The 576,716-nt window shown below is 40.5% G+C and overlaps 9 protein-coding genes, 2 long non-coding RNA genes and 2 other non-coding genes across 56 annotated transcripts in view; 8 read left to right on the forward strand and 5 right to left on the reverse strand.

The window, feature by feature from the left end:
- Nucleotides 1-4,432: 4,432 nt before the first annotated feature.
- Nucleotides 4,433-180,457, forward strand: Armh3 (armadillo like helical domain containing 3). Of its 3 annotated transcripts, XM_040273589.2 has the most exons (27): nucleotides 4,433-4,629; nucleotides 19,146-19,258; nucleotides 20,876-20,932; nucleotides 21,042-21,188; nucleotides 23,426-23,533; nucleotides 30,030-30,116; nucleotides 31,356-31,448; nucleotides 32,737-32,811; nucleotides 32,930-33,016; nucleotides 39,862-39,918; nucleotides 41,016-41,059; nucleotides 42,843-42,903; nucleotides 44,771-44,817; nucleotides 46,094-46,169; nucleotides 48,112-48,205; nucleotides 51,989-52,090; nucleotides 61,930-61,988; nucleotides 64,043-64,108; nucleotides 65,109-65,178; nucleotides 66,771-66,831; nucleotides 74,731-74,819; nucleotides 93,370-93,452; nucleotides 94,377-94,503; nucleotides 102,650-102,725; nucleotides 147,645-147,723; nucleotides 177,968-178,084; nucleotides 179,587-180,457. In XM_040273589.2, the coding sequence occupies exons 2-27, from the start codon at nucleotides 19,157-19,159 to the stop codon at nucleotides 179,677-179,679; spliced, it is 2,157 nt and encodes a 718-aa protein (XP_040129523.1). In that variant the 5' UTR covers nucleotides 4,433-4,629; nucleotides 19,146-19,156; the 3' UTR covers nucleotides 179,680-180,457. The 3 variants fall into 3 exon arrangements, with proteins under 3 accessions (XP_040129523.1, XP_005333698.1, XP_040129526.1); XM_005333641.5 differs by lacking the exon at nucleotides 30,030-30,116; XM_040273592.2 differs by lacking the exons at nucleotides 93,370-93,452; nucleotides 94,377-94,503.
- On the reverse strand, nucleotides 59,531-59,636 carry LOC120885913 (U6 spliceosomal RNA). Its single transcript, XR_005728713.1, has one exon. It is a non-coding gene; the product is annotated as a U6 spliceosomal RNA (small nuclear RNA).
- Nucleotides 180,458-182,923: 2,466 nt separating the features above from the next.
- Kcnip2 (potassium voltage-gated channel interacting protein 2) lies at nucleotides 182,924-203,520 on the forward strand. 4 transcript variants are annotated; one of them, XM_005333642.5, is made up of 10 exons: nucleotides 182,924-183,285; nucleotides 198,256-198,351; nucleotides 199,362-199,415; nucleotides 200,065-200,189; nucleotides 200,566-200,635; nucleotides 200,804-200,874; nucleotides 201,006-201,113; nucleotides 201,291-201,395; nucleotides 201,532-201,594; nucleotides 202,109-203,520. In XM_005333642.5, the coding sequence occupies exons 1-10, from the start codon at nucleotides 183,213-183,215 to the stop codon at nucleotides 202,154-202,156; spliced, it is 813 nt and encodes a 270-aa protein (XP_005333699.1). In that variant the 5' UTR covers nucleotides 182,924-183,212; the 3' UTR covers nucleotides 202,157-203,520. The 4 variants fall into 4 exon arrangements, with proteins under 4 accessions (XP_005333699.1, XP_005333704.1, XP_005333701.1 ...); XM_005333647.5 differs by lacking the exons at nucleotides 198,256-198,351; nucleotides 199,362-199,415 and having other exon boundaries at nucleotides 182,927-183,285; XM_005333644.5 differs by lacking the exons at nucleotides 182,924-183,285; nucleotides 198,256-198,351; nucleotides 199,362-199,415 and adding an exon at nucleotides 186,388-188,160.
- Nucleotides 203,521-207,672: 4,152 nt separating this feature from the next.
- Oga (O-GlcNAcase) lies at nucleotides 207,673-238,136 on the forward strand. Of its 2 annotated transcripts, none has more exons than XM_078021749.1 (16): nucleotides 207,673-208,321; nucleotides 212,338-212,389; nucleotides 212,806-212,903; nucleotides 215,782-215,912; nucleotides 218,698-218,869; nucleotides 220,112-220,210; nucleotides 221,124-221,408; nucleotides 224,053-224,211; nucleotides 224,592-225,205; nucleotides 225,685-225,859; nucleotides 229,168-229,253; nucleotides 230,219-230,323; nucleotides 231,488-231,573; nucleotides 231,825-232,017; nucleotides 234,951-235,110; nucleotides 236,054-238,136. In XM_078021749.1, the coding sequence occupies exons 1-16, from the start codon at nucleotides 208,120-208,122 to the stop codon at nucleotides 236,188-236,190; spliced, it is 2,754 nt and encodes a 917-aa protein (XP_077877875.1). In that variant the 5' UTR covers nucleotides 207,673-208,119; the 3' UTR covers nucleotides 236,191-238,136. The 2 variants fall into 2 exon arrangements, with proteins under 2 accessions (XP_077877875.1, XP_077877815.1); XM_078021689.1 differs by lacking the exon at nucleotides 207,673-208,321 and adding an exon at nucleotides 210,678-211,239.
- Nucleotides 238,137-239,308: 1,172 nt separating this feature from the next.
- On the forward strand, nucleotides 239,309-241,401 carry Npm3 (nucleophosmin/nucleoplasmin 3). 2 transcript variants are annotated; one of them, XR_001230003.3, is made up of 6 exons: nucleotides 239,309-239,469; nucleotides 239,816-239,901; nucleotides 240,100-240,219; nucleotides 240,342-240,435; nucleotides 240,812-240,949; nucleotides 241,043-241,401. XR_001230003.3 is itself a non-coding variant. In XM_005333650.4 (6 exons), the coding sequence occupies exons 1-5, from the start codon at nucleotides 239,319-239,321 to the stop codon at nucleotides 240,941-240,943; spliced, it is 567 nt and encodes a 188-aa protein (XP_005333707.2). In that variant the 5' UTR covers nucleotides 239,309-239,318; the 3' UTR covers nucleotides 240,944-240,949; nucleotides 241,043-241,401. The 2 variants fall into 2 exon arrangements, 1 of the variants encoding a protein (XP_005333707.2); XM_005333650.4 differs by having other exon boundaries at nucleotides 240,828-240,949.
- Nucleotides 241,402-246,374: 4,973 nt separating this feature from the next.
- Fgf8 (fibroblast growth factor 8) lies at nucleotides 246,375-252,446 on the forward strand. Of its 4 annotated transcripts, none has more exons than XM_078022196.1 (6): nucleotides 246,375-246,815; nucleotides 246,918-246,954; nucleotides 247,462-247,548; nucleotides 247,794-247,941; nucleotides 250,999-251,105; nucleotides 251,939-252,446. In XM_078022196.1, exons 1-6 carry the CDS (start codon nucleotides 246,784-246,786, stop codon nucleotides 252,227-252,229), a joined length of 702 nt encoding a protein of 233 aa, XP_077878322.1. In that variant the 5' UTR covers nucleotides 246,375-246,783; the 3' UTR covers nucleotides 252,230-252,446. The 4 variants fall into 4 exon arrangements, with proteins under 4 accessions (XP_077878322.1, XP_077878329.1, XP_077878334.1 ...); XM_078022218.1 differs by having other exon boundaries at nucleotides 246,379-246,815; nucleotides 247,761-247,941; XM_078022203.1 differs by lacking the exon at nucleotides 247,462-247,548 and having other exon boundaries at nucleotides 246,378-246,815; nucleotides 247,761-247,941.
- A 59,112-nt stretch (nucleotides 252,447-311,558) lies between these two features.
- LOC110598934 (uncharacterized) lies at nucleotides 311,559-314,406 on the reverse strand. Of its 4 annotated transcripts, none has more exons than XR_013426544.1 (5): nucleotides 314,267-314,406; nucleotides 313,358-313,504; nucleotides 312,454-312,580; nucleotides 312,206-312,313; nucleotides 311,559-311,708 (listed from the first exon to the last, which is right to left on the reverse strand). It is a non-coding gene; the product is annotated as an uncharacterized LOC110598934 (long non-coding RNA). The 4 variants fall into 4 exon arrangements; XR_013426536.1 differs by having other exon boundaries at nucleotides 312,454-312,570; nucleotides 313,317-313,504; XR_013426532.1 differs by having other exon boundaries at nucleotides 313,317-313,504.
- Fbxw4 (F-box and WD repeat domain containing 4) lies at nucleotides 313,594-403,046 on the forward strand. Of its 4 annotated transcripts, XR_013426441.1 has the most exons (10): nucleotides 313,594-314,400; nucleotides 334,413-334,512; nucleotides 337,970-338,151; nucleotides 338,596-338,728; nucleotides 344,562-344,656; nucleotides 371,664-371,734; nucleotides 373,990-374,102; nucleotides 375,829-375,999; nucleotides 388,201-388,266; nucleotides 401,256-401,396. XR_013426441.1 is itself a non-coding variant. In XM_078022401.1 (9 exons), exons 1-9 carry the CDS (start codon nucleotides 313,619-313,621, stop codon nucleotides 402,412-402,414), a joined length of 1,761 nt encoding a protein of 586 aa, XP_077878527.1. In that variant the 5' UTR covers nucleotides 313,598-313,618; the 3' UTR covers nucleotides 402,415-403,046. The 4 variants fall into 4 exon arrangements, 2 of the variants coding, with proteins under 2 accessions (XP_077878579.1, XP_077878527.1); XR_013426436.1 differs by lacking the exon at nucleotides 375,829-375,999; XM_078022401.1 differs by lacking the exons at nucleotides 371,664-371,734; nucleotides 373,990-374,102; nucleotides 375,829-375,999 and adding exons at nucleotides 401,938-402,079; nucleotides 402,295-403,046 and having other exon boundaries at nucleotides 313,598-314,400.
- Nucleotides 387,621-387,692, reverse strand: Trnaa-ugc (transfer RNA alanine (anticodon UGC)). Its single transcript has one exon. It is a non-coding gene; the product is annotated as a tRNA-Ala (tRNA).
- Dpcd (deleted in primary ciliary dyskinesia homolog (mouse)) lies at nucleotides 392,754-425,907 on the reverse strand. 6 transcript variants are annotated; one of them, XR_013426505.1, is made up of 8 exons: nucleotides 425,761-425,905; nucleotides 420,766-420,846; nucleotides 411,168-411,292; nucleotides 410,933-411,066; nucleotides 404,486-404,588; nucleotides 404,057-404,116; nucleotides 395,841-396,012; nucleotides 392,754-392,909 (listed from the first exon to the last, which is right to left on the reverse strand). XR_013426505.1 is itself a non-coding variant. In XM_078022538.1 (7 exons), exons 1-7 carry the CDS (start codon nucleotides 425,822-425,824, stop codon nucleotides 392,760-392,762), a joined length of 717 nt encoding a protein of 238 aa, XP_077878664.1. In that variant the 5' UTR covers nucleotides 425,825-425,905; the 3' UTR covers nucleotides 392,754-392,759. The 6 variants fall into 6 exon arrangements, 4 of the variants coding, with proteins under 4 accessions (XP_077878664.1, XP_077878707.1, XP_005333714.1 ...); XR_013426498.1 differs by having other exon boundaries at nucleotides 394,122-396,012; XM_078022538.1 differs by lacking the exon at nucleotides 395,841-396,012.
- Nucleotides 425,831-435,450, forward strand: Poll (DNA polymerase lambda). Of its 3 annotated transcripts, none has more exons than XM_005333658.5 (9): nucleotides 425,831-425,963; nucleotides 426,784-426,919; nucleotides 427,983-428,277; nucleotides 428,541-428,703; nucleotides 429,016-429,333; nucleotides 430,198-430,371; nucleotides 430,991-431,119; nucleotides 434,023-434,191; nucleotides 434,536-435,450. In XM_005333658.5, exons 1-9 carry the CDS (start codon nucleotides 425,901-425,903, stop codon nucleotides 434,898-434,900), a joined length of 1,812 nt encoding a protein of 603 aa, XP_005333715.2. In that variant the 5' UTR covers nucleotides 425,831-425,900; the 3' UTR covers nucleotides 434,901-435,450. The 3 variants fall into 3 exon arrangements, with proteins under 3 accessions (XP_005333715.2, XP_077878430.1, XP_021587555.1); XM_078022304.1 differs by having other exon boundaries at nucleotides 434,548-435,450; XM_021731880.3 differs by lacking the exon at nucleotides 429,016-429,333.
- A 19,366-nt stretch (nucleotides 435,451-454,816) lies between these two features.
- The window catches only part of Btrc (beta-transducin repeat containing E3 ubiquitin protein ligase), a 209,015-nt gene continuing 87,115 nt past the window's right edge, over nucleotides 454,817-576,716 (reverse strand). For 4 of the 21 annotated variants that reach the window (XM_078023016.1, XM_078022853.1, XM_078022905.1 and 1 more), the window contains 15 exons: nucleotides 567,592-567,699; nucleotides 533,555-533,632; nucleotides 519,208-519,306; nucleotides 518,193-518,282; nucleotides 485,267-485,498; nucleotides 480,528-480,714; nucleotides 474,867-474,963; nucleotides 474,080-474,217; nucleotides 473,492-473,610; nucleotides 471,405-471,654; nucleotides 470,019-470,137; nucleotides 468,451-468,561; nucleotides 466,754-466,832; nucleotides 461,138-461,330; nucleotides 454,817-459,251 (listed from right to left, as the gene is read on the reverse strand). In XM_078023016.1, coding sequence (XP_077879142.1) covers nucleotides 461,169-461,330; nucleotides 466,754-466,832; nucleotides 468,451-468,561; nucleotides 470,019-470,137; nucleotides 471,405-471,654; nucleotides 473,492-473,610; nucleotides 474,080-474,217; nucleotides 474,867-474,963; nucleotides 480,528-480,714; nucleotides 485,267-485,498; nucleotides 518,193-518,282; nucleotides 519,208-519,306; nucleotides 533,555-533,632; nucleotides 567,592-567,693 — 1,863 coding nt within the window. In that variant the 5' untranslated portion in view covers nucleotides 567,694-567,699 and the 3' untranslated portion in view covers nucleotides 454,817-459,251; nucleotides 461,138-461,168. Of the gene's footprint in view, nucleotides 459,252-461,137; nucleotides 461,331-466,753; nucleotides 466,833-468,450; nucleotides 468,562-470,018; nucleotides 470,138-471,404; nucleotides 471,655-473,491; nucleotides 473,611-474,079; nucleotides 474,218-474,866; nucleotides 474,964-480,527; nucleotides 480,715-485,266; nucleotides 485,499-486,879; nucleotides 486,898-506,837; nucleotides 506,940-518,192; nucleotides 518,283-519,207; nucleotides 519,307-525,614; nucleotides 525,708-533,091; nucleotides 533,162-533,554; nucleotides 533,633-543,994; nucleotides 544,140-550,333; nucleotides 550,378-551,905; nucleotides 551,965-567,591; nucleotides 567,700-569,004; nucleotides 569,072-576,716 lie in introns of those variants that run through there. The other 17 variants (XM_005333662.4, XM_078023532.1, XM_005333661.5 and 14 more) reach the window with 15 other exon arrangements.
- On the forward strand, nucleotides 478,884-487,232 carry LOC120885756 (uncharacterized). Its single transcript, XR_005728463.2, has 2 exons — nucleotides 478,884-479,617; nucleotides 486,907-487,232. It is a non-coding gene; the product is annotated as an uncharacterized LOC120885756 (long non-coding RNA).

Raw genomic sequence — 576,716 nt, forward strand, 5'->3', positions numbered from 1 at the left:
TTTATGGCAGGCTTTGAGTAGTAGACCCTGAACAAAATAGAAAAACTTCAACCTCACCTGTAATCCTCAGCGGCTCAGGAGGCTAAGGCAGGAGGATCACAAGTTCAAAGCCAGTCTGAGCAATTTAGTGAGGCCCTAAGCAACTTAGTGAGAGCCTGTCTCAAAATGAAAAATAAAAAGGGCTGGGGATATGGCTAAATCTCTAAGTGCCCCTGGGTTCAATCCCTGGTACCAAACAAAAAACTTCAACCTCATGGAGATTGATAATCTAGTGGAAAATAATAATAGTTAATGTTTCCATAGTAGACATCATGGGACAGACCTGCTCCCATCCCTCGTTTTTGCAGATAAGGAAAATGAAGCACAGAGGTTAAGTAACTTTGATTAAGATTATATAGGTATTAGGCTGGGGATATAGTTTAGTTGGTAGAGTGCTTGTTTCATATGCAGAAGGCCCTGGGTTCAATCCCTAGCTACCCACCCCCCCAAAAAAAATTACACAGGTATTAAGCAGTGGAGGTGGGATTTCAACCACAGGCATTCTGGCTCCAGAGTCAGTGTGCCAAGCCATTTTACTCTATCACCCCAAACCAGGAGTTTGCTAAGAAAACAACAACAACAACATGTTTAGAGGCAGAGTCTTTTTGTCATCTCTTCAGCAACACCTACAAATTTAGATTTTTAAATTCTTATATATTTTTTTCAGTATTGGGGATTGAACCCAGGAACACTCTACTGAGTTACATTCCCAAACCCACCTTTTGAGATAAAGTCTTGCCCAGGCTGGCCTAGGACTTACAATCCTCCTGTCTCAGCCTTCCCAGTTGCTGGGTCTACAGGCTTGTGCCAGTGTGCCCTGCTTGACAACCTCCTTATTGAAAGTTTCTCCTGTGGGTTCCACTGCACATCTTTTACCTCTGGGTTTCTTCCTTTTTTTTTTATATTGCGCTATCTTTTTTTTTTTTTTTTGTACCAGGGATTGAATTCAGGGGTACTTGACCACTGAACCACGTCCCCAGCCCTACTTTGTATTTTATTTAGAGACAGGGTCTCACTGTGTTGCTTAACACCTCACTTTTGCTGAGGCTGGTTTTGAATCCTTTATCCTCCTGCCTCAGCCTCCTGAGTTATTGCGATTACAGGTGTGTGCCACCACATTAAATGTTAGCACTCCTCCTTCCATTCCCCAATAACATTTTGATCTGTCTCTCTATCCTCTTTCCTTCCTTATGGCTTGATCCATTCCATGGAAGCCAACGACTCCAAAATATTTATCTATAGCACAGATATCTGTTGAGTTCCAATAAAGGGTATCTAAACGTCTACTAAATATTTCTTCTTGGATGTCTCACACTTTAATCTCAACATAGATCCTAAACATCATCTTCCTGTCCCAAATTACTCCTCCTCCAGTTGCTTCTAGTTGCCATAGGATTTATTTCATTTTGTACCCTATCTTCATTTTTAGAGTAGAGTCTGGCAGAAAAACCTCAATTGATGTTTGCTGAAGGAATGAGTAAGCTTGTGTGGGCACATGTTTGTGTGTGTGATATCATTTGGGAATCTTTTGGTTAAAAGCTACAGAAATAGCTCATGGCTATTTTAAGTTAAAGTGCTATTAATTAGAAGAACATAAGGAACTTACAGCATCTGCTGAAGAAAGGAAGAACAGGATTGAACAATGAACAGTAATTAAGACACTTACTGAAGATCAAGAAATAGGAAGCATGATTTTTTTCAGTGGGGACCATCTAATCAGGGTAATGTGGTCCTTGGTGCTACATGACTTACATGCTGCACTAGAGGATAGAACCTGTTATGAATAAATTCTGATCATCCTTTCATCTCTGCATTTCTTGATCAAAAGCCAAAGTTCTTGGAGGCTATAGCTATTGGCCAAAATCAGATAACGTGCCTTCACTTAACTCCGACTGTTCAGGGTATGTTTTTCCATTTAGTCTAGCCTAAGAGTCCAAAGAATTCTGCAGAATAAGAAGGGAAGAGCTCTGCCAGATAACCAAACCAATATGACACAGGCCTTATTATTCTCATTTTTCAAATGAGGACACTAGGCACAGGGAGCTTAAGTAATTGTACAAAGTCATACGGTTAGAAGGTAGCTGACCTAGGATCCATTTCTACAATGTTCCAGAGGTTGTGTGCTAAACTTAGTATATGATCTCCTAAATTTACCCTAGTGTGAATATGTATTGAATTTACTTCCTGACATAAGTGTGGGCAGTGTATTATGTTGCTTCACACTCATACCTTCTCCCTTTCTTTTCTTCTCTCCTCTTCCACCTCACTTCATCTTCACCTTCTCCAGGAAGTCTTTGGAAGTTGACATAAAATTTTCCCTTCTGTAAATTTTCAGGGCATTTACAATTTGAGCCCTTTGTAAGTTTGCCCTTGATAATTCACTCTCTGCTATTTAAAACATTTAAGAGTAACCTGGTGTGGCAGCCCGTACCTGTAACCCAGTGAAGGCAGGCTGAGTCAGGAAGATCACAAGTTTGAGGCCAGTTTCAGCATCTTAGGGAGACCCTGTCTCAAAATGAAAAATAGAAGGGGCAGGGAATGTGGCTAAGTGGTAAAGTGCCCCTGGGTTCAATCCCCAGTACCCACCTCCCCTCACATACACACACACAAAACTATATATATATATATATATATATATATAGTATATATGGATGTGTGTGTGTGTGTGTGAGAGAGAGAGTGTGTATCTACCACTTTGTTACAATATAATTTTATTTTATTTATTTTTTATTTTTTTTTAAGAGAGAGAGAGAGAGAGAGAGAGAGAGAGAGAGAGAGAGAGAGAGAGAGAGAATTTTATATTTATTTTTTTAGTTTTCGGCGGACACAACATCTTTGTATGTGGTGCTGAGGATCAAACCCGGGCCGCACGCATGCCAGGCGAGTGCGCTACTGCTTGAGCTACATCCCTAGCCCTTATTTATTTATTTTTATGTGGATCAAACCCAGGGCCTCACATATGCTAGGCAAGCACTCTACCACTGAGCCACAACCCCAGCCCCTGATTTTTATTTATTTTTTATTTTTAAATTTTTAAAAAAAAACTTATTGGTTGTTCACAACATTACAAAGCTCTGATTTTTATTTTGAGACAGGGTCTAGTTAGTTTTCCAGATTGGCCTCAAACTTGCCATCCTCCTGCCTCATCCTTCTAAATTGCTAGGATTATAGGCATTTGCCACTGGGTCAGGCTGGAAAGAGGGTTTCTAACTGGTGTTCCAGAACTATTAGGATTTGCTTTATGACAAATCCTCCTTTTACCAACTTCATCACTCTTTTATTTTTTTGGTACTGAGGATTGAACTCAGGGGTACTCGACTACTGAGCCACATCTCCAGCCCTATTTTGTGGACAGGGTCTCCCTTAGTTGCTTGGTGCCTCCCTTTTGCTGAGGCTGTCTTCATATCTTCCTGCCTCAGCCTCCCAACCCTGCTAGCATTACAGGCTTCTGCTACTGCCCGGCTCCCTCTTCATTCTTATTTATATTCTATTAGAGTTTAGCCCCTCACTTCTTTCCTGGTTCCATACCCAGCATATTTCTGCCCCCAGTTCTTTCCTGATGGACCTGGGTTCAAATTATTCTCCTCTTACTAATTCTAAACAAACTAATCACTCAGAACCGGAACCCCCCCACACCATGCTTTTTTTTTTTTTTTTTTTTTTTTGTGGTGCTGGGGATTGAACTCAGGGGCTTTGTGCATACAAGGCAAGCACTTTTATATCCCCAGCCCTACAAGTGCATCTTTTAATCTTTTATCTGCATATGAGAAATCTGAAGATCACAGAGTTTACTTGAGGTGGAGCACAGTGGTGCAGGCCTATAATCTGGGCGACTGAGGCAGGATTACAAGTTCGAGATCAGCCTCAGTAATTTAATGAAGACTGTCTCAAAATGGAAAAAAAAAAAAGATAAAAGGGGATGGGGTTGTGGTTCAGTGGTAAAAGACCCTTGGATTCATTCGATCCCACTAGTACTGGAAAAAAAAGCACAACTTTAAACGACAATTTACTCAAATTTATTTTATGATGATTATTTTGAGATAGGGTCTCCCTAAGTTACTGCTTAGTGATCTTCCTGCTTCAGCCTCCTATGTAGCTGGGCTTACAGGCTGTGCCACCTCCTCTGGCAACAAATCTATTTATTTGTTGAATGAATGTGTTTCTAATGTTTCACTTACAAAGCTACAATAAATATCTTGAAACATACATCTTTTCAAACCTTGCCAGTGTTTCTAAATATATTTATTCCTAGAAGGAACTGCTGAATTCAAAGTCGGCCATGTTTCAAAAAACCACTACTGCAATTGGTAAACCAGGAGCCCTTCTATGGATGTTTGCTAATTTCTTTCTCGCGATGCTTTTCGGGAGTTGTAGTCTTTGCAATGTTTGCTGGGAATTGTGGTCTGAGGTCAGCTTCAGGAAGCGGGCGTGGAAGAACCTATCGCAAAGAGGGCTTTAGGACCCCGCAGGGCACTGGGGTCGGGGAGGTCGGGAGCGCGCCCGTGGCTCGGAGCAGCGGCGGCGTCGGTGGTGTCGGGAGCGAGCGGGCCCGGGAGCGGCGCGGGTGGTGGAGGAGGAGCCGGGGGCTCGGTAAGCAGCGCCGGCCTGGTCGGGTCCTCGAATCTGGCCAACCCCCGCGGGTCCTGCCACAGTAGGCCTCGGCCCAGAGGCGGCTCTGGGGGCGGGGCCTGCGCTTGCTGCGGGGACGAAGGGGGTGACGGGGGGGAGAGGAGGGAGGACCGCAGCTGAGGCTGCGTGCCGCGGGGAGGGCTGGCCCGGGGGGTGGCTGAGCAAGCGAGACGCAGCTTCTCTTTTCCAGCGGCTCGTTCTTCTGACCACCCGGTTCTGGCCTAGTTCTTTCCCTGTCCCGCCCTTGCAGGGGCCACTGGGCAGCAGGGGCCACTGGGCAGCAGAGGCCCTGACCTTTGACCCTTGCGCGGGGCAGACCTCGACCCCTGCCTGGAAAGCCTGTCCTCCCAGCTTGTGTGTGGCTGTGTGGTGAGGGTCAGGGGCTAGACCTCTGAGAAGGAATAGAGGAAGGCGAGTCTGTCCGAAGTCTTCAGGTGCCCCGGAAGAGACACTATCTAACCTCTTGAGTCTCCGACCGACTGATTTCCTTTACCACTGAGCTATATCCCTGATCCTTTTTTGAAAATTTGAGAGAGGATCTCTAAATTGCCGAGACCGGCCTTGAACTCTCAATCCTCCAGCGTCAGTCTCCAAGTGGCTGGGATTACAGGTGTACAGCACAGCGCCCGTCTTCCCACCGACTGCCTTAAGCTCACCTTTTACATAGAAAGTTACTCGGGTTACTCGGTGTAAACTAACCTTTTCAAAGGCAGTGGGGAAAGAAATGAGAGAACAGGTTCCCTGGGGGAAGGAGAGCTATCAGAAATTGAGGAGTGCTGCACCTGGCGATCGGGACAGTAGAAATTTGGCCCAGGCCTGAATAAATGTTTCTGGATCATCAAATCGTCCCCGGTTCTTCTTTTCCAGAAAAATTTGAACTTAAAAGTTTTTGTTTGTTTGTTTGGTACATCAAGATAAAGATGATTTGTGTCCCTTTTTTAGGATTGCTTGGAATTATTTTGGGTATGTCTTCTGTCGGACTTCATAGTAATACTGCTTACTAACTTCTATGTGAAGGCTTTCAGGGTATCAGGCAGAGTCTAGGGAAAGATAGATTCCTCTTTAGAATTATAAAGGGAATTTTCATTCTTTCCTTAATGAATAAAGAAGTCTTTAATGTGTTTTCAATAGATTTTCAGTCATAATTTACTCATTCAACCTTTATATAATTAAACAAACTTGAAAACCCCAAAGCAGTTGTTATGAAATTTGGAATTTCACATACAGCATAATTTAGGAATTCATAAGATTTGGAGAAAATTGCCAACTAAATTGATCTAGGATATATGAAGGTGAACTGTTTACTCATATTTATTTAGCACTTACTATATAACTGGTACTGGGTTAGAAATAATATCTTTCCTCAAGGACATCCAACACATATTTTGATGAAATTTTGTACTACTCTATGTTGTATATCCGTATAAAGACATTTGTACAAAAAAAAAAAAAAAGGAATATTGTTATCACCTAGGGGTAGGGAGATCTTTGTAGGGAAAAGACACTTGAGGTGGGCTTTGAAGGATGAATAGGAGCTTGCACAAGAAAGAAAAAATATTCCAGTTACAGAAAACAGCATATACAAAGACATGGTTGCAAGTTTGAGGTCAGCCTCAGCAACTTAGGGCAACTTGGGCAACTTAGGGCAACTTAGGGCTGGGGATGTGGCTCAGTGGTAGAGTATCCTTGGGTACAGTGAGAAGATGGGGGGGGTGTTGTACTGCTTGGGGAAGTTTGGAGCTTGAGTGGGAAATAGTATTAATTTTTAAGAGGTTCCTGCTAGGCAGCAGAATAGAATAGACAATATGATTGATGTATGTACCTTCCATGTATGTATTATATGTCAAAATACATTCTGCTGTCATGTATGACTAATAAATAACAATAAATAGTATGGTTAAAAAAAAAAAAAAAGAGGTCCCTGCTCATTGAGAAGAGAATCTTGTGATGAATTCTTATTCTGGGAGATGCCAGTACTACCAAAAAACAAAACAAAAAAAAGAGGTTAGGGAAAAGACAGTCTGATATGCTGAGGTAAAGTTACCTGTGGGATGTGTAGATGGTGATGTTTGTAGGCAGCTGGAAGTAAGGAGGCCTAGTAAGCTTCATAGCTTGGCAATAGTTCTCAATAAGTGAGGGCATATATGAGAAAAATCTTTGGGGAAAATGTTTATTTTGTTTAAATGTTTATTTGGAATTGTCAGGATGTGCACTTCTTTCATTTAATGGTGAGCTGCTTAAGACAGGAACCATAACTTAGTAATTTTTTGGTCCCTTTTTGGCTTATACTGTGCTTCATGTTTTTTTAGTTGTTGATAGACCTTTATTTTATTTATTAATATGTGGTGTTGAGAATCGAACCCAGTGCCTCACACATGTCAGGCAAGTGGGCTACAGTTGAGCCCCAGCCCCAGCCCTGTGCTTGTTTTTTAATATTATAAGGTCTTGATAAAAGTTATTAAACTAGCAGGAAGTCAGTTGATTTTATAAGATTGCAATTACCTTTTGGACTTCCTTTAAGATATGGTAATCTGTCTTTTTTTTTTTTTTTTCTCTTTCTCTACTCTGCCCCCACCCCCTCTTCTTGTGGTGCTTCTTGTCAAACCCAATGCCTCACTCTTGCTAGGTAAGCACTGAACCACTGATTTATGCCCCCAGTCTTGTATCCTATAATTTCATTTTATACTTTGGGTGGTATTCATGGGGCTTGTATGGTTCACCAGGAAGGAAAATGAAAAGATGGGGGGGGGGATGTTGTACTGCTTGGGGAAGTTTGGAGCTTGAGTGGGAAATAGTATTAATTTTTAAGAGGTTCCTGCTCATTGAGAAGAGGATCTTGTGATGAATTCTCATTCTGGGAGATGCCAGAAAAAATGTGATATTTTTTTCTTTCTTTCTTTTTTTTTTTGGTACCAGGGATATTGAATCCAGAGGTGCTTAACTGCTGAACCCCATCCCAGCCTTTTTTAAAAATACCTTTATTTATTTATATATTTGTTAGTTATAGATGGACACATTACCTTTATTAATTTTTTTTTTTTAATTTATGTGGTGCCAGGGATTGAACCCAGTGCCTCACGCATGCTAGGCAAGTGCTCTCCCACTGAGCCACAACCCCGGCCCCTTATTTATTTTTTATGTTAAAAGGTCTTGATAAAAGTTATTAAACTTTTTTGTCAGGGATCGACAGTGCCTCACACATACTAGGCAAGTGCTGTACCACTGAGCTGCAATCCTAGACCCCCCATCTCAGCCTTTTTTATTTTTTGCTTTGAGACAGGGTCTTACTAAGTTGCTTAGGGCCTTGGTAAGTTGTTGAGGCTGGCTTTGAAGTTGTGATCCTCTTGCCTTAGCTTCCCAGATAGCTGGGATTACAGATGTGCACCACCACACCTGGCTACTTCCACTTTTAAGTATAGGCTAAATACCACTCTGAGGTGAACACTGTCCATAGCACATACAAGATAGGACCTTGCCTAATAGTGACTCAGGTGGCTTATTTAATCAGTTTGGTTCTGGCTTAGCATCTAGAAAATAGTGATAATTCTTGTCGGGGTGATATCCTGAGTCTATTGACTTTTCTTGGATGAAGTGGGAATATTGATAGTGTGGACAAGTTTGGAATTTCCATAGAATTGTAACTTTTTAAAAAAAATATTTTTCATATGTATGGACCTTTATTTTATTCATTTTTTTATATGTGGTGCTGAGGATCGAACCCGGTGCCTCACACATGCTAGGCAAGCACTCTATCACTGAGCCACAGCCTCAGCCTAGAATTGTAACTTTAACTGAATCTTTTGTGTGTGTGTTGGTTATCAGGGATTGAACTCATGGGCACTCGTCTACTGAGCCACATCCCCAGCCGTACTTTGTATTTTATCAGGGTCTTACTGAGTTGCTTAGTGCCTTGCTTTTGCTGAGGCTTGCCTTGAACTCTTGATCCTCCTGTCTCAATCTCCTGAGCCTCTTCGATTACAGGCAAACATGCCATGCCTGGCTCCTGAATCTGGTTTTTAATATTCTATTAGTGAATAAGTGAATAGGACTTTTTTTTTTTTTTTTTTTTACTTACAGTACATTCTCACAGGGAGAAGGGCTACCAGAGAGAAAGATTTAGTGACTTTACTTATTCCTAGCTGTGTTACTTTAGGCAAAATAAAATCTTCATAAAATCAGGGTAGTAGTACATATTTCATCTGATTATTTTACAGATGGGCAAACTGGACCTTAGATGTCAAAAGGAACCCATTGGTTAGGATAAGTGAGAAAAATAAGATGTGGGAAGGTGAGGGTCACTCCAGTGTTTTTTCTAAAGAATGCCTAAGTTTTATCCATCTTCTCAATATCCTCTTCTGTCCAGATAATAATTTCCTTTACTTTTTTTTTGGTACTGGGGATTGAATTTAGGGGTGCTTAGCCTTTTTATATTTTATTTATAGAGACAGGGTCTCACTGAGTTGTTTAGGGCCTCTCTAGGTTGCTGGCTTTGAACTCGTGATCGTCCTATGTTGGCCTCTTGAGCTGCTGGGATTACAGGGATGTACCACCACACCCAGTTTAAATGAATATTTCTTGATGTATAGTGGGTATCACAATTACATCGAGCAGAATTTTTCAACCTTGTCACTATTGACATATTGGGCAGGGCAATTCTTTGTTGTGGGTGACATTGTAGGGTGTGTAGCAGCATTCTTGACTTCTACTCAGTAGATGCAATTGATACTTCTCTTCCCAGTTGTAACAACCAAACATGACTCCAGACACTGACAAGTGTCCCTGGGGGTAAAATTGCCATATTTGAGAACCAAAGACCTGGAGTGATTGTTAAAAATGTAGATTTCCCTGGGCTGGGGTTGTGGCTTAGTGGTAGAGTGCTTGCCTAGCACGAGTGAAGCACTGGGTTTGAACCTCAGCACCACTTAAAAATAAATAACATACAGGTATTGTGTTCATCTACAACTAAAAAAGCATTTTAAAAAAATGAAGATTTTCCTTACCCAACACAGTGATAAATGCCTGTAATCCCAGCTATTTGGGAAGCTGAGGAAGGAGGATAGTAAGTTTGAGGCCAGTTTTAGCAATTTAGTGAGACTCTCAAAAAAAAAAAAAAAAAAAAAAGGACTGGTGATGTAGCTCAGTGGTAAAGCACCCTGGATTCAATCCTCAGTACAAAAAAAAAAAAAATAGTCTCTGAGTTGGGAATGTTGGTCAGTGGGAGAATACTTGCTTACCCTAAATAATACACTGGATTCACCCCCAGCACTGGGGGGGAAAGAAGAAGAAAACTATATTCTTTATCTTGAGCAATCTTATTCAATAGAGGGGTAGAGGGGTTTAGGAGTCTACATGTTTAGGAGGGACCCTGAAAGATTCTGACACAGGTGATCAAAGGTCTGTAAGCACTAAAGCATTCTCTCCTCCCAGCTGAGAGCTGTATAGACTCATACTTGTTTGATCTCTCTCTTGTTTTATAATAATATTTTTCCTTTCATTATCAAGTTTAGATGGAGAATTATCCTTAGAGGACTGTCAAGTTTCAATTAAGATAGTGTTAATTAAATCCTTAAAAAGATCAGTGTTTCAACCTTTTTTTTTTTAAAAAAAATTATAACATTGGATAATATATCAACTTGACTAGACGCTCAGGTTCTCCAGTTTTCCCTTCTAAGTTTTCCCCCATTCCGTTAATTTGTCTATTCCCCTCTGTTTCATTTCACTATTACCTATATTTATATGTTGATACATAGATCAGTTATCTTTTATTTTTCTATCATAGCATCTTTACCCACCAACCAACCAGAGTGATAAAACTCAAGATACTAGACTTTCCACAGTTTTTTTTTTTTAAAGAGAGTGAGCGGGGGACAGAGAGAGAGAGAATTTTAATATTTATTTATTTTTTCTTAGTTCTCGGCGGACACTACATCTTTGTTTGTATGTGGTGCTGAGGATCGAACCCGGGTTGCACGCATGCCAGGCGAGCTCGCTACCGCTTGAGCCACATCCCCAGCCCTTTCCACAGTTTTTTCATTAAGGCCTCACTCACTTACTCTCCTGAAACTTCAATTTCTCTGGAGGATCTCTGCTTTGTTTTTTGTGCAGGTTATTGCCTGTCCTTACTCTCACTTATATGGACAAATTTTCTTTTTTTCCCCTGGTACTGGGGATTGATTCCAGAGGCACTTTACCAGTGAGCTATATTCTCAATTTCTTTTTTCCACTTGTAGATGGATACAATACCTTTATATTATTTATTTTTATGTGGTACTGAGGATCGAACCCAGTGCCTCACACGTGCTAGGCAAGTGCTCTATCACTGAGCCACAACCCCTAACTTTCCCAGTTCTTTTTATTTTTATTTTGAGACTGGGTCTCTCTTAGTCACTTAGGTTGGCTTTGAACTTGTGACCTGTCTCAGCCTCTAGAATCACTGGTATTATAGACATGTGCTGTTGTGCCTGGTGCTTTTTTTTGTTTTTGTTTTTGTTTTATTTTTTAAATTCACTTTATTGTTTTCTCATTGTAAACTTACTGGATCATAAGGTTGTTGTGAGGATAAAATGAATTGATGTGTATAAAGTGCCATGCCTGGAACATAGTATATGCCAAATTAGTGTTAGCTCTTTGGTTGTTATCTTATTTTTGTTTATTCATTTTTTTTTAGAGAGAGAGAGAGAGAGAGAGAGAGAATTTTTTAATATTTATTTATTTTTTTAGTTTTTGGCGGATACAACATCTTTGTTTGTATGTGGTGCTGAGGATCAAACCCCGGCCGCACGCACACCAGGCGAGTGCGCTACCGCTTGAGCCACATCCCCAGCCCTCATTTTTTTATTTTACTTTTTTAAAGATAGGGTCTCACTGTGTTGTCCAGGCTAATTTTGAACTTGGCAATCTTCCTGCCTCAGCCTCCTAAGTAGTTGGGATTATATATATGCACCACTAGGCCCAACTATTATTTTTTTTTATTTATTGTTTTGGGGAATCAAAACCAGGGGTGCCTCACCACTGAGCTCTATCCCCAACCTTTTAAAATTTCTTTCTTTTTATTTTTTTTAATAACTTTATGTTATATATTTATTTTTTATGTGGTGCTGAGCATCGAACCCAGTGCCTCACACGTGCTAGGCAAGCACTATACTGCTGAGCCAGAACCTCAGCCCCCCAGCCTTTTTTAATTTTTATTTTTGAGATAGGGTCTTGCTAAATTGCTGAGACTGGCTTTCAATTTGCAATTCTACCTGTCTACTGAGAGGCTGGGACTAAAGGTGTGTTCTACTGCATCCAACCCAGCTGTTATTTTATTTTATTTTTTAAACTTTTTTTTTGGGTGGGGAGTACCAGCGATTGAACTCAGGGACACTTGACCACTGAGCCACATCCCCCTCCCTATTTTATATTTAATTTAGAGATAGGTTCTCACTAAACTTCTTTTTTAAAAAAATATTTTTAATTGTATATGGATACAATATATTTTATTTATTTATTTTTATGTGGTGCTAAGGATTGAACTCTGCCTCACATGTGATAGGCAAATGCTCTGCCACTGAGCTACAACCTCGGCCCCTAGATGTTATTTTAGATTGATGTCCTGAGTGTTCAAGCCTGGTGTCCCTTCTAATCTCTATTCTAGTGCTCTCATGGATGCTGTTAAATTTTCATATACATGTGAACACACGTACTTTTAAAAAAATATATATTTTTAGTTGTTGATGGACACAATATCATTATTTTATTTATTCATTCAAATGGGGTGCTGAGTATCAAACCCAGTGCCTCATACATGCTAGGCAAGTATTCTACCACTGAGCCACAACCCCAGTCCCTACTTTTTTTTTGTTTGTTTGTTTTTTAGATTAAGGAATAATTTACAAAATGTGAAGTTTGTTTTTTAAAAATATTTTTTAGTTGGCAATTATTTACATGCAGTGCTGAGAATTGAACGCAGTACTGCGCCTGTGCCTCACACATGCTATGCAAGTGGTCTACCACTGAGCCACATCCCCAGCCTCAAGTTCATGGTTTTTCAACGTATGTATCCATTTATGTGATCTCCGCTCACATCAATATTGATTAAATTCTTTGTATCTCAGAAGGTTCCTCGTGCTTCCTCCTGCTTATCTCACCACAACTATTATATCCTTTGTCACCATGGATTAATTTTGCCTTTTTTTTTTTTTTCTGGTACTGAGGGTTGAACCCAGGTGCACTTTGCCACTGACTGCATCCCTAGCCCTTTTAATTTTTTTTTTTAAAGAGAGAGTGAGAGAGGAGAGAGAGAGAGAGAGATAGAGAATTTTTAATATTTATTTTTTAGTTCTCGGCAGACACAACATCTTTGTTGGTATGTGGTGCTGAGGATCGAACCCGGGCCGCATGCATGCCAAACGAGCGCGCTACCGCTTGAGCCACATCCTCAGCCCCCCTTTTAATTTTTTATTTTGAGAAAGGTTCTCATTAAGTTACTGGGGGCCTTGCTAAGTTGCTAAGGCTGACTTCAAATTTGCATCTTTCTGCCTCAGTCTCCTGCTAGGCAAGTGACTGGGATTAAGGGCATGTGCCAGTGCATCTGGCTAATTTTGCCTTTTTTGAACATCATATGAATGAAATCATCAGGTTATACTCTTTTTTGTTTTGTTTTGTTTTTTTTTTTTGGTACTTGGGATTGAATTTAGGGGAGCTTTACCACTGAGATACATCCCTTGTCCTTTTTTATTTGTTATTTTGAGACAGGTTATTGCCAACTTACTTAATAGACTCAAATTTGCCATTCTCCTGCTGCAGCCTGTGAGTTGTTGGGATTATACTTGTGCATCACCATAACCAGCAATTTTGTATTTTTTTAATCAACATTTTCTGTAAGATTTTTCCATGTTGTTTCACGTATCAGTAATTGTTCTTTTAAATTTCTGTATGACATTCTTTTATATAAATACAATGTAATTTTTCTATTCTGATGGATATTTGAATTCTCTTTATATATTTAAAAAACAAACATAGAATACTTCAATAAACTTTACAAAACATCTCAAAAAGGGCATTTTTGTCTCTGGAATACCAATGTGTCAAATTTTAGGGGTCGTTACAAACTCATTATTTCCTCTATCTGGAGCACTTTTTTCAAGATTTTTCACATGGCTTGTTCCTTCCTGTTATTCTTGATCTCCGCCAGGTATTCTCAGGACAGCTTTAGTCTCCCAATCTAAAGTAGCCTCCCTTGGCAATTTGTCTTCAAGGCATTTATCACTGTTAGGTTGTCTTCTCTCTGCAACAATGACAATTCTATGGGAGTAGGCATCTTTTCTGTCTTGTTCACTGCTACATCCCTGATGCCTGGCACCTAAAAGGTCTTCGGTGTATATTTGTTGAATGAATGAATACCTGATCTGTAGGTAGGTATTTTTCTTTGTAAATTATGGACACATATATTTATTTTTTAAAAATTTCACTCTTGGGGCTGGGGTTGTGACTAAGTGGCAGAGCGCTTGCCTTGCACATGTAAGGCACTGGATTCAATTCTCAGCACCACATAAAAATAAATATACAAAATCAAGATATTGTATCCATGTATAACTAAAAAACATTTTAAAAATTTCACTCTCCTCCATATCGCTTTCTTATATACTGGTTGAAGTGTTTTAGGATGCATACCTTAACACTGGTTATGTGAATGTTTTGGAGTCATGAACAGATACTTGGTAACAGTCCTTCACAAAAGTGCACCTAGATTCCTAGACCATTAAATTTGGAAGCCCACAGAAAGTTGTCTCATGGCTTCTTTTTACAGATTGGCAAATTGAGGCCCAGGGAGGAAAAAGAAACCAATAGTTCTAGAAAGAGAGTATATAAGTGGAGACCAGAAAACCCCAGATTTTGGTGGATTAACTGTGTCAACTCTATGGAAATCAGAGTGAATTTCTTTCTTCTTTTTTTTTTTTTAAAGATTTTAATATTCAATTTTTTTAAAGAGAGAGAGAATTTTTTTAATATTTATTTTTTAGTTTTCGGTGGACACAACATCTTTGTTAGTATGTGGTGCTGAGAATCGAACCTGGGCCGCACGCATGTAAAGCGAGTGTGCTACCGCTTGAGCCACATCCCCAGCCCAGAGTGAATTTCTATTAAGTTCGTTTTCTGGTCTTAAAGTTTGCATGTTTGCTACCTAAGAAGACAATAAAATAAATAAATAAATAAAAAATAAATAAATAAATAAATAAATAAATAAATAACCAGCCAACCAACCAACTGGCTACATGTAAATAACATTCCTTCCAAATTTGACAGTGGAAGAGTTTGGCTTTAGGTTTTAAAATCTTAACATTTGGCCACTTCCTTTTTAAAGGATGTGACTTTAAGAAGTATGTGGTGGGATAGCTTTAAGATATAGATCTTATAAAATTGGGTCTTCTAGAGGGAAGTTGTGCTGTGGGTCTTGAGACCAGCAGGTTCTCAGGTCTAGGATTAAAAGGCTTCATTGATTTATGATTCAATTGAGAGAATTTGATGCCATTCCTAGTTTGATAGTAGATGAAGTTAGTACTGAAAAGTCACCTGACTTTTTTGGTATTTCACCTATGTCTTGTTGCTGAAAAATGATGTTAAAACCTAAACTGACTTTTCTGTGAGATTACTGTGCCTTTACCATGTTTGTTTCTTCTCCAGAAGGATTTAAAAGCTGGAATTGACAGGTGTGATAGCAGAGCTGTTGAATGCTGCTGCTTTCCCTGTCATATGGTCCCATAGCATTTTCTTTGTTCCTCTACTCCATTTATTTCTCATACTTTGCCTTGTGCTATGGGTCATTATGTGTCTGTTTCTGCTAGTAGATTGTGAGCTTCCAGAAGATCAGGTCAGGAATTTCCTCTCTGCAACCTCATATTGCCTAAATTGACAGTATTTAGGTGCTTCTTATATATTTGCAATATTTCAGTGATGCCGAAGGAACCATTAGATAATAGTCTAGTCCAGTTCCCTTCTTTTACTTGTGGGAAATTGAGAATTACAGTGATTTAGTCAATGTTGCCTAGTTGGCTTAGAGGTCTGTGTTCTAGTCTCAGTTCTGCTGATTGGTTGTTCCATTGGTTGTTCCTCAATGGGGAAAAGTTGTAGAAAAGGAAAAAACACTGAGTAGGTAGAAACAGATTACACTCACATTGCTGAAGTGCTATAATTTACTACGCGCTATCAATTAGATATTTTATTTTCAAATTTAGGAGTTCAGGTTTAGCTTGTAAGACCTGAAGAAAACCTTGTGTTTGTAAGAGTTCTATACTTGTCCTTGTCTACCACTCCAGCAATTCTTGTTTGCTGTGTTACATGGTTCAGAGTGCTGGTAGTAGTAATGGACTTTTTTTTTTTTTAATATTTAGTTTTTTAGTTGTAGATGGACACAGTACCTTTATTTTATTTTTATGTGGTACTGAGGATTGAACCCAGTGCCTCATGGATGCCAGGCAATGCTTTACCTCTGAGCCACAACCCCAGCTCAGGAGTAATGGACTTTTGATTGTCAGTTTCCAGTCACTTTTCAGGCAGCTTGGGTGGTAAATTCCAGTTGCCTGTGATGATGACAGAGAGTAATTAGTTGGGGCCTTTGTCTGAATTTCCCTCTGCTCCAAATGGAATAATAGCAAAGAAAAGAATTTAATTTCTTAGGAAATTTTGTAGTTTGGATTGGAATTGTTTTCCCCTCTTCTCCTATTCCCTTTTGCTTATTAGAAAGTATTGATTCTGAAATAGAGTGAGTTTATTAGATTTGGGGTGGACATTGATTAGCTGTAACCCAATTATAAATCCTCAGAGGGGTATGTTTGTAAACATGTACTTTTCATCCAGGAACTCATGGTTCCTGCTATTCCTGCTAATAATTGAAGCTGAGCACATGCAAGATCTATATCCACTAAGCTTAGAATTGCATTGCTTTTGATTTAATTTAATAGGATCCTCTTGATTTCCAATTTATTTTCCCAAGATAAAGGCATCTTTCTCTTGACAACCTGTTTAAAAGACACAGGAATGTTTTGAACAGAGGCTGTATTTCACGCTTTAAGGCAGAGCTATAATCAATATAATGTAAATTGTCTAATAGAATCTTCTCTTTTTGTTGTTATTTTTTTCTTCAGTCTTCTCTAGACTATAAAATAATTTGAAGGCTTAGTGAAACCTTAATAGAGATAGGTCTTACTAAAATTTTGGGTCATATGGGGACTTTGGAGGAATTTTTCCTATTAACTTTAGAGCCAGTCAGTGAACAGCTCTGCTGAGTGATTGCCATGAGCTTATAATAGAAAAAGTATAAGTTGTAGACCTACTGCTAAAGACATTTAATATCAAATTGAGGAGATTTTCTGTGTTTTGATGTTTGTTCAAAGATAAATTTCCTTTTCTGACTGCATGTATTAGAGAAATCAGATGTCTGAGATAGAATACTATTGGGTGCATCTCTTCCTTATACAGAATTTTGATTTGAAAGGTAAATGCATACTTTTCAAAACTTATTGAGCAAAATTAGTTCTGCTGCTTTGAATTTGTCTGGAAGTAAAATCAGCTTTCTCTTTAGCTTCCATGCTTGTCATTGGATGACCTTTAATTTCATACCTACATATTAGGATTTATGAGAGACAGGGGAACTTTGTTAGTATAATAAAATTAATCTGGGAAATGAGGGAAGATGTGTAAATCCATAGTGGAGAACTGTGGCATTTCAAGTTCTCTGTTAAAGAAAAGTTGAGACTTCCTTGAAGCAAGATTGGAAAATTGGGGCGTGATTCATGGAACTGCTTTTATATAGAACTGAAAATACATTGAAGTTTGATCTGCAAAGTATTACAAATATATATAATTAAATTTGAAAGTAGTATAGTATTATATTCAGTTATTTTGAAGTTAAATTTAATTTTTACCCTCTTAACTGCTATTTTCTGCCTTGGGTCTCTTTTCAGAGGAATTTCTGAAGACAGTCAAGTGCAATATGATTTATGAGGCAGTGAAGGCCAAGTATTTTGCACTGACGAGAACCTACTTACTTTGGGGAAATCGATGGAGCACATCAGTCTGCAGCACACTTCCTGCCTTAATGGTCCTAAGCTCGATCAATATTTGAAATTTAACTTCAACATCAGTCTGTGGGAAGTGTGTGCTTTGCAGCCTTCCTTCTATCAACCTCAAATATATGGCCAGACCTATTATAGATGGAGCTAGTTACACTTTCCTGTTTGGTTTTGGAACTGCTTTAAGCCTTGTCCATTGGCACATTTTAAGGATGTAAAATGTGTTGTGCTTTAGGCCAAGTAATGATTTAAATCTTGACATAACCTGGACTGGGATGGGGGTGTTGGATAGATCTGTAGTATGGTTGTTTATCATTTCTTCTTCCTAAAATATTTTTCCATTGAGAGACATTTCAATAGATTCTCCAGCATCTTGGAGAGCAGTCTGGTACTGACTGTGGCTTTGTTTTCTTTTTAAAAATATTTTATTTATTTATTTAACCCAAAGGTGTTCTACCCCCAGCACTTTTTTTTTTTAAATTTATTTTTATTTTTATTTTTTTAGTTTTCGGTGGACACAACATCTTTTGTTTGTATGTGGTGCTTAGGATCCAACCCGGGCTGCACGCAAGCCAGGCGAGCGCGCTACCGCTTGAGCCACATCTTCAACCCTACCCCCAGCACTTTTAAATTTTATTTATGTTTATTTATTTATTTAGTTGTGCTGGAGATTGAACTCAGGGCCTGGGGCATACTAGGCAAGTGCTTTTTCACTGAGCTACATCTCTATCCCTTTATTTTTTTATTTTTATTTTTAATTTTTGGTACTGAGGATTGAATCCAGAGGCGCTTTATTACTGAACCACATCCCTAGCCATTTTTATTTTTTATTTTGAGACAGGGTCTCACTAAGTGTGCACCACTGTGCCTAGTTCCCAGTCCTTTATTTATTTATTTTTTAATTTATTTTTTGGTGCTGAGGATTGAACCCAGGGCCTTGTGCATGGGAGGCAAGCATTCTACCAACTGAGCTATACCTTCAGCCCCTATATTTTATTTTGAATAAAATAAGTTAAGTTGCTGAGATTGGCCTCAAACTTTGAACTTTCTGCATCATTTACCTGAGTTGCTGAAATTACAGGTGTGCACCATTGTGTCCCGCAAAAAATCTATTTTTTCAGTCATTTTATATTCACAGAAAATTTGAGAGACAGGTACAAAAATAGCCCAAGATATCTCATATGTTCCCTGCCTCTATATATCTACAGCCTTCCCTGTTAAATATTCCTACCAGAGGAATATTTGTTACAGTTGATGAATCAGCATTTACTTACACATCATTATCATCCAAAGTACACGTTTACATTAGGATACACTGTTGCTATTATATATTCCATGAGTTTGAAAAAATGCATAATGACATATTCACCATTATGATAGATATAGATTATTTTCATTGCTGTAAATTTGGCTTTTTTCCCACAGATTCTCTAACCATGGCACAGGTAGAAAAACGGGGCGGTTTGCTCAGGAAATCTTCAGCCTCCAAAAAACCACTAAAGGAAAAAGTGGTGCTGATGTATGATGAGATCTTTATGGTAAGTCCTGGAGCCCTTCATACTATATACCCTGACTTCTTAGTTTCTTAGTTCAATGAGAAATAACCTTATGTCTGTCTGCCACCTTCAAGTTTCTTAAGAGTGTGGGGTGAGAAAGGGAGGGGTGGGAGGGAAGCAGCAAACCAAAGGACAAGAGCAAGCTCTCAATAGTAGTGATTATGTTGCAGTATTGGGGATTTAACCCAGGGGTGCTCTACCACTGAGCTACATCCCCAGCCTTTTTATTTTTTATTTTGGGACAGAGTCTCACTAAGTTGCCCAGGCTGGCCTTGAACTTGCCATCCTCTTGTTTTAGCCTTCACTGGGATTACTTGTTAACTAGAAATTTCTGACTTATAGATTCTGTTTGAAAATTATTGTTAACAAATTTTTGGCTTTAGTACCCTAGTTTTGCTAATCTTTTGGGCCAATTTGAATTAAGGAAAGAGCACATTAAAATCTCTATATAAAGGGGCTTGGGTTGTAGCTCAGTGGTAGAGTGCTTGCTTAGCATGTGTGAGGTACTGGGTTTGGCTTCAGCACCATATAAAAATAAAAAAAATTGTGTCCATCCACTACGAAAAAAAGTATTTAAAAAAAAAATCTCTGGGGGGGGCTGGAATTGTGGCTCAGCGGTAGAGCACTTGCCTCGCACGTGCGAGGCCCTGATTTGATCCTCAGCACACATAAAAATAAATAAACAAAGTAAAGGTATTGTGTACAACTAAGAAGTAAATATTAAAAAAAATCTCTGTATAGAGGACTCCTAGGTTCAACCCTCAGTATTGAAAAAAAAAGTTAAAATCTCTGTATAGAGGACTAAATGTGTATTGTAGGGCAAGTAGAAACAGTCAACATAGGATAATGTGAAAAAACATTGCAATATTACTTAGATCACCTGTGTTCTAACTCTTACCCTTCTGTTAGTCACTTAACTTTGTGGACCCTCTTTCTTGAAAGGAGGACAAATGATAATAATTATCCTTCCTGTCTTACTGGCTAGTTGTATTTTATTTTTTAATTTTTTTAAGTTGTAGTTGGACACAATACCTTTATTTTATGTATTTATTTTTTTTATATGGTGCTGAGGATCGATTCCAGTGCCTCACACATGCTAGGCAAGTGCTCTACTGCTGAATCACAGCCCCAGCCTCTGTATTTTATTTTTAAATGGAGTTAAAACCACCATACAAATACAAGGGGACATTGTAATGTGACTTATTTATTCATATTTTTATGTTCACTTCTTACTAGAAGAGAACTATTTGAAAGAAATTTTATTTATTTATTTATTTATTTTTATGTGATGCTGAGGATTGAACCCAGGACTTCGAACATGCTAGGCGAGTGCTCTACCACTGAGACACAATCCCAGTCCTTGAAGGAAATTTTTTGAGTCATTATTTAACTTTTGTTTCAGGGAATGTATCTCTATGCACAATGCATTCCATTAGGAAAAATAAACTTAAGAATAAAATGTTCTCTTATCTATTACAGCAGTTAGGATAAGCAGCATTTTCAAAGTTAATTTTGAAAGGTAAGGTTGACTATGTGTAGCATTCTTAATTCTTTTGGTGTTAGCTGGGAAAGTTGAAAATGTTTATCTTCTGGTTTCAGACAGAGGACCCCAGTAAGTGTAGTCCTCGGTTTTGGGAAGAGCTTTTCCTTATGAAGGTAAGACTTGATGGCCTCTGTTGGTTTTCCTAGTTACTAAGATGGCCATATTTTATGTTCTACTTGCTACACTAAAAATGTACTCAGGCCCTTATTGTTTCATTGGCAGGTGAATTTAGAGTACCTAGAAGGCAAATTGGAATCTCTTGATGGTGAGGAGTTAATGAAGATCAAGGACAATATTAATTGCTTATTTCAACATTGCATCCAGGCTCTGGGAGAGGAACATCCAATTCGTGTTGTCAATGCATTGCAGGTACAAGGCTAGGACCCTTTTGGGGGTTCTTGTTTATCAGAGAAAGGAATTATAATTCCCCATTGGGACCTGAGGAAACTAGAATTGTCTTTAGGTATGAGGTTTCCCCATCTGCTACTGGGGATTGAACCTAGGGACTCTTTACTACTGAGTTAGTTCCCAGCCCTTTTTATTTTTTATGTGAGACAGAATCTTGCTAAATTGCCAAGGCTGGCCTAAAACTTGGAATACTCTTGTCTTAGCCTCCCAAGTAGCTGAGATTGCAGGCATGTACCCTGTATTCATCTCAACAGCTACTCATTGAACAACTGCTGTGTGTTAAACATTGGACACAGTGTTGTGCTGGGGGATATGCTTAGCTTCTTTTTTTTGGTACCAGGGATTGAACCCAGGAGCACTTTAACAACTGAGCCACATCTCCAGTCCTTTTTTTTTGTTTGTTTGTTTTAATTTTTTTAGTTGTAGGTGGACACAATGCCTTTATTTTTATTTATTTATTTTTATGTGGTGCTGAGGATCAAACCTAGTGTCTCACCTGTGCTAGGTGAGCACTCTACCACTGAGCCACAACCCCAGCCCCACCAGTCTTTTTAAATTTATTTATTTATTTTTTTTTTTTTTAAGAGAGAGTGAGAGAGAGAGGGGGACAGAGAGAGAGAGAGAATTTTTAACATTTATTTATTTTTTCTTAGTTCTTGGCGGACACAACATCTTTGTTGGTATGTGGTGCTGCTGAGGATCGAACCCGGGCCGCACGCATGCTAGGCGAGTGCGCTACCGCTTGAGCCACATCCCCAGCCCCATTTTTAAATTTATTTTTTATTTTGAGACAGGGTTTTATTAAATTGCTTAGGGCCTCAGTAAGTTTCTGAGGCTGGGTTTGAACTTTGATCCTTCTGTCTCAGCCGCCTTAGCTGCTGGGATTGTAAGCATGCACCACTGTGCCTGGCCATACATTTGGCTTCTCCTTTTTTTTTTTCTTTTAAAACATTTATTTATTTATTTTTGGTTGTAGATGGACACAATACCTTATTTTAGTTATTTTTATGTGATGCTGAGAATTAAATGCTAGGCAAGCTCTCTACCATTGAATCACAGCCTCCGCCCACACTTGGCTTCTTTAAGGCAGAGATTTTGACACTTTCATTCAATACTTTGTTTTTAGTACATATAACAATGTCCAGCACGTAGTTGGTATTATAGAAATAAATTTCTACTGAATGAATAGAAGACAAAATTTCTAAAGTTTGTAGTCTGTAGGATCCAGTATACCCTAGATTGGGAGTATGTACTTAGGACAGTAATTGACAAGCTTAGATTATAAAGAATTTATTTATTTTTAAAATTTTTAGTATTTATTTTTTTAGTCTTCGGCAGACACAACATCTTTGTTGGTATGTGGTGCTGAGGATCGAACCTGGGCTGCACACATGCCAGGCGAGCGTGCTACCGCTTGAGCCACATTCCCAGCCCAGGAATTTATAATATAATAAAGGATTTTGTTGGAATTTTTGGTAGACAGGATTCAAATTTCTAATTTACTAGTTTTGAAAATCTTTTTGTGAGCCCCAGTTTTCTCATCTGTGTAGAATAGGTAGAATAATTACCTCTTGAATTGATGCCCCAGAAAGAAGGCCTGTGTTTATCCTAGAGCCTTGACCTTTGGCACAATGTATTTAACATTTGAGTTGTCCAGTAGGGGCTCAATGTAAGTGAAATAAAAGTTGGAATTATATGTGCAGTAATTACAATGGCTCATTATGAGGGCAGAAATAAGTTGATCTTAAGCTACTTGATGATCCCCTAAAAGTATAGTACATTATTATAATAGTTAATACAAAACTTCAGGGATGACTCTTCTTTTTCTTCTTTTCCTTTTCTCTCTCCCTCTCCCTCCCTCTTTCTTTCTTTCTTTCTTTCTGTACTGGGGATTGAACCAGGGGTGGTTTAACATTGGACTGCATCCCTATCCCTTTTATGATTATTGAGAATGGCCCTAAAACAAGAAGGAGGCAAAAAATGGAAGATGACAACAGTCTTTGTTGCTGTTCCTCTTTTAATTTATGGATTTTGCACATGTTAAGATTCAGACTGTATTTTGGAGCTCAGAGTAACTGAGAAATTATCTATGTAAGAAGGTGGTTCTGAGGTTATAATGTGAGGCTACAGATGTAGTGAGCACCCTTCTAGTTCGGAGACTTCCTCTCTAGAAACAATTCTTTCTTTTACTTCTGCAGACCTTGTGTGCACTTATTCGAGGAGTCCATCAAAAGAATAAGTCTACCTCTGGGTTTGATATTATCAACATGCTGATGGGCTTTGACAAGGCGGAGCTTTGCATGAAGGTGAGACATAAGCTGCCGATGTGCCTATGAATGACTGCTTCTAACAGTTGTTCATGAGTGTTATCTGCAGAAAGTTGTACTAGAAGATTTGGATTCTCATAGCTCTATATGATTAAATATGGCCTTGGACTTTTTTTGTGTGTGTGTGGTGCTGGGGATTGAACCTAGGGCCTTGTGTATGTGAGACAAGTACTCTACCAACTGAGCTATGTCCTCAACCCAGATATTTTTATTTAATAGATTTTGTTTATCTGAATCAAGGAAAAATTTATCTTTAAATTTGAATTAAGGCAGTTGGGCACAGTGGTGCGTGCCTATATCCCAGCAACACGGGAGGCTGAGACAGGACGATTGTGAGTTCAAAGCCAGCCTCAGCAAAAAGCAAGGTTCCAAGCAACTCAGTGAGGCCTGTCTCTAAATAAAATACAAAATAGGGCTGGGGGTGTGTCTCAGTGGTAGAGTGCCCCTTAGTTCAATTCCTGGTACCCCCCCCACCCCCGCAAAAAAAAAATTGAATTAAAAATCCTTTTTCTAGGGGTGGGATGTAGCTCAGTGGCAAAGCGTCTGCCTTGCATTCGCAAAGCCCTGGGTTCGACCCCCAGTTCCAAAAAAAAAAAAAAAAGACAAAAAAAAAAAATCCTTTTTCTACAGGATAAAGATTGAACAGTTTATTATTGTATCATGTATTTGTGTGAACATTACGAATTTAAATAAAAATATAACAAATGAATATACAAGGGTAATTTTTATTTTATTTTATTTTTTGAAACTTTGGGGATCAAAACTAGGGTATTGGCACCTGCTAGGCAAGCAGTCTGCCCCTGAGCTACAACCCCAACCATTATCAGGGTGTTTTTTTCTCTTTTTTTTTTTTTTTTCCTTTTTTTGAAATAGTGTCTCACCATGTTGCCTAGGCTTCTCTTGAACTCCTGGGCTTGAGCTCCTAAGTAGCTTGGATCATAGGCATGTATCACCATGCCTGGCTCAGAATTTTTTTTGTTATCTACTTTTTGGCACTATCTTCTTTTAATGATAGCAGCTTCTTCTTCTTTTTTATAACTTTATTTTATTTATTTTCTTATGGGATGTTGTGGATTGAACCCAGTGCCTCCACATGCTAGGCAAGCCTTATACCCCTGAGTCACAACCCCAGCCCCTCGTGATAGCTTCTCGATTTGTGTTTCTTACAATTCACTCTTTTTAAAAATTATTTATTTATTTATTTTAAGGTAGGTTTGGGAATGCTGCTATTTTTTTTTTTTTGTGTGTGTGTGTTAAAGAGAGAGAGAATTTTTAAATATTTATTTATTTGTTTTAGTTTTCGTCGGGAACAACATCTTTGTTTGTATGTGGTGCTGAGGATCGAGCCCGGGCCGCATGAATGCCAGGCGAGCGCGCTACCACTTAAGCCACATCCCCAGCCTGCACTCTTTTTTTAAAAAATATTTATTTATTTATTTATTTTATTTTATTTTTTTCTTTTTAGAGAGTGAGAGAGAGGGGAGAGAGGGGGAGAGAGAGAGAGAGAGAGAGAGAGAGAGAGAGAGAGAGAGAGAGAGAGAATTTTTAATATTTATTTTTTAGTTCTCAGCGGACACAACATCTTTGTTTGTATGTGGTGCTGAGGATCGAACATGGGCCGCATGCATGCCAGGCGAGCGCACTACTGCTTGAGCCACATCCCCAGCCCGCACTCTTTTTTTAAAAAATATTTATTTTTTAGTTGTAGTTGGACACAATACCTTTATTTCACTTATTTATTTTTATGTGGTGCTGAAGATCAAACCCAGGGTCTCGCACATGCGAGTTAAGCGCTTTACCGCTGAGCCAAACCCCAGCCCCCACTTCACAAAAAAGTATATAATCTAGTGGGTTTTAGTATAATCACAGAATTGAACAACTATCTCCACTATAAATTTCAGAACCCATTTCATTACCTTTGAAAAAACCCTATACCTATTAGCAATTTTTCCATTATTCCTTATTATCTCTTCTCCCCAGCCACTAAAAATCATTAGCTTGTTTTTTTATTTTTTATTTTATTTTTTGGTACCGGGGATTGAACCCAGGAGGCGCTTAAGTACTGAGCCCCAGCCCCAGCCCTTTTATATATTTTTATGTTAGAGACAGGGTCTTGCTAAATTTCTTAGGGCCTTGCTAAGTTGCTGAGGCTGGCTTTGAACTTGTGATACTCCTATGTTAGCCTCCTGAGCCACTAGGATCACAGACGTGTGCTGCCATGATCACAGGCATATGCTACCACACCCAGCCATTAGTTTCTATGTATTTCTCCATTCTGGACACCTCATATAAATGAAATCATAATCATATGTAGCTTTTTTTGGGGGTGGGGAAAGGTACTGGGGATTGAACCCAGAGATGCTATCAATGAACTACATCCTCAGTTATTTTTATTTTTTGTTTTGAGACAGAATCTTGCTAAGTTGCCCAGGGGCTGGCCTTGTTTGCGATCCTCCTGTCTCAGCCTCTAGAGTTGCTGGGATTATAAGCATGTGCCAATGTGCCCATCACCATTTTTTTTTTTTTTTTTGGTAATGGGGATTAAACCCAGGGCGCTTAACCACTAGCCACATCTTTTTATTTTGAGACAGGGTCTCAGTAAGTTGCGTAGCGCCTCACTCAGTTGCTGAGGCTGACTTTGAACTTGAGATTCTTCTGCCTCAGCCTCTGAGCCACTAGAATTATAGGCATGTGCTACCACACTTGGCTCAGCACCATGTTTTTAGTAGTTTTTTTTAAAAAATATTTATTTATTATTTATTAGTTATTGGCGGACACAACATCTTTGTTTGTATGTGGTGCACGCATGCCAGGTGAGCGCGCTTCTGCTTGAGCCACATCCCCAGCCCCAGTAGTTTTTTTAAAAATATTTATTTTTTAATTATAAGTGGACACACAATCTTTACTTAATTTTTATGTGGTGCTGAGGATCGAACCCAGTGTCCCATGTGTGCTAGGCGAGCATGCTACTACTGAGCCACAACCCCAGCCCCTCAGTGCCAAGTTTTTAAAGTTCATTCTTGTTATAGGACATAGGAATACTTCATTTTTGTTGCTAAATAATACTTCCCTGGACAGATATACCATATTCTGTTTATTTCATTGCTCATATGAGAGACATTTGGTTTGTTTCAACATTTTGGCTATTATGAACATTGCTGTTCTGAACATATGTATAAGGTTTTGTGTGGATGTGTGCTTTCAGTTTTTTTGAGTATCTAGGAGTAGAATTGCTGGGTCATGAATGATAACTCTATATTTGATGAGTTGCCAAACCATTTTTTTCTTTTTTGTCTTTTTTGGTACTGGGGATTGAACCCAGGAGTGCTTAACCCTTGAGTCACATTCCCAATCTTTTTTTATTTTGAGGTAGGTAGGGTCTTGCTAAGTTTCTTAGAACCTGGCTAAATTGCTGAGACTGGCCTCAAATTTGTGATTCTTCTCCTTCAGCCTCCTAAATCTCTAGGATTACAGGTATGTGCCACCATGCCTGGTCTAAAGCATTTTTTTCTTATTAACTGTTTCATTTTATAGTATCACCAGCAATATATGGTAGTTTCATTTTCTCCATATTAACTATTGTTTTTGTCTACCTTCTATTTTTTAATTTTTATTTTTTTGAGAAATGTCTATTAAAATGCTTTGTCAGTTTTCAGATTGTTTTTTTTTTTTTTTATTATTGAGTTGTAAGAGTTCTTTGCGTATTCTGGATATATTAGTTCCTTTTCAGATATATGATTTGCAGTATTTGATAGTTCCTCTCCTGTCACTCACTAAATTTAAATTAAGAAATTTCTCCTTACCCCTAGTACTAGGAATTGAACCCAGGAGCACTCTACTACTGAACTATACCCCCAGCCCTTTTATTTTTTATTTCATGACAAGATCTCACTTGCTGAGGTTGGCCTCAAACTTGGCAATCCTCTTGCCTCAGACTCTAGAGTAGCTGAGATTTTAAGCATATGCCACTACACTGGGCTTGAGTTAAGAATTTGTTCCAAATAATTTTTATAATGATGAGGTTACTGGAAATTATGTATATACAATTGTGAATATACAAAGATTAGTGGTAAGTGTCATTTTAAAACTCTGGATTATTACAGTTTATTTATATATGTGTTATGGTAAAATCTCAGATTCCTTCTTCATACTTATAGTTCTCCCCGCCACCCCCAGTACTGGGATTGAACCCAGGGTTGCTTTTACACTGAGCTACATCTCTAGTACTTTTTATTTTTTATTTTGAAACAGGGTCTCAGTAAGTTGTTAGGTTGACCTTGAATTTGCAATCCTCCTGTCTCAGTCTCTTGAGTTGTTGGGATTACAGGCATGTATCATTGTGCCCAGTTCTTGTTCTAATTATTGCCTATATGCTTTTTTTTTTTTTTGGAACTGGATTGAACTCAGGGGCACTAGACCACTGAGCCACATCCCCAACCCTATTTTGTATTTTATTTAGAGACAGGGTCTCACTGAGTTGCTGAGGCTGGCTTTGAACTCGATTCTCCCGTCTCAGTTTCCCGAGCTGCTGGAGTTATAGGTGTGTGCCACTGTGCCCAGCTATGCTTTTTTTTTTTTAAGATATCTTTTTTTTTTTTTTAAGTTGTATATGGACACAATATCTTTATTTTGTTTATTTATTGTTTTATGTGATGCTGAAGTTTGAAATCAGTGCCTCACACATGAGGGGCAAGCGAGCCACAACCTCAGCCCCCGCCTATATACTTTTTTTTTAAAATTTTTTATTTATTTTTTTTTCTATATACTTTTTTTTAAAAAATATTTTTTAGTTGCAGATGGACACAATGCCTTTATTTTATTTATTTATTTTTATATGGTGCAGGGGATTGAACCCAGTGCCTCATGCATGCTAGGCAACCTCTCTGTCACTAAGCCACAACCCCAACTTGTCTGTATATTTTGATGCTGTCTCTATCTAGGTTTAACATTTCTTCTTGAGCTTTTGTAAGTGCTTGCTGGATATTCTCTCTCACATATCCCATAGATACCTCTTGGTTGACATTTCCAAAATGAAACTTATTGTTTCTCCTGTTCCTGTTCTTCTCATTCCTTTTCTTTTAGAGTGGGCACCTGTCTTCTCAGGCCCCAAGCCAAAAACCTGGGAGTCATCCTTGATTTTTTTTTTCCTTTCCATCTTTTTTTTTTTTTTTTTTTTTTAGTTGGAGGTGGACACAGTATCTTTATTTTGTTTGTTTATTTATTTATTTTATGTGGTGCTGAGGTTTGAACCCAGTGCCTCACCCATGCCAGGAGAGTGCTGTACCACTGAGCCACAACCTCAGCCTGCCTTTCCCTCATTTTTATCTCCAAATGATCACTACAGCTAGTTTTACCTCAGCAGATTTTTCTCAAATCTGTCTTTTCTTCCCCTATTGCTACTGCTCTTTTATATCTCACCTTAACTATTATAGTGATGCCTTTATTTCTTCCTCTTTTTTTTTTTCAAACTAAGGTTTGAACCCAGAGGTGCTTTACCACTGAGCCATGTCCCCCACCCTTTTTATTTTTTATTTTGAAATAAAATCTCTCTGAATTGCTATGGGCTTCCAAATTTGCTGAGGCTGTGCTTAAATTTGTGATTTTCCTCCTCAGCATCCTGAATTTGAGGTATTACAGGCATTGCCACTGTGCCCAGCTTATTCATTCTTTTTTTTATTTTTTATTTTGTAGTTGTAGATGGACAGAATGCCTTCATTTTATTTGTTATGTAGTGCTCAGGGTTGAACCTAATGCCTCACATATGCTAGGAAAGCGCTCTGCCACTGAGCCACAACCTTAGCCCCAGCTTATTCATTCTTTTTTTTTTTAATATTTATTTTTTAGTTGTAGTTGGACTTTTTTGACAAACATTTTTTGAGCTCCTATATGTTAGAACTTTGCTAGGCACTGGGGATACAGAGGTAAATAAGACATGGCTGAGGAAATTAATAGATTTGTTCTCTTTGGTCTCCCTTCCTCCAGGCTTACCATCTTTAAACTTCTCATCCACTCTGATACCAGAGTGATGTAACTTATACTCAGATCTTTTCTGCTTAAAATCCTCTATTAGTCTTTTTATTACTAATAGGATAAAGAAAACTCCCTAGTTAGCCTTATAAAACTTTCAAACTTTTACCATATTTATTTCTCCAGTCTCGTCTCTCACCTCTGTGTCTCAGCCTCATTCTTTATACTGCTCTAATAACAAACTACTTGTATTCCATCCCCATGCCCAGGGCCATTTCATTCCTCTTGTGTCTTTGATCATGATAATGCCTGTCAGGAATCTCTTTCCTCCTCAAGTTTTAATTAATTCCTACTGATTTTGCAAAATCAGACTAACCTCTGAGAAGTCCTGGAATAGATGATTTGTGTGTGTGTGTGTGTGTGTGTGTGTGTGTGTGTGTGTATGTGTATGTATGCTTAACTTCTGAGCCATAATCCCACCCCTTTCTTACATTTTATTTTGAGACAGGGTCTCACTAAGTTGCTTAGGGCCTTGCTAAGTTGCTTTGAACTCACAATCCTCCTGCCTCAGCTTCCTGAGTTGCTGGCATTACAGGTGTGTACCACCGCACCCAGCTGGAATAGGTGACTTTTGAGCTACTACTCTTCTTCCATGTATATTTCTGTCATTGTTAACTTTGAATTGATATTGTTTGCTTATTTTTCTCTCCCATTAGACTAAAAGCACCTCGAAAGCAAGGGTCACCAGTTATTTTTTCTTATACTCTTTGAAAGTACACTATCATAGTAGATGCTTACACATTTATTGACTTGAACTGAAGAAGCTTATTTTGAACTTATTATCTTTTCAATTTTCTCCTCTATTTAACTGGAATATTTCCTTTCTTCTTCCATCTGTTATAGTATATAAAAGTTTTTTTTTTAAATATTTATTTTTTAGTATTTGGCGGACACAACATCTTTATTTGTATGTGGTGCTGAGGATCGAACCCAGGCTGCACGCATGCCAGGCAAGCGTTGCTACCGCTTGAGCCACATCCCCAGCCCCCAGTATATAAAAGTTTTATCTTTTTTTTATGATACCAGGGATTGAACCCAGGGGTGCTTAACCACTAAGCCACATCCCAATATCTAAATAATATTTTATTTAGAGACAGGGTCTCACTAAGTTGCTTAGGGCCTCACTAAGTTGCTGAGGCTAGCTTTGAACTTGCAATCCTCCTGCCTCAAGTATTCAAATAAGCTGCTGGTATTACATGCATGTACCACCTGAGCTGCTGGTATTACACATGTGTATCACTGCACCTGGCAAGTTTCATCTTTTGATTAGTTTGAGTCTAAAAGCTGATTTTTAGTGCAAGAAATAAACTCAAATCACATTGTCAAGGAATTTGACCAGGATGGACACATCTTTTTTAGTACTTATGGCCAGTGATGCCAGTAGTGATATTGTCCCTTTGTCATTTCTTCAGTATACTATATCAAGTGATGATATCTCTATATACAGTTATTTAATCATTAGGTTTTCCTTTTTCAACTTACCCCATTCTAATCTGAAGATTTAAATATGGATGACAGGCTGCAAACATTCATTTGGTAGAAGAGTAAATTCTTCATTGTTTTGTGGAATTGTTCTCAAGCATTTCCCCCCAAATAGCTAGACTTTGAAACCTTGTTTTTCTTTGATTTTGCAAGGGCTAGGCCTAGGGGAACGATATAGTTGCTTCATGGTGCATTATTCACATTACCCTGTGTAACATAACCCAGAATTGGGCAAAGATGGGATGTAGGTGTTTAGTGGTATGGCTTAATATTTAATGGTTCTCTTTCTCAGAACTTGATGGAGAGTTTGGATTCACTGCTTTGTGCAGAAGGTTCTGAAAGTCTGAAGAGTTTATGTCTGAAATTACTACTTTGCTTAGTGACTGTAAGTAATCCATTTATATGTTTGTCAAGGGTATTAACTGACAGCAGAGGCAAGCTTATTTGAATACTTGAGCCCAAAATTAGAAGTGAAAAGAGGAAAAAAAAATTCTCTTTTGGGGTATTGCATCACTTCCTCTTATCTGAAAGTATATAAGGTAGTAGTTGCCTGGACTTTTGCTTCCTGGAAGTTATTCTTTGGAGTAACTGCTAGAATTTTTAGCCTGCAGATGATGTGATACTTATCATTTTAGAAGGACCATTTTAGGGGCTGGGGATGTGGCTCAACGGTAGTGTGCTCGCCTGGCATGCGTGCTTTGCGGCCCGGCTTCGATCCTCAGCACCACATACAAACAAAGATGTTGTGTCCACCGAAAACAAAACAAAACAACAATAACAAAATTCTCTCTCTCTCTCTCTCTCTCTCTCAAAAAAAAAAAAAATGGAAGGACCATTTTAAGAGAACTACAATCTTCTAGATTGTCAGATTTGTCTTCATCAGGTTTCACTTGAAAATGGCTTTTGTGATTCTGAATATTTTTATATGGTCTGGCTTTTATTTTATTTGTTTAATTTTTTTTAAGAGAGAGAGAGAGAATTTTTTAATATTTATTTTTTAGTTTTTGGTGGACACAACATCTTTATTTTTATGTGGTGCTGAGGATTGAACCCAGCACCCTGTGCATGCCAGGCGAGCGTGCTACTGCTTGAGCCACATCCCCAGCCCTTATTTTATTTTTTTAAAATATTTTTTAGTTGTAGTTGGACACAATATCTTTTATTTATTTATTTTTATGTGGTGCTGAGGATCAAACCCAGGGTCTTGCATGTGCTAGGCAAGTGCTCTACCACTGAGCCACAACCCCAGCCGTGGTTTTGATTTTATAACTAGACACTTGCTTCTACTCCTTAGTGGAAGGAGGGTGTGATGTTGTTTATATACTTCAGGTACTTCCTTTTTCCTCCCACCTCTTGAAGACTTTTGGATTTGTGAATGTCTTCCTGTATATTTAAGGCATGAAATCCAGGAAACTATTAAGCAAATGCTTGTGAGAGCATGAGAGAAATAATAAGTTCAGATTTAGGAAGTTTTAATTTGCTAATTTCCTACCTTCATAGTGACTGCCTATTCAGGCTCTGGTAGCTTTGGGGTGCTTATGCTTGTTAAAGGTCTACTAAGTATCTAGTAGAGTGTTTCTACATTTCCATTTCACTTAGACATTAGGGTAGGAGATATACATGAGATGTCAAGTGCCTTAAAACAGACTTAAAAGGCTTTTTATTCCATTCAGGTGACAGACAACATCAGCCAGAACACTATCCTGGAGTATGTAATGATCAACAGCATATTTGAAGCAATTTTACAGGTAGCTTTGTCAACTCTTTGTCTTTTGGATAGATCATCTCCTCAAATGTTATTGGTCTGGTTACTCAGGTGCCAGGAGTTAGCAGTCAGGAATTACATATTTTTGGTTCTTGTTACAGATACTCTCCCATCCCCCAAGTCGTAGAGAGCATGGGTATGATGCTGTTGTCCTCTTGGCTTTGCTGGTAAACTACAGAAAATATGAGGTAAGGGGACCCTGAAGGGCAGTTGTTCTTTTTATAATCTTCCTACATGTGGCGCCTCTTAAATGTGGAAGATATGTTCTCAGTAGATAGTGTGAAGATTAATTTTGATAAACCAAATTCTTCAAATGCAATAATTAAATGCATGGGGCAGAGAATATAGTTGTTTAAATGAATCTTGTAGTATAACCACTGAGTCACATCCCCAATTCTTTTTATATTTTATTTAGAGTCAGGGTCTTGCTGAGTTGCTTAGGGCTTTGCTAAGTTGCTAAGACTGACTTTGAACTTTCAATCCTCCTGCCTCAGCCTCTGAGCTCTGGGATTACAGGTGTGTGCCACCATACCCAGCTCTCTGTAGTATAGTTTCTAATGAAGTATCTCTTAATGTAGTGGCTTCTAAATGCACTTATTAGAGTGACTTACGAATTTGTTAAAAAGAAAAAAATTTTGGACTTTAATCTGGACATACCAGATGTAGAATTTTGTGGGAGAGGAGTTGTGAATCTTTTTAAAACATTATTATTGGGCTGGGATTATGGCTCAGAGATAGAGCGCTCGCCTAGCATGCGTGAGGCACTTGGTTTGATCCTCAGCACCTCATAAATATAAAATAAAGACATTGTGGCCACCTATAACTAAAAAAAAAAAAAAAACAAAAACAAAAAAACCAAAACCAAAACCAAAAAAAAAACACCGAACATTATTATTATGTTAGAAATCCCCAGTTCAGTAGGTTGATTAGTCAGGATTGGGAACCACTGACTTAGTGCATTTGGTTTGAAAGATTCTTATTTTTATTATATTTCCTTAATAAAGTCTGTTTGTATAAGTATTACTGATGGTTTGAAAACTTTTTCTGATTTTAATGAAAAAGTTGAAGGCAGGGCCTTACCCATATCAGTTCTGGAGTTGTCTTTCCCCCTGAATTAATTAGGGTACAGATTTTTGAAATGAAGAACAGATCCCAGAGATCAATGTGTGGGTTTGATATATGTACTTGGTTCCTTTCAGAAGGCAGAATACACCGAAAAGGAAGGAGAATACTCAGGGAAGACCAGGGCCTTCATTGGGGATTCCTTTTAAGGACAAGGAAGTTTTTTACATATAGTCCTAGACAACAGGAGTATTTTACTAAACCAGGAAGTCATGTATTACTTGAGGCAACCTGACTTTCTCCCCTTAATAAGTAGCAGCAGCACTATGAGAAATGGGCCAGTTGGAGAGAAGATTTTCTTTTCTGAGCTTCTGGCTCTTAGTGATTTTTGATATGATTCCTAGTTAGAATTTATTTGGGCAGGTTCAAAGTGAGGGGTAACACAAAATCTGGAGCTGCTGCTGCTGCTGCTGCTTCTTTTTTTTTTTTTTTTTGGTACTGGGGATTAAACTCAGAGGCACCTGACCACTGAGCCACATCCCCATCCCTATTTTGTATTTTATTTAGAGATAGGGTCTCATTGAGTTGCTTAGCGCTTTGCTGTAGCTGAGGCTGGCTTTGAACTTGCGATCTTCCTGCCTCAGCCTCCTGAGGAGCTGGGATTACAGGTGGGTGCCACCAAGCCCAGCTGGAGCTTATTCTTTTTTTTTTTTTTTTTGGTGGTGCTGGGGATTGAACCTAGGGCCTTGTACATGCAAGGCAAGCACTCTACCAACTGAGCTATCTCCTCAGCCCTGGAGCTTATTCTTTTCTTTTCTTTCTTTCTTTTTTAATATTTTTTACTTGTAGTTGGACACAATATCTTTTATTTTATTTATTTTTATATGGTGCTGAGAATTGAACCAAGTGCCTTGCAAGTGCTAGACGAGTGTTCTGTTGCTGAGCCACATCCTCAGCCTGTGGAGCTTATTCTTATAAGGAGGGACATGGAAGAAGGAAAGGCTGTAAGAAGGAAATAATTAAAGAGGGACTGGAATATGGAAAAATGTTAATGTGTTATAAATCCTAGGAGTTGTTCATTTTTATTATCTTGGAGGACCTGATGAATGGGGCATACAACTACTAGCAAATATATAATTTATCCCCAATACCTGTTGTACTGTGATCTGAAGGGACTGGCATGGTAGCCGTTGTGATCTCTGTCATGTGTGAATGCCTCTGGAGCCTTATTACAACAACAAGAAAAATAGCTGAGGAAAAGTGCTGAGGATAGTTAAAGAGAGTTGAGTTATGTGACAGGAATGCATCATCATCAGTAATGAATATTTTCAGAACATTCTGGTGGATGCAGGCTATTCTGAGGCAATAGTTTGGCTTTTCTAACTGTAAACTGAATCCAGGCTTAGCTCAGTAGGGCTTTCTGAAATGTCAGCCTGAAAAATTGGACCTGGCCAAGGAACTGGAGAAAATCACATTTCTGGAGTAAAGTATGCATCTTTGGTCTGTCAGATGCCCCCAGAAGAATTAATATAGTAGGCAGGGGCAAGCTGGTGGGCATAATTTATCTGGGCTTTGCAGCTTTTGTTATAAGTCACTCAACAGAAACCATTAAGGATGTCTGGGGACTGAAGAGCAGGAAGGTTTTTGACAGGAACATGAGGAATTTCAGATGAACATAGCAAAACCAAAAGCTGGTGAAATCTTATGAAAACTAGTAGTTTTCATAAGTAGAAGAAGGTATACTAGGGAGAATAGCATTCTAGCTATCGCCAGAGTTGATCCCATGACCAGAAGAATAAAAATGAGTTCTAGAAAGGTATAGAGGTTATTAGACAACCTAGATACCCAACTAAGAAAGTAAATGAGGTATTGGACATAAGGGATAGAAATCATGGAAAAGATGCCATGTAGTTAATATATCATCTAAAGAGGTAGAGGAGGCTCCAAATCAACTAACCAATAAACAAAAAGGTCTAGGGAAGAATAATGAAAATAACAAGTAAAACTTAGATCAGCTGGGTGCGGTGGCACATACCTGTAATCCCAGCAGGGAGGCTGAGACAGGAGAATCCTGAGTTCAAAGCCAGCCTCAGCAATGGGCAAGGTGCTAAGCAACTCAGTGAGACCCTGTCTCTAAATAAAATACAAAATAGGGTTGGGAATGTGGCTCAGTGGTCGTGTGCCTCTGAGTTCAATCCCTGGTTCCAAAACAAAAACAAAAACTTAGGTCAAATAAAGGCAGGATCCCATTGGAATGATTCTGTGAAGGCTCACTGAATTTGTAATTCTGTCTGGTGGGTAAAAAAGTAGATTCCCTCTAGTATTTTTTTTAATCATTTTAAAAAGTATATACATATATATATATTTGTTGTTGATAGACCTTTATTTTATTTATTTATATGCGGTGCTGAGAATCAAACCCAGTGTCTCACACATGGCAGGCAGGTGTGCCACAGCTGAGCCACAGTCCCAGCCTACCTCTAGTTTTAAAAATGACCAGTACAACATGAGTAAGCGCCCAGAGTGGGGGTTATCTACACCTGGGTTATGCTTCCCTCTACAAAGATGGAAATCACTAGCAAGAGATTGCCCTTCCCTCTGAAGGCATGAGGGGTCATCTGTTCTAGTTATGGCTGTTCTAGAAGACTGAAGATGGCTACATCTCTTCAAACTGCTTTTGATCAACTGGTTATCACCTCAGGAGAACCTCTGGTGACTCTAGGTCCAGGTAAACATACTAACTTCCTTTAGGATATGGGGCTTAGTTCTCATGCTTAGTTGAACCTCCTGGACCCCCTTCTAATCAGACTTGTGTTGTGACTGGTATTGATGGAGCCCCAAGGCCAAATGATTTATAAAACCTCTAACTTGGTCAGTGCTGACTTGGAATGCTTCTCTTTTTAGGAGTAATGGGTTATATCTGAGGGCATTGATAGACTTCTATAGTTGGTCTTCTTGAAATGATTTTGATATGCCTGTGTGTCCCTGCACTCCTGATTTAATTCAACAAGATCACAGGTGGTGATTTTTTATTGATACAAATAAATTATTGATCAGTTTGGGGGAAAAAAAGTGACCAGCACAACAGGTTCAGTATTAATGATAATCAGTGTCTAGAAGAATAGAAATTTTCACACCATCAAGATCCTGGCCTTCTAGGCTGGTCAAGTCATTTGAGATTAAGTGACACAGATCTAGCTGCTATCCTGAGCATGGTATATCACAGAAATTACAAAATTGTTTATTACATCTACTTGGAAGTTGTTCCTTTTCTTTTTTTTCCCCTTCTCTCTTTTTTCTAAAGAACTTTTCTTTGAATGCTAATAGTATTAAAGGGGAAAAAATAACAGCTACCACTTATTATTATTATTTTTTAATATTTGATATTTTAGTTTTAGGTAGGCCTAATATCTTTATTTTATTTCTATGTGATGCTGAAGACCAAACCCAGTGCCTCATGCATGCTAGGCGAGCACTCTACCACTGAGCCACAACCCTAGCCAGTTTTTTTTTTAAATTTTTATTTCTGTAGTTGTAGATGGACAGAATGCCTTTATTTTTTTTAATGATGTTTATTTATTTATTTATTTTGCATTACAATTCTTCAGAATGCCTTTATTTTATTTGTTTATTTCTTTTATGTAGTGCTGAGAATCAAACTCAGTGCCTCATGCATGCTAGGCAAGTACTCTGCCACTGAGCTACAGCCCCAACCCAGCTACCAATTATTAAGCTCTAACTATATGCCAGATATATGTTAAGGACTTTATATGTTTTATTTAATTAAAGTATTTTAGCAGTCCCAGGATAAAAAATATTCCCATTTTACAGTTGAAGAAATTGAAACTTAGGTTAATTAATGTGAACTTGTCATAATTAATAAGAAGAGGAATTGGAACTCAGACCTTTGCTTTTAGCTGCTTTGCCTTTTCCTCAGCTGCTGCTGAAGCATAATGCTGGTCTTAGTAATCAGATGATTCTTTCTGTTACCTAACACTGCCTAATTTTGGGAAGCTGAGTGACTAGGACATGGAAAAATTTTGCAAAGAAACAGTGGTCTCTTAGTCTTTCCTTTCTTTCCTTTTAAAAATTAATTAATTTATTTATTCATTTTTATTAGGGTATTGGAGATTGAATTCAGGGACACTCTATCACTGAACTTTATCCCTGCCATTTTTATTTTTTGTTTTGAGACAGGGTCTTGCAAAATTGTCCATGCTGGCTTCAACTTGTGATTCTCTTGCCTCAGTCTCCCAAGTTGCTGGGGTTATAGGCATGGGCTACTGCACCTGGCTATGGTCTATTCTTTTTTTTTCTTTCCTTCCTTCCCTCCTTTTTCTGTCTTTCCTTTACTGGGAATTGAACCCAGGGGCACTTTATCACTAAGCTATAGCCCCGATGCTCTTTATTTTTTAATGTTGAGACGGTTTCATGAAGTTGCTTAGAGCCTTGCTAAATTGCTGAGGCTGGCCTTGAACTTGTGATTGTTCTGCCTCAGCCTTCTAAGTTGCTGGGTTTATAGACCTGCACCATTGTGCCTGGGTGGTCTGCTCTTTCTAATGTTGCTGTCATCCTGGTGACATCTCTAGATCAGCTAAGTGCAGATTGTCTTTTCCAAGGATCTACATGCATTGGATCTTTCCTGAAGTTTGTTATATCAGTGGGATTTGACTGTTGGTTACAGGAAGATGTATTGAGAGCCTTACTATAGTCAAAACAAGTAACAAATGGAGTGGGTTCTACCTCTTTGAGTTACATTATGTAAAACTTTATAAACATTTGGACTGTTAAACAAAGCTCTCTTTTTCTGTCCCAGTTGACAATGCAAAAGATGCTCTCAGAATCTTGATTAAATGAGCTCTCTGTGGGGGGGGTCAGGGGGGGTTAGCCTTTCAATTGGGTTTTCAAGTTTCTTCCTAATGAGTTTTCTTATAGCTATAAAAACTGCTAGTCTGAGACTATTGTTACTAGCTTCCCTTGGGCTAGAGTTGGTGCCTGATCTGTATGAGGTCTTTCTATACATCCTATGTGTGGGATATTTTCAAGGTGAGCAGGTCATTGGTTCCTATATCACTTGTAGGAGATGGCTCAGTTGTCTAATAAGTTTAAATATATGTCCATTTCCATATGTTTCCCAGCTGAAATTGGGTCACTAAAAACTCAAGAAATCTTTCAGTGCTATAAGTGATGGACAATCATTAAATCTCAGTGTCCTAACCAGATTATTGCTTGTGTAATTACATCTTTTTTTTTCCAGCTCCCCTGCAGTGTTATTTGGGAATCAGATCTCCATAAATGGCCTCTCTAGCTGTTAAGCAGCTGCTACTTTCTACCCCCAAGATGGCTTTGTTTTAAGAGTGGGTGAATCAGTCCTTGTATATAGTTTGTGAAATGGTTAGGGAGCCTTTGGATTGAGAATGTAAGTTAATAACTTACATATGTGCCTTATGGCAGGGAAGCTTTTCTGTCTCCTAAGACAATATCCCTAAGGACTTGGGATGGTAGGACAAAGTGAGTTTTGTGGAGTGTTCACTTACTTTTTAGAAACAAGTAAGAAGGAAAGGTGGGCGAAGTTATAGACATAGGCTTGAGCTAATTCAGCCTAGAGGAAAATGTGGGTAGAACAGAACTCACCTGTGTGTATGTAAGTGTATTCATGTACATCTGTGCATTTGATAAACGCCCATATGTGCTAAGAAATTTTCTGGAAATTAGGGGAGTCAGCACTCAAGTGGTTTGGGGCTGGGTTTTGGTAATATCACTGTTCAGAAAAAGGCCTTAAACAAGCACTTTTTTTTTTTTTTTTTTTTTTTTTGGTGGTACTAGGAATGGAACCCAGGGCCTCACTCATGGCAGGCAAGCACTTTCCCACTCAGCTATATCCTTGGCCCCCTGTTAATACTTTCTTAAATAGCTGAAGGGCTTTTTTAACTAGGTCACACTCACCTTGACTCTCTTCTGTTGTTTACAGTCTGTGAATCCTTATATTGTGAAGCTGTCTATTGTGGATGACGAGGCCACACTCAATGTGAGTATCTGGATTTTGGTGTATTGTCTTACTTGAATTCAGTGGCCTTATTTTCAGTGGACATTTAGAACAAGAGAGCAGAGAGGTATTGTGTTGATTTCTTTGGCTAGAAAGAGGGAATTAGTATTTTTAGAGTTGTCTTCTTAGTGTCATGGAAGAAAGGTTTGAGGGGACATTTTTTGCTTGCTATTCATGATGAAGTGGCTACTTATTTTCATGTTGAAGTGTGCTGAGTTTGACTTCCTATAAAGTCAATAAGTTATACATCCAGGAGTAAGAAAGCTTAGGTGACTTAATGATGGGAGATTCCTTCTTGTGGAACAAGCTAGATGATATAAAGAGCCTGATTTGGTGAAGCTGAAACATGAAGGATGATATATATTTGCTATATATGTTCTTGAAAGTGTGTGAGATAATATATCTGGTCTCTGAATATGGAGAGAAGAAGATGGCCAGGTGTCTGACTTTATTTCCTTTCTATCCTATTTTCTTTAATTTCCCTTATGAAAAAAATGTACACATGATTCATCCTTGCATCCTCAATTGATCTTTGTATTAGGTTTTACAGGTTCTCCAGGAAAGTTGATAAGTTACTTTAACATTTATTGAATGCCTCTTTCCTTTTTATTGCTGTTTTTTTTGTGGCCTGAGTGAGTGGCTCATCTATATGCACCTTCATTTAGCATGGGACTCATTGTCCCTTTTATTGTGGCTGTTTTGAAGGTAAATGAGGACTTTTTGTTTGAATATTCTAGCTGAGTCTTCGGAATGAAAATGATCCCAGTGAAATTGTCAGTAATCTGAGTTGGTCTGTTTCAGCCCTTGTTACTTTATTTTAAATTGTATCTGGGAACATTACTTTATTTTAAATTGTACCTAAGAACATTAATTAGATAAGAAAAAAGATTTCCAAAGAGTTTTTTCCCTCTTGGTTGATAGTACCTTTCAAAATTTCTGTGATTGTTGCCAACTTTTAGACAGAACTTCATGGGCATGGTCCATGGGGGTTTAGTGTTTTTCATGGCTGAGTCATAACATCACCATCAACCCACAAAGGCTACTCATTTATTTCATCTGAACTATCTTTTCTCTTTCAGGGAATGGGGCTTGTAATTGCTCAAGCTTTATCTGAGTATAATAGGTAAGTCAATCTTTCCAGAAGGGAAAAGTCCAATTTTTATTTGAATTAGTTGTGTAGGGAACAGGGTTGTTATAGTTCTTAGGTTAAATTCCCTGGACCTATCCCAAAAGAGTATTCAGAGGTATAAAATCTGTTTGCTCCAGCTCAGCTTGATGGTAGTAGCAGGGGTTGTTATTTATTTATTTATTTAATTTAAATTTTTGGTACTGGGGATGAACCTAGGTATGCTTTACCACTTTACCTCCCCAGCCCTTTTTTATTTTTTATTTTGAGACAGGGTTCTCACTAAGTTGGTTAGGGCCTTGTTAACAAGACCTTGCTGAGACTGGCCTTGAACTTGAACTCTCCTGCCTTAGCCTCCTGAGTTGCTGGGATTATAGGTTTGCGACACCACACCTCACAGAGCAGGGGTTGTTTTTAAAACCTGGATAAAAATAGCCACCAGATTAGTATCCATCTTTGGTTTAAGCAAATAGGAACATTCTTTTGCAGTTTATGGGTATTTTTTTGCAGAACATTTTTACTAGTTTTCCCATTTTAAGCAGTCTATTTCATTCAGCCCATGTGTCATACAAATATTATTTTCTAATATAAAAAAGTTTGTGACGTACCACTTTTTTGTACTCTTAAAAAAAAATAAAGGAAACTGGGCATGGTGGTGCATGCCTGTAAACTTAGTAACTTGGGAGGCTAGGCAGGAGAATAGGAAGTATGAGACCTGCCTTAGCAACTTAGCAAGACCCTCAAGCAACTTAAGGAGTCTTGTCTCAGTATAAAAAATAAAAAGGACTGGGACTGGACTGGGGTTGTAGAGTGCTTGCCTAGCACATGTGAGGCCCTGGGTTCAATCCTCAGTACCATACAAATAAATTAATAAAATAAAGGTATTGTATCCATCTACAACTATCAAAAAAAAAAAAAAAGGGACTGGGACTGTAGCTTATTGGTAAAGTATCCTTGGGTTCAATCCCCAGTACCTAAATAAATAAAAGGAGAAAGTGTATTGAGTTAAATCAACTTCGACAGATCTATCTCACTTCCCTCCCACTCACCTCCCTCTCTCCTGCTGATTGAACTCAGGGCCTCATGCATGCTAAGCATGTGCTCTACCACATGTTTGAGCTATGTTTCTTTTATACTAGTGATCACCCTCACCTTTCCAGTGTCCCTCTTTACTCTGGGGGCTCTCTTCATTGATATTTATTTTTCCTCTAGCTGTGCATAGGGGAAGCATATGGTATTCCACGATTGAAAACCTGAAATATCTCTAATCCCTGCAAAGGCCATGAAGGATTTTTCTTGCTTCTTTCCAGACTTTACTTACACACAATTGGTGTCAGGATTTCAAATCTGTCCATGTTTCAAATTTCAAATCTCCACATGTTTTAGCTGTCTGGTTTAGCTCTCTGGTTTTCCTCCTTTTCCTTCAGAAACGAACAAGATTTTCACTGTTACAGCCTTAAAGTAATTTCACTGTCACATTTTTCAAGTAATAGTCTGTTTGGGAAATAACTGGATCAGCCCTATGTTAGAGCAGTTTCACACTTTTCCAGCTTGCTTTCTAAGTCTCTCCCAAAGTAGCCAGGCATTTTGGTACACACTACTTCAGGAGCAGATGGGTGCCTCTAGCTTGCGGGGGAACTGCAGTGGCAATTGTCATAATGCTTTGGTCTTCTGAAGTTAGAGAATTCAGAGAGCTCTGCCCTGATTATCTAGAATGTTGAGGACAAAGATGTATTTCATAAGTAATCCTAAAGTTGAATTTAGTTCTTTTTTTGTTTAGACAGTATAAAGACAAGGAAGAAGAACACCAGAGTGGCTTTTTCTCTGCTTTAACAAATATGGTAAGTCCTACTTATTTTTTTCTCCTGCTTAGAAATGCAGGGTTAGGTAAATCTGGCATCAGATATTCAGATGTTTGAGGTGATAGAATGATGAAGGGCCATCATCATGGCATGAGAGAGGCTACTCAGAGCAGATTTTATTTGGAACTTTGTCTCTGTTATTGAGTTCCAAAACTAGGTAAGATGGGGAGAGGGGAGCTTTGACTCCTCTTGGATTCATTTTTTTCCTAATTAATTGATTGCTGAAGAAAAGGTGCATAGGAAGACTTTTGCTTTTGTAAGTGTTGACCCTGATTGCAGACTGACCCTTGGAACAAAGAATAGGAGAGTTTAGGGGCTGGGGTTGTGGCTCAGTGAGGCAGTGGGTTGGATTCTCAGAACCACATATAAGTAAATGAATAAAGTAAAGGTCTATCAACATCTAAAAAAGTTTAAAAAAAAATAGGAGAGTTTAGATCTGAGTCCTCCCTACCCCCCACCCCAAATGCTCTTTTATAGTCTCCTATGGCCATGTGATCCCTAATAGCTGGAACTGTGGTCAAAGGGTCACAGTATAGTGGATGTGAGCTACTCCTCTAAAGGCTTAGTTAGGGTCTGGCCAGAGAGGTCCAAGGTTTAGGAAAAGATATTGGTTTAGCTTGCAATACTCCAGAGTAAGGTTTCATAACTTTGGAAGCATTGGCATTTTGGATCAGATAATATGGGGCTAATTTTTAAGAGAGAAATCTAGGAGGTTCTAGAATTTAAGCAGATTCACAAAGTCTGTCTTCTTAGGCATCAGTATCCAAGTAATCAGCTCTAGAGCAAGATTGTTACTTAGTTTATTGCAAGAAACAGTTGCCATATCTCCTCCCACACAAAGATGCAATTTTTCCCCCCAGTGTCTTCCCATCTTTCTTCTCAGAGCCTGCTCTCAGGAAAGAACCTGCTAAACTCTGAGGCATGAATGAGTGAAATCTCTCAGAGGCAAGAGAAGTATGAGTTTTGTATTGGTGTTTGATTATACAAATTAGATCTAATTATGTTGCTCACAGGGATCTTCAACTTTTAGTCAAGGAGAAAAAGTTTTGTGGCATTTTTAAGGGGTGAGCATCTTTTACATGCCTCTGAAATCACACATATGAGAGGCAATTTATGCTTTTTACCTATTTGCCTGCTGTTACAAACTAAGATTTTTGTGATCTGAAGGATAAGCATGGATCTCACAGTTCTTGTCTGAAATGCATATATCCCCTAAATATCTAGTTGGATGTAATCAGCATGCTTTCTTTGACATTTTCTTTTTTTGGGTGGGGGGTACCAGGGATTGAATTCAGGAGCACTTGATTATTGAGCCACATCCCCAGTCTGTTTTGTTTTATATTTTGACACAGTCTCTCTGAATTGCTTAGCGCTTCGCTTTTGGTGAGCCTTGTTTGAACTTGTGATCCTCCTGCCTCAGCCTTCTGAGCTGCTGGGATTACAGGGATGTGCTACCGTGCCTGGCTTCCTTGACATTCTTTATGGGTTAGTTTGTGACTGCAAATAAGCAACTTATAGGAAAGATGCAGAGTGATAAGGAATTGTATGTCCTTTTAGTTGACAGTGGCTAAATTACACACTGGAAGAAAGAAGGACTACGTAAAAATACTGGGATTTTAAAAAAAGTCCTTTGAGACAAGCTGATTCAGTTGGATTCTCTTCATTTATTACTTATAAATCTTTTGAGATCTTCAAAGTGAACTGGTGTTGTGTGTGTGGCTGATGATCCAAAGTTCTAAGTCTTTTCCTGCTGGAAAGAATTTGATTTTATTAAAGGCTTCCTAGGCACATAACTTTTTCTTGCATCCTACTGTATAAAGTCTGCAATTCTCCTTTTCTTCCACAGGTGGGCAGCATGTTCATAGCAGATGCCCATGAGAAAATCTCAGTACAGTAAGTGTCTTGACATTCTTGTGCAGTGACTTGAATTTTAGTGTAGGCTATCTTGCTGGTTATGAGAGTGGAAAAGGTTACCTCTTACTAATCTTTTTTAAACTTTTTTTGGGTGGTTTATCTAATGTTTCTTTTTTTGCTTTCTGCTTGTTTTTGATGCTGGAATTGAACCCAGGGATGTTGTGCATGCTAAGTACTGTAGCTAAGTAGTTATAGCTATTTCCCCCTTTTTTTTGTGTGTGGGGGTGTACCAGGGATTGAACTCAGGGGCACTTGACCACTGAGTCACATCCCCAGCCCTATTTTATATTTTATATAGAGATAGGATCTCACTGAGTTGCTTAGCACCTTTCTGTTGCTGAGGCTGGCTTTGAACTCTTGATCTTCCTGCCTCAGCCTCCTGAGCTGCTGGGATTGCAGGCGTGTGCCACTGTGTCTGGTTCCCCAGCCCTTTTTTATGAGAAAGGATCATCCTCGCTAAATTGCTCAGGATGATCTCGAATTTGTTGAACCTCCTGTCTTAGCCTCCTTAGTTGAGATTGGGTTTTATTTTTCTATTTATTATTTTTTTTTGGTTCTGGGGAATGAACCAAATGTGCTTAACTGCTGAGCCATATCCCTCGCCCTTTTTTATTTTGAGATAGGCTGTCACTAAGTTGCTGAGGCTGGTCTTGAACTTGCAAGCCTCTTGCCTCAACCATCCAAGTTGCTGGGATTACAGCATATGCCACTATACATGGCTCTGGCTGGGTTTTAAGTAATGGACCCTTGGAAATATCTGCTTTGGTCTTATATGTATAGAGCTTCCCAAACTGAAAAACTATTCTCGTTTCTCTCTGGAATTAAAGGAAAAAGGGCTGGGTATCTGAGGTAGTTAAGGATTTAACTGTTGGGGTGGAAAAGCAAGAGGGAAGGTAGTGAATGAACTAGAATAAGAAATGGTCAGACTGGGGGGTGTAGCTCTGTCATAAAGCACTTGCCTAGCACATGTGAGGCACTGGTTTGATCCTCAGCACCACATAAAATTAAGTAAATAAGTAAAATAAAGGTATTATGTCCATCTATAGCTAAAAAAGTTTAAAAAATAGAAATGGTCATGGGAATTAGGGTTTTTACCTGTACACTTTGCATATTCCCAAAAGGAAAGTAAAAGGGAACATTTGAAACTCAAAGGGATTGGTAATAGAGAACTATGGTGAAATCTTGTCTTGATGGGTATAATATTTTAACTTCTCCACTTTAATAGCCTACTCCAATTTGTTCTCTTTTTCTTTAGAACCAATGAGGCCATTCTTCTGGCACTTTATGAAGCTGTTCATTTAAATCGCAACTTCATCACAGTATTAGCTCAGGTTGGTTACTTTAAATATCCAAATTCATTTTTTCCCCTGAATTTCATACAGATTCATTTCATTAATAAGGCCACCTGGTATATCTGTTTAAACTCTACTTTGCATTGGTAAGTGGTAAGGAGCAAGCTACCACTTTACTGTGCCTAAGTGATATCCTCAGTGGTTGGGACAGAAGGACACTAAAATAGGCTTGAGAACTCAAGTTCATGAAAGCTATGTTAAAAAATTGATAAAAAGTGTTTTTATCTTCTAGCCAGACTCTTTAAAATATGTATGTGGGTTTCTTTCTTTCTTTCCTTTCTTTTCCTCCTTCCTTCCTACCTTAGGATCTCACGTATGGGCACTCTACCGTAAACTATATCCCCAACCCTTTTTAAGTTGTCTAGGCTAGCCCTGAATTTGTAATCCTCCTGCCTCAGTGTTCCAAGTAGCTGGGATTATACTAATGCATCCACTTTAGGTTTCTATTAAACAAAACTTTGCTTGTGGTTTTTTTTTTTTTTTCCTCAAAATGTGTATGGAATCTACTGTTTGAGGTCCCCCCCCCCCCAGTACTGAGGATAGAACCCTGGGCCGCTATCCCACTGAGCTACATCCCCATCCTGTTCTATTTTATTTTGAGACAGAATCTCACTAAGTCACTCAGGCTGGCCTCAAACTTGCCATCCTCTTGCCTCAGCCTCCAGAGTTTCTGGGATTATAGGCTTGTACTACCATAGCCAACTGCTGATTTGAGTTTTTTTTTTTATTTATATTTTTTTTAATTTTTTTTTTTTTAGTTTTCGGCGGACACAACATCTCTGTATGGATTGAACCTTGGCTGCACGCATGCCAGGCGAGCGCGCTGCTGCTTGAGCCACATCCCCAGCCCTGATTTGAGTTTTTAACTAAAAAAAATAAATAAAGTCATGTTTTAAAAGCAGTATGCTCATGTTTGGGCTCTGATTTGGAGGATGCTTATTAGTTTTCATGACATACCATAAGAGATTTTATCTACCATTCTCATTATTTCTTGTCTGCTCTCTAAATTCTATGACTAGGGGCTGGGAATGTGGCTCAAGCGGTAGCGCGCTCGCCTGGCATGCTGTGCCGCCTGGGTTTGATCCTCAGCACCACATACCAACAAAGATGTTGTATCCACCAAAAACTAAAAATAAATAAATAAATAAATATTAAAATTCTCTCTCTCTCTCTCTCTCTCTCTCTCTCTCTCTCTCTCTCTCTCTCTCTCTCTCTCTCTCCTCTCTCCCTCTCTTTAAAAAAATAAATTCTATGACTAATTTTAAACGAAGAGATAATGAAGGTAATAGACTGGTAAAGTTAGTGGAGAAGAGAAGGACGATTAAAAAGAGCCACCCTCAGCTTACTTCTTCAGAGTTGATGTGGCAGGGATGGCTGAGGAAAGTCAGACAGAAAAGTCATCTGTTTTAGTTTTTACTGGATGTCTTCCTATGTCTCTCTGCCTCTGTACCCAATACATTTTTATTTCTTGTGGGTCAGGAAAGCTCCTAATGGCATAGCTCTTTTTGTGGTATCTAGTACTCCTTTGTTCACTTATATCTATTAGTCAATTTTATGATCATTAGAACAGTCTGTAGGTGTATATTAGGTTGATCCAATGAGAGTAGTCCCTTCTCCGGTCTGGATAGAACTGCAAATGCCCTCTTTCAAGTGAATTCACCTGAATAATTTGTTTACTCCAGATTTTTTACTTGTATGGTTCTGCAGAAAAACTTATGTAATAGGAACATAGTTGCTTAAAGAAACCTGGCCCACAGAGCTTCTTTTTTTTTTTTTTTTTTTTTTTTTTTTAAATTTGTTCTTTCCACAGAGCTTCTTATCAGTCAGTCATTCATTGGAACTAAATGTAGAAGTCCCTCCTCATTGAATTTTCAGGAAGAACTCTATTTCTATTTTCTTACCCTTCTGTGTCTTCTTTCAGAGTCATCCAGAAATGGGCTTGGTGACAACCCCTGTCAGTCCTGCCCCAACAACCCCAGTCACACCACTTGGGACCACGCCACCCTCCTCTGATGGTGAGCCCATCACCTCATTTATGTTATTGATTAATATGATCTTAGATCTTTCAGGGTGAGCATAGCTGTAAAACAAGGAACACAGTAGTTAATTCTTTCAGTAAGAAATTAATGTAAGCTGGGCACAGTGGTGTGCACTTGTATTCCTACCAGGGAGGCTAAGGCAGGAGAATACTTAAATCCAGAAGTTCAAGACCAGATAGGGCATCATAACAAGATAAAAATTAAAAAAGAAATTTGTATATAATATTCCCTTCAGTACTTCTGCAGTTCCAAAACGTTGGAAAAGATAGCCAAGTGCTTTTTCTTTGAGTAAGAAGCAGTGTAACTCTAGCTTGTCCTTGTCAGGGAATTGACAGGAATAATGAAATGCCAGCTCTGAAAGGGACCTCAGGGTTCAGTATTGCCTGTTCTGCTAAATTCTCAGGTACTTGTAAGAGTTATATATTTTATGCAATGTACTACTATATGAATATATACTAAAATAAATATAGAATAGTAGTGTTATGTCATCCAACCATTTGACAGATTAGGAAAGAATTGAGGCCAGAGATATGAAGCAGTTTATTGAGAGTAAAGGTTTTTGAGAGTAGAAACTAAGAACTAAAATATGTAATCAGGGCAGGGACTGTGTCTAGTTTGTCCAAACATAGTCCTAGCATGGTTATAGCTTAGTACATAATTGTTGAATAAACTAATGAGGTAGTGAACCTGCGATTTGCTCACTGTTAAGTGTCTGCTGGCCACTCAGAGATGGAAATGACCAGGATTTAAGTATTTATATTATATTTCATTTGGGAGTTTAGTAGGTATTTAAGACTTCTTCCCCTAAAAACAAGAAAATAAATTTTTACTTTATAACATAAGAAAAAGATAACAGAACTTAAGAAAAAGGTATGTTTGAGGAGCTAGATATGTGTAAACTTAAATTAAATATTAAATATTTAAACTTAATTTAAATATTACACAATGTATGCATTTATCAAAGTATATTGTACCCCATAAGTATGTATGATTTTTATGTTATTATGGATCCATCAAAATAAATTAGGAAAAATAAATTATGACCTTTGCCCAGATATCTTTGTCTTACCTGAATTCATTTCATTGTAGGCTTAGTGTGTTCGATGGAATTCCTTAACCTAAAAATAATCTACATTTATATTGATGTTATATCTCAAATGTTGCCTAATTTTTTGTAAAGAAGTACAGGAAATCCACTTTTTATTCTTCTTTTTCTATTTCCCTCCTGTTTGGTTGTGAAATGACCTCCTTTGTTCTGCTTTTTCTTCTTTAACTTTATTTTTGGTGGGGTGCTGGGGATCAAACCCAGGGCTTCATGCGTACTAAGTAAGCAATCTCTCACTGAGCCACATATTGAATTTGTGCCAGTAGTGTTTTAAGATGATATAAGTAGTACAGGAGCAGGGAGGTGCCATTGATATTCAGGTCTGTGATAGCAAATGGGATCTGTTTCAACTTTATAGCCAAATTCTAAAATATCTTAATGAGAAGAAGCAAGTAGTGAGGATTGCCTATTTATCTGTTTATTCAGGTCTCTGAATAAGCCAATGAAAATAATGTACTTTCTCTTTAAGGATGAAGCCTGCCTGGTTACCATGGATATCAAAAACCACACACACACACACACACACACACACACACACACACACACACACACACACCTCAGTTCCATGTGATGTTGGGATTTGGATGCTTTCAGAGAACTGCCTTTCAAACTGTTCATTGTGAACACTTCCACCCACACACTTGATTATGCAATGGCAGGATTTGTGCTTGCTTACCTACAACTAGTGAGCTTTTATTTTTCTAGTGGGAAGATCAAGTCAGCCCACTTTGAGATGACTGTCACTCTTGACAAAAATCTGCTGGGAAGAATTATGAAGCCAAAGATCAAAGGAATGATACTTCCTTAGGAAGGAGATTTTAATTTGTGAGGAATTTTATTCTGTCTGTTCTGTTTGTTCTTGTTTTGCTCTCCTAACTCATTTCCTTTCTGCAGGGGTCCTAAGTATTATAACCTTATTTTAAAATTTTTTGGTTTTTAATTATAGTGCTGCTCAGTAGCCCAGTTATTTTTAAAGGTATGTCACTGGAGCCATTATTTTTAAAAGCCAGCAGTTTAGCAGTTACATTTGTTCTCAGTTCAGACTTGACATTTGACAACTCTGCCTTGGCATGAGAGGACTTTCTGGTAAACTAAAAATACATATACTTCTATATTTCTACATATTATATAAGATAGTTTTCCAGTTATCGCTGTGTGTGAACCAGAAAAAAAAGTCCCACTTACTAGTTAGATTCCTGTTTGTATTGGATAAAGGAATGATTATGGGCTCTGAGCTTCAAAAATAAGCTGTGGTTTGAAATACAGTCTCAGGTCATTAACTTATAATGTGAATTAAGACCTTTTAGTATTTCAACATAAAAATATATTTATCTTTTTGTAATTTTTGGGGGGGTGAACTATGGGAAAACAGCTAAGGGTTAGGCATACCAATTTCCTCTCAAGGCTTTTTGCTGTGCTTGTTGTGTATTATGTATCCATAATATGCAAATGTTTCCCATTGTTAATAAACGTTTTCTATATACGTTGTAATAACTCCAGTGGGATCCATTATAGTTATGAATACATATTATAAATGATATCCTAAACTCAGCTGAGTGTTCATGGCTGAAGATATAGTACAAAGCTATAGATTCTCCAGCTTATGTGAGCCATCATGAGACTCCTTTTGTTTTTATATTATATCTTAGTGTGAAAGCACTTAAGAAGTTGACTAATTCTAATTTGAAGTTGTAGAATCTTGGAAGTCTACTTTAAGACTGTCCTATGTGGGTCAGTCCTGGTCTGGCCCCTCATTGTTCATCAGAACTGTGATTCAGTGTATATTTGAGGCTTTTTCAGAAATGACAGCTGGATAGCTGGGCATAGTGGCACATGCATGTAATCCCATTGACTTGGGAGGCTGAGTCAGGAGGATGGCAAGTTTGAGGCCAGTTTCAACAATTTAATGGGGTTTTAAACACATAGTGAGATCCTGTCTCAAAAAAAAGGGGTGGGAATGTGGCTCAGTTGTTAAGCATCCCTGGGTTCAATCCCTGATACCAAAAAAGGAAAACAAAACAGATACAGCAACTGGATATATGAAACAGTTCCCAGGTTATACTATTCAGTTATGTCTACCTATTTTCAGTCTGCTATTTTTTTCAGGTTCCCTTTCATGGGGCAAGAATTATGGGATAGAATTTGATGTAGTTTTGCCTGTTATTTCCCCCCTTTTGTGTTGCATACTTCCAATCTAAAGGCTTGTTCTCAAAATTGAGCAAAATTTCTCCTTATTTGGAAGGAATCTTCATTTATTTTAAGCAAGAGACTCATCAAAGCAAAGCCCATTTATACTTAATACTTATCTTTCCTTTAGGTAGAAATTACAGTGCTTTTAAGAAGGGCTCTGAACCCTTTAGGGTTATGTGGGGCTGGAAGTAGAATCAGCTCTTCTTAGGATTTTGGGAGAAAAGTACTATTCCTGGAGACTGACTGTATATAGGAGAAGTTATTGGGCTTAATCTGGGGAGTAGGTACGGCTCTAGAGACCTAGGAAGAGTAAATACAAGTTTTATGGTAAGTACTTGGTTCTCCTTATGTTGCAGGAAAAGTGTATTTAGTCATTTTCTTGCCTGCTGGCAAATTGGCTATGTGGGTAGAGTGTTAGATGGAATATGTTATGGGCTAAGTGCATTTTATGTGTTCTATTCCAGTTATAAGTTCTGTGGAACTCCCACTGGATGCAGATGTACAGACCAGTAATCTGCTGATAACCTTCCTAAAGTATAGCTCAATTGTCATGCAGGACACCAAAGGTAAGGTATGCTACTTTGGGGGCACAGGAAGCAGGAGGTGTGGCAGGCAGCTAGAATCAATAAGTAGCATTAATATTTTGAGATTTTGACAAGATGAACTAGTGGGGCCTCCTGTTCAGGGTGATGGTTGTGATTTCTGGAAAACAGTGATTTCTCATAGCAAGGTGGAAATAGGTGATGTTGGGAAAACCTGAAATTGAAGGGAAGTTTTAACAAATAGAACAGGAAAAAATTTGGTCTCTATAAAAACTAGCAACTGTCTTAGCAAATCTTGGTAAGTAGATGCACTCTTTTGTGTAGGAAGTTGGGGGGATTAACATGCTTCAGGGAATTCCCTTTTGAGGACAAGAACTGAAAGTATCAGCTTGTGAGAATTAGAGGACTGTTGTGCAGAGTAGGAAGAGGTGAGATTCAGAGGGACTGTTTCCTTAACACTTAAAATAGAAATGTCAACACTCACCCTAGAAATGCAGAGTGGGAGAGGATTGTTGGAAAAGTTTTGAGTTTTTTTCTGTTTGATTTCCCATTCTTTCTTTGCTTATGATTTTGCTATGGCCTTTTAATTCCCTGTAGCTTAGCAGACTGCTTGAGCTTAGAGTAGGAATGAATTTGAGACTTAACAAATTCTATCCAATATATATATGCCAGTTTTTTTTCCTATTTAGTGTTTTTTCTTTACATACATAAAATTTACCCTTGTAACCTTTTTAAATTTGAGATGGGGTCTCACCATGTTGCCTAGGTTGGTTTTGAACTCCTGGTCTCAGGGGATGCTCCCACAGCATCCTGTGTGCTGGGGCTATAGGTGTGTACCATTTTTAAGTGTACAGTTAGGCATTAAGAGCATTTATGTTCTGTGCAACCATCATCACTATCCATTTCCAGAACTCTTTTAAAACTGAATCCGTGTACCTATTAAACACTAAGACTCATTCTCCTTATCCCTGAGTTTCTGGAAATCTCCATTCTGCTTTCTGTCTATATGAATTGACTACTCTAGGTATTTCATATAAGTACAATTTATCCCAGTTTTAACATTTCTAGAAAATAGGCCTTTTATTCTATTGTAACATTGAACTACCCACTGTCTGCCCCACCTCAGCCTGGTGCTGGGAAGGGAACCCAAGGCCTTTTGCATCTCTTGCATACTAGGCAAGAATTCGACCACTAAGCTATACCCCCAGCACTGAGCTAGCATTTTTTCTCCTTTTTTTTTGTACTCGGAATCAAAGCCAGGGGCTCTTTACCACTGAGCTGTATCCCCAAGCCCTTTAATTTTTCACTTTGAGACAGGGTCTTATTCAGTTGTTCAGGGCTTTGCTAAATTGCAGAGGCTTGCCCTCAACTTGTGATCCTCCTGAGTATAGGTGCATGCCACCATGCCTGCCACACCTAGCTAGAATTGAACCCATGGGTGCTTAAACACTGAGCCACATCCCTAGCCCTTTTTTGTATTTTAGAGTCAGAGTCTCACTGGGTTGCTTATGGCCTTGCTAAGCCTCCTAAGCTACTGGGATTACAGGAGTGAGTGCCACACCTAACTTTTCTTTCTTTCTTTCTTTTTTTTTTTTTTTGTAGTTGTGGATGAACAGAATGACTTTATTGTATTTATTTTTAATTTTTTTTTTTTAGTTGTGGATGGACACAAAACTTTTGTTTATTTTTATGTGATGCTGAGGATGGAACCCAGTGCCTAACACATGCTAGGCCTCTGCTCTACCTCTGAGTCATAACCCCAGCCCCATATCTAGCATTTTAATGAAATGTAGTTTTTAATTTGAATTTCTCTAATTGCTAAAAAAAAAAAAATTTTTTTACAGGTTGATCCAGTGGCTTCTTTCATTTAGAAGGATTTGTTTGTCTAATTAGAAAGTAATTGAAGTATTGCTTTTTAAATATTAAAACTTTGTAGCAATAGTTAATTTAGAAAGTAAAAGTGCTTTCAACTAAGTTTTCCAAAATCAATCAGTCCTTTTTTTTTTAGATATACATGGCAGTAGAGTGTATTTTGACATACATTCATGGAGTATAACTTCCCATTCTTGTAGTTGTACATGATGTGCAGCTACATTGGTCATGTATTCATATATGAACATAGGAAAATTATGTCTGATTTATTCTACTGTCTTCCCTATTTCTATGTCCCCCTTTTATTCCTCTTTGTCTAATCCAAAGAACATCTATTCTTCCCTCACACCTCCTTATTGTGTGTGAGTATCCACATATAAGAGAGAACTTTCAGCCTTTGGTTTTACGGGATTGGCATATTTCAGTTAACATGATAGTCTTCAGTTTCATCCATTTACTAGCAAATGCCATAATTTCATTTTTCTTTATGGCTGAATAATATTCCATTGTGTATATGTACCATATTTTCTTTATTCATTCATCTGTTGAAGGCCACCTACAATGATTCTGTAGCTTAGCTATTGTGATTTGAACTGCTATAAACATTGATGTCACTGTAGTATGCTGATTTTAAGACTTTTAGGTACATACCAAGACACTCCTTTGTGTGCGTGTGTGTGTATACCAAATATAACTGTTATGTATGTGTCTGTTATGAACCCAAATATAAATAGGTCAGCTGGGTGGTTCTATTTCGAGTTTTCTGAGGAATCTCCACACAACTTTCCCTAGGGGTTGCACCAATTTGCAGTCCCACCAGCAATGTATGAGAGTGTACTCTTGTCCCCATATCCTCACCAACATTTATTGTTACTTGTATTCTTTTTTTTTTTTCAGTGGTGCTGAGGATTGAACCCAGGGCCTGTGCATGTGAGGCAAGGAAGCACTCCACCAACTGAGCTATCTCCCCAGCCCCGTTACTTGTATTCTTGATAATTGCCATTCTGACTGGAATGAGATGAAATTTCAGTGTAGTTTTTAATTTGAATTTCTCTAATTGCTAGAGATGTTGAACACTTTTTCATATATTTATTTGATGACCATTCATATTTCTTCTGTGAAGTTCCTTTGCCCATTTATTGGTTGGGTTGTTTTTTTTGGTGTTAAGTTTTTTTTAGTTCCTTATATATCTGGAGATTAATGCTGTATCTGAGGTGCAGTTGGCAAAGATTTTCTTCCATTCTGTAGGCTCTCTCTTCATGTTCTCTCTCTATCTCTCCCTCTCTCTCATACACACACACACACACACACACACACACACACACACAGATATACATATGTTGTAGATGGACACAATACCTATATCCTATATTTATTTGTTTTTTATATAGTGCTGGGGATTGGACCCAGTGCCTCACACATGCCAGGCAAGTGCTCTACCACTGAGCCACAACCCCAGCCCCTCTTTTCATGTTCTTTATTATTTCTTTTGCTGTGAAAAAGCTTTTTAGTTTTTAGTATCATCCCCTTTGGTTTTTTTTTTTTTTTTTGGTACTAGGGATTGAACTCAGGGGCACTCAACCACTGAACCATATACCCAGCCCTTTTTTGTATTTTATATAGAGACAGGGTCTCACTGAGTTGCTTAGGGCCTTGCTAAATTGCTGAGATTGGCTTTGAACTTGTGATTCTCCTGCCTCAGACTTCTGAGCTGCTGGGATTAGAGGCATGAGCCTCTGCTCCCAGCTTTGATTCTTGATTTTACTTCTTGCATTTTACAAGTCTTGTTGAGGAATTTGGTTCCAAAGCAGACGTGGTGGAGCATTGGGCCTACTTTTTTTTCTAGTAGGCTCAGGGTCTCTGGTCTAATGCCTAGGTCCTTGATATTTTACTTTGAGATTTGTGTAAGGTAAGAGGGGTTTAATTTCATTTTGCTACATATGGATTTCTAGTTTTCCCAGCACCATTTGTTGAAGAGGCTATCTTTTCTCCAGTATATGTTTATTGCACCTTTGTCTACTATGGGATAACTGTATTTATGTGGGTTTATCTCTGTGTTTTATGTTCTGTACCATTGGTCTTCATATCTGTTTTGGTGCAAATGCCATGCTGTTTTTGTTACTATAGTGCTATAGTATAATTTAAGGTCTGATATTGTGATGCCTCCTGCTTCACTTTTCTTGCTAAGGAAGGATTGCTTTGGCTATTCTGGACCTCTGGTTTTTCCAAATGAGTTTTATGACTGCTTTTTCTATTTCTATGAAGAACATCATTGGAATTTTAATAGGAATTGCATTAAATCTGTATAGCGCTTTTGGTAGTGTGGCCGTTTGGGCAATATTAATTCTGCCTTTCCAAGAACATGGAAGGTCTTTCTATCTTCTAAGGTCTTCGTAACAAAATCAATCACTCTTAACAAATTGACACATATTTTATTTTTCCTTTGAAACCTTCCCTGTATGGGTCTTTAAATCCTATTTTAGGAACTGACTGCTTAGTAAATAAAGTTAAGAGATTATTTGTTTGTTTTGTTTTGTTTTGTTTTTATAGTAGTGGGGATTGAATTCAGGGCCTCATGCGTGCTAGGAAAGCACTTTATTACTGAGCTATGTCCCCAGAACAAGGTTGGAGTTCTTAAATTGTGGTCTGTGGACTAACTTCAGAGTCCCAGATATCAAAAAAGCCATTTTCATGGTAGAGGCACAATTTTTAAAATATAATTATTTTTGCTATCTTACTTTCTGTGAAAAGAGATTAATACCTTATGGATGGTTTAAGGTTCTTGCAGGCATTTAGTATACTTTTTTTTTTTTTTTTAGTTGTAGTTGGACACAATACCTTTATTTATTTTTATGTGGTGCTGAGGATTGAACCCAGCACCATGCACGTGCTAGGCAAACTCTGTACCACTGAGCCATAAGCCCAACCCCATTTAGTATACTTTTGAAGGCTTTTATTTGCAAAGTGAACTGAACAGGTGCTTGTATGAGGGTTTTGGGAATCTAGAATGTAGCTGAAAAGCAAGAGTGGTATAGAAGGGGAGGACCAGTTTCAGGGGCTTTTGGAGTGAGAAGGAAACATTGGTAGATAGAGGTAGGAGAGTAAAAGACAAATATGGGAAATGAAGACTTGCCAGAGCAGGTTGGTGAGTCTGAGACATATTTGCATTAGCTCTTGGAGATTTACACCTTGCAAATTTAGATTTTTTTCTCTTATGTGTTATGATTGTGCTCTTTCAAGAGTGAGAGCTACTGGGCATGGTGGCTCTTGCCTGTAATCTCAGTGATTTGGGAGCCTGAGACAGGAGGATCCCAAGTTCAAAACCTGCCTCAGGAATTTAACAAGGCCTAAGCAATATAGTGAGAGTTCGTCTCAAAATAAAAAATAAAAATGGCTGAGCATGTGGCTCAGTGGTTAAGTACCCCTGGGGTGGGGTCAATCTCTAGTACACCCCCCCCCAAATAAAGGAGAGCTACACACACGGTGAGATAGATGCAGATATTCCATATCACAAATGCCTAACATAGAATAGTCCATTGAGAACTGCCAAGGTGGCTGAATCTTGAGACTTGGCAAATGAGACCTGGCAAGCAAGGATAACAAGACTCTTATATATGAATTTCCTGAGGCTATTGTTTCTTTATGGAAATGGGTAACATCTTTCTTTCTCTTGAAATATTGTAGCAAACATAGAAGAGAGAAATTGCATGAATGTGACCCAGAAAATGAACTTTCAGCTTTGCTTGATGTAACACAGTGAATTGAGGCTCTGTTGGAACTCATTTTTAGCTGTCAATCATTATATAACCCTCTTTGTCCTGGTCACTTCACTGTCTGTAGAATAGAAGCCAAAATTTAGGGCAAATTAATTGCAATATGGGTGGTCTTAGTGTTTGTAAACTCAGGCTGCATTAGGTATTTGCCAACAGGGAGACTAAATATGATAAAGGGCAAGGTTAGGTATGATGAAGAGTTAATTTGAAAAATGGTCCCTGTGAACTTCATTGGCCTAGCTCTCTTCTGGTCTTAATCCTTGACCTATTGTGTCATTCTCTGACTAACAGGATCATATTATGTTCTTAGAGGCAACTTTTTCTCAGCTCTATACCTGTTCCCCACCTAGCATATTATGTTTTTCTTTATTATGTATCTATCCCTTGATATTTATAAGAAGATACTTTTAATAGATAAATATAAATTGTGTAGTATAATCTGGGCACAGTAGGGCACAGCTGTAATCCCAGAAACTCACAAGTTCAAGCTTTAGAAATTTAGCAAGACCTTGTTTCAAAATTTAAAAATAAATAAGTAAATGAAATATCTGTAAGCTCAGCAATTTGGGAGGCTGAGGCAGGAGGATTGCAAGTTTGAGCCAACTTCAGTGAATTAGTGAGGTCCTAAGCAACTAAGTGAGATCCTGTCTCAGAATAAAAAATTAAAAGGGTTGGGGATGTGGCTCAATGGTTAAGCACTCCTGAGTTCAATCTCTGTGTTATGGTTTGGATGTGAGGTGTCCCCCAAAAGCTCACGGATGAGACAGTGCAAGAAGGTTCAGTGGAGAAATGATTGGGTTGTAAGATTCTTAACCCAATCAGTGATTTAATTCTTTGATAGGGATTAACTGAGTGGTAACTGAAGTGATAGGGTGTGGCTGGAGGAGGTGGGAATTGGCTTTGAGTATGTTTGTATCTGGCTAGTAGATTCTCTCTCTGCTTCCTGCTCACAGTTTGAGTTGCTTTCCTCTGCCACACTCTCCTGCTATGATGTTCAGCCTCACCTTGAGCCCCAAGGAAAGTAGCCCGCCTTCTATGGACCAACACCTTTGACACCATGAGCCCTCAAATAAACTTTCCTCCTCTGCAATTGTTCTGGTCAGGTCCTTTAGTCACAGCAGGGAAAAAGCTGACTAAAACACTCCAGTACTAAATGAATAAGTAAGGAAGTAAGAAAATAAATAAATAAAATAATATCCTGGGGTATGGACAGAGCCAAGAAAAATCTTCTAAAAACATAATAAAACTGGCAATATTGTTCAGTGATAGAATGCCCCTATTTTCAATTCCAGTAACAAAACAAAAGCTATAAAATCTGTAATAAATAGCATGTTGCAAAGTATAATAATAAAACAAACATGTGAACTTACCATTCAACTTAAAAAAGTAGAACACTATTAATGCTGTTGAAGGTTCTTTCCCTCTGGAGATATTCCACTTTCTCCCTTGAATGCCTAGTCCTTTTTTTACCCCAAAGGCATCTTTCTTTTGCAGTTGCTGTCCCCATTCTCCCTTGAATGTATATCTACTTTCATGTTTATCATTATCTTGATTTGATTCTGCTTTTTAACCCTTTCTGATTTTTGTGTTGCTACCTCAAAGGAGCATCTGATGTACCTTTATTTTATTTTTTAAAAATATGGGACGATGGGGCTGGGGATGTGGCTAAAGCGGTAGCGCGCTCGCCTGGCATGCGTGCAGCCCGGGTTCGATCCTCAGCACCACATACAAACAAAGATGTTGTGTCCGCGGAGAACTAAAAAAAATAAATATTAAAAAATCTCTCTCTCTCTCTCTTTCTCTCTCTTCTCTCTTAAAAAAAAATATGGGATGCTTCACGAATTTGCATATCATCCATGCGAGGGGCCAGGCTAATCTTCTCTGTATCGTTTCAGTTTTAGTATATGTGCTGCTGAAGTGAGCACCTGATGTACCTTTAAAATGGACATAAGTTAAAAAAAAATGGACATTAGTGCTGGGGTTCTGGCTCAATGTCAGCACACTTGGCTATCATGTTCAAGGCTTTGAATTTAATCTCCAGTACACCTGTGCACACATGGACATAGGAAAAAAATATTTTAACATAGACTTAAAGTTGCTTCACTGAAGTTTTTAAAGTTTTAAACTTGGTTTTATTGGGAGTTTTTTGTTTTCTTGAGTTTAAAACATGTCTATATTGAAATGTATCTTACATTAAAAAAAAAAAAACTCTTTTATTTATTTTTTTAGGTGTAGATGGACACAACACAATGCCTTTATTTTTATGTGGTGCTGAGGATCGAACCCGGGTCCTGGCCATGCTAGGCGAGTGCTCTACCTCTGAGCCACAATTCCAGCCCCCCTTTTTTTTTAAGTTGTATATGGACACAATACCTTTATTTTAGCGAGGCAAGTGCTCTACCACTGAACTATAATCCCAGCCTGCCTGCCTTATTTTTGTATTCAGAAACTGTTTTTTTTTTTTTTAATTTAAGTGGAAAAATGGCTACAAATTAGAAGAGTGTCCTGAAACTAGTTTTGCATAGGCAATGGTATTGCTCTCCTGACTGCTTGAGGGCTCTACTGCCAGCTATAGGGAATCAGATAGGGATTATTAGCACTTTTTTTGCACCGCCCGTCTCTGAGAAGAGGACTGCAAACCCCATTATACCTTCTAATTGTTAAGTTTTAATTGATAGGTTCTGTCTTTGAGGAAGAAGAAGAAGTTAGCTAATATTACAAGAAGAGTAATATTAGCTAATTTCTGTGGTGCTGCAATCTGTCAAGAGGTCTTTCCAGAATGGACTTTGATCTGGGTCTTATTAAAGCAAATATGAAAATCATGAGCTATTTTTTTTTTTGGATGCACAGGCATGGCCCTCTTCTTACCTCCATTTCACTCTCTTACAAAGTTCTTGGAAGAAAGTTTTCATGGTTTTGGTAATTGGCAGTGATGAAGTAATTTTTTCCCCAGGTACTGGGGATGGAATCCAGGGCTTTGTACACACTAGGCAAGCACTGTGGCACTGTCTTTTTTGGTCATTTGTATGTGGGCCTAGAGCTCTGTTATGGAGGTTACTGCCTTCTATTCTTCTTCTTTTCTGTGTTCGGGATTAAATTCAAGGCCTTGCACATGGTTGGCAAGCATTCCACCACTGAGTTACCCCTCCACCCTTTGCTTTCTTTTTAAATGATTAGAATGTGAGCTCTGGGAGCTGGAGACCTTTGTTAGATCAGTACTATATTTCTAGTGCCTAGTACAGTGCCTGCTACATAGTAGGTGCTAAATAAATAGTTGTTGAATGAATAACTTTGTTAGGAGTTAAAATCTTTTTTTGTTTTTGCCTTTTGGTACCAGGGATTGAACCCAGGGGCATTTGCCACTGAACCACATCCCCAGTTCTTTTTATGTTTTATTTAGAGACAGGGTCTCACTGAGTTGCTTAGGACCTCATTAAACTGCTGAGGCTGGCTTTGAACTTGTAGTCCTCTTGCCTTAGCCTCCCAAACTGCTGGATTATAGGCATATGCCACTGTGCCACTCTTAAAAATCTTTAATAAAGAGTTCATATCTTTCCAGGTCATAAATAATGTGCACAGTGCAAGGAGAAGTATGAGCTGGACCCTGGTTCTCCAGTTAATTTCTTTCTGATTTCATTGTTGGTTTACTATAAACAGTCATGAAACCTTTCTAGATTTTGTGGTAGGTAGTATAAATGATGGTGCTTATAGGTGGTAGACAAGGGAGTGGGAAAGGGACTGGATCTGACTATTCAGAAGCAAAGGGCTGTTTTGGACACAAAGGCAATGGGCCATGACAAGGTTATAGGGCAGTCCTCTCTTACCAGTTCTTGGGTCACGTTGGAAAGATTTCAGATATGTCTCAGAGTAACAGGCATGAAGTTATTTGAAGGGATAGGAAAAGGGAAAAGAGGACACTCTGAAGGGAGAGAGTGAGTTGTCTTAGGATGATAAGGAGCCATTACAAGGGTTAGATGACTTTCAAGAAAGTGTTTAACATACTACCAGGATATTTAAGGAGGAATAAAAAGGAGGTTTTCTGTGGGAATTCTCTTGCCTGGGAGGGAAGGTAGATATACTCTAGTAGTATCTTGATTTTCATTCATGAATTTTGTGGGGAAAGAGAGTTGTGAATGTTACTTTTAATGATGTATACCTTTCTTCTCTGTTAAAATGTGATCTGTGTGATGGACAGAGAATGGTGTATTTTGTTCACAGATGAACACAGGCTTCACAGTGGCAAGCTCTGTCTGATCATCCTTACGTGTATTGCAGAGGTAGGTCTCAACAGCCTTCCTTCTGGTATTGGTTTGTCTCTTACAAAGTGCTGTTTTTTCCTTGCTCTGTCCCTTGTGCTGAGGGCCATCACCAAGTAGGAATGACGAAATTTCCTTGCCAAGCGTACCCCATGCTGCTTAGAGGACATTCGATGGGACATTGCATGCATGCTTTAATAAAGTAACCTTGCTCAAGGACCAAGGCGGATCCGGGTTTAGAGCTGATCAGGTTTGAGGAAGTAACCGGCTCCTTGAGAGAGAAAATCTTCCCTCTCTGTATTGTCTGTTCCTTCCCACTAGAAAGTAAACTCCAACAACTGGGTCTTTGTTGTCTTTTCAATTTTTTTTTTTTTTTTTTTGGTACCAGGGATTGAACCCAGGGGTACTTTAACCACTGAGCCACATCCAGAGCCCTTTTTTATACTTTATTTAGAGACAGGATTTTTCTCAGTTGCTTAGGACCTCACTAAGTTGCTAAAGTTAACTTTGAACTTAGCCTCCCAAGTTGCTGGGATTACAGGTGTACATTACCATGCCCGGCATCTTTTTACACGTTATTCTCTGTATCAGGCATATGGTAGAGGTTCAGCCAGCATTTACTAGATGCATTAATAATGAATTGTGATATGGTAACTGCTATAGTTGAGAACTAGAAGATTCTGGATTTTTTTTTTTTGTTTAAGGAATTTTAAACAAGGGAGTTATAACTCTTTAGAAAGAATAATCTTGTCACTTTGAAGCTGCTCTTTTTGGGTCTCTTGCATTTAGCAATATAAAAGAGGAGTTTGGGTTTCCTGGGGACAAAGGAGTAGAGAAAATATCCAGGGTGGGGAGTGATTGCAGTTTGGTGAAGACAAGACTGAGGGGAAAAAAGGAAGAAGTGCTTATGGTTTGTGAAGAGGCACTTTGGATTGGATTAATTAGGCTCTAACTCATCGTGGATCTTAGTGACATACAGCTGTGGCAGAACCTGAGTCAGTTTAGAGCTAAATTTATAGCTTCAACCTCTCCCTTTTATTATTCCTTACTCTTTTCTCTCTTAAGAAAAATAGTCAAGGTGGTCCACATGGAATAGAAATCTCTCATAGTTTCCTTATTTATGTTCTCTGTGGGAAGATGACCTCCTTTCACAAGGCTATGGAAAGCTGGTTATAGAAGTGCTGCTTATTAGCAGTGGGCCTGGTGTAATTGCTTTTCAAAAATCTTTCGAAGAAAATCTTTAAAGAAGTTGTTTTTAACAAGTTGCAACAGTTCCCAGTAATTGGAGTCTGTAAGCATGTCAAATCTTCAGAAGAGGTGTTGGGAAAAGGCCAAGGATGTTTATTACCAATCCTTGGTGAGAAGTTTTTGATTTTCTGTCAGTCTTCAGCAAAGCCAGAAGTAGAAAGGTCTTACCTGCTTCCACACTGCCTGTGTAGCACTTGTCTCCTGCTATGCTGAGCTCATTCCTAGTAGAGCACAGACCTTTCTGCTTATTCCTAGTCTCATGAGGACCCTGTGCATGCATCCTGCAGCCCCTAAGAAAACCTTCAAGCTGTCATAAACAGCTGACTCCTTGGGCATATGGGAAGGAAAAGGGAATAGGAAAACAGTTTCTTCTTAGTATTTTCCTTAAGTCTTTGGGTCTTAATTTTTATTGTTTTAATTTTTTAAGAGATTTTTTACCAGTTAAAAATATACTGGGAAAAAAAAAGATATAAAATCTCATGACTCAAATAGGGTTTGATGTAAAGGCTCTAGTGGGCTGATCCCATTAGCTTTCCAACTGATTTGTGAAAATAGATTTTGTTTTTTTTCTTTTTGTATTGGGGATTGAACCCAGGAGCCCTCTACCACTGAGTAACACCCATGTTCTCCCCTCCTTCTGCCATTATTTTTGAGACAGTGTTTTGTTAAATTGTTCAGATTGTCCTTGAACTTGCACTCCTCTTTCTGCCTTACCATGTCTGGCCAAAGTAGTTCTTTAAATCTAGGGATTTGTAGAAGGTGTGACAGATTATACTGAATTTCTTAAATATAGCTCTTACTCCTTACTTTTTCTTGATTTTTATCAGGATCAGTATGCCAATGCATTTTTGCATGATGACAATATGAATTTTCGAGTGAATTTACACAGAATGGTAGGTGTTACTTTTGCTTCTTATTTTCTCAGAGAATATTTTTTGTTGGCATGAAATTAATTCTACTAGATCAAAAAAGGATGGGAAATTGTACCAAAAGATTCTTGCATGACTGCTGTTCAGTAGACTCATGCCTATCTTTGGGACTTTTGTGCATCAGGGAACTGTTTCTTGCTCAAGAGAGGATAGAAAGAGCCACAACCATAGAGACACTGCATTGTTATCAGAATGTGTCAGTAACGTTCCAGTTTCAACCAAGTGATGGGTCTCAGCCTATGTTTTCAAAATGTAGTGTGATCTTAGATTGGCCAAGACTAGGTGCTTAATGATTTTATTCATCTGAAAGATGGGATAAATAGAATATGGAAGATCAGGTACTATCCTCAAGCTTGTAGGTATGTTTAAGAAATATTGCTTTGAGGTTTAGATTTGAAAATTTTGTTTTTGCATTTGGTACCATTGTTGCATCTATAACCACCACCATCACCTCCTCTTCTTTGCTTAATTATTATTATTATTTAAATTATTTTTTAGTTGTAGATGGACACAATACCTTTATTTATTTGTTTATTTTTATGTGGTGCTGGATCAAACCCAGTGAGATACATACATGTGAGACGAGCACTATAGCCACAGCCCCAGCCCTAATTATTTTTTTATCAAAGAAAATTAACAAGTGTACCTCTTTTGATGTTAATAATACCGCTCATGTGGTATCAATAGAATAAAGTAAAAACAGCAACTTTTCTGTTTAGTGTGCATCAGTGCCCTTTAGGACTGTTGTTGCCTTGCTGTGAATTGTATTTTTGTCACCCACTTTTGCTGGTAACTGAGAAGCATTTACAAGTCTTCCCTGTTCCTACCTCCACCACTAGAAAAAGAGAAAGAAAAGGTAGCATCTCTGCAGAAGTGATTTTATTTGCATTAGAAACATATGTGATAAAACATTGGCTATCAGTTCATTTGTCTAATTTCCTTTTTTCTTTTTGTGTGTGTGAAGCCTATGAGACACAGGAAGAAGGCAGCAGACAAGAACCTTCCCTGCCGTCCTTTAGTATGCGCGGTACTAGGTGAGTGAGTATCATCAAAATTGGCATTTTTTTTAAGGCAATGATAGATTTTCATGAATAAGATCCTGGTTGATATGTTTCTTTTTCAAAGAAGTTATTAGTTATGTTTCTTCACTGGCCTTAGAAACCAGGTTTATTGTGTGATTGATAGCAATCCTAGTGAATAGAGTACTCAATAAAGGGTGCTGTTGTTCAAAGAAAGCCTTTTCCAGGGAAACAAATGACTATGTCTAAACTTTATATATGATTTAAGTTTATAAAATATCTTACTCTTGATCAAGATTTCAAAATTCTTCCCTTTTTTTCATGGTCCACATTGATGTGTCAGGTGGTCAGGAGTCTTGAAATTCAAAGTTCAGGCATATACAAAACTTCCCCTAAGTAAATGAGACTGAGAAGGGGTTGACAGAGCTGACAGGTAATTTTATCTGCCTAGAATCCTGTATTTTCCTTAAGGGAATTAGCAGAACTCTTTGTGTGTGTGTGTGTGTGTGTGTGTGTGAGAGAGAGAGAGAGAGAGAGAGAGAGAGAGAGAGAGAGAGAGAGAGAGATACTGGGAATTGTACCCAGGAGTGTTGTACTACTCAGCATCCCTCAGCCCTTTTCATTTTTTATTTTGAGGCAGGGTCTCCCTGAATTGCCCAGTGTTTTGATTCTGTTGCCTTAGCCTCCTGAGTAACTGGAATTACAGGCATATGCCACCATACTTAGCAATAGAACTTTTTTTTTTTTTTTTTGTACCGGGGATTGAACTCAGGGGTGCTCAACCACTGAGACATATACCCAGCCCCCTTTTTATATTTTATTTAGAGACAGGGTCTCGCTAAGTTGCTTAGGACCTGTATAAGTTGCTGAGGCTGGCTTTGAACTTGAGATCCTCTTTCCTCAGCCTCGTAGCAGTAGAACCCTTTCAAAATCTTGATTTTAGAAACCGTTGTTAAGACTATGTAATAAGCATTATATAATAAACTTTTGTTGAACCCGAGCTTCACAGATTATTTCAGTTGATATCCATCAAACAATGTGATAATGAGATGGGATAGACATAGTTTTAGAACTGAGACTGGTTACACAGTGTGAGCTATAATTTCTTCTTCTGCTTGCCTTATTACTCTAGTCTCTAGTATGACTTCCCTCTTGCATTGTATTAGTGCCATTGGTTTCCTCATTCTGGAGTAATGATATAAATTTCATCTGTACAATGAAATTTCCTGTGTATTTGATTTATTCAGGGAGTAGGAAAGTGAACTTTTTTTTTTTTTTTTTTTTTTTGTGGTGCCAGGGATTGAACCCAGGGTCTTGTGTGTGCATAGGAGGCAAGCATTCTCTCTACTGAGCTGTATCCCCAGACAAGAAAGTAAACTATTTTTGTTGTTGTTGTTGTTAATTTACTAGTGGCAGATGGTGAAGAGTGTTGCAAAAAGTGTCTTATACAAAATAAATTTAGGCGTGTGTGATTGCAGATGTGGGTAGAGGATACCATTCAGCATGAATTCAAGGTGTACGGTACTCAGAAACATTTTTTGCCCCAAGTCAGAGGCAAAGAATGCATTTATTCTAATTGATCTAGTTTTTCTCCTTTCCCCTTTTAGACTTGATGGTAGAGTTTATTGTAACACACATGATGAAGGAGTTTCCTATGGATCTCTATGTGTAAGTACCATGATTTATTTAATGAGTGCACATCTATTTTAAAGAATCAAGTGTTGGGAAATTTATGGTTATGTATATTTTCTTAAGAAAAACAAATTTAGGGCCGGGGCTGGGGCTCAGTGGTAGAGCACCTGCCTAACACGTGTGAGGCACTGGGTTCAATCCTCAGCACCACATAAAAATAAATAAAGTTAAAAAAAGAATTCTGTTTAAAAAAAAAAGGAAGAAAAACAAATTTATATGTGAATTGTTAGGGAACATTTTATATATCTTTTCAGAGGGCGAAAAAGTACAAACCACAGTTAGGATTCTGCACATATCTTCATAATCACTTTTAGGCTCGTTGTATAGGGACCTGGCCTGATGCCTTAAAGCAGTGATCATAGGGTGCTGTTATAATCTAAAGATATGTAATACCAGCTGATGATTTAGTTGTCTCAGGGCATTAACATTAGAATAGTCAGTGGTAAATAGAACTAAGATAGGAATAAGTCAAGGGAGGGTTTCTGGTTCATTCTTAGCCTACATTGTCCTGCCTCTCTAGCTAGAGTCTTACTACCTAGGCTTGTCTGGGAGAGTCCTGATCTGATTGTCTATCACATTTCTTTACAATGAGGACAGCTGGATGGAGGCAATTGAAAATCATCATAGTTTAATAAAGTTAAAGTCTTTAAGTTTTTTCTGTACTTTGCTACTTCTACATTCTTCTTTATGATATGTCACATTGTATCTCCAAATATGTGTATTTTTTTCTTCTTTCTAAACCATCTTAGTTGAGTCTGACAATGGGGTTGGAACCTCTGGTTTGGGGAGGAAAGAGAGCAATTTGGTGCATAGTAAGTTTTTTATATCTTTTTATTTATTTATTTATTTTTTTAAAGAGAGAGTGAGAGGGGGGGGGAGAGAGAGAGAGAGAGAGAGAGAGAGAGAGAGAGAGAGAGAGAGAGAGAGAGGAATTTTTTAATATTTATTTCTTAGTTCTCGGCGGACACAACATCGTTGTTGGTATGTGGTGCTGGGGATCGAACCCGGGCCGCACGCATGCCAGACGAGCGCGCTACCGCCTGAGCCACATTCCCAGCCCTTATATCTTTTTAAATTTTTATTTGGTACTAGGGATTGAACCCAGGGACACTCGACCACTGAGCTGTATTCTTTTTACCCACATTATTTTTTTATTTGAGAACAGTATTATTTAGTTGCTGAGGCTGGCCTGGAACTTTCTATCTTCCTGTTTCAGCCTGTCAAGTCACTGGGATTACAGGCAAGCACCACCACACATCGCTCTCAAGTTCTGTGTACTTATTCCTGTGCCAGGTCTAGGATCTAGAGAGAGATATAAAGGGGTTTACATAGAGCAGATCTCCATTTTTTTAGATTGCATGTAGACTGTATAGTCTTGTTTTACTAGTTTTAGAGTAATGATATAAATTTTACTTATAGATAAGTATTTTGCATTTTGCATTTTTTCCACGTGTTTTGGGTGTTTAGAAGTAAGTCTGGGGCTGGGGTTGTAGCTCAGTGGTAGAGTGCTTGCTTACCACATGTGAGGCACTGGGTTCAATTTTTTTTTTTTTCAATATTTTTATTTTTTGGTGGACACAACATCCCTGTATGTGGTGCTGAGGATCGAACCTGGGCCGCACGCATGACAGGCAAGCGCGCCTACCGCTTGAGCCACATCCCCAGTCCCCTGGGTTCAATTCTTAATACCACATAAAAATAAATAAAGAATTGTGTCCATCTATGACTTAAAAAGTAGTAGTAGTAGTAGTAGTAGTAGTAGTAGTAGTAGTAGTAGTAGTAGTAAGTCTGGTCCTTAATTTCAATTCAAAGACCAAGGAAGCTTTTATTTATTTACTTTATAACCTTTACCGGAAGAACTTACTGCTTATTTAGATGAACCTTAGTTTCTTAAGGAGTAGCTTTATTTTTGCTGTAAACTTTATTCCTCTTTGATTATCTTTTTTTTCCTTTGTTTTTATTCTGGGGATTGAAAATAGGGGCACTTTACCACTGAGCTACATCCCCAGCCCATTTGATTTTTTATTTTGAGATAGGGTCTCACTAAGTTGCTGAGGCTGACCTTGAACTTTTGATCATTTTGCCTTAGCCTCCCAAGTTCCTATGATTATGTTTGTGTCGCTATGCCTGGAGATTAGCTTATGTTCTAGTTTTAGGATATGCTATTTACTTTGTTGGTTAGATCACTGTAGCTCCAGTTTTCTCATTGTACAAGTAGGAAACTGTGGCTCAGGAGATTAGGTGTTTTTCCCAGGGGTCTTCTGTTAGTAAGCACCATTGCCTGAAGTTGAACCAAATTTTCTTGGGCTGTTACCATTCCTTCCAAGAGTATTAGTTAGCTATTGCTGTATAACAGACTATCCTAAAAACCTAGTGGTTTAAAACAAATGTTCACTGTCTTACTGTTTCAGTGGTTTACCAATCCAAAAGTTTAGATAGAGAGGCTTGGCACAGAGTCTTTTATAGTGTTTGAATCAAAGTGTTAGCTGGGGCTATAGTCATCTGAGGTTTTTCTGGTCTGGAGAAACTGCTTTCAAGCTCACTTAATGGTTATTGGCAGGCCTTAGTTCTTCACCACCTGAAACCTCTCTATTGGGTTTTTCAACATGGTAGCTGGCTTTCTTCAAAGCAAGTAATCCAAGAGAGAAAGCAAAGGAATGTGAGAGCCCAAGATGGAAAGCCAAAGTATCTTTTCTAATTTACTCCTACATGACATATCATTTCTTTGAGTCATATGGACCAACTCTGATACATTTGGGAAGGGACTCTAGGAGTGTGCTATGGTTTAAATGTGTCTCCCTAAGGTCATATGTTGGAAACTTAATCCCCAATGCAACAATGTAGGGAGGTGGGTCCTAATGAGAAGTGTTTAGGTCATGAGGCTCCCCCTATATGAATGGATTAATGCTGATTATAAAAGGGCTTGAAAGTGAATTCATTCACTTTTTCCCTCCGTCCCCTTCTCTTTGTCTCTTTCTGTTCCTCCTCCTCTCTTTTTCTTTCATGTATATTTTTGTTTATGTGCATTCATCTCTGTGTGTGCATGCTCTTGCCTTTTCATCTTTCACAATAGAATGATGCATTGAAGGTCCTTTGCATATGTTGGCATCTTGATATCAGACTTCACAACTTCTATAACTGTGAGAAATAAATTTATTTCTTTATAAATTATCCTGTCTGTGATATTCTGTGTGGCAACACAAAACATACTGAGACAATGGATGCAAATATCAGAAGGTCAGGATTGTTGGGGGACATCTTTCAGGCTGGTACCATAGTTGCACAGCTAGTAAATTGTATAACCAAGATTCATACTCATTTCTCTCTAACCTTGGAGGCTTACTCTTAAGCACTTTTGGGATAAACAACAAAGGAAAGATTTGTATAGAGTGGCTGTGCTGATGGGCCATCAGAGAAGATATCAGAGACCTGAGTCATGAAGAAACACTAGAGTTTTCTGAGTGCAGTGAGAGAAGGACATACCAAGTAGGAACAGCATGGGCATGTTCAGGGGCTTAGAAGCTTAACAGTGTGTATGTTTGGAGAATAGAAAGTGATTCTGGCTGATATGAGTGTAGTGTGCATGGAGGAAGGGTAACAGTAGAAAGAAATTTGCCTGAGATAGGGAACAGTTGAAGGTAAGGACGACATGACAGGATTGTATGTTTAGTACTGTAGAGATATAGGTAACTGTCTACCCAACCCTCACATTTCTAGCCAGTGAACCTGTACTAAATGTCCTGTACTCCAGCCTCTGCCCCTTAGTTCCTGACTTCACCTTCAAAAGTTTTTGTATTACCTTGCTTTCTTAGGTGGTTTTCCCACCTGTTTTCTAATGGAATATCCTGAGGTTAGGGAAGATGGAGAAGAGAATGAGGCATCAAATTGACAGAGGCTAGGCAAAAGGTCCCACCTTCAGGTTGAATTTGTTTTCTTCATTATACCATGGGCTTTTTTCCAGATATTCCTTCCCCTACTTCCATTTTCCTTTCCAGTTTTTGGAATTTGGAGTATCAGGTCCTTTTTAGGTGAACTTCTCTGCTCCTAGCTAGGCATCAGGCCAGGTTGCTGCTCTCACTTCTCATTATGCACAGCTTCTGAGAAGCATACAGTAGAATGATAAATTTAAAGCAAAAATAAATATCTACCATTTCAAATAAGTTTATAATCCTCCTGGTGAAATATGAAGAAATATGGAGTATGGAAAGACTTAATACTTAGAGCCAGAATCTGGTCAGAAGTGAATCAATTTTATATCAGTATATGAATGCTGTAGGTAAAGTAATGATGAGGGAAGGTGCTTATATAAAATAAAGAAAGAAGGAAATAAAGTCTTGCCTGGAGCAGTAGGAGGTAAAAAAAACCTAGCCAATTAATTTCCAATCCTGACTGTATTCCTTGATTGTTATTGCTACCTCAGGATTTGGGAGTGAGAAATAGCCTTTAGGGAGAATAAACTCTTCTTTTTTTAGAGAGAGGGCAATACTGGTGATTGAACCCAAGAGTGCTTTACCACTGAGTGACATCCCCAGCCCTTTTTATTTTTTATTTTGACATAGGGTCTGGCTAAGTTGTTGAGGCTGGTCTTGAATTTGCTATCCTCCTGCCTCAGCCTACCCAGTTGCTGAGGTTATAAGCATGCACCTCTGCACTTGTCTAGCCTCTTTTTTTTTAAAGAGAGAGAGAGAGAGAGAGAGAGAGAGAGAGAGAGAGAGAGAGAGAGAGAGAATTTTTAAATATTTATTTTTTAGTATTTGGCAGACACAACATCTTTGTTTCTATGTGGTGCTGAGGATCGAACTCGGGCCGCACGCATGCCAGGCCAGCACGCTACCGCTTGAGCCACATCCCCAGCCCCCCCAAGCATTCTTAAAGTTACTCTTATGTGGACAACTTAGACTCTTTTTAAGTCAGATATTCCCAAAAGAGAGGAACATTTTTCAGTAGGTCCTAGAAGAAGATTTCAGGAGAAAGTGGGAGTACCTGGTATGTATTTTTAAGGACATAACAATTATTAAAATTTTCATTCCAAGCTGGGGTTGCAGTTCAGTGGTAGAGACCTTGCCTAGCATAGGTGAGGCACTGCGTTCAATCTTTGGAACCACATAAAAAACAAATAAATAAAAAATAAATGTTAAGTTCATTAAAATATATATATATTTTTTATTCTGCTTGGCAAATAGTTTAAGTTACTGAGACCAAAAGGCTAATGATGGCATCATTTGGGAAACCGGTAACAGGAACAGAGTTTAGGAATAGTGTTGGATTGGCTGTGAATGAAAGTGCTGGATATAGGTTAGCACCTCATTGCTGCTCTGAAGTGGCTTAGTGATGTCAGATGGCATTATCAACAGGAGCCAAGGTATAGGATGTCTAGATTCTTGCTATGTGAGAAGACCTGGCACTCAGGGATGTACTGTGCATGGGTCATCATGTGTAGGCAGCATTTAGCCACCCTTAGTGGCTGCAATAAAGTTATAGCACTGGGGACCCAATAATGGTCAGTTTCATGGGGAAACTGATAGAAAAGTTTGTAGAATACTGAGCAAATCATAGCTCAAATAACAGCTTCATTTAGCCAATGATGACTGCATCAAACAGGAGATCGCAGCCCAATTTCTAAAAATCAACAAATGATTTGGTAACCAATTTCCCTTGGATCGTGAATTATTATGAATTGTTATAAATGTCATGTCCCATATTGTTTGCCTCTTTTTTCCCCCTGTACTGGGGATTGAACCCAGCACCTCATGAATAGACAAGGGCTGTATCACTGAGCTAAATTCCCAACCTTTTAAATTAATTAATTAAAAAAATTATTTTGAGACAGGTTCTTGCTAAATTTTGCAAGGGCCGATCTCAAACTTGTGATCTTCCTGCCCAACTTTCCCAGTAGCTGGGATTCTAGGCATTCACCACCATACCTGACTTATTGTTTGCTATTGATTGATTGATTGGACTGGGGATTGAGCCTAGGGTCCTTTACCACTAAACTGCATTCTCAATCTCTTTTTACTTTTTACTTTGAGACAGGGTCTCGCTAAATTGCCCAGGCTGGCCTTGAATTTATAAGCCTCCTGCCTCAGATTCCTGCATTGCTTTACAAAATGTGCCACCTCACCCAGGTGTTTGCCTTTTACTTTTTTTTGTTATTGTCGTTCTTTTTAGTTATACATGACAATAGAGTCAGTTCTGACATATTTATACAAACTTGCCTTTTACTTTTTTTAACATTTATATTTTTAGTTGTAGCTGGACACAATACCTTTATTTTATTCAATCATTTATGTGGTGCTAGGGATGGAACCTAGAGTCTCGCACGTGCAAGGCGAGCGCTCTACCACTGAGCCACAACTCCAGCCCACCTTTTACTTTTAATTGTTAAAGTTTTTTTTGTTTTTAATCAGAGAAAAGTTTGTATTTTTAGGAAGTAAGGACCATCAGTATTTTCCTTTCTAATTTTATCTGTAGCTTTTAAACTTTTTTTAAAAAAATTAGTTACTTCTATTTTAAAATATATTGGTGCATTATAATCGTTGAATATAAAGCTTCAGAATTATCAAAGATGAAAAAGAGGGCTGGGGATGTGGCTCAAGCTGTAGCGCGCTCGCCTGGCATGCGTGCGGCCCAGGTTCGATCCTCCGCACCACATACAAACAAAGATGTTGTGTCCTCCGAAAACTAAAAAATAAATCTTAAAATTCTCTCTCTCTCTCTCTCTCTCTCCCTCCCTCCCTCCCTCTTTTAAAAAAAAAAAAAGATGAAAAAGATATTTTTACTAGGTATCTAATTCTTAAAAATTTCATTCATCTTATTCTTATTAATTGCTTACAATTTTGAAATACTCTCAAAAGAATATATTATTTGGTTGTGAATAACTTTGAATATTCAAAAGAACTTTTGTGATGATAGAAAGTTTTTAGCATGGCACTGTAGTCCCAGATACTTGGCAGGCTGAGGTAGGAGAATTACTTGAGCCCAGGAGTTGAAGTTCAGCCTGGGCAACATAGGAAGATTCTACCTCAAAGAAAAATAGAAAAGTTGTATATATATCTGTGCTGTCCAGTGTTGTTGCCATTAGCCACAGGTGGCTGTTGAAAACTTGTTTTGTGGTTAATACAACTGAGGAAATGAATATTCAACTTTACTTTTAATGTAAGTAAAATTTAAGTTAATTAAAACTGTAATTTAAATTTTATTTAAAATATTTTATTAGATCTATAGACTTAAAGTCTTTAATTTTTTGTTTTTGCATTCTGTGTCTGCCACTTTCAAAAGAGTAATGATGATACATTCTTCTTCCCTTTTCTTTCTGGAATGATGCTCAATTGAAAAGTATTGGTGGTGCCTGAGTAGTCACTTGGGACAGTTGACATCTAAGTGGTTGTAGCCCCCTTTTCCCATTGATAAGGGAAATGGGTTGCACAAGCATTTCGTGTGTGTGTGTGTGTGTGTGTGTGTGTGTGTGTGTGAGAGAGAGAGAGAGAGAGAGAGAGAGAGAGAGAGAGAGAACGCAAACATGAATGAGAGAGATTAAGTTTGAGATTTATTTACCAGAAGAGTTGAACGTGTATATTCTTTTCTTTTGCATGTGTACTTATTCATATCCAGTGACTTTAGTGGCCCTAGCAAAGTTGCTCTACTAGAGAGATGGTGTCTGTTGGGCTGGGGTTGTGGCTCAGAGGTAGAGCGTTCCCCTAGCATGCTGGAGGCACTGGGTTCGATCCTCAGCACCACATAAAATAAAATAAAGATATTGTGTCCACCTATAATTAAAAAAATAAATATTTTTTTAGAAAGAGAAAGAAATAGTGTCTGTGATGAATTGCACTGTATTCTCAGGTTTACCTCAGTTTTTTTCTTTCTTGGTTCCAGACGCTGCATTCAGGTAGTACATAAACTGCTTTGTTATCAGAAGAAGTGTCGAGTTCGCCTTCATTACACCTGGCGGGAACTCTGGTCAGGTAACCTTCCCTTGATTTCATCTTCTTTTCCTTGCGTTTTATGAGTACCTGGACTGGGCTTAAGGCACATTTTTTTATTAATAACATTGTAGTTTATTTAGGATGCTTCTATTTTCATTTATCCTTTTTGTCATTTTTATTTTTCAAATCCAGATCTAAGCATGTCACATATTTATTCCACACTTTCTCTCCTCTTCCTTCTCCTCCTCTTCTTCTTCTTCTTCTTCTTTTTTTTTTTTTGGTCAGCTGGTAAAAACCATTGAATATTTCCTGAATTCGTGTAAGAAATGAAGAGTCAGTGTAAACTTGGATTCTTACTCTGTTCCATTTGGTAGCAGCATATGGACTATAGGGAATCTTCTGTGTGTTTCCTCAAGATGAGTAATCTCAAGAGAAATGTCATAGGAAGAGGGGGTGGGGATGGGGGTGGAGAGATGGGGGGAATCCTGTTCTTTTTGTTACATCTGGCATTATTACTGTTTACAGACAGTGTCGATTTTACCACTCCCCCTGTGCCAGAGACAAAACAGCAAATTACAGTGTTTACTTTTGTCTTTATATCCATTTGGTAGCCCAGTAAAGTCACTGCCATCTCTGCAGGCGGGAAGTGGCTCTTCTCTAAGGGTGCAATTAATGCTGGCTTACCACCCTTTCTTTTGTGTGATTAAATTGGAGGTTTCAGAAAAGCAGAGAAGACATGTTCTCTGAAGTAGTCACTTGCTGATAGTCCTGTGGCTTTTGTGACCTAATGGTACAATAGACGCCTTTAGATGATAGTAGTGATGAATGGTTGCCCCACCCATGGGGGAGTTTCTCTGTATTCTAAGCAGAAGAGGGCATGTTAATGTCAGAGGCTTTATAAGAAACAGGCCAGTAACTCAGCCCCCTTCCATGGAATTCATCTCATTTGTTGTGACACATGCTTTCCTCCCAACCCAATTTGGCTATCTAAATTTAGTCTTCCATAATGGGAAATAGAGATCTTTAATTAATGGATTAGCAAAGTTTTGCAGTTATTGCCTATGGTGGTGAAGAGGGGGAGAGGAGCAGGAGAATCATACTAATTGGCAGTCGTATCCTTTTGGTGTTTTAGGAGGGAGAAGTAAGATTGTGTGAAAGTTTGAGATTGAGATGTCAGAAGTACTGAAGAGCTATCAAGAGAGATTGAAAAGACTTAAGTTAGTAGAGTTTCTTAGCAGTATTTCTTCTTCTTCTTCTTTTTTTTTTTTCTTTTTTTGGTATCCAGAATGAACTCAGGGGACTAAATCTCTAAAACCACATCCCAGCCCTAATTTTTTAAAAATATTTATTTTTTTAGTTGTAGTTGGAAACAATACCTTTATTTTATTTATTTATTTTTAGTGGTGTTGAGGATTGAACCCAGTGCTTCCAACATGCTGAGCCACAACACCCTCCCCTCCCTAAGCCCTATTTTATATTTTATTTAGAAACGGATCTCACTGAGTTGCTTAATGCCTCACTGTTGCTGAGGCTGGCTTTGAACTCTCAATCCTCCTGCCTCAGCCTGCTGAGCTGCTGGGATTATAGGTGTGTGCCACTGCACCTGGCCAATATTTCTTTTTGATATAAAGGGCTCCTATTGTTGCCTGTAGATAATAATATGATTGGCTCTAAAAGTCTAGAATGAAAGAGAAAGCACACAAATGATCCAAATCTGTGTATTTGGTATAGTCATAGGACTTAAAGCAAATGTAAATAGTTTATATCTGTAACTGAGATGAAGTTGTACATTGTTGTAGTATGCAACAATTGGTGGAAGTAATTATTTCTGCTTGCTGCTTCTGAGTCCCTTCTGGTTTTATTTTCTCTTTTTTCCTATTTTCTTTCCTTTCTGTTCTGACTATCCTAACTCTGATCTCTCTGACATTTCTCCCATCCTCATTGTCCATTGTCCTTTTTCTCATTGTCCTATTCCATACTATTCCATATTGCCCTGTTCTGTCCCCCTGAAGTTCCCAAGGCTTCCTGTTATTCTCCAACTTCCATCTTATATTCCCTGTCCCCTTGATAAATTGAAGTTTTTATCATTGTGAACCATATTTCCTTTCCTTCACGCTATGGTCTTCATACATTTTACTTTGTGTAAGTGTCATAAACTCCAGAGTGCATTACTATCATTTTTGCTGAAACTGATTATTATCTGTTATTATTTATTTATTTGGTACTGGGGATTGAATGTAGGGCCTTGGGCATGCTAGGTAAGCACTCTACCACTGAGCTACAATCCCAGCCCTCTTTATTTTGAGGTAGGGTCTTGCTAGGTTGTCAAGGGTGGCCTCAAACTTGTGATCCTCTTGCCTCAGTTTCCTGAGTAACTGATATTAAAGGCATATGACAGCTAGATGATTATCCCTTTCTTTTTCTTTCTTTCTTTTTTTTGATAACAGGGGTTGAACCCAATGAGCCACATCTCTAGTCCATTTTTTATTTTTTATTTTTGAGACAAGGTCTTGCTAAAATGCTTAGGGCCTCACTAGGTTGCTGGAACTGGATTTGAATTTGTCATCCTCCTGTCTCAGCCTCTTAATCTTCTGGGATTACAGGTGTATGCCACTGTGCCTGACCAGATGATTATTTTTTAAAGAGATTTAAAAATATCTTTTATGGGGCTGGAGTTGTGGCTCAGTGGTAGAGCACTTGCCTAGCATGTGAGAGGCACTGGGTTCGATTCTCAGCACCACATATAAATAAATAAAATAAAGGTCCATTGACAACAAATATTTTAAAAAAATATTTTTAAAAATATCTTTTATATTTATTTCTTTTTCAGTTGTAGGTGAGCACAATACCTTTATTTTCATGTGGTGGTGAGAATGGAACCCAGTTCCATCCTCATGCATGCTAGGCGAGTGCTCTACCACTGAGCCACAACCTCAGCCCCTATATTTATCTTTTCTGACTCTTAGCATTTTGCCATTTTGGCTAGTAACTTGTGAAGATGACCATCCTTTATCCTGTGCTGGTTGGTTGACTTGTCTTGGACAACTTCCCTCATGTCAGTGCTGTTTGTAGTCATGTGCTATCTCGGAACTAATTAGTTTGCATTCTAAGGCCTTTGAAGGGTTGATGGGATGTGTATATGAATGTCATTAGTGAGGCCTCGGTGACTGCTTGTTCCTAAGGCATAGATACTTGAAATAGAGTTCTCTGCCCAAAGAGGTTAGCTTCTTTTCCTATATAAACAGAGTAAGCCATCCTGGAATCTTGGTTCTCTGTATTCATACGAGGAATGTACAGTGAGATAAAGAGCAGCAGGTGTTAATGAAAGCCGCAAAGTACAACATTGCATCCACTTCAATCAGAGCCCAAAATAATGTATAATATTGCATTCAGTGAATACAAGTGTGGCTGTGGTGGATCCACCCACTGCTTGGCTGGAACTACCCCTCTTATGTTGGAATACCCATGTTTTACTCTTTCTTTGCCTTCTAGACTTTTGGATTTGAGGGAGGTATGTGAAATTCATCATGGAAAATATGCTCATGTGGGTATATGCTTGCTCATACATGTGCTGCAAACTATAACTGAATTTTACTTATAAATAAAACAGTAGCCATGTGTTAGATTGGAAACATGGGAGCCCTTTGATGTCTAGGATACAATCAGCCAGTATCCAGATGCCTTTTTTTATTTGGAATTGGACATTTAGTGTCAGTATACTTCAAGTGCTGGTGTATATTCCATTGTTATTTGACTACAGTTATTCTTCATTATTAGAAAAGATAGCCAGAGTTTCCCCAGGTTCCCATAATGAATTCCCAGGAGTGATCTGTGGATGAGGAGGAAGTAGCTGTATTAGTTGGAGATTCAATCTTGCTTGATGTGTTTTTCCTACTGTTTTACAAATACAAAGCCCTGACCAACTCCTTACTGCCTCCTGTCTATTTATATGATGCTTGTCACCATAGTATCTGAGTACGTAGGGAAATACCCATAACAGAATCCAGTAGTATGGTTGTTGTCATGTTTCTGGTGAGCTGATTTCATCACTTTTTTTTTTCTTTTGAGAAATAAAATTTTATTTTATTTTTTTTATTGGTTGTTCAAAACATTACAAGGCTCTTGACATATCATGTTTCATACATTAGATTCAAGTTGGTTATGAACTCCCATTTTTACCCCAAATACAGATTGCAGAATCACATCTGTTACTGATTTCATCACTTTTGATAGGACAAATCATCAAACAGTTTTATTTGAGTTGTTGTTGTGAAAGGGAGGGGTACATAATCCGTTTTTTTCTTTGTCACTTTATAAATTTATCCACAGATGCATGGGATTGCTTTCAACCAAATAAAAATGGAAACTTTGATGAGTTCTAAGCCATTAGCCAAAGAATGAGCAGAATATTTAGAGAAGCCTGTAATTGTTGGAAAGGGAACTACTTGAACAGAACCTCATGGGTTTATATTATTTTACTTCCACTAGAGGCAGAAGGGATATTGGAGAGGCAGCCTGCATTTAAATAGTATGACTTTCAAGGTTTGAAAACATGGGTTGATTTGGGTGTGTTCATGTATCTATGTGGGAGGGGCGGTTAGTGGGGAGTGAACCCAGGGGTACTCTGCCACTGAACTACATCTCTAGTGCTTTTTTAAAAACTTCTATTTCAAGATAGAGTTTCACTAAGTTGCTGATGCTGACCTTGAATTTGAGATCCTCCTCTAAACCTTGAGTGCTGGGATTATAGGCATGCACCATCATGCCCAGCACATGGTTTGATTTAAAAGTGGATTTATACTGACATTTTTTACTCGACATTTATCTGTGGATCACAGTCGTTCTTTCACTCTGTCATATCCCTAGGTGGTAAGTCATTATTTTTACCTGTTTGTTGGGGGAGTAGAGATATAGAAGGGTTAAATGACTTGCTGAGGATCATGAACCCAGACACTCAACACTCATGATTAGCACTTAGAGTTTTTGACTCCTCTGCTCAGATGCAGATCACTAGGCAACATTTGCCTCCCTGCCGGAAGAAAGGTCCCCAAAGCCCCCAAAACAATCTGTTCAGCTTCACTGTGCAGAATAGCATCCAAAGCATTCTCAGCTTTGTGAAAAATAGAGGAATTGTACATGGTTTGACCTTTTAGAAACCTACTGGGAAAAATGGAAAATCCAGAGAGTGTCACAGCTTTCTGGATCCAGCTGGCTCTCCCATCACTGGCAGAAGCCTGTGTCTTCATGGTTAGGTACACTTCGAGACTGGGAATTGAGAGCCTTTCATTGGAAGCTTGTTATACTGCAAGCATTATATAGGATTGAAATTTTTCAAGAGAAAGGCTGACTTGAGCCATGAATTTATCTGGCAATTCTTGTATAGGTGTAGCTTTGGCAATTTGGCAGCCCCTCTTCATTTTGAGAAACTATCCTTTGATTATTTACTTTTTTTAGTTTAGTTTCTTTTTTACTTTGTTCTTGTGGCACTGTGGATTGAACTCAGGGATGTTCTATCACTGAGCCAAATCCACAGCCCCTCCACTCCTGCTTTTTTAAAAAATTTTGAGACAGATCTCACTAAATTGCCCAGCTGGTCTTAAACTTGTGATCTTCCTGCCTCAGCCATTCACTGGGATTATAGGCGTGCACCACCACACCCAGCTAGTTTAGTTTCTTTTTTTAAAATTTTAATTTTGTTGTAATTATAGACTTAACAGGAAGTTGCAAAAATAGTCGTAGACAAAAATAGTAATAGAGTTTCATATACCCTTCACCCAGCTTCCTCCAAGGGTAATATCTTATATAACCACAATATTGCTTCTTTTAGTTTAGAAAAGGATATCTAGGTGGGAAAGAACAGAGCAGTAAAATGCTGGATAGGGTAGATGGGAAAAGGAATTTGGGCAGCTGCTGTTACTATCTTGTTTTTAAAATTGCTTTTCAAATTATTATTTCTTATTCCCTAAATTTTCTGATTTAGGGAAGTATGTTACAAGATATAGATTAGGCTTGATGAATTTGATTAAGATTACATTAATAAGATTAAGATTAGTTGGCTTCTATGTGCAGAAAAACAAAGACTGTTTTCTGCTGTGGTTAATCAATTCTTCTGAAAATTAGAATGTTCTATTATAGGAGCTTTTCTGTAATTTAGTTATGAAAGATTTTGTATGGCAGTATAGAAAGCCCAAAGACTGAAAAAGAATGCCACGAAGTTTTTTTCCCCTTCAGATCACTACATTTGGCAAATCCAAAATTTATACTATTCTAACTCTTTCATTCTCTCAGAAACTTGGCAGAGGCAAAAGATAAGAATCTCAAACAGCTTTAGCCTTTAGAGGGAGAAGAAGATTCCCACATAAAAGCTCCTAAAAGTGAAAAATTGCTCTTTGTTCTTTTCTCTGCACATGAAGTCACTTCCTTTCCATAGAAGTGTCAACTTTCATAGGCCCATCAGCCTCTTGTCAGGTAAAAGGGGTGAGGGAAGGAGTAGCCGTGCTTTCTTTGCTTTGCCTATACTAGGGACATATAGTTTGGTTTGAGAAGGTATCATCCTTCCCTGAGTCTCTAGTGAGCAAACAGGTTTGTTATTGGTCTTTTTTCAGTTTGTCAGTTCATATGGTTGATGTAGACATGGTCACTTTGATCACTAGATCTTTTTTTCTGTTGATTGAATCCAGGGGTGCTTTATCACTGAGCCACATCCCCATCCCCCTGCCCTTTTTTTTTTTTTTTTTTTTTTGGTACGGGGGATTGAACTCAGGGGCACTCTATCACTGAGTCACATCCCTAGCCCTATTTCGTATTTTTATTTAGAGACGGGGTCTCACTGAGTTGCTTAGCCTCTCTCTGTTGCTGAGGCTGGCTTTGAACTTGCAATCCTCCTATCTCAGCCTCCTGAGCCACTGGGATTATGGGCATGTGCCATGGTGCCCAGCTCCCAGCCCTTTTCAATTTTTTTTTTTTTTGGTAGTTGTACATGGACAGCATGCCTTTATTTTAATTGTTAATTTTTATATGGTGCTGAAGGTCAAACCCAGTGCCTCACATGTGCAAGGCAAGCACTCTGCCACTGAGCTAGAGCCCTAGCCCTTATGTGTTGTTTTGAGACAGGGTCTTGCTAAGTTGCTTAGGGCCTTGCTAAATTGCTGAGGCTGGTTTTGAACTCATGATCAACCTGCCCAGCCTCCCAAGCTGCTGGGATTACAGGTATTTGCCACCTTGCCCAAAGACCGTTAGATTTCTTAAAGGGTGATTTTTGCCTGGGTCCTGTGGGGCACACCTGCAATCCTGGCAACTCAGAAGGCTAGGCAGGAGGTTTGCATGTTTGAGACTGGCCTAGGCTTACTTTAGTGAGACCCTGCCTTAAAATAAAAAATAAAAAGGGTTGGGGGTCTAGTATATAGGTAGAGTGCCCTGAGTTTAATACCCAGCATCAGAAGGTGAGGAAAGGGAAGTGATTGGCTTTTACTCATTTGGACAATGTTGAAAAAAATAAGCAGGCGGTATAGGGCCTTAGAAGAAGGCAGTGACTGCTGAGCATGTTTAGTTATAGACAGCAGCACAAGGATCCTATATTTCCAAACTATAGATCTGAGAATTTTTCATGTAAAAGCTCATTTTCATGCTAAAGAAAAGGATGGGTAATAAAAAAAGAGGATCATTTTGTCCTTAAGTAAATGGGGAAAGGGAGATGATTGAGAACATTAACTTTTCTTTTAGTAGAAACACATCAACAGCAAGGAAAATGGTAAGGGCAAAACCTGCCTTCTACTCAAAGGAATGATTTATTCTTTTTTTTTTTTTTTGGTTCATTTAGAGGGGTATGAGACCATTAGTCAGCGTAGACTGTTGACATACTGACTTGTCTGCTCTGTTCACCTAGAGAAGCACAGAGTATATAACCAAAGCCATTTCATTTTCTTGTTTGATTCATTGGCTTTTGTGTAAGTGAGGTGCTTAGGTTTGCAACCAGACAGATGTTTGTATTCTGAGAAGCCACATAGTGTATTTTTAAATGATTCTCCTGGCAGGTATTGGCTTCTCAGTCCTTTCTGTACCACTCTGCTGGTTGACAATAAGCTGCTGATTGCTGGCATTGTCCCTGGGTAATTGATGATTTTGTCCGGAGATTCTGGAATTAGCTGAAGTTTATAGGTTTTGGTGGCATTACCTTAATATACTTGTACTGTTTCTAGCTTATCCTTTGAATTCCTTGACTTCTCTCTCCTATGCAAGTGAGATGCTAATACTTCTCTTCTATCAGTCACTGTAAAGTTATCCATCTCCCCTAATGAGCAGGTTTTGATTTGGGTTCTGTGGCACCTCATTCCAGCTTCATGCTAGGCCACAAAATAGGATCTGGCTGAGTCTTGCATTTGCTTTCGCTTTCTCATTACAGTATATAAAAACTACTTAAACAAACAGATCTCTTTGACCTTTCTGCCTCCTTCCTGTTATTTTTTTAAATATTGTTTTAGTTGTTCATAGACCTTTATTTTTATTTATTTATACATGGTGCTGAGAATCAAATCCAGTGCCTCACTTAAACCAGGCAAGTGCACTACCACTGAGCCTCAGCCCCTCCTTCCTGTTTTTAATCTTATTTAAATGTAAGTCATTTGATTTTGTAATTAAGCCTCCCCTCTGCTCTCTGAGGCAGGCACCTTCCCTCTGCTCTCTGAGGCAGGCACCTGAGTTACCACTTAATTGCGTCTTTCTGTGGTTGGCTTGTTCCTCCCTGCACCTGGTTTACCTCGAGGTGGAGGGTACGTGTTTTAGTCCTGGAGAAGTTCCCATATCCATTATTCATTCTACTCCTACATGGTAACACACTTTGTTGCTACCTTCTTTCCCTCCTCCTCAATTCAAAGCAGGATAGAAAAAAATGGGGGAATTCCTTATTTTGTAGGATATCTTAATGCTAGGAACAGCTCAACAAATAAGATTCTTTGTGGGATGAGGGGAGTCTGTATAAGGTAACAGGACTTCTGAGGCGAATGATACTGAATTAACTCTTTTGTTTGTTTTGTTTTGAGATGGGGCTTCACTATGTTGCCTAGGTGGTCTTGAATTTCTGAGCGTAAGTGATCCTTCTGCTTCAACTGTAGGGTAGCTGAGACTACAGGCATGCTCCATTGTACCCAGCTTGAATTCTTTCTATTTGAAAATTAGATTGACTGCTTCTGGGGATTCACTTGGGACTTAAGGAACCATCAAGGTACTTTGTCCTGGCTCAGCTTCCCAGAACCTAGACACTACATACGATATCACTTGCATTTGCTTGCAGGAAAGTCTGAATTTCTACACAATGCTGTCATACTATTTCTTTCTTTTTATTTTGGTACTAGGGATTGAACCCAGGGGTGCTTAACCACTTAGCCACATCCCCATACCTTTTGATTTTTTATTTTGAGACAGAGTCTTTCTCAGTTGCTTAAGGCCTTGCTAAGTTGCTGAGTTTGGCCTTAAACTTGGCAATCCTTCTGCCTCAGCCACCTGAGTCACTGGGATTATAATTGCCTCTAGAACAGAGTCAAAATAGGCAGCGTTGTAGTCACTTTGCAGTGCTTGACAAAAAATTCAGAAACTAAGATTTCATAGGGCCTAGTAGAGAAGACTTTCCATGAAGAAATGAGTGTATATGAACTATAGTGATGCAGCCACATCAATGTTTATAGCAGCTCAATTCACAATAGCTAAACTATGGAACCAACCTAGGTGACTTTCAACAGATGAATGGATGAAGAAAATGTGGTACATATACATAATGGAATATTACTCAGCCTTAAAAAAGAATGAAATTATGGCATTTGCCAGTAAATGAGTGGAGCTGGAGAATATCATGCTAAGCAAAATAAGCCAATCCCAAAAAACCAAAGGTCGAATGTTTTCTCTGATGTGCAGATGCAAAATTACAATGGGGTTGACTAGGGAAGAATTGAGGTACTTTAGGTTAGTCAAAGGGGAGTAAAGGGAGGGGAGAGGGTATGGGGGTAGGAAAGATAATAGAATGAATTGGACATTATTACCCTATGTGCATATGTGATTACAGGACCAGTGTGACTCTATACCATGTACAGAAGAATGAGAAGTTATACTCCATTTATGTGTCAAAATGCATTCTACTATCATGTGTAAATAATTAGAACAAATACAAAATGAGTACTTATGAAACACTTCCTTCCTACAACTTTATCATATTTAATGGCTAATATAATAACTGAAATATTTTACTGCAAAAACTTCTATATTTTTCACTCAGTTCAGGATAAGAATATTTGGAGTCAGTTATCTGGGACCTCATTCAGTAGATGAGAACAGCAAGGATTAAGAGTCAATCTCAGGCTGGGGTTGTGGCTCAGTGGTAGAGTGCTTGCCTAGCATTTGTGAGGCGCTGGGTTCCGTTCTCAGCACTGCATAAAAATAAATTAATAAAATAAAGGTTCATCAACATTTAAAAAAATATTAAAAACAAAAAGGAGTCAATCTGGAGGATTTTATAGGGTATCATTGGTATTTAGAACATTGTTATCTTTGATTGTGAGCTTGGATTATTATTCTGAATAATAATAATATTGCCTTGCCAGGTTCATTTGAGTTGCATTCTTGCCCAAGAGTCCATGGACTCTCTTTGATTGAATATATTATCAATAAGAAAGTACTTTGTTTGGCCTTATACTCAGTACAGTGTACCATGATGTATCAGCCAGCCAATATACAGATGTTATATAAAGTTGGGTTAAAATTTTTGTGGGACTTAAGATAGTGTTGTAGAAAGCAAAGCATTGACTTTAAAAAAAAAACCAAAATAAAAATACTATAAAAATTTCCAGTGTAGCTGCATTTAACCATACAATTCAGTGACATTTAATACATTTACATTGTTGTGCAACACTAACAACTTCTATTTTCAGGACTTTTTCATCATCCCAAACTGAAACTCTATCCACTAAATACTAATGCTCCATTGTTTTCTTCCCCTACCCCCTGGTAACACCATTCTACTCTCTGTCTCTATGAATTTAACTATTCTCAATACTTCTTATAAGTGGACCCGTACGATATTCATCCTCTTGAGACTGGCTTATTTTACTCATCACATCTTTAAGGTTCATCCATATTGTAGCATATTGTAAGAATTTCCTTACTTTTTTAAAGCTGAATAATATTCTGTTAAATATAATATAAATACCCTATTTTATTTATCCATTCATCTATTGATGGACACCTATTTTTGGCTATGGTGAACAATGCTGTTATAAATACAGATATACAGAATGTCTGTCTGAGTCCTTGCATTCTACTTCATGTATTTTGAGAGTGTGAGGTTAAAGTATTGCAGGACAGTGGAGTGAAATCCTGAGACACTTAGGGAAGCGATGAATGCAGAGCTCATAGGATTTTTCTCTTGGCCACTTTTATATGCAAGGGACTGATTGGTGGAATTCTGAACAAATGATGGTTTTTGTGATAGCAAAGTAAGTATTGGCCCTAGATAGCTAACTCACCCTTTCCCAACAACAAAAAAAAATATTTTTAAATTGAAGTTTAAGTGGAACCAGTACAATTTCACAGACCTCAGTAGAAGTTATCAACCTTCTCCTCAGTGTGTTGCCTTTAATGTGATTTATTTTTTTGTAACTTTTTTTTTTAAAGAGAGAGTGAGAGAGAGAGAGAATTTTTTAATATTTATTTTTTAGTTTTCGGCGAACACAACTTCTTTGTTTGTATGTGGTATTGAGGATCGAACCCGGCCCTCACGCATGCCAGGCGAGCGCGCTACCGCTTGAGCCACATCTCCAGCCCCTTTAATTGTGATTTAGCACCAACCTTTCTTTCTTTATTTGGTACCAGGGATTAAACCCAGGGGTGCCTAACCCACTGAGCCACATACTCAACCCTTTTTTATATTTTATTTAAAGACAGAGGCTCATTACATTGCTTAGGGCCTTGCTAAGTTGCTGAGTCTGACTTTGAACTCGCCATCCTCCTGCCTCTACTCCCCAAGCTGTTAGACTGTTATTTAACCTTTCTGAATTCCAGTTTGCTCATCTTTAAAATGGGAATGATAATATCTACTTCATCAGATAGTTAGAAGATTCAGTGACAATAGTGTACTTCAAGTGCTTTATATATTGTCCAGCTCCCAGGAGGTACCTAATAAATGTTACCTTTCTTATCATTTATAACCATATTTCTTACTTTGAAGAGATGAATGCATTTTAAAGCAGGTGATTTTTTTGTTTTTTGTAGTTGTAGATGGACAGCATGCCATTTTTTAATTTGTTTCATTTTTATGTGGTGCTAAGGATCAAACCCAGTGCCTCACACATGCTAGGTATAAGCACTCTGCCACTGAGCTATAGCCCCAGCCCTAAAGCAGGTGATTTTAAGTGTCTCTTTAAAGTAGGCAGTAGAAAGCAGTAGAAAGGAACAAGGTTTGAGGTATTCTTTGTGGACTTCTGGAAGTTATTAACCCTGGTTGTTGCTCTGGGAGGAAATAATGCATTCCTATAGGATTGATCTGTCTGGCATTGGTATTTGGAGGCAGTCCACTTCTGAGGCTATGGAATATGGGGCCTATGGACATTGTCTCTTAGAACTTTGATGATCTTATCCATAATGAGATTCAATAAGCTCATTCTTATCCAAAAGAATGTTTTCCATAAGTTATTCCATTCTTTTTTGAGGAGTTATCACCATTGAACCAAATTGTTTACCCAGTATTGAGTTCCTGTAACATAAAGTCCTCCTTTGAAAAGAGTCAGTCCTTTGGTGGAGAAGAGGTTTCACCCCCTTAGCTACTGCTTCCTTTGATTTATTTATTTTATGCATTTTGGAGATTGAACCCAGAGCCTTGTGCTTGCTAGGCAAGTCCTACCACTGAGCTATATCCCTAGCCTCCTGATTTTTTAAAAAAACTATTACTTAATAGTGAGAAACATGATAAACAAAGTGTTAAAGAGAGAGAATGAAAGTACATTTTGTACCTCATATCTTCTTAATGGCTACAACATGTACCATGATAGCAAATTCTTACAGACATTTGACTAACAATACTATGTTTATACAACTAACACCTTATCTTTTATAGTTATCTTAACTCTTGCCTCTGTGTAATGCTACTTCTGTGACTATCCTTGGATCAGTTTGGCTGGTCATGTGCCCACATGGCATTAAGTGGACAAACTGATCAAGGGCAGTTTTATAAAAATGTGTCTATGTGGAGGAGGGTGAGCCAGGAGCAAGCCAGCATGAGTTTTGTGTTGCTTGTGTGTTGGCACCACTGAGAGCCTGAGTGTCAGTTCTCTGCTGTCCTTGAAACTGTCCCTGACATGAGGGCATATTCTTCTTTGACCTGCTGTCTAAGCCTTGTGCAAAGCTCTGTATAATAGCTTATGAATAAACCTGGTTAGGAATTGCTAAAATGCACTTTGTTTTTCTTTTGTTTCTGATTTTGCATAAAAAAGAGGGAATCAGGCTCCCTGGAAAGCCCATATCCAGTCACATTCTGGGTGCATCATATAATTTTGAAGATGGCAACCCTGGAGTTTGCAAATTAAGACTAGTTTTAGTTGGTAATTATGTACTTAAACAAAAGATAGACAAAGAAGGGGAAAGAGATGTGTGAAAGGGGAGATGTACAGATGAAACAGGGCTCATAAGAATGAGAGGGACTGCTGAAGTGGCTCCTGCTGAGCTAAGCTACTAGGTGTCCTCCAGTGTTGATAGTAGTAGGAAGGTAATAAACACCTGTGCTTTAATAAGCAGAAAAGAGGAACCAAGAACATAATAACCTGAAGCACACCATTTATAATAAGCTGTTTTTGCCCCTTTAATATTCAACTTGATCTAGTACCCTTGTTTATTTATTCTTTTTAAAAAATATTTTGTAGGTTTTTTTTTTTTAGGTGGATACAATATCTTTATTTATTTTTATGTGGTGCTGAGGATCGAACTCAGTGCCTCATGCATGCCAGGCGAGCGTGCTACCACTTGAGCCATATCCCCAATGTGTTTATTTATTCTTAATGGAAAGGGTAGAGAGAATACTATAAACAAGAAGCCAATTTTTAATCCCAGCTTAGTCACTAGCAAGGATGAGGTGGAGTGTAATGAGGTATGGGGTTTTCTTACCCAAAAATGAGGAAATTGGATTGAATGACCTCTAAGGTCTAATTCTAAAAATCCATACTCAGCTGTCAGAGCTTCACAGAATTAGAACTTCTGTTGTATCATCAGGTCAGAGTAGGAAGAGAGAGAGAGAGAGAGAGGGAGGGAGGGAGGGAATATGTACAGTAGCATATAGGATACTGAACAGTTGATATGATCATGAGTGTGAGTGAGGGAGAAAATGAAAGAGAAAAGCACTGTTTTGTAGAATATTTGGGGGGCATTCTCTCTTGAAGATAATTTGTGTGTGTGTGTGTGTGTGTATGATTTTAGCTTCCTGTTGAAATCCTTCTAGAGCATTACTATTTCCAGGTGGCTTTTAGGGGTAGTGGTGTCTGGCCTGAGTTATCAGACACAGAACACAGGTCCCACAGTATTGACTCTTAGAGGATCACAATGCTGGATCCTCCTCAAGACTGTTTGACTCTGTTGATGTCTCTGGCCATTGGGACACAGGTTGCCATTTGACCTGTGCCAAAATTGCTCTCTTCTCCTCCTCATATTTATCACTTTGTCATTTCTGACTCTGAATCCCAGAGATCAAGACTAGCAGTAGGCAAGCAGAGGAGTAATAAATCATTACTTCTGCTTCCTTTTCTCCAGGTTTCCTGCCCCTTAATTACCACATATCTACTGCTGAGCCTGCGTCTTTGTTCTGTGTGAGTGCTGAGGACAAAAGCCATGTGTGCTACCCAGCCCTTTCTCTGTGAGCTACCCAGCCCTTTCTCTGTGCCTGTGAGTTTATGGAGTCTGATTCGGAGAGTTTGTCAGAACATTGGGTTAAGGGGGTGAAGTATGTAGCCCCTAACTCACTCAGCAAGGTGATCTTCATCAGGAGAGACATTTGAGCTAGGGATAGTCATTTTTATGTGGATTCTTAACTATCTATCTTCATTTCCCTGCTCCAGGCTAAGCAAGCTATGTGTGAACCAGAATGGATTCCTGTGGAGCCTTTTTTCCCCCTTTCTTTCTTTTTTCTTTTTTGCAGTTCATCTAACAAGATCACTTGTTAACAGATAACCATAAAAATGCCAACTGGGGCTGTAGCTCAGTGTTAAGAGTGCCTGCCTAGCATGCTTGAGGCCTTAGGTTCAATCCCCAGGACTGAAAAGAAAAAAAAAAAAAAAAAAAAAGGCAGCTGTCTGTCATTTGCCTGATCATAAAATCATAGAGAACTTATATCAGGGCAGGGGTAAAAAGTTCATAAAGGAGGATGCCTGCCTCCTTCAATTCTAGCATGTCCTATTTCATTTGAGGGGAAAATTTAGGCTTTAGAAACAGAAGGTAGGTACAACCAGACTCTTGTACTTTCCTTGCCTGATATATATATTTTTTCTCTCCTTTGTTTTGAGTACTGGGGATTGAACTCAAGGCCTTGCATATGTTAGACAATCACTGTATCTCTGAGCTGTATCCCCAGCCCTTTGTTTTAAAATTTTATATTGAGACAGTGTTTTGCTAAGTTGTCCAGGCTGCCTCAATTTTGTGATCTTCCTGCCTTAGCCTCCTGAGTAGCTAGGATTACAGGCATATGCTATCTTAACTGGCCAGCCTGCTGTTTGTTTATTATACCTGTTCTGTTAGATAACTAGGGGAGAGAATTGTTGTATGATGGGCAGCAATGTCTATGGAGTCTTACTCCTACTGATCCTTCCCTGCTGTTCCAAATCAAAGCACACATCTCTAAGAGTAGTTAACTTAAAACAAAGCTCAGGCAGCATGGGAGAATGGAATTTTTTGCTGGCAAAGAAATAGATATGGTTTTAGAAAAGGAGAGATCAAGTTTTTTTTTTTTTTCCCATCTGTGGAAGGAGGGAGGTATGAGGACAAGAAAACAGACCACAGAATGCTTTAAGTTGCTGACCCCCTTCTGAATAGTTTCCTATCAAGAAGGGGAATATGTACAGTAGCATTAGTCAAGATAGGTTCAGAAGCAGGATTCATTCCATGGACAGATGTCCTAGGTGAATGAGTGTAAGGCAACTGAGAATTTGCTTTATGTTTAGCACTTGTTTGCAAAAATGTCTTTAAAACTGTACTGTTAACCTAGGGACTTGAAGTCACTTTCTTTACTGAGATTACTCAGTTTTAGCAATCCCTTCCCCTCACTAAGGGTTGCAAGGCAGAGGAAATATTTTCAGTCAATATTTTCACTGTCAAGAGAGATAGAGCAAGCTTCACTTCTATTTGAATAGCTTAACACTTAAGTACTTTTTTTTTTCTTCATTAGCTACCTTACCACTTAGAGTAGAAGTTCTAAGTATTGTTGCCATATATGGTGACCAGTTAGAATGGATAGCAATGATGTTTGAATCAGATAATATGACTAAAGCTTTTTAACATTAGATGCTTAGCAGCTTGAGGTGGAAGAGGACCCTCATTTTTACCTGTAAATTGAGGAAATTTGATGAGGAAATCACTGTGTAGGAGTAAATTTGGAACACTGAAATGTCAGTTTTATAGTCAGATTTCTGAGCTTAATTGCTACTTAAGAAATGGTGAAATGAAGTAGGTTTTTTAAAACTTTATATGAGCAGATAAGCAGATGTGGGCCTGGGGAGGTTAGTGCTTACTTTACATATACCAACTATTTTTTGTTTGTTGCTAGGGATTAAGCCTCAGGCTTTGCATATGCTAGTCAAACAGTCTTTTGCTGAGCTATACCTCCAGTCCTTAATCTGCTCTTTAAAAGAATTGAGATAATAGACCCCCAAATCATAAGCAACAAAAGCATAATGGACAGATGGGATTATGTTAAACTAAGAAGGAAATGATCAGTTGATAAAGAGATAGCCTACAAAATGGGAGAAAATATTTGCAAACTATTCATTTGACAAGGATTGATATTCAGAATTCATAAGGAACTAACAACAAAATGAAACAAACAAAAACCTTAATAACAATAAAGTAATTCAGTTAAAAAATGCACAGGGGACTAAGGGTGTAATTCAGTGGTAGAACATGAATACACCAGGCCCTGGGTTCAGTTCCTAGCAGCAAAAAACAAATTAAAAAAAAACAAAGAGCAAATGATTTGAATAGACATTTCACAAAAGAAGAAATACAAATGATCAACAAATATGAAAAATGCGCAGTTACATTAGCCATCAGAGAAATGCAAATCAAAAATCACAATGAGATATCTCATTCCAATTAGAATAACTTCTATCAAAAGGAAAAAAATAACAAATGGTGGGAGGATGTAGACAAGAGGGGTGGGATAATGTAAATTAGTATACACTGTGGGATAATGTAAATTAGTATAGCCATTATGGAGTTTTTTTTCCCTCAAAAAACTGAAAATAGGGGTTGGGGCTGTGGCTTAGTGGCAGAGTGCTTGCCTAGCATGTGTGAGGCACTGGGTTCGATCCTCAGCACCATATCAAAAATAAATGAAGGCATTCTGTCCATTTACAACTACAAAAAAAAAAAAAACCTGAAAATAGATCTACCAACTGTCTTACTTCTGGGTATATGTCCAATGGAAATTAAATTGTAATTATCAAAAAGATAACCTGTAGCCAGGTGCAGTGGCACATGCCGGTAATCCCAGCAGCTTGGGAGGCTGAGACAGAAGAATCTCGAGTTCAAAGCCAGCCTCTGCAATGGTGAGGTGCTAAGCAACTCAGTGGTACCCTATCTCTAAACAAAATACAAAATAGGGCTGGGGATGTGGCTCAGGGGTTGAGTGCCCTTGAGTTTAATCTCTGGCACCAAAAAAACCCAAAGTACTCTCATGTTATTGCAGCATTATTCACAGTAGTCAAGATATGGAATCAACCTAAGTGCCCATTACCAGTTGAATGGATTTTTAAAATGTGTTATATATACACAATGGACTTATTTTTAAGCCTTAAAAAAAGAATGAAGTCCTGTCATTTGCAGCAAAATGGATGGAACTGGAGGACAGTTGAGTGAAATAAGCCAGGCACAGAAAGACAAATACTACATCTTCTCTCGGATATACAAAAGTTTTAAAAAGTCAATCCAAATGTGGAGTAGCAATTATTAGAAGTTGAGAAGTGGATGTGGGAAAGACAGAGGGTCATTGTATAGAGTACCAAAGACAGATGGAAGGAATAAGTTCCATTGTTCGGTGGTACAATGGAGTGATTAAAATAACTTATTAAGTATTAGAAGAAAGGAGCGCTAAAGCTTCAAAGAAATAAATAATAAGGAGATAGAAATGCCAGTTACCCTGATTGGTACACACTGTCTTTGTGAGTTGAAATAGCACACTGTACCCCATAAATATATATAATTATTACTTGTTAATCAAAACAAAACACCGTGGTGGCTAAGGCTTACTCATGCTAACAACAGGGACATCTATAGATCTACTGTGCTTTCATTTAACTTTATTGATCATGGTTTGCATAGTTTGTTGATATCTTTTTTTTTCCCCCCCTTAAAGCCTTGATAAATTTGCTGAAGTTCCTTATGTCAAATGAAACTGTACTTTTGGCCAAACACAACATTTTTACATTAGCCCTTATGGTGAGTAATACAAAATTTCTTTTTTGAAAGCCATATTCTAAGTCAGAAATGGGCTGATTTGAAACAGGAGTTGGTAGTCTGGGGACTGAGCTGTAGCGAGAATTTGGATATATTTTCCTTGTGGATCAGAATCTCTCTAGACTAGTGTCCCTACTCTTACCTATGTATTTGACAAACAGAACTCTTTTTTCCTTCATGAGAGTATATTGCCTGGCAGCTATGGGGGTAGGTCAGATTTCTGTGTATGAATAGTGAGCCTGATTCCAACTGAGAGACTTTACTTCACTACTGTAGTCTCTACATTGGTAAATAACAAAGCATTTAGAGGTGTCCCAGCCAGATGAGTGTTTCTGTCATGGCTGTGCTGGGTTTCTGAGGGACATTACAAATGCCTGTTTGTTGGTTTTTTTGGGTACAAGAATACCATTATGTCTTTTGACTATCTCTATTTGTTTATGGATATTTAACATTTAAAGGGGAAAAGTCCTGATCTGTAGACTAAGCTAATTTACATTGTAGAATTGTACCCACCATGGCCAATTTCAAGCTATCTGCATGACATTAGAGTCATACAGAGTTGAGAAGATATGTACTGTAGCACACCATTATATGGTATTCTCACCATTCAGATTATAAGAGATGTAAATTAATCTCAAGATCATAGGTCATAGTAAAAGAAAATAATTAGGAAGTGATAAGTTTTATATTATTTATTCATTTTAATATAATTTATTTAATTGTACATTTATATGAATGAATTCTTAATATAAATTGCTGTGTTTTACAACCAGTTTACACAGTCCCTGAAAATTTGACTGTCAACTCTTGCAAGCCAGTAAGAGATGGCGATTTGCATACCACTGATAATACCTTTCTGATCTTCATAGCCTGATGCCTCTATATGGGCTATTGCTTCTTTTTTAGATTGTGAACTTATTTAATATGTTTATCACATATGGCGACACATTCCTACCAACCCCCAGCAGCTATGATGAACTTTACTATGAGATTATCCGCATGCATCAGAGCTTTGACAACCTCTACTCCATGGGTAAGCTATATTTTTCTGTTTTGTTTTGTTTTGTTTTGTTTGCTCTGCTTTCTCCATCCCCTGTCTGTTTTTTGGCGAATAAAACGGAAATATTATAAAAGATTGCACTCCAGTGGGTTGTTGCCTTTGGTCAGCATAGAAGTACAGTGGTTTCCTCTTCTTAGGCAATAGGAAACTACACATGGGCTATTTTGCCTTTAGGAACTCAGATTTCATCTCAGTGCAAAGCTGGTTATCAGCATTTTGTTGATGTTTATGAAAGGGAGAATAAAGAGGGTCTTGGATTCAGCAAATGCAGGTGAAATGGGGGTTAAAGAGTGGGTGGGATTTGATACCAGCAAATAGAAGAGCTTGGATTCCAGAGGAATATTGTATATTGTAAGCCAGTAAGAGATGGCGATTTGCATACCACTGATAATACCTTTGAGAAAGTACAGAGTTTTAAGGAATCTTACTGTACCTTTGTATTTTTATTTTTAGTATTACTTAAAGAAGGAGTGGGCATTGGATAAATATAATTTTTTTGTAAAAAGCTTTTAGTAATTGGCTTGCTAAAAATTTACAGCCACAGTGAGTATAAGGTAATGTATCTGCAAATTTGGGAAAAAGGCCTAGTGAATCCTAACTGGAATTTGAAAGGTAAGGAAAGATATTTGTAGACAAAAACAGAAAGCCACTCAGTAAAACTATCTTATTTTAAAAATCCTGACACTAGCTTTATTGATGTATAATATATATAATAAATGTTGCACATTTAAAATATACATATTTTGATAAATTTTGATATATGTGAAATTATCATAGTGATTGAGATAATGAACATATTCATTATGTTCATTATTTCATTTTTTATTTTATTCATTATGTTCATTTATTGCCTTCCTTGTGTCCTTGCTTCCTTGTGTCCCTTCTCTAATGTTCCTTTCCCCACCAGTACCTGCTGTGTCCCATCCCTTGGCAGCCGTGGATCTCTTTTCTGTCACTATGTATTAGTTTGCTTCATCCCTCATGATGAGAATATTTGTAAAAACTCCAGCCTTGGAACTTCTACATAATGAGAAAAGTAGAGAGGATTTAGAACAAGTACCAAGAAAAAGAATAGAAGCAAATAGCAGAAAAGATGAGTTGTCTTGAGAGGATTTTTTTCTATAATAGACTTTAGCTTTTAGAGGAGTAGTAGAGGAATTTTTTTTTTTTTAAAGTGGTGTGGAGGATTGAACCCAGGGCCTTGTGCATGCAAGGCAAGCATTCTACCAACTGAGCTATTCGAAGGTTGGTTTCAACTTCAAGTGTCAGAAAATTCTGATTTAAACTATCTCAAACAATAGGAGAATTATTATACCTTATAATAACTCTAAGGAACAAAAATTATCATACCCGTAAGAATTCTTGAATGGTGGGTGGGCACAGTGGCGCATGCCTGCCAGCAATTCAGGAGGCTGAGGTAAGATCACAAGTTCAAAGCCAGCCTTAGCAACTTAGTGAGGCCCTAAGCAACTTAGTGAGACCCTGTCTCAAAATAAAAAATAAAAAGCGCTGGGTATGTGGCTCAGTGGTTAAGCATCCCTGGGTTCAATCTCCAATACCAAAAAAAAGAAAGAAAGAATTCTAGAATGGTATGATCAGTTGCTCAGCAATGTCTGCAAGAACCCAGGTTTTTCTATTTCTCTGTTCTCTCATTCTCAAAGTAAGAGCTTTAGCATCAGGTCAGTTCCCCTCAAAACAGCAAGTTCTGGTTGTAATGTCAAGATACATCTCTTTTTTTAGGAGATAGGAAGTCATCTTTGAGAACCCTTCAACTGACTTCTCATTGGCCAGATGTGCTCATTGTACCTTGTTATGGTTTATATCTGCTTGGCTTTACCAAAATCCTTGTTTTCTGAAAATGTAGAATTTTCTAAGGTTGAAGAACTGCTTCAGAGGCTTTGGCATTCATCTTAGATGAATAAAAATGACTTTCAGTGAGGAAAGGAAGGGTGAGTTTGGAAGAGATATTTTTTGAAAGCCTCACATACCTGCCCAACTTGGCCATTTTTCCAGTCAAATGGGATAAGCCCTTGTGTAGCTTCAGCAACAAGATAGAGATGATATCTATGAATTCCCACATTTACCAATGGAATGAAAATTTAATTAGGAAGCACAAATAGCAAAGTAAAACTTTTCATTAACCGCTGGGTGCAGTGATGTACATCTGTAATCAAAGCTACTCAGGAGGCAGGAAATGGCAAGTTTGAGGCTAGCCTAGGCAATTTAGAGATCTTGTTTCAAAATAAAAAAATAGCCGAACATGGCAGTGCATGCCTGTAGTCCCAGCAGTTTGGGAGGCTGAGAGAGGAGGATCTCGAATTCAAAGCTAGCCTCAGCAACTTAGCGAGGCCCTAAGCAACTCAGTGAGATCCTGTCTCTAAATAAAATACAAAATAGGGATGGGGATGTGGCTCAGTGGTAGAGTGCCCCTGAGTTCAATCCCTGACACCCCAAAAAATAAAATAAAAAAGGGTTAAGGATGTAGTTCAGTGGTAGGGTGCCCCTGGGTTTTATCTCCAGCACTGGGGGAAAAACATTACTAATTGAAGTACCATCAATATTTTGTTAACAGTGCTCCCCATTTCATGTTAAAATGTGATAAAACTTGTGGTAGAAAAAAAGGTTTTTTAAGTTAAGTTTCTTGAAGTATAATTTATATAGACAATAAAATTCACTTTTTTATTTGTACCAAGGATTGAACCCAGGGCACTTAACCACTCAGTCACGTCCCTAACCCTTATTCATATTTTATTTAGACACAGGATCTCACTAAGCTGCTGAAGCTGACTTTGAACTCTCAATCCTCCTGTCTCAGCCACCTGAGCCACTGGGATAAAATTCACCCTTTTTAACGTGCAGTTCTAAATTTTAACAAATGCATTTAGTAGTATAATTATCACTAAAATCAAATATAAGTGTTTCATCATTCCAAAAATTTCCCTTGTGCTCTTATGAGGTCAACTCTCAACCCCTAGCAACCACAAATCTGTTTTCTGTTGCTTGATTCTTCTCCTGTTTTGGGTCATAAACATTGTGATTTTTGTGATAAGGATGCTGGATTTTATTGTTACTTTAATGTTGGGCATTGTTCTGGAATGTGGTTATGTGATGTGGAAACAGTTTGATTCTTTCAAGGTTTATTTCTAAGGGTTGAGGGCAGGTCAAGAACAACTTTTAATGTAGGATAACTTGACTCCGTTACTAATGCAGTACCCGTTTGCAGAGTCTACCTGATTTATACTCCATATATTAGTAGGTCTTTTCACTCCTGCTGCTGGAGCCTGCCATGAGCTCCCCAATCCCTCCTTTCCCATGGTTTGTCCTCAGCCTTGGGTAGTTTCCTTTTCCATATGTACACATTAGGGCTCAGCGAGAGACATAAGTATACTTGTCCACAGATCTCTAGAGCTTTCTGTCAAAATCCCTCCTTGCCAGCTCTTTGCCCCGTACTTTCTAGATGCCTTGTCCTTTCCAAAGGCTGATCTCTGTCTTCAATTTGGCAATTCTGTTTAGGTTCCTTCTCCCTGCTACTTGGAAACTTCTCCATGTAATTAGTTGGGGTAATCATAGGGTGCATGTTTGTTTTCCATCTGTCAGGTATCACAGCTCCATCTTGCCTGTTTTCCAGTGTCTGATAACCATTGTTTCATATATTTTGCCCAGTGTTTTAAGGGAGGAGGGTAAATTGTGTCTTGTTATCGCATCATGGCTAGCAGAACACAGTTTACTGAGACCTTTTTTTTTTTTTTTTTTTTTTTGGGTGTGTGTGTGTGTGTGTATACCAAGGATTGAACTCAGGAGCACTTAGCCACATCCCTAGCCCTATTTTGTATTTTATTAGAGACAGGATCTCACTGAATTGCTTGGGGCCTTGATGTTGCTGAGGCTAACTTTGAACTTGTAGTCCTCCTGTCTCAGCCTCCCAAGCTGCTGGGATTACAGGCATGCACCACCATGCCTGGCATTACTGAGATATTTTTGATAAAGGCACTTGCTTAATGTTCTTATGGTATTATTAAAAAAAATTTTTTTTCAGTTGTAGGTGGACACAATACCTTTATTTTATTTATTTTTATGTGGTGGTGAGGATCGAAACTAGTGCCTCATGTGTGCTAGGCAAGCACTCTACCACTGAACTACAATCCCAGCCCCCTATGGTATTATTTTATTGCAGTCTACTGTAGTAGGAAGGACTTCTACAGGAGCTGGCCTGAACCATAAATCCCATCCTGTTTTGAACCTTTTTTTTTTTCTTTCCATTTTTACAAAGAGGGATAATTACCAATACTAAAGAAAGAACACAGGAAAAAATTTAAAATCTTTTAAACCTTTGATTCTAGTATTATTTTAAAAAATATTTTATTTTTTTTTTTTAGTTTTAGGTAGACACAATATCTTTATTTTACATTTATGTGGTGCTGAAGATCAAACCCAGTGCCTTGTGCATGCTAGATGAGCACTCTACCCCTGAGCCACAACCCCAGCCCCTGATTCTAGTACTATTATGTAATAATTTTCATGTTGTATATTGCTTCACATGCACACATAGTTTAATGTAGTTGTAATCATAATATATTATTTTGTGGGTTTTTTTGATAGTGGGGATTGAATCCAGGGCCATTTTATCATTAAGCTACATCCCCTGTCCTTTTTATTTTTTATTTTGAGACAGGGTCTCAGCTGAGGCTGAGCTCCAATTTGCAGTCCTCCTGCCTTAGCCTGGTGAGTTGCTGGGATTATAGGTGTGTGCCATCATGCTGGCTTTATTTTTTAAATTTTGTGTTTTTAACTTAAATACGACTCTTCCTCTTCCCCCTTCCCTCCTCCCCCCTTCTTTTTCTTCCTCCTTCTCTTCCCCTTCTTTTTCTTCCTGCTCCTCTTTCTCTTTCTTCTTCCTCCTTCTCCTCCTTCTCTTCCTCCTCCTTCTCCTCTTCCTCTTCCTCTTCCTTCTTCTCTTCCTATTCCTCCTCCTCTCCTCTACCTCCTCCTCCTTCTCCTGCTTCTTCTCCACCTTCTTCTTCTCCTCCTTCTTTTTTTTTTTTTGTTGCTGTACCAGAGATTGAAATCATGCTAGCCAAGCCAATGCTTGACCCCACAACTCCCTTTCTTATTTTTTAAGTCTCTGTTTTAATGGCTACATAATATGTAATTTTTGTATAACATAATTTACTACACAAATGATTGCTTTAGTCCGAGGCATTTAAGGCATTTTGAAATAATTTTCTTTTTTACATTTAGTAGAGAACATAGAAACCAGTGGCATTTGGGCGCAGTGGTGCATGCCTGTAATCCCAGCGACTCGGGAGGCTGAGGCAGGAGAATCTCGAGTTCAAAACTAGCCTTAGCAATTTAGTGAGGAGCTAAGCAACTCAGTGAGACCCTGTCTCTAATAAAATACAAAATAGGGTTAGGGATGTGGCTCAATTGTAGAATGCCCCTGAGTTCAATCCCTGATACTCTCCTCCCCCCCAAAAAAACCCTAATGGCATTACTAAAAGAATTTCATGGTGAGGTCATATGGTTGCCCATCCACTAAGGAACAGAGCTGACAGGATATTTTGGAGAAATAATTTGTGGGCAAGTTAAACACCTCTTAAAATTTGAAGAGGGGACAATTCAGTTCATATATGTTCATATAAGGTTATAGGTGTGTACTATAATTCCATATATGTTTAGGTCCCTATTATCAGAAAACTTATGATCTAGTAAAAAAAATCAATGCATCTAAGTAATCTTCACATTTGAGTTGCAAAAGACATGTCTGACCTGTTGAAGCAATTTGGTTCATTTTATGAATAAATTTGCATATATAATAAGTGGAACCTGAATTCGGAATGGAGAACCCTAACTTGAAACTATCCCAATTTTTCTTGCAGTCAACCTTATAAATTAGAAAAACAGCACTCTGATAATGTTTTACTAAGGCTTCCATCTTGTCTTTTATAAAATTACATGTATTTATAAAATGGAGGCATTGATAGAACAGATGCAGAACAGCCAGATGAGTTTTGTTAACTAATCACAGCCCCAGGCCTTCCCTCTGATAGAGCTACTGCTGCTATTCTTCTTGCTTTGGATCCTGGATCAGGAGCATATGGTGATGGTATTCAATATGACATTCCTATGCAAACTGATCATACATTTCTTTCTTTCTCCTTTTTGATTGAACCCAGCAACACTTTTTTTTTAAATTTTAATATTTATTTTTTCATTTTCGGCGGCCACAACATCTTTGTTGGTATGTGGTGCTGAGGATTGAACCCGGGCCACATGCATGCCAGGCGAGCGCGCCACCGCTTGAGCCACATCCCCAGCCCCGAACCCAGCAACACTTTAAAACCCTGAGTTACATTCCCAGTCCTTTTTATTTTTTACTTTGAGATAGGGTCTTGCTAAATTGCTGAGGCTGGCCTCAAATTTAATCCTCCTGCCTCAGCCTCCCAAGTTGAAGGGTTATAGGTGTCTACTACTTGATCACACATTTCTTAATGTTAGGCCCTCTTTCTTTCCTTCCTTCCTTTGGAAAGTCTTAGGTAGATTCATTCATTCATTCATTTGGGAGGCAGTCTATTGAAATCAACAATATCTAAAACTTTCAGAGCTCTATGGCAGTCACTAATCTAAGAACTTTATAGGTATTAGCTCACTTAATTCTTCATATGTATATGTGTATATATATGAACATATGTGTGTGTGTGTGTGTGTGTATATATATATATATATTTATATATATATTGTCAATGGACCTTTATTTTTTATTTATTTATATGTGGTGCTGAGAATCGAACCCAGTGCCTTACACATGCTAGGCAAGTGCTCTACCACTGAGCTACAACCTCAGCCCCAGAGATCATGCTTTTTAACTACTAATTTCTCTGCATAAACACTGGTTCTAGAGTAATTCCCTCTAGGTTCAAGTTCTACCTCTATCACTTGCAATTTGTGTGAAGGATCTCAATTACTTGTTTCCTGTAAATCTCAGTTTCCTTATCTGTTTGTCATATTGCATACAATCTAACTTTGTCCAGTATCTGGCATGTAGTAAATTCTTTATATATTTACTTCTTTTTAGTGAGTCATTCATTAAAATATATAATTGAAGTGCCTAGCAAGTTCTTCTTGTTTTAAAAGGAGCACTTGAGCTGTTTTGTCTTTTTTCTAAGTTGCATACTTCAATATGTGACTCTGAAGAGCATAGCTGGCATAAGATGTGTTTAGTTTTGTATTTTTGTTATTTTTTTCTTCCATGGGTGAGTTTGGGAAAGAGAGAGAGTTTAATCAGGTAAGGAAGAATCTTCCTGTTGATTCATTCTACGGGTCACACAATTAAGTCAGACTTGCAAAAATAAATTATTCCGTGATTGAATCATGACTACCCTCTATCTGGAAAATTTATTTTCCCTGTTTGAGGGTATGCCTTTAGGTTTGGAAAGATATACCTGGAGCTGGAGGGAATACCAACTTAGCCAGTTCCACTAAATTAGCCCACGCCACTAGAGAAATGACAAGTGTGGAAGCCAGTTTACCCTCAAATTATCACTCCAGACTATATTTTAAAAGAAAATAAAAACTAAGTTTTGGAGTTGGGTGCAGTGGCATATGCCTATTATCCCAGAGAATTGAGAGATGGGAGGCAGAGGATCATAAGTTTGAGGTTACCCTCAGAAATTTAGTGAGACCCTCAGCAACTTAGTGAGACCCCTGTTTCAAAATAAAAAATAAAGTTTTGGGGATGTAGTTCAGAGTTTCAGAGTTAAAGTTCTCCTGAGTTCAATCCCCAGTTAACCCCATTCCTCCCCCCGCCCCACCAAAAAAACCCCCAAAAAACTACTGGAACCCTGTTATTAGGGAGTGGCGGATGGAGTGCAACCCAAGACAGATTGGCTAGAGTATTTTGATAGAAAATAAGAAATTAGAGAAAAAAATTTCTAAAGAATATAGCTGAAAGGATTCTATAAGCCCTTATATTTTTCTCTAGGCTGAGGATGTTTGTAACAGAAGATTGGCACAGGCTTTGTTTGGTTATTCTAATAGTGCTATTTTGAGATTTGTTTTCATTCCTCATATTTGTGTTTTATATCAGGGGTTTGACAGATCTGTGTTCTTTGCTTCTTTACAGTCCTGAGACTTTCTACTAATGCAGGCCAATGGAAGGAAGCAGCTAGCAAGGTGACCCATGCATTGGTTAATATCAGGTAAGAAATGAAAATTTTTTTTCTTTCAGAGTTCTTGACTCATTCTGAGGTTTATTGTACCTTTCTAAGTAGAATGCATTGAACACTACTGCTATTTTAAGCTCTGGTGTCTGTAGGAGTGGAAGAAATTGTCATACTTGATCAAGAAAAGCAGGAGTACATGAGGTTTTCATTTGATCGTATTGAAACAGCTCGAAGTGCTGGCTGTTCTGTGAATTTTGTACCAAGAGATGGTTGCAAGCCCTTTTCAGGCATCTTAGCTGCCAAAGTATTTTCTGTGTATAAGTCATCTGAAAGTTTTTTTCTGAAGATTTCTTCTGCTGTTCTTTATGACTTTAGTGGATGACTCATTGGGATCTAGAACTTTGACATTTTACTATATGTGCTGTTTCTATTTGTGGTAAAGAGAAGCAAATGGAGTCTGGACATAGGGCTAAGTGATTTTAGATTCCTTATGAAACAGCAAGGCAGTTACATGGTTCTGTATATGTTGGATGATATTATGTCAGATGTAGTCATAGTCTTGAAGAAGCATTTCACTCACAGGAGTGAACTGCCAATAAGTGGAGAGGAGAAAGTGCTTTTGCTATCATGAGACCTAAATCTGACTTTTCTTCCTTCTTCCCTTTGTGCCTATGATTTTCCATCTCTCAATAGTTATTAAATCATTTTTGCAAACAATTAAAAAAATTAATGTTGAGTAAAAGAGACAAATCCAACAGATGGGGAACTTGATTTAGCTCCAGATGTAAGCCTTTCCAGACATTCCCATAATAGTAATGCACATTTACAACTTGGTTATAGATTCTAATGTGTGACAGAGCTGGGGTGTGATGTTTGTTTCTGTATATTTATTTTTCCTTTCTCTCTCTCTCTCTTTTTTTTTTTTAAAGGTAAAATGTCCTGTCCCTGCAGTTATTTACTACAGTGCTTGGCACTTCTGAGAATAAAAGAAGAAGTGTAAAATTTGTGTGTGAGGAGGGCTGGGCTGAGGGAGCAGGGGGTGAGATGTGCTAACAAGATTGCGATGAAGGTTGGACTCCTTACCTGTCCCCAGAGACATTTTGCAGCAAACACAATTTTATAAATCTCACAAATAAATGCATATCTATATCTAGCAAATAATCTAGACACTGTGGTGAAGTCTTATGATAAATATGAATTTCAGTAAGAATCAGGAACTATAAACTGTCTTCTTCCAAATATTTCTTTGTGACCCCAAGAGCAGTATGACAAATGTGGGTGTTTGAAGGAAGCACAAAGTTCTGTGCTAGAGAATGAAGTGCATATGGGTATAATTTATGTTGTGTATTTACATAGGCTTTCCTGGCAGCTTCTTTTCATTTGGGGCCTATTTCCTTGAACACATTCCTCTGTGCTTGCTTTATCTCTAGCTTTCCTTTCAGTGGTTTCTGGGTTGGCTGCTGTCCTTATTCTCTCCACCGACCCATCAAACAGCTTGATGATTAAAGCTCCGGGTCTCTCCTTTTTTCTTTTCTTTTTATTTATTTTTGTTGTTGTTGTTGTTGAGGGTGGGGTGGGATACTGGGTATTGAACCCAGGGCGCTTTCCCACCAAAGTACATCTCCAGATGTTTTTATTTTTTATTTTGAGATAGGGTCTCACTGAGTTTCTGAGGCTAGTCTTGAACTTGTGATCCTCCTGCCTCAGCCTCTTGAGTAGCTGGGATTATAAGTGTGCATCATCACACCTGGCTGACCTCTCCTTTTTCTAAATAATGGAGATAAAATTGGGCTAAACCTTAGGAAAAAATGCCCTAACCATGACCTCTTCCTTTGCTTTGCATCACTCTGTCAGGCCTCTACTTTTATTTTCATTCCTCAAACTTCTCTGATGAGCTTGCTGCAGAGAATAATCACATCATTTTCATGGTTGCTAATGAATTAGAATGTATGCCTAAAGTAGCAAAAAAAAAAAAAAAAAAAAAAGACCTATCACTTTTCTCAAGAGATTACTGGAAAGATGTATTTGAATTTATCACACTGAGTCTAGATCATGGAAAATACTAAGCACAGAAGTTTACCTTTTTTTCTTTCTAACATCTGTTTTTATCATTGCCAGACTTTGTGCTGCCCTTTCATATACTATCTTTTTAATCTTCAAACTCTATAGATTATGTCATATGTTTCTTTTTTTAATATTTTTTTTGTAAGTTTTAGGTGGACACTATATCTTTATTTTACATTTATGTGGTGCTGAGGATCGAACCCAGTGCCTCATGCATGCTAGGTGAGCACTCTACCACTGAGCCACAACTCCAGCCCTTGTCATAAGATTCTTAAAATATACTTTTTCCCACTGAGGAAACTGAGCCTATAGATCTCGAATTGTGGTAAAACAGATAATAGTAGGCCATCGAACTCTAAGCCTAGAGTTCTTTCTTCCATACCATAATACCTCCTTCTTTTAGAGTTACAGCAAAAGCTACTATGGAGGTAAATAGAGAACACATCATGAAAGAAGCATGGAAATTTGAATTAGAAAAACTAGAGTTTTAATTTTTGTCTTTATCATTCACTATATGACCTTGAACAAATTACTTAGTTTTTCTGAACCTCTTTTTTTTTTTTTTTTTTGTGGTACTGGGATTGAACCCAGGACCTTGTGTATGCGAGGCAAGCACTCTACCAACTAAGCTGTATCCCCAGCCACTCTGGACCTCTTTCTATCATCTGTAAAACAGGAGTGATGATGATATCAACTATTTCACAGGATAGGGGTGGTAAAAATTTTATTATATATATTAAAGCTTTTATTGCTAGGTGCAGGGGCACATGCCCAGCAATTTAGGAAACCAAGGCAGAAAGATCATATGTTTGAGGGCAGCCTGGGCAACTTAATGAGACCCTGTCTCAAAATAAAATAAAAAGGGCCGGGGATGTAACCCAGTGGAGAGCACCTCTGGGTTTAGTCCCCACTACAATAAACAAAACAAAACAAAACCTCTTAGGAAACTACAAAATTTTGGTCATTTTACTTAGCACAGTGTCTTCAGGTTTCATCTGTCTTGTTGCATGTGTCAGAATTCCTTCCTTTTAAGGCCACATAATTTTCCATTTTGTATATGTGCCACATTTTGTTTATCAGTTTATCTGTTGGTGGACTCTTTAGTTGCAGTTCCCCTTTCATTGTCTTTTTCCTTTTCCTTTTCTTTAGAGGAGTGGGTGAGTGGATACTTTGAATTGAACCCAGGGTTGCTCTACCACAGAACTACAACCCTAGTCTTTTTCTGCTTTTTATTTTGAGACAGGGTCTTGCTAAATTGCTGAGGCTGTCCTGGAACTTAAGATCCTCCTGCCTCAGCTTCCCAAATGCTTGGGATTACAGGTGTGTGCCACTGTGCCCAGCTCTACCTTTTCTTTGTTGCACATAATGCCACTTTTGCTTCTTTTTGGCATCTACCCAGAATAAGAATTGCGGGATCATATGATAGTCCTGTATTTGTTACGTTGTTGGTATTTTCTGGTGCTGAGGATTGAATCTGGGGCTTTGTGCATGCAAAGTATGAACTCTGCCAGCTGAGCTATATCTCCAGCTTGTTGTTGTTTTTGCAGTGCTGCTAGGTGAGCACTCTACCACTGGGAGTGCCAGGAATTAAAGCCAGGGCCTTGAGCATGCTAGCCAAGTACTCTTATCACTGAAGCACATTCCCAACCCTACAGTGTTTTTTAGGTTTAGCATTTCAAGCATTCCTTAGAGTGTTTCCTAAATACATTTTCATTTTTCCGTTCTGTAAAAGTTAAGATATTAACCTTAAAAGATGTTGTGCTTTTCCTTGTAGGTGGACCTGAGAATAGTTCAGGGAGTTCTCTTAGCTGAGGGCAAAAGAAATAGTATGCCTGAGCAGTCTCCAATACAGTGAGCCACGTTATGAGGGCTGCCTTATACTCCTTTGCCTAGATCCTCTAAGGGCTTATGTTGTATATCCATGTCACTATTAACTTTGGGTGAGTGAGAAAACAGGAGCCTCTGTCAGAAAATCTGACCTGTAAGTTTCCTAGGGATACTGTGGGACATTTAACTATTGGTCACTAAGTTGGTTATCAAAGATAAAGGATGTAAAGGTTTGACAGGAAAATTGTGATAGTGTGCGTAACTTGTTTCTGCTCTTCAATAAAGTTTATTTGTCTTAATCCCATAATTGGAAAGAATTTCTCAGGCAGAGTATCTTATAGTATGTTCATTGATAGCCATGGGAAGGGATTGAATTGCATCTGAAACTTAGACATTTAACAGCTGAGTGGCCTCCCAGATGGTTTTGCCAGTTGATGACAGCTTCATACTATGTTTTTGGGATTGCCTAGAATGTAGTGCATCTAATAACTATCTTCACATAGTGTCCCCAGCAGGTGAAGGGAAGCAGGAAGCCTGCAAACTGTTCTGTTCTTTGGAACTTAGATTGTAGCAGTGGAAATTATAAGTACTTCCACATGCTTGGAGGGTTTAAATTGCTCAAATGTCAGTCTCTTTGCTTTTCACTTGTTTTTCTGGCTTAGTCATGCCAGTTATTTAATTGTTGAAGTTATTTGCGTTTAAACAATTTCTCTCTCTTCCTGTTTGATCCTTCAGTGAGATTCTTAAAATGCAACTGCTTAGAAACTGCTATTTTTATTGGAACACCTGATGTCACCAACAAACAGGGCCCTGTGTTTTTCCTTCCCTCCCTATAAGAGAGTTGTTTTGTTGCTTTGATATAAAATAAAATATAGTGCTCTATCTTTTTTTTTTTTTTAAGATACTAGGGAGCACCCAGGGAGACACTCTTCTCATTTTTTTTGGACCTTTTATTTGTTTATTTATATGTGGTGCTGATGATCAAATTCAGTGTCTCATACATGCTAGCCAAGTGCTCTACAACTGAGCTATAACCCTAGCCATAGGGACACTCTCTTTATCCTTAAGCTATGGCACTTGCCATGCCGTTCCCCCACACCCCCAATAGGTTCCTAAGTTTTTGAGACTGGCCTGGAACTTGAGATCCTCCTGCCTTATCCTCCCAAATTGCTGGAATTACAGGCATGTCTCATGGGGCATGGCCTACTTTTTACCTTTAAAATTCCACTTTTGGAATTTTAGCTTCAGCTTCCTCTACATATCTAACAATTCACAAGGAAGAATACTTTGAGGGGGTCATGTGCAGGGCTGGAAGGAAGATGTTTGGGAAGTTTTGCTTGGAGACTTCTGTACTAAATATTTCCTGCAGGCTATTCCAAGGAGGTCTTGTACTTTAGGAAGACGTTTGTTGATTATTTTTTTAAAATATTTTTTAGTTGTAGATGGACACAATACCTTTATTTTATATATTTATTTTTTATGTGGGGCTGAGGATCAAACCCAGTGCCTCATAAATGTGAGGCAAACACTCTACCACAACCCCAGCCCATGTTTGTCGATTATTAATCTAATTAGTCAAAGAGGAAAGGAAGAATGTTATACTAAAATCTGACCTTTGTCTGACCAAACAACTTCAAGACAAGTAATTTGAGGCTCTTAATGAATATCTCTCCAAGTTAATATTTAAGTGCTTTTCATTTAATGAACATTTTATTAGTATCAGTTTCAAAATCTGTTCTCTGCTCACAGAAAGAGTGGCTGAATCTCTGCAAATAGGTGTTTCTCTTGATTTGTAATTTTCTTTTTTTCCTTCTTTGTTTCTCCCCCCCACCCCACCCCTAACTATGTACTGGGGATTGAATACAAGGGTGCTTTACTCCCAAATCTTTTTATTTATTTTTTAAATTTTCAGACAGAATCTCACTAAATTGCTGAGACCCTGAGGTTGGCCTCAAACTTGTGATATTCCTGCCTCACCTTCCCAACTTGTTGGCATTATACGTATGCACCACCACACTTGGCTTCAGAATTACTTTTTAGATATTGTTGTAGTTAGTTACAAACCTGGGGGATGGAATGGAATGTGAATTTAGTGGATTTCTTTATTATAAGTTTCTTAATTGTTCATGTAGTGAGTTTGCCTCCTGTCTCCCTGGTTCACTGCATTTTTATTTATTATATATATATATATATATATATATATATATATATAGTTTTAGAGGGACACAATATATTTATTCATTTTTATGTGGTGCTGAGGATCAAATCCAGTGCCTTACATATACAAAGCAGTGCTCTACCACTGAGCTATAGCCCCAGCCCCTGCATGATCTTTTTATTCAAATGATGAAGTGGTTTTAGCACCCTTCCTGCTGCTTATGTGCTTATTTAGTTGTTTTCCTTGACCATCAATAAATAAATAAATAAACATTAACTGTATACTACTAAGAAATAAGAGTAGCTTTTAGCTGTCTCTAGATAAGGGTATTCATTTAATCGCCTTTTGGAATAAGCTGTGTATAAAATTTTGAATGTCACAGAAACTTTGACTTCAGACAGTAATCACTGTTGATGACAGTAAAGTTAGAGTTGGGAAGAGAATGTGAGTTCTTAGCCAACTAAAATCTCCCTGTCTCTTCTTGCCCATGATCCTCTTTGGGCTACAATATTTGCCTCATACCCACAGTTCTCTTATCAAAATGAATACCAGTGAGTTGAGAAGAAGAGTAGTTTGATACCAGGCAGTTCAACAGAAGGATGCAACTTAGTCTAGTGAGAAGTAAATATAAATTAATGTGATTAAGGATAGAAGCAAAGGCATTGAGTTGATGACTCTTAACTAGTGGCAAGTTTGTGAACATAACCTATTCTAGTTGTCTGCCCTGTTGTGGTAGGTAGGCTCAGATTGTCACTCTAGTTAGAATTTATCAATAATGACCTTTTTTTCCCCCTTTTTTGTTAATCAGATTCTGCTGATCTTCCATTAGAGAGAATGAAAAGCATTATGTAGATTACAATAAAGCACCAAAATGAAGCTGCTCTAATCTTGTTTGCTCAGTGACTGGGAGCATTACTTACTATCCTAATAATGGCTCTTCCCTAATCTCTTAAAACTACAGATAGAAACAAAAAGCCAATGCTGAATCCCATGTGATTAATCATCTGATTTGCTTTAGCTTGGCTTATGCTATATCTTCAGGTTTTGCTTTAGCTCATAGCTAGGCCTGGTGATTTGCTATGAAATAAAGAAGTCTTAGTTTAGGAGACACAGATATTTGTAATGAAATACTAAGATTTTTATTTGGGGACTGCTATGATTTTAGGTGACTTTAGCATATAAAACCCATCTTGAACTCATCCTGAAATTCCCTGGAAGTTTTTTTACACTCTACGTACCTCTTCCCTTTACCATCTTAACTATTTTTAAGTGTACAGTTCAGTGGTATTAAGTACATTCCCATTGTTGTGTGACCATTACTACCATCTGTCTCCAAAGCTTTTTCTTCTTCACATAACACTCTAATTCCCTATTCCCTCTTCACTCCAGCTCCTGGCAACTATCATTCTATTTTTTGTTTCTATTTGACTACCCTAGGAACTTAATATAAGAACAATCATGTAATATTTGTCCTTTGTGACTGGTTTATTTCTCTTAATATTATGTCCTCAGACTTCATCCATGCTGTAGCATATATCAGACTTTCCTTTTAATGGATGAGTAATATTCCATCATATGTATACATTTTGTTTCTCTGTTGTTGTATTGAGGACCTTGCTTTAATTTCTTTTGGATTTATAGGATGTGTAACTGACGTGATTCTGCAATCTGCATTTGGGGTAAAAATTGGGAGTTCATAACCCACTTCAATCTAATGTATGAAATATGATATGTCAAGAGCTTTGTAATGTTGTGAACAACCAATAAAAAAAAAAGATTAGCAAGGAGGAAAAAAAAAACAGAAATGAAATTGTTAGATCATTTGACAATTCTTTGTATAACCTTTAAAAAATATTTTTTAAGTTGTAGATGGACACAATACCTTTATTTGGGGCTGGGGATGTGGCTCAAGCGGTAGCGCGCCCGCCTGGCATGCATGCGGCCTGGGTTCGATCCTCAGCACCACATACAAACAAAGATGTTGTGTCTGCCGAAAAAAAAACTAAAAAAAATTTTTTTAAAAATACCTTTATTTTATTTATTTATTTTTATGTGATGCTGAGAATCGAACCCAGTGCCTCATGCATGCTAGGCAATGCTCTACTACTGGGCCACAACTCCAGCTGTATAACATTCTTAGTAACTGTCAGGACATTTTTCTCTCTCTCTCTCTCTCTCTGTCTCTCTGTCTCTCTCTCTCTCTCTCTCTGTCTGTCTCTCTCTCTCTCTCTCTCTCTCTCTCTCTCTCTCTCTCTCTTTCCTTCTGGCAATTCTGGGGATTGAACCTAGGGGCAATTTACCACAGCAACATCCCCATCCTTTTTTATTTGTTTATGTATGTTTTTGAGTTGGCCTCCAGTTGCAATCTTCCTGCCTCAGTCTCCGAGTTGCTGGGATTACAGGCATGTGCCACTGTGCCTGGCTGCCAGGCTGTTTGTCAAAGGGCTACACCATTTTACATTCCAATTTCTCCATATTCTTGCCAACTCTTGTTTCCCTTTTTTTTTTTTTTTTGGTACTAGTTATCCTAGTGAGTGAAGTGTTATCTCTTTGTGGTTTTGATTTCTCTATGACTTTAGTAAATGTTGAGCATTTTTTCAATATATTTCTTGGCTATTTGTGTATCTTTCTTGGAGAAATGTCTATTCAAGTCCTTTTCTAATTTTTTAATTGATCTGTTTATTTTTCATATTATAATTTTAGGTTTTCTTTATGTACTCTAGATCAGTCTTTTTTAATATTTATTTTTTAGTTGGACATAATATCATCTTTATTTTATTTATTTTTATGTGGTGCTGAGGATTGAACCCAGGCCTTGCACTTGCTAGGTGAGTGCTCTACCGCTGAACCTAACCCCAGCCCTCTAGATCAATCCTTTATTAGTTGACTTGCAGATATTTTCTTCCATTCCATGGGTTGCCATTCATTTTGTAGATGATGTTTTATCAAAATGAGAATGTTCCATTCTATTCCTTGTTGGTTGAGACTTTTCTCATAAATAATTTGTGGATTTGTACTCATTGTTCTTTAAATGTATGGTGGAATCTATTTGAGCCTGGGCTTTTTTTTTTCATTTTTTTTTCTTTTATTAGTTCAATTTCTTTGTTATAGTTCTGTGAAGAAGAGATCGGGCACATTCACAGTGGTATGGACATAGACATGTTATAGTTCTATTCAGATTATCTATTTTTTTTTTTGCATTATCTTTGGTATTTGTGTCATCCTAAGTATTTTTTCATTTCATCTAAATTGTCTTAATTTATTGGCACAGTCATTTATAGTATTACTTTATGCTTATTTATAGTATAGTATTTTTTCTTTGATTTCTGATTCTAATAATTAGAATTTCTTCTCCTTTTCTTTGCCGGTCTAGCTAATTTATTATTCCATTTTTATTGATCTTCTCAAAGAATAGTGTTGTTTCACTGATTTTTCTTTTTCTGTTGTTTCATTAATTTCTACTATAGTCTTTATTATTTCTTTCCTTCTGCTTTCTTTAGACATAATTTGATTTCTTTAATATTTATTTTTTAGTGGTAGTTGGATGCTGTACCTTTGTTTTGTTTATTTTTTTGTGGTGCTGAGGATCGAACCCAGGGCCGAGCACATGCTAGGCAAAAGCTCTACCGCTGAGCCACAACCCCAGCCCCTTAATTTGATCTTCTATTTAAAAAAAAAAAAAACTCATTAAATTTAATTAATTCTGAACATAATGGAATGAACTTAGAAATCAACAACAGAAAGAAATTTGGAGAACATATTTTATATTGTTTGTGTTGTTTTAAATTTATTGAGGTAGGGCTGGTGATGTAGCTCAGTGGTAGAGTGCTTGCCTAGCATGTTCAAGGCCTTTAGTTCAATTCCTAGTACCACACACACACACACACACACAAAAAGGGGGATGTAAATTCATTGGGATTTGTTTTATGGCCTCACATATGATCTTAGAGAGTATTCATATGCATTTGAGGAAAATGAGTATTCTGCTATTGTGGATGGAGTGTTCTGTGAAAGTCTGTTAGGTCTAATTGCTTTATAATGTTGTTCAGGTCTTCCATTTCTTTGTTAATCTGTCATTTTTTCATTCTTTTATTTAATTTTTTTATTAGAGCATTGCAATTATACATAATATTTGGGTTCATTTTCTTCTCCCCCTCTGTCCCCTTATTCTCCTTTGTCTACTCTACCGATCTTCCTTTCACTCTTTTATTTATTTGATTAGTACTTTTTACATATACATAAAGGTGTACTTTATGCATATAACAGGATTTTCTTAAATTCTTTCCACATTTCTTCCCCTTTCCTTTTCTTCCCCTATCCCTCTCATTTTCCTCCTTCTACTCCACTGATTTTCCCTATATATTTATGATAGCAGATCCCCCATCACCACCTTCTTTCCTTTATTTTGCTGTAGCTTCCACATATGAGAGAAAACATTTGACCCTTGATTTTCTGAGTCTGGCTTATTTCACTTAACAAGATTTTCTCCATTTCTGTCCATTTACCAGCAAATGCCATAATTTCATTCTTTTTTATGACTAAGTAAAACTCCATTATGTATATATACCACATTTTCTACACTTTTACTTTTAATCTATTTGTATCTTTGAATCTAAAATGTATTTTTGGTATGTAGTTGGATAATTCTTTCTTAATCCAGTCTGACAATCTCTGACTTTTGATTGGATTGTTTATTCCATCCAAATTTAATGTTATTAATGATACAGTTGGATTTACATCTGCTATTTCCTTTTTGATATATCTGGTGTCCTTTTTGTTCCTCTGTTCCTTCTCTACTTGCTTTCTTTTGCATTAAGTATTTTCTAATGTAGTGTTTTTATTTAATAAGTTTTTTCCACTAATTTTTAAAAAGTTATTTCCCTAATAGTTGCTCTAGGGCTTATTATATGCACCTTGATTTATTGGACTCAGATTGATTGATTGATTTTAAACAGTCTATTGCCCATGTTGCCCATACTGGCCTTCAGTTCCTGAGCTCGAATGATCCTCTTGCCTCAGTCTCCAGCCTCAGTAGCTGAGATTACAGGCACATAATACCATACCTGACCCAGATTTATTTATTTTTTATTTTTTTTAAGAATTAATTTTTTTTAAAGAGTGAGAGAGGCGGGGAGAGAGAGAGAGAGAGAGAGAGAGAGAGAGAGAGAATTTTTAATATTTATTTTTTAGTTCTCGGCGGAAACAACATCTTTGTTGGTATGTGGTGCTGAGGATCGAACCCGGGCCACACGCATGCCAGGCGAGCGCGCTACTGCTTGAGCCACATCCCCAGCCCCCTGACCCAGATTTATAATAATTTAATTTCAGGGACATATAGAAACATTATTCCTTTGAAGCTCTAAATAACGTAGATGCACAATAAACTTTTTTAAAAATAATTTTGTAGTTGTAGATGGACAGAATTCCTTTATTTATTTTTATGTGGTGCTAAGGATCGAACCCAGTGCCTCACACATGCTAGCCAAGTTCTCTGCTGCTGAGCTACAGCCCCAGCCCCTCAATACACTTTCTTTGCAAAAAAACCCAAAAACTAAAATGGGAAATTCCTTATATTTTCCGAGAAAGTGAGTACTTATCAGAAATAGTACTCTACTTTTGTCCACTTTTTCATATCTGTATTGAGGACTATTTGATAATGGGGTAAAAGTCTGTGTTTAGATTGTGTGTATGTATGTGTGTGTATATATATATAATATCTGTTGTGGGAGATTTTCTTACATATAGGTAGTAAACACAGCATTTTAGATCTTGCACTATTCCCTGGTGAGCTAATAGCCCATAGCTATTTCTTTTCCTATACCTAGATATAAGCAGTCAGAGCTCATTGGCATATTTATTTATTTATTTTTAGTTGTAGTTGAACACAATACCTTTATTTTAATTAATTAATTTGTTTGTTTGTTTATGTGGTGCTGAGGATCGAATCCAGAGCCTCGCACATGCTGGGCAAGTGCTCCACGGCTGAGCCACAACCCCAACCAGCTCATTGGCTTTTGACGCCCTTATGTTAAACTTTGTAACAAAGGAAAAGTATAGGTACAAAAAGTAGGGCTAATTGATGAACATTTGTTAGAGGGGCATAACATTTAAAGAGGACATACTGCTTTGATGTGGAATGACTGAAGGACTTTTTAACTGTGCTTTTTTTTTATGTCTGGGGTCTGTATTAGTTTGTGGAAGATAATCTTGTTACATGCTTTGTGTCTTGCATCTCATTTTCTTCTAGTAATGTAGGGGCTGCTGATTGTAGCTTGTTTTTACTGGTTCAAGTGAGGGGCTATTTCTGGAGTATTGCTCCTGGGAGGAAAAGGAGTCAACCTTGAGCTCAGCCCTCTGTCCTCAATCAAGCTACTACACTGTGAAATAGAAGGATCTGTTCTGTGGGTTACAGGTACATGCTCTCAGAGCCTCACTTGAAGCCTTGTAGGTGTGGGGTCTTATTCTTTATATAAAGTCAGTGTGAACAGCCAACTTGAGGAACCTTGTTAAGAATATTTTATTGTCATTGTGAGTCAGTTGGGAGAGATCTTGTATGTATCTAATGACCTACTTTGTTGTTTTAGCATACAAATAATCTTTTTGCTTATTAATTGCACTGATATTTTCTTATTATGAATTATGTCAAATATTTACTTGAGCCTTTTGGAGGTGATTGGGAGGGGATTGCGTTGGTGTCTTTAATAGAGTAGTTGCAACCCCCGTTCCACCTCAAAAAAAAAAAAGAATAGTTGCTTCCTGGTGATTACAAGTAATTGAGTGTCCTAGGCTTTGACATAAATTGAAAGGGATATTATTGAGCACACAGTTGTAGATGAAATTGCTGAGAGCAGTGGAAGCAAAATGATGATTGTCAGTTTATTCCAGAATGTTCTTTTGAACCCAGGCATGCTTTTCCACTCAGCAGACACAAACAGACATTTCTTCAGCAATGCCAACTTAAAGTTTTTTAGTCCCAGGTGTCAGAGTAAATGGCCTCTATGTGTCAGGAGAATGAATTCTACCCCACTTTTTTTTTTTTCCTGGTGCTGAGATTAATCCCAGAGCCTTGTGCATGCTAAGCAATATGATCTGCCACTGAACTACACCCCAGTCCCTTTCCCCTCTTTTTAGGTCCAAGTCTTATTCCATTCTTTCTTGCTTGTTTTTGTTTTCAATTTTTTTCTTTTTTCTTTTTTTATTTTGGTACCAGATTAAACTCAGGGGTACTTGACAACTGAGCCACATCCCTAGCCCTATTTTGTATTTTACTTAGCCCTATTTTGTATTTTGTTTAGAGATAGGGTCTCTGAGTTGCTTAGCGCCTCGCTGTTGCTGAGGCTGGCTTTGAACTCAAAATTCTCCTGTCTTAGCCTCCCTATCCATTGGGATTATAGACATACACCATGGTGCCTGGCTTTTGTTGTTGCTTGTGTGTTTTTATTCTTGCTTGCTTTGTTTTTTAAAGTTTTATTTTGGTACTTGGAATTTTGAACCCAGGCATGCTTTACCACTCAGCAGACACAAGCAGACATTTCTTCAACAAATGCCAACTTAAAAGTTTTTTTTTTTTTTTTTTTTAAGAGAGAGTGAGAGAGAGAGGGGGACAGAGAGAGAGAGAGAGAATTTTAACATTTATTTATTTTTTCTTAGTTCTTGGCGGACACAACATCTTTGTTGGTATGTGGTGCTGCTGAGGATCGAACCCGGGCCGCACGCATGCTAGGCGAGCGCGCTACCGCTTGAGCCACATCCCCAGCCCCCTTAAAAGTTTTTTTTGATTATTGTGAACAATATGAGAAATATCCTTATGAGTTTAATCACTTTAAATTCTTAGGTTTATACTAGAATGGCCATCAGACCTTTCATTTCCACTGGACTTTGACCTTGAATGTTAATAGTGCCTAGAGCACACAGAGCCTTCAAGGTCAAAGACCTACAGAAAAGAAATCTGATACCTTAGCCTTCTAGTATGAACCTGAGAATTTAGAGTGATTAACTCATTCAGACACTTCTCATAATATATAAGCAAATGTTCACTATTGAAGAATAAGCAAATGTCCATTTGTGTGTCTGAGAGAGAGAGGATCTATCAGTGATGTCTGCCTTCTTTATAGACTTACAGATTGCACCTGGAATTGCACCTGGAAAGAAATCTTTCTGTAACATGTGGAAACTAACCATCCAGGCATGGTCCTCTTTCTTCTCTTGTGATTAGTAATGTGCCTGAATTCAGACTGCTTCCTTAGGATTAACTTTTCATATGACCATAGTGAAATGGCTCAAGGTGTATAATTCAAACATGTCCATCCAGGATGTCAGAGGAGGTAGAAAATACTGACTTTAATGCCCTGTCACCAATATTTGATTCACTATTTTATTGTTTCTTTATTTTTTTTAATTTGTTCGTTTTAGATATACATGACAGTATAATGTATTTTCACATATTTTTTTAAGAGAGAGTGAGAGAGGAGAGAGAGAGAGAGATAAATTTTTAATATTTATTTTTTAGTTCTTGGCGGACACAACATCTTTGTTGGTATGTGGTGCTGAGGATCGAACCCGGGTCGCATGCATGCCAGTCGAGCGAGCTACCCCTTGAGCCACATCCCCAGCCCTAGCCCTTTTTATTTTGAGACAGAGTCTTTTTTTTTTTTTAAGTTGTAGATGAACCAATACCTTTATTTTATTTATTTATTTTATATGGTGCCTCACACATATTAGACAAATGCTTAACCACTGAGCTACAATCCCACCCCATGAGACAGGGCCTTACTAAATCCCCAGGCTGGTCTTCCTGTCCAGGCTGATCCTCCTGCTTAAGCCTCCTGAGTCTCTGAGATTATAAATGTGTACCACTAGTTCTGACATTTTCTAAGGTTTTTGAGATTTATTCACTTTTTGGTGTATATTCATAGTTAATTAATTCCATTTTAAAAAGAAATTTAAGATTTTAATTATAAAAATGTATATAGGGGCTGGGGATGTGACTCAAGCAGTAGCGCGCTCGCCTGGCATGCGTGCAGCCCGGTTCGATCCTCAGCACCACATACAAAGATGTTGTGTCCGCCGATAACTAAAACATAAATATTAAAATTCTCTCTCTCTCTCTCTCTCTCTCCCCCCCCCCTCACTCTCTCTTAAAAAAATGTATATAATGGGAAATTTACCATCTTAACCATTTTTTAAAAATATTTATTTCTTTATTTTTTTAGTTGTAGATGAACACAATACCTTTACTTTATTTATTTTTATGTAGTTCTGAGGATCGAACCCAGGGCCTCGCACGTGCTAGGTGAGCGCTCTACCACTGAGCCACAACCCCAGCCCCCATCTTAACCATTTTTAAGTGTACAGTTCAGTAGTGTTAAGTGTATTCACACTGTTGTGGAATAGATTGCTAGAAAATTTTTATCTTGCAAAACTGAAACTCTTACCCATTAAACAACTTCAATGACCCCTCTTTCCTCAGTCCCTGCCAACCACCATTTTACTTTCTATATCTATGAATTTGACTATTTTAATTGCCTTATATAAGTAAAAACATAAAATATCTTTTTGTAATGGGTTCTTTTCCCTTAGCTTAATATTCTGTGTTATATTCTGTGTCAGAATTTCCTTCCTACTTAAGGCTGAATAATATTTCATTGTATTGGTACATTATATTTCATTTATCCATTCATCTGTTGATGGGCACTTGGTTTGCTTCTGCCTTTTTTTTGGCTGTTATGAATAATGCTACTCTGAATGTGGGTGTGCAAGCAACTAATAATTAATTCCTTTTTATTACTGAGCAATGTTTTGTTATTGCATAAAAACTTCATACCAATGTTTAATTATTCTCTCTATTTCTTTTTCTATTGGATTCTCTAAGCCTCTGATCTCACTTGTCATTTTTCTGTCACTTTTTTTGTTTCATTCTCTTTCCAGTGCTTGTCCCCTTCATTTGCCCCCTTTCCACCTGCAGAATAAAATGTAAGCTCTGAAGTATGATACACATTGTCATTCTTAATATTCTAGGAAAAATAAATAGGATAAGTCATCTAACTGCAGCTATACCAGACCACCCAGAGTTCCTTGGAACAACCAGAGATGTCTGTAGTTCTCTGGACAATCTGTCTTATTAATACTTCTGGTCCTTTGTATATGTCTCCTCCCTGCCTGGACTGTCCTTCCCCAATTTGTCAGCTTGTCTCAAGTATATCTTGAGCATCGTCTCATCCTTAGAACCAGGCCTGGCTATACAATAGTAGTGAATATCCACTTATCTGTTGTCTTCTTTACTAGTCTGTAAAACTTTTGAAGATAGGTGGCATCCATGTCTTATTCACCTTAGAAACACAGTCCTGGCGTTTAGTGATTTTTTGTTGTTGTTATTGTTGAGCATAGTAGGTTGACATAGAGTTCCTCTGTCTTAGAAAGTAGGGATTCAGGATACTGACCAGGCCTGATCTGGAATGAGTAAGGAGAAATGGTTCTTCAGATGTTGGGCTGATAGAGGGAGGCAATAAGGAAGGTTCAGAGATAATAGCTCAGAGAAAGTCTAAATAAAAATGCCAGGCAGATATTCCAAGCAGAAATGGTCTGAAGGGCCCTGCAGAATCTTCTGTCATTCTAATCTAGGTCAAGTCAGTGGTACAAATTAGAGAGATTAGCAAAAGGAAGTTTGAAGAAAGGGGTAAGGATTAAAATCTAGAGAAAAATGGTCTGGGACAAATAGTATATCTGTAACAGCTTTTCTCAAATTGTGAAAGTGTGAAAAGCACAGTTTTCCCTGTGCAGTTTAATAAGTATTGACTATTTCATAGGATCCAGCGTTAGAGTTTGAGCAGGTCAGTTAAAGGAAAACCCCAGTGGTTGTAGCCAGCAGAAGCCTGAGACTCTGCCAGATACCTCAGTCTATAGGAGTATGCTAAGAGAAAAGGAAAGCACTTTAAGATCAGTACAGAACGAAAAAAGTAATCAAAACATGGGAATTTTTTTTAATGTTCATTTTTTAGTTATAGGTGGACACAATATATTTTTATGAGGTGTTGAGGATCAAACCCAGTGCCTCACGTGTGCCAAGTAAGCACTCTACCTCTGAGCCACAACCCCAGCCCCAAAACATGGGAATATTTAAGGAAAGTCTTGTTAGAACCATGAGTTTCCTTGGCAAAGAAAGGGCAGTTCATTTAGTCTCATATTTAGCTACTCAGAGGGGGCAGCTGGGAAGTAGGAAGTATGAAAATAGTTTTTTAGACCTTCTTAGATAATATGTGTCACTATATCCTTGAACATTGAGGCCATTCAAAAAATCAACCTGTTGGTGTTTTTCAAATTGGTAACGCTGTTGGGGCTCAGGGGAAATGGGTCATTGTTTGAAACAGAAAGGGAGAAATGAAGGAAGGAAGAATTTCTCTGCGTTAAATTATACTGCATTAATCTGTCCCTCTCCCCGTTCTTGATCTGAAAATCAAAGCCATTTCCCTCTGCTGTGGGTCCTTCCTTTGGGGTTTTTGGTAATGTCTGTGACCTATAATTGTCATTCCTAATAGTTAGTGTTTTCTCTTCGTGAATCATTTAGCAGTTATTTATGGACTTCTCTGAGCTGACATAGATTTAGGACTCTTGAGGTTAAGACCTCCACACCTACTGCCCCAGACCTCTGCCCCCAAACCCTTAGCTTTTTGGGTGCTTTGGGACTACAACTTGATTTAAAAAGCTCAAAGTTCTTTTTCATCAGAAATCAGTGTTCTACTAAGGCTGAGAATTCATTGTATCCTAGACAATTTCGAGTTGGGATAACAAATTAGAGTTTGGGATACATTAGAGATGATAAATGTGACTTCGTTAAAGGGAAATCCATTTGTTTTGCTTAGTGTTTCTGTGATTAATTACTTGCCAGATTGAATTGCTTCAAAAAAATGTGTAGTATTTTATTCGATTGCTCTTCATGGTGATTAATTAGGCCATACTGTTGCTTTGTATGTTAATTACGCTGATTTTTTTTTTCCTTTTCTGTAGTTTAATTAATACAGCATTTACTTGAAAGACTTTTTAGGACAGGATATTGCCTGTTTTAGGGGTAACAAAGCCCAGCATTGCTTTTAAGCTGGTGTTTGAGATTAAAACTTCAAATTTTCTGAGTGTACTCTGTATTGGTCCTTTGTGTATCCATGATTTTCAGGAAGTATACTATGTGCCAGTGAATTGGGAAAAGTTCCATTTGGTTTTCCTACAGTTATTAAAAATGATATACAGGGAGGTTGGGGGATTTAGCTCACTGGCAGAGTGCTTGCCTAGCACACCAAGGCCCTGAGTTTAGGCCTCAGCTCTGAGAGGAAAAATGATTTACTGAAGATTCTTGGAAAAATTAATTAATTAAAATATAGAAGAGTAGCTATTGGTGTAGAATGAGCTGTAAAATGTGTATATATAAAGCTAAATGTTAAGAGTACATTTGAGGGCTGGGGATGTGGCTCAAGCCGGTAGCAGGCTCGCCTTGCTTGGGTGCGGCCCGAGTTTGATCCTCAGCACCACATACAAATAAAGATGTTGTGTCCGCCGAAAACTAAAAAAAAATAAACATTAAAAAAAAGAGTACATTTGAGATGGGAGAAAGTATTGTTTCCTAGGATGCTGCAAGGTGCTGATGGGGAAGTCAGACATATTTAATATTTTTATTCATTATCTAGGACTAAATGTGAATGAAGTTTGTGATATAGATTTGGAGTGTTTTCTACACCTAGGAGGACAGAGAAGTGATACAAATGGAGCAGGAAGAGAAGCATCACAGAAAATAACTCCACTATTCCCTTGGGAAAATGCATCTCTGCAATATAGAAATAGCATGAATAAATTCAGGCAGATATGTTCCAAAATAAGATATTTTCTAGAAGTCTACTTGCAAGTATTTATCTAAGTGAAATGAAAACTTGGCTTGGACAAATGTTTACAGTGGCTTTTTTCATATACTATCAAAACTGGAAAGAATTTAGGTGCCTCCAGCTAAGGAATTAGATAATTGAACTACGGTATATCCATATTAAATACTACTTAGCAATAAAAAAGAACAAGCTACTGATTCATGCAAAAACATGGATTAATTCGGTTGCATTATGTATGATAAAGAAATCCAGAATAAAAAAAGCTATATGTTATATGATCTATTTATATGACATTCTGAAAATGGCAAATTTGTAGGGACAGAATTCAGATCAGGTTTTGCCAGGGCTGGAGATGAAGGAGTGGTTGCCTACAAAGGGGTGCAGGAGAACTTTTGGGGTGAAGGAACTATTCTATTCTTGATTGTGGTGGTGATTACATTAGGGTATGCATTTTTCAAAACTTGCAGAACTATGCACTTATATTAGTCAGTATTTTCCAGAGAAGCAGACCAATAAGAAATATATAGATGTGCAAAAGGAGATTTATTACAGGAATTCATTCATTTGATTAGGGTGGCTGAAAAGGCCCATGACAAATAGTCAGCTATAACCTGGAAAATCAGGAAAGTCAGTGGTATAATTCAGCCCCAATTCAAAAGTCTGAGGAGCCAGTCCAAGGCTGAAGGCCTGAGAACCCAGGGGCTATTGATAAAATCCTAGAATTCAAAGATCAAAGAGCCAGGAGCTCCCTATGTGCAAAGGCAGGAAAAGATGGAATATTTAGCTCAAGAGGAAGGAGACAGAATTCGCCCTTTCTCTACCTTTTGTTGTATTCAGGTAGATTGGTGAGGGTGGATGGATCTTCTTTACTTGGTCTATGGAGTCAAATTTAATCTCTCTTCCAGAAACACTAATCAGACACACCCAGAAATAATAATTTACTAGTTATTTGAATATCCTTTAACTGAGTCGAATTGACATATAACATAAACCATCACAGTAGTAGAATGAGTAAATTTTACTTATCTGAAAATTATACCTTAATTTTTTAAATCAGAAAAAAAAATAGACCTTCACAGGGAAAGGTAAGGAGACTTAACTTCTAACTATCACATCCATGCTCGATGCTTGACTAACTTTTGAAATAACATGAGTGGCAGGAGTTAGAATTAGAGGATTTGGACTTTCTTCATGTTCTTTCCAAATTCCAAGGTTTTGTTTTTAAGTGGGAATAGGGGTGAGAGGGTAGGTTGCTGATGGTTTTCCTTGGGTGTCAGCATTATGTAAACCTATGTATAGTGAGAGGATTATTTTGAAAAAGAAAACACAGTTAAGGAGCTCTTGGACCTTATTGATAGCCATCAGATTAGATGAGAGAATGCTATCCCCAGTTTATGAGTTGAATTCAATTATTTGGATTCTGTGGTTTAGTTTTTGTTTTAAACGTTAGTTTATTTGTAGTGTCTGGGCCTTCCCACTTTGTTGTAGACCTGGGGTAGTGCCAAAAGGTATTTCTGTTCCAGAACTAATCTCAGAGATAACTTCTATGCCCCTCTGCTTGGACTGGAACAGCTTAGTCACACTATGACTTGTAAGATGAATTTGTACAATGTCAGGGACCCAAGGATAGGTGAATCACAAATACTAAACCATTGCTGATAGCCATTGTGCCTCTTTCTTACCTTTCCACATCTCCAGTGATTTGAATTGTGTGTAAATGCTGCTTGTTTCTCATGTTCAATTTAAAGCACCTCCCTGAATGCTCTGTGATCTCTGTTCAGTTTCTAAAAATAGCTCAGGGTGGTGGGATTTATATGGTGGTAGTATTGGTGCATTACTTGCAGTAGTAACATTGAATATAGTTCTTTGGCAATAGCTTATTATACTAACTACCCTGAACAGATGTGACAATCATTCTGGTCCAGACTGTTGGGATTACATTTAACAAGATACTGATTCCCTGAGTGAGATGTCAAGCAAATATCCCTGGGTCTTTCAGTGTTTTCAGTTGAATGATTTTTATCATTGGATCTGAAGAGGCTGCTGTGGCCCCCAACCAACACCCCATCTGTTAAATCTCATATTGACTTGTGTTTCTGATTATAAAAATCAGTCCCTTCTCTTCCTTCTAGTGTGACAAATAAGGCAGATGTACTAGATGAGTCTGCTGTTGGAGCAGGATTTTTAACCCTATTGCTCAAGATTGAGCTAAACTAATTTTATCAGAAATGGAACTTTCTCAAATAGTAGTATATATCAAATGGCATATTATTCCCTCCCTCCCTCCCTCCCTCCCTCCCTCCCTTCCTTCTTTCCTTCCTTTTTTTCTTTTTTTGTACTGGAGATTGAACCCAGGGGTACTTTATCCCTGATTTATGCCCCAGCCCTTTTTATTTTTTGAGATGGGTGGGATTTATATAGTGGTAGTATTAGTACATTACTTGCCAAGGTTGTCCTCAAACTGATAATCCTCCTGCCTCAACCTCCTGAGTCCCTAGGATTATAAGCATGACTCACCATACCCAGCTGGTTTATTATTTTCTTATCCTAACTCAGCATGTTCACCAATACTTATAGTGTCTAGCAAATAATTTTTTGGGGGGGTACTAGGGATTGAACCCAGGGCACTTGTCAGGTGGTCAACTGATCCACAGCCCCAGCCTTTTTTTAGTTTTTATTTTGAGACAGGGTCTTGCTAAGTTGCTTAGAGCCTTGCTTAAGTTGATGAGGCTGGTTTTGAAGTTGGGATCCTCCTGCTTCAGCCTCCTGAGTTGCTGGGATTACAGGCATGTGCACCACACTTGGTGCAAATAATAATTTAAAAGCTGAAATTAGCCTTGTAAAAATCATAAGTTTTAGTAGGTAAATAAGCTATAAGATGGCATTTTAAATTTTTGACTGGGCAAATAGAAAATAATGGAACACTATAATATATCATATCATCAGTGTATTATATCTTAATCCTGTCTTTGTGTGCCTTTCAGCCCAAAAGGGATTGAATCCCAATCATGGCAGCATTGGAAGGAGGAGGCCGCTGTTAGCACTAAATAAAATAGATCTGCTGAAAATATTTACCCACTAGAGTCTGGTGGCCTTTGACTCTGGTCAAACAATGTGCTTTCTTCTGTCTTTTAAAGCAAGAGCTGATTCCTAGAGCAAGAATCCCATCCCATCTTTAGTATCCTTCCAGAGATCATGCATATATATGGAAGTGTATTTTATTGTTTGTATTTATCAATCATCTGGGAACTGCAAAAGCCAGCATCTATTCTTGATAAAAATTATCAGCATACTAGAAATAGAGGAGAGCTTCTTCAACCTGATAAAGGGTGTCAATGAAAAACCCACAAGCTATCATACTTAATGGTGAAAGAATGAATGCTTTTCCCTAAGATCGGGGACAAGGTATATGTTTACATACCTCAATTCAGCATTATTCAGATTCTAAACAGTGTAATCAGGCAGGAAAAAGAGAAGGCATCCAGTTTGAAAACAGATGTAAATTGTGTATACTCGCAGGCAACATAATTATGTAGAGAACGTGAAGGAATATTTATATGTGTAGTCTAGCAATAAACAATCAGAAATTTTATCTAATAATTTTTTCTCTATATTTGGTAACAGTATGAACTCATACCATTTTATATATTTAATGTTTTTCAGTTTATAATAGGCTGGTACTCAGATTGTCCTCTTAGACATTCGTGGATTAATGTGGATTCTATGTCTTTTTTCTTGCTTTGGGGCATAAAATGTCCCAGGATTATCTTCTGCTTTTCCTATTCCAGACATGGAATGAATTTTTGTTGTTGTTGTTACTGAGGATCAAACCTAGGGGTATTTTACCATGGAGGTATGTCCCTAGCCCTTCCCCTTCTATTTTTTTTTTATTTTGAGATAAGGATTCAGTAAATTGCTAAAGCTGACTTTGATTTGCACTCTTCCCTCCTGAGTCACTGGGATTACAGGTGTGTGCTACTGCACCCAGCAGAATCAAATATTTCTTCGTGAAGCCCTGGTTCCTTTTACTAGTGAGGGCTCTTGCTTTCTTCCTTTCTCCCTCCCTCCTTCCCTTCATTTTTTTCTTCCTCCCTCCCTTCTTCTGTAGGGGGACTTGACCCAGAACCTTTCTCATGGTATCACACACTCTACCACTAAGTTACCCCTGGCATTATTTGTTTCCCACATTTTTTTTATTGGTGCATTATAGTTGTACATATGGTAGGATTTGTTGTTACATATTCATACATGAACATAATATAACAGTACAAATTGACCAATATTACTCCCCTGCAATTCCCCACTCCCTTCCTTCCTCCCACCCTCTGGTCCCTGCTTATCTCCCTTTGATTTTTGTGATAACCCTCCACTCTGATTTTTCTTTTCCTTTTTCTTCTCTAGATTCCACATGAGAGAAAACTTATGATGACCCTTGACCTTCTGAGTTTGGCTTGTTTTGCTTAACATAGTGGTCTCAAGTTCTATCCATATTCTTGCAAATGAAATAATTTCATTTTTAATTATGGCTGAATAAAACTACATTGTGTATTTATAACACATTTTCTTTATTCATTTATGTGTTGATAGATACTTAGGCTTGTTTCCATAGTTTGGGTATGAATTATGCTGCTGTAAACTTGGGTATACATATATCACTAGTATGATGACTTTGATTCTTTAGCATAAATACTGAGGAGTAGTATAGCTGGGTCATGTAGTGGTTCCATTACTAGTCTTTTTTTTTTTTTTCTTTTTTTCGATACTGCAGATTGAATCCAGGGGCACTTAACCACTGAGCCATATCCCCAGCCTTTTTATATTTTATTTAGAGCCAGAGTCTTGCTGAGTTGCTGAGGCTAGCTTTGAACTCGCAATCCTTCTGCCTCAACCTCCCAAGCCACTGGGGTTACAGGAATGTGCCACCTTGCCCAGCCATTTTTTTTTAGTTGTAGATGTACACATATCTTTATTTTATTCACTTATTTATTTATTTATTTTTATGTGGTGCTGAGGATTGAACCAGGGTCTTACATGTGTGAGGTAAGTACTCTACTCCTGAGTTACAACCCCAGCTTACCCAGCCATTCTTAATCTTTTAAGGAATCTCTGTGCTGATGTCCATAGTGGTCATCCTAATTTACAATCCCATCAAAAGTTTTAAAAATGTTCCTTTTTCTCTGCATCCTCTCCAGTATTTATTATTGTTTATATCCTTGATGACTGCCTTTTGACTAGTGCTGAAATCTCAGTATAGTTTTGATTTGCATTTCCCTGATTATTAATGATGTTGAACATTCATTGGCCATTTGTATTTCTTCTTTTGAGAAGTGTCTGTTTAACTCATTTGTCCATTTATTAATTGAATTATTGGTTTTTGGTGGTGTTTTGATATATTCTACATATGAATTCTCTGTCAGAAGAGTAGGTAGCAAAGATTTTTTCCCATTTTATAAGTTCTGTCTTCACATTCTTGTTTCCTTTGCTGTTTAGAAGCTTTTTAATTTGATACCATCCCATTTATTAACCTTTGACATTATTTCCTGAGCTTTTAGGGTCCTATTGGGAAAGCCAATGCTTGTGCCTGTATGCTGGAGTATTTTTTTTTTAATTTTGTAGTTGTAGATGGACAGAATGCCTTGATTTTATTTGTTTATTTTTATGTGAACTAGTGCCTCACATGAGCTAGGTAAGCACTCTGCAACTGAGCTATACAGTTCCAGCTCTATGCTGGAGTATTGACCCTATGTTTTCCTCTAGGAGTTGCATAGTTTCTGGCCTAATTCCTAGGTCTTTCATCCATTTAGTGTTGATTTTTTTAATGTAAAAGGCTGTCTTTTCAACATTGTATGTTTTTTGACAACTTTGTCAAGAATCAGATGACTGTATCTGTGTGGATTTGTCTCCATTAGTCTGTGTATCTATTTTTATGCCAATACCTTGCAGTTATCATTACTATAGCTCTGCAGTATAATTTCATTTCAGATATTGTGATGCCTCCAGCATTGGTTTTTTGGCTTAGAATTGCTTGTCTATTCTGAGTCTTATATTCTGCCAAATGAATTTTATTATTATTATTTTTTGGTCCTAGGGATTAAACCCAGAGGTGCCTTACCACTGAGCTATATCCCCAGCCCATTTTATGTTGTATTTTGAGACAGGTTCTCACTAAGATGCTTAGGGCCTCACTAAGTTGCTGAGGCTGGTCTTGAACTTGCGATCCTCCTGTCTCAGCCTCCAGCACTGAGATTATATGTGTACACCACCATGCCTGGTTAGGTATTGATTTTTGTATGCTGATTTTGTAACCTGTTACTTTGCTGAACTTGTTTTATTAGCTCTAGCAGTGTTTTGTAGAGTTTTTTGGATTTTCTACCTCATCTGCAAACAGTGATAATTTGACTTCTTATTTGTATCTCTTTTATTTTCTTCTCTTGCCTAATTGCTCTGGCTAGAATTTCTAGAACTATATTAAATAAAAGTGGTGAGAGTTGGGGCTGGGGATATAGCTCAGTTCGTAGAGTGCTTGCCTCACATGTATAAGGCTATGGGTTCAATCCTTATAGCACCATCCAAAAAAAAGAAGAGTGATGAGAGTGGACATCCTTGTCTTGTTCCAGATTTTAAAGAATATACTTTTAGTTTTTCCCCATTTACTATGAGATTGGCTCTGGGTTTTCATATATAGCCTTTATCATATTGAGATAGTTTTCTTCTATTCCTAATTTTCACAATGTTTTTTATCATGAAAGGATACCCTAGCCCTATTTTTAACAGTAGAGTAGAGAATGTAAACTGGGGGGCTGGGGATATAGCTCAGTTAGTAGAGTGCTTGCCTCGCATGCACAAGGCCCTGAGTTCAAACCCCAGTGCCAAAAAAAAAAGAGAGAGAGAATGTAAACTGATGCCCATACACAGCCTTCACAGTGTCTGTAATAAATCCCCTGAAATTATACCCAAAACTCTGTACACACTCATTTTCTGAGGACTGGATCTGTAATTTTGATCAGATTCTCATTCATTACCCCCACCCCATCCCCACCACCAAAAAGGAACCGTTATCTTATTATTTTTGTTTTATGAAAATGTGTAGACATGGACTTCGTCTTGACCTGAATGGACAGAAAATCACCTTTCTTGTATTTAATCTTGAGGTTATATGCTCTTGTTTCAAAATGTACATGAAGAATGGTAGAAAAGAAGTGCACAACATGAATGCTAACTTTAATATTTATTTTTCCATTTCAGAGCTGGAAGGCTGCATTTCGGGTAGCTAGATTATCAAACAGTGGGTATTAGAGAAGAGAAGCTTATTGTTTCTCAGTAATAAATTTCAGGGATGACAGTCAGTTTGATTATAATTCTTCCTTCTGGTGTCAGAAACAAGCAGTCAGAAACAACATTTATTCACCAAGGACTGGGCATTTTGAAGATCATTTCAGTCTCTAGTGTTTTTAACTTACCAGGGCTCTATCATTGTAATGATTTCTTACATTATGTTCCACAGGAAAAGCAGGTGGACCAGTAAAAGGGAAAATATTTGTAACAAGGTCTAAACAGCAGGTTCAATAGAAATATATTTTGAGTCGCACATAACTTTATTTTCAAACAGGTGAAATCAATTTTATTTAACCCAGAGTACCTAAAATATTATTGCTCTAACATCTAATTGAAACAAAACATTATTAAAAGAAACATTTGCATTATTTTTAAAATCAAGGAGATATTTTACACTTTTACTACATCTCAGTTCACATAATAAATTTTCATTGAAAATAATGTATATTTAGGTTTCATAAAAATTATAGTTGAAAAAGAATAATATACCCTAGTTATTCCAAACATACTTAAAAGATTTCCAGTACTGCATTGAATACCCCCCCAAAAAAATTTCCTTTAACATTTGCTCCACATTGATAAAACTGATTCATGTTTTTTTTCTAGAATTAATTTGACTTTGAAGCAAAAGCATATTAGTTTCAAAGCTACCTCTTTCCAGGTTAAGTAAATTCACTGATTCTTGTGTCAACATCAAATTCAAAGAGGTATGACATAGCAACTCTAAATTTATGAATACCAAAAAAGCATTTGTCAAAAATTACTTGTAATTTTTGTAGCTGTTTCACATTAAATTGTCATTTAAAATCTACATGTTGATTCACAAAGAAAAATGTATTATTATTGATATTATAGAAAGTTTCAATTTCAGCATAAATGGCCACAAATAAGGTTTTCTTTCCTTGGGACTTCAAATATAACATTTATATGTGGTATAATACAGATGAGAAAAGCTGTTTTGTTATATATTTGCTTGATTCTTAAATATTGTGTCTTTGATATTGGAACATTTGATATTTTTGTCTTGAATATTGGCAGGCATTCCTTTTTTTCAGGGAGGGATTCCAGGGATTGAACTCAGGGGCATTCAATCACTGAGCCACATACCCAGTTTTGTGAGCTACGTCCCTAGCCCTGCTTCAGATCTTAGGAGACAATAGGAAGTACAGTGTCAGCAGCTCCTAGATTAACCTAGTGTAATCAGGAAGTATGGTTTGGAATTATTTATTACCAGAGTCCCTTTTCTCAATGATGAATTTAATTGTTTATCCCCAAACAGTAGAATTTACTAATTTCTAATTCTCTTCAAAATAATAGGAGGATAGCCAAAAGACTTTAATTATCCAAAATGGGATTTTGAGACAACTAAAGCCACTTAGAAGTGAATTATTGATAGCTTTATGCATTTTCTTTCTTTCTCTCTCTCTCTCTTTCTTTTGTTACAAGTCTCAGCAATTAATGCTGGTTTTTTATCCTTGCAAATTTACTGAATTATAAGTGACATTAAGGATGCCTTTAAAAACCTTCTCATTGGCTGAATGGTGGACTGCTGTCATTTATGTAAACTAGAAGCCCTGCTGAAGGAACTTTTGCATTTTGATGCTGTTTCACTCCCCATTGGAGTAGGTGTTTACATGTCTTACAGCTCTTGGCAGTAAGGTGTTTTGCTCAGGCCCCTTTGTGGGATTAAAGGTTCTTCTTTGTGTTTCTCGCTGAGGATCTTCCCAAATGGATATTATTATCTTATAAGCCAAAAGAGAACCAAAGAAACTCTTATAAATAACAAGCAGCTGCAAAGCAGAGCCATTTAGTACCTTCAATGTGTTTGGTGGCGAACAGAGACTAGTGTGGCTTTCAGTGAGGCAGCTGCATCACCAGCTAGAGACTGACAAGGCAGAGGGCTGCACAGCACAGGTGAGATCCCTGTACTCCCCTGGGAGACCTAAAGGCCTGCCTTCAACTAAGAAAACTATTTCCTGTTTACATTGTGTTTAGAGGGAGAAGGGATACAGAACCTGCCTTAGTCTCTCTCCAGAAGCATCTTTGAGTCAGCATGAGCAGACAGGACACCAACAGTAACAAAAGTTGTCCTGTTTCCCCTTTAGCCAGAAAAAAAAAAATGTAAAATGAAACCCTAGAAAAGGAGATGTACCTTTTTGCTTTAGTTACTGGAAAGTTTTAGCTGTTTATTTAATGAATGAACCTAATTAACTAGTATACTTTGTTTGTATAATTAGTAAATTGTGGATATTAGCCTCCATCTCTGTAAGAAAATGCGCCAGTACATTTCTTTACTTGCCTGATTAAAGCCATTGATATTTCAAACTCTCAAGCACCATCTTTGAAATACCTTCCCTGAGCACCCAGCTTGGGCTGAGTACCCTTCCTCTGTGCCTCCTTGGCAACCTTTGTCTATTCTTCGTCTTAGTCCTTCCCATTTCATAATGAAATTATATCTGTAGTAATGTCTGTTCTGCTAATTTATAAGCTCCTTTGTATCTAGGATCCCATTTTATTCATCTTCCCCATTGTCTGGCATAATGCCTGCATATGACAGGTATTCAGATGTTTGTCAAACAACCTGAATTATCAAGAGTCATAGGTGGTGCTGGCAAACCTATCACTTAAGATACCATAGGACTCTCTTCTGGAAACACAATGTTCCTTGACTATATGAGAAATAAGTCACGTTTCAGAGTAAGGAAAGAAGAGAAAATATAGAAATTCTCTTTTCTAAAGGGCATTTATAGGATAAACAAAGTTCTGTAATCACTTCAGATTATTCCTTTTGTAACATCACCTTTTCAGGAGGGGGGAAAACTTATGACTCTTTCTAGTATATTGGAGACAAAGCAACTAATAACTTCTTTGTGAGCATAAAACAATCAGATGCAGCCTCCTGTAGAGACAGTCTGCTAGAGCCACTGCCTCACCCTCCACACGGGTTTCATTTTCTTATTCTGGAATTTCATAGACTCTCCCTTAAAGACCTTCATCTTGTTGCACTATTATGATGAATGATTGGGGCTGGCTCTCACCCCCTGCTTTACTAGCTATTACTGGAGGTACTGTCAAAGAATTGGGCCCCAAATTTCTCCTCCCATTAAGTCCTCTCCTGGGCAGCACTGCTTGGTTCTGAGTAGTAGCCATCTAGTTTCAAACCCCTCCTTTTCTCACCTCCCACTGCCCTTGAATGGAAGGGAACTGCAGGTCCTGTTGCAAACAAAGAGCTGTGGGAGAAAGTACAGTTGAAAATCACTTTCTACCACAGCTCTTTGTTTGCTTTCTTCTAGTCCTCCAGAGAAGGGCCTGTGAATACATGTTCTATAAAACCTCTGGCAATTTCAGTGGCAGGCCTATTTTGTGTCATTTATACTTCTTCTTTTTTAAAATATTTTTCTAGTTGTAGATGGACACAATATGTATTTATTTATTTTTAATGTGATGCTGAGGGTCAGACCCAGTGCCCCACCCTTGCAAGGCAAGCTCTGCTTCTTTAATTGGCCAAGTATGGCTGTCACCCATCAATATCTTCAGGAGGGCTGAGGTTGTGGCTCAGTGGTAGAGTGCTTGCCTAGCACGTGTGAGGCCCTGGGTTCGATCCTCAGCACCACATAAAAATAAATAAATAAAAAAAATAAATAAAAAAAAATATCTTCAGGATATCCCCTCTGTAATGAGTTAGAAATGTGTTGGTTTCTGGACTCAGGAGGAGCCTTACCTGCTTCTGTCTATTCTTATCTTCTCCTTGGAGTGACAGAATGTGGTATATAATGAGTATTGATTGATTCATTCATTCATTCATTCATTTTTGTGCTGGGGATTGAACCTAGGGGTACTCAACCACTGAGCCACATCCCCAGCCCTATTTTATATTTTATTTAGAGACAAGGTCTCACTGGGTTGCTTAGCACCTCACCATTGATGAGGCTGGCTTTGAACTCATGATTCTCCTTTCTCAGTCTCCCGAGCCGCTGGGATTAAAGCGTGTGCCACTTCGCCCGGCTTGATGAGTTTTTAAAATAATTTATATAATTTTTTAATTTATCTCCACAGCTACTCTTTTTTGTTTGTTTTTACTTTTTTTGGTACCAGGGATTGAATCCAGGGGTATTTAACCACTGAGCCACATCCCCAGCTCTTTTTAATATTTTATTTAGAGATAGGGTCTTGCTGAGTTGCTTAGTGTCTGAGGCTGAGATTGGCTTTGATCCTCCTGCTTCCATCTCCTGAGCTGCTGGGATTACAGGTATGTGCCACCCAGCTCCACAGCTATTCTTACACCCTTCCCCTTGTGAATGTTTGGTTGAATAAATACTCTCTGGGTCTCTGACTTAGTAGGTTGGCATTTAGTCAGTTTGGGAATTTCATTTTGTCTTTTGAAATTATTTGCAGAAAGAAATGGGGCCCAAAGGTGCTCAGGAGCTATTTGTAAATCTTAGGATAAATATCCATTTCCTCAAACAGTAGATATTGTTAAATAATAGATACTGACTAGATTGTTAAGAAAATCTTACCCTTTAGCCTTGATGCTAACTCATTAATAAAACTGATACTAAGGATGCCCTTAACATTGGAAAAGCATCATTCCTTGGTAATATTTCTTTTACTGAAGAGAAGTGAAGTTTTACCATTTTTGAGAGAGACCATCAATTTCACTAAGGCAAAATATTTAATTTTTTTATTTAGTAAACTGTCCCATTCTCTTTACCTTACTAATAGAACTAACTCAGCTCCCCTGTTTTTTACCACATCCATCCTCTCCTCCCTTAAGGGTTTTTTCTCTAGCCAACCTCACTACCTGCTCTCAGTAGCCACACACCAAGTTCTTATAGGAAAACACTTGTCTTAGGTTTCAGAACAATATAGTCATTGCCAGAGCAAGTGAAAGCAGCCTGTATTTTCAAAGCTGACAAGAATGGTGATGCTCTCAATCACAGTGGGCAGGCAAGCAGCCAGGGCCCAGCAATACCACATCTCAGTGGTTAGCACCTGCAGGCTCAGAGCTGACAGTGCGCTGTAATAAGATTCATCTCTGTTCACTTAACTGATGTGGACTTTATGGTAAATGTTCGCCTGCTTAATTGCTTTGGCAGTCTTGCTGATTGCCTTTCCTGAGGAGTTCTTAAAGATTCCCTTGGGATGGAGGATAAACCTCTTTCCATGTCTTTTAATTTCATTCTTTTCTTGGACTACTTGAAAAGCAGTACATGATCCATATGGCCTATCTCTCCTGTGCATGAACATCAGGGCCATTCCTGTTTTGTATGAGATCTGTATTTCCCATACTGGACCACTGAGAACTCTTGACAGCCACTTTTTGTGCACACAAGATCCTTATCTCTTCTTCTCCACCACTGAAGTATATGTGTGGTTCTACTAATTTAGTGTGTGTGGGATCCGTACGCCTTTTTATCTGGCTGGTATGGGATCTACAGAATATTTCCTTTCCTTCCCAGTCTAGTGTGTGATCCACTAAAAATTTGCCTCAGTTTTTGAATTGGTAGAAAAAGTTTTGCCCTTCTATCCTTCCTATTCTTAATTGTAAATAAATTGATTAATTGGGCTAATGAGAATGAGATGTACTTAAAATATTTCCAGTTTTTCTCATGCCAGTTTTTTTTGGTACCTGGGATTGAACTCAGGAGCACTCGACCACTGAGCCACATCTCCAGCCCTATTTTTTTATATTTTATTTAGAGACAGGGTCCCACTGAGTTGCTTAGCACCTAGCTTCTCCTGAGACTGGCTTTGAACTCGTGATCCTCTTGCCTCAGCCTCCCAAGCCACTGGGTTTAAAGGCATGTGCCACTGCACCAGACTCTCATGAAGTTTCCAAGTCATATTCAAAATATTGAAATGTTTCTCATTAATTAAGATTAGATTACTTCTTGAGATTTCAAGCAGATCTCCACCGCTTTAGAATTCTTCCTAGGGGGGCTGGGGATGTGGCTCAAGCGGTAGCGCGCTCGCCTGGCATGCGTGCGGCCCGGGTTCGATCCTCAGCACCACATACCAACAAAGATGTTGTGTCCACCGAGAACTAAAAAATAAATATTAAAAATTCTCTCTCTCTCTCTCTCCTCTCTCTCACTCTATCTTTAAAAAAAAAAAAAAAAAAAAAAAAGAATTCTTCCTAGGTATGCATTAGGATTTTCTTGTGTCCTGAAGAGGGGCAGAAAAATCTAATACCCATTTTTTCATATGACCTCTTTTATTCCTTTATATTCTCTAGGTGTTTCTGAGAGTGTAGAGGGACCTTGCTTCTGGAGATAGAAAACCCTGGGCCAAACCAATGCCAAAAGTTTTCATTTTGTAGTCCCAGGAACTCTATCAGCAATTTCTGACCTCCACTATAGACAGGGAAAAGGGAATCTGAAGCACACAGTAATGGAATCTGTGCATGGGTAGGTATGGATATTGTGTCTTTAGGAAACTTTTGGAGCTTCTGTTCATTCACTGAGAGAAATATTTAATAAAAAGCAGACATATCAAGGGGGCTACATTAAGTCATGCCTTTTATGGAATGTAGCTCGTTCATTTTACTTTTGTGGTTCTTTCTTTATTTTTCTGGTACTAGGAATTGAACCCGGGGCTTACTGCATTCTACTTGAAGTACTTGCTCTACCACTGAGCTAATCTTCATGTATTTGTTTAAATTTTATTTTGAGACAGGGTCTCCCTAAGTTGCCCAGGCTGGTCTTGAACTTGTGGTCTCCTACCTCAGTCTCCTGAGTAGCTGGGATTCCAGGTGTGCCCCGATCACTTTTTGTGGTTCTTTCAATTCCTGTGGTCCATTCTCCCTTTACATTTGTTGGACTGAAAAAATGTCAGACTGGTGTCCTAAACGAGGAAGAAATTCTATTCCTCTCTTGTGGCAGTTCAGGGAAGGGTAATTTAACCAAAGTGCAAAACTCTTGGCATTTTACTTGGCTCGAATCTATGATTTGGCCCACAGTAACTAGAAATTAGCTTATTTTTAGGGCAGTGTGATGGTATACACCTGTAGTCCCAGCTACTGGGAAGGCTGAGTGGGAGAATCACTGGAGTCCAGAAGGTTAAAACCAGTCTAGGTAACATAGTAAGACAGTGTCTCAAAACAGTAGGAAAAAAAAAAAGGCATTAGTTTGTTTTTCAAGTAAAGTAGCTATCACCAGTTGCTTAATTTTCAGTAGGTGATGAGATAGAAACCTACATTGGGCAGAATAAGGCATCAAGGTAGGAATCCCATATTGCCAAAATACATATTCATGCACACAGGTTCAGAAAAGGAGTCAGCTTCTTCTCAGGCCATGTTCTTATACATTTCATACACTGTAACCCTCTCCTATTCCTCTCCAATTTAATGAATTATGAACCTTTATCCATCTAATGCAGAGCCTTTATGAAAATGTAGTCGAGTAGGTGAATAACTTATCAGGTGTGACATGTGTTTTTCTCCTAAAAATCAAAGGGAACACTAACTCAAATTATTTCTGTGTTAAAATACCAAGGCTCTTAAGATGTAGCTAGTGATCTACATTTTTGTTTCATTCCCTTCAACCAGAAAAGTTATGCACAAATGAATCAAATTTTCTTTAGTATTTTCTTAAGCCAGTTTACAAAATTGGATCATTGAGTAAAGCAAGCAACTAGGATACACCAGCTAGTAGTAAGTTGCTCACCCTTCTGGGTGGTTGTCAAAATGCCCCCCTATAATAAGGTTCCATTTTTGTGTCTTTGGTCCTGAAAAGAATGGCTATAGGAATAGTAGTATAATAAAGGGAATTTTAATTGGCACGAAAGGGGTGAGACCTAGGACTTATAGAATAAATTAGAGGAACACCCTAACAGGTCAGTTTTTTTTTTTTTTTTTTTTTTTGTACTGAGGATTGAATCCAGTGTTGCTCTACCACTGAGCTACATCTCCTGTCTGTTTTTCTTTCTTTTCTTTCCTTCTCCTTTCCCCTCCTCTCCCCTCCCCTCTCATCCCCTCCTTCCCTCCCTCCCTCTGTTCCTTCCTTCCCTCCCTTCCTTAAGTTCTAAGTTTTTGAGGATCTTGCTAAATTGCTAAAACTGACCTTGAATTTGTGATCCTCCTGCCTCAATCTCCAGAACTAGGATTACAGACACCCTGTCCTGCTAGTTGATAAAGTTTTGAATAGATAGTTTCAAAATGAAAAGGTTAGAAGGAATTCTTATTCGAGGTTTTATTTTGTTAAATGTTAATCAGCACAGTCTCTGAGGCTTATAATGCACTGCTATTAACAGACATCAAGGGAAATTGCTTTTTTTGTTTTTTGAATTGGTTGGGCTGAAGATTCATTGGCTCCATGAAGAAAAAAGCTTTACTACTGTGTGAAATGGGAGTATGTGAGGTAGTTCTGAAGATGAAAAGAAATGTTAGTGTAAAATTAAATAATGCAGCCTCAGATGACATTACACCACTGCCACATACCACTCAGTCATACCTTTACCCCTTCTCAGAAGCCAGTATGTTTGAAGGTTTCTCCTTCAATAAAAACAGTTATGATTATGATAGTTTTTTGTCTTTAATACCCAGATACCTGAGAATATACTCTGTAGTGTATTATGTAGTATATTACTGAAATTATCTAAAAAAAGAAAAAGTTGGGGCTGGGCATGTGGCTCAAGTGGTAGCGCACTCACCTGGCATGCGCGAGGCACTGGGTTCGATTCTCAGCACCACATAAAAATAAAATAAAGATATTGTGTCCACCTAAAACTAAATAATAAATATCAAAAAAAAAAAAGAAAGAAAAAGAAAAAGTTGCTTTAAAAAAGTTCCTTTAGGCCAGGTGTGGTGGCGCATGCCTCTAATCACAGTGGCTAGGGAGGCTGACAGGAGAATCACAAGTTCAAAGTCAGTCTCAGCAAAAGCCAGGTGCTAAGCAACTCATTGAGACCCTGTATCTAATAAAAATACAATATAGGTCTGAGAATGTGGCTCAGTGGACAAGTACCCCTGAGTTCAATCTCTGGTGCCCCCCCCAAAAAGTATTTTTAGGGCAAATTAGATAGTATGTAGGAAAACAAAGAGGAAAGTTTTACAGAGGAAATGCAACAGATAAAGAAACTGGTACTCAGAAAGAGGTTAGTCTTTTGCCCAAAGCCATATAGCTAGTAAGGGAAGGATCAGGATTTTACCTCAGGATTTTACCTATTTCCTTGCTTTTCCTATTATACATGCAAAAAAAGTGTTACAGTTCATGAAAGCAATAGTATTTTAACTGGACCTTCAAGGAAAGGTAAGTCTTAGGCTTTTTAGTGGTGAAGAGAAATAGTATTCTATGTGAAGAGAAATAGCATCCTATGTGAAGACAACTTGGTAAACAAAACCAAGACACCTAAGGCTGGGCATCTGGAATCCCAGCTACTCAGGAGTCTGAGGCAGGATTCCTTTTTTTTTGTGTGTAGGGGGGTGTGGGGTATGGGGGGTTGCATTCAGTGGCGCTCGACCTTCTCCTCTCCCCTCCCCTCCTGTCCCCAGCCCTATTTTGTATTTTATTTAGAGACAGGGTCTCACTGAGTTGCTTTGTGCCTCACTGTTGCTAAGGCTGGCTTTGAACTCTCGATCCTCCTGTCTCAGCCTCCTGAGCCACTGGGAGTACAGGCATATGCCCTCAGGATTCCAGTTTTGAGGCTAGTCTCAGCAACTTATCAAGACCCTGTCTCATAATATGAAAAGGAATGGTGATTTAGCTTAGTGGTAGAGTGACCCTGGATTCAATCATGAGTACTGCAAAAAACAAAAAGGAAAAAAAAATCCAACTTAACATGTTTAACACCCATTTGAGAATAATAGATTCTCATGAGATTAGAACTTAAGACCCAGACTTTGGGCTGGGGTTGTGGCTCAGCAATAGAGTACTCTTCTAGCACATGAGAGGTCCTGGGTTCAATCCTCAGCACCACATAAAAATAAATAAATTAAATAAAGGTATTGTGTCCAACTACCACTAAAAAATAAAATGTCAAAAAAATTTCTAAAAAGACCCGAACTTTTTACCAGGCCTAATCAGATTCTTTAATGTAATTCTGGTAGCCTTCAAGGAATAAGTTTAGGGTGAAGTGTTCTAAGATTTTATCTTGCCAGTTTATACCATGATGACTATACCAGTCATATTTCCTTCTTCCTTGAAATGAGAACTACTAGGAACTTTTTTTCTATAAACAAACGTTACCTTTTCCCCCACTTCTGCCTGAAGAATTTACATAGCAGACTTTATAGACTGCCTCCTGCAGATATCTCATGAATGAAACAGTCACTATGTTCTGGTTTTCCAGATGAAACTATTATTTATTTATTGCTTCATTAAAGACCTTTAGATGCGTCTGTCCATAAGATATCACTCAGATCATGAAAAATTGCATCTTTGGAAGATTTGCTATAGATGTGTATTGGTTATAAGGAAGAATCTTCACTTTTAAGCTTTATTGCTTATATTTTAAATCTTCACTTTTCTCTTAAGCTCTATTGCTTACATTTTAAAGGTTATACACACACACACACACACACACACACACACACACACACACACACACACACACACCTTGATCAAGTGGAACATCCCTGCCTCAGCTATCAACTACCTAGCACTTGGGAAAAGAGAAGTGTTTTGCAGAATCATGAGTCAAGAGAATAAGTTAAAAATGGACCAAGAAATCTCCAGCTAGTTTGCTACTCAGTCTTGCTAGTCCATCTGTCCACTTCATTTTATTTCAGTTTGTGTAAGTGACCCCTGTCTTCAGCAGTCAGAAGTTGACATTAGCATTTTGGAAGGTGGCCCAGATTCCTGCCCTTAAAGATGCTTTGGGCTCAGAGCCATCCTTCACTGTGGCTGGTTTTAGCAATTTCCCTTTACTATGACATTGTCCCTTTCCCTGTGGGACTTTCTAATTCAGTAGCATTAGGATTAGGAGGTCCACTACCAATACATAATACACTCTTTTATTTCTTACCTCATCCTTTCTACCCCCAAATAACAAATAAATAAAAGCCAAGGTTTATTTGTAGAAGACATTAGATTACTAAAAAAATAAAAAGAACCAGAAAGCTTTCCTTTAGCCCCCTGGTATGACATATGACTTTTTTTTTTAAAGTTTTGAAGAAGAAAAAACCTAACTATCTTCAGGGACAGTTCTGTTCCTTCTTTGGAGCATTGTTGTTCACTTCTGAACCACCTTATCTCCTAGGATGAAGATAAAATATTATTGTTGTTTTCCTAGTGTGGGAGACTAGCTGATGATCATGGATCTTCAGAAGCAAAAGCTTAATTTTATAAGACTAGACAGAAACCTTTGTAGACTTTTGTTTATCCTTCCTTCAGTTTGTAAAATTGAATCTGCTGATGTGTCAAGCATTTTGCTGAAGACCTAAGAATATATTGATGAGCAAAATAAACTTGGTCCCTGATCTCATGGAGCTTTTAGTCCCAGGTTCAGGAAAGCTGGAGATTTGGCTAGAATTTATATTCTGTTTCTCATTAAGTTCTACTTCAGTATTTTCCTTGGGCCTTTTTTTTTCTTTTTGTTTTTTAAATACATTTATTCTATTTATTCCTTTGTATGTGGTGATGAAGATTGAACCCAGGGTCTCACATGTGCTAGGCAAGCACTCTACTGCTGAGCTATAGTCCCAGCCCCCCTTGAGCTTTTCTTTGGGCCTCGTTATTTGTATTTTTAAGTTCTCTTCCTAATGCTGGATGGTTGGCTTTCTGAATAATGTGGACAGCACCAATGACTGCTTTAAAAAAAAACCCAAAACAAAAAACAAGGAAGCTAGCCAGGTGTGGTGGTACATGCCTAGACAATATAGTGACACCTCATGTTTAAAAAAAAAAAAAAAGAAGTCAAGGGTGTTGAGAATAATTAGAACCAATCTTCCTTTCTTCCTCCCTCATTTTTTTTTCCTCCCATTAAGTTAACCCCCAGCGTTCTATTCCAAGAACCAAAACTTGACATCTTTTGCACATGCTGAGCTTTTTCCCCCCACTCTGAGAACTGGGGGAAATTTCCTTAAATTAAAAGTTCAGGGCTGATGATATAGCTTAGTTGGTAGAGTGCTTGCCTCACATGCACAAAGCCTTGGGTTCAATCTCCAGCACCACACACACAAAAAAAGTTCAGCATTTGGCACTGGCATGGTAGCACATGCCTGTACTCCCAGTCACTCAGGAGCTAAGGCATAAAGTTATAATTTCAAGGCCAGCCTCAGCAGCTTGTGACAGCCCATCTCAAAATAAAAAGAGACTGGGGTGTAACTCAGTGGTAGAGTACCCTTGGGTTATATTTCCCATATACCCCCAGTTTTTTAATTTAAATTTTAAAAAGAAGTTCCCTTGGTGATTATATTACCCTAGGATCTGTAAGTTATATGTATATATCTGGCTTCTTTTCATGGTTTCAGGATTTATGCATGTTTTAGTATTTCATTCCTTTTTACCCATACCATATTTTATAGGGGGTTTTCCTCCTCCTCCTCCTCCTCCTCTTCTTCCTCTTCCTCCTCTTCTTCCTCTTCCTCCTCTTCTTCCTCTTCCTCCTCTTCCTCTTTCTCCTCCTCCTCCTCTTCTTCTTCCTCTTCCTCCTCCTCTTCTTATTCTTCCTCTTCCTTCTCTTCTTCCTCTTCCTCTTCCTCTTCATCTTCATCTTCCTCCTTCCTCTTCCTCCTCATCCTCTTCATCTTACTCCTCCTTTCTCTTCCTCTTCCTCCTCTTCCTCCTCCTCTTCTTCCTCTTCCTTCTCTTCTCCTCCTTTCTCTTCCTCTTCCTCCTCTTCCTCTTCAACTTCTTCCTCCTCCTTCCTCTTCATCTTACTCCTCCTCCTCATCTTCCTCTTCCTCTTCTTCTTCTTCCTCTTCCTTCTCTTCTCCTTTCTCTTCCTCTTCCTCCTCTTCTTCCTCTTCCTCTTCCTCCTCTTCTTCCTCTGCCTCTTCCTCCTCTTCTTCCTCTGCCTCTCCTCTTCCTCCTCCTCCTTTCTCTTCCTCCTCCTCCTCTTTTCCCCCTCTTCCTCTTCCTCTTCTTCCTCCTATTCCTCCTCTTCCTCTTCTTCTTTCTCTTCTTCCTCCTCTTCCTCCTTCTTCCTCTTCCTCCTTCTTCCTCTTCCTCCTCCTCCTTCCTCCTCTTCCTCCTCTTCTTCACCTTCACCTTCCTCTTCTTCCTCCTCTTCTTCCTCCCCCTCTTCCTCTTCTTCTTCTTCATCTTCCTCCTCCTCTTCTTCATCTTCTCCTCCTCTTCCTCCTCCTCTTCTTCATCTTCCTCCTCCTCTTCCTCCTTCTCTTCTTCATCTTCCTCCTCCTCTTCTTCCTCTTTCTCCTCTTCCTCTTCCTCCTCCTCTTCTTCATCTTCCTCTTCTTTCTCTTCTCTTCTTCCTCTTCATCTTCCTCCTCTTCTTCCTCTTCATCTTCTTCCTCCTCCTTCCTCCTTTTCCTCTTCTTCCTCTTCTTCCTCCTCCTCCTCCTTCCTCTTCTTCCTCTTCCTTCCACGGCTTCCTGTTGCATGTGAGGCAAGTACTTTACCACTGAGTTACACCCCTAGTCCCCCTTCTTTTTTATTTTTTCTATAACATTGTTGTTGATCTGCTCCTCAGTTGATGGACATTTGTGTTGTTTCCATATTTTGGCTATTAGGAATAATGATGCTTTGAACATTTATGTACAAGTTTTGTGTGTGGACATATATTTTTATTCTTTTGGATATATTCCTAGGGATGGACTAGGTCATGTGATAACTCTGTTTAACATCTGTGGAACTGCTGAGCCATTTTCCAAAGAAGCTGTGTCATTTTACAGTTCCACCAGTCATATAGGAGATGCTAATTTCTCCAAATCCTTGCTAACACCTACTATTTTTTTTTTCACTATACTAGTGTCCGGTGGGTATGAAATGGTATTTTATGGGTTTTGGTGTTTGTTTGTTTTTTCAGGACCAGGGATTGAACCCAGGGGTACTCAACCACTGAGCCATATCCCCAGCCCTATTTTAGTACTTTATTTTGAGACAGAGTCTCACTAAGTTGCTTAACACCTAGCTAAATTGCTGAGGCTGGCTTTGAACTCAAGATCCTCCTGCCTCCGCCTCTGCCTCTGGGGCAGATTTGCAATGGCCTTAGGCCTGGCTATCTTATGGTTTTGATTTGCATTTAAAATCCTTAATGACTAATGTTGTTGAGCGTATTTTCACATATATCAAATCTTTTGCTCCTTTAAATAATTAGGTTACTTTCTTTTTTATTGTTGAATTGTAGGAATTCTTTATATATTCTGGCTTTAAATTCCTTATCAAACAATGGACTTGCAAATATTTTCTCCTATTCTGTAGGTCCTCTTTTCACTTTCTTGATGGGTTTTTGCCACACAAAATCTTTTAAACTCAGCGAAGTCCAAATAGATCACTTTTTATTTTGAAGCATCAATCAGGTTCATTTGCTTCTAGGCTGTGGTCATCCCTGACAGTAAACTCAAACTTCACCCTCTGAGTGTTTCTCTGAGTGAAAAACATATTTGACAAAATGTTTGGTTACAAAATTCTTTTCCACCTTGGATTTACACCAAGCTTCAATCTTTTTTCTTTTCTTTTTTTAAAATATTTTTTGTAGTTGTAGATGGACAGAATGCCTTTATTTTATTTGTTTATTTTTATAATAACAAATATACGGTGCTGAGGATTGAACCCAGTGTTCACGCATGCTAGGCAAGCACTCTGCCACTGAGCTACAGCCCCAGCCCCCAAGCCTCATCTTTTTTTTCTAATATTTTTTTTAGTTGTAGATGGGCACAATATCTTTATTTTATTCATTTTTTAATGTGATGCTAAGGATCCAACCCAGTGCCTCACACATGGGAGGCAAGTTCTCTACCACTGAGCCACAACCCAGTACCCCCAAGCCTTAGTCTTAACAGACAGATATTATGTCTGCTCCTCTTGTTATTCTCTAGAAAAATTAGTTTTCAGAACTCTTCTCCTGACCCATTTCTATCCTGTTTGATTTATTCACTCATTGAATATTTATTGAGCACCAGCTGTGTGCCAAACATTTGACATTGCTTTTCCAGGTTTTTATTATAGTATATACAGTTACATAAATGTTATATATTTATTTTATATATCATATAAATATTGTAAGAACCCTCTCAAGGTTTAGTCATTCTTTCAGCAAACTTTTTTTTTCCCCCAATACTTTTTTAGGTTTCAATTGAACCTTGATGCTCTGCCACTGAGCTATATCCTCAGCCCTTTTTTATTTTTTATTTTGGGATAGGGTTTTGCTGAATTGTCCAGGCTGGCCTTGAACTCGAAGTTTCTGCCTCAGCTTTCTGAGTAGCTGGGATTATAGGAGAGTACCATTGCTCCCAGCTTCTTTCAGCATAACTTTATTATATGCCTATAATGTACTATTCCCAGGTACTACGCTAAGTGTGATTGTTACAACTTTTTCCTTTGGTGAGATACATGGTTTGCCAAGAATCAGAATAACAAATGGTCAACCAGCCAAATTATGATTTTTCAGGCATGGTGGTGCACACCTATAGTCCCAGCTACTTGGGAGGTTGAGATGGAAGGATCTCCCAGGAGTTCAACACCAGCCCAGGCAACATAATAAGACCATGTCTTATTGTGAAAATAAAATAAAATAACAAGCTATGATATTTTTTAAGCTTCTGCCTTATTACTATTATTACTTGCATTAGATAAAATGGGTCTATAATTTTTTTACTATCAATGGATATCATATTAAAAGGAAATGTTGATTTCTGTTATGCTCTGTCATGCACACACTTTTTTTTTTTTTTTTCTTACGGAGGAGGGTACCAGGGATTGAACTCAGGACCACTGAGCCACATCCCCAGCCCATTTTGTATTTTATTTAGAGACAGAGTCTCACTTAGTTGCTTCTCGTCTCGCTGTTGCTGAGGCTGACTTTGAACTCTCAGTCCTCCCATCTTAGCCTCCAAAGCTGCTGGGATGTGTGCCACTGGCATGCACACACATTTTAATAAACTTTTTCCTTTGGAATAATTTTAGATTTATAAAGAAAAAGAAATTGATACTATACTTCATGTACTTTATTTTTAAAATTTTAAAAAATACCACACATCTATTTCATGAGTGTTTTACTACATTTTTTGTTAAAAACATTCCCACAACTTGTGAGCATGCAAAATAAAATATAATAAGTACTCTCAAAAAAAAAAGTGCAAAGATAGTGTACAGAGTTCCTATGTACCCTTGGCCTACTTTTACTCATCTTATATTAACATAGTACATCTGTCAACAAAAGAAACTGCATTGTTACATCACTGTTAACTAAAACTCTGTATTTTACTTAGACTTCACCAGTTTATTTATTAATATTCTATTTCTATGTACAGGATCCAGTCCAGGGTACCATGCTATATTTAGTTGTTGTATCTCCCCAGTGTCCTCTAGTCTGTGACAATTTCTCAAGTCTTATTTTTCAGGACATTCACAATCTTAAGGAGGACTGAGATGCTGTGGAATGTCCCCTGCCTGGATTTGTCTGATATTTTTCTTACGTTTAGATTAGGGTTATAGCTTTTGGAAGAAAACAACAGAGGTGAAGTGCCCTTCTCATGATATTACAATAGGGGTTACGTGAAATTCCCATGATATCACTGGTGATGTTAACTTTTATCATTTGATTAAATTAGCATTTGCTAGGTTTCTTTACTGTAAAATTACTGTTTTGTCCTTTTGCTATCCTAAATAAGGCACTAAATCTAGCTCTTCCTTAAGGATGGAATTTAAACTTTACCTCCTATAGGAGAGAATATCTACACATGTTACTTGAATTATTATATTAGAAGGATTTGGTTTGGGTTGGGGACGTAGCTTAGAGGTAGAGTGTTTGCCTAGCATTTGCAAGGCCTTGTGCTCAATTCCCAGTACAGAAATTGAGAGAGAGAGAGAGAGAGAAAGACTTGGTTCTTTTACCCATTTTCTTAATTACTTATTTATATCAGAATGAACTCCTGTGAAACCTTGATTTAAAACCCAATATTCTTTCTGCTGCACCTGGCTAGAAATGACAAGAATTTATCTCAAGATATTGGTTTCAGGGAAATATATTTATTTCAGATTTTAGACATTTTTGAGGTGGGGCTGATAAGACTTGGTAACCTTGGAAGCTAGGGAGCGATGCAGCAGGGGTGTTTGAAAAATGATAACTCAGATTTTGGGTTGAATGGTTGGGATTAAAATTTGGGGTTGAACTGAATGCAGTAGTGCACACCTCTAATCCTGACTACTCTGGAATCTAAGGCAATGAGAATCACAGATTTGAAGCCAGCCTCAACAATTTAATGAGACCACATCTCAATATAAAAAATAAAAAGGGGGGGCTGGGGTTGTGGCTCAGCGGTAGAGTGCTATGTGAGGCCCTGGGTTCGATCCTCAGCACCACCTAAAAATATAATTAAAAATAATAATTGATTGGATAGAGAGAAAGGATGGGAGAGGAGGGGAGGAGTAGGAGGGATAGGAAGGGCAACAAAATAGAATAGACAATATGATGGATGTATGTACATTCCATGTGTGTATTATATGTCAAAATACATTATGCTGTCATGTATGACTAAAAAAAATAATAAATCGTTTGGTAAAAAAGTAAAATAAAAATAAAATAAAATAAAAAAATAATAATAAAGGTACAATACCTTTGTGTCCAACTACAACTAAAAAATAAATATTAAAAAAAAATAAAAATTAAAAGGACTTGGGCTGGGGTTGTAGTTCAGTGGTAGAGCCCTTGCCTCGAGCCTGTGAGGACCTGGGTTCAATTCTCAGCACCACATAAAAATAAATAAATAAAGAGATTGTGGCCATCTACAACTAAAAAAATAGATAGATAGATAGATAGATATAAAGGACTGTGAATGTACTTCAGTGGTGGAACACCTTGGATTCAATCCCTAGTAATGACCAAGGGGGTGGAAAACAGAGATTAAAACTATATACTAAAAAGTGTGAACATTGTTTGTAGCCTTGATGAAGGTGAGTTTCTTGAGAGATTGTATTTAGCCTATTTATTGAACCAACATTCTCAGAGTCTTGTTCTCCCAAGTCAGAGCTGAGAAAAACAACTTCCCTTTCTTTTCTTTTTTTTTTTTGTAAAGAGAAAAAGTTTATTATGTATTTATTTTACAGTAGAATGCATTTTGACATATTGTACCCAAATGGAGCATACTTCTCATTCCTCTGGCTGTACATGGTGCAGATCACTCCAGTAGTGTAATTATACATGTATATAGGGTAATAATGTATTGTCTCATTCTACTGTCCTTCCCATCCCCACTGCCCCACTCCTTCTTTCACTCCCCTCACAACTTCCCTTTTTGATTGAAACATAAGGGCCCTCTGGCAGCCAGCATCCTTGGTCCTGTTTCTTATCTGAAGGACTCACATGGTTTTTCTTTGTTTAGCTTGTTTGGTTGTGGATTTTTCTGCTTCATTTGCATAGCAGAGATGCTTGATTCTGTCCTCTAATAAATTATTAAACTCTTCCTATTCAAAGTTGTTAATTCACTTCCATTTGTAATCTCATGATTAGTAAGAAGACAATTACCTTCTGACAATCACTCCCATGATCTAGTACTCTAAGCCAGAGGGTACTCAATCCTTGTTTTTAACCAGTTTATCCTCTTCTCCCATCTGGTACTATATTAATTTTAATTCTTTGTTTCAGAGCCATCATCAACCACTTTAACCCCAAAATTGAGTCCTATGCTGCTGTGAATCACATATCCCAACTGTCAGAGGAGCAGGTAAGCCATTACTCTTCTCAGAGTGACCTAGTTGGTGGCTAGGATCAATCAGTTGCCTTCTCTCTGGTGGCAGGTGATTCTGTGACTGAACAGGAATGGCAAGAGCCAGGCCGTTTGAGAGGAATTAGTACAGGATTGCTTGAGAGTACTTAAAATAGCAAGTAATATCTTCTGCATTTGTGCCATCTGCACGGTTTGTTTAATTACATAGGAGAAATATAGTTGAAAATTTGGTGAATTATTGTTTTAGAGTGGGTGATAAATCATTACTTTTTAAAATCTTAGAGTCATTTTTGATTTTTGAAAGTAAGAAAGGAGATCTTAGAAATGTATAAAACTGCCAATTAGAAAAACCCTTAGTTCAGCTTAATTTGAAGCTTTTGGGCTCATTAAAACATGAGCCCTTTTTGGGACAGATTTTCCTTAGTAATTGAGTTCCCTTTGCCTTGAGCAATTATTTTCTGAGCAGGCTTTTTTATGGTATGGACTGAGATGGAAATGCAGAGAGCTTGTGTTTTGCTTTACTTGAATCTGGCCTGATTTCCCCTTCTCCCAAAGTGCCTGCACTCAGCTCTACATTATATAAAAGTACAGATGGGGCATTAGCATGGCATAGGGTTGAACCTGATGTTTCATTCTGAGACACTTGAGTCCATTTTTAAAAGCAGAAAATAAGATATCTTCTTCACATGATTCCCCTTCCTTTCTTCTCATCCTCCTCCCAAGTTGGAGGGGCCAGGGTATGGATTCCAAGCCAATAAGAAGACCACATATGCTCCTTTCTCCCTTGCTTGCCAATGCATCATTGTACCCCTTTTCTGAGCTTCTTCCTGACAGGACCAGCCAGCAGCTATGGTATGACCATGTGTTCAGTGTTCCTAAAAGCTATTCAGTTCACCCAATGAAGCACAAGGCAAGTTTTTTCCTAACAGACAGGCTTCTCAGTATTCCCCAGTGCTTCTTTCCTCAGCCAGATGGATAGTACTCTATTAGTCTGTCAGTTGTTCCCTTTGACATATTTGTTCTCTTTTGTGAGGCCAGCTGTGTGAATCCATCCTCACATTTAAAACTCTGTTATAAATGGCCTTTATTTTTTATTTTTTTTCCTTTCTGCCTATAGAGCAGTCCGGAGTCCTATTCTTTGATGCTGTGCTCTCTGTGAGGTGCTTCCTGTTGCTGCTATCTTTTTCTCTTGGACCCATTTGTGTCAGTTTCTATGTCATTTTTATGCAGAAGAATGCAACACCTTGAATTCTGAACAGTGAGAAAAGGGATGACTTTCCTACATCAGTGAGCTCTGGTTAGCCTAAAAGCTTTTTTAAAAAATAGGAAGACACATTTTCACTGTCAGCCACGTGCAGCATTCATCCCTAGCAGCTTGGGAAGGTCAGGCTGAAATCTTTCTCCAGCAGAAACAGCCACAGACCAATAATAAAAGCTCATTCTGGTGCATGAGACAATCTGGAAAAGGATGATTAGCAAGCACATGTCCTCACCCTCCTCCAACTTCTTTCAAAGTTAAATGAAGTGATGAAAGTGCCTCTCAAAAAGAGTCCATGAGCCAGAGATGGAGTGAGTCCTGTGGAGAGGAAGAGAACCTATAAAAGAATGGGAAAGTAAATCAACTGATAATAATTACTTGCCTGCTGTAATACAAGATATGGTGCTGGGTAGTAGGGATCAACAATGAATAAGTATAGTTCTTTCTGTCATGGAGTTTTTGTATACTTAGGTAAACCTCCCTTTAACATTCCTTTTCACTTGGGGGTTGGGGCAGGAAGGGTGACACTATTCTGGGACCCTTTTCAAAACCACCCTTAAAATAGCTGTTGCTTCTGTTCCCTAACTGTCTTTGAAGAGTGCTGAATGACAGACAGCATTATAGTGTACTTGTTTTTATTCTCAGCACTATCAGATTAGAGTTATTTGACTGCCTTGCTTATCTCCAACATTATTGGAGCACTTCTCTCCCTTCACTTATGAACATTAATGCTAATGTCACTTAATGTTAAGAGTATTCGCAGCTTTTCAAAGAGCTGGCTTTGGCATGTAGTGGGCCCTGCAGCTGTTAGCCGCAGAATGAGTAAGAAAAAAAAAAATTAAGAATTTTATTCCTGGGCTGGGGATGTGGCTCAAGCGGTAGCGCGCTCGCCTGATATGCGTGCGGCCTGGGTTCGATCCTCAGCACCACATACCAACAAAGATGTTGTGTCCGCCGAGAACTAAACAATAAAACATTAAAAATTCTCTCTCTCTCTCTCTCCTCTCTCACTCTCTCTTTAAAAAAAAAAAAAAAAAAAAAGAATTTTATTCCTAATAGATTCTAAAGTACTCCTAAAATAAACCTAAAGACCATGGATAGGTGTTAACTGGAATTTATAGCACTTAGTTAGTAGACAATATAGGGCTTTTTAAAAACATATGCCTGCCCAGCTTGCAGTTTTCTTCTGGCAAGAGATTTGTTTATTCTTTTTTTTTTTTTTAAAGTATGTTGACACCCAATTCAAGTCTTCATACATGTACTTTTTTTTTTAAAGAGAGAGAGAGAGAGAGAGAATTTTTTAATATTTATTTTTTAGTTTTTCGGCGGACACAACATCTTTGTTTGTACGTGGTGCTGAGGATTGAACCCGGGCCACACGCATGCCAGGCGAGCGCGCTACTGCTTGAGCCACATCCCTAGCCCAAATTTACCATTTTTAAAATTTTAAGAATACGTTCAGTGGCATTAAATACATTTACACCATTGTGCAGCCATCATTATTTGTCTCTCTAGAACTTTTTCATCCTTGTGTACTGAAACTCTTTAGTCATCAAATAATAAACACCATTCTTTATGATCCTCAACAGGTAGCCACTGTTGCCAGTAAACAATTTGACTATGCTAGGTGTCTTAGTGGAATCATATATTTTGTGACTTCTTATTTCTTGTAGCATAGTGTATTCAAGGTTCTTCCGTGTTGTTGCATGTATCGGAATTTATTTTTTTAAGACTGAATAATAATTCATTCATTGCATTGATGGACATGTAGGTTGTTTCCACCATTTATTTATTTATTTATTTAGGTACTAGGGATTGAATCTAGGGCATTCTACCACTGAACTACATCCCAGCCCTTTCCATTATTTTTTCAATTTTGAGATGGAATCTTTCTTCCTTTTAATGTTTTTAGTTGTAGATGGACACAATATCTATATTTTAATGTGGTTCTGAGAATTGAACCCAGTGCCTCACACTTGCTAGGCAAGTGTTCCACCACTGAACTACAATCCCAGCCTAAGATAGGATTTAAATTGCTGAGGTTGACCTCTAATTTGTAATCTTCTTGCCTTAGCCTCCTGAGTAGCTTTTATTGTAGGTATGCAGCATTGTGTATGGCTTGTTTCCGTCTTCTAGCTCCTAGCCGCTGCTGCAGTCTTAGGGATTGAACTCAGGGCCTCACATTGGTAGGCAAGCACTTTACCGCTGAGCTACATCCCCAGCCCATCTTTCTAGCTATTATGAATAATAATTTTTAAAATTTTCGAGGAAGTTCAACTTGTCTGTTTTTTTTTTGTTGTTGTTGTTGCCTGTACTTTGGTGTAATATCCAAAAAATCATTGCCAAGTCTGGGGTCATGAAACTTTTGCCCTATGTTGCCCTATGTAAGGACATTTTGACCTGTGCTTATATTTAACATATCTTTATGAGAAAAGATTAAGATTAAGAGAAAAAATGATTAAGAACTTTCCCAAGAACTATGAAACTACTCTCAGTTTATACCCTACTGGATTTGGCTTGTTTCTACCACATCTTTTAAAAAGTGGACCTTCAGGAGTTGGTGGTATAGGTGTATGAGAAGCCCTGGGTTCAGTCCTCAGATCAGAACCACAAAAAAAAAAAAAAAAGGAAAAAAATGTCCTTCAGGCCATTTTCCCACCCTCAACTAAGATTTAGCTCCTTTCTCTCTATATATGGCTCATTGATAAGTGCCCATCCGGGGCTGGGGATGTGGCTCAAGCGGTAGCGCGCTCGCCTGGCATGCGTGCGGCCCGGGTTTGATCCTCAGCACCACATACAAACAAAGATGTTGTGTCTGCCGAAAACTAGAAAATAAATATTAAAAAATTCTCTCTTTCTCTCTCTCCATCCTTATCTAGTTTGTCTTGGTATGCCAGGCAAACCTGATCATCGAGGAATAAGGATTCCTAAAACAATAAAGCTAAGCTAAGATTGGAATATTTGGAATGCATGGCAATATCAGTGGTTCTCTACATAAGGAACTTTGAGTCTACTTTGATTCCTTCCATTCCTAGGTCTGCTTTCCTTCTGGTTCCATTTATTAAGGGCCTAGCCTGAGCCAACCTCATTGCTAGCTTGCTAGCCAAGTGATGAGATATAAGAGGCAAGCTTGCTTTTTAAATTGTGGTTAAACACACACATACACACACACACACACACACACACACACACACACACACACACACACACACACACACACCACATCAAAATTTACCATCAAAACCATTTTTTACCGTATAGTACAGTAGACTTACAGCACACACATGGCTGTGCCACAGTTCTCTAGGGTTTTTCCATTCTGCAGAACTGAAACCCTATACTCACTGAATGACTCCCTTTCCCTGTTCCTCTTTCTGCCCTGGCAACCAGTATTTCACTTACTAAGAGTGTACAAATATATCTTGAAGCTAGTTTTCCTTTCAACTCAATAGTCCCAGAGCTTGCTAAAACTTTTTTCTTTTTTCTTTTTTGGTGGTACCAGGGATTGAACTCGGGAGCCCTGGACCACTGAGCCACTTCCCCAGCCATATTTTGTGTTTTATTTAGAGACAGGGTCTCACTGAGATGCTTTTGCTGAAGCTGGCTTTGAACTCATGATCCTCCTGCCTCAGCCTCCTGAGCAGCTGGGATTACAGGCATGTGCCACCAAACCCAGATATTACTAAAAACTTTTTTACGTATAAATTTAGTAATTTTTTTGTGAAGATCAGAACAATGTTCTGCTGGTACCCTCCCCCTCGACCATATGTCATAGGACCATAGGACAGCGCAACCAGATTCCAAGTTTTCTACATTAGGGATTTTGATGGAGTTTTACTTCCCTTTGTTTCTTTTAAATTTGCTCCCTCACTAGAATTTGCACTTTGGATACAGAGGAGGCCTGTTGTATAACAAAGGGCATATCTTCATAAGTATTATGACAATGCAGGATATTGTTGAAAGCTGCTAAATATTATTTATTTCCATCTATTAGTAATCTTCCTACATCTTTTTATTTTATCCTGATCCTAAGAGCCATTACAAATCACTGTTGGGTGTTGGAGATCTAAATGAAACCTCACTTTATTTTCTAAGGGATGAGTGAGATACCAATAAGAGGAAAACCCTAGTTTGTGAAGCACAACATTGTTAGGTGTTCTGGGTGGCATTCACTACTGTAGAAAAAAATGCACAAAGATCTTGGGGGAAAATCCTAAGAGCTTAAAGCCTTATGAGGGAGTTAGGGATGTAGCTCAGTGGTAGAGTGCTTGCCTAATATGCATGAAGCTCTGGTTTTCATCCTCAGCACTGTACATCGAGACAAAAAAAAATGTTTTATGAGGAAAAGTGAGCCTGAGGCTTCAGCTTTAGAGTTGTTGGCCCTTGGTGTGTTAGTAAATGTTTAACAACCACTAGGGAGGGTGAGTGTTGAGAGGGGGGCTGATGGGTAGTGTTGGGTATTTGTGTTCCCACCACTATGGCTAAGGTGAAGCCAGCTGGCTTTCACATGAACAATCAGTTCTCATAAACCAAGCCTGTGTAAGCCAGCTTCAGCACACTGCTTGTTGTTAAGGAAGCTGGGAGAAGGTCTGTGACACTGTGTGGCAGGGTTTTCTGAGCAGAAAATGAATATAGTTTACTTTTTTCACTGGAGCCACCTCTATAAAAATTATCTTCAGGTTTACTTTGGATCTTAAATAGGATTGAGGCCTATGAGCAGCCCACTCTGAGAGCCCCTGTGATATTTTCTCATTTTAGAAGAGGGCCCTAACCATCATGTAGACTGCCTTAGAAGAGACATATGCTAGAGGGCAGAGATTTAAAGACTCCCATGATGGCTGTAACTCAGTTTCCTGTACTTGGCATCACGTTTTTCAACATCAGTCTGTGGTCCTGAACTATCTATCCGTAGCCATGTGTGATTGTTGTTGAGGGAATGCCAATTGAGTGTGAGCACATGACACAAGTGTTGACTGACTGATCCTGCCCCCTGCCTTCCTTGTTGTATTTGTTTAGATTCTCCTCCTCCTCCTCCTCCCCCTCCTCCCCTCCTCCTCCTCCTCCTCCTCTTCTTCTTATTCTTCTTGGTATTGGGAATGCAATCCAAGGGTGCTCCCACAGAACTATATCCCAGCCTTTTTATTTTTTATTTTGAGACAGGGTCTTACTAAATTGTCCCGGCTGGCCTCAAACTTGCAATCCTCCTGCTTCAGCCTTCAGAGTAGCTGGCATTACAGGAATGTGCCACCACAATGGGCAATTTCAATTGAGCTGTTTAGCAGGAAAAAAAAAATGGCATTAGTTGTTTGTTCCCTAGATTTGTTAAAGCAAGAAAGAAACAATGTCAGAGGTGTTTTCCTGTAAGCTACTTATCCTTCTAATGAACTTTATGTCAGCATCTTGAGAAGGTCCACATAAGAGGGTCAGCTGATTTATGTGCTGCTAGGTTGACCTTTCTTACTTAGACAAGGTCAGCTGCACTATCAGGGACCTTAGGGGAGAAAGTATCTTGGATTTGAAACAGATGCCAATAAACGAAACAACTCATAATAACAAAGTAAGCAAATTTATATGATTTATTTACTTAATTCTTACATTGTCTAGTTGGGACAGGTGTGATTATCATTTTATAGCTGAAGACACTAAATAGACTGAACAGTTTGCCCAGGGTCACACAGCTGCTAGTGTTAAAATAATGAGAACCTAGGTCAGTCTGACTCCCAAAGCCATTTTATCAGGCAGAGTCATGTGTGACAACGTGTCTAATATTCTGAAGGAAGTGGTAAGCCAGGAAAGCAGAAGACAAGCAGAGAGAGAAGATAACAGGGCTTATTCCTGGGGGATGGGGTAAGGTCCTGGATTGAGACAGACCCATTCAGTTGAGAACAGAAAGTACCAAACACAGGCCTGGAGAGTTTGCCTGCCAGCTGGGCAGAAATGCCTGAGAAGAGGATCCTGGCACAGTATGATAACTTTACTAAGTAAGAGAGTAGTCTTTTTATTCCATCCAAATATCTCAGAAAGGGCATTGTGAGAAGTAAAGCTTTTCCTACACACCAAAGGGACGTGGTGACTTTTTTCCTTTTAAATTTTTACTTAATAGATAATATATGGTTCAAGATCTAAAAGATAACACACTGGATTTTAATTGTTTTTAAAGTAGTAGGCCCATTTTGTTCATGAGGCAAAAACTCTCACAATTAATGTTTCATTGTCAAGCAGGATGAATAAAGAGGTCACTGGTGGAGAAGAGGTCAGCTTATTATTCATCTCTGTCATTGTTAGCATTTTCTCCAATTAGGTAGGAGTTTTGAAATGACTGTCACATGAACTTCTGATCTCCAGGCAACTGTGAAGTTTCAATGGGAGCACACAGGAAGAACAGTGTTAAAACTAGTAGGAATTCCAGTAGGTACTTTTCAGCTTTTGAAGAGGTTATAGGAGATGGCAGTCTTTGCTTTCTTGCTTAGACTTTTTGTTCCTATTAGATAGGCATATTCAAGTAGGACTTCCCTTTTCAGTTTGTTTTTTAGCCACCTCTTTTCTTCTAATAGATCTTTGGAAAGTTTGTTTTATTTCCACTACAATCTCTTCTCAAGAAGTGGCTCAAAACTCTTTTAAGATGTGGTTGCAAAAGTATGGTTTGCCATCTGTGGTAATATCAGGCTAGAAGTATCACTGTGCAAACTTTTATATCTCTTATAAGCTTTGTGAAAATGTTTTTTGCTAAGTACCATAACAGTATTTTGACTTTTCATAGTGATCCTGCTTGAAGGATGTTGCAATCTTGAAATGACCTACCCAGCTAAAAATGAAGCTATTCATAGCCCACAAATGGGATTTCTGTTAAGGATCCTGTTTGTTAGGGAGGGATAGGTAAATGAGGCCTGGAGAGGAGGCAGAGACTTCATGTTGAGTTGCTAGTGAGTTAGCATCAGAGACAGTGTTTCTACTCTCCCTCTCTGAGATGTGATATGTTTCCAAGGAAAGAAACCTCAGGTGGAGAGTGCAGAGACATTAGCCTCTTGATTGGAGCTAGGCAGAGTTCCCTGCCTGCAATAAGTCGGAGAAGGAAAGGGTCTGATATGAATTTGTATGTGTCGTGTTTCCTATTACCTTGGTTGTCATTTAGTGTGATCGGATGCCTTTGTTGTACAAGTTAGGGCCCAGTGTGTGTTGGATCTGTAATTAGTGTAAAGAAAAACTTCACAAGGGGTGTCTCGGGCTTCAACCAAATAAGGTTGGGGTAGGGGGTGACAGCCCAGGGAAATTAAAGAAAGTCACTGTTACTACTCCTTGAACCAACTGATAGCCTCTCACTAATTACCCACTGTGAGGTTCATTATCTGGTCTGCCTTGCTGAGGGGCAAAGCTTGCCTGTCAGATCAATAAATCTCAGGGCAGTAGAGAGCTCTGTGATAACTGGCCTGAACTGAGAGAACTGGCCAGCTTAAATTGGTTCAGAAAATTGGGTTTGGTCCTGAAGTATAAGAGATGAAAATAGAAAGGGGAAAGAAAAACACCCCCACACACGCACACATGCACACATGCACACACATGTCTGCATATTGTATGCAGAGAAGCTATATAGAAGAAACAGCTACCTTTTAAAAAGCAGGTCATCACCAGGTATGGCCACACACGCCTATAATCCCAACTACTCAGGAAGCTGAGACAGGAGCCTTGCAAGTTCAAGGTTTTCTGGGGAATTTAGCAAGACCTGTCACAAAATAAAAATTTTAAAAGGGCTGTGATATAGCTTGGTGGTAGAGCACCATGAATGCAGTCCCTAGTACTGTGAAAAATAAGCGGGGAGGGATACTGGGGATATCTCTCAGTGGTAGCCCACTTGCCTAATAGCATGAGACCTTGGTTTTAATCACCAATAGCAGATCACCTTTCTGGAATCTGAGGTTTATGTTTACCTTTTGGATCATTGTTTCCAAACAATTATATCCAGTGGTGAAAGATTCAGGAGAAAGATTCAGGTTACCTTGGATAAGAAGTCACTGTAAACATCCAGTGGAGGGAGAGATACTCACTCAGTGCAAGTCTGTTGTTTTGTTACAGGTTGCTATTTATTCTACTTCCTGTGCTGTTGGCTGTATTTTGGGGGTTTTTTTGTTTGTTTTGTTTCTTGGTGGTGGTGGGAATTGAGCTCAGGATTGCTTAATCACTTAGCCATACCTCCAACCCTTTTTGTCTTTTATTTTGAGATGGGGTCTCACTAAGTTGCTTAGGGCCTCACTAAATTGCTGAGGCTGGCCTTGAACTTGAGATCTTCCTGTCTCAGCCTCCTGAACTGCTGGGATTACAGCTGTGCCCCACCACTGCTGTGTTCTTTTGATGTTTTTTGTTTGTTTTTTAAGCTACATTGAGCTAAAGTGTTCTGAAAAAGTTCTACTAGGCATCATGCCCGTAGATTAGTTTTAGGTGGACACAGTATCTTTATTTTATTTTTATGTGCTCTTGTAGATATCTCTCAACTGGCGTATTTGGAGTGACTACATCAGCCCCCACCTGATCAGCCTAAGGAGGAAAAATATACCTCCTTTTTCTCCTTTGAACCTCCAGTGAAATATTATCTCATTACAAATCCATAAACAATTTTCTAATGACCATTATTTAGAGTGTGTTTCCTCTAGGAGAGCCATTATCATCTCATATTAATCTTTCATGAAGAAGGAAAAGCAGAACCATCATTAGGAATATTAGCAAAGGAAGGAATCAAGTCCCTGAGCTTTACAAATGATTAAATTTGTCAGAAGGTCCAGGTAAAAACTAAAACTAAGTTCTATGAACTAAAAAATGTTCACAGGACTATATGCATGGTGGTATATATGGTCCTAGCAACTCAAGAAGTTGAGGCAGGAGAATCACACACCAGCCTCAGCAATTTAGTGAGGTTTTATCTCAAAATAAAATTTAGAAAAGGAATTGGATATAATCTAGGGCTTGCCTAGCATGTGTAAGGCTCTGGGTCCAGTCCCCAATACCAAAATAAATAAACTAATGAATGATTTTATGATATGTAAATTATACCTTTATAAAAGTGCTAAAAGGAAAAAACCTGCCAAAACTGTTTTCAAAAGTGATTATACTATTTTTCATTCCACTCAATAGCATATAGTGTTTCCAACTACTTCATATCCTTGTCACACTTGGAATTATGAGTCTTTTAATTTTATCCATTCTAGGGCTGGGGATGTGGCTCAAGCGGTAGCGCGCTTGCTTGGCATGCGTGCTGCCCGGGTTCGATCCTCAGCACCACATACAAAAAACAAAGATGTTGTGTCCGTGGAAGACTAAAAAATAAATATTAAAAAATTCTCTCTCTCTCTCTCTCTCTCTCTCTCTCTCTCTCTCTCTCTCTCTCTCTCTGTCTTTAAAAAAAATTTAATTTTATCCATTCTAATGGGCATGTAGTACATACATTCATTACAGTTTTGTTTTTGGTTTTAGGGATTGAGCCAGGGTTACTCAACCATGGAGCCACATCTCCAGCCCTTTTTTATATTTATTTAGAGACAGAGTCTTGCTAAATTCCTTAGGATCTTGCTAAGTTACTGAGGCTAGCTTTGAACTTGCAATCCTCCTGCCTCAGCCTCCCAAATCATTGGGATTATAGGCATGGGCCACTGTGTTCTGGCCATTACTTTTTTTTTCCCCCCCTATGGTGCTAGGGATAGAACCCAGGGCCTTGTGCATGCAAGGCAAGCACTCTACCAACTGAACTATATCCCCAGCCCTACATTTTTAAAATAATTTTTTAAATATTTATTTTTTAGTTTTAGGTGGACACAATATCTTTATTTTATTTTTATGTGGTGCTGAGGATCGAACCCAGTGCCTCATGCATGCTAGTGAGCATTCTACCAGTGAGCCACAACCTGAGCCCCCCCACATTTTTTTATTATTAGTTCTCTCTCCTCCCTCCCTCTCCCACCCCCCCCCCCGCTCTCTCTCTTTCTTTCTGTGGGGGGCAGTGGCGAGTACCAGGGATTGAACCCAGGGGTATTCAACCATTGAGCCACATCCCAGTCCTTTTTTATATTTTATTTAGATACAAGATTAATATGAGATGATAATGGCCGTTTTAGAGGAAACACACTCTAAATAAGGGTCGTTAGACAATTGTTTATGGATTTGTAATGAGATAATATTTCACTGGAGGTTCAAAGGAGAAAAAGGAGGTGTATCAGGCTGATCAGGTGGGGGCTGATGTAGTCACAATTGCTAAATTGTGGAGGCTGTCTTTGAACCCGAGTATCCTCCTGCCTCAGCCTCCCAGACCTCTGGGATTACAGGCATGCACTTCAACTCCCAGCTATTATTAGTTTTAATTGGCATGATGGCTGGTACCATAAGCAGCTTTTCATACATAAGGCCATTATATATCTTCTTTTGAACCCATAGATTATCTGAAGTGTCCAGACCATTTGCCTATTTTTGAAATTTGATTTTTTTTTTATTGTCATTCATGAGTTTTTGTGTATTGTGGATACAAGTTCTTTGCTGTATATATTGTATTGCAGATATGTTCTCCAGGTCAAGAGCTCCCATTTGCATTTTCTTCATGATGTTTTTCAAAAACCAAACCTTTTTGTGTGTGTGTGTGTGTGTGTGTGTGTGTGTATGCTGAAAATTGAACCCAAGGGTGCTTAACCCACTGAGCTACATCTTCAGCCCTATTTAATTATTTTATTTTGAGACATGGTTTCACTAAGTTGCCAAGGCTGGCCTCGAATTTGTGATCTTTCTGCCTAAACTACCTGATTTGCTGGGATTAAATGTGTGTGCTACCATGCCTGCCTTTTTCTAACTTCTTAAAGTAAAAATTTAGGTCATTGATTTGAGATCTTTCTTATTTTCTAATATAAAAATTTAGTGCTGTGAATTTCCCATGTTAATAGCATCACATAAGTTTTTTTTTAAATTTGTTTAATGTTTATTTTTTTAAGTTGTAGTTGGACATAATACCTTTATTTATTTTTATGTGGTGCTGAGGATCGAACCCAGGGCCTTGCACCTGCTAGGCAAGTGCTCTACTGCTGAGCCACAGCCCCAACCCATCACATAAGTTTTAATATGTTTTGTTTTCATTTTCATTCAGTTCAAAATATGTTTTGATTTCTCTTGTGATATTTAGAAATGCATTGTTTATTTCCATTGTTTGGGGATTTTCCAGATATATTTCTCTTACTGATTTTTTTGTTTTGTTTTGTTATTGCTATTTACCACTAAGCTATATCTTAGCCCTTTTTATTTTTTATTGTGAGACAGGGTCTCACTGAGTTGCTTAGGGCCCCACTAAGTTGCTGAAACTGGCTTTGAACTTGGGATTCTCCTGCCTCAATCTCTCAAGCTGTTGGGATTACAGTTGTGTGTCATCACACCTCTCTGTTACTGATTTATTGAATTCCCTGGTGGTCAGACCTTGATGTGATTCCAATTTTTAGAAAACTTATTGAGATTTGGTTCTGGTTCCACATAGAGTCTTCTGGTTGAATGTTCTATGTATACTTGAAAAATATGTATTCTGCTATTATTGAGTAGAGTTTCTATAAATACCTTTTAGGTCAAATTGGGTTGATAGTGTTTAAATCTCTCTACTGACTTTCTGTCTGCTTGTCCTATCAGTTACTGAGAGTAGTATTGAACTTTCAACTATAATTGTAGATTTTTCTTTTTCTTCTTTTGGCCTGTCAGTTTTGCTTCATTCAGAGTTCTGAAGCTCACATAAATATAAGGTACAGATACATATTGGCTTGTTATGTCTGCATAATGAATTGACCCAATTATTGATAAATTTTACTCTTTATGCCTGACACTGTAACTTTTTTTTTTTTTTTTTTTTTTTTTTAGGGGAGTGTACCAGGGATTGAACTCAGGGGGCACTCAACCACTGAGCCATATCCCCAGCCCAGTTTTTTAGTATTTTATTAGAGACAGAGTCTCACTTAGTTACTTAGTGCCTCCCTGTTGCTAAGGCTGGTTTTGAACCCTTGATCCTCCTGTCTCAGCCTCCCCAGCTATTGAGATTACAGGCTCCACTGCACCCAACCTGTTCCTTATTTTAAGTCGTCTTTGTCAGAAATTGATATAGCAATTTTACTTCCTTTTTTGTTTTTATTGTTGTTGTTGCAGTAATGGGGATTAAACCCAGGGTTTAATGAGCATGCTAGGCATATACTCTACCACAGAACTATATCTACCAAGCTATATCCCCAGCCCTTCCTCCTGTCTTTTAATTAGTATTTGTATACCATATCTTTTTTTTTTTTTTTTTTTGGTTTTTAGTTATACATGATAGTAGAATGTATTTTGGCAGAATATACATACATAGAGTATGACTTATTCTATTTAAGTTCTCATTCTTGTGGTCATACGTGGTATAGTTACTGTGATTCTTTTTACATATTTTTAGTTTCAACTTGTATGTTTATATTTTAGATGTACTAATTTGGTTTATTTTAGTGGATTACTTTTAGACAGCAATAGTAATGTCTTGATTTGGGAGGCTGAAACAAGTGGATCACAGGTTCTAATCCAACCTCAGCAACTTAGAGAGACTCTCTCAAAATAAAAAAATAAAAAGGCTGCAGATGTAGTTCAGTGATAGATCAGCCATGGGTTAAATACCCAGTATCAAAAAGGCGGGGGTAGACAGAGTCTTGATTTTATTAATCCAGTCTGACAATCTTTGCTTTTTAATTGGAGTATTATATTTAATTCATTTACAATATAGCTGAGTTAAAATTGACCTATCTGCTTTTCACTATTTCTCCGGTATTTCTTACTGTTTTGTTGTGTTTTTTTTTTTGTTTGTTTGTTTTCATGATTCCATTTTATGTCCACTTTATTTTTATTTTATTTATTTATTTTTTGGTATCGGAGATTGAACCCAGCAGTGCTTAACCACTGAGCCACATCCCCAACCCTTTTTTATATTTTACTCTGAGACAGGATCTCACTGAGTTGTTTAGGGCCTTGCTAAATTGCTGAGGCTGGCTTTGAACTTGCGATCCTCCTGCCTCAGCTTCTGGAGCTGTTGGGATTTCAGGTGTCATCACACCCAGCTCTACTCTATTTTTTTAGCTATCCTCCTTTATTGTATTTTATTTTTTTAGTGACTCCTCTAGGGTTTATAGAATATATATTTTTTTTCTTCAGTACTAGGAATTGGACTCATGGCCTTGCACATGCTAGGTAAGTATTCTACCACTTAGCAACATACATCCACATTCCTTTTTTAAATTCTTAATAGCTACCATTCTGGCTATAGATGAAATCTCAGAGTAGTTTTGATTTGCATTTCTCTAATTGCTAGAGATGCTGAACATTTTTTCATATATTTGTTGATTGATTGTATATCATCTTCTGAGAAATTTCTGTTCAGTTTCTTGGCCCATTTATTGATTGTTTTATTTTGTTGTTGTTGTTTGTTTGTTTTTTTGCTTTTTATTTATGGTGTTAAGATTTTTGAGTTCTTTTTTTTTAAGAGAGAATTTTTAAATTTTTTTGTTTTTAGTTTTCAGCAGATACAACATTTTTGTTTTGTTTTGTTTTGTTTTGTTTTTTTGTATGTGGTGCTAAGGATCGAACCCGGGCTGCACGCATGCCAGGCAAATGCCACATCCCCAGCCCATTGAGTTCTTTATATATCCTAGAAATTAAAGCTCTATCTGATGTTCGTGTAGTAAAAACTTGCTCCCAATCTTTAGACTCTCTATTCATCTAACTGATTGTTTCTTTTGCTGAGAAGCTTTTTAGTTTGAATTCATTCTATTTATTAAAACTTGATTTTATTTATTATACTATAGGAATCTTATTAAGGAAGTCAGGCCTAATCTGACATGATGGAGATTTGGGTCTACTTTTTCTTCTATTAGGTGCAGAGTCTCTGGTTTAATTCCTAGGTCCTTGATCCACTTTAAGTTGAGTTTTGTGCATATGGATTTCATTTTGTTGCCTATGGATTTCCAGTATTCCCAGCACCATTTGTTGAAGAGGCTATCTTTTCTCCAATATATATTTTTGGCGCCTTTGTCTAATATAAAATAACTGTATTTATGTGGGTTTGTGTCTGCATCTTCTATTATGTACCATTGGTCTACAAGTCTATTTTGGTGCCAATACCATGCTGTTTCTGTTACTATAGCTCTGTAGTATAGTTTAAGGTCTGGTATAGTGATGCCACCTGCTTCACTCTTCTTGCTAAGGATTGCTTTAGCTATTCTGGGTCTCTTATTTTTCCAGATGAATTTCATGACTGTTTTTTCTTTTTCTATGAGGAATGTCATTGGGATTTTGATTGGAATTGCATTAAATCTGTACAGTGATTATGATAGTATGATCATTTTGACAACATTAATTTTGCCTATTAAAGGACAAGGGAGATCTTTCCATCTTCTAAGGTCTTCTTGAATTTCTTTCTTTAGTGTTCCATAGTTTCATTGTAGAGGACTTTCACCTTTTTCATTAAGCTGATTCCCAAGTATTTTTTTTTTTAGGCTATCATAAATGGGGTAGTTTTCCTACTTTCTCTCTTTTTTTTTTTTTTAAAGATAGAGAGAGGAGAGAGAGAGAGAATTTTTAATATTTATTTTTTTTAGTTCTCCGCAGACACACCATCTTTGTTGGTATGTGGTGCTGAGGATCGAACTCGGGCCACACGCATGCCAGGCGAGCATGCTACCTACCGCTTGAGCCACATCCCCAGCCCCCTACTTTCTCTTTTAGAGGATTTATCACTGATGTACAAAAATGCCTTTGATTTATGGGTGTTGATTTTATATCCTGCTACTTTGCTGAATTTATTTATTAGCTCTAGAAGTTTTCTGGTGGAAATTTTTGGATCTTCTAGGTGTAGAATCATATTGTTGGCAAATAGTGATAGTTTGAGTTCTTCTTTTTCTATCCGTGTCCCTTTAATTTCTTTCTTCTAATTGCTCTGTCTAGAGTTTCAAGGACTGTGTTAAATAGAAGTGATGAAAGAGGGCATCCCTATCTTGTTCCAGTTTTTAGAGGGAATGCTTTTAATTTTTCTGCATTTAGAATTATATTGATTCTTATCTTTAAGTCTATTGATGTGATGAATTACATTTATTTATTTCCACATGTTGAACCAACCTTGCGTCCCTGGGATGAACCCCACTTGATCGTGGTGCACTATCTTTTTTATATGTTTTTTAATTTGATTTGCCAGAATTTTATTGAGAATTTTTGTATCTATGTTCATTAAAGATATTGGTCTGAAGTTTTCTTTCTTTGATGTGTCTTTGCCTGGTTTTGGAATCAGGGTGAGATTTGTCTCATAAAATAAGTTTGGAAGTTTTCCTCTTTTTCTATTTCATGAAATAATTTGAGGAGTATTGGTATTAGTTCTGCTTTGAAGGTCTTATAGAACTCAGCTGTGTATCCATCTGGTCCTGGGCTTTTCTTGGTTGGTAGGCTTCTGATTGTATCTTCTATTTCATTGCTTGAAATTGATCTGTTTAACTTGAGTTCATCCTGGTTCAATTTGGGCAAATCATATGACTAGAAATTCGTCGATGTCTTCAATATTTTCTATTTTATTGGAGTACAAATTTTCAAAATAATTTCTAATTATCTTCTGTATTTCTGTAGAGTCTGTCATTATAATTTCTTTTTCATTATGGATGTCAGTAATTTGAGTTTTCTCTCTCCTTCTCTTTGTTAGCTTGGCTAAGGGTTTATCAATTTTATTTATTTTTTTTCAGAGAACCAATTTTTTGTTTTGTCAATTCAAACTAATGTTATAACATGTAATAACCTTGCAGTAGTGTATTTCCATTTCCACCCTTATGTTATTGTCATGTATTTTTCTTCTATGAATTTGGTAAATTTCACAATACATTGCTATTCTTTTTTTGTTTTAAAATATCAATTGTCTTTTTTCTTGTTTTTACTATTTACCCATATATTTATCATTTCTAGTGCTTTAGCTCCTGCTTATAGATCTAGATAATATAATTTTTCTTCTGCCAGAAGAACTTTTTTTAACCTCTCTGTAGTGCAGGGACCATTGGCACAACACATTCTCTTGGAGTATTTGAAGAGGTCTGCATTTCATCCTCCTTTCTGATGGATTTGTTTGTTTGTGTGTTTGGTACCAGCAATTGAACCATTGGTGCTTTACCCCTGAGCTACATTTCCAGTCCTTTTAGTTTTTGAATTTTTGTTGTTGTTGTTTAAAACTTATGAATGTTCCTTTTATTATTATTACTATTATTACTCTAATCAGTTATACATGACAGTAGAAAGCTCTTCAATTTATAAGTTGCTGAAGGCCTTGCTAAGATCCTGAAGCTGGCTTTGAACTTGGAGTCCTCCTGCCTCAGCCTCTCAAGTTACTGGGATTGATTACAGGCATGTACCATTAACTCAGCTATCTGATGGATATTTTTTGCTGAATTCTAAGTTAACAGTTTTATTGGATATCATTTCATTCTTTTCTGGCTTACATACTTCCTGTCAAGAAATGTGAATTCTCATTTTGTTCCTCTGTACATAATGTGCCTCTAGCTGCATTTAATATTTTCTCTTTAAATCTGGTTTTCATCCATTTTATGATATGTGCCTTATATCTACCATTTTACTCTTCATTATGTTAATGGTTTTCTGTAAATAGTTGGACATTTTTATGATAACTCTTTAAAAAATGTTCTTATTGGTAATTCCATCGTCTCTCTCATTTCTGAGTTTGCTTCTATTGACTGATGTTTCTCTTGGTTATATATCACATTTTTCTGCTTCTTGATATATCTGGTATTTTTTTTATTGGATACTGAACTTTGTAATTGTTATGTAGTTAAGTGTTAGATTTTGTCTTTCTTCAAATAGTGTTGGACTTTACCTTGGAAAGCAGCTCAGTTCTTTGTGGAACAGCATAATCCTTTCAAAACTTCTTAATCTTCATTTGGGTAAATTTAGAGTAGCCTTTGCCATAGGGCTAGTTTAGTGCTATGATTGTGTGTGTCTCTGTCTGTCTCTCTGTCTCTCTGTCTCTCTGTCTCTCTGTCTCTCTCTCTCTCTCTCTCTCTCTCTCTCTCTCTCTCTTGATTTATTTGTTTGTGTTTATTGCTGAGCTAAGGATTGATTAAACCAGGGTCTCATACATTACATGCTGGGCAATTATTGTACCATGGTGTCTCTTTTGATTCCCTAGTCAAGTGCTCTCCATTCTGGTTGGTCACAATTCAGGTATCTCCCAGTCCTTTATGAACTCTGAGAATTGTTCAGCTTATAGACCTTCAGTCTTTTTAAATTTTTTAAAAAATTTTTTGGTCTGACCTGATTGAATTAGACTCTACATGTATATAGTCATTATTTACCAATGGTTCCAAGAGAAACAGTATGCAAAATTTAGAAGCTTTTTCTCTATCTCCTTCCTCTCTTATGATCTACGTCACAGATTTCAGCTTCCTTTCTCTCTCCAAAGTCATATACCTCTTTAGCCCAGCCAGAACTTCATGCTTGCCTTGTTTTCTTTTTCTCAGAATTCCTGTCCTGTACTGTCTGCTATCCAGTGTCTAAAAACAGTTGGTTCATTTCCAGTTATCAGTTACTCCAGCATGACTGAAGTGGAACTCCTAAACTACTTTAAAGTATTACAATATTCCCTGAATTACCCAGCTGAATTTTTTAAAATTCCATACACTTTTAGAGAACTCTCCCTTGCATTAACTATTTATTTTGTCTTTTCCTACTTCATTCTCTTTCTTCCTTCTTTTTCTAGTTTCTACAAGAGAAAGTCTTGAATGTATATTAGAAACTCTACACACACACACACACACACACACACACACACACACACACACAGTAGTGAGATGTGACCTCACTAAATTACCCAGGGAGACCTTGAACTTGTAGTCATCCTGCCTCTGAGTAGCCTGAAGTCATAGATGTGTATCACCCCACCCAGCTATTTTTATATCTTTTAAAAGGTAATTCACTGAAAGATATTTCCTTTTCCCATTTTTCCCTTCTATTATTGGACCCAAGTTCCAGCCTTAACATTGATTATTTTAAAAAGCTTGACCCTCCAGTCTTTGCAAACACAAGGAGAGCACCAGGCACAGTGGCATATGCTTGTAATCCCACTGATTCCAGAGACTGAGTTGGGAGGATTGCAAGTTCAAGGCCAGCCTCAGCAGCTAACAAGACCCTGTCTCAAAATAAATAATAATAAAATTGGCCAGGGATGTAGCTTGATGGTAGAGCACCCTGGGTCACTGAGTTAACCCCCAGTACACACACACAAAAAAAAACCCCACATATATATGTGAGCGTGAATGGGTTTTTGTTTGTTTGTTTGTTTGTTTTTTGTGGTTTTTTTTTTTTTTTGCAACATAGTCTCTACTATTTTGTCCTTTCAACTGTCACTTTTTTCTTTTTTTGGCACTTGGGACTGAATTCAGGGGCACTTTCTTACTGAGTTATACCCCCAGCCCTTATTATTTTTTATTTTAAAACAGGGTTACTAAGTTACTTAGGGGCACACTAAGTTGCTCAGGCTGGACTCAAACTCACTACCCACCTGTCTCAGCCTCCCAAGTCACTGGGATTAGAGGCATGTGCCAATACTCACTGTCCATGAGGACATGGACCAAGCATTGTCCTGTATAAGAGTAAACAGACAGCATCTAAAGGAAGTTAATAGTCTCCCCTGGGCTAGTTACACTTGGAGCTCATAGATCTGATTGTTTCTTCTTGTCTTCTGAGGTGCGAATCTTTTGGTTGCTATGCTGAACAGGTACTAAAAATAGCTTAGCAAGACTTTGAACTTGTGTGCTGAAAGATCACTATGTGTGTCTGCTTAGATTGTTTTGGACAGTTAGCTAATGAATATACTGCATAGATATTAAAGATGAGGTGAACTTAAGTAGTTAAAATTTATCTCTAAATTGAACCCACTGCAGAAGGGCATTTCAGGATGCATCATTTCTGAGGAAGTAAACCTATAGTTTGTATATTAGGGAAGTAAAATGATATTCTTTCCCATCTTTTGTTCATCCTTTCTACGGGACTTTTTTTTTTTTCCCCTAGTGTCAGTATTGAGCCCAAATGATCTGCCTTTCAGGTGATTGGCCCTGGTAGTCCTTACAGCTGCTGTCTCAAAGGTTCTGCTATATTAGTGGAGAATTTTGTACTCAGATTTAGCTCCCAGAAAGTGGAAGAAGTAGGAGACAAAAGACATCTGGCTTCCTTAATTGTCTCTGTCTTAAAAATTGTGACACTGTTTCAACCTCTCTGCTCATTCACTGTTTGGTTATGCTGCTGACTTGCAAACCATGTGTAATGCTGTTGGTGCCCCTGTATGTGTTTACGTGTTTTGTGTGCCTATTCATGGTTTTTTATCTTGATTCTTCAATCACCCTATTCATGGTGATTTATATTGCTTCATAAAGGCAGTATTGACTCTGAGTGCTTTAGAGACCTATCAGGGTGCTAAGAACAGTGCTTAGTGTTAGACTGTCAAGGTCTATCTCTAATCTTACCATGTGACCTTTATGAGAGATTCCTTTCCTTTTTGGTTGACCCTGTGTTACTAAATTAGTCCACAATGTTAAGTGTTTACTATTTCTTAGGACTCTACTAGGTATTATAAAAAATCTATAATGTAACACTGGGTCACTTGCTTTAGGGTGATAAGCATCTAACTATGACAAATTTCAGTGAGGAAATCAGTAGTAGTAGTAGTAGTAGTAGTAGTAGTAGTAGTAGTAGTAGTAGAATGTTTGTTTCTCCAGAAGAGAGTCTGCCACTATACCTGCCTACACCTGCTAGTGCACAAGCTCTAGGGCAATTGTGTTCTTTTCTCCAAAGTAAATTCCTCCATAGAAAGCCTGTAGGATACAGATATCTTCTAGAAAGATAGAGGAGATGGGAGAGCTTGCTTGTTTATGGCAGGAGTTAGCAGAGAAGCTATGAAAACAGGCCAGTTTTCCCAATTTCAGTTCCTAAAAAATAGTCATAGGGTCATATCAGGGTTAAAGAAAATAATAATAGTAACAGCTACAGTTCTTAAACACTTTCTGTGAATCAGGCACTACACTTGGCACCTCGTATTCATTGCCTATTTGTCCTCAGAACTAGCTCTATATGTTTAAAATATTGTTATGCCCATTTTAAAGATAAAGAAACAGGCTCCCCCAGCTGGTAAATGGTGAAGATGGGATATGAGTCCAGGAAGAATAGCTCTTAAGCTGTACTCTTTTCTTCCTCCCTCTACCCCCTCCCTCTGTTTCTTTTTTTTAATATTTATTTTTTAGTTTTAGTTGGACACAATATCTTTATTTTACATTTATGTGGTTCTGAGGATCAAACCCAATGCTTCATGCACACTAGGCAAGCACTCTACCACTAAGCCGTAACCCCAGCCCTTTCTTTCTTTATTTTACTGGGGATTGAACTCAGGGGTACTCCACCACTGAGCTACATTACTAGTTCTTTTTATTTTGTATTTTGAAGCAGAGTTTCACTAAGTTATTGTTAAATTGTACAGGCTGACCTCAAACTTGCGATCCTCCTGCCTCAGCCTCACAAATCATTGGGATTATAGGCATGTGCCACCACATCCAGCTCCATCCATACTCTTAACCACTATGTTGTTTTGGAAATACTAGCTATTGGATAAAACTTTTTTTAGCACCCGGGTACAAGTAGACCCAACAGCTAGGGTCTTGCTTACATAATGTCTTTACAGTGCTTCTTATCTAGCTATAGTCCTGAATTTAGAACAGTAAGTATGGATTATGGGAAAACAATCGGTTTTTGCTTCTCTCTGATCAGAATTCCTCTTCCAAGCTTTCCAGCACCTGGCTACCACTTAACTTAGTTGTGATCATGCCACTGAGAGGCTGTCATTAGGCTGGTGAAATTACAAGGTTAATACAGACCTTTCATGCTTTCTGTGAGAAAACAGAGCTGCTCCTCATTGGGAGATATTAACAGTCTGGGGAAGGTCTGGATTTAGGAAAGTAAAGGAAGGGTGGGAGGTTAAATTAAGTATTTTCAAAGGAAATGAAAGATCGGACCTTCTATTTTTCTTTCAGTCTCTTGACAAAGTATAGATTATTTCAGCCCTATAAGAAATCCAGAGAAGGAAGTTAAGCAATGAATGCCCTAAGTAGGTCATTCTCATTTTTATAGGAAAAGGTAACTGCCTTTAAGTTGGAGGAAGTTTACTGAGTATTAAAAGAAGAAAGGCTTTATCTTTCCTTGCTAAGAAATGGTAGGTATATTTGACTTGTTATATTATTTCTCTGCAGATGATAAGAAAACCCCAGTGCATTTACCACAAAAACTACCTGTAGCTACTTAGACCTTCTTCTTCTATTTATAGCAGTCTATTTGGGTGCAGGCCAATGGATAAGCCACTGACCATTTATGAAGACCTACTGTGCACTCGGCACTGTTTCTTTTAGGGATGAGACATTATGATATGACCAAGAGGTCAGAACAGTGAATATTTTTTAGGGGTGTGCTAGAGAGCAAATCTGAATATCCAGACCTTGGTTCTATGGGTGCCAGGATAGGTGCATCCAAAATCCTGAACCATCATGAGGAAAGACATTTCCCCTGCCTTAGACTAAATTTTTTCATTATATCTCTATCATCAACTTGTAGAACATGCAATATCTGCTTGGCTCTTTTTAACTGATGGGAGAGAGAAGCAAGGGCATGATCCAGACTTACACATGATAATGTTCTTGTTTAAGGTTTCAGAGTTGATCCATCTTCAGTGGGAGAGATAGTCAAAGTTTACCATGAAAATTTTCTAAAAAGCCTTTTTATCTTTTATTCCTCTTAATTCCCTCTTATATCTGTGTCAAACCATACATGTCTTGTGTGTGCGCGTGCTTGTGTGCATGGTGCTGGGGATTGGACCCATGGCCTTGTGCATGCAAGGCAAGCACACTACCAACTGAACTATATCTCCAGCCCTATGTCATACCATCCAGACATAAATTTTTCTTTGATTATGTTTGACAGGATTCAAACAGAACTACATGGAAGTAGAACAGAATGATTACAGTCTCTTTGGGAGAATAGAAGTTTAGCCTTGAAGTATGAGCATTCATTATAGAAGGAATTTATTAAATCCTTTTAACACTTACCCCAAGTATGAAGTCCAGGATGGCTATGGCCCCAAAAGTCCAACTGAAGATTTATGACCCTTGAATTTCATGCTTCTAAATGAATATTGTGCTGGGTATGGTTGCACATGCCTATAATTTCAGCTCTTTGGGAGGCTGAGGTAGGAAGATTTGCAAATTGAAGGCCAACCTTGGTAATTTAGTGAAACCTTATTTCAAAATAAAATTTTAAAAAGGGCTGAGGAAGAAGCTCAATGATAGATTGCTTACCTAGTATGTGCAGAGTCTCTGGGTTCATTCCTCAGTAAGAGAGAGGGGTATATTTGACTTATTATATTATTCCTCTGCAGATGATAAGAAAACCCCACTGCATTTACCACAAAAACTACCTGCAGCTACTTACTTGGGAGGCTAAATTAAGTGAAGCAAGGGCATGATTTAGACTTACACATGAAAATGTTCTTGTTTAAGGTTTCAGAGTTGATTTAAATTTAAAAAAAAAAAAAAAGGACTGGGGGTACAGCTCAGTGCTAGAGTACTTCCCTGGCATGTACCCGGCTCTGTGTTCAATCCCCAGCACTGCAAAACATAAAACTAAAACATAAATGAGTATTGCATAATTAAGATAGCAACCCAAGGGCTGAGGTTGTGGTTCAGTGGTAGAGTGCTTGCCTACCATGCGATAAGGCATTTGATTCTCAGCATCACATACAAATAAATAAAATAAAGGTCCATCAACAACTAAAAAATATTTGAAAAAAAAAAAGCAACCCAAATTAGATTTTGCTAATTATGAGTTTTAAACTTTTGCTCGTGGTTTATACCAACTATCAACAGGGTTGAGTGGATCTTCAGTGGCTACTGGCAGAAATTAACAAGTCCTAGAACTCTGAGGAGCCTAGTCATCATTAAAGCTCAAACATGAAACCAGACCTTCTTCCCAGCTCTCCACAGATTTAGACTTCCTATTTCTTAAAAGGAGTGAGTTTGAATTCCTTGAATCTTTGGTCTCTGAAAAACGCCTTTTTTTCCCCCAAGTTGTCAAAGTGCCTTTTATTTTATTTATATGTGGTGCTGATGTTCAAACCCAGTGCCTCACACATGCTAGGCAAGCGCTCTACCACTGAGTTACAACCCCAGCCTCCTCTGAAGAACACCTTTAATCTGTAAATCCAAGAACATGTCCCAGAACATATCCCAGATTAGACTAGCCTGCTAATACAAATAGAACACTGAATTGGTTGTCTAATCCTGTTTTGTGACTTTGGGAAATTGTAATATTTCTAGACATCTATTTCTTCTTCTGTGAAATGAGGGCCATGAACTAGTATGCAATTTCAAAGGTTCCTTCTGGAACTATTATTTCTGTTGTTCTGTCCCTATGGTAACACTTTGGCATAAAAAGTGTGGCTGCCTTCCATGTCACTTTCCTTACATGCTAGGAAAATTAATGTTCTTCTGGCCACCATTTAACCAGCTGATTCATCTTATTTGAATGTATCACATACTTTCTATTTCCATTTTTCTTTTTTCTTTTTCCTGTTCTTTTGTTTTCTTCTTAATTGCCTTTATTCACTTGGCACCTTCTATTTATTATATCCTTTCATTTATATTTTTACATTTATTTTTATATATTATCTCTAATCTTTAAAATATTATAAGAAAATATTATGACTTTTTCATAGTTAGGACTAAAAGTCAGGTCAAGTTTGAATCTAGATTTCTGATCTGATAGTCTCTTTTCATTACCTCCACTGCCATCTTCCTGGCCTATGTGTATTTCCTATTCTAAAAAGGAAGTCTTTTCTGTTGCTATTCGTGGGCTCGTCTTTATTTGGCAGTCTGGCTTCTAGGGCAGACCATACATGTTGCCCTGATTGAGAAATAAGTCATACTTTAGATGTTAGTTTAAATTGAGAGAAGATAATGAAAACAAGTTTGCTGATAGGACACATCCTATTACTTAGTTGTCCTTCTCTGCTGGGAATTCAGGCCAGTAAATTTGAGAATGAGCAGTTTTTCAGGCCCAGAGCAAAGCCTTCTGGCATCAAGATTGGATAGCCATCACCAGAAACTTTTCAACTTGGGAATTCTTGTTTGTGGCTGTCTTCAGGCTAGAAGATATTTCCTGTTTCAAAGGTCCTACTTTTGGGGGAAAAAAAGGCAGGAGGTAGTGGGGTGGGCCTGGTGGCAGATACCCATAATCCCAGATATTCAGGAGGTTAAGTCAGGAAGATTGCAAGTTTGAGGTCAGGTTGGGCAATTTAGTGAGACCCTGTGTAAAATAAAATGTAAAAAAGGACTGAGGGAAGGCTGGGGTTGTGGCTCAAAGGCAGAGCATTTGCCTATCATGTGTGAGGCACTGGGTTCAATCCCAAGCACCATCTAAAAATAAAAAATAGAGATATTGTGCATATATATATATATATATATATATATATATATATATATATATACACACACATATATACACACACACACACACACATATACATACATATATGTTTTTTTTTTTTTTAAAGGACTGAGGATAGAGCCTGGTGCTAGAGCATTGATACATTGGATACTGAACAGTCTAAAGAATGCATATTGAATGTTCTCAGGGAAAGGAGTGTGTCTTTTTTTTTTAATGTTTTTTAGTTGTAGGTGAACACACTACCTTTATTAAATTTATTTATTTATTCTAATTTGTTATACATGACAGCAGAATGCATTTCAATTCATAGTACACATACAGAGCACAATTTTTCGTATCTCCTGTTGTACACAAAGTAGAGTCACACCATTCTTGTCTTCATACATATACTTAGGGTAATGATGTCCATCTCATTCCACCATCTTTCCTACCCCTATGCCCTCTCCCTTCCCAATACCTGTATTTTATTTTTTATTTGTATGTAGTGCTGAGGATCAAATCCAGTACCTCACACATGTGAGGCAAACACTCTACCACTGAGCTACAACCACAGCCCCAAGGAGTACATGTGTCTTAAACCTCATCAACAATTTTGAACTAACCTAATGCACTGGAATATCATCTACTTTACATCATTGATGACATCTTAATCCTGATGTGGCCAAGAGCCTCACAGTCTGTATCATGTGAAGTTGAGTCTTTAGGAGCCTCTTTGCTCATTTTTCTTTGATATAACCTGTAGTCCTGTGCTCTACCAAAGTTGTAAAGGTTAGTATTGCATACTGGGCACTCTGTCTTCCGGCTCATGCATTGTTAGTTATACTTAGGACAGTGTGGTCCTTATTACAGGCTTCCTTTCACATCAAATAGAAATGTTTCCGCTTCACCAGAATCTGACATTGGCTAAGTGAAGATGTGTGAAACCCTAGCTCTTGGCTTATGATTAGAACTATCTGGAGACAATCAGAACTTCCAAACACCATTAGTAATTATAAAATTAGAACCACTTATTTACTATTCATTATGTGCCAGCCATTGGACAATCCTTATCTCATTCATCTTCACATCATTCTTTAAAGGCAGTGCTATCCCCTTTTACAGATATAAAAACTGAAACTCAAAAAAATAAAGAAAATTACATAAAATTACATAAATTTACCTGGTTAATAAGTGCTTGTCAAGCATGTACAAAGGCCCTGGATTCAACCCCCAGTAGCACATATACACATAGAGTAGAACTCCAATTCAGTTTGTTTCCTTCCTTTCTCTTTCTTCTCTCTTTTCTTGGTCCTGGAGATAGAACCCAGAGATGCTTCACTACTGAACCACATCCCCAGTCCTTTTTTTAAATTTTGAGACAGGGTCTTACTAAGCTAAGGCTGGCCTCAATCCTTCTGCCTCAGCCTCCCAAATAGCTAAAATTACAGGCATGTGCTGCCATTCTTGGCTCAAGTAAGTTATTTTTCTATCAGGCTCTTACCAGGACCCAAGTTCCTGTCTACTAAGGGTCATAAGTGGAGATGTAAGGGTTCCTTAAAGATTAATTATGTCTTTTTTTTAGTTTTTGGCAGACACAACATCTTTGTTTGTATGTGGTGCTGAGGATCGAACCCGAGCCGCACGCATGCCAGGCGAGCGCGCTACCACTTGAGCCACATCCCCAGCCCAAGATTAATTATGTCTTGTAGGTGATTTCTGACTTTGAAGCTATTTGAGCTAAGGTAGTGGGCCTAGTTCTAGGAATCCCACAAGCCCAATAGCTGATGAAAGAGGGTTTGTATGTGCTTGGGGACTAGACTGTTACCTGATGAATTGGGAAGGGATCTCAACCTGATAGGGGCAATTGGAGTTACCAGGAAGCCAGATCCCAAAGCTGTAAATTAGGGTAAAGTCTAAGGTCTTTTTCTTTTTCTTTTTTCTTTTTCCCCCTAGGGATTGAACCCAGGAGTGCTTTACCACTGAGCTACAGCCCCTACCCTTTTTATTTTTTATTTTTCAGACAGGGCCTGGGGCTGGGGATGTGGCTCAAACGGTAGCGCGCTCGCCTGGCATGCGTGCGGCCCAGGTTCGATCCTCAGCACCACATACCAGCAAACATGTTGGTTCCGCCAGACAGGGCCTGGCTCAGTTGCTTAGGCCCTCAGCCTTCCAAGTTGCTAGAATTATAGGAATGCACCACCGGGCCCAATAAAGCCTAAGGCCTTTAAACACAACCTGAGAAATTGCTCTTGCCACACCCAAGCCAGAGTTGAAGCTCAAATGGCACATGTTCCTAAAGTCTTTAGCTCCAGAAAGCAAAATCCCAGACTTGGCAAGTGCTCTGAAGTGCTGAATGAGTTGAGGCCAAGACCTGAGCTTAGAGTATGTTCTCTTGAAAGTAATTGAGAGGTGATGAGGGCAGGAGACAGTAGTCTAGATGAGCTGATGGGCAACTTTTTGCTAGGTAAAAGAGAAAGAAAGGAAAGAAGCCCACATGAAAAACCAGGGAAGGAGGAGGCAGCACTGGGCAATATCCAGATAAGAGTGGAGCCGTAATCATGCACTGTGTAATGATCCAGCCAGGCTTTTGGTTTCCTTCTAAGGAGCTAGTAGCTCAGGAGCCTTTTCTGCTTTGAACTTCCTGTAACAAACTGTACTAGGGTATACTTTGAAAAGCCCGCCTTACTGAGAAAGGAAAATTCCCTGTTAAGTAAGACCTTAGACATTCCATTCTTCCCTGGCAAGAGGAGAATGTCTAGGTGATCAAGGGAGTCTTGGAGGCCTTAGACTCTTGGGGCATAGTTAGAAGGTAGAGACATCTCTTAACATACTGCACCTTTTTCTCAGAAATTGGCTTTGACATGGTTTTTGTCTTTTAGTACCTGACACCTTTTTAAGGAAAGCCAAGCCCAGGTTGCTGGGTCATAGGCATTGCTGAGGCTGCCCATGTTTCAGGACTTAGGAAAACATGTATTACTTTATTTTGCTTGGTTCCTGGGGGATGTTTCCATCTTGGAGAAAATTTTGCGTTTTAGTGGGATTGAGCCATTCACTTCTGAGCCAAGACTCTGGCTCAAGTATATAGCCCATGTTCTTGGAAAGACTGGATTATTTTGTGACTGCTCTTGCTGGGCTGTGGTCTACCTACCTACAGGCTGACAATTGGAATTAGAAGCAAAGGAACCAGCTTGTATTAGGGTCTGTGGGAAAGAGCCAACAAAATTATTTTATGGAGCTGAGAATGTCTGGAAGGAAGAAAACTGGGCCAGAGCTGTGCCCTAGCTGTCCCTTCCTTCTGAACTGAAACTCAGAGAACTCTCCCTTAGGGACACAAGTTTTACCAGTGCTCTCCAGCTCATCTCTTTCCTCAGGAATTCTTGGCAGACAGAAGTGTTTGTTACCAAGTAAAGTCAGCCCAAACACAAATTTAGAATGGTAAAGGAACAGTCCAGAGGTACCTTTGTACTCCTTTGGAATCTATTCTCAATCCCTCTGACCTACCCTGACTCTGGCTTATTCTCTATCACCCTGCAGAGCTAACAGTCCCTCATCACTCATTTCTTCTCCTCAAGCTCCCTACTGAGCAGGGAGTTCTCCATGATGTCATAGGCTTTCATACAGGTCAGATAAGTGCCCTTAAACTACCAAAGTGAATAGTCATTCCCTCTCCTGGTAATTCTTTTCTGCTCAACTCACTTCTGCCTACTTGATGTAGTGCCTCTCCCCTGTCAGACCTTGCCTTTATTTGATGATCTTATAAGTTGAAGTCATATCAGGCCTAGCTATAGTAGTCCTTTCCTTCTTAACCAGTCGTACCCAAGCTTCCCAGAGTCAGCCAAAGTCTGAATCTTCCCCCTGACATTCAACAATGTCTTTCTGACATTGTTGAAGAGAGAGATCTCTCATCAAAACAGAAACTATAGTTCAGTCTTGAAAGTATGCCCTATACCCAAAGGCTTGGATGTCCAAAAGTTTCATCCACACAATGGGTAGGAAGGCTGAGTTGGCATCAAGAGATTAAAAACAAGTGGCAGTTGGTGCTAAGGAATATCCCAGGACTGAAGAAATGTAGTTCCCAGAAAGGGAGAAGCAAGAAGACACTGGCAAAGTCTGACACTGACAACCTGGCCAGAGAAAGCTTCAGGATGAGGATGAGAGCAAAATTATAGTATCAGGAATATGAGTGACCTCAGACATTCACAGTTCTGTTACTTCTTCTCATGTTCTTTTATCATACCCAGAGTAAACATCCTTGGTGGCCAGGCTAGGTTGGTAAGGAAAGGAGGGGAATAGAAGAGATTAGGAAGTAATGTTCCCTATGGCCTGGCTTTTTTCTGGATGATAAGTAGTAAGCCAGGTCTTTTGGAGGTATCACCCTAGACTGAATCCAACCCAATAAGGTAGCAATGTGGGGCTAAGGCCCATGATTTACATGATCCATGCCCTGCTCTTTACCTCCCTCAGGTGCTAGAGGTAGTACGAGCCAACTATGACACACTCACACTGAAGCTGCAGGATGGCCTGGACCAGTATGAGCGCTACTCAGAGCAGCATAAGGAAGCTGCCTTCTTCAAAGAGCTGGTGAGTACTCTGCCCCTGGCTCTGCCTATGTTTCTCGGGGGCCCATTCCCAGCTACTAGGTTCTCTTTGTAGGTGGACATTTAGGGAACAGCTGCAATTTGCCACAGGCTAAGACTAGAAGGGTCTGCTGGGATCCAATATAGAACTTCTCTACCAAAACAGTTCAAGAGGAGGCAGTGAGAGAAGAAAATATTCCCAGTGCAGTACCTCCTCTGCAGCCATGGAGACAGCCCTTGCACAGCTCCAACTGGGCCTGGGTTTTGACGTGTGTTCCCAGTGGTAGTTCTGGCTCATTGCTCCTTATCAAGGCCTCAGAGCAACTAATGAGGATAATGAGAATCAATAATTCACTTCTTCCTAAATTCCTAACTGGTTCCTAGTCTGAGTGCCCTCCTAATATAGTTCTCAGGTTTTTACTCCCTACACCCACTCCTACTCTCCAATCACTCAGCTTCCTACAGTCCCCACCCTTGGCTACCCAGAGCCAGTAAGCATTTTCTCTGCCTCCTACTCCACCTCCTAGTCAGCATCTCCACAAAACTGATCTCTCCCTATTAATTGTCCCTTTTCTGCCCTGTGATCAGAGCTGCTCTCAGGAAAAATTCAGCCTCCCTATAGTCCTACCACACCACCTGCTTGGTTTACATAAACTTTCTGGCTGGGAACTAAGACCAGGACACTGAGGCCTCTGTACCTACTTCCCATGTCTTTAGACTTCCCGCTGCTGGAGTATAACTTCCAGTGGCCTAGCTTTTACTTCCCCACACCACATCCATCCACAGTGAAGGTGCTAGATTTTAGATCTTGTCTTGTGCTAAACAGCCCAAATCTGACCCTGACATGACCTCCTCAGGATTTCTCTGGTGTGAGTTAGTTGGGAACAGAGAAGCCATTAGTGTAAGGATATAGCAAGTAAGGGTATTTTTATGGGGTAGTTGATGAGTCTTTATGTCCATGTTGGGGAATTACTGGGGACCAGCAATTAACTATTGGGAGATGAAAAAGATTGTGAAGGAGAATTAGAGGAGCTCTGTCTTTAGGCTCTTTGGTGATAGCCTCTGCCTTACTCAGCTCTCCTGTTTGCACTTCTGGCACAGGGATGCAAAGTGAGTCTGGTCCAGTTGGGAGTTAATGAACTTGAGTTGCTTGCTGTTTGCCACGCTGTTCTTTCCCGTTTCCTACCTAACAACTTTATTAACTTTTCTACAACAAAGCAGATTTTAGGGCTCAAGACACACACTATCTCCTCCCCCCACCCTTTTGTTTCTCATAAACATACACATGGATGAACCTCCTTGCAGAGTCTGCTAGATTCCTTGTGGAACCCTCTCATAATAGAGGGTTTGGCCTTCTCAGCTGTTCTCCATAGGTCTTTCCCCTGATGGCATGGTGGATACTTCCTTAGCCCTGTGCCACAGGCACTGCTGTCTGCTGTTTGTAACTGACTATGTCCTGTTTTCTCTCTTTCTGTGCCTTCCCACCTTACCCCTACCCTTTCCCAGGTTCGATCCATTAGCACCAATGTCCGGAGGAACCTGGCCTTCCACACACTCAGCCAGGAGGTCCTGCTAAAGGAGTTCTCCACTATCTCCTGAGGCCATGCCCACCTGACGGCCACTGACTGCCCTTACTCATGAGGCTCCTGAGCTGGAGGGGTGCAAGGGGAGAGGGGGCTGCCTCCAAGACTGGAGAGAAACAGATACTGAGTTCTCCTGGTGAAGGCCACACTTCAGTGAAGCTTGGACAGCAGGGGCAAGCCAGGGATGATCTTATTTGGGGAGGAATGGGTGGGCAAAAGGAGAGACATCCAAGAACATGGGGACTTCTAGGTGGGTCCCCTGGACACCCCCTCACATTTCCAATTAACTTTACAAGTTGTGACTTCTGGCTGATTTTCAGAAGCTGGTGGGGCAAGCCTCAGGAGAGGCCAGGACCCTGAAGGCCAATGGCTTTTCTTGGCTTCTGAAAATAGATCAACTTTCAGACATACCAGGAGCCATATCCTGTTCCCTTTAAGCTTGGAGCTGAGCTGGGTTTGACATCTGTGTCCCTACCCTGCTAGGACTGTGTCCAGTCATTAGGACCCTCAGGTCAGGCTTAGGATAGGATAGGAGTGGGGCACTTTTTTTTTTTTTTTTCCCAATTCAAAGTTGATTCCTCTAAGAAACTGGAGGCTGGAATCAGTGCTCACTTTGTCTGGCCACCACTTTCTGGATTTTAGTTTTGGCACCAGAAATACCTGTTAGCTTTCCCTTGCCTTCCAGCCCATTGACTCATCAGCATAAAAGGCTTACAACCTTAGCTTTGCATTTTTAGTTTGGTTTAAACTGTCTTTAGGGTGTGCACAAAATAAACATTGACAGGTTTTCTGGAGCCCTTAAAGTGCCTACTTTGCTGGTTCCCTTTCCAGCAGTTTTCCCATCTTCTCAGCCACCCCCTCCCACTAGGGGCCTCTCCTGCCTCTGCTGAGCTCCCCTCCACATGTTCCACCCCCTCACCCTGCTGTTGTTTACATCCAGCCTGCTTAAGAATTTCCTCTGGGGAGGAATCTGTTCTTGCTATGGTCTGGTGCCTGGGAGGGAGAGAACCTGCTGGGAGCAGGGTGCCCTCCATCTGAAAAAGGCCAGGTGAGCATTACGTATAGGGCCTTCATCCTATCTACCCATATTCTGGGTGGGACCATGGGCAAATCTCCTGATCTTTGGGAAGTCAGTCTGTGGTTCCTCCTTTGTATAGCCTCCACAGGACCATTGTAGGGTTTTTTTTGTTTGTTTGTTTGTTTTTTTAACTCCACAGCTACCTCCAAAATAGCTGCTGCTATAAGACTCTCCCTTTCTAAAGCCCTTAGGATGGCAAGGAGCAAGCAGGCACAGAAATAATTGGATAAAGTGCAGAAATCCAGCTGTGAGAACAGGTGTGAGACCTCCCTAGCTGTTATCCATTTAGCCCTGTATCTCTTTGGTATACTTACCCTCCCTGGGAACCAGAGTTGTGGCTCCAACTTTTAGCAGATAAGCATTAGTTTCAGAGAATCCATCAACAAACTCCCATGCCTAGATGTATGATCTAAAGAGATCATGGACTGGGTCTTCTCTGATCACTGATCACTGTATGGATAGCTCAGCCTGTGACATTAGTATTTTCCAAGGTGATAAACCCCAGAACAGCTGGATCTGGAGCTGGTGGCAAATTGAAGTTATTAAAAATTGATCTGTGTGGGACAATCTTCTTAGTGTCCCCCACCCCCATAATCTGTGTGGCCCAGACTCAATTCTCAGAGACAGAGTTAAGGTGATCTCCCAGGTATTGGTCCCATCTGGCTAGGAGACCCCTGCCTGTCCTTAACAGACTCTCCTCCTGAGTGTCATGGTGTAAGTAGAGGACAGTTGAGCTCAGACACTTGTAGCCTCCCTTGCTTTCTGGATGAAAGAAGGCAGAATACAATTCCCTTATCTCCAAACTTCATAGTGTTGAGGTCAGCAAGTCCTTTGGGCTCCTTCTGGATTCCTGCCAGCATTTTGTATAAAATGAAGAAAGGCAGGTCTAGGACATGGGTCACTAAGCAGAGGACTCCTTGCCTTCCCTTGATACAGTCCATCCCTTGACCTTGTTTCTTCACATACACCTGTTCCAAGAACTCCAAACAGGAGTTCCCATTCTCTCCCAGAAATCAACCTCAAAAAGAGTTGCCCATGCCCAGCCTCTGTGCCAGGTATTTGGAGGCTTCTGCAGAGTCAGAGGAGAACCAGGAGCAGGGTATTGCTCCCAAAAGATAATTCCTGCTGGGTTGATTGAAACAAGTGGTTGGAAATTAAATCCTGTTGAAGAGATTAAATGTGCTGGGGTCACTTTAGCTGAAGCTTTTGTTCTCAGCAGGCCACTTCTCAAGACCCACCAAACACCATCCACCCATTCTTATGGCAGGGTTTGGGGGCAGAGACTGTGTTCTTGGCTAGGAGCCCAGGAAGTATCCTGGAGGCAATTCAGACACATTGAGACTAAGGGAGCCCAGCTCTGTGCTGTCCCTGCTTTCAGAAAAGGAGCTAATCTTAAGTGGAGAGGGCTTCATAAAGGGGCATTACTTGTCCACTCTGTCCTCACCCAGATCCCCAAACCCTTCACTACCTCCCTAAATCTGCTGGAAAACAAGGAATCTAAGATAGGGTAGATGACAAAAGAGAAGGGCAGAAAAGTTGAAAGGAAAAAAGAAATAGAAGAGCAAGGAAGTCTTGAGAAACTGACCTGGTTCACCGTTTTTTCTTATCTTCATGGATGGCCTAGGGGGTCATTATTAGATCAGGGAAGAAGGCCCACTGGGAATGGATGATATCCAGACATGGGGCCCTAAGTGAGAGTGGCATCCTGCTGGAACTTGAGGCAACAAAAAATTGTCCACAGCGCCTGTATTGGAGAACGGGTGGACTTTTCTCTGCATTCTCTTCCCACTTGAAGCAGAGAGAAGCAGGGTGGAGACGGGGGACTGGCTGGAACTGGCAGGAGGAACAAACAAAATAGGGGCTGACATGGAGAAACGAACAGGGGACCCAGAGGCATAACCCAGGCTCTGACTCCACCAGACAGTGCTGATGGTAGGGGAAGAGGGTGTCTGAAAATTGTGGCTGAGGTTTCCTCACAGTGGGGTCTCTGGCCCCGCTCTCTTGCACCCCAACATCGGTGGCTTGAGGTTGAGAGGTGGTGTTGCTGGGAGATGGTCTCCCTCCCTGCACTTTGCAGTTCACCCTTTCACCGGAGCCTCCCCCGAGCTGAAGAGGGTGGGGGGCGGAGGTAGGGGGAGCCAATCCCAGCAGCGCCAAAGAGGGGAGGCGGCAGTGACAGCCGCGGGGAGGGGGCGGGAGGAGAGAGGCGGATCGCTCCAGCTCAGAGCTCAGCTCCACTCTGCCTCTGGCTCTGCGCTCATTTGCCGCCGAAGCCTCCTGCTCCTGCCCCGGGACCCCCTAGTTTGGGCCTAGAACCCCTCTGGTCCCCAGACTAGCCCCCCAACCTTTGGCTCTCCCAGTCCCCAGCCCCAACGGTGCCCTAGGCCGCCAGGGGGCGCCGTGTGAGCGCCCTATCCCGGCCACCCGGCGCCCCCTCCCACAGCCCAAGCGGGAGTGGGGCGCCGGGGGCCATGCGGGGCCAGGGCCGCAAGGAGAGTTTGTCCGATTCCAGAGATCTGGACGGCTCTTACGACCAGCTCACGGGTGAGTCAGTGGCGCAGGGGTCACGGGAGGGAGGGTGGACTCCATCCCCCCAGATCCTTCCACCTCTCCTACCCTGACTTGCTCCATACCTGCTCTCTATCCCATTCCCAGGCACTCTCCCAGCTGGTCTAGGCAACTGGATACTGGGGTACAAAGCCTTGAGTTCCATAGGGGTGGAGGGGCAAGTGGGGCAGGTGTGGAGAGGCAGCAGGTGTGGGCGTGTGTGACACAGGGCTGGGAGTGTGTCTGGAGTGGGAGGTGTTACGTGAGTGAGCGCTTATCATTCCTATGTGTGTCTGCTTTATGTATGTGTGTGTACCTCCCACAGCTGGTTGCCATGTGCCTTGGGCTTGGTGACAACCAGGGTGAGTGTGAGTGCATGTGGCAGTGCAATTTATGATCTTGTCTGATGTTTGAATGAGGCTATGTAGGACCCTGGTTGTACTTAAGTTGTTTTGACCATGTGTCTTTGTTGTATGTGCAACTATAGGCTTTGAGTGTATGATTCTGTGTGAGGTGACATATGACAACCAGAATGTATTAGGGCTTCATTTATGGTGGTATGTCTCTTTATAAGATAAACTATGGACTGTGAACCTCCTGGAATGAACAGTTGTTAAAGTGGGTTGTTGTATATTTTGTGATTGTGAGATTATGTGGATTATTTTAACATTTGGTGCTGATTGTGTACTTTCATGTGTGATGGCTGCTGTGGGGCTCTCTGAATGTCCATGCCGTTCCTTATCCTGCTGCCTCTCTGGCTTCCTGTAGCAGAAGGGAGTCTTTAGTGCACCTCACTGCTTCCCCAAGTTTCCTGCAAATAACCCAGGTGGACCCAAGGAGAGATTCTAGTGTGCAGCTGCCCACACTCACATCCAGGTGTACCCTATGTTTCTAGCACCTGGCATCCATAGGGAGGCTTTGGTTAGTGCTGGATCAGCCCCCTCCCGCTATTACTCAGATCACTCTTACAAATGAAAATCCCATAATCCCCAAGAGCCCTTTGAGAAATTCACCAGAACCCCAGAGAAAACACATCCTCTTGCCTCCTTCCAGAACCAGGGATAGAAACTCTAGGCCTGGGAAGTGCTACATGTCCCCTCTTACATCCGTCAAAACCATTCTGCTGCCCAGACTTCTCTTTCTTACTTTGGGGAGTAATGTAAGACCAGGACATCTGTGCTTGTATTCATTCCTATGTTTGGTAGGTAGATCCATGTGCTTGTGTAGGTGACTGTCACCTTGTGTACGTTTCCATATATGTGTGTTTCTCTCATTGTGCAGCCTGTTTAAGAACTCCAACTGAGAATGGGAGGAGGGAGGCGGTTCCTTCTGAGCAGGGAATTAGGGGGAAGCCATGATCTTTGTCCTTCCTTATGAGCTCAGATTAAGACCTTTGAATAGGAGGGAGGGAACTAGGATGTAATACCTTAAGGATAAGTGTCTCCTCTGCTCTTTGTTCCTGGGAAGGACCTAGTTGTAATATCAAAACATCACAGAAGGGGCATCCTTCACTTAGGCCCCAGAGTCAGACAATGACACATGTGCCTCTCCCAGATGTGCTTCAGATTTGGATGGCTCTGAAAGTTCAGCTATCCAGTTCTATTATGAACTCAGTTTCCACTGCCAGTTCAGGATCTTTGAGAATTGTAATGGCTCAAGACCCTCATTAACACATTAGGGTTTGTTTCATGCCTTGATTTTCCACTTTGGGTGGAGGTGGGGTGGAGGTGGGGAAGCACTTGGATTTGAAGGTTCACTGCCTTAGTTAGGTCAGTGTTAGTCAGCTTTTGCATAGCTGTGACCAAAACACCTGATAAAAACAACTCAGGGAGGAAAAGTTAATTTAGGGCTCACAGTTTCAGAAGTCTCAGTCCATAAACAGCTGACTCCATTCCTCTGGGCTTAAGGTTAGCAGCACATCATGGAGGGAAGAGCCCATCTGAGGAAAATAGATCAGTTTATGGTAGGGTGAGGAAGCAGAGGGGGGGAAAGGGCTGCAGACAAGATGTGCCCTTTCAGGGGACACCCCCAGTCACTCATCTTCAGGCATGCCCCAGTAGTCAGTTCATTCAAACTAGCATGGACTGAGTAGGTTACAGTCCTCATATAATTTAATCATTTCACCTCTGAAAATTCCTGCATTAAGAGGAGTCTGGGGGGGGGATACCTCATATCCAAACCATAACAGTCTGTTAGGAATGGAAATGTACTATGTGACTTTCGATCTCTGGCCCTCACTTTTCTCACCTGTACAGTAGGAATACTAGTTAGGCATGGTGGTTCATGCCTGTAATCCCAGCTGCTCAGGAGGTGAAGCAGGAGAATCACTGATTTGAGGCCAGTCTTGGCAACTCAGCAGGACCCTGTCTCAATAGTTAAAAGGCGGACAGGGCTGGGGACGTAGCTAGGTGGTAAAGTGCCCCCAGGTTTAAATCCCAGACTGCCAAAAAGGGGGTAGGACAACTTCCTGACTGCCTACTTGCCAGCCTCCCAAGAGAAATAAAAATAAGATCTGATGAGCCTCTAGAATCCTGTTAAGGTCATCCTCATTTTAGAGCACTACACACATGACTTGAGAAGTAGAAATAGGACTACCAGGGGCCTTGCCTCTCAAAGGAGAGCTTATCATTTTTTGGTACCAGGAATTGAACCCGGGGAAGTTTAACCATTGAGCTACATCCCCAGCCCTTTTTATTTTGAGACCAGGTTTCAAGTTGCTGAGGCTGGCTTTGAACTTGTGATCCTCCTGCCTCAGCTTACCAAGTTTCTGGACTTAACTTGTGTGCACCACTGCACTTGGCTTGAAGGAGGATTTATAATGAGTGTCAAATGAGTCGGGGACACTAATGTTAACCTTGACTGGTGGCGCTGAGTATTCCCTGCAGCCTGAAAGGAGACCTTGTCCGCGGTGCTGAAGTGTTCCAGGCCTTCTCTTTCCCAAAGGGATTTCCAGTAGGTATTCTTTTTTTTTTTTTTTTTTTTTTTTTTAAGAGAGAGAGAGAGAGAGAGAGAGAGAGAGAGAGAGAGAGAGAGAGAGAGAGAGAGAGAGAGAATTTTTAATATTTATTTTTTAGTTCTCGGCAGACCCAACATCTTTGTTGGTATGTGGTGCTGAGGATCGAACCCGGGCCGCACGCATGTCAGGCGAGCGCGCTACCGCTTGAGCCACATCCCCAGCCCTCCAGTAGGTATTCTTGAGATCAGATGTGGGAGTAGTCTCCTGTCCCCCTCCACATTATCCTGGCTGATCAGACTGCCAAAAGCGGCCCTAAACTTGTGCTTCAAGGCGTCTTGGGTACCCCCAATTGCCATCTTTCCCCATGCCTTCCCAAGCTCAGAACTGGGAGAACCTTTTTAGGGGGAAGAAAATCCGAGTTCTACCCCATATACCACCTAATACTTCCTGTCTTCTGGGCCCAGAGGAACCGTTTGGCAATGACGCAGAGTGGAAAAGTCTGCGATCGACACAGCCCAGTCAGGGCAGAAGCAGATGCAGGACAGTATAAGATGAGGAAAGAGTTGGGACCTGACCAGCCAGGTCTAAGCTCCTGGGTCTCTAGCCCTGAGTATCGTTTCCGGGAGTAGGGCGCCCCCGTGTGTCTTAGAGGAACCATGCTTGTGGAGCGGGAACTATATCCTGAGTGAGCAAGGTCTGGACAGAATTCAGAAGTAATTCTCTCCTCTTAAATGTAGGGTTTTCGGCCAGGCATGGTGGCGTATACCTGTAATCCCAGTGACTCCGGAGGCTGAGGCAGGACGATTGAAAGTTTAAGGCCAGCCTCAGCAACTTTGCAAGACTCTGTCTCAAAATTTAAAATTGAAAAAAGAGCTGGGGACATAGCTCAGTGGTAAAGGGACCCCGGGCTCAATCCCCAGTACCAATAATTAATTAATTAAGGGCTGGAGATGTAGCTCAGAGGTAAAGTGCCCTTTAGTTAATCCCCCATACCTAAAAATAATGATTTCAATCCCCCTAAAAATGTGTCAGAGCATTGGGACTATATCTCTTCTGTAGGTTTTCCTAGGAGTTTGAAGGTATTTTTAGATCCTGGAAGGATTGCAAATTCGAGGCCAGTTTAGGCAACTTAGAAAAATCCTGTCCCAAAAAATAATAAAATAAAAGGGGTGGAGCTAGGGACATAGTTCAGTGGTAGAGCTCCCCTGGGTTCAATCCCTAGTACCACACAGTTTAAAAAAAAAAAAAAAAAAACTGTGAGTGAAGTCCTACTTGGATTTAGGTGCAAATACCAAGTGGATGCAAAGCCCTGCCACCTCCTCTTTACCTTCGGATAAACTCACCGGCCTCTCTCCTTCCTCCTGCTTTTTTTCCTGTTGGTTTAGGAAGTGTGGAAGTGTGAGGAGTTGCCATGACAACTCTGTTCTCTTACCCTTAGCAAAATGGGGGTTGGGGGCGCAGGAGGAGGAGGAGCTGAAAAGAGGCAATGAAAGGTCTGTTCCCTGACCAGATCATTTTCCAAACCCTTGCATACCCGGCTTTCTTGCCAAGATTCCACAAAATATTTCAAAAGAAGGTTATGGGGAGTTTGTACTGCCCCTCTGCCCTTACCTGCTCTAGGAACTTTGGGGGTGGGTCCTTCAAATGATGAGGCCAGCTTTCTACCACAGCCAGGGGAAGGCGGGAGAGTCCTAGGGTCTGAGAACCTCTGCCAGTCCAGTCCTTCTGCTCCGCCCACACAGAACCCACTTGGGTGGTGGCTGAGACAGCCCAGACCGCCCCCAGGCTTTGAGGGCGGAGCTTGGCCACAAAGCTCTCCTGCAGAACCATGAACCGCTGCCCCCGCAGGTGCCGGAGCCCGTTGGGGCAAGCAGCAAGATCCCTCTACCAGCTGGTGACTGGGTCCCTGTCCCCAGGTATGGTGAAGGGAAGGGAGCAGGCAGGCCTTCTCAAAAAGTGAAGTGAGATGAGAGTCTTATAGAAGTGGGGAGGATAAAGGGCACTCACAGAAATGGAGGGATCGGGACCCCCTCAAAGAAAAGGGTTTAAAGGTTTAAGGAGCAAGATCCCTGACAGAAGTGGAGCAAGGGATAGGATTCCTTATGGAGCAGGAAGAAGAGATAGGGCTCTTCAAAGAAGAAAAGAGAAGGGGGCATCATGGTCCCTCATGATGGTGGAGAGGACAGGGCTTCTTATTGAAGGTACTGGGGGAGGCTCAAGTAAGGGACAGGACACAGACATGCAAAAAGGAAGCTTGCAGCTGAGCTAGGGAAAAGTGCATACAGCTCTTTATTACATTGCTTAGGTTAAGGGAGCCTTAAGATGAAGAATCAATGAAAAAAAAAAAGAAAAAGAAAAATAGCCTGAGATAGGACTAGAATATGAACTCAGTGAGCTCATGTGTGACAGGATGGATAGACTTGTATGGCATGAAGATTGTCTATCCATGTTTTATCCATCTCTGGCAATCTGTATTAATGGGGTGGTGCATTACTAAATTGTACATTGTTAAGGCTATGTGTCCCTGTGATTGTGATCACTGGGGCTGTGCATCCTGAGGTTACATATCCCTCGGATCACCTAGAGTGTTATGCTGTAGGGTTTGGTTGGGGGTTCCTGAATCACTAGGTTACTTGTACAGCTTTTATGAGGTTGTACATTGGTGTGACATTTGTGGAGTTTATGATGTATGGATTGTATTATATAGTCCTGCTGAGATTCGTGCACACTTCCACCTGGAAGTGGTCCACAGACAAGGTGCGCAAGTCCTATGAATCCAGAATCCCTTCTCTATTGGGCCTCAAAGAGACTAAAACAACCTGGCCCCATAGCATTTTAGGATCTGTAGTTCTCTAGCTCTCTCTATGGTTACCTACTTGAACCCTTCGAGTACAGGCAGGGTATATGGCCACTTCTTGCCATGTGCCCCCTGAAGGAGGGGAGTTGGGGCTGAGCCAGAGACATGCTTAGAAGTCTCTTGGGGAGCATGCATCCCCCAAACCTCCTCCTTGTCTTGTCTCCAGTGACAGATGGCTCCAGAGCCAGGCAGGGCCAGCTCTCAATCATTGCAGGCATGACTTCCAGACCCAAAATAGCCCCAACATCTAGGAAGGTCATTAATCACCTGATGCAGATGGGGGCTGCAGTGTCTTTTGATTTAGCTGGGGTTGGAATGGGTTTGGGGGACTGAGAGAAGGGCTTTGGGGTCTTCGCTGACTGGATAACATGGTATAGGGCCTAAACCAATTAGGGGTCTGGTGGGAAGCTCTGTTAGAAGTGTAGTGGTGTATTCCTGTAATTCAGCTACTAGGGAAGCTGAGGCAGTAGAATTGCAAGTTAGAGGTCAGCCTGGGCAGGTTAATAAGACCTTGTCTCAAAAAAAAAATTTTTTTTTAAAAAGGGTTGTATATAGGGTGGATTCCTCCACAAGGCAATATTATTCCAGGTTTGTACTGTGGGAAGTAAACATCTAAATAATAGCAGTATCTTTGTGGTGAGATTTAAGGGACATGGGAAGGGCCAAACTAATGCTCTAAGACAGTTCTGCCTTAAGTTCTCATTGAAGTGCTTCCATTAAGATTTCACGCCCTTGGGTGAAGAAGAGCTAATGTCAGTGGCACAGAACCCTAAAGACTTGAGAAGGCTCTGAGGGGGAAGGGAGAACCTGAGAAACAACTTATTCTTTCACTTTTTTGTTTTGTTTTGTTTTGAATTTTATAGTACTGGGCATTGAACCCAGTTGCACTCTACCATTGAACTACATCCACAACCCTTTTAAAAAATTTTTTTAGAAATTTTTTTTTTTTTTTTTTGGAGACAAGTTCTCATTAACCTGCCCAGGCTGACCTCTAACTTGCAATTCTACTGCCTCAGCTTCCCTAGTAGCTGAATTACAGGAATACACCACTACACTTCTAACAGAGCTTCCCACCAGACCCCTGATTGGTTTAAGCCCTTGAATCCCTATGCAGCTGGGTCGAGGTCTTTGAGAATTGAAAGTGGGGGAGCAAAGAGGAAAAGGAGGGTCCCAGCCAGCACAGTGGCATGCACTTATCGTGCGCTTATAATAGTAGTTACTCGGGAGGATCCCAAATTTGAGGCTAGCCTCAGCAATTTGCAAGATCCTGACTCAAAATAAAAAGGGCTTGCTGGGCACTGTGGTCCCTGTAATCCCAGGGACTTGGGAAGCTGAGACAGGAAAATCACAAGTTCGAGGCCAGCCTCAGCAATTTAGTGAGGCCCTGAGCAACTGAGAAGACCTTATCTCAAAATAAAAAGGACTAGGGATATAGCTCAGTGTTAAAGTGCCCTTGGGTTCAATCCTAATTATCAATCAATCAATAATAAATAAATAGAATTTTTTAAAAATTTAAAAGAACTACTCAAAAGGTACCTCTCCAAGTTTCTCTGGCCTCCCAGTTAGAAAGTTTTTTGGTTTTTTTTCTATAGCTCATCTCATACCTTGCCTAGGATAGTTTCTATCACAGAGTAGGCATAAAACAATTATTTTTAAGTTAATAGATGCTTTATAGTTCTATTAAGGAGCAAGATCCCTGACGGAAGAGGAGCAAGGGATAGTAAGAGGTAGAACTGTTTGGTTCACCTTTGTTCCACACTTGGCATTCTATTTGTGTAAGTACAATTTTTTAACATCTTTACCCTCCAGGAGCTTGGGATTTAGTTAAGGAAACAGAACTGACCCAAAGAGATCTGGGTTCATATCTCTGCATTATTCCCTCTTATCTGGGTAATCTTTAGCAAGTTTTTCTTTTTCTGGCACTGGGAGTTGAACCCAGGGGCACTTTGCCACTGAGGTAAATCTTCAGCCTTTTCTATTTATTTATTTATTTATTTTATTTGTGTGGTGCTAAGGATTAATTTATTTTTATGTGGTGCTGAGGATCAAACCCAGGGCCTCACACATGCTAGGCAAGCGCTCTACCACTAAACCATATCCCCAATCCCCCCACTGTTTAATTTTTATTTTGAGACTGGATCTCTATGAGTTGCTGAGGCTGACCTTGAACTTGCAATTTTCCTGTTTCAGCCTCCTGAGTAGCTGGGATTACAAGTGTGGACCACTGCTCCAAGCTAAGTAAATGTCTTTATATCCCCGGCCTCAGTTTACCTCATCAGTGAAATGGGCATAATACTGTTCACTGCCTACCCATGTGGTAGTCATGAGACTTTATCAAGATAATAATGTTTGTGGGCCTGGCACGGTGACTCATGCCTGTAATCCCAGCTGCTTGGGAGGTGGAGGCAGGAGGATCACGAGTTCAAAGCCAGCCTTAGCAGTTTAGCTAGGTCCTAAGCAACTCAGTGAGACTCTGTCTCTAAATAAAATACAAAATTGGGCTGGGGATGTGGCTCAGTGTCCAAGTGCCCCTGAATTCAATTCTCATACCAAAAAAAAATAAAAGAAAAATAAAGATAATAATGTTTGTGGAAATGCTTTGTAAATTGTCAAGAGCTATAGAAATATGGGGGAGGGGCAGTGTTATGTTATTTATAATGATAACACTTATTTAGCAGTTATTCCTTGCCAGGCATTATTACAACATCTTTTCATGCATTAGTTCATTTATTCCCCCCTGCAACCATTGAGGCACACAGAGGTAAAGCACTCAGTTAGCCAGGTGCAGAGGTGTACACCTATAACCTCAGCTACCTGGGAGGCTGAGGCAGGAGGATTCCAAGTTTAACGTCAGCCTCAGCAAAAGTGAGGCACAAAGCAATTCAGTGAGACCCTGTCTCTAAATATAAAATAGGACTGGGGATGTGGCTCAGTGGCCATGAGTTCAATCCCCTATGCCTCCACCAAAAATACTTAAGAATTTATTTATTTGTAGTACTGGGGGTCAAACCCAGGAGTGTTCTATCACTAAGCTATGTCCCTCAGCCCTTTTTAATTTTGAGACAGGGTCTCACTAAGTTTTCCAGGCTGGCCTTGAACTTGCAGTCCTCCTGCCTCAGCCTCTGAGTTACTGGGATTACAAGCATGTACCATTGCACCCATTTTCAAACTGAAAATTTTAAAAAGGACCAGGTATGTAGCTTGGTCAAGGTAGAGCACTTGCCTAGCATGCATGCAGCCCTGGGTTTTATCCCCAGTACCATAAAAAAATCTAGGTCCTCGTGAATTCAAGGACTCTGGCACCTTGCCTCATGCTACTAATTCCCATGCTACACCACCTCTGTTTACAGTTCCATCTAATTAACATTATAGAATTTAGTGCTGAGTTTTGAGGCTGAATTCTGTAGGAATTCAGGTAACTGATAGACCACTGTAGACTAGAGGCTCTGAAAGGATCCTCTGAAAGGAAGAGGAAGTTAAGCACCTCTAAAGGATAGATAAGAACTGTAGGAAGTAGGGGGCAGTGGAACATGCCTGTAATCCCAGGGATTTAAGAGGCAGAGACAGAAGTATCCCAAGTTCAAAGCCAGCCTCAGCAACTTAGTGAGGCCCTAAGTAACTTAGCAAAACTCTGTCTCAAAATAAAAAATAAAACAGGCTGGGGATGTAGCTCAGTGGTAAAGTGTCTCTGGGTTCAATCTCCAGCATCACTAATTAAAACAAAACAAAACACTATAGTATAGAAGGAAAGCAGAAAGGAGGGGCATGCAGACAGACAGGAACAAAGACAGAGAGATAGAACTGAGTTCCATGTGTTTGGGAGACAGTGAGGTAACTGAAACAAAGTGAAACAAAGGAATCTGTTGATGAAGGCAGAAGAAGGATATTAAATTCCAGGATGGAATTTGAAGAGAGGGAGAAATTTGCTGATTACACAGAGTATGAGAATTGGCTCCGCAACCTCAGAAGAGGTGGGCAAGCAGAGCACCAATCATGCAAGAGGCATACCTTCTTCTTGCATCTACCCTGCTACTTGGGGGAGTTGGGGAAGAGAGAAGGGATAAGATATGGTGTAAGATAGTCGCCTGACCCCCAGTGGTGGTCGTAGAGAACTGCAGACCAGTGAACCTCAACCGGAGCTGTAGAGACTGCCAGGCCACCACCTCCACAGTTAGGATTAGGACACACTCATTCCAGAACTAGATGAGAGGGAGGTCTCCCTCTGGGATCAATTTTCCTAAAAGGGATCTATCTCCTTTGTGGGCAAGCTTTCTAAGAAGAGAGCAAGTATATATGTGGTTTAAGAGTGTAAGCTCAGATCTGGTCAGACTGGATTAAAACTGAAGCTCTAGGGCTGGGGATGTGGCTCAAGCGGTAGCGCGCTCGCCTGGCATGCATGTGGCCCAGGTTCGATCCTCAGCACCACATACAAAGAGAGAATTTTAATATTTATTTTTTAGTTTTCGGCGGACACAACATCTTTATTTTTTGTATGTGTTGCTGAGGATCAAACCTGGGCCACACGCATGCTAGGCGAGCATGCTACTGCTTGAGCCACATCCCCAGCCCCTAAAACAAAGAATGTTGTGTCTGCTGAAAACTAAAACAATAAAAATAAAAATTATCTCTCAAAAAAAAAAACTGAAGCTCTTATCTTAGAGATTTACTTAACCTTTGATTTAGCTTCACTGACATGAGGATCATATTACTGCCTTAATAGGTGTATTTAACAAGCTCAGAGTGATAACATCAGTAAGCATATAGCAGCACATCATCTAGCACTTAGTGAGTGCTCAATCACTGTCAGGCAGCAGTAGTAGTCATGATGTCAGGTGTTATTAACTCATGGGCCCTTGTCTTGTGGCTCACTGGCTCTGTAGGCTTCCCCCAGTCTTTTACATATACCTATATCACCAGAAAGGAGCAAGGAAGAGAAGGGAGGGAATCCAGAGGATGGAGGTGAGAGGGCTCAGATCTCCTTCCTACCCTAGGCTTCTCCATCAACAATAACAGCAATTTCTGAAGAGCAGGAAGGGATTTGGCATCTCCTGGAAGGAAGAGAAGCACACAGTCCCCTCTCTCCTCAAGAAACTTAGATCTCTTGGTCCCTAAGGCAGCTGCAATAAGTCCTCTCCAGAGAGGGTCATGAAGTGGATAAGCTGCCTTTTTCCTGGCCAGGATATTGGACCTAATCCTCCCTCCCTTGGGCCTCAGTTTCACTGTCTGAGGCCTGTGGGAAGAGAGTGCTTCCCCTCTCAGTCTCCATGGCAACCGCAATCGATGTCAGTTGTGTCTGACATCCGGAGAGGTCACTGCCACCTTCTCCACCTCCTTATATTCTCATATAGTCTTTGTTAATACAATTACACAACTATAGACCCATTATACAACATAGCCATGCCTACCAAATTTCAGATCCATATCCTACAACTCTACTAAACACACCTTCCTGCCTACATACTCAGAAATACTCCCACACATGCATCCACAGACAGCCAGACCCCATACAAATGATACACAAACACAAACTTTTGTGTAAGTTCATAGACACATGTATGAGGGGACACACATACTTCCATACCAGCAAACCCAAAGAAAAACACCCATACACCTATAATATATTCTATCCCATACCACGAACTTGGGAGGGCTGGAAATGGTCACTGTGCTTGTAGTCCTTGTTGTCAGTCAAGGTCTTGAAGCAGTTTGGCCTCTTTGAACATATCGACTTGGGAGGTAACCCAGGTATCTGGGCATCTATCACCCATATGCTGATTGTAGTTTCTGTAATACATGCACCCTGCTCTTCCCTGCCATCTTCTTTCCTGCTGCCCCATCTCTGTGGCCCAGAATGGTCACAGGGTGTTTGGGGAAAGCATTCTCAGGGACGGTGGCAGGTCACTGCCTCCCTCCTCTGGCCTATATCCTTCACACCAGAAGTTCTCTGGGAGGTGGCCCCATGAAGAGGAAGAGGCGGTGGCTGTGGCTAGGAGGCTTGTAGGGCAGAGGAGAGGGAGGGAGAGAGGGAGGAGACCCAGGGCGGGAGAACCGGAGGGAGGCTGCGGGTGATCCTACTTTGGCTGGGGAGCCTGAGGGGGAGGTGGCGTGAGGCTGCCTGCGGTGTGTCCCAGTCTCAGCCGGATAGGGGCCATGCCTGGGGCCCGCCATGAACCTCGAAGGGCTAGAGATGGTCGCTGTGCTTGTAGTCCTCGCTCTGTTTGTCAAGGTCCTGGAGCAGTTTGGCCTCTTCGAGCCTGTCTCCTTGGAAGGTAACCCAGGTGTCTGGGCATGTCTGAACTGCTGGTTGGAGGATCAGCCACCCTGCAGTTTTGGGGAGGGCCTTGTGCCATCTTCATGACTGGGGGAAAGGGTGAGCAGGTGAGTGATGAGATTGGCAGCTGGGGAGGTAAAAGCACAGCGTGGGAGACAAGACAGCTGGGATAGAGGGTGCCTTAAGGAGTTGATTTGGGGAAGGGGAGGAGGGGAATTGGGGAAGTAATAAAGGGTGCAGCATGGGAGGACTGGGGTGTAAAGATGAGGTGAGGGGAATATGAAGGATACCAGGTGGGGAGGCACGCAAGGGGTATATGGAGTAGAGGAGGAAATTTCTAAGGTTCCTGAGATAATACTAGATTTCTGGGGAGTCCCTTTTAGAGTTCAAGGATGTGGGTGACTCTCCATACCTCCATGTGTATAGGTGTAGGTTATAGGGTGTGTATATGGACTCAGTGTGACATGGAATATGAGTGTGTGCTCGTGTATGTGAGGATAGTATGTGACTATGTGAGCCTGTGTATATGACAGATATATGATCACATGTATCATGATAGGATTGATGGCTTATGTAATGGTGGATTTGATCATGCCTAAGCTGGACAAAGCGAGTGGCTGAGCCTTTTTGGGTATAAGGCTAAATGAAGCCTGAGGATATGTTCAAGACTTGGAATTGGAGTGGTTCTAGAGTCCCAGTTGCACCAGGGGAGGCAGGCAAGATAGGCAAGAACCATGATGAGGCTGGGGATGGGAGCAGGGGCTATTGGTTAGACACCTGGGAGAACTGGAAAGATGTGAAGGAAGCTGGTGTCAGAGGAAGATTCATGAATTGCCTGCTCTAGGGTTCCTTCAGTAAAAGCACCCTTCATCCTCTGCTGTAGACTGGGAGTTAGACTTAGGAGACTGGTTTGAGCTGGTTCTCATTCATTATGGAAAAGATGAAATAAGCTGACTCTAACTTGGGTTGTGGATGTGGCTCAGTGATAGTGCACTTGCCTAGCCCTGGGTTTGATCCCCAGTATCACAATGGGAGGGAAAAAAGGGAAGAAAGTGGCTCTAAGAAAATGCTTTAGACTATTGGTGAGAAGAGAGGAAACAACTGTGCCATGAAGCTGCACGGTTCTTGTGAAGAGAAGAGGGAAATCAAAACTCTGAGAGAGATGGAAGAGACAGAAATGTTTCCCTCTCCACCTCCAGTAGCATTTTCCCTACTGACTTTGGGGTGGGACTCTGGGAAGCTGCAATATCCTGTAGTCTAAAGGCAGAGGCTTTCTTTTCTACCTTTAAGGGAGCCTAGAGGAGATTAAGGCTTGAGAGTAGGCAGAGACCTAGTAGGCAAGGCAGGAGGAGAGCTCTGTACCTCACTCCCCACCCCACAGTCGGGTGACTACACCACCACAGGCCCCAGGCACAATCTGGCTTTGGGAAAACAGAGTCCAGGGTAATGGAACCCTGGGCTAGGGGCCAGGCCACCATCGATTCCCACACCCCGCCCCCACCAACCTGGCCCACTGCCTCCTTATCTCTCTATAGCTCCTGGAGTGGGTTGGGGAGGGAGAGAGATGAGGTTCAAAGAGGTGATAACCTCACACAGTTACCTCTTGGTCTGGAGGATAGAGTCTGGTGTGGGGGGGCGAGGTGGGTTGGGGTACTGGGATGGGGGAATGACTAAAGGAAGTTGGGCCCCTCCAGGAATGTACTGAGGCAAACTTTAGTCAGTGTGTCAGGTCCAGTGAGCTCTGGCCCAGGGATCTGGAGGTGTTTGCAGCTTGGAGACACAATAATGCTAAGGGTCCTCCTGGTGTACAATTAGAGCTATAAGATATATGCAGAAATAAAGGATGGGGGGAGAAAGAGGAGCTATGATCATTGGGCCTTAAATAATCCCACAGGACACCAAAATATTGATCTCCAAGATTTTTTATTGCTTCAAAGTCCACTATCATTTCGCCTTCAAAGAGCAATCAACCATACTAGAAAGGACTGGGAAACAGCCACACTTAATGGTGTAGATGTTAGATGATAAGGAACCCTCCTTCTCAGGAAGATTCTGGGTGCCTTGAAATAAGAAGTAACAGGAAAGAAAAGTAGATGTACCCAGGACAGATGAAGCTTCTGTGGGTGAGGTGCAACCTTAGGTGTCTGTCTGCTATAGAGGATCTAGCTCACAATATGATATGGATGTGTGTCATGGTATTCTTAACAGTGTTATGGTGTTCCAGGGTCATTGTGTGGTGTTTTTGCTTTATTTTGTTTTCTTAGTTTGGAGGATTGAATCCAGGGGTGCTTACATCCCCAACCCTTTTTATTTTTTATTTTGGTACAAGGCCTCACTAAGTTGCTGGCTGAGGTAGGCCTCGAACTTGTGGTCCTCCTGTCTCAGCCTCCCAAGTCGATCAAGCTGTCACTGGCACCTGTCTGACTTATCATTCTGTGTCCCTATACATGTATATTTGTATATGTGTGTGTCTGAGAGAGGGAGGGAGAGAGAGAGAGAAAGGAAGAGAGATTCTACCTAGCAATCCTTAGGTTGGGCATTACCCTGAGGTCCAGCTATGGCACTCAAGCCAAGGGCACTGGGTGAGCAAAGACACTGAGGCCAGTATGACCTCTCTCTTTGCTGCCTCATTGTCGCTGGGCCCTATCCCATTATATTAAGTACCCCAGCCTTGCTTGAAGCACTCTGCATGCATGTGAGAACCAGTAGGCTTCCTAACCCGGCCCCAATTATCCTTGCCCCAATTATCCTTGCCCGCCTTCCGCCCCATTCATTCCTTTCCTAGCCCTCCTCCAGCCAGGCTTGACTTGTGACTGAAGGGGACAGGGAACGGAGGGAAAAGTGGAAGTTAACGTGCCTTCCTGGGGTCTTCTCTCTTCCTAGGCCACCCTCCAGGGCCCACTAAAAAAGCGCTGAAGCAGCGGTTCCTCAAGCTGCTGCCTTGCTGCGGGCCCCAAGCCCTGCCCTCAGTCAGTGAAAGCAAGTGCCTCTCCTGTGCTTCCGGGGGCGGGGCCCGAGCGAGCGTGTGGCATTGTGGTAGAGTGACGTTGGCGTGGCCAGTTCGGCTGGTGGGGTGGGGGTCGGAGTGGGGGGGCTGGCTGGTGTGCTTGAAGAAGCTAGTATGTATGTGGTGTCCCGAATGCCTGTGAGCATCACTGGTCTAAGAAATAGAGCGTTTGGGCATGACCAGAGTGGCAGGGCCCATGCCCAGGCCTACGTGGGCCTGGCCAGTGGAGGGGTCAGACCAGGCCACTAAGCAGGTCTAAACCAGGCTTAGTGTTTGTGACTGTGTGGACTGCCTGTCACTGTGTATGTTTTGGGCTTAGCTATATATTTCGCCCGTGGCCACAACAGGATGGTTGCAGGTTTAGAGAGTGGAGATCGCCTTACTCCAGATGCCAGGATACTTGGGTTTTCTTTTATCCTTTTTTTTTGTTGTTGTTGTTGTTGGGGGGGGGGGTAATGCAGGGACGCTCTACCACTGAGCAACATCCCCAGCCTTTTTTAGTTTTGGAAAGGGGTCTCGCTAAGTTGCCAAAGCTGGTCTCAAACTTGGAATCCTCCTGCCTTAACCTCCTGAGTCACTAGAATTACAGGCGTTTGCCACTGGCCCGGCAATACTTGGGTTTTCAGTCTTAGCCTGGTCCCCAACTATGTAACCTCAAGAGGACCTCTTGTCCCTAAATCTCCCTGTGCCCACTTCAGAGGATCATACTGAATTTTGCAAGCTATGAAGTCCCGTTTTGTAACTGTCATGATGTTTGATTCTGATAGGTCCTTTCACGGGGTAGGTTTGAAAAATAGGGACATGGTTGTGTGCATGGGATCCGTTTCATGTATGTCTGCTCTTTACGTGTGCTTTTGCTGCGGGTTTGGGGTATGTGCATTGTATACAGGTCTGTGAGATTTGCTGTGTGTGTGAGAAGCGAGGTGAGTGTCTGCTTTGGGCCGGGTCTTCAGCTTTCTCGGTGACAGTTCACTCCCTTCAGCATTAGCCGCCCCAGCCTCCCTCCGCCCCCACAGACCCCGCCCGCTGGACCCAGGTGACTTACTCTCCTGGGGGGGAGGGGCGGGACTTTGAGAGTGTGGGTGGGGGCATTTGCCTGGGGGCTGAACACTGGTTAACAGGCGGGACTGAGGTGGGGCGGGAGATGGAGCCTGGGTTGGGGTCTGGATGGAGATTGGCTGGAGCAGGGCGGAGCATGGCTCAGGCATGGCTGGGATGGGCACAGCGCAGTTGGGGGAGGGGAAGATCTGGGCTTGGCAAGGATGGGGTGGGGCACATCTGAGTTGGTCAAAAAAAAACGACCCGGAGCGCCCAACTTCAGACACCAGCTTTCGAACCAGCTTTTCCCACTCCTCCCTCTCTGAAATGAAGATGCAAGTTGGGGTCTTCTTCTGCAACCAGGCATTAAAGGCCTAGAGTCAAGGGCTGAGTCCGACCCCAGTCTTTGGGGCCGGGCCGGGCCAGGCGTGGCTTTGGCTCGCTGATAAACGGACCAGCGTCTTCTCTTCTCGCCGTGGATGTCCTCGGCTCTGGGTCCAGAGAACTGGCAGGCAGTCTTCGGCTCCGAAGATGGGACAGGGAGGAGGGTGTTGGGGTCGGTGATTTTGAAGAGCCGTTGCAGGGTTTGCTGGGGGCCGGGCCTGAGGCGAGGCTGTCCCTCCCCCACCCCCCACCGCTCCCTACAGACAGCGTAGAGGATGAATTTGAATTGTCCACTGTGTGTCACCGACCGGAAGGTCTGGAGCAGCTGCAAGAGCAAACCAAGTTTACGCGCAAGGAGTTGCAGGTCCTGTACCGGGGCTTCAAGAACGTAAGTGAAGGCGAGGCCAAACTGGGTAAGGGGGCGGGGAGGGGGGGAGCAGGAGGGCACCAGCTGATAGAAAATAATGCCTAGATGATTTGAGGTTGAGGGCTATAGCCCCAGAGACCAAATTCTAGCCTGAAGTTTTGGCCTGGGGCCAAAATAGATGTACTCTGATCCTGTAGACTGGGATTTAGTTATATGCTTTTCATTTGTGCACTGGGGAAGAAGTCTTGCCTGCCATACCAAGATCTACGTGGTGAGCCCCCTGGAGGCATGATGACTTTTCCTTTCTGGAAGGCTGGCCATGGAGGGTGGAGAAAGGGCAGTGAAAAGAAAGTGGGTTTTGTCTTTGCCCTCAGTATGGTTTTCTCCTTCCTCCCAGGAATGTCCCAGCGGAATTGTCAATGAGGAGAACTTCAAGCAAATTTACTCCCAGTTCTTTCCTCAAGGAGGTGAGCAAACTTGGCTCAAGAGAAAGCAGCTGTTCTTTGTTATGCTGAGTGGGGAGAGAGGGTGCTGAAGGGCTGGGATTGCCATGAAGGATTTGGGGAAGCTTCATAGAGGTAGTTAGTCCTCTCCCATCTGGAAGCCAGGCTCACTTCCCCACATTTATCCTACAGACTCCAGCACTTACGCTACTTTTCTCTTCAACGCCTTCGACACCAACCATGATGGCTCTGTCAGTTTTGAGGTGAGCTGGGGAGGTAGGTCAGAGAAGCCTACTTCCTTGGGTTTACATATCAGAATCTTCAGGTCATATCCAAAGAAAGGATTGGGTGACGGGTACCCGAAAGTCACAGTTCTTCTCTACTCCCTTCTTAGGATTTTGTTGCTGGTTTGTCGGTGATTCTTCGGGGAACCATAGATGACAGGTTGAATTGGGCCTTCAACCTGTATGACCTCAACAAAGATGGCTGTATCACCAAGGAGGTGCAGGGCAACTGAAGGGTTATGTTGGGGTGGGTTGTGGGGTACAAAGGGCCATGGGAAGAAAACGACCCATATAAGTATCACCAGCAAGAGGGTAAAATCTACATAGGCCATCAGCCTCTTGGTTTGGAGTCTGGAGGCTCTGAAGAGGGATCTTCTTCTCTTTTGGCCTAACAGGAAATGCTTGACATCATGAAGTCCATTTATGACATGATGGGCAAGTACACATACCCTGCACTCCGAGAGGAGGCCCCAAGGGAACACGTGGAGAGCTTCTTCCAGGTGCCTGGGACTGGGTAGGCTGGAGGGCCGGAGTGAAGGGAAGGAGACCAGGAACCAACACGGGAACTTACCTGAATTCTGCATGCCTTTCTCCTGCCATCCCTATTGTTCTCCCTGCCCGCCCACCTTCTTGTAGAAGATGGACAGAAACAAGGATGGTGTGGTGACCATTGAGGAATTCATTGAATCTTGTCAAAAGGTACCGGCCCTGCCCTCTACATTTCCCTGGTCTGGACTCAGGGCCTGAATCAGTGATGTATGAATAATTTACTTTGGCCGGGCACAGTAGTGCACGCCTGTAATCCCAGTGGCTCGGGAGGCTGAGACAGGAGGATCATGAGTTCAAAGCCAGCCTCAGCAAAAGCAAGGTTCTAAGCAACTCAGTGAGACCTTGTCTCTAAATAAAATACAAAATAGGGCTGGGGATATGGCTCAGTGGTTGAGTGTCCCCGAGTTCAATCCCCAGTACCAAAAAAAAAAAAAAGTTTCTTTGGTTAGAGTGCCTCCTCCCTATCTCACCCCCCCTCCCATTCACCAATCCTGTTCCTTCATGATAAGGGATGTCTTATCCCTTCCCCATCTCTATCTGGGTATCTCCCTCCTCTCTGCCTCTGAATGTTCCCATCTCTGATTCAGTGTCCTTCTTCCTGACAGTCTCTCCTTTTTTTCTCTCTCCTTCTCTCCAATCTGCTTTACTCACACCATGGCCACAGGATGAGAACATCATGAGGTCCATGCAGCTCTTTGACAATGTCATCTAGCTCCCCAGAAGAGGGAGTTAGTGTGTCCTGGGGGCACCATGCTCTAGTCCTATTCAGGCAGACCTCACCCTTCTCTTCCCAGGTCTATCCTCATCCAAGCCCTACACTGCGGGCTATAGGGATTGAAAAGCCTGGGGCTTCGGTAGTCTAGAACCCTGGATTTGAAGGGGCCAGAGAGTGGGCAAAGTACATCTGGTGGGTGTTCCCAACTCCCAACAGCTTTTACCCCCTTTTTGCCTGACACCCAGTGCTAAGGGTGCCTCTGCTATAGGAAATGAATGATTGCCCACCTCCCACCCCAATTCTAAGAAACCACAATACTAGACAGAATGTTTCCTGCTATGGTGCTTCCCCATCCCTGATCTCACAAACACTTCCCCTAAGACTCCCTTCTCAGAGAATGCTCTGTCCTTGGCGTACTGGCTGGCTTTTCATACTGCCTTTGAGAGCCTTGTGGGAGGGAAACAGAATACTAAGGGAGAAATCTTGGTCCTGAGCCAGTGGTTTGTTCCTAGTATCTGACTGGAGTGAAGAACAGAAAGACCATGAAAGAGCATTAGAGCTCAGGCATGTTGGGCTAAAGCTTCAAGTCACACAGTGTGCTACTCCAGGCCACTAGCATTTCCAAAGTTTTCAGAAGGCCTTATGTCCCAGAAATTTTCCATACCCTTCCAATATCATAGGATGCCAGATATCTGGCTTATCCCTGAAATTCCTTCCTCTCCCTCCTTCTTGCTTGTATGGTAGTAGTGGTAGGGATTGTGGGTGGGAGATGTCTTAGTTGATACGTAACAAAGTTTCAGCTTGCTCTTCCTGCTCATTGCCTGTTTTGATGGCTATGACTTGAGTTTTCACCTGCCATATCCTCTAAATTTGGAGGCATGGAGTGAATCAGGGACTTTCCTGAACATGGATCCCATTACCCCTCCCAGTGGATGCCTTAGAGGGAGAACGAAGGAGGAAGGCAGGCATAATATTTGAACCCAGTGGGGGGGGGCATATATTAGAACCTTTGATCAACCAGGCTGCACCCCAAACCCTTATCTAGCCTCCTTAACTCCCTGAGTTTCCTCTTCCTCTACTCAGCCCACCCAGAGATGCCATTTAGCACACTGAGAGTGCAGGGACGATAGGACCCAGGTTGTCCCACCTCATCATCAGCACTCCTGCCATGCTGCTACTCCATAATATATCTGCTTGTCCCATTCAGCTCACCTTCCCAGTCAGCCAGAATCTGAGGGGAAGGGCCCCCAGGGACCTCCCTGTCCCATCAGACACTGCTGACTGCTTTGCATTTTTGACTCTTCTGTATATTTTGTAAAATAACAAATACACCAGATCCAATAAAACACAATGGCTATGCATAGGCTGCTGTCTCTGCCTTTTTGTCCTTCCTACCCCACAAATACTGCCTGATCCAAAACTCTTGTGCCTGCAGCCTTTTACATCCCCAAGAATGGGCTGGGGGTATAGCTTAGTGGTAGAGTGCTTCCTTAGCACGTGTGAGGCACTGGGTTCAATCCTCAGCACCACATAAAATAAAATAATAGTATTGTGTCCATCTGTAACTTTAAAAAAAAAAAAAAAAGATCCCCAAGAAAGTGCCTGTCTTTTTGAGTCCAGCCATGCATTGGCAGGAGACCAAGACTCAGATTCTGGAATAGGTGGAAACCCACCTGATCTTAGGTCCCTACAGGACTCTCCCATATCCTGCAAGGGAACAAGGAAGGACAAGATGTTGATGACTCAAAGAATATGCCAAGAAAGCTGTGCTTTGGCAGACATTTAGAATTTGATTTCTAAGAATTTCTAATTTACAAATGTAGTTAATCACAAAGTGCTTGAGGGGAGTTCCCTTGAATTAGTTTATTATTTTCCTTTCTTTTTTCTTTCTTTTTTTTTTTTTTTCAGTGCTGGGGATTGAATTCAGTGTTCCACAAATCACAAATACTAGGTAAGTGCTCTACCATTAAGCTACATTCCAAGCCCTTCGGTGTTTAAGAGCTTTAGCCAAGTGAATTGGCACACACCTGTAATCCTCGCTACGTGGGAAGCTGAAGCTTACAAGCTAAGGATTGCCAAGTTTGAGACCAGCCTCAACAATTTAGCAAGATCCTGTCTCAAATAAAAACTAAAAATGGCTGGTGATGGCCAGGTGTGGTGGCGCACGCCTATAATCCCAGTGGCTCAGGAAACTGAGACAGGAGGATTGCAAGTTCAGTCAACAAAAGTGAGTTGCTAAGCAACTCAGTGAGACTCTGTGTCTAAGTAAAATATAAAATAAGGTCAGGAATGTGGCTTAGTAGTTGAGTGCCTCTGAGCAGCTTTGCTCAAGTACTGCCCCACCCCCCAAAAAAAGACTGGGGATGTATTTCAGTAGTAGAGAGCACCCCTGGGTTCAATCTCCAGTACTGAAAAACATTTTTTTTTTCAGTCTTGTTCCTCTCCTTCACTCTCTTTCCACCTGTTTTATTAGTCCTCCAGTTCCACCACTGATGATCTCTTCCCTAGTCTAAGCCACCATAATCACTTACCTAAGTTACTAATTATTAATCCATATGAAGTAGCTCTTCCTTATTGCATTTACTATTCATCCTATCACTAGATTTCCCCCCTTAAAACATTTATCACAGACTGTTCCTGTGTAAGAACCCTATTAGTCAGCTTTTTGTTGCTGTGACAAAATACCTGAGAAGAAACAACTTAGGAATAAAGATTTATTTTTGGCTCACAGTTTTAGAGGTTTCAGTTCATGGTTGGCTGGTTCTGTTCCATTCATTCTGGGCCTGCAGTGAGGTGTTATATCGTGGGAAGACGAGCAAAGCTGCTCACCTCATGACATCCAGGAAGCAGAGGAGGTGGGGAGAAGGGGCCAGAGACAAGACATAGTCCCCAAGGACACCCCCCCACACACACACCAAGGATCTAGTCCTTTAACTGTGTTCCACCTCCTACAGGTTCCACCACCAAAAAATGCCATCAAATTATAAATCCACTGATGAGATCAGAGCCCCATGATCCAATCACTTGCCCAAAGCTCTTCCTCTGAACATTGCTTCACTGGGGATTAATCCTTCAACCCATGAGCCTTTGGGGGGACATTCCAGATCCAAACCATAACATACTGAATTTATTATTGTCAGTTTCTCTAACCAAAATGTTAACGGTGTCTCTTTCCACATTTATTAAGGAGCTACTAAGCACTGATTAGGAGCAGGGGGAAAGGTGTGATGTGGAAAGGAAATGTGTAGCAATTGTATAGCAAGAAGTACCCTTAAAGTTAGGAACAGGGGGAGAAGTGTGATGTGGAAAGAAATGTGTAGCAATTGTGGAATAAGAACCCTTTGAGTTTGAAACAGAATGTTGATATTTTGGAGCACAGGATCTAGAGTCTGGACTGTGAAGAGTAGATGAAACTGACTGCTGACTTTCTGCCAGTTGTGACAGTGTGAAGTATGAAACAGAGAAAAAAAAAATGTCATGAGACTAAGAGCTAGGGTCAACTAGAATGACAGCCCCTGAGTTCTCCAAGGGACAACAATATCCAATGAAACTGCTTATGATCCCCAGCTGGCCTCACAGGAGGTCCCCTAAGAAAATGCCTGCTCTGTGCTTGATTTATCAGTACATAAACTAAAATTGGATTGATATAGACAAGATTAGGTTGGCCCTTGTGTAAGTTTGTGAAATGTTCCATATTGAAAATTCTTGCTCCAGGACTAAAAAGAAGGAAGACTCTAACAGTCCCTGGAGCTAACAGTACTGTTTTAATAGGAGAATGAGGTATTTATTCCTTACAAGTTGAAACATTTCTCAACCCACACAAATGTGAAATACATTATGATAGGACTATAGCTCTAGGAGCATACAGTAAAGGGAACTTGCTGAACTAGAGTTTAGGGAAGGTTTCTTCATAAAATGTTGATGCTGAAGCTCAAGGGATCCCATGCCTCCTCACTCATTGTGTTAGCTTTCCAAAATACCTGACAAGAACAACTTAGAAAACCAAAGGTTTATTTTATTTTTTGGTACCAGGGTTTTAAACTCAGGGGCACTTGACCACTTAGCCTCTTCCCCAGCCCCGTTTTGTATTTTATTTAGAGACAGGATTCTCACTGAATTGCTTAGCACGTGGCCATTGCTGAGGCTGGCTTTGAATTTGTGATCTTCCCATCTCAGCCTCCTGAGCCACTGGGATTATAGGCATGCCCCACTGCGCTGGGCCCGAAAGTTTTATTTTGAACTCATGGTTTCAGAGGTTTCAGTCCACGGTTGGGAAGTGCCTTTGTTCTGGAGGAATAGCATGGTGGAAGAAAGGCACTCTACTAATGGCATTGAGAAAGTAGTGAGGGGTGGGAAGAGAGCCAGGGACAAGATATAATCCAAGGACACACCCCCACTAACCTACTTCCTCCAGCTCCCCCACCTGCCTACAATTATCACCCAGTAGTCCAAACTATTAACCAATACAATTCATTAATCTATTGATGAGGTTATAGCCCGCATGATCTAGTCATTGCTTAAAAACCTCACCTCTGAACCATGTTGTGTGAATATGAGATTTGGGGGAGAACATTAAAAATCTAAACCATAACACACATTCACTGGGTACTCCCCATTTCCAAACAAACCAGTCCTTTCAAGCCTTCTGTACTTTTAGACTCTGTTGTTTCACTTGCCTAGAGTGCTGACTTCTCTTACCACCTATTCTAGCTAATTTCTACTCATTCTTTATAATCCAGCTCAGAAATAAAGCCACAGGGTAAGGGTACCTCAGTAGTACCTGCCTAGTAAACCCAGGGCTGGAGTTCAATCCCCCAGCACAGCCAAAAGGGAACCACATCCACAGCCTCTCCCCAAAGTAGGAGTTATTACCTTTTCTGACTTCCTGAAACACTTGGGTACATCATGAAGGAATTCTGTGTGTACTTGCTTGCCTACCACCATACTGTGAGCTCATAGTGGCCCGTGAGCCCAGGACCAGGCAAGCTCAATCGGTGCCTGCTGCGTGAAGGAATGAACGAATGATTGCATCGTTAAATGGAGTTAGCTTCCAAAGTGGATAGGGAAAAATGATTCAAGGCAGAGGGGTGAGCTGAACTCCTTGGAATGGTGTCGTCACAGAACCAAGCCTGGTCAGGCGAATGTAATTAGCCAAACTATTACAAGAATCTCCATAGAAAGTAGGTCAGTTCCTTCCTGTCTCTTTAAGAACCAGAGGCTTCGTTTCCGCGCTTGCGCTTAGAGAGAGTAAACTCCTACACCCACCCCCGCTTCGCCTAATTGCCCCAAAAGGCGGTAGCCTCCTCCCATACTCCCCTTCTACTGGTGGAGTAATGGTCCGTACCAAGGTGTTGGGCTCTTTCTGGAGGGTGGCAAGCATAAGTGGTACATTCCACCGCCTGCATTACCTCCAGCTTTTCGCGTTTCCTATGTTCTATTTCCCCCTACCGAATGAAACGTAATAGGCTGGCCCCAAAGAAGGAGGGGGAGGGGGGCAGAGAGGACCGGTCTGAGCCGGTCTGCGGCGCAGGCGCAGTGCGGATAAACAGGAAGCGGGTCCTAGAGGCAGCGGCAGAGTAGAACTAGGGGCTTCGGGGGCAGCAGCGGAAAGACTTAATATTATTAAGAGGGCAACAGACACCGAGAACGAGAAGAGGAGCCTTGGCCATCGGTTTCCAGTGAACGAGAAGTCGTGGTTTCGCTCTCCTCTGCTTAGGTTTTCGGCTTCCCAGCTTAGGCTAAGGCAGCGGCTGACAAAGGGCTCGCGCCGGTGCCGCCGCCCTTCTCATCCGGGCAATCGGGCCCCTGCGGAGAGGGAGGGGGAAGGGCTGAGGGGGAGGGGAAGGAGCCGGAGGGTCGCGTGCTTGGAGCTTAGGCCCTCTCCAGGGTTCCAGTCCCGTGTCCCAACGGACGGAAGCCGAAGAGGACCCGCAGAGGTGGCGGCGGCCGGTGGCAGGAGGATGGTGCAGAAAGAGAGCCAGGCGGCGCTGGAGGAGCGGGAGAATGAACTCAGTTCTAACCCAGCCGCCTCTGCGGGCGCATCGTTGGAGCCGCCGGCAGCTCCAGCCCCTGGGGAAGACAACCCAGGAACCGGGGCTGGGGGAGCGGCAGTGACCGGGGCGGCAGGAGGGGCTCGGAGGTTCTTGTGTGGCGTGGTGGAAGGTGAGCGTTCCTTCCCGTCACGCCCCGGTATTAATATGTTCTCTCCTCAGGAAGGGAATGGGGGGGGGGTTCAGGAGGCTCTAAAAGGCTGTTACTTCCTTGGGTCCGAAACTTGGTAACAATGAGGGGTGGGGAGGTGAGGCGGTGAACTAATTTTCCCTTCTCACGTCCTTAAACGGCGTCCGATTCCCCTCTGGCTACTAACGTGCCTAACCCCACCCGGTTTGGGCATGGAGCCAGGCCGACTCCTGAGGAGGCGGTGGTAAAGAGCCTGCTGTTAGGCTCTGAGTTATACCTCTTTATACATTGGGATCTTATTCTGTAGAGTCGTCTGTTTTTTAATGGAAAGATATGTATAAAGCTGGGAGCGGTGGCGCACTCCTGTAATCCCAAGACTCGGGAGACCTAGGCAGGTATATCAAGTTGTAGGTCAGCGTCAGCATCCCTGTCTCCATTAAAAAAAAAAAAAAGTGCCCCCGTCCTATCCTTTGGTGTGGGGGAACCCATACAGACGTGCTTATTGTGCTTCTGAAGTGAAGAATAGCATAGTTGGCCATTGGTGGTTTTTTTGTGGGGGGGAAGGTGGTATCCGAGATTGAACTCGGGCATTCGACCACTGAGCCACATCCCCAGCCCTATTTTTTGTATTTTATTTAGAAATAGGGTCTCACTGAGTTGCTTAGCGCCTCACTTTCGCTAAGCCTGGCTTTGAACTCTCAATCCTCCTGCCTCCGCCTCCTAAGGCTTACAGTATTTAACAGTTACCTTCCCTTTTAGATTTTTGGCTGGCAAGCAAACTTCTCCCTCTCTGAAGATTCATTTGTTGCCTAGAAAATTGTCTGCTTTTCAACTACTGCATTTTGTCTTCCAAGGATAAAGTTTTTACTACAATAACATGTTGGAAGATATGGAATCTGAATTTAGGGACTGAAGATGAGGCTTAAATATGCGAGAATAAAAGGAATGAGTGGACATTTTGGTAGTGAGGGACAATTACCACGAGTAATTTTACAGAGTTCCAATCAGTTACTTTAGTGCTCTTTGCTTGAGTGCAACATGTATTTCAATTTTTTAATTATTATGGTCAACCCAGGGTTTTCTAGTTGTGGGTCTTATTGTCTCCTATTATGTAATGGTGCAGATAGGAGTATAAAAATGACTCTGGGAAAAAAGCTAAAAAGGTTGGTGATGCACACCTATGGGAGGTTGAGGCAGGAGGGTCATTTGAACCCAGCAACTTGGAGACCAGCAACAGTGAGACCCTGAATCCCAAAACAAAACAACTAAGATAAGGAAAAAGCAAAGGAGGATTATTTATTCTCTTGATTGAGAGCATCAGCTTTTACAGCGTGTTCACCATATGAATGTATTCTTTTGAATCAGGTGGTGATTATGGTATTTTAGATAAAGTTTAATTGCAGGGGAGAGCATGCTACTTTACAGCTTAGTAAGTCATGAAACAATTTAGCAAACTTGCCTTGCAGACCATATTCTGTTGGAGTCAGTGTTTATGAAAACATGATTGTTTTGTGTGACTTATGTGTTGATTATTTATTGGGCTTCTTCGAGCTCAGGGAGATTTAGAAAAACAATCTGTATATTGTTGTTATCAGTGATCTTGGGGTGGAAGGTGAGGAAGGAGTGATGGGGGAAATCCAAATTTCATACCTATACTGGAATGAATCTAAGGAAATTTGCCAATCCATTATACTTTCAGTAATTAATGAAGAAAACTTGCTATGGTTAAAACTGGTTTGTTTTGCATAGTATGGAAAAAGGAGTCTTTAATTCTTTTGTTCTTCCTTCTCCCATTCTTTTGTATGGTTTATTGATAACTGAACACCTGAGCCAGCACACATTTATTCCTTCCTTCCTTCCTTCATTCTTTGTTGGTACCATTCCTAAAATGGAGGAGGATCAGAAACACATTATAGTTGCTGCCAGGATTCCTTTTTTGTTTTTTGCATTTACTGTGTTAATAGCACTGCCTTCTTTTTTGTGGTGCCAACCAACCAAAACCATAAACCTGACTCTGAAAGAACCAGGTTAGGATTTCTGAAGATTAAAAATGTTCATGTTAGACATTTCAAAAAAATTTTTTTTATTTATTTAATTGGAGCATAGCTAAATCCTAATGTATATGTACTGGGGATTGAACCCAGGAACATTCTACCTCTGAGTCAGATCCTCAGGCATGCTCCAAACTTTTTTCCTTTTTTAAACAAGTCTCTAAATTGCTAAGGTGTGTCTCCTACTTAGAATCCTCTGCCATAGCTTCTGGAATAACTGGGATTATAGGTGTAAGCCACAACTTCCAGCCTTAATGCCTACTCCTTTTTTTTTTTTTTTTTTTTGTAGTTGTAGATGGATAGTATGCATTTATTTTATTTGTATATGGTGCTAAGGATTGAACCCAGTGCCTTGCACATGCTAGGCAAGCGCTCTGCCACTGAGCTATAGCCCCAGCCCTAATGCCCAGGGGGGGGAAAATAATGCTCAGGGTTTAAGAAAGCTAAGTAAGACTTGTAAAAATTTTACCCTATCAAGAATATTTTAGGGGCTGTGGCTCAAGCGGTAGCGCGCTCACCTGGCATGTGTGCGGCCTGGGTTTGATCCTCAGCACCACATACAAACAAAGATGTTGTGTCCGCCGAAAACTAAAAAATAAATATTAAAAAAATATTTTAAAACCACGTATAAGAAGTAAATACTGATTTGTCAAAAATAAAAGTGCTATCCTGGGCATGGTACAGAGGCTGAGGCAGGGGGATCTCAGAATTGAGCCTAGGCAACTTCATAAGGCCCTGTCTCAAAATGAAATGATGTAGCTCATTGGCAGAGAGAGCTCTTGCCTAGCATGTGTGAGTACCCAGTACTGCAAAACAAAAAAGACAAAATGCTCCAGCTTGGTAACATTGGTAAGTAATGAATTTTACTTTAATTTGCCATTGTTCTTTCTTGTGATGCACATTAATCATTCTGCCTAGAGAGGAGGCCATTTTGAGTTCATAATGCTTTTATTGACCTCTTCATGGCATTCTTAAGTGGTTGTTCTTGTCTCTTGCTGATGATTAGACTGAAATAGGTGGAAAGTAAAGGTTGGGCAGGCTGTAAGGTTTTGTGTAGTAGAGCTATGATTAGCATACTAGGGAACTCCAAATACCAGTTTTGTTCTTTTACATCAACTTAGGACATTAGTCTGCAAGGCTTGTTTCCTGCAATGGACATTCTGGGCAAATCAGTCATGTTCTCAAATTTTCTGATGTTGAAATCTTGTCATTGGAAATTAATGATGGTTTGCGAGTTTGCAGTTCAGGCCAATCATTAAGTTGTCAGATTCTTTTCTAATTCTAACCCTGAGTTACTTTACCTCACCCCTGAGGAAGCAGTTTATCCCCCTTCTACATATTAATTGTTATTATTAGCAATTTGGATTTCTTGACTTCTCTTTGATATTGTAAAATTGAGGTACTAGATTTGGACTGAGGGTATTGCTCAGTGGTAAAGGGCCTAGCCTGCTCAAGACCTCAGCACTGAAACAAAGTTAGATTTAAGTGTATTTGGTTTTTATTGACAGTAAAAAGAGATTTTAGGTTTAGCTATTTTTAAATAACTACCACGTAAGTAATAAATGTCACTGTATTATAAATTTATCTGAGCAAAAAAGGAATGAAAGTCACCTTTAATGTCACTATACAAAGGTAAGCAAATTTTTTTTTTTTAAGAGAGAGAGAGAAGGAATTTTAATATTTATTTTTTAGTTTTTGGTAGGCTCAACATTTTTGTTTGTATGTGGTGCTGAGGATTGAACCCGGGCCGCACACATGCCAGGCGAGCATGCTACTGCTTGAGCCACATCCCCAGCCCCTAAGCAAATCTTAATGTTTTACTAATGCTCTTCAGATTTTGGTGTACTATACACATTTTTTTACATGTATGTTTTGTAATTTGCTGTTCTCAATAAATGTTACCATATTTGAAACTTGAAAATACTTCTGTTTTTACCTTAAATCCAGGATTTTATGGAAGACCTTGGGTTATGGAACAGAGAAAAGAACTCTTTAGAAGGTAATTTTTATAATTTTTATCATATGAAGTAAAGAAGTAGAGAGGAGATCTTTAAGCCCTGGACATTTCCTTTTATTTGAAAAAAATAAAATAGCCCTAGTTTCTTAGTTAAAGAAGTATAGTTTCTTAGTTATAGAAGTAATTTTACTTTGATCTTTTATCTTTTAAGCCAGTGGTTTTCAAACTTTCCTTGGGTGAGCTGAATAGTTTTGGGGTTTTACCTATCTCACCAGAATTGAGTTTTATTCAGGACTTTAACATGTTGACATACTTTGCAATGTTAATTTTTTAAATTTAAAAGCTGTTATGTTAGAATATTATTAGTTTTGCATGAAATGCAGAAAAAAGAAAGGGAAAAATTGAGATTTGTTACCTATAAATGTAGCCTACTTAAATATGATTTTCTTTCCCCTTAGGCTCCAGAAATGGGAATTGAATACATACTTGTATGCTCCAAAAGATGACTATAAACATAGGATGTTTTGGAGAGAAATGTATTCAGTGGAGGAAGCTGGTAATCATTTTCTTTCTATTGTATAAATTCAGACTATATGAAGAAAAGAGGTATATTTTAAGTATTTTGTTTCCACTTTAAAGGTAGTTTCCTTTTATATACTAACCATTTACTCTGTGAGCTAATATAGATTGAATATATGATTCCAGGAAAAATCGGGATAAATGATGTTTTGCACTTTTTTGTTTTTTAATGGTACTGGGAATTGAACCCAGGAGTGCTTTACTATGTCCTCGGTCCATTGAGACAGGGTAAGTATTTATTAAGTAGTAGAGGCTGCCCTCAAACCTGAGAACCTCCCACCTCAGCTTTTTGAATTGATGGGATTAAAGACATGTGAAGATTATATTACTGATTATTTCTGCTTCAGGCTCTCTCATGGCTTAGTCTTTTTTAAATAATTTTTTTAACTTTATTTTTGTTTATGTATTTTTTTATGTGGTACTGAGGATCGAACCCAGTGCCTCACATGTGCAAGGCGAGTGCTCTACCACTAAGCCATAACTCCAGCCTTTGTTGCTTAGTTTTGACCACTATTAGTGATCCTGTCTTTATTTAAAATAAAGATCTTATCCTATCCAGTGAAGTGGAAGTCTATAAAAATTGTCCTAGCTATTGTGTATTGTTATGTTGAATTAATTATATTAGTTCATAAGTTAGTACTATATCATAGAACCTCCCTGTATATCAGACAGGTGGGATTTTGTTGTTGTTGTTGTTGTTGTTGTTTTGGTACTGAGAATTGAACTCAGGCTGTTTTACCATTGAGCTATATCCCCAATCCTTAAAAAACTTTTTTTTTTTTTTTTAAGTTATCAACACATTTTTTTTTTTAAAGAGAGAGTGAGAGAGGAGAGAGAGAGAGAATTTTTTTTTTTAATATTTATTTTTTAGTTCTCGGCGGACACAACATCTTTGTTGGTATGTGGTGCTGAGGATCGAACCTGGGCCGCACGCATGCCAGACGAGCGCGCTACCGCTTGAGCCACATCCCCACCCCAACACATCTTTTATTTATTTGTTTGTGGTGCTGAGGATTGAACCTAGGGCCTCACACATGCCAAGGAAGTGCTCTACTGCTGAGCCACAATGCCAGCCCTCCCCCAGTTCTTTTTATTTATTATTTTGAGACCAGGCATTAGGGAGCTCTTGAGGGCCTCACTTAAGTTGTTGAGATTAGCCTTAAACTTATGATCCTCTGGTCTTAGCTTCCCAAGTTGCTGTGTGCCACCTTGTCTGACCAAATGGTGCTTTTGGGGAGGTGATTTAGTGAATGGGGAGACATTTTCATGTTTAGAATTAAATAGTATACACATGTAACACACATGTAATTAATAAGATACTTGGTTATAGAGCTCTGCCCAGGCAGAGAGTTTTCTTAAATTATGAAGAAGCAAGTAAAACTTACCTATCTCTGTATAGTGTTGTTTACTATCTCTGTATACAGTGTTGTTTAAATTATGTAATTTAGGGCTGGGGATGTGGCTCAAGCGGTAGCGTGCTCGCCTGGCATGCGTGCGGCCCGGTTTCGAGCCTCAGCACCACATACCAACAAAGATGTTGTGTCTGCCAAGAACTAAAAAATAAATATTAAAAAAAAAATTCTCTCTCTCTCTCTCTCTCTCTCTCTCTCTCTCTCTCTCTCTCTCTCCCTCCCTCCCTCCCTCCCTCCCTCTCCCCCTCCCCCCCACCAAGAACTAAAAAATAAATATTAAAAAAAATAAAATAAATTATGTAATTTAAGTGTGCCTTAACTTAATTATTTTCTGTTGATGCTGGTAAAGAAATTTAATGTGATCAATTATCAAGATATAGTCAACCTTTAGGTATAACTGAACTTCATTCAGAAATATATCCTGGCTGAGTGTGGGGGTGCACACCTGTGGAGGCTGAGGCAGGAGAATCATAAGTTTGAGGCCAGCCTCAGCAACTTAGTGAGACCCTGCCTCAAAATAAATTTTAAAAGGATGGGGAATGTAGCTCAGTGTGGTAAAGTGCCCCTGGGTTCATTCCCCAGCATGCCCCCTCCCAAAAAAATCCTAAAGCATATAATATAGTAAATCACTTAGGAAAATTGCCTATCATATTTTTTTAAAATATGTATTTTTTAGTTATAGGTGAACACAATATCTTTATTTTTTTATTATTTTTTATTTTTATGTGGTACTGGGCGATCGAACCCAGTGCCTCATGCATGCTAGGCGAGCGCTCTACCACTGAGCCAGAGCCCCAGCCCGACATATTTTTTAAAGGCTTAAATCTGTAATGAATGTTTTCTTGAAGATAGAGATACACCTTTCAAACACTGTTGAGTATAAATGGTTTATGTTCATTAAGAAACTTGATAATACAAGATTTTCGACAAAAGGCAATGAAAAAATACTTTATTGATTTTTAACTTGTTTCCCAAAAAGGATAAAAAGTTATTTGGAAGTGAGAAGGAAGGACCTCATTTTCTTTTGATTCAAATCAAAAAAGTGGGAACTTGGCACTGTAGTGCATGCCTATATTACCAGCAGCTTAGGAGGCTGAGGCATTTGGAGCCCAAGTTCTAGTCCAGTCTCAGCAAATTAGGGCAACATAGTAAGGAGGGACTATCTAAAAATAAAAAGGTCTGGTGGAATGTGCTTAATGGTAGAGTGCCCTTAGATTCAACTCCAGTACCAAAGGAAAAAAAAACAAAAACTGAAACTTTTTTTTTTTTTTCAAATATAACATTAAATTAATTTAGGCTTGTGCCATTTTGTATGGCCTGTTATCACATTGAATATGGTAATTTTCAAAATAAACTTTTCTTGTAAATTAGAACAATTGATTTCTTCATTTGGAAAGTGAAGATTCTTATTTGCTTTCTAAAAATGTGGACTCTGTTTTTTAGAGCAACTTATGACTCTCATCTCTGCTGCCCGGGAATATGAGATAGAGTTCATCTATGCTATCTCGCCTGGATTGGATATCACTTTTTCTAACCCTAAGGAAGTATCTACATTAAAACGCAAATTGGACCAGGTAATTCCTTACTTTTTTTTTTTTTTTTTCTGGCTTAGTGCTTAAACTAATAAGTTTTCAGAATTGCTTTTATTGTGTTAAAAGGAATTCGTCTTTGTACTTTGTTTCTGTAAGTCAAAAAAACTTTACTAGAGATACCAATCTCAAATTTTAGTTTGCGTAGAGTTAGTTGCCTTATGAGAATGCTAGAGCTAGGGATGACTCAGTGGTAAAGCCACTTGCCTAGCATGTGCAAGGCCCTGGGGATTTAGGGATACTTAGAAGTGATTTGTTTGTTTATTTATTGGTACAAGGGATTGAGCCCAGAGGCACTTAACCACTGAACCACATCCCCGGCCTTTTTTTATATTTTATTTAGAGACAGGGTCTTGCTTGGTTGCTTAGGGCCTTGTTAAGTTGCTGAGGCTGGCTTTGAACTTGCAATCCTCTTCCTGAGCCACTGGGATTACAGCCATGTGCCGCTGTGCCTGGCTAGAAATGATTCTTAAAAAAATTTTGATATGGAGTAGGGACCACAAACAAGGTAATTAGGGATCATCCTTCACCACATTTTGGGAAACTGTACATACCTTTGGGTGCTTATCTGAATTCATGATTGATAGGTATACTTCTGTTTGGAAATGGATAAAGTGTAGTCCTTCCATTTCCCCGTTTCTGGGTTTAGGGTTCTTTTTGTTGATTGTTTTTGGGAGTGTTTTGGCAGTACCGGGGATTGGGCACAAGAGTATGCCACTTCTGAGCTATAACCCATTTTATGTCACTTTTATTTTGAAATAGGGTCTCACTATGTTACCAGGTTGGTCTTGAGCTTGTGATTCTCCTGTTTTAGCCTCCCAAATAGCTGGGTTTATAGGCATGCACCACCATGCCCAGCTTTCCCATTATTTTTTTTTTTAAGTGTGTTGATTTTTCTAAATAAGTATAGTGTTTCTTTAGGCAAAGGTTTATATTAGTGACATTAAAATAGCTAATAAAAATTTTAAGGTGTAGCTGAGAGTGTTGTTCAGGGGTATGTGTGGCTAGCGTGCATGAGGCCCTTTGTTTCCCCAGCACCAAGACAACAAACAAACAAATAAATAAATAAATAAAAATTTTAAAGTAGTTAAAAATGTTTATGAATGGCCCAAACATGGTGACTCAGCTGAGGCAGGAGGATTGCAAGTTCAAAACCAGCCTCAGCAATTTAGCAAGCCCTGTAGCAACTTAGCAAGACCCTATCTCAAAACAATAAAAAGGGCTGAGAATGTGGCTTGGTGGTTAAGTGCCACTGGGTCAGTCCCTGGTACCCCAACAACTTTTAAGAGGTTATTTCCCTATTTTATCAAATTCTGTTGTGTGCTTTGTGATTCATGTCTAGTTAAATCTATCCGCAAAGGTAATACTTAGGATCAATGTGTCTTTTGGGACTAGAACAGATCCTGGATTTTTCAAGTCTTAAGTTTACTTATTGGTGTTTCTATATATTTTTTTAATATGAATTTTTTAGTTTTAGGTGGATACAATATCTTTATTTTTTAATATTTTTGTGGTGCTGAGGATCGAACCCAGTGCCCCATACATGCTAGGTGAGCATTCTACCACTGAGCCACAACCCCAACCCAGTTTCTGGTTTTGTTTTTTTTTTTTTTTTGGATTTTTTATAAGCAGCAGCCAAGGAGGTAGAAACTTTGTTGGAACATATTTTTTATTGTATTTAAACCCAAAGGAAAAAATGGGCTCCAAAACTGTCTAGTATTTAACTTAGAGTGTCTTCCATTGAAAATGTAAAAAAAAAAAAAAAAAAAAGCTGGGCGCCATGGCGCATGACTGTAATCCTAGCAGCTTGGGAGGCCGAGACAGGAGGATCATGAGTTCAAAGTCAGCCTCAGCAATGGCAAGGCAATAAGTAACTCAGTGAGACCCTGTCTCTAAATAAAATACAAAAAAAGGGTGGGGGGCTGGAGTTGAGGCTCAGTGGCAGAGTGCTTGCCTAGCCCGTGTGAGCAGTGGGTTCGATTCTCAGCACCACATATACATAAACAAAATAAAGATCCATTGACAACTAAAAAATATATCTAAAAAATGGGGGCTGGGGATGTGGCTCAAGCGGTAGCGCGCTCGCCTGGCATGCGTGCGGCCTGGGTTCGATCCTCAGCACCACATACCAACAAAGATGTTGTGTCTGCCGAAAACTAATAAAATATAAAAAAAAAAAGCATTAGATATGTGTTATATGCCTCAGAATGATTCACAACAAATTATTTAAAAATATATATATATCTAAAAAATGTCGGAAGCGCTGGGATTATGGCTCAACAGTAGAACGCTCGCCTCGAATGTGCAAGGCCCTATGTTTGATCCTCAGCACCACATAAAAATAAATAAATAAAGTTTTAAAAAAAAGTCAGGGGCTGGGGATGTGGCTCAGTGGTTGAGTGCCCCTGAGCTCAATCCCTGGTACCCCCCCCCTCAAAAAAATGTAACAACAATAGGTCAGGCTTTGAACAGTTATAAGGAAGATATTTAAGTATACTAAACTCAGTACAGTGGTGCACACCTGGTTTGTAATCCCAGCAACTAAGAAGGCTTGACACAGGAGAATTGCAAGTTCGAGACCAGCCTCAGCAACTTGGCAGGATTCTGTCTCAAAGTAAGGAGGACTGGGGGATATAGCCACATGGTTCAATCCCCAGTACCAAGGGGGAAAGTATAATCACAAGAATATACTTTATTGTTGTTGTTGTTTTGTTTGTTTGTTTTAACTCTAAAATGAGCTCTGATAAGCATCTTGATTCCCTCACCCCAGGTTTCTCAGTTTGGATGCAGGTCATTTGCTTTGCTTTTTGATGATATTGACCATAATATGTGTGCAGCAGACAAAGAGGTATTCAGTTCTTTTGCTCATGCACAAGTTTCCATCACAAATGAAATTTATCAGTACCTAGGAGAGCCAGAAACTTTCCTCTTCTGTCCTACAGGTATTGTGTATACTATCTTTATATTTAACTACTTTTGAAATATGTAACTTCCAAAGGACTCTTTGTATAAGCCTTGTTATACCCTTTCTTTATTGTATAAAAGTAGGAATCCTTTTTCTGGAAAATATTTCTCAAGATCTTAGAGAAAATTAAGAGCTTATAAATGTCAATGGACAGGCAAAAATGTATTTAGTAATGAAAATATATAAACATTACATTGTTGGGATTTAAGGAGAAATAGTATTATTGAAATGAAAACTGAGGAAAAAACAAATTTACATTGCTTTTAACTTAGTCACTTTTCATTTCCTCCTACTTGTTCTCTTTTTTCTGCCCATGTATATCTGTTCCTTTTTTCACTCCTCCCACTCCCATCTGGGCTCTTATTTACAGTAGTCAGCATAGAAAGCTTAATTTTCTCCTTTTCTTCATTCCCCTCCTCCAGTTTTCTTCCATTGAAAATGTTTTAGTCTCTTTTAGTTGCTTCTTAAAAGTTTTTCCCAGACACTATTTTTGTTCTGGAACAGATAAATTAGTTTTTAGAATACTTAATTTTGTGTATATCTATTGTGAGCCATGAACTGTATTTTAATGGTCTGATACTACATGAATATTCAGATGTTATTTTTAATAAGATACTGGGAGCCAGGTGTACTGGTACAGGCCTATAATCCCAGCAATTTGGGAAGCTGAGGCAAGAAGATCCCAAGTTCAAGACCTTCCTTAGCAAGGTAGCAAGATACTGTCTCAAAGTAAAACATAAAAAGGGCTAGGGATGTAGCTCAATGCTAAATGCCCCTTGGTTCAATCCCTGGTTAAAAAAAAGGGGGGTGGTTAATTCACTAAGTCATAATTTAAAGTATAGTTGAATATTAAGCCATTGTCATAATTCTATATTTGTTTTATTTTATTATTAATTATTCTGTTTGACCTCTGATTGTAAATTTAAAATGTAGGGGATTATGTAGAAAATGATAATATTCTAGTTGTTATTATTTTAGTAATCCTATATTTCTAGTGACTATAAATCGTAAGGATTGATTGGTACTACTGTTGGAGGGAGATTATCAACTTTTATGAATTGATTGGTTCTTAAGTGAATTACCTACTTGAGTTTACGCCCTTTTAGATATGATATTGAAGCCTTTTATCACAGGATGAAAAGAATTTAGAATTGGTAGGCATTTTTTCCCATTGTAAAATCCATGACTGTTGTACCTAATTTTTTCTCTTTACATTCAGAATATTGTGGCACTTTCTGTTATCCAAATGTGTCTCAGTCTCCTTATTTAAGGACTGTGGGTGAAAAGCTTCTACCTGGAATTGAGGTCCTTTGGACAGGTAATTCTTTTACATATATACATACATTATAATATATACATACACACACAATTCTGTGTTCTTTATTCAATAAATGACCTATCTCCCCATGCACATCAGATTTCCCAAAGTTTCTAAGTCTGTTTTTTAAATCTGGTTTACAGTTCAAATAAAGTCTTGAAAAAGAACTTTCTTCAAACTGGCAACTCTTCTTTTGATCTTTGTCCACACATAAAAAGATTTTTTTTGAGACAGGGTCTCATTGTGTTGCCCAAGGTAGTCTTAAATTTAAGAACTCAGATGTTTCTCCTGTTTCTGCCTCCTGAATGAGTGATTACAGACATGTAAAAAACACCTTAAAAACCAGGTGTGGTGGTTCATACCTGTAATCCTGGTTAGCTATTTGGTAGGCTGAGTCAGGAAGATCCTAAGTTCAAGGCTAGCCTGGGCAATTTAGCAAGACCCTGTCTCAAAAAGGGCTAGGGATATAGCTCAGTGGTACATCTCTTGCCTACCATATGTGAAGCCCTGGGTACAATCCCCAGTACCTCAAAAAAGGAAAAATCTTGAAAGATTTTTGTCATGACTAATTATCTGTTACTGTGAATATTTTAATAAAGGTTTGTGGAACTGGGCTAGAGATATTGATCATAGCCCTAGAAAACTTATGTTTTGTGAATGAAAGAAATAACTAAAAAGACATATATATTGCTATGTTAGTTTAAAAAGAAAGATTGGGGCTTGGGAGTGTTTAGCTCAGTGGTAGAGCACTTGCTTAATAAGCATGAGGCCCTGCATTTGAACCTCAACACTGCAAAAAGAAGAAAGAAAAAAATTGTTATAAAGTGTATATAAAGGAAAGTACAATAAAGAGTTTTATATATAGCAGTTTTTAAAGAAAATTCTTTTAACAAATGATTATCATTATTTGTAGGTCCCAAAGTTGTTTCTAAAGAAATTCCAGTAGAGTCTATTGAAGAGGTTTCTAAGATTATTAAGAGAGCTCCAGTAATCTGGGATAACATTCATGCTAATGATTATGATCAGAAGAGGTTGTTTCTGGGCCCATACAAAGGAAGATCTACAGAACTCATCCCACGGTTAAAAGGAGTCCTGACTAATCCAAATTGTGAATTTGAAGCCAACTATGTTGCTATCCACACCCTTGCTACTTGGTACAAATCAAACATGAATGGAGTGAGAAAAGATGTAGTGATGAGTAAGTAGCTTATACTTGATCTTTGACCTTGGAAGGTGGGGTTAAATAGAACCTTTGGCAAATAATTTATTCCTTATTAGTTTTAAGAGGTTGTATTAAGCAGGTGGGCAGTGGGGTATACCTGTAATCCCTGCTACTTGGGAAACTGAGGCAGAAGTTTCACAAATTCTAGGATTGGGCAACATTGGAAGACCCCATCTCAAAAAAGGAAAAGAAAGGTTTTATTAAGAAATGCTCATTTCTGTTAATGAGAAGAAAGGGTGAGTGACCTTAAGTCACTTAATCTATTGGCCTTAGTTATTTGTTTTTAAAATGTGTCTCAATCTTTTGAAGTCTGAGTACCAGATAAGAGAGTCATTTATATTCCTATTATTCCTAGAATAATTTTCATTTTATTTGTATTTTCAAGCAGTTTTTTTCCTTTTTTTGTTGGGGGGTGGTACGAGGGATCAAACTCAGGGTCACTCGAACTCAGGACCACATCCCCAGCCCTATTTTGTATTTTATTTTATTTAGAGACAGGGTCTCACTGAGTTGCTTAGCGCCTGGCTTGTTTTGCTGAGGCTGGCTTTGAACTCAGGATCCTTCTGCCTCAGCCTCCTGCCACTGCACCTGCCTCAGGCAGTTTTCTTAAAATGGGATATTCTAGATAACTAAATATTCTGTGTTACTTCATATATCATTTACATTCAGCTTAGATTTGTGGAACACATTTACACTTTTGACATTGGCTTACTAATTTTTTATTTATGAAATTCCTAATAGAATTCTAAGAGAATACTTACTGTCCATTTATATTTTAATGACTATTATGTGGTAGGTACATCTTTTTGGGCACTGAAGACCCAAAGAGTAAAGTCTTCGTCTTTTGAAAAATCAGTCTCTGAGTTGTATAAGGCATATAGGCAGTTGTACTGTAGTGTGTTGCGTTGTAAGTTATCTATAAATGCTGAGAGAACACAGAGAAGGGAGTGATCCCTTCTGTTAAACTAGAGTGTCCAGTAAGAAAGAAGAGGATGTGGTAGTTGTATGCCTATAATCCCAGCTCTTCAGAGGGCTGAGGCAGAAGGATAAGCCTAGGCAATTTAGTAAGACCATGTCTTGGAAAATAAAAAGGGGGAGCTGAGGTTCTTTGTTTTTAAAATGTGGCTTAGTGGTAGAGCACGTCTGGCATGTGTGAGGCACTGGTTTCAGTCCTCAGCATCATGTGAAAATAAATAAAATTATGTCTATCTACAATTAAAAATAAAAAAGATTGGGGATGTAGCTTAGTGATAGGATGATGCCCTTGGGTTCAATCCTTACTACCACTAGAAAAATGAAGAATGGTGTTAAGAAGTAATTTCACAGTACCAGGGTGGTGCATACCTGTAATCGCAGCTATTTGGAAGGCTGAGGCAAGAGAATCGGCAAGTTCAAAGCTAGGCTGGGCAGTTTAGCAAGATCCTGTCTCGTAGTAGTAGTAGTAGTAGTAGTAGTAGTAGTAGTAGTAGTAGTAGTAAAAAATAAATAAATAAACATTAAAGATTGAAGTTGTAACTTGGTGGTAGAGTGCTTACCTAGCATACTAAAGTTCCTACGTTTGATCTTTAGCACAGAAAACAATTTCATGAATGTTTAAGCTGGGTTGAAGTACAAGCATAGTTTGTTGGGCATTAATGGCTCATGGGCTGGAGGGGAAAGTGCTGGACATTGAAATTTTGAAGTTATCTGAATTTTGGCCCATTTGGGGTATTGAAACATCATGATACTTGGTTGTATGTTATTGTGGTCTTTCCATTCTGTACTCCTATTTGCAGTTGTTTATTGAATCAGTATTTCCATTTATGTTCAGTCATTGTTGTTCCCCTCTTCCCAATAAAAAATAAAATTAGGATTAAGACCACAGTTCCTTCTGTATTTAGGACATTTCTTTGTCTTAAGAGATGAAGCTAAAAGAACATCATGCTAAGGAGCAGTAGACACGAGCTGAACTGGACTATGTGCAGGGAAATACAGAAAACTAAGAATAAGGGATTTTTGAATACCAACCCAAAGAGTTCATTTTTTCTACCTGGTTCTACTGTTTTTGAGCTCATTGCTTTATCTGTGTTTATGTGAGGGCTTTGTTGATTTTTCTATTCTTCCTTCCTTCATGTATTTATTAATAATGAAGTTATAAGTTCCTGAAGACTAGGGAATGTTTTTTTATGAGATCGTGATGCCTTTAACCTTGCATACCAAATAATTGATACTTAATGGATATTTGTGATAAGTTTTTCTAATGATTCTAAAATAACTGCTATTTCAATTGGGATTTTACATTTAACAGTGCATTTAGATGACTATTTAGGTAAAATGGTCTTACTTGTGTTTGCATTTTTACATTTTTCATTTAAGGTTTGTTGTTCTTTGCTTCTGTGGTTGTACTATAACAGCTAGTTGCTTTTTCCAATTTTATTTTTTATTAGAGATTTATAGTTTACACATAGTAGTTGGTTTCATATGCACAAAAATTATAAATGCATGGAATTTTTTTTCAGCTCACAGTTCTCCCTTTTCCCTTCCCCTTTTGCTCCTCTCCCCTTAGTAGTTGCTTTTTTGCCTCCCCCTTGTCAAAAGGCTTTTGTAATAAATACTACTTTGTGTTGTTGTTGTTTTTCAGCTGACAGTGAAGACAGTACTGTATCAATCCAGATAAAGTTAGAAAATGAAGGCAGTGATGAAGATATTGAAACTGATGTACTCTATAGTCCTCAGATGGCTCTAAAGCTAGCTTTAACAGAATGGTTGCAAGAGTTCGGTGTACCTCATCAGTATAGCAGTGAGTTTGGTCATTCTTTGTAAGGGGATTGGATCACTGGGTTGAATCACGAGTGAAGAACACTGTTCTTTTCCTTACCTTAGGACCAGTAACAGTAAAATTAAATGAAATTTAGGGATCTAGAGAATATGTGTTTTAAAATCTTATTTTTAGTCTTGATGAAATGCTAATTTGAAATGTTTGCCTTTAAGTATAGATCTTAAAAAGAGAAGATAATAGTTGTTACATGTTTAAGGATGTTTATTATCTGTTTCTCCCCCACTGTCCTTTCTTCCCTGCCTCCCTGGTAGTTTAGAGAAATTTCACTTTTCTTGGGGTTTTTCAAAGTGTTTGGAACTCAAATTGAGATTCCAGTTAATATCTTTTTTCTTTTTTTGTAGGTAGGCAAGTTGCACACAGTGGAGCTAAAGCAAGTGTAGTTGATGGGGCTCCCTTAGTCGCAGCTCCCTCTTTAAATGCCACAACAGTAGTTACAACAGTTTATCAGGAGCCCATTATGAGTCAGGGAGCAGCTCTGGGTGGTGAACCTACACCTCTGACCAAGGAAGAAGAAAAGAAACAGCTAGATGAGGAACCCATGGACATGGTAGTAGAGAAACAAGAAGAAACAGATCACAAGAATGACAATCAAATACTAACTGAAATTGTTGAAGCTAAAATGGCAGAGGAATTGAAACCGATGGACACTGATAAAGAAAGCATAGCTGAATCAAAATCCCCAGAGATGTCTATGCAAGAAGATTGTATTAGTGATATTGCTCCTATGCAGACTGATGAACAGACAAACAAGGAGCAGTTTGTGCCAGGTCCAAATGAAAAGCCTTTGTATACTGCAGAACCAGTGACTCTAGAAGATTTGCAGTTACTTGCTGATCTGTTCTACCTACCTTATGAGCATGGACCTAAAGGAGCACAAATGTTACGGGAATTCCAGTGGCTTCGAGCAAATAGCAGTGTAGTTAGTGTCAATTGCAAAGGCAAAGACTCTGAAAAAGTAAGCATACATAATTTAGCTGCTTTTCTAGCCAATCTGGTTCCTGTGCTGGTAACATGGGGGAGGTTCAGTTTCTTAAATGAGTATATTGGTAACTTTCAAAAAATAACTAAATAAAATATGTGGGGAGGTTTGTTGTTGTTTTTAAGCATCTGTTTTTGAGCTGGACGCTGTGGTACATGCCTGTAGTCCCAGCAGCTCGGGAGGCTGAGGAAGGAGGACCGAATGTTCAAAGCCAGCCTCATAGTTTGACGTTTTAGTTAGGAATGAAAGAATGTCAGTGATGATTTTTTTTAGGCATGTTTGTCAGTTTGGAGAGACCAACTATTTAATTGTTTATCTAGAGTTTAAGCCAGGGATTCTTTAATGTTTAGAATAAATTCCAGGTACCTGACAACATAAATAATTTAGTTTGTATCAGTCTTAGATTATTTTGTTAAGCTTACAATTTTTTAAGTATTTTTGTTCATCTTCTATAGATTGAAGAATGGAGGTCTCGAGCGGCCAAGTTTGAAGAGATGTGTGGACTAGTGATGGGAATGTTCACTCGGCTTTCCAATTGTGCCAACAGGACAATCCTTTATGACATGTACTCCTATGTTTGGGATATCAAGAGTATAATGTCTATGGTGAAGTCTTTTGTACAGTGGTTAGGTAGGTGCACCAGGAATAATATCTTCTCCTAAAATATATTGTCCCTTAAAATATATACATATATTTAAAAATTATCCCACAGGGAGAAAAACATTTTAGGGAATTGGCGAATTTCCAAATCTTGTTTAATTCTTTATCTAGGTTTCTTTCAAAGGTAGGCATTTGTTGAAGAAATGTCTCGTTATATATCGAGCACACTAATTTTTCTCCCTTGGGCTAATTCAACATAAATACATTGAAAATATGTTAGAAAGTACTGACTTTAACTTGCTCTGACTGAATGCTTCCTGGATGGGACCCCATGTACTACTACTGTCTGATTTGGAGATGAGACACTATGAAATGTGACTCTATAAGCTTTCTGCTGCTTGCTGTGTCTTCTGTAACATTAATGCTCTGTCTAATAGAACAATTGCTGAAATGACCTGAGGGGCTTGGCAAGAGGAAGCCATCCTCCCAGCCCTGTGCGCATGCGAGCTTTAGTGGAAGGCTATTCTGGTGCTACTCAGTATTATTTCACATGACTTTTTCTTTATCCTTCTACCAAGTAATTGGTTTTAGCAGGGGATAGAAATTATAGTCCCCTAAAAACTCTACATCATTCACTGGACTTTCATGTCTCCATTGAAAACAGTGATGTTTGTTCTGGAAATTCTCAAAACTTGGTAAAAAGCACCAGCATGGCCAAGTTTCTCCAGGGACCTCATTTCATTTCCAGGTTTAAGCCAGGTATAAGGAATATGTAATGAACTTACATATGGCACACAGCAGGCAGCAAAGCTGACATGTCATAGTTTTCATAGTAGTCACAAATACTATGATGGGTATCATGGTCTTAGTTATGAAATAGATGGTCTGAAACACTGTGAGCTTAGATTAACAGGTAGTAGTGTGAGATGTCTCATTTTCTGCCCATAAACCTTTGGGCTGTTAAATATTAAAAAGTAAAACAGTTTTCTTGTTATATAATGGACTGTTAAAAATTAAAGTCTTTCTCTTGGGGCTGGGATTATGGCTTAGTGGTGGAGTGCTTGCCTAACACATGTGAGGCACTGGGTTCAATCCTCAACCCCACATAAGTAAAATAAATAAATTAAGTATTATGTCCATCTACAACTAAAAAAATACTTTTAAAAAATTGAGTTTCTAAAAGTTTATTTGGCAATATAGAACTTACTTTGGGTTATTGAATATAAATTAGTGCAATAAGTAGGAAAAAATTTTTTAAATCTCTTGTTATAAGACTCTAGGATACCTATTGTAGGTAGATGTATACCCTTAGGCTCAGGAAAATCCTCTGTATTAGTTGTTGAATGACAGCATTTGCCTTCTAGGCTTCTAGCCAGGGAGTTACAATTAATCCTTATAGGAATTTAAATCTAAAAATTTCCAAGGCACTTACGAATTTTGAACCTTAAGTGTAGACTATTGAGCTTAAAGAATATATGATTTTAAATGTTTTTCATTTAATTCAAGAATTATTAAAAATTTAATTCTTGAGTATGTACAGTACCATTTATTTTTCTTCTCAGGCTTTGTCTCTGTGTTATGCAATTATTAGGATAACTTTCCCAGTTTATAGAGAGTGGTGTACAGTCTCAAGGTCAGAGCCTCTTAAAAGTTTTCAGTAACCATCTTGGTATTAACATAGCTCTAAAAAAGCTCACAACAGGGAGAGTATCTTTATGTTCTATATTAACTTCAGGGGATTAATGATTAGAACCCTTTGTTTTCTTGCTCTCCAGTCCAGCTGGCATTCAGTCCTTTAAAGAATGTGGCTATGCAGTACTTTTGATTACTAACGACTTCTATTATCTTCTTCCCCATTGTGTACAGATGGGAGAATCCTCAGCACAAGTGTCTACTACTATTGGATGGACAGCGGCAGATGTTCACAGCGCGTCATGATTAATTAGTTTAAATTGAAAGGTTCTATCTGTGAGGTAGTTCAGGTAGATTTAAGGGCATTAGGCATGAACTGAAGTCACGTTTGCGCAGCGACTGAGGCATTAACCATGTTTTCATTTACACAGCTCTTCGTACATGCAGCTTTTTTATTGTAATAGTTGGAAGTGCTAGTTATGTTGTAGTCTCAAAGTTGGGGGTAGGGGAAATTGGCTGAATTTAAAGTTTGAGAAGTATAGATTTTTTCCCTGCAGTGTAAATCACACTGAGTTACTGAATAGGGCAAGTTCTCTATAGTCTAAATTTTGGCCCTATTTCATATTTATTTTACAAATATTATATTCTGTGTTTTTTTTTTTAAATACCCCTACCCTTAAAACATGACAAACAGATATAATCTCTTAATGGGCTGAATTGTCAACTAAAAATTTGGTTTGCTTTGGGACTGTCTGACTAGCACACTGTATCTTGTACTGATGAGACTGTTAACTTGAACAGGAGGTAGAATGCTGTCTTCCAATGGAAAAGAACTATATTGCGCTGCTTATTTTGTCAGAAGACTAGGCAGATGATTTTGATTTGGCTTCCAAACATTTGCCTTTATTATCTTTTAAATGAAGTTGATTAAGTGGTGGCCTTAAACAACTGATTTCTGGACCTCAAAGCCTGCCATTTCATTCATGTGTTCAGTGCATTATAAAGATGATAATGGCTGACCAGAGGAACCAGAAAGTATCATATTTTTAAGAAAAGAATGTTTTTAACACTGGACAAATTAGGAGCTTTAATTGGCTCTTATTTTTCAATACCTGCCTGACTAGTATTATAACTAGCCATGTCTAAATTTAGATGATCCTTGTCCAAAAAGTTTTTTTTCATTGTTTTATTTTGTCAACTTAATAACAATTTCTTTTATTTATTCTGCTAACCTTAGTTTTCTGACAAGATTACCCTCCCCCCCCTTCCCTTTCCTGTACCCTTCCTCAAAATGTAAAATGTGACTTCAGACAGGTTTAATTCCTTCATGGGCTGTGATAATAAAATAATTTATCGTTCATTTCAGTTTACGGTTACTTTAATGTCAGATGGCTTGATTTATATAACTATCGAAATAGTTTCAAACTTGACCCAGACAAACTTGGGACTTAATTTTCCTTCTAGTAATTAAGCATCAAATAGAACTGGCAACACTTTTTTATTAACCAGAGGAAGGAACATCAATAAAGGTATTGAAATTCCATTAAAAATTTTTATAAATAATTATTATCACAGCCTTGCCCTGAAACCCTGGAATATTATTGTTAGAGAGCTATTTCCACAGTGTTTGTTAGTTTGTTGGACATTTGAGACCCCAGGAAATCCCCTTTCTCGTAACGTTCTCCGCTTGGATCTGATCTCAACAGGGTGTCGTAGTCATTCTTCAGCACAGTTCTTAATTGGAGACCAAGAACCCTGGGCCTTTAGAGGTGGTCTAGCAGGAGAGTTCCAGGTATCAATATGAATTCACAACTGAATTGACATTTTCTTTGTTTTATGAGAAACCTTATGTTGCGCATCAGATGGCTGGAAGGATTGGTCTGCCGAAGGCTTTCTAGTCCCAAATTCAATTTAGTTACATAGCTGGATTTTAAATCAAATTTTCCTCCTCTTTCACAGTAATTTCTGAAGGAGATGCTGCCAATCCCCCCCGCGCCTGCGAAGCGCAGCGGCTCTAGGTATACACTTCACATTGTTTCTTTGCAGGTCGCACAGCATTTTAATCTGCGCCCGCAATGCACAATGCGCGCATGCTTGTCTGCCAGTGAAAACTCCATGAGCAAAAAAAGATAATTTTGCATGTGTGAAAAGTGAATGGGCTTTTGGATAATTTTCCAGTTAGTTTATAAATATAATGTGTTTGAAAGAATAGTCTGTTAGTGAAAATTTGAACAAAATAGGAACATTTTTTTGCTGTTGGAATTTGTTCATGGACTTTTCAGGTGCTCTACTTTTCTCCCCCCAACAGGTGCTCTGCTGCGCACAGCAAACTGAAGCGCATTGCTTTGGGGATAAAGCGTCTCCTGGACAGATAACCCTCTTCAGACCAAACCTCTCCTCCTACATTCTGTTCTGCCATCTTTTAATAGGAAGATGGTCTATTTAAGATTGGTTTAAAAAAAAAAAAATAGTTGTCGTAATTAGAATAGTTTTTTGTTGTTGTTTTTTATTGTAAATTTAAATTCCCATTACTATGCCACTAAAAGCTGTATAACTCAGTTTGGGTAATTTCTGTGCAGAAGCACTCCCCTACCCCAGCAAAGAGGTGTTTATATTAGTAAAGCATAGTACACCCCTCTTCTTTAGGTCTGCCTGCAGTAGCCAGTTAATGTTAAGTTGGTAATCTGCAGTGCACTCATTTAAATAAATGGATATCTTCCCAACACTAATCCATCTCCTTTTTTTTTCCTTCCACAGCGTTTGCTGCCAATTGATGGGGCAAATGATCTGTTTTTCCAACCACCCCCACTGACTCCTACCTCCAAAGTTTATACTATCAGACCATATTTTCCTAAAGATGAGGTAATTGTCTGTTTATCAACTTGGTGAATGGTGGTTATAGGCTCACAACTTTCCTAGTTAAGAAAAAAAAAAATCTCTTCTGTCTTAAAATAAGTACTTTGTATTTTGTGGTGCTAGGGATCAAACCCAGAGCTTTGTTCAGGCACTATACCACTGAGCCATACCCCTAACCCTTAAAGTACAAATTTTACATGGGGAAGTTAAATAAAATAATGAACACCTGAGGAGGAAAGCTAAGAGAAATTTGAGGCAAAACCTAAGGAGTGAAGTTAAGGACTCCTAAACAGTTAATATCTGTTTGTTTGTTTGTTTTTTTTTTTTTAAGGGGGTAGGTAGTGGGGATTGAACCCAGGGGCCACTTAGCTATGTCCCCACCCCTTTTTTCTTTTTTTGAGACAAGAGCTTGCTAAGTTGGTCAGGGTCTCACCAAGCTGAAATTGGCCTCAAACTTGTGATCCTCTTGCCTCAGTCTCCTGAGTTGCTTTTACTGTAGTCATGTGCCAGCACCGCAGCTGTGTCTAAATGACTGTTAATCCTTGACTGAACATTAAGTTGTTAAGTAATTTTCTATTGTACCTGTAGGTGGTTGAAAACCATCTATAGGAAAAAGCAAGCCTGCTTAAAGATAGCAATATTAAAACAGTAACATTTCATTGCTTAAAAATAAGAACTGTTCTTATGTTTTAGAAAGTTGAGAGACACAACCCAAAATATGCTGGGTTTTTTTTTTTGTTTTTGTTTTAATATTGGGGGTTACATCCAGGGGTACTTTACTTAACCTCTTGAGCTACATCCCTAGTTATTTTTTTATTTTTTCTTTTGAGACAGAGTCTTGTTCAGTTGCTAAGACTGGCCTGGAACTTGGGGTCCTCCTGCCTCATTCCTCCAAGTTGCTTGGATTTTGCTGGCTTTTAAATATACAGTTTACTACCCAAAACCATCTCCTGCAAAACAGTTTTCATAGTTTACTAAAACCATGCTGTTTTTTACTGGTCTTACAAGTCTGAACCAAAGAATAAATCTTTATTTAATGAAGCACAGGTGATATTTCTGACAGGACAGACTTTTTGTCACTCCCTCCCCAGACTGACATATAAATCATATTGTTGATAGATTCTATTGCCATTTTTCTTGATGTGTTGCTTAACTAGATTATATTTTCAGGCTTCCGTGTACAAGATTTGCAGAGAAATGTATGATGATGGAGTGGGTTTGCCTTTTCAAAGTCAACCTGACCTTATTGGAGACAAGTATGTGGTGACTATTTGGATTTGGGAGTAGACATTTTATGATCAGGTTTATCTGGTTGAGGGGAGGTAATGACTGGAAAAAAAAAATTTTTTTTTAATTTAGTTTTAGTAAAATCTGAAAATCCGTATGTGTGAGTTTCTATTTGCTTTTATACCAAATGTAGTTTCTGGAAATAAGATCATTCAAGTACATTCTGAATTTTGTATTAGTCACTTAACAAGCTCACTCTGCCCTCTTTCCTTCTGAGCAGATTAGTAGGAGGACTGCTTTCCCTCAGCCTGGATTACTGTTTTGTCCTAGAAGATGAAGATGGTATATGTGGTTATGCCTTGGGCACTGTAGATGTGACCCCCTTCATTAAAAAATGTAAAATTTCCTGGATTCCATTCATGCAGGAGAAGTACACAAAGCCAAATGGTGACAAAGAACTCTCAGAAGCTGAGGTAATGTATTGGTTTAGAATTATACTATGGTGATAGTTGTTTTGTTTACTTTGCAATAGTAGGGATTGTACCTGGTGTGTCATGTGTGTGCTACTGAGCATTCTTTCCCTATTCCACACCCCTTGTGTTTGTGTATGTTTCCTGGGAATTGAACTCAGGGCCTCATGCATGCTAGATGAGCACTCTACCACTGAGCCACATTCCCAGCCCCACATCATCTCCCCCCCCCCTTTTTTTTTTTTGCAACAAGATCTTGCTAAGTTTCCTAGGCTGATCTTGAACTTGGGATCCTCCGCCTAGCCTCCTGAGTCACTGGGATTATGGGTATGCACCATTGTGCCTGGCTTGTTTTATTTTTTTCATAAAATATAAACGTAAGCCTGGTGTGGTGGCTTCTAAAGCTCAGTGGTACAGTACTCCTGGGGGTTCAAGCTCCAGAACTGTGCCTGAGTGAATGAAGGAATGAGTTACAAAATCTCAGTACTCAAGTTAATTTCTTACAGAAGAGAAGTATTAGTACTTTTTAAAAAATTTAAACAAGAAGTTTAAACAAGATGCTAGCTTTGGAAAAACTAAGAATTTTTTTTTTTAAGTATAGTATATCTATCTACTTAGATTGCTCTATATGTAAAAATTGCCCTTGGCTTAAAAATGATATATGAGGGGTTGGGCTTAGCGGTAGGGTGCTCACGTAGCACATGTGAGGCCCTGGGTTCCATCCTCAACACCACATTAAAAATATATATATAAGTAAAGGGATTGTGTCCAATTACAACTAAAAAATAAATATTTTTAAAAATTTTTTTAAAAAGATTTTTATGTTTTTGTTGTTTGAGCAAAACAACTTATTGGAATTTAAAGACGAGCTAAATGTGAGCCTGCCAGTAATGGAGAAAGGGTTTATTTTCATAAAACCAATATTTTTTCCCATCCGATCTCCATTTGAGGTCAATCAAAATATATCATTGGCAATTTACTTGAGCACACCATTGCAGTTTACACAGGCATACTATTGGCAGTGTGCTTGTGTACATATTATCAATTACCTTATGTAAAATAGGGAATGGGGCCAGATGCGGTGGTGCATGCCTGTAATCCCAGGAACTCAGAAAGATAAGGCAGAGTGATCTCATTTTGTAGGGGTGGGGGAAAGATAGGTGGAAGAAATAAAAGAATAGATTTACTATAGAATGTGAGTGGAGTACAGTTTTCTGAGAGTGTATTACATACGGATGGCCCCAACTGATAAACTGATAATAGTCTGATGTTTTTTTTGTTGTTGTTTTTTTAACTTTATGGTACAAAAGCAATATATACTCAGTAGAAATAATATTTCAGTTTTGAACTTTGATCTTTTCCTAGCTACCAATAAACAGTTTGATATGCTATCATGAAGCTAGGCGGTAGCAGCAAGCCACAGGTTTTAGTCACCTGATGAAGGATGGAAAACAACTGATATTTCAAAATGTATGGTCATTCATTAGTATCCACAGAGAATTGGTTCCAGGACTACTCCAACCATACCATACCCATAGGATACCAAAATCTGTTGATGCTTAAGCTCACTATATCAAATGGTGTTTTTGCATGTAATCCACATATATCCCTCCCATATGCTGCCTAGTTAATGTGTGTGTGGCTTCCTCCCACCCGTGGCTTAAGTGAATAGGGGGTATGGAAAATATAGCACACCAATGAATGAAGTGCTAAAATAACCCAAAATACAAAATAGAAAAATGAATTTACAGGTAAGTACATTACTAGGATCAGAAAAAACACCCAGTTTCCTCCCATACACTTCTAAATTGTTTCTACTTACTAATACCTAATGCAATGTAAATGCTATATTGTTTAGGGAATAATAACAAGCAAAAAGATCTTACATACTCTCTACAGAAACCCCCACCCACTCCAAATTTTACATTTTGAGACCAGGTTTTAGTGTGTTTCCCGGCCTGATGATGAACTTCAGTGATCAGTCTCCTGCCTCCGCCTTACAAGTAGCTGGGTGTGTGTGCCACCACACCAGGCACCCTAATTGGGGTGTGTGTGTGTGTGTGTGTGTATAGCTGGGATAGAACCCCAGGGCCTTGTGCATGAGAGGCAAGCACTCTGCCAACTTGGCAAAAAATCCTTTGTGAGTTGCAATACTTTGAATTTATAGCCCCCATCATAAGGTGAAGAAAATATATACATATATATATATATATATTTTTTTTTTTTAAACAAGGGATTGAACCAGGGGGCTTTATCTGAGCTATATCCTTTTTATTTTGAGAATGAGGTCTCACTAAGTTGCTGAGGCTGGTCTCAAACTTTTAATACTCCTGTCTCAGCCTCCTGAGTCACTGGGATTACAGGTGTGTACCATTTTATTCACCACTTTTTCCACTAATTTCCTTTTTGTATTCCAGTTGGTGGTGCTAGGGATTGAACTCAGGGCTTTTGTTTGATGATAGGCAAATGCTGTACCACTGAGCTATTCCCCCCAACTCCCTAGAAAGCTTTGAATATGAAAAATGCTTCAGCTGACAGCAGAATACATCAGACACTAGAAAGGCAATATGTCAATCAATGGAAGGGTAACTGATGTGATACAGCAATCTGTATACAGGGTAAAGTTGGGAGTTCATAACCCGCTTGAATCAAACTGTGAAATATGATGTATTAAGAACTATGTAATGTTTTGAACGACCAACAATTAAAAAAAAAAGAAAAAAAATGCTTCAGCAATGTTTTGAACGACCAACAATAAAAAAAAAAAAAGAAAAAAAAATGCTTCGGCTAGAATCGAAAGCTAACAAATTCTGTGTGTGATAATTTTGTAATGTCTGGAAGAGTTACTAAATATTGTCATTTTCCTGTTGGTGAGTTCTAGGATATAGATACATAATGTTTTGAAATTGGAAGTCAAAAGATTCTAATTTTTGCAGAAAATAATGTTGAGTTTCCATGAAGAACAGGAAGTGTTGCCAGAAACTTTCCTCGCCAACTTCCCTTCTCTGATCAAGATGGATATTCACAAAAAAGTAACTGACCCAAGTGTAGCCAAGAGTATGATGGCTTGCCTCCTGTCTTCACTGAAAGCTAATGGTAAGTACATATTTGTGGAGTTGGCATTGTTTGGGCAAGAGAATTTTAGAAAGGGAAAGAAGTGAATTGTTAATCTGTACTCTCTTACTGTTGTGTGTGTGTGTGTGTGTGTGTGTGTGTGTGTGAGAAGAGAGAGATGGGGTCTTTCTCACTATGTTGACCTGCAATTCTTGGGCTGAAGCAGTCTTCCTGCCTCAGCCTATAGAGCACCTGAGACTATAGCCACTTGCTGTTATTTTTAACTCATGACTTATTTTCTGAATTATTAGTGTGTAAGAATTCCATGTATATTACTCATTGAAAAATACTACTCTTTTATTACTATGAACACTTATTTTGAGCCCCAATTAAAGGAGGAGTGAATCATAAGTAGTGGTTCAAAATTAATCTAAAGGAGAAAGTTCCTTTAGGAATTCAATTTTGGTAGTACTAGGGATCAAACCCCTTGTGCATGTTAGGCATGTATTCCACCACAGAAATACACTCAACCCTTTCTTTAAAATTTTGCTTTAGGGTCTTATGGTATTGTCTAGTTTTGGTCTTATATTTAGAATCCTTCTGCCTCAGCCTCCCTAGTGGGATTTCAGATGTGCATCACCATGTTTGACTCAGTCTTCAGGTTTCTTATACCTTGTTCCCTAAAAGATTTTGGGACAAGTTTCACTCACTGTTGAATATTATTATTAAGAATTTTAGGGCATGGGGCTGTGGTTTAGTGGTAGAGCACTTGCCTAGCATGTGCGCGGCGCTGGGTTTGATCCTCAGCACAACATAAAAATAAATAAAGATTTTTTAAAAAAAGAATTTTAAAAATTGTTTGAAATTTAGGGACTGGTATAAACAAGCTTATTATTTGTAGTAAATGCATTAATGATTATTTCTAATTTATATCCATAATTTTCCTCATAAGTGACTTATTTATGTTTCTGAATTTCATTTTTAGGCTCCCGGGGGGCTTTCTGTGAAGTGAGACCAGATGATAAAAGAATTCTGGAATTTTACAGCAAGTTAGGCTGTTTTGAAATTGCAAAAATGGAAGGATTTCCAAAGGATGTGGTTATACTTGGTCGGAGCCTGTGACACTGTTGGCACCATGAACTGTCCAAAACTCTTAACTCCACCTTGTGGTTGGTGGTTGGGGTCTTCATACGGTTCTGCGTCTGGAGCAGCAACATATCAGTCCATTTGAATTGAAAACAAAGACAACTTTGTAAAACTCACCCATCACACTTTCAGACTCCTGACTGGTTGGAAGAAGATAGTATACTGCTGCAAATTCTGTATGAAACAGACATGTGGGGCCCTTCTTCTGGGTCTTATGTCTTGTGTTAGGTGCTAAGACACCTTAGGTGGGCTTATAGGGAGGATCTTCAATAAATGTAGTCAGCACTATTTTTCTGTATCCAGTGTTGCATTTCTCACCTAAGAGTAATCAAAATCACTTCTGGCATCCTCTTTGGTTTATTGAATGAAATGTCTCATTCTTTGGAGACATGCAGAGTTGAGAAAGATTTTAGTGGGTTTCAGAGCCTTCAGGGTTGATTTTCCAGGTGGGATGGTTTGGCATTAGTTTAAGATGAATAAATGATTTCAATTTGGGGCAGTTTTTCTGCTTTTTGTAAAGCTATGGCTGATTGTCTCCTGTAGTAACCATTGGTTCAGGCATGTTGTACTTTGTAGGGACAAAAATGTGCAGTTGTTTGTGTAAAAGCCTAAAACTGACAAACTTGTAAATTTCTTTGTATATAAACTAGCTGTAACTTGACTATCCTTTTGTTTATTGTTTTTGGTAATTTTTGTTTTTTTAAAATGAAAAGGTGTTTAGGATGGCACTTTGAATTAGCAAATCAATGGAAGGTGAATTTTCCTTCCCCCCACCCCATAAGAAGTTTTAAAGTGCCTCCCACTTAGGGCTAGGCCATAACCTTTTTGGGTACGAGAGCCTAATTTCTTAGATCTGTTGCAAAATGCAGTCACTTCTGGAAATCAGCATGTGAAATGTTCATTTTGACATCTGTCAAATAGGGTAAGAAGACTGAATGGTTTTTGCCCTTAGATCAGTTGTCCTTTAATCTCAAGACTTGTTACTACTGATTTAAATCAGTCTTTAATATTTGCATGATTTTATCTAATTTTTAAAAGAATGAGCACACTTTAACCAATGATTTATGGCTACCCCTGTTTTTCCTTTAATCACAGGTTCTGAAAGCTTCATGTATTCTAATTTAGAATTGGTGTTTTTAAGGGTTCTGTGCATGAGGCTGGCAGGTAATCTCTGCAGGACTCATTTTTTTCATCATGGCTGGCTGACTTTTCCATAGATTCATAACAGTATTTTTGTTATCTTGCTTCCAGCAGTTTTGCATCAGCTATTTAACTTTCAGCTGAATCGGGGGAGAGGGAGGGATAAAGAAGGAAACTAGAAACAGATTTGCCTTGGTAGATCTCCACTAGTGTGGGCTTTGAGTGACTCTTAAAGCATTGTATGTAGTGGTATCTAGTGACTTCCAGTGGAGGCCCAAGTGTGTGCCCTGTGGGTGAGGAGGAAGGAAGTCTCTTTGTTCTTAGGGTAGAACTCTTTTAACTGTAATGTGTTGTCAAGCTGAAAACAAATTTGCATTTTTGAGGGCTGAGGTGAAGGTAAGATCCCTACTAAATATTAAGACAGTTGAATGTTAGTCTTCTCTTTGACATCTCAAGCACTCAAGCATTTTATCTGGAGGATTTTGGAGTTATCCTCATGGAATCAGGATTTTAAAACAAGTGCTTTTGGTTTTACCTTGGCTTTTAGTAATCCCTTTGCCTGGCCTCTGGTCACACGTGCTAACTGTGCAATAGATGTCCAGGTCTATACCTTCATCACTATAGGATCATAAAGTGCTATGCTATCTTCCATGGTTATGAATATTTATTAAGGTTGGAATGACATTTCATTGATTGTTTAGATCACAACTCAGTTCCTGTAGAAAACGAACTGTAAAACTATCTGAAGACCATGCAAGAGGCTAAATAAAACTTGAAGTGAATGTGTGTGGTGTCTAGTGCGTGCACCTACTTCTGTCTGCCACTCTTCCCACCACCACCACCACCACACACTGAAATATAATGCCTTGCCTTAAAGCAGGGAGGGAGGCATACCGAACTTCTCTCCACAGCTCTTCCAAGTTAGAGACTGGTTCTTAAAGGCAGCACTCCCTTACTCCTGTCTCCAGTAAAACTCTTCCTTCCAGATTTTCCTCAAGGCAAAAGTAGTAGACTAGTTTTTAGCAAAGCTTACCACAATTATAACCTGCTCATATTCTCTCAAGTAACGGGATAGAAATGCAGTTTGAGATAGAAAAAGGAATTGCCACTCAGGAATCTAGGCAGGAGGATCAAGTTCAAGGCTAACCTCAGCTAGAGATTAGTTCCCTGTAGGGCACCGGTTGAGTTGAATCCCAGTTACAGAAGAAGGGAAGGGGATCCAAACAAAGTACAAGTATGTACCTGGGTTGAGAATTAGAAGCCCTTAAAAAGTGCGGATCCCGGGCTGGGGTTGTGGCTGAGCGGTAGAGTGCTCGCCTAGCAACTGGAATAGATCTTCAGCATCACATAAATAAGGGTATTGTGTCCAACTAAAAAAAAAAAAAAAAAAAAAGCGGATCCGCCAGGAGCAACAGTAGAATCTCCCAGCTGAGCTGTTTAGTCCTGGTAGCAAGCATCCGGGTCCTGTCACCTAAAGTTTAAGGAAGAGAGACCATCTGGATAGTGAATTGCAGCGTTTGGAAAGAATATGCAGAAGAGAATCAGGACGGAATGGTGGGCGGAAGTTCCTGGAGCTGAAACTTCCTTTACGCCCTTCCAGAGTATTTTCATAAGAAAAGTGCCGCTCTGAATCCCATCTCTGCAGGAGGGGAAATAGAAAATTTTTCAACGAAAGTTTACCCTGGGTTGGAAGGGAGACAATATATGGGGCGATGAATCGGAGAGAATGGGCCCGCTCATGGCCGTGTAAGTTAGCAAAAACAACGTTAAGGCTAAATCCATGCTCTTATGTGAAGTTCCTTCCTCTGAAGTCCTGCCGGGTGCTAGCAGGAGCTGCGGTTTACAGAACGAGGGGCAGGAGAAACCCTAGATCTGCAATCCGGGCGCCTTTCCTCTCCCTGAGAGGAGTGTCTCCTTTAATAGGCGGGGCCGGAACTGGCCAAGGGTGCCACGCTCCTTACGTGATGGGGGCGGAGCTCCGAGACGGCCCTTGCAGCATGGCCGCCGGCACTGCCGCCGCTTTAGTTTATTTGAGTCAAGAGAGCCGATCCCGGGCCGGGGGTGTCGGGGATCTGCGAGTCCCGGCCCCGGTTACTGTGGACAGTTTCTTTTTCGGTATTGGGGAAAGGTGCTGAGGGTGGCCCTGGGGGAGGAAGAGGTAGGGATGAAGAACAGGAATGTGGATGGTTGCACGTTGTTGATGTGGGCGGAAGGGATTCTCACTATTCGTGGCGGACAGGTGGGCCCTAGCACGCTAAAGCTGAAGCGGGCGCCGAGACCCCTGCCCCAGACGTGCTGGGCCAGGCCCAGGGTTTAGTTACCGAGGTTTTCTGAGGGGACGTCTGGTAGGCGTGTTAAATGGCCAATTAGTCCATAACTATGCGTGATGGGTTAGCGAAACGCCACCGCACCCCACCGCTTCTGCACACAACACTCAAACTTACCACGATATCTCTTTCAGGCTGTGAGCTCTCTGGCCACACCCGCTCCTTCACTTTCAAGATAGAGGAAGAGGATGATGCAGAGCACGTGCTGGCCTTGACCATGGTGAGGGGCGGTAGAGGGGGCTGGCAACCAGTGGATCTACCTAATTCCCTTGCTACTCCTTTATTAGGAGTCATAGACTGCTCCCCTGGTTCCCTGATATAGGGACCTTTGAGACCAGGCAAGTTCTAGGGTAGGTGCCTCTACTTGTGGTATCAACCTGTCTTGGGGAGATCCTGAGGCCCTGTATATCCTTCCCAGCTCTGCCTCACCGAGGGGGCCAAGGACGAGTGTAATGTAGTGGAAGTTGTAGCCCGAAACCATGACCACCAGGAGATTGCAGTTCCTGTGGCCAACCTCAGGTTGTCTTGCCAGCCCATGGTGAGTTCCCCAGCCATGTCTTGGGTTGGGTGGGGTGGGATGGGGATTGAGGACATCAGTGCTCATCTCAAGATGAGATGGGCTAGGAGTGGTCCAGGCCTTCATCCTTGTCTTCCTCCCAGCTCAGTCTAGATGACTTCCAGCTTCAACCACCTGTAACCTTCCGCCTGAAGTCGGGCTCTGGCCCTGTGCGAATCACTGGGCGGCACCAGATTGGTGAGAGGAGGGGAGGGCCCTCTCCTTTGCCTCCAATGGGCTCTGCATCCGCCCTTCCCCACACTCCAAATTCCTGCACCATTCAGCCTCATCTCCCAGTGTAGCTCAATCTGACCTGCATGCCTTCCCAAGCTATGTCCTTTGGCATGATGTCCCCTCCATTCGCTGTCCCACTCAAGCCTACCTAATCCATGCAGCCTGTCCCATCTTTACCAGCTCAAGTGATGTGGACTCATTTAGTTTCTTCTCACCTAGTTTAGTGTCCGAGGCTTCTTCCACCTCGACCATGAGTTCTGGGAGGCCAGCCTAGCACCAGAGTGTATGAACAAGTGACGTGGTATGACAGGGGTCTGTTTTTAACCTCCTCCTTATACAGCTTGTGTTTCTACCAGTTACTATAAGCAATGATGTTTCTGAGGAAGAGGAGAGTGAAGAAGAGGATAATGTAGAGGAGGAAGCTGAATTGTGCCCCATCCTTCCTGCCAAAAAGCAGCGGGGTAGGCGCTAGCCTTTGGTGAGTAGGAAGGGAAGGCTGCCCAGAAGGTTCTGAGGGGGCAGGAGGAGCAAATGAGAGCCTAGATGCTGACTGCTTATTTTTTGTTCTCAGGTCAGGTAACTACCTGCTGCATCACCATGCGCCATGTTCGTGGACAAGTTTCAAGAATTTTAAATGTTTCTTCTCCATTGAAGAGGAGAGTTTGGGGCATGGGTTGGGTAGAAGGGTCTTGTGCTGGTGCTAGGAGAGAGGCATTCTCCTTAGGGTCCTGGTGTTCTGGTCCTGTACCATGTCTGGGGCTTCCCTTTCCTATAGGCATAAGGGGAATTTTGAACTTTTATGCTGACTCTATGTCCCCACCTGCCTGTGAGGATTAAAGGTTAGTATCTGAATCTCAGAACTACACATTTGTAACACTTTTTACATTTTTAGATAAAGATGGAAATAAAGTGGTGTGGGGTTTTTTGCAACTGCTCTGTGTGTCTTCTTCCCTTGCCAGTGACATTTCCCTAGGGACCACCAGGTGGCACTGTGGCAGCACAAAGGGTGGCCTTGGGCCAGGGGTGGGGAGCCCTGTGGGATCCTGCTATCCCCAGAACCCTGCACCAGGACCATGTCTAGGTCTCAACTGCCTTGCCAAGAGGGATCTCCCAACAGCCAGCCCATTCCCAGCCTCTGCAGGTGGGGGAGGGCCATCACAGGAGGTTATCAACATCCAAACAAGGGGTCTGGGCCTCTGTCAGCACTCAGGCTGATGGGAAGGGGGGCTGATAAGCAGGCTTAAGCAGCCTGAGGAATGTGCATCCCTAGCCCCATGAGGGAACTCAGACCCAGAGAGGGCCTTTGAGGGTTGGGGTGGAGACTAGTCTTTGCTCCTCCTTCAGTCTTTCAGGCAGGTTGAGCAGGGCTGGCCCTTAGAAACCTGATTCCCAGGGCCAGATGGAGGGAACTAGCCAGATTGGGTGACAGGGAAACCAGAATCCGGGTGGCCTGGCATATGGGGACAGAAAAGGGCCTCTGGGAATCATCCTCCTAGGCTAAGGGGTTCCTATCCCCTAGCATACGGCCTGGTGTAGGGATCTCTGGTGCCCGAACTCAGGTGGTTCTGGGCTTTGACTTTCTGTGCTAGGAGAGAAAGGGATGTACTTGTATGAGTGTGAAGATATATGTTACCAGCTCTGGGGTCAGCAGTTCAGCAGCTGTGTTGATGAGGGGGTGTCATTGCCCCACAAACAAACAAAACATTACCTCTCCAGACAGCATGAGGCCAGACAAGCCGAGGATGGACAGAGAACAGGGCCTGAGGGGGGTCAGGCTTATTCCCATACCAGCTGCTGGGCTAGTGAGTAGGCATGGGGAAGGGTTCCTCAGATAAGTAAAACAAAGGTGCTGTTATTAGGGCAGGTGAGATTGACTTTGAGGAAAGTTCCCACAATACAGAAAAGCAGCCCCTCTTCACATTCTTAGAGAACACCACCACACACACACACACACATCCCTGCTGTGTTGAGGAGTTAGGGATCCTGATTTCACCCTCCCTGCCTCAGGCTAAGAATAAAGGAAGCTGTCTTGTCTGTTGCTGTGATTAGGGTCTCAGCCTCCTTTTTCCACGGGGGGATGACCTTATAAAGTGCTGCCACCCCAGTAGGCAGACTAGGGTCTGGTGAGAACTGGGAAAGTGGAACTGGTGCCCTCTGGTGGACAAGGTCGAAACTTTGTGGCGTACCCACTCCCCAAGCTGCCTCTATAGGCTCTAGGTGTGCAGCATGGTGCGGGCCCTATTAATCCTGTGGGATGTCTGGGCAGCCGAATTATAGGCTGAAGGCGAGAGAATAAATAACTAAGGCTTGCATATATACATACATTCATTCATTCACTTGAAGTGCTTGTGCTAGAGTAGAGGAATTGGGCTGGGTGGCAACATTTCCTTCTTTCCCTTCCTCCTCTGGGCTTCAACCTCAAAGTCCTCAGCTGGTGCTTGGTTGGAGACTGGCTGAGGGCAACACCAAGTCATTTCTTGGAGTGGAGGAAGCTTCCCAAGCTGACCCATCTACCCCCTGCTGTGATCCTGGTCTTGCTCCCGGCCCCTGCAAGGACAGCTCATCACCCATTGTATTTCTCCCATGTTTTGCTGGTAGGTCTGGGGGTGGAGAATGGGGAAGGGCTCTTAGCACGTTCCTGCCCTCAGTAGGGGCCCAATCCACATCCTCTTAGTCATGGAGTTTCCCCAGCCTGATCTGGCACTTCACGGATGGTGCTGGGAATTGTTTTTTCTCCTGCTCCCCGCCTCGATTCCCTTTTTCTGTACCTGCATCACGCCAGAGCAGAGCGCTGGGGGTTAGGGGATGAAAATGTGAAAATGTACCTGTGTTTGCAGACCGCTGAAAGGCCAGCCCTGTATTTGGAGAGCGAAGGTGTGCCACTCCTAGAGGACAAGCTAAGCCTCCCAGGGGACTTGCAAAGCACAAGACACTGTCTCGGTGATTTGCATTTGAATCTTTGGCACTCCAGGCCGCCCACATGGCTGGTGTGAAGGGCCCTGGAGCCAGTCGCAGGGCAAGGGGTGCATTTGGGTACTGAAGAGGACGAAGAGAACGGGTTGTGGAGAGGAGTCATTCGTGTTGGCAAAGAGTGTGTTTATGTTTTCAGGAGAGGGAATATGTGAGCGTGTGTGAGAGAGCATGCTCACGCTCGTGTGTGTGTGTGTGTGTGTGTGTGTGTGTGTGTGTGTGTGTGTGTGTGTGTTTGTTTGCAGAGTGTGGGGGCTGCGGGGAAAGGTGACCAGGCTGTCACTCAGCGATCAGGTTGACAGGCGCTCCCTCATCTGGACCCGGGAGCTCTGATTGCAGATTCGAGGAAACAAAATAGCAATTGTAATTACGGGGCTTTGATAAGATAAAGAAAGGAGGGAGCTGGCTGGGAGGCCTGCAAGGAAGGGAGGGAGAGAGCGGCCTGTGGGGGCCCAGTGGAACATTTGCATCTGTCAGTCAAAGGGTGTGCCCCAGCCTAACAGGGTGCCTGCTGCAGGAATGACCCTTCTGCCCCTGTCCCCAGAGACATAAACTTTCTGGGAGATGAGAGGAATCACCATGAATTGGATGCAAGAGAGTTTCCAAATGTAAAGGAATTTGGTCCTTCAACAGGAGGTAGGAGAGGTTAGGAGTGGTACTAAAACCTAACCTGGGACTCTCTAGGACCCAGGATGCCCATCTTCTCTAGGGGAGAAGAAAGAAGATAGGTGAAGATCATTGAGGTTCAGTCTAGCTTTCAGAACTTTCTGCAAGGTTGGGTACTGGTGTAGGTCAGCCATCAAGTTCTTGCCTAGTGTGCTCAAGGCCCCAGGTTCCATACCCAGCATCACAAAAACAAATATCCTTCTGGGGTCTCCAAAATCTGGGCATAATGGTGATCTGAGTCAGATGCTCTGCCTCCACTTCATGGAGGGCAGGTACTCAGAATGATTTTGGTTTTGACTCTAGGACAATGTACACATTACTAAGTGGGCTGGCTGCCATGACCCCAACCTGGATCCTGTTTGCTGCTTCTTGCTCTTTTCTCAGACTGAGTTCATAGTGGGAAGGAGGCATTTTCAGAAAATGCCATCCCTTGCTCCCTGTTTCTCCATTCATTCACTAATACATATGCATAAACACTTTAAAGGGCCTACTGTGTAAACAGAGTAGTATTAAGACTGATCAGACATCTCCCTTGCCTGCTCTGAGCAACACAGATAGGGAGGCAGACAAGAAGTCATGGTCCCTAGACCAAGCACAGTGAAAGAAAAGGGCCAACCTGGGTTGTGGGCCTTAGAACCCCATCTGATTTATCCACTCCCTAATGTGCCCACTTCCTAGTGAGATTTAAAGGAGATAGTGCCTGCCAAGATCTTAGAAGATACAAGTGCTCAGTAAATGTTGGTGCTCATGATTATTTTCTATTGGTGGAGGTGAGGAGGCAAGTCTCCTTGGGAAGTTGCCTATGGGCTGAAGTCTAAATGCTCAGCCAGTTTCCTCATTATTCATTCATTCATGCAGTGAACACTAACTGCAGAACAACTCTGCCTAGCTCTGCCATGAGCTTTCTTAGCTAGTAAGACATGGTCCTTGCCTTTGGATTTGTGGGAACAAGAACTGAGTGAACAAACTCCTACATGGGAATAACAAGCGGGCTAGGGAAGCCTATTTCTCTGAGGAGGGATGAGGTATTAAAATGAACCTCTCTCTTTTCCATTCTATATATTGCTCAGTGTTTGCATGTATGACTGGGAATGGGGAAATGTAGGACACAGAAAAAAAAGATTATAGGCAGAACCTGGCTGTGCTTGGACAAGGGCCCACCTGCCTCCCTCTAGCCTGATGGCCTCCTAGGACCACCCCAACCCCTCCAGCCCTACCCACAGGGTCATGGAGGGCCAGTGGGGAGGAGGCTCTGGATAAAGACAGCAGCTGGGTAGGAGATCAATGGCTCCACCTGCTCCTCAGGGCACCTCTGCCCACCCAGGCTGCTCCCACAGAAACAGAATGGTGGCTCAGGGTTTTCAGAAGTCCCAGGAGGGAAGCAATGAGGTGAGGAACTGGGAAAGGCTTAGACAAGTTCCTCTCTCTCTCTGTCTCTCTCTCTCTCTCTCTCTCTCTACTCACACACACACACACACACACACACACACACACACACACTACCCCTCAGCTGACACAAGACACCAGTCCTTGCCTAGCACACAAGTGTAAATACCTGCTAAATGAAATAATGGAACTTGAAGGGGGAAAGGGCTGGGTAGCCTTCATCTAAGTCCCTTTCCCCATGAAATGCTACTGAGAATAGTCCTTTGCCCCCGGTGCCTGTTGAGTTTTAGGTGGGAGGCAGTGGCTGTGAGTACTGCTGGGAACCTCTGGGATCCTCCTTCCATGTAGGTGTCTCCTGGTTCCTCTCAAGCTTCAGGCTGCTGCTGGTGGTGGGGTGATGGTGATAATGGGGTAGGGGAAGGCATTTCTCTCTCTAAAGCCTCTTGGAGATTGAGAAAAACTGGTGAGACTGGCTGTATACACAGCAGAAAGATGCAAGAGCCAGACCCCCAGTCACAGAAACATGTTCTTTTACTAGAGATGGGCACACAACCATTCATTCCGCTATTAGCGGCCTCTCCTAAAGAGCAAGCCTGGTCGCTGCACACAGTAGGTGGCTTGTTGACAAGACGTGAAGCCAGCGGTATAAGCAGACCAGGCTCGTACGCACAGGGTAGTCCAGGAGGGCCAAGCCCAGGGCCTAGGAACCCCAACTAGGAGGCTGCCCTGGGCGCCCCCATCCCAGCGCATCCAAGCCCCAGGAGAGCGCAAGGGGATAGTGGGAGGCGCCCACACTAGCCTCCCCCGCCCCTCTGGCGGGTCCCCAGACCCCTCCCCTAGTCCAGACCCCCAATCCTAGACCCGTGGGCTGCCCCGCCCCAGTCTGCCCCGCCCCCGCCCGGGGCTGCGACCCGGCCCCAGCTCCCAGCCGGGAGCTGCGGGCTCCGGCCGCCCGCCCCGCACTCCCCCCTCGCTCCCGGTGCGGCGCCCCCCGCCCCACCCCTCCCCCTCCCTTCCCACCTACCCACCCACCCCGCCGGCCCGTTACCCTCCCGCCTGCTCCGGCTCCTGAGCAGCCAGCGGTCACCGGCTCCGGCAGCGGCTCAGAGCGACTTAGCGCGGCGCGGCGAGCAAGACATTCCACGGGACCCGCGGAGCCACGTCGGGATCGCAGCTGAGCTCCCGCACCCTAAACTTCCTCGGCCTCCGCCCCTTCAGCACGTCCCCCGCGACCGCCCACGGGACTGCGTGATCCCGTCAGGGCTCTCGGTGCTCCCGGGGCCGCGCGCCATGGGCAGCCCCCGCTCCGCGCTGAGCTGCCTGTGAGTACAGCCGCCGCCCCCGCGTCCCCAGCCTGGCCTGCGCCCGCCGCGCGCTCTCCGCTCACCCTGCGCCTCTCTCTTGCCCGCTTTTGTCTCCCACAGGCTGTTGCACTTGCTGGTTCTCTGCCTCCAAGCCCAGGTAAGGAGCGCAGCGCAGAGGCGGGGGCCAGGCGGGCTGGCGGGGAACCCGACTGGCAAAGTCGGGCAGGGACAAGACCAGCGCTTCAGAGATGGAAGAAACATTAGAAATCCAGCCCCGAAGGAGGGAGCTAAGGAACAGAGTGGTAGTGTCCTGCCTAATGTCACACAGCTAGTGAGTGGCAAGGCTGGAACCCAAGATTTTTTGAGTATAGAACTCTTACACATACGCTAGCCAGATTGGGTGGACGGGAACTCTACTGGAAGCCACACCTGGCCTCTGAAGAAGGGGGCAGCTGGAGCCAAGGGACGCTTGTTGTCAGGGAAGTCCAGGTGAACCCAGCAAGGACCCTCTCCGCGGCCCTCTGGGGAGACTTGTGGTTGGTTTGGCCCAATGATGGGGTGCCTAGGCCCTGTGCGCTCAATATTTGCTCTGTAAATTTGTCTTTATAAATGTCACCGGTCGGGTAGCGCTGCCTCCATACTTAAAAGCACCCTGCTCCTCTAGGAAGGCCCGGGCGGGGGGCCTGCGCTGGGCAGGGTGCCCGCTTCCCTGCTCCGAGCTGGCCGGGAGCCCCAGGGTGTTTCCCAACAGGTGGGTCCAGATTCTACCCCATCCTGGGCTGGGTCTGGGTGACTTTCCCGGGTGGGGGTTGGTGGCCTGAGCCGGCATTTGGGGGGGATCCCCCCAGCTTCTGCTGGCTGCCTGGTGCAGCAGGAGGGGGATGCGGGGGTGTGGGGGCCACTCGGGCCCCTGGGCGGAGTAGCATTATAATGGCGTGTTGTGTATTTTTCAATTTCCTAAAGGTAACTGTTCAGTCCTCACCTAATTTTACACAGCATGTGAGGGAGCAGAGCCTGGTGACGGATCAGCTCAGCCGCCGCCTCATTCGGACCTACCAGCTCTACAGCCGCACCAGCGGGAAGCACGTGCAGGTCCTGGCCAACAAGCGCATCAACGCCATGGCAGAAGACGGGGATCCTTTTGGTAAGACTTTCTCGTGGCACCACCTCAATGAAAGTAGCTTGTGGAAGGTGGTGACCCCAGCTGTACTGGCCAGAGGCTAGCTTGTAGGGGTTAGAACCAAAAGGTGTCTTGTGGGTCAGCTGGAGAGACAGTGTTGGGGAAGGGACCCTGGGGAGGACTTAGCCCACAGGTGCCCCCTTCCCTGCCCAGCAGATGAATGAATTCAAGAGTTTCCCTTACACCTCCCCCTTTATGCACCCCTCCCCAGATGCAGGTGGAGGCTGGGGGTTCAGGGGGAGGGGGCCCACGTTTAAGGGAAGCTCTTGAAAGAGGATATGTCGCCAGGGCCCACAAAAGGAGAGTGGGAGAGAGAAGGGAGAGAAATCCCTCTAGCTCTCCTAGCTCAGAAAAGGGAGATACTGTGAACCATTAAATACTTTGATCAGAAGGGTCAATTACACACTGGGGGCTAAGCCTGGAAAAGGGCCTTCCTTGCTCCACTTGCGGAGAACCCAGGCAGGTTGTGGGGCAGCAGGCAGCGGGTGGCGGTGGACTGTGGCCAGGGTTCCCTACTCCCTATTGGGTGGTGAGTAGAGGGAGCTACTGCCGGCAGAGAGGCTGAGGACTGATTGATTTCTAAAACACTCAATATTCCTGCCTTGAAACGTAGCCAATTTCCAGAGTCCTGGATGTACCAAGAGAAAAGCAAGCCCTCTGGGCGGCTGGTGTTGTTTTTAGAGAGTGATTATTGTGAGTTTAAAAACCTTTAAATAATGACCAAGTTAAACAAGCATGAAAGGAGAGAGGAAGACTCTATTAAAATGTAATAAAAAGGTGAGGCATTTTAAGAGCTAAGAAGAAAAATGAAGAATGATATAAAACAGAAAAAGAACCAGCCTTTTTTCAGATGTGGAGTTTGAAAGGAGTTGCAAGTCTGTAAATGTAAAAAAGAGGTTCAAGATTGTTCTCTATGAATCTCTGGAGAGAACCCCGCGTCTGGCAGAGCGATTAAAACTCTTCTTACTTTCACCTTTTTTAACATTTCCTGAATACTTTCTCCTCTTCTCGAGCCAGTTTGGGGGATCGAGTATGTCTCGCTGCATTTTTTCTGCATCAACGTAGCTGACTTCCCTTCAAAGCTGGAGGAGGAGACATAATTTTCCTGGGATAAATCTGTCACTGGGGTGGAAGAATAGGTTTGAAAATGTTAAGCTTTCCAAAAGCTCAGTTGGGAAAGTCGATGTGAACTGCAGCCCGGCTTCCAGATCCATTCGGGAAGGAGAGTGAGGGCTTTCTTAGTGGGGGTGGGGGCAGCCTGCCCGGTGGCCAAGCTCCCCCGCTGGGCTGGTAGAGCTGGCCTACGGGCCCTTTGTCCCTCCAAATTGGCTGCTTGCTGCCCTTCTCAGCTTCCAAAGAAGGGTACGAATGCCTAGCTCCTTCAGGGCTTACTCCATCGGAGCAAATGGCCCAGCATCCTTGGATTTTGGGGAGGGAAGGCCAATCAGACATCAAGGAAGTCTGCTGCCCATTTATTCTCTCGTTAGACCCACGGTTCCCTGGTTCCTGCGTGCAAGGGAGGAGTAGGAGTGGGAAGTCCCAAGAGCCGAGATATAGAAAAAGGTGAAAGAAGAGTCTGGGAAGAATAATGGAGAGATCCCAATTACTTCATTAGAGGTTTAGGAAGGGATAAAGGCACCCACTCTGTTCCTATCTACCCCATTTAGCCAGAATCTTTAGAGTGGTTTCCCCTATCCCTTCTCCAGCCAGTATCCTTCCTAAAAAGCAGATGTTCCTGCCTCTGCAAGGCAGACCCAAAGAGGCATGAGCAGATTGGCAAGGTTGAAGAGGAAGTGGTCAGAAGGAGATGACAGCTGATTTCCTAGCTGACTTGGGGCCAGACTGGGGACTTTGGCCACTGGTTGGTTCCCAGCTCTATGTCTATGTGAAGAGGTGTATAGTCATAGTGAAGGCAGGGAGAGTTGCCTTGCTGACCTCAGTGCTCCCCCACCTCTGGTACTGGTTTCAGGAACAGAGAATGAGCCATGTCACAAAAGGCTGGACTCTGCCATAGGAAGGGCAAAAGATCCAGCCCCTTCTGTCCCATCAGCAAGGTCAGCCCTTGCTTTCTTTTTGGATAGCTTCTAAGAGAGCAGTTGCATGAAAAGATAATGTGGATGGATTCTGGGGTAAGTTGGCTCTCTAAGGGGAGAAGGGGTGGGGAACAAGGCACAGAAGTCAGACCCTGCTTCTGGCTGTCTAGACTGCAAGTAGCTCTGCCTGAGTCTCTCTCCTCTTCACCCCCAGAAAGAATTTGGTCACAGGGGTGAGAAGCCCAGCTATGATGGAGGTTGAAAGAGAAAAGATTGAGTTGTTGCTGTCTGGAACTTGGGGCTGTGGTCTGGTGGCTGGGAAGCTGAAAGATGCAGGCAAAATCCTCCCAGCTGGTGTTTGAGGTTCTGAAAATCTGCTTTGGGCTGTGTGTAGGGAGAACTGTTCTCATCTCTTAGCAGAGCAGGGCTGCCCAAAGGGTTGAGGCAGGGGTAATCAAGCCTGTGAGTTCCAACCAACATGCTAGGAACAGGAGAGGATGCTTTTACCTTTGGCTTCAGGACTGAAGGTCACCACTACACCTGGATGTTCACATAATAACCTTGAGGCATGTACACAAAATAATCTAAGTTGGAGGGATCCTTAGGGATCTTTTGATTAGCCAAGGAACTCTGGTCAGATTAAATTTTACTTGGAACCTTAACATACAAGTTATCACTGTCTGGTTTGAAAAGACAATGGAAGAAATAGAGATGCACCTTTTTCAATTCGATGGTCCCAGTCCCTTCTGTGGAACCCAGTTTGTATGCTTATCCCATCTCTTCTCAACTCAAGAGATCTCAGGGATATACAGCATGTCAGTAGCTGGGCTGGGGCTGGAGCCCATGTTTTGAGTGCCTGGCCTGCCTGGCCCGGCAGTTGCTGCTGGGATGTGACAAGTCCTTGGACCAGAGAGGGGGAGGCTATGGATTCTGGGGGTGGGGTGGGGTCAGGGGCTTTTCAGTGACCTTCCCACACCTTCTCTGATAGCAAAGCTCATCGTGGAAACAGATACCTTTGGGAGCCGGGTTCGAGTCCGTGGAGCAGAGACAGGTCTTTACATCTGCATGAATAAGAAGGGGAAGCTGATTGCCAAGGTGAGGTATTTGGAGGGAGGTGGGCCCTGGGCCTGAGGGGCAGCCTAGGCTGGTTTAGCTCCTCTAAGGACATTCTTGTGCTGTGATCTCAACAAGGTGTACAGAGAAATGTAGCCACCTTGGGGTTACCTAATGATTGGGTGTGGGGTGGGGGGTAAGGAATAAGGAAACTGCTTAAGAGAGGAAAAACTATAAAGACGAAGGAGGAAGCCTAGGGAAGGTGCGGGGGGTGGGGGTTGGTAAATTCCATATATCTTTTTAACAAATCGCCAAATTGCTTTGCTATTATGTCCAATTACATGGTACCAGCATTTGGAATGTTCAGTAAGCCGCAGGCCCGGCCCCCTCAGCCGAGCTCTGAAATGGCCCCATTAGTCACGGCTCCTCTCCAGCCTCGAGCTCCCCAGCTTCCTAGGCTTGGGGCTTGGGACTCAGTCTCCTCCCAGGCTCCCCTCCCCCAAGGGTGGTTGCCCTGGGCTGGGAGCTGGAGTCCTGTGGGGCTGAGGCAAGCAGGTGGGGAAGCGCATGCAACCCAGGCCAGACTGGTGGGCAGGAGGCCAGAGCAGGCAGGCTCTGGGCCCCTCACTCTGCCTCTCTGTCGTGGGCCCAGCCCCTCTGTAGACAGCCATGTGTCACTGCTGCCCAGGAGGACAGGAAGTTGCCGGGTGGGCTGCTGGTTGTAAGGGATTAGAGAGCGGGTGCCTGGGCAGGAGGTGGGGCTGGGCTACTGCCCCCATCACCATCTGCTGGGGTGCCCACCTGCTGTCTGGGTCCGTTGGCCCTCTGCCTCACATGGGGGGCTCATAACACCGCAACTGCTCCCCTACCTGCAGAGCAACGGCAAAGGCAAGGATTGTGTCTTCACGGAGATCGTGCTGGAGAACAACTACACAGCCCTGCAGAATGCCAAGTATGAGGGCTGGTACATGGCCTTCACCCGCAAGGGCCGGCCCCGCAAGGGCTCCAAGACGCGACAGCACCAGCGCGAGGTCCATTTCATGAAGCGGCTGCCCCGCGGCCACCACACCACTGAGCAGAGCCTGCGCTTCGAGTTCCTCAACTACCCGCCCTTCACGCGCAGCCTGCGCGGCAGCCAGAGGACTTGGGCCCCCGAGCCCCGATAGGCGCCTGCCTGGCCCCTCCCACAGTCGCCGCCGGGGACACTGGAGAGCAGCTCTGTCTGCTGAGAGCTGCGCCGCAAGGGCGGGGGAGGTGCTGGCGGAGCCCGCGATCTAGTTGTTGATATTGTTTGCTGTTGGGTTTTTTTTTGTTTGTTTGTTGTTTGTTTGTTTTGTTTTGTTTTTTTTTTTAACAAAAAAGAGGCTCTATTTTTGTATTCCACTGGCTGTGACGTCTGTATTCTTACCTCTCAAGAAGGTCCATTAAAGGCCAGCGCAGACTGGGTTCCAATCAGGGCTCCCTGGGGTGGAGGGCTCTCTAATCTGGGGGAAGTACTCCTGAGGTTCCAGCACCTGCAGAGCAACTGGCAGAGCAGCCGGGGACCCCCTGCACCTCCAGGTTGGGTCAGGGAGCAAAAAGATGCAGTATAGGTCACCTAGCATGATGGTGGGTGGCAGTGGGGGTAGTTGTATATTAGTTGCTATTAAATGATTGAAATATTAATTTAACTTGCATATTAGCAATATGATAGAGTGAATCTGGCAGGGTTGGCCTCTCCCTCTGTGCTGCCCCAGCTGACCAGTGTGACTGGGGAACACAGCAAGTCAGGCACCAGCTCTGACTGCAGCCTCCTTCCAGCAGACCCCTGCCTTTCAGCTATTCCCATCACTGTCACTGGAGTGGTTTCCTGGGAGCATAGAAGCAGGAAAAGAGGTGGAAAAGGCTCTTGGCTGGTTCTGGAAGCTCTTGGACAGGGGCTGCCCAGCTCTTCTCAGGAGTAACTGCTAACACTTCCCTAGGTCACCTCAGAGTCAGAAATGATGGACAGGCTAGGACCAGCAAGGCAATCCAGATACAAGTCTTTGAGGATGTGCCTGTGCCTGTGTGCCTAGACCATGTGAGACGGGTCCCAAATTCCAGAACTGGTTCTCTTTGAGAATCAAGCTTAAAAAAAAAAAGAAAAGAAATAAAGACAGCTGCTGTGGCCTAAGGAAAGGGCATATTGAGGGGCAACCACAGCTTTTGCTGGCACTTTGGATCTGGAACAAGGGTTTTCTTTGGGAGATCAGGGTAGAGAACTGAAAACAGAAAGTACTGCACTCGGGCTGCCCAGCCCAGGGCAGGTAGAGGCTGTGGGTCTCAGAAAGATGGGCCTAACAGGAGAGAAACTGGTCCTGGGGGACGACCAGAAAGGAGACTCATGGGCTAGAATAGAACTCAAGCCAGTCATGGCCTGAAGAAGAAGCATCAGCCATATTGAAAGGACAAGGCCATCAGAGAGGACAGCTCTAAAAAGGACAGGTTGCGCCATGGTAGCAGAGATGCAGGCCACCGTGTAGGCAGGACTGGCCCATGGTGGGAAGGGACATGTGATATATTCATATGTGGAGCAGTGAGCTGGCATCACAACATACCTAAGGAAAGTCCAGGCCCAGAAGCAGGTCTGAAGCCCAGAGCCAGCCCAGGGTTCACAATTGAGACCTTCCATTTTGGCTGTTTCAATTGCCTTCTCTGACGATGCCCCTGGTCTGCACCCATGGCCCACCTACTAGGCTAGTCTAGAAACTCCTCCCTATATACCTGTTCTTTAATAACTCACTTGGTATGGGTGGGGGCATCCTAAGACTTCCTGGCCAGGTGGGCCTCCTAGAGGTACAATCTAAGTCCCAGATTTGACCCATCCAAATGGAACAGGAATTCCAGGGCTCACTGGAAAGATTTGGGCTCTGCCCACCCCTCCTCTGGCCTGCAGGAGAGGGTGAGGGGCTTTCAATAGAGTAGGGTTCTCCTGGTTCATAGACATTGGGGATGTGGGGAGTGGGCTCTAGACATCTCTGGACCAGCTCCCTCAGCTCTTGGTGCTTCCTCCTCTGCTCCCCTCCCCCTTTAATTAATTCTGGGTGAGCAGCCTGGCTTTATTGTGCAAGGAGCTAGGGTCTCACTGTGGGAAAAGTCACACCTTCTGAGCAGCTTCTGATGCCATGCAAATGGAGAGACCGTCCAGGAAACGCTTTCATCTGCACGGGTCGCCTGTCCAGCCCCCAGCCCAGTAATTACCCACATTTCATTTGTTTGGGAGCAATTCCTGGGGGAAGCTACAGGGTAGGAGGGAGTCTGGGGCGGGGATGGTGGTGGGGGTGAATGGGGGTGGAATGTCAGGCTCTCTGCCTGTGATCCTGGCCACAAAGTGGGGTTGGACTGGGCCAAGGCTGGTCACTGGCTAGGCCAAAGCTAAACCTTTAGCTCCCAAGCTGGGAGTCCTGAGTCCTTGGGTGTTGTGGAATAGGATCATGCCATGTTTGCATTTAGGAAGAAGAGATGGGCTGTGCAGAAAAACAGACCTGCCTTCCAGAGAGGGGGCAGGAGAGGTAGACTGGAGGTAGAGATCGGGTCCTTATGGTGGCCAGAGGCATTGGGACTGACTCCAGCAGGTCCCCATGCCAGAACCCATGAGAGTTGAACCTAGAGCAGTGGGACAAGGCACCCACCAACTTGTTTATCTTTGAGTTGCTGCCTCCACAGAGCCCTCGCTAATGGGGTTTTACAGCCCACTCAAGCTGCAACTGGCCAAGAATCAATCATTACCGGCACTTAGTGGTTTGATAGTTAACAGCCTGAACTGAAGCCAAACTGGTTGTTAACTGTGATAACAACTGATTTCAAGGGGTTATTGCCGGCCCAATATGCTCAGCCCATTTATTTCGGGGAAAACAAGCAGGGAGCTGTGGCAAGACCCAGAAAAGGGAGGAGGACCTGGCTGCCCTCAGCCAAAAGGCTAGCCACTGTGTCCTGAGTTGGTGCTGGTTTAGAAGGTCTGGGGGCCAGCTGTGGTCCATAAGGAGGCTTGACCACCCAGCATCCTCAAGGGCTCTGTGCCGGCAGTTCTTCTGGGTAGAAGCCCCTCTCTAGCCCACCCTTCTCCGTAATTCCTGCTTGGCCTCTCCTGGTGCTCCTCAGGATGCCCTCACAGCCTTGACTCCCCACAGGAAGGAGCCCAGCTCTGGTGGTCAGACTTCTACTTGTCTCTACCCAGCAGGTGAGGCTGGACTCCTCACCCAGGACTCCTAGAACATTGCCAAGTCAAACCAAAAAAAATATTGTTATTTCAAAACCAGCAAAGATCCAATCTAGGTCTCAACTAGAAGGATGAGTGTTCTCTCCTTCCGCAGCAACAGCTCCTGTCCATCCCTCGTGTTCTCAGCCAAATGAAAGCAGGTGTGGCCATGGTGGAACATCATTCTAGAATGTTGCTATTGCAATAAAGGACCTCAGTTCTCTACCCTTTACAGATGGACAACATGTGGCCTAGAAGTCACATAACTAGTGTCATATCTAGTACTGGAAGTCAGATCTCCAGATCCAGGCTGTGTGTGTGTGTGTGTGTGTGTGTGTGTGTGTGTGTGTGTGTGTGTGTATGAAATAGTTGTAGTTGGACACAATACCCACAATACCTTTATTTTATTTATTTTTATGTGGTGCTGAGGATCGAATCCAGGGCCTCGCACATGCTAGGCAAGTGCTCTACCACTAAGCCACAACCCCAGCCCCCCCAGGCTGCCTCTAAAAGACTGTACATCTCACCCTAATTCTATTAATTTGTTTATTCATTTAGTAAATCTTTCTTGAGTGTCTCTTATGTGTCAGGCTCTGTGCTGGGCAGAGATGACAGAGCAGACAAAAAAGGACAAAAATTCCTGTTATTATGGTGCTCCTCTAGTAGAAAGGGGGAGGTGTAGAGCCAGTAGAATACAGTGTCAGACACTGATAGTCACTACAGAGAAATTCGGAGAAGAGAATGAAGATGAAGGGCAGCAGCTGTTTTAAATCAGGTAATCACAGAAGCCTCCATAATAACATTGTGTTGAAGCAGACACCTGATAGAGGTGAGGCTTTCGGATACAGGCAGGGACAACCCAGGTAGAGGGAACAACAGGTGCAAAGGCTTATTGCATTTGTAGACTTAGAAGGAGGCCAGTGTGACTGAAGCAAAGTGAAGGGAGGATGGTGGGGTAGTTTTGGGGGACAAGGTGGAGGAGGCTAGAAGCTGAGGTGAGGCCAAAGAGGTGGCAGGGGTGGTGGTGAAGGGCAGATCATACAGGGCCCTTAAAAAGATTTCAGCTTTGCCTCTCAGTAAGATAGCAGCACCACCCCCCCCACACACTTTTTCTTTTTTTGTACTGGGGATTGAACCCAGGGGCGCTTAACCACTGAGCCACATCCCCAGCCCTTTTAAAATATTTTATTTAGAGACAAGGTCTCACTGAGTTGTTTAGCTCCTTGCTTTTTGCTAAGGCTGGCTTTGAACTTGAAATCCTCCTGCCTCAGCCTCCTGAGCCTCTGGGATTACAGGCATACGCCACCACACCTGTCCCACAGATTATTTTTTTAGTTATAAAGTAACTGGAATAGTGAGAGATGCTAGTGATTGGGAGTGGTGAGAGCAGATTAGAATTTTGGACATTTTTTTTTTTTTTGCAGGCAAAGGTGATATGATTTACTAATGGGTTGGGATGTGGAAAAAAAAGGAGTCTAGGGATTTCCAAGGTTTCTTGCTTGAGCAACCAAAGAATGAAGATGTCATTTGCTAAGGTGAAGCAGATTCTAGGAGAGCAGATGTAGAGGAGTGAAATGGGAGTTTGGTTTTGAACATGTGAAGTCTGAGCTGATTAAATATTCAAGAGGAGGGCCAGGGCTGTGGCTCAGTGGTAGAGCACTTGCCTCACACGTGTGAGGCACTGGGTTCAATTCTCAGCACCACATAAAAATAAAGATATTGTGTCCATCTACAACTAAAAAAAAATTATTCAAGAGGAGGTGGTAAGTGGGTAGTTGTTTGGATCTGAAATTCAAAGGTGAGGTCTTATAAGATACAAATTTGAAAGTGTTCAGCACACAGGTGGTTTTCAAGCCAGGAAAGAGAATGAATTCCCTACGGAGGCAGTGGAGGTAGAGGAGAGAAGAGATCCACACTTAAGCCTTGATGTGCTCAAAACATTTAAAAATTAGAGGGAAGGGAAGCCCTGGCAAAGATTGGAGGAAGTGTGGCCCAGAGAGGGAAGGAAAACTAGGCGAGTTCTATATCCTGACAACATAGGAGAAAGAACAATTTCTGAGCCTGCAGCTATAAGTAGGCTTAGGGATATGTTTTACTGTCATCATCTGTCTTCCCCACCACCAGCCCCAGGGCCAAGAGGAAGTTGCCAAAAAACAAGAGTTGGTTTAACCTGGGAGCCTCTTGGATTCTTCCCTCAGTCCCACCCCTGCCTCTTGCCAGCAAGTCCTGCTGGCTTCTCTTCCAGAACATCTCTTCAGTCTAGGTCATTTGCTGCCCTACTTATGTGCTGCTTCCTTCCTGCTCCAAGCCAATGTAAGTAGTCATCTGCTTAAGCAAGTGGCCCCTGCACCCACATACTCTCCCTTTTTCCCTTCATACCCTTCTCACAATCCATTCCACACTCAGGAGCCAGACTTTTCAAAACACAGATCTGACTGAGTTACTCCCACCACACCTAGATGGTCTTCTGCATGCACTGGCTCTGGTCTGCCCATCCAGCCTCACTGCTCACCCACTCTCCCTGTCTCCTGCTGCACTCTGACACCTGTTCCCAGCTTGTATCTGCCCATCTGTGCCTCAGAGCCCTTGCACTTGATGTTCTCCACACTTGGAATTCTTTTTCCTCTAGATCAGTGGATGGCTGACTACCCGATGGGACTCTCTGTTGTCACTCTGTTTTATTTTCTATATTATCCTCACCACTGCCTGATATTTTCTTGGTTTTTATTGATTTACTGTCTTCTGGTCTGTCTGCTCTACCTTCCAAGAAAGGAGAAAGCTTGTGTAACTTGCTCCCTGAGGAACAGCACAGAGCACACTGTGGGCAGTCAGGGAAAGCATCCCCTTTCCATAATCAGTGGGTAAAGTAAGAATGATGCTGAAGCTGTTCAGTGGAGAGGGCACATTGGGAGTACTTGGTATCCAGAGATAAGCAGGATGGCCCTGCGATGGGGACCTCTCTTAGCCCATCCATTCACTCACTCAAGAAGGCCCAAGGTCTGTTTTCTCAAGCTGCAGTAAAAGTCTCCCAAGCCTGGACAAATGGACATCTAAGCAGGACTTGTTGGGCTGGACATCTCAGAACCTCCCCAAATTCTGCTTCCCTTGCTGCCTCTGGGTTTCTATAGCAACCAGGGGACTTCAAAGGAGAGAGTGAAGGGGAATTAAGAGCCAGAGAGAGCAGAGGAGAGAGGAGGAGTAACTGGTAGCAAAACAGATGGGGAGCTGGCAGGAACTCCAGGGGGATCCCCAAGTCATGTTACTCTGGAGGGTTGTGCCAATAAGGTCTCTTTGGTTGCCCCCTTCCCCATCTGGATCTCTTGCTGACCCTCAAGAAGTAGCTGTCCATCTGGGCAGGCCCCAGAGCTGACCCTTCATGAGGTGCCCCTGCCCCATCCCCCTACACTGGTTGGCAGATGCTGAGCAAAGTTCTGGCTCTGTCCTGCAGACTGACTCCTCCCTCAGTCCCTCTCTCAGCAATAGTGAAACAAACCGGAGCCCTTGGGCTGGTATTTTTTTTCCTTTCTTTCCTTAGCTGTGTATGGTGGGAGGGGGGAACACAGAGGGAGGAGAAGATGCTGAATAAGTTCCCTAGCATTAACATCTGGAGATCATGGTCAGGCCCCCGTTGTAAAGGACCATGCTTAGGACCTGGCTGGAGGTGCTCAGAATAAGGGACCAGTCCTGAACACAAGTAACGAAAAGCCTGGACAGAGCTCTTCTTGGTTTGTAGCCACCCCTTTCCTTGAGCCCAGAGGGTTGATAAACACCTAAGTCCAAGGCCTAGGAATCACAAAACAGTGAGCCTGTAAGAAGCCATGATACGTTGGTCCTGAGATTCAGGGCAGCTGCCTGGAGAACCAGTCAGTGACTTTCAAGAGTGGAAGTGGCCAGGGCCACCACCAAATTACAGCTGTCTCTCTGTCTGCCCACATGCACATGGCTCCCAACACCAACCCATGTTTTGAATCCTTTACCATTATGGACTCTTCCCTGTTTCCAGCCTCTGAACTCAACTGTTGCTTTTTTTTTTTTTTTTCCTGTGCTGGGGATTAAACATAGAGCCTTGAGGATTCTAGGCATATGGTCTACCACTAAGTCGAATCTCCAGTCTCAATTGTTTTAATTTGACAAATATCACCAAATCCTGCAAAATCTTTCTTCATGAGCTGGTTGTGGTGACACAGGCTATAATTCCAGCGACTCAAGAGGCTAAGGCAGGAGGATCCCAAGTTTGAGGCCAGTCTCAGCAACTTAGAGAGGTCCTGTCTCAAGATAAAAAGTAAAAAGGGCTGGGGGTATAAATTAAGTGGTAGATCACCTCTGTTTTTAATCCCATTAATTTTTTTCCACAGAGAAATCCCATCATAACAAACATTCCACTCCATCTCAACTCACCTCTGCCCAGTCTCTCCTGGGTTTTCTCTACCCCCTCCCTCTCCCAGCTTCTGCATCAGCCCTCAGTAATGAAGAGAAAACTCATAAAACATTCATGCTGGGTAATACACCATGTAGGATCTGCTCGATCTCAGTTCTGATAGAACAGGCCAGGTCAGCAGCATGCTGGATCTTAGGCTTCTCAGGGTTTGGGCTGACTACTCCGTCTTGGGCTCAAATTCCATCCACTTCCCTTAAGCCAGTTTTGATCCTCCCTGGGGAGCTGCGGGTAGGGGACCTTAGCAGAGTAACAGAGGAGATTCCAGAGAAGGGATCCCCCCTCAGCTCATGGAGGAGAATGGTTTCTACAGGTACCCTTAAGTGAGGTGTGATTGGCATCTGGGGCTTTGAATACAAGCTACAACACAGGTGAACCAAATGACCAAAAAGCTAAAAAGGCGAGAGGTTTGGGCCAAATGTGAAGAGAAGCAGAATCTAGTATTGCACCTGAACCCAGGAAGATGGGAGTGTACAAAAATGGTGAAGGATGAGAGGAGCTAGGGCTGGTGGCGACAGGCTTTCTGCAGAATCCTTGCTCTGGGAAGTAGGCCCCCACCTGGGGCACTTTCATCAAATAAGTGGGGTGGGCAAAGAGGGAATGGAAAGGAAGGGGGGCCTTCCATGTTCTTGCTCTCCCCAACACCCTTGGAATTTCCCCCACACTTATGCGGCCCACTCATCCACCCCACCCCAGGGCTCAGCAACCTGAGAGAAGGAATTCAGAGGAATGGCCAGAAATTGGAAGTGGCTTGGTGTGAAGGTTAGGAGCAGGGACTTTTGGAATCAGAGCTCTGTCACTTCCTACCTGTGTAACTTGGGCAAGTTATGTTATGTTTCTAAGCCCCAGATCCTTCACTTACAAAATAGAGAGACTCCACCCACCACACAGAGTTTTCAGAATTAGAGTTTGTTCAAGTATGTATAGTATGGATCTTAGGCTTCTCAGGGTTTGGGCTGACTATTGTGTCTCTAGCATCTGGAGATCATGGTCAGGCCCCTAATCATAAAGGACCATGCTTAGGACCTGGCTGTAGGTGCTCAGAATGAGGGACCAGACCTGAGCGCGAGCAGGGAGAAGCCTGGACAGAGCTCTTCTTGGTTTTTGTGTAGCAGGCCTTTTGTAGTCCACCTCCTCATCTACTTCTCTTGGTTAGATGCCCTAAACATGGCTCCTAGTAAGGTGCCTATTGTGACACGGGACTATGAGGGAGGAGTTGGGCCAGGTGAGCAAAGACCCTGAGGGTTCAGGTTTGCACGTGATATCATCCAATGCTCTGAGGAAGTCAGGGTCTCCAGGGTTCCTGCTTTCTTGGGTTCTGGTAGCCCATAGGCCTGAGGTCACCAGGAAGCTGAATAGATAAAGGGTAAGGTCCTGCATGCACATGAGGCCTGACTTCTTCCTCAGCCCTCCACCCATTCAAATAGTGTGGCTGCCAAAGGTCTAGGCCCCTGAAGACCCAGGAGAACCAAGACGGGTAGATGAGGTGTTCCTGCTTGCTCTTGGGGGCCAATGTATAAATTCTTATTCCCTGATCCTTATACCTGGCCTTTCCTCCCCTCTCCCTGACTCCCAGAGAAGTTAAGAGAAGCTGAGAAGGTCAAGTCTGAGTGGTCTAAATTGGGAAAGCACAGAAGGCGAGACTGAGAACCCCTTCTCATCTTGCTTGATGTCCCATCTGAGACAGGTGACAAAGGAGATGGAGGATCTGATTCCTTTGGGGTTCTTTTGGGCATCCAAAGATAATGCGGAGGACCCTCCAGTGTGGAAGAAGTGGGTGGGCTCTAGAACAACTGTCCAGGGGCCCTGAGGAGAAGGTGCCTCCAGGATGAGAAGCCAAGCCTTGCTCTCTCCTCAAGCACCTGGGCTATTGGGCTGTTCCCATGACCTCCCAGAACAGTTCCTGTCTCTTCCTGCGCTGACCACTCACACCCAGGGATTATCCCAACCAGAAACTTCCATTTAGAACAAAGCTCCCAGGAATGAAACCTGAGCTGCCACGAAGAGGTTCAGCGGCTAACTGGGAAGTGGCTGGAAAGGGAGAGAAAACTTGCAAAGCACTGGGAGCCTCAGGGAGGCTATGAAACTGAAGACAAACGACCAGCCAGCAGACTGGTGCTGTGGAGCTGCCTCCACTGCCTTCTGCAGAACCAAAGGTCAGGGCTGAGCGAGAGGGGAGCGAGGGGAAGTGCACCCCAGGCTTTCTTTAAGGGGAGAGTAATTGGTGCACCTGTGGCTATGGCCAATATCCCCCATGAGGCCCTCAGGGCTGGCCTGCAGTCACTCAAGCTGTCCCCTCCTCTCCCTTCTTCCCCACCCCCCTCCCAGCTGCTTCTACTTACTCCAATGGGCTGCTGGAGCTGTCAGGGATGGGCCTGCCAGCAGCCATGGGGGCCTGTAGCTGCAGGACCCAGGGAGGGAAGAGAAGAGCAACGACCATACTTCCCATTTATGGAGCGCCTCCCGGAGCCAGGCATGTGGAATATATTGTTTCCTGATACTCATAACAGCCCTGCTGGGTCAGTACTACCAAGCCTATTGATGAGGAAACTAACGTTCAGAGGAATTGAGCAATTTGCCCTGAATGCTAGAGCTTGTTAGTAGTTGACCTTGGATCTGAACCCAGGACTTTTTGGACTCTACAAGATAAACAGGTCAAAATCCTCCACTAGTGGGCTGGGGTTGTGGCTCAGTGGTAGAGCGCTCGCCTAGCACATGTGAGGCACTGGGTCCAATCCTCAGCACCACATAAAAATAAGTAAATAAAAGGTATACTTACATGGAGTATGACATATATATGTGTATGTATGTATATATATAAAATTTTGCACTAGTGCCCCAGAGCCCGGGTTAATTTCCGAATAAAGTCTTTCGTTCCCTTCAAGCCAAGGTGGGAGACAAAGGAACCACTAGGGATGTTCATGTCTCTGGATTGGATCCTGTGACCTTGAGAAAGTTATTTTACCTGTTTGGGGCAAAATCTCTTCTCTTCACAGGTAAAATGGGATTTCTAATAGTGCCTACTGTCAGGTGGAGGGCCGAAAACAGAAACACATTATATGCAAGTATTTAGAACAGTGCTGGGCACAGAGTTAGCACCCAGGAGTGCTACTTCTATTGTTTGAATAATTCTTTCTCCCTTCTTCCAGGTGACGCCAGGAAAAAGTTCACAGATGGTTGAATGGCTTAAGCTCAACCTCCTCCCTGCCTTCCTCTGAGGGCACACAGGGGCTTGGGGTATTCTGGGAGACAATAGGGACCCAATGCTTACATCTTCAGGGTAATTGCAGGCCTTCCTGTGGCTGAGACACCAAATCTTGCCACAGAAGTAATGAGCTCAGCTGGGCTATTGGATTGCCCTGGCATGTCTCTGAAGACCAATTGCTAATCCCTATCCCTTTGGAGGACCCTTAGAATTAAGCCAATTAAGCCAGGTGTGGTGGTTCACGCTTGTAATCCCAGCGGCTTGGGAGGTTGAGGCAGGAGGATCACAAGTTCAAAGCCAATCTCAGCAATTTAGCAAGGTGCCAAGCAACTCAGTGAGACCTTGTCTCTAAGTAAAATACAAAATAGGAATGGGGAAGTGGCTCAATGGTCAAGAGCTCCTGAGTTCAATCCCTGGTACCCCACCCACCAAAAAAAAAAAAAAAAAGAATGAAGCCAAACTACCACTTGGAGATGGGTGAAGGCAAGGAGTAATTTGGCTGATGCTAAAGGCTAGGAGCTTATTCAGATGCTGTGGGCTCTCTGCCTGGCCTTCACCCGCAGCCCCCAAGCTCAGGCTTTTCAGAACAACCAAGGACTGGCTCTGCTTCACAGGCTGAGAGAACTTTGCTGGTCTTTCCTTAACTTATTTCCTTAGCATCTGAGTGTGTCAAGGACAGGCATGTGACCGGGGCTTGCATTAAGAAGCACAGCACACTCTTCAAGACAAACATTAAGTAAACTTTTGGCATGACCATGCTTGAACTTTGCAGTCAGTTGAAAAGTCAAGTGAGAGGGAGCAGAGGGCTGGGAAGGATGGCAACTCCCAGTTCTGGGACTGGTTTCCCGAGGAATGTGAGTTACAGAGGATTCTCTCCACCGACAGGCACCAAGCTCCAGGCTCCACTCCACTTCTCATCACTTGGAAACCAAGGATTTGTTCTGTTTCCCAGGGAGTTTGCAGTCTAGTTAGAAAAACTACATGTAGTAGTCCCTACTTATCACAATCTGTGGTTGGAAATACCTGAGGTTCAAAAATATTAAATGACAAAGGAATTTAATATTTATAGTAGATACTAGAAATTTAATAGTAAGTGAAATTTAAAAATAGATAATTTGCAGGGCTGGGGATGTGGCTCAAGCGGTAGCGCGTTCACCTGGCATGCGTACGGCCTGGGTTTGATCCTCAGCACCACATACAAACAAAGATGTTGCGTCCGCCGAAAAGTAAAAAATAAATATTAAAAAATTCTCTCTCTCTCTCTCCCTCTCTCTCTCTCTCTCAAAAAAATGGATAATTTGCAGTAGCACAATAAAATCGTGTGCCATTCCACTCTCTTTGGCCTGGGATATGAATCATCCCTTTGTCCAGAGTATTCACACCATATATCCTATCTGTCCATTACTCGTCTATTGTGGGACCACAGTGGGTGTGTTCATGTAGCCTTCATTTTACTAATGATGGCTTCAAAGTACAAGAGTAGTGAGGCTGACAATTTGAATATGTCAAAGAGCCAGAAAGTGTTTCCTTTAAGTGTAAAGGTGAAAAAGTTTATGACTTAAGAAGAAACTTTGTATGCTGAGGTTGCTAAGAGCTATAGAAAGAATGAATTTTCTCTCTGTAAAATTGTGAAGGAAAAAGAAATTCAAGCTAGTTTTCTGTCATACTTCAAGTTGCAAAAGTTAGAGCCACAGTGTGTGATGAGTACTTAGTTAAGATGGGAAAGGGGGCTGGGGTGTGACTCAGTGGTAGAGTGCTCGCCTAGACCCTGGGTTCAATCCTCAGCACCACATAAAAATAAATAAATAAAATAAAGCTATTGTGTCCAACTACAACTAAAGAAATAAATATTTTTAAAAAGATGGGAAAGGCATTAAGTTCGCATATATATGTATGAATGTATATATATATATATATATATATATTTTTTTTTTTTTTTCACGAAGCAGTTTACATAGGATTCAGTACTATTTGCAGTTTCAAAAATCCACTGGGGGCAGGCCTTGGAATGTATTTCCTGCAAATAAGGGGAACTACTGTGTAGAAATGATGATTGAATTTACAATAGGCAATTACAAATGGGCTTTCAATTTTATGCCAACTATTCAGGGCTATAGGTGAGTTAAATAGTGCCATTACCCTTTAAAGATGAAAGAATCAAGACATAAATGCAATATCAATATTGGTACTGAGACCACACCACATGAATGTTTTATGTGAAGTGCTTACGTACCAAGACTCTTCTTTGTGTGTGTGCATTTATATTAATGTTCTTTAATGACTGTCTTATGTGTCAGGCGCTATGTTTACATATTTTATTTCAATTAGTCCTTTTATTTACTTTATAATGACCCAACGTGTTAACCATAAATATTCTAAATTTATTGAGGAGGAAATTTGAGTTCAGCAGGATTAATTAATTTCTCCAAGCCACACAGCTGCTAAATGTCTGAGTCAGGATTTGAAGCCAGGTCCACTGACTCCAATCTCTTTCCACTCTGCAAACCACACTGATAACTACTAAAGCGAAACGAAAGATAATGGGGAAAATGCTCTATGACAGGTGTCAACATGGTGCTGAGGAGCTTCAGAGAGGATTGATCCATCTGGTTGAAGAAAAGAAGCACTAAGGAACAAAGACCGACTTGCTCAATATCATGTAATTGATTAATCAGAAATTAGAGGTAAAATCCAGGTTTCGTTTCTTTTCTTTTTCTTTCTTTCTTTCTTTCTTTCTTTCTTTCTTTCTTTCTTTCTTTCTTTGGTACCAGGGATTAAACTGAGGGGCACTCGACTCCTGAACCACATCCCCAGCCCTTTTATGTATTTTATTTAGAGACAGGGTCTCACTGAATTGCTTTGTTCATCACTTTTGCTGAGGCTGGCTTTGAACTCGCTATCCTCCTGTCTCAGCTTCCTGAGCCACTGGGATTACAGGTGTGCACCACCACACCTGGCCAAAATTCAGGTTCCCAGATTCCAAAACCAACACCAATTTTTACTGACAATAAGAATTTTGAGGGGGCTGGGGATGTGGCTCAAATAGTAGTGCGCTTGCCTGGCATGCGTACGGCCCAGGTTCGATCCTCAGCACCACATACAAAGATGTTGTGTCTGCCGAAAACTAAAAACTAAATATGAAAAGAATTCTCTCTCTCTTTAAAAAAAATTAAAAAAAAAATACTTTGAGGGGCTGTGGATGTGGCTCAAGTGGTAAAGCACTTGCCTGGCATGCACAGGGCGCTGGGTTTGATCCTCAGCACCACATAAAAATAAAGATGTTGTGTCCACCGAAAACTAAAAAATATTTAAAAGAAATTCTCTCTCTCTCTCTCTTTTTTTTTTTAAGAAAGAGAGAGAGAGAGAATTTTTAACATTATTTTTTATTTTTTTCAGCGGACACAACATCTTTGTTGGTATGTGGTGCTGAGGATCGAACCTGGGCCACACACACGCCAGGCGAGTGCGCCACCACTTGAGCCACATCCCCAGCCCAATTCTCTCTCTCTTAAAAAAAAAAAAAAAAAAAAAGACCTTTGAGAGGATTCCCATCAGCTCTGTTTTGTTAAAGCAAAAATTCTGAAGTCTTTGAAAATCTCTTGGAATCTTTGTGAAATTTCATGAACTAAAAGCACATGCAAAAAAAGGAGAGGAAACTGACTTCTCCCTGGGCCTGGGTTTTCCCTCTTCAGAGCAGCAGTAGTGCTTTCCTACCTTCCTGCTGGGCCAGGATCCCTTTCCCTGACCCAAAAACCTGGGCCTTGAGCTGCAATCATTCCACTACAAGGCAGCCAGAACAAACATTTCTAAACAAAACCAAAGAACTTATCAAGTCACCTACAGATTCAAAAGTCTCCAGCTTCCTTTTGCCCATAGGATAAAATGCAAATTCCCCAGTCAGGCAGATGGGGCCTTCTATGATCTGGTCGTGGCTTTCGAGTTACCTGAAAATCTTACAAAAGTGAAAGGGCCTAGCAATACAGATCTTGTTACCATTTCCCAAGCGCTCTGTGCTTTTCCATGTGTTTGTCTTTTCACATGCTGTTCCCTCTGCCTAGGCAAGCTCCTGCATATCCTTCAAGACTGGAAATTGTCTCCTTTCTATTATATCACCAGGCAATCCTCTGTGGTCTCATATAACCATAATTCTTCAAGCACTCTTGGAATTTAGTAGGTACTTTGTATAACTTGGTGAATGAATAAAGTTTATTCTGGATGCCTCGCTGCTTGGTCCTACCATTATGGGGCAAATGAGTTGTTACTCTAGTTTACAACAGGGGCAACAGGTTCAGAAGAGTAAAGGAATTTCTTCCCTCTAAAGATATACAGCTAGGATTTAAATTCAGATTGGATGGTCTTTCAAACCCAAGGTTTTAACCTCTAAGCTCTAGTGCCTCTAATTCCTTGAAATGTGACCTTTTTCTTCTGTATCATGGAAGGACCAAACACCATTCATTGCTCCTTCTGTCGAATCTTAGAGACACCATGGACATGGGGGTTTATCACGGTGTGGCATGGGGCTGGGGTTACAAGGCAGGCTGGGAGAGATTAGGAATTCCAGACTGACATTTGTGTTGAGACTTTGTCACGCATCCTTGTGGGAAGTGAGGCGTCTCGAATCATTTACTTAAAACTACCTCTGCCACCCCCTGGAATGGCCTAGGCTGAGAACTAAAGACAAAAACCAAACAAACAAACAAAACTGACTTGTGTTGGCTGGGGTTTTCTTGTTCAGATTATAGACACTTTGTTGGGAAACTAAAATCCCTCACTGGAAGCTCAGAAGGACTTCACTCTAAGGACTGAACCCAGGTTCTAGCCTGGCTTTTGTTACTAACCAGATGTGTGACCTTGAGCAAGGGGCTTAACCTTGTAAGCCTTCCTAAGTGGGCAGAAAAATGGGCAAGGACACAATGCACTTAGGAAAGAAAGGTCCAGACAGCATCCAGAGGATGGGAGTCTGAGCTGGAGCATAAGTCTCTCTGGAGAAGAGGCTCCAGAGCTGCCAGCTGTGGTGTCCCAGTGTGCTGCTGGGACTGAGGGGCCACTCAAGAACAGGCAGCATGGGAATAAGAGAGGACACCAAAGACAAAGCATTTGACTTTCTTTTTGTGGGGTGCCAAAACCAGGCCCTGGAACATCAGGAGGCAGGTATCTCCAAACTTCCACCTTCAGGAAGAGCTAACCTCCCCATCTTTGGGCCTCCTTGTACCCCTAGGTGTCTTCTTAGTAGAGAGTGAACTTCTTGAGGGAAGAAAACTTGACTTCTTCATCTAATTCTTCAGCTGCAATACTGACTGGCTCCCTGGCACCAGTAGACCACATATTGTCTGATAAATAAATGAATGGGTAAATGAATAAAAGTCAGGTGATCAGACAAGGCCCAATGTCAGAGCAGAGTTAATCTTTGAAGTTCATTACAAAAGAAGAGGTACGTGCAAGTAATAACAAAAGTAGAATTCCAAATGGCTTGAGGAAATTTAGGAGCAGAAGAGCTGAGCATACCAATTCACATGGTCCCTTGGGCCACCAGTGAAGCCATAGACTCCTTGACTGGTAGACTGTAGACTGTTCTTAGGTTCCTTGATGATATAAAGGCAGATGACACACAGAGTTCAGGTTCACTGTCTCAAGCTAGAGTGACCACATGTCCTGGTTTTATGACTACATATTTTCCCAGGTAATTATTAATACCTTGAAAGATTGACAAAATTATGGGGTAGTATTTTCCCCCTACCTAATCTATTTTATTGTTGATCTAGTATTCACATACCACAAAACTTACCACCTTTAGGGGCTGGGTTTGTGGCTCAGTGGTAGAGCACTTGCCTAGCATGTGCAAGGCGCTGGGTTCGATCCTCAGCACCACATAAAAATAAATAAATAAAATAAAGGTATTGGGTCTGACTACAACTAAAAAAATAAAAGTAAAAATAAAAACTTACCGCCTTTAAAGTGATCAATTCAGGACTGGGGACATAGCTCGGTAAAGCACCCCTGGGTTCAATTCCCAGTATTACAAAAAACAAAGTTTAAAGTGTACAATTCAGTGCCTTTTAGTATATTGATGACATTGCACAATCATCACCATTATCCAATTTCAGTACATTTTCATTCACCCTAAAAAGAAACCCTAGTATTTGTAGTCCTTCCCTCTCTCTTTCTCTCCCTCAACCCTGCAGCTACTATTCTACCATCTGTATGGATTTACCTTCTCTAAACATATAAATGGAAGCACACAATATGTGGCCTTCAGTGTCAGACTTCTTTCAGCATGCTTTATGAGTACTTGTAGTAAGAATCAGTACTTTGGACAAGAAACTTTTTGGTCATAGTGTTATGGTTTATTTTATTTAATTTTTGGGGTATCAGGGATTGAACTCAGGGGCACTTGACCACTGAGCCACATCCCCAGCCCTATTTTTTTTCTTTTTTTTTTTTTTGGTGGTGCTGAGGATTGAACCCAGAGCCTTGTGCATGGAAGGCAAGCACTCTACCAACTGAACTATATCCCAGCCCGCCAGCCCTATTTTGTATTTTATTTAGAGACAGGGTCTCACTGAGCTGCTCAGCCCCTTGCTGTTGCTGAGGCTGGCTTTGAACTCGCAATCCTCCTGACTCAGCCTCCTAAACCACTGGAATTACAGGCATGTGCCTCTGTGCCCAGCAGTGTTATGGTTTAAATATGATGTATCCCTAAAAGCCCATGTGTGTGACAATGCAAAAATGTTCAGAGGTAAAATGATCAAATTATAAATGTCTTTAATCTAATTAATGGGTTAATCCACTGATATGGAATTAACTGGTTCATAACTATAAACTGGTAGGGTGTGGCTGGAGGAAGTAGGTTGGGGTGGGGTGGGCGAAGAGCCTGTGGGGTTTCTATTTTGTTCCTGGTGAGCTGAGCCATCTCTCTCTGCTTCCTGGTTGCCAGGTCCAGAGCTGCTTCCCTCACCACACCCTTCTGCTGTGATATTCTGCTTCACCTTGGCCCCAGAGCAATGGAGTCAGCTGAACCTCTGAAACTGTGAGCCAAAATAAACTTTCCCTCCTCTAAATTGTTCTTGTCAGGTCTTTGGTTCATGGTGACAAAAAAGCTGACTAAAACACTCTATATAGCCCTTAATATTTTAGCAATTGTACTATGGGTGTTCCCACAGGGCCAAAAAGGAAGTCAGAGGGAGGAGCCATGCTGAGACTGACTGGAGAAGCCATCCTGTTGCTCAAGGCACAGAAACACTGGTGTGAGTGAGCCAGAGAAGGGGCTGCGCTCATCGTTCTAGACTCTATAGTTGGCACTTTTATTGGTTTTGATGTCCTGACTTCCAAACAGTAGTTACAGACACGACAACAGTCTAATCTAATGCCAGCTTTTTAGGGAAAGCAGTGCTTAATGAATTAAAAAAAAAAGAAAGAAAGAAAGAAAGAAAGGAGCCAGGGGAAAATGGAACAGAAGCTCTACTTTGAGATTTTGCTCCACCACTGGCTTAATGATCTCGAATGGGTGCCTCCATTTTTTTTCCCTAGTCTCTGTAAAATGAACACAGTGATAATGAGGAAAGTCCCAAAGCTACTAGGTTTCAAGACATTTCAAAGACTCTTCCAGTATTCTGTGACTACTTCTATAGATGTGTAATGCAAGAGCCCAACACTTGGGGCTGATTGTTTTTGAAAGGTACAGGTTCCCCACTGTGTGTGGTTTGGAGCACTCCAGTCAATTTGGTAGTTCAAATGCTAAGCAGTTAGGTCAGAATGGTTTGGTATATTTTGCAGTGTTTTAGTGGCAAGAGGTCAAGGATGAGAAAATGTTTCTCAGGATGTTTCTGTAGATCTTTTTGGGGGGTAGTGAGCTGCAGTCCAGGGCCCAATTTCCCTTAATAGGTTAAGTTCCCAGAGTCTAGGGCCAGTTTTTTATTCATTTCTTTCTCTCCTATAATTCCTAGCAGAAGGCCTAATTCAAATAGGGTCCCAGTATATAAGGCAAGGAAGCGAAGGCTGAGCAAATCACACTTGCTAGTGTGTGGAAGTATTTCTCCGGCTTCAGGGGACTGTTAGAACGATCTGCCCAAGACTCAGGGGGCCAGGGTAAGGGGTCCCACAGCTCCACCTGGGGCAATCAGAAAAGGGTTTGAGGTGCCACCAGACCACATATCAGCAGCAGGGCCTGAGAGTTGGCAGAACTGGGGAGGCTGTCCTCAGGGGAAAAAAGAGGAGGGCAGGGGCGCTAGCCAGGCCTGCTGCGCTGAAAGCGGCAGACGGGTAATTTCCAAATGACCATTTCAAAGGAAGGTTGAATTTCTTCAAGATAAGAGGGAGAGCAGAGAGCATGCCTATATCTCTAACCCCCTGAGCTCCGGGCCGTGATAACAGCTGTGGGGTTGGAAACCTAATGCTGATGAAAGAGTTAAAGGGTGGCTGCAGGCAGCTATCGGTGACACCGCTAGGAATTGAGCATGCTCCTGGAGCGGCTGGAGACTGGTGTTACTCCATGAATAGAGGCCACTCTCAGGGAGTTTTTCCAGGAACAGAATGGGGTCAGGGAGCCGCTTGGGGAACAATGGTTGCCACCGACTAGCTGAATTTCTTACAATCACACACCATACCCCCTGATCAAATAGCTCCTTTGTCCGGCTGATATAAAAACATGTCATACAATGATGATTTGGAAGAATGACACGGGTTTGCCTTTCACAGAGATCAGAAGGGCTTGTTGTGCAGCAGGGGGAAAAACATCAGAGTCAAGGAAAACCTGGAGAATAAAAGGAGCAAATGGAAACAGACAGCAACAATGAGAAAAGGGCTGGGTTGCTAGAAAGGCAGACAAGGGCTTGGTTACCAGCAGGGAGACCCGAGCAGCCGGCGGCTCTGAGGAAGGAAGCCCGGTAATCAGTTTCACAGCGCCCCCTTGAAACTTCTGGGATTAAAGGAAGGCAACTTGGAGCAAGAGATGGCCTGAGTTGGCTGGTGATCCCAAGGCTGTGACACAGACCAGGGAGAACACGAAGAGACCTCAGATCGTTCTACCCAAATCATTACTTACTGAGGCCTAGGGAGGCATATGACTGAGTCATCAATTTGGATTGTCTAGATCCACGTCTTGTTTTATAACGACTTTTCCTATTCCTTTGACTTTGAAGATGGAATTGCAGGTGCTTCTTTTTTCTTTTCTTCTTTCTTCCTTTCTTTTTATTTTTCTCTTGTGGTATTGGGAATGGAACCCAGAGGTGCTCTATCTCTGAACTATATCCCCAACCCTTTTTTATTTTATATTTTGGAGTCAGGGTCTCACTAAGTTGCTGACGATGGTCTCAAACTTGTGATCCTCCTGCCTCAGTCTCCCCAGTTGCTGGAATTATAGGTATGCACCTCCGTGCCTGGCTGCAAGCACTTCTTAAGCATTCTGTTCAGAGAGTAGAAGAGATGTGGGACTGGGCTTCTTGCCTGATCCAGGGCTTCCTTCTATAATGGAATTCACACAAGGCATTGACTTGCATGCCTCTGTTTCCCCATCTTTGAAGTGAGGGTCCTCCTGATGGTAGCCAGCCAGTCAGCCATTTGCTTGGCCATCCTTTATTAAATGCCTCTGTGCCTCCCACCCTGGATGAGGGCACCAGTGAGAGGAGGAAGGACCAGCCTCACTAAAGATAAGACCCAGTCATTAGACCCAGTCAGTCAAATGCTCTCCAGATAGACTGTGGACACCAAGCTCTTATTCTCCACTGAGACCTATAACTGAGGTGGGTAGGTTTCCTGTGTGTTTCAGGTAGGTCAGATGGTGACTTTGTTGTTCAAAGACAGCAGGCTTATGTAGCAAGATTCCTACAGCTCCCAGTCATCAAGTATGATCACAAAGAAAATGACAATTGTTAACTAATGTCACTAATTGACATTCACCTTCAGTGCAGCATCTGTAAATGGATCTGACGCCTTTGTATTGGATTTCCCTAGAACTATGTGTGGTTAAAAAGAAGGAGTATTTTGTGTTAATATATTCTCTTTCATCCCCAGATCCTGAAATCCTTTACCAGTAGATAGGCATTTCTCATTGCTACCCCTGTGGGGAGTCAGCAAGTCCCAGTCTCCCCGTTCTCCAGCTGGGAGGCCTGGGTCACAGAAGGGTTCTAAGTCCTGCAGTGGGGGATGGAATCCAAGACGATCAGCCTCTCACTGACATTTCTGACTTTGAACTACAGAGCAGGGTACTGGAAAGCAAAATTGGAGATTAGATCCACAGTAGACCTGGTTTAGTTATAAGAAAGCAAAAAGTCTATTGTATTTTAAATTTTAATTTGTTAAAGATAATACATATAAATGGCACTTTTAAAAGTACAAAAGAATAGAGAGTTTCCTTCGAACCTGTCTATACCCTAGGGAAGACCCTAGGGAAGACTAGTCATTAAGTTTTTAAGAGCTATTCTACATTCTTCTAAGGCTGGGGATGTAGCTTTGTAGGTGAATACCTGCCTCACAAGCATGAGGTAATGCATTCCATCCCCAGCACTAAAAAAAAAAGTTATGTATTTGTAAACACAAACAAAATATTTTCCCTTGCTCACATGTGATAGATATATGTATATCTGAAAACTTTTCAAAAAATGAATATGAAATGGATAGAAACACAGGGCTGGGAGAGCTATACAAACTCAAAGGTTGGCTGCAGGTCCTGGGGAGTATGTCCTCCAGCTGCAAACTGAGCTGCTGGCTTGCTGTGCTCTGATTCTCTGCTTCTGAGAAAGCTGTGCATAACGGCCAGGGGTGCCGGGTATGTATGACTTCTTACAGAGAATGGCCTCCAAATGAGGATGGTTGCAGTCCTGCAATCATTTTTCTACATAAAAAAAAAAAATGCAAACAGCCCGAGTTCAAAAACAGCCCAGAGTCTCGTCCTTCATGCATTCCATGTAAGTTTCAGAGCTAATATTTTGAGTGCTTTTTGTGTTAGGCTCTCAAAAGGCGATAAACGCTTTTCCTACATTATTTCACTTAATCCTCATGGCTGTTATCTCATTGAATCTCTGAGGAGAGGGAGGCTTAACTAATAAATGGCAGAGGGAGGAAATCTTGACCTTAAGTCTGGATTCTACCTCTGCGCTTACTCCCCTGAGGTCTTGCCTCTGTCTAGTACCTGAAGAGTCAAATCCAAACTTCTCAGCCGGTGGTTTCAGACCCTCCGACATCTGTGTGCATTTCCTTCCCAGGCTTCTCTCCTCTTGCTCCTCGTCCAGCACTGTGTGCTTGAGTCACACCAGATCACTCGCTGTCACTGGTCCTTACATTCTTCAGGCCTTTGTGCAGGCTCTTTTCTCCCCGTGGAATCTTTCTCTCCCCTCTGCCTGGCGAGATGCCAATGTGATTTTCCCAAAATTCAATCTGACTGTTGCTTCACTGTTTGAATCTCTCTGTGTTTCCTCACCACCTAATGTGAGCAAGACCAAGTTTCTTAACTTCAAACAGAGGATCATCCTGCTCCAGGTCCCTCTGACTCTCCACACTCTCCTCTCCTGCTTTCTTCTCCTACATAACCCTCCACACTCAGGAGTTGCTTCTAGTTTCCTAAACATTTTGGGTACTGTTGATCCTAGATCTTTGCATATACTGTTTCTTCTGCCTAGAACACTCCTCCCACCTTCCCCCTTCACTGGGTTAATTTCTATCTGTCGTTCAGATTATAGCTCAGAGGTCCTTTTCCTTATCCTTTCAGGACTTCTACAACTTCTTCCCACTCCAGGATGTCCATTTAAAAAATTTTTTTTTCTTTTTAAAAACATATTTTTAGTTGTCAATGGACCTTCATTTTGTTTATTTATGTGTGGTATCAAACCTAGGGCCTCACACATGCTAGGCAAGTGCTGTACTGCTAAGCCACAACCCCAGACCTCCAGGATGTCCATTTTAAAATATCTTTTTCTATACTTTGAGTTCCTCAGGGTCAGTGACCACATCTAAATAATGTTTGACTCTTCAGAGCCGCTCAGAGGTCCTAGAAGCCAGGCAGTCTCAAGCCTGGGTGAATGAAGGTGTTCATGAATGGAGCTGGAATTTAGAGCCCTGAACGGGGCCTAGATATTCTTTCTAACCTCATGTCCTTCGTTTTTTGCCAGCTGCTGCTTCATAGTTTTGCAATTACTCTCATTATTTGGAACCTCTTCACAGTGTGACCTTGTACCTCTCCGAGACTCAGTGTCCTCAAATGTAATATGAGAAGGGAGGAACACTTGATTCCTGCTGTCTCTTCCAGATCAAATGCTATGTGAATCCATGCTACCTGCAAAGGCAAAGGAATTTTCCAAGTCCTATGGGATTGTGTGTAGCAAATGCCTCCATGGTGCTGGTGTTGGAAGAGGTTTTCAGAGATTCCAGTTTAACTCTTTTATTAGGAGATTGGCAAACTATGGCCTGAGGGCCCAATTCATCCCACTGCCTGTTTTTTTATGGTTCATAAGTTAAGGATGGTTTTTACATTTTAAATGACAGGAAGAAAATCAAAAGAATAATATTCCAGACGTGAAAATTATGTGATTCAAATTTCAGTGTTCATAAATAAAGTCATCTTGGCACACAATTAATGCTCACTGTTTCTGTATTGTCTGTGGCTGCTTGTGCACTGCAGTGGCAGAGTTCCACAGTTACAACCAACTGTTTGGCCCTTAAGCACTGAAATACTTACCATTGGGCCACTTACAGAAAACATTTGCCAAGTCCTATTCTGACTCAACAACCCATGGAATATTTCTAATAAAAATAAAATACAAATCACACATGTAATTTAAAATTTTCTAGTAGTCATTTTAATAAGTGAAATAAACATGATTTTTAAAAAAGACTAAGCCAAGTGTGATGGCACATGCCTACAATCCTATTGACTCAGGTAGCTGAGGCAGGAGGATTGAAAGTTCTAGGCGAGGTTTGGCAACTAAGGGAGATCCTGTGTCAAGATAAAAAAATAAAAAGGACTATGGATATAGTTTAGTGGTAAATAAATAAATAATAAAAGTTAAAAGTAAGACTAATAATGTTTTATTTAACCCAATATATCCAAAATATGATCATTTCAACATGTGATCAATAAAAATTTATTAATGAGGTATCTTCCATTCGGTTTTTCACTAAGTCTTCAAAATCTAGTGTTTATTTTATACCTATAACACAACCACAATTTGAGCTGTTTTAGGTGCTCAGTAGTTACATAAATTACATATATTGGGGCTGGGGAGGTGGCTTAAGCAGTAGCGCGCTCGCCTGGCATATGTGCAGCCTGGGTTTGATCCTCAGCACCACATACAAATAAAGATGTTGTGTCCACCAAGAAAAAAAAAATTAAAATTTAAATAAATAAATAAATTACATATATGCCTAGTGGCTTCTGTATTTGACAGCTCAGAGCTTTAAGATCAATTCTAAACTCTTTGTCATGAATTTCTAGGCCCTTTGTTTCATTTCTAACTGCTTCCTTAAATGACAAGATTGACCCATTCTATGTCCTCTAAATTATATACAATACCTCCCACCTCTCCATCTGTGCACCCTCCTTTTTCTTTTTCAGTGAAAGCCTTATTCAGATATAATTCGCATTCTATACAATTTACCCATTTACAGTGTACAGTTCAATGGTTTTTAGTATATTCTTCAAGTTGTACAACCATCTCCACAATCAATTTTATAATATTTTCATCATTCCCAAAAGAAACTATCCTTTTAGCAGTCATCATCAATGATCCCAGTCCCCAACCAGCCTTGGACAATCACTAATCTATTTCTTTCTCTATGAGTTTGTCTATTCTGGACATTCATATAAATGGAAGTGTACAATATATAGTCTTATGATTGGTTTCTTTCACTTAGCATAATATTTTTAAGGTTCATCCATGTGGCAGTGTGTATCAGTTCTTCATTCCTTTTTATTGCTGAGTAATATTGCATTGGTCCATCCTTCCTGGTATGTTCTCCTTTTCCAATAATCTTTCTTCAAGAGACTGAGCCCTAGGACCCAGCCAAAACCCAAGAAGGAAAAGAAAAATCTGCCTGTCCTATTCCACAATGTCTAAGAACAAACATGGGTTCTGTTCAGAGTTTTAGAGGAAAAAAGAAGACAAAGACTTTGCAATCATTATATTATTAGCAAAATACATTTTTAAAAATATTTGTTTTTTAGTTGTAGTTGGACACATCCTTTATTTTATTGATTTATGTTTAGTGGTGCTGAGGATCGAATTCAGGGCCTCACATGTGCTAGGCAAGTGCTCTACCACTGAGCCACAACCCCAGCCCACAGCATACATTTTTAAAAAATGTTTTTTAGTTGCAGATAGACACAATATCTTTATTTTATTTATTTATTTTTATGTGGTGCTGAGGATCAAATCCAATGCCTCATGTGCACAAGGCAAGCGCTCTACCATTGAGCTACAACCCCAGCCCAGTACATTAAAAAAAAAAAAAAGTTTTTCATTGTAGATGGACACAATACCTCTATTTTGTTTATTTATTTAGTTTGGTTTTTTTAATGTCGTGCTGGGGATGGAACCCAGTGCCTCATGCATGCTAGGCAACTGCTCTACAACTGAGCCACAACCCCAGGCTCAAAATCCTTTTCTTTTCAAAAACAAAAAAGTCCTACAAACCACCATACCGTCCAAAGGAAGAGGAACTTCAGATTACATCCTGTGTGCCTCTACAATAATGTACTGGTTGGGCACAATACTGTACCAGCCCGAAGACAGCAATCCAGCTTCAGCTCTAAGCCAGATCTGGCAGCACCAGGCCAAGGAGTCCCACCTCAGTTCCAGCTTCCTTCCATCAGATGCCCTTGCCACGCTGACCCGTTGGTTAACAACACCATGGATAACAATGCCCACCCTCCATGCTTTCATAGCAAGAAAAAAAAAATTACAAACACCTAGTAAACTCCAACTCTTGTTCCTTTAGGATTAGGCTCCAGGGGACTGGCACCATCTTTTCCTTCTTAATAGGTTCCTCCTTTCCCATGGCTCCCTCTCAACTCTTCCTTTTCCTCCTTACTGCCCATCCTTTGATCTCTCTTCTACTTTCCTTATTTGCCTTATTCTCAAAATTCTTCTTCTTCTACCCAGGGCCTCACACATGCCAGGCAAGAGCTCTACTACAAAGCTACATCCCCAGCCCTTTTTATTTTTTGAGAGAGTATCTCACTAAATTGCTGAGGCTGGTCTTGAACTTTCCCATCCTCTTGCCTCAGCCTCCCCTGTCGCTGGAATCCTAGGCAAGCACCACGGGCCTGGAAAACTCTGACCTTCTTTTCAGTGTCTTGGTTGCTTCCTTCTTCTTTGCCATAATTCTTCATTTTTTTCTCTTTTCTCTCAGAACATTGGACATGCCCTGCCGAGCTGGCAAGGCCACAGCCTCGCTTCACAGGAGACAGTCAAGGATCTAACAGTCAGATCCAGGCTGAAAATTGACTCCATCACTTAATAGCTTGGACCTGTGAGCAAATAACTCCATGCCCCTCAGGGGATTAAATGATGTAAAGCAGCATACAGCAAGCACTCAATAACTTCCTCATCTTTTCCCATGGGGCACTTTTCAAGAAGAGAATAGGAGACCCTTCCCGTGGGTCCCAGAACTGCCAGCCATCTCTTCTGCCCCCTCTCTCCTGTCCTTGTTCCCCCACTGGCAACACACATCCTTTCTCTCAACTTCTGGAGGCTGTCTTCCACTGGCTCTCCATCTTTGCTCCGCTCCCACCTTTCCTACAGCTCTGCTAGTCTTTCTTCTCCTCCCACTTTCCCAACACTTTGGGGGACCCCTCCCCAACCAAGATCCCTACTGGGCAGGCACTAGTGGGACCCAGTGAAAAGTTCTTTAAAGTCCCGGGGTTCCTTAAGGTTCAAGATCCACCCTGAGCACCTTCTGATAGGTTCTCCTGGATGGGGCTTCCTATTTTTACTGCCCCCAACTGCACAAACCTTCTGGTCACATGACCCAGAGGCCCAGGACCAATGCTTTCTGAAGGGGCTGGGCTCAGCTTGAGTTTTTAAATTTCTCTTCCTTTGCTTCTTTCTTCCCCCTGTTTCTGCCTCCTCTTTTCCCCTTCCTCTCCATTTCATCTCCTCCTCTTTTTAAACTTTCCATATTATCCTAGTCACTCGTGCTTGGTGAGGAAACCTTTGAAAAATACACAAAAGAGGAAGAAAGCACTCTCTTGTCTTTTTTCGAATTTGTAGGCATTCTCTTCTAAAGCCAGGCTGCCCCTGAGCCTAGGGTAAAAGCACTGGGATCCTGCTGCAACAATAAAAGAAGTAATGAAAATAATAGGTAAAATCCATTGATATTGTTCTTGTATGGGACCCTATACTAAGTGCTCTTTGCATTTAGTATTGGTTCTATCATTATTCCCAATTATGGATGAGAAAATGGGTTTGCAAAAGCTGATTAATCTGCCCTAGGTGTTGCAGTTAGTAAGTGAGCCAGGATTTGACTCAGTCTGACTGCAGAGCCCCTGTGCACCTCTCCCCTGTCTGTAGTGCCTTCACCCGCTATTCTCCCTCTGCTTTGGGAACAGTCCCTCTAGACATTAACTCTTCTTTTATTTATGGCCTCTGTGCATCACCTCCTATTGGTTGATATTAAGGAAACACAAAACCCCAAGTGAGAACTGGGCTAACACCTTTAGAAAATGTCTACCAGGCATGACTGAGTTAACCATCCTTTTTAAAATAAATATATTTATATTTAGTGGTAGGTGGACACTCAGTATCTTTATTTCATTTTCATGTAGTGCTGAGGATAGAACCCATGCCTCATGCGTGCTAGGTGTAAGCACTCTACCACTGAGCCACAACCCCAGCCCTTAACCAGCCTTTTTTTAAAAAAAATAAAAAAGTCTTTATGGCTCTGGGATTGGAACCCAGGGCTCCATGCTTGCTAGGCAAGCAGCCTACCACTGAACTACATTCCCAGACTAGGTAAGCCACCCTAAATTGTCTCTGGGAATAAAAGCAAGGGCTAGCCCACAAAGAGGCTGTTATCCCACATGGTGGAGCAAAGTTTTTGATCTGGATTGAGTTTGGCTCAGAGCTGGGTTCAGCTGGGTAGGCACTTGTTTAGAAAATGGTTAAGAGCTCAGATGGATTCCAAATTTCTTCAGGACCTCAGTTGCTTTCTTGACATCTACTATGAAGTGAAGGACAAAACCCTGAGAGGAGGGAGCTGCAAAATGATCACCAGGAAACTCTGTGGTGCTTTTATTGTTAGGTTAGTACCCTGACCTGTGCATTTTGGTTCTCTTGGTTTTCTTTTAAAGCGAAATATTCCCATGCTTAAAAACTCACAGGGGTGGAAAAGACTCTGAAAGAGAGTTACTAGTACAATCTTCCATCTGATGCCTCTGTGTCCCAATTTCCTCCACTGTCTCTCAAGATTTCACAAGGCCTTAAATAGGAGAAGTAAGCCAGGTGCAGTGGCTCATGCCTGTAATCCCAGCATCTGGGGAGGCTGAGGCAGGAGGATTGCAAGCTCAAAGCCAGGCTCAGCAAAATCGAGGCACTAAGCAACTCAGTGAGACCCTGTCTCTAAATAAAAAATACAAGGTAGGGCTGGGAATGTAGCTCAGTGGTTAAGCACCCCTGGGTTCAATCCCTAAAAAAAAAAAAAAAAAAAAAAAAAAAAGAAGATATAAAATAGTGGAGGTGGTAGAATAAGAACCACAGTAAATATTTCTGGTTCTGAGCACTTTAGATAGGCAGTTCTTAAAGTGCAGTTTTGGGACCTAAGATCCTTTCAGGGGTCTGCAAGGTCAGAACTGTTTTTGTAATAATACTAACATTTTTCTCTGTCATTCTGTCTCAAGTATATGGTAGAATTTCCAGGAGCTACAGAGCATGTCATATTGCAACAGATTGAATGAAGAAGTAAATATGAGAATCATATCTTTTATGAAGTCACAAATTAAGTACATGCGTAAAAATGCAAATCAATGCTGTTCATCTGTTTTTAAAGCAAATTTTATGTTTAAGATGCTATTTATAGCTGGGAACAGTGGCACATTCCTGTAACCTCAGCTTCTTGAGAAGGATAGGAGGATCACAAGTTTGAGACCCTGTCTCAAAGAATAGAAAAGACTGGGGATGTAGCTCAGTGATAGAGTACCTCAAAAAAAAAAAAAGTTGGTTGGGGTTGTGGCTCAGTGGTACAGAGTGTCTGGCACTGGGTTCAATCCTCAGCACCACATAAAAATACATAAATAAAATAAAATAAAGGTATTTAAAAAGTTATTTATGTCATATGTAATAGGTTTATTATTATTTTTAGAATTAACCATCTTTTAAATGTCTCAGTTTCTATTTCTAACAGTATTAATAGATATTACCCATATAAACAAAAGCTCCTCAATACTTTTAAGAGTCTGAGACCAAAAAATTGAGAACTGGGGGCTGAAAAAAAAAAAAGGAGTTAGAAGTGCTGCTTTAGATCATCATTAGCATCATACCAACTGTGAATGATGCAAAAGAATTTCTGAAACCGCAGTCCTGACTAATAGAGTTTCTGGTGAGAAGAGCCAGTAACAGCCAGAGCCTCTCACCCCAACAGGACCCAGATGCAGCAGCATAAAATTCTGAAGCAGAGTCCCTCTAGACCCTACAATATGAACCATAGCAGAGTAAATGCATTTGTGGAAGTGATTAGGAATGGGACCCCTCCCCTCTTTTTTTCAACCTTATTGAGATCTATTTGAGATACATTAACTTGCACATATTTCAAGTGTATAATTTGATCAGTTGCAAGTTTATTTGCACCCCTTTGTAATCCATTCTTCCCTCCCCTCCATCCCCAGGTGACCACTGATCTGCTTTCTGTTACTATAGTTGTTCTTTCTATAATTTGATATACATGGAATATAGTAGGTACTCCTTTTTTGCCTAGTTTCTTTCACTTTTCATGCTGATTTTGAGATTCATCCATGTTGTGTTAAGGATGAGGTCAGAATCCCAGTTCTGCCATATATTAACTGTGATACTTAAAAAAAAAATTAACTTGTCTGTGTCTCTGAGAAAACAATAATTCCTAAGATAAAATGAGTCAATGCAAGCATATTAAATGTGATTCTATTCCTGGTACTTACTGGGCACTGATAAATAGTAGTTATTTTTTAATATATGGTTGGGGTAAGAATTAAGGAGGAAAATTAATACAGCACGTGGATGGGGGAGATTCTCTTTTATACTGATTTGATTCATAGCTCACATTTAACTGTTTGTTAAACTTTTCTCACTTGTACACTCAGAGTCTCCACACTGGCCAACCTGACCAGGAAACTCTCCTTCAGTGTAGGCTGGGGACATGGAAATTTGTAACTTTGAAAGCCTTGCCAATTTGGAGTTGCCCTGTTGGAAAAAAACAAAATCCCTCTAGACTGCCTGGAAAATGAAAAAGGTGTATTCCTTCTTCGTCCTCATTGATTTCCAGCCCAACTGGATGGCTTTGCTCACACCTGGAATGAAAACTTGCCTGAGGATGGGGAGGACTCCAGAAGTTTTCTGGCCAGAGGAAGTCGGAGAGCGAGGTTTTCTGTTTGGCTCCTTGTAGCTGAGCCTGGTTTGGGAGGTTGAGAAGTTTCTCGGAGGACCCTAACAGGAACCCCTGCTTCTTGGTCTTTCCAAGTGCTAAGGGCCATGGGGTCTTGCTATAATCAAGTGGTGCCTGCTACTGGCAATTGCAACTGCTTTTGCCTAAGCCTGAAGACACATTCTGAGAGAAAAAGAACACAAAGAGGACATGAGAGAAGAAGAGGGGTCGGGGGTGGGAGAGGGTGGAAGGGATCACTGTTCAGGTCTAGCTGGAAAACACAATGAAGTGAAAAGGCTTCGTGGTTGGTGTGCTTCTCCTCATTTTTCCCCCCACAGTTTGAAGTGGGGAGGGAGGGATGGGAGAAAAGAAAGGAAGAGGAGGAGGATTGGCAGGGCCCTAGCAGAAGCAGCACGAAGCTGTTGGGGTTAGAAGGGGGAGGTCATTTATTGATTCTGGATCACTCCCTAACTGACCAACCCCTTCTTTCCATACTCGACTGAGGCTGATGTTACCAATAGTACTTACTTACTTAATAAATAAATTAAGAGATGAGGTATCTCTATGTTGCCCAGGCCGGCCTCAAACTTCTGAGCTCAAGTGATCCTCCTCCCTCAGCCTCCCATGTAGCTGGGACTACAGGCACAGGTCAATGTTCCTAGTTGCAAGAGTGCCTTTTGAAGGAAGAAAACCCAAGCTGCTGAAGCCTGCCCATCTCTGCCCTAGTAAAAGGAAAACACCCTATAGTTTTTCTTCTAGTTGGGGTGGGGTGAGAGTCGATGTTGATTTTAATTTTCCAGCATAAAGTATTTGTCAGGACTTATATCTTGAGTTCTGACTTTGTGCTGAGCCCTGTAGTAAGCGCTATACATGTAGTATCAATTAATCTCACAATGACTTTGTGAGGAGTGGGTTATATTACTATTACCAATTTACAGATAAAGAAATAGAGAATTGGGGGGCTGGGATTATAGCTTAGTGGTAGAGCGCTTGCCTCTCAAGGCCCTGGGTTCAATCCTTAGAACCCAAAACAAAAACAAAACAAAACAAAATATGGGTTGGGGCTGTGGCTCAGTGGTAGAGTGCTTACCTAGCATGCACGAGGCACTGGGTTCGATCCTCAGCTCCATATAAATGTAAAATAAAGATGTTGTGTCCACCTAAAACTTAGGAATAGATATTTTAAAAAATAAAATAAATATATTTTTAAAAAAAGAAAGAAAGAAATAGAGAATTGGACTGGGTATGGTGGTGCATGCCTGTAACCCCAGCAACATGGGAGGCTGAGGCAGAAGGATTATAAGTTCAAGGCCAGTCTCAGCCACTTAGTGAGATTCTGACTCAAAATGAAAAGGAAATAGAAAGAAAAAAACGAAAAGGTCTGGGGATGTAGCTCACTGCCAGTGGATTCAATCCTCAGTCTCACACACACACACACACACACACACACACACACACACACACACACACAGACACCCCCCACACACAAAAATTAAAAAAAAAAAAAGCCTCTTGGAAAAATTAAGAACCTAAGGTTCTATAACTGGTTCTATAACTAGTGAGTAGCAGTATAGCCTCTTGCCAGCTGCCTGGTGGCAGAGCTGCATTCTGAAGTGATATACAGTCTCCTAAATAACTCAGAATCTACTGTTACTTCGGGGAAGGAAGTTTGGAGCTGGGAGGAGGGTGATGGGCAATCACATATGAAAGCAACTGCAATTCAGTGTGTTATGGGCCATACCAGGAAGCTGTAATAAATACTTGAGAGCCAGGTGTGGCGGTGTGCACCTATAGTCCCAGCTACTGAGGAGGCCCAGGCAGGAAGATTGGTAGCCTGGTATCATAGAAAGACCTCATCTCAAAACAAAACAGAACTGGAAATGAAGACCAAAGAAGAGAATGTCTGCTTCTAGAGGGCTGGAGTGATGGTATAAAAGAAGTTTTCTTACTTATTTTTTTTTTTTAAGTATGTGACTTCTAGAAAAGTTAAAGCTCCAAAGCTTACTGCCTGCTCTCTAACTTTGGCCAAGCTACTTACCCTGAGATTCCAGTTCCTCATCTACAAGCTAAGGATGCATAATTCACCCATCAAAGGTTTACTGAGAGCTATTTAGTGTCAGGCGCTGTTCTAGACAACAGAGATCTATTGGTAAACAAGGCAGACAGGGAGGGCCCCTGTACTCACAGAATATACATCCCAGTGGGGATAATAATGGCAGTTCCTCATGGCATTGTGTCTGGAACATTCTCCTCTAATTATCACTCCTATTATTTCTCCCCACCAGCTCAAACTCCATTTCCCTGACCTACCAATTTCCACAGGACCCTGGACTTATCCTTTATGATATCATTATCAATTGTTAGATTCCTTTTCCAAAATCTGTCAACTCGTTGAGGACAGGCAGAATGTCCGATGTTTTGTTTTGTTTTTAACTCCGATTGACTAGCTTACATTAGGCTCTCATGAAATGCTAGTTGAATAAATAAATGAAATGAGACATGTATGGAACGGGTTTGGGGTGGCCTTGGCACAGTCAGTACTCAGTGAAATACTATCTCCCACTGTTTCCTGACATTTAGTCTTCCTGACTGGAAAACTGCAATAAGCCCCACTATACCCCAACACCCACCTGCCTTTGGCATTTAGCATTGTGTGATGGGCTTGCTGGGCACCTGCTTACCCTCCATGCTCCTTTCTTTCTCAGTAGATTCTGTGAGACTGTTCACCATTTCCTCCAGAATAATAAGTGGTAAAACTGGGGTTTGAAGTCAAGCAGTAGACTCTACAGCCTGAACTTCTAACTTTTTAAAAAAAGTCAGAAGTGGGTAACTATTTGCAAATCATAAGGAGTTCATATTCAGACTAAATAAAGAACTCCTGTAATTCATCATCAACAACAGTAACAAAAACCAAGTAACCCAATTAAAAAATGGGCAAAGGACTTCAATGGACATTTCTCCAAAAAAGACTTACCAATGAGCACATTAAAATATGCTCAACACCACTAATCATCAGAGAACTGAAAATGAAAAGCTCACACCCTTTAGAATAGTTACCATAAACAACAGCAATAAAACAGAAAAGAACAAGTGTTGGCGAGGATGTGGAGAAATTGGACCCATTATGTAATCTTTGTAGGAATGTAACATAGTGCAGCCCCTGTGAAAAACAGTCTGGCTGTTCCTCAAAAAGTTCAGTAATTCAACACTTCCACTTCCAGGCCTATATACAAATGAATTGAAAGCAGAGTTTCAAACAGCTATCTGTACACCCTTATTCATGGCAGCTCTAATCACAATAGCCAAAAGGGAAATGCCACCCATGTGCCCATCAACAGATTAGTAGATAAATAAAATATGGCAGGAATATTATTCACTTCTGAAAAGAAAATTCTGACACATGACATAGGATTATGGCCTGAGGTATTTCCTGCCCAATTCTTCTTCTCTTATGTCTTTCATAGGTAACCTCCCCACAAGCCAAGCTGCTAACACACCTTGCTGTGTCAGCATCTGCTTCCCCAAAGGACCTAACTGACACTGAGTTCAAGATCAACAATGACTCTCTGGAAGGATTTGCTTAGCCTGTCGGAAAGCAGAAGGTTTATTTTCTCCTTCCTGTCATTCTATATCTTTCTCTATATTTTCCTATTATCTTGAATAACACCTCAGTGGATGGTCAATTATTTAGCCATTGTTTGATATTCTTTTTTTTTTCCCTTCAATACTGGGAATTGAACCCAGGGTACTCTATTACTGAGCTACATCCCCAGCCATATATATATAGATATAATATATATGTATATATATCTTATATATATATTATATCTATATATTATACCTATATATAATATATATATATATATACATATATATATATATATTTAAGTTATAGGTGAACACAATATCTTTATTTTATTTTTATGTGGTGCTGAGGATCGAACCCAGTGTCATCGAACCCAGTGTCTCATGCATGGTTGGCAAGTGCTCTGCCTCTGAGCCACAACCCCAGCCCCCAGTCCCAGCCCTTTCTATCTTTAATTTTGAGACAAGGTCTTGCTAAGTTGCTGAGGTAGCCCTTGAACTTGAGATCCTTTCGCCTCAGCCTCTCAAGTTGCTGGGATTGACCTGCAACTGTTCCCTATAATATGCACTCTTTAACACTACTCAGGCTAGCATTATGCTGCAGGACTTACATCTGGTTTTTTTTGTTGTTTGTTTGTTTGTTTTTTGGTACCAGGGATTGAACCCAGGTGCCTTAACCACTGAGCCACATGTCCAGCTCTTTTTATGTTTTATTTGGAGACAGGGTCTCAGTAAATTGCTTAAGGCCTCACTAAGTTTGCTGAGGCTGGCTTTGAATTTGTGATCCTCCTGCCTCAACCTCTGGAACCACTGGGATTACAAGCATGTTCCACCACACCTGGCAGGACTTACATCTTGTGTCGTATTTCCTCCTAAGGGAAGTCATATGAGACAGATATAAGCATCCTTATTTAACAGAGTTTTGCAATGTAGGTGATGTATGCAAGTTCACATCATTAAAGAACACTGGGTACTTTAGTTCCTCTAGAACACCTCCTGGATCTCCATTATTCGCTTTCTCTGTCCGATTTCATTTTTCCCTGAGTATTTACTGCTCTCTGAAATTAGCTTTGTGTGTTTACAGGATGCCCCTCTTTGAAAGGGAACAATTTGAGAGCAGTGGTCCTTCACATGAACTACTGTGTCCCTAGACAGTATCTGGCCAATAGTCATTGAGTGGATGCTCAATGGAAACTAAACTCATCTTTGGAGCATGTTTTTTTCGCATTGCTATGTTGTTCAAAGTGTCTCTGCTGCATCTCATTTGGTTCTCAATGGAAATCTCTGAGGCAAGACTGGTAAGGTTCTCCATCTTCAGGGTCTTCTCACACCTGCTGCCCTATCTAGAAGGACCCCTCCCCCACACTCATTCTTTGCCTACACTTCTATGTCACTTCCTTAGGGAGGCTGGCCCTGACCTTGCAGCCCAAGCTAGGAACCTTGTTACACACCCTCTAGCTACTTATATGTGAAAAATGAACTACTTCTACTCAATAGAGGAGGAAATCAAACTCTCTGGTCTAAGCCACTGGCTTGAAAACTTATTTGTTTGTTACCTATTGAGCATTGTGACCCCAGGAAACACACGTGCACACGTATGTACTTATCCTTATTGTGAACTAAGCACTGATATTTTCTGTTTTATTCAGCTTATTTTTTGTTTGTTTGTTGTAAGTGGCAATCCATTTCATTGACTCCACGACCAACTCACGTCTGGATAATATGGCCTATATGACTTGCCCAAGGTCACAGAGCTAAAGGAGTGCTGGAATCCAGTATTCTCCTGCCCGTTACACTCCCTGGGGTTTTCTTGCCTGAAGGCAAAACTGTCACAATAGCTTTGTGGTGGCTTTGGTAACCTAGAACAAATACATTCCTTCTACTTCTGCAGCCACAGTCAAGGCAAGGCTGGTCTCACCATCTGCAGGAATTTCAGTTTGGTTCATCCAGATACCTTGGGTTCCAAAGGGAAAGATTAAGCCCTCAGGGGTGGCACACTCAGACTTGCTGGAATTCTCATCCAAATGACACCAAACATTAACATATGGACAAAGACACATGGCATATTAAATGATTTACTGGGGTCAAAGATCGAGTCAATGGCAGGCCTTAAGTGAACCTGCCACACATCCTCAGTCTGCTTGGCTAAGAGACAAGAAGCCTCTGCCGGGCCCTCCCTGCAGCCTGGACCTGGTCAGCCGTCAGCCAGTTAATCTACAAGGACACCTTCTTTTCCTACCAGAGGGAGACTTTGACTTGAACTCCTGGGAGACCAGCCTTCTTGGAATCCAGATTTCTCTGCTTTGGAGTCTAATTTAGCTGCTGTTGGATGCAGAAGCCTAGAAAAAGCTGAAACTTGTTTATTTGTTCTTTTATTCCTGGATTTATAATTTGACCTAATATACTGTACATGTGTTGATCTTGAAAAATGTTTGAGCTTGTCTGCTCCTCAGGCCATGTTGGCAGGCAGCTGTTAAAGCCATCAGCCATGTTTGCTTCCAGTTACAAAAGAAAACATTCTCTATTTGGGGTTATGTTGTTGTTTTTTTCTTTCTCGATTTAAAAGGGGAAATACATTTCCCAGTAGAGACGTGGGGCTGCCCCCGTCCCCTTCTAGGGCTGAGAATGGCTAAGAAAACGCTCGGCACACCTGGCTCATCATCTTTCCAATATTCCTACTCTTTCTCTCCCTGTGGAAGTGTTCTTTAGGGGCTCTGGTTTGAAATTATTTGAGCAACTGGGCAGATTTCTCTCCCTTCCCTGGGGATATCAGTTTATGATTCAACATCTTCCTCAAACTCTGGGGTATATTTTAGCTAAGAGTCAGGTTGTGTCCCACTATCAGGTGCGCTGACAAAATAACAACCGCTGCCTCGAGCAGGAACCCGGGAGAATTCTAACCTCTGCCCAGAGCCTTGGAAGGAGTGCACAAACCCTGACCTTGCTTTGGTACTTTGGAGAGACCATCTGGGGAAAACTTCATTTCCCAAAATATATATGAATTTCAGAGTTCCTCTGGCTGGGAAGTCGGGAAAGCCAATATGGCAAATGTGGGGTTCACATATGCGAATATTTGTTAGAGAAAACATTTAAACGAGTTGATAAGCACACTTTTTTTTTGGGGGGGGGGATACTGGGGATTGAACCTAGGAGAACCTCCTCGTTCTCCTCCTCTTCCTTCTCCTCCTCCTCCTTCTTCTTTTTTTTTTTTTTTCAATTTTGAGACAGAGGCTTGTTAAGTTGTGGAGGGTCTCACTAAATTACTGAGGCTAACCTCGAATTTCTGAACCTCCTGCCTCAGCCTCCCAAATTTCTGGGATTACAGGCAAGCTCCATCATACCTGGTGGTCAGTATACTCTTGAAGTTCTGACCTGTGCACCTGGGGGAGTGAGAAGGAGTGGAAGAACAGAGAAGAGAAAGAACAGAGAAGCCAGACCAGAGGTGGGAAATGGGCTATCCAGGGCACAGAGGCAGGAGGATTTACTGTAGGCTGGAGGCGTCTTTGAGAATGTGTAACCAAAGCTTAGTAACCAGCTGGAAGCAAGAGAGGAGGAAGGTTAGAAAAGGAGAAATAGAAGCCTATAAGGAAAAATGGACTGCCCAAATGAAAGAGGCTTGGAGAAGAAGAAAAAGACTTTACAGATAGTACCTAGACAGATCCATGGAAATAGAGCCACTCAACACACTGTTTTGACTCCAAATTACAGATGAGACCTAGGTTACCGCATGAAAAGGTCTCAATAGCCCTAGGATTTCTGGCTAAAGGACACAATCAAGTTGAAACTGCTGATCACTAAGTTCACTTAAACTACATGACACTAAGAACTAAGACTTACAAATAATATGTTTTAAAATTTCAAATTCTAGTTATTGGTATATGGGAAAACAATGGATTTTTATATACAAAGTAACATTAAGCCTCTCTCCATTTATTTAGAATTCTTACTTTTATCAGTGTTTATGGTTTTCCACATAAAGATCCTATATGTGTTTTGTTAGATTCATAACTTAGTATTTCCTTTCTGGATGTGATTGTAAATGATATCGCTTTTATGATAATCTCACTATATTGTCCTGGTCTCAACTCCTGGGTCAAGTAATTTCCTGCCTCAGCCTCCTGAATAGGTGGGATTACAGGTATGTGCAATGGTATTACTTTTAAATTTCAAATTCTAGTTATTCATTGCTGGTCTTGAGAAAAGTGTAAAATACAAGACTTTTCTTAACTGCCACTGTGAGTCTCATCTCCCCAACCAGGCTTAGTGAGGGGAAGCTGGGCAGTAATCACAGCTGTCCCCTACCCCATCTTCCCCTCCTTCCTCACTCTCTAAATATTTGTTTATTTCATTTGACTGAGTTGATGTTATGCTAAAGAACAACCAGGGAGGAAGACTGAAGAAATAAGAAAATGTTGAAGTCCCAAGGTTAAGAGCTTTGGAAGAGAGATGTTTGGATTCTCAGTGTTTGAGATGAAATGGTGGGAGTGGGAAATTCAGCCGAAAGGGAGACAGATGCAAAAGTTAGAAACCCTGGGAAGTTGAAGACACGTTTGGTCTGAGACTACATGTAGCAATCTACCAAAATAGTGTGTGAATTGAGATCTCTCTTTCAGTTTTGGTCCAGAATAATTAGAGTAGGATTAAATCATTGACTCAATACTTACTTTAGAAAAACAACTTTATTGTAAATGTGGGCATTTGTGCAACTTGGGGTTTGTTGCTGACATGAGGCTTGTTGGTTGTAAGTAGGGCTTTCCATGAAAACTGGGTTGAGAAAAAAAAAATGAGAAGATTCTTGAGGTGGGTTATGGCTCAGCGGTAGAGCTCTCGCCTAGCACTGCAAGGCGCTGGGTTCGATCCTCAGTGCCACATAAAAAGAAATAAAAACAAAATACATATATTGTGTCCAACTGCAACGAGAGAGAGAGAGAGAGAGAGAGAGAGAGAGAGAGAGAGAGAGAGAGAGAGAGAGAAAGAGAGAGAGAGATGATTCTATACCCTTCCCTTTCCCATTCAGTGCGGGGCAAGTTACCTGGGAAGCAATTCTCAATGAATACATAGGATATTGAATAAATCTGGAAGTAACCCTGCAAGGTTGACCTTTAGTGCTCAAGTGCCAGGGATTGGGGGTTCTGGGGGGAAACAGAGATGGGTTTCAGCCTCTGTTAAGTCAAGATTCATTTGGCTTCCAGGAGTTTTTATTTTGTTTGTTTGTTTGCAGTGCTGGGGATGGAACCTAGGATTTCCCTTGTGCCGGCAAGTGCTTTACCTCTGAGCTACATCCCCAACCACCTTCCAGGAGTTTTCACCAAGACAAAGGGTGGATTTACACTCTGGACACAAAGGCTGGAAGTCAGGAGATATGGCTCCATCTGAGATTGCAGGTGAACTCTGAATTCACACCTTTCCTAAATCTGAAGAATGGCTGTTGAGCTGTCAGATAAAAGGAATAAACTGGGGGTGAAGGGATGACCCTTGGAATCTGCTTTTCAGGATTGTCCTGGATTGTTTACATTGTGTACTCTAAGATGCCCTGGAGCTAGGTGAGAGTTGTGCTCTATGCTGGAGGAACTCTGGTTCCCAGAGGGTGACTGCAGGGGGCTACTTCCTGGGGAGTCAGAGTCCAGACTTTGGAACTTTGAGTCTTTGAGTTTTGGAGGGCTATGATGGGCAGAAGGTCACCAAAAGGTAACAAGTGTGTGCAGGAATCCTTTCTAAGAGGGCTGCCCTAGGTAGCAATTAATTAAGGTATAAGAGAAAGGACACCCTCCTATCAAAGGCCCAGGTTTTATTCTGGGTCCCTAGGAAATAATTTGTACCAGGTTCTCACCTGGAGAATTCCTCAAGAATTGGCATATCATGTTTCTTTCTTTCATGCCTACACACACACTGAAGAGATTTTTTTTTTTTTTTTTGCATGAGAGATTGAACTCAGGGAAGCTTAACCACTGAGCCACATTGGAGAGGGACAAATGGTCTTTTCCAGTTAAATATGGAAGGAGGTTTTATGATGAGAGACTAAGCATAAGCTTTGCAACCAGTCCAATTTTTAGTTCTGTCATACATTAGCTTTTTGGTCTTGGACAAATCACTTGATATATCTGATTCTCTGAGAAATAGATGATGATGATGATGATGATGATGTTACCTATTCTGTTTTCCTTATAGGCTATTGTGGTAATCTAGGAAGTGCTATACTTAGGTTGCAATTATTGTTGGGACAAAATTGGTATCAGACTCCATGAAGATTGCTCCAGGAGAGAGTCCATCTAGAAGAACTGACATGGACCTACTAATACAAGCAATTCAGGTGAGGAATATACAAATGAAGAAACTCAGAGGCTTAGCAAGATTATGGATTTTGCCCATGGTCACCTAATAGAGCAACAGCAGACTCAGCATTCAAATTCAGATTGTCGGATTCCAAGTCCCAAGGTATTTTTCACAGTATATGCTACTTGTTCAGAATATAGGAAACAGGTCAGTTTGGATGGAATGAAAAGTTCCATGGTAGAACAATGAGAATGATGAGAGGGGCAGGGGAATCAGGATACTGAGTGGGGGCAGAGGGGTTTGGACTGACCAGGAACCTCAGGCTGTATTAACATATACACAATAATAGAGTTAATTAGTGAATTCTTGATCACTGAGTAATGGAGAGGGATGACTGAAGTTTGTCAAAAATTCCCAGATCTAATGCTCTATGGGGGCATGGACTATACCAATGGAGAGGAAGCTCAAGAGAAAGACAGCACGTTGTCATTTATTTCTGGATGTTTCCTCTTCTTGAACATATTTTTCAGTTTCTTTTTTTTTTTTTTCAGTTTCTTAATTGTGTTATTCCTGGGTACCCTGAAATACTTCTGCAATTTCCACCCCGAGATACAGCATCATATTTCAGTAGTGGGCAAAAGGAGAGGGACTTAGGTTGGTTCTGGGTCCGGGGGTGAATTGCAGGAATGAAAGTGTGCTCACACAGACTAGTCAGCACCCGAGTGCTGCTGACTCAAGTCTTCTATTAAGAGGCTCCTACATTCTTCTCCCAAACTGAAGGTTTCCATGTAGGTCAATGGTGAAAGACAAATTGTTGGAGGACTAACAGACAATGCCCACTCTTTACATTGTGTGTGGGAATTTCTCAACTGATTAAATAGCAGTTTGCTTGGGAGTCTTAAGTGTGTAGTATCAGTAGCAATTCTTTCAGCCTTTTATCACCCTAACTGCATTTTAAAATGCAATTGATTTCAAAGTTTGAAAAATGTTTATGCTCTATGATAGAGTAATATTGCTCTTAGGAATTTATGAGCAAATTTAAAGCAAAGTCAAGAATATTAATATGTAGTACTCTTTATAATGCCAAAAAATTGGAAATACCCAAGTTTTCAATAACAGAGAGCTGACTGAGTAAATCATGGCACATCTTATTTAGTGGAATGTTTTACTTGGTCATTAAAATTATTTTGTTGAAGAATGCTTAATGACAGAAAAAAATGTTAAAGTTATACTAGGCTACAATTGAAGCGATTTTTTAATTTTTAAAAGTATATAACCACTTCACATTCATTAGGATGTTATATATCCAACAGAAAACAAGTATTGACCCAGATATGGAGAAGATGGAAACCTTGTATATTGCTGGTAGGAATGTAAAATGGTGCTCCTGCTGTGGCTAACGGTATGGTTGTTTCTAAGAAAATTAAAAATATAATTCCCTTATAATCCAGCAACCTTTCTTCTGAGTATATATACATAGGAACTGAGAGGAAGAACTTGAACAGCAGGGTGGGTTGTAGCTCAGTGGTAGAATGCTTACCTGGCGTGTGTGAGGCACTGGGTTCGATCTCAGCACCATATAAAAATAAATAAAAATAAAAGTGCCAGGCATGGTGGTGCATGTCTGTAATCCTAGTGGCTCGGGAGGCTAAGGCAGGAGAATTTGGGGTTCAAAACCAGCCTCAACAAAAGCGAGGCACTAACCAACTCAGTGAGTCTCTAAATAAAATACAAAAAAGGGCTGGGGATGTGGCTCAGTGGTCAAGTGCCCCTGAGTTTAACCCCGGTACCTCCAAAACAAACAAACAAACAAAATAAATTAATAAAAATAAAGGTATTGTGTCCATCTACAATGAAAAAAATTTTTAAAGAACTTGAACAGCTATTTATACATTGATGTTCATTTGCAGAATTTTTCACAATAGCCAAAATGTTCATTGAGAGAGAAACGAATAAATAAAATGTGGTATGTAAATACAATAGAGTATCATTAAGCCTTTAAAAGGAATGAATTCAGATACTTGTCACAATATGGATAAACCTTGAAGACATTTTGCTTAGTAAAATAAACCAGATACAAAAGAACAAATATTGTAGGATTCCACTCAAATGACATACCTGGAATAGTCACATAATTAGATACAGAAAGGAGAACAAAGGTCCCACAGCTGAGGGGAAGAAGGGATGGGGAATTATTACTTAATGGGTATAGAATTTCAGTTTGGAAAGTTGAAAAAGTTCCAGAGATGAATAGTAATGACTGTTGTATAATAATGTAATATACTTCATTCTACTGAATTATACAGTCAAAAATGGATAGAATGGTAAGTTTTATATTATACATACTTTACCACCATAAAAATAATTTTAAGCTATATGTAGCATACTAAAAACTCTAAAAAAATTGGTGAAAGAAATTGAAGATATAAATAATTGAAAGGAGATTCCTTCATGAATTGGAAGAATCGATATTGTTTAAATGACCAGATTACCTAAAGTGATCTATAGGTTCAAGGTTAACCCTACCAAAATTCCAATGAAAATTTTCAGAGAAATAGAAAAAATAATTCTCAAATTCATAATAAACTGCAAAAGACTATGGATAACCAAAGCAATCTTGAGCAAAAGGAACAAACATCACACTATAATTTAAAAATCTACTACAAAGCTATAGTAATCAAAATAACATGGTATCACCATTAAAAACAGACATATGGAATAAAGAGCTCAGAAATAAATCCACATATTTATAACCAATTGATTTTTTTTCTGGTGATGGGTATTGAACCCAAGGTCTCACATATGCTAGGCAAGTACTCTACATCTGAGCTACATCCCCAAAGATGCTAAGAACACACAATAAGGAAAAACATTCTCTTGAATAAACGGTGCTGAGAAAACTGGTTCTTAACACACAGAAGAATGAAATTAGAACCTCATCTCATATTATATACAATAATCAACTGAAAATAGTTTAAAGACTTACATGTATGTAAGTACTAAAACTATAAGACTACTAAAAGATTCAGGGGAACACACACCTGTGATCCCAATGACTTCCAAGGCTGAGGCAGGAGAATCACAAGTTCAAAGCCAGTCTTAGCAACTTAGCAAGATCCTGTCTCAGAACAAAAAATAAAAAGGGCTGGGGATGTAACTCAATGATAAAGTACCCCTGGATTCAGAGCCCTGTATGGTGGCACATTCCTGTAATCCCAGCAGCTTGAAAGGCTGATGCAGGAGGATCAAAGCCAGCCTTAGCAAGCGCGAGGCGCTGAGCAACTCAGTGAGACCCTGTCTCTAAATAAAATACAAAATAGGGCTGAGGATGTGGCTCAGTGGTTGAGTGCCCCTGAGTTCAATCCCCAGTACAATAAATAAATAAATAACAGAAAAATAAAGATCCTTGACATTGGTCTAGGCAAGGATTCTTTGGGTATGACTCAAAAAGCACAAGCAACAAGAATAAAATATACAAATAGGATTGCATAAAAATAAATAAAAAGCTTCCTCAAAAGCAAAGGGAACAATCAACAGAATAATGAGACAACCTACAGATTGCAAACCACATATCTGATAAACAGCTGATATCCAAAATATATAAGAAATTCAAATAACTCAATAGCTAAAGAGTAAATAATTCAATTAGAAAATGGGCAAAAGAAGCTGAGCACAGTGGCCCACATCTGTAATCTCAGCAATTTGGGAGGCTAAGGCAGAGGATGGCAAGTTCAAGGATAGCCTCAGTAACTTTCAAGACCCTGTCTCAAAATAAAAAATAAAAGGTCTGAGGGTATGATTCAGTGGCAAAATTCCCCAGTATGTATGCGTAAATAAGCAAGCAAAGGGCTAAATGGACATTTCTCAAATTGACCAATAAGTATATGAAAAAAATGCTTAACATCACTAACCATTAGAGAAAATTATTAAAACCACAATGAGATATATCACCTCATACCTTGTCAGAATGACCATTATCAAAAAGTTGAAAGATAAGTCCTGGTAAGGATTTGGATAAGGGAAACCTGCACATTGCTGGTGGAAATATAAATTAGTAAAGCCATTATGGAAAATAGTGTGGAGGTTCCTCATGATTCAGAAATCCAACCATTGAGGATCTATTCAAAAAATATGAAATCTGGGGATGGGGTTGTGACTCATCAATATAGCGCTTGCCTAGCACATGCAAGGTGCTGGGTTCGATCCTCAGCACCACATAAAAATAAATAAAATAAAGGTATTGGGTCCAAAAACTATGAAATCTGTATGTTTAAGAGATATCTGCACCCCAAGTTCACTGCAACACTATTCACAATAGCCAAGATATGGAATCAGCCTAAGTGTCCATCAACCGATGAATGGATAAAGAAAATGTGGTGTATTTGCATAGTGGAATAGTCTTCAGAAAAAAAAGGAAGAAAATCCTGTCATTTGTGACAATATGGATGAGATCTGGAAGTTCATATTAAGTGAAATAAGCCAGGTACAGAAAGGAAATACTGTATGGTCTCACCTATATGTAGAATCTAAAAATGTTGTACTCAAGAGTAAAATGGTGGTTACCACAGGGTGAAGGGTTAGGGCATTGGGTAGATAGTGGACAAAGAATACAAAATTTCAGTTAGGAGGAATAAGTTCAAGAGACTTATTTTACATTACGGTGGCTGTGGTTAAAATATACTATATACTTAAAGACTGCTAAGAGAGTAGATTATAAGTGTTCTTACACACACACACACACACACACACACACACAAAATACATGCAATTATACATATGTTAAATAGCTTGATTTAGCCATTCTGCAAAGTGTACATTAATCAAAATATGCTGCACATCATAAATATATACAAAACTTTTACTTGTCAATTAAACACATATACACACAAAATCATATATTCAATAGACTATGGAAGGCTGTGTAGTAGATTATAGGTATTTCTTTTTCTTTTTAGTTATCTTTTATTTGTTTGTTTGTTGTTTTTTAAATCACTTAACCAGGCATGGTCATGTATGCCCTGTAATTCTAGTGACTTGGGAGGCTAAGGCAAGAAGACTGTAAACTCATCGTCAACCTCAGCAATTTAGTGAGGCCCTCAGCAACTTGGCAAGACCTTGTCTCAGAATAAAAAATGAAAAAATACTGGGGATGTGGCTTAGTGATAAAGTGCTCCTGGGTTCAATCTCCAGTACAAAAAAAAAATCGTTTAAAAATTATATTTTAGGGGCTGGTGCTCTGGCTCAGCGGTAGAGTGCTTGCCTAGCATGTGCATGGCCATGGGTTCAATCCTCAGTGCCACGTAAAAATAAATAAATAAAATAAAGGTATTTAAAAATGTAAACATAAAATATTTTTTTAAAAAAATATATTTTAGGGGCTGGGGATGTGGCTCAAGTCGTAGCGAGCTCGCCTGGCATGCGTGCGGCCTGGATTCGATCCTCAGCACCACATACAAACAAAGATGTTGTGTCTGCTGAAAACTAAAAAATAAAAAAATGAAAAAAAACCAAAACAACATATATATAATATATATTAATTACATGAGAATGTATAAATACATTCTCCTTGTACAAAAATAAAACATTACATATAAAATTAAAGTTTCTTACATCACCTCCCTCAATCCTTGTATATTTATACCTGAACCCACTAAAACTATATAGGAGTATATTGTACATATCCTTTGTGTGTGTGTGTGGTACTAGGACTTATACTCAGGGGTGCTCTACCTCTGAGCTACATCCTCGTCCTTTTTCCTTTTTATTTTGAGACGGGGTCTTACTAAGTTGCCTGAGGTTGTCCTTGAACTTGTGAACCTCCTGCCTCAGCCTCCTGAATTGCTGGGATTACAGCTATATGCTACCATGACCTGGCTATACATATCATTTTCATAATATTTTTTCACATATTTGTTTCACCCAACACTATTTCTTAGCTATGTTTCTGTGTCACTATGTTGCAGTTTTATGTTCTCTTTTAAATTATTGCACTTTTTGTTAATAATGGGGATTGAACCCAGGGTCTCACACATATCTGGCAAACACTTTATCACTAAGCTACAATCTCTAGCTCTTTTAAAAAAAAATTATTTTGAGACAGGGTCTTGATAAATTTCCCAGGTTGGCATTGGACTTGTAATCCTTCTGCTTCACCCTCCCAAGTAGCCAGGATTACAGGTGTATGCTGTTATACCCAGATAATTATTTCGCTTTAAAAAGGTATTATATATTTTTCCATAGAGTGATAGATTATCATTTATTTAGCCAATTCTCCACTAGTGAACATTTAGATTGCTTGTACTTTTTTGCTATTATAAATTATACAGCAGGAATACTAACCATTTACTTTTTTTTTTTTTTTAACATTGATTCTATTGAAATGTATTACAGTTGAACCCAGGGCCTTGTGCATGCTAGGAAAGTGCTCTACCACTGAACTACATCCCCAATCCAGAAAAATTATTTTTATATTTTAAAAATATTTGTTTTAATTTAAAGTAGAACAGGGGCTGGGGATGTGGCTCAAGCAGTGCAGCCTGGGTTCGATCCTCAGCACCACATACAAAATCAACAATGTTGTGTCCGCCAAAAACTGAAAAATAAATATTAAAATTCTCATTCTCCTCTCGCTCTCTTTAAAAAAAAAAGACACTAATAAAAATGTGGAAAAAAAGAATAACAAACAAGAAGCTTGTTGCATCCATAAAAAAAATAATAATAATAAAGTAGAACAAAGATAGTGACTTTCAGTATTAACTCAGAGCTTACTGCCATTTTGCTAGAGGCTAAGATGGCCCCAAACACAAATAGTGCCTTAACACTGTTGATGCATTGGGGACCAAACCATCTCACTTGATCTCCAGCTAGTATTTTTTTTCCTCACAGGATTCAGAGCAGTGTAAATCCATCAGCTCCCATGAACTTTCAGGATTCATGAGAACTGAAAGACAAGGGGTTGAATCCCACTCCCTCTAAAACCTCAAATAAAGGAACTGAGACCTGGTGAGAGATTTTTCAACCCATAGAGAGAGAGAGGAGGAGATAGATAACTCAACCCCCATGGCATATGAGAATCCTTGGCTAGAATTTATCTAATTCCAGACCTTGGATATGCATCCCCATTAGCTCCTTTTGCCACCTGATCTTCAACTCTCACCCATACACTTGGGATGCTGGAGATGGAATTAATGAGGAAATCAGCAAATTCCCAGCACCTTCTATTTGGAGCCATGTCATCCTTAACCAAAGGTGCAACTGAGTGTAAAATAAGTAAAATTCTTGCATTTGCTAAAAATGAGTTACAACACAAAGGCTCTCCAGTTAAAAGAAGGAAAAAAAAAAAGAAAAAAAACCCCACTCCCCTCCCTTCAGACTCCCCTCAAGCCTCTAATCTCATCTGTGAAAAGGAACTGTACTTTACTGTCCACAAAACAGTCTATTTTCAAAGTGAGAGCAGAAGGGCCCTGCGAGCAGAGCCATCGGTAACTGTAGCTCCGAATTCCTGCTTGTTTATAGAAAGCAGTGGCTGAGGATAGACACTTTGAAACCACCTGTGAAAGAATTAAAGACCAAGGGGGGCAAAACCCCCATCACAAACAGAATCTCACTGATCAAGTGTGAAAGAAAAGGAAGAAAGAAAAAGCCAAGTAGATCTTTGCAGGCAACCACTAGATGGACATAGAATTCAAAAACATTCTTTAGTGAGATCAAGGATGGCAGGCTTTGAAGCCTGGAGGGCTGGCGGGTCTCAGAGCCCGCCTGGCCGCGCAAGCCCCACACCCAAGCGGCCGCAGTCTTGCACTTGCTGGAGGAAAGCATTTAAATTGGAACAATGTCAAATTTCACAGCTATCTTATGTCCAGTGACCTTACGGGACCCCAAGGGAAAGACAGATAAAAAAATGATTGTTCTCGACAAGTTCCTGAAAGCGAAGAAGTCAAATAGGCAACCTCGAGAAACAAGGTTTCAAAATGAAAACGCCCACGGACTGCGGCGTGCGCGGCGGCCGGCCAACTGTGCTTATTTATTTATTCATCTATTTATTCTGTTGATGGAGGGCTGACAGCGTATCTCGTTCTTTATAGGACACACACAGAGAAATAAAGTTCCATCCCACAGTCCATTAACTTAGTAAATTTTATTGTGGAGCAAAGAGGAGGTAACGACTTTTCTGAATGATTTAATCACTTGGCAACAGATTTTACTGTTGTTGAAAGAAAATGAGACATAACTAGGGTCTAAAAAAAAAACATCTACAGGTTAAGTGAAAGAACAATAAAGAACAGTTTATGCGAACAAAGATGAGATCTGAAACTTTTGTTGTGTTTTTAGACAAGAATTTCAATGACACTTCACATCTCCTGTGCCTAAGTGAATCCTCGTAGGTTAATGAGGTATTTTTGTTTTGTTTTGCTTTGTTTTTGTTCTTGGTCTCCCCCCCCCATTAAAAATTTTAGATGGAACTAAAATTTCCTTCCATCATTACCCAAATTGCATTTCCCACCTTCTTCCCCAGAGGCAGCCACTATCCTGAATTTGACATATGTAATACTGGTTTCTATTTGTGTAATTTAGTATACATACCTAGTTCTTAAAGAATTATGAGGTTGGGTGCTAAGGTTGTGGCTCATCGGTAGAGTGCTTGCCTAGCGTGTGTGAGGCATGGGTCGGATTCTCAGCACTGCATATAAACAAACAAAGAAATAAAGGTCCACCAATAACTAATAAAATATATTTTTTAATTATGATGTTATTTTACATTAACTTTTTGTCATAAAAGGTATCATTACATATACATTACTGTAAATCTTTTTTGCTTATTTTAATTAATTTTTTTCCCACCTATCCACACATACATTTTCTTTTTCTTTCTTTTTTTTTTGGGGGGGGGACGGAGGTACAATATTTTAAAGGAAAAGAACAATGAGAAAAAAGTTCACTCACAGAAGAATGTTGTATGTACTTATATGTTTCTACCTGTCTGATTGGGAGTCCGAAGTCAGGAGGACTTCATGGAACAGGCAAGGAACTTAGTTTGGTTTTGGAAAGAGACTGGAAACATTCAGAGTGGCAAGAATGTCATGAAACGTTTCTGAGATACCTATTACAATAATTTCTTAAAGTAGGAATAGTGAGTTTTGCTGTTTGAGTTTGCTTAACTATTTAGGATATAAGTTTGACACTCTTAACTTCATGTTAGGGATTGAACTTGAGCCTCAGTGCACATCAAGCAAGTGCTCTACCACTGAGCTACATCCCTGGACTTCTGGCTTTTTTATTAACATTTAGGCAAGATGAAGGTTTTGACTGTGAAAGATATATTTAAAAAGGGATTCTGGATTAATCTAGTCAAGATTTACTGAAACAGAACAATAACCCCAGAAATTCTATAAAACACTATCATTTAAACTCAACAGGTGGACACACAAACCAATTACAAAGGAAAGAGATTTTGATCAATGGAGTCATTGGCGTGTGCTGATTAACATACATTGAAAATGTATTTGAAAAGTAAGATAAAGATACAAAGGTCACTTAGTGAGTGCTGCTTATGCTAGTAGCTTTAATTTTACCTTGTCAGTGCCCCTGTGTACAAAATTTGAGAAAGCAGGGCTTTGATTTGTTCAGGTTTCCTTAAGGAGGGGCCACAGAATCCTTGAACCATGATTTGAAAAAGATGGATAAGATATTCTACCCAAAATTCAACATCACCTTTAATCTTGCCCTCTCCTCCTCTAATCCCTAGGTAATGTTTTGTGCTTCTTTTGCAGAAAAGCAATTTTGTTAATCACTTTAGCACCAATTCTTGCATCCCTGGCAATACTCAGAACTGCTTCCATCCAAGTCTTTGATGTGGGAAAGAAACACACACACACTCTTTCGCATGTAATCTGAAAACAATTCACCTCTTGCCAATGAATGCACAGCACTCCACTTTAATAGAGAGCAAGTTCTGTGGAGGTTTCTAATCCTTTCTGCCAAAGAAGAGAAGAGAGAATCACTCAGGTAGCCCAACCTCATTCAGGAGTTAAAATCACTTGGAATGTTTTGTGGTGTGTTTGGGGCTTTTTAAAAATATCACTTGCTGAAGATTACTGCTCTCAGGGGAAATCAAAACAACTCAAGATCAAAAAAATAAAAATAAAAATAAAAAATAAAAAAGATTCTCCATCCCCAACTCAAACAGGATATTCTTCTCAACTCAGATAACTCTTGATCTAAGTGTATTACAAAAAACCTGCTTTAATCCCTCAAAGCAATGGTGTTATAGATAAGTAGCAGTAACTGAGGTGGCTTAAATTCCAGAAATGTACAAAAGATTTGGCTGGAAACAAAACTAAAAAAGAAAAAAAGCTCAATCCGCATTGCTGTGACTTGAAGAGGTAAATTTAGGGCAGTAAAAATGCAAAGAATGACCCCTAAGAAAGAAATAGCCATGAAAGTTAGGAATTATCTTAATAGTCTCATAGGCTGCTTAGTGTGTGTGTGCTTTGAAGAGGTATGTGTCAGGGCTTTAAAAAATTGAAATTTTTGTACTGATTTTTAGATCTGATAGACTTCATTAAAAATTTATTTGTATGTTTCACTGTGATATTGAAACATTATGATACTATTCCCAAAATGAATTTTTCTCTTTTTATACTTTTTAGTTGAGTTATAGTATTTTCCTCCCTGTTTAATTCTTTTTCCTAACATCTTATTGTTTACTTAAATGCAATGGAATGGATTTATTCTTTTTCCTTCTACCAACAGTTCTCCATGGCAAAGTAATGTTGGTTTTTTTAAAAATTTTTTTAGAGTTTGAAAAAAGCCCTTTCATTTTTTAGAGTTCTCTTTTTAGAAATAAAAAAAAAAACTTATTTATTTATTTAGGTACCTGGGATTGAACCTGGGGTGCTTAATCACTGAGCCACATCCCCAGCCCTTTTTGCTACTTTTTTTTTTTTTTTTTTTTTTTAGAGATAGGGTCTTACTGAGTTGCTTAGGGCCTTGCTAAGTTGTGGAGAACTGGCTTTAAACTTGTGATCCTTCTGCCTCAGTCTCCTCAACTGGGATTATAGGTGTGCACCACTTCACCCACTAAAACTTATTTTTGTTTGGTGATACAAATGAATAGCTAAAAGCTAAAAATTCAAAAGGTGTAGGTGTAAAATGGTATATAGTAAAAAGAAACTGTCCCCCATTTACCTGATTCCCCTCAGAGGCAAACACTAATACTAGGTTTTTGTGTATCTTTTCAGAGACACTCAGTGTACATAAGTCAAAGCATACAAATGCTGTTTTCTTCTCTTCACAATAGATTATATACACACTTTTTCGGCATTTTGCTTCTCTTCACTCAATGTGTATTAGAGATCCTTCTGTAAGAATGCATATGATCTTCCTTTTTTGTTTTATTTCTGCTTTTTTGCAGTACTGGGCATTGAACCTAGTAGCACTCCCAGACCTTTTTTTTTTTAATATTTATTTTTAGTTTTCGGTGGACACAACGTCTTTATTGCATTTTTATGTGGTGCTGAGGATTGAACCCGGGCCGCCTGCATGCCAGGCGAGCGCGCTACCGCCTGAGCCACATCCCCAGCCCCACTCCCAGACCTTTTTTATTTTTTAATTTTTTTGGTTGTAAATTAACACAATATCTCTATTTTATTTATTTATTTTTATGTGATCCTGAGGATCGCCCTGGTGCCCCACATGTGCTAGCGCTTTACAACTGGGTCACAACCCCAGCCCCCAACACAGACCTTTTTCATTTTTATTTTGAGATAGAGTCTCAATAATTTATCTAGTCTGGCCTTGAACTCCTAATCCTCCTGCCTCAGCCTCCTGAGTTAGCAGCACCACTGTGCTCAACTTTCTCATTTGTTTTAACAGCTGCTTATTATTCTATTCTATGGATGTTCCATGATTTAAACAGCTTGGAAGACATTTGTTCCAAACATGTTTATACTCTGACAATGGCCTGTTTCTTCTAAGGTCGTTTCTGTGACTCTATCTTGGGTATTTTTTTTTTTAAATAGTTGTTTAATTGTAGATGGACACAATACCTTTATTTTGTTTTTATTTTTAAGTAGCGTAGGGGATCAAGCCCAGTGTCTCACACATACTAGGCAAGGGCTCTACCACTGAGCCACAACTCCGGCCCCTCCCTGTCTTGGGTACTTTTGAATAAGAAATTTAAAAATGTAACATTGCAGGCTCTTAAACTGTCTTATTTTATTTTCTAGGAATTTAATTTTTTTATTACTGGAAGTGATGTCTATAGTTTTTGTTGTTGTTGTTGTTGTTTTTAACTCATAATTATGGAAATTGTATGATGCCAAGACTTTCAATTACTTTCTCTCAGTCTCCTCATGGATCCCACCTAAACTGTGTCACAATATAACTGCTCAAACATTTAAAATTCTGTACATGAATTTTCTGTGTGAATTAATACAGGACAATGGAGAAGTTCCTGCTAATAGCTGATATTAATTTTAATTTTCAAAACCCTACAAAATATCATTTAAATATTGTTGCTTTACATACCTGTGATTAAACTCTGACCAAACATGCTGAACACTCAAATCAGGGAAATCAGAATTTCTGATTGACTCCAACTATTTTGGAAGGTTAGGTAGCTGTGGGGCCTGATGCTAGTGGTTCTTCTATTGTTGAACAATACTAGAGATGAAGATCTTGACAGATTGAAGATTAAATCTCCTGAATTGTGCCACCAAGCTTGGCCATATGTGTGGAATGCATGAGCACTAAAGTTCCTCTTTACTTTTGGTGGTTCAATAGTATTCAGATGGTTCAATAGTATTCTGTCTCACCAAGGTTGATACCTATATGGTCATCTTTTGATTCTATTATCAGATGGACTTCGGTTTCAGATTTTTAATTTACCCATTTGGTTCCTAATTTATGAGCTTCTATAACAGATGTGAAGTTCAGTGTTTCTTTGCTCACTCTTTTGCTGAGAGACTCTTCTAACAGACAGCCTGTCATCTGTTGGGAAGGAGATCTGGGTTTGACTGGAAGCAACAGAGTTGGTGGTCCAATGGCCATTGTCCTGCGAGAAGCAGGTGGTCTCTCTAAGTTCCAAGTGTTTGGAAACTTCTCTTACTGGTGATCACATTGCTAAAGGAAGGAGAACTAGGCTGCACTCCTTGTTTCCAGGTCAATTTACTGAACCTGAGACAATCCCTGGGGGCCAGCTTGGACTTCTTTTCTGATTTTCTCTCCATGGTACATTTCTAACAGGGCATTTTTCTCATTCATCTCTCTATTTGTGTTTGAAACAGTTGCTACAGGAAAAGGGAAAGACATATTACTAGAGTATATAATATTTTAGAAGAAGCCACACAGTTTTTCAAAAGATGATATTAAATTTTGGTTCAGAGACTATAACTGCTTTTTTTTTTTAATATTTTTATTTTTTAGTTTTCGGCAGACACAACATCTTTGTTGGTATGTGGTGCTGAGGATCGAACCCGGGCCGCACGCATGCCAGGTGAGTGCGCTACCGCTTGAGCCACATCCCCAGCCCTATAACTGCTCTTTAATTAGCGTGTGTGTGTGTGTGTGTGTGTGTGTGTGTGTGGGTATACACATATGTATGTTTAATTATACATATAAAAGTGCATATATGTGTATGTATGTACACACACACACACACACACACCACACACACACACACACACACACACACACACTGTAGTGAAGAATTAACCCAGGACCTTGCATGTGATAGGCAAGTGTTCTACCACTGAGCTACATTCCCAACCCTTTTTTATTATTTTATTTTGAAACAGGGTCTTTTTAAGTTGCCCAGGCTGGCCTTGATCCTTGTGCCTCAGCCTCTCAAGTAGCTGGGATTGCAGCTGTGTGTGTCACCATCTATTTGTTTTTAAAGTAAAAAAAAATGAAAAAATTCAAATTAGACCTATTCTTATTTCATTGACATCCAAAATGTGTTTCTAGTTAATAATTGAACATAGTTTACCATCTGTTGAAGAAAATGTAACTAAATGATGCTTCAAAAAAGTTATCCTTTGCGGTTTTTGTTTTGTTTTGTTTTCTGGTCCTGGAGATGAACCGAGGGTCACTGAGCCATATCCCCATCCTTTTATATTTTTTATTTTGACACAGGTCTTCCTAAGTTGCTTAGGGTCTCACTAAGTTGCTGAGGCTGGCTTTTTTTTTTTTTTTTAACATTATTTCATTTACTTATATGTGGTGCTAAGGATAGAACCCAGGGCCTTGCACGTGCGAGGTGAGCGCTCTACCACTGAGCCATAACCCCAGCCCCTGAGGCTGGCTTTGAAATTGCAGTCCTCCTGCATCAGTCTCCTGAGCCACTGGGATTACAGGCATGTGCCACCATACCAGGCTGTTTCTCACATTTTTAACAGGACCTGAAACCTAAGACAAGATCAATAAATGATATCCTGTGGTTTCATTCAGTGTAATGAATATATTAAATGAAAAAAAATTACTTGCAGTTAAGCATGGTTAAGCATCATTAATAATATTTATAGAATCAGAAATAAGAATTTTATATTTAACTTGGTACTTTCTTCTGAAAGAACTAAAGATTCTGAAAAAAGCAATCTTTTCTTAGAACTTACTCATTTATTGGAAAAGGACTGATAAGATCATATTTGTTCATTCATATAGATGATTGAATAACTTTATTGACACTTTATTATTTTTACTTTCTTATTCTGCATGTGAGGTAACAGGATAGGGTTTCATAATATCATGAATCTTTTATAGCTCAGGAGACACACTGCTTTCATGAATCAGTTTTTGCAAAGACTTCTCTGTGGTCAGAAAAGACTAAAATGGGCTTTATAACAACTTCAATTTTGGGGCTGGAGTTGTAGCTCAGTGGAAGAGTGCTTGCCTAGCATGTGTGAGGCACTGGGTTTGATTCTCAACACCACATATATAAATAAAATAAAGGTCCATCAACAACTAAAAAATATTTTTAAAAAAACTTCAATTTTTACAGCTAGCTTCAGCAAAAGTGAGGCTCTAAGCAACTCAGTAAGACCCTGTCCTGAATAAAATACAAAATAGGACTGGGGATGTGGCTCAGTGGTTGAGTATTCCTGAGTTCAATCCCTAGTCACCCCCCCTCCAACAAAATAAAACAAAACAAAATAAAACAAACAAAAAACAGACTTCAATTTTTAGAACAGTTTTAGATTTACAGAAAAATTGTGAAGATGGCACATAGAATTTTTGTATATTCTTATCAACACACTTTATGTTACTATGGTGTATTTGTTATACTTCATGAACTGATTAGATTTCCTTAGTTTTTTTTTTTTTTTTTAAAGAGAGAGTGAGAGAGGGAGAATTTTAATATTTATTTATTTTTATTTTATCGGCGGACACAACATCTTTGTTTGTATGTGGTGCTGAGGATTGAACCCGGGCGAGCGCGCTACTGCTTGAGCCACATCCCCAGCCCCTAGATTTCCTTAGTTTTTATCCAATGTCCTTTAAAATTTCTTTTCAGGTCTCAGGATCCTGTTTAGGATACCACATTACTTTTAGTTTATTATATGTCCTTTGGCTCCTCATGGCTGTGACATTTTCTCAGACTTTTCTTGTTTTTGGTAATCTTGACAATTTTGAGGAGTACAGGTCAGTTATTTTATAGAATTATTTCTCCTTTGGAATTTGTACAATTTTTCTCATTATTAGATTTTTAAAATTTTTTATAATTCGATTTTTTTTCTCTATTATCATGGGTTCTGGGGAGGAAGACTATAGAGGCAAAGTGACATTTTTATCAACATGACTCATCACTGTTGATGTTGACCTTGATCATCTGGCTGAAGCAGTGCTAGTCCGGATTTCTCCACTGTTAAATTGCCCCTCCCCCTTTCCATATTGTATTTTTGGGAGGAAGTTCTCAAAGGAGTGGGGAGTTATGTTCCACCTCCTCAAAGATGAAGTATCTACAAATTATTTGTAATTCGTCTGCATGGGAGAAAGCAGGGGTATACTCAGTGGTAGAGTACGTGCTTAACATTCACAAAACCTTGGGTTTAATCCCCAGCACCAAAAGAAAAAAACAAAAACAAAAAAGGACTCGCTTAACTAAATTACTTCTTATGCTTAGGTATGAACATCACTTATCTTTTTTTTCCCCCTTAAAAATGGTTATTGAAACTTAGAAATGCAGGAAGCATATAAAGCAAGAGCAAATAGAATTACCCTTAATTCCAACTCTAATCATCAACATAGCATTTGTCATTTCCTTCCAGTTTCTCTGCATAAAGTAGCTTTAAAAAGTTTTTTTTTTTTTTTTTTGACAAAGAGTTTGGTTGTTTTTCGGTATTGGGGGATTGAACTTGGGGGTATTTTACCACTGAGTTACATATATCCCCATCCCCAGTCCTTTTTATTTTTATTTTGAGACTGGGAGGGTCTTTCTAAATTGCTAAGGCTAAGGTTGGCCTTGAACTTGAGATCCTCCCAAGCAGCTAGGATTACAGCTGAGCACCACTGGGCTGGAAAGTAACTATTTTAATCCAACATTTGCTTGAAAAAGTTCCATATGAACAATTTTTATCTTTGAATTTGACAAAGATGGTAGATTCATATAAAAATAGCAGATCTTGGTAGCATTCGTAAGCAAATTTCAGAATATAAAATATTTACCAGTAATTATTTATGAAAACTTTTTAGACTCTTTTTCTTTATTTAAAATAGTATAAATAAGATTTGAAGAAATTTGGAGACTTGTTAAAAACTCAGGCAATGATCTAGGCATCAAATTTCCAATTTAATTGGTGATTTAGACTCATGGCAACTTTTTCTTTTTGAAACAATTATTATTATCATATATATATTTTTAGTAAAAATGCTATGTTTATTAAACATTTTTATAGTTCATTTCAATGTATGTTCAGAACTATTCCTGCAGAAGTTAAATTTCAGACATCTAATTTAGGTAATTGCCTCTTGAGTAAAACAAAGAATGACAGTCTCAACATAGAATTTATTGATTTTGTAAAGGTGATACACAGTTATAATCTAAAATCAAGCAATATAGAGAAGTACAAAGTAAAATCCAAAAATTCTGTTACTTAGAACCATTATTAACATTATCCTACAAAAAGCACTCCTTGTATAAATTATAAAAAGTCTCATATAATACATGCTTTACTGTTACTAAATGTTACTAAAATTAATAGAAGTGTTAAATTTTGATAGATAGTGTTTAACAGAAATGTTACTAAATTTAACTATTTTGTTACTAATTTTTTTGTACCAGGGATTGAACTCAAGGGCACTGAGCCACATCCCCAGCCCTATTTTGTATTTTATTCAGAGACAGGGTCTCACTGAGTTGCTTAGTGTCTTGCTTTTGCTGAGGCTGGCTTTGAACTTGCAATCTTCCTGGCTCAACCTCTCCAGCCACTGGAATTACAGATATGCACCACTGTGCCTGGCTTTTGTTACTAAATTTAACAGAAGAAAATGAAGCTGAAGCAAAATGAAGGAATCACTAAACTTTAGTTAAATGTTCTTTGCTAAGATATATTAATTCCTATGAATTCCTTTCAAGTTTTATAAAAAAGATTATGAAAAATATTAGGAAGTTAAGTATCTACATGATTAACTCCTTTTCTCCGTGGTTGGGGATCAAACCCAGGATCTCATAAATGCTAGACAAGTACTCTACTACATCTCCAGTCCCATGATTCACTCTTAAAAAGTAATTGAGCCAGACATGGTGGTGTAGGGCCTTAACAGCAGCTACTTGGGAGATTAAGGCAGGATAGCAAGTTCAAGTCCAGGCTTGGCAACTTAGGGAGATCCCGTCAAAACAAAAATTAAAAAGGGATGGTGGGGCTGGGGATATGGCTCAAGCGGTAGCGCGCTCACTTGGCATGCATGGGGCATTGGGTTCGATCCTCAGCACCACATAAAGATGAAATAAAGATGTTGTGTCCACCGAAAACTAAAAAATAAATATTAAAAAAAAATCTCTCTCTCTCTCTAAAAAAAAAAAAGGGATGGTGACTGGGTGTGGTGGCACACACCTGAATTCCTAGTGGCTTGGGAGGCTGAGGCAGGAGGATCATGAGTTCAAAGCTAGCCTCAGCAAAAGCAAGGTGCTACGCAACTCAGTGAGACCCTGTCTCTAAATAAGATACAAAATAGGGCTCGGATGTGGCTCAGGGGTTGAGTGCCCCTGAGTTCAACCCAGTACCCCACCCCCCGCCCTTCCCATCCCATGCATGTCAACAATCACCACTAGGAATGTCACTTATATGGACACAGAAACATAAAGGACTTAATATATCTGTACCTAAAAGTCCTCTTTAAGGTGGACTTCCACCATCATTTAGAAGTTTTTATAAAGCATTAAATTCTACTTTTTAGAATTTAAGAACCCAGTGGTGTTTAACCACTAATCCACATCTGCAGCCCTATTTCTATTTTATTTCAAGACAGGGTCTCTCTAATTGTTTAGGGCTTCACTAAGTTGCCGAGGCTGGCTTTGAATTCACAATTCTCCTTCCTCAGCCTCTTGAGCCATAGGGATTTATAGGTACGTACCACTGTGCCTGGCTTGTTTTTTATTTTTAAAAAATGTTTGGGACAAATAGTACCTCCAAATAATAAAATATTTGCTAATTTTCCATTTGCCTTTCTTCCTGTGTAGTGAGTACTTTGATTTACTATTTTTTTTTTTTTTTTTGGTACTGGGAACTGAACCCAGGGGTGCTTTACTATTGAGTTACAACCTTAGGCCTTTGTATTTTTTTATTTTGAGATAGGGCCTCACTAGGTTGCCAAGGCTGGCCTTGAATTTGTAATCCTCTTGCCTCAGCTTCCCAAATCAATGGGATTACGAATATAGGCCACTGTGCCTGGCAGGACTTTTTATTAATTTTGGAGATCATTAAACCATGACTTCTAGCCTAAACAGTTCACCTGATCTGTAGCTTGGGTATAGCACAGTGATTTGATATTTTAAAATGATAGTATGATTTCTCCAGCAATTAAGGCAATACGAAATAAAGAGTAAAATATACTTGTTTGTGGGTTTTTAATCCTGACAATTTATATTGAGTTAATTAAATAATTTTGTTTTTGTGGTTTGAAATCTCCACTAAAAATTAGGTATAATCAATATGGATGAACTACTCAGCTTTACTATGTGTAAACAAAGGGTTAAAAAACTCAAAAAAGTTACAAACATGTCAACACAAATAAGAACACAAAACACAAGAATCATGTTATATTTATTTCTACCAACAACAACAACAACAACAGGGCTGGGGATGTGGCTCATGCGGTAATGCGCTCGCCTGGCATTCCTGTGGCCCAGGGTTCGATCCTCAGCACCACAAACAAAGATGTTGTGTCTGCCAAAAACTAAAAAATAAATAAATAAATATTTAAAAAAAAAAAAAACAACAAAAAACATTGAATTGATGAAAACTTCCTTCTCAATTTGCAGTTTTCCTATCTTAGTAGCCTTTGACCAGTCTGATACCTAAGAATAAGTCAATTTCTTTGTAATGATCTTTAAAAGATGCTCTAAATTCTTTGGTTATACCAAAATGTAGTAGATATTGCTTTTAATAAACCACTGCCTAGAGTTTAGAAATCATTTTCTTACAAAGCCTTTTTAAAATGTGTGTGTATGTCTGTTTGTAACAGGATTTGACCTGTAACTGTTATTGAGAATTTTCTTCAAGGAGTTCAAAGCATTTTACAGGGATCATCTCATTTATCCTTCGAAAGTAAGGCAGAGGTATTATCTCTACTATAGACTAAGAACACTAAAAGGCCAAGATAGGTGGGGTTTTTGTTGTTGTTTTGCTAAGATCAAAAAGTAAGTCTAGGGCAAAGCCAGATTCCGGTCTGACCTTGTTACATGATTCTTCTGTAATACAATGCTGCAGCTTCCCCTAGTCTCTCTTTGGCCATGCTGAATGAATCATTTTCAGAATTGATTTCTCACTCATTCCTGTTCCCTGAAAATGGATATTAAGATGTAGGTAAATACAAAAGAAAATTCCTCAGTCCTTCCCATATTGCTTTGGGGTACAGGATACCAGACAGGAGAGGCATCTTCCTCCCTTCTTCCAAATCTTACTATGCAACCCAGTGTTACCTCATAGAAAAATAACTCAGAGGGCTGGGGATGTGGCTCAAGCGGTAGCGCGCTCGCCTGGCATGCGTGCGGCCCGGGTTCGATCCTCAGCACCACATACCAACAAAGATGTTGTGTCTGCCAAGAACTAAAAAATAAATATTAAAAATTCTCTCTCTCTCTCTCTCTCCTCTCTAACTCTCCTCTCTCACTCTCTCTTTATTTAAAAAAAAAAAAAAAAGAAAAAAAAAAAAAAAGAAAAATAACTCAGAAAAAAACCAAAAAACAAAAAACAATAACTTGGGCCAAAAATGCAAGTCACATATATAATTTTAAATCTTCTAGTATTTACATTAAAATATATTGTACTCAGCTAATATATCTCAAACATTAACACTTTAATATGTAATCAATATAAAATTATTAATGCTATTTCACATTCTTTTTCTTGTATAAGTCTTCAAAATCTGGAATGTATTTCATACACTTAGAGCATACTTTAATTTGGACTAGCCATATTTCAAATGCTCAGTTGCCATGTGTGATCAGAGGGGACTCCTTTGGACAACACAGGTTTAGAACTAGGCCTCAGTGGATCTCTCTTCAGACTGATGCGTGAATGGAACTGGTGATACAGGAATCATGAGTGACTAGTGACCCTGGAGGATAAGAAGCCCTAGCTCTGCTTTTTGCTGATACATGACTGGGGAGTTGTGGAACTAGTAGATTGCAACCTCTCAAAATGTATCTAATGATACAACTTCACTGTCAGGCTTGGTTCACATCCTATGTGAGAACTCCAGCAACTGCAATGGAACCTGTCAAATTCTAGGGCTGCAGTTTCCTGGGGCTCTGGTATGTGGCCTGAGGAAAGGAAGTACCACCTGGGAAAGAGAAAGGTTCCGTGAGGGGAAGGCCACTCAACTAGGCGCTGCTTGAGGGCAGGGGCTCCATCTTGGTGCTTCCTGAAGGCGGGGGCTCCCTTTGTAGCCTCAGATGGGGCCTTTCAGCAAGCCTCAGAACCAGCTTGATGACTGAATGCAAGTGCTTCCACCAAGTGCTCCGGGAGGCCCTGGGGATGGGGATGTCAGCGCCCAGGCCCGCACCCCGAAGTGGCTCCACCGCCTCAGGTGTGAGGGGCGGGCCTAGGCCTCAGCCCGCGCCGCCCCATGTGACCCGGTCCGACATGGTGTCGCCTCCTCCCGGGGCGGCGGCGGTGGCTCGGGCTCGGCTCCACGTTGGGCCGGCCCCGCGGCCGCTCATGGGCAGCCAAGGCCGCTCGGGAACCCCCGGGAACAGCGGGCCGGGCGAGGGCGAGGGCGGGGAGACCAGGGAACTGCAGGAAGCGAGGGTCGTGCGGGGGAAGCGAAGGAAGGGGAAGGGAAAAGCCGGCGCAGGGCAAGGCGGAAGAGGAAGCGGGGCGGAAGGGAAGCCGGGGCTGCAGCAGGCGCAGGAGGCTGCGGGGTCGTGGGTAGAGGCAGAAGCTGGGGCAGGCCCGGGACGGGACTCAGAGGGAGGCGGAAGCGTGGAGGAAGGAGCGGGAAGCATCGAGAAGGGAGATGAAGGGAGCACAGGGGCTGGGAAGGAGGCACAAGGAAGACTTGATGGGAAAGAGGAGGAACGGAGAGGCAGGACTGGGCGGCGGGAGGATGCCAGGCCGGGGAAAGCACAGGGACAAGACGGTCAGGCTTGGGGCGGCATCGCAGGGACAGGAGCGGCCATGGCGGCGGCAGCCGAGGAGGAAGCGGCGGCTCGGGAGCCCGCAGCTCGGCCGGCTGCAGGGCCCGCGCTCTGGCGCCTGCCCGAGGAGCTGCTGCTGCTCATCTGCTCCTACCTGGACATGCGGGCCCTCGGCCGCCTGGCGCAAGTGTGCCGCTGGCTGCGGCGCTTCACCAGCTGCGACCTGCTCTGGCGCCGGATAGCCCGGGCCTCGCTCAACTCCGGCTTCACGCGGCTCGGCACCGACCTGTAAGCGTCCGCTCGCCGCCCGCTCCCCGCCCCGGGCCGGCCAGCATCCCGGGAAAGGGCGGGGCGCCGCGGCCTGGTCGGCCCGGGGCCGTGTCGCACCCCGAATTCCGAGGCCCAGACCCGGCCTCCGCCGAGACCCCTCCCAAAGCACTCTCGGGATCCAGTGCCTCTCCTGTCCAAGGTCCCCATTTTAGGAAGCCCCCAAGAGCATCCCTCAGTCAGCACCCTCCCCATAGGGCGGCTTTTCGCTATTACCCATCTTAAACACTCCCTTGAGCTTTTAATTGTGGCTTTTCGCGGACCTTTGACTGCCCCGGTTCCTCAGCCCAAAGCACCTAGGACCCGTGGTCTGTCATGCTTTGGACGATTTCTCCAATCCAGGTCGAGGCCCCAGGTTCATAAATGGTCTATCAAAATGTTTTTGAGGATGTTCATCGTCCCTACTCTCTTCTAAAGGTGGTTAGGCGCAGATAAAATCAGATATGAAGAAAAAAGACTCAGGTCCTAAAAGAAAGCACTTAGTCCCATTGTCAACATAATTTAAGACTTGATACAGGCAGAAGAACCCAAAAAGCGTGCCTGCTTGAGGCAAGAGGCTGGATTAGTTCTAGGCCCTGTCCTAGGTATTGCGGTTTGGCCTGTTTTGAGTAGGGTGTGAGACCTGTAAATGAAAACTTTACTGAACAGTTAAACTGTTAAATAGAAAGGGGGAAAAATGTATGGAATTGGAATAAATGCTTTCAGATTGCACGCACTCTATTCAATTATAGTAGAATAAAGTTAACACAATCAACCATTTCCATTTAAATTTTTTCAGTTGCACCTCCCCCATCGTCACTGTCTTACTGATCCTAACAGAATGGGTGCATAATGAATAATTTAATGCATTATTGGGTAACACCTTTATTGAGATTTCACACACCATTGTCTTTTGAATTAATTTCTTAGGATAAAATTTCAGGATAGGTGTTATTGGATCAAAGGTTATGGCTTGCAAAGTCGTTGGACCAAGTTAGGTATACCAACAAAAAAATGACTGAACCAATTTCATGTGAGAATTTAAAAAAAACTTTGCTACCTCAGTGTTTATCTGATGATATGTCCAATTTGATATTTTGTATCTCTTAATCATGGCAAGGATAAATATCTTCCTACCTGTTTGTTTCACATGTGAGATTGTGTCTTCTAACTCTTTGCGGATTTATTATTGGGGTCTTGATGTTTTTCTTATACATTTGGAGTTTTTGTGGATCACAAATGTTAAACTCTAGCCTGTCATCTTTGGTGCAGAAATTTTTTTTTCCAGTCAGTTCTTTTTACTTTACTGGTTTTGTCTTAGAGAAGTTTTATACTTTATTAGAATCTGATATTATGATTTTTTTCCCCAAAAACTGAAAATATATAATTCTCCACAGACCTGATAAATCTCTTTGATTTGTCACTGGCTTTCTTATAACTTGATTTTTAAGTAGTTAACACTTTCATTTCATTAGTATCACTTTTGTTTTGGTGCAAGAAGTGAATTTAGCTTACTATTTTTTTTTCCCCTAAATGGTTGTTTAGTTATCATCACATCTTTTGTGAAATTTACTCTCTGTAGATATGCATGTATATTTGATTTATATCTGAATACTGTTTTGCTCTGATATATATTTTCATTTCCATACCATTTTAAATATTGTTGCTTTTTTGATGGAGTCTAATATCTGTTAGAGTTTGATTATACTTTTTGAATTTATGTGTGTCACATCTCTACATCTACTTGATTCCAAACCAAAAAAATTTCTGTGTCTTTTTATGTATTTCTGTGGGTTTGTACCACTGTAACGTTCTTGCATATCAGTTGTTATTCTTGTGCTTCTAAGTATCTTATACATTTGATTATTGTTCCAAACGTCATCTTTTTTTCTGTATGTTTCCAGCAGAGTATAATTGATGTACAGGAGTACTATAAATTTTGTAAATTTTGAACCTGATCATTTTGCTGTTCTATTATGTTTTGCTGTTCTATTATTTGCTGTTCTATTAAGTTTTTCTGTTCTATTATGATTTGTTGATGATAATAATTCTTTGGGGTTTTTTTGGTGGGGGTGTGTGTGTGTGTGTATGCCATCTTGTCAAAAATAGTAGTTTTTTTTTTTTCTTCTCTTGCTTTCTTATCAGAGTAACTCTTTCAAAGAATATTATCAGTTGACCTATAGGAGAAGTTGGTTAAAATGCTTGGAACCCAAGCTAACTAACCAAGGCAAAGTTTGGCTTTCTATTGCTTCTTACTGAGACTGAATGAATGAAGGAAAGAATTGGTGTTTATTTTTCTTTCCCTTTCAAATGTTCTAAAAGAGACTTAGTAGGAATAAGTCTATGTTCTGATAGTGGGAATAATAACAAAATGAAAATGAAAACAAGTTTATAGTGTAAAAGAACTTTGAGACTGCCAGATCTCATTATGGCTTTACTAGTTTTTAGATGTGTGTGTTTTGATTTCTTGCCTGTGTCCTAGCATGAGATATCACCTGCCTTCCAGGGAAGTTGTTTTGCCATAGCATTTGATAAAGAACAGGGTCACTGCTCATTTTTCTGGGTTGAGGGGACAAATTATGTGTGTTACAGCAGGTGGAGAGAGTTTTGCCAGTGTGTTCTGCTTCTGGACAGCTGCAGAGACTTAATAAACCACTAAGAGAGGAGATCGTCATCCCTGGAGAGAGAAACTTGTACCCCAGGTCTCTTAGGACATCACGGAACCTGGGCCCAAAGTACAGTAAGAGTATGACTACATGGATAGCACAAAACCTGATTTTTATCAGAAGCCACATAACCTCACTGGCTCTGAGTTTTATCATCCATAAGGAATGGCTATAACATTGCCAATAAAATGAGGCTTCAATATCATGTGCTAGCATCATGTTCATATAATAGTCACTCAATAAGTTGTTGTGAAACAGAACTTTTTATTTGCTTGACTTCTCCTATAAGTCTGTAAATGGCAAAAGTGGGGATGGTTATGATTTGGAGGTGCTGCCTAATTATCTCCTCCCCTGAATTAGTTTCTCTCACCTGCCCTAAATGTTTTCACAAACCTGACAGCCCAATCTGTGGGCATAGTGCCTGTGCTCACTGCTTAAGAGTCTTCTGATTCTTAAGAACACAAACTGCTAAGGTTTACTGACCTTCCGGCCCAGGGCAAGTCCTGTTCAGTTTGGCTCTTCTAACTGATCATGGCTTTGTTGAGTAAGATGAACTGCTTTGGTTCCTTGTGATTTGTTAATGGTCTTATACTTGTGCTTCAAGGCATTTGGGCCACTTTAAAACCACAAACAAATAATTTGCTTCCCTTTAGGCCTCTTGCCCAAACAGTGAACACTAATAGGTATCCTGAGCTCTTCCCCCTACCCCCCCCCAAGGGGACACAGATATGAGTGAGTCAGTCATCTGATTTAAAATCAGTTTTGTTTGAAGGCTTTATGAAGCCTGAGGGAATAGAAAGATCTTGAATATAATAATAAAAAGGCAATGTTTCATACAACAATCTTTTAAGTTATCCCCAAAGAATAGAAGTAAAACTAGCCTACTTTAGTGTACAGGAACAAAATAGTGGAATTCAACTCTGTCAGTATAAAATGCAGGTTGAATGCAAGAAGTAGAGGGATGACCAGTGAACAGCAGAGGTGCTAACTGCAAATTCTGATACTGCAAAATGAAAGAGTATATCTGTGCATATGTAAGGGTATATGTGTGTGTGTGTGTGTGTGTGTGTGTATGTGTATATATATATATAAAGAATAATACTTTGCCATTTCTATGCTAAAGAAAACTTACTTGATCTCCTTCCTCCCTAATTAAGTGCTACATATTTTCAAACAGCAATTCCATTTTAAATACCATATAAGCAGTACCTGGGTGCAAATGCTGTCTTGCATTTGCCTGTGATAGATTTGCCTGGAATTAAAAATAGGTGTTTGGGGAGTGAGGCTTCTGAGGTGTTTGCTCTGGCACGCACACTCATTCCTCCTGCGGGGTCCTATGGTATTGGAGCTCTTTGAGGCTGGGGACCAGAGGTATCTATTTCACTGATGATTAACATCCAGAGTGGTAAGATAGACACAGATAAGTAGAGTGTGTTTGTTTGTTTTTAAATGATTGCACATAAGAGCTTTTTTTTTGGGGGGGGGGCACCCAGAAAGCATAATGCTTCTTTTCTTAACTCTGAATGGAGAGGCCATTGATGACTGGTTTACCCGTAAGGCCTAAACTGTATTTTTCAGAGAACAATTAGCAATTCCAAGTAGCTTAGGCTTTCTCCTTCCCTTTCCTGAGTTAACTAGGGGTAGTAATTTGTTCTCTAGATCACTGAAAGGTTTCATTTATGGATATATTGTCTTTAGCCATTTTGGAAAGACTTTTTTTTTTTTTTTAATGGCTCTGGGAGTTAATAAAAGTTAGGATTTAGCTTACATGCTCAAAATAAATAAAACAATGCACCTGTGGAGGAAGCAGGAAATGGTCAGTACAGTCATTCCCTTCAAGTGGAAACTGGAAGAATGGAAGCACCTTCTCCAAGACAGCAGGAATATAGAAGCTGCCTGTGTCCAAATTTTACCAGTAAAATTTGGTAGTGGTGGTGGGGTATTCCTACCTTCCAAGGCAGAAACATGGAAAAACCCAAAGTCTTCACAATCTGCAATATAAATTCATATTGGAAAGAGATCTCTGAAAGTATTTCAGTACCCCATTCTTTAGTTTTCTGTGTCTAGAAACTTCACCTTAGGTAAAGATTGTATTTGAGCTGCTGAAATTCAGCTAAAGTGAGGTTACTGAGTAGGCATACAGTTTTTTTTTCAACATAATTTTTTGAGTGTTTGATTAGAAAAGAATTACCTTTGTGTGACAACTTAACCTTAACTGTGCGTTGACCTAGCCTTGGATTAATTTCTGGTCCTGATTATTAATCATAGAACAGGGAGAAATTCAGGTAGACTCTTCTTGAGGCCAGGTTCTGGTGAATTTGAAAATTAAGATGAAGAGGAAAATGGGAGGAGAAAATTTGGCTTTTAAATTTCAGTGAAAACTGTTACCACCACCCCATTTACAGAGAGATTTTTCAGAATTTTTCTCAGGTGTCAACCATCAGACGAGATTGAGAATACAAAGATTTGGTTTCCTTTTGAGGAAAGTCCTTCCCATTCTGTGGTCTTGCTCAGATTTGAAAGGGATTCAGATAGAATGCCAGTTGTAACCAAAAGAAGCAAGATGGCATGCCCATTAATATGTGTATGAATCCCAAATTATGTGAATACTCAAGTTGTTTCTAAAATTGAATGTGACACTCTGGAGAAAGAATTGACCTCTTACTTGTCTTAACTTATGACAATTCTTAATTTTCTCCAAACTGTTCACACTGCCCTTCCTGGAAGTCTGGGCCACCCAATGGGCCCTTGTGCCTGCTCCTCTTTAGCGCACAATTAATTGCCAGCACATTCTTTCTTTTTTTTTTTTTTTGGTATTTGACATGAGCTCAAATTGCTGAGAAAGGTGACAACTGTGAAATGAAGACAGGGCTTAGAGACACCTTAAAAAATACATGCAAAGGCTACTAAATGACAAGAGCAGACTGCCAGGCTCTTTCAAAACATCACCACGTCTGTTGACTTTCCATTCCTTGTCCGTAGCACAAAATTGGAGGTCAAAGAATCATAGGAGTTAGAGATGGAAAAGACATTTGGGGTCAGCCGGTTCATCCCTCCACCTTCTCCCACCCCTGATTCCAAATAATTCCTTACATTATATTTTCTCCCCCTGGCTCTTGTACAGTTTTCACGGTCTTCACTCAACCCCAGCCGTCACCTTTGGGGAATGATGCTGGAGGTTCTATCCAGTTTCACCTCAGCAGAGAGAGATATTGCCTCTGCCCCCAGTTGACATTCGTGAACTTCTTTGTTGGTGGTCTCAGATGAGAGGCTGAAGGCTCACTGGATGTCTCCCTCTTGCCTGGTGATGGGCTTTTCTAGATGGAGTTGAAGAGCATAGTGTATGATGATACTGGGTAAAGGATAAAGGAGTACAGGTATTCCTAGACTTTTGTCTTTCACATCCCTTGCCCTGAAAGGAACTTTTGTGTGCACAGGTGTGTGATATTGGGGTAGATAACCTACACTGAAAGAACTTACATTGAACAGGAATTTGATAAGAAGCCTAACTTGGGAATTGGTGGATTAAACAAACAAATAAAAAATACCATTCTGGCAAAGAAATAAAGAAAGGGAAGAAATGGAATGTACAGAAGCTTCAGCTTGAGTCAAACTGAGAACAAATGGATTGGAGATAAGTATTTTGAACTGAGGACACTCTTATCTTTGTGGTCTCCCCTACTTTAAGAAAGCACGGAAAGAGAAGTTTTATGCTCACTGGCTACGTGGTTTAGAAGAGGGAATGGTCATTTTTAGAGGCAGCTTTGGAGGGATACCCCCAGCTCCCCCCTCTTGTTCCAGCAGCTGTTGGGAGCAGTCCGAAGGGGGTATTATATTTCTTCTGGTAACTCTGCCAAGAATGAGAGGAAATCCACAATCTGTGGGTTTTTTAGGGGGATGGGGATGGGGTGGCAGGTGATGGGACAGGGAAATTAAATTGTTTTATAGTATATATGTTGAGATACTTTTCCTGGAAAGCTGTTTTCACTGAAAGAAATGATATTTCCCTTGCTCACTAACTGTAATGAGTTCCTCTCTTTAGAGAAAGGGAAGTAGTCTTTGAGTACTTTTTCATCTTCTCTGTAGTTCCAACCTTGACCTTCCGTTTCTTCGAAATTTTCTTTAGAAAGTCCACATTGTAAAGAAGAATCAAGATTCATACATGGGTGGTGTGTATTCGGAGGGGGCTCCCTCCAGAAGTGCATTGCTGGGAGAAGCTCTTATTCATCTCTCATCTTGGCTGCAGTTTGACTTTATCATAGTAGCCTAGAAACTGGAGATGTGAAAACTGGCTGGGTGGCATCTGGTTCATGTTCTCTCCATCCCTTTATCCAGGCTGGGAAGACAGTAGGATTTTGAAGTTTGGCCACTTGGGGTCAGAACCTGTTTTGGTAATTAATATGGCACACAGTTTCAAGATTAAAAACAATAAAAAAAATCCCTAGGAAGTGGAGCAATGTAATTATTCCTCACATTTCAGTTGGGGAGTCCAGGGAAAAGTTATTTTAAAGGTAAGAGAACAAAGTCTACATCTGAATTCATGATTCAGAGAGGGGCCTGTTCACAGAAAAAAAAAAAATAGTGGCATCTTTCTTGCTATTGTTTATTTTCAGAAAGTGCTAGATCAGCCTTTCTGAGAGTTATATTGTGGGATTCTTTTTATTATTATTTTATTTTTAGGTTGTAGTTGGACACAATACCTTTATTTTATTTATTTATTTATTTTTATGTGAGGCTGAGGATCTAACCCAAGGCCTCACACATGCTAGGTGAGCACTCTACCACTGAGCCACAACCCCAGCTCTATTGTGGGATTCTTAAAAAATTAATTCTGTAACCAAATGAATGTGGAAAATGTTGCACCACTTCCCCTCTTCTGGAAATCATAGTACTCATTGGTAAATTTACCCATTGGTAATTTGGCCATTGGTAAATTAAAGGCACCAAGAAGTCCCATGGTAGAGGGATCTGCTTCATTTTGTTTCAGCCAGCATTGTCCAAGATGTTGTTACTATTTTTTGGGGGGAGTGTGGGGGGTTTACTGGGGATTGAACTCAAAGGCACTCAACCACCGAGCCACATCCCCAGCCCTATTTTGTATTTTATTTAGAGACAGGGTCTCACTGAGTTGTTTAGCACTTTGCTTTTGCTGAGGTTGGCTTTGAATTTGTGACCCTCCTGCCTTAGCCTCCTGAGCCCCTGGGATTGCAAGCCTGTGCCACCATGCCCAGTTCACGATGTTTTGATCATAAATTTTCCCTTGTTTACTATCACTTAACATCTGGCAGAACATATGCACTGGTCAAGTGCTTGCAAATTATAGTTCTTGGTCAAAAACAGGAGGAAAAGAATGTGAACATGGCACAACTCCAAATCTTAAACTCATACATATAAAGGACCAGGATTATGCCCAGTGCTTCTGAAACTGTTTGACATGAAGATCCCTTACTAAGAGACTTTATGTGCTTAGATTCTTTCGGTGAGCCTCTCTAGCATAAAAATTTGGAGGCTTTGGTTGAATTATTATTTTTTTGTTTGTTTTGGACAGTACTTGGGATTAAACCTAGGGTCTCTCTGCCACTGAGCTAAATATCCCTCCTTTTTAATTAATTAGCTAATTTAATTTTGAAAAAAGATCTCACTAAATTATAGGCTGACCTCGAACTTGTAGTCCTCCTGCCTCAGTCCCCCAGTTGCTAGGATTACAGGCAAGTGCCACCATACTTGGCTCCTTAGTTTAATTCTTGAAGATGTGGTGTATTACAGTATACCTTTTTAGGGAGAGCCTTTAGAGCTACCTGTATTGTTGGAAGTATGACTTGCCAAAGGGAGATCCTTTTTTTTGTATGTGTGTGTGTGGGTTACTGGGGATTGAACACTCAGGTGCACTTGGCCACTGAGCCACATCCCCAGCCCTATTTTGTATTTTGTTTAGTGCCAGGATCTCACTGAGTTGCTTACAGCCTCGCTTTTTGATGAGGCTGGCTTTGAACTCGAGATCCTCCTGCCTCAGCCTCCTGAGCCACTGGGATTATAGGAATGTGCCATTGTTCCTGGCAAAATCCATTCTTTTGAGAACTCTCGCTTAAGCAGTTCCTAAGTAATATTTATCAAATATTTATCTGCTAGAGCCATAGTTCTCACTTTTTTTGTCTAAGACAAACTTGTATGATGTTGGAATTTTATTTTTTGGTGCATTATAATTGTACATAGTGGTGTGATTTATTATGGGATTCATTATGCCATATTTGTACATGTACATAATTTGATCAATCTCATTTGCCAGTACCTTCCCTTCCTCTCCCTTTTCCCTTCCCTTAATCTACTTATTCTACTCTACCGATCTCCTATTATTATTAGTAGTAGTAGTAGTAATAGTAGTAGTACTGGGGATTGAACCCAAGGGCACTTTACCACTGAGCTACATCCTTAGTCCTATTTATTTATTTATTATTTTGATTTTTTTTAGGTGTAGTTAGACACAAAATCTTTATTTTGTTTATTTTTATGTAGTGCTAAGGATCAAACCCAGCGCCTCACATGTGCTAGGCGAGAGCTCTACCGCTGAGCCACAACCCCAGACCCCTTTTTATTTATTTTGTATTTTGAAACAGTGTCTTGCTAAGTTGCTGAGGGCCTCACTAAGTTGCTGAAGCTCTACTTGAACTTGTGATCCTCCTGCCCTCAGCCTCCTGAGTTGTCCTGGGTTTACAGGCATGTACCACTGTGCCTGGATTATTATTATCTTTTTAATTAGTGCACTATAATTATATACATAAGTAGGGCTCATTGTGTTATATTCACACTATATTTGTAGATTTCATTCTTCAGTACTTCCTCATTTCCTCCCTCTTGGTCCCCTTTCTCTACTCATATGGTCTCTCTTCTAGTGATGTTAGAATTTTGGATAATGCATTAAAAGATTAAAGGTGAAAGTCCTTTTTTAAAAAAGCAAGTTTTAGAAAATTTAAAATTTTGTACATGATTATTTACACAGTTTACTTGTTCTCCCTCTAGTGTGTTGCTATTGAATAGAACTGTTTATTGTCCTGACCTTATTCTCTTATATATTTGGGGCAAAGTTCATACATGTTCCTTTGAACATGCTATCTTCCCCTTATTTGAAGCAAATGGTATCATGGGTCACATTGTATCAGTGTCTGTCAGAAATTTCCCTAATAGTATGTATCACTGAATGAAAAAAAATTCAATTCTATAAATTATTTAAAATCTGATGGCACAGAGAGTTTACCACTCATCCACAGAATGCTTATTAAAAGCCACTTTTAGAAGTAGTAAGTTGTGTAAGATTTTATCCTATGGAGTTTATATGTCTAAATTGGATAAAAAAGATGTATAGCTGTGAAAAGCTAGCAATGCCTAGTTTTCTGGTGATGACATGGAGAGGAATGTTTAGAGGAGTCACAGAAGTAGAGGCTTTAGTTTGATCTTTTTTTTTAAAGAGAGAGTGAGGAGGGGGAGAGAGAGAGAGAGAGAGAGAGAGAGAGAGAATTTTAACATTTTATTTCTTAGTTTTCGGCAGACACAACATCTTTGTTTGTATGTGGTGCTGAGGATCGAACCCTGGCCATGCGCATGCTAGATGGGCGTGCTACTGCTTGAGCCACATCCCCAGCCCCTTTAGTTTGATCTTGAAGAATTGGTGAATTTGACTAGTTCCCAGAGGAGGACAGCAAGCACTGTCAGGGATGGAAGTAGGCTGGTGCTGGCCATGTAAGTGAAGGTGTGGATACAGGAGAATATAGAGAAGATGCTTGGCTGGAGTCCAGTTGTATGGTGTGGTACGTGGAACATAAGGCTGGTGGATAAAGAGGGTTGGGCTGGGGATGTGGCTCAAGTGGTAACGCGCTCGCCTGGCATGCGTGCGGCCTGGGTTTGATTCTCAGCACCATATACAAAGATGTTGTGTCTGCCGAAAACTAAAAAATAAATATTAAAATTCTCTCTCTCTCTCTTTCTCCTCTCCTCTCCTCTTCTCTTCTCTTCTCTTTCTCTCTCTCTCTCTCTCTCTCTCTCTCTCTCTTTTAAATTAAAAAAAAAGAGGGTTGGCATTTGGGGGCCTTTCAAAGGAGATATGGGTTGGCCCAATCAGCTTCATGTCCTTCTGTGCATGTCCCTGTCCCCTACATGTTTTCTACAGTCTCACTTTACTCTGGATATTAGGGCCATTTTTTGTTCCTTAGCAGAATGGCTAGCAATTTAACACTATTAATTATTTTTCATTGATTTTTTTTGAAATTTAATTAGACTTAATTACAACAGATTTCTGAGTCTGTTGGGAGATTTAATCTAATACAAATGTAAATGAAGAGTCACAAGTTTCTCATCTTGGGCTGCTTAAATACTTGTACTCTAAAGCCAAATTCTCAGTATTGGTAGAACTGGTGGGTACAGGCAATATGGGGGAGAAATCTGATTTCTGGAGAGATAGGAAATTAAAAACAGAAACAAAAACAAAAACTGTTAAAATCTCAAGCCTCCAAGCATCATTTTGCTTAGACCATTGCCCCTTGACATGGTCTTGTTCTACACTTGTACCTTCCTTCGCTGAGTTCCAAGTTGGCAGGCAGTTAGGCTTATGACAGTCATGCTAGTCATACTATTAGGCAGCATTGGTGGCATCAAGGAGAATCAAGCTTCAAGATGAAGCAGGGAGCCAAGTGTGCCTGAAATCCCAATGGCTAAGGAGGCTGAGGCAGGAGGATTGCAAGTTCAAAGCCAGCCTCAGCAATTTAACAAGGTCCTGAGCAACTTAGCAAGACCTTGTCTCAAAAAAAGTGGGGAGGTGCTGGGGATATGGCTCAATGGTTGAGTGCCCCTGGGTTCAATCATTCCTGGTACCAAAAATAAATAAAAAATAAATAAATAAAAATTAAAAAAGATGGATCAGGGAAGAAAACTGATCTGTGTTCCAGGAGTTTTCTGATCTTAGAGATTACTAGATTTAAGACCTCTCCGATATATCCAAGTTTCTTCCTGCTTCTCTTAGCCACCATTTAGACTAAGTTTATTTATTTGCTTTTGGTTTTGGGGTGTGAGTGAGGAGAGGGGATTGATTTCTGTTCTTATGGACTCACTTGCCAAGATTTTAAGGGGCCAGATAACTTATTGTAGATGTATGTTGTATTATTATTGTTTAAAATAGGCCAGGCACTTAGGAATGCAGTCAAACTAGGAATGCAGTCAAATGGTGACTACCTGCTGGAAAGCAGAAAAGGAAGAGGCTTAGTGAAAAAAGGAGCCTGAGGCAAGAGAATAGGGCTGGGAAAATGTAACTTCAGCCAGGCCCACCACCAGGTTAGAGATTCCTCTGTGCATTAACAGCCACAGGCAAATTTATTTACAGGGCACTAATAATTTTTTTGAAGGGAGCACTCTCACTTTACATCAGTAACTGTATGGGGGAAATGGCTAGCCAGGGGCCATATCAAGGGTGGGGTCAAGGGACCTTACAGAATTCCAAGGGGCACCTGCTGTCGTCCACTCAGGGACTTTCTTTTGCTGCCTTGTTCTCCCTTTGGACAATGGCAGGTCCCTGCAGGGTGAGAGAGACTGTTTTCAGAGAAAGCAGACTTTCTTTTTTTAATTCCTCCTGATTTTTCAGGTGCTAAAGCCAATAGAAATATAAATGGAACTTGATTAATGGCTAGGGAAACTAACCATCAAAGACAACTGGACAAAGAATGAGAAAGTTGATTTGTTAAATGCTTTAACCAAGTTAAAAGTCAAGTGGAATAATTCTTTTTCAAGTCAAAGCCAAATGGATTGATTTTTTTAAAGTCAAAATTTGATTTGAGGGACTAAAGCCAAGTATTTGATTATAGCATTTGCCTTGGGAGAGGATGCCTGCACCTGCTGTTTGGTAGCAGCTTCTAAAGTTCAACTTTGAAAGTTTCTTCTATTTTTTTTTTTTTTAAGATAGAGAGAGAGAGAGAGAGAGAGAGAGAGAGAGAGAGAGAGAGAGAGAGAGAGAATTTTTTAATATTTATTTTTTAGTTTTTGGCGGACACAACATCTTTGTACGTGGTACGTGGTGCTGAGGATCGAAACCGGGCCGCACGCATGCCAGGCGAGCGCGCTACTGCTTGAGCCACATTCCCAGCCCCAACTTTGAAAGTTTCTTGCTGCTATGATCAAGCCTTCAAGTGATCAAGTGTCATCAAATGGCAGTTAAGTGACCAGGGAGATAAGAGAAATGTTGTCCTTATCTGAATTCAAGAAATATGTGAATTCTTTCTCCCTTGCCATCTTCCTGCTATGATCCAGAATATTCAATTTTTAGTTTCATCATCTTCACCCGTTCATATAGACCTAACTCAAGAGAAGAGGAGCAACTGTCAACAACCTTTCTTTTTACATCCCAGAGAGATTTGTAGATAAGAGTTGGCAGAGCAGTCTATTCTTTTTCAATAAGAGGTCAGTTCTTTTGGTCCATCCTGTCAATTCTCTTTTTCTGCCCTAGGTTCTCTCTCAATCTGGCAGTGAAGATTGCTCTCTAGTAAAGTGAAATCAGGGACTACATTCATCCACTGGGAGAATTCAGTGAAAGATTTGTCTTAACATGTGTATGCCTAGTTCTAACCATTCAACCTAAAAGACAAAATGTTTGATACAAAATGAACAATTTCTGAAAGTTACAACTAAGTTAATTGGAGGAAAAAATGATTATTAGCTCAACTTTTGTGATGATACCATTAGTGAATATTAACTCTACATTTATTTTTATTTATGTAAAAATAATTAACCTCCTTTGAAGTAATTCATACCTTTACTCTGTTTTAGGTGTCATCTTTAAAACACCTCAATTGTGTGAGATATTATCTTCATTTCATAGGCAAAGAAATGGACAATTAGAGAAATTAGTTACCTGGAGGTGTATAACACACAGTGGGATACAGATTCCGGTTTCTTGAGCCTGCTTTCTGTGCTTTATGTATAACTTTACTTAATCGATATAACTGACAACAATTATTGCCCTAAAGCACTATTTGTTTACATCTTCTGACCTTGTTATTTATGGAGACATAATTTTGTATAGTGACTCCTCACTTCTACCTTTGCAAATTTGACTTAGTTTTAAAATGGCCATTAGTTGCTACACAGTAGTTGTTTCCAAAATGTTTTGCATTTTTCATATTGTCATTTCTAGTGGCAGTATATTCCATTGCATTAGAATGCTGCTTTCCACAGACAGGCTTTTGGGCTCTTTCCAGATTTAAAGTCTAATATATTACTGCAGCTATAAATATCTTTGCAAAAATGTATTTTTTTTCCTTTGAATTATTTCTCTGAACTAGTGCTCAAAGAATACTAGAACAGAAGTTATCATTTAATGACTTTTATCTTAGAACTCCTTTTTCAAAGATGGTACCAGTTAAACATACCACCAGTGATTTGTAAACCTAAACCTTTTATAGCACCAAAAGTTAGTCGAGTCTTTCCACCTATTTGATGTGAGACTGTACATTAATAATTGTTTTAAGGTACATGTCTGTAAACTAGTGTTATGGGATGTTTCCCCCAACATTTTGTTATGTGAACACCATGTGACTATTCTAAAACCTCTGTTGAACATGGATGACTGGTACTGGAGGTAGGATGTTTTCTTGATATATTTTTATCAGTTCCCTAAAGGTTTTTCCCTTACTCTGTTGCTTTTGTTTTCATAGTTCCCCCCCCCTCTGTGCAGTATTTAAAATTTAATAGAATCAAACTTGAGTGCTTTGTAATTGATAGATTTCTATTAGTTGTATAAACAGGAAACGGTCTCTGCTTTTTTGGAGATTATATATATTTCATTTTTGTCTAATTAAACTCTTTTAAATTGACTTTTGTTGTTTTGAATTTATTGAATTTATTGTAGTATGAGATGGCAATCTAAATCAGATTTTTGTTGTTGTTGTTTTATTGATAAATGCCCACTATTTGTTTATTTATTTATTTTTGTGTTACTAAGACCCAAGAGTGCTCTACTACTGGACTACATCCCTAGCCCTTTTTATTCTATTTTGAGACAGGGTCTCGCTAAGTTGCTCAGGCTAACCTCAAATTTGGAATCCTCCTGAGCGACTGGGAGATTCTACACTTGGCTATAAATGTCCAGTTTTTTTTTTTTTTTTTTGAATTTTAACATTTATTTATTTTTTCTTAGTTCTCAGCGGACACAACATCTTTGTTGGTATGTGGTGCTGCTGAGGATCGAACCCGGGCCGCACGCATGCTAGGCGAGCGCGCTACCGCTTGAGCCACATCCCCAGCCCCTAAATGTCCAGTTTTATCAGTAGTATTTATTGTTGTTATTTTTTTGTTGTTGGGGATTGAACCCAGATGTTTCACATGCTAAGCTTGTTCTACTACTGAGCTACACCCCTATTATTATTATTATTTATATTTTTAATTGTAGATGGACACAATACCTTTATTTTATTATTTTTATATGGTGCTTGCTGAGGATTGAACCTAGTGCCTCACATGCTAGGCAAGCACTACTACCACTGAGCTAAAACACCAGCCCCCACCCCTATTATTTTAAGGAATATTTTTCTTTTTAATATTACATTGTAGAAAAATTGGGAAATATGGAAAAGCACAAAGAAGAAAATAAACCATCTGAGGTTGGCTATCCACAGTTAACTATTTTTATTTTAGAGTATATCATTCCAGTATTCTTTTTAGACATGTATGTTCTTTTTCCCTTTCTCCCTTCTAATAAGGGAGAAAGGGAAAAAGACTGAACAACAATAATTAAGTAATGATTTCTTTTTTTTTTTTAATTTTTTTGGTAGTTGTAGATGGACACAATACATTCATTTTATTTTATTTTTTGTATGTGGTGCCAGGGATCAAACCCAGTGCATCACACATGCTAGGCAATGCTCTACCACTGAGCCACAACCTTGGCCCCAGTAATGATTTCTTTTGTTTGAAATTTTACTTTTTTATATATTAAATTCATATCAGTTTAGGCCATTTGTGGCTTTCTCTTTTGAAAATCAAAGACGGTTTGCTTATTGCCTATTTCTAAATGTCTTATAATTGAACTAAACTAGTAATAAAAGAAGCATAATTGCTCTATCAATAAATACTCACTGATCCTAGTGTGGTGATGTGCTCCTGTAATCCCAGTGACTTGGGAGGCTGAGGCAGGAGGATTACAAGTTTAAGGACAGCCTCAGCAACATAGTGAGGCCCTAAGTAACTTAGGAGACTCTGTCTCAAAAAGTAAAAAGGGGCTGGGGTTGGGGCTCAGTAGTAGAGCATTTGCCTAATATATGTGAAGCATTAGGTTCAATCCTCAGAACCACATAAAAAATAAATAAAGGTATTGTGTTCATCTACAACTAAAAGAATATTTAAAAAAAAAAGTAAAAAGTTCTGGGGTTGTGGCTCAGTGTCTAAATTCCCCCGGATTCAATCCCTGGAAACCCACCCCCCCCAAAAAAAGAAAAAGTTAAATGTCTGAATGGATATAATACTATAAGTGAAAAAAATATAAATTAGAAAAAACTTTACAATCAAATATACAAGAGTCTTTATAAACTAACAAAAATAACAACCATAAATCTAAAGTTGAGACAAAGAATGTGAACAAGTATTTCTCAGAAGAAATACTAGTGGCTTTTAAAATTTTGTTTTATTTTTGTTTGTAGTACTAGGGATTCAACCCTGGGTCTCACACATGCTAGGCTAGATCCCCAGTCCCCTACTAATGGTTTTTAAACATATGACCAGATATTCAGTCTTTTTCATAATTAAAAAATACATGTTTAAACAGGGAGGAAAATAAGTATTTTTTTACTTATTAGAATTACAAAGTTACTGACCATGTAATCTCACCTGTAATCTCAGTGGTTTGGGAGGCTGAGGCAGGAGGATCATGAGTTCAAAGCCAACCTCAGCAATAGCAGTAAGCAACTCAGTGAGACCTGTCTCTAAATAAAATACAAAGTGGGTCTGAGGATGTGGCTCAGTGGTTGAGTACCCCTGAGTTCAATCCTCGGTACCCCCCGCAAAAAAAAAAAAAAAAAAAAAAGGAATTAGATAAAAAGTGTGAATATCATGAAAAATAAGAAAAGACTGGAAACTGTTTTAGGCCAGAAGAGACTAAGGAAACATGGTGACTAAATACAATGTGGAATCCTAGATTGGATCCTGGAACAGAAAAAGACATTGGTGAAGAAATTGGTGAACTCTAAATAAAATCCAAATTTTATTAAATGCTTCAGTAATGTACTAGTGCTAATTTTTTAATTTTTACAAATGTGTAAATAGTTATATAAGATGTTAATATTAGGGCTGGAGTTATAGTTCAATGGTAGAGCACTTGCCTAGCACGTGTGAGGCACTGAATTCGATCCTTAGCACCACATAAAAATAAATAAATGAAATAAAGTTATTATGTTTATCTACAACTAAAAAAATACGTTAGCATTAGGGGAAGCTGAATGAAGGATATATGGGCAATTTGTATAATTTTAAACAAGTTAATATGCTATTGAAAGTGAAAGTTGGTTCGTCTTGTTTTGGATAACAATTTGTCAGTATCTACCAGATTAAAAATGTAGAGTTTCCTCTGACCTATTCAATGCCATTTCTAATATTTTTCTCTACATGCAAATAAAGATACAAAGGTATTTTTTGCCATATAGTTTGTTTTGGCAGAAGTCTGGAATTGATTTAAATATCAATAAGTAGGTGGCTGATGGAATAAATTATGATTGAATCATACAATGGAATTCTGTGCAACTGTTAAAAGGAGATAGATCTAAATGTATTGCTGTGGAATGACTCCCACCATATATTGTTAAGTGAAGAAAGCCATGAGTAGGATAGTGGACTACTGTTGTTGTTGTTGTTTTTAAATTAAAATGGGATAGATGTAGGAATATATGCACTCCAATATATATGCACCTGCAGTGTGTAGTTGCCTCTAGAAAGGAGGGAGAATCTTGGCCATTTGTTAGGAGAGTGACTTGCCTTTTCATTGTTGACCTTTCATACTATGTACATTTTTTTAAAATCCTGTGTGTTCATTATTAACCAAAATAATTAGTCTATACAAATAAATGAAAGTAGGCAGAGTATAGTTTATCTAGAAATGGTTAGTATCTTTCTGCCTGCCAAAACCATCCTTTCTAATGTACATCCATTAGAATCTTGAAAGCAAGACTTTCTTGCTGGCTTTTAGTAAAGCATGATAAATATGAATATATAAATAGAGGTTTGGAGAAATATGTCTCTCTCTCCTTGGCCACTGAATTTTGAGGCAGACATGGCAGTTATTACTATGTGTCTCAATCAGTGTACCTTGCATTGTCCAGTGGAATAAGCCAAGGAGACAGGAGAGATGTTGTGTCCTGAAATGGGATTTTCAAATTGCCCATGATTTCAAAATTCTATCTAAAGGTGTATTCTCAAAGAGGCTTTGAGTATTTTTTCCCATTTACCCACTCCAACAATGCCATTCCTGTTGCTGGTGTGTGCCCTTATCTCTTCTGCTGTTTCCTTCCTCATCCAAAAACAAACAAAAACCAAACTATATTTCCTCTCTAATATTTTTTGAATGAAAATTAAACAGGAAAAATTGAATTGTACAATGACATCATATACTTACCACTTAGATTCTATAATTATTTGGCTATATTTGCTTAATCATGCATTTAAAAAGTAAGTTGCAGATACCAGTACACTTTACCCCTAAACATTTAGGATGCATACATATAATTTACTAGAGCATATTAGATTTTTTTAATATTTATTTTTTTAGTTGTAGTGGACATAATACCTTTATTTTATTTTTATGTGATGCTGAGGGTCCAACCCAGCACCTCCCACATGCTAGGTGGGTGATCTGCTTCTGACCTGCAACCCCAGCCCAGTTTATGGGTATTTTTTTTAAAGAAAAATTCATACATAGTGAAGTTATATTTGAGTAAAACAAATGCTCAAATTTTAAGTAGATCATTTGATGCAGTTTTTTTTTTTTTTGGTACTCGGGATTAAACTTAGGGGCACTCAACCACGGAGCTGCATCCCATGCCCTATTTTGTATTTTAGTTACAGGGTCTTACTGAGCTGCTCAGCGCCTCCCTTTTGTTGAGGGTGGCTCTGAAGTCTCAATCCTCCTGCCTCAGCCTCCTGAGCTGCTGGGATTATAGACATGTACCACTGCTCCTGGTGATGCAGTTTTGATGAATGCATACACACCTGTATAACCCAAACCCCTTCAAGATATGGAAAAATTTCCACATGTTCCTTCCCAGTTAGTCCCTTTTGCTACTCTGGTGATAATCAATGTTCTGATTATTTTCATCATTGGTTAGATAACCCTTTTGTTAAATTCACATAAATGAAATCATTAAATATGAACTCTGAGGTTTCTTTCATTCATCATAATATATATTGTTACTCATTTGCATTACTATATACATTTGTACTTCTTTCCTTTTTTGTTGCTGAGAAGTATTCCATTATGTGAACATACCACAGTGTATTTATCTATTCTCCTGTTGGTGAATTCCTGGGCTATTTATACCTTTTGGCTAATATGACCAAAATTCCTATGAACATCTGTAAGTCTTCTTTTGGATATATATTTGTATTTCTTCTGGATAATTACTAATTCATATATATAGATTTATAATGAACTGCCAGATCTTTTCCCAAAATGGTTGTACCATCTACCACCAATCTAGGAAACACCCTTATTGGTCTTTTAAAATATATATAAACATATACAAAGAAGATTTCTCCATCTGGATACAAGTCCTTTTTCAGATAAACATTTTTATGAATCTTTTCTCGCAGATTGTAGTTTGTGTATTTGTTTTGGTGAGCACTAGTTTTTAATTTTGATAAAGTCTAATGTATTAGATTTTTCTTTTGTTATTGCTTTCTGTGTCCTAAGAAAACTTGCTCATGTGATAGCTTTATAGTTTTAGATTTATATTTATGATCTATTTTGTTTTTCCTGTTTGGTGTGAGGTAGGAATCATGGTCCTTTTTTTTTTTCCCCCCCAGTATGGGTACTGAGGAATTCCAACATTATTTATCATCTATTCTATATTAGATTACTTTGGTATCACAATAGTTGTTTTTAGTAGTTTAAAGGGTAGGCTTTTCTTCTTGGCTTTCTTTGTTATCCAAGTATGGAGAAAGGAGAGTTATGCTTTCCTGGACTCCTAATCCCTCTACTTACATTTTGTTATATTCCGGATGTTCCCAAGTCTTGATTCAGTAAGCCCATTGAATTTTCTCCTCTTGGCAATGATTTGCAGTGACTGGATTCTCTGTTTTGTTTGGACATAGGATGAGCAATGTCCCAGTGAAGGAACGGGTGAAGGTGTCCCAGAACTGGAGGCTGGGGCGCTGCCGAGAGGGGATTCTGCTCAAGTGGAGGTGCAGGCAAGTAGCCTTTCACTCTTTAAAATCTTCCTGGGACCAGGGGCTGGGGTTGTGACTCAGAGGTAGAGTACTTGGCTACCATGTGTGAGGCACTGGGTTCAATTCTCAGCACCACATATAAATAAATGAATAAAATAAAGGACCATCAATGGCTAAAGAAATATTAAAAAAAAAAAATCTTCCTGGGACCAAAGATCATAATGAAAACTGAAATGTCATGGGGGCTATCTTGGGTGCGGTGGCACTGGTGATACTTTAAATACCACAAAGGGTGCAGCAGAGGGACAACTTATTTTCACATTTAAAAAATGATTATTAAAAATTGTACTTTGTTCACAAATGCCATATTTTTATAAAAAATAAATGTTTATTGTAGAGGTATGAAAAATAATTTAAAAAATATAAAAAAGAAAATAAAAATTACCTCTAATTCTACCATGCAGAGGGGACCTCTATTAAATTTACTTCATCAAAAGGCATAAATGAGGGGGCCAGGGTTGTGGCTCAGCGGTAGAGCACTCGCCTAGCACACATGCGAGGCTCTGGGTTCGATCCTCAGCACCAAATAAATAAATAAGTAAATAAATAAATAAGACAAAGGTATTGTGTCCAACTAAAAAATCAATATTAAAAAAAGGTATAAATGAAGTCAGTGCTCCAGTCTATCTTGTTTTACAATTATTTTCTTTAAATCTTTCGTTTTAGGGAGTTACTTCTTCACTCTTGGCTTCCTTTAACATTCTCCTGCACTTTTTAATTTAATTTAATTTTAAGTGTAGGAATCAAACCCTGGGCCTTATATATGTTAGGCAAGTGCTCTGCCACAGAGCTACATCCCTAGATCCAACTCCTCTTTATTATTAAGAGGCAAAAATAATATCTAAATGATTGGATGTATATGTTACAGGAGGTAGAACTTAAAAAAGGTGCCAGAAAATTTAGATGGTGGCTGTGCCACTGTTAATGTTACAAATTTTATGCTCTGTAGGCATAAATTATTTTATAGTTATTATTTGATTGCCTGCCAAAAAAGTGCTTCTTGTTGATTGGTGGCAACAGGTAGGAAATGGCATCAGTCCTCATTCTGGACTGACCTTTCCCTGTGCTGATAGATGCAGGTAGGCTTTAGTATCTGATGACCTTCTCCTTTGCTTGGTATCCACTGGTTTCACCGGCATCAGTTGCTGTGACTTATATGTTAGTGGTGATGGTCAAGAAGCTATGGGAGATGAAGGACTTATCCTTTGCTTCCCACTTGTGTCTTTTGACTCTCCCTACTCCAACCATATTTATTTATTTATTTATTTATTTATTTATTTATTTTTTTAAAGAGAGAGTGAGAGAGGAGGGGGAGAGAGAGAGAAAATTTCTTAATATTTATTTTTAGTTCTCGGCGGACACAACATCTTTGTTGGTATGTGGTGCTGAGGATTGAACCCGGGCCGCACGCATGCCAGGCGAGCGCGCTACCGCTTGAGCCACATCTCCAGCCCTCCAACCATATTTAATACCAAAGAATGTGCTGGGCATGGTAGCACATGCCTGTATTACCAGCAGTTCTGGAGTCGGCTGCAGGAAGATCTCAATTTCAAGGTTAACCTTAGCAATTTAGTGAGACCCTGTCTCAAAAAAAAAAAAAAAAAAAAAAGGCTGGGGATATAGCTCAGTGGTAGAGCACCCCTGGGTTCTGTTTCCAGTTCTGAAAAACAAAATAAAACAAAACAACAATAAAAAGAAACCCCAGAGAGTAGAGTTTATTTCTCTATTAATGTTTTGTCCCTGACATTGTCTTTTTGGGCTAGATTCCAGTAGTTTGGCAAATAAACACATAGGATAGTTACCAGGCTGCCCTGGGATTCTCCATTGTTCACCTGGCATGAACCTGGTTTCTTGTTGTAGGCAAATGCTGTTTACCAGATGGCTCTAAAGCGCATGAATTCCAGCCCCCTCTGTTTGCTGCCTACTTGAGTGGGCTACACACTCATGCGAAGGATATTGAAGAGGAATGTGCATAATGAATGAGAATGCAAACATTTATACACAGTCTACACATGTTCCATGTAATATATGCACACCCTTGTAAAATCCCTCATGAGCAGAAACTAAGTTACTACAAAGTCCAAGCTGCATTTAATGGCCCGTCAAGTCAATTTGCAGAATTTTTCCACATTCCCATGACGCTTGTTTTAAGGAACCTGGGGAAGAAACACAGCCCAGTTTGCTCAGACAGGCTTGGCAGTGGGAGATGATGTCTGTACATGGGGATGACTCAGATGTCCCTGTGCTTTTCTTGGGACCTGGTAGCTCTAGGACCTCAAGGTAGGATAGAACAGGTGGTATATCTACCTTGGCAAAGGCTTTAGTTTCCACCAGAAAACCTAGTATCTGGCAGAGTCTTCTTTTTTCTTAAGGCTCACTCTGTGCCATGAGACTGGCCTGTGGCTTTTAACCTTTCTTCCTTCTACAGATTGGAAAGGAACTCTATAGCTATTTGTGGATTTCTTTCATCAGATGCTATGAGAACTGACTTTCTTTATGGCCCCTGAACTGTAGCAGACCTCTGTAGCTGTTTCTCCATCACCACATTTATCCTTCAATTTAGCAATATAGATATCCTCCGAGGATCAAACATGTATCAATACATTAGCATCCTTTCCTGAATGGCTTTATTCCTTTCGCTTATAAATTTGCTTTCACTGGGGCTTCTTGGGGCTCATTCTTCTCCTTTCTCCATGACACCCTATCTCACCTGTTAGGAAAGGGGTATATGTGGAAGTCTCGGAGCCTTGAAACCTTTAGTCTTGGAACCTTTAACACTTACACATCAGTAAGGATGCAGGATGAAAGTTATTGACTTGTCTGGAAGAGCTTTTGACTCTACCTACTCCTTAACCTTTTAATCTTTTTTTTTTTAATATTTTTTAGTTGTTGATGTGCCTTTGTTTATTTTTTTAAAATTTATTTGTGGTGCTGAGGATCGAACCCAGAGCCTCACACATGCTAGGCAAGTACTTTACCCTAAACCACAACTCCAGTCCTAACCTTTTGATCTTATAAGCTCTGCTTACTCATGAGAAATCCAGGTAGCCAGTTATTCAGATATTAAGCATTCTCTAATTAAAAGAGAGATTTAGCTGGTCTTGCAATTTTGACTCTTTTAGAAAGTCCAAAAAGGGTTGGTAGAGTGTTTGCCTAGCATGTGTAGGCCCTGGATTTGATCCTCAGTGCTACAAAGAAGAAAAAAAAAAAAGTTCCAAATATTAGGTCACCACAAAGCTCACTCTGATTTTCTATGGGTAGCCAAGGGCTGGCAGTTTTGATATGGGGATTAAGGTGTGAACTGTTAGCTTTGCAAGCTGTCCTTGGTAGATTGGGGATTGGTCTCTTAAAAAATTGGGAAGTCAGGTTTTCTTGATGTATCTTGGTGAGTTGTAAATGTTCTCTTCCATCTCTGTAGTCAGATGCCCTGGATGCAGCTAGAGGATGATTCTCTGTACATATCCCAAGCTAATTTCATCCTGGCCTACAAGTTCCGCCCAGATGGTGCCAGCTTGAATCGTCGGCCCTTGGGAGTCTTCGCTGGGCATGATGAGGATGTTTGTCACTTTGTGCTGGCCAACTCACATATTATCAGTGCAGGAGGGTAAGTGCTGCAGGTTTCTCCTTCCTCCCTCTTCTGTAGTGTTCTTTGGGGGACTTGTGTCTGCTTCTGACTTCCCCACCACAACTCCAAAGGGATGAGAAGGAGTACTAGAAGGGCTGGTGGTTTTTTTCCATTTAAAGCAGAGTTTTACCAAAAGCAGTTAATAGAGTTAGCTGGAGAAGGAAAACAGGAAGAGCCTTTAATGCAGAGTGAAGCTGGTTTTGATACTTGCCAGGGTGAAATTTATTTTAGTCCTAGTTCTGTTCAGCCCTAAGCGTGCTGAAGATACAAAGGTACCTAGAAGCTCAGCACCTTTTGGACCAAATTGCTTAACACTTAGCAAGTTTGGAGTCACTGGAGACTTGGGCTGTTTTTGTAGATTTATTCTCTTCCTATGGAGAGAATAATTGACTCTTGGGGATGTTCTCCTTATTTTTGTCCTAGAGATGGGAAGATTGGTGTCCATAAGATTCACAGCACCTTCACTGTCAAGTACTCGGCTCATGAACAGGAGGTGAATTGTGTGGACTGCAAGGGGGGCATCATTGTGAGTGGCTCCAGGGACAGGACGGCCAAGGTGAGGTGGTCTCTCCATTATGTACTGTTATTCCCTCCTGTCTATAGGGAGTGTGGTGGGATTGGCTGAGAGTATTGGATGGGAGCAGGGGAGAAACAACACAATAAAGAACTCACTTATGTTTCTCTGGTGCACAGCTTGCCATGCCAGGCTGTGTCCCTGCCAGCTGGACTAGGAAAGGAGTGGACAGTGGCTGGGAAGCTTGCCACTCACTTGAAATGTGGCGTGAACTCAAAAACAGAGGGCCTGGCCAGCTTTTCCTCTTTGAGCTGAGTTTCCTCAAGTTTGTGGGTTGAGTTCTAACCCCAATATTTTATTTTAAAATCTCCCTTCTTTTGCTTGCTCTCTATTTAGGGAGATTAATTTTTCACCACCTTGTTTATAAGCAATCAGGATGATAATTAAAATATGTTTTTACTGCTTTTCTGGAGAGTGATGTGGTCAGTAAGCAGTGGAGATGATGAGAGAGAAGGGTGTTGTTTGTTGTGTCATTGCCAAAATGCCTGGTCCCCAGCCATCCACCAATGCATAAAAGAATGAGGCTGATAAACAGTGTGACCTTTGCTTTATGAACTCATCTCATCCATATCTAGGTCAAATAGGCTCATACTCATGAGACAGAAAAGTTCTCCATGCCTACATCCAGCAGTCCTAGCCAGGAAACAGGCCTGGTTCTTTGAGGCTGCTGTAGGAACTTTGCTGATAATTAAGTTAGTGGTACAGGAGGCCCAGGAGTATCTTGCTTATCTATTTTATAGTATCTAGAGGCTCCATAGTGCTAACAGGAGTAAAATGTTTGCTGGTGTCGCAAATGGGCCACTAAGTCATACAGAGAGAGGGAAGTTGCAGTTTTTACTCAATAATGTTTCTGATTCTGTGTACCCTCTGCTGTTTACTTCTTTGAGTTGCTAATTTATGTAAAAAGAAGAGATTAATATGTTCCCTCTCTTTGCTGTTTTTTGCCTTACGTTTTGATTTAGTCAGAAAGAATGCACACCAACACAGGAAACCTGGGAAAAATCTCACAAATATTTTGAAGCAATAGGGAAACTGATTTTCCTGTCATTTGCTTCTTCCCCTGCCTCAGACTTATTTCATATTTCTTATTGGTCACTGTATTTGTAGCATTTTTTGTAAAGATATTGGCCTTAACTTGTCATAGTGCTCAAAAGTAAATTTGCATAGAAACATTTTGTGGCATATGTGACCTAGATATTTCTGTCTCATTCTGGCATCTTCCTGTCATGACTGCAGGCTTCTTCCAGTTCCTCCTTTTTAATGACATCTCTTTTTCTGTGGTATGACACCCAGGGTAGTATAAATCTGAGCTTTGTGACCAAGTGAAGCAATCTGAGGGTTGGAGAATGATATCAATTTTATGTGGGTTATTTGGTTCATTTCATATATAAGTACTAAATCAGTCCTATTTAGTGGCTTAGATTTTTTTTTTAATATTTATGTTTTAGTTGTAGTTGGACACAGTATCTTTATGTTATTTATTTATTTTTATGTGGTGCTAAGGATCGAACCCAGGGCCTCACACATGCTAGACAAGCGCTCTACGGCTGAGCAATAACCCCAGCCCAGTGACTTAATTTTTAAAAAAATATTTAAATTAGGAACTTTCTCCTTTTAAAATTGCAACACAGTTCACCCTCTTCCTTTTCAGAATTTCTTATGGGTCACTGACAGAACTCTCTTCTCTGGTTCTTCTTTATCTCCTGAAAGGTGGTTGGCTCTTTGGGGGGGTTCCCAAATGCTCTCCCAGCCAATTCATCTTTTCTGGCTTTCTGGATGCTACTTGGGTTTTCCTCCTTTTTCTTGTTGTCTTTACATTCAGCCACCTTTCTTTTCCTAGCCCAAATTTGTCTGTAATTAACTCTCCATTTCTTTTCAGTGGCATCTGTAATTCTATAGCTATTTCTTCAGACTTCTAATGTACCTAAACCTACATAGGAATTTATAAGTGATGTTTGCCTATAAACCACTATAGATTATTTTTAGGGAGTTCCCCAAATATATACTGTCTTTTAGGAAAGAGAAAATTGTTTTATGGGGTTAAGGAGACAGAACATTCTCTTTGCAAGATTTCTGAGCTGGGAACTGCCCAGAGAGCCTTCTTCCTTCCCTTTTTCCCAGTTTCAGATTTTCTTTGATTTAATTTGGATTGCTTCTCTGGGCTTTAGTAGGGTCAGTTTTGTCCCAAGATGTCAACAAATTGTAGCCTATGTTTTTGGTGCCTGGCCTGGTACTGACCATCTTTCCATTTCCTCTTATTTTTCTATTGTTTGATTCATCATTATGAGTGCGTACTATATGTGAGACTTGGTGCACCAGGCACCCAAGGTCTTCAAAGGTGAGGAAGATGCAGCTTCTGGGCTCAAACATGTACACTTGTCCCTGAAACTGATGGGAAGAGGCCAAGACTATGAAGTATAAGGCTCTTAGGAGGGACCTGAAAGTTCAGAGGAAGGAGAGAGCACATTGGATAAGAAGGGGGAACTTTAAGAAGGAGGGAGCACTTGATCTGTTTTTTTAAATCTGATTTTAGTCATTTTTCAAAGCATAGGTTTGCTTATTTTCTAATGATGTATTGGTTCATTTTTCTCATTTTATCCTTTAGGGTAAATTTTCCCCCTTATAATTCTGTTCATAATATATTTTGGATACCCAGCATATTCTGCTGTATTTACTCTAATTTTTATTAGTACATTATAGTCATACATAATTGGGCTTATTTTTTTTCTTTTTGTTGTAGTTGGACACAATACTTTTATTTATTTATTCATTTATTTATTTATATGTGGTGCTGAGGATTGAACCCAGGGCCTTACACATGCTAAGCGAACTCTACCACTGAGCCACAACCCCAGCCCAATTTGGCTTATTTTGAAAAATTCATAAATGCATATGGCATAATTTGCTCCATTTCAATCCCCAGTACTATCCCTCTCTTCTGTATCTAATCTATTTTAAAAGAGTGTTCTTTTTTTGGGGGGGGTACTAGGAATTGAACTCAGGGCCACTTGATCATAAGCCATATACCTAACCCTACTTTGTATTTTATCTAGAGACAGGGTCTCACTGAGTTGCTTAGTGCTTTGCCACTGCTGAAGCTGGCTTTGAACTCATGATCCTCCTGTCTCAGCCTCCTGTGCCACTGGAATTATAGGTGTGTGCCACTGTGCCCAGTAGGATTTTCATAATATTACAAATTATTCATGTTTTTTTTAATGGCTTTAACATGAACAAAGCATCATTTACTTACCACTTTTTTTCTAGTGGGTGAATGTTTGCACCGATTTTTTTCCTGGATCCAAGGACCTTGTAATAAGAAACACCTTCACTGAATGCCTGATACATTGGTCAAATACTATGAGAGGTGATTTATGCTTATCTTCACTTTTCCACAATACAACCTGAGAGAAGAGATAATTTTCCATTTGATATATGAAGAAACTGAGGCTAAAATGTTATGAAATATCCCTAAGATCAAAGATAATAAGTAACAACTAGGATTCAAACCCAGATTGGTTGGATTCTAAAGTCTGTACATGCTTTTCCTTTTTTTTTTTTTTAAATATTTAGTTTTTAGTTATAGGTGGGCACAATATCTTTATTTTACTTTTATGTGGTGCTGAGGATTGAACCTGGTGCCTTACGCATGGTAGATGAGCACTCTATATCTGAGCTACAACCTCAGCCCTGTACATGCTTTTTCTACAACCACAGACTGCAGGGAATATTTTATCATTTAGATTTTTCTTTGTTTTAGGATTATTTTCTTAGGATAGATTCTCAGCATTAGAATTCCTGAGTCAAAAGACTTTGGTTGTTCTTTTTTTGTGTGTGTGGGGGGAGCGGTTTCCAGGATTGAACTCAGGGACACTTGACCGCTGAGCCACATCCCCAGCCCTGTTTTATTTTTTATTTAGAGACAAGGTCTCACTGAGTTGCTTAGCGCCTTGTTTTTGCTGAGGCTGGCTTTGAATTTACAATCCTCCTGCCTCAACTTCCCAAGCTGCTGAGATTACAGGTGTGTGCCCCCATAACTGGCAACTTTTGGTCATTCTTGCTGCACCTAATCTGCTTTTTAAAGGGCTATATAAATGTCCATTCACCCTTAGTCTTTTCCAGGTTAGGTCTGTTTTGAATCTGGCCATTGAGGGTGAAGATATGACCAGCATACTGTGTCCGCTCCTTGTCATGGATACTCATGTTTGCTGAAGGATGCTATGCTGCTGTGGCAGGCTGGGAGGGTCACTTTCCCAAAGTTATACTTGGAATTAGCAACATGCTTCCTGAGCCACTCCCAGAGACTAGGAACCTTGTTCTGTGGTTCACAGAATCTAGGAATCTACCAATCTTCTCTGTGGAGTGCACTAGTGAATTTGGGCCTAGGCTGTCCCCAGAGATTTTTGTAAATTAGAGTTCTTAATGCCCACCCCCACAAACCAGAACTTGCCTCCAAGGGTGTTTGTTTATAGCAGGGAAAAGTCAAAGGTATCTTCTAAGATGGAGCAGTCTAACAGAGGAAGACAGAAGTACATCTAGTTATTGTCAAGGGACTGATAGAGTCCAAAGAATAAGCTGGAATTCTGGCATTCCAGGGAAGATTATAGTATTTACCTTTTTGTTTGTTTTTTCTTCCCCCTCATTTAGGATCTTCTTGTTAAATTTGTTTTCTTACCCCAGTGTTGGGAAAAATTATCCATCACCCCACCCCCAACTCCCATCACACAGAGAAACTCTAAGAAACACTTTCTCCTTTTATAGGGAAGAGATACCATGTGACCCTAAAGCAGAACCACCCCCACTCCATCACCAATCCCTTAAACTGAAGGAATGTTTCCTTGAAGTTCTTCCATCTAAGGTCCTGCCTGCATTGGGTGTGTTCCTCTTATAGCACTGAGGGAACCTTGAGAGGTCATTGATCCATCTGGCTGCCTTGGGATCTCCTCTGGGGACAGCCCCTACATTTGAGGTTTCCTTTCTGTTTGGTTAGAGGCTTATGTTCCTGTGTGTGTCATCTTGGGTAGGGTGAGGTGAGGGGGGAGATTTCTAAATGCACTGCCTGCCAAGAGGGCTCTGTGAGTGTCGATTAGAGTTAAGCCCAGAGTGGCTGCTAATGTACATTCCTGACTGATAGGGACCAGATAATGAGCTTCAAGCAATATTTTTAACCTGTAGGAGATATGGAAGCTTAAGAGAGCTGAGCTTTTCTGCTACTTTTGGTGACACTAGGTGCTAAATGCCCTGCTGACATGAATAGCATTGAATCCTGGGCATTATGAACAAACAACATACCACCTTCCTACTTTGAAGACTCTCTTCTTCCGTTCTCTCCTTCCCTGAAGTTTTCTTTTTATTCTTCTAACTATTCATGTCTTCCCTTACCGCATCTTGATATTCCTTCCTCTCCTACTTGCCCAAAGTAAATTTTTGGTGAGAGATAGGAGAAAAAAATATCACAAACATTGGGTGGGGGCATTGCTGAGAGGGGTAAGCCTCATCTTCTCACCCCTTTCTAGTCAAGTCTCAGCTGAGGAATGTGGAACTTCTAATTCCCTGGTATAAAATTGGCTGGTATGTGAAGGTTCTTAAGCAGAAGTAAAAGAGGTGGTTAGAATTGGGAGTTAGAATCTGTCTGGGTGGTAGGTAAGCTAGAGGCTGGAGAGGCTCCTCTGCTGATACCCTGAACTCTGTGTGTACAGGACAGAAAGGATTCTCTATTTCCCTACCACCCTATGCACAGTCATCCCCACCTACTATACCTTATCTCTCCTTTAATCCCAGGCAATGCCAATGAGAACATCTCCTCTCCTATTTCCAGGTATGGCCTTTGGCCTCAGGCCGACTGGGGCAGTGCTTACACACCATCCAGACTGAAGACAGAGTTTGGTCCATTGCTATCAGCCCATTGCTCAGGTAAGGGGACATTTTTTGATGTAATTTTTTCATATAATAATGCTTTTGCTTTACTATTTACTAGGTCAGATGAGCTAGAAAATCTTCCAACTGTGCATTCTAGGTTGCTTTGAGCCACTCTTTTGAAGATTTTTTTAATTTTCCAGAGACTTGAGGTCTTTAAGCCCTTTCATATATTCATGGGATTGAGATAACCTTCCAGGAGCTAATTTCCAAAGCACCTAACCTCAGAAATATTAAGGAAAAAATACCATATTGAAATGTAATTAAGAGTCCAGCTGTAACCAGGGGTGTTCTTTCCAGAGCAGATGCCCTCTAGGATTCCTCCAAAGCAAAGGCCTCTCAGCATCCCTGGAAAGTGACAGCAGCATCTAGTCTGCTGTCATGACTCACATTTCTGCTTTATTCCTTCTGGAAAATGTCCTCTGGCTTATCCCTTGTAGGTTTGAATTGTCAGGAGAGGCTTGGGACCTGTATCCTACTGGACCCTCACCCAAAGATAAATAGATGTGAAGAAACAGAAACTGGAAATGTAGAAGTGTAACATTTTTTATGATGGTTTTACCCTACCCCTTAAACAAGTGATCTTTGTGTCCTGACTTCTGGTTTCCTCCAACCCCACAAGTACTGGGGATTGAACCCAGGAGCGCTTTACCATTGAGTTAAATCCCCAACCTGTTTTCATTTTTTGAGATAGGGTCTTGCTAAGTTGTTTAGGACCTTACTGTTACTAAAACTGGCCTCAAATTTGCAATACTCTTGCCTCAGCCTCCTGAGTTGCTAGGATTACAGGTGTACACCACTATGCCCAGCTTGACTTCTGCTTTCTCAGCTCTCTTGAACTAAGTCGGGGTCTCTGTCCTCCCCAGCAGGGTACACTGCCTCTCTCCTGTACCTTTTAAATCACAGTAGTTCCTAGGATCTTTCCCATCTTCGTCCTTCACTCCACACTGAATGGAATTGGAAAAGCTGGAGGACTGTCACCCTCCAGCACTGGGTTCAGTCAGTCATTTGTTTTATGAGTGAGCTAGTCCCCCCTTTCCTCAGCTCCTTTCAACCTCTTTTTCCTCACCCCATAGAGCCTGTACCCCTCCTCCTGCTCTCTTCTACAACTCCCTTTCAAACTTTTTTCTTCCTAAGAATTAGAGCCGATTAGCCACGTCATTAATTCTTCAATTTGACGGCTGATATAGCAGGACCTGAAACACATTGCTGACCCCAGAAAATGGAGACCCCATTCCTTAGCATATTGACGATGGGAGAAGTTAATTAAAATTCCACAGAGCAGAGGTGTCGGCTAACCTATAAACCTGTCGCTGTTCTGAACAAATCATTCCAGCAATCCTAGGAAAGAGGGAAGGAAGACTAGTGGGGAGTGGAGAGGCTAAGTGTGTGGGAGCGGAGGTGGAAAATGGAGCCATCCAGCTTTGTCTCCTCCTCTGTTTCTCCCTCATACTACCCTTCTTAAAGTCCATTAGCAAGGTGCAGGTCTCGATGGGCTAGATATTATATATAAGACTAAGAGAAGGCAGGACAGTGTAGGAGGTGACAGGTATGCTAGAGACGTTGCCTAGTAGTTGCCTATGGACTTTTACTGGCTTCAGAAAATGAGGGTGGGTGGGTGGTGGAGGAAGTGCTTCAGGTCCATGTATTTCCTGCATGTAGATCGAGGCCAGAGAGCACAGATAGGCTCTCCCCTGTTCCCCCAACCCCAGAGTCCCCTACTCCAGCCACCTCCTCTGGAATGTGTTAGGCTACCTCTTAATAGAAGAGAGCACAACACCCATTTCAGATGATGCCAATAAAAGAGATGTCAAGAAGCTTTTGAGATCCAATAAACTAAGTTTGGGTTTTGGGCACAACTTGGAAACTGGTATAACTTGGAAACTACTATGTGACTGCTGCCATTCCCTGCAGTTGATAGTTCCTTTCTAGTCATCTGCTTTGTGCAGACCCTCAACTAAGTCCTTGCTGCGTTTCATTTTTAGTGAAGTTCTGGGCTTGTGTTTTCTTCCCAATCTTCAGAATCTTCTTAGTGTATTTTCTTGGCTCTGGGTGGTTCTTTTGCTCACAGTTAGCTGTTTGGCTGCTGACTCAGTTGTTTTTTTTTTTTTTTAAGTATAAGGATTGAATCCAGGGGTGCTTAACCACTCAGCTACATCCCCAGCTCCCCCTTTTTTTATATTTTATTAGAGACAGGGTCTTGCTGATTTGTTCAAGGCCTTGCTAAGTTGCTGAGGCTGAGTTTTGAACTTGCGAACCTCCTGTCTCAGCCTGCTGAGTTGCTGGGATTATAGGTGTGATGGCACCTGGTTCTGACCTACAGTTTATATATATATATATTAGTTTTAGGTGGACACGATACTTTTGTTTATTTTTATGTTGATGCTGAGGATCAAACCCAGTGTCTCACCCATGCTAGGCAGTGCTATACCACTGAGCCATAATGCCAGCCCTGACCTATAGATTTGAGATGGTTTTTCCTCCAGCTCCACAGATGATGTCTTGAACTCTTTTAAAATAGTTTTCATTTGGGGTTCTGTCTTTATATTAGATGACCAGGGTAAATGTTGATGTTACCTCTGACCCCTTTTCTCTTATCCAAAGAATATACTAGGCTAGGATCTTTATACTTTATTGTTAGGTTCATTTTTTTTTTTTATTGTGTTCATGACTTTGATCCTTTCAACAAACTCATCCATTTCTTCAACCTTGGGAGGCACTGACTCTAAGCCTCAGGGTCTATTGTTTAGAGTAGTCTGGGACCTCTGCTTTACCCTCTGCTTGCAGGGGGGCTAGGTGAGTCATTCCGTTCTAGCCTTCACTTCCTCATCTATTAAGTGTGAATACTCTTTTCTTTATAGACCTTGCTAGATTACTGTAAAGATGACCTGAAAGAATGTATATGAAAAGACTCTGAAAAGAATCCGCTCTTATCTGGTGTAACATTTGCTTAGTGACTTCAGGTGTTCTCATGTACATTCTGTGGGCTTCTCTGGGCTTCTCCAGACTCACAGGGAGTTTCGCTGCTCAAGAAGAGACTCAGTAGGAACCCCTCTTTTCTCTTCTTTTTTCCTTGGAGTGTCCTTGCCCTCAACCACTGTCTTCTGTTGCCCTCTCTGCCACCATTCCTGTTGATTATGGTTGTGATATCACTAATGTGATGTGACCCTGGACCCCTCATGAAGAACATGAGGGGATTTGGGCAGCAGTTGTTCTATGGGACAGGTCCTCCCCCCCTTTACCTGCCAATTTTTTATTGTTTCCTTGTATAGTTACAAGGAACCTTGGCATTTAAGAGACATTTAGCTCAGCTCTTTCCTTGATTAATTTCTTTATCTATTTAAAACACTTTGCCAGACCTATTCACTTTACCTATTTTTGATGCAGGGCTTTTCTACTTCTTATGTATATACTCAGTCACCTGTAGTAGGAAACATGGAATCTCAAGCCTTTGGCTTAAGCAGTGGTATCAACCAGGAGAAAGCAGGTGTTCTGTCCTGTGTCCAGGTGTCCTTTTTTTGGTGAATTTTCTTGAATTCTTGATTTGGGTTAACAGTTGTGGGGATGATATTTAATATCTCTTATGTACTCAGAGCTGCATTTAGATACTCAGAAAATGCAGAAAGAAAACAGTAGGTTCTGAAGATATCAGGTAAAGACCTTTTTCTCTGTATCCCTTGTGCCTGCCTACTATGCCTCTTATTGTTCTGACTCTGATAATCTTGTTTTCAAGATTCATGCCTTATGAGTGAGGCCCACATCCTATAGAGGAAATCCCACCCCAAGCTGTTAGGAGGAAGGATGGTTGAGATGGCAGAGTATGCCTGGAGTGAAAGGGTCTGTCTGAGTGTAGTTGTGGGGCAAGAATATGTCAAGCCCAGTTGGTCCCAGGTGTACAACCACTTGCAGTCACATTGAATTCTGAGGACTTTCTTATGAGTAAAACATAAAAGAAGATTTCGTTTAAATGTGTAATATGTTTGATTGTCATTTAAAAATTATTTCTAGTGGAGTAAAGCTAGTAAATAAATATTCAAGAGCAAGAACATGTGGAACTGTTGAGGACTTAACTTCATTCCTTTGTATTTCCCATCTTTTCCTTTCTTATTCCCTTTCACCTCACTCCCTGTGTTTTCTGAATACTTGCTATGTGGCGGCCACCCCAGGATCTTCTGAATCAGTGGTGGGAATAGGATAGATATATTATTATGATGCTTGCTAGGCTAGACTAATGCCTTAAACTTAGGCCATTTCTGATTGGGGGAGGGAGGTGTTATTATCTTTTGAACAGAGGGGTAAAGTAAGGCCCAGGGAATATCACTGCAGGGACATATGCAGGGTGGGGCAGAAAAGGCTGTTGCCTGTCATATGTGCTGAGGGCAGCCATAAGACAGGCCTCTGGAGCATTACCGTGCCTTACTTCCCAGCCTCTGGGATGGTGGCTGTGGCCCTTGAAAGGCTCTGTGGGAACATCTTTTCTTCCCAAAGGCCAGAGCTGAGCTAAGGAGTAATGGGGGAAGACAGTGTATAGGAGGGGCTGGACCCACTCAGGTGGCTATGAATGATTGCACCTTTCTGGGAATGTGTGCACGCATAGACCCTCAGTTTTCAGACCCCTCTAGCAAGCAACAGGGGCCCTGTGGTGAAATGAATGTATAAATCCCCCTGCCCTGATTTTCTGGGAGGGGAAGGAAGAGGAGTGCACAGCTCTGCTTTCTTCTGCAGACACCATGTCTATTGCCCTGCAAGGAAAAAAAAGACACTCTACAAAGCCCTCTTCCCATCTGCGAGCAGTGCTTCTGTCGTGTTGGTGAGTGTGGTCAGGAAGACTTCCCAGGACTCTTGGGTTTTAATCCCTCCTCTCCTGTTTCTGTCATCAGGGAAATATATGTGTGGTATAGGTGTAGAGAAACTTGACTTAGCTGTGTTATTGAATATAAAATATAATCTTGTGTAACTTTGCTCACTGTGGTGGCCTGTTTGTTTTTGGGGGGATTAGTCCAAGTCTTCATGAAATGTACCAATTCAAATTTGTAAAGTGAGTTGTGGCCTCTGGGGGTTTCAATGAAGGAGCTGCCCCTTCTTGCTTCATTTCTCACAGAGGTGAGGGCAAGTCTGGAAGGAAAGTAGTCACTGTGCACTGTTCAGTTGGGGTGGGGATTCTGGGAGAGCAGGCTGTTTGTTCCAGCTGCAACAGAGTTTACTGTGTGCTGTGTGTGGTAGACACTCCCCATCAGTCTGCTGAAATGCATCTTTCTTTACTAAAAGGTAATTGCATGTGGAGTGTGCTCTGACAGTGAGGTGTAAAGGACTGGAAAAAGAGGCAGTCAGCCTTCAGTGTGAATTTTCTTGTATTTCAGTGGTGCAGCAATCATCTGACCCCAGCCTTCATTACTCAGTGCTTTTAGAGGAAAGAGAATCAAAAATAAGGATTGTGTATCTAAGTTTTCCTTTTTCTGGGTGGCAATGGACAGTTGGTGTGAAGGGAATCCTTAGCTTTGATGATGTGGAGAAAGATAAATGAATCACTTTCTAGTGCTTCACATTGTAGTTGGTCCTCCTGGTGACATGTGTGGACCATGACTATCTCAAGGATCCCTGTGTTCTCCCTCCCCAAGATTGGGACAGAGGGGAAGTCTCCCCTTGGATCTGCAGTGGAAAGGAGACCTAAAGATCTAGGCAAGGAGTGGCTTGGTGTCCTCCTTCACCACACAGCAGAGCATGGTAGGGAGCATCCTGCATGTAGTGTCCCTAGATGAGAGAGTCAAAGGCACAAAGACACCATAGAGGGGCCACAGGTTGGCATAGCTGGAAGGGGCATCGTGACACCTGAAGGAAGATGGAAACTCTAGGTAGTGGTAGATGGCCCACTGTTCCAGACTGAAATGAGCTAATCCTGGAAAGGCATAAGTATGGGGTGCTATTGAACTGGAGTTAGGTCCTGCTAAGTCTCAGTTTGATGGACTTCACCCTAGTCTTCATTGCCTATGAAACCCAAGCCTCTCAGGCATCATATTCATCAGAAGGAAGTCCCAACACCACAGGGGTGGGTTTCAGTTCTTTGAGACCCTTTATTTCAGCCATTATCCAGGGCAGGAGGGGAATAGAGAGGCCTGAGACCAGAGCCTTCCCAGTCCTGGTTGCCCTAGAACCCATTTGTGGGAGCAGCTTCTTCCTGGCCAGCATGGCTCACTTTTTAAGAGCTAACTTAAAAAAGAACAAATTGAAAAAAAAAGGAAAATGCACAAATTTTAAAAATGCACAAAAATAAATACTCATCACATACCCACACACACACATACAGAGAGAGAGAGAGAGAGAGAGAGAGAGAGAGAGAGAGAGAGAGAGAGAGAGACTGCACTAACTTACATAAAACACTACAAATAGAAACAGAAGCAGAGGGCCAGGTATATTGAGTACAGAGTTGATGCATTGAGACTCTGGCCCTGACAGCAGGGAGCCATTTCCATTCTTCACTCTCAGTTTTGGAATTCTGATTCTCTCATTTTTTCCTCTCTACTTGCTTCTCTATTCCCTCCTATCTCCCTCTCTGCTCCTCCATCTCTTTTTCTTTCTGTACACTGCTTAGGCATTGCTGTTAGCTGTACTGTCACAGGGAAACCATTGTGAACTAGATGGTACCGTCTGAGGGGAGAGGCAGGCAAGTAGTACAGTGTGGAAAGTTCTCAGAACAGGGCTCAAGAGAGCTAGAGGGACACAGATAGGAGGAATCTGTTCTGGTGTTTTACAACACAGCATAGTGACTATAGTCTGCAGTGATTTATGACATATTTCAAAATAACTAGAAAAGAATATTCCAAAGGTCTCTAACACATGGAAATGATAAATGTTTGGGGAAACAGAAATGCTAATTATTCAGGTTTATTTACTACACATTCTATGCAGGTATGAAACTATTGTACTGAATCTAGTAAATATGTGCAAATCCGTGTCAATTAAAAAGTAGCTGTGCAGGGATCAGTCTCTTCCCTCTGCTGCCAATAGCCCTGTTTCTCTACTCTTCACTTGTCTCATTGGGAAGAGAAGAGGATTTTCCTGCCTTGTCTGCTGCTGACTGTCCTAGGTTATATGTGCTGTGTGCCTACTTCCACTTTTGATTACTGTTCTGCTGACAGATAATTTAGCATTCACATCCCAAGGAGGAAGCATGGAGTTAATTTAATGTTAAAATTAGAGTTTTTTTTCTTTCTTTCCTTCTTTCTTTCTTTCTTTTTTTTTTTTTTAAACTCTTTAAACTTCAGTGTGTGATGAAGCAGAGAAGGAGGCGGGAGGGTGAAGGGGAGCCATAAATTCTGTGGCTGGTGTAGCTGTTCTCTGAGCAGCCCTCTAAGCAGCCAGGAAGCCTCTGATGTCGCCACAGCACTTTCATTAACATTTAAATTAAGGGTTTGTTTTCCAGGCTGTTTTATAGGCAGGGACCTTTCATGGCCTGTCACATGCAGCACCTACCCCCTCTCCCCAGCAAGTGTGTAATTGTAGCCACTACTCTGTCCTAACTCTGGGTTGTAGCCGGAGGTTCAAAGGAAGTTCTGGGGATGAAGCTCTGGAGGTACAATCTGTGACAGTAAGGATAGGGGTGTTACTCCTTAAATGAAGGTGCTTTCAGGGCTCCTTCTCCTCTTCTCTGACCTATGCTTTTCTCTGCCCTTCAAGGGACACACTTTGATCCAACTCTGACCCTCCCACCCTTCCTTCCCTTGGGCCATGGCCAGGTGGGAAGGGTGCAGTCCATCCACCCCCATAGATTCTCTTTATACCAAGTTAGGGTTTGGAGCTGCCTGTTCTAAGATATAGGGCTCCATGCTTAATCTTCTTTCTTTTGATTATTATTCCTTTTTAGCCTCATAAATACTTCCTCTTACTATTCTCACTCTTAGGGTAGTAGCAAAAGGGATTACCATCTGGAAAGAATTTATAATAAAGTAGGGTTCTTTGGTCCTAAAAAAATACATTCTTAGGTAGATAGATGTGTATACACATCTCACTTAATCACTAGCTCCCTCCAATACTTGTGCTGGATGCAGCTTACTGACGTAGGAGATCATTCAAGGAAACCTTCTGAATCTTGGTATTCAGAGCAATCTCCCCCATACCCTCAAGGAGTGAATTTGTTTCCAAGCTTTCTTTCACATGGGAATATCTGGCAGTATTTGGGGGTGTATTGAAGAGTCATGATGGCTCTGTTCTCTCTCCTTCCCATCAACCTTCCATTGATCTGTTGATGATGAGAATGTGGACCATACACAGGAGGCAGCTCCAGAGTTCACATCCTTTTGGACCTTCATTCACTTGCTGCTGGTCTGTACCTACATTTATTCTTTTCAGTGATGAGAAGGGCAATGGAACCTCTCTCTTTCCATTTAGAGGCTAAGAACTTCCTTTTTCTTGGGGCCTTGACTTTACTGCCTAATCACCACATATTTCCTCTTTGCTTCACTAAGCTACTCAAAGCATCCATAACTTATCTGCTGGGTTGAAGGTGGCTTAGTATCTCTTGCCCTCCTATCCCAGGTAACCTCATCAACAGGTGGACACCCTCATGCTTTGGGGTCCTGCCCAAGGGGAGTGAGGAAAGTGCTGGGGCAACCCCTCTGCAGGTGCCACTTGGGTTCAGATTGCAGGCTGGTGTGCAGGCCCCGCCTGGTGGTGATTAATCTGGGACACAGCCGGCAGAGGCCCCCGTCGGGGCAGCTTTGGTCCCTCACTGTGAAGACCTTTGGCTCGGAGACTGAACTGATCTCTGTAGCCTGCTTCGGCTTAGAGTTTGATCTGTCAAGGCTAAAGAGGAACCTGATGGTGAAGCGGAAGCTTCTAGCCCTGTCTGACTTATGGCACTGATCCGTTCCAGTGGCCTTGTCATGATAATACTTACAAGTTTGAGAAGATTTCCCCACCTGTTAGTTGTAACATTCAGATCAATCAAGAGGAATCTTCATGAAAATCTGTGCTTTTAGTTTTTTGAGCCAATGAAACTTACTCTTATAAGTAGACTGGGGTGAGGTTTGTAGTGAGATTAAGTAAAAAGGGCAATATTGAGACTATGGCTAGATGAGTAGTAGATTGTATGTTTGAGAGGAGTAGATCATGTTGGAGGTGGAAGGATCACCCTCCTCCTGCAGTTAGGTAGTGGCTCTTAGGCCATTTTCGGCAAATTTTAACATTTTGGTTTGGAGTAAAATCTTAGCTTCCTTGTTTTCATTTCAAATCAAATTTTTCTTTGAAAATGCCCACCCACCCCCATCCCCGCCACCTTTTTATTTTTCAGTGTCCTGGTCCCTGGGATTTCCAGGTGCCAGTCCATGGTGCCAGTTGTATTTTTTCCTATTCTGAATTCAGGACAAGAACACATGGCTCTACTTGGCCATGGGTTCAAGATCCAAGAATAGGAATTCTGCCACCCATGACAGTTTTCCCATGTTCATGAGTATCAGTGAGTTTCATTATTATATAGTTACTTTTGGCAGTTGGGACTTAGGACACAAGAGTTGGAACATTTTCTTTATAGCATTGAGAAGAAGATGAGAATCCATGTGTGCCACCAGCAGTGGAATATGCTGGTACCATTGATATGGGAAACTGACTGTGAAGATGCTGTGAATCACAGAATTTTGTGTTAATTCTGAATTTTGCTGTGCTAACTAGAATTCTATGCAAGATGACAAAGAATTAATTTATATATCAGCAAACCAATGAATGTATTGGGCTCTTCCTTCAGACCCATACTACAAGATCTCTGTCTGTGTGGGCTGGATGTTTGCTAATCCCTGTGCTTCTATAGCAGTTTATCTTTCTTCTTTCCTTCCTTCCTTTGGATTTAATCCAGAGGTACTTTATCACAAAGCTACGTCCCCATCCCTTTTTATTTTTTATCTTGAGTCAAGGTCTCCCTAAGTTGCTTAGGGCCTTGCTAAATTGCTGAGGCTTGCTTTGAACTTTTCATCCTCCTGCCTCAGCTTCCTGAATCACTGGGATTACAGGCATGTGCCACTGTGCTAGACAGGTATAGCAGTTTCTTGAACAGGATTCTCTAGAAGTTTCATATTATGAGCTTTGGCGAGTAAGGGTTTTCTTTCCTGTCTTGGGTGAGGTGACGCAACTCCTATGCCTCTGGAGTGCCCTAGTAGGCTGATTAGCCAAGATCCTTGCCACTTTTCTGAGCTTTTTCTTACTCCACTTTCTGGGCAGGACATTTTCATAGGGGGCAATGTGTGATCTGGACTGTAGCACTCTATCAGAGAGGTTTGACTCAAGCCTATGCTGACATGGGTGGGAGGAGAAGAGGGAAGAGGTAGGTGAGTGCACGAAAGTAGAAGCCATGGTAATTGCAAAGGGAATATTAATCCAGGAGCTGCTGGCCCAGGAAATTGCTTTTTGCAGAAGCTTTCCTTATTCACAGTTTGCAGTACAAATTAAAACCATGAATGGGCACCAAAAAGTATAGAGGGGACAGGTAGGATGCCAGTTGTGTTGTGCTAACATTGAAAAGGATCAGCAGGGTTGGGGATGTGGCTCAAGCGGTAGCGCGCTCGCCTGGCATGTGTGCGGCCTGGGTTCAATCCTCAGCACCACATACAAACAAAGATGTTGTGTCCACCGAGAACTAAAAAAATAAATAAATAAATATTTTTAAAAAATTAGAAAAGGATCAGCAGCGTCTTAATTTGTAGGAGAAAATTTGAAAGTAACGAGAGAGAATCTTTTAGCAGAGTGAAATTATTTAAAATCACAATTTACTGTGATTTTCCCTTATGTTGTCCATGTACTCATGTTCAAGCTTGCCCTGCTGTCTTCTCCTCTGTTCCTTCTTGCAGCAAAGTCATAATCCAGCTTTTAGAATAATGGCTATGGTGACCATGGTGTGGTATTTCAATTTTCACAGCAGCCTCATCTAGAGTCAGTGTGCTTTAGAAAATATGTACATTGATGCTGAGGATTAGAGCTCCCACTTGCAGGCTAAAGAGCATGCATCTGAAAGGCAGGAGCTTGCCTGCTTTGAGAAGGTGTTAAAGCCAGGAATCTTCTCTAGTCCTTGTAACACCAGTGGGTATGCTTGATAAGTGGACCGTGAAGCTACTAGGCCCTTTTCCTCTCTTGATTCCCTGTGCTTCTCCATCCATGACTTTCTGCTTTCAGGCTGGATACACTTATGTCTTTTTTGCTTCTGGATGCTTTGGTTATGCTGGAGGTGAGCGTGTCAGGGGTGGCCTCCACTGGCCTTGTGCTGGCATAGTAAGAAATCAGGTGAGAAGCTGCAGATTGACTTCTTTCTAGTTGCTGAACTATATAGGAAGACATGAGGAAGAAACTGAAGTCTTTGTGAAAGTTGAACTTTCCAAGTATAAATGTGCCCCATTAGTAGAGACTACTGTTTAACTATGGGGTCCTCTTTGCCTCCTTTGTTTGGGGCTTCATTGTATACGTGGCATGCATTGGCTAAAGGAAAGACTGAGATATGAGGGATAAAGTGACATGTACCACTTTCTGCCTGTGGCCACCACAAGTGTCCCTCTTTATGAATTAAGGAATTTTTTTTTTCTTTTTTCCCTGCAGTGCTGCGTATTGAACCCAGAGCCTTATGCATGGGAGGCAAGCATCTACCAATGAGCTATAGGCCCAGCCCCATTAAAGAATTTTGAAAGAGAAATTAGCTTGAGGCTTGTCCCAGGTCAGGCTTGTGATGCCTGGCCAAACTCTGGCATATCATAAATTGATATGAACATACTTTATATACAGAGATACAAAAAATTATGCTCTATATGTGTAATAAGGATTGTAATACATTCCACTATTGTCAAGTATTTTTAAAAAATAATAAAATCAATTAAAAAAAGAAAAGAAACACAGTCCCCTAATAGGTTTCTGCCTAGATTTAATTGCTATCACTGGTACAGACTTCTTACCCCAGGCTTACTGTACCATGACCTCTAGGGCCACAGAGAGTTGCCAGCACAAAGCACATGGCCCTGTCTCTCCTTCTGAGGATTCTGTTCTTGCAGGGTATTTCTCTTTCTCCAGCTATTTTCTGCTTTGTTACACCTATAGCATTAGCCATTCTGGCTTAGTCTGTCTCTTTTCTCTTCATCTGATAAAGAGGAAAGAGATACTGAGTGATTAGAAGGGGTCCTTTAGTAACTGACCCAAGAGGAGCATCAGCTGGGCAGGAGGGTGAGACTTGTTACATTTGGCAAAGGGAGGAACATGTGGGTTAATATGTCTGAAGTATTTTATTTTTTTCTGCTTGTTCAACACTTACTAGTGCCCAGGGTGAGCTAGGGTTCAGAATTTTAAAAAATTTACAGAAAAAACTCACATAGATTATTCAAAAGAATCTTCTACTTGTTAGAAATCTGTGGCCACGAAAATCCTTTGCAGGCTGGTAAGGACAAGCCCAAGAACAAGGAGAGAAAAGTCAGAGTTCTAAAATTATATTAGATTGGCAGAGTGTATCAAAATAGGAATGTGAAAAACTTTTGACACGTAAATTCCACTTCTAGGAATTTAACCTAAGGCAATAACCAGACAAGTATGTAAAATATAGGTGTAAAGACTTATAGCGGGAACACACCAATATCCATTAATGAGCCTCATTAAATGTTTACCCTACATTCACTCAATAGAATACTGTGTAGTCTTTAAAAAGATGATATAGATGTATGTTTATTGACCCTAAAAGATGTCATAACACATTGTGGAATGAAAGAAGGTCACAAAATAGTATGATAGTTAATTTAAATGTCACCTCAGGGATATTTCTTAAGTGATAAATTTCTGTTGACATTTAATTTTGTTTTTTACTTTTTCATACTTTTTCATATTTAATTTTTTAATGATCAGGCTGTTTCATAATTAGAATGAACATAAATTACATATAAAATTTATTTCAATATCAGGCAATTATGGAAGGACTTCTTTTTCCCTTACATAATTACTTAAAGTAAACTTATCTTTACTTTGTATTTAAATAGCTTTATTGAAGTATAATTTATATGCCATAAAATTGAGCCATTTAAATGTATATTTTTTAAAGAGAGAGAGAGAGAAAGAGAGAGAGAATTTATTTATTTATTTTTTTAGTTTTCTGTGGACACAAAATCTTTATTTTATGTGGTGCTGAGGATTGAACCCAGCGCCCCATGCATGCCAGGCAAGCGCACTATCACTTAAGCCACAACCCCAGCCCTTAAATGTATAATTTAAGTGTACAGTTTTCTGATTTTTAGCAAATTTATAGAGTTTTGCAGCCATCACCATAATTCAGTTTTAGAATATTCTTGTCACTCCAAAAGATCCTTCCTTACTTTTACTTACACTCCATTAAATATAGTTTTTTGCTTGGAACCCTTTTGGGGGAAAGAAATAAGCAAAAATACTAGAATTAAAAAAATTAAATGGTATAAATTCAGAACCTTTTTTTTTTTTAGTAACTTATCTGTCTGAGTGCCTGTCTTACAGATGTATTAAATGCTGTTGTGCATAGTCAGATGGGGAGCAGGAAGCCCACAAAGTAGTTTTATCTATCTAGGAGCTTGTAGTGTAGTTGGGTGTATACATTCAATAGTAAGGTGTTCTGGTGTGTATATAGTATGAGTCCCATTGCTTTTGGGGTTATTTATCTGCAGGAAATCATAAGGAAGCAATAGATTTGTTAAATCAGGGGATACTTCATGGGTGACATGGAGTTTGAAGTAAGTATTGTATAATGTCCCAGTGTATTGCAGAAGGCAACTTCAGGCAAGGGAACTAGCATGAGAAAAAAAACATAAAAAGGGATGAGGAAGCTCAAGGAAAGTTTGGGGATCAGGGAAGACAAATTTGGATGATTGGAGGGAAATTTTGGGGGCCCAGTTTTGGAAGGTTTTGAAGAGCCAAGTTTGACTTTATCCTGAGGAATATAGGGAACCATGGATGGCTTCAGGCCAGATTGAAGTAGTTTAATGACTAATGTGGCATAGTGTATAGAGGAGAGGAAAGACTGAGGCTGGAAACTTTTCCAATAGTTCACTTTGCCAGCAGTAAGGGACTGGATCTTTGGGACAGTGGGAACTATCAGTAGGCTGTCCTGAGTGCATGTAGGACGGGAGGGGAGAGACCAGTTGGAGACCTTTGTGATCCTGATGATAGGGTGCTGGTTTGAACAGACCCATTTCTGTTTTATGGGACCAGTGGTAGTGACCAGAAATAGCCAGGAATGGTGTATTGGGGCTCAGAAACCAGGCCAAGATGCAGAAGGCCTCCTTCACATGGAGACAAAAGTATAAATAATATGGGGATTAGAGAGAAAGAAAGATAGCAGGATAAGAAGATTCAAAGAGGCAAGAGGAACAATCATAGAGCATGAAGAGAACTAGGAGCCAGGGAAGAGTAGAGTACCTGGCCAGAAAAGAGAGTGGACAAATGAGGATTTTCTGGGCAACTTATATCAATCAGTTGACTACTACCTTGCTTGCTATGCCTCTTCCCTATTCTAATTAATAGGTATCATAGATAGGTAAAAATGCAGACTCTACATATTGATGCAAATACTTAGTTTTCCTTGCATGATTTGAGCATTTTGTTTTCAAACTGCGACAATAAATTTGCTCTTTCTCAAGTTCTCCCCACTGGCTCTTTTGCTCCCTGTTGTTCTTCCTTCTGTATAAAATTTATTTATTTTTTCTCCAGGGTTGTCTATTTCAGGCTTGGTAGTATTTCTCCTCATCCCACAATGCTACTCAAACTCAGAGGAGGTTTCGAAGGTCAGTAACTGAGCTGGAGATGCTCAGTGGCACAGTGAGGGAGTTCTTGAATCCTGGTTGTTTCCCCCAGGGATCCTGATGTCCAGGGCAAGCAAGAGAATCTGGTTTAGGAGCAAGAAAAGAAGCACCAACCTTGTAGCCATTGAAGATATTTGGCATTGGAGCAATGGGCTGCCCAGGTTCTGGGCTTGCTTGAGTAACTATTACTGTATGAAAATCTTTTCTTTAAAGAGACTTGAATAAAAACTTTCCAATTCTCCTTGGATTCTTTGGGTAGTAATTTCACAGGGCTTGTCATTTGTGTTTGAAGCTAGTGGTGAGGAGGGCGGAGTGAGGAGAAGCGAGGGGGTGGAGATGGGAAGCAAAGAAGGAATCAGAGAGAGAAATTTTATTGAGGGAGAGTTTGCTGGGTTTATGGGAGGGAATCTCTCCCCTCCTCCCCATTCGGATTTGAAAGGGCCGGTGAATCTTTGATTAGGTGCAGGTCAAAAGAATTTACACATTGTGACCTTAATAACTAGAGGTGATTGGCAGGCGGGCTGTGGGGAGGGGGCTGCGGGCCCCTTTCATCTCACTTAGCACAGAGGAGAGACAATGGGCCAGCCGATTTTCCTTGTTGTCCCTTGTTTGAAAAGGTCTGGTGTCTCTACTAGGTACCTGTGACATGGGGGTCTTGATTGGGGTCTCATAAAGGCCCCTGTCAGTATGTCCAAAGGCCAAGAGTACAAAAGCAAGCAGTGGGTGGGGGTCTCAGCTGACCACTGAAGAAGGGAGGGGAGGGCCCTGGAGGCAGTGGAGGGAGAAGCAACCCCCGATGGGAGCCCTTATAGAGGGAGGGAAGGCGGGGGGCAGAGAAGGGCCATTTTTGTCCCTAACTCATCAAGCACATCTGCAGAATTGTCCAAGCTGCTGCCTCCCGGTTTCAAAGAAAAAAAATGATCGTTTGATAAACCGTCCCGATTCACCACTTTCTCACAAGGGTGGGAGACCCAGCCCTGACCTCTGTATGATTTCACATCAGGACCAGGCTTTCTTGCCCCACCTCCAAATTGCTAGAGAAACTTTGAAATGTATCCTGTGGCTTTCTCTCTCCCTTCTTTCACCCCCCCCCCCCAATTTCCCACCCTCTCCACCCCACTGGCCTCTGTTTTCTCCCTGGGCGCTCCAGAGTGTAGGCGAGTAATTAGTCCCCTCTTTCTGGGGCACAATGAAGCCAGGGTGTTTGGCGGGCCCCTTCCCACCGCTCACAGAGCTGGGGGCCTGGGGGGAAGGACCAGGTGGCATGTGCAGTGTGTTCCAGGCCTGTGCAATCATTGGGGGCCAGAGCAGGGGCTCAGGGATTGGTGTGCTCCTGCTTCTTGAAGGAATGTGCAGAGGCGCATGCATTAATGGTCCCCACACAATGCTTGCATTCCCCCCCCCCCCACAATGCGCAGAGGCATCTTCCGTGAAAAGCTGCCGAACCCGGAGCCCAGGCGGTAGCTGTCACTGCCACTGTGGCGTTATTTCCCACCCTGCGCTTAGTCACTTGGAGCTAACATGGGAGACCAACAGGCCGCGTCTCCTGAGAGCTCAATCTTTGTATCCGATGTGTGCTCCCCCTCTGCCCTGTCAGTTTTGTGTGTTCACGGAGTGTTGATTTTAATGCGGGCCTGTGTTGGTCTGGGAGGCCAGGCTGGGGGGGCCTCAGGTCTTTGTCTTGCAGGGCCTTTTCTTCTTGGAGGGTCTTCAGCCCTGGAGGCTAGTGGCAGATTTGAGAGTTAGGGTGAGATGCCAACTCTGGCTGGCAAAGGATTCCCCCATCCATGCGTCTGTCACAGACCACTGCAGGGTGCCTAGAAAACAAGAGCACCTTGGGATGCTCCAGCACACGCTTGTTTGGCACCCCACCACCCCTTGAGGGGGGGTGGTTAGTTCTACCCTGTAGGCTGCCAGCTTGAAGTGAGGTAAATTCCCCCTTGTATCTGAGTCTGACAGGAGCACAGATTGTGAGCCTCCAGGAGCAGGGCAGGGCCTTTTTTGCAGGGGTCGGGTAGGTGGGACTGGCAGCAGGGCTACTGGGAGAGCATGAGAGTCAGCTGCAGAGACCTTGGCAGTTGTAAGGGCAGGATCCAATAGGTCAGGCAGGAAAGAGGCAGGATGGCAGGGAAGTTTCTGGGAATCACACATGCATTGAGGACAACATCCCTGATTACTATGGTCTGAGCAGGAGGAATTTTTTCTAATGAGGAGAACTGGGTGCCAGGAGCCGAGGGACAGGATTTGTACCCTATGTGAGACCCAAGGCTTGCTGGGGAGAGAAGATACAGATGGGTGACTTGATGAGGGGACATTGGGGATGAGGCCCAGATGTGGCCTGCTCTGCTTTTAGAGAGAGCATAACCTCCTAGGCACTGGATGTCAGTGATGAGGCCTGCTTTCTGAGCCATGCCCAGGCCATATTTCTAATATCTGTCATGGCCCTGGGTATGGGGACCTTCCCCTGAGGAGCAAGTTTTCAGAACAAGGCTGTGTCTTCACTTTCCATGTGGATCAGAAGGCAGAGATGAGTTGGCCCTGAGGAGGCATCTGCCAGGGTTCACCAAGCACAGCGACTCCTCTGTGCTGCTGTTGGCACCCTTCAGACTGTCTCAGACATTAGTGCCAGTTATGCTTCCAGGTCCAACAAGGAAAATGAAGCTGGAGTCTGAAGGCCTTTGAGGGACCTTAGTCCTAAAGGGGCCTACCAAAAAGAAGGTTCTCCTGATTTGGGTCAGTATTCCAGTTTCTTTCATCAAGAAATAGGCATTCCCAGCAATATCCATCTCCTCTTGTTCATTTTTCACTGTTTTTTACTTTAATTTTTCCAAGTGCTGTTTTTCCCTTCCTTTCTTTTCCATTTTACAGAAAGCCTGAGAGACACAGCTTGGGTGTTGGCAATGTCAGGGATAGTCAGCCTGGAACTCGAAGTTTGGACAAAGCACTGTTACTCCTCCCAGGCTGTCCTGCCAGTGCCCGACTGGGAGGGCACTGCCACATTACAACTTCTAAATGCTAACTTGATGGAGAAGAGATACAAGCATGGAAACAAATTAGATATATCTATAGGGGGTGTTCAGCTGGAGAAAACGAGCATTTCTTACTAAATGGAGTGCAAGGCATTTCATTATTAAGCTTCTTTATAAGAGGAAGAGTGCAGCAGGCCTTTTTGGAGATTCCCTGGGCTGTTTTTTTTTTTTTCCCCCTTTTCCATTTCTTTTAAAAAATATAATTGTATTTAGGGTGGAGGAAGAAGCAGGAATTGCTCTTAGTAACTTTGCAGAGCAACCAGTGGTTTAAAGCAAAGCTTGAAGCAAGGTAGAGGACTGGGACAGATGGACCTGTGGGAAGAAATTGAGTCCTTATTCTTTGACAACAAAAAGGGAATGGAAAAAGCTCTGGTAGGTTGGGAATAATGTTCAGAACCTCACTTCTGAAACCAAGATCAAGGAATCTGGAATGATGGGAATAATGTTAAACAAAAAACCTGACTTTCTGGGAGACCCAATATTTGACTTTTTAAAAAATATATATACTTGAGATTGAGCACAGGGGAACTTTGCCACTGAGCTATAATCCCCAGCCCTTTTATTTTTTATTTTGAGACAGGTCACTAGGTTGCTAAGGTTCTTGCTGGTTAGCCTCAAATTTAAAATCCTACTGCCTCAGCCTTCCAAGTCACAGGATTATAGGCGTGAGCCACCATGCCCAGCTTTGATGACAACTGTTATTATTACTACTACTACTATTACTACTACTTCTTTTTCTTCTTCATCATCATCATCATCATCATCATCATCATCCAGGGCCTTTCATGTGCTAGGCAAGTACTCTACCACTGAGCTGCATTCCCAGCATTTATTTGACTCTTCTAATTTCTGTATTAACAGGACAGAATGGTAGAGAGCAGATGGAATGCAAAGGTCTGACAAAGCTGTCATTTCTCAGCATCCACAGAACCTTCTGCTTGTGGGTCAAGGTGGAATGGGATGGACTAGCCTTTCCCTGGATAGACTAGCCTTTTCCTTTTTTTTTTTTTTTCAGGCAAAAGTTCTATATCTCCTTTCAGCTCTGTGTATGTGCATCTGTCACTTGCCTCTTAGCCCATGTACCCATAAGTGTGTCAGGGTGGCTGACAGTACTTCATATCTGGTGCCTCCCACCAAACCTTTCCCTGGGTTTGCTTGAGTGCACATTAACTTTGATCCAGGCAGGGGCAGCCTGGGCTGTCCATGGTGGATTATCTGACTTAGATAATGAGCTTGGCTTTCCAGTGCTGACTTATTTTCTTGCTGCCGCCATCATTGCAAGACTTATGTCCATAGTACAATCAGTCCCCCGGAAAACTTTGATCTTGTTTGCTTGCTCAAAGAGGTTCATAGTGCTTATTTAGTTGAGGTTCTATCTAACCTATCAGATTATCAGATATACAGTGTCCTTAGGAAAGCTGAGAAGAGGTATTGTCATGAGTATACTTATGAGCAGTGTACAAAATCTCAAGTCATTTTGTATTAGTACTTATTGTTACTTCATCAAAGGCCCCAAGTTTTTGCTTTTCTCCACTCAAGCCATCCTTTGCTTTTACTACAAGCTTATACTTGGTTCATCCTCCCTGAGGCATCAGGACTTTAAGTACATAGGGCATCTGCCTGAAGGTGGTAGGCCTCACTCCTCATGGAATCCTAGTGCCTTCCTTCAGCAGACAAGAGCTTCCTGGTGACTCTGTGAACCTGGAGTTTAAGAGCTCAATAAGCACCAGCAGGAGGCAGCTCACTTCTGACTCCCTCTTCTCTCTTTTCCCCTTCATCCCACAGAGAAGAAAAGGTGTTCCTTGTGATTTTTCTACTTTCCCAAAGTGGAGAAGAGGTGATCAGAGGAAGTAGTTAGCAGCCATGAAAGTTAGCTGAATGATGGGCACCAGCACTGTGATTGAATTTTCAGGCAAAAGTTCTATATCTCCTTTCAGCTCTGTGTATGTGCATCTGTCACTTGCCTCTTAGCCCATGCACCCATAAGTGTGTCGGGGTGTGACAGTCCTTCATATCTGGTGCCTCCCACCAAGCTTAAAGTGAGGTGAGTCATGGGGCCAGTATATCAGGAACCCATATCACCAGCATGTTTGCAAATTTGTCATTTCATTCTTCTGAAAAGTGGTTGTCTCTCCCAAGTGGCTTAGTAGGAAAGAGAAAGCTTCTAATCAAATGATTTTTTGGTATCCTGCTATTTTTCCCAAGAGAAAACCCTATAGTCTTATGGTTTGTGACTTCCGAAATAAAGGAAAAATATGCCACCAGAAAAAAATTTATTCTAAGGCCAGTGTTGGTGTGGTGTATGGGTTGAGCTAAATTAGAACTGACTGATTTCCAGGCCCAGCAGCTCCTGACTCTGCCATAACGCGAGAGCCTCTCCTTCAGAGACTCTGTGAGGATAGTCTTTCCCTTATCTTCTCTAAGGGATAGTCACCAAAGAGGTCATGGCATCAGCACTCTGGGGCCCAGTGGAGAGGAACTGACAGAGGCAGGAATAAGAGGGGAATAGATAAGTTAAAGGAAGTGGCCTAGTAAAAGGAACCACTGGTCTGGCACCCCTGGGTGTTGAGCTTCCATTTGGAAAAGCCCTGCACATCCATGCCTGGCAATGCTATGTGGGTGTGTTTGGTTTGGGGGAGTTTGAGGGCCTAGAGTTTGTGGTGGGCAGAGTGAAGCCATGCTTGAGCCACCTCTACCCCTGCCAGAGAACTTCTTTCTGGGTCTCTTGGGACCAACTTTGGCTCTCTTGGAACTTTAAATCTCCCAAATGGGAAATGGGTACTAGGTGCTATGGGATCACTGTTGGCTTTTTGTGGCCTGGGTTTGGAATGCATTGGATTGCAAAAACAACTTCCTTTTATTATTTTTTTTCAAGCCGATGAAACACTCCAAAACCAAATATTAAAACCCCCCAAACTTTCATCTATCTCCCTCTCCTGAGGCTTTATTTGCTGGAGAGTGAGAGGTGCTTTCCCTAGACTCCTTTAGGTTGCATGTTGAACAAAGTGAGAAACCCAGGGAAGGAGGAGGCTGGTGCCAAAAGGGCTGGCCACTGCCCCTCCTACCTCTGCATCCCCTGGCCTGCCCCAGCCCAGCTGCCTCACAGTCTGGGCCACAGCCCAAGCAAGCAAAGGCGCCTTGACCAGCAACAAGCCCCAGCTTTGTTGTGCCTGTTGGGGAAATGCTTTCTGGAGTCCAGGGATCTCCTCTGAGAACCACCTGTGTCTCCTAGCCTCCTGCATAGCTGGGTCTTCTGGCACAGGGCCCTGCATTCCTGCCAGCAGGCTGGTGGTGTGGTGGGGAGATGGTTGAAGGGGTTCAAATTCCAGTTTACCCCTTAAGGCTGCTGCTTGGCTCAGGATCTTTTGAGGCCCTCACCAGGTAAAATTGGTCATGTCTGTCATCAGCATTGATGGTGTCTTTCTGAAGTGGTCTCACTTCTTAACTCCAGTTCTTGGTGTTTCAATAAAGAAACAATATAGTTTCCCTTTACTAGGCCACTTCCTTGATCAAGAATCTGAAGTGACACTCTATTGTCTAGCTAAGTGATGATGATAATGAGATTGATCAGCAAGTAGGGAGTGCTAACTAAATTCCAAGAACTATGCCAAATACTTTGTGCCTAAGATAGGTACTGTCATCATTCTCATTTTACAAAGAAGAAAATTGAAGCCTGAGATAAATTAGTTAACATGCTCCCAGTCACATCTCTGTTGTTCCCAGAGTTTGAGCCTTGGTATCTGACTCCAGAGTTCATGCTTTTTAGCTGTTGTGCTATACTGTTTACTTCCCTGTCCTATGTTAAACTCTCTCATTTGGGATCAGAACTTGTTGATTGTCTTGAATTATTTCTAGTTTAAAAAAAAATGAATTTAAGACTTGATTGTCTGGCTGGGCCTGAAGCTGCTTATGGGCAAGCCTATGTGGATTTTCTTTTTCTTGAATACTTGAGCACCTAGCATAGGGATGGCTTGGAGAGCACTCTAGGAACTTACTGAAGGAATCAGCCCTGTCTTTGCCTGCCTCCAGCTCAGGAATTGCCCTGACAAGGTCTTGTTCTGTGAGAGGAGTTGATCAGTGCCAAAACAGGATCTTCTGTCTGTCCCACGGGCAGTCTGAGTGTAGCTAAGGAGAAGAGAATGTCCTTTATAGGCAGGACATATGTTGATGCAGGGGTGGCAAGAAGAATGGAAGGCAGAATCCAGGTCACATGTGATGGGGACCCAGCCAATTGTTCCCAGCAACCTGATTCATGAATCGCCATGGGCTTGCTGACCTACTTGTTTCTTCTAGGTTGTTGGACTAGACTGTTGGAAAGGAGGAGGCTGCTCCATGAATGGCCAGAGTGTGAGGGCAGGATCTCATTTTACTTTTCTGAACTATGGGTGTTAGGATTAGCCACCCTTTGCTCTGTAGATGCTTCTATAGAGAACATATTTGTCAGGACTTGAGGTGGGGTGAGGGTTAAACTGTAGTTCCTAGCAACCAGTCCAGGGCAGGGAAAGAGCAGGGTCAGGGTGTCACATCATACTACCATAGTTTTCATGGCTAGGTCTTTTTTATGTTGAATAAATTTGCAAAAAGTGACCTGGTTACTACCTACAAATCATGTACCACACTATCCAGCTGCCCACAGCCATCGCTACTCTCGAGTAGAGCTCTTATGGACTCTCAGAGACTCCATGGTGTGTGCTGAGGATTTGATTGGCAAATGGGGCCTTATCCTATTTCTATTGGTGTGGCAGAAGGCAGTCTGGGAGGCAGGGCTGTGCAGCAGTGGCCTGTGCCATGCATTTGTCTTTTCTACTAGTCCTGGACACTTCTATGTTATCATGTCATTAGTAGTATTAGAGATTATCTGGTTTGGGGGTTCCCAGGTAGGGCTTGTTGCAAGAGGGAGGGGTTTGGAGGTAACTGGGCTGAGGCTTGCCTCACTTGTCCCCAACCTCTGCTTAGCCTTATAAAATTTAGTATAGATGCTAGGTTACTAAAGTATTCTGTTGTTTTTCAAAAAAGTTGAAAGATATTGTTCTAATATAACTGGTTTTCATTTTATAGACAAGAAATATGAGGCTCTAGGAAGTTATGGACTTGCCCAGGGTTAGGCAGCCTAAGAGCCACCAAGCTGGCACTGAGGGCCAGTTGTTATGCCCAGCTCTGACCCTCGCCAGAGCCCAGGTCTGCTGGCCTTGGGCCTACTCTGCCCATTGGCTCAAGTCCTCATTCTTTCTCTCGCCTATACACAACTCATTTCTTAACTACTCCTTCTATCTGTGTTTTTCATTGTTATATTTTCTCAAGGAAAACTGATTCTCTCTCTTGTTTCTGGCGCTCAGGCTCCATAGTGGTAAGGGGACAGAAGCCTGCTTGCTACCCCCTGTGGAACCTGCATTCCAAAGTTTGCATGCTGTGACTCTGACCCCAGATAAATCTCATGCTTCTCCCACCCTGTACCTCCCTAGCCTTGATGCTACCACTCAGAAGAGGACTCAGTTTGCCCTTGCTTAGTGCTGGGTGGTAGGGTTGCTGTGGTGGCAGGGGTAAGTTTCAGTGTCACACCGGTCTTCTGAGTCTCCCTGGCTTTTCACTCCCAGGGAAATCTCTTTCTGAAGAAGTTTCCTGACTCTGTGCTGCTTATGAAGGCCCAAATATGGTGTGAGCTCCAGCCCCAGGGCAAGCTAAGCAGAAATAGCACTATGGTCACTCTGTCACATAGCCACCTCCCTCTTCCCAGCCTGTTTGAGCTCTATCACCTTCCTTTTCCTGTATTTTGCTTCATAATGTAGGGCTGTGGTGCCAAGTACAAGTCAACTGGTTTGAGTGCTTCCACCTCCCAGAAAGATTTTGGGGCACTGACACTGCCCAAAGACATATTGGTTGGGTGACCATGGAGGTAGTGGATGGCAGCACCTTCCCTCCCTCATCCAGGCCCCACCCTGACTGCCTTATGCAGACCCTGACCTGGCTTACCCTGGCAATTCAGAGCCCTCTTTTGTTTGGCCTGCACAGAACAGCCCCAGCTCACCATTCCCACATGCCACAGTCTCCCCACCATTCACTGAGAAGGCTGAAAAGCCCTCAGCTAATTGCGTTGGGCTGAAAATTACCACTTCCCTGCGTTCCCCTGCTGCTGAGGACATTTGTGTCACTGCTGTATTTAGGGGGAACAAAGGCCCCCTGTGGTGAGAGCCCAGGTACGAATGTGGGATGGGGGGAATAATTGCGATCTCTCCAGGTGAAAGCCCCTGTTAAACTTCAGTAAGTCAATTAGGCTTGGAGGGGAGGGCAGAGACCCCCACAATAAACTGTTCCCACCAAGCAATTAAAGAAAATCATTTTAGCTTTGAGGACAGAAACTGCTTATTAGAAATTTTGTGGGGCCCCCTCCTCCCCTACCCCTGCCCCCCTTGGGGATGAAACAACAAAACGCCTTCCTCAATAGAAGTGTTTCCCCTCCTTCCACTCATTGTGTGGCCTGAAAGCACTTACTGTGGGAGGGCAGAGGGAGGGACAGAGACAGGCTGAAGGGGGAGAAATAGCAGGGGCTTAACACCTGGGCTGGTGCAAAATCACAACTGCCCAGTGTGAGGTTAGGTGAAGAGACTCCTGTGGGCATAGTATGTCCCCAAGGTGTGTGTGGAGTATGCTCTAGTAGGACTTGCATGTGCCCCCAGACTACTAAGAGTGGCCACTAAGCAGTGCACATGTCTATGTGTAGCCTCTTGAATGCCCTTATCAAAGGGAGCAAACACAAGGCTGTGTGGGGTGTAAGCACACCTTCTCAGCAAAGGGTGGCAAAACCAGGACAATCCAACTGGGCATGCACCTCTTCCCAAGACTGTGACTGGGCCCATGTTCTCACACCTCCCAGGAGCCAAATACCAGCACCTGGGAGATGAGCCACAGCATAGCTTTCTGCCTCAGACAGTCGGCAACAGAGGGTGAAATGCCAGCAGCCACCTACAGGCTCCAGGCTAAGAATGGTTTTGTCTCTACAGTGTTGTTTCCCATGTTGTTTGGGTTGGGGTAAGGTGTGGAGACTTAAGCAGGAAAGAAATCAGAGGCCTGGACTGGCACATACTTTCTTGGTATCTTGTGTGGCTGAATAGCTAATGGGAAACCCCAGTTTACAAAGTCTTGCCCTCCCCAATTTCTGGGGAGAAACATAGGTCTTTATTTTCACTGGGGAGGATGGCAGGGAGGGAAGTAGACTTGTGGGATGGTCCATAACTATAATTTCCCAGTGCATATATGTGTATACCAAGCGCACAGATGGTGGAGGCCCCACACTCTACTATGCCTTATGTCTTGGCACTTTGGGGAAGAGCTGGTGGTACTGATGGTGGGCATGGCATGGGGCCTGCCCTGGGCCCAGTGCTTCCCTAGGGCTCATGATGTGTGTGGCCTTCATTCCAGTGAGGTAAAATTAAACATCAAGGGGTAGATCTTTCCCAGAAATCAAATATGCCAAGTTATTTGCCTACCAAGGGGCCTTAAGAGTAGAATTTGGTATCTACAGGCTGGCATTGGGAGAAGAGGACTGTTGACAGAATCCTGAGCAGCTGTGGGGAAGTGAAGCTTTATGGAGAGCAAGGACTGGCTGGAATTTGAAGGTCTTAGATAGGTGGCCAAGATGGAGAGGAGCAGAAAGGAGCTGCTCACTGTAATAGCTGGGATACAGTGGCTACTCTGAGGAGATGGGTCTTTAGAGCAACATAAATTTCAAATACTTGTCACGGTTAACTTTGATTTTTTAGTATATATATTTATGTGGATATGTACATCTAAACACACACATGTCTGTTTATGTACCACATAAGGATAAATTTATATAATTTTTATGACATGATATCACTTATTATTTTTACTTGCCAAAATGTGATTTTCCATGAATGGGTTTTGGTTTTCTCATACATAATTTCTGACTTAGGACTTCAAATGTCTTTATGAACTGGGACCAAATTCATTTTTTTTTTTTTAAAAAAAGAGAGTAAGCCAGGCATGGTGCCACATGACTATAATTCCAGCAACTTAGTAGGCTGAGGCAGGAGGAATCCAAGTTCTAACATAGCCTGGGCAACTTAGCAAGACCCTGTCTCGAAAAATAAAAAAAAGAGTATACGCCTGTAATTCAGTGTTAGAGCACACCTGAACTCAATCCCAGTATCTCTCTCTCTCTCTCTCTCTCTCACACACACACACACACACACACACACACACACACACACACACACACACTCACACACACACCCTTCAACAAGAGAGTTGCTTGGGGTTAAAAAAAAAGATTGCAGTTAGCTGACTTTAACTGTGTATATGTATTTTTAAACTTTTAAAATCTGAAAAATTTCTAACACTCAAAGAGAAAATAATAAAATTAACCTCCATGTTTTCTATCATCATTACTGTTAGGGTTATGTTTTCAATTGGCTTTCAATTGACTTAGATGACCATGTGGGAAGTGTCTTTAAAGCATCTACTTCTTAGATGCCAGCACTGTACTTGATGAGAATGGAAGGGTCTAAGTATGGACCAAACTTTGTGCCTCATGGTTTCTAGTAGAATTTTTATTCTTGTCAGGCCATGAAAAGGAGTCCAAGGATCAGGACTTTGTACCTTGAAAACTCTATTCCCATCTCCTACTGTTGTCCACACTGCCTGTCCATCCCTCCTGGAGTGGGAAGGTAGATGTTTCCTGGTGCTGCTCTTGGGTCTTGGTGTGAGAGAACCCCTCATAGCTTTTCTGAAGCCCCAGGCCAAACAGCCTATGCTACTCAGTTCCATCTGCTCTCCTAGCAGCTTAACAACTATTGATTTTATGGTTAAGGTTCTTGATCAGGCTTCCAGGTCACCAGTAGATGCCTGGCAAAGCACTTTTCTCATTTTTTAGTGGCACATTCATTTAGATGAAAGTCTAGCAGTTGCTTAGCAGAGGCTCTGTATGAGTCAGGACAAATTGGTTGTAAGTGACAAGTTCAAATTAGCATAATTAAAACTAGGTTACACTTATGAAATCTAAGGGGGGAAACTGAACAACAAGACCGAAGGAGGAACTCAAAGACAGTGGACCTCAGAAATAGCTGGAATCAAATGCTACAGTGCTGTGGGGACTTTGTCCTGTCTCTGTTTCTTTCTTTTTTTCTTTTTTTTTTTTTAAGAGAGAGTGAGAGAGTAGAGAGAGTTTTAATATTTATTTTTTAGTTATCGGCAGATACAACGTCTTTGTTTTATATGTGGTGCTGAGGATCGAACCCGGGCCGCACGCATGCCAGGTGAGCGTGCTACCGCTTGATCCACATCCCCAACCCCTGTCTGTCTCTGTTTCTTTTTGGATCTTGGCTCCTTCCTTTTCCCCAAAGCTTATTCCATGAGACAGCCACGAACTCCTGAGTTTGGCAATCCGGTGTTTAAGTCATAGACCATGATTAGCTTCCAAAAATCCCAGGCCAGTCATCTACCCCTTAATCAATTAACTGTGGCTAGTGAGGGAAAGTCATCTAAGAGCATAATATCTCTCTTGAATCACATATATGGAGGGAGAATGTAAGGCAGACAACAGTAGCTGTACACTTTTCATAAAGGCGATTTACTCCATGACATTCAATCCCAAAGTGATTGGTCCATAACTGTAATTTCCCAGTGCATACATATGTGTATACCAAAAACACAGGTGGTAAAGGCCCCACACCCTACCATGCCCTATGTCTTGGTCAGGTCTCCAGGTGAATACAGTGGCTGTAATCAAAGATACTGGCTACTAACTTTCAAAAAGTCTGGAAGGGGACTTGGATTGTGGCTCAGTGGTAGAGTGCTTGCCTAGCAGCATGTGTGAGGCACTGGGTTCAATCCTCAGCACCACATATAAATAAATAAAGGTCCATTAACAACTAATAATAAATATATAAATATATATATTATATATATGTATAAAATTATATTTATGTCTGGAAGGTACAATCACACTACAGATTTAAATCTCCTTCTCTTTTAATTTCTAGTCGGGTGATTAGGGATTCCTCCTCTGTATGCCCTTAGGAAAATGTGCCATTGCCAGGTGCAGTGGCACACACCTGTAATCCTTTGGGAGGCTGAGACAGGATAATCCCAAGTTCAAAGCCAGCCTTAGCAAAAGCGAGGTGCTAAGCAACTCATTGAGACTCTGTATCTAAATAAAATACAAAATAGGGCTGGGGATGTGGCTCAGTGGGTAAGTGTCCTTGAGTTTAATCCCCAGTACCAAAAAAAAGTGCCATCTTCCTAATGTGATGTGCCCTGAGGAAAGAACCCAGCTGCAGATGCATAAGGTTGGATAAGTGAGTAGTGGCCTAGCACCAGCCCAGGACTGGGGACAGAGAGACTGGAACAAAGTCCTGGATGGCATAGGCCTGACCTGACCAGGCCTCCTCTAAAGGAAAAAGGCTGGCAGGCTCTATGATTTGGAATTAGACTCCAGGAATATAGCTTATCTTCTAGAACTAGGTGGAAGATAGGGACTCCTCCTCTCCCCTCCTCAGTGCCACTGTCAAGAAGAACAGAAATCTTGGGGAGGAACAAAGTCCAAGGTCAAGATTCCTGGTGCGGGCTGGGGATGTGGCTCAAGCAGTAATGCGCTTGCCTGGCATGCGCGGGGTGCTGGGTTCAATCCTCAGCATCACATAAAAATAAAGATGTTGTGTCCACTGAAAACTGAAAAATAAATATTAAAAAAATTCTCTCTCTCTCTCTTCTCTTCTCTTCTCCTCTCCTCTCTCTTCTCTCCTCTCTCCTTAAAAAAGGAAGAAAGAAAAAAAAAAAAGATTCCTGGTGCTCCTAACTAACCTGGAAAAAGGGGAGTTCCAAGGAACTTCCTTAATTATATGATCTTCCTGAAAAGCCATGTAATGGAAATCTTGCAGAAAAGGACCTTTTCTGCTGTCCCCAGCCTGATTATTATTATTTTTTTCACACTGCAAAATAAGCCTCAGTCAATGTGGCCAATACAAGGACTCTGGGGACCCCGTTACCTCCCAGTACAGAGAAATGGTTGGCACATGCATGTTGTTGGATTTGCATATTGGTTTGCTGCTGCATTCTACAAATGGAGCTTTCCTCTTAAAATGAGCTGTCCTCTCTAGTGGAACTCTCCTTTTCCAATGCAGCTCTTCTCTCCAGTGGAGCTCTCCTCTACCAACAGAACTTTCCCTTAAGGAATTGGCTTTATCTTCTATGTACACAGATAGATACAGTAGATCTTATTGTCATGGATCTACTTTTATAGCCCTGCTGTATATAATTTATGATGCTTATCAGGCCCTGCTTTTTTTTTCAAGCTCCATGGTATTCCTTCCCTTCTCTTGTCCCCTAGCTCCCATAGCCTTCAGGATAATGGGGGTCGGGGGTGGGGTGGGGTGCAGTGATCAGACCAGGTCCAAGAGTGAGAGCTTCAACTCCTCCTATTCCTTCCATCTTGATGAAAGGAAAGTAGTTTAAAGATGCAAATGGTGGTAGTGAATCCATAGGTTGACACCTCTGCCTCTTTTTTTTTCAGCTTGCTGGTTGCCACCATGGGACTCTTTTGCATTGATTGGTCATCAGGGCCTCTTTAAGCCCTGCCATAGATATGAGGCCACCGAATGAGGAAGACCATGCTGTCATGTAGTGGTTAGTGTGGATGGGCTCTCCTGTCCTTTGTTTCCTCCAAGAGGACACTTTTCTAGAAGGTCTTAATTGTGATTTAGTGCTTTTCACATGAAAGTGACTGCCCCAGGTTGGTGCTTATGGAATGCTGAGAATGCAAACAAGAGCCAGCCAATCTCTGAAGACTGCACTGGCTTGGGGCCTAAATATTATGGATGGTCAAGGATGTAGGGCCTCAGGATCCTTGGCCACACAGATTTCTCTTTGACATGTTCTCATTTCTCTTCTGTATTAATCATATAAGCATTTAATAATCTTAACCAAATCTGAATCAAACCTGAGTCTCAAGGTCACTCAGTGACTTGTTAAATATAGGTATATTTAGAAAGAATCAATTTTTTTTTGAGAGAGAGAGAGAGAGAGAGAGAGAGAGAGACAGAGACAGAGACAGAGAGAATTTTTTAATATTTATTTTTTAGTTTTCGGTGGACACAACATCTTTGTATGTGGTGCTGAGGATCAAACCCGGGCCACATGCATGCCAGGCAAGCGCACTACCGCTTGAGCCACATCCCCAGCCCCAAAAGAATCCAATTTTAAAATAAATTTGCTGAGTTTGTGTCTGGCTTATCTGTACAGCTTTCCAGTTCAACTTTGCTCTCCTCTCTGTTTGTGGAGCCACAATTGACCCTGATGGTTCTTGTCATCCTCCCATCTCATCTCTATTCAAATGCCCACACTTGTGTTCATCCTCAAACATGAGAAGACACTAGAACTTGTCTAATCTTTCTCTTCTGAGTAATTGGCAGACTGTGTAGGCCACCATGCCCAGGAGGTATTAGGAAGCTGGTGACTTGGGCTCACCATAACCATGATGCCAAAGGCAAAAAGGATTTTGTTCTGAAATTAGCAATGTGTTCTGTGCTTCAGGCTTAGCTGGACATAGCAGCAGCAATAATTGGAATATCAGTGTGGGGCACCTGGGTACTGTGCAAGGTAAGCCAGGTCTCAACCTTTACAGCTCACTAGGGAGTTCAGAAGGGCACCTATTTGAAGAACCTTCTTTACTTCTTCATGCTGAGCCTGGTTGTGAAGCAGCTTGGGGGAAAGCCCTGTTAGAGCATCAGGGACTCTGGAGTTCTCATATCATCTTCTCCCAGGTCTATGCCATTTATGAAGCTGATTAGGCACAGGAAGGGTCTGTCAGGTTCAGCATGGAGCCAAAGGCTACATGGTTTGTGTGATATTCAGAATCACATTTTATTCCGTGTTCCACCATTTTGACCCATTCCTGGCTACTTCAGAATGAATATTTTTATTATCATCTCCTTTTTAAAAAATATTTTTTAGTTATCATGGACCTTTATTTTTATTTATTTGTTTATGTTCAGTGCTGAGAATCAAACCCAGTATTTTACACATGCTAGGCAAGTGCTCTACCACTGGAGCTACAACTTCAGCCCTATCATCCTTCTTATAATCCCCTATTTCTATTTTACTTTTTACAGAAGTAATAAATGAATATATTCTAACAGTAAAAAATCTGAACAATTTAAAATATTTGGACTGTAAAATGAAAATCCCCATTAGTTACCTATAATCCCTCCCCACACACCTTTTTTTTTTTTTTGTAAGTGGTCTGGTGTATTTCACTCCAGATCTTTCTATTTGAAGCAAGCAGTGAACATCATGTAATCTTATAAATATGTAAGATTTACCCATACAAACACATGGTTTTATGTTGTTTCAGATTCACATTATGCATGTGCCTGTGAATGGAATTCCTCATCTTCCTGTGGGGTTCAAAAGTCCTTCCATGTCTAACACCTAGTCTACTATATCCTTTTAACTGCTGTATTCTAGATCAGAGTAAAATAGATGCACCCTGTGTGTGACCAGCCTTCTATTGATGGACACTCAGGTGATTTTCAGTGTTTTATTATAATAAACAACCCTTCATGAAACATCTGTGTACTTGCCTAGTGAGGCATATGTTCAGGTATTTTTCTAGGAAAGATACTGAGAAGGGACGTGGTTGAGAGGAAAATGCACTTACAAGTTTTTCTTTTTCTTTTCTTTCTTTTTTTTCCTGTAGTACTAGGGATTGGACCCAGGGGAACTCTACCTTTGAGCTACATTCCCAGCACTTTTTGTTTTTTATTTTGAGACAGGGTTTCACTAAGTTGCCCAGGCTGACCTCAAACTTGTTATCCTCCTGCCTCAGCCTACCAAATAGCTGAGTTACAGGCATGCAGTGTCATGCCTGGCTAGTTTTTTTTTTTTTTTTTTTTTTGGTACTGCGGATTGAACTCAGGGGCACTCAACCACTGAGCCACATCCCGAGCCCTATTTTGTATTTAATTAGAGACAGGGTCTCATTGAGTTGCTTAGTACCTCGATTTTACTGAGGCTGGCTTTGAACTCATGCTCCTCCTGTCTCAGCCTCCCAAGCCACTGGGATTACAGGTGTGTGCCACTGTGCCTGGCTTACTTACAAATTTTAGATGCAGCCAAATTGTTCTCTAGTTTTATTCTGTCAGATTATATAACCACAAATAGTGTGTACAGTTACTCATTTTCTCTCATTTATCAGTAAGTAATGAGTAATATCAAGTTTTTGAAAAATTTTGCCACTCTGAAAGGTAAAAAAACAATATTTGATCTGGGGAGTGGGTATAGAATAGTGATTAAGAGGTGAGTCCCCTTCCTCCTAGTTGTGTGACATGATAAGTTTATTGAACCTCTGTGTTCCTCAATTTCCTCATTCATAAAAGGGAATAATATTGATAGTATATACATCATAGTGACCTTAAAAATCTTGATTATAGAAAATTTCAAAATATACAAAAATAATTTCCAACCCTTGGCTATTCTTGCTTCATCAGTACTTCCATACTATCTCCTCCATCTTATCTTTTTTTTTTTTTTTTTTTTTAGTTTGTTTATTTGGAGTTACAAACCAAAAAGAGACTTTAGAACAAATGAAGACTTGAATAAATCTTAACCCTTATAGGACTTAATTTTTCTTTAAGCAATTAAAAATGTAACACTATCAGCAGACTCTCCCATATTATCTTAAAACAAATATCAGACATAAAACTTCTGAGTAAATAAAATATTCGAATATTTTAGTGTATCCTCTGAAAGACAGTGATGCTTTTAAAATGTAATCATAATACCATTATCATAGCTAGAAAAATATTATCAGATATGTAGGAATATTTTGAAGGTTAAATGAACTCTATGGAAAGTGCTTAGAACAGCACCAAGTATGTATGTAAGGATTTGTGATTACTTTTGTTGTTTTAATTGATTTATAATCCTTTGATTACTGTAGGTTTAACACTGTTCTAATGTTTATATAGAAGTGATTTTTTTTTTTTTTGTATCAGGGATTGAACCCAGGGGAGCATAACTACTGAGCCATAAAAAATGGTTTCATTTTTTTATCCACTTTCTCTGAAGATCATAGTTAAGATCTGATTCTTCATATCCCCAGCCCTTTTTATATTTTTATTTTGAGACAAGGCCTCACTAAGTTGTTGAGGCTAGCTTTGACCTTGTGATTCTTCAGCCTCAGCCTCCTGAGCCTGCAGGGATTACAGGTGTGCATCACCATACCCAGCAGGCCATGTATATTTTTTCTATAAATTTTTTTATTCACTTTTTTTTTGCCCATTTAGCTACTTTCCCCCATGATTTATAAGATCTCTTTATACAATCTGGATTATATTAATTTTTTGACTATTTCATATGTATGGTAGTGCCTTTCAGCTGGTTGATTATGATATCTTCTGTTGTGTAGAAATTTCTGTTACTTGCAGATTAACTCTATCAACTTTACCTTTATAGCCTCAGATTAATACCTTTCTGAGATTATAAAAATATTTTCCTATAACTTTCATGACTTTTCATAGAGTTTAAAAAAATGTTTATTTCCTAAGTCCATCTGGAATTAACATCTCCTGGAGGCAGGGCTCTAATTTCATTTTATTTTTTCACGTGTATATTCAATAATCTGTACCATTTGTTAACTGGTTTCATTTTTTATCCACTCTCTCTGAAGATCACAGTTAAGATCTGATTCTCCACAAATACATGGGTGTGGCTTTGTATTCTTTATTCTGGTCCATTGATCTATCTGTCTAGCATGAATATAGTCTACTCTATATAATATCTGTTTACTTTAGCATAGTAAGCTTTACACTATCTTTTGATCTGGTAGAGTAACTTTCTCATTGTTCTTTTTCAAATATGCCTGGGTTATTTTTATACTTTTCTTCTTCCAGATGAATTTTAGAATCAATTGATTAAATAAAAAATCTTGGTTATAGGGCTGGGATTGTGGCTCAGCAGTAGAGTGCTTGCCTAGCATGTGAGTGTGAGGCACTGGGTTCGAGCCTCAGCACCATATAAAAATAAATAAATAAAATAAAGATTTTTAAAAAAAAAAATTGGTTAGAAAGGATGATATTGAGTTTGTAGATTAATTAGAGGAGAACTGACCATCCCATAATCTTGAGACTTCCTATCTAGGAGCATGATACATTTCTCCAGTTATTCAGTGTCCTTTAGTAAAGTCTTATGTGTTTTGCATGTGGATCTTTTCTTTTTTATTTATTTTTTAAGACCAAGTCTCACTAAGTTGCTGAGGCTGGTCTCAAATTCATGATCCTCCAAGTCATTGGGATTACAGGCTTATACCACTATGCCTCTTGACCTTTTCTTACTTTTTTTCTTATTCATGATCCTCCAAGTCATTGGGATTACAGGCTTATACCACTATGCCTCTTGACCTTTTCTTACTTTTTTTCTTAAGTATTTTATAGTTTTAAAATTCTTTCCGTGAATGTATATTTACATTTTTTAATTGGTTATTGCTTGTATGTCTGTGGGTGTTTGTGATATGCCATACACTGTTCCAAGCATTTATCCCCAAGAATTTTTACAAGTGTATGTCTAGGTACTATTGTCATTCCTATTTTACAGATAAAGAAACTAGGTGTATTTGTCCATTTTTCTCTTACAATAACAAAATACGTGAGGCCGGGTAACTTTATGAAGAAAAGAGGTTTATTTGGCTCAAGGTTCTGGAGATACAGGGTTGATGAGCCACATCTCATGATGGACTTCTTGCTGGCAGAGTTCTGAGGTGGTGCAGGGCATTGCATTCCAAGAGACTGGAACATGCAGCTGGGTCATTGTGTCTCCTCTGGTGTGTTTGTCTGTCTTTCTCTCTTCTTATAAAGCCTCCAGGATTCAGTCATGGGGACTTCACCCTGATAACCTTATCTAATTCTAATCACCTCCCAAAGGCTTCCTCTCTAACTCTATACTTGGGTTAAGTTTCCACCTTCTGAATATCTCACAATGGGGATTAAATTCCATGATATGAACCCTTAGGGGACACTCAGAACACATTGAACCCATAGCACTGGACTTTAGAGAGGTTAAGTAACTTGCCTAAGATGACCCAGTAACTAGGTGCAGAGCCAAGAATCCATGCCTGTACTCCTTTCTGCTATTGCATGCCAAATTCCTGCCACCTCATTCAACTCTGGGATTAGTTTGAATTTCTTTTTTTCACTGAATCTATTACATTTTCTAGATAAACAGTTATATTGTCTGCAAATAATAACCATGTATAGCTAGTCTTTTTCCATGCTTCTTTTTGGATATCTAATTTTGTGAATATCATATTGTCATTTCTTAGGAAGTCTTCCCTAGTTAGTGTTTGTTTCCTTTAGCCCTGAGATGCGTTGCCATTTCTTTCTTTCAGAAGCACACAGGGCAAGCAGTTGCATGTGTTTCAGTGCCATATAATGGAAAATATAGTTTAGAAACTCTTCTCCCTGAAGCCCTCAGCCATCTTGTTAAATTCAAAGATCAAATGAGCATAAGTCATTCCACTGTAATGGATTTTTTTTTCTTAATGTTTTCCCCTCTCTATTAATTCCATCCTTCCATTGCTCAAGTTTCTGATTCTTGAATGGAGTGAGTGCATCTGGGAAGAACAGCCTCTGCCCCAAGCCACCTCTTCTCTATCCTGGGCCAGGATCTTTTATCCTTTACCATTGGTCTCCCTGTAGGCACTTCCCAGCTGTGGGATCACATCCTCCCTGGGGCCCTTTATTGGGCCTGCCTTGTTAGAATTACAGTGGGGTGAGGAGTAAAGCAGCAGGAGCTCCAGCCATTCTATCCAGGCCTAATCTTCTAGGAATCCTCTTGTACCATTCTGTCCTTGATGGTCTTGGCCTGAGAGAGGTCTGAGGCCTGTGTGTGTAACTGAAGAGAGAGGTGGTTCAGGGCTTCCCAACTGTAGACATCAGGAGTCAGTCTTGCTCCCTGCTAGCCAGGGCCACGTTGAGAGGAGAGGCCAGCGGAGTTCCTGCCTTCTGATCAGGGGCTTCCTGACCTGACCTTGGGTACTGCTTCAGCCCAAGGTGTGTCAGGGTGGACGTTGCTGACACTGGCTCTAGCAGGCAGCTCATTATCTAGTCTGCCTGCTCTTGAGGGCCCTGAATTACGACAGGAGTGTTTACTACATTGTGTTTTCTCTTACAAGATGTAAATAATGTGTTTTTCTCTTTAAAAATCAAAAATCAGTACAGAATACTCATTAAAGATAAGATTTGGAAAAGAAAAAAGAGGAAAGAATTACTTATCACTTTTTTGCCCTAACACAATTTCTTTAAGCATTTTAGTGTTTTCCCCCACTCTTTCCTTTTCTATGCACAGGGTGTTTTTTTTTTGCTTTTTAATACTGGGTATTGAACCTAGGGGTGCTTTACCACTGAGCCATATCACCAGCACTTTTAATTTTTTAATTTTGAGACAGGGTCTAAATTGCCTTGCTAAGTTGCTGAGGCTGGTCTTGAACTTGTGATCCTCCTGCCTCAGCCTCTCATCGCTGGGATTACAGGTGTATACCACTATGCCTGACTAAACAAACTGTTTTTCAAAAATAGTTGTAATAAAGCAGTTTGGACCCTGCTTTTTTCTCTTATATTATTACATCATAATTACCTTGCCTGTAATCACTGGGAACATCATTTTATTTTATTTTATTTTTAATATTTATTTATTTTTTAGTTGTAGTTGCACACACTACCTTTGTTTTATTTATTTATTTTTATGTGATGCTGAGGATCGAACCCAGGGCCTTAGACGTGCTAGGCGAGCATTCTACCTCTGAGCAACAATCCCAGCCCGGGAACATCATTTTAAATAACCTTATAATATTCCGTTGAGTAGAAGAATCATTGTTTATCTTCCATGTTTTTGGTCTTGGCCCCTTGAAGGCAAGGGATTTCCTCCTTCCCCAATTACCTGATTGTGGCCCAATCATCCATGAAGTTGGCTAAACTGAATGTATATTTTCTGCCTGCACCCTGTCTTTGAGGTAATTGTATGCCAGTTGTGTGTGAAATGGGGATTCTGTTTGTCTTAAAGTTTACTCATTCAAGCTTCAGATAGGCCTGTTGGTCTTATTGTCCTTTAGTTTGATGAACAAAGTTATATTTAGCTCTTGGAATCCCCCCTCTTCCTCTACATGCCACTGTGGACAGTGGGCCCTATTTGCATGCTCTGGGCCCCCATCACCAGGTCTGTGGATGCATTCAGGGTGGATGTCCCCCTGGCTGCAAGGTGGGGGTGTTTGTGTGAGAAAAACAAGATCTCTTTGTCTCTTTTTTTCCCTCCCAATGCACATTTGTTTCCTTCCTCCTGGGTGCCTAAGGTACCCTGTGGGCCTGAATCTCAGACACTAGCTTTCTCGTACTTTCACCTGCTCCCGCCTCTATCTTTCCTCTTCCTGACTTCTCTTGACCTCTTGCTCCCCCTCCACTGGTCCCTCCCTCACTGTGCTGTCACTGCAGCCACTGCCCTGGCTTCCCCTCGCCAGTTTGTGTGACCTTCGCACTGTATTCATGCTTCGGGACTTACCCGCTGTAATGATGTCAGCGACAGAGGTTAGCAGATGGTGGCAGCAGCAATGAGACCTGACATGTTCTAATGACTCCCTCCTTTCCACCCTTGCTGGCCAAGCTGATAGAGGGGCAGGGGTTTTCTTGAGGTATTTAAGGAGGGGGCCAAGGGAAATCTGGGGGGGGGGGCCCAGGTGCCGATGAGGCCTGTGACCTTTGCTGCTATAATATCAGTGTTTCACAAGCAGGGCGGTTCAGGAGCCCACTTGCAGCCCATCAAAAATTGATTTAATTGCAATTTTTCCTCCAATTAGGAGCAGTGGAGCCTGACTAATTGGAGTAATAGAGAGTAATAAGGCTCAGATAAAAAGCCTTCCTCGGCTGCCTTTGTATCTCGTGTCAGTGCCTGTCAGAGGTCAGAGAGCTTGCATATTCTATTAGGCAGCCTGGCCTTCATTTGTACAAATTAGTTTACCCAACAGTAATTAAAATGCCAATGCGGGTTGAAGAGAACTGAATACACTTGATGGGCATGTTGGTGAATGATGTGACAGCTCTGGTGGCCTCCCTTGCCAAAGTGTGTCAGCCCAGGCTCAGAGGCTGCTGGGGCCTGGGCCAGCTGGGCGGCTCCAGGCCAGCCACGGGCACAGCCGCTGATCACACCACTTCTGCCACTGTGTCTCCAAGCCAGGCTCTTCTTTCTTCTTCAGGTGAAATCATTTGTTTGTTTGTTGCTTCATTCATTCAATAAGCATTTGAGTTTTCAATATATTAGGCATTATGCACAATATAATGTTGGGACACAAACAAGACTAACTTGAATTTTAGCCCAGATAAGAGTGGTAAGTGGTGATATGAAAGCTTGAGCTCTAGAATCCAGACTGGCCAGAATCCAATTTCAGTCCTACTGGTCACTACTTGTGTGAGCTAGAGCAATTTACATTACCTCTCTAAGCTTCAGTTTCCTCATCTGTAAAATGAATGTTATGAGGATTAAGTAGAATAATGTTTTTGAAACACTTAGTGCCTGAAAATAGTAGGTGCTCCATAAATTAGTCATCATCAGTATCTTGGGAGATTGATTCCAAGACACTAACCCCCCATCAGTGCCCAAATCTGCAGATGTTTAAGTTCCTTACATAAAATGACATAGTACTTGGATGTGACCCATGTACATCCTCCCATGTACCTTATTTATTTATTTTGGTAGTGGGTTTGAACCCAGGGGCACTTTCTCACTGAGCCACGTCCCCAGCTCTTTTTATTTTTTGAGACATGTTCTAAGTTGCTTAGGGTCTTGCTAAATTGCTGAGGCTGGTTTTGAGCTTGTGATCCTCCTGCCCCAACTTCCTGACTTTCTGGGATTACAGGTGAGTACCACTGCACCAGGCTCCCATATACTTTAAATCAGTTTTAGATTACTTCCTAATGTAAGTGTTATGTAAATAGTTGTTATATTGTGGGTTTTTTTTTTTTGTATGTGTGTGTGTGTGGTGCTAGGGATTGAACCCAGAGCCTAATGCATGCAAGGCAAGCACTCTACCAACTGAGCTACATCCCCAGCTCACCTAGTATTGTTGAGGAAAAGAAAGCCATGCTCTGTAAAGATGCAATCTTTTTTTTTTCTGAATGTTTTTGACCAATGTTTGGTTGAATTCATGGAGGCAGAACCCATAGATATGCAGGGCTGATTGTACTAGTGTTGTTAAAACAGCCTAAACTGATGCAAAAATAGTGACAGTCTACTTTCCTTTTAGTCTGTCCATGCCCAACTCATTTTACTTTCCCTCTCACCTTCCTCTTCCTCTTTTAGTGTCTTGTTATCATCTGTTCTTCAACTTATATACAGAATCCCTAATTGTCCTGGTGTCTTTCTTGATGTGAGGACTTCTGTGTCTACTTCTTGGGCTGTGATAGCATCTGTGATGCCAGGCTCACCTGAGCTTGAGCTAGGGGACAAGTACAGTAGGTTGAAAATCTGGAGAAGATCTGTGACAGGATGAGAAATTGTAGAAAACTGGCTTTAGGTAAGGAATTTCTGGTCCAAAAAGGAATGACTTTTGGACCATCTAGCTAAGAGAGTGCCTGTATTTGCGTGAGCATGTATGGATGTGTGTTGACACTGGTTTTAGACATTGTTAGTATTTCTTTTGAGGTTCTTATGAGGGATTTCTTTCACAACCATGTGTAACAGTCAGGTGTCATTCAGATTTCAGTATTTGGTGATTTGGCGGTATTCCTTCAAGAAGTAGAAGGAGCTGGTGCTGGGGATATAGCTCAATTGATAGAGTGCTTGACTCCCATGCCCAAGACCCTGGGTTCAATCCCCAGCACCACCAAAAAAAAAAAAAAAAAAAAGAGGGAGCTGGGCCTAGGGTAATGCCTGTGATCCCAGATACACTGGAGACTTAAGCAGAAGGATCACAAATTTGAGGCCAGCCTGGACAACTTGGAGACCCTGTCTCAAAGTAAAAAGGGGACTGTAGCTCAGTGGTAGAATCCTTGCCAAGCATTTGCAAGGTCCTGAGTTCAATCTCTAGTACCACCAAAAAAAAAAAAAAAAAAAAAGGCAGGGGCTGGGGTTGTGGCTCAGCGGTAGAGCACTCGCCTAGCACATGTGGGGTGCTGGGTTCGATCCTTAGCACTACATAAAAATAAAATAAAAACATTGTGTCCAACTACAACTGAAAAACAAAATATTAAAAAAAAATAAAAAATAAATAAAAAGGCAGCAGTGGAACCACCTTCTCAGCCCACATGACTGACTTCTTGAGCTATGTTGGCTTTGGGCCCTGGAAGGCCCTTTCTGTGCAATTCCACAGATTTGTGTGAAGTTCCTCCTCTGGGTCATGTACTGCTAAGCACTGAAGTACACATGACAGTTCCTTAGGAGGAGCCATAGAAGGAATGACATGTGTTTTCATTTTGTAGTTCTACAGATTTATTGAACCGTTGACGTGCTTAGTATATAGGCCCAGCACAGTAAAGGATGTGGAGAGAATAGGTGCTGATGTCAGGTAGATGCCAAGGGTGCAGGAGACCAGACCACGGTGTTACACTGGGCACAGGGCTGTGGAGCTTAGAGAACTGAGGGTGATGGAGCCGTCCATGAGGAACAAACCCCACCCATAGCCCCTTTCAAAGTACCCTTTCTGGACAGTATGGAGAGTGCCAACCATGTATGCAGCAGGTCCCATGGATAGCCACAGAATCCTGGCGTGTTCTCTGAAGCTGGGCTGTTGCTTCATTTCCCTTTCTCTACAATGGGAATAATGACTTGTATCTCATGGGCTCACTGGGATGTGAAACATCTTTTGGGTTTGCCCAAGTAGTGAATCCCTTCCCTTCTTCTGCCTCACATGTCTGTTGCAAGCTCTGGGACACTGCACTTGAGCTCACCCTTTTTTATCATCTGATTTTGAATCTCACTGCTCTGTGGCTTTTACTTCATTCTTCCTAATGACTGTAGGAACTGGGGAGTGGGGTGGGGAGCAAGCATGGCCACAAGTAGTGGGAAATAGTTCTAGGTGTGCAGGATTGTGTCTACAGGCAGTCTGACCCTTAGTGCCCCAGGCAGTCCCGGTTTGGATGTGAGTCTTGGTGTCCCCCAGCAGGATCTCGCTCAAGGTATGCTAAACTGTTGCTCACATAGTTTTGTTTTGTTTTGTTTTGTTTTGTTTTTTTTACCAAGTGTTATATTTCATTAAACTCTTAAGTCTTGGGGCTGGGGGGGATGTGGCTCAAGCGGTAGCGCGCTCGCCTGGCATGCGTGCGGCCCGGGTTCGATCCTCAGCACCACATACCAACAAAGATGTTGTGTCCGCCGAGAACTAAAAAATAAATATTAAAAATTCTCTCTCTCTCTCTCCCCTCTCTCACTCTCTCTTTAAAAAAAAAAAAAAACTCTTAAGTCTTCATAAGTCCCTTGAAAACACTCTTCTTTATCTCCCTTCCTGTTTCACAGTAGCTAGGCAAGAGGAAAGGATAGCTTTTAGAGAGAAATGGTAATAGGTATCATGACCAGGTAATTAAGAAAGCCTTTCATAGGATATGAAGGTGAGGGGCTCTTCTCTTAGTGGCTGATGGTTATGGGTAGATATGGGTGAGTATAGGACAGGAATCCCTGGGAAGGGGTATGGCATCCCCATCCCACCCCCACCCTGCCTGCTGAGAGGTCATATTTGTGGGTGTGGCAAGGATTAAAGTTCTACACTCCCCCACACACACACACATTGATTTACCTTGACACTAATTTAGGCCTGTGGCTAATCAGAGGCCTGCTGTAGGCCTCCTTAAGATGTCTGTTTGCATTGGCGCCCTCCACCTGGCCCCCACTCCTCAAAAGTTTGGAGAACCCAATTGCCCGCTCCAATGATTTCCAAGTGGCTATTATGTTTCCAACTTAAGGTAATTGGCTTTACCAATTATTAATGGATTACCCTAAAGAGAAAAGTGTAGTGGGAGGGAGGTGAGGGCCACACCTCCTGATTTTGTAGTTTGGATCTTCAGTGTCCAGTGGATGCTTCCTAGCCTGGGATTTGCTTGGGACATGGCAGGAGTGGCTGTTTGGGCACTACTGCTCTACAGTATAGTGGCTGCTGGCAATCCTGTAGGTGAAGAGGAAGCTGGGATATGGAGCATGTCCCTGGAGGAAGTCTTGATTTGAGGCACAAGGGCCCCAGGGTGTCGCATATGGCTTTGTTATCAGCTTGAGATTGACAAGCCACACCACCCTGCAATTTGGATGGTAAATCAGCAGCTTGGCTAATGCCTGCCCTAACATCTCCCTTATCAGCAACAGCAGTCAGCTCCCCAGTCCAGCCCAAGCCACTGATTTCTTGAGAGTCCTCCCTGTAGAAATCCATTTCTCACTGACAGGTCTGGGAGTAGAGCACAGATGCTGGACTGGGCAGATGGGCTCCTGCCTCACATTGCCAACATGTCATTAGTACATCCAGTCTCTCTTGCCCCATATAAGACATGTAGAGACATGGCCCATCCCTGCCCCAGGGCCCCTGAATGACACAATTGCTTTTAATTTTCCTGTTTGGCCTTAGATTTTCAAGCCTAGGTTTCCTGAAGGCAACTCCCCATCCCTTGTGTGTTGCTGCTGCCAAATTCTCAAACAAAGGACTGGTCAAGCTCATAGGTTCAAGTTCTAGTTCTAGCACTATGGATACCCTGGCTTATTACATTGACCTTTCCCACACAGTTCATGTCTCCGCTTAAAATAAAACTATGCAGATTATACGTTGAGTCTTTAGGGGTTTAAGAGATACTTAGAAAAACATGGCCAGCATACTTCTTACCTGCGTCTTGGCAGCTTTGGACAGAACCTTTGGAGGACTTTTCCCGACTCCCATCCCACGCCCCTGACCACCTGATCCCTCAGGTGTCCAGCCTGTGTATTAGCATAAACTTATCTGTGGGATTTACTTACCTTTCCTCTTTGTCCTTTTCTCAGTTTGATACATTTATACCTGCCCTGTGCTTATTCCATATTGCCAGGGTCCCTCAGTTCTTAAACCATTCAGAATGCTCCAGTCACCTCTGCCTCTAACTAGGGCATCACCTACTAGCCTCCAATTGTGTGTTCCCACGAGGCTTTTTTTTTTTTTGGTGGTGCTGGGAATCGAACCCAGGGTCTTGTGCATGCAAGGCAAGTACTCTACCACTGAGCTATATCCCCAGCCACCCATGCGAGGCCTTTTCTGGGCCGTGGCATTGTGCTCTTGTGTTCATACAACTGCAGCCTGACAGGCTTGCTCCCTTGGGCCCAGAATGGAATCTAGAGGTCTGTTTTATGGTGGGCAGAGACCACTCAACCCAGTGTGAGTAGTAGGCTCATCCATGATTTTTTTTATACTTTTACTTTATTTTTTCACTTTTATATGGTGCTGAAGATTGAACCCAGGGCCTCCCACATGCTAGGCAAGCACTCTACAGCTGAGCCACAACCCCAGCCCCTCAGCTATGATTGAACCCAAAGGTCCTCTGTCCAGGCAACCCTGGGAGTCTGCAGCCCTCCCCTTCCAAGCTGTCTTCCCATGATTGCTCTGATCACTCTCAGCTGCTTTTCATTCTGGATTAACTCCACCATCCCCTAGGAAACAAGCCCTGCATTTTCCACTGTGTGGCCATTTTCGACACAAGTTCTGACAAGCCAGATCTAACTCTGTTCTCTTTTTGTTTGGCAGCTCTTTTGTGACAGGGACAGCTTGTTGTGGGCACTTCTCACCCCTAAGAATCTGGGACCTCAACAGGTAAGATTCCTGAGCCCACCATGTCATCCAGTGGGAGGTAGAGCTGGAATAACTGGGGAGGCAAAGGAAAGAGCTAGCAGAGCCAGCCCTGCCTCAGTTTGCCAAGTGGTCCTGGGGAGGAGGCTAGGGAAGATTCTGGCCTGAAACCTACTGGCAACCTCCATGGTGGTGCCTTCTGATGTGGAGTCATTTGGGGTTAGATTGAGGAGAATTTTGAAGTAATTTGTAACAAGGAAATAATTTCATATGGAATTTGTGATAACAATTTGGAATTATGATATCCTCTCTTAGGAGTTACTGGCTACATAACTATATAAAATCCCATTTATCCTCAGGTGATTTTTGTAAAAGAAATTGTGGAGGTGGTTTATAGAACCTATAAAAACAATTATACAGAACAATTAAAATACATCTAGGTTTTATTCCTTGCTTTGGTAGGCTTGACACTGTCCCATCTGATTATCTAACATTCTGTTATTAAAAAAAAACCAAACTTTTATTTTGAAATAATTATATATGCATAGAGTTACAAAGGTAACTTAAATACTCATTAACATCTTACATAATATAGTATAATGTCAAAACTAGGGAATTGCATGGATGCAATCCACTGTCCTTTATTTCAATTGTGAATGTATGTGTAATTCTATGCAGTTTATTACATGTGAAGATTCATGTGCTCACTTCCACAATCAATATACAGAACTATCTGTTCCATTAGCACAAATATCCCTCATCCACCCCTTCACAGTTATACCATTCCCTCTTGTCTGTAACCCCTGGCAACCACTTCTGTGTTCTCCATCTAATTTTGTCATTTTGAAGATGTTACATAAATGGAATCACACAGTATGTTACCTTTTGTGACTGGTTCTTTAAAAAATTCAGCACACTTTCAGTAGCTTATTTCCTCTTTTTTTCTGAGTAGTGTTCCATGGTGTGGATGCACCCAAGTTTCTTTCTCCATTAAAGAACATCAATCCTTTGAAGTGCACCTAGGTTGTTTTCAATTTTTTGACTATTGCAGATAAAGCTGTTAAGAACATGGGGCTAGGGATGTGGCTCAAGCGGTAACGGGCTTGCCTGGCATGCACGGGGCGCTGGGTTCGATCCTCAGCACCACATAAAAATAAAATAATAAAGATGTTGTGTCCACCGAAAACTAAAAAATAAATATTAAAAAATTTTAAAAAACATAATGTGTATAGGTTTTTATGTGGATGCACATTTTTTTTAAAGAGAGAGAAAATTTTTTTATTTTTTTTTTAGCTTTTGGCGGACACAACATCTTTGTTTGTATGTGGTGCTGAGGATCGAACCCGGGCCACACATGTGCCAGGGGAGCGCACTACCGCTTGAGCCACATCCCCAGCCCTAGATGCACGTTTTTAAAAATTTTTAAATTCTTTTTAGTTACACATGACAGTAGAATGTATTTGTACTTATTATAAATTTATGGAGTATAATTTTCCATTTTTGTGGTTGTACAGGATATGGAGTTACACTGGTCGGGTATTCATATATGAACATAGATAGCAAAGTTATGTCTGATTCATTCTACTGTCTTTCCTATTCCCTTCCCCCACCCCTTCCCTTCATTTCCCCTTTGTCTAATACAATGAACTTCTATTCTTCCCTCCCCTTATTGTGTATTAGCATCATCATATCAGAGAGGATATTTGGCCTTGGTTTTTTGGGGATTGACTTATTTCACTTAGCATGATGCTCTCCAGTTCCATCCATTTACCTACAAATGCCATAGTTTCCTTCTTCTTTATGGCTGAGTAATAGTCCATTGTGTATTTATACCATAGTTTCTTTATCCACTCATCTGTTGAAGGGTACCTAGGTTGGTTCCATGTCTTAGCTATTGTGAACTGAGTTGTTTAAACATTGATGTGGCCACATCACTAGAGTATGCTGACTTTAAGTCCTTTGGGTATGTGCTGAGGAGTGGGATAACTGGATCAAATGGTGGTTCTATTCCAAGTTTTCTAAGAAATCTCCATATTGCTTTCCAAAGTGGTTACATTGATTTGCAGTCCCATCAGCAGAGTATGAGTGTACCTTTTTCCCCACATCCTCACCAACAGTTATTGTTACTTGTATTCTTGATAATTGCCATTCTTTTTCTTTTAATACTTACTTTTAGTTTTAGGTGGACACAGCATCTTTATTTATTTATTTTTTTTTTACATGGTGCTGAGAATTGAACCCAGTGCCTCACGCATGCCTTGTGAGCGTGCTACCACTTGAGCCACATCCCCAGCCCAGATAATTGCCATTCTTACTGGAGTGAGACGAAATCTCAGTGCATTAATTTGCATTTCTCTAATTGCTAGAAATGTTGAACATTTTTTCACATATTTGTTGACCAGTAGTATTTCTTGTCCTGTGAAGTGTCTGTGCAGTTCCTTTGCCCATTTATTGATTGGGTTATTTGTGGGTTTTTTGTTTGTTTGTTTGTTTGTTTTTTGTTTTTTGATGTTAAGTTTTTTGAGTTCTTTGTATATCCTGGAGACTAATGCTCTGAGGTGCAGATGGCAAATATTTTCTTCCATTCTCTAGGCTTTCTCTTCATGTTCTTGATTGTTTGCTGTGAAGAACCTTTTTAGTTTGATACCATTCCATTTATTGATTCTTAATTTTACATCTTACACTTTAGGAGTCTTATTGAGGAATTCCATTCCTAAGCCGACATGATGTGATTTGCACCTACTTTTTCTTCTCATAGGTGCGGGGTCTCTGGTCTAATGCCTAGGTCCTTGAGCCACTTCGAGTTTAATTTTGTGCAGGGTAATAGAAAGGGGTTTAATTTCATTTTGCTACATGTGGATTTCCAGTTTTGTGGGTGTATATTTTCATTTCTCTGGGATAAATGTGCTAGGTTGTTTGATAAGTGTATGTTAAGTTTTTTTCTGTTCAACTTTTTCAGAGTATCAATATCATTTTACATTTCTACCAGCAATGTATGAGAGATTCTTTACATTTTTACCAGCATTTGATATTGTCATTATTTTTTATTTTAGCTGTTGTACAATAGGTATCTTATCCTGGTTTTTATTTGGGGAGGGTACTGGGAATTGAACTCAGAGGAACTCAACCATTGAACCACATCCCCAGTCCTATTTTGTATTTTATTTAGAGACAGAGCCTCATTTTGCTGAGGCTGGCTTTGAACTCATGACCCTCCTGCCTCAGCCTCCAAGCCACTGGGATCATAAGTGTGCACTACCACACCTGGCTCATCTTGGTTTTAACTGCAGTTTTGCTAGTAGCTGATGATATTGAACATATTTCCATATGTTTATTTGCTATTTGCATGTTCTGCTTATTAGCAAAATATCTGACCATGTCTTGGCCCACTGGGTTGTTTGCTTTTTTTTTTTACTGATGAGTTTTGCTCATTCTTTATATATTCTAGACATTAGTTCTTTGCAAATTAGTGGTTTGCAAATATCTCCTCCTAATCTATAGCTTAATGTGTAGTTTAATGCATTTCTGCAGAACAGGTTTTAAATTTTGATCCAGTCCAAATTATTGACTTTTTGTCCTTATTGATTATACCTTTAAGTCTAAAGACTTTTCAGTTAGCCCTGAGTTTTTTTTCCCCCACAATTTTTATTGGTACATTATAGTTGTACATAATGGTGGGATTTGTTGCTACACATTCTTACATGCACACAGTGTAACAATAATTTGGCCAATATCATTCCCAGTATTTCCCTTTTCCCTTCCCTCCTCTCTCCTCCTGGTCCCTTTCCTGTACTCTACTGATCTTCTTTCAGTTTTCATGAGATTTCATGAAATCTACTTTTCCTTTTTCCTCTCTAGCTTCCACATATGAGATAAAACACATGACCCTATTTATTTCACTTAACCAAATATTCTCAATTCCATCCATTTTCCTTTAAATGACATAATTTCATTTTCTTTTTTTTAAGAGAGAGAGAGAGAGAGAATGAGTATTTAATACTTATTATTTATTTTCGGTGGACACAACATCTTTGTTTGTATGTGGTGCTGAGGATCGAACCCGGGCCGCACGCATGCCAGGCGAGCGCGCTACCGCTTGAGCCACATCCCCAGCCCTCCCCAGCCCAATTTCATTTTTTTTATCCATTCATTAGTTGATGGACACCGAGGCTAGCTATGTAGCTTTAGCCCTGAATTTTAAATGCCAAAATTTACAGTAGCAGTGAAGGTGTGTTTCTTGCCAGTCTCCTCCTCTGGTTGATCTAGTTTTGTCTTCTCCTTTTCTCTCCACTTCCCTAGGGAAGTGTTCATAAGGTCTTCTTTCTGAAAAGTCCATTCTGTTATTAACCTTTCCAAAAGTTTTTTTGTAATACAAAATGTTTTAATTAAAAATGATTTTTCCTATAACATCCTCTTCTAATAATTATCCAAGAACAGGGATGGAAAACTGAATATGTCCCCAAACAGAACACTGCATCTCCAGGTTGCCCTGGGTGTGTTAGGATGCTTACCCCTCATTAAGGCCATTTGCTTCCTAGAGCTGTGATCCTGGACAAGCAGCAGCTGAATCTCTCCCTTGTAGGATAGGCTGTAGATGTCTGAATTGGTTCTGCTCTTCCAGGGTCCTCTTTTTCGGAAGAAAAAAAATCTAGGTTCTTCAGGTTTTCCTTTTGGACACAGTAGAACAATTAGCCATAGTGTTATAAGTAACAAAGACCTAATTTAAAATGGCTCAAGCAATAATGGAATTATTATGATCTTAGATGACAAGGAGCAGAAGTTGGGTGGTTGGGTGGTTCCAGGGTTGATGAGTTCAGTAGTTGGAGACCACAAAGGACAATATTTCTACTATGCTGCCCTGGTCACAGTGGCTTTTGCCCCTGCTTTCAGATTTGTTTAGAGCAGCTGCACTAACTCATAAGGCAACATTCAAAGGGAAAATGGAAAGAAGACACATCCCTGCCTGGGCCCCTTTTTACGATGAAGAAGCTTTTGCTAGGACCCCCTGAGCAGACTTCTCCTCACATTTAGTAGCCAAAATTGTGTTCCAATGCTCACTATAAACCACAACCACACCCTGGCAAGGGGAAGAGCCAGCTTCCCCTACACCCTGGCAACACAAGGGAGGAGGCAGGTGTGGCTCAGAGTCATTGTGTGGTGAATAAGAACAAGTCTGAGGAATAGCTGGAATAGTGTGGGGATCACACTGGCTCTAGGACCACTTTTATCCCTCTGAGTACTGAGCAGACCAGATGTGGTTGGTGAGTGCAGGTGCTATCACCTCCCTCATTTTAGATTTACTTTTGTTTGTGTAGCCAATGGTCATGTTGTACCATTACCAGCCTAGCTAAAACTTGGGTCTCAGACCTCTGAGATGTTGGCATCCTGCAGCCTGTGAAACTTGTTCCCATGAGTTTACTCCTGAGCTCTTGCCACTCCTGGTCCTTCTTGCTTCTAAAAGGAGCTGAGCTAGGAGGAGCCCTCCCTAGTGGGAAGAAGCACGCCAGGACCAGGCCATGGGCCTGGAAGCTGTGAGGAGCTCTGCAGGGAGCTTTGCTGTGTGGCCAGAGCTGTTTTCCAGAACTACTCCACTAGGTCTGTGATCTTGAGTTGCTCTGGGCTTCAGTTTCCACAGTGGGAACTTTAAAAAATGGGAAATAATTATCCCTACCTAACAGAACGAATATGAACAAAGTTATTGTAAAAAAGTGCCCCACCTCAGGGACACTCAACCAGTGCAAGCTCTGTCCTCCTTCCCGCGTCCTCCCCACCCATAGCTGTTTCCACACCAGTACTCTGGAGTTTGTGGAGGCCTAGCTTTTTAATCCTCAAAATACTGTGACATTGTGACCAGTGGAAGAGAAAAGAAAACTGCTGACCTTGTGGCACAAAAAGAAAGCTCTTTCCAGGAAGGCTGTGGGTCACAGATGAGCACTTCTGTCAAAAGCCAGCTTCATTTAGTCATGTCACTGAGTTTTTAGGCTTAGCATCATCACTTGCCTGTGTGTAGGATGGCATACAACTGGGCAGTTCGAGCTGGGTGTACCACCATGGCCCAACATCATCTTGAAGATTGGCTTGTCTTTGAGCTGCCTGGTTACCTTGAGGGGGACTTATGGTCAGGATGGAGTTCTAAAGCACCAACTCTTCAAATGTCATTCTCCTTAGACCTCACCAGCCACAAACATTGGGTCATTACTGCATCCAGAATGAACCCAAATGAAAATGGGCACAAGATAGCTGCAGCCTTGATTCTTACTGGAGTCAGATAAGATTCAGCCACTCCATCCCCTGGCTGGCCTGTAGGTCCTGCATGTGGCAGGACTCCCCTGGGCATCACTTGACACTGCCTTCTCTCCAGTCCCCAAGACTCTCCTCCTCACCTCTGGGAGGAACTGGGACTTGTATAAACATCTTTCCTATCCTCAGTGGGGGTTGAGGGAGTGAGGAGAGATGCCCTGGTGCAGGTGCCTACTTTCCGTGGGAGGAAATGGATGGACAGGATGACTCTCCAGAGCTGTGTTTCCCAGAGAAGCCCAAGCAGATAATAAAGCCATGTAGAAAATAGGATTAAGGTAATGACCAGGCAGGACCCAGTTTGATCTTTCAATAACACCAAAGCCTGACTGACAGGCGACCTGCAAGGTGGAGCAGCATTGCCGGCAGTACTCGGGTGGTGGTGTGCTGCTCTGGCTGGATTTTTTGCTTTTAACCTGTCACCACTGAAACCTGAGTAGCTCCTGGATTTTCTTTCATGTGTGTGCTGTGACTTGAGTGGAGGGGGCATCCTGCAGGGGCAGTTGTACTCTGAGCATCTAGGCTGCCCTCAGGATGGTGGGGGCTGGGACACCTTTTAAGGGGCAGGCATCCTGTATTCCCATCTGTGGAACCATAGCTCACACCTGTGCATCTCTCAGGTACCCATCCTCGGGCAGCCTACACACTGAGTGACTGGAGACTCCTTTCAGTGTCCTCCTAGCTCCCCTGGCCCTTTATTCCATCAAAACCTCTAGGGACTATTTTCCACATGGACTAAGCAGGGTGTGGTGGAGGAGCACACAGTCATTGTGTAGGTGGCAAGAGGCCTGGCTGTCCCCCTTTCCCTTTCTAAAGCTGAGCTCTATGGAGTAGGGCCTGAGGACAAGGAATTTCTAACCTGTCTAGGTAAGAAAAATGAAGTCCTTTACCCAACCTTGAGATGCTGCTGGAGGTTCCTGTTTCTGATGGTCAATGGTCTTCAAGACTAGTTTTCAACCTTTAATTGCCAGTAACTCCTGCACCTCCATCTTGGTAGACTCTGGTGACAGCCAACCACTGAAATAGCCCCAGCTTGGCCCTGTGGTCCTGTCAGACCTATGCCAAAGTTCCTTGAGGCCTGGTGGTCTCTGTTTGCATTTCACCAGGGCCCTTGAGTAGGCCCTAGGGAAGGTGCTAGGTGTTGATTGTGTGGGTACACTTGTCAGTGGCTAGAAGGTCTGTGTGGGTCTGATGAGCCAGGCATCCCTTGCCCCCTGTTGACTTGCTTTTGCTGTGGGTTTATGTTTTTTGTCAAGGGGCATTTGAACTGGATCTAGCATTGGTGCTGACAGCAGACATACCTCCTTGCCCCAGTAGCTGTGGGCAGGTGAGCTTCAAGATGAAGAGGCTTGGGCTGGGATTATGGCTCAGTGGTAGAGTGCTCCCCTAGCATGGGCAGGACCCTGGTTTGATCCTCAGCACCACATTAAAAAAGTAAATAAATAAAAGGCATTGTGTTGTGTCCATCTACACCTAAAAAATAATAAAAAAAAAAAAAAAAGATAAAGAGGCTTGTGATCCCCAGATCTGAAGGGTATCACAGTGGGGCCAGCTACAGCCCTAAGTCATTCTGAGGACTATGAAGTAGAGCAAGGGGGTTTTGGTACTTGGCTACTTCAGAGCATTGAATCCTCATCTGGATACCATTGCCCTGAATGTAGCATACTCTTGCACATCCCCTGTGTCTTGCTTCCCTTTGGGCCAGGGCCATCCTGTTTCCCATTATGCTTTCGTTTCCATCTCAAAGCCCCTAAATCTCTTCCTTCTCAATAAGGGTAGGGGCAGAATAGGCTTTCCACCCATTCTAACAGGTACCCTTTATTTCCCGGCTGAGCCTTTGCTCAAGCCGACTCCATGAACACTCCACATAAGGAAACCTGCTCAGATGTCAGTTTGAACAGTGCCCCATCATAAAGCCCTGTTTGAGCTGACCTATACCTGGAATCTGTGCCCTTTTCCACTGTTCAACTTGTTAGCACACTCATAAGGCCATCAGGTTGTTCACAGGTATGGCCTGACTTATCTGCCTCTCTGAGCTGGGAACCCATCTTGATCTTCCTGCACGGGCACAGGACATTAATATGGGGCATCTGATGGCATTTGGAATGGCAAGGGGCACCTTGTTAAAGGTGGCAATGGGCAGGCTGGCTGCTCTTGAGGGTACCATCTATGTATATACCACCCAGGTGTGACTTTGTCTTTGCCCCTGGCCCTATGCCCCTCCCTGTGCAGGGACCTGGCCTTCAGTCAGGCTGATTACTGGAATTGCCCTTCTTTTAAGTACCTGCCTTCTCCTTTGAAAGTATTACTGACAGCTTTTTTCATTCTCTTTTTTTCTTTACCTCTTTAAGGAACCCTGTAATTTCTTTTTCTCTCCCCCCTTTCCTTTTTCTTTCTTGTCTCCTCTGTCTCCCTAAACTCTTTGAAATTGGCTCTCTGCCTGCTGACACCAAACTGATACTTTGCGTTTCACTTCTCCTTATCCCTTTATGGCAACAGATGTTGAAATTTTGTATCCTTTTATCTGCCCGGCTGTCCCTTCCTGTAATTACGATCCCCTTGTTAGCAGTACAAAGTGGGCTGCCCGGCTGCCTGGCCTTTGAGCCATTGTGTCTGAACATGTGTGTGTGGTGGGTACTGGGGTGTGTGCACACACACATACATGCATGTGAGAAGCTATGTGCTTGGAAGAGCCCTTTCTCTCTCACCTGAAGGGACTGGGGCCAATGAAATTTCCCCAGTTTCCACTCCTCCACTGTAATGTTTGGGATGTTTCTTTGATTCTGTCACTTATCCCACTGGAGGACTAGCCTTGGGGTACCTGGGATGTGGACAGTCCTGCAAAGCATAGGTGAGACTTGCAGGTGGCCCTGGGTGTGTGTGTCTGTTGGGGCAAAGTTCTTGGGCAGCTGAACAGAGGACATTGAGGGCACTGAGACAGGGTAGGCACATTCCCCAGGGGAAGTATGATGGCTAGAGCATGCACTCCAGAGAGTACAGACTTGACTTGGCTGTTTACTAGGCGTGCAACCTCTAAGCCTTAGTTTGCTTATCAATAAAATGGGTTAAGCCACCTTATAGGTCTGGTTAAAGGGTCACATGAGCTGGTATGTGTGAGGCACTCCATAATACAGGACACACATGAGAATTCACCTGAGCTGTTGTGTGGTAGCTACTCTGCTCCTAGGTAACCTGCACAGCTATTAGACCTTCAGGCCATTTGTCCTCTGGAGAACGAGATGTAAGAGGGTAAACTGTCACCCTCCGTCCACTCTCACCAAAATCTATTGCTGCATTTAAGGGTAGCACATGCCAAAGAGATGTCCTTATATGCAAACAGAAGTGGGAATGAGTACCAGAGGGAGTGCCATCAGGAACATAGTATGCTAAACGTGGCTGGAAAACGGTATTCCATGTGGGCTGGGAGATGGAGCCAGCACTGATTGGGAGTGCTCTGGCATGGGAGGTCTGTGGCAGGTGCATGGCTGGGGTAGGCGTGTACAGGCTGGGATAAGAGTGAAACAGAGCATTGGATTCTAACGTGGCACTCAGGGTCTCTCCCAGATGGATCATCCAGGTGTTCAGGGATAATACCTACCTGTAGTTAGCTGTCCCCACAAAGATAGTGATGGATGTCAGTGTTTTAAATTTCCCTCCTCCCTGACTGTTAACAGTTCCTCTCTCCTACCTTCATGTGCAACAAGACCACTAGGGCAGGGTGAGTTAGGCCAGGAGGACTTGAATTTCTTTTAAGAAACCACTCAAGGTTGTGACCATATTCTGCTTTTCCCTGCCCAGGTACTGGGGGCTCCCAGGAGAAGCAACACACAGCCCAGGCCAGGGCAATGGGTCTCCTTCAGGCTACCCCTCCCCAGCCTGTCTCATTCATCAGGCTCACGCAGGCAGGCGGCCCCATCTGTCTTTATCTTTCCCTGGGTTGAGAGAGAATTGCTGGAATAAGGCTCAGGGAGGCTGGGGTGTGGAGGCCCCCCAGCCCTCAGTGGCTCCTGGAGGTTCAGGCTTTGTCCAGAGTTGGAAGGGAATGGACTTTTTGTCTGGCCCTCTATAGTGACAGACTGGGCCCCTGCTCCTGTCTTGGCCCAGGACTCTGAGGGGGAGCCCTGTTCCCACACAAGTGTGTGACAGCCAAGGCTCTGCACCCCCCAGCCCCCCACAGTGAGAGGCTGAGAAGCATTCTTAACATTCTTTACAGAGAAAAGGGGTGAAATGTCTGAATTTGGGGGTCACCACGTTATACAAATTGCAATCTAATCGTTTTTACAAGAACACACTTGTAGTAAGAAAAGGAGCCCAGGAGGAGGGGTGAGGAGACAGACAGCTTGTTTTGTCCCCCTCCCCCCAAAGTTTGGGGCTATTGTCAGGCCAGTCTCTCTCTCCACCAAAGCAGTTGAGCTAGAGTTTTCTAGTTAAATTGGGCTTGGGGTGGGGGCCACAAAGGGCCCATGGTGCCATTTCTGTTTGTTTTCCCAAATCAAAGCCCCAGCAGGGCTCCAATGGTACTGCTGGGCTGCTATTTGAAGAGACGGGGCCATTTCCCAGAGCCTGGTGTGTCAGTTTATGCTCTGAACTTAACCTCACAGGCACTGCACAACAGAGCCTTGAGGGTCTCGAGTCCAGAGGCAAAAGAAATTGTATCTTTTTATTGGCCCATTTAAAGTGTGTGTGGCCATTTCAGAGAATCAAGAGAACACAGCAGAAAGCAACTCCTCAGCGCCTGGCCAGACCAGGCCAGGCTAACAGATGAGGGGTTCAAGGGACTTGTCCCAGCCCCTAGGGTCTGGTACTTACCGGGCTCTTGGTTCTCCCCCAAAGGATTAGGAGCCCCTGGCCTATTCTGTATTTATTAGTGGCAGCTCTGATGCTGAGGCAGGGCCCAGGTTGGCAGCCCAGTCAGGATGTTCCCCTTTGCACTGCTGACCCTGCCTAGCCCTGTAGGTACCTGGCTCTCCTCCCCTCTGAACCCCAGGACTAGGGTGGGCAGGCAGCGCCGTGCTGGGCTCCACTCTGCTCGTTCTCTGCCTTTCATCTTCTATTTCAAACAGACAAACGTGAAATTACTTCTACAGATTAAAGGGGAGAGTCATTCCTTATGGCCTCACTAATGGAGGGGGCAGGGCCCCCAAATCTGGAAGTAGAGAGAATTGTGGAGTACACAGCCTTCACCTGGTGTGCACAATGTATGTGTGTGCCTGCGAGAAGGAAAGAGCAAAACCCCTACTCCCCACCCACAATAGATTGCCCTGCCTAGTGTGATATGGCTGGGAAGGCAGGGCTTCTCCGGGAGTAAGGTCAGTGACCTCTAGGGGATTGGGCAACCCTTCTACCTGCTCCCTTTCAGAGCCCCCAACAGACAGGCCTCTTTTCTCCCCAGCCTAGCACAGGGCCACTAAGAAGAACTTCCTTCTGGAGGAGGCTGGGCCAGGAGGATGGACTTGGGGCCTAAACCTACCCTGGACAGCATCAGTGCTTCTTGCTGGGGGTTCACAGGGAAAGGCTGGGTGGTAGAATGGAACCCTCAGCTTCCTTCAATGCCTTCAGCCTTTAGAGAAGACGGAGGCTCATTTGGGGAGTGGGAGGTTTGAGGGTCGGCAGCCTAAGTAAGGAGGGAGGCCTGGGGCAGAATCTGTCTTTGGACATATGGCTGGCAGCCTTGCCTTATCTGCCTCAAGCTCTTTGCTGAACACTGCCCGGGGCCATGAAGTCATCCCTACCCCAGGCCTGGGCCTTTTACCTGAGTGCCACTGTGGAGAGTCCATGACCCTGTTTTTCCTATCATGCCAGGAAGGAGGGTCCAACATCTTATAGGTAAAGGAAGTGGAGGTATTGGGCCCAGAGGGTGCTGCCTTCTTCATTCCCCCAACATTCTGAAGAAACTCAATACTTCTACCCATCCCCTAGCCACAGGGATTAGCGGGTGCACTTGATGTTGAAGGGTAGTTGCTAGGGCCAGGAGGCCCCCCTACATGGTTGCTAGGGGTCTGGCATGGGGCGAGGGGTCTTCCCACTGCCGCGGTCACGGAGGGAATTACACAGTCACAAAGAAATTGTTCTTCTCAGTAATCTGCTCCTGGCCACCGGGTGGGGTGAGGGTGGGGGAGCAGGCTGGAGCCCAGCAGGCTGGGGGCTGTGATCACAGAGGCGTGCTAGCCCCAGGCTGGGGGCCAGAGGGCCGGGAACACCAGGGACCAGCATGCTAAGCTGCTTTCTCAGCGATTTCTCTCCTCGGACACAAAGGTGTTTACTTGTTTTAACATCTCCTGGGACTCCCCTTCTCCCTTTGTGTGGTCTTTATCCCCAACGAGGTTTGAGCCCCAGATTACAGGCAGGAATTAAGGCATTGGTCTCAGGCAGCTCAGAACTGCATGACCTGCAGGATCAAGGAGTATAAAGTAACCAAGTGTGTGCACGTGAGGGGGGCCGACCCCTTCGGCAAGGCCATTCACTGCCCTGAGAAGGAGCGGCCGGGTGGTGGGTGGGCAGTGCAGGTGTGGCTGCAGAGCTACTGTGTCCATCTCATTGAGGCTTCAGCTGGGGGCTGAGATGCTGGGGGAGGGGTGGGCACTGGTGCTGTTAGGAGTTTCCTAGCTGAGGAGGGCGGGCCGTACATCCCAGGGGCCTGATGCCAGCTGCAGGAGGAAAGAATGTGCACAGCCAAGGTGGGGCAGCCTCTTACCCTCTGTCCTTCCTATCCCCAGTGGGCAGCTCATGACACACCTGGGCAGTGACTTTCCACCAGGGGCTGGGGTGCTAGATGTCATGTATGAGTCCCCTTCCACACTGCTGTCCTGTGGCTACGACACCTATGTTCGTTACTGGGACCTCCGCACTAGTGTCCGGTGAGTGTGCTAGCATGGGAGGGAGGATAGTGGTGGGGGCCTGATGCCCATCCCAGTCCTCCCTTCAGTCCTGGGTCAGCCCACGGGACAAGAACAGAGAATCCATGTCAGGAGCTGGGAAGGAAGGGGCCAGTAAGGTCACATCAAGCTTAGACTCTCTACTCTGGTCCCTGTGGCCTGGGAAACTGTGGCCAACAAGCCCTGATAAGGACAGGCATTTCTCAAGAGCTTCCCCAGCAATCAGGTATGGTACTGTCCCTCAGTATTCTGCCCCAGCCTTTAAGTAAGGCCTTTATTCTCCCCATCACAGGTTCTATGACATGTATCCATACCATGTGAAAACACAAATGAGGGTGTTTGCTCTATGGTTAGGGCTTGGAGAGTGTCCTTTAAAGAGGATGCCTTCTCCTACTTATGTTTGATCAGTTAAGAATCTCTCCTCCAGTCCAGCGTGGCTCTGTAACCCCTGCCCCACAGCTCTTCTAGGAACCTGAGGGAGCTAGGTCGGGCACTGAACCCCATATCTCCTCTTCCTGGACAGAAAATGTGTCATGGAGTGGGAAGAACCCCACGACAGCACCCTGTACTGCTTGCAGACAGATGGCAACCACTTGCTGGCCACAGGGTCCTCCTACTATGGTGTTGTGCGGCTATGGGACCGGCGTCAGAGGGCCTGCCTGCACGTAAGTATCCTGCCCACCTCATGCCTCTGGGATGCAGGACTCATTATGGGCCACAACTGGGAGTGGGTGATAGGGCCAAGGACATGCCTAGGCAAGGGCTGGAGGAAGCCTAAATGGCACATGTCCCTGTTTCACCAGGCTTGAAACTCTAGATTGGGGAAATCCCCATTTCCCACTTGGAAAGTTCTTACCTCTTCATGTGACCTCCCTTCTAGGCCTTCCCGCTGACATCTACCCCACTCAGCAGTCCCGTATACTGCCTACGGTTCACCACCAAGCATCTCTATGCTGCACTGTCCTACAACCTCCACGTCCTGGACTTTCAAAACCCATGACAGGCCACCCTGCCTGCCGGCCAGGGGAGTCAGCTACTCAGGGACCTCTTTTGCTTGGAGGGTGCAGTGATACCTCCTTCCACCACCCCTACTGTGCTCCTAGACTTATTGCCACAGTGTTCAGGTGTCTGAAGCTAGAGGCCATGGCTCCTGGGGTACCAGGGCTCACCTAAGGATACAGCCCCTCCCAGAACCAGTGGAGGCACAGGACCTGCTGCTCTGGGAGAATGCAACTGAACCCGTGGCTTTGCACCCATCTTACCAGAGCAAGGACCTAGCCTGGAAAGGCCAATCCTGCCACCATGTCTTCATAGGGCCATGGCAGCCTCAGAGTGAGGTGAGGCACTCTAGCCTTTGCAGCTGGCCCCTTTCTGCCCTTCCCTGGAAGGAGAGGTAAGGCTGCCAGTGTTCCTGCTGGCACCAACCAATCCTCAGACTCCACCTTTGACCAACCTCTTAGGGCTGTGAGCTCATTCCTAGGACAATGTGACCTAGTTTTGCTTTGAAGCCAAGAAAGGACAAAGGGAACCTAGCAGTTTTGAGTGAGTTCTGAGCTAGCCCTACCTCAGGCCAGCTGTGGAGATATGCTATTCTTTTCATTTTTGTAAAAATAAAGCTTGATTGTTCACAGACCTTGTTCTTCACTGATGAGGCTGTTCTAAGAGGTCGAGACCAGCTTGGTGGCGCTTCATTCTTTATGCCAAAGAACAAAGGTGTCTTCTTCCTAAAGAACTCCCACCGACCACCTGCCCGTCTAGCCTCAAGGGAGGACTGTGGAAGGGCTTTAGGATGCTGGGGCATAAAGCTGTTGTCACCTGTGGTGACCCTTCTTTCACCCTACCTCAACACACAGCAACACGGTGACCCTTATTTTGGCTTTTCACCCACAATATCATAACATCCTATGCTCTATTTTCAAGGTTTCTGCATTTTTAAAACTTCCCCCTTGCCTACATCTACCTTAGGTACCTACCTTAGGAAGTTTCTTCTAAACTACTAAGCTACTACTTTTTTGTTGTGATGGAACTGAGGATTGAACCCAGAGGTGTTCTAGTTACATCCCCACCACTTTTTGAGACAGGGTCTGTTGTCCAGGTTGGCCTCAAACTTATGATACTCCTGTCTCAGCTTTCCAAGGAGCTGAGATTGCAGGCATATGCCACTGGGCTCTGCTCTTCTGGGCCACTCCTATAAACCAAGCTAGAACAGGGGCCTACCAGCCCAGATTCCCTCTGAGTTTATGAAGACAGGTTGGGGAGACATCCTGCCCTACTGAAGTCACGGGCTCTTAAGCTCTTCTCCTTTTAGGTTCCCAGGATAGAGAAAGGAATGCCACACCAGCTCCCTCTGTAGGGAGAGCAGTGGGGCCCAGAGGCAGGCAGCCTACAGAGGTGGACAAAACGACAGTCCATCTGCAATAACTCAGAATGACTTTACTCAGGAAACAAGACCATGAACAGGAGTTTGGCATATCACCTGGACCAGTTCCTATAGACTGTAGGTAGCTCCAAGGAGAGAGGAGGTTGCCTCATGCCAGAAAGGCCCAAGCCTGGAAGTCAGATAGCATCCTCCATGCCAGAAGAACAAGGCTGGGGACCAGCTACTGGGTCTTACAGTCCCCATCACTGTGGGCCGTCTTTACCTTCTTTAGCTCCTTTTGTAGCTCTGACTCAGCCACCATGATCTCCTTTGGCTTCTGATACTGTGGACAGATCCAGGAAGAGGACTTAATTCAGTTAACTATCTCCCTCCTTCCATACCCACACTTGGGCCCCTCTGTGCCCTTACTGTATATATAAGGAACTTGAGATGTACGGGGGGTCAAATTATTTACTCAGGTCATGTGGCTGGGTAGGAGCAGACCTTAAGCCAGAACCAAAGTTCTGAGGTTTCTGCCACTTCCTTCATCACCCTTTGCCCTCTTCTAGTTGTGAACTGTGTGACCCTCCTCTCCCCGGGCTGAAATGGAGACACCCAATCCCTAGCAGGGACTCCTAGGGAATAGGAAATGGGCAGGAAAAGAGGAACCTCTCCCCAAATATAGTGGCCAAGAAGTCTGGGTAAATCTTACAGAGATTATCAGGGTGCAGTTGGCATGAGCAAAGCTCAGCAAGGAATCATCCAGAGGTAGCTGGTATCTGTCTAGGTCAGGAATGGAGAACTTCTTGTAGTACCTGTAGGGACACCAAGAGGCCATTGGGGCACCTAGCAAGGCAACCCCAACAGTTGGGCACCAGGCTTCTCTATAGTTCTCACTCACTTTCCACAAAGCTGGAAGGGAGGAAGGATTCTTACCAGTTACAATGGCATGATTTTTTAGCTCACTGGCACTGGAAAGAAAAGTATGCCCCACCTTATGTCCAATCCAAAGAAAGAAGACCAGAACTAGTCATAATTCCATGATTAGACCAAGGGCCTGTATGACTCATGTTGCAGAAACAAGACTCCCAAGATAGGTAGAAGCCTCCTGGAACACACACACAGCTCAGGCAGCTTGGGACTCCTCTGCACTCCAAGCCTCATAGGCACACCAGAAAATGGGACACATGTCCTACAATGGACAATAAGGACATCTAAGGCCATCCCCCAAAGCTGGAGCGCACAGTTGCCATTTACATGGTATTTCCACTGAAGACCCCAGATACCTTTTCCTCCTTGGGGGTCTTTCAAGGCCTTGTTAGCCTGATACTACTTGTAAGTCAGAGAAGTGTGTTCACAAGGAAAAAGCTCGCTGGGATGACAAACCATCTCCAGTTCTGGACTTTCCACCTTGCTGGCCTTGAGACCCCACCCCTCCATTTTCACATCATACATGGTGCCTGTTGTCTGCTAATGATCCCTTTTAGTTTAAAAAGAAGGAAAGAAAATCAAGCCTGTAATGTGTATGACTGAACTTCAGGGAATTTGCCCCCTTTGCTAAAGAAGAAACCCCGCTCAAAGATGAAACAGCTTGCTGCTTTTCCAGCTAGTTGTCAGTGGAGTCAGGGTTAGAGGAAAGTTCCTTGTGCCTGTTCCAATGCTTATTATGCCAGAGAATGGAGAAAGGCCATCTCAACTCTAATAGGTCTATTTGGCATTTCCTTGGTGGAAATGTGGCCTGGGCCCTGGCCAGGGGCTGCCAGACCTGTCAGCTGGGCAAAGCACCACTCTGCTGCAGAGGCTGTGTGGGCTGGGAAGGGAAACACCTCAGGCAGGTACAAACAAACTCAAGTGAGGGGCCTGCAAAAGACGGGTTTTTAATACTTCAGAGGGGCCTGGTCCTTGTGGTGACAGCTACCCTGAGTCCACTTCAAAAGCCCTGATGCCCTGGGGACTCAGTTGACATCAATGCAGCACTTCTGCCCCGTCCTCCCTGCCCAAATCCCTCAGTTTAGCAAGGCTCCAGGGCCCCTCCTCCCAGGTTCCCCACTCCCCACCAAGGTGCGAGGACCCATGGCAGGAAAAGAATGTTTACTTAAAGGCTGACAGTTCAAAAGGAGTGGGGGTTGGGGGATCCTAATGGCACCACAAGTTGCTTTCTTTTCCAAAGCTCTGCCCCAGGGAAAGGCGATCCATCTGCCTGCAACCAGTGAAGGAATGCTCTCCACATCCTCTTCCCAGCTGAGGGCTCTTCCTGGGGCCCTTGGTCTGGCCAGCAAAGGTGGCAGACACTGATAATAGTGGGGAGTCAAAGGTTAAACAGCAGAGATTAGGTGAACACAAAGGCTTGTTAGGAAGTGTTAACATCTTCCCTGCAAATATACACAAAAAACCAAACCAGTGCTCCCCCCACCCCATTCCCCAGGCTAGGCCAGTGGGAAGGAAAATGAATCCTGAAGCTTGGTCCCCACAGCAACATCAGAATCAGAGGGAACTTGAGGTGCATAGTTTGTCCCCATTCCTTGTCCTACTCCTACTATAAGGCTAGAAGGCTGGGCACAGACCCTGAGGCTTAGCTTTGTTTTGAGTCTTACAGTAATGGATTTAATTTATTGGTGAGGTTAAACAACTTCTCCCAGGAGGCTCCTGTCAGCCAGTGCTGGAGGGAATAGGGATATCTGCTTTCTTTCCTCAGGGCCAGCTGGCACCCTCCTATCTCTGTTCCCCCAGGTTTGGGGTTTGCCAGGACAGGGACTGCACTTGACTTTCTAATTAGCACCTGGATAAGAGAGGGACCCACTGTGCTTCTGGAAAAATCAGAATGTTCAGCCTCAGACAGCTGCAGACATGCAGCACACATTTACTGGACATCAACTGTGTCCTAGGCCTTGAGCTGTGAGCTGGTGATTTAAGGACAAAGAATAAACAGGTTTACCTGTGTAGATCTTGCTTGTTAATGCTAAAAGCTAAAGATATTTATAGCAGGGCAATTCCCCAGCATCCTGGCATGCCCCACTTTCTCCATCCCTACCTCCACCACTGTTCTCAGTAGCAACCAGGCAATGAATGACTTATTTTCCTTCCTTCCTCCTACCCTGCACGCCCCCCCCCCCCCCGGGATGAACCCAGGGTCTTGCACATGTGCGTATCTACCTCAATCTGTACCCCTAGTCCTGAAATGGTATGTAGCTTTGGTTTTAAACACATTTAATCCTCAAAACAGCCCTCTAAAGATCTGGACACAGTGGTGATTGCCCTCAATCTCAGCAACTCAGGAGGCCTAAGGCAAGTAAGTTTCAGGCCAACCTGGGCAATTTAGTAAGACCCTGACTTAAAATTTCAAAAAGGGCTGGGGATATAGCTCAGAAGAACACTTCTGGGTTCAAACCCCAGTACAAAAAACCAACAAAACCCTCTCAGGTTGGTTATTTCTATATCATCTTTTATAGAAACTGAGCACAGCAAAGTTAGGTATGTTGCTCAAGTCACAACGCCCTTATTATAAGGGCATTCCCCCAATCTCCTAACCCCTCCATCTCCACATTCTCATCAAATAATAGATCACCTGGTCTAGATTCCCTACATTTGTCCAAGGATGGGGCAGATACTGGGTGGAAAGGCAGGGGTGTTTAGTAACAGGTTCTCTATCCCCAGATTCAAGTACCCTGCTCGTTTCCTGGGTACTCTCTCCAACACATAAGGGTTCATCCTTTCTGAATGTCAAAATTTAGATGAAACAGTAGGCTTGCAGTAGGTCTTCTAGCTCTGTTTTATGACCCTGGGCAGGGCACTTAACTTCTGGGCCTCAGTTTCTCGCTCTAAATTCCTTCCTAAAATCAAGGAGCTACACTAGATGAACTTTAAGTCATTGTCAAAGGGCCCAAAATGGACTAACTCTGAACCTCTCTTCTCCTTATGCCAAATGGACAACTCCTTCATTTTGGTTATTTCAGAAATGGCCTACTGCCTCCATCTCACTACTGTATTCCCTCCCCAATTTCCAGCCCTTTCTCACCCCATTCTCCCTTGAATTGAATAGGGGGGCACAAGAGGTTGGGCCTTCAGCGAGAGAAAGCCCTTGGAGGAGGGCTGAGACCAGAGGAGGGCTATGTGAACAGTCTCATGGGCCCCACACACCTTGGCAGAAGTATCCAGAGAAGCCTTCAGTCATTCCCTCCCAGCAGCAGGAAATCTTCCTAAAACCCAAGGCTTTGGGAAAACTGAAGCCACGCCTAGCATCTCTTGTTGGAAAGTCATAATGCATGTGCACATACACGCTGGCAGGACCCTCAGAGTCCTAATGAATTAAAGCCTGTTGAATCCAGACTGACCTAAACTTATCTGGCCATAAGATCCTTTTCTTCTATAATACATGATGCTTATTAACACCTGCCATGGTGATCATTGATGTCCAATAAGCCAAGCTCTCTTCAGATTAGTTTCCAAAGATTTGTTCAGAACTTGCTTCAGGCCAGCAATTATACTGGGTTCTCATATGTATCTGATATCATCAAATTCCCCAAACAATCTGTGAGGCAGGTATAAGCATGTTCCTATGATTCAGAAGGAACCCTTGCCCAAATGCTACAGTAAGAGATAAGACTTAAGCCAATATCTTCCTACTCTAGTACCCTGGCTCATGCCACTTACAACTGCCAGCTTCTAGGATGAAGCCAGAAATCTTCTTTCTACACAAACATTCTTATCAAGACCAGATGATACACACAGGGGTCCTAGAAAAGCACTTTCTTCTCTGCCTGACTTATGCCTCATTAGTACCTGAGGCCAAGGACACAGTACACTAGAATCAATTCTCTAAAGCAAAGTGGCCAACCCAGTTCTTCAGAGACAAGGCAGATATGGACAAAGCAATTCTTGTCTGGCTTTGGTCAGGAATCATATTCTAGAATATGAGAATGGGGTAGGCACAGAATCTCCAGGTGAAGATAAGTTGACTCAGAGAAGAATGCCACTGTGTGGTAGAGACTGCAGAAGCCTGGGCACCAAATGACGGTGCTAGCTCTCCTTTTGGCAAGGAAGAGAGAGTTTGTATATGGCTGACCATACACTTACATTTACATAATTATTAATATATAACATTAGGATAAAAATATGCATCCTGCCTATCTCTGGATGACATGAAGACCAGAAAACAAATTTTTAAAGTGTCCTGAAGACATTAACAGTGCTCAGAGGAATAGTGTTAAGTTTTGTTTAATGAGTGGGAATACAAGTATATGACACATTACCACAGGTAGAGAGTGAAAATTCCACCAGACTCAGGAAAGATCTAGTTAAGAGTTCAGGGGGCCTTCCAGCTACCTGTTAACAGAGGATCTGTAGAGGGGTGGGGCTGAGCCAGGATGAGACCCTGGACCAAAGTCTCCATGTTGGCTCTGAAGTGGGCACCAAAATGCTCCTCTCTCCTTTGTGGGAACCCCATCTTCCCTGGCACCATTCTAATCATACCTGGCCTCCTCCAGTGCTTCAAAAATGACTTCCTCTCCTTGGGCACTGAATGGGTCTCTAGCCATGGAGCTCCTGGCCAATAGCGCCATCTATGGCTGGATGCGCACAGGAGATGGGGCCCAAAGGATCTACCAGCAGATGAATTTTTGGTGAGCTAGCTAGCCTGTCTATTCTCACTCTTGTAATCACATTTCTGCATGATATCTGTATTCGACAGTGACCTCTGGGGGACAAAAAGGAGGCAGCAGCCAGCTCCACAAAGTGCTAAGCTGCAGATTCAAGTGCTATCAGAAGCACTTTTGTTCCCAGTTTGGACCTAGGGCTTCTTACGCCAGGGAATGCTTGCTGAAGTACGGAGTTTGTTTTCCTACAGGCAATTTCTCTGTTGTCTGAAATTGCTAAATTCCACTTTAGGCACTGACTCCTGTTAATGATGAGAGCAATAACGGAAATAAACTGCCTTTTATCTGAGGGCTTCAATGTGCTTTATAAACGCAAACCCTTATTATTATGACTTTATATTTATAGACAAGGCCCACTGCAGGGGCTGCTGGCTGCATGTACAGCAATAATCCTGAAATTAATTCATTCATCTCCACCCCTTCCCTTGTCCTCTTAACCCTGACAAAATGATGGGGTATGGGTGTCATAAGAGGAGGGCTGCACTGGGGGAGCCTGGGAGTTGCCTTGCTTCCCTGTGGGCCTTATGGACCTGAGGAAGACACAAGGAGAGGCTGGCACCACACCAGCTGAGGAGATGGACAAAGAGCTGGGGCCTCCCAAATGCATGTAAGCAGAAGATGAGTAGAAGCACCTCTAGTTGGGTTCAGCAGCCTGTGAGGCATATTGGGCACAAGTATGAAGCATCATACTGTGGATAGGTAACTCAAGAAACCTACCATCTTGACACCCCAATCTATTTCATGGGAATTGACACCCCCATACTGTAATCCCTCTGGTTCAGGTCAAGACTGATTCACTTCAGGGCTCTTTTCTTCTCCAACGGTCAGTCAGAGCTCCATAAACCCAAATGTGATCATTTTGAAAATGCATCTGGGTCACCTTCTGTCCTTTCAACACCCCCCCAAGTTGGCCTCCCCCCACCAGTGAACCATAAAGGGAAGTTGAGCACCCCTATTGAAACAGAATGCCAGGGACTTCCAAGAGGCCAAAGCATCTGTCTACTGTCCTTTAGTCCAAGGAGGAATTAGGGTTACTGCTGTCCAGACCAGTATTTTAAAGTCTTTTAACTGCTACCTCAGATAGTTCCAGACCATGGCTCCCTGCCAGCTCCAAAAGTGATGTCACCAGGTCAAGTTCCCCATGGACTGGATCCAGCAATGAGGTCAAGGTCATAATTAACCTTATAGCAGAAGTGAAATCACAAATGATTTCCTCATTCCTTTATTCATTCAACAAATATTTACTGAGCCCTAATATGTGCCAGGTACCATGCTAGGCACATGTTCAAGTTCCCCTCCCTGATGGAGCTGATTACATTATTCAAGCTGCTCCTGCCCAGGGGAAGCCCTTCACTTTCAGTACCCTGGGTTTTTTGTTGGGTCTGCTTTCCTCCCTCAGAACTGGAGGAAGGAGGGTGCTCTGGCTTTGGAGTAAGCAACACTCTGGGACATGCCCCCACCCTGCCTCTGCTCAAGTACAAGCAGATAGGTGCTCACACGCAACTCACTTCTTGTTGGTTGTTCTGACAACAATGCAGCGCTCCTTCTGGGCCACACCAACGCTATAGACATCCTTAGGGTAGGGGAGGTTTCGAATCCGCCACTGGAAACTTGTCTTTGTGTCCTTACGCACGAAGATAGGCTGCAGAAGGCAAATCCAACTCAAGGACAATTCAAAGTCTCTGCCCTCAGGGGTCAGAGACCCTCCCAACCTCCATAAGACACTTGGACAGACATACATACATTGGCATTGCTTTCCTTGATGAGCTCGGGCCCCAGGCTTCCTGCTCCTGGGAGTGCTGGCTCTCCCACTTCAAGCTGCCACTGGCTCAAGGCTCCCAGCGCACTTTTCACTCGCCACTTTCTCACTGGGGACAGAAGCAAGCAATAGGATCACAGGGAAGAAAGGGTCACTGCTCTTTCCTGCTGAATCGCTGACATCACGTTAGTTCCCAAAAGAAACAGGATAGAAGTAGAGCATTGGAACCTTTAACTGGGCATTGTTCAACTGAGCAGGGATCACACAACCTATGAAATCTCAGTGGAGCATTTCAGTATTATACACTCTACAAAGCCCATCTCATGGGTGCACAGACAAAAGGAATTGGCATGAAGTTCTAGAAGCCTAGAGGAGTCAAGAAACACTCAAGTGCAAGGAAGACACTGAGAATTGAAAATGGTAATTTCTGGTTTTAGGAAACTTTGGATCCCCAAAAGGAAGTTTAGATGCATTTCCCCGCCTCTAAAAAATGCAAGGGAGCCAGTATGGCCCATAATCCTAGAGGTTCACAGGAGGCTGAGGCAAGAAGGTCATAAGTTCAAGAACATCCTTAGCAACTCAGTGAAACCCTGTCTTAAAGTAAAAAAGGTCTGAAGATGTGGCTCAGTGATAAAGCTCCTTTGGGCTCAATCGCCAGTATCCTCACCTGCCCCCCCCCAAAAAAAATGCAAAGGAAAAATGAATGAAGAGAGTGAAAGCTGTTTGGTAATTTTGTCTCATGATTCAGAAAGTTCAGATATAGAAATTCATTCATTTCATGGGGCTGGGATTGTGGCTCAGCAGTATAGAACTCACCTAGCACGTGCAAGGCCCTGAGTTTGATCCTTTGCACCACATAAGAATAAATAAATTAAAATAAAGGTATTGTGTCCAACTACAACTAAAAAGTAAATATAAAAAAAAAAGAAATTCACTCATTTCAGGTATACCTGGCTTATAAAAAACTATATTATCAGGCTAGTTCAGTGGCAGAGCTCGTCTCATAAGCACAAAGTACCATGTTTAATCCCCAGCACTGCAAAACAAAATCTGAGGCACACACTGTATTTTAAATGCACTATTTATAGAAGATTTAATGTGTTTTTGCAAAATGGAATTTTATATTTGCAAGTTTATAATGCAAAAAACCATCTCTATTTTTTCTTGCTTTACAACCCAGCTATTTGTACAAATTTTTTAAAAAATAATTTTTAGTTGTAGATGAACGCAATGCCTTTACTTCATTTATTTATTTTTATGCTGAGGATCAAAGCCAGTGCCTCACATATGCTAGGCAAGTACTCAACCACTGAGTTACAATCCCAGCCCCCCACACCTTTTTTTTAAGGATATATATTATGGAAATTATAAATCCAGAAACTAGTTCAATGGACATTATCTAGAAATCCCTGCTAGGATTTTCAGAAACTCCTCTCAGCCCTGTCCTAGGGACTGCTGTGGTGCAGTGGAACTACCTGTTTGGAGGCATAATCCCATTTCCTTCCTACTGTATTTGGGATCCCTGGGTCTGCCATCTCAGGGTGTCCTCCAGCCTGAACAACACAGTTATTGCTCAAGACCAGCAGCTGCCTTCTGCAGCCACTGCAGGGAGTGGAACAACTCGAAGTGCCTGGAGTGCTGCTGCCGATGTTTCCAAGTGCAGGCTCCTTTTTCCCAGCAGGAGAAGTCATGGCTCCAGTCTGATCCTCAGTATCAGGCAAGTGGATGGTTTGCCTTTAGACCTGAGCAGCTGTGCCAACCCACACACCCTCACTGCTATAAGGAAAGCATGTGAGCAGAACACAAAAGCATGGTGTAAAATTAAGGTTTTCCATTGAATATGTGCTTTTATAAGGTCTGCTGCATGCTATAGTATGATTTTATTACATCTTAGGGACAAAAGTTCTCCCTAGAAACACATTTCCAAGTTTATAATGAAAATTAATAAGGAAGAATAAAACTTGGAAATGTGCTAAATAGACAACTTTTTCTCCCCACAGATACTTTCTTAAGTGAATGGACTGTGACCAGGAGTATATCCAGATATATTCACTATAATATTTCACTTAATTGTAAGCCAACCTTCTGGGGGGCCTCTATCACAACTGAAAACTCAGAAGTGACAAATACTTCCAAAAAAATAGCTTATGACAAGACCCTTGTATCCTGCTCCACACTATCAGAAAGATTATTCCTAAATCCTTACTCAAGCTACATATAAAATGCTGTGTGCTAGGCACTGTGGCTTATACCTGTAATTCCCGCTAGCTGGAAGGCTGAAACAGGAAGATTTCAAGTTTGAGGCCAGCCTGGGCAAGCTGGCAAGAAGCAAGACCCCGTCTCAAAATAAAACAAAAAATATAAAATACAAAATAAAATTAAAAAGGGATAGGGATGTAGCTGGTGCATAGCATATATGAGGCCCAGAGTTTGAATCTTTTTTTTTTTTTGATACCAGGCATTAAACCCAGGGTTACTTACCACTGGGCCACGTCCCCAGCCTTTTTTTTTATTATTTTTTAATATTTTTAGCTGTAGATGGACACAATACCTTTATTTATTTTTATGTGGTGCTGATGATCAAACCCAGTGCCTCATACAAGTAAGGTGGCACTTTACCACTAAGCCACAATTCCAGCCTCTTTATTTTTAAAATTTTTAATTTTTTTGTAGTTATAAGTGGACAGCATGCCTTTATTTATTTTTATGTGGTGCTGAGGATCAAACCCAGTGCCTCATACATGTAAGGTAGCACTTTACCACTAAGCCACAATTCTAGCCTCTTTATTTTTTAATTTTTTTGTAGTTATAGGTGGACAGCATGCCTTTATTTTATTTATTTATTTTTATGTGGTGCTGAGGATCAAACCCAGCACCTCATACATGCAAGGCAGTGTTCTGCCACTGAGCTACAGCCCCAGCCCTGCACTTTTTAGTTTTTGAGACAGGGTCTTGCTAAGTTGCTCAGGGTCTCACTGAATTGCTAAGCCTGGCTTTGAACTTGTGATCCTCCAGCCTCAACCACCTGAGCCACTGGGATTACAGGCATGAGCCACCATGTTCAGTCCAGGATTTTATTCTTAGTCTCACACACACACACAACAACAAAAAAAAAAAAAAAGAAAAAAAAAGAAAAGAAAAAAGAAAAGAAAGAAAAAGAAAAAAACTATGTATAGAATAAGGCAAGAAATTTTGTTCTCAGGCATACTGACAACACTATCAAAGGACATCTTACATGGAAGTGCAGAACTAGAACAGCACTTGGGACCACTTAGTGTCAGAGCAAACAAGCACCCTTAGTCCTTGATGGTATCTCTATATAATAGAACATGACCACCACAGATCTTATGGGTGAAAGTTATTTTAGAAAGTATCTAGTCCAATAACTGTATGTTTGCTTGTTTGTTTATTTATCCTAGGGATTGAACCCTAATAAGCTTTATGACTGAGTTACATCTCTAGTCCTTTTTATTTTTCATTATGAGACAGGGTCTTGCTAAGTTGCTAAAGATCTCCATAAGTTGCTGAAGCTGATCTTAAATTCCTTAGCCTACCAAGTCAGTGGGACTACAGATGCACACTACTGCACCCGGCTATGTCTTTATTGTTGTTGTTTTTATGCATATATGTTTTAAATGGGAAACATTTCTTCTGTGCTTGCTCACCTTCGTCTCTTGCCATTTCTTTCCAGGAGACAAGAGTCTATTGAGTAACAGACAGACCACTTTGCAAAAGCCACAGTTAAAATTCAGGTCTCCTAACCCCAAATTCAGAATCTGAATCATTAATAAAAGGTTAAACTGCAGCCCAGAAGTATTCAATAAGTGTTTGTGATATAAGCATTTTGTGATATTTCTTTCTTTCTTTTTTTTTTTTGGTACCAAGGGATTGAACTCAGGGGCACTCAACCACTGAGCCACATCCCTAGCCCTTGTGATAGTTCTTAAAGTAACTTTATTTTTGGCAGTATTGGGGATTGACTCAAGAGTTTCAAGCAGGGCACGGTAGTGCACACCTGTAATCCCAGTGGCTTGGGAGACTAAGGCAGGAGGATCACGAGTTCAAAGCCAGCCTCAGCAAAAGCAAGGTGCTAAGCAACTCAGTGAGACCTGTCTCTAAATAAAATACAAAATAGGGCTGGGGATGTGGCTCAGTGGTTGAGTGCCTCTGGGTTCAATCCCTGATACCAAAAAAAAAAAAAAAAGAGAGAGAGTTAGTTTCAAACATGGTAGGCAAGCACTCTACTCCTGAGCTACATTATATCCCCAATCCCTTTTATTTTTTTGAGAGACAGTCTTTCTAAGTTGTCCAAACTAGTACCGAACTTGTGATCTTCCTACCTTAGCCTCCCAAATATCTGGAATTTCAGGTGTGTGCTACTGTGTGTGTGTATATATATACACACACATTGGTCAATTATCTGAAAAAGTAAATATGAGGAATGTCTGACTACCTGGGGCTGGAGAAGTGAGATGCCCCTGTAATCATGGGCCATGTCAAATTTGATGTCCATTTCACTACCAGTGTGGCTTGGGAAAGGCACTAACCACCCTTTGAATTCCTGTGCACTCTTCTACTCCAAAGAATGCTGGGTTTTTCACAGAAAGCTTTTTTAAAAAATATATATATATATATTTATTTTTTAGCTGTAGTTGGACACAAAACCTTTATTTTACTTATTTATTTTTATGTGGTGCTGAGGATTGAACCAAGGGCCTCACACGAGCTCTCTACCACTGAGCCAGAACCCCAACCCTCCACAGAAAGCTTTTTTTTTTTTTAATATTTTATTTTTTAGTTTTTAGGTGGACACAATATCTTTTTTTTTTTTTAATGTGATGCTGAGAATCGAACCCAGTGCCTCACGCATGCCAGGCGAGCACGCTACCACTTGAGCCACATCCCCAGCCCCCACAGAAAGCTTCATAAGGAGGAAAAGTTTGCTGTTGGCTCCCTCTTTCCAACCTCAAAAGCCACTCAGGCCACAGGAGCTTTGGCACCCTTGGCTGCCTCACCATTTTTTTTTTAACACCTATGAAATTACCTTCTTTGTTAAAAAGTAATACAGAAGAAAGTTTTCCTTTTCAACCCTTTAAGAGATAAGATCCAAAAATTATTTTGGCAAAGTCCTTATTTATCTCATACATAAGGGCATGAGTACACACATGCAAATACACACTTATCTTTCTTGTCCATGTCTTTGTTCCTGAACTCAAGGACAGCTCCTGCGGCAACAGAACACTGTTTCTACCTGCTGTCACTCTGATTTGATTATATGTTAAACCCAAACTGGTGTGTGCAAGGCAGCTCCCTGGGTGCTGTCATCTCTTCCCAGCTGAGCCAGGGTCAGTCCTTGGGAAGGAGACTTTCAATGACCCTGCAAAGGGTCTGACAGGGAATATGAAGGAGGCAATGCCTGGGGACTTTTTCCTAAATCAGCAGGAAACAGGCTGATGTCCCAGGCTGCTGAAAGAGGCCCGATCTTTCAGGTGGGCTAGAAAGTGGAGGTCCTAAAGGCCTCTTTCCCCAAAGCTCCAAAGCCTGGCCCACTTCCAATGTGGATAATTACATTCCCCTTTCCTAAATACTCCCTGCAGCTTAAACTAGATGCAGGATTCTTCTTTTCTGCCCTAAAACACTGCAACATTGCTCTGTGGCTATTAAACAGCTGCCGCGGCCCATCCCTGAGGAGGCTGAAGGGAATCGAGTGGGTCATTTATAAAGCCGCTGAAGTGCCTGGGGATGAAAGTGCTCAATATCCTCCAAATGCGGCCTGGGGTGGTTAGGCTGGCGGTCAAATACCAAAGCAGATTAAGCAGTAATCCGAATGTAATCGCTAGGGGATGGCCTGCCCTTCAGCCTCTGCTTCCCTGGACACGCTGTGTTTTTCTGGGGCTAGTTTGATGTTCCGATCATTGTTATGGGGCCCTTCAGTTTTTCCTCTATGAATACATATAGCATTCATTGTGGGGGGTGGGAATGAATAGCCCCAAGAGATTAGAAAAAAAGATGACACTAACATGCTTATTAACACTGACTAGAGAAACTTTGTCCCAGGCAGATGCACACCTATTGGCAATTCTTCCTCTGTAATTGAGATTTTTGAATAGAAACAGCAGTTTGGCCAATTACCAAATTTATATAATTAGTTGGAAAATGGAAACTATTTCTGCATACTGCCACAAAAACCACATCTGTATTTTACTTCATAGTATACACAAGCAAAAGACAGCTCAGATCCTAGGATTATTTATTCTTAAAAATTAACAGCTGGGACTGGATGTGGTAGTGTACACTGGTCATCTCAGCAACTCAAGGATTGCAAGTTCAGGGGCAGCCTCGGCAACTTAGCAAGGACCTGTCTTAAAATAAGAAGGATTGGGACTGGGGATGTAGTTCAGTGGTAGAGCCTAGTATGTGTGAGGCACTGGGTTCAATCCCCAGCACTTTAAAAAATTAAAAAATAAAATAAAAATAAAACCTGGGTGCAGTGGCATGCTCCTATAGTCCCAAGTACTTGGGAGGCTAAGACAGGAGAATCACTTGAGCCTAGGAATTCAAGGCCAGCCTGGGCAAACTAGTGAGGCCCCATCTCAAAATAATAAAAATAATAACAACAATTATGATGATGAAGAGTATTTTGTGAGGGCAGTTGGGTAGGGGTTAGGGGAAAAGAATAAGAAATGGATCTACTGTTCTCTGGCTACGGTCCAGTGGCTGGAGTGGGGTGATTCTTCATGCCTATCAGTCCCCATTCAGGTCATTCTGGGAAAGAAAAATTGAATAAGGCTAGGCATGGGGGCACATGCCTGTAATCCCAGCTATTTGAGAGACTCAGATTATGAGTTCTAGCCTAGCCTGGGTAACAGCAAAACCTCTTAAAAAAAAAAAAAAAAAAGAAAGAGAAAATAGGAAGAAAAGAAAGTTAGATTTAAATATTCTTTGCTATACATCAAAGCACAGACTTTTTAGAAAATATTGTTTAGTTGTCAATGGATCTTTATTTTATTTATTTATATGATACTGAGAATCCAACCCAGTGCTTCACACGTGCTAGGCAAGCACTCTACCACTGAATCACAACCCCAGCAAGCACGGACTCTTGATTGGACAGAACTTAGAAACCTAACAGCAATGTGATTCTGAAAAAGGTACTTAAACTTCTTGAGCTTCTGTTCTTTCAACTGTAAAATGGGGAAGAAGATACCTATGTCATAGGGGTTTTCTTTTTTCCATTGGTGTTGGGTACTGGGGATTGAACCCAGGTGTGTTTAATCACTGAACCACATCCCCAGTCCTTTTTATTTTTTGAAACAAGGTCTCACTAAATTGCTTAGGGCCTTGCTAAGTTGCTGAGACTGGTCTTTCAGTCCTCCTGCCTCAGCTACCTAAATTGCTCGGATTACAGGTGTGTGCCACCATGCCCAGCTGTCATAGAGTTTTGTTTTGTAACACACACACACACACACACACACACACACACACACACACACGTGTGTGTGTGCATTTGTGTGTGTATATATGTAAACATATACACTCATATAAATATGTACACACACACACACACACACACACACATATATATATATTAGTTGTAGATGGACAAATACCTTCATTTTATTTATTTACTTTTATGTGGTGCTGAGGATTCGAACCCAGTGCCTCACACATGCTAGGCAAACACTCTACCAACTGAGCTACAGCTCCAGTCCTGTTATAGGGTTTTAATGAAGACAATTACATGATGTCATTCATATAATATACTTGGCATGGTGTCCAACAAGAATTAATGTCATTAGTAGGTAAACTTTAGTCAAATAGTATTCTCTCTCATGAACAAAGTCTCACTCTATTTCTGCTTTTAAGAAAAAGGAGTTTGAGTCAAGCCTATAATCCCAGTGACTCAGGAGGCTAAGGTAGGAGGATCATCACAAGCTTGAGGTCAACATTGGCAATTTAGCAAGAGCCTGTCTCAAAATGAAAAATAAAAAAGGACTGGGAATGTAGTTCAGTGATAGAGAGCCTTTGGGTTCAATCCCCAGTACTGCCAATAAATAAGTACATAAGAAAAAGAAAAAGGAGTTTGGAGGCCAGAGTCTGTCCTCTCTTGCCACCAGGAGAAACAATAGGTAAATGTGGGATACTGGGGCTTCAAATGCTACAAATGAGGGAAACTGCACTTTTTTTTAATTTTAATTTCATCTCCAAGTACAACAAAAAAGCCCAGGTTTTGTTTGTTTGTTTCCACAGCTGTGGCAACAATAGCTGCTTTACTTGTTCTTTGTGGAAAAGAGGGGTGATATTGGGGGCTGGGGTGAAGCTGGGGCGAGGTGTTGCGGTCAGTCTCTGGCCTGGATATGGTGATGGTTAGCCCACGTGACCTCTGCTTTCATAAGTTCTCCCCTGTTAGGCATTCCAAGGCTGTCACCCCCTGGGAGCACTATAAATTACAATACATTGTGAGGATATTACTACTGTATTGGTTTCCTCTGAATCAGTGTCATATGCTAAACACATCAAGATTTTTAATAGCACCAGACTAAGCCAATTGGGACCAAGCCCAAGCAGTTCATAATAAGGAGGGATCAACACTTCACTCTGCAACTGAACATGCGGAGGGCACATATTTTAAGACCAGAGACCAAGAGAATGCAAACCAGTGTAATCCATGTTGTCGGTTCTAGACATTTATGAGCTGTCAGAAAAAGGGAAAAAGAAATTCCCTCACCAATACAACCTGTCGATCAGGCCTAGGAAGAAATTAAAGTCAAGAATAATGACAAGAAAATAACCCAGTCCATGATTCCATCATTGGTCTTAGCATTTCAGGTGGAACTTAATAAAGAGACCAACTCCCACTGCTGACAGCCTTAGGCCCTGGGTCACAGAGCCAGCCTCCTAGCTCTGGGAAGTCAGATAAGGCTGATGTGCGTACCTGGGAATAGAAAGTGGACAAATCAAATAATTCCCAGAAATTCAAACTGGAACCCCTATTCATAAGCCTATTCATAGAGGGAAAAATCTGTAGGAATGAAAAATGATAATGCTGCAAAATCACCAAGCATACCCCCTTTGGATCATTCTTCAAGATGAGGGTCGTATTTAACGGTGTTGCCTTGGAGGCAAGGTCAGAAGATACTGCCTCTGATGCTTGCTCCTAGAGTGGCTCAGAAAACACAACAAGCAATCAAAAAGCCTGCCGTGAAAGGCTATATTTGAAAGGCTGTCCTTATTACTAGGGGCTACAAGGCTCACTTCAATACCACTCCTCTGTTAAGTTTTTCTCCAACTGTTTCTCCTCATACCCCCTCCCAGCTTAGAATTACCTTTCTTGCTGGCTGGGGCTGGGCTTGGGGCTGGGCTTTATGGGTAAAAAAAAAAAAAAAAAAAAAAACTCCCACTCCATTTCCAGTGTCCAAACTATTTTCAGTAACAACCTTGCCCCAAAAGCCTGAGTACTCCCTCCCTCAGTTTCCACATTTCATGCTGGGCAACTCCCTCAAGCCTAAGGCGAGGAGCTTTGGCCTGTGCTCAGAACAACCCCAAGCCTTCCAAAGAGTCCAATGGAAGCCTATTACTTACCAAGTAGTTCACTCGTCTTCTCATCATATTCTTCAGCCATTTCCTTTCCATCTGGGAACAAATAGTGCACCTTTCTTCTCCCTACACACAGAGCAGACAGTGCCTTACCTCATAGCCTTCCTCTGCCTTGCCTCGTGCTGATGTGCAAGGGGCCTTACCTGGGAACAGCAATAGCCCTGAGAGTAATGAGAAACCCCGCTGGAACCCTTAGGAACTCTTTGCCAACCATCACCCACCATTACTTTAAGTCATATCCTGGGGCTCACTTGCTTTCTGAAGCTTCTTCCTCTGAACATGCCTTTGCAATTTTCTCTATCAGTAATAATGCTATAATTCTTCCCATCCATGAAACTCTTCCTCACCCTTCAAAATCCAACTCAAATGTCACTTCCACTGGAAAGTCTCCCACAATTATCACCTCCAGCTCATTGGCAGAAGTAATCACTTCCTCATCTTCCCCCTCCCATGGTGTATTCACATGTATAGTGGAGCATTTATCACATATTATAACACTCCTAAAAGTATCAGACATGAATGTCATCACAGTTTCTAAAACCAAGCTTACACAGGATGTTGAGCTGGGGTTGTTGACCCAGCACTTCCCTTCAGTCATGCCATTGTTCTACCTTCTTCCACACATCTCTAGGTCATTCAGAGACACATGATGGCAACTGCCATGTATTTGCTCCCTGACAAGGTACTTCAGTTATGATTTTATATCTACTTGGTGTGATTCTTTGATTATTGCCTGTCTCTTTTACTGGATAGGAGCAGTTTTATCCCTGTACCAGTGGATTCCCTGAGAGTAAGCAGAGTAGCTGGCTCAACGAAATAGTGACTGAAAGAATGAATAATTATATATGGACACATCCTCCACTGACAAGCCCGGAGTCTCCCTGCCCAATTTCTCTACCCACATAGCATGACCATAAGCATTTGCTTAAGGATGACTGTGTAACTTCCTCTTTCTTTTTACATATAGGATGCAGATATAGATATGCCCTCAGAAAGACTAATAAAAGGGCATTAATGCTCAGTAGGCATGTACACTATATAAGATTCAAGAATAAGAATCCTAGCTGGGGACTGATGCTGTAGCTCAGTGGCAGAGCACTTGCCTAGCACGTGTCAGGAACTGGGTTTGATCTGCAGCACCACATAAAAATAAACAAATAAAATAAAGGTATACTTGGCCAGGGTCGTGGCTTAGTGGTATTGTGTCCATCTACAACTGAAAAAAATATTTTTTAAAAAAGCATACTGTCCATCTATAACTACACTTTTTTTTTTTTTTTTTTTTTTAAGATTCCTAGCCAGGGGGCTGGGGTTGTGGCTCAGTTGGTAGAGTGCTTGCCTAGTATGTATGAGGCACTGGGTTTGATTCTCAGCACCACATAAGTAAATAAATAAAGGTCAATCAACAGCTGAATAAAAAAAATTTTAAAAAAAGAAAAAGATTCCTAGCTAGGTATCATGGAGCACTCCTGTAATTCCAGCTTGGCTGAGGCAGGAGGAGCTCGAGTTCAAAGCCAGCCTCAGCAACTTAGTGAGGCCCTAAGCAATTCAGTGAGACCCTGTCTCTAAATAAAATATTTTTATAAGGACTGGGGAGGCCAGGGTTGTGGTTTAGTGGTCAAGTGCTTGTCTAGCATCCATGAGATACTGGATTTGATCCCTGGCACCACAGAAAAAATAAAAAAATAATAATAAAATAAAGGTTAAAAAATAATTGAAAAAAAAAGGCTGGGGATGTGGCTCAGTGGTCAAGAACCCCTGGGTTCAATCCCCGGTACCAAAAAATTACAAAAGAGTCCTCAGGTGGCTTTTTCCTAATTTACTCTTCTGGGAACAGTTCTCTTGAGTCATTTTAAATTTGTATTTCAGGGAAACTCAAATCCCAAATTTGCAGGGCATCTCAACAGGCCTTTAGGTTCCACTACTCTTAACCTTTTGGGTGGTTCATAGGAGCCAGCAGGTGTTTTCCTATCAGAAGAAGGGCACAAGGTACTGCCTATGCACAGCTGAGGGCACCTGGCCTGGCCATCTTCTCCCCTTTGCCTCCAGCCTCGAGTACTGGCAGAATGTGGTACTTACTATCAACCAGCCAGTTTACATGTTTTATTGAATTTAATTCTCACAATAATCCTATGTATCTCCATTATCTGTATTTCACAGATGAGGAAAATTGAGGCTTAAAGATGTGAAACTTAGTCTAACATCATAAAGCTAGAAAATGACAGACTCAGACTTAAACTCTTTTGAGGCCAAAGTCCAAGTTCTAATAATTATATCAGAAAAATTTGTACAGCTTAAAATATTTGTAAGGTTGAACATTGTTCCAGGGATTTATTGAACATTTTTCCAGAGAGTTCCTTTTTACATCCCTATACCTGCCAAGATGGCAAATCTGCATTTTAACAAAGCACACCCATATATTCAATATTGTGGGGTTTTGGGGTTTTTTTGGGGGGGAAAAAACCTTAACAATATCATTTTGTGATGCTAATAATAAAAGAACTTAACACAATCTTGGCTGATAAAATATTTGTTTAAATATTGTTCTGTGACCAAATACCTGGGCTTGCACCTCTGAATATCTCTGAATTCATATTCAGAGCAGCATTATTCACAATAGTCAAAAGGTAGAAGCAACCCAAGTGTCCCTCAACACATGAATAAACAAAATGTATGTGTGTGAGGAGGTGAGTTGTGCATAAATACAAATGGGATATTATTCACATTTTAAAAGGAAGGAAATTCTAACACATGTATAACATGAACTTATGCTATAAGAAATAAGCCAATCATAAAAGGACAAATATCGTACAATTTCATTCATCTGGTTTCCTAGAGTAGTCAAATTCACAGAAATAGAAAATAGAAAGGTGCCTGCCAGGGGCTGAGGAGGAAGAAAGCACAGAGTTTACTGACAGAGTTTCTTGAGGAAGATGAAACAGTTCTGGAAGCTGGGTTCAGTGGCACATGCCTGTAATCCCAGTGGTTCAGGAGGCTGAGGCAGAAGGATTGTGAGTTCAAAGCCAGCCTCAGCAACTTATCAAGGCACTAAGAAACTCAGTGAGACCTTGTCTCCAATAAAATACAAAATAAGGCTGGGGATGGGACTCAGTGGTTAAGTGCCCCTGAGTTCAATCTTTGATACCAAATAAAATAAAATAACAATTCTGGAAATGGATGGTGATGATGATTGTACAACAGTGTGAATGTACTTAATTAAAATGAACTGTATGCTTAAAGAGTTAAAATGGTAAATTTTATGGTATGTACTTTTTATCACAATAAAAACAAAAATAGCCAGACATGGTGGCATATGCCTACGATATCAATTACTCAGGAGAATCCTGAGTTCAAAGTCACCCTGGGCAACTTAGCAAAACCTGTATCAAAATAAAAAGGGCTGCTGATGTAGCTCAGTGGTAGGGCATCCCTGGGTTTACTCCATGCGCATGCATGCTCTCTTTCTCTCTCACATGCACACAAACAACAATCAACATTGTCCTTTGAGATAATGTCCAAATTCTGCAAGGCAAATACCCCAATTTTCTGCAATCCATTTCCACCTTTCCCCTCATTGTTCCTTGAGTGGAGGGACCCTTTCATTCACCCTTGTATCTTAGCACCTAGTAGCACAGCTGACACAGCATAATGGTTTGTTACAACTGTCTGAGCAAATGATTTCTCACCACTAAACATTTTGTTATTCCTTGAGTAACCAGAGTAACCAGTTGTATATTTCCATACCTCCAAGCCTTTACATGTTGAGTCACTGTTCCTTAAATATCATTCCCTTCTCCACTCTGCAAACACCTCTTAATTCCTTAGGACCCAGAATTATCACCCCTTCTGTTAGGTGTCCCTCCAAAGAGATGATCATTTCCACTTTCATGCTCTCAAAGCATTTTATACAAGATTTCACCCTCTACTTAACATGCACTATTATTTATTTACATGTCTTTTCCTGACCATTCTGTGCTCTCCACGAGAATATGTCTTTTTTTAACAGTTCTAGTACAGAACTTGGCACACAGTAAGGACTCCCTTAAACGTTGCACAAATGAGCAGCTGATTTTAATTTTCCACAAACTCCAGGCTTCCCTGATTAGCCTCTACCTGGGACTGAGTCCCCAGCTGTTAGCTTTATAGCCTCAGAAATTTAAACCTAATTTGCTTTAGCTGCCAAGTGAGTCCAGGAAAGAACCCTGAAATCCTAGAGGCCCTACAATGGACAGTTAGTTCTATGATAAGAAAAAGTCAGAACTCCATACCTGGTGCCCACTCTTACAGGTATGGTTCTTAGTTCTTGTTCTAGCTCCCGTAAAGATCAGGGCACATTTAGAGATTCACTTTGCAAACATAACAATACAGCTGGAAAGGATATCAGAGGTAAGTGGTGGCCCATCTACTTCATTTTACAGATGAGGAAAGCGAGATCCAAACAAGAAAAGTGGCCTGCTGCACAGCCCTAGAATTAATGGCAGAGTCCAACTAGAACCCAGGTCTCCCTCTTCTTCATGACACCAGGCTGCCACTGGCAACCGAATCCCCAGACTGAGGTTCATGGGAGCCCAGGTCAAGATCAGTTGTACCACTGATTCGCTGGGGAAGCTGAGGCTGATCTAAAACTTTCCAGGATTTCTGTTTCCTCGTCTGTAAAACAGAGTAGAAAATTATCAGAATCCTGGCACATCAGTGAGCAGCAAATGAGATAACGAATGGGAAAGGAATTATTATGTATTAGCAACAAAACTCCGAGCGGGGCGAGATGGTGTAGGGAAACCTATGAGGCGCCCAGAGACGTGGGTTCCAGTCCCGTCGTCTCTGGGCCTCAATTTCCTCTTCTGCCAAAACGGGAACTGGCCTAGCAGACGACCGCTGCGCTTCCAGCTCTGCCGGCCGAGGCCCTTCCCCGGGGACACCAGCGCGGAAGGCTGGACCCTAGCGGTGAGGACGAGGGAGCTCGCGGGCGCCTCGAGTTACCATCTTGCAGCAGCGCTGTCTTCTCTGCCGCCCGCAGACTCTCTAACCAGCCAGTCACCGCCATCTTCCCTCCGCCCAGCCACGCGCACGGACGCTGCCATGGCAACTGTTCCGCCGAGGGTCACTTCCTGCTGACCCGGATGGAATTCTGGGCATTTGCCCTTCCCTCTTACCCACTTCGTCCACTCTCATTGGCTCCTCTGGTAAGTAGTTTATTCCTTCTCGCCCGGTGACTCTCCAAGATCCAGAGTTGATCCCACATTGAGAAGGACTCTTAGGTCTGGCCCGGTGGAGGTCTCTCCCCTGGCTCCCAGCTGGGAATCCCTGGCCCGTGCCAGCTGTGCACGCGGCAGGTGCACCACACCTGCCTGAGTCTTCTCCATCCCCAGCTGTGAGACCGAGATTCCCCCAGTCCCGGAGAGCGCCGCACACCTGCTATGGCAGTGCCCTCTTTCCCCGCAGCTGCGGGACTCACCCCCCCCACCCGCCCCATCCTGAGAGTCCTGCGCCGCAGGCAGGTGCAGGCTGTTCCCGGCGCCCCCCAAACCACCCTCCCAGGTTTTCCTCTTCAGTTGTACCCTTGAGAGGTAGCTATGTGGGGTTTACGGGCAGGTGTCCTTCCGTCTCTACTCCTTTGAGGAGATGAAGAAGACCTTCCTAAATAGTTCATTTCCCTACCTTGGTGTCTTTTTGGTAAAACACTTTGGAAGTGGGATGCAGCACGGGCAGACTGCTGAATCTTCAGTGCAACTCCTTTGAGGACTGCTATAATTTCCTACCTCTCAAAAATAACCTCAATAGTCCCTGTGTTCCCCTCGCTTCCCCCAATGCCAGACTAAACAACCCGTGAGTGTAGAGCTAGCTAAACCACTGAAGTTTGATTGAGTTTTCTGAGATCCCTGGAAACTGGGCTGCTGCCCTCAAGGTCTGGTTGATAGAGGCTCCATCTCTATATGCAAATGGGTTGGGAGAACTCAGTTTTGGATTTCTACATGACGTCTGCCCTGACCAACCCTTAAACAGAAAGGATCCAGCCATACTTCAATGGACCCCAGGGGCATCTTGAAGGCATTTCCCAAGAGAAAGAAAAGTCATGTCAATCCATCATCAAAAGCATTGACAAAGATTCCCAAGAGGGAAGAGGGAGAAGAAGCAGGAGGTGAGCAGAACTCTCATGCACTTGAACCCTTGGCCTTCCCATTGTTTGGCCCTACTTTGTTCCTGTCCAGAATCAGGTATCAGAACTGAGGCAAGCTATCTAGGACCTTCAGGTCTTTGTACCTGACTTGGATTAGCCATATCTTTTCTTTTTTTTTTTTAATTTGGGTACTGGGGATTGAACTCAGGGGCACTCATCTGAGCCACATCTCCAGCCCATTTTTTTTTTTTTTTAAGCGATGGGTCTCACTGAATTGCTTAGTGCTTTGTCATTGCTGAAGCTGGCTTTGAACCCACTATCCTCCAGTCATAGCCTCCCCAGCCTCTGGGATTACAGTCCTGGGCCACCAAGCCCCGAAGTCACACATCTTTGATAGGCAGCTTTCTGTTTCCCTTCTTCCCCACCTAAGACCTTCATCAGTCAGAATATACTCCCTAATCCCTCAGGAAATGACTGGTAGAATTCTTTACTCTCCAGGAGGCTGCCCCAACTGCAGACAGAAATTCCCCTTGATGCTAGGAGTGCTAAGGCATAAACATCATCACAAGTTTGAGGCCAGCCTCAGCAATTTAGCAAGGCCCTGAGCAACTTAGCCTCAGGCTTGTAAGTTGTTTGGGGCCCTATTGACAGAAAGATGGCAGAGGCTTTATGGGGAGTGGGAGCAGGAATCAGATCTGCTAGACTGTGAGGGCAAGAAACAATAGAAGAAACATGCTTTGTTGAAAGAATAAATGATAAAGTGACTCTGAACTGCAGTTCAAAGTAGGGAGGGATAAGGCATTTATTTACTCTTTTATTTAACAAATATTTATAGGCTACATACAATGTGCCAGACATTGTTCTTTGTTACACCAGAAAACAGGATAAATAAAAATTCTCACCCCTTATATTCCAGTGATTGCCTATGAGGAAGTTGGCTGTATGCTTATAAGGTAGAATCCCCAGAAGGCAGACTGTGTGGATGGAAGGAAAATGATTGTTTTAGGCAGAGAGGACTGCAAACATGTCATTGTGATCATATCTAAAAATTTTGATAATGGGCATCTAACTGTCCCTCCCACAGAGTGGCTGAGCTCCCTGCGGGCTCACGTTGTGTCCACTGGCATTGGACGAGCCCGGGCAGAACTCTTTGAGAAGCAGATTGTTCAGCATGGTGGCCAGATATGCTCTGCCCAGACCCCAGGGGTCACTCACATTGTGGTAGATGAAGGCATGGACTGTGAGAGGGCCCTCCGCCTCCTCAGACTGCCCCGACTGCCCCCAGGTGCTCAACTGGTAAAGTCAACCTGGCTGAGCTCCTGCCTACAGGAGAGAAGACTGGTGGACACAGCTGGATTTAGCATCTTCATCCCCAACAGGTGGGCTGGTTCCTCAAATGTTTTCTGGCAGCATCTTGAGTCTATTCTTGAGCTATTCCAGATGACTATTTTCTCATTTATTTTGTGATACTGTGGATGGAACTCAGGGCCTTGCATATCCTAGGCAAGCCCTCTACCTGCACCCCCAGCCCTACTTTTAAAATTAGACACATTAGAAAACTAAGGTTTCAAAATAGAGAAGGATTGGGGATGGAAATAGGATGAGCCTTTGGGTGTCTTAACCTCCTGTCATCATCCCCCAGGTATGTGGATCAACCACAGCCCAGCAAAGTGGACCAAGACTCTTCTGCTCCTCCTGGCACTCATGGGATTCTGCCTAGGACAGCCCTTTCTCCTCTGCCTCCTCCTACCAGAGCTGTATCTCCTCCCCAAAAGGCAGAAGAGGCACCAAGCTCCCAAGTCCAGGTGAGGAGCCTCCTAGCCCCCTGGGTATCTGATCATAGAAGTGGGGAACATCAGAAGGTACCAGGCCCCTGAGACAGTAAGTCTGTCTTGATTTAGCACATACTACTCAGAAGCCCAGGGCTGGACACTGGGAAAGGGAAGCCACATAGTACATGTCCCAGTGCTAAAGGAGACCTAAGCTTGATGCAGAAGCCCCAGCCTCAATGTTGGGTCTGAGAAGGAGACACCCACACATGCAAAGACAACTCCCACTTTTGAGGTGTCCTCCTCACGGAAGGAAAGAATTTATTAACTCTTCTTCCCTACTTCAAGCCCAGCTCCGATGATGAAACCAGTGATGGGGAAGGGCCCCAGGTTAGCACAGCTGATCTGGAAGCTCTGATCAGCGGCCGTTACCCAACCCCACCTGAGGGAGATGGCGAGCCTGGCCCAGTCCCAGAGGCCCTGGATAAGTGGGTCTGTGCACAGCCCTCAAGCCAGAAGATGACCAACCACAACCCACACATCACAGAGAAGCTGGAAGTGCTGGCCAAAGCCTACAGCGTCCAGGGAGATAAGTGGAGGGCTCTGGGTTATGCCAAAGCCATCAATGCCCTCAAGAGCTTCCACAAGCCTGTTAGCTCCTACCAGGTACTTTGGAGGTAGGGTAGTGTTGGCCGGGACATCAGGCTTAATGGTTAAGATTTTATGTTTGAGAGACTTTCACAAAGAAACAAAATGGGAAGTGAAAGCAGATTAGCAAAAAATTAATCTTGAGAATTGTTGAAGGAGGTGATTGGTGCTTGGGGGTTCAATACAGTGTCCTCTCTGTTTTTAAGTTTTCTGCATATTAAAAAGTTTAAAACAAAATTCTAGACTCTGGAGCCTAACAGACCAGGGTTACTAACTGTGTGACAATAGGCAAGTTACTTAAACTTCCAAGCACCAGTTTTCTCAACAATAAAAAGGGATTAATAATAGCAACTCATTCATGGTGCTCTTACGAGGAGGAAATGAGATGGTCCCTGGTGCACAGAAATGATATACAGTAAGCACTCAGTACATGTTGGCTCTCACTATTGCCACGATGATGATGGTGGTGGTGGTGACTAGTCCTATCATTATTCGCCACTTCTTATCATTGGTCTCTATTCCTCTGGGAACTTAAAGACAAGTTACCCAGCTCATATTCCATCCAAACTTCTCATCTTCAACTGTGCCCAGGCTTTCTTTTTTTTTTAATTTTTTAATATTTATTTTCAAGTTTTTGGCAGACACAACATCTTTCTTTGTATGTGGTGCTGAGGATCGAACCTGGGCCACTTGCATGCCAGGCGAGCGCGCTACCGCTTGAGCCACATCCCCAGCCCTGTGCCCAGGCTTTCCACAGCCACACATTTGCCTGGCTGACTTTTCAGCAGACATCTACTAAAGGAGTCTACTTTAACCTACCCCTGGTTCTCCCTAGCTGCTTTCTCAGTCTTCTTCCTTACCTCTGTCCCCATCCTCCTCTAGGAGGCCTGCAGCATCCCTGGGATTGGGAAGCGGATGGCTGAGAAAATCATGGAGATCCTGGAGAGTGGGCATCTGCGGAAACTGGACCACATCAGTGACAGCGTGCCTGTCTTGGAACTCTTTTCCAACATCTGGGGAGCTGGGACCAAGACTGCCCAGATGTGGTACCATCAGGTCAAACCATGGCTCAGCTGCCATTTTAGTATTGCCATGTTTCAGAATTCTGACCTTATAAGTCCCTTTGCCTTGTTACCAGGGGTGACCTGGGTACCATTCTGCTACCCTGTATGCTGACGAGAATGAACCTAGACTATAGGGAGGTAACTTCTCAAAGGCATCAGTTCTCAAATAAGTCCATCTCCTGGCTTCTAGAACAGCCATGAGGCTTGGTATCCTTGTGGTGTTGGTAGGAACAAGAAGTATATTTCTCTGTCCCCCAGAATAGCACGTGTCTTCCTGAGAATTCAGGACGTTCAGAGGAAATGTTCCTAGAAGAGTAGATCCCAAATCTAGCCATGCCCAGAATTATCTGGGGGCATTGGTTACACTGAAGAGGCCCAGGCCCATCCCCAGACCAGTGGTGCCATGAATTAGCATCTCTGGATTATGGCATGTCTTCTAGGTCCCTAACTTTCCCAGGTCCCATGAGTACAGACCCTCCCACACCTGAGGTTGGTCCTCTCTCAGGCCTTGAATGGAATCTGGGGCAATAGAAACCTCCTGTGTCTGCTTGTTCCCACCACTTCATTGGTCCTGGATCCTCATAGCTTTCCTTCTGGTTGCTTTTTTCCAGGGTTTCCGGAATCTGGAAGACATACGCAGCCTGGCCTCCCTGACTGCCCAGCAGGCCATTGGCCTAAAACATTATGATGACTTCCTGCAACGAATGCCCAGAGAGGAGGCTGCAGAGATTGAGCAGACAGTAAGCAGGTGTCCCAGAGCAGTGAAGAGAGCCAGGCCCTGCTATAAGGTTCTGGCTTAAAGCCAAAAATCTTTGATCTCTCAGCTGTGGAGCCCAACAGGCAGAGGAAGCCATGGATCTCCAGAGGCTGGGGGAAGAGCAAGTTGAGACTGAAGCTGCAGGCCCAGAGGGAGCTTGGGAGAGAGCTCCCAGTATTAGTGTGAGCACTGGGTAACATTAGAGCTAGAGTAGAGGCTTGTTATGGGTCCAGTTATTCAAGGATGTTGGAGTTTGAACAGAGCTAGGGTAGAGTGGGACAGGGCAGAGGTTCTTTTTTTAAAACATTTTTTTAAAATAATTTATTTAACAAAGCCCATTTTGTTGGATCTTTGGGGTGTTTCTAATTTTTCATTTTTATAAGTGTTTCCTTTTTTTAATAGTTTTTTAGTTTGAACTGGACACAATACCTTTATTCATTTATTTTTATGTGGTGCTGAGATTTGAACCCAGGGCCCTGCACATGCTAGGCAGATGCTCTACCGCTGAACTACAACCCCAGCCCCAACATTTTTTTAATATTTATTTTTTAGTTGTAGTTGGATACAACATCTTTAGGCGAGCACTCTACCACTGAGCTACAACCCCAGCCCAGGGCCAGAGGTTCTTAATGCTTTTTTTTTTTTTTTTTTTTTTAATACCATGGATTGAACCCAAGGGTGCTTAACCACTGAACCAAATTCCCAGCCCTTTTTATTTTTTATTTTGAGACAGGGTTTTGCTAGGTTGCTTACAGCCTCGCTAAATTGCTGAGGCTAGCTTTGAACCTGCGATCCTGCTGCTTCAGTCTCCCAAGCTGCTGAGATTACAGGCGTGTGCCCCTGTGCCCAGCTTCTTAGTGCTTTTTTTTTGTGGATGGACACAATACCTTTAATTTTGTTTATTTATTTCTATGTGGTGTTGAGGATTCATTGAACCCAGTGCCTCACACATGCCAGGCAAGTGCTCTACCACTGAGCCACAACCCTAGCCTTTCATAATGCTTTTTTTTTCTTTTTTTAATATATATTTTTAGTTGTTGATGGACCTTTATTTTATTTATTTATTTATATGGTTCAATGAGAATTGAACCCAGTGCCCCACCCACATGCTAGGCAAGCACCCTACCACTGAGCTATAGTCCTAGCCTCTTAATTCTTTTTGGTTCACTAACTTCTTTTGAGAACCTGATGAGAACTGAACTGTGTCTTCCCAAATATATACATGTGTGAAGTTTTTTCTAGATGTGTGGACCCTCTGAAGCCCATACAAGTCTTGTCAGCATTGGGTTAGGGTTGGTATAGGAGCATAGTACTAGTAGGAGTAGGTGTGGGATTAGAAGAAAGCTCCAATAAAATTGGTTTAAATAAGGTGCAGTGGTATCTGCCTATAATCCCAGCTATTTGGGAGGCTAAGTCAGGCAGGTCACAAGTTTGAGGGCAACCTCAATAATTTAGGGAGAGTCTGTCAGAAAATAAAAAATAAAAAGGGCTAGGGATGTAGCTCAGTGATAGAGTGCCCCTGGGCTCAATCCCCAGTACCAACAAAAAAGAAAAAAAATGAGTTAAGGATAGGCCTTGATTAAGAGGAGGATTAAGATTTATAGTTGTCCAAGAAATAAAGTTTGGTCAAGATAAGGGTTTGGTTTAGAGCTACATTAGAGACTATGTTTTATAAAGTTTGTGTAAAATCAAGAGTAGAGAGAGACAGGAATAGATGTGTCATTTCTTCAGCTAGCATCAGGATTAGGGGTTGTAGGCAAGATTTGCTCGCTTTGGTCAAGAATCCTAATGGATAGCACTCTGGGGAAACTGGTCTAGCTTGATAGAAATCATCCTCCAGCTCCACTCCAGGCTAGAGGGTCTATGGAAAGGCCCCTTTGTACTCCTGTCACCAGGCCTCAGTGTTAGTGATGACACCGTCACTCAGCCACGGTGTCTGGGCACAGAGAATGCCCCAGCCAGCCACCAGCCTTCAGCTGTTAGAACAGAAGAGGCTTCCCACCTGGCTCCCTGTGCCCCCTTTTAGGGCTCCAGGCTTAGAGGTTTTGATGGGATTACTCATCTGGGTCTTCTCCTCCCCTTCTCCTGGGAAGCCAAAAAGGGCCTGAGGAGATTAGCAGAGCCCAGCCTGTCAGGGGAATTGAGGTGTCCTGGCTGTAGGTATCCAGGGCCCCAGAAATCTGTGTCCTGGAATGGAGGCGGGAATGCATCTGCATATGAAAGGCTTCAGTGTCTCTGGGTAGAGGCTAATGCGTTTATTTCTCCTTAGTGAGGGATGATCCTTCTACTGACAGTCCCCTCTGTCTCATCTCCCTACTCTAGGAAGGGATGTAGTCATGGGCTCATATTGGCCCTTCTTTGCTTTCATTTCCCACAGGTGCAGTTATATTTCCGTGTTCCATTTTCTTTCAGGCCTGGGCCTAGGGCTCACTGCCAGCCGCCTGCTCAGGCCTCAAACCCCAACTAACTGTTTTAGCTCCAAATCCATGGACACCTAGGCCTGCCAAGACTTGGCATCTGGCTTCCAGGCACTTGTCCCCTTATTCTAAGCAGAATTTTGTAGACCAGGGCATGTGGGTGTGGGTTGGGTCAGGTTTGAGACAAAGTGTCCCTCTGCTCTTAAAGAGGTGCCGAGGGATGATGGGTGCCCTCCCACAGAGGTGGAGCCAGTGTCTTCTCTCCTTGGGCTTATCTCCCATGTGGGATGGTTCTCCCTGGCCCAGTGCCAGCTGAAGAACAGCAGTGCCCCAGGGGGGAATTCCCTCAGCCTGGCAGCAGGCTTGGGGCATAGTGTGGACCCTGAATCACAGAAGGCCCTCTGCTGCCTTGGGGGAGGGGCTCTAGAGGGCTTGAGGACTACCTTCCTCCCTCCCTGCTCTTGTCCAGGTTCGGGTGTCAGCCCAGGCCTTCAGCCCTGGGCTGCTGTGTGTGGCATGTGGCTCTTACCGCCGGGGGAAGACGACCTGTGGTGATGTGGATGTGCTCATCACTCACCCAGATGGCCGGTCCCACCAGGGCATCTTCAGTCGTCTCCTTGACAGCCTTCGGCAGCAAGGTATAAGCATCTCTGGTGAGCAGGGGGCAGGGAAGCAGGGAAAAGAGACTTGAAAGACCCCCACCTCACCTGTAACCATGTCCTCTCAAGGAGGAGATGAAACATGGGTCAGCAGCACCCAGAGACTCAAGTCTCATCTGATATTTCTGTGTCACTGGGAGAGATGGGCAGAATTGGCACCCCATTTCACAAATCAAGAGATTGGCCCAGAGTGGGCAGGGTCCCTCAGGGCAGAATCCAGTGAGGTGGGAATAGAGAACTCGGAGAACTAGGAGAGACCTGGGAAGATGGGCAAAGTGGGGTCTGGCTCCTAGCCCTCTCAGCCATACCCTGTATTGTGCCAGGGTTCCTCACAGACGACTTGGTGAGCAAGGAGGAGAACGGCCAGCAGCAGAAGTACCTGGGTGTATGCCAGCTCCCAGGGCCAGGGCGGCGACACCGACGACTAGACATTATCGTGGTTCCCTACAGTGAGTTTGCCTGCGCCCTGCTCTACTTCACTGGCTCTGCTCACTTCAACCGATCCATGCGGGCTCTGGCCAAGACTAAGGGCATGAGCCTTTCAGAACATGCCCTCAGCACAGCTGTGGTCCGGAACACTCAAGGTGTCAAGATGGCTCCTGGCCGAGTGCTACCTACACCCACTGAGAAGGACGTCTTCACACTCTTAGGCCTACCCTACCGAGAACCAGCAGAGCGCGACTGGTGACTGGGGCTCAGGGCACAGCAGCCAGTTGAACCAGCTGCCCCACCTGGTCATCCATTACCCACTCCAGTTTCATCTGGCTGAACTTTACACTTAGCCACCTGCTATCTTCTGTGAAACCAAGCCTGGGCCTCAAGCCTGAAGGAAAGAGTCTGGCTCCCAAGGCCTTCCCATCCCAGATCAGGCTGCTATCCCTTCTACCCTACCACTGCCCCAGGATAGTTCTGCACACAGCTTCTTGCCCCATTTTAAACGGGAACAAGTAGCTGATTTGAAGCCACCTTCCTGTGCTGAAGGCCTCGGCATCCCGCTTCCGACCCTGAGAAAGGTCTGACTGATGTGGGTGGGGTGGAAGCTTCACGGGGAAAGGGAAGAGGCTGTGGTCTCAGCATCACCCAGAACTCTTCAGAGGAGGGGAGTGAGCTATTCACATGTATTCTCTCCACCTACCCCACTTCCTGTACAGCTGGAGCTGCTGGGGAGGGGGTGCCCTAGGCTCCATGAGGACAGCATTTGAAGGCCGAGGGGCCCAGTAAAGTGCATTTGACATTCACTCTGCCCAAAGTCTGTGAATTGATGTACCCCCTGCCTGCCTTCTTCCACCCAGGCAAGATAGAGATGGGAGCTAAGTGGCAGAATCCAGAAAAGTTGCATTTAACTGCCCTCTTAGGCAGGCCTGACTGAATCAGCTCCTGAATCGAGAATGGGGACTGGGGTGGATGTGAAAAGGGAGAATCAGCCAGGTGTGTTGACAAAAACCTGTAATCCTAGCTACTTTGAAGGCTAAGGTGGGAGAGACCACAAGTTCAAGGCCAGCCTGGGCAACTTGGCAAGACCCTGTCTCTATTTTTTTTTTTTTTTAAGGCCTAAGGATGTAGCTCAGTGGTAGAATGCTTCCCTAGCATGCAGGAGTCCCTAGATTCCATATCCAGAAAGACACACACACAAAGGGAAAGAGTCGGGTACTAGGATCTCCTCTCTAGCCACCTGTCAGCATGTGCTGTGAGCTGTGCCCAAGAACAGGCTATTTGGGACATGAACAAGGGTGACAGGGCTTTTGGGAAGCAATTAGGGACAACATGCAATCTCTGAAATACTGCAAGGAAGGCTGCCTGGAAAAGGTGGGGGCAGAGTGGCAGGGAAAGTAGCCTTTTGAGAGGGGTCAACAGGCTCTGGGGAATAATTTGAGAGGATGCTAGGAGTCAGGAGAAGGCCAGGCTGGTAGAGGACTGAAAACAGAGCTACAGGATTTAGTCTGGTAGAGCAGATAGGAGCAAGTCCAGTAGGTAGGCTCAGTCGGGGTTCTGAGGCTGGGCCTTGCAGAATAGGGAGAATTGGTGGGGGTGGGGGTCTGGAAAGAAGTATGAAGAGTAATGGGCCCAGAGGCAGGATAACGTTGTCTTGGAGGAGCAGTGACAAGTCTAGAGAGGTCCCAGGACATGGGAGATTTTGAGGTAGAGCATGAGAATGGCTAAGCAGTGGGCTCCCACCTCCTGAGTGTTGGTGTGTACTTGGGGAAGTCCTGCCTCTCTCAGTAACTTGCAGAGTCCCAGAGCTCACCTTTGCCTCCCTGGTTGCAATCCTGGGACCCAACTGGGTGTAGTTGTACATACCTACAATCCCAACTACCTGGGAGGCTGAGGAAGGAGGATCACAAGTTCAAGGCCAGTGTGGGCTGCTTAACAAACCCTGTCTTGGAGGGGAAAATCAACAATCCTGAAACCTAAGCAGCCTAAGAGTGAATCTCCAACTCACATCCAGATCCTTAATGCTCTGAGTCCTTATGAGGAAGAAGCTAGAAGCCCATGGGGCTCAGAGGGCCATTCCACAGCTCAGTCCCAACCTGAAAGGTGACCCAAAGTCCCCAGGAAGAGTGAGGTCTCCCTGCAGACTTACAGGGAAACTTCATCAGCCTGAGGAAGACAGGAGAAGAGCTGGTGACTCTCTGGGACCATAGCTGTTAGGACTGCCCTTGATCACTCCTTAGGAGCTCTGCTATTTCTATTCTAGTCTGATCCCGTGGTACCTGCCACTCTCTTCATTGACAATTGGGATCAACAGAAGCCCAAAGACTGGGATATGGAAGTCCAAATGTGGAAGTTGCTTGTCCCTTTCTACTTCCCATGTTAATGCCCCAGGCAACTCCAGTATCAAAGAACAGGGCCCTTGGGATTAGGAGCTGGGTGGCCCAGTAGGTCACAGGTAATCTGGCTAGGTTAACCCCATCCTTATCTGACATCCCTCCCATTTGCCTTAATTCCTTGCTCCAGGAGACTCAGAATTTGGGCTGTGCCCTCAAACTATAGACTCCTGGTTCCATCTTTCAGCAAGGGCAACAGGAAATTATGGGCTAGAGAGGGAGAGTCCCCACAGCCTCCAAGGACCATTCTGGAGTGGTGTCTTCCTGGGGTAAGTTGGCAGGCAAGCCCTGGGCTCTCATCCTCTCATGCCAGCTGTCATGGCCTCAGTTTGTGCCTCTATTAATTTCACTTACCCTCTGACACTTTGTGCCCAAGATACACATCATGTTTGGGCTGCTGTGCCCCAGTCTTGCAAAACTGGCAGTCTTATCTTCTCCCACGACCTGGAGTGATAACATGAGTCTTGGCCATAGCCTTGCTCTGAAAGATGAACAAAATAGATCAAATCTTCCCCCCTGGATTTTAGCTCTTCATGGGGAGCAGAGTGGGCACAGAGCCAGGATCCTCCTGGCCTGTACCTACAATGAGTATGGCGAGGTGGGTAAGCCTAGTTGTGTCCTGTCCCACAGTTCCAAGGGCTAGAAATGGAAAACACTTTATCCTACTTATGCTGAATCATGAAATTCCTGTCCCTTTATGTGGAATGGGATGACTCCTGCCAGGACTAAGGGCTATAACTTGGAGATTTTGGCCTTACTCTCCTTTTTCCTTCCCCTACCAGGGGAGCCCCTTCCCATCGTTTCTAAGATGGACCTCCCATGGTAGCTACAGAAACAGGCAACCTGTGCTACCCAGAATGCAGACACATACAGGAATTGTTCCTGTCCAGGATGGGCTCCCCAGACCTTTGGCTCTGTGTCTACTCTGCTCTTCAGTCTAAGCACCAACCAGTAGTTTTCTAGAACCCTTGAGCCACTGGGTTTCCATGCTTCTGAGCTCTGGGACTAGGGAATCCTTGTGACTGAAACCCCAAATAACCAGAGATCAGGACAGGTCTCATCCACATCTTCCTACTTGGGGGCTCTGCAAGCCCAGATGGGAGGCCTGTGCTGAGGCTGAGCCTAGCAACAGCCCTGAAGAGAGCATCTCTTTAAAAAACTCTGGACCCAGAGATGAGGCTCCAGAGATTAAGATACTGCAGGGACGACTCTAAAGATGACACTGAAGGACACATAAAAACTGGAAGGCCTCTGCTCCATGCTTAAGTGACTGTGAAACCTCTTTTGGGTCAGCGGTGGTGACACCTTTGCCTGGAAACTCAGGCTTGGCCCTAACGGATGGGCCCATAGCACCAGACATGGATCCACCTGCTTCCAGCCCCACTGCTCTCACGTGCAGGCTTCTAGTCCTTTACTGTATGTGTGCAGACGCCTGTGGGTATGTGCCCTTCTTTGACTACATGGTCACTTCTCTGTGCACCTAATGTGCGTTCCTGGACTCCATGCTTATGTGCTGTGTGTTCATGGTTTTGTTTCTGAGTTTGTGTGTCCCTGTCCACCTCAGCCCTGGGATTTGGGCCCCTGTGTGGTCAAGGGTTCAGGCTGGAAGGGGGTCCCTGGTGGTCCTGGGCAGGAACTATGGAAGGTGGTGGAGCCTGGCTGGGCCCCAGGCTCTGGGTCCTCGTGTCCATGGAGGAGGCTGCAGGGCGGGCCGCCTGCGTCAGCCTTGAGCGGCCATCAATAGCGCGCGGTTAATTAATTTGATGGGAACAGCAGGGACCGCCGTTTGCATTTAGTGAAGTTCCAGGAACTTCCAACCTCATCTTCATAATTGGCCTCATAAATTGTAAGAAAGAGAGAGATCAGCAAAGCGGGAGGGAGGAGGGGCCGCCCGTCCGTCCTTATTTAATTTTATTGCTGAAATTCATCTTTTTAGCCTCCTCCGCCTGAATCGGCTCTCCCAGCCGGATTTGCCTAATCATGATAAATTAATATTCATTTCCCCACCTCTTACCCAGCTCCCGCGCTTGGATGGAGCTGGGGAGGGTCTCCTTCCAGCCCCTCTGCTAGGCCTTGGGGGCAGCCTGGTGGGTAGGGGCCCCCAAAGTGGAGCTTGTGCGCAGAACTGAAAATGGCCCCTGGGGAAGGAGGAGGAAAGGTTGGGAGAGAGATGGGACCTCTGTTCCTTTGTGAGGAATAGGCCCCAGAGGTTGACTGGGACTCTCAGAGCATCCAGAAAATTGAGATACCATCCCTGCCCAGCCAGGGCTGAGTGGGAGGCAAGAAGGGCCTGAGAAAGACTTTGGAGACCCAAAGGCCAAGACTCAGGCACTCAGGGTAGGTTTGGGAGAAGGACCAAGGGCAGCTGGAATTGAGAAATGAATGAAGGCTGGTTGACCTTCTGTTTGTCCCATTCCATCCCCAGCTACATACAGGCCACCTTTCCCTCTGAAGACATCCCAGTTGTTGAGGCCTCAAGGTGCCCATGGCCTTTGATTGAAGTGACTCTCTACTCTTCAGCAGCTAACTGGATAGCTGGAACCCATATGCTGGGCATCTGCGCTGTGCCGTATGACTGTCACAGCTACTGCCTATCACTGCTAAGGCCTTTTTAGAGGTTTAGCTAGGAGTGTTAATTTCTATCCTTTTCCCTGGACATTGGGACCCCTGCAGTCCAAAGGATCAGAATTCCCCATGTCTTGTGTCATAATTGTGTGAGAGACCTGGAATGGATTTTTCTATTTCATCTAGCCCCTTGTCCCATTTACAGATAAAGAAACTTAGGGCCAGAGATGGGAAGTAACTAGCTCAAGGTGTCATTGATAGGAGCAAGAGATGCTTCTACTCCACCTTGGGAGGCTGAGCATAGTGGGCAGGATTCTAGATTTCTGACCTCCAGTGACCCTTGTCCTTATCTCCTCCCTTTTGAGTATGGGTAGATCCTTCAACTATGATGAACTCCTATGGTTATGGTAAATTATGTGGCAAAAAGAACATTATGTGGGTGGGTTTGGTCTAACTATGAAAACCCTTTAAACTCTCTGGCTGGTAGCAGAAAGAGCAGTCAGATTCTGAGCATAAGGACCAGGGAGGGTCCCTGAGAGTCAACCAGCAAGGAAGTAGGACTTCAGTCTTGCAACCAAAAGGAACTGAAATCTGCCAGCAACAAGAATGTGCATGGAAGCAATTCTTCCCCAGAGTCCCAGAGAAGAGCCCAAGGTGGCCAAAGCTTTGATTTCAGCCTGTGGGACCCTAAGCAAAAGCTCAACTGAACCTGCCTGGACTCCTGCCCTACATAAATGGTGTTGTTTGAAGGGGATACACTTGTGGAAATGTGTTATACAGCTGTAGAAAGCAGATATGCAAAGCCTAGGGAAAGGACATCTTAGGAGCAGAACAAAGTTGGAAGACATCTGGGGGCTCTATCCTAATCCCACTCCTCTTTACCCTATATTCTCACCAGGCAATAATTGACTGGAGTTGCTTCCCTGTTTGCCAAAGTCCTTAACACACTCTAAAATCAGGCCAGGCATGGTGGTGCACGCCTATAATCCCTCATCTTGGGAGGCTGAGGCAGGAGAATTCTGAGTTCGAAGCCTATCTCAGCAAAAGCAAGGCACTAAGCAACTCAGTGAGACCCTGTCTCTAAATAAAATCCAAAATAGGGCCCGGGATGTGGTTCAGTGGCTGAGTACCCTGAATTCAATCCCTGGTTCCCTCCAATAGTAAATATTTTATCTAAGATCAAACCTTGTAACCATTTCAATGGGAGTCAGGACCTTGGTTTATGAGGAACAGTAAGCTTCTCTTTCGCAGCCAGGAGGAATTCCTATGGGACTGGCTCAGATACAACCTTCCAGCATCTGGGCATTCCAAGCACAGCCAACTGATAACTTAATGTCCTTTCAAACCAAAGTTTGCCTCCCCTTCCCAAACCAGAGTTTTCTAAAATAGCCAGGGGGGTTAGGAGGATGCAGGTAAGGGATATTTTTGATTCCCACTGGAGGGCGCCAGCTTCTTTGAAGACTGGGGAATACCAGTTACCATTTTGCAGTTTCTGGAAGGAGCCTTCAATGAGGAAGTTCAAGTTAGCTGAGCCATATATCTGGTTTATTTCAGTGGCATTCCTTGATTGACCCCTGAGTCTGGCAAGTCTTTGCTTAACCCAGCCCAGCACATGGATTATCTGTAACCTCTGGGTAACTGAAGTATCCCCATTTTGCAGATGAGGAAAATGAGACCCAGAAAGGTATACTGACTTCTTATAAATTATACAGCATGTCAGGATCAAATCTGGAGTTCACCCATATCTCCATGAGTCAGGAAGCCCAGCTGGTTTCCCTGCTCCACTCTGGGAGTGGCTGTGGCCCAGATCTAAATGGACTATCTATCTTAACCCTTCTCCCTCTTCCCCCACAGATCCAAAGCAAGGAGCTTTGAGCTTCTGAGTTTGCAGAGGGTTCCCAATGCTAATGTTGGAGATCCATGCCTGATCTTAAAACCTGGGGTTTTAAATCAGCAATGGCCCTCTTGTCCTGAGGTGGGATCCCCTGATCTCTTCACCTCCATTAGGGAGTTAGTGTGTAAGGGGCACCAACTCCTAGGAACTCCTAACCTACAGTAGGGGTGGGCCCTGGATTTGTAATTCAGACATATTCATATACATACCTGATCTGCCCCCTAGACTCCCATATGTGTCTGCACAAACCTGACCCTTTCCCTTCATCCCCTCTATGTGTGGGTGCACACACCTGGCCCCTCTCTAACAGGAGCCATCCCACCTTCCCTATCCCCACATGGACTCCACCAACAGGGCCTGATCAGGGCCTGGCCTGGCTTGAGACATTCCCTAACCTATCTCCAGGCTCCTCCTGAGGGGCCCGCTCTCACTCTCTTGACCTTGCATTCAGCACTGGTGGTGCAAGCCTATAATCCCTCATCTTGGGAGGCTGAGGCAGGAGAATTCTGAGTTCAAAGCCAGTCTCAGCAAAAGCAAGGCACTAAGCAACTCAGTGAGACCCTGTCTCTAAATAAAATCCAAAATAGGGCCCGGGGTTGGTTCAAGTCACATGTGGTCAAGTCACAGGGCCTCCCCCTACTGGCCAGCCCCACCAGCCAGCCAGACACCACAATGGAAAAGGAATCAGCCCCTGGCCCTGGGGAGAGAATCAGGGCCGCGCCTGGAAACAGTCTTGGAGATCTGGGCAGCCCAGCTTCCTACCTCAGGGGCCAAGGACCGCAGCCCCCACCCAGAGCCTCTGAGTAGGGGCCAGCCACCTGAGGGCCTCCTTGCTCTCCCCACACAAGTGCCCACGAACTGCCGGGCCGCCAAGTGACTAGGAGGAGCCCAGGGAGCTGCCCCTGCTGTGGTGCACTAAGTCTGGACTGTAGACCTGGCTCCTCTGGTAAGATTTGAGCCTTCCACTCCTTGCTTCAGCTTCGTCTTTCTGGACCTCACTTCCTCGGTCCTCGAGGAACTAACGGGCGTCGGATCTAGATGGAAGTAGGGGGATGGTTTGGAAGGGGCAGGCCCCTTAGGGCAGCCGCGGGACCGGCTTCCTGGCCGGGCTGGGCGCCGGCCACCAGGTGTGTCGGGCGCGGGGCGGGGCAGGCGTTGAGGCCGACGGGCGCGCTTCCCGGGAGACGCCAGCAGAGGGCGCCCGAGCACCGGCGAAGAGGCCGGGCCGCGCGGGAAGGCCTGGTGGGGTGCCGCCGAGGAGCCGCTGGGCGCTGGGAGGAGGCCCGTGGGCCCGGCTCCTCCAGGAGTTGGAGGCGGGGATGAAAGGTCCCAGACCTCGCTGCAGCCGCGCGGCCCCGGCTTCTCTGGAGGATGCTCCGGAAGGGGACGTGTCCCGGCGCGTCATTAGGAGGGCAGGTAGACCCTCCCCATCACCCGGCTGGAGAGCAGGGCCTGGGGAGCCAAGACTGGTGACCTTGACGCTGAACGGAGGGGCCCCTTTCCCACACACCTCCGGTTAGGACAGTGTCCCCTGGGGAAGCTCTAAGCTAGGAGAGCCGGTGGGTGAGATGACCAAAGGAGCGGGACCGGTACCTCCCCTGCCGACCGCTTCTGTCGCCCACCTTGTCCGCAGAGCTTGGCAGGGAGAAGAAAGAGCTGGGAGAGGAGGAAAGGCTGAATGATGGAGGGCGCGGGGAGCAGTCGCCGGGAGAGCGCACACCCAGGACCGGCTGGGCACCTGGAGGGTCCGGCCCCCTGGGGAAACCCTCCGGGCCGTCCGCCCTTCTCTGTGCTGCGGGCTGGGCTCTCCACCGTATCCGGATCCATCGCTCCGCCCGTGTCCCCCTTCCAGCCACCGTGATTTATGGCTGGGCCAGGCCCAGCGACCTTGGACGGATAACTAATGACGGGTCAATAACGCTACAGAAAAAGTGAACTGGTAGGGGGAGGAGGGACGAGGCCCATTAGCTGGCCCATCCCTTTCCGCCAGGCATCTCCCCTCTAATCTTGGCGCCTTTCAGCTCTCCCCTTGCTGGGGGCTCCCCCAAGGGCCTCTTAACGGCTCTGAGAGATGATGGTTAATACATCTGAAATGGCGGGGTGAGGGGAAGGGGGGCCCACCGGGACCAGAATACATTGGACAGACCCCAAGTGAGTCACTAGAGAGTAAAGAAGATGGGTGGGGTGTCCTGGGAGTACACTGCCCTTCCAGTCTACAGACAGGAAAGATTCCTTGCTGGAAGCCAAACTTGGTGAGTAGAATCCTTGCCAGGCAGAAGGCAAGCCTCTCCTAGAGAGAAATAGGGAGGAATTCTTGTGCCCTCCATTCCCCTCTGCTCCCCTGAACCTATCACCACCTCCTGGCCCATCTCTCTGGTGTCCTCTGGCTCCTCTCACCCCAAGCTCTCTGAGGTCAGACTGTTTCCTTTGGTCTGGGTGTGGGATACCTCCTGTTTGCCCCATGACCCGCTTGCATGTGGGTTGCATCTCAACTGCTATGTCATCTGATTCCTATTAGCAGTGGACCAAAGCCTTCTACACTCAGGTCTGCCCACTCCCTTTCCCAGGTTTGCAGACACCTGGATTGTCACTGGGTCCCCCAGTCTATTTTTAATGCCCCAAGGAACCCCAGGTTAGGAGGAGGGAAGCAGCTCCCTCAATGCCTGACTTGAGTTCATACACCTCCCCTAGGAGCCGTGTCATTGTCCAGGTGCCAGGGCAAATGCTTTTCCATCTTCTGGTCCCATTTTGTGGATAAGGAAGCTGAAGCTCAGAGAGGGGAAGAGCAGAGGGAGGAGCTGAGCCTTCAGATCTCCTGGCCCTCAATCACCTCCTCTTCCCTGCCCCTCCATCTCACAGTTCCCTGCTCCCTGTTCTGTTGGTTCATCCTTAACTCTCATCCAGCTCTGTCTGCAAAGAGGACACACAGTGACAGGACCACTAAGGCAAGAGCATTCGGTCACAAATTAAACACACGGTGACAGAACAAACCCGTAGGGAAGTATGGGCCACTGGGATAGGGGAACATATTCATACCTGTGTGCACCATCATGGTGGGGACACTGAATGCCCTGTGGACTCGTATTTGTACATTCAGGCATGAATTCATGGATTCATTCAACAAACAAGTACTAAGTAGCTACCATATGCTAGGCACTGGGGATGTAAGGACAACACTGGGGAGCTTGTATTCTAGTAAGGGGATTACACGGAAGAGGTGCCTCCTATGTACAAGGGAAACCTCTATTATTGTGTGGTAGAGTGTGAACTTATTGCAGGGCAGAAATGAGCATGGGTGGAGGCATATGCAAGGTAGCAATTTGGGGGTGGAGACCCTAATCTTCACCCATCACCTCAATCCCTCACTCCACATCCAACCTCTCTACCTGTCTTGAACAAAACTCAACAAACCCCCCAAATCTATTCCTTCTGTGTCTTACTAACTCAACTTGGAAAACTGAGAGGTCCTGGCTCCAGGACTGGCTGCACAACTTTCTGGGCCCAGTGCAGAAAAAAACCCCACAGGGATCCTTATTAAATGTTATAGTGTTTCAAGACAGAGCAGAGCATTAAACCAGGCATAGGATGCAATTCCCCAAGGGACTGCACAGGTCACATGCCAATGAAGTCAGCCCTGCCTGCCACCTCATGCTTTCTTTTCCTCCAGTGACTCTGAGTTGCTCTGCAAGCTCAGTCCTCTGTGGGTCTCTCACCTGAGTTGGCCCCCTGCCTCTGCACTTCTCAACTTTCAGTCTCCTGGTTACTCTCTGTCTGGTAAGTCTCATTCCCTCTGCTCACTGGATACCATTCACCTGGACTTCTGGCCTCTTTCATTCCTTGACTCCAAATACTTCATATACTTGCCCATTTTGCTCAGCGTTTAATTCTCTAGAAAATTCCTTCTTCTTAGCCAGGAATGGTGGTGCACACCTGTGATCCCAGTGACTGGGAAGATCAGTATGGGCAACTTATCAAAACCCTATCTTAAAAATAAAATGGTCTGGGGATGTAGCTCAGTGGTGGAGCATTTGCCTTGTGTGTGCACTCTCAAGGCTCTGGATTCAGTCTCCGGTAGCTGGGGAGAGGGATGGGAAGGAAAGAAAGAAGGGGGGAAAGAAAGAAAGAAAGAAAGAAAGAAAGAAAGAAAGAAAGAAAGGAAGGAAGGAAGGAAGGAAGGAAGGAAGGAAGGAAGGAAGGAAGGAAGGAAGGAAGGAAGAAAATCCACTTACTTTGGCTGCTTCCTCCAGAAAACTCTCCTGGTTTTCCATATCACAAACTATGTGTCTGGGTCAAAGCACAAATCACCTTCTGCCTTCACTCATATGCATTTGTCTGGCCTCTCTAGGAAACCCAACATTTCAGAAGATAGGGACAGTGTCTCTGTATTAATCATTGTAACATCCCCAGCACCCAGCTGACACCTGCTTGGTAGGGGCTCCGTTAATATTTGTGGATGCAGCTGTGGAATCTTTTGCATGTGGTTGGGCGTGGATTGCATATCCTGAATTGTGTGCACAGAACAGTATGCAGGGCTGGTGTTCTTATACAAGCATCTCTGCTTGTGTCTGCACATACTTCCATACCTGTGCATACGCATGGAGGTAGGCTGTTCCTGTAGGTTTCTGTAGACTTGGGCCTGAATTGGAGGAGTGTGACCGTGTGCGCATCAGTTTATGTCGGGTGTGCCCAGATCTCTGTGGCAGATGTATGCTTATTCATAGCACAAAAGGATGTGTGCCCTTGAGGTCCCATGAGGTCGGGGTTGTGCCTAGACAAGAGCTGCAGGTGCACCATGCAAGGACACAATCGGCTGGCGCGTGTGCAGGCCATGTGTGTGCACAGCTGCGTGTCCTGGCCGCGGGCAGCCCGGTCGCCCTGTGCGCCCCCTGCGCCCGCTGAGCTCGCCGCTTTGTTCCTCTGCCGCGGGCGGGCCGCGTGGTCTCCAGGAGACTCCCTGGCCCGAGCGTCTCAGGCCCCGCCGCTATTGGCCGCCCAGCAGCGGCCCGGCTCCCTCCTGGGCGGGCGGAGCCGGTCGGGCTCCCGTTACCGGCGCGGGGTGGGTAGGGTGGGGGTGGGGGCGCCAGGCCATCCATCTTCTGTTATTACAGCGTAATGGGGCTGCTCGGGCGCCCGCCCATTTGTCATCGGCCTCGTTCGCTGATAACGGGCATTTGTCATCACTTTCCTCTGCGCCAATGTCATCAGCGCTGCTGACAGCGGGGTGGGTGTCTGTGTGCACATGCACACAGGCCTGCTGGACACGCGCTCGTGCATATACACACGTGCACACAGAACCTGAGGGGACATACTGGTCCTGGGGGGCACATGTCCCTGCACTGGAGATGGACACATATGCAGACTTGGTCGGAACAGCCTCATCTGTCAAGCAGATATTCCCAGCTGGAGCTCCTCTTCCCCAGCCCAGAAGCAGGGCAGCTTTGAGTGCAGGTGGCCCTCTGCCAGCTCCCTGTGTGGACACGTGTGACATCCACCACCACCGTTTGTGGAGCTCCACAAGCTCTATAGGCCTATATGTGACTCTGTCCCTCTGGCAGCACAGATTCAACCAAATGGTCACATTCAGGCATCTAAGGACTTTCAGACACAGGACCTGGGTAGAGTCCTGCCGGCAGGGTAGTGGAGTGGTAGATGATAGGATGATGGGTGGTGGTCCCCAAAATGCCTTCTTTCCAGCCCTCCAGAGACAATGTAGTCTGGGAGTCCTTATGTCACTCCTGGCCCCATTCAGGTTCTGAGCCTAGGCTTATTTGCAGCAAGAAGTACTAAGGAAAGATTCCAGAAAGAACTTTTCACCTGGAAGTGGTACAAAGTAGCCTGAGGCAGGGATGTCACTGGTAGCCAAGAAGGTAGCTTGGGAGGGAAAGAAGATCCCTTGTCTATATCCTATGCCCTCCAACCAGGTGCCAGCCATTTCTGTCTTCCTGCTGCTGCTTTGTAGCACATTCATCTTAGGATGGCAGAGGGGACTCCATTTGTCCTTATTAGGCAGCCCTACCCCATCTCTCTGGTCCCCAGTTGCCTGGCACATAGTAGGTGCTCATTAAGTAGCTACTGAATGAATAAATGATTGAAGACAAGGTATATAGGGGAGGTGGGGTCCTCCTTGGTCCCTCCCAGAATGGGCGCCAGCTTCTGATGGCTGAGATCTCATCTCATACCCTCCGTCTGACTCCCCTCCTCATTCTTTCTGCAGCCCCCCAAATTCCCCTTCTCCCCCAGCCTCTCCCTCCTGGGCTGAGGGGGAGGGGAGAAGGGAAGGTCCCCTGGCAGAGCAGGGCTCGCTTGTTCCTTGTAAATGAAGACCATAATTAACATTAAATTAAGGTAATACAAATGAAGGCAACATAGAGGCTGACAAGATGAGCGTTTGGGGAGGCAGTGGGGAGAAGTGATTCATATTTTTAATTTACTGTACGGATGGGCCGTGTGGCTGGGGAGCGGGCGGTTTGCGTGGAGGGGGTGTCGCCCCGCGATGTTTGCTGGGCTCTGAGCAAGCACACAATGACTATTAAACTCAACTGTCCATATAATGGGACAGATTCGACACGACGCCCACCGGAGCGCCAGGAGCCAGGCCGGCCAGGCTGTAAATCCTGCCCACATGGCGCCCTCCTGCCCACCTGCCTGCCTAGCTGGCCTGGCCCAGGCCTACGACAGGGCAGACATAATCCCCACGGGCCTGAGAGGAGTCTTGGGCCTGGGGAGCCTATCAAGAGGGTCCAGGCTCCTTGCCCAGCTATGCTCGGGGTTGGGGCACTGGGGTCATGGATGAGCTGGGGGTGGGGTAGGCCTGGCAGTGCCTCCTGGGATGGGCGGGCAGGAGCTCTGTGGCCACACACACAGTCCCTTCGAGGAATTGCACAGAAGACAATGGTGTTCTGTCCCAAAGAGAGGAGTCAGTCATGGTTGTCATCTCTGCCACCACCCACAAGCACCTACCATGCTCCAGGTCCCAGGCGACACAGCCGCCTGTGAGGAGCCTGTCGTACTTTACATGTGAAAAACAAAGTGAGAGCCAGCGAGTGACTTGGTCACAGAGCTTGTAAGTGTCCAGCAGCCCTATATTGAAAGAGTGTTCCATCCCGGGCCTCCCACCCGAGTCTGGGGCCACCCTGTGACCCCGCAAACTGTACAAGGAATGAAGGCCATGTCTCCCCAGGCCTCGCCTTCCGGACCCTGAGGCTTAGATTTGGAGTGCTTTGGGACAGGGACGTGCGTGATGAGGTTGTGTGGGAGGTGTGCCCCCACGTCCTCCTGCCCTCACTGCAGCCAGCAGAAAGGTGCCAGCACATCCCGGGTGGGCGGACAGGGATTCCTGCTTACTCACTCTGCACACAGAGCCAAGAGACGCTCATCCCTGGGATGAGAGATGCAAGTGTAATTTAGGTTTTGATATTATGAAAGTCTCGCTGCTCTAAAACAGCGGGGCACTCGGTGCCTCATTAATAAAGGATAAACTCGGAGTCTATTTACAAGGCGCTTTTTGGGGTTATTTACTCTCCAATATACATATGTAATGTTGTGCATACTTACCGCTAGGTAGGACTCACCCTTCCATCCTGGGCCTCCAGTCACCCTGGAGAGGGGCCCCTGCAGGGTGCAGAGGGTCACTGGGAAAGAGGGAATGCTGAGGGGCCATCTGGGACCAAGGAGGCTCTGTTGGAAATGACAGGCCCTAGGAGGGGGAATCACAGAATTGTAGAGCTAGAAGTAGAAGGGCAGAGGGCATAGGCACCTGTCCCCTCCCTCCCCTTCCTGAAGTCCCCTTGGACCGCCAGCCTGGCTGCCTTGAAGGCCGGCTCCCCTAGAGATAAGTGACAGGCTTAACTCGCTTGCCAGGCATTCAAAGTTCTCCCTCCCTGCACCCCTCCCATTCTATCAGGCCCGGCAGCACTGCCACCCTGCCCGGGCCCACCTGGGTCACATCCTGTGCACACTGGGGATAAGCCCCTCAGCTTCTGAAAGAAGGCCAGCCAGGTCTTCTGAGCAATATCCCCTGTACAACACCAGACCAAATCCTGTGCCATCCTTGTCATAGCCCTGTCACCTCAACATCCAGTGCCCAGCAGGGCTGAGTTGGCAGGGTCTTCCTCACACCAAAGAGGAGTCTACTTCCTGGCTCCTGGAGCCTATTAGCCCAGCCACAGTGAGGAGCAGTTACCCACAGCAACCAGCCCCCAGCTTCTCTCTGCAGCGGCCACCACCTCAGCCTGGACTCTTCACTTAGTGGGAAGATCTGGGTAGCCATCACAGGTGGTGAGGTCCTGTTCTCATCCCCATTTTATTTACTTTTGTGGTGCTGGGGATGAACTCAGGGACACTTATTATGGAGCTACATTCCCAGTCCTTTATTTTTATTTTGCAGCAGGGGCTCACTGAGTTGCTGAGGCTGGTCTGGGTTTGGCCTCAAACTTGCCATCCTTCTGCCTCAGTCAAGTCACTGGAGTTCTAGACGTATACTACCACACCCCAATCCCTCCATCCACATTTTATAAGTGAGGAAACAAAGGACAGAGAACTCACTCAATGTCACCCAGCCAATAGGTGTCAAGCTAGGGTTTTAACTCAGATTAGGGTTCTTACCCCCATAAGCCTCCTTGAGATTCCTGGGCCTTCACTACCTGCCCACCTGGGTCCCTGCTCAGCATGGCCTCCAATGAGGAGTGCTTATTTTTTTCTCATGGTTCTATTCACTTACTCGTCCCTGAATACCCATGGCCTGTAGCCTTGGGCCTAGGGACCTGCCTGTGTGGTTGTGGATGTGGTGGGAATGGAGTCCCCACCCTGGTCAGAGTTCCTGATTAATTCACAGAGGACCTTGGAGATAGAGCTACCTGTAAGATCTGCAGGAGAGGAAGGTGGGGTTGGTGGTGTGTGAAGTGGCCTGTGTAAGGGACACAGTATGTGTAGGGCAGAGGGTGTCTGGGAAAGGCAAAGCCTGGCTTACTTGGGCCAAGGAGACATCTGGTGGCCAATAGGAGACCTGCAGCCTTTCTGTAGGAAGTCTTGGGTGCATGGTGTTAGGGAGAGGCCAGTCCCTTGGAAACCTCCAGGGATCCAAGAAGACACTGTCACCCTTGGGGTAGAGCTTACAGCTGCTCCAGGCCTCAGTGTCTGGAACTCAGTGGGAAGACAGTTGGCTCTTGAGTATCCTTCCCACCCACAAGGTTGGGGGAGAGCTGACATGGAGGGTGCTGGACAGAGGGAGGATGGCAAGCAGGAGGATCCGATCCATCATTGTTGGTGAACAATGAGCCGTCACCACCCTAATTAAAGATGTAATTACAGCAAATACATCCTGGACTGAAAACGAATGATAGACGGACAGCAAGAAGGCACCTTGTAGCCAGCATCCAGGAGGCACCGCTCCCCTCTGAACTGGGGAACACTCTCCTCCGCACCATTTCCCCCATGCTGGTGTCAGTGCACCCTGGTAGACAGAAAGGGACTGAGACTGGAGGTGGGACTGGTCAAGGGCCAGGGTCCAGGTAGAGTCTGAAGTGGAGAAACAAGGGTAGGAAGGAGGCTTTAATGCCAGGGTGCAAGAAAAAGGGTGACTTGTGCCTCAGGCAGGGTGCAGGGCCTGGAAGGGTGGGCTTCTCTGTGCAAGCAGAACAGAGCATGGAGCAGGACTTTGGGGCACACCTGTTTTGGGGTAACTGGGTCTTTGTCCAAGGCCCCCGAAGGTGTCGGGGGGGAACCATGCTGGGAGGCTCAAATTATACACAAGGAAAAGAGCAAGGCTCTGGTGGCCACACTTGCCTTTTGGTGTGGTCTAGACTTCAGGGACCAGGGCAGGGAAGGTGGGGGGAATAATCTCCTGAAGGTTGATTTGTCCTTACCTGAGATCAGGTACAGGCAGGGTACTGGCCACCTGAAAGAAGGAGGGATGGGTGTCTCTGACCAGCCTGGCTTCTGCTGTTCCCTTGGGACACTGCTTTCTCTTCTGAGGCCCTGGGACCCACAGCCCCACTTACCCTCAGGGAATTGGAAACCCTGAGCACAGGGTCAGGTCACTGTGAGGCCAGCCAGAGCTGTGACGATCCCAGGGGCGAGGCAGGAAGGCCTGTCCTCATGGGGAGCTCAGTGGCCTCAGCCTCTTGGCCCCATCTGCTGTGATGGCCCCCAGCCAGCTCCTCCAGGGTATATGGACTGACCCATATGGGTGGGGGATGGTGGGGAGCCGGGGCAGGCAGGCAGAGGGGAGGGAGGGAAGGACACTGACAGCAGAACAAATGCTTGTAATTTTATAACCAATCTCAGTGTGTCCGTGGGGGGCCGTTTGTGCCTCCACTCAGGACCAATCAGCTTGACAGAGCTATGAGTCTGCCTGAGTGAGTATGAGCAGCTCCCCCCAATGCCACTTACTGCAATCTCATTACGGGCCCAGCCCAAGACCAGCCAGAACTGAGGGGCCGCAGGGAAGGGGACCCAACACAAGGTAGGCCAGAGCCAGCCCCAGGCCAGAGCCAGGAAGGCTGGGGGCAAGGGGTGAGGAGCTTAGAGATCCAGAGGCAGAGAGAGAGAGAGAGGGGAGAGAGAGAGACAGAGAGACAGAGAGAGAGAGACAGAGAGAGAGAGAGAGAGAGAGAGAGAGAGAGAGAGAGAGAGAGAGAGAGAAGAGGAAGAATTCCAGGAAATAGTAAACACCACTGGGCGCTGCACATTTAGGATCCAGAGATCACAAGTCCCTGCCCTCAAGGGGCTTGCAATCCTTCCGGGCAGCTGGAGAGATTACAGATGGATAGGCCCTGGGAAAGTGGAGTTGGAGAGAGAAGTGACCTGAGGGCAAGGAGGTCAGAGGGCAAGGAGGTCAAAGGACAAGTGAGTCAAGACAAGAGGGGCGGAGACCCAGAGCTGGAAGGGACTGGAAGGAGAGAGGAAGAGGGGACCAAGGCACCCTCGGGATTGCAGTGATTGTAGACACACAGGGCTTTGAGGGGGAGATAAATGCACTCCTACGGGAGAGTGAGGAAGGAGAGTAGCTTGGGAGGACGGGCAGGCCAGTGGTGGATATTACAGGATGGCCTTGCTGGATATCTGGCTCTGGGGATGGCTGTGTACCCATTAGTCTCTCTAATTGTCAAAAATCTAATTTAGTGTCTGGAGCCCAGGCTGGCCTCGGGTTAAATGGAGGGAGGCAGGCCTAGCCATAAATCTGCCCTTCCAGCTTGGCCTGGTGCTAATTCTGCAGTTAAGTGAGGGGGTGAGGAGGGCTCTAGAGAGGAGGTGTCCTTGGTGACCCTGTGTGCCGGCCCCCATGTGCTAGGTCACAGCCAGGCCCTCCTCTCTGGCAGAAGGAAGGGGCTCACCTGGGGCTCAGCTGCACTGTCCAGTCCTCCTTACACCTCAATTCCGAGGTGTAAGGAGGACTGCAGTCTCTGGGGGCTGCATGAAACTGTGAAACCATCAGTCTCTTCTGTTCCTGGACCCACTTAGCATCTTCGTGAGCTTCATTCTTATAAAGGGATTGGGGACAGTTCCTGACTGGTAGGAAAGTCACATATTCTACACAATATCATGAGACTGGTGAGGAAGGGACACTGATAGTCATATATTGTGGATGGTCATCGTGTGCTAGGTGACTGCTGGGATGGCTTCAGTCATGGGAATCACATGATATTCACATCACATGCTTGGGGAGGGAAGGGCCATTTCTTAGCAGGGCAAGCTCTCTCTCTCCATTGGGCTAGTCAGTCTCTCCTTTGCTGGGCCTAAACTCAAGGTGCCTGAGGACTTGAACAGCCCCCAGGAGCTGCCCATGGCCTGAGGTGGTGATGGTGGCCCTCTAACCTGGGCTTGGTAATGACCTCACTCCCCTCAGAGCTGCTAATTGAAAGCAAGGGGTGTGGTAGGCGCAGCGGGAGAGGTTGGGGGACTGAGAGGCTTCATAGAGGCTCTGCTTCCATGGGGGGAGGAAAACAATTTCTTCTGGCTTCGGCTCCATCTCACCAGGCACCCGCCCGGCCTCTCCTGCTGCTAACGAAGTGCCTTTAATTAGCAGCTTAATAAAATGCCCTTAATTGGCAAGAGCCAATCAAGAGGAAGAGAGGTCTCCTCCTCTCAGTCAGTCATTGCTGATGGTGGCACAGCTACAGGTTTAAAGAAGAGAGAGGAATCCACCCGCAACCCAGCATTAGGAACAGTGGCTACAGAACTGTCTTCCCAGGATATGCCGTAGTTCCTGATCCCTGGGGAAAGAGGCCTCGCACTGTTTGTAGGTGACGTCCAGAAACCTCTAGGTTCAGGTCCTGCTCAGTCCTGTGCTCAGGTGTCCAGCTGGCAAGGGTTGAAATCAAGTAGATGTTGGTGGCTGTGATCTTTGCTGACTCCCCATTCCCTGCTGCTCTCCAGAGTGCTGTCTATTGTTAGGGACCAGGTGCTCATGTGGTCTCTGGCAATATGAGTCCCCTTTCTTGCTGTTTTCTCACCTGCAAAAGGCTGGGTTTTCCTGGTGCTCTGCCAGTCTTCCGGCTCTGGTGGAAATTATGACCACGGCCTGAGTCTGCCTTAATGACCACAGTGGTGAGCTCAGATTGAGATAGGCAGAAAGGCTCAAGGACACCAAGCCTGGTCAAGTAGAGACCAGGCTTTTTAATCTCTTTATTTTATTTATATTTATGTGGTGCTGAGGATGGAACCCAGGGCCTCACACGTGCTAGGCAAGTGCTCTACCACCGAGCCACAATCCCAGCCCCAAGTAGAGAGGATTATTAACCTTAAAAGCCTACAGGTTATAGGAATTAATTTTAACAAGGGTCCTACTTACGATAGAGGGAGGAGCAGAAAGGGAGAGTGCTTTTCTGTTTCAATCTTGTATCTACTCTCTAGGTTTGGTTTAAGGAGGAAGTGGGGTTCCACTTGGGAGCAGCAGCAATATTACCACTCAGGCAGTCAATTCTTACAACTTGTGGACTCTGGAAATGCTCCTGGAGGTGCGCTGACTTGGCTATAAGTGGATTAAGTGGGATGGATGCAAGGGAGTCAGTCTTCTCACCTACTGAGAGGCAGAGGAAAACTTAAATTGTGGGCTTAAGTTGGGTTGTGGTTGGCTATAACCACCAGTTTGCAAATTAGGTATCACTTTGGCTTCAGTTTGACCCAACATGAAATACAACTTTCATGCCAGGGGCCCTGTACTTCATGTCACCCAGCCCTGGCTTCTCTTGATCTTGCTCTCTCTCTCTCACATCAGATTGTATTAAGAGGTACTGTATCTACTGTGCACTCCTTGGATTTGTACACTGAAATATTACTGTTCTTTTGGTTTTCGATCAAAGAGACAAGACACTTAGAAAATTCACTTTAATCTTATATTTGGAATTTAAATTACTTTTTTTCTGAACAGTTAAAAAAAATCAAACACACTCTATTGCCATGAACCTAGGTTGTGAACATACTGATACATTGACTACACATCACCATAACATAACCACAGAAGTTAAAGCAGTCAGTACTTAAGAATCTAGAGAACAAAGAGCCGAATCAACCAAAAGCTCTCAGGGAAGATCATATTTGTTGCCAGGCCTGTCCCCACAGCTGGAGTCCACTGAACATCCCTCAGAGTTGAGTCTGACTGGGCTCCAGTGGTCACTGATTTGGGAAAGTGTTAGTTTCCTTAGAACCCAGAAGTCTAAACTTGTAGTTGGTCTTTTCCTTCAGTGTCCATGAAGGGGAAGGTTCAGGAGGGGAAGAAACATTAAAACGCACATGCACAACCATCAGGAACTAAGAGCCAGCTGGTTCCGTTGGGCAACAAATATTTCAAATGTTAGCTGCTTCCAGGAAATTTTAGATCATAGATGCTCGAATTCCAATAGAAGGGGTTTCCAGCTATCAATGCAGAAAGTTCCACCTGAAATCAGGCAGCCATGATCATTATCTTTTGGTTTCTCTACTCAAGGATTTCTGATGTCATAAATGAACCATCGGTTAAAAATATCAAGAAGCAAAGTTCAGTTTTTATTCCCCTGAGAGGGGGCTGTCCTTCCAGCACTGATTGAGACTATAGTTAGAATAAGGGGCTCTGGACTGTCAGTGATCAGCTGTGTAGACAAGACATGGGGAGACAACCCAGCTGGTGGGTTTTGGGTGTACCTGGAAGTCTGTTGAACTCATCCAAACAGGGAATCAGCAATGTGGATTAAAGTCACATGGTAAACCTGATCACCAAAGGGTGTGATGGTCCCAGAATTGAGCTTGCAGCTTACCCCTCAGGCCTGCTTCTACTTCTGGGCTTAGTATATTACCATCTAAGGCAAAATGAAGATGATAAGGTCAATAACACTAAGGTATCTAATCCAATTCTAGGAAAAGAAAAAAGTAGCCCTAATTATTTCTAATATGTTCCACCTCAACCCCAAGCCCTCTGTTTCCACACACAATCAAGTGCTAAATAAAGAGTAGACCAACCACAGTTGTTCAGACCAAGGGCAAGGGATGAGTGCCTATTTTCTTCTTTGCAGCTTTAATTGTACCAAAACAAAACAACAACCCCCCCCCCAAATGGGTGTTTTGTGTTTTTTTTTTTTTTTTAACAGAATGATTCAGGGGTGTCTAAGTGTCTTTTCCAGTTCAAAAACAAGTTATGAGGGCCATGCTTCATTACAGAGTTTAAAAAAAAAAAAAATCCCTGTCTCTGAAGTGAAGACACATCAGATTTTAGCCATGGGACAAGTATAAAAGGCCTCCTATCCATAATTCACATATACTTTCAGATTGCACTTAAGGAAGTAAAAAGGTATTCTTAGCAATGAAATACACACATGAGCAGCAAACCAGGCTGGTCTTGTCCAAGAAGCCTCAATGTGAACAGAGAGGTCATATCTGTCTATAATAGGTGCAGCTGAATGCACCTGCCTTTGAAAGGTTTCAGCCTATCTTTATAAAAGGTTTCTTTCAGGCCCTTCATTGGAAAGTGAATTTTAGTTTAAAGAGACCTACAATAGGGATACTTCATTTCAGAGCCAAGAGACATCTTTGGCTCGTTTCCTACCATTCCTTTAAATGTGTAGTGACTTCCTTTGTTTCTCTTTTCTTTTTAAAAAGGTCAAACATTACATTTATTCTAGCCCAGTTGGGGATTAGTGATAATCAATTCCCACTGAAATCATGCAGAGATAGTAAGTGGGGTTTACCTTCTCTGGAAATGAACTTCTACTTACCTGATTATTTCTTCTACAATGAACTGGTAAATGACCCCCAGAGCTGAGAAATGTGAACAATTCAAGTTTTTCAGACCACTTAACTTCATTCCCATTTCCATCAGCAGAGAGGACAACTTGCACAATAATCTCAACTGAACTAATGGTTCTACATCTGCAGGGTCCAGCCCTGATCTCATGTATGATAGACTAGAAGAGCTTCAAACTGCCTTAGGATCAATGCACCTTCACTGAACCTAGATGTCAGAGCAAAATCCTGGACAGCAGTGAATGGTCAGCAGCTCCCACTTTTTAAAATTTTGCAGTGCTGGGGTAGAACCTAGGGCCTGACACATGCTGGGCAAATGCTCTGTCATGTAGCTACATCCCCAGGCTTGTTCCCATTTTGGAATAGCAGCATATAACAGAAGGGCTAGTAAAGTTATGGCTATTGGACAATATTTGAAACCCTTGCCTTTTTCATGTCTGTCCTGTGTGTTTTTCAGGGCTGACACCCCTCTATCTTCATCTGCAGCAAAATCCTTAACCAATCCAAAAGCCATTAATAGTCAACATAATAGACAAGGAACCCTGATAGTGGCTAAGTAAGAAACAATAGCATTTGGATAGCTGGGAAGGGAATTACATGAAGAAAGTATTTCCCAGGCATAGGCATTACACTGGGAAGTATTTTCTGAATAATTTGAAATTAAAAGCTTTAAAAGTGTTCATGAAGCAGGAAAGAAAAACTGCATTTGTATAACCTGCCTCTCTGTATGTAATGACAACATTCAATTGAGAAGGGAACACCTTCTTGCAAATCAGGGGGAAGAATGAGGATGTTCTACCATGCACTCCCACCCCCTTGCACTAAAGGTGGCCTGGCTACAGGTCACTTCCAACAGGCTTCCATTCTATTTGTATAGCAGCTGGTTAAAAGTGGCTCTCTTAAACTCAACAGGGTAGATTAGGAATAGAAGCAAAGGGCCTGATTGCTCAACTTCCAAGAGAAATAGGAGGCTGCCCTGTGGCCTCAAGGCCTGGGGGTGTGCCCAGGCCACCTCTCAGTAGGCTCACTAGTGCCTGGGGAAACAAACTGGGTATGCAGCCATGGTGCTCCCAGGATAGTCAACACAATAGACAAGGATAGTATGGCACAAGTGCCCTTACAGAGGGTCCATTTGTGTATGTTGTCCATCAACTTCCAGAGAAATTTTATTGATTGGGAAAGTAGAGAGCAAAATAAGGCCAAGAGGAGGAAGAAAAAGAGAGAAGGCAGTTTCTGCCCATTAATAAACCCTGTGTGCCAAACTTCACCCTGATCCTCTCTCTGGCAGCTTTGCCCTTTTGCAAATACTGGGTTTGGGAAAAGTAGAAGAAAGGTTCTGCAGTGCAAGGTTAAGGTTAGATTGATTTCTGAGAGATGGTATTTACTGGCCTAAATGAAAAAAAGTCAGCTTTCACTCCTGACCATCTCTTAAGCTACTCCACCAGTAGTCTTGGCAGTCAGGAGGAATTCAAAGATGTGAACCATTATGCATAGTGCACCAAGTGACTGGTTCTGGCCTTTTCAAACCTTTCTGTAGGCTGAGCCTTACCAGTGATTTAAGATGAAGTACAATGCTTTTTATTACACATCTAATTGTTAATGAGAGAAAATGCAATCAGCAACTCCTTTCCACACTCTACATGGAATCAAGGAGACTGCTGAGTCCAGAAAAGATGCAGACATTGATGGAGCCCAGGAAACTTCTGTCCCCTCCCCTTCTTTGGGTGGGGAGAAGAAGAGAGAAGAGTTGTAAATATGATGAGAGCATCATGTTCGAGAATCCACTGCCTCCACATGGTCACTTGCAGCAAAAGCCTGGGCTTGAAATTGTCATTGAACACATTTAGCTCCAAGTGTTGCATTTTCTAGTTGATCCACCTCATGTTAATTGAGGATATTCTTTTCACACACCTTCTTCTCAGGTTGAAGAGGGCTTGGTGGGGAGGGAAGAGGGACAGAAACAGAAAGAGGACGGAAACAGGAGGCCCAGGTCTTCCAGTGTATTTGTCTCCCCTATCCCCCAAGGATGTACAGGGTGCTGTCTCTCCCACACATAGTGGGCTGGGTTTCTCTGGCCAGGTGTAGACACTCCTGCAGTTAACAGGGGGACACAGGGCCCTGTCTGCCTGGAAGCTGCATCCTCCTGTCTCCTACATGTGGGCCATTCTGGGGAAACTAGTTCTGCTTAATGGCAAAGCAAGAGAGATTATGGCAAAACACTAAATATATTTATAAGTCATCTTTGTCTGGAACCCAATGGGGGAGAAGCAGGTGCAGAGGGGAAGTGGGGAGAAGAGGGGAGGGGAGGTTTAAAAGTTCCAATCATTCACACAAGATAGAAGACATCTTCTGATAGCAGCACTGAAGCAGTTGGCTGTGCCGAGCAGACCGTCCTGGTCGGCTGTAGACCAACTATGTCCTAATAGGAGTCTCAAAGCCTTGCTCCTCACTGGTCCGGAGATCCAAGTAGGAGTTTTGATTGTTGCGGTTGTTGCTCATTCTGGTCTTGGCAGATACTTAAATACTGCAACTTTAATGAGTCCTATGTGAAAACAGAACAAATGGTTATCAGCCCCTTTCCTTAAATTTTTCACTTGCTCTAAAAGTAAAAGAACAGGGCTGGGGATGTGGCTCAAGCGGTAGCGCGCTCGCCTGACATGCGTGTGGCACGGGTTCGATCCTCAGCACCACATACAAACAAAGATGTTGTGTCCGCCGAGAACTAAAAAATAAAATACTAAAAAATTAAAAAAAAAAAAAAAGTAAAAGAACATTCACTTAGCTGTCAATTGCAATAAAGGCTTGGGGGCCCTTCCCAATGGCTGCTTTCTGCCCATACAGCACAGGAACTTCTGTCAGAGGCCTAACTGGGGACTTCAAAAAAGGGTGATATTTGCTGATCTGCTCCGGGCACTAGTACTCAAGCGGTGACTCTGAAGTCCTGAGGTTAAGAGTGACCAATAGTTGGGCATCAACCTTTCACCTTCTCCCTGAAATGGCAGAGCAGGCAGGAATAGCTTGGGGTTCTGCTGGAGTAGCCAGGAACTCAATGATGGTGGCATTGAGAGAAGTGGGGAAATCTGGGGAAGCTAACCTTTGTCTGGCTAGAGGAACTGTAAATTTAAGCACTAGAAGTGCTCCTGGTACCTTCAAAGACAGATGTATAGATGGTGGCTGGACACATGCCTTGGAGATTAAAGTAGCAGATGAGACTATAGAGATTAAAACTTGATAGTCATTTATATTGAGATGGGAGATAAAATCTTGGGAAAAGAGAAGGCAGCTAGGGAAGTCAGCTTAGATAAGTCAAAATGCTCATGGATGTCTATGTTTTAGGGGTGAGAAGAGGAAGGAGACATACAATCAGAGTTAGGACAAATAATACAATTGGGGACTAGGATTTTTGCTTAGTGGCCGGGCATATACCTAGCATGCCCTGGATTTAATACCCAGCACCTCTTCCTCGAAAATAAATAAATACATAAAAATGCAAAATATTGTAAGTCTAAGGAAGAGGAAATTTTGGCAAGAACAGGGGACAGGTACATGATAATTCTAATATTTAATAATAATGACCACTTTTCACTAAAGGCTTATTATGTGCTAGGCACTAAGAATTTTACAAATAGTATTTCTGGGTTGTTTTCACAAGAGCTCTGTGAGGTGGGATCTGCACTCTCATTTCACTCATGAGCAAACTAAAGTCTGGGAAGTCTCTTGCCCAAGGGCACATAACCTGTGTAATTTGGCTAAGGAGGCTGAGGAACAAGGAAACTGTCCTCTATGAGAGGGGCTGGACACCACCTTAGAAGGAACACTACAGAAAGAGGTGCAGACATGTAGTCAATGTGTACCTCTGACAAAAAAGCTGCAACCAGTGTGGGAAACGAGAAATGACAGCAACACTCCCTTGTAGCTGGTACCAAATTTCCTGAATTCTCAATAACCCAATGCATTTGTGAAGAGACCATGTATGATCTGAAAATACCCAAATATAAAAAAAAACCTGGATATTTTAGGATTTTTACCTGCCTCAGAGAAGGGCTGGACAACTAAGTGGGAGGAATGGAACCCTTGGTAACTTCAGAGTAGCTGCTCCTGTTTTATAGGCTCTCTGGGTCATTACTTAAGATTTCAACTGGTTCAAATATTATTTCATTTATTACACTATCCTCTGGAGCAGGAATGGTTCATTCTACTACTCAGGGAGAACCCCAGAATCCTCTAGAAATGAGCCTGGTTATCTTGGTAAAAGCAGTGCCCAGTGGGGCAACCCCTGCCCTGTCCTCACACACTGTCTGCTTTCCCTGCTTTATAGGGTTTGGTGAGACAAAGGGACTGAGAATGAGAAAGCTCCAAGAGGAGTACACGTTATAGCCAATATTCCATTTTCTACCCACAATGCCATATGCACAGTTGTTTTCATACCTGGGTAAGTATGAGGTCAGTATATGGTTGTTTATCTGGAGATGTACGTGTATGTTCGAGAAGGGGAGCGGGGGGGCTCAGCTTGGGTTGCTGGATCATTTAGGAAGTCCCAGATGAGGATTGTGTCATCGTGTGAACTACTGACAATCTGGAATTCATCAAATTGGAGTCGGAAAACTCTTCCAGAATGCTCCTAAAGCAGAAACGAAAGGGTAAGAATTTGAAATACTTCAAAACCAAAAGGGCACAAATTCAGCCTCATATCTAAAGACACCTATGGAAAGGCTCTTTAACATTTAGTTGTTTCAAAAATACAGAGGGAAAACTTGATTTGGCTAAAGGCAGAATGGAAAAGTCAAATACTGGGCAGCTGATTTCACAAAGTAAAGTAATAATCTTTAGTCAAGGCAGTAAATAGCATCCTAGTTTCTCATTGCCAACTCTCCTTGGCTTGGCCTAGAGGAGCACCCTTCTTGGTACTTCCCTAGCCTTATTCTCCTTGTGTCTCTAAGTTTCTTCTACAGAGACTAAGGGGTATGAGCAATAAGAGGTGTGTTGGTAGATGCTTCCTGAACTTCCTCAATTTGTAAAACCATTTATAGATTTTCATGGTTTATCAACCAGCTTCCAAATTCATGAAAATCAAATGGTTGACTCTTGCCAAGTGGGTCTGAGCCTGGTCTAGTACATCACTGGTAGTAAACAAAATAGTGCAAAGTATTCTCATGCCCCTTACTATCAATATCACTTCATTTTAATGTTAATACTATTTATTTGTTTCGTCTATCTTGAAATTCACATAAATACACCCATCTACTACATATTCTTTGGTGCCAGAGTTTCTTTTACTCAACATTATAAGATACTTCTCTGCTGTTACATGCAAAACAGTAGTTTGTGATTTATTTATTTATTTTTGTTACTGGTTGATATTCCACTGTATGAATATCCTACATTTATCTTTTCTCCTATTGGACATATGGGCTGCTTATAGTTTTTTAAATATTTTTTTTAGTTGTTGATAGACCTTTATTTTACTTATTTATATGTGGTGCTGAGAATCGAACCCAGTGCCTCACACATGCGAAGCAAGTGTGCTGCCAATGAGCCACAGCCCCAGTTTATAGTTTTTGATTACTGTAAATAAAGCTGTTGTGATTATGCAAAGGCCTTTCAATGGACACTCGCATTTACTACACCTAGGAACAGAACTTCTGGTCCATGGAGAACACGTATGTTTTAGCTTCAGGGATACTACTGAAGTGTTTTAAAATTTATATCACTTAAGAGAGGAAAAAAAAGTTGTGTAAATTTATATTCCCACCAATAATGTATGAGTTCCAGTTGTTCACATTTTTATCAACACGAAACACTGCCATTCTTTTTTAGTTTAGTTTTGATAGGTCTCTAGTGGTTATTTTATTATGGTTTTAGTTAGTATTTTTCTTTAGGAAGTTGAAGTTCCTTTCCTCGTTTTCTCAGAGTCTTATCATGAATGTGTGTTTGTCAAGTGCTTTTGCTGCATTTATTGATAAAATCATCTGACTTTTCTTCTTTGGTTGTTGATATGATAGATTATATTAAATGATTTTAATTCTGAATCAGCCTTGTATTTGGAATAAATCTTACCTAGTCATGGTGTTACTATTTTCTTTATACATTGTTGCATTGTTGGATTCAATTTGCTCATATTTGGGGATTTTTTTTTAAATTTAAGAGTTATTCATTGTATTGACACATTACTACCTTTTATATAATTTTAGAAACTGTGAAAGAACTAAGCACAAGATTAGTAACAATATCATCCTTATATATGAATAAAAATTCTACTTAAAAAAGTAATATTTGTCATGCAATTTGTTTGCCTATTTAATTGTGGCAAAAATATAAGACAAATTCACCATTTTGTCCATTTTTAAGTGCATGGTTCAATAATCTATTGACATTGTTGAGAAATGGGATCTTCAGAACCTTTTCATCTTGCAAATCTAACACTCTATATCCGTTAAACAAGTCCTTATTCCCCTGTCTCCCCATCCTTGCAATCACCATTCTACAATGTTTTTATGAATCAGACTACTTTAGATACTTCATATAAGTGACATCCTATAGTATATACCTGACACCACACTGTTGATGGACACTTGGGTTGCTTCCATTTCTTGGCTAATTGTGAACAAGACTGCCATGAATGTGAGTGTATAAATTGCTTTAAAGTCCTGCCTTCAATTCTCTTAGATATATACTTGGATGTGGGACTGCTGGATGGTGATCCTATCTTTTATTTTTTTGAGGAATTACCATACATCATTTTTCATAATGACTGCATAATTTTACATTATTCTCAAGATATAAACAAGCTCACATACTAGTTAGTGTCTATGTTCATGAGAAATACTGATCTGTAGTTTTCTTGTAATGTCTTTGTCTGGTTTTGGTATTAGGATTATGCTGGCTTCATTAAACGGGTTTTTATTCACTGTGCTTTTACTTGTAGAAGTGATTGCAGAATTTGATAAAATTCACCAGTGAACCCATCATCTGAGGCTGGTGTTCTTTGTTTTGAAAGGTTTTTAATTATTGATTCAACCTTGACAGATAAGGTTGTCTACTTTTTGTGTGAATTATGGCAGATGGTATCTTTCAAGTTACTGGTCCATTTCATCTAGAAGACCAAATCTGTGGGCATGAGTAGTTCATCACACTCTGTAATCCTTTCAATATTCATGGAGGCTGTAGTAATGGCATTCTCTTTTATTCCTTATGTTAGTAACTTGTGTCTTTTCTCAGTTTCTGGGTCACTGATTTTATTGGTGCTTTCAAAGAACCAGTTTTTGGTCTTGATTTTCTCTATTGATCTCCTGTTTTCAACTTTATTGAGTCCTCTTTTTTGTGGAAGTACTAGGGATAGAGCCCAAAACATTACATATAGATAATGATTATTAATAATAATATTCCTTTTAAAATTTTATTTAGAGATAGGGTCTTGCTAAGTTGCTTAGGCTGGTGTTACACTCCTGATCCTTCTGTTTCAGCCTCCTGAGCTGCTGGATTACAGGTATGTGCCACCATACCTGGCTTCTTTTCTATTCTTATTTTGGACTTCACTTGATCTTCTTTTAGATTTCTCATATAGGAGATCAGATTATTGATTTTGAATTTTTCTTCTTTTCTATAATATGCTTATAAATTTCCCTCTAAGCACTGTTTTCACTGTATCCCACCAATTTTAATAAGTTGTATTTTCATTTAGTTGAAATACTTTTCAATTTCTCTTGAGATTTTTCTGACCTATGCATTATTTAAATGTGGGTTGTTTAATCTCCACATTTTTTTTTTTGAGATACTCTAGCTACTTTTCTCTTGTTGATCTCTAGTTTAATTCCACTGTGGTCTGAGAGAATGCATCCTATGATTTCTCTTCTTTTTAAGTTATCAATTATGGATCTTTACTTTATTTACTTATATGCAGTTTTGAGAATTGAACCCAGTGCCTCACACATGCTAGGCAAGCGCTCCACCACCGAGCCACCACCTGGGCCCAAAATGATTTCTATTCTTTCAAATTTGTTAAAGTATGTTTATGGCCCAGACTGTGGACTATCTACCTTGGTGAACGTTTCATGTGAGCTTGAGAAAAATGTGTTAGATGAATCATTCTACAAACTTCAGTTATATCCACCTGAATGATGGTGCTGTATGTTCTTACTGAGTTCAACTATTGATTCATTTTCATAAAATCCTAGAAAATGCAAACTAATAAATGCTGAAAGATAGCAGATCAGGAGCTGCCTGATTAAGGCACAGTAATGTAGGATGGGATGGAATGAGAAGGGATTACCAAAGGGCATGAGGATATCTTTAATACCTATGGTTTTACTGGTATACACATGTCAAAACTGATTAAATTGTATACTTTCAGTATGTTCACTTTACTAGATACTAATTTTACCTTAATAAATTTGTTTTAAAAAAATTCAATAAATAATAGTCACAAGATCTGAACAGACACTTCACAGTAAGAGGTTAAATATGTGAAAAGATAGTCAACATAATGAGTTATCACAGAAATGCAAATGAAAACGACAATGAGATACCACTACACACTCACTCAAATGGCTGTAATTTTTAAATAATACTAACAATATTAAATTAGGCTAGCAAGGAAAAATGGAACTCTCATATATTGTTAAGAAAAAAAATGCCACTCTGGGAGGTGGCTTGGTGGTTTCCTTTGAATTTTAATGTATAACAGGATTCAGAAATTGCACTCCTAGATATATACTCAAGAGAAATGAAAACAGTATGGACATAAAAATCTATAGAAGAATTATTCAGTGGCTTTACTCTAAATCAACAAAAATGAAACATTCCAAATGTTAACTGGTGAAGAAAAAACAAACTAGGTCATACACACAACAGAATACTACTCAGCAATAAGAAGGAACAAAGTACTGACACATGCAAAAACATTGATTAGTTGAAGATTAAGTGAAAAAAGCCAAACTCAAAGGCTACATACTAAGATTTATATGATATTTGTAAGAACGCAAAACTAGGGATAGAAATCAGATGAATGGTTACTAATAATTGTTAGGGGTTGGGAGAATATACTGATATGAAGAAGCATAAAAGAACTTCTGGGGATGATGGAAAAGTTCTGTATCTTAACTTCATTTTACAATAGTAAAATTTATGGAAGTACACTAAGAAAAAAGATAAATTTTGCTGCATTTAAGTTATATCTCAAAAACCAGATTTGTCAAAATTATTGTAAATGAAAGAAAGTTATACATTTCAAAAGACATGTGTGAAACATGCAGGGAAAGCTTGTCTGTTGCTAAAAGAATGTACTTTAAACCTAACAAGGAAAACAAAAGAAACACATCCCCCCTTTCTTTTCCAGAGCAGAGACCACAATGTTGAGAGTCAGGATTTAGTATATCAGGTTTTGAATGCTTGCTGAGTCATATAAAGGATTTTTCCTGAGTCATATAAAGGATTCTGTCCATCGTGGGGTCCCACTAATCTTCTAATCTCAGCATTTGCCAATCTAGACCCTTGGTAACAAAATGGTAAATAATATAGTGCTTCTGAAGATGACATTCTTCTTTTTGACTCATTTCTTTTCCTGTGTCAAGATGTTCAGACGGGACCATAAAGGGAATAACTAAGATGGGATTTAAGTTATGGGAGGCACTATCCCATGAATGGGATGCAAAACTAAGGGTTGATCAGAGGGTTCTTATATTCCCAAGGTACTTTTTGCAGGCACAGGTGTGCTGGTCCTCAGATTTTGGACAGGTTCCAATTTGAGTAATTATATTCTCTCTTCCTTAGTACCCCCCTCCCCATCCCCCACTTGCTGTTTCTGATGGATACAGAATTCTTATTCACTTCCTGTACTATACTGCTGAAGAGTTGCTGTGCAGCTGTTAAACAGCTGCCACATTCCTCTCCATGTATACTCTCTAAAGCACTTTTGGATGAAAGGCACTACATAAATATATTTTATTGTCATGTATTAGAGGACTTTACACTTAGTAGTAGATTTTGTGAGATTTTTTCTCAAATCCAGGTCTATATTTCCTACCATACCAACAATCAGGCTCTTACCACAAGGGTCCGTAGACAGAGAGTCCCTGCAGGAGCACGGGGGTCCAAAGCAGCCACAAGATCCCACACTTTAATTTTTCTAAAAACCAAAAAGGAGATCAAAATCTCAGAAGCAAAATTAAGGGAATATAGGAAAATGACAGAAAAAAGTCATGGTAATCAATATGGATAGTAAATACAGTTTATATTAAAAATCCAACTCATAGAAATAATACTTTTTTTTTTTTTTAACTTGGTTCTTACATTCACTCTTGGGTAAAGGTTATTGGTCTTAACAGGAAAAATGTAAATGATTAACCTAAAAATTAGCAATAAGTTAGCTTTAGCCAAGTTATATCTACACTTCAGGCCAAAGAGCTCTCGTGTATTAGAATTCTTAAGAGATTACTCAGAACTAGACATCTACAACTCTGAGGTACCTTTTTTGTGGTCTAAGAATGTTCACATATACTGGAAGTCTGAGATCCATTTAAGAATTCTAGATTTTATATTAGAAAACACTTATGTTTCCATTTAAGTAGGAAAAATTCACCTCATCCAAAAATCTAGGTATACAAAAGAAAAACCTCAAAAAAGGTTGGTATAGACAGTCCAAAGCCTTAACCTTGACCTTTCTGAACATGTCATTACAGCTTGAATAGTTTCTCAAGGGTAGGACAGTGATGGCTGACTCAAAGCAGAGGAAGTGCTGGTTATACTTTTTGATGCTTGGGTCAGCTTACTATATAGTCAGAGAGAACCAAGATAATATTGCTAGTTTCTGATATTTAAATAGTTGCCAATATTTGAATTATAGCCTGCTCCCCCTGCCATACCCCAAATCAGGAACCTTGACAAAAAAAAAATACAATACTTCATAAATGGGTAACTTTTTTTTTAAAAAAAAAGACATTCTTATCCCTTCATCAAATTTTTAAAAATATATTTACTTTATTTATTTTTATGTGGTGCTGAGGATCAAACCTAGTGCCTCACATGTGCGAGGCAAGCACTCTACTTCGAGCTATAACCTAACCCCTAAATGGGTAACTTTTTATATTCACTTACTTGTATTTAGTATTGTTAGACACAGGATCCATTCATAGCATGAATGGATTCTAAAACCATTGGAAATTAGGCTGAAGAAAATAAAGATTAACTTTTAGGAATCACTCAAAGAATTCCAAATCAAAGAGGGGTGTGAAGAGTACTTGCTTAGCATGCATGAGGACCGGGGTTCCATCTCCAGTATCTGCCCCACCCCCAAATCAAGAGATCAAATTCAAGGCCTTAGATACTGCCCTTGAGTGTTTCCATTTATTAATAAGTTACTATTTTATATGCATATGTCATATTGGGTTTGTATGATTTTTTGCTTTATAAGGCAAAAATAGACAAAGATATAATCAAATAACTAAAATAATGTCAGTGCAAAACGAGTACAATAACTGGAAAGAATATTTGAGAAAATAATAAACAATGTAGAGATTAATGAATAGATTAAAGAAATACTGTACAATGTATAAACTTTTAGAAATAAGGAAACATTATATTTAACATCATAAACTAGAAAGAATTAAGATGAGGACAGAGAAAAAAGTTTTTTTTTTGTTCTGGGGACTGAACCCAGGGGACTCATGCATGCTAAGTATACACTCTACAACTGAGTTATTCCCTCAGTCCTTAGATTTGTTTTTTAACCTTGTTAGCAAACTCACCCATCATAGGCCCCACTGACTATCCTCTTGTTATCAAATCGAATACAACGCACCAATTCCTCATGACCTTCTAACACTCGTAAACATGCACCACATTCAATGTCCCATAATCTGGAAGAGAACATTGAGTCAAGTCAATTTTCATGTTCTTTTCTAATCTTGGAATGTTACAATGATATACTTCATTATGTCTTTTAAAGACAAAAATTTGAGATCAATAACCATTCATATAAAAGTATATGGCTTTCAGTATTATTTATTTCCTCTCTGCCATATAACTTGGGCAGAAAAATGTATGACTTAAGTTCAAATACATTATGTATTTTCTTTTAAATCTTTTTTTAGTTGTAGATGAACACACAGTATCTTTATTTTTATGTGGTGCTGAGGATTGAACCCAGTGCCTCACACATGTTTTACCACCAAGCTACATCCCCAGCCCTCATTATGTATTTTCAAAGCACAATGCTTTCTATAATTCTGTATCCATGTTCTCTCAGGAATAAAAAGGACAAATTCAAAGCACATAGTTCCCTAGGAAGGAAATGACCAGGTCAGGAGAGTAATGCTTCCTGAAATCAATAAGAATGAGATGTAGATTGTCAGTGACATCTGGCCCTCACAAAGCATCTCCACTTCTGCTACTGAGGAACATTCTCTGCTCTCAAGGTAGTCTTTTCCATGTAATGGAAATGTGAAGCCAGTTCTGAAGGAGTTTTGTATAATAATTAAAAAAAACTGTATGCTTTTAGAACAATTCAAGTGATTTCGAGGAATGATAATTTCCTTAGATATATAACAATAGCTCTGTTTTGCTTTTCTAATTCTTAAGCTGTTGTTTTTTTTAAATGGCCTTTTTATTTTCTTAGTTCTTAATTGAAGAGAGGGGGAGAACAGATAAATCTTCCAAATTCTTTTTATTTTTGTGGTGCTGGGGATTGAACCCAGGGACTTGTGCATGCAAGGCAAGCACTCTATTGAGCTATATCCACAGCCCAAATCTTCCAAATTCTAATGGTATCTGTGTCATTCATCTTTGAGATGGGGAAAAACATACAAAAAAGTACTTCATTTTGTGGATACCTCATGATTTTAAAGACAGGTGACCGGCCAATTATGTAATTCTAAGACAAGAGCACACAATTTGTAGTAGGGAAATATATATATATTTTTAATAACAGCAACAAAGGGAAAAGTCCCACCTATTATTATTTTTTTCTTATTTTCCCTTACCTATTATTTATCAGCATTTTTCAACAGCAGACAAAAGAAATTGTACAAGAAAGGCCTTAAACCTCTATCCACCTGTTTTACTTCCTTACTAAAGCAGTACCTCTAAAATAGGTCTATCTGGTGACAAAACTGTTACAAGAAGGAAACACATCAACAAAAACCTTTGTTGTGCTACTTTTCTGCTTGGGGCAAAACTTTTGACTTGTAAAAAGACACAAAAAGGAAAAATATTTGATTATAAACATAACATAGTTAAAGATTTGTAAGATCTGTGAACAATTACTCAATGGGAGGATAATACTGATTCCTTCTGGGAAAGAGCATTTGCTGCTCACCTGATAGTGTTGTCAGAGGAGCCACTCACCACCAGCCTGTCTCTGTACTGCAAACAGGCAATCCCTCGTTTGTGTCCATTTAGGGTCCTTACAAATTCACAAGTACTTGTGTTCCATACCTGAGACAGAAAATGACATTAAGCAGCTGATTTTGAAATCAATGACAACTGGAATCTTGGGGAAGCAGGTATCAGCGCTGACCCACCATGGGAAATCAACTTCTCAGAAAAATGCAGCAAAGTAAAACAAAAAACAAGTTTACTTCATGGTAACAGGGCTAATTTGAAGCTGTCTACTATCACAAGAACATTCATCCAATTAATTTGCCCTTATGGGGTTAATCCAGTCTTAGATACATTTTCTTTCTTTCTTTTTTTTTTTGTGTGTGTGGGTACCAGGGATTGAACTCAGGGGCACTCAACCACGGAGCCATATCCCCATCCCCAGCCCTATTTTGTATTTTATTTAGAGACAGGGTCTTGCTGAGTTGCTTAACACCTCGCTGTTGCTGAGGCTGGCTTTGAACTCACAATCTTCCTGTCTCAGCCTCCCTAGTTGCTGGGATCACAGGTGTGTGACACCATGCCCAGGTAGATACATTTTCTTGAACTTAAATTTTTCCCTGCTCTTCTCAAACTCAATTTATTATTACTGTTGTTGTTGTTATTATTACTATTGTTACTATTTACAGTGCTAGGGATCAAACCCAGGGCCTGGCATATGCTAGGCAAATGCTTGACTACTGAATCATATACACAGCCTGTCACCATTATTATAGAAACAAAACTGTTGTACAACTTGTCTCACTCATACCTTTTTACACAAGCACCAGTGTTTGAATTAAATACTAAGTTATTCTACAGTGAAATTTAAATATGTAGCTGCCTTGATCAAATTTTCACAGACTCCCTATACTAAGTGGGGGATTATCATTATTATGATTATGAATTTTTTATGGTAATTGACTTGATTTCTACGGTTTCTTTTTCCAATTTAAACTCCCCTTTTTAAAAAAGGGTCAGAATCCAGGGGTGGCACTGAGCTACATTCCCAGACTCTTTTTTTTTTTTTTTTTAGAGAGAGAGAGAGGAGAGAATTTTTTTTTTTTAATATTTATTTTTCAGTCCTCAGCGGACACAACATCTTTGTATGTGGTGCTGAGGATCGAACCCATGCCACATGCATGCCAGGTGAGCGCGCTACCGATTGAGCTACATCCCCAGCCCCCCAGCCCTTTTTTGTTTTTGAGACAGGATCTCAATGAGTTTCTGAGGCTGGTCCTGAACTTGGATACCCCTGCCTCAGTCTCCCAAGTCACTGGGATCATAGGTGTGAACTACCATGCCTGGCTCCAAGTTGAGGACTTACTGAAAAATGCCTTATTACCTTTATAGTTCTGTCCCCAGATGCAGAAACGATGTACTTGTCATCAAAGTCTACAACATTGACAGCAGCTCGGTGTCCAACCAAAACCCTCCGGAGGGTAATATCAGTTGGGGAGGCCATATCCCATACAGCAATGGAACGATCTTTGGAACAGGTCACCATCATGCCATTATTGAAACGTAAGTGCAGAACTGCTTCACAATGGTGAATCAATGTGTTTAGCATTTCACCTGTATTTACATCCCAAACTCTGGAAGGGATACCTGAGAGTTAGATGGTACTCAAGATACAACATGTTACCCATATATGACCATCATGCCCCTCCCCAATACTTTAATGGGAAGTATTATACTCTACCTTTCTTTTGCACAACTGAAGTAGACACAGGGAAGCAGCAGACAGAGGGAGGGTTGGACAGGGAGAGTGGGAGGAAGAAGGGAATGGGGTGCTGTGAGGGTAGAATCCTTAAGACTTGAAATCTGGGCAAGCTGCAGAGGGCAGCAGCCACCACCACCTGACAATTTGGCCCAGACTTCAAGATTATTATTATAAAATTTCTGACATTCAATGACACTATTCGGAAGATATTTTAAATGAAGAATTTGATTGATAACAGTACCATTAGTGGCCTGTCCCACTGACCACACTCAGGAATCAGAAATGACATGAACTAAAGACACTTCTGTCAGATTTAATAATGATTTGAATTTGATTACTTGGGATTGTAGGACACAAGTCAAGGACCAAGATTACCCAGACTCTAAGTCTAAGCCCCCATTTCTGTGCTTTGCAGAGGGTAGAATAGCCTTCTACCATAAATATGGCCTTCACAACAGAGTGAGAGGGCCCAAGTGTGAGAAATTTTGTGTCATGATATATTTTGTTTTGATTACTCTATTTTTGAGTATTGATTTAATTTCTATAATGTTTCCTTTTTCCAATTTAAACTCCCCTTTTTAAAAAAAGTCATTTTCTGGGCTGGGGGTATAGCTCAGTAGTAGAGCATGGGGCTAGCATGCGCAAGACCCTAAATCTGATTCCTAGTACTTAAAGAAAAAAATCACATCTTATTCTAAAAATGATGAAAGTATCTACAATGCTTTAGCTCTTATGAAGCATCTATAAATGTTAAATGTCTACAACTGCATGGACTAGTTTTGCTATGCCTTGAAATCATGTGACAAGAACCAGCTATCCTATTCACAGAGGACAATTTCCAATGGGAAACATTTGATTTCAGAGACAACAATGTAGTTAACTGACCCCCCCCTTTTTTTCTCTTAAAGTTACTTTTGATGCATTATGCTTGCTAAATCCTTTAGCTTAAGGCAAAATTCCTCACAGAGGTTTCCAACAGTGCTGCTGGTACCCAGAACTTGAGCTACACTGGACTCCAGCAGCATAATGGCTGTGTCATCAAATCACTAATGCCTTTTGAAATTGAGGGCCCCTCCCTGTGTGAAGCTTGCAATTAAAAACTGCAGAGATAGCAGGGGAGGGGCTGGCAAAGAGAGCATTGCTCACCTGTATACATTTTAAAGAGATAATACATGCCAGATCTACGTGAAAGGAAACCACCTGAAAGGAAAGCTTCATTCATGTCATTCCCCTGTGATGTATTTTTTGTTAAGAACTGAAAGGTATCTAGATAAATTTCTATAATGGATGATATTCCAAATTAAAACAGAATGTACAGTTTCTTTTTTTTTTTAAGAGAGAGAGAGAGAGAGAGAGAGAGAGAGAGAGAGAGAATTTTTTTTAATATTTATTTTTTAGTTTTCAGCAGACACAACATCTTTGTATGTGGTGCTGAGGATCAAACCCCGGCCACACGCATGCCAGACGAGCGCTCTAGGGCTTTAGCCACATCCCCAGCCCTGTATAGTTTCTTAAATGTGCAAAAATGTAAACTTACCCCAATCATTCCTAAATCAAGTTTTCTGTTTTAGATTGACACACACAAAACGGGGGAAGCTGATAATTTATTCTTCTTTAGTTTCATAACTATGTTCATGCAGATACATATAATATTACTGTGATAAAGAATGGATGTTTCAGAGTTCAAAAGAGTATTGGAAATTTTCTACCTGACCGTGGAATCTGACGATCCAGTTATGATCACCCTCTCATCATACTGGAGACAAAGGACGGAACCTGTGTGGCCTGTGAGAATTCGTTTGCATTCCAATGTGCTTTTATCCCAGATCTAGGATGGCAAACAAGATCCTTTTGATCATAGTGATAATGGGGTGCTGTGGAGACTTGTTGGCTCTATTATGTGTTTGATCCCCACAAAGAATCAAAGTCCAGAGAAGTGAGGAATGCATTCCTTTCTACAGGTAGAGTTAAGCACCTATATATATGTGGCTTTAATTCTAATGAGGACTTTATCCTTTTCATTAAGGAACTGGGCAAGCCTATAATTATGAGGGCCAAAAGACACCTCCCCATCCCCTCCTCAGTATACTTCACAAAGTAAATTTAACCCTAAGACCATCTGTTTTTATGTTCTTCTGGGGTTGGGGGAACACATCTGGTCTTTAAGGAAATGGTTTTGGTACTAGAACCCACTCTAAAATTCTCACTTATTTTCTAGAAACAATGCCTTGGATTGCTTTATGAATGTGGTTACCCTCATTGCCTTAGCAAAACTCCCATAAGTGAAGAGACTTCACCTTGATTGTGTTGTCTCGAAGGCCGCTTACTATTTTCTGGTCATCATACTGTAAACAGTAAACTCCTTTGCTTGTTTCACTCCGACAGTGGATTCTCTGTAAACTGTGTCTTCCACATCTCCAATTAGATTCTATTGTCTAGGAAGAAGGAATGGTAAACAGGCAGTTAGTTATGTAAGGATCTGACAAAACTCTTATCTGACATTAATGGTAATGAATTTACAGAACTTAAGGCAAGTTAAAAATATGTTCTAGGTAGGATTGGGTATTTGGTGCTCTTACATGTGTTGGCCATTTCTACCAAAAGAGGCTTGATTCAGAAGACATTTTAATATCAGCAGAGAAGAAATTTAATAGTTCTCAATGCTGTTATAAGAATTTAATCCTTCTAAAGCTTTAAAAATTTACCTGGTAATTTTCTATATTTTATCTACTCTAGTCACTCATAAAGATATTGATTTTTTTTTTTTGTACCAGGGATTGAACTCCGGAGCATTCGACCACTGAGTCACATCCTTAGCCCTATTTTGTAGTTTACTTAGAGACAGTCTCACTGAGTTCCTTAGTGCCTTGCAGTTGCTGAGGCTGGCTTTGGACTCTCAATCCTCCTGTCTCAGCCTCCCAAACTGCTGGGATTACAGGTGTGTGCCACTGTGCCCAGCTAAGATATTGATTTTTAACCCAAATCAATAAACCCTAGTGGGTTTGCTATAATAAAACCGACACTGAAGAATGCTGATGATTCTCTATCATTTGGCAAATACCCCAAAATACATAAGATTCTTACCTCAATGTCTTGTATAATTTTAGGATAAAGTGCTCTATAAAAAGAGTTGGGAGGAGCATTCCCATCAGGAGGTTTGTTTTTGAATAAATACTGTCCCCTAAAAAACAAATATTTCCCAGTGAAAACCACAATATTATACATTTAAAGGAGCTTCATATTTCTTCAAAATGCTTCATAGTTAACATTCCATATAATCTTCATAACTAGCCCGGAGAGATATGTGGGTAAGCCTGACTTCAGGAATCCCATGTCAAGCAGTAACTTTCTGGTCTCTTAAGGAATTTGACTGGTATTAATTTGCTTTTGGTAAAACACAATTATTTCCAGTGCAGACCATCATGTTTCAGGCTTTTCTGGACATTATAACCTCTATAGGCAAATAACTGTATAATCAGAATTCATCTGTTGGTCTTTTAGGGTTCTGTATAGATTCACTGGCCTTATCTTTTGAAAACTCTGTAGTAATGTAATTATGACTTTTGAATCAGCACACACCCCACAGTCTTCTTCCCCTGAATCAAGCTGTGTCAGCATCAGGGGAGCCCAGCATGGTGAGCAGCCGCAATGCTTCTGCCAGAAGATCGCTTTTCCAAGTTTTTATTTTGTGAGGTATGATGTGTTGGCTGCTCAGTCACATGCTGCTGATCAGTGTGGTTGTACTCTAAATGGAGTAATTCAGTTCATTTCAACAGAAAACAAAGGGATCACAGGAGTGTCCAGCAGCAGGAAGCAAAAGAGATAAAAAGAAAAGCCTAATGGCATTGTGTTGTCAAGTCAAAGATATGAAACTGACTTTCACAGGTGTGTTCCTGGCTATGTACACACACACATGCATTATACTGCCTTTCCTTGATTACAGTGAGCAGCATTTGTTAGCATCTCCTTCCTTATGACAGCACATCTCTGGAATACTCATATCCCAAGCTAGATCTTTGCTACCAAAAAAAAAAATCAGTAAATGGCAATCACTTCCTGCTGGGTAAAAAATTTAATTCCTCATTCTGAAGTTAAGAACCCACCAAACACGGTGTGGAAGCTAGTAAACCCCACTATGGGTGTACTAACTGCTGTTCTCACTGGCAACGTGCCTTGCAAAGTGGAGACAGGCAGAAATGCCTCCGAGTGTAATCCTGGCACAAGAGAAATCATGTTTTCTCTGGGCCAGTCATCTACTCCTCCCTCTATAGCTCCATTACAATATAATTAATTGTTTGATGTCTCCAGGAGTGCTTCCCCCTGCCCCCTTCCTATTACACCTTGAAAATTAGTTGAGAAAATGTCCTATCAGGAAAGTAGTTGGCTCTGACTTTTGTATTACTACAGAGAAGAAAATCTTCAATTGAGAAAATAGTATTTTTGTGGAATAATGAAACATGGCACAGTTGCCCATAGAAAAGGGCAAAGATATATTTTGAAATAATTATGGATTAAAGGTACACTCCTCTAAACAGTTTTATTCTATAAACACTTTACTGGCAAGTGATAGATTCTGAATGAGAAAATTTTAGATATGATTCCAGAGCCCATATTCTTAACTACTTTATTGTTTTTCAATGCCTACTATTCTTCAGATCTTCCTTTTAGTCTCTGGCAACCATATATGGATACTCTAGAATTTTTATAAGCAATAATACTATCTCTACATCCTCAGGAAAAAAAAAACACCTCATATGCACTTCTTCTCTCATTTTCTACCCCATAGCCTTTACCATGTATTCCTAAAGCATCCCAAATTTTTCATATCAAAAGTGCTATACAAAGGGGTGGATAGATATTGAAAACTAGCTTTTCAATCTGTATATTTTAAGTCAAACTATTTTATGATGACAACAGGGACCACTTCTATGTGAAATGCCCAGTAGAATAGGAGTACATGATAAATTTGAAATATTAAATTCAGAATGCTATCATAAATGTGATCTGCTGATTAAGAAAATGGACTTTTCCCAAATGGTCTTTTTTTTTTTTTAATATTTATTTATTTATTTATTTATTTGAAATCTTTGGTGGACACAACATCTTTGTTTGTATGTGGTGCTGAGGATCGAACCCAGGCCGCACGCATGCCAGACGAGCGCGCTACCGCTTGAGCCACATCCCCAGCCCCCCAAATGGTCTTTTATTATATGTTTAGGAGTTACTATTACTGAGCAGAGAAAGCATATTCAGTATTATTCAAGAGAGAAAATGGCAGAGTTCATGTTCTAGGGACAGACTGTAAAATCCATCTAGATGTAAAATACAACAGCAAACTGGAAGTTAAATCTTACAGACTCAAAAAACTGTACTTGTTTATTTTTGGTTGTAAGAAATGGGAGGTCTTTCTGCTTGATGCAATCCTAAGCAAAAGATATCATATGGGGAAAGCATAACAAAAAAGTATATTACTATAAGAAGTTTAGTAAGATAATTTCAAAAGAAAAAATGAGAAGTTGTTTATAAATTTAAAAAACTTTGTTTTTTGTTTTTAAAGAGAGGACAGCCAGACATGATGGTCCATGCCTGCAATCCCAGAGACCTGGGAGGCAAAGGCAAGATTGAGGCCAGCCTCAGTAACTCAGCAAGACCCTGTTTCAAAATAAAAATAAAAAGGGCAGTGGGTGGGGCTGGATTTGTGACTCAGGCTGGGGTTGTGGCTCAGTGGTAGAACGCTTGCCTCACACATATGAGGCACTGGGTTCCTTCCTTAGCACCACATATAAATAAAATAAAGGTATTGTGTCCATTTATATCTAAAAATATATTTTAAAAGGGCTACGGGTGTAGCTCAGTAGTATAACACTGCCAAGTTTAATCCCCTATAATGGAAAAGAAAAGAAAATGGGGCCAAAAATTAAAAAAATATAGTCAGAATTCTTTTTTTTTTTTTTTTAAATCATGAGTTTTTTGACCCAGTGCCTCACACGGGTTAGGCAAGTGCTCTAACACAGCGCTACAATTCCAGCCCTATAGTCAGAATTCTTAAGGATAGTCTAAAGAGCAGAAATGAGTTACTATGGTTGAAGAGAAAGGAAAACGAATGGTAATTAATACCGCATATTTTATTTATTTATTTATTTGGTTATTTGGTTGGTTGGTCTCTATGATATTGGTGATTGAACCCAGGGCTTCACACATGCAATGCAAGCCATTCTACCACTGAGCTACATTCCCAGCTCTTTCTTTCTGTTTTTTTCCTTGGTACTGGGGATTGAACTCAGGGGCACTTGACCAATGAGCCACATCCCCAGCCCTATTTTGTATTTTATTTAGAGACAGGGTCTCACTGAGTTGCTTAGCGCCTCATCATTGTTGAGGTTGGTTTTGAACTCAAGATCCTCCTGCTTCAGCCTCCCCAGCTGCTGGGATTACAGACATGCACCACAGTGCCCAGCCTCTAATTTTTAAAATATATTTTTTAGATGCTGATAGACCTTTATTTAATTTATTTATTTATATGCAGTGCTGAGAATTGAATCCAGTGCCTCACACATGCTAGGCAACCCCCTACCACTGAGCCACAACCCCAGCCCTCATTTTTAAAATTTTGAGACAGGGTGTGTGCCCATCTGGCCTTCAACATGTGCTCCACTTGCCTCAACCTCCTGAGTAGCTGGGATTATAGGTGTGCATCACTGTGCGTGACCTTAAAATAACTGTTTAAAAAGCCAAAAAGTCATCTTTTCAAAGACAGTTTGTTTTTGTAATAGACATAAAAGGTCTTTCTGCTTGATGCAATCCTAAGCAAAACCGAGCAGCTTACTTTTTTACTTTTGGTATTTTCACATTTATCTGCAAAGAACTGCCCACTTACCTCTTGTTCACTCTGCCATCAAAGAAAAACTTAACTCCTAATTTCTGATGAAAGTTTAGTGTCATTTACACTTCAAATGAGAACAAAGTGAATTTTAACAAGGAACCAAATTCTTTTATAACTAAGAGAATGAATCTCAACAATTGAAATTTCATGTCACAAGTTATTTTGGAGAGTTCCTTTTCCTGAGGGATAGAGAACTCTTCTCAGCTGCCTAAAATTTTAAAACTGGTCCTGGCATTCTCAGCAAAATAATGGACTTGGAATTTTGTACAACTATGTACTTATTTGCTTTGTTGTACTATATAAAATAAAGAGCTTATTTTCAAAGTATGAAGTCGATTATGAAAGATAAAGTTTCTATTTTCTACATGATGAAATTAAGGGCAAATAAGAAAAATATATTTGAGAAAAAGAAATAGCAATTTCCTTTGTATAATTGTTAAATAGTCAAAGAATTGCTGGCATTTGGTTCATTTAATTGAATTTGAGAGAAAAATTGTTTTAAATACCTTCATTCTATTTATTCATTTGTATGTGGTGCTGAGGATTGAACCCAGGGCCTCACATGTGCTAGGCAAGCATTCTACTGCTGAGCTATAGCCCCAGGCCCTGAGAGAAAAATTTAAAAATTCTTCCTAACAGCCAGAATAAAGAAATCTCTGAAGTACCTGGTATAATATTTATAAGTCATTATATTTATTAAATTTTTACTGAATTTCAAAAATATAAAAAAATGAAAGGGAGCTAAATATATTTTTATGAAAAATTTAAGGAAATCTGATTTTTTTTTAAGAGAGAGGGAGAGAGAGAATTTTAATATTTTATTTTTTAGTTATCGGTGGACACAACATCTTTGTTTGTATGTGGTGCTGAGGATCGAACCCGGCCGCACGCATGCCAGGTGAGCGCGCTACCACTGAGCCACATCTCCAGCCCCAAAGGAAATCTGATTTATGTGAGTATGAATCATTTAAAAGTATTCTCCATTCTTAACTATTTTGTATCTCTTTATGATTCAAGATAAACAACTTAGAAAATTAATTTGGAAGAATATCATTGAGTACACATATGCCTATTATAGTTTCTTCATATCAACTAAATACTCAAAATGTCACATTTTATTTATGAAATATTCATATTTGACTTTCTTACAGGGACATCTAGAGACATACTATTAGAAGAAAGTTTTTTCAAGAAAGAAATCTTCCCAAAGTTCTAGTGAAATAGTACCATGATGTTAAGAGAACTACAAAAAAAAAATTGGTGAAATCTTTCAGTCTGCTATCTATATAAAGTCTCAGGGAATGTATAATAAGCAAGAAAGCCTTAAGAAGAAACATTTATTTATTTATTTTTAATTTTTCCTGATGGCTAATTTTTTTCTTATTCTAGCTAGGCATAAAAATAAGTTTTGATCACAAAAGTGAATAAAACACAGGCATAGGCTAAAGGCAAGAAATCTTCTGAAGGACAAAATAATAATTTGTCTTATATTATGTTAGGGGAAAACTGGATCTGATGGTTTTTTTGTGATCCAAAGTCACCTTTTAAACTGCCCATCAGCCCATCTACAGAATACCAATTTCTATCCAGAAATCAGAATGCTTCAAATGAGAGGGAGGTCAATTTTCCATTATTTTTGCAAAGCAATACTAACACTACATTATGTTATTTTATGAATGATTGGTCAGAAGTAAAATTGCTGAGTACATGAACAACCATTTACTTTTTACATTTTTAGCTGTGAATCAGCAAAATCACTATATTAAATGGTAAGTGGTCTCACTAGTTTCCAACATTCTTCTAGTGATCATGAATGGTCAGGTCTGGAAGTTCTTTAATAGGAAGAAATTTAAAAGTCTCACCACCCTCTTCGTTCTGCCAAGCCTCTCCACAGAGAATCTGTCCTGACCATTCTCTCGATGAGCTTCTTCCATAACATGCCATCCGACGTCACACGGTACCATTCTTTGCACACAAGTTCAGCAGCACAAAGTGATTTGGCATCCAAGTATGACAGAATATTCTCAGCAATATGATCCAATCCCCGAGCTTTCAACGGGGAGAAGAGGCAAAGCAAAATAGTGGGGATGGTGAATCATTTTTACAAAAGGTTCTTTAAAACAGAACAGCATTTGCTCTGCAATGAAGGCACACTGTCCCTAGTGTAGTCCAGTTTCTTTTTCAAACAGAGGCTTGGGTAAAATGAATGTCAATAATTTTTCCATAAGGTTACAGAAATGAACAGTATTTTCCATCTTCCTTCAGATAAGGAAGCTAACAACCAGCAAACCCCGCAAGACATTAAAAATAAAAAGGATTCCAGAAAACAATTCACATCTATCTATATGGATTTCAGCACTAGGGGATGTTCTATGGATGGCATCTCAAACTCTATGATTCAGACCCTCCCCGCCCCAAATCTCTATATTAGGTCCATTTCTCATTCTGTTTCTATTACTGCTGTAGTTCCAAAGCTATTCCGTAAAAGAAATATCCTTTAAATATACTGGGGGAGAGTCACTTAGTCAGAATGTGCTGGGTTATAGAATTTTGGGAATGCAGAAAAGAGAGGAGGGGGAACATTCTGAGAGAAAAGAGAACTATGTTTAAGTTCAAAGATAAGTTTAATTTCAGATTTTTAAAAAGTTGTATTTGAGAATAGCTAGTGCTATAAAACCTAAGTAACAATTGACCAAAATGGGGGGAAAAAAATCCCAGCTCAATAGATAACTTGGTTAAATTTTGGATGTGCAAAGGAAAATAGTGACAAGTGCATCTGTGAAAAGTGGAGGGCTTTCCGATTAAAGTTCTTTACCGCTCAAATCTATACTGAGGCCTCAGTAGAAAATAGCCTATAAAACAGGATGACTATACTAATAAACCTCCTTTTGGCTGCTGTTCTAAGTTCACAAGTAAGAGACCAAAAACATTAAAAATTAATCTTTACAGGTTACGTATCAGAGGTTTGCTAGAGACTTAAAAGTTGAGAAGGATTCCTTCAGACTCTATCTCCCATAGGCACAAACATAAAAGGAAAGAGAATACTGTATTTCATTTTGTGCATTGAATCATACACAGGCATACTTGGATGCCATTAGCAATGATCCAAATATGCTTATTAAACATTATTCTAATTATAAAAATCGTCTGGATATCAGTTACATTTTTCAGCAGACTTGGGAAAAAAGCATTAAATGGATCTTATTTGGCTGGCATCACATGTTCATATTTAAGAATAAGCAGATGGAGGCATCCTTCATCTAATTGTTATTAAAGGAATGACTATAAGACAATTAAAAATATAATAATTAGTTCTTCATGCAAGATGCAGTAATAGTACAATTCCTGAATCTTTATTCTGAAACTTTCTACACCATCAGAAGTTTCCAAAAGGCACTGCTGTTTTTCATGGCTGCCATCAAACTGCTCCTAATCATTTACTTGTACCTATAATAAGTCTTTGGAAGTAATTTCACCTAACACTCCAAATAAAACCATTACATTAATGGATTACAGACAGTTTGGGAAGTAGTTTGGTTTACTAAATGTAGCCAGATGGTGTAGGCTTAGAAGTTTAAATGGCTATAAAGCATTAGACTGATGATTTAGTACTTCATAGATTGGTCAGCAGATATACACTAGGGATCAGTATTAGACAAAAGACATAAGTCTTATCAACTCCTAGTCAATTCATAGTGGTATTAAACTTGAGATGGTAGCAAGACTCAGTGATTGGGGAGAACAAGGTAATAGGTACTTTCAGATTGTCTGTACAAAGAAAACTGTTTGCTTATGGCTAAAACAAAATCTAATGCACTATGTGAGGGCAAAAATCTATTCTATTTAACAAAAGACACAGGTAAGTCAGGAAAGTGGTGCATGAGGCTGAGGAAAGCAGAACACAAGTTTGAGGCCAGCCTACAGTCTCAAAACAAAATTTAAAAGGGATGGAAATGTAGCTCAGTAATTGAGTGCTTGCCTAGAATGTGTAAGGCTCTGGGTTCAAACCCCAGTACTGCAAGGAACACGCATGTTCAACACACACACATGCACATATACGTAAAATTCAGTTTTAAAGTGAATATTTCTAAGATTTCTAAGTATTCCTTTAATTTTGAAGGACAGCTTAAATCCCAAGTTTAGAAAAACAAAATTTAAAAAAATATATAGTAGGCAAAGATTAAACAAAGTAGTATGTAGTGAGGCTAAAGGAAGGTATATTATTAAAGGATAGCTTGTTAGTATATACTAAAAGCATGGAAAATGTTCACACTCTTTAATATAGTAGTTCTGCTGCTATAATTTCTTTCCTAGGATGCCCACAAGATTAAGATATAAGAATGTCCACCATGGCCTAGTTTTTAATGGGGAAAAAAACACTGAAACTATCTAAATGCTCAACAAAGAGATTAAATACATAGTTGTTTTTTTTTTTAAAGAAAATACACTGAGAGAATATATTGCCAGGTACAGTGGCATACACCTGTAATCCCAGAAATTCGACAGATTAAGACAGTAAGATCTCAAGTTCGAGGTCAGCCTTATCAACTTAGCAAGGCCCTGAGCAATTTAGTAAGACCCCATCTCAAAAAAAAAAAAAAAAAAAAAAAGAGGATATGACTCTGTGGAAAAAGTGCCCCTGTGTTCAACCCCCAGTATTAAAACAAATAACAACAAAAAGAAAAAGATCTATATTAAGGGGCTGGGGTTGTGGCTCAGTGATACAGCACTTGTCTTGTATACATACGCAAGGCACTGGGTTCATTCCCCAGCATTACATAAAAAAACAACAAAACACAAAAATAAACAAAATAAAGGTATTATGTCCGTATACACTAATAGTATATTAATAGTTCTCTCTGTATATTGGGATTCTGGGAAATTTTATTTTACTCAAAATATTTTTTTTTTTAGTTGTAGGTAGACACAGTATCTTTATTTTATTTATTTATATGTGGTGCTGAAGATCGAACTCAGCGCCTCACACTTGCTAAGTGAGTGCTCTACCACTGAGCCACAACCCTAGCCTCGGAAATTTTATATTTTTATATTATATTATATTTATTTTTAGATATTTATTTTTTAGTTGTAGTTGGACACAATACCTTTATTTTATTTGTTTTTATATGGTGCTGAGGATCGAACCCAGGACCTCACATTTGCTAGGCGAGAACACTACTGCTGAGCCACAACCCTAGCCCAATATTTTTACATTTTACATTTAAATATTTCCTGAATTTCCTAAGTTCTATAATCAGGAAATGACAACCAAAACAAAAAATATAAAAGCAAATCCCCCCCCAAACAAGACATTTTAAAAATTAATTAATTTAGTACTGGGAATTGAACCAAGGGGGAACTTTACTGCTAAGTGATACCCCTGGCCCTTTTTATTTTATATTTTGAGGCAGGTTCTTGCTAAGTTGCTGAGGCTAGCCTTGAACTTGGGATCCTCCTGCTTTAGCTTCCTGAGTTGCTGGGATTGAAAGGGTGCGCCACTAAGTCCAGCAAGACATGACATTTTGGTTAAGACTCTATCTTTGTTATTAGTTTTCTTTCAAAATAAAATTTTAACACATACAAATAAGAACCTCATGTTTTTCTGAGAATATTTTCCTCTAATACTGATGCTTTGTTGTATTCTAAATCATCTTTAAGAATTCAGAAAAATTACAGCATCCTCCAAAAGTATAACAAGTATCATATTTGAAATATAAATATATATTTATTATCATAACAGGCTCTTGATATATCTTCTTTTCTACCAATCCACCTCCCCCGCCTTTTTTTCTTTTTCTTCTCCAATCCAGGGCTTTGTACATTCTAGGCAAGTGTTCTACCACTGAGCCACATCCCTAGCCCCTCCTTCTTTCTAAAATACTAAAAATAAAAATAAAAAGCTTCTCATTCACTCTAGAATTAAAACATTCTGTTGGTAAATTCCCACAGAAATTGAAATATAAGTACATAAATTAATATATCTGTTTTTTCCTCATGTTGCTGGGGATCAAACCCATGGCCTTGTGCATGCTGGGCAAGCACTCTACTCCCCAGCCTATATTAACAATTTTTTTTTTTTTTGGTACCGAGGATTGAACTTAGGGGCAGTTAACCACTAAGTCACATCCCCAGCCCTTTTTTATGTTTTATTTAGAGACAGGGTCTCACTGAGTTGCTTAGTGCCTTGCTAAATTGCTGAGGTTGGCTTTGAAGGAGGATGCCCCTGCTTCAGCCTCATGAGCTACTGTGATCACAGGCCTGCGCTACTGTGCCTGGCCTAAGTTAACATTTCTTGGGAGTAAAACACATTACAAAGACACACCTCAAGTGTCAGATAACACCTCAGAAAATATTTAATTTGGACCTACCGCATATAGGTAAAAAAGGGTGAACAGAAGGACACAAGATAAACAAAAGACAGGGAAAAAGAGGAGTCCAATTTCTCTTGAATTTGATTTTTCTTGTATTTTTACCAAGAGGGTACAATTAAAGGACTTACTTTGTAAAAATCAAGCCAATGAAGACTTTAAAAAAGAGAAATAAAAGGCTGAAGATCCAATTCTGTAGCAAATTAATAGTTTGCAAATACATGTACACATACCTGGCAGAGCAGTTATGAAATCCCTTTGCAGCATAGGTTTAAGATATGAATTTATGTGCCCATGTTGGTAATGACACATTTGGGATATAAGATGTTCCACAAATTCAACTTGATCGGACTCTGACCACTGCTCAAAATATTTGACACACAGTTCCTTTTCCTTTTCATAGCTTGCAGAGAGTTTCCGTTGCTTGGGTACGATCATACTGGAAGTGCCATTGGCAAGTTTTGTCTATGGAAGGGGAGGGATAAAAGAAACATTAACAGAAAGTACTGAAAATCAGAGAAATATATGCCTTTATGATTGAGCCCACTCTGTTATTTTGGTGGTATTGGACATATGTGAACAACTATTACATAGAAAGTCTCAGAAACACCACACTAAGGTGGTAAATCAGGTGTATTTCAGGAAGACAAGAAGAAAGAAAAGCGGGCTGGGGATGTGGCTCAAGCGGTAGCGCGCTCGCCTGGCATGCGTGCGGCCCGGGTTCGATCCTCAGCACCACATACCAACAAAGATGTTGTGTCCGCCAAGAACTAAAAAGAATAAATATTAAAAATTCTCTCTCTATCTCTCTCTCTCTCCTCTCTCACTCTCTCTTTAAAAAAAAAAAAAAGAAGAAGAAAGAAAAGCAAATTAGCTTTTTGGGGGTGGTGCGGGTAGACGGATACTGGGGATTGAACCCAGTGGAGCTTTTCCACTGAGCTATATCCTCAAACATTTTTATTTTTTTTTATTTTGAATCATGGACTCACCAAGCTGCTGAGGATATCACTTAGTTGCTGAGGCTGGACTTGAAATTGAGATCTTCCTGCCTCAGTCTCCTGAGTTGCTGGAATATAGGCATGCCTCACCATGTCTGACTAATTTGCTTTTTCTTATATAAATTGTCTTATAATTTAGACAATTACTTGCTCATAACTTAAATTTAAGAGTCAAATAAAGACCAATTAGTATTGTCAGACTGTGGTACCTTTGGACATAAACTTAAATAACACTCGAATGCTCAATCTACCCCTTTCCTTCCCAAAATTCTATCTTCACAGTCATCAAAATTATATGCCACAAAGTCTATTTTATTAATTAATTCATTCAGTAAGTATTTACTGAGTTTACACAGTGAGACAATCACTGTCCTTGGTGCTAAAAATATAACACTGAACAAAAAATGACAGTCTCTATCATCATGAAGTTAGAATCTAGTTTAGGAGGCACATTAAAAACATAAGCAAATAAATAGAAAATATAACACAGATAATGCTGTGAAGAAAAATAAAGCAGAACAAGGGAACAGGAAAAAAAAAAGGAGATGTTATGATAGGAAAAATTCTAAGATGGTCTCCCAAGATTCTTGTCCCCTGTTATATACATACCTTCCCCTTAGTTATTCAAACAAGCAGTGGTGTAGGTACTATTGTGATTAAAATAAGGACCCAAATCAGTTGACCTTAAGATAGGAAGGTGAAGGGCTAGGGCTGAGGCTCAGTGGAAGAGCGCTTGCCTAGCATGTGTGAGGCACTGGGTTCAATTCTTAGCACCTCATATAAATAAATGAATAAAGGTCTATCAGCAATTAAAAAAAAAAAAGGAAGATGACTCAAGTGGGTCTAACCTAATCTCATGAGGCCTTTCAATGCAGGGAGTTTTCTCCAACTGATTGCAGAAGAGGAAGGGAAACATGTGGCAAGAAGAATGTGGTCAGCTTCTAGGAGCTAACACCAGCATCCCTGCTGATAGCCAGTGAGGAAGTGAGGTCTTCAGTCCTGCAATGACAAGTAACTGAAGCCTGCCAAAACAAGAATGAGATGAAAAAACTTTCCCCCAGAGCTTCCAGAAGAAAACTCAGCCTAACCAACACCCTGATTGATTTCAGCTTTGTGATACTGAGTAGAGAACACATCCATGCTGTCTGTGCCAGACTTCTGACCTACAGAACCAAAAGCTAATAAAAAGATGTTGTTTTAACTTGCTATGTTTATGATAATTTGTTATGTGGCAATTAAAAAAATAAGCTACCTGGTCAGAGTTTTCCTAAAGAGGTGACATGTGAACTAAGGGAACTAGACATTTTGTTACTTGTGAGAACAATGGTGTAGACGAAGGGAATTTTGAGAGCAAGTCCTGGTAGGCAGTTTGACTGGCAGGGTCAAGAGGGCCTGGTATGGACTGGGGTTGTGGCTCAGTGGCAGAGCACTTGCCTAGCACATGTGAGGCACTAGGTTTGATCCTCAGCATCACAGAAAAATAAATACATAAAATAAAGGTATTGTATTCATCTACAACTTAAATTAAAAAAAAAAAAAAAAAAGAGGGCCTGGTGTGGTTCTCTTAAATGAGCAAGAAGAAATAAGGCTGAAGAAGTAGTTGAGCTTATCATTTAGGTCATTTAGGTGGTGCTAACAAATCTCCAAACATGTACCCAAACAATTCCAGTACTCCTTCTCCAAGAATGTTGCCCTTCCCAGTAAGAGTAAAATTTATGTCCTATCCTTCAAATTTGAACTTCGACTAACAGAATGTGGAGACAGTACCACCCAGGAACTTCTAAGCCCTCGTGCTTCTGCTTATTTCTTCTTAAGAGTTTTGAGCTACTATGTAAGAAAATCAGGCTGCCCTGTCAGAGGGAGTTGCAGAGGATGAAGCTACGCACAAAGACAGACCACAGGGAAAAGCACTCAAAAGCCAGAGAGTAAAAAAAGCACAGTGGAGGACCCTGTGTAGAGATTAGCATAAGGAAGCCAATTAAGAGACAACTTCAACAGTCCATGGAAGAGATAAATCTTTTGGACTAGTGTGGTAGCTACAGAGATGAAGAGAAATAATTGGGATTCTTTGAACATTTTGTAAGGCAGATCCAACTGAACATGTTGATAGATTGGATATGAGTATGGGAAAAGAAATGGAGTCAAGGATTGCACCCAAGTATGAAGCTGGAGGACACTAAGAGAAGATCATGAAACCAAAAGAAACTTGATTTGCTACTCTGAAAACAGTATGATTTTCTATAGAGGATAACCATAATTTAGTACAATTCAGCAGAGAAAGCCATGTTACTATCAAGTTCATTCTTGTTTAGACATATTGGATGTGCCATTTATGAATCAAATTTTGATAATCTACTTCTGTTAATTAAGGCACTAGTGTGCTTTCTTTCTTTTTCTTTTTTTGCTTGCTTTATTTTCTAAACATTAAATCCTCTATGCAGACCTCTTTACAAGTGCTTCCTGATATACAACTGAAAGTGTATTTTCAAAAATGGCATGAAAGCCATTCTGTTTACAAGGCAAGAGCTGACACCTGTAAACAGCAAGCCCTCCTGTGCACAGTTAGAGTTTTTGTAGCACAAATGCCACTGTTGTCTATGATACAGACTAAAAATGATTAATAAGAACCTTGTTGGACATAGGCCTTGGGGAATTTTGGGGCTGTTTTTTGTGTAGGTTGTTATTTATATCTCAGCAAAGAAAAGCTCATCAAATGTATTCTGAAAATTTGGAGAGCTAAGAAGCAGGTGAGTTTACAAGTGGCCAAATGCCACTTCTAATCCCAACAACCCAAACTCCTACTTTATTATTGCTTATATATTTTTTGACTTTTAAAAGGTGGAAATGGACCCAAATTGGGTGCTACCTGAGTAATGTTTTCTGGTTAAAGACCAGAAATGTCACCGACAAAAAGTAACACTCAGCAAAAAATATATATAATCATGGGAGACATGCCTGCAGACTAATAGATAAAACTGCCTTAAGAACTTAAGTTTGGTTATCCTACTGCAGGAGCTAACATTCAGCTGTTTTTTATACCTTCCAGTGATTAAATCATGAATGGGACTTTTAAAAAATTGGCTATTAGAAATGAGGAGTAAACTGAGATTTCACATATTTGTGAACTGTTATCTGGCTAGTGTTACATTCTGGTCACTACCCCCTCAAAAGAGTAATTCATTTTATAGAGAGACACACAGCTGAGATCCATTATCACCTTCCAATGAGCTACTCTTAATCGTGACCCCATAATGTATTGTTTTAAAAGCTTTGGCCATGGAGTAAAAGACCAGTCTCAAATTCTAGCTTCTCAAAATACCGGCTGTGTAACATGGAATAAAAATTTGATCTTGCAAAGAATAGGGAGGAGTTCAGTTTTATCTTTCTATGCCTCTGTTTCCCTCATCTGTAAAATGGGGAATAATAATAGGACCTATTTCATTAGCTTTTCATGAGGATCCAATAAAAAAACTTATGAAAAGCATGTTCAGCATATCACCTAGCACACAGCAAAGTGCTCAATATACCAATCTTCTTTTTGTGTGGAGCTGGGGATTGAATCCAGGGCCTCCCAAATACTAAGCAAACACTCCAACACTGAGCTACATCCCCAGCCAAAATTCAACACGTTTTTTGGGGCAATGGGCACTTAGCCATGGAGTCACATTCCCAGGGGCACTTAGCCATGGAGTCACATTCCCAGGCCTTTTAAAATATTTTATTAGAGACAGGGTCTTATTGAGTTGCTTAGTGCCTTGCTAAGTTGCTGAGGCTGGCTTTGAACTTGTGATCCTCTCCCTCGGCTTCTTAAACCACTGGGATTTACAGGCATATGCCACTGTGCCCAGCTTAAAATTCAACACTCCTAATGAATTTATGACACTGTTGGAGTTGAAATTAAATCCTTCTTTCTCGTCTCGTTTTATGTGCTTTTTCATTTAATTTTTTAATCAAAGTATTGATAAGTGTATATGTGCGTGTATTTATATATGCATGTATAATCTTAAGTGTACAGCTCAATGAATTTTCATGAAGTGAACATACCCATGTAGTCAGTACTGAGATCAAGAAACATCATCCCAAACCTCATAATGTCCTCTTTTTTGTCCTTTTTTAGGTCACCAGCCATCCTAAAAGTAACCATAATACTCCTTTCACTTTTTAAAATGTGTTTGTGAAAACCAAGTACACAAAAATATACATAATACTTAGGAATAAAGTTTTACAAAATGTATAATACCTATAAACTATAAAACAATACTAAGGAAAATTTTAAAAAGATTTAAATAAATGGGGACATATTATGTTCTTAAATTGGATTCAATATTGTTAAGATGTTCATTTTTTCTAAATTGATCTTCAGAGTTAGTACAATATCAATCAAAATCTTAGCAGGCAAATTGACACACTGATTTAAAAATTTTTTATAGAGATGCAAAGGATCTAAGATTAGCCAACATAATCTTGAAAAAATATAAAGAAGATGGAGAACTCATATTACTGAATTTCAACAGGTGTAATAGTAATCAAGATAGCGTGGCTTTGATTTAAGGACAAAAATCTAAATCAGTAGACCAAAATAGAGAGTCAAGAAACACAAATATCAAGAATGGCACTAAGATAATTCAATGGAGGAACAGATTGCCTTTTCAACAAATGATGCTGCAACAGTGAATATCCACAAAGAAAAAAAAAAAAAGAAAGAAAGAAAGAAAAAGAAAAAGAAACTTTTTGCTGATCTCACACCACATATAAAAATTAGATTAACTGGATCCTGGATTTATACCTAGGAGCTAAAACCATAAAGCTTCTAGAAGAAAAAAGAAAAATATTGGTCCCCTTGGACTAGGCAAACATTACATAAGGGCACAAAAGCACACAAGCTTTTATGGTAATAAAAGAAAAAAGTTGACATATTGGCATGTGAAATAGCAATCCATGAATGATCAATTAGCATACAAAAAACTGTTCAACCTGCTTAGTCATTAAGGAAATGCAAATGACACTGTATACTACTCACTTACCAGAATGGTTAGAATTAAAAAGACTAACAAGTATTGCAAAGAATGGGGAGGAATTCAGTTTCTCTCTCATTGCTGGCTGTAATGTTTAATGGTACAACCACTTTGGAAAACAGGTTAGCAGTTAAACCTATATTAATGATATGATCTAGCCATGTTTTTTTTTTTTTTTTTCTTGTACCCGAGACTGAACTCAGCACTGAACCACTGGGCCACATCCCTAGCCCTTTTTATTTTTTGAGACAGGGTCTTGCTAAGTTGCTGAGCCTGGTTTTGAACTTGCAATCCTCCTGCCTCAGCCTCCAGATCCACTGGGATTACAGGCATGTATCACCGCACCCGGCATTTCTACTCTTTAAGTATTTACCCTCCTAACATGAAATACAGTTCCACACAAAGACTTGTTCACTGCTGCTCTATTCATAATAATCCCACACGTAATGATACCAATGCCCATCAAGAGATAAACTGATGAATTGTAATGTATTTATACAATGGACCTAGTACTCAGCAATAAAAGGAATGAATTAGATACACACAAAATGACAAGGATGAATCTCAAAAACATGCTGAATGAATGAAGACAGTCACAACTAAAATTAGCCAACATAATCTTGAAAAGAGTACATCTTTATGATTTTATTTACATGCAACTTTAGAAACAACAAATCTAAATTTTAGTGAGAACAGAGCAGTGGAACAGCATATGCCTGTAATCTCAGCGACTCCAGAGGTTGAGGCAGGAGGATTGTAAGTTGAAGGCCATCCTTAGCAACTTGGTGAGACCCTGTCTCACAATAAGATATCAAAAAAAAGCTGGGGATATAGCAAAGCATCCCTAGGTTCAATCCCCAGTACCAAAAAACAAGCAAGCAAAAACCAAAACAAGCAAAAAGCCAACAGCACCAGTACCACCACCACTAACAAAAAACCAGATGTATGGTTGCTTTTGGGATGGATGTGGGGGTGGCATTGACTGGGAAGGGTACAAGGGAACTTCCTATATCTTGATTGTTACAATCATATGCAAACTGAAAAAATTCATTAAACTGTATCCTTAATGTCTCTGTAATATTAATTTTATTTGTAACTAAGATATTATATTTGTCAAGAACTTTGAAGATAAAGGTCTTTGTTTTTAAGCCTTTTTCCTCTACCATTTTCTCATACAGATTTTTCTATAAACAAAAACACAGCAAAATTTAAATTTGAGAACCTCTGAAAATCTACAAGGACACAGTGAAAAAATACATTTATTAAAAAAAAAGCTGTATATAAAGAGAGGGTAATGGTTATTGCTAGTGGTAGAATTTATTTGGCTTTCTCAAGAAAAGAATGATGACTCAACCACTACTGTTCAAATGTCTAGGAACACTGCCAAACAGCCTCAGTTTAATGTAACACTAACTTTGTACTACCCCTGCACATCTCTTTTGCTGGACTGATGGACTGGATGGACAGAAGGAGGCAGGCAGGAAGGGAGGGAGAGAAGGAGACAGCTGTTAGATGACAGTACACAAAATGAAAGGAGTTGAGTATTTATAGGACTGTCCTCCAGTTTACTCCTCAAAGGCTAAGGGCTAACATTTTTTCCCCCTCTGAAAACATTACATGTACCACTTTTAAAACTGCCATGAATTTCTTTGAAGCTGCAGGAGGGGAAAATACACACTTGCAGACACCACTTGGCCTAACCACCACCACTGTAACATGAAATGTGCTGCTGACTTTGCTAAATGTATTATGTACAATTTGGAAAATGTATCATGGGCTGACCAAACTTGATGGTCAAACAAGTTACTTTTAGTTTGCATGTAAACCCTGCTTTAAACAAAAGGAAAGATATGATAAGTAGAGAAAGAAAAATATTCTAGGCATAGGACAACATTTGGAATCACGGTTGCAAGGACTAGTGAGATGCAAATGATAAAAGACATCTAAAGGTTCTGTTTGGCTTTGAGAAATCCTCTGGCACTGAAATAAAATGAGCAAGGGTTGTGCTGGGGATAAGGATGCTCTAGGAGAGATAGAACAAGAATTTTGAATAAGGCTGGAACTTGAACATTATCAATCAACCAACTGCCATTTATTGAGTGACTACTCTGTGCTGGGCATTTTACCAGGAGTAAGGGAAACATCAGTGAACAGGCACAGGAAGTTTTTTTCTTGGGAAGAGTAATAGGAGGAGAACAGAAGAAGTATGTATCAGTAACTGACAGGGACTATAAGAAAAAACAAGATAAATAGGGAGTGAATCGTGAAGCCTACTTTAACTGGGGTAGTTAAGATACAACCCTAAAGGGCAATGTGTGAGCTCAGATCTCCATGATGACAGTCTTGTGAAGATCTTGGGAAGATCCTTTCAGACAGTAAGAACAGCAATTGTAAAAGTGTGTTCAAGTGAAAGACAGAAGGAAGGCCACTGTGGCTGGGGCACATTGAATTATAAAAGGGAAAAAGCAGGTGATAAATGAGGTGGCCTCAGGACAGGTCCTACGGCCTCTGGGACACGGTAAAGAGTTTGAATTTCATCTGAGGTATAAAGGAGAGTCCCAGGAGGTTTGAAGTAGTCAAGTATGACATCATCTGATTTGTGCCTTAGAAAAATTAATACTAGCTCTCATAAAGAGAATGGATAAGGGTCTGGGGAAGTAAGGAAGAGGTAACAAGAACATGTTGCAATACTAGAGGAAGGTAGACTAATGAATGAGAAGGCTGATAAAACAATCTAGGCAAGAGGTGATGATGGCTAGGATTAAGAGGCAGATTAGGGAATGTTTGGAAGAAAGGTATTTTATTCTCACAAAAGAGGAAAGAAGAAAGGGCCTGTTGAGAATTGTAAGTCAGGGTTATAATATATATTTATTTTAGTATAATGATTTACTTTTTAAAAAAATATTTATTTTTCAGTTGTAGCTGGACACAATACCTTTATTTATTTATTTTTATGTGGTGCTGAGGATCAAACCCAAGGCTAGGCAAGCACTCTACCACTGAGCCACAACCCCAGTCCCATGATTTACTTCTTTATTAGAGCTGACCCTTGAGATATTTAGTCTGGTCCATTAACCTGAATGGGGACAGAATCAGAATTCTTACTCCCATGGCTGGGACAAATAAGGCAAAATTTGCCAGTTTTGAGACAGAAAGAGAGGAGATTTTTTTTTTTTTTTTTAAAGAGAGAGTGAGAGAGGAGAGAGAGAGAATTTTTAATATTTATTTTTTAGCTCTCGGCAGACACAACATCTTTGTTGGTATGTGGTGCTGGGGATCGAACCCGGGCTGCATGCATGCCAGGCGAGCGCGCTACCACTTGAGCCACATCCCCAGCCCCGAGAGGAGATTTTAAAAGGCCTATTATACTGTATTCTTTCTAGGCTGCTGCCAGGTTTTAGCTAAACAGGAATCCAAAAACATTGCTTCTTCAAGTATTTTTCCTCTATTGCTTCCTTTGGTTTCTTTGTAAAAGCATCTTTTAGGAAAAAGTCAACATTGTTTTGAATTAACTGAAAGGAAATGGGATTATCTACATTTTCTTTTTCTTTTCTTTTTTTTTTAATACTTATTTTTTAGTTTTTGGTGGACACAACATCTTATTTTATTTTTATGTGGTGCTGAGGATCGAACCCAGTGCCCTGCGTATGCCAGGCGAGCACGCTACAGCTTGAGCCACATCCCTAGCCCCAACTACATTTTCATTAGGATGAAAAGAAGGACAAGCAAGCACACCTGGGGAAAGAGGTGGTGGTAGTAGGGTGGTCCAGAATAGCTCCAGAAAGCTCCAGAATAGCCAAAGGACTGAGGTAGAAAAGGAATCTATTGGCACCTGGGTCTCTTTTTACTAGGGAATTTCAAGAGCAATTGAAAAAATTTGTCCATACACTGAACAAGCAGAGAAAAGGTAATGAATGTTCTAAAGTGGGATCATAACTTCCAACATTCTAATTTTTAGTTCTTTCCTTTTTTTGGACTAGAAATGAACCCTGGGGGTGTTCAACCTGAGCTACATCCCTAACCCCACCCCTCTTTTTTAAAAAAATCTTGAGACAGGGTCTCATTAAGTTACTGAGGGTCTTGCTAAGTTGCTGGGGCTGGCTTTGAACTTGGGGCCTTCCTGCCTCAGCCTCCTGAGCTGTTGGAATTAGAGGTGTGGGCCCACCGTGTCCAGCTAATTTTTAGTTCTTAAGGGGGTGAGGGGGCGGGAGCTTGTTATAATGACTAAGGATATAGCTCTGTACAGTGTTTGCCTAGCACACATGAGGCCCTGGGTTCAATCCCCAGCACTACAAACAACAATAACAAGAAGACACTCTTGTAACTTTCAGTGTTTCAAAAAGTAGTCCTTTATCTTTGTTGGGGTAGGGTGGGGAGTAGGCAGTTCAAATAGAAGAAAATGATGACTGAACATATAGAATCGGGCATAAAATTCAACAGAAGTAAACATTACATTTCTCAGTGGGATTATTGCATTAATATTTGAACAGCTTCTATTAAATATGATTACATATTAGGTGAACTCATAAATATGTCAGATCTGATTAGTCAATGTGGAAGACAGGAAGGGGCAGATTTGTCAGCAGAGAGAAAGTTCACATTATGAATCTGACTGATTTCTAATATCCAACAAGAAAAAGCCTATAATCATTCCAATTCTTTTAAATAAAGCTCAGTGGAAAATAAACTCACAATGTCCTAGTATATATGATTACTTAAAGACTAAACACTTGGCAATCTTTTTTTTTTTTCCTACTGTTTACTAACTATGAGGAAAACCAATATAAAATTCACCAAAGTCAAAACAAAGCTACTTTGATTTCCTGATTTTTTAAATAGTTAAAAGGGATAAAATAATCATTTAACATTTTTAGGTTTCAAAACTGAGATTCTTGTTTTTATAGTGGGCTCCCTCATGCAACTTTATAGCTTCCAGGGTGATAGGTTCTTTTGTTCTAAACCAAGAAACTCACAGCAGTTTAATTTACTGCTACATTATTATAGCTACTAACTACACACACCTTCAAGGCTGGTAAAGCCACTGATGTAGACAGTGCCACCTTAAAAGGAATTTTGGATGGGTCCTAGTGAAGGGGGGGAATAAAAGGACATAATGTTTAATTATAAGAAATGATTGAAATAGGCACAGACATACCCCGGGTGCCTCTGCACTGCAGCAAGCTCTAAACTTGTTATCGTTAATGGTTTAAATTTCACTGTGCTAATCATTTCAGGACACAAGCCTTTCTTGATAATCTAATGAATTATTCCAACATCCTTCAGCAAAAAAAAAAAAAAAAAAAAAAAAAAAATCCTCCATGACAGCACTAATTACAAGACGTTTTCCCAGTGCTTATGTAAAATATGACAGAGCAGCAGCTTAGGGAATTGCAGAAAACTGCTTCTAATTTCCACTGAGAAACTGACAAACACCTCTCTTTCATCTCTCCCAGCTCTCAAGTAAGATTTAACTTTCTCATTTAGTTAATTACCGAGTGAGGATCATCATTTCCCCGGATCGGAGCGGCACAGAGCCTTTATCGTGTTAACTTGTGAACTTGATCGATGGCTGCTGCTAAAACTTAATAACTTCACCCCCTGGCAAATTGTAAGATAAATATAATAGGAGAAACTCTGACAGTAAAAACCTGCCAGAAATGAGCGCTGTGTTTATGTTTCTTTGCAGGCAGCAAAAAAACAACCGACAGCTTATTACTGGTTGCGTGTTACTTATATTTAAAAGACTCCAGGCAGTTAACTTTCTACATACTGCTAAAAGTTTGCTCACAAGATGGGAAAAAAGCAGTAGTGTTGCAGAATTGGGGAAGTGAGAGAAGACAAAACAAGGAGAAGGGCAAACACAAGGGACAACATATATTGTGTATGATCTCTTAAAATGTCATGTTTATCATATAAAATGTCCAATCAGCATAAATAGGTATAAAAATCCTCTTAAAAATAACTCTGGCCTCCTAAAACATGATGTAAACTATAACAATGAGCAAAACAAGAGAATTTTGCTCATTCAAAATTTTTCAATGACTATGGGTCCATGTCTGAAGAATCAATTAACTACAGAATTCCTAGATCTCTTTTCAGCTAGAAAACCATTCACTAACTGCACCAATTAACTCTTTATGAAACGACTAGTACACTGCAGCAAGAAAATAAGTAACTTAGTCTAGAATGCTTCATTTAGTTTTTTTTTTCCTTTTTTTTTGGTACTGAGGATTGAACCCAGGAGTGTTGAACCACTGAGTCACATTCCCCAACCTTTTTTTTTATATTTTGAGACAGGGTCTTGCTGAGTTTCTAAGTGCCTCACTAAATTGCTGAGGCTGGCTGTGAACTTGCAATCCTCCTACCTCAGACTCCCAAGCTGCAGGCGCGCACCACCATGCCTGGTTCATTTAGTCTTATATTCATCTTCCTTATCTAGCTTAGTCAATCCAGGGACAGTATGACGAATGTTATCTTTTTTGGTCAAATTTGAATCTGAGCTTGGAATTTTAACATTTAACTGTGACAGAGTAGATATTGTGACCTGCAGCATAAATGTTACACTTTTTATACTAAGGACATCAGGCAAGATGTACCCATGAGGTATAATAACAATCAAATTGCTACTCGCCAATACCTGTTCTTCCTACCCACAAGACAGATAACAGGGAGAAAAAAGTTGTCAAGTTTAGCAGGGTGCAATGGTGCCCACCTGCAATTCCAGCTACTTGGGAGGCTGATGCAGGAGGATTACAAATTTGAGGCCAAGCCTGGGAAACAGTGAGACCTGCCTCAAAAAACAAAAAAGCGTTGGGGATTTATTAGCTCAGTGGTAGAGCCTCACTGGGTTCAATCTCCAATACAGTTACAACAAAACAAAACAAAAAACAAAACAACACAACAAAAAAAGGGTGGGGGTTAGACCTCACTTCTGAGATTTTATTTAATATCTATCATCTGTTGCGACAGTACCAATGAGCTGAATGAAGGCCCAGTGCTGCAGTCCAAGTGGCCTCCAATTTGCAAGTTGAGAGAATTTGGAAAACAGAACATCATAGTAACAAACTCAATTCATATTCACTAGAGGGTCAAATCTACTCCATTTTGTTTTTTTATAAATTCTACAGGGGTTAAAGCAAAGATAGAACAATTGATTTTCTGTATCTTTAGTTTTAGGAAGATACATTAGTTTCTTTTTATGTGGTACTGAGTATGAACCTGGTGCCTATGCATACTAGGAGAGCGAGCACTCTACCACTAAGCCACCACCCCAGCCCCAATTGATTTCTTAAAAATAACATTTATGCTAGACACATTTTGGAAAATATGAAAAATACAGAAGCTTAAAGAACATAATAATTGCTTATTCCATTATCAATAAATAGACAATGTTCACATTTTGTTGTGTAGGAATCATTTTGGTCTTCTAAGAGAACTGCTGGTCAATCATTTGATGTATGTAGGGAAGGAAGGGTGTTTCTCTACTATCTAGAAAATTCTTTTTCTAACATCAAAAATTAATCCCCGAGGGCTGGGGTTGTATGGTATAGTGCTTTCCCAGCATGTGTGAGGCACTGGGTTCAATTTTCAGCACCATATATAAATAAATAAACAATGATCTATCAAAAGGTGAGAAATAATATTTTTAAAATCTCCTTTTTTGAACACCTTAGAGAAGATCTCGTCTTGGAAGAATACAGAATTATAGGTCACTGTGATTATGGAGAGGAAGAGGAAGAAAAGGGAAAAGGAGCAGAGAAGAGGGGAGTGGGGAGGTGATAAGAATGAGAAAAGAAGGGAGAGAGGAGAAGAGGCTGGGGCTGGTGAAGAAGGTAGGAGAGAACAACAAAAGTGACTGGAGATGGAGGAAAGGAGAATGGGATTAGGGAACAGGATGGGTGAGAGACCAGAAAAAAATGGAGGAAGAAGACTAACATATAGGTAGAAGAGTCACTGGGAAGAGGAGAGAGAGGACAGGCTGGGGAAGAGATGAGGGAGATGGCTAGAGGAAAGATGAACTAGGGAGTTAGGGGATAGAGTTTGGAAGGAGGTGAGGAGAGATGATCAAGAAAAGAATAATATAAAGGGAACCTATCATTACCAAGATGTTTGCTCTAAGAGAAGCAACAATCTTGCGGACAAAAAGGTCCTCTCCCACATAATAAAAAATAAATTTCAAGAAGGAGAGGAGATAAAAACTATTTTGTTTAAAACCACCTCTTAATGTTTCAGGCAGAGTAATAAAGTTTAATTGTCTAGAGACTGGTTGCTTCTTCTGTATACCGTCCTCAGGTAGAGGTTACTCATCTGAATGTTAAATGATGTTAATATCACCAAAATAAAATTTCTGCAATAGTGAAAGTTTAAAGTAAGAGTCTTTCCCCAACTTTCCCCTCACATCCTCCCTTTATTAGTATTAGCAGTTAAGTCCTACCATAAATAACAGGTAATGATGGAGGCATCACTTGCCACAGGAAAACAAAAAGACATGCTAAAAACACAATTAAAAAGTATATGGCAAAAATAGAGTTTTAAGTAAATAAAGAAAAAAAACCTAGCCTTTTCCTCCTCTAATACTTAGATTTATATGTTTATAGAAAGGTCTCAGTGACTTGGTAAAACTTGTTCCTAAAGAAAGCTTCATCTAAAACTTGTTTTTTTAAAGACAGGATTCTCAAGAAGCCAACTCAGCTTTCTAGAAGAAACTCAACTCTTTCCAAATGCTTGTTAATGCATGTTAAATGCAGCAAGAAATAATCCTATGAGGCAGCAGCACAGGCCTCTCTTAGCTGCAGTGAATGAAGTAAATGACTTGTAACTTCTGGAAGTCTTGGTTATCTGCAGGTAAAACTTTAATAACCCTTGGAGCATCAAGGGACTAAAGACATTTCTCTCTGGAATACTTTGGTAATTGTTTTCTTAATTTATCCAGGAACAGCTTAGTTTGGATGCAGCATCTGTTTTTTTTTTTTTAGCAGAGATGATCAAAATAACTTGCTCAGATTTACATAAATTAGCAGAGTTTGGACTAAATTTCAAAAAACACAGTTGCTATATAAACTACATTTTTTTTAAAAGATGAAATTCTAGCCTTTCCTCTTTTTAATGACAATAAAGTTCCCAAGTCAATAACTGAGAGACCAAGACTGCTTTGTAAATTTGGAGAAATGTATTTTCCATAATAAGAGATTTATATGAAAACTAAGACCATAAGTACCACACTAAAGTCAGTCCAAATGTCCTTCTGTAGAAATTTATCTTTATGTAACAGAACATTAAAAAAATAAGCATGGTAGCAGGGATGTTCCTTCCCCTTTCTCACTCCCTCCTAAAGAAATCTCTACTCTGCTCTGGCCCTGCATTTGATATTGCATCTGAGCCCTGGCTTTCTCTGTAAATATTAGTGCTCCACATGCCCCCAGCCCCTACCAGATCCCCACCCCTTTTAATTTTTCATTTTGAGACAGGGTCTTGTTAAATTGCTGAGGCTGGCCTTAAACTTGTCATCCTCCTGCCTCAGCCTCCCAAATAGCTGGGATTATGGACATGCATCACTGTGCATGGCATCTCCCAATGATTTATTATCAAGATTATAGTGGTTGTGACCAGACGACTACTCTTCTGTCAGTTTAATTTTCAGCATTATAGCTTATAGCCTATTCTATATAGAAACGGTTTTCTTTCAGATTTGAAGGGCCATCAAGTGCCCTTAAGGTCAGAGTGGCATATTAGCTGTCATAATAAGTAATGAATATGGACAAGAACTGGGCCTCAATTTCCATTTGAAATAATTAAGTTTCATTGGAAGTTACAAGTTCAATTTGTGGAATCAGCTTCCAGTGATAAAAACCTAGTAGGCCTATATCATAAGTAAATATAAAAGTGGGCTGATTCAGAATATAAATGAACTAGGATAATAGCAGTGAGAATCGGGGTAAGGGAAGCAAAAACTCAAGATGTTCTAGAAGATAGAGTCTTAAGAATAATACCAAGGAGCCAAGGCATTACTTATGGAAGAAGCAGAAGAAACTATTGTAAAGGTAGAACTGCATGGGATCAGATAAGCCCAGGATCATATTGGCTACATACAAATTACATAGGCCTGAGCAAGCTAGTTACCCTCTTGAAGCCTCAATCCCCACCCCACCAAAGATAAAATATCACTTATTTTCTAGGGTTGTTATAATAAATAGTTATATATAAAAACTGCTGATAGCAGGGTGTAACACGTGTATCTAGCTAAGATGTCCTTGTTTTCTAGTACCAAAAAATCATCTCAACAATTGAGACTATATATATCAGGACCTTCCCACCAAACTGAAATTCTAAATGAAACTTCATGCCAAATTCTCTATGCTATGGTACTATGTATTGGAATACTTTACAGATATGCTAACATGTATGGCCACCATTAGCTAAAGAGATTGAGGACAAAAGAAAGAAAGAAAAAAAAAAGAATACTTAAAATGTGTTTCAGATTATAAAAGCTCTGGGCAAAATTAGAGGAAACTATAATTTAGGACAAATTTGTGTGTGTGTGTGTGTGTGTGTGTATGGTTCTCTCTCTTTATATGTATTTCAATATATTTTAGAAAATATATACTGAGAACATTCCACACTTAAGTGCTATACTTGAGAATACAAAAATGACCTAGGAAGTAAATACTGATAAGTTGATTCTAAAATTTATTCAGAAATGCAAATCTTGAAGACTTACTACCAGAGTTCAAGATTTTGATAAAGACCCATACATATAATATGGTCATGTAATTTATGACAAAGGCAACAATCCAATATAGTGGGGAATACACATTTCAATAAATGGTTCAAGGTCAAGGAGAAATCACAATGAAAAAAAAAATAGAATCCTTCCCTCTACCTCATACCATATACAAAACTCAAATGGATTGTAGATCTAAACATGGAAAGTAGAACAATAAAAATTTTAGGAAATATCTTCATGCCATTGGTATACGCATATTTCGTAAACAGAATATAAAAACACTAACAATATAAAGCAAACATTAATAAATCAGACTCTATTAAATTAAGAACCTCTGCTCATCAATAAACACCATTTACAAAGTAAAAAAGCAAGTCACAAAGAGGGAAAATAGACTGATGCCTATATCACACAAAGGACTTGTATCCATAATTTATAAAGAACTCTCACAAATCCTTAAGAATACCTAAAACCCAATAGAAAAATGGACAAAATATTTTAGCACACACCTCACATCCAAGAGGTTAACCAACATCAAAGAGAATAAACAAATATCAATGAGAATAAACAAATTATAATTCTGTTCAATAATATGAATGGCTCTTAAAAATATTAAGTCCATGAAGCCAAATAGAAGGATATAAACTGTAATATTTTCATTTATATGAAGCTCAAAACAGTAAAAACTCATGTGTGGTGTTAGAATTGAGGATAATGGTTAAAAGAGGACAAGAGTAAATTCTGGTAATATTTTGTTTCTTCTTAAAATCTGAATGGTGGCTATACAGGTGTGTTCATGTTGTGAAAATTCACTAATTAAATTCCAGAACACTGTGGTAGGAAATGATTATGTTCATACAAAAGGAAATAAGGGTGAATAAATTCCCATTTGGTTATAAACTGTCCTAAGCCTTATTTTCTGACATAAAGGAAACACAGTTTTCTAATAAAAACAGATTTAAATTTTTGCCAGAAAGAGCCTGAGCCTATTTTCTTCACTCGCAACCCTATGGCCACATAGAGACAATTGTTCCCACATGCCACTACTCTGAACAAGGTTAGAGCTCCCTCTAGCACTTTTAACTAAGGAAACACCACAGGCCCTTACAGAGCTGACACAGTTGTGGTGCTGCCCACAGTTAAATGCAATATGGTGATTTTTATTTTTAATTTGCTTTAATTGTTGCTATGATATGAATAATTAATAGGCTGCCTAAGCCAGTTTTGTAAAGTTCACAGTATAGAAAGCCAGAAGAGAAATATCTAGTTAGAAAGAAGGCTTAAAAATGGTTATAACTGCTATAATATTAGAGAATTCAGAATATTTATTCATGATTTGTGGCAACATTATGTTCCACCACCACCACCACCATCACTAACAACAACAAAAAATGCTACTAAAAGCACTATCTACTAAAAAATCTTCCTGGTCCCATCTATTTTCCTCTTCATGGCTGCATAACCACTATACCTATAGTACTATATAAGAGCAAAGTAGGTCAGTGTTAGGAGAACCTTGCTCTTTGGTGGAAGAGAATAGGAGGGTTTGGCTGTAAACACTTAACCTAGTTCCATCCATTCTAAAACAAGTATTTGTCAGCTTTAAATAACCCCCTGGACAATACAGACCTATTCAACTTGAAGCCTGTATTCTTTCCCCACGTTTGGAAACGCTTTCTTCACTGATACGGCAACCACTGGAACTTATTATATCAATGCCTTCATTCAACAATGTCTACTCACGTTTACGTATCAACAGAAAGTATAATTTAGATATCATATTGTACTCCTACACAATTCACACAGAACTTGAGCAGGTGTTAAAAGTTCAAAGATTAAAATACACACAACCACTCTGGGAATGCAGCCAGAAATAAAAGGGGTCTTATTTTTCATTGTTGGATTTCAAATCTTCCCACCCACTCTGAAAGGAACATTGCTTGTTTCAACACTTGTTAAAACCAACACACATATAAAACCAGCTAACTAATATAATAAGTCCCTTGAATCAAAGGAGAATAAGAGAAAACAAAAAGACCGTGAAGAGTCCCCTTAAAATTTAATTCATTTTGGGTAAGACTATTAGGTATTATTCAGAATTCTGTTCTCAAGATTAAGAAATTATTTTCTGAGTGAAATAGTTTTATTAACCTTTTTAAGCATATGTATCACTTAAAAAGTACATCCATAATTAAAGGAAGCTTTAGCAATTTCCAAAGGTAATTCTTATTTTGTTTTTCAGCATTAGAAATGAAGATGTAAACCAGTCAGTATGATTTCCTTTCTCATTCTCTGGTTATGGACAAGCACCTTCTGTGAAGGATAGTATATCACAGACATCAGTTCTGGATCTTTCCTGTGCATATCACAAAACCAAGATGCCAATTCACCACCATAGATTGGTTTTGCATTATATCTGCCAGTCACATTATCATGGCCACACTCATTCCTAGAGCAGTTCAAACAAGGGGTAAAATATTATTTGAAAATAGTTATTCATTAACCTACTGAGAGCCTCAATCATGAGTTGTGTTTTTCCTAAGACAGGATTTGCTGCAGCTTCTCTTTCAATTCACCTAGTATCTGTTGGGAGTTGTACATCATGAACTAGAACAAGAATGACAGATCTAAATTAACACAACAGGAATGTGATTGGATGCTGTTTCTTGCTTTCTCCATTTCAGTCTCTTTTGTGGCATTCAAAGGCTTCAGAACCCTGGCATTAATTAAGCAACAGTTTTATTACCCACAATCAAAAGTCTGAAAAAAAACCCTAACAGACACCAAGAGGAGATTACCAGGTCAATTAACAATTATACTTTTTTGTGATTGCTAATTGAGGCATTTTTTAAATATTTATTTTTTAGTTTTTTTTTAGGTGGACACAATATCTTTATTTTATTTTTATGTGGTGCTGAGGATCGAACCCAGTGCCTCACGCATGACAGGCGAGCGTGCTACCACTTGAGTCACAACCCCAGCCCACAATTGAGGCATTTTTAATTTTTATCATCTCATGTAGAATTCTGGAAAGAAAAATACTATGAATGCAAGAGAAAAAAAAAAAAACCTAAAATGTATTACCAAACAGTGGTTTTATACAACCAACTAACATATTTTTGTGATTTCCAAATCCTGGCTAATTCGTAGTGAACTGTTGACATTTAATTGACACCACAGAGAATGTTTTAAGTAATCCTCCTTTTTGGCATCCTAATTTCTACATACTAAAATTCATAAACAGTGGTTGAAAACAAAGGGCCATGAGCCAGACAGTATGGGCTCAAATGTCAGTTCTGCACCAGTTTATTCATAGGTAAAATGGGGTTATATTAAGTGCAAATGTTATTTCAAACTCCTAACTCAATGTCAGGCACACTCTAAATATGCAATAAATAATGGTGCAAAAAGTTTATCAAATTTGATGACACAATCTCTGGATTTTGGTACTTTAAAAATGTATTTCAGGGCTGGGGATGTGGCTCAAGCGGTAGCATGCTCGCCTGGCATGCATGCGGCCCAGGTTCAATCCGCAGCCCACATACAAAGACGTTGTGTCTGCCAAAAACTAAAAAATAAATATTTTTTAAAAAAATTCTCTCTCTCCCGCTCTTTAAAAAAGAAAAATGTATTTCACCACCTGTAATCCCAGGAACTCAAGAGGCTGAGGCAGGAGGATCCCAAGTTCAAGGCCAACCTGGACAACTTAGTAAGACCCTGTCCCAAATTAAAAAAATTTAAAGGGTTGGGTATGTATCTCAGAGATAGAATGCCCAGATTTAATCTCCAGTACCACAAATAAACAAAACATATTTCACATTTTTTTGTGTGTTAAGTTAGACTCAACAAATATAATTTGAGAATCTACTTTATGCAAGTGAAAATTAATCCTATATGAACTCTACAATGAGACAATTTACTTTTGCACACAATTTGCCTTTTACAAGTAATATATTCAATTGTAAGCAGGGAGTAATTAGTAATTGGAATCCCAAGCTTTGACATGTTAAGAGCACCAAATAATGGTATTAATTTGCAGTCAACAGTAACCTAAAAAGCTAACTGAAAAATTAGCTACATAAGAAAGACTCCCACTTACTTACCCTTAGTGCACGTTTTATTAAAATGTTGAGAGAGTGGCTCCTATAGTGCCCTAGGTTAGATTTACTCAAATTTATATTATTCAGTACTCATACCTTTGAAAAGAATACCATATCCAGAAAACTGTATCATTGCAAATGGAATCTACTGCAATCTGAATAACTTAGGTGTATATATTTAATCTATCTTTTGGAGGATATAGCTTTTAAAAAAAATATTTTTTAAAAGCTGTATTTCATGGACTTAATAGATTTCAGAAACCACATCTTTTTATTATCCAGAGAAAAAGTTAAGGAAAACTTCTCCAACCTATCAATGGTAAAGTCTAAAATGAAACTGTATTAATTCCACAAAAATAAATGTAAAACAAGATACAAAGAAACTGATTTTTTAAAAGTTCCCTAATTAAATTATCAGGTTTATAACTCTAAGAGAAAAAACACAAACGAAAAATTAACCTCACACATAGATGTAAATAAAGCCACTCTTTAGGTTGCCCATTAATCCACAAGTGGCATATTCATCTTATTTACAGTATTATACCCCCTGCCATGATATTCCATTACAGAGTCACGCTACAGACTCCATAGTTAACACTGTAGGAACCATTTATTTTTAAACATAGTTTTCTTTCTATATTTCCCTTTTGATTTGCTCCCAGGCTTAAAAAAAAAAAAACAACTTTACACTTAAATTTCTTACATTATTGTTATTTCTAGAAAATGTAGGAAAGTGATGTTTGAGGTTATAAAACATAATTATGTTCATTCTAGAAATATTTTAACATTCCTGTTTGTCACACAGCCCTTAGTGCTCCATGTGAGCAAGTACTTCTTACATACTTTATAAGTCTGGAAATTTATGACACTGTCTTTCCACTAGAGAATATCCAGGAAGTTAAAAAAAAAATCTAACAGTAGTACTCATGTATGTATGTATTTTGTTTGTTTTCATGAACATATTTCACCTTAATCATTCATCCCTGTCCCAAGCCTCCTCTCTGGGACAGGATTTCCACATCCATCTAAATCCTGATACCTTCATCCTGTCTTCATAATCACCAAACCATCTAGAAGCATGAAGAGAAATATAAAATATTTACTAAAGAGTAATCAGATAGACATGGGCTTTGAAGGCTTAAGAGAGGTTATTTTTAATTGACAGAATTAATAACCAAGCCCAAGTAGAAAAAACAATTTTTTAATGAAAGGAATATTAATGCATGCTTACACTGCAAATCCTGACATACAAGATATCTATTTTCCAAAATAAAGTTAAAAATAATTACTAAGGAATGAGTCACCACCTTGAAAGGTTGTCTAATAATGTCCCATTCATTTTGTAAGAATAATGTAATATGGAGTCATTGAGTCATCTTAAATACTTTACAGATATGTCTTCTTTTTTCATGTAAGTGATTATTATTGAATAAGCATTGAAAGTTATAAAATTATCAGCCTAGTAACTTAGAAAAGAGATTGTTGTTATAAAAATAGGCTCAATTTAACCTTAACAAGATTATTTTAAAAGCAGTAAAAGTGTGAGACGTAGAGGGAAGATATTTAAAAAATAACATTTGTTGTATGTCAAAAGTGCTATATCAAAAGGAGTAGAGTTACAGATGCAACAATAATGGCTGGGCAGGGGAAAATGGACTGGTAGAAGAAATGCATGGGGCCTCCAAATACTTCTGAAGGGCAATTTAGTAAGGACTCTCAAGTCAGAAAGACCTGAATTCAAAACTAGACTCAACAACTTACAGATAGGAAAATTTGGGGAAAGGTTCAACTTCTCTAAGATTCAGGTTCTTCATCCATAAGCTAGGGGTAACAGCCATCTCATCAGGTTCACATGAGTATTGAAATAGCTAACACAGCTGTGAATGGGTAATTATGAATGTAATGCATTCCACTATTATCATGTATGTAAGAAAAAAAAAAGGAAATAGCTAACACATAGCTAGGACTATAAGGCCAAAACACTGGGACTCGATGAATATTGTATTCTACATCCTTCTCAAATTTTGAGTGGCGCAAAACTAAAAGGAAGAAAAAAAGAAATAAATGTTTCTCATCTTTGAAGATACATGAGAAAGAAAATGAACATTTAAAAATCTTTATATGTAATAATATCCCAAAATAAAAAATGGAGGAGAGGGAAAAGGGAAGAAAAACTTAGAAAGGACTAAAATAGCTTCACAGAATCAACTGGTTCTGTAATAAGAATTTTAAATAAAGGTGTGCTGGATGAGTTTCAAAGGACCAATAAATTTTCTCTAAGGTGACTCAATCATTAACTTTGGAATTAGTAGAATTTAAGGTGACTTGGCAATTTAGTTCTATCAGGAAATTAAAAGGGAGTTCTTAATTATTCAGACAGTTGAACATTTCTGAGTACTAGTATAAACAAACAAATAAATATGCACTCAAAAATGGGCCCTCTTTTTAACATTGATCTTAAGAAGCAAAACTTTCTGGAAAAAAATCCTATCAACAGGAACAAATATTGGCAGGATTACTAAATCAGATAGAACTCCACACTCAGGAAAGAGGGAAAACACAATTTTATTTTTGTAGAAACTTGGTATAGAGTGGAAGAGTAATTTAAATTCATAGCTTATTTGCCTTGCATATTGAAGTCACAACATAAGAATAAAATTTTACATGTATAGATCCTGAGCTCATGGGTACTGAAAGGTTCAAAAGGAAGGCTCGGGTTTCACAAGCTTTGTAAGTGATCTTTTTTACACTGTATGACTAAGAACATACTTATTCATGGAGAGTTTGAGGCCAGCCTTCTAAAACTGAAAAACTGGCAGACAGAATAATGTTTACACTCATGAACAGCCACAAAAAACCTTTTAACAGCTTTTAAGAATAAAAATCTCTCTGCCAGATTAAGGAATAATAAAAAGTATATTGCAAAATCCTAACAATAGGCTTTAAAATATTAATATGCACAGTAGCACCAGGGTGTGTTGGGGGGAGTAGACACTGGTACCATGTCACCCATCTAAGATACTGATCCATACAATTCTCTGTGAATATTTTCAGGGAAAGCCCATTATTGGTTTAAAAACAAAAAACCTCTGCTAAAATCCCAAACTTAATATTAAGGAGATTTTTGAGGGGAGGAAAGAGAAGGTACTAAAAGGAAGTGAGGAGCTTTTGTTTTGTGAATTTTGCATGGAGGCATAATATTAGGGACTTAAGTTTCTCTAAGTACAGTATCTTACAGCTGCAGGGCTACAGAACTATGCATATTATGATGGATTCAATCTACATTAGTTATAAATACGATGAAACAAGTTCTATTAACTATGATGAGAAAAGATTGCCTTACACCTAACCTAAATATTTCATACTGTACTCTAGGCTCTTTCCTACTAATTCTGTACTCATATGGGTACCTGATAACTAGCCTTTATGCATTGATACTTTAAATAAATGCTTAAGTCAAATACTTGTTAATATCAAGAAAAAAAATCTCTTTTATATATCTTTGAAACAACCCCCGCCTCTTTTTTTTTTTTTTTTTTTTTTGATACCAGGGATTGAACCCAGGGGTGCTTAACCACTGGGCCACATCCCCAGCCCACTTTTGTATTTTATTTAGAGACATAGTCTTACTGAGTTGCTTAGGGCCTCGCTAAGTTGCTAAGGCTAGCTTTGAACTCTCAATCCTCCTGACTCAGCTTCCCAAATCGCTGGGATTACAAGCATGCTGGAACACATATTAATTCATTTACATAGATAACATTATATTACTTGCTTTTACAATAAATCACTAAGCTTAAAGTATAAAAACTAACACATTGCAGCAAATTCTGATGGCATCCTAAAATTAAAGTCCTTCTAAAATGGTCTAGAAAAAATTGTGCTGATTTCTTTCAGAAAATTTAACTCATTAATATATTCCATAGCCTTATACCACTTTTTTCTAATACTGTAAGGATGATAACAAGGTTACAATTTTAGTATAACTAAGCTTTAAATGAATGAGTCAGCCTTTAGACTCATAGATTTTTTTCCTTTCTCCTATAAATATCACATTGGATTGATATTCAATTCTCAATTACATAAATTGAAATAGCACAGCCCCAATACTGAGAAGTCAATGGAATACAAAATATAAAAACAGCAAATTTCCAAATAAACAAAATCAGGAAAAGAACACAATTTAACTATGCCATAACTTACTGCCTGGATTTTGCTCATCTTTTAAATAACTCAAAGTGACAGAGGGGGCTCCAGACCAGAAAACCCTTATGCTACTTGCAAGGAAAACTCTACTTTGGAGGGATAAAGTAGGGGGAGGCTGACAAGGCAGAACTTTATAAATTTAATTCCTAAGATTTCCTAATTTTAAAAACTCAAAATGCAAAACCCAGAGTACAATGCCAAAAAGTGCTGGTAATCAAAATCCTAAATGATCCCTGACAGAAGTCTAGTCTATAGATTATTAATACATCAGCCATATTTGTAACATTACTTTGGAAAAGGTGGTAATGTTTCTAAAAGTCTGTAAAGCAGCTCTAGAATGGAAACACAATGACAAAATACAGCAAGAAAAGGGCAACATAAAACCCACAGCTTTTTACTTTCCCTTTTCAGAAATTGTGCCTGGCACTGTGCAGCTGTGGTGCTGCCTTCATTGTGCCCTCCATCATGCCCTCCATTTCTAGTCTTGCTAATTAAAAGGTTGATCACAGAACAATGCTCTTCTCATTAATTTCAGTGCTCCGATTGGGCAGGATCCCTGCTTACCCCACCTGATCTTTTCACACTGCTGAAGTTAATGTGACAGGAGCCTGAAGATGGATTACCTGCTGCCATATTGCCCATCGCCTCCAATCAGGAGCTATCTGTGTAAACTGATTGTTCTAATTTGCTCTCATTATTTTTACAATATCAGGAGAAAATAACGCACACAGCTCACTGTCAAACCCATGAAAATCAGCCATTAGTTAAACCTAGACACTGAGTGGCTTTATTAGAGGCACTGCAGTTTATTGATGTAGCTCTAGTCAAACAAGGCAGCATTTGCTTCAATAGAAGGAAGTGTTTATACTGAAAGTAAATATTTATTGTGATAATACCCACAGCAACAGGATATTTTGAAGAATTCTGTTCTTATATCAGAAGCTTGGTTTTGACCCAAATTATACAGCAATGAAGGGTTGGGTCAGAGTAAGAAAGTAAGCAGTATCTGATTCATATTTAGTAGAAGGAAAATCTAACTATTAGTTCAAATCTATAAGTACTCTTCACTTCTATACTTGTATATATAACAAACTCCATTCTGTGTAAACACTAATCAGTTAACAAGAATGGCTTTCATTTGCCATATAACAAATATTTTTAAAATACAGAAATATTACTACTTAGCAATCAAAATTATTTCTATAACGATCATACAGGTATATTTTTTAAAATAAGATTTTATTCTTTACAGTGTAAGTTTTCAACAAGATTGATTCCATAATTTTGTATCACAGATATTCAGAATAATTCAGAATTGAAAATAAGCACCACAGAAGAGCCAGCTAAGCAAACAAGCTGGGTTTAAAACCTTTTAGTTAAGTGATGCTTTCTTAAAGCAGAACTCAACAGCAAGGTTAAATATTCAATGAGAAAATATCTTTAAAAGATTTGTCCTAGACATGAAGAAAATATATACTTCATGTTATAAAAAATATTAAACTTCAGAAGAAATACATTAAATTTTGGCATTTCTAGGTTTGGCTGAGAACGTTTCAGAAAAATACTGGGTAAATGATTCCTGAACAGCTTTTTAGTAGGTTGGAGAGAAAGAATATAAATAATAGAAACCGATGCCTTTTAAATAAAGGAATTTAACTAATCCCCACACTCCCCCCTTCCCCTCTTTAGTATTAGAAGAAAACATGGCTTCCTCCTGTGTTGTTTCTACATTAAGATTCCTAGGTAATGGAAGGGGAAGAGTATGCCCTTCTAGCTGCTCCCCTTTTAATGGCCACTTTTCTTTCTCTAAGAAACATGTGCCATGCTTTTCTCCTTAAAATTCCTGCACTAAAAGACTGCACCATACTGCACTCCGCAAAACGTGCTGATGGCGCCAATTACAAGCCCCCAGCCGAATGCTCCAGCCCCCACCATTCGGGCAGATTTATGCGGACTCTTGCCGACGTTATTACAAGTCAGAGTTTATTGGGAAATTGTTACATTATGCGGAGTGTCTAACAAATTGCTTATGCTGCTATAATTGGATTACAACAGCCGCTTGCTCCCACCGGTAAGATTAGGCAAGTAGGACTCCTGCCGATCTCTGAGCGTTAGCAGTAATTTTATTTGCCTTGCCTCTCTCTTTCCTAACAACATGCCTCTCTCCCTGCCAGCTGTCTGCTGAAAAGGCACAGGCTTGTTCCTTGGCCTTAACAATGCAATTACAGCCCCGCAGATCGCACTGTTTGTGCATTAAGTACAGAGCCAAAACGAGGCGAATTGATCGTTTGACTTTTGGAGAAGCCATGTGATCTCTCTGTGCGGGTGATCCGACATGCATCAGCAGGCAATACTGCAGTCAATTCTTGATGAAGAACTTTCTTCTTTCCCCCTTTTCCCCCTTAACCTTTCCTTTTACACCGAGGAAGACACTGGGTTTATGTCACACTAATCTAGATCAATCCACAAAGACAAACTCGATCTTATTAGCTCCCTGGCTAGACAGAAATGTAGATTCTAGCATCTTAAAGTGCCTCAGTCAAATAGATCAGGGGTTCCCAACAGCTGAACTGCTGCTGCTTTCTTAAAAAAAAAAAAAAAAAAAAAAAGGTTCATAAAGAGTTCACTAAGAAAGAGAAGTTTATAGGAACACTACAGTTTCAAAAAACTGCAGGAAGTTTTAGGTTTTGTCAAATAAAACTTCCTAGTGATGGCTCTGTTAAAAGCTCTGTCTATATTCAAAGACCATCTAGAGTCAGAAATGAAACCTGTGACCTGCCTTTCTGTACTGATCTGCTAAGCTGGAAGAAGCTCAGGAGCAATGTGCTTAATCAATGCAGCTGGACCTCAGGCTTAAAAATAGTCAATCTCCAGTTGGGCAAAGTTTTAAACATATTTGTTAATGGCTTTCAGTTTCTTGTCTCTTTTTCTTGTATGTTTACAATAAGTGCCAGTAGCAAGGAGGCTTTGCAAGCAGTTACTCTGAATCTAGGGTATAATTCATTAAGATTCTGGGCTGAGGTCTAGACTTGTTTTTTAATTAACTCTCTTCTGGGTTGAAAATAGCTTGAATTATTCCAATTTTAACACAAACCAGGATCCCTGTTTACAGTTTCCTTAACAATGGCATATGCTACTTAGGGTTCCAAAGCTGATTACACAACAAATGTGCAGTCAATCTGCTGATCCATTTTGGTACCCCATGTCTTAAATATCATGCCCATGTAGAAGGAAGTATATTTTTACATCCTTAATCCGACAAACACATACTCTTGTCCATATGAAGATAGTCCTTGCTTCTCTTATTAACTCAAAATGACCTTGGGAAATCACTTTGTTAAATATTTCTCAAACCTCTGTAAATCAATTAACACATTAAATTCATATAAACATTTGAACACCAAAGAAAAAAAAATTTATTCCCAAACTTCATTCTCATCTTTTTAAAACAGCAATATGCCTAATATGTAACATATTGCACTCCAGAGCTTTCCCAACCATGTCAGCCTCTATGATACAGTTAAATCTTACTGCGATCCCCTGCAAAGCTAATGTGTAGACCTAACCGAGTCGCCTGTGCGAAGAACAGACCATCTGACATGCTACTTGTGGAACAGTATATTAAAGAAGCCTGTTAACATGTAGTTTAAAACTCAAAAGAAACTCTGAACAGCTGAAATGCCTTATAAATAGCACAGACCCAGAGGAAGTGCAAACGTCTGCATTGTGAATTGTAGATCTTAATTACCGACAATGGCTGGTACAGCAAGTAGCACAAAAAAAAGTGAAACAGTTGCACTGTTCATGGTTGGCAATAATTCTTCAGGAAAATATTTACTATCAATCAGTTATGAGAAAAGGGACTCTGTGCTCGTAAAACAGCACGTTGCTTCTCATACCAGGACCATTTTGCTTCAGCATAATCTGAATTTAAACAGCTTGTTTCCTGCGGATATAATTTTGGAAATAAATAAAACAAGTCTTCTATCAAAATCTGGAGTGAGTAGAAAGGAACATCACATTTTTCAGTCTCAGTTTCAAACAGATTATTAGTCTCAAGTAAAACAACAACAACAAACAACAAAAAAATATAGAACATTTACATGGGACTACAAAGGCTTATTTTCAAAATATAGAGAGACAAAACTTCTATCTGGGCCAAGAATCAAAGTAGATGAATTCAAACAACTAATTTTTTATGTGTTTGTGATATATGTGTGGGTATGTATAAGGGTAAACCCTCAAGAGTAACCTATAACCAAAAATTTCAATAGTATTTCAATAAATCCAGTAAAGAGATAACATAAACAATTAATGTTCCAGTTTTCCAGTTAGTTTTCTTTAATAATGAAAAATATCATGCAGGTTGAGAATCAGGTACAATGTGATTATGGATTTTAAAGACTAAGCTGACAGACAATAATGACAATTCATTTAAAACTACAGTAAATATAGAACTCACCATGTCCCAAACACAAATCTCATAAACTACAGGGTTATAATCAGGAGAAAGGTTTTTGAAAAAAATTTAAAAGACATTTCAGTGTCTCTAAATATTAGCTGAATTGTTACATTGATAAAATGACCTCCCCATTTTTATTTTTAAATGTTTTCCAAGACCTCTTCAAATTAAAGATTTAGAAGATCACTGTCAGCCTAGGGTGGCTTAGTTTGTCTTACAGATGTTGTCTTATACTCTAAAGAGAAGTAGTAGGTACCCACTTTATAGAGCTATAGTGTGACTAAGATTTCTGGCAAAGAAGAGTTATATAAAATATCCTAATGGGGATCTGAACATAAGCTTTCTGCTTTTGAGGAAATAACTGGCATTGAAGTTGTCTCTAAAACTCACATAAACAACACTCAATAATAAAGTTTTGGACTATTAATTAGAATTTCTACCCAAATCAAAATCACTCTGATCAGAATTGTTTCCCCTTTTTTTGAGGGGGGGAGGGGGGTTTGGTATTAGTTTTTATCTTTAAAATAGCTTTTATTTTTTAAAAGTTATGGGCTAGGAAAAAAAAAAAAGTTATGGGCTAGGGTTGTGACTCTAGTGTGGCTAGAGTGTTCACCTAGCACGTGCAAGGCCCTGGGTTCGATCCTCAACACCACATAAAAAATAAAATAAAGACATTGTGTCCATCTACAACTAAAAAATAAAAATATTTTTTTAAAAAAAGTTGATATGCACATTAGAATTCAGTTGTTTTGAACTTCTGGACAAAAGGGTTGGTATCATTGTATCACGTGGAAATGGCTAGACATTCAGACACATTGGAGCACAATCTGAATCAACAACAGACACTTGTACCGAGTTAAAAAACAAAACTAACAAAAAGAAATCTGCAGCCATATCAAAATGTAGCAGATGAAAATATTCAGTTAAGGGTAAAAGGTGAAGAATAGAAAATAGGGACAAGCTTGCAGACCTACAAAAATAATGGCAAGTCATCTCTTTCAAAAGTCAAGCAATAAATGAGGTCAACAGAAATAGTATATAACGTATGTAAAATAAAAGGAAAAACTTCATTGAAGGCTGTTGTGATGAACACATTTTTTTCAGCTACACGTTTTTATTTACCATTGATCAAGTGATTATTTGGCTCAAATACAAAGCAATGAACCAGAAGACAGGACGTGGGCCAACAGAAAGAACCAGGAAGTTAGATGATTGACAATATGAAATTAGAGAAATTATTGAATTAGAGCATTTAAAGAGAAAATGAAAGAAAATTGGTGTCAGAGTAATGTTAAAATAAGCAAGAAGAGGATGAGAAGGTCACTTCTCTGGAAGCAAGTAAAACAGACTAATGAGCAGCAATGAGCAAACTTCCTTATCTAAGAACATGGAATAAATTATGCCATTATTGTCAGATGCCAAAAGATTTCTAGCTATGCAACACTGAAGTAGAGGGTGTGAAAAACCAAAAAATGACTCATAATACAGATACACACCAACATAACTACGTAGCCTAAGAAATCCTGGCTTACAAAGTATGAGGAAAACAAAAGGAACAGATGCTCAGTTGGCCAGCTCTCAATGAAAGTCATTAAAATTGTCACTCTGTCCATGGGTTGGTGTTCATACTAAGACTTTGCCTTGTTTAGCCATCTTGTGGTGAAAGTGAGAGCAGTATGGCAACATAGGAGAAAGATTATCTTTTAAAGGCCCAAATAATTGTACCCCTACATACTCAAATGCTGAATAAAAAACAGGGTCAATTAGCACTTGCTAGTTGTGAATGACTGAAAAAATAAATATATGCAATTTATAATAGCAAATTATTAAGACAGTTGAATTTAAGCATTTAACTGATGAACTCTTTTATAACTATAATAATAAATATTTTGCATTTCTTAAGAGTTATTCCAATGGTTATGTTTTGTATGATATATTTTCAGTTAATAAAATAGGCTCAAAAATGAATGCATGTTTAAAAAAAATAAAACTAATAAAAAATATTGCCATTACTATGGTCTGAATGTTGTGGGGTTTTTTTTGGGGGGGGGTCTGGGTGGGGGGATACTAGGCAGGGATTGAACTCAGGGACACTCGACCACTGAGCCACATCCCCAGTTCATTTTTGTACTTTATTTAGAGACAGTCTCTCACTGAGTTGCTTAGGACCTCACTAAGTTGCTGAGCCTGGTTTTGAACTTGCAACCTTCCTGTCTCAGCCTCCAGAGCCTCTGGGACTATAGGCATGCACCACTGCACATGGCTGGTCTGAATTTTGTACCATCCCCAAATTCATGAGAATAGAGCCTTTGGCTTAAGGGGCAGAGAGAGAGCACAAAAGAAAGAGAACAGAGAGAGAGTGAGAGTTACACATACCCCAGAGTTCACTTAATCCCTTCCATTATGTGAGGATACAGCAAAAAAATTCCATCTATGAAGTAGAATGAACCCTCACGAGACATCAAATCTACTGTTACCTTGATATTTGACTTCCTAGCCTCTAGAATTGTAAGAAATAAATTACTGTTGTTTAAAAGCCACCCAAGTTTATGGTGTTTTTGTTATAGCAGTCTGAAAGGATTAAGGCAGCTATCCTTGGATTTTGTAGCAAAGCTGACATCAGTTCTGTCTCTAACAGTAAAAGTAAGTAATTGAGGGTCTGCATGTATCCAAATAAACTTTGGATAGTTGCAGCAACAACAAATTCCTAAGTGGTTGCAAGGCATTATTTTTGTAAAATACAAGTCTAGAAACAGAGACTATTCTGAATATTAATTATTCCCAGGAAAAACAAAATACTTGACATTTGGGTTTAAGTCAAAGATCCAGGGTAATTAGAGATACGTGGAAAATGTGAGCCAAGGCAGACAGGGAAAGCTTCAGATCTCTTAACAGTTAAGATTATTTTTGTATCTAGACTATAGCTATGGCACATATTTATACATGAAAGAGGTAGCCCATATGCATGACTAAATCCACTTGTCCACTCAGATCAAGATCATTAAAAGCAGTGTTTCTAACATTAGTAACTCAATATTTAAAAGTAGTGACATAACAATTGTTTTTTCTATCACATATTTCACATTCTTAACAATGATGTCCTATATATATATTTGGTACTCTATACTTAATTGCATTTAAAAATCATGAAGGAACTTAATTTATAAAAATAATTATATCTTATAATTATTATCTTATACAAATAACTATCTTATACAAATCTTACTGATCTCTGATAATCTATAACTAGTGTCAAGCAAAATGTGAATCAATCTAAAGTGTGAGCAAAATACATAAAAGATTCTGTTGCAATTAAAGAGGTGGATGGGCTGGGTTGTGGCTCAGTGGTAGAGTGCTTGCCTAGCACGTGCAAGGCACTAAGTTTGATCCTCAGCACCACATAAAAATAAATAAAATAAAGGTATTGTGTCCAACTACAACTAAAAAATAAATAAATAAATAAATAAAGGTATTAAAAAAAAAAGAGGTGGAAAAGCCAATCTACAATCTCCTCTGGCTAAAATGATGTTTATTTGTATTCTTATTTTAAATATATAAGCCTATATTAATCTTTACTAGTCATGCTGAGTTAAGATGCCTATAGACATGGTATTGTTATGACATGGTATAATAAGTATCAGTGAGTATTATTACTTACTTTGGCCACACAATTTTCAGTCTTCATAGCAGTATTTGCTAAACATACTGTTTCTTGGTTTAAGCAGAGTCTGGCACAGCTGTTATAAGTCTATAAAGAAAATTTTTTAGAAAAGTTCAGTTTTTGAAATATTGAAATATTACCATATATAGTTGTCAAATTCTGCTCTATTTCTCAAAATCAACACACCAATAGATTTTATTTATTTGTAAATTCCAGACTTATGGGAGTTGAAGGACAAGCTAAAGAAAGACACAAAGTGAGACCCCATAAAAGTCAACAATGTACCCATAAATAAGTATGTGAGTGGCAGTGGCTTCACTTTGGGTATGGAAGGTGGTGATAATGGTTACATAGCATCTTTTAAACGCAAAATTTAAGAACTTAGTTCTGTTTAAAATAACAATAACTGGTCTAAGATAAACTTTCAAAAGGGTCCAGACCTGAAAGGATGTGTTTGATCCCTAGCACTACAAACAAACAAACAAACAAAAATCCTGAAAGGGGCAACAGGATTCGTTTCTTATTCAGAACAACTGATCAAATTTTTTGGAAATATTCAGAAAAATAAAATTAAAAGAGATTCTAGATTCAATAATAGTATCTCATAGTACCTGGTAGCCCTATGAGATAAAATAGAATGAACTATAGGAAATAGATTAAAATTATTGGTTATACTTCCGTCATATTTATGGCAAGCAATTATTATTATTATTATTATTATTATTGGCACAGGAATTGAACTCAGGTACACTCAGCAACTGAACCACATCCCCAGCCCTATTTTGTATTTTATTGAGAGACAGGGTCTCGCTGAGTTGCTTAGCGCCTCACTTTTGCTGAGGCTGGCTTTGAACTTGAGAGTCTCCTGTCTCAACCTCCAAGCTGCTGGAAAACTCATTATTAATAACTAGCCAAATATATTAGGTTTCCTTTCAATCTTCAGTTTTTTACTGATAGTATAAATCATGGTTCTCAAGCTTCCATGTACATCAGAATCACATGGAGGACTTACTGAAATACAGATTGCTAAGTCCCCTCTCCAGAGCTTCTGAGAATTTGCATTTGTAACAGGTCCCCAGTTGATATTAATGCTGCTGGTCCTGAGAACTGTCTTAGAAAAACAGTAGTATAAATGTTTATGTTGAAATTAAGGGATTACTTGGCTGTGGTCATGTCTGCAAAGAGTATCCATTGTAAACTTAATGTTTATCTTGCAGAAATTACTAAATATATCAGGAGAAATATTTTGAGCTTATGCAAATATTCTGTTTCTACATCAACTTTTGCCTGATCATTCTAGTATTCACTGGTGGATCTTGCCTATGGTAATTTTTACTGTGGTGTTCTAGTGGTAAATTTTAAAATGTCTCCTTCCTTCTACATTATTCATCAGCATTCTTCTATCAGGAAGACTTGTGACATCTTCTGCCATTTATTTACTCACTTCATTATATCACCCTGGACACATACATACTTAAAAAAATTCATTTATCATTCTATGGAAAGAGAATAGGAAGACAAAATAATTATTTTTAATGGAGAAAAATTAGCCAAGTGTGGTGGCATCTGTCTGTAATCCCAGTGACTTGGGAGTCTGAGAAAGAAGGATTTTGAGTTGGAGGACAGCCTCAGCAGTTTAGCAATACCCTTATAAACTTGCAAGACCCTGCCCCTGGGTTCAATCCCCACTTAAGAAAGGAGAAGAGAAAAACAAAAATTACTGGATATATATAGCTCTCATCAATATAATAAAATTAGTTTTCTTTTTAAGCAAATTAAACTTTAAAAATTTATCCATTTGTTTTATTCTTATATAAGTTGAAATTACTTCAAAACACATTTTAAAAATTGAGCATCTGAAATTAGTGTATAAATAGGGACTATTGATATAAATATATTCTAGGCTCAAGGTTCAGTATTTTCTTTGTAGTGCTAATACAACAAACATTTACTGTATAGGCATACATATTTTTAAATGCAACCTACAGCTTTAAAAAGACATTTGTGAAACAATCAATATGTACTGAATAAAATAAAACTTTAAGACAGAGTGTTCTGGTTATAATCCTGGCAAAAATGTTTATATTAGATTAACTTTCCCCATATAATAATTATAAACTATGGGAAATATTTTAAAACAATGTAAACACACTGGGAATGGAATTAAAATGTACAGAGAAATTAGGGGAAGGACAGAGTGGTCTTGAAAGGAACCACAGTAGATGAGATGTGCTTTTCCCCTGAAAGAATTTACCAATCCACTAAAATTCAACTAAAAAGCCACAGTCTACTGGCTTGAGGTATCAAAAGGACAAAGTTCAGAGCTGCCACACAGTGGCTGGCAATTGAGAAAAGAAATTTCAGAAAGGAAAGAGAACCATAGGGGAAGAAGGAAGCCTCAAAAAAATACACATTTACCTCCCTAGAATCCATAGTTGTTATGGTTTAGATATGAGGTATCCCTCAAAAACTCATGTATGAGATAATATAAGACCATTTAGAGGTGAAATGATTGGGTTATAAGAGCCTTAATCTAAATCAGTGTGTTAATCCACCTAATTGTATATAGGCAGGCAGGATGTGGATGGAGCAAATAGGACCTGGGGGGACATGCCTTTGCAGAGTGTGTGTGTGTGTGTGTGTGTGTGTGTGTGTGTGTGTGTGTGTGTGTAATCTCAGGCCCAGAGCAATGGAGTCAGCTATCTGTGGACTGAGACCTCTGAAACTGTGATCACCAAATAAACTTTTGCTCCTCTAAAATTGTTCTTGTCAGGTCTTTTGGTACCAGAAATGAAAAAGCTGACTAGATCTGAGCAGAAACTCCCTGTTGCTGCCCATGAGGAGATACAGAGTTTAGAATTCCTACCAAGTTAGAGGCACATAATAAATATTTCAAACTTTCTATCAAAACTCAGAAAGACTATAAATCGAGATTAAATAGTATATTTTAGGACTAAGGGATCTGCTTTAGTAGTATGGGTAAAACCAAAATACCCCTGACCTTATCAAATATAAAACCAAGCCTCCACAAGGTTACAGTGATCAGTTACTAACTGAATCAGAGGAAGATAAAATAAGACAGAGATTTTGCAACATATCATTTATAATATCTACTATATCACAAAAAATTACTAGACTTGTGAAGAAGCAGGTGAATGGAAACTATAGTCAAGAGAATAAGGAATTAAAAATGACAGAGATGACCCAGTTGTGAGAATTAGCAGTTAAAGGCTCTACAAGAAGTTATAATAAATGTTTGATGACTTAAAAAACATAATCGTAATGGGTAAAGAAGACAATTTTTAGCAGAAAAATGAAAACATAAAATGAAGCAAATACAAATTCTAGGATTAAAAGTACATTACTTAAAATTTATAATTCACTGGATGGGCTTTAAAAGCAAACTGGAGTTGGCAGAAGAAAGGACAATAAGCCAGGCATGGTGGCACACACCTGTATTCCTAGCAGCTTGGGAGGCGGAGGTGCTAAGCAACTCAGTGAGACCCTGTCTCTAAATAAAATATAAAATAGGGCTGGGGATGTGACTCAGTGGTTGAGTGCCACTGATTTTAAACTACAGATTTAAAAAAAAAAAAAAGAACAATGAATTTGAGAAAAGATCAGTCAAAATGATATAAATTGAAAGAGAGGAAAGGAAGAAGAAAAAATAAGTCTCAGTCCAATCTCTGATAATCAAATGTGTAACTGAGTCAAGGAGAGACAAGAATGAAATGGAATACCAAAAAAGTTATTAAAATAGTGCCCAAATACTTCCCAAATTTAATGAAAACCATTGGCTTACTTTACTGATCTAAGATCAGCAAACCCAGGCAAATTAAATACAAAGAAAATACCAGTTCCAACATCATAAAAAATACTAAAAAACGGTGGGCATGGTAGCACATGCCTATGATCCCATAGGCTTGGGAGGCTGAGGCAGGAGGATTGAAAGTTCAAAGTTAGCCTCAGCAACTCAGCAAGGCCCTAAACAACTCAGTGATACCCTGTCTCAAAATAAAACACAAGGGCTGGGGTTGTGGCTCAATAACAGAGTGCTTGCCTTGCACATATGAGGCACTGGGTTTGATCCTCAGCAACACATAAAAATAAACAAAATAAAGATACTGTGTCCATGTATAACTAAATTTATATATATATATATATATATATATATATATGATATATATATATATCACAAAAAAGTCTGGGGATGTGGCTCAGTGTTTGAGTGCCAATCCCAGTAACCACCTCCCCCGAAGAAGTGCTGATAAACAGTGTCAAAGACAAAATCTTGAAAATAGTCAAATAAAAGAAAAAAAAGGATATTATATAACTGGGAGCAACGATATAAATAACGACAGGCTTTTCACACCATAAACAGTGAAAAACAGAGGACAAAGGGAAAATATTTTTCAAAGTGTTGAAATTAAAACAACAAAAACAACCTCAAATCAGTTTTCTTACATTAGAAAAGGGAATTAAAATACACAGAGAAATCTAGAACAAACTCTGGAGAACCTATGGTCATCAAAATACATAAATATAGATGTAAAATATTAATATTTAAACCTTGGGCTTCTAAATAACTATTCTTCAACTAAAAGGAAACACTAATCCCTGGAAAAAATGGCTGATTCTAGGACCGGTCACAGAAAATACAAAATGAACCTGGAAATAAATAGAGATATATCAAAAGTCAGCTAAAGAGCCTTTCCCCAATCTTGAGCAATTTGAATACAAAGATAGCCAGGCCAGACACAATGGCACATGCCTCTAATCCAGTGGCTGGGGAGACTGAGGCAGGAGAATCCTAAGTTCAGAGCCAGCCTCAGCAACTTAGCGAGACCCTGAACAACTTCACAAAACTCTGTCTTAAAATAAAGAATAAGCCTGGCATGGTGGTGCACAATTGTAATCCCAGTGGCTAGGGAGGCTAAGGTGGGAGGATAGCGAGTTCAAAGCCAGCCTCAGCAATGGCAAGACACTAAGCGACTCAGTGAGACCCTGTCTCTAAATAAAATATTAAAATAGGGCTAGGGATGTGGCTCAGTGGTCAAGTACCCTTGAGTTCAATCTCCAGTACCAAAAATAAATAAATTAATTAATTAAAAAAATAAATAATAATACAGGTCTAAGGATATGGCTCAGTGGTTAAGCACCCTCGGTTCAATTCCCAGTACCAAACAAACACAAAAACAAAAACAAAAAAAAAAACCCAAAACAAAACAAAAAGTTAAAAGGAGAATATAAATATAAATATAATACATTTGAAGGACCCAAATTGCCACTACAACACAATACAAAATAAAAAACTTTAATAGCTATATACTTATTAAATTGAAATTGTTATAAAAATCTTCTCATATACATTTAAATAACTTTTTGGGTTTTGTTTTTTATTTTCATACTGAGGATTGTACCAGGGGAGTTCTACCACTGAGCTACACCCCTGGCCCTTTTTTTTACTTTTTACTTTGAGACTGGGACTCACTAATTTACCATGTTGGCCTCAAACTTGTAATCCTCCTGCCTCAGCCTCCCAAGTAGCTAGGATTATAGCATGTGCTACCATGCCTAGCTTAAATAGTAAAATTTTTAAAGCCTCTCCAGAGAGAAAACTCCAGACCCAAATGGTTTCGCAGATGAATTTTATTAAATTTTATGAAAGATACAAAACCAGGATCATACCCAAATGCTTTTAAAAGAGGTGGAGGAGAAGATTTCCCAATACAATTCATGAGGTCGTAATAACCCTGATACAAAACCTGCCAAAGTCATTAAAAAGAAAATTACAGACTAATAATATCTCTCAAGAACACAGAAAACTTAATTCATGTAATTCACCATATTAACAGAAGGGGGGGTATGATAAAGCTTAAATTTAAAAAGTTTTTCACTAAATTGAATAACTCTTAATAATAAACACTTCGGCAGGGGGCTGGAGATGTAATTCAGGGTTAGAGTGCTAGCTTAGCATGTGTAAAACTCTGGTTCAATCCTTGGCATCTCAAAAAACAAAACAAAAAAACAAAAAATATTTTAGCAAGTTAGAAATAAGAGGTAACTTCTTTAATCGTGGGCACCTAAAAAATTTCCAACTAACACAATACTTAATGGTAAAACATTGCCCCTCTAAAACTGGAAAAAGATGAAAATGTCTTCTTACCACATCAATTAAACATTATATTATTATATTGGAGATCAAAGCCTTTAAAATAAAGCAAGAAAAAGAAAAGGCAAATTAAAATTGGAAAGAACAAAATTAAATAAATGATAGGAAATGAGGTCAATAGTCAAAAAATTAATTGTGCTTTCATATTCTAGGAACAGAGAATGAAAAAACATACAATAGTACTAGAAAACATTAAATACCTAGAAAAAAACTTTAAAAATTATATTCAAGAAATGTATACTAAAGCTGAGCACAGAGGCACATGCCTGTAATCCCAGCGATTTGGGAGGCTGAGACAGAAGGATCAAAAGTTCAAGGCCAGCCTCAGCAATTTAGGGAGGCCCTAAGCAACTTATTGAGGTACTGTCTCAAAATAAAAAATAAAAAGGGCTAAGTTCAGTGAAAAACTGCCCCTGGGTTAAATCCCTTATATTCCCCTCCTTCAAATACATACTGAAAACTAAAACACACTGCTTAAAATTTTAAAAACAAATGGAGATACATACACCATATTTATCAACTAGAAGACTCAACATTAAGATGTTAATTTTACTGAAGTGGGTACATTGTTTCAATAAAACTCCACCCCAGACCTCTTTACAGAGACACTGGGTCTTTTTTGGAAGAGGGGTGTGTGTACAGGGGATTGAATCCAGCGGTGCTTAATCACTGAGCCACAGACCCAGTTCTTTTTAATATATTATTTAGAGACAGGATCAGGCTGGGTTGCTTAGGTCTAGGGCCTTGCTAAATTGCTGAGGCTGACTTTGAACTTGCAATACTGCCTTAGCCTCCCAAGCATCCAGGATTACAGACATGTACCACTATGCCTGGCTCTCACAGACTACTTTTTGAAAGACTTGCTAAATTGATTCCAAAATTTATTTAAAAGCATAAAGTATCTAAAATAATCAAAATAATATTAAAAATAAAAATAAATAGAGAAGATTCTTCTTGATTTCACTTATTATATAAGGCTATGGTAATCAAACGAATAGAAGAGTAGATATTTGGTTCAAAGAAAGATACCTACCATTTGTCCTCCTTGTTCTCTCTGTATGGTTGTTTTTGTTTTGGGGATTGAGCCCAGGGGCACTTAACCTCTGAGCTACATCCCCAGTTCTTTTATTTCATTTTATTTTACATTTTGAGACAGGATCTTGCTAAATTGCTAAGGATGGCCTCAAACTTATGATCCTCCTGCTCAGCTTCCCAAGTTGCTGAATTACAGGCATATACCACTTTACCTGGCTTGTCCTCCTCATCTACAGGGACCAATACAGGGGTCTCACGACCTCAGAGGTCACCACTCACAGCTTTGTCCAGCAACAGCATCTTTTCTAGGAGGTTCAGAAATAGACAATATTCACAGTTAACAGGTTTTTTGACAAATATGCCAATGTAATTCCAGAGGGAAAAGGAAAGTATTCAGCAACTACACTGAAATGTGAATAAAACGTATGGCACAAATAATGAATCCCAAAATCAATTACACAACACAATGAAGAAATGAGATGACTCACAGACTTAAATCAAAGCTTCTACAAGAAAACTTAGAATAATATATTTATAATCATGATACAGGCAGATACTTCCTATCTAAAGGAAAAAAACTGATAGGGTAGACTTCATCCAAAAAATTGGTGTTCTCAACACACCATAAACATTCAGAACACATATAAATGGCAAGAGACTATAATCCAGAATTTAATACATTTGAGTTCAAAACTCAGTAATAAAAGGCAAATTATGCAATTTTTAAAAATGGCTAAAAACTTCACAAAAGGAAATGTGAATAGCCAATAAGCACAACGAAAAGTACGCAACACATGCTTATCATACTTTCATAGACAAATGTTCCTAACAACTTCATTTATAAAGATAGAAACAGCCCGCACCTACCAAAAGGAGAACTGAAAACAAAGTATATTACATTTATTCCATGGAATATAATAGTGAGAGAATAAACTACTGACAATACATAGATAAAATCTCATAATAAATGTTGCAGTGTTTAAAATCAGACTCCAAAAATGCATGATCCCATTACATGAATTTCTAGGAAAGTGCAAAACTAATATATAACAACAGTAAGCAATGCTTATTGTGGGACAATCCAATGTGGGTGGGAAAACTGGTTGGGAATTTTCTTGTGTAATGAAAATATTAATACAGCTTAATAACACTGGTGGTTACATAGGTAGACTGATTTATCAAGAATTCATTGACATACAATTAATATCTGTATAATTCACTGTATGAAATTTTCAATAAAAATGTAACAAGTACTGCAGCTAACATTTTAGGGGGGAAAGTATGTTTGTCTAGTCAATTAATAAGAATATCACGCAGGCTGGGGATATAGCTCAGTTGGTAGAGTGCTCGCCTTACATGCATAATGCCCTGGGTTTAATCCCCAGCACTACCACCTAAAAAAAAAAAAAAAAAGAGAGAGAATATCATGCTGCTTCTCTGGTGGTAGGGGGGAATATTCACAATGACTGGAATTGTAGACCAGTGGTATAGTGTGCTGTTGGCATGTGCAAGTCCCTGGGTTCAAACCCCGGTGTACATATTTTTTTTTTCAAAGTTACAAAAGATAGAAAAACTAATTTATTATCCTTCAAAATTATTCTCTTTCTACCTTATCCATGAATATAACATGTTTAGGGGGAAATTAGATATATCCCTGTCCTGAGAGTTTTCTAGAGTAGGGGATGGCTAGTGAGACAGGCTTTTATTTTCTGACAACGTATCTGTAAAATGGGTATGTGACCTTCATCTCCCAAACAAATGACTTAGATCAGTAAATTAAATTTGTCACAGTCCTTTTGACCACTTTGGAATATAAAGGTTAAAAGCACAATATTTTACTATTATAAGATTTCTTCCAGTTTGAAATCAAACTAGTGAATATAATAGCTGCAGGCAAGAAGGTTCGGTCTTCAAGCAACATCTGAAAAGGTAGCTTCATGATGAACCAGAGGCAGAGAGTTTTGCGTTGGAGTACTTTAATGTTTTTATATTGCATATAAAGCACATAAGCATAAACCAGTAAGATGCCTTGCTGAAAACTACCTTCTTTGTGAAAGCAGGCTGTAATTCTGAACAAGTTTTCAATTTTCACACTGCTGCTAGGGTAAAACATTTTAAAGAGTTTAATTTTTTACAATGGATTCAATGACATAGGATTATCTAACAAAGTAATGGCTAATCAATAGAAGGTTTAGTTGTCAGGTGAAACATATAACACACTAAAAGGGATTGATTGCCAGGCTTCTCCTTATTTACTAGAAGGTATATATTTAAAATGACACAAACTTGTTACCAGGCTGCATTCTTTTAACCTTGCAAAAAGCTGCTTAAGAAATCTGTTCAACAGCCCTATAGCAAAACAAGATATAGTATAATGAAAATGGCTAGCGAATGGGGGGTTAGGAGGAACAGGAGCCTTTAGATATATAGCAACATCAAATCATGTCCTAAGCAAGAATACAGGATAGAAAAAGCAAACTACAAAGTGACATCTAGGGAAGCTGGAACTGGGCTTTAAAAATACCATGAAGATATTATCAAATCTGGTTGAAGAGATGCAAAGCTGTATCTGATTTCATTCCATATTGTTCTTAGGGCAGATTTTTTTAGGACTCATGCTGCTTGGTGTAATAGGCTCCCCCTTTCTCCTTCTTTTTTAATGATACATCCAGATTAAGTACTGAACACAAAATGAATTGGGCCCATATGGATTTTGACCAGCATATAAGCTGTTTCCTTTATAATTTATTCACGATATCTCAACTCTCTATATGAAAATATACTTTTTATGGTCATTGCAACCCAGGAGTTCAATAATATTTTTCTACTAAGTCAATGATTACACAATTTGTCAAAGAATGATTACACTGAAATAAAAATAAAACAAAACACCAACCCCCTATTACAGTCTTCCTTCCTCAAAGTAATTTTAAGAAAGCTAGTTATTAAATTGCTTCTTTTTGAAGAAGGGTTTTTGTAACTAGGCACAAATTGCCAAACTATGTTTTTTTTTTTAAACATTATTAGACTCTGAAGGATTCAGCAGAAGTGGGAAGTTATATAAACAAATCACTTCATCAGATTCAGAAAGATCACTTTTGTCTTACTTAAGAGACCTACATTAATTACCTTTAAGGTCTTTTACATGGACTATTTAAAATATGTACAAATTTATTTATTTATTTCAAATGAGGTGCTTCTTCCAAAGTATTAAATAATGTCTACAAATGCAAAAGCATTTTTATAAATAGGTAATTAAAACAGATGACTAAAATTAAGTCAAGCTGCAAAACATTACCCAGAATGCACTATGATTTTTTTTTAATAAACATTTCAGGCAATTTTTCCATGCAAAGCCCAGAGCACTTCTGGAAAAAAAAAAAAGGAAGTAAGAAGTTTCATAGGGTAAAAACCACACATATAATGAAATAATGCCAAACCCTAAAGTATTTACAAGATAGTCCCTTAAGCACAGTTTGTCATACTGCAATTACACCTTGCCTACTGCCAAGCCAAAGTGCTTACTATTGCCACTAGAGGGAGAAGTGTCTTAACACAAAGCAATGGTAGATAGGGAATGGGTTTTCTTGAGCAATTATCAGAACAAAGCTCCCTTGGCTGTGTGTACCTTCTAATTACTCAATACAATTAAAATGACTAACCTAAAACAAATAGAAAAAAAACTGCCTGCCTGGTAGCAGGGACTTCATTAAACCTTTTCCCCTCATCAATCAAATCAGAAAGAAGAGAATACCATCATATTTGAACACTATAGAGCTCTTAAAAGGAAGTAAATTCTGTGAGGTTTGATCCCCGCCCCCTTTAAGTAAGAAAAGAAGTAGCTCTCTTGAAAAAAGAAATGTCGTGGTATTTACCCATCTGGATGCTGCCTTGAAAACAAATTGTCCTCCAAAGAACAGAAATATAGTATGTTTTCTCTCAGTTCACTGGCTTATGAATGACTTTTTGTTGTTGTTGTTTTGTTAATACACACTACAATGCCATTTTCTGTGTCAGTGATGTGCTTTTTCCTCCTACTCATCCAACTGTAGAAAGGAGCTATACCCATCAGACTTCCATGCTTAAACTGGTTATTTTAACTTTTAGCTCTTCACCTCTGGTTTTTGCAGATCTATTCCAAAGTGATGTTTACAATAATGTAGGATTTTTTTTAGGGGAAGAAGAGATAGTAAGCAAAGAAAACAGTTCCTTATGCCTTTTTTTTTTTTTTTAAAGCATAAGTAGTTCCTTTTATAAGGTCTAGTCATTAACAGAAAATGACAACAGAGTCATTTCTCTTTCAGCTGACAATTGTGACATTTTTCCAGCAGTGTGCAAGGTGTTGAAAACCTGGCAGCTGTTACCTCCTGGGATGAAGATACTTTTTTATCCTCCCTTGACAGTTTAACTCAGTGGGTCAGCACCTTTAAAGACTGCAAAGTATCCTTGAAGAGGATGGAAGCTTGAATTACTGCTCCCTCCCTAATCAATGTAAACCCTCACTGCAGGTGAAGGCTCCAGCTATAGAGGTGCATGGGGGAGGAAAATGTAATGCCCTGAGCCAGATGGTTTTTATCTTGTTTTTAAAGAATAAAGGAACAAGCTAACAAGGGAGACAGCTACTTTGTTAGCTTCTTGGCCTCTCTCATGGCTTTGCATCCCCAGGGTTCCAGCTACACAAGAGAAAGAATACAGAAAAACGTAAACACTTAAAGAAATATAACTAGAGGGCTGGCATCATGCTGCTTTCAAAGAGTTGAGAGAGCTCTACTCAATGCTTTATTTATCACTGCCCACGTTCTCAGGATGGAAAGTGGACACATACACAAAGGGAATGGGGGTTGGAAGAAGGATTAGACAGCATCACAATTTACTCAATTACAGAGAAAGGCTGGGCTGACAGATCCTATTAGCACCAATGTGAAGCAAAGGAGTTGCATGTTGTAATGCTACATTTTCAAAAAGTAATGAGTACTTTCATGTGCCCTGCAAGGCCTTTGCCCTCCATAACAGATATGAATAAAAGCTATGAAAACAGTAGAAGTGGTTTCTTTGGCTTCACATTTTAGGAGTAAAAGGAAACTGTATCTGCTTTGAACATCCTTAAAGTAAAAGTTTATACTTAATACCAAAAGATGAGAAGATTATTCTGATACTAAGAAAATTGACTTTCTTCACTAGGATGCACTGCTTTACTCCCCTCCATCCCCCTATTCCTGGAAATGAAATGGAAAAGCAGGTGTACAAAATGACTTGGAAACACAGGGAGTCACATCTCTCAACTTTCTCCTTCATTTCCTTTTCTGGTAATATCTGTCAGGTTTTTGGAATTACTATTATGGTGGTTTTATAATACAAATCAGGAAATTTTCTCTCCTGCTCTATTTTTCAGAAAAGGTTTTTATATAAAGATTGTTATTATTTCTTCCTTAAATGTCAGTTGAAATCACCAATGAAACCACATGAGCATTTTGATAATTAATTCAATGTAATAGATATAGGGCTATTCAAATTTTGTATCATATTGTGTTAGTTTTAGGTTGTATTTTCAAGGAGTTTGTCTATTTCATCTCAGTTGTCATATTTCTGGCATAGTTGTTTGTAATATCCTGTTATTATTCTTTTAATATATGTAAGAACTCTAGTGATAACTTTTCTTTTAGCTCCTCCAATATTTTATAGTTCTTCACTGTTGTTTCTTAACAACAATGGCAAAACTCCACTTTAGAATAACATATGGAAACTAGAAATTAGTTTAAAACAATACTAAATTGTTAGAACATAACTGAACTGTTTATAATCAATGGTGGGAGAATTCCTGAAATCCCATTAGAAACACCTGTAAAATAATCTCAAGAGACTGGCTCACATGATACAAACCTTACTTATATCAACACTAGGTATAAGGTGGCCTTAATTTTTTTTTTTGTCTATATAATATGACTACTGTGGAGTGGGGGGGAGATGGCAAATGGCACTTCCTTATTGTCATACCCGATAAAGAAAAGGAGAAGTTTAAACAGCTTATATATTATGTCCTTCTTTAAAAAAAAAAAAAAATCAGCAATGGGGTAATCAAGTTCAGGGCAGTCCTGGACAGCTGCCCTGTGACCCATTTCTATTGACCCCTGCTATTCATCACTCTTCCCTAAGATTGAGAGGGCAAGCTCCTAGGGAGTGACCACCACAATAGACAGACACAAGCCAACAGTAATCTGGTTCAAGCAAAAAACCAGATGGCACTGCAATAAATTTACAAATCTGCATTCATGGGGCTGTTAAAACACCCAGAAGCTAAAAGACTCTGAGGGCCCCTGGAGGATCTCCTACTTCCCTGTTTCTAAAGGCCATTTCTCTTTCCAAGAACATTGAGTTCATGCTCTTCACAAAGAGAATAGAGATAAAACCCTTGACAAAGAAGGGAGGGCGAAAAGCCTCATGACCTAATTAATCTCCTGAGCTTGGATCTCAACACTGAATGACAGATATTAGAAAAATCATTTTGGAGCACTAGAGGGAAAAAAAGGGGCTGTTAAATTAAAGTGGCGGGGATGAAGAGAACCTTCTAAAACAGCAATGGAAAAAACAACACTAAATCTCTTTCATATACTACATAGAACAGATCTTGCTAGTAGAAAATGATTCAATAATGTATGCATTTATTTTTAAAATGAATCAGATTAGTCCCATGTGTGACCTGCTGGTCCATCTGTATGTGCTGGACTTAATAGGCACGATTCTCTCTCTTGCTTCAGTTTGAAGTATGAGAGAGATAAATTTAGTTTAATTTTCAACAGATCAGCCTATCCATTTTCCAAATGGACCATCTGGATCAGCCTATTAAAATTAATTTATAACTTTGCAGAGTGAAAATTCGTTTGTTAGCTTAAATAAAGTTGCCAAAACTTTTTGTCCTGTCATTGTTTTCTGATGGTTGTTCCTATATAGTGGGCAGTGTTCCCACCTCCCAATTTACTTTATTCAATACTGTTCTATTGACTTAAATAAATTCCAAATAGTTAAAACTGTAACTGTATCAACATCAATTACTGATCATTTGGTTTGTTTGTTTACAAAGCTTCCTGAACTGACTCAATTCCATGTAAAACAATTATTTTATAAAGAAGGAAAAAGTGCCTGCTCAAAAAAAAAAAAAAGTTAACATATAACAAATAAAAAATGACTGTGTCCAATCAACACTATGAAAAAACAGCAGTCAGAAAGCAGAAGTAGAAACACTCTACCACCAGTGAGGTCTGAGTTTCAAATCACTGACTCACAACAGTCATTTAACCTTGCCAAGGTTCCATTTTCCTCGTCTATAAACTGGAAATCACATCATATCCAACAACTTTACAGGGTTACTATGAGAATTAGGTAAGTATCATGTTTGTTGTGGGTGCTCAACAAATATTAGGTGTCTTCCCCTCTGTCCTATAATGCCTTAAATGCAAGTACCTTAAAATTATTTTTACTGTTGTTGGTCCTCATCTTATCCAATTTTATATAAAAAATAGATGGCATTTTTATTCTTTGGCAATACTTAAAGAACTTGTTTTTGTTTTCAATTAGTGAGGCCGATGCTATAGGTAGTGAGAAGGAAATTTTTTGGGGGCCAGTATTTTAGACATTTTATTTTTTAAAGAAAGAGCACCACAGAATTGAACATTCACAAGTAAAACATGTTACCTTTTGGAGGTAGGGACACAGCAGTGAACAAAAAAATTTTCAAAGAAATCATCGATAGTGGCCTTTACTTCTAGAAAAAGCAAACAAAATATTGCTCAAGCTAACTTAATTACAAGCAGATCTATTTTGGTAATTAACTTTAAAAAAGTATTAAAAATCTTAACAGGAAAAAAAGATTTAGAGTCAATTATTCTACCGTCTGTACTTAAGAAGTACTTAATTTTTCCTGAACAGGACTCCGTTTCTTTGATTTTAACATTAACTACATATAACCAACTTTTACTTTTGCACTTAGGATTTTTTTAAATGATTGTACATAATATTACCTGACAGATGGCTATGGCCAGATCAACTTCAGAGTATAAGACTCTTAACTTAAGCTCCAATGTTTAAAGAACGGCAAATCAAGGACTTCCTGTCTGCTGATAGCTTTTGATTTTTTAAGTAAGACTGAATTTCATACCTGTCTAAGTGAATTCTTCTCTGGTATTATCTTCCTAGGGGGTTCACCATTATTACAGTCTTCTCTCTCTGAGGAATTCTGTGAAAGAAAGTAAGCTTTAATTCAGTTCTCATTATTTTCAATCTTATTCTGTGGAAGTAAACTGAATTACATTTCTAATTCTGTAAGCTAGAATGTCATGTATATTTTATGCATTTATTCATTTTAAGATTTATATACATATAGACATACATATATGTATAGGAAAATACATGCCCATGTATATAAAAAAATGTAAGCAGGGATCTGGGTAGAAAATATTTCATCTTTGTTTAAGCATTGCCTAGAAGATCACATCAATTGGAAGTCCAGTTTAATCATCCTTTGACACAAGTTGACACTGGACACAAAGAAGTTCCAGTCCACACTTAGTTGATAACAAGTTAAACCACAATAATTAACACTATTTTAAATAACTAGTTCCCAGCTATTGTATATGTTTGGTTAGTACAAATCTCCAAGTATGGATCCCAAAAAACAGTTTTTTCTTCTGCTTCTTCTTATATTTGCTTATTGTCAATTAAGTAGCACAACTCTTAACACAAAACAATATTTAATCAGTGGTTTAGGATTAGAGTCCTTTCTTGACACTCTCACCTCAAATAGTAGTTACGAATCTAAAATGTCAATCAGATTTGCATAACTAAGTAGGGTGAAATAATAGTCCCAAGTAAAAAAATGAGTCCAAAAAGTGCTAAAAATCTGCTAATTGACATAATGTAAACCACTATTCTCAAGGTAAATTCAAGAAAAACAAATTATTTATTACTTGAATTCTATTTTCTGCAACTACATTTGCAACATTAATATCTTAAAACTTGAAGTTAATGTATTTATTATATTACATATAGTTGTCACATTCTGACTGGGGAGTTAGCTTATTTTTAGGTCCAGAAATTAGACAACCCATAAGTATTTACCTGAAAATTTTCATGCATGTATGAAATAATAATTATTATATAATCATTACTGTGTCTTAAACCTACATATAAGTTATACTTTTTTGCTTGTATCAGATATTACACTTTTTTTAAAAAATAGTTTTAGTTATAGATGGACACAATACCTTTATTGTATTTATTTATTTGGTGCTGAGGATCGAACCCAGTGCCTCACTCGTGCTAGATGAGTGTTCTACCACTGACATTGTGTTCATCTACAACTAAAAAATATTTTTAAAAAGCCCCAGCCCCAGATATTACACTTTTAAAGGTAGTAAAAGATGAAAAATGCACTGTTACCTAAGGCTCTTTCAGAAACTTCACTACTGTGGCTAACATCTGTGTGCTTTGTTCATTGCCTTTAGCTGGCATGACAGATCAGAACCCCAAAATATTTCTTTTCGGCAAAAATCTTTATAAGATTTAACTTGATGATTAAGAGATGCTAAAATTAAGACAAAGAAGAAAAATAGGCTATAAGCAAAGGATCAAAGAAGCAAGAACTTCAGAGTTCTAAATTATTACCCTCCTCATTTTGGAAAAGAAAGAAAAGGAATGAGAACTTTTGCCAAAAATTGGGGAAAGGACTGGGGGTAGTGCTACACACCTATAATCTCAGCAACTCTGGAGGCTGAGGTAAGAGATCTCAAGTACAAGGACAGCCTCAGCAACTGAGAAAGGCCCTAAGCAACTTAGTGAGACTGTGTCATTAGGGATGGGGGTGTGGATCTGTGGTAAAGCACTTCTGGGTTCAAACCCTAGTACCAAAATAAAAGGGGAGCGGGGGAGATAGTTGAGTTAATAACAATAAAGCATGACAAATGAGGAAACTAGGTTGTAGTGTTAAAAATAACTCTTAGCCAAGAGGAAAAAGAAAACTCACAAACATTGTGACACCAGGGGCAAGGAATAGATATCCTTCTAATACTGAAGAGGAAATGCTGAATGCCAGTGAAAACGGGTAAAGAATTCTAGTCTTAATAGTGGGAATGATGAAATAGTCATCGTACCAAAGTAGTTGCCTGGGTGGCCCTCAGAGGCTCTCCAACATCACTCAGGAGACCTCAGCAATACAATAATTTCATTCTTATCTATGAGGAAACCCAATAAGAAATGTGCTTAATTGTTCTGGATCAACAAGCTCAATTATATCCAATAAATTCTATTTAAGGATAACTAGATGGTGCAGGCAAGAATTATCATTGTTGAATGTGATGTTGCACATCTGTGGGCCCAGCAACTTGGGAGGCTGAGGTAGGAGTATCACAAGTTCTAGGTGATTGTGGGCAACTTGGTGAGACCCTGTCTCAAAACGAAATTAAGGGTCTGGGGTTGTGGCTCATTGGTAGAACACTTGCCTAGCATGTGTGAGGCACTGGGTTCAAAAGGAAGAAAGAAAAGAAAGATATTGTGCTCATCTACAACTAAAAAATATTTTTAAAAAGATGAAATTAATTTGGGCACAGTGGCACATGTCCGTAATCCCAGCAGCTCAGAGGCTGAGGCAGGAGAATCATGAGTTCAAAGCCAGCCTCAGTAAAAAGCAAGGTGCTAAGCAACTCAGTGATACCCTGTCTCTAAATAAAATATAAAAAAGGGGCTGGGGATGTGGCTCAGTGGTCAAGTGCTCCTGAGTTCAATCCCTGGTGCCAAAAAAGAAAAAAGAAATTGAAAGGGCTGGGGATTGGGCTGGGGTTGTAGCTCAATGGTAGAGAGCTTGCCTGGAATGTAGAAGGCACTAGGTTCGATCCTAAGCACCACATTAAAAAAAATAAATAAATAAAGGTGTTGTGTACATTTACAACTTAAAAAAAAAAAAAAAAAAAAAGAGGCTGGGGGTGTAACTCAGTGGCAGAACATTTTCCTAGCATGCCCAAGGCCCTGGATTCAATCCCTAGTACTAAAAGGGGCCAGGGCCGGGTGGGATCATCATCATCATCATCATCATCACCAAGAGATTCAGAAGTCAGCAAGTGAAAATTTGATAAGTTAGCAGGACTGTTGCATTATCTCAAAATATTTCTCTGTAAGATACTTAATATTCACAAAGGTTAAAACAGTAACCTTATAGTGGAAAAATCTTGCAGACACCCCTTAACATTATGTGCCTCTTAAATGATATACTGAGAATAACGTATCATTGCTTTTGAGATACCCCTTGTCAAAACTACAAAACCTAAATTTACTCATAAGAAAACATCAGACTAACCCAAACTGAAGGCCATCCTACAAAATTATCAATCTACTCTGAACAAAAAATGTCAAGGTCATAAGATACAAAGAAAAAATAACTGTTCAGATTACAAGAAACCATGACACATGATGACTAATGTTAATTGTGATTTGAGTTTTTCTCTACAAAAAAGAACATTATTGGGACAATTTAAAAAATGTGAATAAGGTGTATAAATGTGCTAATAACATTAAATCTGTCAATATTAAATTTCAAATTGTTTTCCCGCTTTTTTTTTAAGTTTTGGGTGGACACAATATCTTTATTTTTATATTTATGTGGTGCTGAGGATCGAACCCAGTGCCTCATGAATGCTAGGTGAGCACTCTACTACTTAGCCACAGTCCCCTTCCCGCTTCTTCTTAAAAAAAATATCCTTATTTATTTTTATGTGGTGCTAAGAAGGACCAAACCCAGTGCCTCATATGTGCTAGACAAGCGCTGTACCAATGAGCCACAACCCCAGCCCTGCTTTCCCACTTCTAAAAATATACATAGGAGCCACACTTGATAGCACAAGCCTGTAATCCCAGCTACCAGAGAAACTGAGGTAGGAGGATCATAAATTCAAGGTCAGTCTGAGTGAGTCAGCAAGACCCTGTCTAAAAATAAGATTTAAAACAAGGTTGGAGATGATCTCAGTGTAGAGCATGCCTGGGTTCAATTTCTAGTACTGGAGGGAAATTTACAAATAGGAAAATTCACTTTTTGATGTATGATTCTGTGAATTTTCACACAAGCATAAAGTTGTCTAACTATACCATACTTAAACTATGAACGAATTTTATCAGTATAAAGGCTCCTGCCTTTATACTGAACCCATTTCCCACTGAAAACCACTTTTTTTTTTTAAGCTCCTTAATTTGGCCTTTTCCAGAATGTCATATAGTGTATAACCTATTGAAACTGGCGTTTTTTTCTTTTCTTTTTTTTTTCTTTTACTTACTACAAAACATTGGAGATCTAGTTATGTTGTTACATAAATTAGCATTTCTTTCCCTTTTATTGCCAGGTAATATTCCACTGCATTTGATTTCCTGATTTTGATAATTTGTAGTACAGTTCTTTAAAACTATGTCCCTGTTTTTAAAAAACATGCATTAAAACATTTAGGGGTAGAGAAATATTATGTCTGTTAACTCTCAAAAGGTTCAAAAATTATAAGTAAATGGATATATGTGAGATATGCAATTGTGATAATGTGTTGCCATTAGGTAAATTGGTAAAGGATATAAGGAGATTCTTTTTTTACTATTCTTTCACTTTTCTATAAATCTGAAATTATCTCAAAATAAAAATTAAATTAAATAGGTTGAATCTAGAATAAAATATGTGAAGAAACAGGAGGGAGTAGTTAGAAAAGTGAAAAATAAATTTTAGGGGGAAATAAAATTTTATTAAATTAAAACTAACTCAGAAAACTTGACCGCTGAGAAAAACTCATTTCCAATACTTGCAGTGTTTCGTAATAGGAAATAATTTGCAGAAAGTGGTGGTAGTTCTGGAGTAACAACATTCTATAAACAGCACCAGTACATTAAAATATTTCTGAAAAAGATTCTCTTAACTTGTCACTTTTTATATTAATTCAAATTTGTTGTTGTTGTTTGTTTTTTGGTACTGAAGATTGAACCCTGGAGCACTTTACTACTGAGCTATATCCCCAACCCTTGTTTTTACTAAATTGCTGAGGCTGATCTCGAACTTTTTTGTTGTTGTAGATGGACACAATACCTTTGTTTATTTTTATGTGGTGCCAGGATAGAACCCAGTGCCTCACGCATGCTAGGTAAGTGCTCTACCACTGAGCCACAATCCCAGCCCCATCGGACTTTTTTTTTTTTTTTTTAACATTTATTTAGTTGTATATGAACACACAGTATCTTTATTTATTTTTATGTGGTGCTGAGGATTGAACCCAGAACCTCATCCATGTGAGGAAAGCACTTCACCACTGTGCTACAGCCTCAGCCCCAAGATCTTGAACTTGTGATCTTCCTGCCTCAAGACTCCTGAGTCTCTGGGATTATAGATATATGCCAACATTTCCAGCTCAATAGTTTTTTTTTTAGTCTAGTTTACTAATTTAGAATTAAAAGAGGCAGAATAAAAGTCTCACTGGCACCTCTGAATCCAATTTCAAATTGGAAGCTTTCAGGTTGTAACACTGGCAGACATGGGAACAGAGGTTTAGATAGAGTAATTAAGAAAATGAAATACTCATGCATAAGATCTCAGGGATGTATTTTGGATGAAATATTCTCAGAAGTTAGCCTGGAATGAATTAAGAAAAAGTAATTGCATTTTAAAAGTATTCAGATAAAAATTTCAAAATCAACTATTTCGAAATCAACATATCCAAATTTAAAACATTCTTTTGCCATTCTCACCTACTTCTAGGTCAGCAGCTCCTTTTCTTCAGGCTTTTGTTTTTATTCCAGACTTTAAAGTTTTCAGAGTTGGTTTTTAATCAATCTCTTTTCCTTTGAACATTATTCTAACCAATTTCCAGTCTATAAATTTTCCTTTTAATCATCTATTTTGATATATCTGACCCTAATTTTACATTTCCACTGCCTCCCCTCTTGTCTAGACCCCCAATACCTCTTACCAATGCTATTGGTATTACAACCTTTTGACATTCTTGCCTAAATCTATATCTGTCATAATCTAAACACTACTGCCAGAATTATCATTCTAAAAAGGTTACTTCATAATGCACCAATAAAAAAAATACAGAAAAAAAAAGGTTACTTTCCTGCTCCAAAACCTTTTTCCAAAACCTGACATCTACAGGACAAACCCAAACAACAATTACTACTACTACTACTACCTACTACTTTTTTGTGCTGGGAATGGAACCAAGCAAGCTTCTCATGCAGTATAACATTCATAATCTAGTGAAACCTAACTCTGCATCAAAGTGTCTGCACCATTTACATGACATTCAGCATCATTCACCCAAAAAAAGAAGAGCAATTTTCTTATCCTTGTACTTTTGCTAATTCTGTTCCCTTCAGCCTTATTTCCCAACCTCTTCACCTACTAAAATTCTGATTCAAGTCAACTAAAATGAGACCTGTTCTGAGAAGCCTATGCTTCCTCCCCATCCCCACCCTCAACCCCTATTTGGAATTTATCTGAATTAACACTTTATTTTGGTACTTACTCTTTATATATATCTATCTTTATGTCATACCTTTACATGAACATGTTTTCTACCCCCATCCTGCAGTTCCTTCAAGGGAGGGAGAGTTTCTTTTTCACTGTCATAGCCCAGTAGCTCAAAACAAAATTAGAGAATGTAAATTTTTAAAATGTTTGTTGGATTGAATGCTATTGACAGATTAATTTTTCTTAAACACCACTAAATGTCATGTTGGTCTTTTTATTTTTTTCCCCAGAAAAATTTTTTAATGACTTCTTTCTTTGTTTCCTTGAAATTAAATACTTACTTCTAGGCCTGGTTTTCAGGACCTTCCAGAATTTTCTGCCACATCATACAAAGTTATTTCTCTTAACATATATTTCTGCCATAGTTACGTCTCACAAACATGTGATAGGCTTTTGAAACTTTCAGAGGAGAAGGATCCTTAATTCTAGTTGAGTTCAATTGATGATTATTTATAATGTTAAAATGAGGTTCAACAGTCTTATTTTTCCTAAGAAACCAATCACTCCACCTTATTCTATACAATTTGGCATTAGTTGTATACATTTTTGCAACATAACTCAACTAATTAATAAGAATGAAAACTTATTTGTAAAAGTCTTATAGCTCCCTCTTCCTGCCAATACATTACATCATATACAGACAACAGATGCTCAATAAATAATTCAAACCTTATACCACAGTCCAGTTAACTTAAAAATGCTTTTCATAGCAGAGAAATTTCAGTGATTGCCCAATTACAGTCCTACTGTCCTACTACTTATAGTGCCAGTGTGATCATTTAAAGCAGAAGTTAGCAAGCTCTAGCCTGTGGCATATTTTTGCAAATGAAGTTTTCTTGGCACACAGCCACACCCATTCATTTACCTTTTGTCTATGGCTGCTTTCATACTACAATAGCCCAGTGCTCACAACAGATATCCTACAGTCCACTGACTCTTTATAGAAAAAGCTTGCCAGTCCTTGATTAAGTAGGAAAAGATCTGTGGATAACCAAAGCAATCTAACTTTTCAGAATTTTGGGTGGGGGCTTAGGGGGTTGTTTTGGGCACATAAGAAGAAATAAAGATGTGTGGATGGCAATAAAAAGCAGAGTAATAGCTGGGGGAATATTCTCCAAGATCTAGTCTAATGGCTTATTTAACTATTTTCAGTTCTATTTGAATACACAATTCCTGATAATATGGATAATTAAGAGTTGATTATATAATCAAATGAAAACCTAATTTACCCAGTGATGAAAAGTCAAGCCACTCATAATGACTTATAATAATCTTGCAGTGAGCATCTTGTTCAAGGTTGGATGGTATAACAGAGTCTGAACCTGTTTAAATAGACATCTAGAAGTAACATTTTCCACCTATGCCATTCTTCACTGGGAGAATGCAAAGAATTCTGTGACTGGGATAATCTTATCATTTTAGTAAAGCAGATAATTATAACCCTGATTTTGAACTCATTTTTAAAATGGAATCAATTGCTCATCATCATATAGAATGGCAAGAAAAAAAAATCTTGGGACTAATTTCTACCAACTAGTTGCAAACACGATATAGTGAGCTTTACTGATAAGTTAATAATCAGAATAATGCTTTTCTCAACTTGTTATGAGACTTGGAGCCAATTACTGCCTCCAAATACACATGATTTGCAATATTCAAAAATAGTAACATTATTCCTTTACAAGGTTAAAAGGTAATTTAGCTACCTGAATAAAATCATTCAAACTCTTCAATGAAAGTGGGTGTGTGTACACCGTGTGTATGTGTGTGCACACACGCATCTAAACAATTTTAATTAATCCTTCTAGAATACAATGGGAAAATTTAGATCATTTAAGTTCAGAAGCTGACTGAAAAATCCTATTAAAGGACTAGTTTGGAGGAAAATCTAAAGTGTCCTCATAAGGTAATATTCTCTGCATGTTTTCATGCACACTACTTCTCTGGCACGTTTATCATTTGACATACTCTATTAAACCACAGCCACATCAAAGCCTCCCTATATACTGCTAAACTTCAACAGATCCACCAGTAAAAGCTTTCAAGGAGTGCTAATTTCTAGTGATATACTAATCCTTGTACAGTGCTAGGAACCAGACAGAATGGAAAGCCCTCACTGGAGAAACCAAACAGGACTTCCATTAGTATTGCTTTACTCCCTGAGACAGAAGTAAAAAACTGCCAAGTCGATTTCTCCCCCTGCTACATTGTCCAACACTAATTATAAAACACTACAGATGCAGCCTTTCTCAAAATGCAAAGGGACTGTGTATATTCGCAAAGAACAACTATTTTTTATGCTTCCAAATTCTTAATCCTGTTTGGAGCTGTCAGTGGGGGTTAATGGAAGCCTTGGATAGGAGAATTCCAATCTGGTTGGCAGATGGATAGGTTGGTTATAGCTGCATAACTATGTCTTGCCTGCAGGCACAATTCAGAACACTGTTAAAGCAATATAAAGTCTCTGTCAAGCTGAACCATTTGGATCAGTAGCAAGGAGAAATAATAATAAAAAAGAAGTTCATTTCTGGGCCTTGTGCATTTATGCTAGTATGCAGAAACTGATTAATTGTCATAGTGTGCTGGTCTTCTATACCTCAGATTTCTACTTCTAGAGTAGATTTTGCATGCTAATATAATCATTCTCCCTCTTGAGACATTAGCAAATAATCAAATGAAAAACAGGATCATAATTTACTGAGATTCGAGCAATTCTCTATGCAAATTTGACTTGTTATTGCTGCTGCCTCGTTAATCTGAATGCCTTTGACAAACTCCTTTGATTTATGAACTCGTGACAACTCCAATGTGTATATATTTTGCTAGATTGACATTATCATTAAGAGTGGGTGGACTGAGCTCACATGAATGGCTGATTTTACTCGCTGGTGTCTGCTGCTCAACAGCTGAGCATCTCCTCCTCACAAAGCCCCTGAGCGGCAGGCTCTTCCCATCTTCCCATCCATTCATCATCTCGATGTTAATTGGCCCAGGCTTTAAGCAAATTTTCAACACGATTTAAAGGCACGATGACACTGATTACTGACCCTCTGCCATACGGTGCCTATTGATTAACCTGACAGAGATGATGAGCTTGAGGGAAGCTAGGTGTGTGGGGACCTCAAGGGGAAAAATATATTGTCTATGCAGGCAAACACTTGTCATTACCTCATGAGCCAGAATTTGCACAGCACACATTCTTAAAACACACTACTGCTTTAACACCTACAGCTAACACAGAAAGTGCTTTCTGTATTCAGAGATATTACAGATATGTCATGTCAAAGTACATGACACATTCAGTATTTAGAAGAACTCCCTAGATAGATGGCTGCCTTTCAACCAATTATGCTTGTGCTAGCTGATGTATATATTTTAGTTTAAATTAGAAGAAAGTATTATTGGGTAGCCTGGTAGCGCTATAACATATCAGAAAACAATAAGAATGGGAGAACAAATTATATTCTTGAAAATAGAGGAATGAAGAAAGGAAGGATTAAAATTATCATCCCAATACTCCTATAACAAGCTGCCATTCCACCATTAAAAGAAGAGATACTCTAAAAGAGAAAGAAAACATCAGCTGGATCTTACCAATCTTATTTTTGTTCTTTTAATACTGCTACCTGATTTAACTGCTAAATTATTCCCAATACAGAAATTACCAAATAAATATTTTTAAATAAAGCAATTAATATTTTAAGTCCAACAAACATACCCCTTAAATTGTTGCTTGCCCATATTCAATAACTATTGTACAAACTGTTTACTTAGGGAAACTGTGCAGGATCTTCGAAGATAAGCTTCACAAAACCCAAATACTTCATTATTAAGACAAGGAAAATTCATAATTAATAGTTACTGATCACATACATTAATAACAAATGAAACCTGCTTTAAGATATTACTAGGTCTGTAAATTTATACAAGCAAAGTCATGCAGTACACCTCAGGAATCAGACAAAAACCATCTTTAAATAGGGACAGTTATTATTTAAAACAAAAACAAAAAATATCCTCCCTCTGGCCACACATATCACCTTGTTTACTTACGAGTCCTGGGGGTACAGCCAATACACAATTTTATACACGAAGATTTTGAAGCAGCACTAACAGTTATTTTAAAGCTAAAATAATAGAAAACTGAACAACAGCCCAGCTGTAGTCCCTATTACAGTGACATGGGCTGTTAATGTAAGAGATCAAATGTTTTTCAAGTCAAACAGCATTGGTGCCTGTTATACTGGAACATGAAGCTTACTCCCTAAAAGCCTGCCTCCTGCTCTTTTAAGATAAACAAGCTCAACTAAGCACTGAGATGCTCTGATAAGAAGGACAGAAAAGATGAACTGCACCAGGGAATGACAAGGCTAGGGAGTGACAAGGCTTGGGCATGACAAGGCAGGGGTAAAAGCAGTATTGCTTTTGTTAATTTCAAGTCATAAAAAAAAAATCAAAATACAACATTTTAATATTTTTCCATTAAAGTCTACCTGTAAGAGAAAGGTGAATTTGCAACAGTAAATATAGGAATCCCACTAAAAGAGTTAAAACCGTTATCTGTGTTTTGTGAAGAGGAGAGATTGCACAGCTGTCTGAACATATTCAGCTTTGTGACTTCTTAATCAAAGATTTGAACAACAATTTAGAATGACTCTGAGTATATAAAAGTGTTTGTAATTATGTTAATATGCTCCGCATCAGAAGCAATAGTCCATTGAAACTCTAAAGGTTTTAGCTCTAAATACTTGATTTAAAAATAAAAAACTTCTAATGTATTCTTTCAGCTATGGTCAAACTTTTTTTTTTTTTTTTTACATTTTATGACATGTATTATTTATTTATTTATTTAACATTTTATTCTGGCTTTACATGATGATGCAGTCACCAAACCACATCTATTTATATGAACATCAAGAATGTTTTCCCCCTTCAAGATGTCATGATTATATATTTAAAAAAGATCCTTTGATGCCACAATTTTCTTTGCTGCCCAGTCTAGAAAATATTTCATCCAGGGTTCCTGATATAGTTCTCTGTGAATTAAGAGGAAAACATTTGCTTCTACTAATAAGGACATCTGGTTATTTTCGTAACTCAAAGACATCTGCATTATGTAGATCTTTCAGATTTCTCAAAATCGGCTTGAGAACTATAGAACCCTTAGGATATGTGCCAAAATCTTTGTTTTCCCCCTAATGAATTGTTTCTCCTGTCATCATTGTTCCTGAGGGTTTTTTTTTTCCCCCTAAATGATTTCTTCACCTTAGATATCTACCTCACTTTGGTATTACCATTTTATTACAATTCAATAATATCTTGAAAGAAAATCAAGTTTCTTTAACTTGATAAGCTGTAATATTTTCTAATGTCTATCATTTTAGAATAAAAATAAAACAATTAAGTACATTTCTGAAAATCAGACTGGGCTAGGTTAAGATTTGTTGTTTAGGTTTATATTTCTATTGTAAACTGTCCCTTATTTAATCATTATTTTTTTCCTGTATTATTAACAAAGTATTATTCTAGTGTCTTGTTATTATCCTGTAGCCTTTTTCCACTAATTATAATCTTATTGTCTTTTCAGATCTTTAATATTATTACAAATACCATTCCCTTTACCAATTCTTACAAATTTTAGGTTCCCAAGGTTGAAACACATGGCCCAATATGTCTTGAAGTGATGCTTTAATGAACACACACACACAAACCCCAATTTTTCTGCCTAGTTTTCCTCTTAAAATACTAAGCAGACTAACTAGATAGTAAGGATTCTTGAGTTTAATTTATGACTTTTGCTTTTACTGTAAATCCTATTTTCTCATTTTCTGCTCATTTCCACTACAAAAATTAAAAAAAAAAAAAACAAACCTAGAATGAGGGGGAAAAAACTTTAAAAAAAACCCCAAAAAACAGAAAACTAACATAACTCACTTTGACTACATTCTTCATAGGTCTCTAAGTAACCATACACCAAGGTAGTACTGGCCTAAAAGATTTAAAATTTAAGTGAGAAGACTTCTATTTCCAAGGAGTCAAAGGTCATATACACAGATTCATGTCTTCAATATTTCATTTGTTAATCTTATCAAGCAACAAAATGAAAATAAGACCAAATCAGATTAACTTGGAATTTTACCAGAAACAGTTTGATAGATTTATTTGGGAAGATGGGCTAATTTTACTGCCCTGGGGATAAACAATCTTGTAGAATTTCATTGTTGTTTAAAACAATGATATTTGATGGGTAAGAGATTTTAAAAGATTTTTCTTTTTCTCCAATTGAATGGATGTTTTCCCCTACTATAAATGATTTCTACTTAGAGGATATGTTTGTTTATTTGTTCAAATAAAATTATTTTTCTTAAGCCTATAGTCTCATATTAATGGAATGCTAGAGAATGGCTATATACTTCTAATTTCCCATTTTGCTAACTATGCAAAATTTTGTTTGCATTTCTGACATTCTACAATTAGATTATGCTATCATTACTTTCCAAACCATAGCTGTCTTCAATCTAAAGAATCACAAGGAATCTTCTTTCTCTGAATTATCATATAATCCACCACAATTATCAAAAGCAAGTTCTATCAGGAGGAATAAAAATTATTTGAAAATATTAATGATCCTTTGTTGATTAAAGAAAGATAAATGAGAAACATTAATTCAAATGCTTCTGAGTTATTCTGCCTTTGATCAGCACCTTAATATGGCCATTTAATTTAATTTAATAATCACTTTAGAACTGAAATTTAAATGTTAAAATTTATCAATGTGCCAATTTTAATCCATAATCTTTTAACAAAATCTGTTATTAGGGGGCTGAGGATGTGGCTCAAGCGGTAGTGTGCTCGCCTAGCATGCACAAGGCACTGGGTTCAATCCTCAGGAACCACATAAAAATAGAATAAAGATGTTGTGTCCACCGAAAACTAAAAATAAATAAATAAATAAATATTAAAAAATTCTCTCTCTCTCTCTCTCTCTTTAAAAAAATCTGTTATTAGCTATCATCAACAGCATTTTATTGTTTTATGGGATTGAAAAATTGTTTCATTAACTTCAGAGTTTGATAATGGATGACTGGTTTGAAAGATATCAAACATTAATTTTAATACCATAGTATTTGTTCTTGTAGTACAAAAATTGTAAATTTTGTAATAGCCAACTTTGGAATTGGTTTTCCTGCCAAAATTCTCACTTGTGGAAATCTTTTGCTTCTACAGGCAAAAGAAGAAATGATTGACTTCAAAATCAGTTGCCTATAACTGACAGCTGTACAAAGGACAATCTGGGTAGTGGTCAGTAAAGAAAGTAGAGTCTTTTCCAAATGCCAGTGGTTCCCAACATCTCCTTTTCTTCTGTGTGGAATGAAGTCTGAGAGCACTGACTGGTGGGTCATTCGACTCACAAGGGCCTGGAAAGTTTTCAAGAATAACAGAGGTCATGTAATTGCCAAAAGAGCATTAGCCACTCAATCATAATGGATAATTAAATGACCTACATGATTCCTGAAATAGCTGCTCTATATTTGGTCTATTACTTGCGTCCCTCAAGATAAGCTACTCGTCTGGTCTGCCTTGACCTGCAAAGTCCAACCTGCGCCTGAAAACTAGCTGCATGCTGCTATTGCTTTGTAACCCCCACCCCCACCCCAGTAGTCATGCCCCAGACTATGCTTTCAAGAGGACACACATAAAAAATCAATCTTGTATCCTTTCCCCTATTGTGCTCTCTGGAATACAAATCACATGACTAAAGCCAAGAAAAAAAATTAGTAAATTCCTAGTTAGATCTTTGTGAGACAGAAGAAATAAACCAAGATCTATAGGAAAGGAAAAGTCACAATAATTTTTTAAAAGTTTTGTTCATATGACTTCAAAGAATTTTACATTTGATTATAAATCTAGTCAGGGTTCTGTGTTTTCGTTTTTTGTGGGCACCAAGTCATTAAAACTTCAATTGCCTGGACTACATTTTTGATAGTGAGGGCTATCCTGGTCTAGTTCTTCAGTCCATATACAAAGCAAACTGCCTCTCAACAAGCTGAAATATACATGGCACCAACTGTTTATATAATAGCAGTAGGAAAAGGAGCAAGACTTTCACTTCAAATTTTCATTTCTTTGAATAGTTTAGTTCAACAGTCTCACTACATTATTTGATTAGATAATATAACCAAATAGCAGCCAGCTGCATGAAATAACTAAAATGTACTAGAGAATTTGCTTCTTTAAGGGGAAAAGGTTTTTCGCCTATGGCCCTAGAGGTAACTGCTCATCCAGCAAACACTACAGAAAGAGGCAAGAGACAAGCAACCCAGCACAGCCTACAATAATGGCAAGGGACGGGGATGTGAGGGACAAAGGAGTTCACATTTAGAATACCTTGGAGGTTAGTAGATTTTTCCGGTTCCACAGGAAATTATGTAGCTTGAGGCTACCAACTACTTTGATTTCTTACTAGTACATGAATGGCTTATTAAACCTAGAACATATCTGTTTTAGTTAACTTCTGGGCAGGGAGGGGTTAGAGGGGGAGAGGAGAACAAAATGTACTTAAATGCTGAATTTTTTCTCCAGGCTGAATGCCTTTCATCCAATAAGACATTCAAAGCAGTGACCCAGCAAATGGACTGAAAAAGCAATCTTCCGTCCCAGTGCCACATTATCATTCCTATTCAGTATTCTCCATGAGATATCTCAATCAGCTGTGTGTAAGTGACAACGCAGCCCATTGCTGGGTTAATTAAACATTTGACTTTAACACCCTCCCCGTCATTAAGCAAATAAAAACAGATAATTCAAACTGCACTTCATCCTCAGGGTACACAACACACATGTCAAAATTAAGAGAGTCCAAGGCCTCTGGGGAATTCTGCTGGGGCTATAATCAGTTTAAATCTTATCTGGTTTATCAATTATTCTATTGATTAAACCAAAGCGATTATATACAACTCCTCTGCCACATGGGATTGATGTCAGCAGAGCAAGAAAATAACTCCAGGAGGTTCCAAACTGATTTAAAAAGGGACCAACAGACAGACCAATAATAGTCGATTATTACATGCCAGTGATCCATATACTGAAGAGTTGATTCTTAGTTTCAGGCGGGTGAAGTGAACTGTTTCCAATCACTATGTCCTTCCGCTATACCTTACAGTTGGCTTGAGTAAATTTATGTCATGGAAGATCAACATATTTTCTACTGATTTAAACAGAAGCTAGCATGCTCAGTAGTTGAGACATATTTTATAGATACTGACTCTTAGCTCTAACAGAGAGAAATTCAAACAGGGAAAACTAAAATCTTTTTCTTTTCTAACCTATATGCATTTGACCAGTAACACGCAGGTATAAAAGGAATATTCTTGAGGGTAAATTCTCCTAAAAATAAAGCTTCATCCTGCCATTCCAGTTCTAAACCACCATACTTCTGAAAAACAGAACCTAAGAAATCACAAAAACCTTAACCACAAATACAGAGTCAAGACTTCTTTTTTAATTCCAAGGGCAAACATCTTCAAAGCTATTAATAATGCTGAAAATATAGAGCTGTATCTTCAAATGAAATGTTGATATTGAAACCGTAAAATATCGAGTTTCTACCAGAAAATTTTAACCACAATTTAGATACCCTCCTGCCCAATTCATCGTGAAATATCCTTCAAGTGTCTAGAACCCTTATCACCTCAAGGCCATGCCCTTCTATATATGAGAAAAACACTAATAAAACCTACTAAGAAAAGTGGGGGGGGGGGAGCTTGAGACTACTCCACGTCTGAAATCTGTGTACTTCTAGCCATGTTCTTCAGAAAGGAAATTTGTTCACTGCTATGTTGTGCATTCAACCATAATTTAACTTATCTTCTTCAGATTTTTTTGTTTTCAGGCAGACTAAGTAAGAAACCTACATTAGCATGCTGTATTATACACTCACCACTAGAAATACTGAGGGTGCTATTTGTAATTGTATTCTTTTTAAGAGGTTTGTTCTCTGCAGCTGTTTTCTGCTTGCAGTGTATTTTGTGTAATCAGCACATCATCATAAATACATTGGCTGTTCCCCTGAGGGTAGCTGTCAGTGTTTAATTTACAGAACAACCTGGCCAATGTGAATTTTAACACTACAGCACTATGGCAAGGAGTTACCACACTCTGAGAAAAACAGGTTTCTATGAATTTTTATATCAAGAGCTAGTCCCAGGACAATTTAGGTTCTAGAAATAGACTGTTTAAAGAAGTATTTTATACCTTGTATGCAATAGACTCTTTCCCACTGACAGCCTTAGAAGAAGCCCCAAACCACAAGTAGGCACTACTTGGGGAAACAAGGATTGAAAAAAAATCTATGATCTACCAATAGGAGGCATTGTAACAGATGTTACTCACCCTTCTTTAATCTACATGTAGAGGTATCAGAATCATCACTGCTCCTTTGGAAGTGTAAAGGTAGAAAGGAAAACCATTTAAGAAACAGAGTACTCTAAAATATGTGTAGCAGTCTTTTCAGTTGAGATGAGCTGTAAGTGACATGAACACAGGTATATACTACTTTCCTAGGGTTGCTATTAAACCACATCTCTAGGAAATGAAATCAATAGTAATTAATAATATTATTTCCCCCAAAATCATATGCATAGTGACTAATACAAAAGTTTTCCAAAAATGGCTAATAAATAACTAAAAGCTACTTGAGAATAGTATCTGAATCTTAATTTATGCCCAATACTTTGTAGTACCTGACACACAGAAGGTACTCTATACATGATTGAATAGAGGTGTAGTTAGTTTTCAAAAGCCATGTTATTTGCAAAGCTTCAGATCTATGTGATGTCAAAAGCATTTTCTAACAGTAATATGTCCTTAAGGCTGATATAAAAAGTGTATATAATTTTTTTTCCTTTTGCATATAATTTTAATAAAAGCTATTTGTACAAGAGACCTAAAAAGCTTAATCTTACGATAAAAAATAAATTCAGCCAAAAATATTGGCATATTCAAATAGTAAAGATCACAAAAAATTACAACTTCTATACTTTATACTTGTTTCTTTCATGTAATAAAATTGAGAGAGATCATTTTAAATGCTCAGCCAGGCAACCAACAGCACTTTTCTATTATTGAAGTAATAGTATATGCATTCTATAAATCAAGTATTTTATACACACACACACACACACACATACACAAACATATATATATATACATACATATATATACATATGTATTTTTCTGTTAAGGCTATTTTGCAAGTTAAAATGCCTAAAATTAAAATGAAAGAAAATATAGTTCATGTGATTTGTCCTCGGTGTATTTGCTTTTAGTAAATTATATAGAATTATATGTTCATATGTTTTTAAAAATCAACAAATTGTAACTAACACTCAAAATAGAACTATCTATGTTCCAGCTATACCATTCCTTGGTATTTATTCAAAAGAATTAAAGTCAGCATACTTTAGAGATATGTGCACCCAAGTTTATCACAGTACAATTCACAATAGCCAAGTTACAGAATCAACCTAGGTACCCATCAATTGATGAATTAATAAAAGAAGTTTTATTCAGCCACAAAGAAGAACAAAATTGTGTCATTTGTAGGAAAATGGATAGAACTAGAAAGCATCCAGGTCAAGTGGAATAAGCCAGACTTATAAAGACAGAATTGTATGTTTTCTCTCATATATAAAAGCCAGTGGAAAAAGGAGAAAAACAAAACAAAACAAAAAAGGGGATGTCATGAAAGCAGAAAGGAGACCAACAAGGTGGAGGAGAAAACAGAGAGGGCGGAGAGGCAGGTAAGGAGAGTTACTGAGGAGTAAAATTAATCAAATAATGTTATAGGCGGGTACCAATACAATACAATGAAATCTGCCATTCTGCATAATTAATATGCACCAATAAAGAAATTGTGATTAAGAGATTCTTTTTGTTAAAAAAAAAAAAAGGGAAGAAACTTACCCAGTTTATTTTGGAGGCTTTCAAACTTGTGCAAATTTGTGGTAAAATTAAAGTTCCAACTATTAAGTAGAACAGAGATAGAACTTACTCTGATACTCTTATCATTAAATTTTTTTCCTATAATAATTTTTCATCTTATGTAAGCAAAATTAAATACACAAAAAATCTCAAAATGCTTTTAAAATTGACCTCAATTTCTGTCAACCAAAAAGAGGGTCTATTTAAGAATTCATTCTTTGTATAATGCTAAAACATTTTAAAAATGCAATTTCTTTTTACATTTATGTTACATTAAAGGCACAATGAGAAAGAATATGACCCATTATTAATTTTAATTTTTTAGCTAATAAAGATTAGAAATTTTAATTTGGTTTAATGTATGCAACTTAGTACTTAATATTTCATTAAAAACTTTTATGCTTAATAAAACATATCATTTTTCATGAAGAAGTTCATCACAATCTTTCCTTTTCAATTTAAAAATCACAAAAATGTACCCTAGGACCATTTGAGCTACTGTGGATGGGGTTAGACTGAGGTCATACTAGATCAGATGACTGCATTCTCCTCCCTAGAGACCATGTAGTAGTTCCATAGGCTGCCATTAGATAGCAGCACAGTACACACCATCAGTCATGTCTCTCACAATCTTTCCTGTTAAGGTTGGAATTATCTGTTTTACACACACACACACACACACACACACTCATTCTCCCTCCCTCCCTCTCTCTCTCTCTCTCTCTCTCTCTCTCTCTCTCTCTCTCTAATTCAATTAGTGCAGTCGGCAACTCCAGAAAAGAGTAATTCAATTAGTGCATTGTGGAGCTCTACAATACCTCTAAGCAGATGTTCACCATCTTCAGGAACTGGAGCTAGGTTTAAAATACCTATACCACGAAGATATTCTACTACATCATGTCATTTGTCAAAGTGCTTACCTATGCCTTTTTGGCAAAAAAAAAAAAAAATCAGGAAACAAACACAGGCTATGTTTCTAGAAAATTTTCTATCACCCAAATCAAAGACATATGTGCAGTATTAAATTATATTATCCATGGGCTGGGGTTGTGGCCCAGAGGTAGAGCCAAGCTTGCCTAGCATGCATGAGGCACTGGGTTCAATCCTCAGCACCACCTAAAAATAAAATAAAGATATTGTGTCCACCTATAACTAAAAAATAAATATTTTTTAAAAACTTACATTATCCAAATGATGTTCCAAATAAAATGCATCTATCTACACTGTGTTCTATATTATCATATAATTTTTACACACTAGCATATTACACTTTCTTTTTTGGGGAGGGAGGGGCACAGTTGTACGGATGGAAAACCAGGGTCTCATGTAATCTTCTACCACTGAGCTACAGCCCCAGCCCTTACTGTATACTTTTTGTGGCACTATTTCTAGTTATGCATGCCATACTATAATAAGGAGAATGTCAAGGTGGGATACATGTACAAGGACAGACACTCAGAATGATATCAACCAAAAAAGAAAGTTACAAAATAGCATGAATGATTCTTGATATTTTCCAAAGAAAATATTTACAAATACTAACAGAACCAGAAACACCTAACCTGTAATAAGATATAAGCAACATGATACATAAATACAATTGTCTCTCCATTTCCACAGAAGATTGGTTATGAAACAAACCCCCTCCCCCTCCAGCAGATATAAAAATCTTCAGATGGTCAAGTATCTTGTATTAAATGGCATAGCATTTGTATATAACCTACATTATCTCCCATATACTTTTTTAAGACAATGGAAATCAAATTTATTCTTCCAGGATTCACACTGGTTTATCAACACTAAGACAAGCACCTAAATAAAAGAAAGCCTCCCATATACTTTAAACCATTTCTAGATTACTTATAATACGTAATTCACTCCATTTTTGTATGATGCATCAAAATGCATTCTGCTATCTTGTGTAATTTAGTATAATTTTATAGTTACTAGCATTCCATTTATAGTAATATATTTAATATTGCTCAATATTAAATAATTGTTTATGGAATAAAGACAAGAAAAAAAGCCTGTGCATGTTCAGTACACATGTAATCATCAGAGGCTTAACTACATTTCAAATTTGTAACTGTATCCCCAAAAGGGGAACCCAAGGATAAGGAAGGCCAACTGTACATGAAAAAGAGAACAATCACTCTATATTGCTACAAAAGGTAGAGTTAGAACTAGTGAGTGAATAAAGTTTAATTCCTTCTTGAGGGAAAATTTTCCAATAGAACCAACAAAGAATAAAATGAAATGCCTCAAGAAGTTCAGCTCTCTAGTAATGTTGGTGATCAAGTACAGACGGGATGACCTCCACTAACACTTTATAAAGGATTCCTGTGTTATGAAATTTATGTTACTAGATTATTCTGTGATGTCCCTTCCAAAGCTGAGATTCTATGGTTCTATGAATACATTGATTTTTTTGCTCATGAGACAAAGCTGGAGTTTAAGTAATAAAGCTAATCACTATAATGGAGGCCTGCCTCACAGTCTCTGGGCTTTTATATAGTTGTACCTCTATAATAACATACGAGGGGAAGAAGAAATTTTGTACAGTTTTACAGTACTAGATTTAGGAGATTCCATAAATTGCATATTTGTCTCATTCCTTAGATAAAAATAAACTCATGCATTCTTCTTATTCTTACAAGACTGAAAAGAGTGTTTTCACTTATCCTGTAGAAATCAGTCAATGAGAAATCAATTTCTAGAAGAATGAGTTTTGAAAACTCCTCCACACAGACAACACAGTGGGTTCTCAGAGTTTATCTGCAAATACGCATCAATATTTTTGCTTTAAAACTATAGAGCAATACTTAAAAACAACAGCAACTAATTCTTAATATCCTTCCTTTTGGTCTTACTTTCTTTAAAAAAATTTTTTTTTAGTTGTAGATGGACACAATATCTTTATTTATTTTATTTTTATGTGGTACTGAGGATCCAACTCAGTGCCTCACACGTGGGAGGCAGGCGTTCTACCACTGAGCCCCAGCCCCAGCCCTTAGTCTTATTTTCTAAGCACTCAATTTTTAAGGTCATAATTCTGGATACAAGGGAGCAGTATTTACAAATACTATCTATCTCTTCTCTTTCCAACATAATCTCAAAGGAAGATTTAAGAAATGTCAAGAATGACTGAACCATTTTTTCAGTGCACTTCACTATGTATTCATGACAGACAATAGTTCTTCCCTTTCTCATTTGAAGAAGAAAGGGCTAAACTAAATAACTGTCCTTTAAAACCACCAATTAAAAAAAAAAAGGCGTACCTTGGACACAAATATTTTTCCATACTTTGGAAGAATTACAAAAGGTCACTCAGTAGAGTAGAGGAAAGTAAATTGGGAGGGAAAAAGAAAAGGGAAGTAATGGAGACTGAATTAGATCAAATTATATTCCATGCTTTTGTGTCAAAATGAAGCCAGGTGTGATAGTACACACCTGTAATCCCAGCAGCTCAGGAGGATGAGGGAGGATTGTTAGTTCAGAGCCAGCAGCAACTTAGTGAGGTCCTAAAGCAACTCAAGGAGACCAAGTCTCTAAATTAAAGAATAAAAAAAGGTTGAGGATGGGGGATGTGGCTCACTGGTTAAGCACCACTGGGTTCAATCTCTGGTACACACACACACACACACACACACACACACACCACACACACACAAAGAAATCCTAATGTTATTTATGTTCAGCTAAAAAGAACTCCCCCCCCCCCCCGCAAAAAAAATTGACTTGAAAATTCTATTCTACCCAGATGAAAACAAAGGGACTATATCTATCAATAGTGTTGGGTTCATTGGGGGAAAAAAAAATTGTTGTTTTGAGATATATTGCAACTTAAACAATAGAAACCTCATTCTATTACTAGAAAATATGTTCTTAGAAATAAGTGGTGGCTTTTACAACAAAGATTTTCTGTGCATGAATCATTAAGTTGAACTGATACAAGCATAATGGTTCTTCCATATTACCTATTCATGAACCTTACTATAAATACAAAATGTGCTGGGCACAGTGGTGCACACCTGTAATCCTGAGACAGAAGCATTGCAAGTTCAAAGCCTGCCTCGGCAATTTAGCAAGAATCTCAGCAACTTAGCAAGACCTGTATCAAATTTAAAAATAATAAAAAAGGGGCTGGGGATGTGGCTCAAGCGGTAGCGCGCTCGCCTGGCATGCGTGCTGCCCGGGTTCGATCCTCAGCACCACATACCAACAAAGATGTTGTGTCCGCCGAGAACTAAAAAATAAATATTAAAAAGAAAATTCTCTCTCTCTCTCCCTCTCCTCTCTCACTCTCTCTTTAAAAAATAAATAAAAATAAAAATAAATAAAAATAAAAGAGAACCAGGGATGTAGCTCAGTGACAAAGTGCTCCTGGGCTCACCCCAATACCAAAACTAAATAATACAAAATTTGCACATTTTTTAAACCTTACTATTTTAGTCTTTCATAATTTGACGACTTGTCAAAGACACTGGATAATTAGATCAATAAATAAAATAGCTGAGTTAAATTACCAACAATACTGCATATAGTAGGCTATCAGTTTAACAAATCAGGTCATTGCATCTCCCATCTTTACCCACTACAGCTTTCATAACTTCCTGCCCCCACAAAAACAGAATTGGGAACTTAAGGGGATTCTCTCTTCAATAGGGTATTCCATAAACCTCAATATTAAAGTAGTAACCCAACTTTAATCTCCTTTGCCCACACCTCACAGCCTGCATTTATGTTCCAGTGTTAAGTTTATTTGGCTCTATTGGCTCCACTCCTCTTTAACATTGTCCCTTTTTCATGCATTTAAGGCAACTACTCCCAACCCTATCAATGAAAGCAGACAAACGGGGGAGAAAGGAATGAACTGCAAACACCTCAAACAAGAAAGGTTGCTTAAAAAACCAAGTGTCACATTCTGACAGTTCAATATTTCATAGCCTATACAAGGAATGTGCAACGACACTGCAACTTTAAATCTTTTCCTCTATGTCAGTCTCTCTTTCTCTCATTGTAATGCCAAAGGGAACAGCAATCAGAGTGGAGATGTTCAACGTGATAGAGGTCAGGACACCATCGGATCAACGTACCAGAAACACGACCTTGTTTATTTTTTTTTCCACAGTATTATTGTTTACAGGGTGCTTTGCTCGTGTACCTTGTGGTTCTTAGCTAAAAGATGAAATTACAGCCCAGGATGAAGCGCTCAGGCACACATCCAATTTGTGTTTCCATCTCAGAAAACAAAAAGCTTCTAAGGCCCTCAGGCTGCCATTCAAACTTGGAGGCTGACATTTTTAACAGCATGAACCAGAGACTGGCAGAGAGAATGATCTAATGCATTTCTGACTTGTCAATCAAAGATCTCACCTCTGCTGTCTTGTAAACAGTTGGGGGCCATCTAACTACATTCATAAACCTAGGGAGAGCTTACTGCCAGCTGGGGTGCTGGAGCCTCATGCTCTGGCTTCTATTCACCAAAATCATGATTCAGTTTTATAATCTCACTGTAAATAGTCCATAGGCACATTTCCAGTACCGCTGGAACAGAACCAGAGTAGGGAATACAAAAGAGATTTTGGTCAAATTCTGTGTTATTTTCAAGCTGTTGGAATCCTGTACCCATTTTATCCTCATTTTGCCAATTCCCCTCAAAAGACTGTACAATGCTGAAGTTGAAGTGCTTAAAAAACAAACAAAAAAAATCAATGACCAGCCAATTTAAAAATCTAGGGGAAATATACTATACTAACATTATATTAGAAATTTCCCTTATCCCTTATGGTTTATTACTAGTGAAGAAATTGGTACTCTCCAAAACAATAGTTCATGTACAAACTACAATGACCAACAGCAACTCTAAGTGTGACACCATACACACACACACACACACACACACACACACACACAGGGTTCCCCCCCACCTTTTGGTACTGGGAATTAAACTAAATCCAGGGGCACTTAACCACTGAATCACATCCCTGGCCCTTTTTACTTTTTATTTTGAGGCAGCATCTCACACTAAGTTGCTCAGGACTCTTTGAGTTATGGAGGCTGGCTTTGAACTTGCAATCCTCCTACCTCAACCTTTGGAGCCACTGGAGTTACAGGTGTGTGCCGCTGCACCAGGCAGTAATTATATTTGATAAAGCTAATCATATGATTACTCAAATATAAAAACTTGTAGTGTTTATACACAAAAGCTTTATATTTACTAGTTTAAACTAATGTGTGTGTGGAGGGCATATGACACGAAAAAGTGTGATTACTTATCCCTCTACTCTTTCTCTTCTGTTTATGGCTATCCAGTCTAACACACCAAAAAATTAGATCCAATCAGGCTAAGACTTGAACTTGCTCGTGGATCATGTATGCAAATGAATACTTCATGATAATTTTACAAGGCATGGAATTCAAACTTAATTCATATCAAGTCACAGATACTAGATTTGCAACAAAGGTCTAGAGGATTTGAATGGACACCTGAGAACTTTAAAAGTCAGATGAGAGACAACTCAGCAGGAGAAGGTACACTGCAAAGTCCCATTTTCATCATGATGTACTCAGGCCTAAATAACAATTTCAAAATATAATAGACTTGATCTCCAGATGACTAGATAAGAGAATATAGAAAAGATCAAAACTACTCAACATGATTCTAAAGAAAAACAAAACTCACATGTATCAGCTCCCAATAGTGAAATACAATTTCTTTTTTAGTTTGTATAATTTTTTTGATATTTTTAGATATATATTATGGTAGAAGATATTTTGATATATTATACATACATGGAGTATAACTTCCCATTTTTGTGGTTGTACATGATGTGGAGTTATACTAGTTGCAGAAATACTACAATTTCATAAAGGTTTCTGTAGCTTAAAAAAAAAGTCAAGAAATTGGTCTTTGTTTTAAATAAACCATACTTAAATAACCTGACTTAAATGACAAGGGCCAGTCACAGTGGAACATGGCTATAATATTAGCTATTTGGAAGGCTGAGACAGGAGTATTCTGAGTTTGAGGCCAGTCTGGTGGACAACTTAGAACTTAGAAAAATTAAAACACAAATAAAAAGAACTGGAGAATGTCAATCAAGGGTAGAGAGCTCCTGGGTTCAATCTCTAGTACCACAAAAATAAGCAAATAAGAAGGGAGTTTTCTAAATACTGTCCATCTACCAAGATTCTACATATTGGCAGTCCACATAAAATACCAAAGACTAGAAATCAACGTAAGGAAGGATAACAAAACATAAAAACACTACCACATAAAGCAAAATAAGAGTGAAAGAACGTTCAAATGGTTGTGGCAGTCATACAACCACCAATAATGATTCTTGAATAGCACAAAAAGAACTTCTATAGTACCATAGCCTCTGCTCAGTCAATACAAAGATGGCAATAACAAGAAATCTTGGAATATAAAGAAAGTAATATGTACCTCTCCAGAAGATACAGGTGAGTCTTAACTGCCCACAGCAGGAATCTGTCTTATAAGATAAGGCATCCACAGAGACTCCCATCATCCTCTTAAAGTTCTCATCAATTTTATTCTTCTGGTTTGTGCTGCTTGCACTGGGGCAACTTCAGGCCCCCTGGGGTACCTGCACTCTCCCTTCTGCTATTAGGTTATGTTGAAGTTAGGGAATTAGAGAAAGTCCAACATGATTCAACATAAACAAATAAGCAATAAACCCTCTTTGTGAAGATTTTTAACTATTCAGATCTATTCAAGAACAAAAAAAATTAAGGAAATCTGATTGCCTCACAATGATTTGATTTACTCTAAACATTAGATAATATCATGTCTGTAGGTAAACATTAACTTTTTCACAGGCACATCAAAATACTCAATAATAGAGGAAATATTATTATTTAAATAATCAGAGTATTTAAATAATCAACAAGCATCTGGAAAGACTTTTCTCACTGAAAATGTATAAAAAATAAACTGAGGGGTCTGGGGCTGTAGCTCAGTGGTAGCTTAGCATGGTTGAGGCACTGGGTTCGATCCTCAGAACCACGTAAAAATAAACAAACAAAATAAAGGCATTCTGTCCATCTACAATTACAAAAATAAAAAATAAGTAAATAAACTGAACAATGGATTTCAATGTTAGATAAAATGTTTTAAAATAAAAATTACTTTAATTTGAAATGTGCACATTTATCAACAAGAGTCAGAATTTGATATACAGAATCCATCTCAGATCCCAGCGGCTCAGGAGGCTGAGGCAGAAGGATCATGAGTTCAAAGTCAGCCTCAGCAACAGTGAGATGCTAAGCAACTCAGTGAGACTCTTAATAAAATACAAAATAGGGCTGGGGATGTGGCGCAGTGGTTGAGTGCTCCTGAGATCAACCCCTGGTACCCACCCCCACCCCACCCCACCCCCGGCCAAAAAAGAATCCAATTCAGAGGGACCATCTTGGCTTACATAAAAGCCAACTGTATTTAATTTGAAGGCTGCCCACAAATTAGACTGGTTTTCTCTTTTCTGTGAAAATGTGTGGTCTTTGGAATGATTATTTGATTATCACGGTTTCTTTCTGAATCCAGAACTTTTATGTGTACGTACATGCAGGTACCAATAACAACTCAATGCTTTCTTTATTTGCATCCCTTATGGTCTTCATGGGATTTTTCTAAATTATCTAAATCTATTCATTCATTAATTTAGTGAAAGTTATAAAGTACTGTCCTTGATAATGGGAATATGAAATGAATACAATAACCTGCCCTCAAAGAACTCATAATCTAATGGGGGGCAGAGATGAATATACACAACTAGTGTATCAATGATAGAACAGTATCTACTGCATAGTCTGGGTGCAGGTGCTCTGACCAGTTTAAGGGAGAAAGGATAATCGGGAGACTTGTTTTATCTCAATTTGAGCTGGATTAGGAAGTACCAGAAGACAAAAAGGAAACAGGGAAGGAGTAAGGGAGGATAGGTGTTTGGGGTAGGGTTTTTCATATAGGGAGAACAGAATATGCAAAGACAAAGAGGAAAGAAATTTGGGTCAAATGCTGTGTTATTTTCAAATGATTGGAATTCTCTCTCCATTTTGCACTGCACCATGGGGAACCACAAATTTTAAACTTACGAAGAACTACATGAGAGGAAGGAATAATAGGATATAAGCCAGATTCAAACTTTTACATTCTTAAAGCATTTGAGTGGGCTTGGTAGTATACTCAACTAGCATGCACAAGGCCCTAGGTTCAATCCAGTACCATAATAGTAATAATAATAACAACAACAAAGTAAAAAAAAGCATGTGAGCAACTTGCTCACAAGATAAAAAAGCAAAGTCAATAAGTAATTTACATCCACGATAAATGAGTTGTATAACAGGGAAACAAACTTTCCTTACAAAACAAGCAGAAATATTTTTTGTCACATTCTGTAAACTTCTATGAGAGAGTTTCAACTGAGAAAAACATAGGTCAAATGGTAACACAGGCACAAAAAAGAACTGAGTCTTTTATTGTATAGAAATTGTGCTGTATTGAAATTATTCACATGCAATGGAGGGTATCAGAGATTGATAAGCACTTTTGTTACAGAATAGTTTTCATTATAGGATTTAAATGTTAGTTTGTATTCAATGTGATAATCTTTATTCCTCTAAAATCTCAACCATAAAATTGTCATATATGTAAGTATATATGTATTGTGTGTGTATACATATATAGATATAGATGTATAGATATATAAAACATTGCTTAATTTTCCTAGTATTGGTCCATTTTAACATTTCACTTTGTAGACAGCAAGATTTAGTAGATTTCTAAGCTTTCTTAGGTAATAAAGCACAATATCTCTCCTGAATTCAGCCCCCAACAATTTCAACCAACAAGGGACCCTAACTAATTTAAAAATACCATATGATTCACTTAGCTCAAGATTTCCCTAAAATTACTAGCTATACTTGATGCCTAAAATATTCTAAGATCATATAAATCTACTTATACATTTACCAGCAAAATTTTATTTCTCCTCCTTTTCAGTGACTAAAGAAAGATAAAGGATTTTAATTACTCAGCTATTTTAAAGTACTTTCTCTTTATTGCTCATTTAATATTATAAATTATAAGATCACCACTTGCTGAGGATAAGCAAATACATCCTCTGTTAATCAACATTCTGTTAATCGCCCATATATTTTCCAGAATAAACCAAAGGAATGATAATATGCTCCAAGTAAATATTCCTCATAAAATCAATTTAAATAATAATAATTTTTAGCATCTTCTTAGTTCCTAGTTTAAAATGTGTGGTTTGAAATATCAATGATTAAACCATCTCAACATGTAGTTTCAACCTGAGTTACTAAGGATAATCAAAAAATTTAGCAATGACTCCACGTAAATTCTCTACTGACATCTAAGAATCCTGACTTCTTAAAATGCTTCAAACTTATTAAAAGAATGCAACAATTCCTTAAGCATATTTGACAATATTAGCAAAAATTAGCATTCCTATATGAACAACCACTTTGAAGAAATATTTCTCTTTTAAAGTCAAAAATATACTTGCTTGGGCTCAGGATATAGCTCAGTTGGTAGAGTGCCTGCCTTGCATGCACAAGGCCCTGGGTTCAATCCCCAGCACCACAGTAAAATTGCTTTATGGCCAGCAATTCCACACTTAGGTGTTTACCCAAGAGAAATATAAACATGTGGCAAAAAAGGAAAAAAAAAAACTTCTACAAAATTGTTTATAGATTCAAAACAGGCAAAAAAAATTGGAAACAATCCAAATGACTATCAATAAATGAATGAATAAACAACTTGTGGTATACTAATACAATTAAATATGCTCAGCAATGGAAAAGAATAAACTAATACATACACCATGAATAAATCTCAAAAACATCATACTGATCAAAAGAAAACAGACACAAAAGAATATATGTTATATGACTGCATTTACATGAAGTCCAAAACCATGCAAAACTAATTTTTGTGACAAACAAGAACAGTAATTGCATAGAACAGTAATTGCATATAGGGGATGAGTAGTGACTGGAAAGGAGTTATATTAAGGATACTTTCTAAATATTCTCTGTTAAGGTCTGTAAACAAGTCAAAATAACACCTGGTATTTTGCCAGGGGAATTTAGAGTTCATAAACAAGTCTGGATGGTGCCTGGCAAAATGCCAGAGGGAGTGGTTTGAGAAGTAACAAAAGAGAACCATTAAGTGTGGAGATTCCTTATTGGTTGACTCATGTATCTAGTTTATGCTAATTAAGATAAGCTGTGCAAAATGTATAAATACCTCTGTTGTCCTACAATAAACGGCTCCTACTCCTGCTGTATCAACATACACAAGTTGTTCGTCACCCCCCCCCCTTATTCTGCTGCAGCGGGATGGCAATTCTCTATTTTTGAAGTCAGATTACCCAAATGTATACAATTTGTCAAAACTCACTCGAATACACTTAAGATCTGTGTATTTCATTGTAAGTTTTACCTAAAACAAACAAACAAAAAAAACTGAATTAAAAAATAAAATCTAAACCAGAAAGATACACATTTACAAAGACTACCATAATTCCAGCAGTGGATGTGCTAGATTCAAGTCCTGTTTCTGTTGATTAGTCAGAAAGCAATCAAGCACCAGTGTATGCTGAATCTGACATAAAACAAATTAGAGTGAAACTAGTACATAAGCCAATTTCTTCCATTTGGGCTACATAAATTATAATAATGACCTTGCTGAAGATAAGCAAAGAAAAAATATTCATAGCACTATTATCATCAAAAATTGAACCAAAGGTGGGCTTCCTTAAAAACCAGAATTGTGCAGTACATGATGAAAAAAAATATTTAAAAACATACTATTTTATGTAGAGGTGAAAATAGTTTTTGCTGAGAGACTCCAAACCTACCCCTTCTATACATAATTTTTCTAACAACATAAAATTAATTAATCTGACAGCTATTGTTTTTTAAAATATATTTTTAGTTACTGATGGACATAATAACTATTTTCTTTTTTTATTCAATGTGGTGCTGAGGATCAAACTCAATGCCTCACAACTGCTAGGCAAGCACTCTACCACTGAGCCACAACCCCAGCCCACCAGTGATTGTTTTAAGGACTTAATATAATCAACTTATTTAATCCTAATATCACCCCTATAAGATAAATACTATTATCTTAAGGAAACTGAGGTTCAGACAGGTCAAGTACTTGCACAAACGTTGTACCTAGAAAATAATAGAATGAGACTTAAGACCCAGGCAATTCAGCATCAGGGTTCATGCTCTTAATCACTATACCATGCACTGACCACAGAGGGCTTGTACTCTAAGATATTTCACAAGCATCTCTTTTCTGTATATATTATACAATTTCACTCTTCAATACAATTCAGGACCTATACACCAAATTTATTCCTGAATTTTCAGCAAAACCTCTAAGCCTACCTTTTATGAGGAATAATTAGAGAAAAATAAGTATATGTTAAATGTTGATTAATACCAGATTTAGAAAAAAATCTATTGTGATGATGCATTTACTCACAATTATTTCCTACTGAGTTTAAATTCAAGATTGCTTTAGGCCAAAACAAAAAATTTGAATTTTTCTGGATATCTTGATATTCATGTCAAAAGACTTAAACTTGTATGATTTTTAATTATACATGATTATCTTTACTATTTATCGAATATAGTTCAAATCATCAGTATTTACTGAGCCCTAACTATTAAAGAACACTCTATTGGATACTGTAGAGGTCAACAGCTAGAAGAAATCGCTTCTGCTTACACATTTCTCAAATTGAGCTAGGACATACTAACTACCTAAGGCCTATTACATTTCTATGTCCAAATTTAAGAGTGAGATCAGGCATGTAGGCAACATGTAGTAGTATCTCAATGTTATTTTTAATTTGCATTTCCATGACTAAAAATATTGTGCATCTTTTCATGTGCTTATTTGCTATTTGTCTATGTTCTCTGGTGTTCTATCTATTCAAATTTTTTGCTCACTGTTTTACTGGGTAGTTTATCTTATTATGTAGGAGGACTGCATTAGATAATCAGAATACAAGTCTTCTGCAGTGGCACACACTTATAATCCCAGTGGCTAGGAAGGCTGAGACAGGAGGATCATGAGTTCAAAGGCAGCCTTAGCAAAGGTGAGGCACTAGGCAACTCAATGAGACCCTGTCTCTAAATAAAATACAAAACAGGGCTGAGGATGTGTGGCTCAGATAGAGTGCCCCTGAGTTCAACCCCCAGTACAAAAAAAAAAAAAAAAGAATACAAGTCTTCTATCAGCTATACAATTTACAAATATTCTCTTCCAGTTTGGTTTTTTGTTTGTTTTGGTACTGGGGACTGAATTCCAGGGGTGCTCTACCATTGAGTTATATCCCTAGCCTTTTTATTTTGAGACAGGATCTTGCTAAAGTGCTGAAGGTCTTGCTAAATTGCTGAGGCTGGCCTCAAACTTGTGATCCTCCTTTCATCAGCCTCCTGAATTGCTGGAATTACAAGTATAGGCCACCATGCTCCACTTACATATTCATTTTTTTTTAAAAGAGAGAGCGAGAGAGGGAGAGAGAGAATTTTAATATTTATTTTTTAGTTATCAGCAGACACATCTTTGTTTGTATGTGGTGGTAAGAATCAAACCCGGGCCGCACACATGCCAGGCGAGCGCGCTAACGCTTGAGCCACATCCCCAGCCCTACATGTTCATTTTTAAAACTGTATCTTTTGAGGTGAAGAAGTTTTAAACAGTGATTAAATACAATTTTTCAGTACTTCTATTATGGTTCATAGATTGTTTTTTTTGTGTGTGTGTGTGTGTGTGTTTTGTGTGTGTGCAAACTCATCTACTTATCTAAAAAATCTTTGCCTAACCCAAAGACACAAATAATTTCTTCTCCTAAATTTTCTATTAATTTTATCATTTTTTAAAAAGTAACTTCTTTTAGGCAAGCGCTCTACCATTAAGCCACAACCCCAGTCCTAGTTTTATAATTTTGGTTCATATTTAGGCCCATTATCCATTTCAAGTTAATTTTTGTATATGGTACAATTTAGCAGTCAAAGTTTATGATTTTGCATATGGATATCCAATTTTTTCAGCACGATTTTTGAAAAAACTAAGACCAATGGATTTTAATACAATAACAGAAGTAGTTCAGTGATATGGGTTCAGATCCCACATTGCAACTAATCTTTAATAAATTATAATTGCCTGAAAAGTATATTAAAATATTTCTACCTTTTTAAATTGTTGTTTGTGAGAGGCCAGCTACTCTTTATATATTATTTCAGACAAAACATGCAAGACTGAAGGAAGAAGCAGAAACAAGAATCTACTTGTGTTTTATTATCCAAACATTTAATTTGTAAAAATGTAATACAATGCTAGTCTTAATTTTCTGAAAATAGTTGTTTCACAAAAATGTTCTTTATATTAATTTTGTATAGGTTTATTATATTTTAAAATGAAGGATTATATAACACTGAAATTTCTTAGCTCTGATTTCAAATATAATAAATATCAATTGATACAATGTATATAAACAATAGCACTTTGAGGTCCTCAACAATTTTCTTAAGAGTGCAAAGGGGTCCATACGTGGCAACACACACCTATAATCCCAGTGACTCAGGAGACTGAGGCAGGAAGATCATAAGATCACAAGTTCAAGCCAGTCTCAGAATGCTTGTTGAGCATGTGTGAGCATCCTAGGTTCAACTTCCAGTACCACAAAACAAAAACAGAAAACAAACAACAACAACAAAACCTGATTTAAAACAAAACAAAACTAAACTAAACTAATGTTGTGTATTACTATGAAATGCAAAACACAAATTTAAAAAACTTAAGGTAGACCAATAACACTTCTGCCAAGGAAAACCATCATTCCCAGTACCTAAATCCATAAGCAATGAGCACCAAGCTCTTTTTCACAACTTCTGTCGTCTTCTTCTATATTTCCTTGTACATTATGGAACTGGCCTGCTGACTTCTAAGAAAGGCTGGGGGAAACTATAATCTTGTCAATCCGTGCAAACACAACTAGACTGTCTCAAGGTGAATAATGTACCCAAGGGTCTGAAAGGCCTTTGCACTTGAAACTAGGAACATTAATCAAGATATAAACAAAACATAGTATGTAATTATATGTATGTGTATATACACACACACAAACACACACACGTATTAACCAAAAGATACTCTACATATGATATTGCATATTTTTTAGTAATCATAAAAATATAAGGTGTTTAGACAAATGATTATAATTAATTAATTAATTACATTAACTGGCTTTATGTAGGTTCAGAGCAAACATTACATGCTAAATTGCTATATATTCAGACTACTTTAAAACTTACTAGTACACTTCTTCTATATCTAAAAACCTACAGTCAATTGTACTATATCCATTTTGATAAATCAAATGTTATAGTGATAAGAATGTCTTAAGACTGCTTCAGTCTAGATCTACATTAAAAGTGAATCATTAAAGAAATATTGAGTGATGTCAAATACAGATACCATGAAGGAAAAAAGGTGAATATAAGTAAAGCATGGGAAAGAAAGACAGACATACTAGTGAACTAGAAACACACACATACTAATGCCCGCAAATAACCCACAGAGACAGAGAAAGTACCTGGAAAGCTGTGAGTGCGCCAGTCCCTGGGTTATACAGGCATCGCAGCGAAGGCATGCTGTCCGCCAGGCTGGAGCAGCCCAGCCACAGAGACCTGGGCATAGAGCACTGCAGAGAGAGGACAACTATGAGATGGGACAGTATGAAACAGGATGGCACAGATTACAGGAATTTTCAAGGCTAGGCTGAAAGCAATAATCCAGTTGCAGCTGGCCTTTATGATAGAAACACTTTCAAGAAACATACTACTTACAGATTCTAACCCCAGAGAAAAACTCAAAAGGGGCACTAGTAGCCAAAAAGCAAGGGGAACAAAGAAGTTATAGGTTAAAAATACACACACACACACACACACACACACACACACACACACACCAGTAAGTTTTTGTCCCTATTCTTCTATTTATTAATCTAAAGGAAAACTACTTCTTAATCCAACTGATCATTTTTTTTCTTTATACATCTTATCTCCCATAAATTCACAAGACTAAGCAGAAAGAATACCTCCTAAGAATATCATATTAGGAAATTAGAAAATTAAATACCACAGGAAAGTTAAGAGTGTTTCTAGAAGAAAAAAAATATTATATCCCTACGACTTTGATAACAACTAATTCTGCAGAGTTTGCATAAGTTTTATGTATCTTGTTACTCTGTTATTCATTAACCAAAACACATAGTTACCATAGCAGCTGTCTCTTCAGCTTTCCAGATGGATTAAAGGGGGATGAGGCAAGAAACAACCCAAACAGAAGGGATAACAACAACAAAGAAAGAGAAGAGACTAAGACAAAGAGAGACCAGAATGTTCTTGGTCTTAAAACCATCCAAACAAAAAGTTTATATGTAAAATACATGTGTATTCAGTAGCAAACAAAGGTAGAAATTACAATTTCTAGTAATCCTAAGAAAACAATATTAATATTATTGCAGTATTACTGAGTTTTATAAGACACTATGTCTTGTGGAACAGTTTTTATATTTTTTCAAGATTCTCTGAAAGTATTCCAGGCTAAAGTTCTGTCCATCAGCTTGAATGCTATATAGTATAATAAAAACTAGAATACTAAATACCTAAACACACCCAATGTATATATATTTTCGAATATAGCAATATACACATAACATTAGACTTTAGAGATTTTGAAATAGTTATTATCATGATGGCCTTTTATCTTCTGTAACCCCTCTAGTAGAAATGAATATAGGAAGCAAAATACAACATTCATGGTTCACACAGACTATAATTAATATATGGATAATAGACTGAAAAGGACTTCCGAAGATATTCTAATCTAGACCTCTGCCCTCAGATGATTATCCTCATTTTACAATTAAGGCAATCAATGCACAAGAGAAAATAAGTATTTATCCATGTTCATGAATTTAAAAAGTAGAGAACAAGGGACCTACTGTTTTCTAGTGCAGAACTCTTCCTCCTGTCTTGTTCATTCATAAGTCATAAAGTAGACACGTCAGACTTCGAAAGAAAGGTATCAGACAGAGAGAGAGAGGAAAAAAAAGGTATCTGCTAAAGTCATCACTGGATTAGAAAACTAAACAAAAAACAATGAAATCACCTTGAACTGTTATAGCAATGAATATTGTTCATCATTTCCAATGTTCCTTCATCTCAAACTATAATCCATTTTTAAAACAGCTAAAGAGAACAGTTGTCTTCATTTTATCATGTTACTCTCATCAGTAAATTGTAATGGGGGTTGGGGTTGTGGCTCAGTGATGGAGTACTTGCCTAGCACATGTGAGGCACTGGGTCTGAGCCTTAGCACTACATAAAAATAAATAAATAAAGGTATTGTGTCCATCTACAACATTTAAAGAAACTAAAAATAATAAATTGTAATTTATTATTTGTATCCCTTGTATCCCTTGAAGATGCTGGTAGGATTTCCCCTTCCTCTACTGTTTTCTCTTTGTTTTCCACTATACAAAGTCTAATCTGGGACAGAAAAGATCCATTCTTTATAGGACATATTAGAGCACATACAGGATTGCCTGGAGCCCTTAGTTTGGGCAATGATTTAGCAGATAAAACTACACATGACATACATATTTTCTCTACACTAGAAGAAGCTACAAATTTTCATAAGAGGTTTCATGTTAATGCTAATACTTTACAAAAGTGTTTTAAAATAACTAAGGAACAAGCCAGACATATAATAAAACAATGTCAAAATCGTGTGACCTTTTTACCACAAATTAATCTTGGAGTCAATCCTAGAGGACTGATACCTAACCATATTTGGCAGATGGACGTCACACACTTGCCAGAATTTGGAAAATTAAAATATTTGCATGTTACAGTTGATACTTCTTCCGGATTTTTGATGGGCTCCCTTCATGCCGGAGAAAAAAACTAAAGATGTTATAGCTCATTGCTTACAAAATTTTGCCACTGTGGGCGTTCCAAAACAATTAAAAACAGATGATGGTCCTGGCTATACCTCTACCTCTTTTAAACAATGTTGCTCATCATTTGATATTACTCATATAACAGGAATCCCATACAATCCACAGGGACAAGGCATAGTTGAAAGAGCTCATCAAACTATTAAAACGTACTTATTAAAGCAAAAAGAGGGAATTGGAAAGGGGTATATATCCCCCAAAGATAAACTTAAAATAACACTTTTTACTCTAAACTTTTAAAATTTGGATTCATCAGGACTTAGTGCTGCGGAAAGACATATGTATACAAAAAATGTACATAAGCCTAAGGTACTTTGGAAAGATATTCTAACAGGACAATGGAAAGGTCCTGACCCAGTGATTGTCTGGAGTCGGGGTTCTGTTTGTGTGTTTTCACAGGGAGAACAGCAGCCGATCTGGATTCCAGAGAGACTAACCAAAGCAATTTCTACAGACCAAAAAGAAGATGATTTGACTCAAATCCATAACAGCTGATATCCAGAGCTCCAGCTTGGCTATTCTTACATCTGCGACAGTGATTAACCAGGGTGCTTTTTTCCATATCTATTTTTATTGCTTTTTCCCACATCATAAAGTTCTATTTTATTTTTTGAGCTCATACAGACCTAGGTTAATGTTTTTCTGATCAGTTTTATTTTTTGACTGTGGAGTTTTTAAACATTGCAATGGAGATTTCACCTAGGTAAAGCTACAAGGCCTTTACTATTGTCTTATGTGTTGTACGTTTGTGTGCACTCTTGTATTTTGTGTTGTATGTCTGTGTGTGCATATGTCCATATATCATATATGAGGAGCGCTCATGAAAAAATGGATCCGAATTTTTTTTTATTCACGTGATTTAAATGGTTAATTTAAATTAAGTAAACAGCTGTTAAGGAATGTTTTTAAAGGAGGTTAACAGATCTGTTTGTTTACTTTCACCTTTCCTTTTCATTACATTTAATAATTCTGTTCAGGATAATGTCTCTTTAGCATCATTGCCAGAATTCCTATCTTCATCCCAGTGCTGGTGAAGACAAAGATAAAACCAAACTACAGCTTCTATGATACCTATCACAGTAAACTGTATAAACTGATGCATCAATGAATATAACTCAACAAGTAATGCTCAATCAAGGACTCGATTTACTTTGGGAGGAAATGGACATATTGACTCCTCCGCTTTGAACTGCTTGCAGAACTTGCCTGGACTATGTATCACTTGTATACATTGTGAACTATCGTTTGGTGCAGCGAATTATGGTAGTGCTGGCATATCTTTGCTGATGGTGTCATCAGTGATGCAATTTTTCCAAAGGAGCCGTCAATTGGCTTGGTGTCGTGGCATTTCTGTATTCTCCTCCCTTCTGCTAGTGATGGTCTAAAATTTGGGGGCCAACAGAGGTGAGGCAAAGAACCTCACCCCCCCACTGGTGCATAGGCCTATCCACAAGTATGGCTGTATGCTGGACCGGTCGTCAGTGACGGGTATGATCCAATTGCAGTGGTGTCAACCTAAGACAGGAGGCTGACGCCTAGAGGCCAGTTTTTCCCATGACGGGTAAGAACCATATGTTGAACTGGACAACCTACCAGGCACGGTCCTTAAGCCACATTGCTTGTTGTTTAATTAATCATAAGGAGGGAGATGCTGAGAGCCATTGCCAAGTAGGAATGACGCATAGCATGACCCAGGTCATTTGCAGTGACATTGCATGTACGGTGACCTTGCTCAAGGACCAGGGCGGATCCAGGTTTAGGGCAGATCAGGGTTTAGGGCCGCTCCTTGGGTTTAGGGCGGTTCCAGGTTTAAGGTGTATCCTGCTGGGAATAGGGCGTATCCTGCTGCCTCAGGCAAGCCCGCTCCTTGAGTTCCCACTGAGTTCTCAGGGATTCAGAGAGTATTTTGGGATACAGAGCCCAGTGGAGGTGGATTTTGGAGAATAAAGAGTTGCTGTTTGAATCTACAAGGTGTGTGGTGGCTCGTGATTTCTATATTTACTATATGAAATTCTAAAGCACACTATCCATCTGACCTTTCCCCACTGCCTACATCAACTCTCCTTCCCTGTCTTTCCTGATACTCTAGCTAGTTAACTACCGTGAAATCTGGTCAAATGCTCATCTCAGCCCTAATACCTTTAAACTTGTAATTTCCTTCTCCCTCTTACCCTGACAATCCATATTTGTCTCCTTAGAACAGCTTATAATAATTTCAGTATCAGTCAGTAGTTCTTAGTAAGAGATTGTTATATTGGAAGGAGAAGGCAGTAGGGTGAAAGGAATAGAGGAAAAAGGATTTAAAAAGCTTCTATACCCTTGAGAATTACTGTTCCACTCATATTACTGCTCTAGATTAGAAGTATCAAGAATGTTTTGCCAAAATAATTATTGTAAGTAAATGACGTTAAAATTTTCTTGAGAGTAATATTTTGATCATTTATTCAACAAGTAGTTACTGAATGCCCTTCTCCTTGTGGTTAAGTACTGTAGGCACCAGAAACAGAACAATGTGGACCAAACAATACCCACAAAAATTCCTGTCTTCATGGAATTTATATTCTTATAACATTCTCTCAATTTTAAATTCATCCATATTAAAAATCTGTAATATAAAACTCACTGTTATGAGTTATTACTAGTTGTTATGCTATTACTAAGGAGATACATGGTATATTATTAAACAGCTAGTTACAGTTCTGCATATGATGGGTAGAAAAAAGTCTCACACTTGTTCTGAAGGAGTGACTGAATCTGAGAAAAACAGTAGAGGTAGAAGACATAGGAGGAAATAAAAAGGGTTTAGGAAACTACAGAAGAAGAAAATAGAATAAGCTGTGGAAGACAGTTTGTCACTTCTCCCCCTTCCTTTCAGAGGAGGTCCATGGCTCAACTTTAGCCAAACTGAAACCACATGCACGACATATAGCACAGTCAGATTTAGAGGCCAACCTAAAGCCCTTCATCCATAGACTAGAGGCTTTTTATTAAAATGTGTATACTTTTTTGTAATTGTGAGTGTTCCTTTGTAAGTTTTTAAGGTATTCTTCGTATGAATGATTTGTCTCCTCCACTTTCAAGAATCTGTGTTAATTTTGCTGTATGTATTTGATGAATTATTACCTCAGTTTCCTTACTCTTACTCATTCTAATGCTCTTCCTCATTCATTCACTCCATCCTCCCCTAACAATTAAGAATTTGAAAGAGTTTACTCTATCCCCTTAAACTAAAACTCTAAAATAAAATTATGATCAATAATGAGCCACATATACCCAGAGAAGCCACTAGCTACACTGGTGTTATTTCCAAAATAGCATTAACTTGCAAACACCACACAGAGGACATATTCCCAATTATTACAACACAATTTTGGTATAGGTATGAAAACTACACTTGAATATAGTCAGATCTGTACACTGCTGTTAAGCTTTTATATATTATAGCTCAATTTAAAAACTAATTTTCAAATTGGTTTGTATTGTAAAAATTAATCTTACCCATATTGGTAAATGCCACTTAAGATCTTTAAGGAAAAACATATAATTACAAAATAAATGGAGAGTAGACTGTAACTTTTACTCCTTTCCCTTATCTTCAAATTTAGGAGGGAGCACAGTCTAAATGAAGAGGGTAACAAAAACAAAAAAATCAGTTTATAATAAAGGTGGAAAGACTTTCCGTCCCTCAACACTTACAAATAATGCCCCTTAAGTTTTACCTTTAAAATATATGAAAAGTATGTCGTTCTCTACCTTTGTTTTTCCTTGAAAATTATATTGAAATTCCTAAGATTGATTCTTTTTTGGGGGAAGGGGGCCTGCTGTGCTGGGGATTAAACCTAGTACCTCACACAAACTGGGCAAAAACTATAGAACTAAGCTATATCCTCAGCTCTAAAAAATTTTTAAGAAAAAATTAAAAAACTGGTTTCAAACTATGCTATGTGCTGGAGATTTAGCTCAATGGTAGAGCAAGTTTGAGTTCCACTCCCAGAACTTCAAGAAAATAAAAAACAAGCCTGAAGCAGTTGGCATTTGCTTGCAATTTGCAATCCCAGCTATGCTGGTAGCTGAGAGGCCAGCCTCAGCAACTTAGTGAGACCCTACCTCAAAGTAAGAATTAAAAAAAAAAAAAAATGGGGATGTAGCTTAGTGGTAGTAGAGTACCCTTGGGTTTAATCTCCAGTTATCACCAAACCAAACCAAAACAAAACAAAAAGGCAAGCACAGCAGGTTTCTGCTACCTGAAAGAATCTGAAAAAGATTGAAATGTTGCAACAAAGGGCCTCCAGTGTTTCAGGAACAATATAATATCCAGTGCCCATATCAGATTCAATGGCACAAATTCATTTACACCTCCACTCCTCCCCCACTCTTGGCTGCCTGGAGTAATGTCACAGATCCTCTTCACTGATTGAGGGCCCTGCAGGCAAAGGGCTGGCCTCAGCATTTACCACATGAAAGCTGAATGACAAAATCTCCTAAACTCAAGTCCCTGTTGGTCAACTTCTAGGAGTAATAGAAGCTATAATAATCAACAATAAAAAGATTGCTGCATTGAGAGTTTATGTATCCTTAAGCCATGAAACAGAATTCCCTTTTCACTACTACATCAACTAAAAAATTCAGGCCAAGAAAACTATAGAATTCCATAGCCCCTGCAATGCATTCAGACTCTACCTGTACAAACAAACTCAACAACTGCCTTTTAAGAATCCTTATTTAGTTTATTCCAAATATGAAAGTCCCACCTGTTATATAGGATGATTACATCTACCTAGCTTATTGTACAAAGTTGTGATGAAATTAAAATAAGAACTCTGGATGATTTGAAGTTGAGGCTCACAAGTATAGCTCAGCTGGGATTTGAAGCCAGATCTCCCATGCTTACTCTTTCTATCCTGCCATGCAGCCTCCTTAACCAGCCTGTGTGTTCTCTTTGTGAGTCCCCTCTCAGAATCTGGTCCTTAAAAGTAGAGATGGGCCAGGCGTGGTGGTGCATGCCCATAATTCCAGTGGCCCAGGAGGCTGAGGCAGGAGGATCACAGGTTTGAAGCCAGCCTCAGAAACTTAACAAGGCTGTTAGTAACCTAGCAAGAACCTGTCTCAAAATATTAAAAAAGGGCTGCGATTGTGGATCAGCGGTTAAACACCCTTGGGTTCAATCCCTGGTTAAAAAAAAAAAAAAAATTTAAATGCAGAGATGGTTTCTGTCACCTGTAGCACCTGTAGTATTCCCCCACACCCAGCATGGTTGGGGATACCTAGAGGTAGAATTTGATAAATATTTTCCAATTGTTGTAACTTTAATTACAGTTTAAATTTTGCTTCTTTCCCTTCTTCCCTGTCTCTAGCCCATCCGTAGCATAAATACTGGGCTCCAGGAGTCTTTCAGCTCCTGGGATTTGTTCTGCTCTGGTGTTATCTATGTTCTAGGAACCACATTCTCATCAGGGCAATAATGTCCTCAAGAAAGCACGAATTACTTCTTGAAGGATAAAAAAACTTAATCCTTTAGTGTATAAAGACGTACATTTAGGACATAAGAATAACAGCATGGTGTATCTGTAAAATTAAGATTTGGGGAGGTTGTAAGGAAAAAAAACGAGAGTGGACAGGAGGCTAAAACAGGAGGATCACAAATTCAAGGCCAACCTCATCAACCTAGTAAAACCCTCAGCAACCTAGCAAGACTCTCTCACAAAATTTCTTTTAAACAAAATTTTTTAAAGGGCTGGGGATGCAGCTCAATAGTAAAGCACCCTTGGGTCCAAAGCCCAGTTTAAAAAAAAAAAAAAACTTGTATTTAACATAGTGCTTGAAACACTAGCCAGAGCAATTAGACAACAAAAGAAATTAAAGGGATACAGATAGGAAAAGAAGAACTCAAATTAGCACTATTTGCGGATGATATAATTATATACCTAGAAGACCCAAAAAATTCCACCAGAAAACTTGTAGAACTAGTAAATGGGCCAGGGAACTAAACAGACACTTCTCAGAAAAGGATATATAATCAATCAACGAGTATATAAAAAAATGTTCGACATCTCTAGCAATTAGACAAATTCAAATCAAAACTGCTTCCTTAACAATGAATTCAGCAAAGTAACAGGATACCAACAAAGGCATTTCTGTGTATCAGTGACATATTCTCTGAAAGGGAAATGAGGAAAACTACCCCATTTACAATAGCCTCAAAAAAAAAAACAAAACAACTTGGGAATCAATCTAACAAAAAAAGTGAAAGACCTCTACAACGAAAACTACAGAAAGCTAAAGAAAGAAATTAAAGAAGACCTTAGAAGATGGAAAGATCCTCCTTGTTCTTGGATAGGCAGAATTAATATATGGTCAAAATGACCATACCACCAAAAGCATTATACAGATTTAATGCAATTTCAATCAAAATCCCAATGACATTCCTCATAGAAAAAGAAAAAGCAGTCATGAAATTCATCTGGAAAAATAAGAGACCCAGAATAGCTAAAGCAATCCTTAGGAAGAAGAGTGAAGGAGGTGGCATCAGTATACAACCTTAAACTATACTACAGAGCAATAGTAACAAAAACAGCAGGGTATTAGCACCAAAATACACTAGTAGACCATTGGTACAGAATAGAGGACACACAGACTAACCCACATAATTACAGTTATCTTATATTAGACAAAGGCGCCAAAAATATACATTGGAG

The sequence above is a fragment of the Ictidomys tridecemlineatus genome, chromosome 1, assembly GCF_052094955.1.
Source record: "Ictidomys tridecemlineatus isolate mIctTri1 chromosome 1, mIctTri1.hap1, whole genome shotgun sequence".
Classification (NCBI taxonomy): domain Eukaryota; kingdom Metazoa; phylum Chordata; class Mammalia; order Rodentia; family Sciuridae; genus Ictidomys; species Ictidomys tridecemlineatus.

Excerpts from the sequence above, each read along its gene's own strand:
- Armh3 (XM_040273589.2), top strand. The coding sequence starts at position 19,157 with ATGGCACAGGTAGAAAAACGGGGCGGTTTGCTCAGGAAATCTTCAGCC. Across the intron at positions 30,117-31,355 it reads CTGAGTTGCTGGCATTACAG|AACTTGATGGAGAGTTTGGA; the intron begins GTGTGTACCACC and ends TCTCTTTCTCAG. Across the intron at positions 46,170-48,111 it reads TCATCACAGTATTAGCTCAG|AGTCATCCAGAAATGGGCTT; the intron begins GTTGGTTACTTT and ends GTCTTCTTTCAG.
- Kcnip2 (XM_005333642.5), top strand. The coding sequence starts at position 183,213 with ATGCGGGGCCAGGGCCGCAAGGAGAGTTTGTCCGATTCCAGAGATCTG. Across the intron at positions 183,286-198,255 it reads CTCTTACGACCAGCTCACGG|GCCACCCTCCAGGGCCCACT; the intron begins GTGAGTCAGTGG and ends CTCTCTTCCTAG. Across the intron at positions 201,595-202,108 it reads TCATTGAATCTTGTCAAAAG|GATGAGAACATCATGAGGTC; the intron begins GTACCGGCCCTG and ends CCATGGCCACAG.
- Oga (XM_078021749.1), top strand. The coding sequence starts at position 208,120 with ATGGTGCAGAAAGAGAGCCAGGCGGCGCTGGAGGAGCGGGAGAATGAA. Across the intron at positions 215,913-218,697 it reads TAAAACGCAAATTGGACCAG|GTTTCTCAGTTTGGATGCAG; the intron begins GTAATTCCTTAC and ends CCCTCACCCCAG. Across the intron at positions 225,206-225,684 it reads AAGGCAAAGACTCTGAAAAA|ATTGAAGAATGGAGGTCTCG; the intron begins GTAAGCATACAT and ends CATCTTCTATAG.
- Npm3 (XM_005333650.4), top strand. The coding sequence starts at position 239,319 with ATGGGGGCGGAGCTCCGAGACGGCCCTTGCAGCATGGCCGCCGGCACT. Across the intron at positions 240,220-240,341 it reads GGTTGTCTTGCCAGCCCATG|CTCAGTCTAGATGACTTCCA; the intron begins GTGAGTTCCCCA and ends TCTTCCTCCCAG. Across the intron at positions 240,436-240,827 it reads CACTGGGCGGCACCAGATTG|TTACTATAAGCAATGATGTT; the intron begins GTGAGAGGAGGG and ends TGTTTCTACCAG.
- Fgf8 (XM_078022218.1), top strand. The coding sequence starts at position 246,784 with ATGGGCAGCCCCCGCTCCGCGCTGAGCTGCCT. Across the intron at positions 247,549-247,760 it reads CCCAGGGTGTTTCCCAACAG|GTAACTGTTCAGTCCTCACC; the intron begins GTGGGTCCAGAT and ends AATTTCCTAAAG. Across the intron at positions 247,942-250,998 it reads AGAAGACGGGGATCCTTTTG|CAAAGCTCATCGTGGAAACA; the intron begins GTAAGACTTTCT and ends CTTCTCTGATAG.
- Fbxw4 (XM_078022401.1), top strand. The coding sequence starts at position 313,619 with ATGGTGTCGCCTCCTCCCGGGGCGGCGGCGGTGGCTCGGGCTCGGCTC. Across the intron at positions 338,729-344,561 it reads CCAGGGACAGGACGGCCAAG|GTATGGCCTTTGGCCTCAGG; the intron begins GTGAGGTGGTCT and ends TCCTATTTCCAG. Across the intron at positions 344,657-388,200 it reads GCTATCAGCCCATTGCTCAG|CTCTTTTGTGACAGGGACAG; the intron begins GTAAGGGGACAT and ends TTTGTTTGGCAG.
- Dpcd (XM_078022538.1), bottom strand. The coding sequence starts at position 425,824 with ATGGCGGTGACTGGCTGGTTAGAGAGTCTGCGGGCGGCAGAGAAGACA. Across the intron at positions 411,293-420,765 it reads GAAGACGAGTGAACTACTTG|TGAGAAAGTGGCGAGTGAAA; the intron begins GTAAGTAATAGG and ends TTCTGTCCCCAG. Across the intron at positions 411,067-411,167 it reads TCAAGGAAAGCAATGCCAAT|CCTATCTTCGTGCGTAAGGA; the intron begins GTATGTATGTCT and ends TGCCTTCTGCAG.
- Poll (XM_005333658.5), top strand. The coding sequence starts at position 425,901 with ATGGAATTCTGGGCATTTGCCCTTCCCTCTTACCCACTTCGTCCACTC. Across the intron at positions 429,334-430,197 it reads AGCCTGTTAGCTCCTACCAG|GAGGCCTGCAGCATCCCTGG; the intron begins GTACTTTGGAGG and ends ATCCTCCTCTAG. Across the intron at positions 431,120-434,022 it reads CTGCAGAGATTGAGCAGACA|GTTCGGGTGTCAGCCCAGGC; the intron begins GTAAGCAGGTGT and ends GCTCTTGTCCAG.